Source organism: Callospermophilus lateralis, chromosome 11, assembly GCF_048772815.1.
Source record: "Callospermophilus lateralis isolate mCalLat2 chromosome 11, mCalLat2.hap1, whole genome shotgun sequence".
NCBI lineage: Eukaryota > Metazoa > Chordata > Mammalia > Rodentia > Sciuridae > Callospermophilus > Callospermophilus lateralis.
The window spans coordinates 52,431,790-53,008,505 of NC_135315.1; the positions used below are offsets into that span (position 1 = coordinate 52,431,790).

The 576,716-nt window shown below is 42.9% G+C and overlaps 4 protein-coding genes, 2 non-coding genes and 1 pseudogene across 7 annotated transcripts; 4 read left to right on the forward strand and 3 right to left on the reverse strand.

The window, feature by feature from the left end:
* Nucleotides 1–4,298: 4,298 nt before the first annotated feature.
* Ntn1 (netrin 1) lies at nt 4,299–178,929 on the forward strand. Its single transcript, XM_076870712.1, has 7 exons — nt 4,299–4,464; nt 4,906–5,982; nt 115,827–116,015; nt 130,661–130,810; nt 133,623–133,676; nt 166,529–166,603; nt 178,513–178,929. The coding sequence occupies exons 2-7, from the start codon at nt 4,965–4,967 to the stop codon at nt 178,839–178,841; spliced, it is 1,815 nt and encodes a 604-aa protein (XP_076726827.1). The 5' UTR covers nt 4,299–4,464; nt 4,906–4,964; the 3' UTR covers nt 178,842–178,929.
* Nucleotides 23,525–23,597, forward strand: Trnaa-agc (transfer RNA alanine (anticodon AGC)). The gene has a single exon. It is a non-coding gene; the product is annotated as a tRNA-Ala (tRNA).
* On the reverse strand, nt 161,162–161,234 carry Trnaa-ggc (transfer RNA alanine (anticodon GGC)). Its single transcript has one exon. It is a non-coding gene; the product is annotated as a tRNA-Ala (tRNA).
* An 8,946-nt stretch (nt 178,930–187,875) lies between the features above and the next one.
* On the reverse strand, nt 187,876–441,502 carry Stx8 (syntaxin 8). The gene is made up of 8 exons (XM_076870189.1): nt 441,430–441,502; nt 436,346–436,445; nt 433,826–433,920; nt 423,298–423,408; nt 398,244–398,368; nt 386,851–386,943; nt 292,504–292,605; nt 187,876–188,052 (listed from the first exon to the last, which is right to left on the reverse strand). Exons 1-8 carry the CDS (start codon nt 441,444–441,446, stop codon nt 187,985–187,987), a joined length of 711 nt encoding a protein of 236 aa, XP_076726304.1. The 5' UTR covers nt 441,447–441,502; the 3' UTR covers nt 187,876–187,984.
* On the reverse strand, nt 208,191–208,818 carry LOC143410174 (fatty acid-binding protein 5 pseudogene; annotated as a pseudogene).
* A 7,235-nt stretch (nt 441,503–448,737) lies between the features above and the next one.
* Cfap52 (cilia and flagella associated protein 52) lies at nt 448,738–494,153 on the forward strand. Its single transcript, XM_077110634.1, has 14 exons — nt 448,738–448,762; nt 453,336–453,535; nt 453,923–454,059; nt 457,786–457,914; nt 460,948–461,047; nt 463,637–463,753; nt 468,404–468,504; nt 473,029–473,199; nt 482,502–482,650; nt 486,047–486,192; nt 488,697–488,848; nt 491,471–491,573; nt 492,547–492,658; nt 493,978–494,153. The coding sequence occupies exons 1-14, from the start codon at nt 448,738–448,740 to the stop codon at nt 494,151–494,153; spliced, it is 1,818 nt and encodes a 605-aa protein (XP_076966749.1).
* A 2,078-nt stretch (nt 494,154–496,231) lies between these two features.
* Usp43 (ubiquitin specific peptidase 43) lies at nt 496,232–567,249 on the forward strand. 2 transcript variants are annotated; one of them, XM_076870788.1, is made up of 15 exons: nt 496,232–496,741; nt 503,847–503,978; nt 512,522–512,625; nt 522,260–522,352; nt 523,933–524,068; nt 527,214–527,349; nt 528,862–528,997; nt 531,686–531,797; nt 539,085–539,188; nt 542,626–542,703; nt 543,439–543,565; nt 543,658–544,006; nt 550,921–551,079; nt 552,739–552,906; nt 566,177–567,249. In XM_076870788.1, the coding sequence occupies exons 1-15, from the start codon at nt 496,232–496,234 to the stop codon at nt 567,247–567,249; spliced, it is 3,417 nt and encodes a 1,138-aa protein (XP_076726903.1). The 2 variants fall into 2 exon arrangements, with proteins under 2 accessions (XP_076726903.1, XP_076726904.1); XM_076870789.1 differs by having other exon boundaries at nt 543,658–543,991.
* The last annotated feature ends 9,467 nt before the right edge of the window (nt 567,250–576,716 follow it).

Genomic DNA, 576,716 nt, shown 5'->3' on the forward strand with positions numbered 1-576,716 from the left:
TCTCTCTTTCCTAGCTCTTGTAGTCACACTTCTTGGAAGTTGTCTACACTTGGTATCTCTGCTTTCTCACCTCCCTTTCATTCCACAACCCTAGGAGATCTGGCTTCTGTCCCCACCACCCCCTCTGCAACTGCCAGTCAAGGTCACCCATGACTTCCATGTAGTTTAATCCAAAGCACTCACTGCAGATCTTATCTTGACCTTTAAGGTCTAAGTGACACTTTAAGGTAGGTGACACTGCTCACCACCCCTCCTTCCTCAAAACTCTCCGGCTCATTGGTTTCTGGAACACCTGAGATTCCATGTTCTCTTCTTCCTCTGGCTGTGCCTAAGTTTTCTGGAAATTGTCACATCCTCTCCTTTCTGGGTACTCTCTCACTGTCAGGCTTCTCAGGTGAGGCTGTGTGCCTTAATAAATGGCGGCTCCTGCTTCTAACACATTCTTTGCAGAAGCACCTAGGGATTTGCTTTCTCACCCAAGAACCACATTGTTGTTCTGAACTCCAGTTTGTACCCTGGATCCCGCTGCTCAGAGACTGACATGCCTCCGAGGGTGTGTATTTATAACCCCCACTCTTGAGAGACTCTCGCAACACTCGCACATCTGTTTTTTTCATTTGTCCCCTCAAAAGGCACCATGCTTTAGGAAGGGACACTGACAAATTGGAGGGCATTGGGAGAGGCTGCTGAATGATCTGAAATCCACGTCCTGTGAGAAATCATTAAAAGAATTGAGAACATTTTGCGTAGAAGAGATAAAACAGTATGGATTTCTAAAGTTTGAAGAAGCAGAGGTTAGATCTGGGCTGCAAAGCAGAGTTGGAATCCGATGAACCGTGACAGAGAGGTGGGCTTTGAATGGTGGTAGAGAACGGTGTACTGTATTCCAGGAGGTACTGAGCCTCCTGGATTGCAAACTGAGTGAGATAATCCTGCCCACCAGGAAGTACTAAAGAAGATAAAGTTAGACCTTGGTGACCACAATAAAAGGAGATAGTGTCCTCCATTCCTTCCTGAAGATCACTGGCCCAAGCTCAGTTAGCAACATAGAAGAACCACACTCTATGGAGTGCAGTTTCAAACTTGTGTGCCACACAAGATCCAGCAGAAGCTCTGTGGATAGGAAACAGCACCACGAACACTTGGCAATGAATTCTTGTAGATTCTCCACAATACACCCAGGTTGGCTGGGCAGCGAACTGAGCACCCTCATCTGCCTTTTTCAGAACAGTTTTTTGGTGCCAGACTATCTTTTCCTGACTTGCATGATGCCATCAGCTTATACTAAGGGCCAACCATAGAGAACACCTCATGGAGCACACTGTTGTGACTATTATGGGATGCTGCCGGGCATGTTTGCTTATTACCTCACACAGTGTTCCCTTTATGAGGCCCCCCAGGAGAAATTCCTGTCTGATTTTTAGTACCCAGAATAGTTGTAATTCTCTTGAGCAATAGGTCTGTTTTTATCTCATGGACACTGGGAATTGTGTAATAGACTTGGTCTCCTTTTCATTTTGGCTGTGGGAAAGCATAGGGACAAATCAGTGGCCCACCCACCGGAGGTGAGTAGGCCATTTCAGGGTACATTTTGGCATTATTCCTATTTCTACTCTGTCTTGCCTCTTGCTCTTTCTTTTTTTAGCTTTCCTTCTTATTTTACTGCACAAAATTGAGAACATACAGTGATAAATAAAAATCACCTATGGCCTCCCTCTCCAAGATAACCACTATAAACAGTATTGTCTTGTTATGCATATGTTTTTTGAAATAAAAAATGACATGATATTCTGCGTGATCTTTTTTTATTTGCTTTTTTTCCTTTTATATATCATGAACATTTTCTGTGTAATTAAATGTTCTTAAAATAATTTAAAATTTCCCTATAGCTCATGTGCCTGGCTTTATGCATATTTACATAGACAAAGATGCAAAAGTATATATTTGAGTGCATTATGTAACTCCACTATGTATGCATACATAATATAAGCTGTAAGATTCATATGTGTCAACTTGATGCTCATGACCCTAGAAGATAGATATCCTTGTCCCCCTTTTACAGATGAGGACACCAAGGTGCAAGGAGATGTGAAGACTGACCAGGATCACAGAGATGAGGCAGCATTGGAAGCCAGGCACTTTGGCTCCAAAATGTGCCCTCCTAAGTGCTATGCCGCCTTTCAGTATACCACTGGGATTTTGAACACTCCACAGTGTTCAAACGTTTCTTTTATTTCTTTTCACTTCACTCCTAATTTATGTTATTTGGCCATATTTTAAGTACCCCTGTAAGTCACCTGAAATCCTTTCTGCCACAAGGCAAGGCATAAATAAACAGAGCAGAGAGTGGTAAATGGCACAAAAAGGCAAAGCTAAAGTGCTTCCCCAGGGAGAGGGTGAATCCAGGCTGTCCTGCAATGAAATGGATTTATTTCCTTGGGCTGTGGTGAGCCTCCCTTTTCGGAAGAGCTGGCTTGGGTGGCCGACTCTCAGGGAGGCTGGGGAAGGCTGGGAAAGGCCTTCTTCCAAAAGACTGAGCTGGGCCAGACAAGCCCTGAGGCTTAGATTCTCAGGGTTTATGAAAATGCCAATAAGACAAAACAAGGCACTTAATGGAGCTAATGTATGAGGGCAAGACAGCCCTTGGGCCAGAACCAGGACCTGGGGTTTCCATCCTTGTCTGTTACTAGATTACACGTTTTAAGTAATAAACCAACAAAAATTTGGTTCTAAACACAGTCCAGTAGGTTCTTTACCTAAAGCTTTTTGCTGCTGCAAGATGGTCAAAGGATACTGTCACCGTCCTGATCTTTTTCTTAAGGTGACAGAGAATGAGGCCAGGGGAAGCTGGGTGGCCCTGTGGATGCCCCATGAAACTATAATTAGGTGGGATTTTTCTTTGACAAATGTGATGGATAGGAAGGAACCTAGGTTTTCTTTCTTTTGAGACAAGGTCTTACTATGTTGCCCAGGCTGGCCTTGAATTCCTGGGCTCAAGCAATCCTCAAGTCTCAGCCTTCCAAGTACCTGGAACTACAAGAGCCCACCACTGCACACAGCTAGGAGCTCAAGTTTCTATTTCTGGATTTGATGTTTACTAGCTGGGAGATCTTGGGCAAGTCACTTCAACTTCCTGAGATCTCAGTAGGCTCATCTGTAAAACGGATTCAGTACCTACTTTGCACAGCTGTTGTGGGGATCCCATGAGATACTATAGTGATCTATAGCACTTTTAAAGCGAGCAAGGAATTACCAATACGCCTGCCTCAGGAGATCTTGGGAGAGCTGGGTTGGCCCTACATCTGAGGCTGCAGACCAGTCTGCAAGTGGTGATGGCGAGTATTCAGGTGTTGCGGGCGTATTAGCCCTTCAGTCTCCTGCCCACCACAGCTCCCTGGCAAGAAAGGAGCCACGTTCAGAACAGATAGGCCCAAAGCACGGTGACAACTCTGAGGGGTTTGGGCGAGCAACCCCTTCCGGCCCGACCCCAGGGACTTCGGGCAGGAACACGGGGCAGGCAGAGGTCACATTCTCTTCCCCTTTCCTAAGCCCCGGGGCTGCATGCCCACAGAGGCACGGCCCTGTGCGCTGTGCCACCAGGGCCATCAGGCTGGGTTAGAAGGAAGGCCCGACCTCGGCGCAGCAAAGAAAACAAACACAGATGTGTTTGACTGGGACCTTGGGCGGGGGAGGGGGCAGGGGGTGGTGGAGGAACCCGTCCCCTCCCCAGTCCAGAGCGTTCCCCAGGGTGTGTGGTGCTCGCCAGCGCCCAGCCAGCGCTAGGCTGACAGTCGGCGAGCAGCGCGCCCCCCCCATCCCCTGGGGTACGCGCAAGGGCCCTGCCCCCTCTCCGGGGTTTCCCCGAGCACTCCTCTCGCTTTCTCTTTGTCTCTGCTGCTCTTTCTCGGGCTCCCCGGTTCCCACCCGCTCCCGCTCGCCCTCTCTAGCGTCCGAGGCCGGCTCCCTTTAACTTTCTTCTTTCCCGGGGTTAAAACTTTGCTGGCGAGCGGGCTGCTGCTCGTCGACGTTATTGGCCGGCGCCCCGCCCGGCGGCCCCGCCCCCGCGCTCCCCTCCGCCCCCCACTCCCAGCGCGAGTGGAGGCGGCGGCGGCGGCGGCGGCGGCGGCGGAGCCTTCGGGGGCGTGCGTGCGTGTGTGAGTGCGCGCCAGCGAGCGTGAGTGTGTGTGTGTGTGCGCCCCGGGCGCAGGCAGGGCAGCACTCCGACCGCGGCAGGAGCGGCGCGAGCCGGGCGGCCGCGTCGTCACTCCGGCAAGAGAGGCGGCGGCGGCGGCAGCCGGGGCCGGGGCTGGGGCAGCGGCGGCCGCGCCGGGCATGGAGCTGGCAAGCCCGCGCTGAGGCAGGACGCGCCTGCTAGCAGCCAGCGAGAGGCTCTCCGCCGTCCGGCGCGCGGGCTCCCCGGCCAGAGCCAGGCAAACTTTTCTTTCTCTTTTACCCTCACTAGAGGTAAAGTCCCGAACGCACACTCCCTGGCGGGACGCAATCGGGGGCAGCTGAGAGGGACCCCAGGATGCGGGAGGAATGGGCGCGGGCCGTATGGGGTTGGGGGACACCGGAGCTGTCCTGCGTCCAAGACTTGGGGTGCGAGGTGGGTTGGTCGCGGACTGGCAGACGGGTGCGGGCATGCTCCTCCGGCAGCGTGGAGGCTGTAGTGGCTACGAAACCGAGCATTCGCCCGCTGCCCTGGCTCACCAGTTGGGAAGAAGGGTTGCGGGTGGTGCGGGCTCGGAGGTCCCCGGATCCGCCTGCCCCCGGGACTTCGGGGGAGCGAGACGGGCAATCGGACGCGGGGATGGTGCCGGCCTTCGCCCACGCCCGTCCTGCCACCTCGCGAGGGCTGGAGGTCGCGGGGCGGGCTGGCTGAGCGCAGCTCCCCTCTCTCCGCAGGCGCCTTCTGCGGCGGGCGGACTGACTCCGCGGCGGGGCCGGGGCAAGCTGGACGCAGCATGATGCGCGCAGTGTGGGAGGCGCTGGCTGCGCTGGCGGCGGTGGCGTGCCTGGTGGGCGCGGTGCGCGGCGGGCCCGGGCTCAGCATGTTCGCTGGCCAAGCGGCGCAGCCCGACCCCTGCTCGGACGAGAACGGCCACCCGCGCCGCTGCATCCCGGACTTTGTCAATGCGGCCTTCGGCAAGGATGTGCGCGTGTCCAGCACCTGCGGCCGGCCCCCGGCGCGCTACTGCGTAGTGAGCGAGCGCGGCGAGGAGCGGCTGCGCTCGTGCCACCTCTGCAACGCGTCCGACCCGAAGAAGGCGCATCCTCCCGCCTTCCTCACCGATCTCAACAACCCGCACAACCTGACGTGCTGGCAGTCGGAGAACTACCTGCAGTTCCCGCACAATGTCACGCTCACGCTGTCCCTCGGCAAAAAGTTCGAGGTGACTTACGTGAGTCTGCAATTCTGCTCGCCTCGGCCCGAGTCCATGGCCATCTACAAGTCCATGGACTACGGGCGTACGTGGGTGCCCTTCCAGTTCTACTCCACGCAGTGCCGCAAGATGTACAACCGGCCGCACCGCGCGCCCATCACCAAGCAGAATGAGCAGGAGGCTGTGTGCACCGACTCGCACACCGACATGCGCCCGCTTTCGGGCGGCCTCATCGCCTTCAGCACGCTGGACGGGCGGCCCTCCGCTCACGACTTCGACAACTCGCCGGTGTTGCAGGACTGGGTCACGGCCACCGATATCCGCGTGGCCTTCAGCCGCCTGCACACGTTTGGCGACGAGAACGAGGACGACTCGGAGCTGGCGCGCGACTCGTACTTCTATGCTGTGTCGGACCTGCAGGTGGGTGGCCGCTGCAAGTGCAACGGCCACGCGGCTCGTTGCGTGCGCGACCGCGACGACAGCCTGGTGTGCGACTGCAGGCACAACACGGCCGGCCCGGAATGCGACCGCTGCAAACCTTTCCACTATGATCGGCCCTGGCAACGCGCCACAGCCCGCGAAGCCAACGAGTGCGTGGGTGAGTGGGGCAATGCGCGGTGGATGGGGAGGCGGGCAACAGCTCCTGGCTTCGCAACGGCGGGTACGCGGGAACGCAGGCGCGACTGCATCCGAGGAGAGCTGGTTGTGGGGATGTCTCCGGGAACCCTGAGAGGCGTGTTCAGGGATGTCCGGGACCGGGGAGGGCTGAAAGAGGTCCTCTGAAAGAGGGCTGAAAGCGCTCGCGTGGGGCTCTCTGTGGGTGCCCGATTTGCGCCCCATGCACTCAGTAAGCCAAATGCTGCTGAGGGTCAGGTATGGGTGGGGGGAGTGGTTTGGAAAAAAAATTTGCCGACAGGTTTCCATAATCCCGGATCCAAACGGGAAACACATTCATTGCCTTCCTCTCCGTCTGGCTAGTCCCTGAGTTTCACCTCCACCCCACCCCCCTTTTCTAGTGTTGCAGCTGGGCGCGCCATTGGGAACCTGGGTCCTGTTCCCCGGAAGTTACCGCGCCACAATCACAAATCCCTTGGGAGATGGCAGTTTGGGGAGGTTTGGTACCCGATGAATATCACTCTTGCACCCTCCATTTGTCTTTTTATGGTTTGGGGGAAAAAAATTCTTTTCTCTTTTGAACATCGTGTTTGCGTTAGCAAAGAAGAGTGATGTGATTTTAATTAATTACTATCTACAGATTACAAAGGAGGGTTCAGTAACTATTTTAAACTAATTCAATCCTGGTCTAAAAAAGAAGTATACCAGATTTTTTTTTTTTTTTGGTTCGCTTCAGGGTTTGGTGAAATTAAACAGTTTTGAATTAACTAAGGGCCCAGCGTCTGGATTTTTAATAGAGTTTCAATTCCTGAAAGAGAAATCTGACAAAACTGGGCACCAGTGAATACGCCTGGGTCAGAAATGAGGCTATGTTCTACTTCTGAATTGTACAACTTTGTTGGTGGAGAAAATCTCAGGCATCAATTTCTCTCCAGAAAGAGAGAAGGTTGTAAGACAATAGCTTACTTTTTTCAGGATAACATGTACATTTCCAAATCCCGCAGTGATTGCAGTGAAAATCAGTTAGTTCATAAATGTGCCATTTGGTGTGCATCTTTTGTGAACGTAAAGATTTTTTCCTCCCCATCCCCCAACCCCAAACCAGCCTGTGTGAGTCTCTTGAATTGCTTCGCCCTCTGAGGCACATTGCAAAGTTTGCTGGTCCCCAGAAACACACGTTTTGCGGTCTGGTTCTGATTAATTGTGTCATGTTGTTGTCGAATAGTTTGTGCCTCATGACTGTGGATATAGAACTTTTGAGCAAGCCAATGGAAAACGTGTCTTGGAGGTTCCATTCCGCACAGAGGCCCAGGCAGGCGCCCTGGTCTGCAGACGGGGCAGTCGGGGCCTCCATTTTTTTACACTCAATGTGTCCCGCTTCTGCGGACCTAATTGTTCATCCCCCCCCCCCCCCCTCCTTCAAGGAACAGAATTGGCTTCCAGTTTGAAGAGACTTTTCAGGATTCTGCTGAGTAGTTATACCCCGACTTAGTGGTCTTGGAGAGTAAAGTTCCTTTGATCTGCTCAATTCCCTCAGAAATGTTGGTTTTTCCCATCTCTTCTCTCCCTTTCCTCTTTTCTTTTCTTCCTTTTGTGCGGAAAAGCCCTTTATTGACATTTAAAGGGTTTCCCAGGGTTTTGCTATCAGTTTTAGTTTGTATATGCATATGAAAGATGACTTTGTACGGTCACCAGCGGGGGCTAATTGGACAAATGCAAGTGAATACATTGAGGGGAATAAATGGGATATTTTGGTAAAATGTTATTGGCCTGAAGATTCCTGTTAGCATTGGTATTGTTCGATTTGCCACCCACCCCCATCGCTCCCTGTCACTTTGGATGTGAAGAAATAACCTGCATCTGTTATGATGATGGTCATGTTCTTGAAATACTGTCTACAGTTTAGGATTTTGTTTTTCCGACCAAAGCACAAATTGGATTGACTTTTTTTTTTTATAGCTCAATTGAGCAATCAACATATTAACTAATGTAATTAGCAAGCAGGTTTTTGTTCAAAAAGTTTAATTAGGCCTAATAAGTACATAATCTACATGATAAATGATCAGCTAACAATATTTTTTCTGGTTTTTTACTGAAGTTATTTTAATTCTCAGTAGTTAAAGTATCTTTAAATCTTGCCAATTATTCAGTCATTTTATAAAAGCAAAGCCAATTTAACTCTTAAAGTTATTTATAGTTTCCTTTTTGAATAGATGTTCTGATACCTTGTAGATATAACTGGGAACATCAGATTGAAGTTCTCCTAAAGTCTTAATTGAAGTCTTGGTGCTTTTTTCATCATTCTGTAAAAAAGAGAAAGCCAGCAAGGACAATTTAGAAGTGATTTACAATTAAAGGTCGAGCTTTTTATGAAAAGGCCCTGTAGTGGAGATATGTGAATGAATTAGTGTTTGACAGGTGTTCTGAGATACTTTTTCCTAGAACAGTGCTAGGAAAGGATAAATAAATCCTTCAGATACTAACTTTGTACGTTCAGTGTCTCAGATTTTTTTCTCCCCAACATAATCCTGTCCTTCGAATTTCACACTGTTGACACAGAAAGTCAAGCTATCTAGACTATTTACAACGAAGACAAAAGAATAGGTATTTTTTAAAATTCCAACCATCAGTCTTGATAAATTATCACTGTGCCATTGTGTTTTGCCCTTACAAAATAATAAGACATGATTTATAATAGATGAAAATGCCATTCTTAACATTCACTCCCCACCCTGAAAAAAGTCCCTAGAAATTGACAATATGTTGATGGTATTTGCTGGAGGTGCTTACAGATTACCAAAAATGTACCATATATGCTTTCTTCGATCCAGTTTACATTTAAGTGTTGATTCAAGGTCAGTTTCTCTATAGAATAAATGTGAATGGTTGTAAAGCCCAATTTTATTTAAAATGCAATCTTGGATTTTTTCTAGGGAAAAAAAAAGCCCTCAAAACAATATGAAAGACAAGACTATGTATAATGTTACAGCTTCGACAGCTCTCAGTGGAATAACTAAATGCTTTCTTCCGCCCATATGTATCAGAGTGTTCACTTGCTTTTATACACATGTGCCTTTACTATTCACTGTGTAAAGAAGCACCCATGCATGGTGGGGGTGTGTATATTCAAGGGAAAAGGCGGGAACAGTTTTAAACCACCTGGGTTGCTAGGCCCTCCCCCTACCTTCCCTTTTCTCAAAAGACCATCTGAAGACCATATTGTGTTTCATAAATTATTGACATCAGTTTTAATCAGTGTCCCCCTGACGTTGGAGCTGTGTTAGTATTTAGTGCCTGATGAAGCATGCTGTTTAATCTTACTGTGGGGATGTCAGCAGGAGCCCCTGCCTGGTTTGTGACAGGTTGAGCTTATGAAAACTTGTTTTGCGACTCACTGTATGGCTTTGCATTGCCCGTCTGTAACCCAAAACCCACACACAAAAGATGCCTCTGCAAGATGAGCACCATGCTAGGCTGGCCTCCTATGGTTATGGGTACCTGCAACATAATGCTCATAATTGTTTAAACATGGCTTTGGGTCAGGGTTCTCATGCTGTAAGTGGCTCTGGTGCTTGGGCCCACCCTCATCTCTGGCAAGCCTGGGAGATCATATTAGAGGTGTTGCCCTGAGAAAAACCAATGCCCCACTAAAGACCCTTGGAAAATCAGAAGGCTAAAAGTATTTGCTGCCTAGTCCAGAGCCTGGTGCATAACTGTGGACCAGTATATGTTTTTAATAGTAATTGTTATAATTACTGTCATTATGGTGATTAACCCTTGGGGGTTTATTCTTTGCCAAGCACTCCCATTAATTTAATCATTTAGTCATTGTAACTAGTGTAATACACTAATAAAAGCATTCCTCTGTATTTTAGAGATGAGGAAGCCATGGCTTAGACAGTACATGGCTTACCCAAAGCCACATAGCTAGTAGGTGGTGAGGCTGGGGCTCCAGACTGATATTTGTTCATTGTTTTATAACATCCACTGTGCTGTAGAGTAGATGGGTGGATAGATGGATGGATGATTGAGTGAATGAATGACGGAATGACTACCATTCATTCATGCACAGGAGAAAAGCGGGAACAACCTGTTACTTCTTGCTAAAACTGGAGGAGGCTCCCTAGTTGTGTTGTGTTTTATTATATCCCATGATTATAATTACATTCATACACACTGAAGTCTGAAGTTGTCTGTAAGTTTTTTCTCTACTTGTCTTAGCCCGTGGGCCTGGTGGGAGATGGGAGGTAGGACTGTGAGAGAAGTGGTGTAAATACTTTGCTGTGGGTTCTTGACATCCGCAGGTGTTGCTGATTTCACTTCTTGATTTCAGGGCCTGTGATCATTCTCAAAGGTGGTGGGACTCTGGTTGTGATGGTTCATACCTATAATGGCAACCACTCTGGAGGCCGAGACAGGAAGGGTACCAGTGTAAGGCTGAGACAGGAAGGGTACCAGTGTAAGGCCAGCATCAATCTTGTTGCTCAAGGCGGGGCCCTAAACAACTTAGTGATACCCTAAAATAAGAACAAAAATAAATAAATCAAAAAGACGGGGGAATGTAGCTCCGTGGTTAAGCCTCCTGGGGTTAAATCCCCACTACCCCCCTCCAAAAGCGGTGAGGTAGAACTGATCATCTGAAGATCCCCTTAAAATGATTTTTCTCTTCTCACCCTAGCGCTCACCCTCCCATTGCTTCGCCAGAATATCTGGAAGGAATCCAGGAAAGGGCTAAAAATGACGAGCCCCAGTCCAGCTGTTAGGTGCCACTGCAGAAATCAGCTCGGCCGGTCATTTCTCTCTGTTGGTGCATGGCAGCTGGAGTGAAGGTCTCTACTCAGGTGCTCATTAGCACCTGGTGGGCAAGGAGGCTGCTCCCAACTCTGTCCAGAGAAGGGAGGCAAATTTGTCAGGGCAGACCTTCTGGGGGTGGGGTGGGGGGGAGTAGGGCAGGTCTCTGCATTTCTGGGCTCTGCCAAGTTCTCCTTTAGCTCTGCCCAGACTCCTCTCTGACCCTCCTCTTCCTGTAGAAAAATGAGATCCTCGGAAAAGTATTTGAGACTTTATGTCCAGAGTAAATATTGGAAAGGCAGTGGGTTGCAATTCAGATGTTCCCTGGACGGAATCCCCTCATTTTTCTGCTCACAGCTGGTATCGATATTTCCTTCTTGAGATGAGTTGTGCTTTTCATTAAGCAAATTTTTTTTTTTTTTGTCTTGGGATTAAACCAACATTGTATTCTTAATAGACTTTTATGTTTACACTTCAAAAGTCCACTGGTTGTTATTCGTGTTATCTTGATGGCTTCTACAGTGTCTGCTATGCACACTGGCTTCACCAAAATAAATGGCTCTCCAGGGAACTGGATTATAAAACAGCCTTATCTGTGGATGCACAAGTATGGATATTTTGTGAACCAGTATTTTTTTTTTTTTCTTCCTCTCAGAAGTGATAATCATACCTTGGGTTTCTGCAGTGCCTTTCATTATAGGGAGACGGGAGGTCTCAGAGGGCTTTTGAAATGCTCAGGACTTAAGCCTAATACTTGGAGAGTGGCATACAACATTTTGCCTGTCGTCTGGGAGCCCTTGTGGTCACTGCAGCCTCAGAAGGCGTGGTGTTGGTTTGGGTGGCCGGGTGAACTGCCAGAGTTGAGAATGTCAGTCCCAGGTGGTTGTCAGGTTGTGTCCTGAAGACAGACCACAAACCCCTACCGAGGGTCAGGCATTGTAGGAGGTGCTTTCTGTGTGCTTTGTTCAATTAATCAGATTGCCACAAGGAATGGAAGCTTTTCAAAAAAACAGATGTCTTTGCCACCAAAGGGCAGTTTGTACACACACAGGACTAAGTGTGGACAAATCTGCAGGACGCATTGGAGAGAGCAGGGGGTATCAGCCGCGTTTGTTTCCAAGGCGGATCATATAAAAGCCGTGTCCTATTATAACCAACTCCAAGGGATGGTTGCTCTGAATAGCACTCGGAATCAAGTGAGCTGCCTGGGCCAGTCCCCTTGCTGGGGACGTTCGCCTCAAAGCTATCTGCTTCATGAGGTTTGACTGGTGTATTGTACTGAGTTCTGTATTGCATTCCTGGTTTTTCTTTCTTTCTTTCTTTTTGCACACATACTAGGCAAGTGCTCTATCACTGAACTATACACCTAGCCTGCATTCTTGTATTCTTGCTCCAAGAGTGAATCTCTGTTGTAAACTCCGAAGCCGGTTTTAACTTACTCTTGCAAAATTATGCACTTTATGTAAGTTTCCCTCCATGACAAAAGGCAGAGGCCAATTCCAATGGTCAGTTTTTATCTGTAGAAATATCCGTCAGTAATTTCTACATGGCCTTGGCTAGGTGTGGGTTCAGCCCTGCTTAAATTACTCTGTACCAGTTTTCTTCTCTGATGGAGAGAGGGACTTGTAGCCATGAAATTGATGAGATGTGGGATGTCTTTTTTTGGGGGAGGGGATACTGGGGATTGAACCCAGAGAAGTCTCATCCCCAGCTCTTTTTATTTTGAGACGGGGTCTCACTAAGTTGCTTAAGTCCTCTCTAAGTTGCTGAGGCTGGCTTTGCACTCACAGTCCTCCTACCTCAGTCTCCTGAGCTGCTGGGATTACAGGTGTGTGCTACCACTCCAGGCAGGAAGCCTTTTGCCCAGAACCTTTTTCTACAACACTTAAGCTCCTAGCCCATGCCTCCTTTGGGATGGGCATTTCTCCCAGAGACACCTGTTGGTGCTCAGAACACAAGAGAAGATGCCATCCAAGGGCACAGTTGTATCGATGGTTCAGAAGTACTGTCAAGGAACAGAAAAGTGGGCTCTGGCTTTGGCCTGTATCAGGGCCATCCCTGGGGATCCCTGGGCTGTCTGCCATTGGGATTAGTGTTCTAGCTTCAGTTAGACTGAATTGAATTCAGGTTGCAGTGCGCTTGTGCATGTAAAGAAGGCCCAGGAGAAAGATGGCTCTCTACATAGAGTCGACTTCCAGACTATGCAAAAGGGTGGCTTTTCAGAGGTCTAAGCAGAAAGTCACACCCCAGGTCACATCCCAACACAGCCAGTGCCTAAGCTGGAAGAAGGTGCTAGAAATGCTTCTCCCTGGAGGACTCAGGACTAGCTGATGGGCCATCTCAGCTCCCTGTGCATATGGTCACATTTTAGTTGGGGTCCCATCTGTTCTCCCTCCTGGTTTGTGCTGTCACTGGATTTTTTTTTTTTTTTTTTTTTTTTTGGATTTTCCCTGGGGTCCTTTCCTGCCTGCAGATAAGAGACGTTATTTGTTGTTGTGTCCAATTTTCATACATTCCAGAGGCTCCACACTTAAGTTAGACAATCTGTAGGACCACAGGGATCTTGAAAGGGGCTGGCTTTGAATAATTGGGTCCTATAGGGAAATGAGTTCTTAGTTTCCCGAGGGCCTGTATGTTATACTGCATTCCATATTTGAAGTCCCAAAGTGATGGATATTTCCTGCCTGTCCAATTACTATTTTCAGGGCTTCTGATTTCTTCTGTTCCTGCTTGGTGTGGCTGTGGTGACTACAGTAGTCCCCCACCACCCTGGCCCTGCTGATGCACAGGGAATGCGCTCCAGAGATCCCCATGGATGCTTGAAATCACAAGAGAGTACCAAACCCTATGTTTTTTCTTATATATGCACACCAGTGATAAAATTCCACTTTGCAAATTAAGCATAATAAGAGATTAGCAACAAGAACTAAACATAAAATAGAAAAAAATATACCAATGTTTTATAATAAAAGTTATAAGGATATGCACTCTCTCAAAATATTGAATTTTGGAGCTTAGCGACCTCAGCATATGATTTGTTTCTGTCTTTATGAAGTTGAAAACTTTCACTTATTCTCATAAAAGAATCCCTTTATGGCTTCTCTTTGGCTTATTTGAATTGCCGGCATTGGTTCTTCTGAAATTTGGAACCATTATTAAGTAAAATAAGGGTTACTTGAACGTAAGCCCTGTGGTATTGTGACACTCGACTGGATAATGGATATGACCATTAAGTGACTAACAGGTAGCATATCCAGAATGGAACAGGACAGGTTGCAATTTCATCCTGCTGTTTGAACTGCCACCTACTTGAAAACTAACAATAGTTTATTTTTTTGAATTTTCCATTTTATATCTTTGGACTATGGTTGACTACAGGTAAGTGACACAGAAAGCAGGACCTTGGATGGGGGAAGAGGACGCCTATACCTAGAGAGGTACATTGCTAATTGACTGCATCTCACTTTTCTTCTAGGTCCAGGAATGATCTTATGGTATTAGAATCTGTCTCAATATAATTCCTTAGGCAGCCATTATTCCACAGGCAGAATTAGCCTGTAAGATGAAAACTGTTTGCTCTTTTCAGTCCCAGAATACCTTTCCTTGGCCCTGACCTCTGTCCTGCAGACAAAGAAGCGCTTTGTAAGTAGACATTTCTGGAGCATTCTCTGTTCAGGTGGCTCTCTTGGGTCTAGGGATGCAAAGAAGTATAGTTGTTTCCCTCCCTGCAGGCAAAAATAGGTTTTCACTGAGGCATCTGTGCACATAAAAGGGGCTACATGTTCACTTGTACTACGCTATAGATATGAATGGGCCCTGTAGTGACACTATGTGTCCTGGGCAGGTGCTGGATGGGTCTGAAGGAGAGGTAGGTTTCCAGGTTTCCAATTGGGCTCTTGTTCTAGGAAAGGATTGGATTTTGGATTTTTTTTTTTTCTTTTTTGTACCAGGGATTGAACCCAGGGGTGCTTAACCACTGAGCCACATCCCCAGCCCTGTTGAAATATTTTATTCAGAGATAGGGTCTCGCTGTTGTTGCTTAGGGCCTTGCGAAATTGCTGAGGCTGGCTTTGAACTCATGATCCTCCTGCCTCAGCCTCCTAAACCTCTGGGATTACAGGTGCACATCACCATGCTCAGTTGGATTTTGAGTCATGTGACATTCTCCCCTGGATTTGTTCTATTGTAGTGTTTTGATTATCTTCATAGTCCTTTTTGATGTTTTCTTTTGAGACAGGGTCTTTCTAAGTTGCTAACTTATGGAGGCTGACCTATTTGCAATCCTCTTGCCTCAGCCTCTCCAGTAAGTGGGATTATAAGCATGCACCACCATGTCCAACTCTCTGCCAGGAATCTGAGAGACTGTGGTTCTCTGGAAAGAGTGGTTTTCCCAGGAACAGCGGCTCGGAAGTTCTCTGGCAGCTCTTCCCAAAGTGCCCTGGAGTTTGAGACAGAAGCTTATCTCTGTCGCATCCTGGGTCAGGGTGCCATGCCTGAGGCTTCCTGCGTCACCTGAATTGTTCCCTCAATTCAAAACCACATCGGTGTGGTATGGAGAGACATGGACTCTCAGAAGCTGCTGTCCTCAGCACTCTGCTTACATTTGGGCCGGTGTAGAAAGTGCCGAACAATAACAGTTCCAATCCCAGCATGAAAAAGGAAACACATTGTGTTTACAGATACCGAATTTGGCCTCCGACACATGAAAGTACCTTGAGGTTGGGCGGCCCTCAGCCCTGTGGCCAACTTATTTTCCTCTCCCCAAAGCCAGATCTCAGAGGTGGGCAGGTTGGTCTCAGCCAACTCTTGATTCCCAGACCCAGCCCTGTCTCCCTTTGTGGCTCAGACCTGGAGAGAATTCACAGTGGGAAAATACTTAGCCTCTCATGCCACCACGGGGAAGGAAATTGCCTCTTACTCCAAGCCACAGAAATCAATCCTTCTTAAACCGCATTCAGGGGCAGATTTGCCATCGTGGTACCCAGAAATTGTAGGGAAGAACGGGAACTCCGTCTTCCTCTGTATTTCTCATCCTGGTTTATTGTTTGAACCCAGAGGTCTTTGTTTTAAATCAAAGATGTCTACAGAAAAAAACATGATCCGTGTAGAAGTGAAAAGCAAGTTTTGTTTTTCCTGATCCTTAGAATACTTGGTTCCAAATCAAGGTCAGAGAATACAACTTTCCCTATTTGGTGGTATATGAAATACTAAGATATATGTGTGGTGGTTGGGATGAGAGAACCCATTTTTGACTTCCGGTGTCAGAGTGTGGGCTTGGGTAAGTTACTTCAGTCTCTGTGCCTTGAGGCTTGGTGGCCTGGGAGCCCAGCTCAAGACCACCTTGTATTTGCCTGGAGGGGGACTCAGAGAAAGGGTTCAGAAGGAGCTCCAGAGACGGATTCTGATCCTAGACTTAGGACTTTCAGCAGCACACATTGCCATAGTCCTTACCTTTGCCATGATCTGTTCTAAGCATTTTATAAATACTGCCTCATTTAGTCTTGGAACAGTCCTGCGAGGTGGGCTCCATTATTGCTAACCGAGTAGACCTTTTATGGCCATAGGACATAGGTACAGGAAAGCACGTGACTTCGAGGTGTTCAGCTCAGTGATTGCTCACCCTGTCATATACCTGCGTATCCAGCACCCACCTCAGGAACATCCCAGCACCCCGGAAGCTGCCCAGCGCCCTTCAGGTTCTCATACCCCCTGACAATGGTACCTTGATTTTTGAATACTTTTGACCTTTGTACAAATGGTATCATATTCTGGCTTCTTTCTTTGGATAGTCTGTTTGTAGTGTTTATCCCCAAATTAGCTCTTATTGCTTATTTAGAATTCTGATATAAATGTATCATAGTGTATTTCTCCATTCCATGTAGGGCAGACCTTTAACTTTTTTTTTTTTCCAGGTCTTGGCTATTAAAATTAGTGCAGCCCTGACCATACTTACCCATGTCTTTTGGGGCCCATATGAATGAACTTCTGCTGAATAAGTATCGAGAAGTGGGATTCTTCCTGGGCGTAGGGTATATAAGTATCTGTTCAGCTTTGATAGGTCGTGGTTATTTCACTTAGTAGAAAGTAGTTGTATAAATTGGCATTTGTACACCATTTCTCTGGTGAAGAAACCGAGGCACACGTTGGAGCTAGGTAACTTATCCAGGGTCACCTGCCTAGTAGGTGGCCAAGTGGAAATTAGAATCTAAGCAGTGTGGCTCTCGGGTCTTGTTCTCCTCCACTGTGTCTGGCTGGTTACCTCGCATCTTTAGTCTCCGTACACCCTTTCAGAGAGAACTGTTCACATTGGGAAGCAAAGGGGATTTAACACAAGTCCCTGTAGCTCTCTGGACATCAGTTTTCTCCTCTGTAAGATAAGGGCTTGGACTACAAAGCCCATCTTCAATTTTGCTACTCTGTATTCTGTGGCATGCATGTGTGCTAACCAGTTTTCTCTCCAAATCATGTGTGTTCACCTGCATGCATTTCACAATGTGAACTCACCCGGGTATCTAGCACTGTAGTCAAGAAATCAAATATTTCCAACTGGGTGTATTGGGTGTGCATGCTTGGTATTCCAGCTATCCGGGAGGCTGAGGCAGGAGGATTGCAAATTTCAAGACAGCTTGAGCAACTTATGGAGAGACCCTGTCTCAAGAAATAAAAAGGGTTGGGAATGTAGCTTATGGGTGGAGTATATGGCTAGCATGTGCAAGGTGCTGGGTTCAATTTCCAGAAGGCTTCTTTAAGCTCCTCCCAACTATCATTTCTCCAATGTAACTACCATTTGGACTTCTCACACCATAGATTTGAGTCTTGCCTGTTTTTGAACTTCATGGAAGTGAAATCATACAATATCTGGCTCCTTCTGCTCCACATTATTCCTTGTGAACGTCTTCAACATAACTTATCCCGTGATCCTTATTGGTTTGATGGATGATCTCAACTTCTTGGGGGTACTGATCCTCTTGCTTGTTTGTCTGCTGGCTTTTGCTCGTGGTGAATGATTTCCTTATGTGTTTTGTAACTTTCTGATGGTGAGCTTATCTTTATTTGGGATTTTGTGGAAATCCCACTGGTCTGAGTTATGGAAATGCCCTTATCCAGCTTTTGCATTGATTCTGCCAAATTCCTAGAGGTATTTTATTGGACTGGGACCAATTTTTGCATTAATTAATCATCTTGGAAATTCCTGTATGGAATGAGGAGCGTTCATTTCAACTTCCCAGTTCTGGGGTTTTTATTTTCTCATTTATTAAGACTCCCCCCCCCCCCCATCTTTACTCAGAATTTTGGGTACTGATAGACTTTTGCTGCCATCTTAGGCTGATGGACAGATTTTTTTTTTTTTTTTAAGTTCCTCTTTTACTCAGGAGAGTCCATTTGAAAGGTCCAGGTTGTTGTGACCTGCATTACCGCTTGCCCCCTTACCTCCTGCCCTGGTCTGTTCCCAGCGTAGCAGGGAGAGGTCGCTCCTGTGTATTAGCTCTTGCAATGGCTGTAAAAGCCCTCCCTAGTCTGATCCCTGCTTCTCTCTGTCGTGCCTCCTAGCACTCTCCCTCCCTCTGTTCACTGTTTCAGTCTCCAGATATCCTAACTCTAACATCCCTACAGGCATAACTCCGTACAGCCCTAGCCCTGGCCCTTCTGCCTGGGGATTAGATGGACTCAGATGTTAAATCTTTGGTCTAATATCACTTCACAATGAGGCTTGTCCTGACTGTCCTACTTAATCCTGCTGATAACTTCCCAATTCTTGTGTGGCTCTCTATGTCATTTATAATCTCTCTCTCTCTTCCCCACCCCACCCCCCACCTCCTGAGATCATCCTTCACCTGACTTTTTACCCTTTTTCCCCATAAAACATATCACCTTCTGAAAAACCATGTAATTCACTCATTAATCATATTTATCATCTGTCTTCCTATTGTTTTCATTCATTCCTTTCTAACAATTGTTTGAATGTAAGTTTTTCAGGAGGCCGGGGTTCCTTTTCTGTTTCATTCACCAGGGAGCTGGTTATAAGTCGATGCTCATTAAATAGTCAATAAAAGAAGGAATGCAGAGGTCTCATTTGCAAGGCCTCATCTCCTGGCTGCAGGTGGGTGATAAAACCCAAGCCTAAAGACATGAAGGGTCATTTCCAGGCTTTCTTGGCCCTCATCTCTCTCTCCTCCTTCTCTTTTCTTTTCTACTCATTCACACCTTTTGATCACTGGGATCTCAATGTTGGCTTTCAAATTCTTCTTTCCTCTAGCAACCTAGGAATTTCCTTTTATATTGCTGTGAGATCTGCAATGCATTGAATTTTTTTTTTTTTTAAATTACATTTTGTCTAGTATTTCTAGATGTTTGCAGTGGTAGAAGTTCTTTATTACCTCAGTTCATCTTGTTGCCAGAAATTGAAGTCATATATTTTAATCTTTCATCCATCTGGAATTACTTATGACATATGGTGTGAGGTAAGGATATCTTTTTTTTTTTTTCATGAAATAGTTAGCTAGTTATTCAGTGACAACTATTGAAAAAAATCTTTGTCACTGAGATGCTGTATTTATTAAATACTAGAGTATTATATCAACTAGGATCTGTTTTCTGGATTTTCCCTTTTGTTTCACAAAACTGCCTATTTTCCCTCCACTTTCCATCTGAATGGTGCATCTGGTGGGCTCAGTATTTATTCACTAGTTCTTTTTCAGATATTTTCATTGCCATTCTTGGTTGCTTATTTGTTGTTCATTTATCCACAATAGAGAGTTTGTCGAGATTCACTACAAGTATCATTGGTAATTTGATGGGTTAAAGTGAATTTGGTACCGGTTGATAACTTACAATTTTTAAATTGTGACTGTATCAACTGACTGTTGTGTGTAATGATCCAATTATTTAAATAGCTTCAAAAATCACACTCTGTATCTCTCTCTGATTCTTCCAGATGAATTTTAAAATAGATTTATTGAGAGATAATTAAACAAAGCAAACATATTTATAAAAAAACATAATTTGGCAAGTTTAATGTAAGTATTTACCTATGAAACCATCACCACAATCAAGATGAACATAACTTTCAACCCAAAATGTTTCTTAATTTTTCTTGGTAATCCCTCCTACCCTTTTCCAACATTGTGCTCTCTGTTATTATATATTAGTATGACTTTTCTAGAGTTGTGTATACAAAGAATCATATATACTGTTGTTTTTTATCTGGTTTCTTTCACCCTGCATGATTATTTTGGTTATTCACTCATCTACAATGTATGTGCACTGATAATACGTTGCATGGATATACCACAATTTATCCATTTACCTACTAATAGACATTTAAGTTGTTTCCAGTTTGACTATTACAGGTAAAGCAGCCATTAATATGCCTGTATAGGTCTTTGAATGGACATATGCTTTCGTTTCTCTTGGATAAATAGAATGTCTAGATGATGCAGTTGATACATTTAAGTTTTTAAGAAATTGTCATACTTTTCTGTACCACTGTATATTTATACTAGCAGTGTATGAGGGTTCTAGTTTCTCTAGTTGCAGTTCCTATGAGCATTTGATATGGCCAATCATTTTAATATTAATCATTCCAATTTAATATTAGTCATTCAAATCACTTTAATATTAATCATTCCATGTATCTGCAATTTGAAGTCTAGAAACCAACAAGCATAGAATGTCTGTACTTATTTGTATTTCTGCCCTCAGTAGAGTTTGTAAATTTCTTCATATAGGAATCGCAAAATTTTTCAAAAAGTTTCCTTCTTTGTATTTATAACTTTGATTTCTATTATGAAAGAGATATTTTCCCTTCCTGTTTTACTTCTCAAGTATTGCTGATGTGTAGGAAAACTCTGGGTTTTTATTTTATTTTTTATTTTTTTGCTGAACTCTAGGACAAGGGTCTTTTACATGCTAGGCAAGCCACTTGGTCACTGAGCTGCACACCCTCACCCCTGAGATTTTTATATATGTTGCAACCTGTAACTTCATTGAACTCTTTAAATTAGTTCTCATAGTGTCTCAGTTAATTCTGTTCATTTGGACTTCCACTGTAATCCACAGGTCATGAATATTTTAGTTCTTCTTTTTCAGTTCTTGTATCTTTTGTTTATTTTTCTTGTCTTACTGCATTGGCTAGACCTTCAAAGTAATGGTCCATAATAATGGTAAGTGTACCCTTTTCTTGATCCTGATTGGAGTGAGAATGTTTGTAGACTTTTGTCCTTTCATCAACAGAGTGGCTTCTACTTCCTATACACTGGGAAGTTTGCTCTTTTAAAATTCTTTTCCTGGGGTTGGTGAAGTGAAGTCTACTACCAGTAGTTTGGGAGGCTGAGGCAGGAGGATTGTAAGTTTGAGGCCAATTTGGGCACCTATAGTGAGACCTGATTTCAAAATAAAATATTAAAATTGGCTGAGAATGTAGTTCAGTGGTAGAATGCCCCTGAGTTCAGTCCCCAGTACCACACAAAATTATCATCATCATCACCACCAGATTTTTGTCTTTTCTTTATATCTTTTAGCAGTCACTTTCTATCTCCCAACCCAGCTATGGCAACCAATCTACTTTCATTCTCTATAGATTTGCCTCTTCTGGGTATTTAATATGAATAGTATCATATAATATATGGCTTTGGGGATTGATTTCTTTCAATTGGCATCATGTTTTCATGGTTCATTCTTATAGTAGCATTGTTAGTGCTTCATTTCTTTTTATGCCTGAATACTATTCCAATGTATGAACAAACCAAATTTATTTATACATTCATCCGCTGATGGATATTTGAGTTGTTTTCACTTTCCAAGTATTTAAATAGTTTACTATGAATAATGCCATTGTGAACTTTGATGTACATGTTTTTGTGTGGGCATGTTTTTATTTCTCTTGGGTAGATCACCTAGGAGTAGACTGGCTGGGTTATATGGTAACTCTGTGTTTAACTTTTTGAGAAACTCAAAATAGTTTCCCAAGAGCTGTACCATTTTATATTTCCACCACCAACATTCAGTTTCCCTATATTCTCATCAACATTTAATACGTATTTTTCTGATTGCAGCCATTCTGGTGGATGTGAAGTGAAGTGAAGTCTTATTGTGGTTTTGTGATTGCTCTTTTAAAATTCTTTTCATGGGGTTGGTGAAGTGAACTCTACTACCATTTCAGCTTTCCAAAATTCTTGGAATAAAGTCCATTTGGTGATATATCATTCTTTTCTAGTTTTTTTGTTTGTTTTGTTTTGTTAGCAGGGATTGAACTCAAGGTCACTCAACCACTGAGCCTCATCCGTAGCTCTGTTTTGTACTTTTTTTTTCAGAGACAGGGTCTCACTGAGTTGTTTAGTGCCTCTCTTTTGCTGAGGCTGGCTTTGAACTCCTAATCCTCCTGCCTGAGCCTCCCAAGCTCCTGGGATTGTAGGTATGCATCACCACACCTGTGATTTTTATATCGATGTTCAAAAATGAGATTTGCCTGAATTTTTCCTTCTTTATTTTTTTCACAATTTTTTATTGGTGCATTTTAATTATATACCAGTGGGATTCGCTGTTATATATTCATATATGCACACTCTTTCCTGTCCTTACATTGTCCTTTGTATAAATTCTAACTTTGTAAAATGAAGTGGGGAGTTTCCATTCTGGCCTGTGCTCTGGAATAGTTTAAGTAGCATGAGAAATAGCTGGTCCTTGTAGGTTTGCTAGAATTAGCCCATCTGGGCCCTTCCATTTTTTGAATTAGTTATTTGATAACCATTTCAATTTATTCCATGCTTATATGTTTGTTCAGGAATTTTCAACCATTTTTTTGAGTCAAATATGGTAATTTATTATCCAAGAAAGTAATCTTTTCCCAGATTTTCATTTTTTTAAGCATAGAGCTATATATGGTAATCACTACAAATATATTAAAAATTTCCATATGTGCCTATATCATCTTTCTAATTTCTAGTGGTGAACATTTATTCTCACTCTCTGCTTAGGCTTAGTTGCTTTCTTGAAATTTTTGGAACCAATGGCAATAACACTTGATTATATTTATTGAACACCCACTGTGTGCTAGACCCAGTGCTAAGAATTTTGGATATACTGTCTTATGTTAAAAAAGCTTTACAACTCTGAATGAGTACTGTTATTCCCATTGTACAGATGATTGAGTAGTTAAGACATTTAACTTGTCTGAAGTCACACAGCGATAAAGTCCAGAGATGTAATTCCAACAGGATCTGTCTGTTCTCAGTCAGTGTTCTGCAAGTTATTTATGAATTGGATTTTCATTTCCAGGGGTTAGGTCCTAAACCACATATTGTTTAGGAATTAATGTCTAATGTTAGTTTATCACAGTTGGTAGTACAGGTAGTACAGTTTTTTGGTTTGGTTTGTGTTTGTTTTGTTTTTTTAGAAAAATCTTATATATATATATATATGATCACCTCCATCAGTGTTCCATGGTAACTGAAAAAGAACTATTTTTAGTGCACAAACTTCAATATATTTATTAAATCAGTCTTATTGTGATATTTTTCTTCAGGCACCCTATATTTTTGGCTTTCTTTTTGCTGGACGGGGGCACAAACATATTAAATAGAAGACTTTAATGTATGACTGTCAGTCTTTGACAAATTAAGTGACCGAATCATTTATAACCCTTAAAACGAAGAGCTGTGTAAGCTGTGTAGAGGCATATAAGGCAAATGAATGCAAAGTGGAAGCTGAGGATACAAAAATTGTATCTGATGGGCTGGAGTTGTGGCTCAGTGGTAGAGCGCTTGCCTAGCATGCATGAGGCCCTGGGTTCAATCCCCAGCACCACATAAAAGTAAATAAAATAAAGGCATTGTGTCCAGCTACAACTAAAAAATAAATATTTTAAAAAATTGTATCTGAAAAGTGTAATTCCAAGCAGGATGCATTATTCATAAACCTGTTTTTTTGTTTTTTTTTTTTTGGTGCTGGGGATTGAACCCAGGGCCTCACGTTGGCTAAGCACATGCTCTAGATTTCTTGTCCAAAGCTGGTTATTTTCTACTGACACCATAAAACATGAACTGTGGCATCAACTGGAATGGAGTATGTGTGACCTGGGCTCCGGTCTCCTTGGTGCAGAGAAGCTGTTGGACAAAAGATCTCTCTGTCCCTTCCAGCCCTCACCTTCTACGATGGTGATAATGGAGTTCACCATTAAGTGGGTCCAGGGCTAGAATTAACTAACGGGCAATATGGATTAGAAGCAAAGGAAAGGGCAAGATGATTCCTAGCCTGAAGCTGTAGCAGTTTGGCCTGACAGCTGGGGCTGAGTTTATTGCTTTGGCTCATCCAGTCTTTATATGAGCATCTGCCTCCTTGCCTTTTGGCCTGGCAAAGGAGATTTGCTGAAATAGAATTCAGTCTGCAAGGACAAGATGGTGAGGCCACAAGGATTCACTGTCACTGGGTGCCCCCCTCCCATAATGAAATATGACCCCAAATGGCGTGGTTTGGCTTTGGAACATCCCCCCCCCCCCCCCCCCCCCCCCCCCCCCCCCCCCGCTCTCAGCCCTCTGGAAGTGTTTTCTTAGCCTTTTCCTACAGGAACAGGCAGGCTACCCACTCCACTGTTTCTCCTCATCCCTTTGCCAAGGGGCGATGAATTCATGGCCGAAAGACAAAGATACGAAAGAGGGGAGTGTGTTTTATAGAATACCAGAAGCATGACAAAAGCTGAAAATTAATGAGCTAAGTATCTAATTTAAGAATTTTTTTTTTTATATCAACAGAATAAGCCAGAAAAAAAAAAAAAAAAGGGATGAGGTCGGGGAGGGAGAAGAGATAAAAATAAGAGCAGAAGTCAATGAACTAGAAAACAAATATTCAACAGAGAGGATCCACCAAAGCCAAAAGTGGGTTGTTCGGAAACACTAATAAAAACAAATATCTGGAAAGATTGGTCAGGAAATAAAAGGAGGCGGCACAAACAACATGAGGAATTAGAGATCTGGTAAAGGCTGGAAAATAAACCATTAGGGATGTAACTCAGTGGGAGAGCACTTGCTTAGCACGCGCAAGGAACTGGGTTCAATCTCCAGCATCCCCCAACACACACACACACAAAGAAGTATTACTACTAACAACTTCATGGCAACCAATTTTAACAACATATCCTCCATGATATATTTATCAAGCCATTGGAAAAATTCTCTTGGAGTTGTTCATAGAGCATTGCTATCAAAATCCCAAGTGCAAACCAAGGAAAAAGAAAACACTGTAAAATGTTTTATAAATGTTTATAAAAAATTTTAAACTTGTGCTCCAAAGGTCAATATCAAGAAAATGAAAAGATGACCCACAGAATGGTAGAAAATATTTGCAAATCGTATCTGGTTAAGTATGTGGAATATCTGAAGAATATATAAACAAATCTTAGAACCGAACAACAACCCAATTTAAAAACTGGCAAAGGACTTGAATAGATATTTCTCTAAGGAAGACGAACAATGGCCCATGAGCACATGAAAAGATGTTTAGCATTATTAGCAATCAGGGAAATGCAAATCAAAATCACAGTGAGGCTGGGTTATTGGTGGGTGCCTGTAATCCCCAGCAGCTCAGGAGGCAGAGGCAGGAGAAGCGTGAGTTCAAAGCCAACCTCAGCAATTTAGCGAGGCCCTAAGCAACTCCAGTGAGACTCTGTCTCAAAATAAAAATATAAAAAAGGGCTGGAGGTGTTGCTCATTGATTAAGCTCCCCTGGGTTCAATCCCTGGTACCAAAACCAAAAAACCCCTACAACAAGATGACTCTTCACACCCTCTAGGATGGTTATCATTAAAAAGGACAGGTAAGAATGAGTATTGGTGAGGATGTGGAGAAATTGACACTTTCCTGCACTGCTGGTGGGAATATAAAACATTGCAGCCATGTTAGAAAGTAATTCCACAAAAGGTTAAACATACCTATGATATGACCCAACAATCCCAGAACTGGGTGTATACCTGTCTGCAGATGTTTATAGCAGCATTATTCGTAAGAGCCAAAAAGCAAATACCATCCAAATGTCCATCAGCTGATGAACAAATAAATAAAATATAGTATAACCATATAATAAAATATTATCTAGCTATAGAAAGGAACGGAGTACTCAGACATACTAAGACATGCATATTCCTTGAAAACATGATGCTAAGAAGCTTGTCACAATCATAATAATCACATACAATTTAATTCCTGTGAAGTGTCCAGAATAGGCACATCTATAGAGCCTGAAAGCAGTTTAATGGTAGACAGAGACGGAGAAGCAAAGAGTAAATAAATGGGGAGTGACTGCTAATGGATATGGTTCTCTTCTACGGGGTGATGAAAATGTTCTAGAATTAGATGGTGATGCACAACTTTATGAATTTGCTAACAGACACAGAATTGTACAATTTAAATGGGTGAGTTGAATGGTGTGTGAATTATATTTCAATAATATTAAAAAAAAAAAAACACGCTGGAGATGTAGCCCACTGTAGCTCTACCACTGGGTAAAACACTTGCCTAACAAGTGCTTAGCCTTCTCCTGACTTAATGAAGTCAGATCTCTGGGTGGAGGACCTAGAAATCTGCTATTTGGGGGAAAGCTTTTGGTGAAACAAACACACACCAGAATTTTAAGAATCACAGTCCACTGTTCCTTCCAGTAGAATTCCAAGAACAAATATAGAGAGAATCATGAAAATAGAAAATCTCCATTTGTCAAAAATAACCAATGGTTGCAGACAAGACTTGCCAGATCTTCTAAAGAGAGGGATAAAACATGATGAAAAATGGGATATTTACATAGAACTAGTCAGGGCATCTTCCCACAGGTACAAAAGGAAAAAGTAATCTCATAGTGAAGAAACCTGGCAGATGTCTCCTCAACCATGGGATCAGAGACAGCATTCAGCATTATCTGTCACAGGATGGACAGTCTGACTTCCTGGGCTGTCTGACAGGCTGCCCCAAGAAGGATTCTGTGGGATTCTTGCTAAAATGCATAACTTGAATTGAATAATGAAGAAAATCAGATGATCCCCAAAGAGGGACATTCTAGGAAAAAAAATGGCCAGTACTCTTGAAGAACATCAAGGTCATCGAAATCTGAGAGGCTGAGAGACTGTCCCAGACTAAAGAAGACCAAGGAGACCTACACGCCATGTAAGAGTCGGGACTGGATCCATTCCGACCAGCAAAGGTCTTTAGGCGAACAGTTGATGAAAGTAGAATAAGGTTTGTAGATAAGATAATAATGTTCGATTTCCTGGTTTTCATCATTATGGGATGAACGTAGCAGATAATTAATTTTTTGGGGAATGAGTGAAGGGCACACAACTTCTTTGTACCATCTTGTGGGATTTTGTTAAATCTAAAATTATTTCAAATTGAGAGTTTTTTTTTTTTTTTTTTTTTTTTTAAATCACCGTCCTCAAGGATCATGAGTCTCAGTTTGAAACTATGGGTATCGTGGAACAAAAAAAAAAAAAAAACAACTCAAGTTTTAGAATTAGGTAAGCCTCACCTACACTCCCAGCTCCATCCTGGACCAGCTAGATCTGGAACATCTCAGCCTCAGTTTCCTCATCTGTGAAGTGGGGATAATCTATAAGTCTATGTCCTAGGGATAATTGAAGCTATGAAAGAGAATTTTTATTAATCATAGTGCTTGTGCTACCAGGTGCTCAGGAAATAAATCCCAGGCCTCTCCAGTGGCTCATGCACTCAGAGGGGATTTTCTGTGTGGTTTAACTCGGTCCCCTTCTGACCTTGGAGTGAGGGAATATAAATCCTCATTTCTGGGTTGTTTCAGCCTGGCACGGAGCCACCTCAGCACCCTGGCCTGGTAGCTGAGAAAAGGTGGCTCACGGGAGGGGGGGGGGAATTTTGACCAAGGGGATGAGATGGGGAAGTGGCCCTGGCAAGGGCAGAGAGCACTGTGGGGGCCCCGGGAAAGCAGCCTGGACTAGGAACTTTCTCACCGGCTCTGCTTGGCAGGCTGCTTCGAGTTACACCAGCTTCAAACAAAAAGAGTTTTCAGACACAAAGGAAATTCTCAACCTGGCCAGTGCCAGGCCTGGCTTGGCATTTGAGTTCAGAAATCCAGCTCCTCAGAGCTCGCAGACGGGCTAGATCGTCCCGGGAAGCTCTCCTGCCCCCACTCCAGGAATGCCAAGAGACTTCTCTGTGACTGACCCTGGGTCCTATTCATTAGAGGTAAACCAGCCAGTGCACCCAGGGCATATATCCGGCGGACAGCTGAAGTATAATTGGCTAATAAAAATTATATGTATTTAAAATACGCAGTATATTTTGATATACCAATATATTGTGAAACGATTACCACAGTTAAGCTAATTAGCATATCCATTGCCTCACATAGTTATTTGTGCACGTGTGTGTGTGTGTGTGTGTGTGTGTGTGTGTGATGGGAACAGGTAACATCTTCTCTTCATATCATTAGTTACCTTGACTGTCCTGTACAATAGATCTCCATAATTTATTCATGCTATCTCAAGGACAGGTGACTTTGTACCCTTTGACCCATATCTCCTTAGTCCCTGATGCTCTTAGTTGTGTAATTGTAAAATAAAGCAGAAGAGGTGGTGTCAAGTTGTAACTTAATAAGTAAGAGTACTTGATTTTATATTTAGTGGTTGATATTTTAACACTTTAGCTTTGTAAATTAATCAGATGCCTGTAAAAACCAAGATCTTAGACAAATGTAGTAAACAGAACTAGCCATCTCTTTCTTGTTGAAGAAAAATCCTTCTACAGGATACCATGATGGTCCCATTGGTATACTTAATAACTGGTCTTTAAAAAGCCATGGGCTACATTTTTGTATTGTATCAACATATGTCCTAACTGTTCTTGGTCTTACTGGGGTGCCTCCTTCCTCTAACAATTTCTCTTCCTCGGAGGCGAACAACTTCAAACCTTGAGTCAACCATTTTCCCCAGTTTGCCTGAGAAAGTTCTAGGAACAGGCAACTTGAAATAAAAACAAAACAAATCAAAACAAGAACACATTGTTTTTTGAAATGGTCACCCATTCTCTTGCCTTCCCTCAGGGGCGATTAATTTCACTTACCTCTAAGTTTCAGACATTCCCCGTACGGGCCACCAAATGCCGCAGTCTGGCTGGGAACAAAATAACCGAGCTACCACACACCTTGTAGATTCAAACAGCAACTCTTTATTCTCCAACTGTCACTGGCACTCTACACGCACGTTCTGGGAAAATCCACACACTCCACCGGACTCTGCATACCAAATACTCTCTGAATCCCGGGAGAACTCAACAGGAACTCAAGGAGCGGGTGCCTGAGACAGCAGGATACGCCCTATTCCCAGCAGGATCCACCCTAAACCTGGAACCGCCCTATTCCCAGCAGGATCCACCCTAAACCCGGATCCACCCTAAACCTGGATCCGCCCTAATCCCTGAGCAAGGTCACCTTTCAAATCAAAACTCTCAAACATTCATGCAATGTCAATGCAAATGACCTGGGTCCAAGGCAAGCCCATTTCCACAATGGAGAGTCCTCCCTCTAAGCAACATTGGGTAGGCTGACAAGGAAATTGCCATGCGTCATTCCTACTTGGCTATGGCTCTCAGCATCAAGTAGTGTTACAGCCCGTGTTTTTACATAGCTCCCTCCATGTTCTGTCCCTTGGGTCGCCCATATGACCAAAGGTATGCATTTCTAAGAACGTGAACCAGATCAAAGGCATAATCATGGACTCTTAGCATGACCAAGTGTCTTTTAAATGACTGGACAGTCCCAATCCCACCTCTTACCACCCTCTTAAAAGAAACTCACATGTGCACAGAAAGGCTTCAGTCTATTGGTAATAGATATATCTCTCACCGGTATATCTGGGATAAATACACTTGTGTGTGTCTGTGGGTATGAGACTGAACAACAATGTCTATCAGTCTGGAAATGGCTCTATGAACCAGTGTGCTCTTACCCTACAGTACAATGCTTCAGGCAGAGACAGAGCTCTGTGTGGCTCATGGACGGGACTCCATGATTTGGAATCTGATACCCTGTATGTGTCGAGACAAAATCCTGCCTCAGCCATGACTGACGCATGAGCCCTGGACAGAGGGACTGCATTCCTTATCACAGCTGTGTACCCCTCGCAGCTCTGGCACAGAGAAGGCCCTCGGTGGGTACCTTTGGACGAGCATTGGTTTCAGGAAATATATGACTTAACTGAGTTTGCTATCGTTACCCAGCTAAGTAGATTATCAATTTAACTCCTTAAATTAGTGAAGAACCAGAAATTGATGATTCCTTAATGCTGGACTGAGTGAGGATGAAACCATAGGCCCTGGGGCCATATTCTGTCTATTGCCCATTTAAAAAAAATAAATTCGTTCTTATTGGACCACAGCCACACCCATTTGCTGATGTCTTGTCTTATGGTTGGGTTCTGGGCCAGAGCACAGTTGAGTAGTTGTAACAGAGACCGTGTGGCCTGCAGAGCCTAAAAGTACTTATTATCTGGCCTGTTACAGAAAAAGCTTGTTGACCGTTGTCTTAAGCTCTCCTCCCACACCAGTCCTATTTCTTCCAAAACACGGTAGATATTGGAATGAAATGGTCCTTCCTGCTGCTGTGGTGTGAGGGTATTTGGGAGTGCTGTTTGCAAAAGCCTGGATTAATGGTCACTTTATTACCCATTAACTGGTTATGAAAGTCACCTCGTCTTCTCGCTTCTCCAAGACACAAGTAAGTCTAGCAGCAAAAGTCCTGTGTAACCCAGGTTCTCTGTGGGCATTAGCTGTAGAACATCTGAAAAGCTTTCTCTCCTGAGTACCTGTCCCACCCTCAGCAAACTCGAATCCCCCCAGGAACAGAGCCTGGCTGTTGTGTTTGTGTCTTCAGGAAGGAGGAGGATATGCTGGTGCATTGCAGGTGTTTAATACACAGTGGATAAAAAATACATCACTGCAAAGTATTAAAAAAGAGAGAGAGAGAGAGAGCTTCAAGGTCTTGCCCCTAGGTAGCCTATCTAGAGAGCACTCGCCAGAAATGAAAGAGATCTGTTAACTCAGATGAAATGATCAGTTGTACAAAGAGCCAGCAAATGGTTCATGGCGCTGGTGGATTCATGGGTGAAAAGGGGGAGTGTCTTGTCTCTCTTAACAGAGGGTTCACAAAGGTGAGGCATCTTGCCACGAAGGCCTCACAGTCCCAGGCAGTGGGTGCTCCTCATTCAGGGCAAGCTCTACTGGAGCTCTGAGATGGCTCTCCCAGAGTCTGGGTGGTCTCGTGTTTGCTTGGCTGAATTCCCCATCGGGTGCCTGACTTTTCATCTTTCAGGCCCTAGGTGGAGAATGTGAGGCTGTCATAAAAATGGAGAATTCAGGCTAAAGAGCAGACAGTGAACATGATTCCCTCCGAGAGAAAGAAGCTAGCTAATGTCTGGGTTGCCATTTCTAGAATTTTTTTTTTTTTTTTTTTGGTCTGATTTGTAGTCTAATTTCAGCAGCAAGGCAGTTACCTAGAACGATGAATCGGTCGCGCAGGGTGAATCCCTGACTAGCTGAAGTGTTACCTGCTGGAGGAATCACTGGTGCCTGTACCTGTTCAAAGCATGGTGCCACAAGATCCCTCACTGTAGCCTTCCACCTGCCCAGGTGTGTCCAGCCTGCCTGGTTGGGGGAAATGGTTTTGGCTTTGAGGAACGAAGAGAGGGAAAGAAAGAGGGGCAGGAAGAAAGGCTTTAACCCCCTATCACAGGTTTAATCCATAATGGGGATGTTCATTTGCCTTTTTGGAGGAGGGTCTTTCATTGGAATGAAAAAGACACACCCCCCCACACACACCCCACCCCGCAATGCCGCATTTATCAGAAGGTGCCCCTGGGAGGCAGAAAGAGAAGAGAAATTTTGCAGAACAAGAGTCAGAGAAAGAGAATACACGCTAAATATCCGAAATGAGGGGGCAGCTCGGGGTTTGGCGAGCGAGGAGGGAGATGATGCCAAGTGGCAGGGGCACTGAGGGGCTGCGTTTCAGCTAGTGCATCTCTGCCCGAGCCGCCGTCCATCAGGAACACAAGCCTCCAGCCGAGCAAGCACAACAAGAGCTTTGGGATGCTAATGGCTCTTTAGGAATGCTAAATGGAGCATTTCTGTCTCAACAAAGCGGCGAAATGAGGGGAGAAAGGAATTTTAGTTTTGAAGTTTCCTTAGAGGAGGGCCAAACAATGGTGGTTTAAATGGACAGTGTAAAAGTTTTATCTGTGTTATGAAAAAGAGGAATTGAGTGCACATGCCGGCTTGGCAGCATCTTGCTTGGTTTAGTGGCTACCAGGGCGCCTCAGGAGAGGCTGGACTGGAATCTGCTGGGTCTCAGCTCCTCTGGGCCCGGGGCACCCAGTTGATCTGAGGACCACTGGGTGGGACCCACCTGATCGGTTTTGCTGCCTTGATTCATGCACCGATTCATTCGTTCACTCATTCATTCACCGACTCAAACGACTGTGACCGGACGCCACTGTTCACAGGCAGAGTTCTCAGGGTGGCAGACACCACAATGGACAGGCGGGGTCTCCATTCTCCTGACGCTGATGATCGGTGGAGGGGACAGACGTTACAGACGTAACCATGGGCACTAATATCAGGGAGTGAGTGGAGGGGGGGGGCCTTAGACAAAGCACCCACCCGAGGTGGCCTTTCTGACAAAAGCATTGCGGAGCTGAGACCTAAGAGAGAAAGAGCCCGTCCTGCAGAGATTTGGAGATAAGACCAGTCCAGGGCAGGAGGAAAAGTGTGGAAGTCTAAGGCAGGAAGGAGCTTGCCCTGTTTGAGGAACAAAGGCCAGTGGGGTGGGGGAGGAGGGAGAGGAGAGGAAGGCAGGAGGGCCGCCATCTTGTGGACACTGGGAGGAGTTGAGATGTGATTCTGAGACCTCTGGGAAGCCCTTGGAAGGTTCCAGGGAGGGCGGCGGACTGTCTGGTTGCTGGTGGATAATGGGGCAGAGGAGCAGCAGAGAAGTGCCCTGGGCTGGATGACCTGATTTCGAGATCCCCGGCAGGTCTGCTTCCATGCAAATGGCCCTGAGCCAAACACTGGTTTTGCCAGCCTGGGGTGGAGTGTGTGGGTGCTGATGATGGCCCAGGGCATTTGGGGCTGAGGAGGGGCACTCTGGGGTGTGGGGCATTGCTCAGAATGAGTGGGCCCAGGAGCCCAGCTCATCAGGAGCATACCTGTGGTCCCTGCGTGCAGTGTATGAGCACCTGACCCAGCTTGCTCTGTTCAGAGTCAAGAAGTAGGGATCCCACCCTGTGGGATGTGGCAAAGGCAAGAGGCCCAGAGCCTGCCTTAAGAGCAGTTATTAAGCACCCACGGAAAGAGCCCTTGCCGAAAGTGAAAGGGAGGGTCCTGAAAGGTCGGAGGTCACAAGCAACTCTCTTCCTTTCCTTAGGGAATGTTCACAACCCAGCAACTGTTTGTAGCAAACATCCCCCTGGTCTGCAAAACACCCCCTGCAGACTGGTAGGGAGTGGCTTAGGTGTACTTGGTGGCGCCTCGGAATGTGACTTGGATACACCATCTTCATTTGGGGTTTTACTAGTTTCAGTGAAGGGACCAGGGAGAAATGAAATGATCAGGTCACTGGTATATGGGGAGACATGGAAGCCCCCGTCCTTGCTGGAGTTCAGAGGATTTGCTGTGGTTTAGATATGGCTTCAGTGTGTCCCCCCCCAAAGTTCCTGTATAGGGAGGTTGGTCTTCAGTGTGGCAGTGTTGGGAAGTGGGCCTTTAAGAGGCGGGGCCTAACAGGAAATTCTTAGGTCATTTTTAGGGCATGTCCTTGGAAGGAACTGTGAGACCCCAACCTCTCTCTCTCTGACTTCCCGTTTTGAGATGTGATTTCTCCTGCATATGTCCCTGCCATGTGTAATGTCATCATACCAGGCTTTACCAGAGGCCAAAACAGTGAGGCCAACTGAGTCTGGACTTTGAACTTCTATAACGGTAAGCTAAATCAATCTCTTTTCTTTAAAAGACGTTAGCTTGTCTCAGGTGTTTTATTCTAGTAAACCAAAATAGACTGCTACAGGGTTATTAATGGGTGGGAGTGGAATCATAGTGCCCTGAGACTTTCTTCAAGACCCATGAGGACAACTTTGACCCTTTGGGCCACGGGTGGCAACAGACAGGTGTGCCCCGGGCAGGTGAGTAGTATAGAGGGTGGACAGAGCATTGACCCGCTATTGCTGGAGACCAGGGAGAGGGTTGCTTTGGTTTGGGTTGACAGCAGAGGGAGTGAGTGGCTTTGGCAGGAGGAAAATGATAGGTTCAGGGGCTGTTCTGGTACAAGGACCAAGAGACCTGGAGAGACCAGAGAATTAAGAGCTTGCCTTCTGTGCTTGCTGGGAGCCCCATTCTCTCATCAGTTAAGCAAAGACCCTCTCTGTGATGTTACACTGGCTGTCATCTTGCCCCACCTGTTTTTCCGATGCTATTCAGCCTCAGGATTCTTTCTGCCAACTCAGTGAGGAAATCAGGTAAAAGTTGAGTGTGAACTGCTCTGGCTAAAGACAGTGTTGTTGAAGGAGGACAATTGGAGTATATCATCTTTTTCCTCCTCCTCCAACCCTCCTTCCCCCTCCGGCCCTTCCTTCCCCCTATTCTCCCCCCTCCCCGCAACGTGGCTGAAGGACCCCTAAGCCTCCCTGGGGACAAGTTATACAACCTAATTCTTGACCTCGCTGAATTTACTGTATAAACAATAGGCGGTGAGAGTGCGTTAGCTGAAATAATTTCATCACTTGGTTCTCAGTTTTCCATGTGACTGATTGCACACAGATTCTATGACCCCTGAGACTGTTTCCTAATGATCACTTGGGGCTCTTGCTGTACATTTGCATTTTGTTCTCTCTGGGGATCTGCCTTCCTGGGGCCCTGTGTGGCCCTTGCACCTCCTCCTCTCTCTGGTGAATGCACCTTCGGCTCCCTGTTTTCATTGGTCTCTCGGGTATTTTCCATTCTGTAACCTGCTTTGACGGCTGTTTCTTCCTTGTTTTTATAATTCGTCTGCCAGGCATTGTTTATAAAACATCTCCACTAAACTGTGAGGCGGAGAGGTGGTACTGTTGACCCACAGTGAAGCCTCATCGCGATCAGCCTCATGATCAGTCTGAGAGGTTCCACATCAGGGCATTTTCCAGAAAAATGACACCTGGGTTCCTTGAAGTGGGATTTGTTTTGTGCAGTGCTGGGGATGGAACCCAGGGCTTCACAAGCTAGGCAAGTGCTCTTCTAATGAGCCACACCCCAACAGAGCAGCCCAGACATAACCCAGCTTTTTCTTAATGACTCAGGTCATCTGAATGAGCATCAGTTATTGTTTTATATTGCATGCAGAATACAGAAGTATGTGGGGATCTGTTAGGGCCCTAGTTGACCCCAAATAGCCAAGTCTTTTTTTTTTTTTTGTACTGCTGATTGAACCTTGGGGTATTTTACCATTGAGCTACACACCCAGCTTTTTATTTATTTATTTTTTGATTTTGAGACAGGGTCTCTCCGAGTTGCCCAGACTGGCCTTGAATTTGCAATCTTCCTGAGTAGCTGGGATTGCAGATGTTGTACCACATACCCTGCTAGCCAAGTCCTAAGGGTTAACATTGTGGATTATCCATAAAATGGGCCAAAAAAAAAAATCTGTCTAACTGGATATTTCTGAGGATCAGGGCCTGCATAAAATACTTAAGTGTATGGTGGGCACTCAGTTCCCGAGGAAGTAGAAGAAGCTAGGTGAAAGAGGTAGAAGAGGTCTTAGTCTCAGGTACCTCTCCAAAAAAAAAAAAAAAAAGGCGGGGGGATTTGAGTGATAGTAGAAGAAAGGGGTGAGACAGGTATCTGATTCTAGTCATGTGAATGGAATGAGCCATGGTGGCCCAAAGGGGAAGGATAAAACTGGCTTTTGAAGGGGCCATCTAGTCAGAGACAGTGGTGCCTAGAACGTGGGCTTCCAGTGAGCCATGGAGCAGAAGTGGTGTGGGCAATATGGCAAGCAGGCTGGGGCATCAGGGATATGTCTGTGCAAGTGGTTTTCACATTTTGGCCTGCATCAGAGAGGCACAGATTGCTGGTCCCTTCTCTGGAGATTCACAGACCCTGGTGGGGCCCCAGACTTTGCGTGTCTAACAAATTCCCAGGTGGTGATTAAGCTGCTGGGGACCACACTTGGAGAACCACTGATGGGCATTGGGGGTTCTACTTTTTAGTAGGGGACAAGTCTGATGTTATGGTGCCCAGGGTGGCATGGGATAGGGCTATGACCCATCAAATCTGGCAGTTTTATTCTTCAATCAATCTTGTATCTCAGTAGATTTTTTTTTCCCCACATGCTCAGACTGCTACCCTCAACGCTTGAAGGTCATTGTTGTATTTCAGTGACCCCACACTTTCTTGGAATGAAGTTGTCCCGACTCCAAAGTAGAGGCCTTGGCCTAACAAAGATTCTTATGCTCTTGCTTGGGCTGGATAAGCAATGTAGAAAAATGTTGTTTCTGTTGCCTGAGAGTTGGGATTTCCGGGATGCTTTAATGAATTATAGGGACAGGGAACAGAAGGTCTGAACTCAGACCCTTCCCGGAAATTTCAGGCGGTTTGATTATGGAACCGAAATGTTTCTCAACCTTCTTGATGTGTTTTTTTTTTTTTTTTTGAGACCCCTTTCCAATATTCAGATCCAGAAATACAGCTTTTTGCAGGTGTGCTTCTTCACAGCCAGCCCTGCGAACCTTCAGCTAAGGGAAAAAGCCCTCCTACCCTGGTTTCAAAAGGTTTTGAAATGCTAATTCGCAGCCTTGAAATATTCTGACAGCCCAGAATGTTATTCAGGGCAATCAGGCACCTTGATTATTACCAAGTGTGAAAGGTAAATTGCTGCTACCCAAGAAGTCACCCGGCTTTTCAAGGGAAAGCTCAGAAAAATAGCACATAAAATTATGTTCAGGGATTACATTTCACGTATCCTGTGATGGGGCGATCTGACATCCAGAGTATCTGTAGGTGTGACGACGTCAGTTCATCGTAGAGATCTAACAGCATTCATCCTTATGTTAAAAAAAAAAAAAAATGCCAGGTTATGGCAAACGTTTTTAGAATTTGTTATAGACTTATCTAAAATCTGAAAGCACATCTTGAACTATTTTTCCCATTTTCCACTGAGAAATTCTGCCTTAGAGAGGAGACTATCAAGAACCTCCCCCCTGCTTTTTATTTTTTTTTTTTTGAGAGAAAGACTCCTTTTTCATCCATCTTTTATTGTCTCCTGTGAGTATTATCTTTATTGTATTTTCAAGCTTTGTTATATTTTTGCCACAGTAAGCACAAATGGTAGTTCTCCATGGTCTAAGGGCAGAGGCAGATTTAATCTCACGTCCAGCTAGGAAAGGTTAGTTAGTGCTGATGATGTGTGGAAGAAAGACTGTCTTGTAGCCATGGGCTGATGCCCACCTCTGGGGAGGAGCCTTGGTCACAGCCAACTGCTTATGGGAATGAAGAAAATTCATCTTGATCGCTTTCCTCGAATGGATTTTTCAGTATGATTCGCCCCCCTGCCCCGTCATTAAGAAATACAGAGCATCCTAATCCTCAGTTTGAATCTGATTGTTAAGGTTAGTGGGCGGTTGTAACTGATTGGAAGACTGGGCTTTCCCAGGATTGTGATGTCTTGAGAGGGGGGCATATGGAAACTGAACAGTCAGTAGGGGCCAGCGTGAGTGTGTTGAGCAAAAGTGCTGTTTCCTTTGCTGGTTATAGTGGTTGGCTAGGGCTGTTTGCATATAAGCCCTTGTGTGCATATACGTGTGCATGTGCCAATCCACCCATCCACCCTGGTCCAGGTCTCTACGTGAACTTCAGTCCCTGCCCCTCCCCCTTTCTCTCCTCCACTTCCATGTCCAGTGGGTACCTCTAATGGGTGCTCAGCCCCAAAAAATTCCTAGGAGAGTCATCTTTAACCTCTTTAACCTCTTCTTTTCATTCCTCCCCCCCCCCCCCCCCCCAGTCAGCTCATCCCTGAGTGTGAGTCTGATCAGTACCATCTCCTGCTCAGTCTGTTTGATGTCATCTTTCAAACTGCCACTATTGCAAAACTGCCTCTTGGTTGACTGTGGAGGGCCCCCCCAAACCAGTCTCTTGCACTCCAATTTGGTCCATTTCCAAATGACAGCAGTGTGGTCTTCTGAAGCGGTGTGGTCTTCTAAAACCACTCAGGGTGTAAAGGTCTTCATCCTTTACACCCTGAGTGGTTTTATTGCACCGCCAATCTGACCCCAGCCTGCCTTTCTTCGCGTCCAGCCCATACCGTGGCCACTCTCCTCTCCTGTTGTGCACCGGCTGAGCGCCAAACTGCCTTTCTTCCGTTTCCTTTTGTCTGGTTCTTCTTTGTTCCTCAGGTTTTGGCTCAAGTGCCTTATTTGGACATTTGAGCCTTCCCTGCCCCCACATACCCTTGTTGCTGTTCTCTTTTGATTTCACAGTTGGAAATTACCTTGATTACCTGATCTGTTCCTTCACTCATTGTCTCATGCTACTGGACTGTAAGCACCTCCAGGGCAGACACCAGAGGCTACTTTTGTGATTGCTGCAGCTGGGAACCTGGTCCAGGAAGGGAGTGCAGTCACACTCTGCCCAGGTTGGGGGAACGCCTGGGCTGGGCTCTTTGACCTGTCAATTTGTGGATGTGCTCAAGTGTAAGGGGGAAAGGTGGGAAATTTAATTCCTTTTCTGTTTACTGGCCAGTTCCAAGATAAAACCAGAAAAGCCTTATTTGTACAAATTCTTATTATTTATAATTTCAATGTATAATTTTTAACCAAAATTACAAATGAACTGAGTTGACCATAAAATGCACAGTCACCTCATTTTGCCAATCCTAGCTTTTCTGCTAGAATATTCACCGGTAGCTGAGTTATAGGTACTCATGTGTGTGTGTGGAGAAAGGTGTAAAACATATGCATAATATATTCACTGTAGGGGAATGCTGCAGAAGAATGGGCACTCCAAAGTGGATTATTAAGAAGACATTAAAACAGGTAAAATGCAATAGTATATTATTATCTAATGAGGAAAATCACGACTAGGATGAAGACCTCATAGGCTTGCATTGGTTTCTGCTTTCTTTCCTTCCTTCCTTTCTTTTTTCCTTTTAAACCCAGGGCCTCCCACAGGCCAGACAAGTGCTCTACTGCTGAGCCACACCCTCCTTGAATGGGTTGCCTTCTTTGTGGGTCAGACAGGAATTCCAGTAGCAGATGTGCAGAATGGCAGAAGGGAACTTATAGATCATGTAAGCATTGCGGAAGTGGCGCTGTCCGTAGGGACGTGCACGTGATAATGACTCTGAATTTCGGTGACTTTGATTTGGTAGACTTGGAAGCTGAGTATGAAGAAAGCAGGTGTGTTCTGGAAGATACTGAATGGTTTTGGGATTTTGCTTCTTTGGTCCTCCTGTTACCAAAGCATAATGGTTTTCACGATGCTAAATACCTTTGCCAGTGAATAAGGTCCCCCGCATTTAAATACACTCTGGATGCGTTCATTCACACACTCCTCGTGCATCTGGTATAGCTGCCTGCCTTCATTACTCCGACTCTCCATCCCTGTCTCTTACAGAATCAAGTCCAGGCTCCTTATCCTGAAATTCTAGGCCCTTGATCTGCCCCCAACCACCCATTCTCCTGTCCACGTCAGCAGCCTCCAATGTCCCTTTATGTCTGTGCTGCATAAATACCTCTGACTTCGGTCTGGAGTTTTCCCAAGCACCTCCATCTTTTTTCCCCCCCTTTTCTTTGGTACTAGGGATTTGAATCCAGGGGTACTTGACCACTGAGTTACATGCCCATCCCTTTTTATTTTTTATTTTGGGACAGGACCTCACTAAGTTGCTGAGATGGGCCTCGAACTTGTGGTCTTCCTGCCTCAGCCTCCTGAGTCGCTGGGGTTACAGGCAGGTGCCACAGTGCCCAGTGTCTTTTCAGCCCCTCAGCAGGTGAGATGGGGTAAGGAGTCTAGGTTTGGGAACAGGTGCCACGTCATTGCATGTCACCTGGTGTTGAGTGCATACGTCTGCTCCTGCCTCCCAGAGTCAAGGTCCTGTCTCCCAGCACAGTGCCTCAGTGCCTCCCAGGATGTCTGACTCTTTAGAGACACTTCATAAATGTTTATTGACTGGATGAATGAATAAATGGCCGGGCTCCAAAGGGATTGACGAGGTTGGGGCAGTAGCTCTGTGTTGTGAGTCGAGATCAGGTTATGTTCTGTGTTTATAGGCCTTGTCTCATTTTAGACCCTGGGGAGAGAACAGCATGTCACCCTCAGATTTCCAGAGGGGCATCTAAGACATGGGAGGGGAGTGGCTGGTTTCCAAACCACATGGCAGTGGTGCAGACTGACCCCTCGCCCTCTCCCTGGCTGTGTCTTGGACTCTGGATGTGCAACCAGGCCTCCATGGCTACAGGAATAAGCTTGCCTCTGGCTTCTCAGCTTGGTTTCTTCCAGCAAGTGTGACTGCTCTGCCCTGGGAGCACTGTGTGGATGAGTTTCACAATCCCCTGGGGCCGGAGGGGGGGGCGGGGGCTGCGAAAACATTTTTCTCAACTGTTAAATTGGAACCTCTTAGACACCAAAATCTCACTTCCCCTCCCAGGAATTTTCCTACTAAAACATTTGAAAGGTCTCTTCAACTAGTTTATAGTTATGGGAATTTAAAAAAAAAAAAGTGAGTGGAAATTAAGTTTTGGGGACATTTCTTTTTGGTCTTCTTTAATGATCAATTTAATTTCCACTTTATTGGCTTTTTGTTATTCCAAAGCAGAAGAACGAGAACACTTTTTTTTTTCCCCTTTCCTATTTCATAATTAGAAAACCCTCAGTAGCCTCTGCGTATAAGCTATTTTGGTTTGACTATGGATTAATCACTTTCACTGTGTTAAAAACAAAATAATGGAGACAATGAGGTCATTTCCTTTTCAAGAGGAGTTAGAGTCTTCTGAGCAACACCCTCCCTTCAAACTTCTCATGTTCTTCACCTCTGCAACTCAGGGACCCAGCTTCTTACCCCTAACTAGGATTTGGGGTACCAAAGGACCAAAAGGCAGGAGCAGCCTGATGTAAGAATGTGAAGAATCCAAGAAATGTTGCCAGGGGGTTCCATTTGCTCCCGCAGAAGACTAGTGAGGTGGGCCCCACGTGAACAAAATGTTTGCAGTTTTCATCTCCTATGGGTGGCCCTGATTTGTCCTTTTGGGAGAAAAGGGTGAGCTGGTCTAGAAACTTCCCCTGGCACATGGCCAAGGGCTTCAATGGCTGGAGCACACCGGGTGTCCTGTGAGCCCTTCTTAGGTGGCTCTGAAGTCTACTGGGTTCAGTGGCTGGCTTTGTGCCACAGTATCTGGATTCAAACCCCAGACCTCTCACATCTTGACCCTGGGACTCTGGGCCCCAGGTCTCTGCCACTCCATGGCTCAGTTTCTCCGTCCGTCCGTCTGCGGAGGGTTATTATTATTATTATCATCATCATCATCCTATTGTGCCCCTTTGTAAGATGGCAGTTGAACGAGTTCAAACGCTTGGACCAGCATTTGGTTCACGGTAAATAGTAGCCATGAGCCTTCGGGGTGGATTTCACTTTAGCTGCCAGTAAGGACGACTTGGAAAATCTCCTCTGTGCTTGTCCCCTCTCCAGGACAGGAATTATTTTACTTTTTTTTGGTCTAAACTCACTTCAATATTTAGAGAGGTCACAGAGACACAGGGAAGTAGACACAGGGCAATCATGGCGTTTTTGAATCCAACCCCCTGAAACTTTGGAAAAGCAAAGGGCCATGGAAAGAGAGAATTAGAATCCCCCATCTCCCAATTTCTAACCTGTGCTGTTATCACTGATCTGAGGTGCTTGGTGCTTGTGCTTCACTGACCTTGGAAGCTTGTGGTGCTGGGGATTGAACCCAAGGCCTCCTGTCTGTCCAGCAAGTGCTTCACCACTGAGCCACATCCTCAGGCCCTGGTGCTTTACCCTGAAGAAACATCTGCTTTATGTTGTAAAGCCCTCATTCTGTTGGGGGCTGGACCCCCTATTTGATCTTCCCAAGACTCCTGGGGTAGGTACTCTGCTTCCAACTGTTCCTGTCCTGGGGAACCACCCATCTACATTTGCTTCCCAACGGAACCTTCCTGGGGCCCAGGTTGTCCCCACACCCACAGACCTCACTTCCTCCAGCCTCTTGGAATTTTCCGTATTGAGAGAATAGCCACAAACCACAAAAGCCCGAGCCCTGAAGAGCCCAATTCCCTTTTACCTCCGTCAGCTGCTGTGAGGGAGCCCCTTCTCTCTGGGGACCCAGATCTATTTTCGACGTGACACAGGTGGACTGAACACTGATCCCCTGGACCAGAGTGAATTTCTTTAGTATTTCGCCAAGCATCCAGAGGCAACCTCTGGAACTGCCATATTAAGCTCCTGACACGGTCCAAGGCTTCCTCTAAGCCTGTTTTGATCACTTTTCTAATATAATGATATTTCTTCACATTCTCAGTAATTAGACTCTGTAATCTCTCCGTTCAACACTGTTTGACCTTTATCTTAAATTAAATTTTTAAATATGAAGTTTAAAGGGGGGGGGGGAACCACCCAGAAAAACGTGTTTGCAAAGAAAAACATTATATTAAAACGAATTATAGTTTCTAAAGTCCCCGGCCGTCATGCCTCATAGAGGCCAAAGGATTTGGCCCAGACCCGACCCTGGTGCACACTATACGGTCACAGGGACCGAATGTACTTATCTGCCTGCTCAGCAGTGGGAGACCGACCCACCAGCCCTTCAGCCAGTACCCTTGGCTCAGGATGAGCGGGAAGCAATGTCATGCAGTGGCCTGTGACACTTGTGCAGTGCTTTCCCTACACCCTAGAGAGGGACTGAGTCTGTAAACATATGATTCCAAAGTCATATCCAGGGGGTTTTCTTCCAGAATTCCTAAGATAACTCTGGAGTCTCAGCTTGAAAACTGAATGGATCCCGGATCTGACCTGGGGTCTGGGGGTGGGGAGAGGGGTGGGATGGGGTATTATGTGGCACAGTGGCACCCAGCCTTGGTGTTACCTCCCAGCGCAAGTTGGGCATCAGCATTCCAGCAGAGGGGTGCAAGAGAGGCCACCTAGGCCCTCAGGAGGTCTGAGCCGACAGGCGGGCCTGAGAGATGGGAGGGGAAGGGAGCTAGAAAGAGAGCTCTGTCCTTGCCACCGCTGTCCCCTGTCAAGATGCTTCTCAGTTGGAGCCCCAAGGGGATCACCTTCCTGGTGCGACCCATCATTTCCTGGGGGTCCCCATGAAGTCCCTCACTGTGGCTTTCCAGCTTCATACCAGCCCCCTCCCTGGTGGCCCTGGAGCCTGGGTTATTTGCTGTTTTTTCAATCGCACACCACACCCTTGGACTGTCTGCCAAGAAGGACCATTGTTCGTGAGAATTCCTCTCTGGCTGCAGCTAACCCTTAGATGCACTATTCTGGGTTTTGTGGTCCTGAATTATTCTCTTTTCTTTCTTTCCTTTTTAAATATATTTTTTTTTAGTTGTCCATGGACCTTTATTTTATTTATTGATAGGCGGTGCTGAGACTCAAACCCAGGGCCTCACCCATGCTAGGCAAGCGCTCTGCCCCGGAGCCACAACCCCAGCCCTCTTTTCTTCTTCTTCTTCTTCTTTTTTTTTAAGCACCCCCCACTCCACTCCATGCCATCTACCCCTTAACTTATTCTTGCCTTCTTTCAACCTGGCCTCCATTCCCAGCCTCATTTTGTGGTCTGAAAGACTTTGAGAAGTGGGCCCCGGGATGTAGAGGCAAAGCTCTTCAGGAAAATCAAAAGAAGCCACTTGACCTGGTCTTTAAAGTAGCTCTGCTTCCTTGGAGAGGAGGCAGGGAGGCCGAGGGGCTCTGGCTGAGGACAGCAGGTAGCCTCAGGTCCAGGCTGTGCCTTGGGAAGTGAGTGGGAGGTGGGGGGTGGGGTGAGACTAGGAGAGAAGGTAGGTAAAGGATGAAAACCAATATCTGCCCCCCCCCCCAGAACTGAGCTGATTAACCTGTAGGAACGGAGGCCCTGCCAAGCCCAACTTCCTTGTTTCCAGCAACCTTGGCACAGACGCCCAGTCTCTGGCAGAGGCCGGTCTTCATCAAGGGAACCGGCGAAGCAGCTGTTGTGATTTTCTTTTTCCTCTCTTTTCTGGCAATCCCGAATGGGACTGTTTACTTTTTCCTTCCCCTTTCCTTCCCCACCCTCCTGTAGCAGGGAGTTGGTTCTGGTTAATGTTGAAGATCATAACATGATTACCCCAAAGTCTCATGAAATTAAATCACTTTTCTTCTTCAAAGAGAAAAGGGGCTGTGTGTGTGTGTGTGTGTGTGTGTGCGCGTGCGTGTGTGGTGCGTCTGGCTGGTCGGCCAGCCAGGGACGAGCGGATATTGAAAGCAGGCTGGCAGCTGCTCTGTACCATGGAGGACCCGCGAGGCAGAGGCAGCTAGGCATGGGGGCCGGGTTTTGCCAACAGTGGCTCTGAGGACTCTCATCTTCCACCTGGGTCCCAGACACCTGTCTCCTGAGTGCTGGGACCTGGGGGGAGTGGGAGGTGGGAATCAGACGAACCTGATAATGAACCACTGGAGAAGAAAGTCAACTCCAATCAAGTCCCTGGAGGGGAGGAGAGAGAGTTCTCCATCGCCTCCCACCCCAAGAGTTCATGGGATCAGGGCACACGTTTGAGGGCAGCTTTCTTACCAGAATAGGCTGGCGTGGAAATCTTGGCGCTCACAAGCGAGGGACTAACTTCAGCTGTAGGTCATGGGTGTGTGTCTTCCCTTGCATCAGATTTTCCCAGACTCACTAAATTTTAGGGGTTGAGAGGATCCTACAGATCACCCAGTGTGTGCCCTCTCCCACCCAGTGTAGGAATCCCTGCATCCTAAACCCCCAGCAAGGAAGCTCAGCCCTGCTTCCTTCTCTCTGGGGGTGAGCATCCCCTCTCGCAAAGCCATGTCGTGGAGAGAGCCTGAGAGTTGCACCTGTGGATCTGGGTTGTGCCTTCCGGGAACATGTCGAACAGTGGTCTGGTTTGGGCAGTATCGGGCTTGGAAAGTGTTGGCTCTAAAAGTGGCTTTGTTGTTGGCACGGAGAGCTGGAAGGATTCTGTTAATTCTCCTTGGGGGCAGCGAATTCGGTACCCCCTGTTTGGATTCTTTCCTGGGCTGTTTCCCACCATTTTCCGATGGGTTTGAAAGGGAATCAGGACAGAGGAAAGACGCTTGGAAACATAAGCTGTATGATTTTTAAAAATTTATTTATTTGTAGCTGGGATTGAACCCAGGAGCACTTTACCACTGAGCTACATCCCCACCCCTTTTTACTTTGTGTTGGGGTCTTGCAAAGTTGCTGAGGCTGGCCTCAAACTTGTGGTCCTCCTGCTTCAGACTCCCAAGTTGTTGGGATTTCAGGTGTGCACCCCCTGCCCTGGCATGGAAGACATGTGATTCTTGTTACTGGTGTCCCACACCACCTCGATGTCTTTGTAGACAGTGACCAGCAGTAGGCCCAGGAATGAGTGGATCTGGGAATGAAGACTTAGGGGTATTCACTTAGACAACAAAGGGAACATCCAAGAGAAGGGGCCTGTTGCTCACAACATGGAAATCAAACCAGGGAAGGAAGAAACTTGACATTGACGGGGGGCAGCTTCCCACAAAAAGTTCAGTGACTGCATTTTTCTGAAGGATTAGGGATGGGACACGGCCAACTCGCTGGCTCTGGTTGGAGCTCGGTGCCATGACTCATCCTCATCCAGGGTCACCAAGAGTCTCTCTGCACTTGGCCTTGGGCTGAACTCCTCACCTGGCCAGCCTTCTCGAAAATGTGTGTCATTCCTTACGAGGCAGAGCTGGTGGAGCGGGTGAGCGAGTGTGCAAATTAGTGGAAATTCATCTCCGCCGTTGGAAAAACAAGTCCAAGTTCATGACTCGTTGGCTTCAGAGGTGTGACTGTGAAGGATGGAGCCGACTTTTTTTGTTTTTCATCAAACGGACCCAAGTGGATGGATCCAGATGAGCGTCTTGTTCGTGCTAGTAGCTACCTAGGGAGGCGGAACGCTTCTTCCACTGGCCAGGAAAGCCATTTTACCAGTCCCTGGGGGAAAACCATTCTTGTTATTTTACAGCCCAGTTCATTTTTATCCAAAACCAACATCACCCAAGCTTGATCCCTGAGCCTCTTCATCAGATTTTTGACACCGGAGGGTTGAGGCTGGATGTAAAAGTCTTACTTAGATTCAGAGGTTGAGGAGCTGCCGCCATCTGGAATATTCAGAAGTCCCTGACGGCAGCTCCTCAAAACAAGTCTCAGAAATGCTTTGGGCAGTAGTGGCACTCTGAGAATCCATGAGCAGGCCTCACCCTGCCTTCCCCAACACCTAAAGGGCTCACTCAAAGGAATGTGTGGGTGTGGAATGTTCTGGCTCCTTAAAAACCTTACAGCTGGACACCTGTAATCCCAGCCACTGGGGACGCTGTGAGGCAAGAGGATCTTAAATTCAAGGTCAGGGCAACTTAGTGAGACCCTGTCTCAAAATGAAAAATAAAAAAGGGCTGGGGATGGACTGGGGTTGTGGCTCAGCGGTAGAGCACTTGCCTAGCACGTGCAAGGTCCCGGGTTCGATCCTCAGCACCATATAAAAATAAATAAGATAAAGGTATTGGGTCCAACTACAACTAAAAAATAAATATTAAAAAAAAAAAAAAAAGGTCTGGGGATGCAGCTTATTAGTAGAGCACCCCTGGGTTTAGTCCCCTGTACCAGCAAAACAAACAAACAAAACCAGTGAACCTCACCATGCTGTGGATTGTGTAGCACAGGCTGTCCTTGAGGCAGTATAGCACAACGGTTAAGAACATGGGCACTGGAGCCAGAGGACCTGAGTTCAAATCCCAGTCTCATCTGGGATAGTCTTGGTCAAGTTCCTTACTCCTTCTGTGCTTGAGTTTCTCTATTTATTAAGCAGGGCTCCTGGCAGACCTTCCTTCAGTAGACAAGGTCAAGCATGGAACCTAAGTGACCACAGCAGATTTACCTGGGCTGAAGTTCATCATTATATTGGGTCAATTCCACTAAAACACTTTGCAAACGGCTCAGCCTTTGTTGTAAGGCCCCACGGGCTGCTCCACCCATGGACCTCAAGGTAGATTCCTGGGGCCTTTGGAGTTGTTCTGCTTCCTCTTCCTCCTCCCTCCTCTTCTCCTTCTCTTCCTCTTCTTCTTCTTCTTCTTTTTTTTTTTTTAAAAAAAAAAAAAACACTCTGGTCAGAGAGAGAGAGAGGGAGGGAGAGAGATATGAAGCGATTCCTTGGGGTCCCTCAGCTGGCTGAGCTCAAGGGAGCTGATTTGAGAGCTTGATCCCATGTGGAAGGCTCACAACCCTACTGGGCCCTTTGACTCCCATGACAGCCACCATTGTCACCGACACCGGGGAGGCCCAGTATCTATCCCAGCACAGTGGAGTCAACCCAGGTGAGCGGAGGCGGCAGAATCCTCCATCCACTGCACCCTGTGCGCATGCACTGGCCACAGCTGGGAATTCCTTAGACAGGGAGACAGAGGAACACCCAGACAGGTGCCCTTTACATTCCCTGCTTTAGCTCAGGATCTCAGCCTTCAGCATGTCGAACAGAGTCCAAGACAAATACACAGAAACACACGTCAGGTGCGATTATTGTTGATGAAGTCATTTCTAGTCATTTTGTTCATCAGTTATCTTCACCTCCTAGGTGGCTTATCAGCTACCTGCCACTATCTGAAGTGGGGAGTCCCTAAATGAGGACTCAGTTCCTCATGCCATCGGGGTGCTGCCGTGCTGGGGGGCTCCCTCGCCCTTATTCTAAGGCCATCCATTCTAGAGTCGTCATCATTTCCCTGAATCACAGTGACTTGGGGGGAGTGTTTTGAGTTCGACTTTGGCCTCAGAGTGTGAGGCTGAGCATTTGGCTCACAGTTGCATAGCAGTCAGAGGGGTCAGAGGGGAGGGATTTGTTTTTGTACTAGGGATTAACCCAGGGGCACTCTACCACTGAGCTACATTCCCCCTTCCCCTTTTTATTTTAAGACAGTGTCTTATTCAGTTGCCCAGGCTGGCCTTGAATTTACAGTCCTCCTTCCTCAGCCTCCAAGTGGCTGGGATGACTGGTGTGTGCCACGGGCCTGGCTGGGATTGCATTTTTGGAGGCTGAAGCCTTGGCCACACTGCTGCCTTTCCCTCTTTCCTGGAAACGGGCTCTGCCTTGCTCAGCCACAGGTCACGGTCAGCCCATGGGGTGAAATCCGATGGGCCACGTTTTCATGTTCTTTCCTGCTTGGGGCATCTTGGAATTAACCGAGGAAGAGTGGAGAACGGATATCAGCTGGAGATAACAGTGTCTTTGCAGTGTGGACGGCCAGCTGGAACTCTCCAGCTGGAAATGGAAAGATTCGAAAGAGAAAAGGAGGAAAAGTAAAATAAAAGAAATGGAAGCAATGGTGTAGATTTTGGCCAGAAGGAGGGACAGGGTTTGGGGCTGCATGTTGTTTGAGGAGCCGACTCAGGAGAACAAGAGTGTAGATAAATGAGAGGTGAGAGGGAGGGCATCCAGAGACAACAGGATACTGGGGGTGAGGCCGTGGCTGAGAGTGGAAAGACTTGGTTTCCGATTCAGTCCATACCATCGGCCCATTTCAGCACTGGGAAGAGGTCATGTCATCTTTTCAGACTCAGTGTCCTCACATGTGACACGGAGCTGATCATCCCCAGCTCTGTTACCAGCTATTTGTGCAGACCAGATAAGCCTTCATTCATTGGATACAATTCCCTGCCCCTGACCATGGTTCTGTACCACTTCTCAGGAGACCCTGTGGTCTAGGTCTGGCAATGGCTTGGAGAGGGCAATTTTTTTTTTTTTTTTTTTTTTTTTTGGTTCCAGGGACTGAACCCAGGGGAGCCTTAACCACTGAGCCACTTCCCCAGCCATTTTTTTTGTGTGTGTTTTATTTAGAGTCAGGGTCTTGCTGAGTTGCCTAGGGCCTTGTTAAGTGGCTTTGGGTGGCTTTGAACTCACCCAGGCGGCGACTATTGAACAAGCCAGTACGTCCCACATCCACAGACACACCTCCTTTGGGGAGGACCCTGAGATGTTGGGCCAGGCAGGGGCGGGGGGACCACTCCTGGGTTCCTACAGTGACACCACTGCCCCTGCGGGTGGACTTAGCAAGGCCCTGTCTCAAAATTATAAATAAATAAATAAAAGAGGCTCATGATGTCCACTCAGTGGTAGAGCACCCCTGGGTTCAATCCCCAGGACCACAAAGAAGAGAAAAGAAAAAAAAAATCTTCAAAGTTCAGAAAGAAGTGTTTTGGACAAGTCACCATGGAATCACCTTTGGGCACCTGCCACCCTCAAGAATGATGGGGGGGGTCCACCTGCAGGGACGTTGTCAGGAATTAACATCATCAGAATAAAAGGTGGCCCCAGGGAGGAAACTCTGGGAAGGGAGAGCTGCCATCGTGGTCTTTAGAGAGGTGCTGGTTTTGGTCACATACAGGGAGCAGGAGCGGAGTTGGGATGCGGTTCTAGCATGGGGACCATTCTGTCACTGCTGTCATTGCCCTCGTCCCTGACACCTGGGGAATGGCTGCTCTCCACTCTGCCTGGAGCCCACGCTGGAACATGCATAGCATAGTCGGAGGAGTTGGGAGGAGATCATCCTTGGTCTAGAAGGGTTCTTAGGGACCATGAGCCAGACCTCCTGCCTTTGACAGATGAGGAAACCGTGGCTTAGAAAATCCCACAAATGTGCTGATCAACAAATACTTAGGGAGTGCCCGCGGTGCGTAGGGCCTGTTGCGGGTGTTTGGGGGACCCCGGTGCACCAGGCAGACAAGAAGCATGCCTGGGGCCAGTGTTCTGGAGCAGACACATGATTTGCCTAAGTGACAGGGCGAAGTCCACTTTCCAGGCTTGTCTTATTTGGACTTTTTCTTTGGGGATACAAGGAAGCTGATTTAGGAGGCCTGAGGCCTGTTTCTTTCTAGCTGGAAAGAGATTGAACATCTAGGGATTCTTGTGACGACTTTTATGGTCCTAATAACTTCCCAGCCCTTGCCCCCTTGCCACACACCCAGCTGTGGGTGCTGGGAGGGGTGTCCTGCTGGCAGAAACCTGGGCCTGAAATGGCAGAGAAACCGAATCTTGCTGGTATCCGGCTCCCAGACGCTGGGTGCAGCCTGGGGGCTGAGGTCACGGTGGAAGGGCATCTTCTGCAGATCCTGGTGACACCATCATTCTTGGGGGTGGCCTGTGCCCAAGAGTGAGCCCATGGTGACTTGTCCAAAACACTTCTTTCTGAACTTTGAGCTGGGATGACCGATGACCTTGACAGTGGCCCTGCTGGATCTCTCTGAAGCATTTGACCACCTGGACCTCTCCTTCCCCCTCTGTCCTCTCCCGGTCTCTTCTCAGGCCTTACCTGTCCTTGACCTCTTTCTCTACCTCATGAAACTCAAATGTGTTGAGCCCTGCCCAGTCCTCTGCACTTCTACTCTAAGAGACTCCCTTCACCCATAGCATTGAGAAGCAAATGGTTCCAATTATCCGTGTTTTATTCTTCCTCGAAACATCAAAGGTAGTTATCTCGAAGTTCGAACGTTAGAACCTTTGAAATCATCTCATTAACCAAAATATACCTCTTCTGTGTTTTCTCTTTGTGTGCCTGTGAGAGTCCCCCAGGAACCCCAACTTGACCTTCTTCAGCTTTTCCGTCAATCATCCAGGCTTCTAGTTACCCCCTTTTGATGTTCCTGTTCCTTCCCATTCAAATGGCCAGCACCCAAGCTCTGTTCACACTGAGACTTATTACTCTCCTGACTAGTCTTCTCACCCATTGCCTTCCACATCCCCAAACCCAGCTGCCCAATAGATCCACACTTACTGTCAGGAAGGATTATCTTTCACAATTACATGCCATCTTGGTTGCTGTAACAAAATATCTGAGGCCGAATAATTGAGAAAGAATAGAGGTTTATTTAGCTCACAGTTCTAGAAGCTGGGAAGTCCAAGAGCGTGGTGCCTGCACCTGCTCAGCATCTGGTGAGAGGCTTTCTTGCTGCATCAAAACATGGCAGGTGACATCTCATGGCAAGACAAAGCTCGGGGCCAACTGGGATCTATCTTCCTCCTCTTGTGAATCCACTAATGCCATCATGAGGACCCCACCTTTCTTACCTCATCTAATCCTAATCCCCTCCCACAGGCCCCAACTCCAGATAACCTAATCATGGATTTGGAGTTCAGTTTCCAACATCTGAACTTCGGGGGGGGAGGGGGGGGACACCTTCCAACTAGAACTCAGTCAGCAAGGAAGCACACCTGCTGGCAGGGAGCGAGCGCTCTGGTCTCAGGCCTCCCTTTCTCGATATTTTTACTCCTTTGAGGACATGATTGATAACAGGCCGGGGCAGTTATGAATGGCAGGAAGCTGGGGTGCGGAGCAGGGGCGGGGGGTGGGGGGAGCCATGGGGGAAACTCTTTAATGTCCCCCGGTTGAGGGCAGTAGTTGGCTGGGTAATCAAATAAGTCAGATAAATCTTTAAATATTTGATTTAACTTCAGACCTGGAAATGTCCACCCATTGGCCAGCCTTTTGATGCAGGGCCAAGAATTTTATTTTAGTTTTTTAATTGGGGCTGGCCGGCCAGGTTCCGTGTTCTGTGTCTTGCATAAACCTTGCCCGAAATGCATCATCTTGAGCCTCCAGGTTTTTAAAAAAAATTTTTTAAATTTTTATACATATATTTTTTGTAAGTGGAGTGATTCCTCTGAGAAACTCATGAAGTTATCTGAGTTTAGAATCTGATATGTGTTTTCTTTTCTTTTTAATTTTTTTTATACTCCCCCCACCCCCTTCTTTCCTGAGTGTTTCCTCCACACCTTATTTGACAGCATCCTCTGGTGACTGTAGATTGGCTTTGGTAGCGTTTTCCCAGTTGAGTTCTCTTGGCTTCGAGAGCATCTTTCACGTGGTTCTAAGTGGGCTGGGGACACACACAGCTGCCGGGAGAGAGGAGGTGTGCTCAGGCACAACTCGGAGCCCCTGGTAGCTGTGAGTGGCATGGGGCTTGTGGCGGCCACTGGTCATTGGGCCTCACAGCCAGAGTGGGAAGTGTCATTCATTTGCTGAGTGTGTTGAGGACCAAGTGGTCCTAAGAGGTTCTTTGTTTTTATTTTATTTATTTTTGGTACCCAAGAGTGCTTTGCCACTCAGCCACATCCTTAGAGCGCCCCCCCCCACACCTTTATATTTTATTTAGACACAGGGTCTCCCTGAGTTGCTCAGGGTATCACTAAGTTGCTGAGCCTGGCTTTGAACTCGTGATCCTCCTGCCTCAGCCTCGGGAGCTGCTGGGATTACAGGCGTGTGCCACAGAGCCTGGCTAGGTTCTTTGTTCTTAAGGTTAGATGACACATCAGTTTGCAAAATGATCTTGGCTGCCTAAGCCTAATTGGATTAAAAATTGAGGAGATAAATATGAAGTCCTTTCTGCCGCAGGTCTGAAAAATGAACTGTACCATGACAGTGAAATAGATACTTATATCGTCATGGAAACTTCAGGGAGAACGAATGGAGGGTTTACATGAGTCAGTCATGGGATGTGGCTGCCAAAGGAGACTAATGTAAACTCACTGTCCTTCTGGTCTAGTGTCTGGAGATGACACTGTAGGGGACACCAGTCATCTCTTCAACACTTCTTCCTCCCCTCCTCTGTGTTTTGCCATTGGCCTTAGGAGGGATTGTCTATGATTTGTGTAATTTTTTTGAGAAGGGTGGCAGGGTGGGTGATTTTGGAAGCCAGCTCTCTCTCTCTCACCTGGGATGCTGTGGTGTGTGGATATGAAGTCTGGTATTGTTGCATCCATTTTACCACCATGAGGGATACCAACCCTAAGATGTTATTGATAACTACAGAGGCCTAGAGGATGTATGGAAGAAACCAAATCCTTGATGGCATTTTTGATGAGATTAGCTCTGCCTTTGGACCATCCGGTTACTCAAACTCACCCAATTCTCTTAAGTCATTTCGAGTTCAGTTTTCTGAGACTTGGCACCGAGAGTCTCAGTTATCACAGAGGTGAGGGTCCTTACTTCCCTGGGGAGAGTCAAGATGTGCTTTGACTATTGCATTGGCTTCTGGGCCCTGGCCTTTGAGAGGCACATCAAGCAACTTCAGAGTGACTGATGAAGACCTCCTGGAATTCTGGTACACTCCTGTAATTCCAGCTACTTAGGGGGCCGGAGCCGGAGGATCACAAGTTCGAGGCCAGCCTCTGCAACTTTGCAAGACTGTGTCTCAAAGCAAAAAAATAAAAGGGGCTGGGGATAGAGCTCAGTGGTCGGGGCTCCCCCTCCCCCCAACCCTGATCAAGCCTCAGTACCGCTAAACAAAAACAAAAAAAAAGAAAATCAATCAAACAAACAAATAAAACCGCCTATTGGACTGGGGAAAGGATCTGGAATTCAGATTTAAAAAGCTTCTATGATGGGGTTAATGCTCCACTTTTATATATAGATTCGTAGTAGCCGTCTTTTAAAGAGAAAGCTCACCAAATACATTTCTAAAAGGATCAGGTTTGTAGAAATGAGAAATCGCAGCCTCCACAAACACCGAGACTAGTGAGAGACTGTTTTCATAAAGACGGTATGATTTTGGGGGGGTGGAGGGAGAAAAAGAAAAAGGAGGCTGTTTTGTCAAGAGTCATTTTGTGGGAGGGAAACCGAAACCCCAAACTGTCATCATTCCAGTGTAGAAACAGCCACCAGAGTGTTGTTTTCACAAGATGCTGTCACAGGGTGGCCTGAGGGGGGAGGATACATGTTGCAGGAGATTTCCCTCTGGGGAGCCATGTCCAGAGCGGTGGCTCCTTTGTCCGGCCACACTCCACGGAGACCTCTGGACGTGCTGGAGCTTGATCTTCGGCCTCCCTTTGGGCCTCTTTAGCTTCAGCCTTCTCTGTACTTCCTAACCCTTCCTTCTGATCTGGCACAATAGGGACTGAAACCCATGGCGTCACAACCCCGTACCACAGTGCTCCAGGAACAAACCCTAGAAATGGGTCGTGCCTTGGGTGAAGACTTCCTGGTTCACTACTTTGACCCAGAGACCCCAGAACACACTGTCTGAAGCAGGGGACATGCTCATTTCTCTCACTTGATGGCCAGCAGGTAGGAGGTGAGCTGGGGCAAGGAGGCAGCTCTGGTCTATGATCCTGGTCTCCATGGTGGAGGATGCTGGTCCTCTGGTGGCCGGCCTTCACTCCAGCCTTCCAGAAGAGGGCAAGAGAGGAAGTGGGAGGACGGCGATTTCCATTAAGGAAGCAGTGTGGAAGTGGCTTGTGTCCTGGCCACTCATAGTCCATCACCTCAAACTCCATCACATGGCCGCACCTAGCTGCAAGGTATCCGGGAAGCATGGTCTCTACCTGGCTGGGTGCCCCGATAACTAAAAGGAAAGGTGGGGAGGGGATGGACACTGGGGCCAGGTCACTTCTCTGTCACAGAGTCCTGGTTTCTACCTCTACAAAACAAGGTCCACAGGATCCCTAATGTTCCTACAGCTGCCCCCCACCCCTGCACCCCTCTAAGCCTCAGTGTTTCCATCTGTGCAATAGAAATAATAAAAGCACCAGCTCCAGTGACACTCAGGAAGGAGCTTTGCACACAGAGTTCACACAGAGATAGGCCCTCATGTGGTAGCTGCCCCAGTGACTTTTTGTCATTCAGCCAATTAACAAATAGATTTGAACAGCGAATGTGTGCCAGGCAGGGATGTCTGGGTGCTGGGGATCCAGCAATGAGCAGACCAACAGAAGCCCCAGTTCCAGGAGCTCATGTGCTAGTGGGGAGACAGCTGGGTATATGGGGAGAACATTCTCGCTTTCTAGCCACTCGTCTTCTTGGTTCTTGCTGCTGCCACATGTGGGATTTCCAAGTCAGGTCCTTTCAGAAGTCTTTCCGTTGGTCTCTGGCAGGAAGCAATGCTGCCTAAGTGAGAATCATTCCTGCCCTTTCTTAATAAAACCCAAGTAACTTGCCATTTGTTACTCATTTTTTAAAATTGCTTTTTTTTTTTTTTTTTTTTTTTTGTGGTACTAGAGATCTAACCCAGGGATGCTGTAGCACTGAGCTACACCCCCAGAGTTTCACTGAGCTGCTGAGGCTGGCCTCAAACTTGCCTACCTCTGGCCTTGGCCTCCCGAGTCACTAGGATTACAGGTGTATACCACCTGGCCCAGTAAATGGCTTTATTTCTTAAGCATCTTTCTCATGGAAATTCAGTGGAGACCACCCTAGGGGTCCTTCCTCAAGGAACTTGGGCTTCTAGAGGGGGAAAGTGCACCAACTGTTACAACATAGGGGGACGGGTCCGCCACAGGGGTTAGGACAGATGCTGTAGAAACTGGAGGGAGAGGCGCCCGAGCCAGCGGTGGGGCAGGACAAGGGAAGGCTTCCTGGAGGAGGTGAACGCGTCATGGAGTCGTCACCCTGACCACCTTCATTATCATAACCTCAGCTGTCAACTCTTGCCACCACCATCTTCACTACCTCTGTTAATATCACTTCAGTGGCCATCGCCACCATAGCCAGCACTGTGTGTGAGCACCATCTGTGTGTCTGGCACTGTACAGAGCTCCTTGCGTTGTGTCATTTCACTGTCACGGTGACCCCACGAAGGCCAGTAGATTCTTATTCTAGAAGTGAGGAGCATGAGGCTCATAGAGGTCAGACGGCTTGACAGTGAGTGTCTCAGTGTCACACTCAGGACCCAAGCTCAGGCTGTCTGCCGTGGTGCCATATTGTACCCACCACATAGAAGGATGAGTGGGGCTTCGCCAGGTGGACCAGGTCAGGCAGGGAATGGGGAGCATTTCGGGCAAAGAAGGATGCAGGCACAGGGGCCCTGATGAGGGGGAGCTGGTGGGGGGGGGGCATTGAGGACCCAAAGAGGTTCTTTGTGGCTGGAGTGAAGGGTAGGAGATGATTCTGGAGGGTGGGGCAGGGTCCAATCCTGCAAGCTCTGCTTGGCCTTGTCTAGTATTTGGGTTCGTCTCCATAGAAAGAGGAAGAAGATATGGAAGGGCTTTCAGTTGGAGGGGTCGTGACTGGTTTGCACAACAAAGGATCCCCCTGGCTGCTCCGTGGACAGTGGAGTTGAGGAGGTGGGGAGACAGCCTTGGGGTGAAGCATCTACTCCAATCCCCATAGGGGATAGCAGAGAAAGGATGCCCCTTACCCCTGCATACGGAACCATGAGTCCCTCCTAGGTGTTCATTTCCACAAACGCTGACAGGATGACATCAGGTTGGGGAGGCAGAGTTCACACTCCCTTTTCTCAACTGCCTCTTCCTTTGAGACTTCAGGCCTGTGCTGATTTGCCCAGTAGCTTTCTAGAATGGTGTGTTAGTCAGCTTTCCATTACTGTAACAAAATACCTGAGATGATCAACTCAAAAGGAAGAAAGGTTTATTTTGGCTCCCAGTTTCAGAGTTTGTCCCTGGGTGCTATGGCAGCATAGTGTCTCATGGTGGGAGCACATGGTGGAGGAGCCCCGTTTGCCTCATGGTGGCCTGGAAGGAGAGAGAGACAGGAAAATATCCTCTTTCAAAGCACACCCTCAACGACCTAACTGCCTTCCTCTAGCCCTTAAGCGTTCTAGTCTCTTAAATGTTCTGGTCTCTTAAAAGTTTGAGGCCAGCCTCAGCAGCTCAGTGAAACTCTGGGGGTGTAGTTCAGTGCTACAACATCCCTGGGTTAGATCTCTAGTACCCCCTCCCAGTAGTGCCACAGGCCAGAAACCAAGCCTTCAACACATGGGCTTCTGAGGGACATTCAAGAGCCAAACTTTAGCAAATAACTTTCACATGAAGCCAGACTTGTGCTTCCTAATGAGTCGACCCTGTTTTAAGACTCTGACCTCCTAGAATACGGTTTGGAAAGGTTTGGATCTGAGACCTCCCCAAGTACTTCTGGGTATGGCCACTTGACCCTCAAGCCTGGGTCTAAGGGATGGTGCAGCGCATCTGAGCCACCCCTCTGAGACCTAAGGACCTGACCCGGAGGCTCCAGGGCAAGAGGTGTCTCTCCTGGGCATTCTGCCCCAGGGAGTTTGTACCGTACTCTGCACCCCTGGAGAGTACCCTCCAGTAGGAGGCCAAATTAAGCTGGTCCCTGCTGCTGTCCCTCTTCCCCGGAGCCTGCAGCTGGACTTTCCTGGAGCACGAGGTGGCTGTGGGATTGCTGAGGGCCACACTGCTGTGCTGCAGTGAGTAGTCAGAATTCCAACTCCACCAGCTGACACTGATGGTGAGCAGGCCACCAGGTGGGGAAGGACGAGAGGTAGGAGCAAAGGGGGACGGACAGCTCCCAAAGTCTGTGCTGAGAAGGTTCTCTGGGTACTTGGATGCTCCTTCACCTGTAGGTTGGTTTCAGAGGTCTTTTGGCCACTTTTTTGTAGGTCTTGAAATTTCCTCTTAGTTTGCTCTTGATCATTTTGAGGAATTGCTAATGAGTTGGGCTCAGGAGTTCTGGACCCTTGGCCTGATTCCATCCACTGCTCACGGGATGACATCGGGCCCTGTCTCCTCCCTTCTCTGCACCTTACTCTCCTTTTTTTTACCATTAGCCTTAGATGTCCCCAGAAGTCCCTTCCAGCTGAGTTACACTGCAGTTCTCTGGAGCTCGTGTGACCCTAGCAACACAAACTAAATGGGTGCCCCAGACAGATGGGTGGATGGGCTCTGAGTCTGACCTCCGCACCACTCCTGGGTGGGTCGTACATTAGGGGACTGGGACCTCGAGGCAGACCCGGAAGCCTGGAACCCATTCAGATGTCGCAGATGGAAGTTTTTTCTGCTTCAATTATCTTCTTTGCAGGTTTTGAGTTTTCAGACAGGGTTGGCAGCTTGGCTGAGCCACAGTAACCATTTCCGAGCTGGCTGGAGGCATGAGTGGAGGACCTCAGGGTGGAAAAATCTGTTCTTCTCCCTCCAGTATCAAGAGTCTGAATGACTCCAAGTGCAGAGAGACAACCGCTCCCCGAGTCCCTTATGGCCAGCCGTCATGAAACCCTTGCACCTGTTCACCCTGCGAAGCATGATGTGTCTAAAGTATTTAAACGGTTGGGTTTACTGATTAATTTCTCCCCAGTTCCCATCTTGGACCTTGGGTGGCTGCCATTGGAGTGGGAGCAACTGATGTGGGGTCAGTCCCCCGACCCCAGCAGACAGACTGTCCCTGTGATGGAGACCAAGGGGCCGGGCACAGGAGCCTGCGTTGTGTTTTACCTTCGTTATTAAATTAACTGTGTGTCTTTTTGGTTACTCTCCAGTTTCCGCTTTTTATACCTTGATAAATCCATTAGAGCAGTGTCCCAGATGACCACGGTTTCTTGTTGATAGCACCCAACAGGTTTGGTCAGATGACTTTTCTTGTTCCCAGCCCCTACGTGAGTTTCTCACGGCTGGGTGGAACATTAAATATTAATGGCCTCTTGGGATATCTGCTCTATGCCTCCCCTTTCTGCCGAGACCACCTTGAAGGTGGTGGACATGCTGGTCTACTCTGCGACCTTTTTCCTCTGTTTACCCCAAACCCCAGAGCACTGGGGTTGGGGCTTTGCATTGATTGGCAGCTGCCTTGGCTTGCCTGTGCTCACCCTTGCCCAGGTGGGCCTCTCATCTCTCTTTTGCAACCTGGCTTCTGCCTCCAGCCTCCTGAAGTTTCTCAGGAGGATTTAATTGAGGCCAAGCGGACATATTTTTTAAACACTAACAGAGCGATCTGGACAGAGCAGCGTGGTTACCAAGCAAAACAAACACCGCTCCCTTCTGTGCCCCAGAAATCCTGAAGCCCATGTGTCATCCGTCCTCTCCAGGCCAAGTTGGGAGATGGACATTTGAGGACAACGGGGAGATGCTGAGGGGGTGGACGGGCCACGTGTGTGCCGGCAGAGAAGGTGTGAACCACCTGCCTTTCCCTATCTATCATCCTTTGGTCGGAACCAGACTACCAAACTTAGTTTTTCTCGCCTTGCAAAGCAGTGAAGGGCTCACTCTGGGACACTGAGGGAGAGCATCATTTAATGTCTCTGATCATTTGTGAGCCGAAAAGATGGGGGCATCCGTGCGAGTTGATACCTGATGTGCCCGGGCAGCTGCTCGGGAGACCTGGCTAAGACTAGGCTTCTTGCCTTCTCTGGCCCTCTGTCTGCTTGGGTACAGAAACCAGGCCAAATGCCTGGGGGAACATTTTGCTTTTTTGTTGTGAAAAGGGGAGAATTAGAAAGTCAAAATGCTGGTCTGGACTAGGAGCCAAGAGAAGGGGGCAGGGAGGCTGGGAGGCCTTGAGGAGGCTCAGCCGCACTTGGGGGGGCTCACCCACCCCAAGACTGCTACGGGTTGGAGAAGGGCGATCAGAAGCCTGCAGCCCCACGACTCCTTCCCAGTTCTCCAGGGCGACCCTTCTGCTTGGACCTTGCTGGGGGAGCTCGGGGCCCATGAAGCCAACCAGAGGGAGATGGATTGAAAAAGAGCCAGCCTGAGAAGGGCACTCTGCGTGCCAGGCGGAGGAGACGGCTGTGCCAAGTGAAAGGTCTCCGGAGTGTTGGTTATGTCTCACTTTCTATAATAACACCTCGTTTATTTGGCATTATCAGAGAATGAGCTGTTCCTGTCAAGTGACTTCCAAAGATCTGAAGCTCCTCCCCCAGATTGGTGCAAGGTGCTATTTGTGTGTCAGACTCTTGAAATTCTTCTTCTTCATGGTGCTAAGATGCACATCCAATTCTCATTCATTCTTAGAGGTACCCGTTCAGCAGTGTTAAGGACATTCCCATTGTTGTATGGCCATCGCCACTATCGATCTCCAGATCTTTTTCTTCCTCCAGAACTGTAACTTTGTTCCCATTCAACACTTCCTACCCCACCCCACCCTCCAGTCCCTGGCCACCCGCATTCTACTTTCTGCCTCTGTGAATTTGGCTACTGTAGCTACCTCATACAAGTGGAGTCCTACTACAGGATTTGTTCTTTTGGGATCGGTGTATTTCACTCAGCAGAGGGTGTTCCAGGAACCTCCTCCTGGTAGCCTGTGTCAGAATCTCCTTCCCTTTGAAGACCCGGTAATAGTCCACCACATGGATGCACCATGTTTGGTTTATCCATTTATCAGCCCATGGACATCGGCTGTTGGAAATAATGCTGCTAAGAACATAGACATCCGCAAGCTTTCTTAACTCTTTAGAAATATTTCTCAAGGTTCAGGAGTCTATTTATTTAAGAACATCCAGAAAATGTGGGCCAGTTGAAAGAAAATCACCCATTTCCCCATTATTTGGGGGTAACTTCTGCGTTCGGGTATACAGAGTGAGCATCCCTAATTCAAAAATCTGAAATCTGAAATCCTCCAAAAGTAGATATTATTTGAGCGCCACTTTGATGCCACAAGTTGGAAACCCCACACCTGACTTCATATGATAAGTTGTAGTTAAAAATGCAGGTGCATGAAAGATATTATATAAAATTACTTTCAGGGGGCTGAGGCTGTGACCCAGAGGCAGAGCACTTGCCTAGTATGTGTGAGGCACTGGGTTCGATCCTTAGCACCACATACAAAAATAAATAAAATAAAGGCATGCTGCCCATCTTCAACTACAAAAAAATAAAAAATAAAATAAAATAAAATAAATTACCTTCAGTGTTGGATAAGGAATACTTGAAGCATAAATCAATTTTGTGTTTAGATGTGGGTCCTGTCCTTGGAGATGTCTTGATATGTGTATGCAAATATTCCAAAATCTGAAAAAAATCTAGAAATTTAAAATACTTCCAGTTCTAAGCATTTCAGATATGGGATACTTTGCCTGCATGTACTTCTGTTTTACCTTTTAATGCATATATATTGGATTTCTAAAACCAGAATTTTATTGAATTTAAACATGGGCTATTTTGTCATCTGCTCTGTTTAACTTGCTGATAACTCAATTCCCTTGAGGCAACATCATTTTCACGACTGTTTAGCACTTTAATACATAACTGTACCCACATTCTAACAAGTTTCCCACTTTTGGGTCTGAAAGTTAATTTTGTTTTTTCTTTATCACCAACAGCACAGGGAAGTGTGTCTCTGGTGCTAAACCTCGGTGTGCATGTGTAGTTCATTTTGGGGGGATGGATTCTTACAACCACAGTTGATGGAGCAGAGAGTAAATACATTTAAAAATCTCTTGAGTCTTTAATACATACGGACAAATTGCTTGTCAAAAATTTACTTTTGCATTTTGATCAGTAGTACTTGAGGGTAGCAATTTTCCTCTAACTTCATGGACTGCATATTATTTAAAATATCTTCACCAACTTGAAGGATAAGAAATAGTGTCTTATCTTTAGAAATATGCATTTCTGTGAGCATTTAAAAAATCTCCATTACCTATTTGTCTTCCTTCCTTTGGGAATTGCTTTCTCATGACCTTAAAGTATTTTTTTCCATTGAGAGATTAATATTTTGTTGTTTATGTGTGAGAATTCTTTGCCTATTGAGGATAGAAATTAATCTCTTTGTTTTGCTTTGTATGCTTGTTGATGTAAGAAAAAAATCCTGTTATTTTAATATAGAGGCATTTCTACATGTTTCCTTTTAAATTCCGCCTTTGGTGTCATTCTTTGCAATGCTTACTTCTCTAAATGTTAGCAATATGCATCTACATTTTAACTTATTCCCGCACTTCTATACTTTCTTTTTTTTTCATATTTAAACTTTGAATCCATTCCTAAGATGATCTGAAGTCTAATAGACAACCTCATTTGACCTTCACCTACTGGTCTCAAGCACTCCCCTTCTGGTAGGTTAAATCTCAGATATTCTTGAGTCTGATTCTGAAGTTCTTTCTAGCCAATGATATGAATCTTTGTTCTTTTGCCCATACCACACTGTTTTAATATTTTAATTATTTCAGGGCACGAATCCCATGATTACAAAATTTCTTGGCTCTTCTCTTGCAATCTTGTTTCCAAATGAACTTTAGAATGATTTAGTCAACTTAAAAACAATTCCTCTGTGATTCTGATTAAAACTGCATCAAGTTTATAAATCAATGTTGAAGGAATTGGGAATATTTATAATTTTGAATCTTCTCATCAAGAACTTCAATGTCCACATGGCTATTGTGTAGGTCTCTGTATGTTTCTTAAGCTGATACATGGACATTTGCAGCCACAAATGATTTAAAATGTCCATGTATCAGCTTAAGAAACATACAAGAAATAATTTTCATTTTTTTTTTTTTTTGCCGTTGGTCTATAGGAAAGAAATTGCTTTTTATGTTTTATTTAGTAATTGTCCTGCTTGCTGAACTGAGGGGCTATCTTCTTGTATTTGATAGTAGATCTTCATAGCATCTTCAGTAATGATAATTCTGTGTCTTCCTTTCTAGCATTTCTGCTGTTCATTCTCTTTTCTTGTCTTGTTGCATTGGCTACACCATCTAAAACAATTTTAAATAGTAGGGATGATACTAGGCATCCTTATCTTAATTCTGACTCGAATGGTAGTGTCAGTGTTTCAGATTTTCCTGTGAACAGTATCAAATGTAATCTAATCTTATTTTGATGTTTCAGAGGCATTGTTAATGTGTAATTTAATTCTGCTGTAGCATCATATGGTCAGGAACCAATGGGTTTTGCAAATCTATGTAAAGTGTGGGTTTCAAACCTCTGTTTTTCTCTCACCCTATTCTCTCTCTTTTGCAGTCTTCATTTCCTGAAACTTCCTTGTATCTCTTTTCTTGCTTACAAGTTGTCTGTTATCAATTATTTCTGCTTTCAAAGTTATCCTTCTCCCCCTTTTCTTTTCTTAAACTATTGTGTTAATTGAAGCCACAATTCACAGACATGAAAAACATTTCAAATAGTACAAAACTTAAAATGCACAAGCCCAAAAGCAGAGTCTGCTATAAAGCATAAATCTCCATCCTTTACCAAACTTTCACTCTGGAAAATGTAGCATTTTGTAGCCTTCCAAATACAAGAGATGCATATGCCAGGACAGATACAAAATGTACCTTTGAATTTTTTTTTTGCACAAATAGAATCACACTATAAGTACAGTTAAGGGCTGTTTTGTTGTTTTCGCCTTTAGTGCTTCTTATTATGTCGCTGAATACACATAATTTATTTAAACACTGCCCTGTGTACCTAGGTTTTTTTCCCTGGCCTTTCACTATCACAAAAACAGTGGACATCTATATAAATATAAGCCTTTGTTCTCCTTTTCTGATTTTCTGCTCCTAATCTATTTGCTCTGACCTTTCCAAGAAAGGAACATAGATGGGCTTTTAAAAACTGAATATAAACTAAGAATAAATAGGTTCTTGAGTTTGGAGATAAATGATCCTTTCCACCGCCATTCCCAGACATGAGGTTGAGGTTGATCCTGTGTGACCTGCATCCTTCACAGCTGCTGCTTATTTAATCTCAGTTTCATTAGCATCATGTAGAGGCTTACTGAACCTTACTGGGCAGTATGGAGTCCCCAGCGATGCCAGTAGCATGGTGCTCTGGGAGGTGCCTTGTGCATTTGGGAGAGTGATCATCATAGTGAGCTGAAGTCCAGTCATGGGGGAACAGAGGGGACAGGCGAATGACTTTCAAGACCCTGTGCAATGGGTCTTGCAGGATAGCCTGAGGGAGTCGTTGCAGTGTATCCGCCTGGTACAGCAGGTAGAAATAGGCTGACAGAGCGACAGCCTTAGGCAGGAACCTTATCATCACCTTATCATTGAGGTTGAGGTGCCTGTGGTACCAGGCACAGCAGGAAGCTGTCCTCAGAGGACCTGGACTGAAGCAGGACATGGGAGAGTGCTGAACACTTCCGGCTACCCCTGCACATGCAGAAAATCAGCATCCCCAGTTACTGGAATGTGGAATAGGGAGGTCAGTGAGATGCTGTTGGAATGCAAGTCATAGAGAGATTGTTTAGTTTTAGAGAGATGAGCTGTTTTCCTCTACAGACAGCCTTTACTTTTTTTAAAAATATATATTTTAACTGTTGACGGACACACTATCTTTATTTTATTAATTTTTTTAATGTGGTGCTGAGAATGGAACCCAGTGCCTCACACATGCTGGGTGGGTGCTTTGCCACTGAGCCACAAGCCCAGCCCCCGAGACTTTACTTCTGATCTTCAATATTCATTTTCTTTCTGATTCAAAAGCCATGCATGTGTTAATTTTAGAAATTTTAAGAAAATACCAAAAAACATCAAGGAAAAAAAAATCTGAAATCTTTCCATCCAGAGAAAATATTGATAACAGTTTGGCATTCTCCCTTCTACTATTTTTTCCTATTCTTTTTACATGATTTTTTAAATGAAGTGGAATTATACACACTGTTTTGTGTGTGTCATCGTGAGCCAGGGAAGTGATCCAGGTTCAAAACTCAAAGTACAGTTTCGACTGACTGCATATTGCTTTCACACCATTGTAAAGTTGGAAGAGCATCATAAGTTGGGTACTGTGTATAGTTTTATCCAGTGTGGTGTTCACCTTTTAATTTTATTTGTGTGTGTGTGTGTGTGTGTGTGTTTTAAATCTAAAGTTCTTTTAAACTTTTTTTTTTTTTAAAGAGAGAGAGAGAGAATTTTAATATGTATTTTTTTAGTTTTTGGCAGACACAACATCTTTGGTTTTTTTTTGTATGTGGTGCTGAGGATAGAACCCCAGGCCGCATGCATGCCAGGCGAGCACGCTACCACTTGAGCCACATCCCCAGCCCCTAAAGTTCTTTTAATCCAGAAGTTAGTTATATGTTATCCATATCTTCATGGGTTTGGCATTTGGCATTCCCCTGCCAGGCTGAAACTTCCTCCAGCCAACCCCTTTTAGTTCACGCTGCTAGAGAAAGTTCCTCACTGTTGGGATCTCCTAGTTACAATCTCTCTCTAACTCCTTCCTCCCCAAACCACCTGGATTCTCTACAGTCAGAACATTTTATCCCCATGAAATTCATTTTGTTTTGCCTGGACTATGCTCAGACCTTACTTAGGACATTGATTGTTATGTTCACGGAGACTGATGGCTCTGTGAGGGCTGGGACTGTCTTCCCTGTCCTTGATCCTAACGTCATTCAACTCAGTGCTTGGCCCATAGTGGGGCCTCCATAAATATTTGCCGGATTGACTCACATGGAATTCGGGTGGACCAAACGATCAGGTCCAGTTCAGGGGGTTGGCTGGTAAGGCCCCTGTAAAGAAGACTGGACGTGGGCTACTGTTAATTCCTTAACCGATTACAGAATTCTCCATATTGTTGGTGGTGTGAGCCCCAGAGAGGAACTTGTTGTTTCAAAGAATTGCACTCTTGTGTTTATGGAATCTTTGCATCAGTCATTGCCAACTCCGTGACATCTGACACTCTTGGCAAGAGGCCTGGTCCTTGGGACACTGTTATGAGCAAACACAGTGATTGAGGAGCAGGCCAGCCGTGTCTAATCCAGCCCAGGGCCCACGACAGCAGCCCAGTGAGGTGAGTAGAGAATGAGCCTTATCTTACTTAACACAGCACAGGCCTGGGTTTCACCATGAGCCCCGGCTGGGTGGGAAGGCTGGGGAGACCCAGCTCTACAGGATCCTACAGGACCTTGAGGTCCTGCTTTGCATTCTTGCTGAGGTTTTGTGACCTGGACCTAACATATAAGAGGAAATAAACATGACCAGGTGCTCAGCTTCATTAGTCATTGGGGAAATGCAAAAAAGCCACAAGGTACTACCAGAGTCCCTGAAATGAAAAAAAAAAAAAAAGATGGAAGATATCTTTGGTGAAATACTTTGCTGGCAGGAATAAAAGTAGCACCACTTTTTTTTTTTTTTTTTTTTTTTTTTTGTACTAAGGATTGAACCCAGGTGCACTTTCCTACTGAGTCCTTTTCACTTTTTTTAGTTTGATACAAGGTCCTGCTAAATTGCTGGGGTTGGCCTTGACCTTACAATCCTCCTGCCTCAGCCTCCTAAGCTGCTGGGATTACAGGCATGTGCTACCATGCCCAGCTAGCACAACCGTTTTGGAAATATCTGTTAATGATGCAAGACCACTTCTAGGTGTATACTCACCAGCAATGTATGTAAGTGCTTCCTAAGAGACATGCATCTCTAATGAGCGTTCATAGCAGCTCTGCTTGTAAAAGCTCCAAACTGAACACTAGCCATAAATGCCCATCAACAACAGAATAGAAAAAATAAGTTGTGATATGTCATTGGGTGGAATGCCAGACAAGAGAAAGTATGAATAATCTAAATGTATGTGTAGCCACTGGCTAAACCTCACAAACTGTATTGTGCAGTAGAAGAAGCCAGGCTCACTTAACATAAATGTGCTTCCATTTATGTTAAGTGTAAAAACAGGCACAGCTCAGGTATGCTCTGTCGGGATGTTGGTTACCCTTGTTGGGTGGGAGGTAGTGGTTTGGGGAGGAGTGGCATGGGGGCCTTCTGGCAGCCATAGGTTCTTGTCTTATACATGCTAGTGAGTGCTCTACCACTGAGCTACATCCCCAACCCCCAAGGTTCTGCTTCTTGAACTGGATGTTGATTCACGGGGCTATATTCAGTGGATGAAATTCCATGAGCAGTTTTATGAGCCATTTTCTGACAAAAATTTTATGCCAATCAAAAATTAAAAGTACTGGATTGGATCTATACGCAAAAGAACAGAAAGGAAGGCCTTGAACAAGTATTTGTACACTCATCATTCATGGCAGCCCTGATCACAGTAAGCAAGAGGTAGTAGCAATCCAGTCCATGGGAAGTTGAATGGATAAACCAAGTGTGGTATAGACACACAGTGGAATATCACTCAGGCCTAAAAAAGAAGGAAATACGAACACTCACTATCATGTGGATGAAGCATGAAGCTCACTTCTGCGAAGTGAAGTGAGCCGGCCAAAAGAGAAGTGTGATTCCATTTATACTAACTGGCTAGAGTAGTCAAAGTTATAGGGACAGAGAGGGGTTGCCAGGGGCTGTGGATCAGGGATTGGGAATGGGAAGTTACACTTTAATGGAAGGTACCAGGTTTCATTTTGGGGAAGATAAAAATGTTCGGTGGGTGGATGGTGGTGACAGTTGCACAACAGTGTAGAATGTACATAATGTCACTGAGCTGTATGCTTAGCAGTGGTTAAGGTGGCTTAGTTGTGTGTATTTTACCATCATAAAAATATAGATGAGCTGGGCCTGTTGGCCATGCCTGAAATCTCAGCTATTTGGAAGACTGAGGCAGGAGGATCACAAGTCGGAGGCCAGCCTGAGCAACTTACATGAGATCCAGGTCTTAAAATAAAATTTAGTTTAATTTAAAAAGAGCCGGGGCCTGGTGTGATGATGGTGCATGCCTGTAATCCCAGACTCTCAGAAAGCTGAGGCAGGAGGATAGCCAGCCTGGGAACTCAGCAAAACCCTGTTTTGAAATGAAAAAATAAAAAGAACTGAGGGTCAGGTTCAATGGTAAAGCACCCCTGGGTTCAATCCCCAGAACTGGAGGGGAAAATAATAAAGAAAGGGTATTTGCAAATAATAACACACACACACACACACACACACACACACACACACACACACGAGTAGGGGACAGTACAGAATTGGCTGTGTCTCAGGAACAGAGAGAATCTTTGACAGAGCAGTGCTGGGGAGCCCAGGATGGGAGCTGTGAGGGCAGAGGGGCCTGGAAAAGGTGGAGAGGACCCACCCTGACCTTGGAGGTGGCCATGGGTGAGACCTGCCAGGCCAGTGGGCAGTCATGTAGCGCCTGGCGCCTTGGAGGGTGCCCGTGCCAGTTGCAATGAGAGTTCCCTCTCTGACTGGCACATGTGGGCCAAATGTTCAACACCATGACACCCTGCCCTGCCCGTTTTCTGAACTCACACAACAGTCCCTCCTGGCCCTGAGCAGGGAGGAGGTGATTTGGCCAGTGGAGGGGCAGGATTTCCCTCAAGGGCTTTTATGCTGCACAGTGAGAAGTTGGGACCACAGTCCTGAGCCGTCAGCCAGGGGCCTGCTGCTTGCAGGACATTTCAGAGTCAAATTCCTCAACACTTACAGGGCGTTCTGTGCCAGGTCAGGCCCTGGGTGACAGCCAGTGCCTCAAAGTGGGGAGGGGACGGGGTGACCTGTGGCTGGGCCTCACTCTGGGAACAGAGGCCCTGCTCGTTACATGGGGTCAGTGACAGACCAGTCCCCACAAGAACCAGGAGTTTGTTGGGAACCTCCCTGTTGGAATGGGAAGGCTGGTGGTCCACTGTCTTACCAGCAGGGACACTCCCAGAGGAGCTGCCCTCTGACACCTGGCCTTTAGGGAGAGCCAGGAGGAGGCCTGTGCACTGGACCTGGGCTCCCAGGGCTAGTCTCATTGGGTCAGCTCAGGCCGCCCTGGCTGAGAAAGCTGGCCTCCCTCCCCACCACCCCTGGCCACCCCAAGCTTGTTCCTCTCGCAGCCAGTCATCTCCCCATGCCTTTTCTGAAGGCATTTGGGGCCTAGCGTGTGTGAATGGTGGCCCTGGAAGGCTTAGGAACATTTGGGGCTGAGAATAAAACGCTTCCCAGCCGGCAGGTGGGTATCGTGGGAGGCATGAATCTAGAATGATCTTTCCTGTTGAGATGGTTTTGTTATAACTCTATTGAGGCGTGGGAGTTCTTCAGTGTTTGTGATATTATCCTTGGCTGCTGTGGGGAGAGCCAGGTGGGCGATGGCTCCCCACTGAGAAATGGGATTTGCTCCTAAAAAGAGTTTGGTTCCTTGGGATCTCTCTCTCTCTCTCTCATTCTCTTTCTCCCAGCCCTCCCCCAAACTGCAGGTGGAATAGAAAAGGAGGTAACCCCACAATGGGTATCCCCCCTGTGTCTCATTAGTGGGGTGGGATTGAGAGAACCAAGAGATCATCTCCACCGGACGTTCCCAGTTGGATCAGCATCACCTGGGAACTGGTTGCCCAGGTGAATTCTTGGGCCCTCTTCCCAGACCTACTGAATGAGAATCTGCATTTTTGACAAGATTCTCCAGGTGACTTATGTGCCTGTTGAAGTTTGAGAACCCCTGAATAGGCCCAGAGCTGGGAAGCAGTGACTTGCCGGTGGTGACCCAGGTGGGACTTTTCTTGCCCAGGTGGGACTTCTCGTTCACTGCCTTACCTGCCCTGTAGGTGAGATGGTGCAGTAATACCTGACTCTTGGTACTGAGGATCTGTGCCTGGGTGAATTCATTTGCATTTTACATCTTGCAGGGCAGATTTTTTTTTTTTTTTTTAATTTCTCTTTCTTTCCAGTACTAGAGATTGAACCCAGGGCCTCTTGCATGCAGGTGTTTTTCCACTGAGCTCACTGAGGTACATCCCCACCCTCTTAGGGGCAGAATTTTGCATGAGCTATTATCATGGAAGGGTGGTAGAATTGTGAAGTTGCTGAGCAGCTTCACAGTTAGCACTCAGAGCTGAATACCCTGAATGCTGTGGGTTTGGTTCTGACCACGGATTTGCCATCTGGTAACTGGCATTGCAAAACATATTCTTTTCTTTTTCCCCCCCTCCTTTCTCCTCCTCCTCCTCCTCCTCCTCCTCCCCCCCCCCCCGCCCCATGGGTGCTCTACCACTGAGCTACACTCCCAGCCCTTTTTATTTTCTCTTTTGAGACAGGGTCTTGCTAAGTTGCCCAGGCCAGCCTTGAACTTGAAATCCTTCTCCCAACTGCGAATACAGGAGTGCACCATCGCACCCTGCCTCAGAGAATTTTCTTGTATCATAGTTGTTACCTTCCTAGCACAGATTCTTTATGGTGTGCTTATTAGAGTCCGCGCCCCATGCTAAACATTCGGTTCTCTCATTTGTCACACTATCCACAAACCGATCACATTTAGAGCTGAGGAAAAGGAGGCTCAGAAAGATAAGTAACTGCTCACCATCTAGATGAAAGAAGAAATGGAGTTTGGATAGAGGCCAGAATTTAGGTAAAACTCTTACACAGTTTATATTTGTGACACCCTCCAAATTCCATGATTCTGGGGCAGAAGTGATCCTTTAAGTGCCAAATTTGTTTGGCTATTATTACCATATGTTCAAGTGTTTCGAGACATTTCATAATACAAACACTAATGTCTGAGTCGGTTTAAGTTTCCATATGCATTTTAATTGTATTTTAATTAAAGACTGAAGTGGAAATTCTGTGTGTCTCATTCACTTGAGAGAAAAGAATCTTAGACACACAGACTAAATGTGATTTATACTGCTGCAAAAAAAAAAAAAAAATGTGAAGGACATGTGTGCACACTCACTCCCCAGTTATGACTGTTTCCAGATTATACATTTTAAGAACCACAGGTTTCGACTCCCGGCTCATTCAGCTGGGAACAAGGCAGGGGGCTAGCCCAGGGTGTGGCTATTCTGACTTCTTCACAGGTTGGGATCATTTTGGTGATGGTTTTGTTATGTTTTTAGCCTATGGTGGCCAGCGGCCAGCAAACTTTGGTCCACAGGCAGAATCCTGCCAGCCCACCTAATTTTGTGAATCAAGTTTTATGGGCACATAGCCACACCATTTGTTTACATACTATCATGGCTGTTTTCACAGTGCTGTGTCAGTGTTGCATCACTCTTATCATTGTGACAAAACCAGTATCACCCTCAAAACCAAAACCATTGCTATCTGATTCTTTACAGCAAAAGGTTTGCCAGACCCTGACCTAGTATCACCTTTTGGAAAACATTTCCTAAACTGTCTTTCTGCACTATGTCCTAAGTATTTGAAGCTCATCAGTTCACTGGCTCACTCATTCCAAAAAGTTCTGAAGTGAACAAAGGTGGTTTGTTCAGAGGGGTAAGGAATCTTAGCTCAGAGCACAGTGGTGCACACCTGTAATCCCAGTGGCTACGGAGGCTGAAGCAGGAGGATGGCAAGTTCGAGGTCAGCCTCAGCAATTTAGTGATGCCCTCAGCAACTCAGCAAGACCCTGTCTCAAAATAAAAAAAATAAAAATAAAAAGGGCTAGGGATGTGGCTCAGTGGTTAAGTGGCCCTGTGTTCAATCCCTGGTACCAAAAAAAAAAAAAAAAAAGATTGTAGGCTTGGTGCAAAGAAACATGCAGTGAGCAGGTCAGGACTCTTGGCTACAAGTAACAGAATCTATTAATTCAAAGACGTGGCTGCACTGTAGAGTATAGATGATTCTCAGAGTTGCTGGGAGGACTAAAGAGAAGACGCTAAGTTGAGCTTTCAGGGACAAACTTTTCCAAACCACTTGAAAACAAGTCACCAAAGACTGCCAACTGTCAGGAGGTTACAGGCAGTGGGGGCCATTGCTCTAGCTTCCACCCCCTGAAAGGACACCTCACATTTGGCTCTGTCCCTGCTAAGCCACTTCAAAGACTGAGTGGCAGAGCCAAAATCACATTCAAAGCTAGCTGCAAGGGAGTCTGGGAGGGATTTTCATCCTCAATAGGTGTTGATCAGATAATCCATAGCCACTATCAAGGTCATTTTGTCTTGGAAGATAGATATAGAATGTTTAACTCATTTACTTTTTGCATTAAAATTTGAGCACTTAAAATATAATTCAGTAAACACAGCTCAGAGTTCCCAAGAAAGCAGTTCTGGGGGTTTGGGAGACATTCTCAGATTCATCTCCAAATCCTGCTGATTTACCCTTCAAGGCCCCAGGGCCACTCCTCCAGGAAACCTTCCCAAGGTGGGCTGGTGGTCATCTCCCTGTCCTTTGCATCCTCAGGACACTTTATTTGTGCACTGTCCAACAAGTTGGGATATTAAAGGTTTAGCTTCCATGTATTTCTTTTTTGACTTTTTTTTTTTTTTTTTTTTGCTTTTTAATACTAGGGATTGGACCTAGGGATGCTTAAACACCGAGCCACATCCACAGCCCTTATTATTTTTTATTTTGACACAGGGTCTCAATAAGTTGCTTAGGGCCTCGTCAAGTTGCTGAGGCTACCTTTGAACTTGCGATCCTCCTGCCTCAGCCTGGGATTACAGGCATGCACCATTCTGCCTGGCTTCTTTTTGGCTTTTTTTTTTTTTTTTTAATAAAGAATATTGCTGATACATTTGAAGTACCTTTCATTCTCCTGCTTAGTTCCATTCAATTCCTTTTCTCCCAAGAGACATAGTATTTTTCAATTTATCTTTCATATTTTCCCATTTTTGTTACAATATCCATGCACACAAAGTACTATTTTTAAAGTTAATGAGTTTATCCAAATATTGTCTCATCAGATATGTATTATTCTGCAATTAGCTGTTTTTGAGATGGCTCCATGTTGCTAGATAGAGCTTCACTTCATATTAAGGTATGTGATTGTTTAAATAAGATACAGTTTATCCATTTCTTGTGGAGCACTCTTCAACCTTTCCCCCAGTTCTTCTTATTTCAGACATTGTTGCAACCATCAGCCTTCTGTGTCCCCTGGGGCCAAGTGTGTGATTTCTCTGGAATTCTAATGGTGGGTCATCTCCAGCTTTGCTAGATACTGTTATCTAATTGCTCTTCAAGGTGATTGTACCATTTCCTTCCAGCTCTTCATGAAAATTTCATTTTCCCCCATTGTAGAGAACACTAGGTGTTGGTATTGTCAGACTTCTATATTTTTTGTCAGTCTGATGGGCATGTTGTTCAAATTTGCATTTGTGTTGCTGGTTTATTTGCATATGACTATTGGTGGGGTTAAGTGATCTTTTCATATGTTTATTGGCTATTTAGGTTTCCCTTTCTGTTGCATGCACACGCAGAGCTCACTCTGTGTGTGTGTGTGTGTGTGTGTGTGTGTGTGTGTGTGTATGTGTGTGTTCGATTGTGTTGTCTTTTTCTAATTTATTTGCTGGAGTTCTTTATATATTCTTAGTTACAAATCCTTTGTTATACATCCTGCTATTATTTCTTCCTGGTCTTTCTCTACCCATTTCCCCCTTCTGTTCTGTGTATCCTCTGACCTGTTTTTGCTTCAGGTAAATGTTTGAAGGAGGTTTACCCATCAGGTGCAACCTGATCCTCAAGGCCTTTATCTTTGAGAAAAAAAAAACGTGAAATCTCTGTAGGTGTTGCTCCAGGAGGTGGGGAGAATGAATTCAATTTCCCCTTACCTCATCTTTCTTCCATCTAGGGGTATTACTTTCCTAGGGCTGTGGTAACAAATTACCACACATCAGGTGACTTTAAACAATAGAAATTTCTTTTCTCATAGTTCAGGAAGCCAGAGGTCCAAATCAAGGTATCAGTGAATTGGTTTATTCTGGAAGGCTCTGAGGGAAGATTTGTTCCATGTCTCTCTCTCTCCCAGCTTCTGGTGCCGGCTGGGAGCCCTTGGCTTAAAGACCCATGATTCCAATCTCTGTCTGTGTCTCATGTGGCCTGTCTGTATCTCTGTCATCCATCAGCCTAAATCTAGGATGACTTTTGATCAATATCCTTAACTTGATTACATCTGCAAAGACTCTTTCTAGATGAAGACACATTTACAGGAACTGGGTGTTAGGTCATGGACCTATCATTTTGGGGATCACTATTCAACCTACTACAATAGTCAAGTATTACAGATCCCAGAGAACAACTGAACAACTAAACTAAAAGCTGTGTGTGTGTGTGTGTGTGTGTGTGTGTGTGTGTGTGTGTGTTGGGAGGGGAAGAAGGAGATGTCAAGGAGGAATGCTGCATTCTGGGAAAGGCAGTATATTCTGTGAGGTGCAGATCCCCCAGAGAGGAGAGGCCAGGCCTGTTGGGCATTGTAGTTTTCCACGTGTATTGTCTATTCCAAGTTCTGAGGAAAAAGGCAGCAGAAGTTAAAGGAAGAGGCCCCCTTAGGTGTGCAACTCAAGTCGGGCAGAATTTTGCTGTGCCACCAACCTGCCCCTTGCTGTACCGGTGACTATGCCCTGCAGAAGGGAGGCTCAATGGGCAATGGCAGGCTGCTCTGTTACCAGGTCGTCAGAGTGAACAGATCCTGCTTTGCTGAGGATAAATAGCGGGAAACCAAACAAGCCCGTAGAAAAACAGAAGAACCAAGAACAAGAGGAGTACCGTCCATTGACCTTCATTATTTATGGGCTCCATATTGGCAAGGTCACCTACCGTGTTAGTCCGTTTTTCATTGCTGTGATCTAAATACCTGACGAGGACAATTTAGAGGAGGAAAAGTTAATTTTGGCTCACAGTTTCAGAGCTTCAGTCCATGGTGGGCTGACTCCATTGCTCTGAGCCCAAGGTGAGGCAGAGCATCATGGTGGAAGGTTGTGGCAGAGAGAAACTGCTCTGCTCGTGGTCACTGGGAAACAGAGAGAAAAAGTGGAAGGGGCTGATGATCCAGGGTTCATCAGGAAGTGTCCCATTTCTTCCAGTCATACCCCACCTGCCTACAGTTACCACTCAGTCAGTCTCTTTAAACTAGGATGGACCCATTAGATTAGAGCTCTCATAATCCAAGCATTGTACTTCTGAATATTTCTGAATTAATATAGGAGTTTTAGAGTCCCACCTCATAATCTAAACTAGGACACCCAATTACTAAAATTTATTGATAACTCCCAGATAAATACTCACAGCCCTTCCATGGTCATTTACAATATGTGCAGAGAGGTTAAGAAATCGAGTCAACCTGTGTACACATTCCCAGCTGGGGTAGGACAGTGCGGTATTCTTGCTTCTGTGCCTGTAGTGTAAACAGGTGTCCTTTTCATGGCCTACTTGGTGCTAAGTTTTTCACAATTTTATTTCTTTATGGTTTTGCTATTTCAAATGTCCCCCCAAGCATGGTACGGATGTGCTCTCTAGTGACACTAAGTCCAAAAAGATTATGATGTGCCCTTGGAAGGAAATACCTGTGTTAGATAAGCTTTGTTTTAGTTATGAGCTATAGTGCTGTTGACCATGAGGTCAATGCTAATGAATTGACAACACATAGTAAAGGAGGTGTCTTTTTAAAAGAAACATGCATCAAACAAAGTTCTGTATTGATCTGATGCTAGGCATGTTGTGACCAGAGGCTGGCAGGAACCTAACCCTGCATTGTCCCTAGGAGCAGCGGCTCAGTATTCATTGACCGAGTGTTGGGAGCAATCTTATAGAATGTATGTAACTACCACAGAGAATGAAAATCAGCTGCGTCTAAAAGAGCCCACTTGTGAAATGATTATATAGCAAGATGTGGGAAAAGATGCCGGGGGATCGGCACCCTCATGTTGTAAGAAGATGCTTTCTTTGTGCAACCCAGGGCAATCATTGCTTAGCAAAGGACAGCCTGAGACGAAAGGAACAGCAGGGTGAGATGGAAATGGTTGTTGGAATATAGAGAAAGAGTAGAAGAAAACTAAAATGTGAAGTGCAGAAGCAAAACCCATATAGCACACAGCAAGGGGCAGATTTTGTTCAAGAATATTCAGTGAATCATTGTTTACAAAAGCAAAAAAAAAAAAAAAAAGCATCTAACACTGGGAAATTAAACTCTTGTATAACCATAAAATGAAATATTTGGGATTCAGCTGTACAAATGCTGTGGATTACTTGACTTGAAAGGAGTAAGGGGGAAAAGTGGGATTTAAAGTAGTATAACCAAGTTTGGATATATTTTTTTTTAAATTGTGTATATGTTTACCTAGAAAAGGTCTACACGACTATATTAAGGTCTTTATGGGTGAGATAAAAGTTCCCTTATGGGGTGGAGGTGTGGCTTAGTAGTAGAGCTAGTTCTTGCCTAGCATGAGCAAGGAAGGCCCTGGGGTGGATCCTCAGAACGGGGGGGGGGGGGGGGGGAGGGAAAAAGAGCTACTTTAAATATACATTAAATGCATTTATTTTGGTAGTGTTTTAATATTTTTGCAGAATATGTATTGATGTTTTTTTACTTGAGTTTTTTTTTAAAAAAGTATATATAGGATAGCTAGGCACAGTGGTATACACCTGTAATATTAGCTACTAGAGAGGTTAAAGCAGGAGGATCACAAGTTCAAGGCCACCCTGAACAACTGAGATCTGGTTCCAAAATAAAATCTAGCTCAGTGGTCAAGCACTTGGTAAAGCACCCAGTGGTAAAGCATGCACAAGGTCCTGGATTCAGTCCCCAGTACCACAAATCCAATTAATAGAAGTGGAGATAAAATATGATACACTGTAACCCTCTGGGAAAACCTCCCTCCTCTCAGTTCTCTCAGAGCCCGCTGGCTTCTCCTGACTGACAGCTTCTGTCAAACTGTGCTTCCCATTTGTCTCTGGGTCCCTCTTTGGGCTCTGTACCACCTGAGGGCAGTCTTTGTATTTCTGGAAACTGACGCCTTGGGAGTTTCACTGGAGAGGTGCCCTGTATCCCCCCATCCTCCAGTAGATGAGTGGCTGTGGGCATGGAACTTGGAGCCAGGAACCTGAGCACCAGGTCTGGGGTGTGGTGCTGTGGGAAGCCTTGCACTCTGTAGCTTCCTATGTACGGGCCCTGCCTTGCCGGTACCCAGCAGTCCTCCGTCTGGTGCTTCTGGAGGGTACGCATCCGGGTGCGCATGGGAGGGTACCCTGAAAGTGGGAAGAAGAAGAAATAATGAACTTGGGCTCGTTCTTTGGCTTGGGTCCAAAGAAAAAGACTTTTGAGAAAGACTTGGGTTTGGGGTGGGTGAGTTGGAAATGGAGATAGGTCTGATGTGTTCTCCAAAGACTTGTAATGCTTACACATCCCCAGGGTCCCCAGGGTGTGTAGCCGTCCCTTCATGGATCAGTGAACTGCTTTCCTTCTCAGGAAGAAAAAAAACATGTTCCTGGCTGAAGCTGAGTCCTTGACCCCATGAGGTTTCTGGAGCTGGACAGATCCCAGCTGAGACCTGGAGAGGGCTCTGATGGATCCTCTGAGGGCTCCCACCCACGTGTGCAGGGGTTCATTTGAAAGCCAGCTTCACAGGCACACTCCAGCGGCCTCAGAAGGAAAAGCAGAGGGCAGTGAGGAACCCAGGTCTGTGCCCTGACTCATCCTTCCACTCAGGCGTGGTGACACATGGCTTTGACATGGCCCGCAGCCACAGCCCCCAGAGGGAACAGGCTACGGCCAAGGTCTCTGGAGGCACGAGGCAGCCTTGCATGGAGCTTGCTGCTCTTGGCTCAGCCTTGGCACATGCAGGGCATCCTGTGGGGCCATCATGGCGGAGAACTCGCCATCTCCCAAGCCTCAGAGGAAGGGACCTTGTGTCCCCCTCTCTATGAACAGTCAGAGAATTTTTCTCTCATGAACAAAACAAACATGAGTTGAAGAGGGGAGGCTCCGGGGCAGGCTGGGTGGCCCTTTCCTTCAACCTGTCTGTGTTTGTTTCTCCAGCGGGCAGATTATGGAGACTTCTGGGAAGCCCGGGAAGTCGCCCGTGGGTCTCATCATGCTTGGTTAACTGGAGCACTGCCTCTTGGTGCTGGCCAGGGCTCTGCTCTTGAGGAGACATGGAGCCACACAGAGCAAAGGGGCGAGTGGCTCTGCAGAATATCCGGAGGGAACCAGAAGAGCAAGTGCTCCCTGGCGGGCAGGTGGGACCGTGGGTGCCCCACTGTGGAGTTCGCTGTGCAGCCTTGGCCAAGTCCTTCCCATTGCTGCGCTTTAGCTTCTCCATCTTTTGCTCCAGAAAGACAAACTAAGTAACTTCTAGGGGTTCTCCTAGGCGTCCAATTCTGCAAACCATTTATAGGACAGTTGTGATGGTGGGGGGCTTTCTCCCGAGACCTCTTCCTCTTCCAGTCCCCCTTTCTCTCCCACATCTCTCTGATCTCCCCCACCCTCTTATTTCACTTAGAAAGCTTAAACCCCAGGCCTTGCTGGAGACGGTAGAGCTGCCCCACGCAGTGCTTGCCTCGGCTTGAAGACGGGGCCAGAAAATGCTCCCATCCATCACATTCTTATTGTCACTTTGGAAAGCCCCAGAAGGTCAGCCTCCAGTGGCCTCTCGCAGTACAGAGTCTGGTTTGTATTGCTTGGGGACTGACACTGGCCTTTCACAGAGCTTGTGGAAAAATACCTCTTCTCCCCAGTAAAGGTATCAATCATTTTGAAGGTGGGCGAGAGTAGAGGGTGGGAGCCTATTCCCGTATGTTCAGGTACACCTGTGGGATTTAAATATGGTTACGCGTTGAGTTGAAGTATGGCTCAGCGTTCTGTTTGCCTTTGATTTCTGATAGCCTGTCTGCTTTCTGGAAGGATTTGTAGCTGAGATACAAGGGGTGGCTTTTGATATTGAAAATGGGCATTGTGGCTCCTTGAATAGGGGGTGGGAGAGGGGCTGGGATGGCTGGCTGGACAGAGGAGGCGCTAGGACACCCAGGGAAGTCACACTGCGTCAAAGGGTGCTTTGGGGAAAGGCTGGATCAGACGTGATGTTATAGGAAAAAATGCAGCATCGGAGGAAACAACACATGAATGGAGAGAAGGCCGGGAGACCGGGGCAGGGAGGCCAAGAGGACTTAAAGCAGATTGTCATCGGAACAAGGCAAAGGAACTGCCCTGCTGCAGGGGCCACCGGCTGGCTGGAGAGAAGATGACAGGGACATTTTGCCTCCTGAGGAAGGGTCTAGCATTGGGGTGAAGGGTGGCGGGAATGCTGGTGACACCCAGAGTGGCGCATGCATGCTTCAGAAGCATCAGGGCAGCAGATGTGCTTAGACAGAGTCACCGGCCTTTGGTCTGTGCCCAGCCAACTGAATTGTCAAGAAGCCTCAGCGGTGCAGGGCTTGTGTCCCCACCACCTCCACCTGCCAAATCTTTGCCGTCCACAGCAGGGGAAAGGACGTCTTCTTGCCCAAGACCCCCATTGGAAAGGGCTCAGATCTGCCCCCACTTTTTGTGTCCTCCACAGTGGAAGCCAGGAGGGACAAGGACCCAGTGCTGGGTCTGCAAACGGTTTCCAGAGGTGCTTGAGGCCCTGGACCCTGGGGCTCTGCCACCTGACCTCAAATCCTGACTCTGCACTCTCCAAGTATGTGACCTTGGGCAGGTTACTGGGTCCCCTTGTGCCTCCTCTGTGCCTTATGTGTTTTCTCATATAAAAGGGGGAAAACGTTGTGTGAACCTCAAAGGGACGTGAAGATTAAGTTTGTCCTTTTCAAAAAAAAAAAACAGCTTTATTGAGGTTTAAGTCATATACAATGTAATTCACCCATTGAAAGTGTACCGTTCAATGGTTTTTAGTATATTCAGAGCCGTGCAACCCACACCACAATCAATTATCATCACTCCAAAACAATCCCCATACCCGTTAACAGTATCTCCCATCTCCTCCCAGCCACCCCGTTTCCTAGCCCCAGGCCACCACTGACCTATTTTCTTTCTCTGTGGATTTGCCTATTCTGGACATTTCATATAAATGGAATTCTATAATGAAGTGATCTTTTGTAGCTGGCTTCTTTCCCTTAGTGTGTTTTCAAGGTTCATGCATGTTCAGCATGCATCTTACTTCATTTTTATTGCTGAACAATATTCCATTGTGGGGGTTATCCCACATTTTAAAAACTCCAATCAGCAGTTAAGGGACATCGGGTTGTTTCCATTGCGGGGGGGGGGGGGGGGGGTCTTTACAAATCGTGCTCCTGCGGATATTGGTGTCCATGGGTTTCTGTGGTGGTGTGCTTTCATTTCTCTTGCGTATGTACCAGGGGTAGAATAGCTGGGTCACATGTTCACTCTAAACTTTCTGAAAAACCACCAGACTCTTTTCCAAACTGGCCGCGCCATTTCACATTCCCACTGGCAACGTATGGGACTTTCAGTGTCTCCATATTCTTACCTGTACTTGTTTTTATTAATATTTTAAAAAATTATTGCCATTCTGTTAGGTGTGAAATGATATCTTATTGTGGTTTTAATTTGAATTTCCCTGATAGCTAATGATGCTGAGTATCTTTTCATAGGCTTAATGAACATTTGTATATCTTCTTTGGAGAAATAACTGGAAGATTCTTTGCCCGTTTTTAGTTGGTGAATTAGCTCTTAGATGCGAAAGAAAAAAAGAAAGAAAGAAAGAGAAAGAAACCAGAAGTAATTGAAAGGAGTCCCTTGCACATGAGAAGCACTGGGTAAGCTACTGTTAGGGAGATCACCAGGAATTGGCAGGCGAGGTTTCTCTCCTTCCTGTAAGAAGGATTTGGGGGCAGAACATGGCGGCTTCATGTTTTCTTCAAATAGTTCCCTACTTGGGGAGAGGCTGGAATATTTGCCAACCTGCCAAACTCCATCTTTTTGTTTGGGTTTTTCCCCAATCCCCCCTGGTAGGGCACACCGGTTGTCCATACCTGGCCACCTTTGGTGACAACTTCAGTGTTGCTTACAACAGCCAGGCGTCACTTAATGACCAGGACAAGCGCAACATTAGGCAATTCTGTCATTGTGCAAACATCAGAGAAGGTACGTACACAAATCTGGGTGGCAGAGGTCAGTCACTCAACGTGGCCTCTTGCTTCTGTCAAAAGACCTGGTCAACACAAGGTGTAGGAGGCGGCTGCTCCCTGTTTTACAGAACACTTATTTTTTCCCCATAAATAGTAGGAGTGCATGCTAAAATAATAACAAAAGTATAGTAAATACATAAACCAGTAACTTGGTCATTTATGATCACCATCCGGTGCCATGTGTATAAATCCTTGTGTGTACTCTACTTTTGATTCGAGCGTGAGCATAAACAGGAAATGTATTCCTCTGTGATGTTGCCTCTGTGACAGCTACAGTGTCACTGGGTTCTAGGAATTTGCAGCTCCACTGTGGTTGACTGAAACATCATTTTTGCACACATGGACTATATTTGGAGTCTGGTCGTGTGCCAACGCCCCCAAGAGGCTGCTGGGGGGATTGTTGGCTGGTGTGTGTAGTTTTGATGGGGGACCCTATCATGACTCCCTGAGTCCTGCCCAGTGCTTCCTCTTAGCCCCCCCACCCTGTAGCATCTCGGTGATGTCATTGGTGCTGTGGTTCACCATGCTTAGCTCCATCTCATGTGGGTTTGTCACAGCCACTAGCTGCTCAGGTGGCCTCTGGGCTGGGTTGAATCTTTCCTTTTCATTTGCTTTCTGCTTAAAAATACCCTCGTTTTTCCAAGAGGCCAATTCAGTCCTAGGTGAATTGCCAAGAGGCGATTCAGTGGAACTCAGGTCTGTCTTGACCTCAGCCTTTCAAGTACATCTTTAGCTCTCTCTGGAGACCCGGGTAAAACCTCTAAAGAGGAGACCATCTGGGACCTAGGGAGTTATGCCACAGGTCCCGGGTGGAGGGATTGGGAGGGAGGGTGGTCCCTCTTTCAATATAGGCCCCTGTGGCTGGGGGAAAAAAGAAGCAAACAAGTGGTCCAGATGGACATGTTGGGCGTGGTCCATAATTAAAATCCCTGAAAGGACCTAACTAACTAGTCATGGAGCAAACCTGCTCCCCACACCAGCTTGTCCATGAAACCCTCCCAGTGGTGACACAATTCCCATTACCTCCCAAAGGACAATTTTCTCCATATTCAAGTTCTAGTTCCCTGCGGTTTTTACTTCTTTTCCCCTGGAACAAGTGCCTTCTGGCCGCTCCCTCTCCTGGATGTGCGGAGATGCCTGGGGGGGAGTTAATTTTTCCTTCCGAAGTATAATATCTGGCAGTTGTGCTTCCTCTCCTATTTTTTGATTTCCTCCCCATCTTCTCTGTTAATCTGTGCCTGCTCCAGGCGTGCTTCCTTTCTGATTTTCCCCCACTCAGCTCCGGTGCTCATTTTCTCTCTGGGACCTCTCTGCAGTTCCACGCATACCTAGGATGATTATTATTCTGGCCGTGTGATAATTTGTGCTCACTCACGTGCACCCTGCCGAGACCCTGTTTCTTTTCTCGACTCTTTTTTTTTATTTTTTTTTTTTTGGTATTTGTGCATCATCCAGCCACCTCTCAGCCCACCCTGTAGGAATGGGGTCTGCAGAGTGCCCAGGCCACACCAAGGACCCAGCCTGGGGGTAGCTGCTCTGGTCAGTAACTTCTTTTTCCTTAGCGGCACCAGCCCCCCTGGGCACTACCGAGCAGCTGTTCTTCCACTTGCATTAAACAGCTCCTGGACATCTCTTCTTTCCCAGGCAGATCTCACTCCGCCTTCCTCACATCAATCCTCCTGTGACTGTTTGCAGACCTTTCATTGTCTCAGTCACCTCTCCTGACACCCTCCAATTTGTCAGTGCCCTCTTGATATGGGAAAGCTGGAATATGATCCAGTCATGGCAAAGGGGATATTAACTTTCTCTTGGATGTGTTGGGTGCCTCATGAGGTTCAGAATTACTTGTTGTTTTGTTTCTTTTTTTTTTTTTTTTAAGCAACGCTCCCTGCGATGTCCCCTCCGGTTCGGTTCATAACTAGCAAATGGTGATTTGGATCGAACACTTGGAGGCTGGGTAGTGACTTTTATTTCTCAGTAATACTTCTGAGCAGAGAAAAGGGGTGCTATGAAATTTGACCTGGGGGTGGGGGCAGTTCTAGGAGAGCAATAGATACCAAGGCATGGGTGGGTCCTCAGGAATAACCCCCCCCCCACCCACCCTTGTGCATTTGTTTCTGATTAAACTATGTTGATGAATTTCTCATGGTGCAAAGGCAAGGCATGTTCATGGTAGGAAAATTAAAACATTAAGACAAAAGAAGAAAATACAAGCAGCAGTTTATCTCACCAGCCAGATTGACTGTACCAACACGGTGACTTACCTATGGTCTTAAAGACCTTTTTTTTTCTTCTGTGTGTATGTTTCTGTTCGAGGCAACCACTAATTTTTACTTAATACATTGCTGCCTGCTTTTCTCATTCTTGAATACTCTTCAACTCTACAGTTTTGTGCTCCATACAGCAGGGCTGCATGACATTGCATTCTGTGGAAGTGCCCTGTCTCCATTAAGCAGACATTTCAATTTGGACATTTTGGGGCTGTTTTCAGATATTTTTCCACTCTGAACTTTGCTTATCCTAGAATTTATTTATGCAATTGCTCAGTCAAAGGAGAAGCATATGTTTAAGACTTTTGGTGCATGTTGTATTATTACTGCTCTCTCCGAAATCTTCACACCAATTTACGGAGTTTGGATTGTCATTTCCCTGTTTTCTCAGGTGTGGTGATTGTTAATTACTCTAAAAAATGTCGGCCCACTTGGAAGACAGAAAATGGTATTTGATTGTTTTAGCTTGTGTGTCTTTGTTAATTACCAAGAAAAGTTGGGCATTTTTCGAAGGTTTGTATTTTGTGAATTGCCTGTTGGGACATGAATGCATTTTCCTAATAAAAGTTCATTTTTTTTCTTAATGAACTTCTTCTGTACTAAAGATAGTAACTTCCTGTTCATCTTTTTGTCTCACAGATATTTTTTCGGGTTGTTCTATTGACTTTTTAAACTTTGTGGTGCTTTTTAACATCTTAAGTTTAAAATCATGTATCTAGGTACAGGTTGTGTATCCTTTATGTGAAATGCTTGGGAACCAGAATTGTTTTGGATTTTGATTTTTTAAAATAATTTAGGAATATTTGCATATATATCATGCAATACCTTAGAGATGGGACCTAAGTATAAATTTGAAATTCATTTATTTTTATATACATATACATAGGCTGTAAATAATTTTGTACAGTATTTTTAAATAATTTTATACATGAAACAAGGTTTCATGGTGTAATTTTCCATCTGTGGCATCATGTTGGTTTTTGAAAACTTTTGAATTTTGGAGCATTTTGGATTTCAGAGTTTCGGAGTAGGGTGTGCTCTGCCTGTTTTTTTTTTTTTTGTTTTTTTTTACATTGTTGGTTTTGGGTGTCATCCTTCCAAGCCCTTCTTATTTCCAAGATTGTGTAAATATCTACTTATACATTCTTCCAGTAATTTTTGCAGTTTCACTTTTTACATTTAAATACATTGGTGCAAAACATAATTAGAGGCTGATTATTATTCTCAGATGGCCGGCCATTTGCCTCAGTACCACTTTTTATCCAATCTGTCCTTTTTCTCTCCAGTTGTTTTCCCTTTTTCTGATACAAATTGGTCTCATTTTGGACTTTCTATTTGATTTAGTTTCTGCTCTACTTTTCTTTTTTCTTTTCTTTCTTTCTTTTTTTTTTTTTTTTTTTTGGTACTGGGGATTGAACCCAGGGGCAGTCTGCCCCTGATTGTACCTCCACTTTTTTTTTTTTTTTTTTAGAGAGAATGAGAGGGAGAGAGAGAATTTTTTAATATTTATTTTTTAGTTCTTGGCAGACACATCTTTGTATGTGGTGCTGAGGATCGAACCCGGGCCGCACGCATGCCAGGCGAGCGCGCTACCGCTTGAGCCACATCCCCAGCCCCTACCTCCACTTTTTTGGGGGGACAGGGTCTCTGTATTTGCTCAGCTGGCCTCGAACTTGCTGTCCTCATGCCTCAGCCTCCTGAGTTGCTAAGATCACAGGCATGCACCACAGCACCTGGCTGTGCTCTATTCTTATTACACTGGTTTTATTCTCGTGATTTCATGATACACATGATACATTTTAAGACTTCGGGAGGCCTTATAAATGGTACAATGTAAAGGATCATTCACGTTTATCATAACAAAGCTTTGAAATGCTTCCCATCACCCTGTTCCCTGGTGAGAGCAAACACCTGTACTTTTTAATATTTTTCTTCAGGAGTTCAGCTGCTCTATCTTTTGGAACAGGGAATGCTCAGGTCTATTTAGCAACATTTGTCTTTCTCTGCGCAATGTCTGTCACCCAGAAAAGGCCAGGTCTGCAGCAGCCAGGTCCCTCTGTTGTAGAAACCTCATCCATTTTTCTTAAAAATCGGTGCCCTGCTCTGCTGACTCATGTTTTCTGACTCCTTGGACACTGTCCTTCCACCCCCGGGGTGTGCCAGGCACCGGCTTCATTTTTTTCCTTCCCGAGGTGGGGACTGCAGGGTGGAAATGCGTGGAGGACACAGAGCTTCTGTGACAGAGGAGGGACGCCCCTTCCTCGCTGCATCCCTGAGCTGTTGCCATGGCAGCCGGGTGGACAGACACATCTTGTGCGCCCCCCCCTCCCTCCAGCTCCTCCCTGGATTCCACTTCCTGCCCTCTGAGTGAGCGTGTGGGTGGGAAGCCTGCTGGGTGGTCTGCCCAGATTTCCAAAAGCTCCGCGGCCACACCTTGTGCAGGGCCTTATGCGGGCCTGGGCCACACTAGACCACACTCAGCTGTGCTTTCTTTTCCGACGACTGCTGACGACGATGATGGTGACATGGTGGCGAGTCGGAGGAGCTCCGATGATGGTCAGACAGCAGCCGGGTGATGAACTGGAAACCCTGCACAGGCCTCCCATTCAGAAGTCAGTTTAGGTTACTGAGCACCTACCTCCTTCCTGCCCCAAAGGACGGTAGATGCTGTGGAGGGTAAAAGAAACCTTTTTTTTTTTTTTTTTTTTTTTTCTGTGCTTGCCTCATCCTGTTGGCCACAGCAGTAAAGCCAAGTGGCTGAGCTCCCAGACTCTGGGACCTCCACCTGATTCTGCCCCAACTGGGACACTTGCACAAACCACCGAACTTTTCTGTGTCTCAGTTTCCTCACCTGTGAAATAGGGATCATGCATCATGGGGCTGATGTAAGGGTCAAATGAGTGTGTGTGTACATTTCACAGTGCCTGGCATGTGCCACGTGTTTGCAGGTGTGTGTGTGTGTGTGTGTGTTTATCATCATACAACCTTCCACTGAAGGCATGCCTAGTATACACCTCCTAAGTGATATACCCATGCGAATCATTATCATCACTTATTGCCCTGAGGTCTTTACTACATTATCCGGTTCAGTCTGCACAAAGTAAGTGTTATATCAAGTTATATCAAGCTCACCTGTATGCAGGGAAAAAGCTAAGGCTTGGAGAAGCTGAGAATCTTGCTAAGGTGTTGCTACTGACAGGTGGCAGGGCTGGGAGTTGACCTCAGGAAGCCTTCCTGCACAGCAGCGTGGGGTGGATGGGTGGATGGCACATGGGCCGAAACAAGAAATGCTTCTGAAAGCATTAGAGAGCCATATAGCATGGCATGGAGTGAATAGGGTCCATGATGGGGGTGACATGAGCTACCTAGCTGTCATTTGGTTTGTTAGGGAAATAAAAAGAGAAGAAGGAGATATGGAAAGCTCTTGGCCCGAAGAAGGGACTGAAACACTCAGGGTGGCTCCCCTACCCCCCCGCAGGTGGCTGCTCTTGCCAGACCCCCCTCTACCCTGGCCTAGTGTGGTCTGGAGCTGCTGGGGTCTCTGGTGAGAGGACAGCTTGGAATTCAACTCTGATGACTGGTAGGAGGGTTGTGGGCAGAGAGGAACAGGTGGGAACCAGAGTCCAGCACAGGTGGGGGACATTCCAGGCATATAAGGGGGTCACAATGTGAAGGACCCCAGTGGCCAACCAGTGGGGCTTGTCATTGGCCAGCTGGGCTGTGGGGAGCCAGAAAGGGTGTTGGAGGGAAAGACACGTGGGCTCATTTTCACCTCTGGGGAGGGATTGTGGTCAGGCCACTTTGTGTCCCATGTCCTTCCTGGAGAAGGTCCCAGGGGCCAGCCAAGCATGGAGAGGATGGGTGGAGGGAATCCTGGGGGAGACAGGAAGCGTGCAGTGGCCGAGATAGATCATGGGAGGCCAGGTAGAGAGTTTGGATTTCATTCCATGTGTGTCGGGGGGTTGAGGCTGTGTGTGTTGAGCTAGGAGTGACATGGTTGTGCAATGCAAGAGGGGCAGAGAATAGCTAGGAGGCCTTAGGAGTTTCCAAGTGAGAGATGATGGAGGTGTGGGTGGATAATGGTGAGAAATGGGCACTTAGGGACCCGGGTGGGAGGTAGTGTCACCAGGGCGAGGTAGGTTGTCTGTGGGAACAAGAGGAAAGAGAACAGTGAGTGACCCTGAGTCTTTCTAAGCATGTGTGTAAGTCTGGAACTTGATATCATTTGTTGGAGGGCCCAGGGTGAGATCCAGGGCTACTTGGTCTCCTCTTTGTGGCATAGGGGGAGCGTGGTGCATGTGGTGGCGGATGTCGAGGAGAAAGGACCAGGCTCCGCTTCTGGGGTCCCTGAATCCCTCAACTTCTGCTGGGCACTGTTGGTCTTAGGAACCACTATGAGCCCTGGGGGCTGGAGGGGCCAGAGCCGGGTACCCCAGACTCCCTGCATCTTGGCCTGGTATCTGGAAATCCATCGGAGAAAATATGTGTCACCACCCGTGGTTTTTATTAACTACTGGACATTAGTGGCTTGGGTGGAGTGCATTCTTGTATCCAAGAAGAGAGAGCTCCAGTTCATCCAAGGGTACCCCAGGCTGTGCTGCTTCAGTGGCTCACCTGTGAAGTGGGGAGAATGTCAAGGGGTGGGTGATGCCGATGGTGCTTGGCAGTCAGCCCTGAACCCAGGGAGCCAGCCAGAGGACAGCTGCCTTTGGCTTCTGAACTTCTCCTTATTCCCAGTGCAATGCTGTGAGAACGCCCCTCATCTTCTTCCACAACTCTTGCACCCCACACTTGTCTTAGACTCTTGTTTTTGGACTAATTTTTTCCATGTAAACCAAAGACTACACCACGATGTTTTCCTTAGAGGATGATGATGAATCTTCTCCCCCTCCCCCTCCCCTCCTACTCTCCTCCCCTCCCCCTCCTACTCTCCTTCCCTTCCCCCTCCCCTACCTCTCCCCTACCCCTTCCCCTGCTACTCTCCTTCCCTTCCCCTCCCCTCCCCTCCCCTCCTACTCTCCTTCCCCCTCCCCTCCCCTCCCCCTCCATGCTAGGGTTGAACCTGGGGCCCTGTGCATGCTAGGCAAGCACTCTACCACCCAACCACACCCCAAGTCTTTGGATTCAAATCTCGGGAGGAAGAAAACCCCTGTGTCCCCACCCACAGACATTCTCTTCCACTGTTCTTCCCACTGCCTGGCTGGAGTTGACCTGATCCAAATGCAGAGAGTGACAACAATCAGAATCTTCTTAGGGTTTCTAGGCATCATGGAGACAGAAGGAAGTGGCCCCTGGAGTTAAGCCAAGAGCCTGTTTGCTGTGGGACAGGAAGAGAATGGCAGAATGAACCAGGGGTCCGGCAGCGCTGTCCTCAACACCGCCGTGTGTGACCTGCCGCTCTTGCAAGGGTGGCTCTGCAGTTGCCACGTCCCTCTCAGCAGTGACACTATCCCAGGGAGCACTGGCTTTCATTGCTTTGTCCAGCAAAAAGAGAGGGCCTAGACGAGCAGCTCCATGACATCTTTGGAGAACTCAGACCCCATGAGAGTGAAAGAGGTCTTAATTTTTAGGGGGCGGATTTACAGTGGGTCCATTCAGGGTGTCACTGCTCATGAGCTTCCAGAGTGGCCAGGATGTGTGGGCCTTCTGGGCCTTCCTGGGTCTCCTTAAAAGACATTTTACCTAAAAGGCCCCAGAGAGCCAGGTCCATCCGGAGGGGAGGACAGTCATAGGTGAACCTCGTCATGCCTCTGTCTCAGGGTTGGCTTCTGGTCCGAGAACTGCAGCTCTCGTTATTTTTATTCACTTGACAGCTTTTCCTCTCTGGGAAGAACCGTCCTATTCAGCCCCAGGATATTCTAAGTGATGTACCAAGCAAGTTTCATCCTATCTAAGGTTCTGTTAAGACTAAGGCTTACACGTGTGTCAAAAGGGAAATATAAATAAAAATCAAGAGTGCTCTCAACGGGCTCCACACTCGGTGCCTGTCACCTCGGAATTGTGTGTGACTCCGAGTCATCGATGCCTGTTTCCCACACTGTCACCTCTGTGAGCTTTGGAGCACGTTGTGTCTGGACTTTGTGTCCAGTGTTTCCCACGCTGCAGGTGTGAGCACTCATGGTGTGTCAGGACTGATGCAATGTGGAAGATTGTGATCGCACAAAAACGTTCACCAATTGTAATTCTGCAGGGCCAGATGGTATCTAGATGTCCTTGAGCAACCCAGCTGCCTAGCTGTCACATCTGCAAGAAGGTGTCTTATTCACAGGCAGGCTGTTGGTGTGTTGGTGCTCAGGGCCCTTGAGAAGTTATGTCTTGGTGCCTGCAAACCATTGAGGGCTTGCTCAGACACCCAATGACATCCTGGTGACGCCTGGGTCAGGGTGGTCGATGGCCTCTTCCTTTGTCCTCTACCTTTTGACAGGTGTCAATCTATAGATTTGGGTTTCTCACCCCTTGGTTTATTTAGGCTCATTCTTCTCTTCCTTCATTCGCTAACAAGCTTCAAACTTTCATGAACATTGTATGTTCCTTCCAAATTTTGCTTCTGCTGTTCCTCTCCCTGACCTTTGGGAAAACTCCCTTACTTGTTCTGAACCTTTCTTTCCCAGTGCACACCCTGTATATCTGTACCCTCAAACAGGGACCTCATCCTGTATCTTGCCTCCTTCTCTTTTATTACAGTATGAACTTTGCCAGCACAGCTGTTCACCTTTGTTCCTGCCCCTTGGGCCTGGCATATCACCACGTTTGGCATGAGGCTGTCCTTTGTTGTTAGTAAATCAGCAAGACAATGACAGACATATCCACACCAACAACACAAAGCTCTGATCAACTGAGGTTCTGAATGGGTGTGGCTTGGCCTGACTTCTGGAGTATTTTTCATGCCATTGGTTAAGGTTCTGGCCACATCCCTACACAGATTGTAAAACTCAGAGCTAAGATGAGGTCCTCCACCCACCATCACTGCTGACCACATCTTTGCCCAGCATGAGCCTGTGAGCACCATGCCGACTTCAGCCAAACCCGGGGCAACTGTTGAGTTCACCTCTTTCCCCACCCCCCGCAAGGGGTCCTGAGTCTGCACATACCCAGCAGAGAGGTCTGCTGCCCTTGGGGGAGTTTAAGGGGTACAGCTCCTGGTACGGGATGGTTAAGAATCCACTATAGGAAAGGCAGGTCCAGGTGTCTTTTCTGAGTCACCCTCTTGGAGTGGTGGTTGTGGCTGCGGTTCTCACTTGCTGGACCTGTTGAGCTGTGTGACCTGGAGGACAGGTGCCCATCTGAAAGCTTGTCTCAGAGGGTTCTGGGCAACCTGCAGAGCTATCTGTTTTTATTGTGTCCCACAATTTTTTGGGGGGTACTGAGAATTGAACTCAGGGCACCTGACGACGGAGCCACATCCCCAGCTTTATTTTGTATTTTATTTAGAGACAGGGTCTCACTGAGTTGCTTAGTGCCTTGCTTTTGCTGAGGCTGGCTTTGAACTCGTGCTCCTTCTGCACCACCATATCCAGCATTTTTTTTTTTTTTTTTTAAAGACAGAGTCTTGCTAAGTTGCTGAGTCTGGCCTTGAACTTGTGTTCCTTCTGCCTGAGCCTCCCACTAGCTGGGATCCCAGGCATGTGCCACCGTTTTAGAGGTTTCGAGTCTGTGATTGGTTAGCCCCATGGTTTTGAGACTGTGGCAGCACACCATGGCAGACAGCCTGTGGCAGAGCAAAACCGCTCACCTCATGGCCAGAGAGTATAAGAGAGGAAAAAGAAGAGACCGGGGTCCCAGTGTTCCCTTCAGTGGACCTCCACTAGGCCCTACCTCTTCAAGTTTCCACCGCCTCCCAATAGTGCCCAGCTCCTTTCGCGCGGCCCCGTACTCTCAGGGTGCCCTGCGGGATTCTTCCAGGTGCAGGTGAACACGCACACAGGGTCACTGCTGTGTGGAGCCCACAGAGGTGCAGCCGAGGCCTGGGTCTTTTTCATGGGGATCTGGGCTGGTCATCAGCAGATCTGAAGCGAGTCTAGCCTGGACCCCCTCGAGTCCTCTTCATCCCTCTGCTTGGACATGCTGGGTCCTGACCGAGGTGAGAGAACCTGATCTTGGACTTGACACTATAGTTTGGGAGGCTGCACCTGAGTGCCAGACCCAGAGGTCCCTGCCTTCTGAATGGACACCCCCCAACCACACCCCCCCAGCACTTCTGTGTCCCGAACCAAACCCTCTGAGTTCTCTACCCAGGTACTGGTATCCCCATCTTCCCTGGGATTTCCATGAGACGTGATGTCCCCCAACTTGTGACTGTCCCTGGTCCTCTCCTTTCTAGCTTCATCCTTGCAGTTTGGCCCAAGGCCTTTGCTCTCTCTCGGCCAGGTTTTCCCCTCTCCATCCACCCTCATGCCTTACCTGATCTGCTCTTGACTTACTATGGGGAGTAAGTCTGCTCACTGCTCTTGTGGGAAAGGGTTTGAGAGTGGTGGCCATCTGGGTCTGAATGTCATGCCTCCCCTCCCCAGGCCCAGAATACCTTTTCACACTCCCTACCTGTGTCTCCCACTAACGTTCCCATAATGGGGGCTTCTGGGCTCAGAGCCTTTGTGTGTCCTGCCCCCTGTTCTGGGGAAACTTGGCCTGTCTTCCTGTTTCTAGCAGGACTTCATTAGCCACTCTTGGTGGTCAGTTACCTTGTCCTTCCCAAGCATCAGGTTTTCCCGGCCCCTGAAGCAGAGGGTCAGCTCCTCGGAGACTCTCAACTTCCTCCCAGATCCAAGGCCTGGCACCGTTGGGCTCAGTCAGGACCTGAGAAGCTGCTCTGTTTGCAGAGACGGGACTTCTTCTGGAGCCATTTTCTCATCTAAGACTGAGGTCCACAGTTCCCTGCTATAGACTCAGGGTAGTTCTTCCCTAGCAGTCTCACTGGGCTCTCAAGAGTTGCAGGGCATTGGCCTGGCATGTAGGGGACCAGAGGTCCAACCCTGGGCCTCCCACCAACTCCCGGAAGTCCTCTTCACACCCATCGGCGGAGTCCTCCCCACACCCAGAGGGAAGTGTGAACAGCCCTGGCCCCAGCGCATGCGCATGCATACCCCCGGGCCGACACACGCGTGCGTGCACACGGCACTCACGCTGACACCTGTCCTCCTTGCCTCCTCCTGGGAAGCTCCAAGCCACCTCCCCACATCTTGCTAGTGTTCTGCATCACGCTGCTCCCTGGAATCTTCCCACCATCAGTCTCCACCAAGGGGAAACTGAGTCACCGTTTGTAGAAGGGACAGATTTTCCAGAGGCAAGCAGGACATTTCCCAGCAGCGTCTGGGGTGGGCAGGATGAGGGCTCCTCTGCCTATTTCAGTCTACAAAACCAAACCCAGTGGATTTTTTTTTTTTTTTTTTTTTTTTAGTTGTAGGTGGAGACAATTCCTTTATTTATTGATTTGTATGTGGTGCTGAGGTTCGAACCCAGTGCCTCACGCGTGCTAGGCCAGTGCCCTACCGCTGAGCCCCAGCCCCAGCCCCTGCAGTGGAAATCTTAACACAGTTGAGAGCTCACAGTGTCATGGAGGCTGCGTGCCCTTCTCCCACCCGGGCAATACCAAGCGGTGACACTGTGATTTCCTCTTTTGCTTTGTCCCTTTTTAAAACATCTTTCTTGTTCCATTTTCTCTGCCTGGAATTGCATGATTTTCTCCCCATCTCCACTATCCACCTCCTATCTACTCTTCAGGATCACACCCAAAGGGTATGTCCTCAATGAAGATTCCTCTGAGGATCCCTTAGAAACAATCTGCATTTTCTCCCACATTATCTGCATCTGGAATATTCTTTTTTTTTTTTTTTTTTGGTATGAGGAATGGAACCCAGAAGTACTTGACCTCTGAGCTATATCTCCAGTCCTCTGTATTTTAAGGCAGGATCTCACTATAAGTTGCTTAGGGCCTCACTGAATTGCTGAGGCTGGTCTCAAACTGGCAATCCTCCTGCCTCAGTCTCCTGCGTCACTGGGATTACCGGCTTGAGCCACTGGAATTTGCATTTTGTCCATGTGTTGTCCCCATCTCCCACCAGACGGAAACTCCAGGTGGCAGGGGTGGTGTCTCCAGTTCATTTTTGTAGCCCCACCCACCCCGCTAGGTCAGTTACCTTAGGAAGCCAGTAGGCAGTGGGTGTTTACTGAGTGAATATTTGTTTGTGGCTGTGTCTCCAGCACCTAGAGCAGAACCATCATGTGCTGGGCTCTCAGTGAAGAGTTGTCAAGGGACTCAGCGAATGAACAAATGAGCACATAGAGTTGGTGGGCGTTTCTGGTCTTCCTGGTCGCCATCTCAAGCTTTCCCTGTGTGGGGCCATGTCCCTGCAGTAAGTCCAGCGTAGTTCTCTTGAAGTCACACTGGTCAGTTCTGGAGCACAATGTGCAACTAGACTCACCCCGTGTCCCCAGCACTGCCCTCCAGCTCCCTGCCACGAGTCCACCAAGGCCTCCTGAAGCCACAGGTCCTGCTGGCTAGCATGAACCTAGTTTTACATTTTTTTTTTTTTTTTCTCCAGCAAGTGACTTTAAATCATCTTTTAAATGATTGCTCAACTTGAAAATCCCTGCAGGCGGGTGTCTGGGGTGGTTTGGATGGCTGCTCGGCTTTTCATTCCTTTCCCCAAATTGCTCCTTATTTCATTTGCATAAATTTTAGTGGTGAGATACTGCCCCGGGCTTCGGAAGCTCAAGGAGACCTCTTAATGGGGCAGCAGAGACCAGCAGCGGGGGCCCAGTCTCGCCCCAGAGCATGTGTCTGTGATTGTCCCCTGCTCTCTGCGAGAGCTCGGGCTAGACCAGGCTGTGACGGAGGACGGGTTCTGTGGCTGCATCCCAGACGCTGCCTCTCCCTGACCTCAGCCATTGGTACACCTCTCTCGGCATGTTGTCACCAAGGGCCCCCTGTGGGTAGGAGACAGAGGCCAGACAGACCCTCGCTCCCACCTGGGCTCTGGCATCTCTCTCCTGCCTGTCAGTCAATCCATCCGCACCACCTTATTGGACAAGGGCCTGACAGCCATGTGTGAGTCCTGCCCTGCCACTGGGCAGGGGTGGGGCAGGCAGCCAGAGACCCGAGGAGATAAGACAAGGCAGCTGTGTTAGGAACCAGGCAAGGAGACTGGGTCTCAGAGGTTGGAATCGGGGCCAAGGGACTTGGGACCTGTGAGTTGAAGAAGGGGTCTTGCAGAGGGTCTTTGGAGGCTGGCTAGGATCCCTGTAGGGCTAAGCTTCCCACAGGTATGCCCTCGGGACTACTGACCAGGGCCTGGCTGGAGAGGCCTCCACCTGACTGTCCAGGATGCAGGTTCCCTAGGGCGTACTTGAGTGGCTGTTCCAATAGTCCCTTTTCTGCCTGGGGCCTATTGGCACATGCCTGCAATCCCAGTGACTCGGGAAGCTGAGGCAGGGAGATCCCGAGTTCAAGACCAGCCTCAGCAATTTAGCGAGACCCTGTTTCAAAATAAAAAGGGCCAGGGATATAGCTCCGTGGTTAAGTGCCCTCTGAGGGCTCAATCCCCAGTACAAGAAAAAAACAAAGACACACATTCTCATTGCTTGGCATGGGTGTAGAGGAGGAGGTTGGGAAGGCTGTGTTGGGCATGGACACCATGGAGGGGAAGGGGTTATGCTAAAGGGGACTAAGTGACCAACTAGGAGAGGCTGGAGCACAGCCTTTGGTGGAGGGCCTGCTGAGGGTGACAGTAGCCCAGGAGATTAGGGAGGTTGGGGGCAACTCTAAGGCCGAGCTAAGGAATCGAGTCATACTTTCTAGTCCCTGAAGTCAGGGCAGGTTAATGATCAGACCAGGGACCTGATAAGTGTTGGCAGTAGGATAAGGTGCAGGAGGAAGGGGTGGGTGTGGGAGCCCTGGCCTGACTCTACAGGCAGAAAGTGGGCAGAGGGAACCCTACAGGCAGCTGGACCCCACAGACCCCTCCACCACCCCGACATTGCTCAGCCTCCTTCCCAGACTGTGCACAGAGGAACTGCCCTTCGCTAAGCCCTGGCTTCAGGTGAGGCTGTGGGAAGGACAGACTCTGCCTTCACCTGGCAGGGTCTGGCGGAGAGACCCTGGGCCCTGACCAGTTCTGTTGCAAGGAAAAGGGGCTTCAGTTCTCCAGGGACTCCTGCCTTGTATCCTGAAGCTCAGTCAAGCCAATGTCTTCTTGGTGTTTACCAGAACCTTTTAGGAGTCCAGTATGCTTCTAGTGAGAGAGTCAGAGAGAAAGGAATCACAGCCCTTGTCATTCACAGGCAGGAGCATTCATTTTAAATTTTTATTTTTAAGAGACAGGGTCTCACTATGTTGCCCAGACTGGCTGTGAACTCCTGGGCTCAAGGGGTCCTTCTGACCACCCCCCGACACCTCCCTTGGATCTGGGGAGCCCAGTACTGCTCCCAGCTTCCTGCAGTAGCATTTAAATTAAACATTTTTGGTTGGTGACTCATAGTAAAGATGTACTTCTATTATGAATCATTACCTTCTACGACTATCCACCCACCCACACAGTCATCCTTCCACACTGTCAGTCTGTCCAAATCTGTCATCCATCCATCCATCCATCCCAAATTACAGCTTAATGAACCCTTACTATGTGCAATTCACCCTGACACTATCTGTTTACTTCTGTTTTTGAGTATGGCCCATAGTCCACTCAAGTGATCTTGTGACCATCAGTGGGGTTATTACTTATAGTTGGTAAGGGCTGGTCCCATTAGAAAGTTGAAGCCAGTGTACATGCACCAGCTTAACAGGTGGCCCAAGAGAGCTGCGTGCTGCTGAAAGACTGTGTCCTGGACATAGGTGCCCTGGGTCACCAGGAAAGGGCAAGGTCATGGATTGGGATGGTAATGTGCAGCAGGAGCTCTGGACCAAGAGTGACATCATCACCTTCCTCTCGATCTCTGATACTCCCTCCCACTTCTGGCTATGTCGCAGAATGGATGTCACACCTCTGAAAACAACAGAAACAACATACAGAATGAAATATTTTACAAAGAAGCAAATACACAATTTTGAAATTAAAATTTCAAATTTCACCACCATGCGGGTTCCCAGAGTGGGATCCATTGTGGTCTCCAAAGTGGAAGCCAACTTCATTTATGGAGGTAAGCAAGTACCTGAGCCAGATTTGCATGTGATGGTGTAGGTCAAACCCTGTGGCCTTAAGTCTCTTGCTTAATGGCTCTGTGGGACTTGGAGGACCAGATAAAGGCTGGACTACCCCAGGTAGGAAGTCTTAATAAAGCCAACAAAGCTCTCAAAGAGACCACACTTGCTGTGTGAGGAGAAATAAACCTGGTGCAGACTTTCACATTGCAGAGGAGACAAAGGTGGTCTTCTGAGGGTTCAGAAATCCCTTATATAAAATGTTGTAGTATATTAATGTGCACCAAGTGTCCCTTTTGGAGTGATAAAAATGTTCTGGAATTAGATACTGGTGACAATTGCACACACTGTGAGTATACTTAAAACCACCGAATTACATACTTTAAAAAAATGAATTTTAGCCAGGCGCGGTGGCACACCCCTGCCAGCTTTGAGGAGGGTCAAAAGCCCAAATTTACGACCCTGTATCTGTCTAGAATGATGGTGGATTAGTGAAAGAAATAGAGGAATTTGGAGAGATTTGGGAATTAAAAATAAATAAGACTTGGTGATGGATCTGATGATGGGTTTGGGGAGTGGGGGATGGCAAAGGGATGCTTAGATTTCCAGCCTGCACATGTGGGTAGACGGAAGCATCATTTCCTGGAAGGCAACTGCGTTTGGGAGGGAATAGCACGACTTTGATCTTGGACCATGTAAAGTTGAAGTGCTTTGAGCCATTGGTGACGTGGGGTAGGCAGTTGGATAAACGAGTCGGAAGCTCAAAGACAATTTCTGTACCGGAGATATAAACTCGGGAGTTATCTCTCCCCAAGAAGATAATAATTGAGTTGGGTGAGATTACCAAGGAAGATAGTGGAATAAGAAGAGAGATGGCTTCAGTTCTCCTAGAAGATCAGCTTTAATTATTATGGGATGAAGAAGGTCAAACCTGAAAGGGAGTCAGCACTGTAGGATAAAAGCCAGGCGTGTGGGCTGCTAAGAAAATCAAAGGAAGAGAGTCAAGTTGTCCCTGGGCATCCAAAGGGGATTGGTTCCAGGACACCTCATGGGATACTGAGGACCTGAGGATGCAGAAGTCTCTTATATAAAATGCTGTAGTATATTAATGTGCACCAAGTTTCCTTTTTGGAGTGATAAAAATGTTCTGGAATTAGATAATGGTGATGCTTGCACACTTTGTGAGTATACTTAAAACCACTGAATTACGTACTTTAAAAAAAAATGAATTTTAGCCGGGTGCGGTGGCACACACCTGTAATCCCAGTGGCTCGGGAGGCTGAGAAAGAAGGATCAGAAGTTCAAAGCCAACCTTAGCAATAGCGAGGTGCTAAGCAACTCAGTGAGACCCTGTCTCTAAATAAAATACAAGATAGGTCTGGGGATGTGGCTCAGTGATCGAGCGTCCCTGAGTTCAATCTCTGGTACCAAAAAAAAAAAAAAAAAAGAATGAATTTTAAATGTGAATTTATCTCAATAAATCTGATTTATTTTTTAAAAAATAAAATGGTGCACTATTTGCATATTCCCTGCATGCATCCTTCTATACCATTTAAATCATCTCTAGGTCACTCGTAATACCTAGTTCCATATAAATGCCATGTAAATAGTTGTCACATTATATTGTTTAAGGAATAAGGACCAGAAGAATCCGTCCGTGTTCAGTACAGATGCAATTTTTTTCCCGAATATTTTCAATCCAAGATGGGTTGAGTCTGTGAGTCCCAAACTGTGAATGTCAAGGGCCAAGCATGTTGCAGAAGAGTGTGTAGACCACCATATAAACTGCCAAAGACCTCATGAGAGATGGAGATGGGAATTGGAGTTGCGATGTGGTGGACGCAGACGGTGGGAGTGTGAGTGTTCTGGTGGGTGGTGGGGTCAAGAGAGGTAGAGCGGAGGGGTGGAAAAGCAGGCGGGAGGAGAGGGGATGGAGGTGCCGCTCTGCCAGTGCTGAGAGGTGGTCCCTGGGAGATACACTGTGGAGGGGTGGCCCTTAGGAGGGGGCAGTCTGAGCATGCTGATGGGAGGAGAGTTAGGATCCAGGGCACAGAAGAAAGGAGTGAGCCATTCTCCCAGAAGATGCAAAAGAGGAGATGGGTTCAAAACACAGCTGGGGGGACTGGCCCTAAACAGGGAGAAGGAAGGTGGTGGCCTTAAGGAAGGTAGCTTTGGGGTCGGCTAGCAGCAAACTGTAGGAGAGCTGGTCTAAGGTTCCCATTTCCCTTGAGGACAGGGGGTGAGGCCAAGAGGGTGGAAAGGATTGACTCACAGGTGTGACTGTGTACCAGGCTCTGTTAGGCCCAGGGGGACATCTGGGAATAGAATAAAGCAAAAATCCCTGAGTTTGAGGATCTTCTATGTTAGATAGAGGAAGCTTAGCGAGTAAATCAGTGTGTAAAGGCTAGTCGGTCCCCCATATCAATGGGTTTCATGTGCATGCATTCAACCAACCACAGATTGAAAAACATTTTCTTAAAAAATTGCGGGCTGGGGATGCAGGTCAGTGGTAGAACAAAATGCTTGGCATGTGCAAAGCCTTGGGCTCCATCCCCAGCACAAAACAAAACAAAACAAGACAACCCCAAAACGAAGCTGGCCCTTGCCTGGAATCCCAGCAACCTGGGAGCCTGAAGCAAGAGAATTGCAAGTTCAAAGCCAGCCTCAGCAACTTGGTGGGGCCCTAAACAACTTAGCAAGACTCTTATCTCAATATAAAAAAATTAAAAGGGCTGGGGGTGTGGCTCAGTGGGTCAACAACCCTGGGTGCAATCCCTGGTACAAAAAAAAAAAAAAAAAAAAGAATTATGCCTGCAGCAGACAGGTACAAAGTTTTTCATTCTTGTCAGTAGTTCTTGCCCAAGACAGTGGGACAACTATTCACATCATATTCACATTGTATTAGGTACTATAGTAATCTAGAGGAGGTTTAAACTATATGAGAGGATGAGCACAGGTGATCTGCAAATTCCACACCTTTTTACATAAGGGACTTGAGCATTCTCAGAGTTTGGTATCTGCATGGGTCCTGGAACTAATCCTCTGCAGATATTAGGGGACCACTGTCTATGAGTGCCCCAAGGTAATATAACCAACAAAGTCAGGGTGTAAAGTATGCAGAAACTACAAGTTGATTTAAATAAAAATGACACCTAAAGTGCATGCCTACTGCTGGGTGACAGAATCAACATGTGAAGCGCATGTCAACTCTTAGGTGATATGGAGGAAATGCAAGCCAGGAAAGGACAACGGAGGGCCAGACTGCAAAGAAGGGACAGCTGAGCAAAGGCTTGGAAGGAGTAAGTGGGGGTGGTATCTGGGGAGACAGGTGGTCATGGGTTTATGTCCATATTCCCTGTGGCAGGTTTTTTTTGTTGTTGTTTTTTGTTTTTTTTTTTGGCAAAAGGACCCAAAGTTTGCATGGGAAAAGAGAGGAGAAGGTTAATAGCAATGTAGAGGCCACAAACCTGAGGCCTTGACTTGTCCAAGTTGATGCCCATGTAACCCAGCATGGTGGCAGGAGTGCAGAGAAACAGGTGTGACCCAGAGGCTGGGAGGACATGCAAAAAAAAGGTGGACAGCCTGAGCCTCCCACTCAGGAAGAGATCCCCCAGGAACTCACAGGAGTGCATTTTCCTCAAGCAGAACCTAAGGGGTGCCTTAGAGGTGCCTCACCTCTGAGGACTCCACCACTCTGAATACCAGTCATTCTCTTTTCCTTTGACAAGGGAATGCTGAGGTGTGCTGCCAGCCACCCCTTCTCCGGCACCTCACATCGCTGTGCTCATTAGATTTCTGGTCCTTCCTGTCCTGTCTCCCTCCTATCTGTCAAAGTCGGGCCTAGAAGGGTGTTCGAATTCCACATGAACGATCAGCAATGACCATGCAGGGAAGAGCCCTTCTTTTATTTTTATTTTTTTAATTTTATTTACTTATTTATTATTTTATTTATTTTTATTTTTTAGTCGTAGTTGGACCCAACACCTTTTATTTTATTTATTTATCTTTATGTGGTGCTGAGGATCGAACCCGGGGCCTCGCACGTGCGAGGCAAGCGCTCTACCGCTGAGCCACAACCCCAGCCCCAAGAGCCCTTCTTTTGACTGCTTGGAGAAATGGTTTCCTTTCCAGGTTTTTTTTTTTTTTTTTGGAACAAGGGACTGAGGCTGCAGAGAGGCCCAGGGGCTCCCATGGGTGACCACTGGTTGTGACATCCCCCTGGTGTGGTGTCCTGAGTCTATTGCCATCGGCTTTTATATCTGTCTTCTGGTGACGAGCTCATTCAGCGTGTGGGTCATTTCCGTAGGTCATTTCTGATGGGTCCCCTGCATCCAGTAGACCTGCAGGGAAATCTGGAGCTGTGTTGTCCGTCTTGGTGGAGGTAACATCGGCGACACTGACAGGCAGGCACCACGGCTGTTTTCATTCCCAGATAAAGGAGCTGACAGGTTAACAGACAGAGCCAAGGTCAAGTGCGTGGTGCTAGCCTGTGACAGACAGGATTTGGACTCACGGATCTGGCTCCAGACTCATCCTCTTCACCTTCACGTTGTAATGAGGCTGAGGCAGTCCGAGGGTTCCCCCCCACCTTATCTCATCTGATAATGGGGTGCTTGCGATTACTCTCTTTCACTGACCAGCCGGGAGGAGCAGGAGGAGCCAGGTGGGAGGTTAGAACAGGCCCCTGAGACCTTTCTTAGCACCTGCTCCCCTGCCTCAGTGGCATTTGCTGGTGACGGGAATGAGCAAGGGGAGGGAAGCCGTCCCGACTGCAGCCTAACGAACCCCACGGTTGCATCTTGTCTGCATTTGGTAAGTTAATTCATTTTCCAGACAACCACAGACTAGCATCCCTGCCTCCTCAAGTGTGCCCCTCCCTCGGGGGGTCCTGATGTCTGCCCTGTGGCCGTTTGGAGCACCAGGCCATGGCAGGGCCAGAGAAGGAGAAGGGACTGGACTGGCTAGGACCAGAGGCCAGTCGTGAGGACAGGGCTGCCTCCCTCCGCGCCCCCCCCCCGCCCCCCCTAGGCTGGCTGGCTCTGCGGCTGGGGCAGGCGCATGAAATCTGAACTCTGGAGGGAAATTTACTGCACAATAAAGGAAGAATGGCCCGCTTTGGGGACAATTAAAGCCACATTACTGTGGAATTACAGAGGACGCCTGGGGAATTAGCCACATTCAAAGCAGCCAGAAGCGCCAGGGCCAAGAAATGCGGGGCGTTCACACATGGGCTTTCCCCTGCCCCCGACTTGTACAAGGAACCTGTCTGGTTCCCAAACCGCCCCCCCCCCCAATTTCAGGGCCAGGAAAAACATTTCCAAAGACTACCTGAGAGGAGCTATTGTCATAAGATAACCGCACCAAGCCCAGCTTGTGCCTTAAATACTTCTATTCTGGTTACAAAACCAACAAGTCACGGGGCAGAGGTCTAGTGGGCAGGACTCAACCTCACCGTTGGCCCCTGGGAGAGACATGTGCCAGGAGTCAGCTGGTGCCGGGTGGGGTTCCAATCCCGGTTACTCCTGTGAGCTCAGCTGGGGCCTCCATGTCTTCATCTGTAAAATGGGGATAACAAAACCTTCCCCATCTGGTGTTTGTGAGCAACGTTGAGTGGATAAGTAGAATATGATATTAGGCCCCAGTGAATTCATATTTTTTTTTTGGCTTCCTTTAGTGGAATGAAAGCACAGTTGGAACTTCATATTCATGGCTTTTTTTAAAAAAAAATATTTTATTTATTTATTTTAATTTTCGGTGGACACAACATTTTTATTTTATTTTTATGTGGTGCTGAGGATCAAACCCAGCGCCCCGCGCATGCCAGGTGAGCATGCTACCGCTTGAGCCACATCCCCAGCCACATAGCCATGGCTTTTAAGCCAAAAGATTTGACCAACATCAGGTCAAACATAGCCAGCCAAATAGTGGCATTATACTGAACATGTACACCCTTCTTGTCGTCATCACCTAGAGAATATACTATAACAACTATTTACCCAGCTTTTACATTGTATTAGGTATTATGATTACTTATAATACCTCATATTACAATTACTTACAATACCTAATACAGTATAATACCTAATACTTTAAATCACCTCTATAATATAAAGTACATGGGAGGATTGTGTTGTTGGTTATGTGCAGATGCTATACCATCTTACCTAAGGGACTGGGGCACCCACAGACTTTGAAATCCGTCGGGGGGTTCTGGAACCAATCCCTGGATACTGAAGGATGAGTATAAGGTCATAGCGTGAGGTGTTTAGAACTGCAGAAGGGTTAGTACTCAGTTTCCATCCCGGCTCCCAGGGTCTGGAAGAAGATCAGATTTTGTTTCTAAATCACAAAGTGGATGGCTGGAGCCATCTCAGGTCTGGGAGGTCCCTCATCAGGGACTCTTTCATGTACATCCTTCATTTATCTCTTTGGCACAGGATGGGACGTGGTATTTAAGGTGCAGGGTGGGGACTAGAGAGTCCTAGCCTCACAGAGAAGCAGGGAAGAGTAAAGGCCCCCCCGGAGCCTGGTGCACAGAGCCACTCTGGGCAAATCACCTGTTCCTGTTTTAGTGAGCAAAGTGAGCAGTGATGGCAGGTGTTAGCGGCTCCATCTTTTGAGTACTGCCCTCCATTCCCACCTCCCACTTTCTTCCTCACATGGCCCACCTCATCCTTCCCTCTCCAACCTTCTGCTGATCAGCAGGGCTGGAGGGACTTGAGGGTCTTTAGAACATCCGGGGAGGACTCCTGGTCTCTGTAGCCTCTTGGTGTTGAAACAGAGCAAGGCAGCAGAATGTCTTGGGTGACCAGTGAGCTAGGCATTCGGCCATGTTGCTCACCCTCAAAACAACTGGGAGGAGGAGGGTTGTGGGCTGACTTGCCACAGGCTCCCCTTTCCCGTAAGGATCAGGGTAACTGATCCTTACCCTCAGCAAGAGGGTTCTTGCTGAGCCTCTGGGTTGACATACCATCCCTGAATCCAGGAAAGAGATGTTCCAAATACTCAAGAATGAGTACTTCCTGGCTGCAGCCCAACGCAGAGGTACCAGCTGCAGTGAGTTGTATTGGTGCCGGTCTGCAGATCAGTTGACCTTGAAGCCTTTGAAACCCTGAAACATTTTGGGCTGGTATTCTGGCTAAAATCACGGCTACCTCTCTGTCACTGCATTGCCCCAAAGGCCATTCAGAAGATGGCAGAAGCAGAGTCACTGACTGTCTCTCCAGGAAGAAGAGTTTATCTTTTCTGCCATCATGGATAACTTAGAACACTATTCTAGAAAGATTGTCTTAGTTTTATTTTTACAGGACTGGAGATTGAACCCAGGGCCTTGTGCACATTAAGCAAGTGCTCTACCACTGAGCTACACCCCCAGCCCTTTTTATTTTTATTTATTTATTTATTTATTTTTTTGAGACAGGGTCTTGCTCAGTTGCCGAAGCTGGCCACAACTTGCCATCCTCCTGTCTCAGCTTCCCAAGTTGCTGGGATAATAGGTGGGAGCCTGTATTCACTGTGCCTGGGTCAGAAGGGCTATTTGGATTTGTTTTCTACACATCCGTCCCCCACATTTGCCTCAGGGAAGTTCTCCCGTCTACTTTCCACGTGCACAGTCCCTATCCAGAGGACCCAGGGTTATTTGCACCCCCGACTTCCCGTCACTAACTTCTGTGTCAGAATGTTCCGAGGGCCAGTCCTAACCTCAAACTTGGAGGTATCTCCCAGCCCCAGGAGGGACAGGCTCTCTTTGAAAGCTCCCTGAGTTGCAAAGAATTATATCAGTCTGTTTCTACCTCCTCCCCAGAGCTGGAATCTCCTTGTTCTTTTCCTTGAATGCCTTCAGGGACGGCAAGGTCACTATCTCCCAGGGGTGGCCCTCGGTCACCAGCTCCCTCGGTCAGTTGGAATCTGCTGTCCCCTGTCATTCCCTCTGTGCTGTGGTGGGCCACTTGTGTTCTTCTGCAGTATGATTTTTAATTAAGGTCTTTCATAGTAATCTCAAAAATAGTTTACCGATCTCTAAATAAATTATACCTAATTGGTTTGATTAAAAGAACTGGATTGAGAGTTGGGGTTCAGATTTTGATCAGTTCCAACACAAAACATGCCCAGATGAAAACAGTCTTTGGGTAAAGATTTGGGGCCACTCAGATCATACCTGCCTTCCTTCTGCTTGTACCCCTACCATGTAGAGGTCTTTGCATGTGAAGTCAGGGGTCCTTGCATGGAAAGTTGTGGTGTGGTCGGGAATAACAGGGGTCTTAGAAGCAGGGGGATGGCAGAGAGGTGATCTGCTTCTCAGTCGTGAAAATGGTATCATACAGCAGGGGGTACATTTGGGGGGTCATTTGACAATTGGCATCCTTTGCCTTCTCTCATAGGACCCCATGGCCTCCAGCACAGGGCTTCTGTTCTCTTCAGTAGTGGACAAACAGAAGTGAATAGGGACAGACAGGTTGACACTAACCAAACAAGAATTGAAGACTCAGACAGCCCTTTGAATAAAAAAAAACAAAAACAAAAACAAAAAAAAAACCAAAAAAAACAACTCAAACAGGACTCTGCCCTCCTGGGCCTGTTGAATTAAGGAACCTTTTAACCTCTTCCGGGACCCACAGGTGCTGAGAAAATTAGAGTTGCCTTTGATAAAATCTGTCACGTTGAAGTGTTTGATAGGGATCTAGGTTCTGTTGGAGTTAAGATTGCAATACGACCCTGGGGGCATATTCTAAAAATTGTTCATTGCAATTCACATTTACACGGGAGTGCTGTATTTTCATCTGTGAAATCTGGCAATCCCAGTTGGGAGAGTGAATTAGGAAAAAAACGAGAAGAAACGTGGGTGTTGACCCAGAATGGCTCTTGGGACCCCAGTTTCAGCCAGTCCCCTCCGTGAGCAGGGACCTGCGTGGTTGGGGCTTGCAGGGCTCCACGTGCAGTCTGGAGTCCGAGGGTGGTATAGGCTTCTCTCCGGAGCTTCCAACTCAAGTCAAGGTTAACCAGAGAGTCATTAAATAAGCAGTCAAACAGAAGGATGCAGGCCCCCCCACCCCGCCCCCGTGGTGGCAGATGAACAGAGGGGAAGGTGTCCCCATATCACAGGATCACAGGCTTCCCAGGCTGATGTGGGGAGAACAGAGTGACTGCAAGTCATTAAGCCCCTCCCCACCAGCAACCCCTCCCCCACGGCTGCTGGATCCCGCCTTGGATCTCCGGCCTGGCATGTGCCAGCCTTGGTGATGGGACCCATTACAGATGGGAAATGACTCCAGGGAGCCGGGAGCCAGGCTTGGCCAGCTCTGCTGGCAAGTCAGCCCTCATATGTTGGTTGCAGAAAGCTCAGGGAGTATGCGCAGCACCTCTGGGGAGAGCCATTGGAAAGAAGCCCCTGGTGCTGCAAACAGGCATCTGGCGGAGCCCACGAGTCACAAGGCAAAGAGGATTTCGTGGCAACAAAGCTGTGGGGGGGAGCTCTGCCCAGACAACCCCTTCTCTGAAAATCGTGTCTTCAGGAAGGAATTCTGGCAGCCCCAGGGTGGTGGTGGTAGCGATGGGGATCATCAACTTCTCTCTGCCTTAGACCATCCCCCTGACCCCTTGCTGGCCAGAAGAGCCCTGAGTTACCAGGTGAGGAGTTAATCACACTATCACCAGGTCCTCGTGTTTCTCATGTCTTTTGCGACCACAGGACGATCTGGGAGACCTTAGCAGGCTACACCAGCCCCGAGCCCTTGTGTTTCTCCTTCAGGGAACAACATCCATCCTCCCTGTTCCATGTGGATGGGAGTGGGGTAGGGTGTTTACATGGGGCCCTGTTATGAGGAAGAAGCAAGACCCCTGGGAGTCTCTGCACCTCCATTTTGAGACCATTTGCACCCTTGAGGGCGAGGGAGTTTGCATCTTGAAGGAAGTGGGCAGCCACAGAAGGTTCCAGAACATGGCAGTCACAAGATGAGAGGAAGGTTGGAAGAGGGATTGGGGTGGAGGGCCACTTGGAGGTGGGGAAGACTTAGAGTTGGGAATGCCATGTAGCGGGGGATGGTAGGGGCTAAGGCTTGACTCCCTGAGGGAGGTGTCAAGCCAGGGTGAGGCCCACTCTCTCGGCCCACCCAGCTGTCTGGGGCCAGGGCTCTGGAGAGGGAGGATCTGAGGAACTCTGCAGACCACGAATCGGTGACTGGCTGGTGCTTACCAAAGCCTCCTTGGCATTTCCTCCACAGAGAGGGGCCTCCCCGCGGAGCCAGGAGGAGGATGTTTGTGCGGGAAGGCCTGCGCTGTCCTCAGCGAAGGGCCTGGGAGATGTTAGTTAGGAGGGGATGGCTTGGAAGCCGTAGGGGGAGGCGTAGCAGCCAAAAAAGGGCAGGGGAAAGAAAAGGCTAAGATGTTTACAGAGGGGGAAAAAAAAAAGAGTCAGTGGAAAAAATGATGATGATGAGGTCAAGAAGATTTGGGAGATGGCCCCGCAGTCAACTAGGGGAGGGGACGGTGGCCCCACACAGGGGGAGAAAGAGCCACAAGGCCTCGGCGGTGCTCTCTGGACCCTCTAACCCCCATACCTTAATCCTGTCTGTGGCCCTGGTCCCAGCCCAGAGAAACGCGCCGCCTTCCCACCCTGTAGCTGGGTCCCCATTGGTCAGTGGGTCTCTCTGACCAGTGGGAGCTCACTTTTCTGGTGGAAGAAGGAGCCGGGGCTTGCCAGACTTGGACTTATCTTTCCCCCACCCCAGTCCTTTCTCCAGATGCTCCCGGAGAGCCCAGCTGGGTAAGGGGCCCAGGCTCCCCTCCCCTCAGCCCCTTTTGTCTGCCCTCTGGAGTTGGGCCGTTCCCAAGCCCCACAGGTGTGAAGAACTTGTTACTGTCGTGTTTGTTCAGCCCTATTAGTGGCCTGAAGGACTGTTGACAGAGGGCCCCTTTGTGATCAGACTTGGCTAAAGCTCTCTAAGCCCTCGACAAACACCGGCCACTTATCTCCAGGGACTTTATCAGAAACCATCTAAAGCCTGCCTTTGGCTGACTGTCGGCCTCCTCCTCCTCCGTGGTCCTCTCACTCAGGGGACTGGAGTTCCAAAGCATTTCCCACATTTTTTTTTCCCCCCTACCACCTTGATCCACCCCTGGTCCATTGTGTCTCCTGATCAAGGAGATAAAGTCCAGGTGGGGTTGGAAGTGGCCTGGGATTTTTTTTTTTTTTTTTTCAAATTGGAGCTTCAGAATAAATGGCTGTGGCCAGGCAGGCCTCCGGGCTCCTCAGAGGACTGACTTAGAGAGGAAGGGGAAGCCTCTCTGTGAGAACTTGGCCTTCAGGCTGACCAGGAGGGTCCCTGTTGGTCTCTGCGCTTCATGAAATCCTCCTCCAAGACCCCCCAGCCCTGTGCATGCCCCAAAGCAGGATACCCAAAAGCCTCAGGGGATACCTGAAACCTCAGATAGAACCAAGCCCTATATTTACTGTGTTTTTCCTGTACACACACACACACACCCATGATCAAGTTCACTTAATAAATGAGGCACAGTGAGAGATCAACAATAAAATCAATAGTGAAATAGAACAGATATAAAAGTGCACTGTAAAAAAAGTTAAGTGTTCCTTCTCTCTCTCAGAATATCTGTGCTGCCTTCGCTGTCTTGTGATGGCTTGAGGTGACAGACTTGAGGTGACTCGGTTCCTACATGATGAGATGAAGTGTGGGAGGTGACCTGGGCATTGTGATATAGGGTCCCGTGACTCTTGATCTTCTGATGATACGTCAGGAGGAGGGTCATCTGCTTGGGGGATCCTGGGTCCCTGAGCCGTGACGCTCTTTTGTAATCCCAGTTGATCACAGATAATTGAAATGTTGGAAACTCAAAACCTTGGATAAGGGGGGATTACTGCGCTCTGTTCATCAAAAGGGTTTCCTCCGCCTGCTACCCTGGAAGGAATCCTTTCTCTCCCAAAGACCCAGGGATTAATTCTGTCCAGTCCCCTTCCAAGTTACCAGCCTGTCCCCCTCCTGAAGCTGGCACCCAGTAAAGACCTGTCACTTCTACTGTCAGTAAGATGGAAGCCCACAGGATTCCCTCTCAAGTCCGTGGTATCATGGAGTCTCCTCTGTGATCCACCTAAGCCCAGGAGTGGTCTTACTGTCCCTTCTGTGGTCCCATCCCCTCTGCTCCGTCCCACCCTGTGACTCTTCACAATCTCATCATCTTCATCGCGGAAACCTTGAGCACTCCCCTCCCGCACTCCTGGATACCCTCCCCAGCACATCTGTGAATGTTCAGATTTGTTGTGAATGTTCAGATCTGTCCCCAGCCCTCCCAGGAGTTTTGGTTATCATGGAGACACAGGTTTTGGGGGAGCCAGAAAGATATCTTAAAGATCATCAGATCCAAATGTCTTCATCTTTTCAGATGTGAAGATGGAGGCTTGGAGGAGCCAGGTGGACTTTCCAAGGTCACACTCCTGGGGCTAGAGCTCAGTCCTCCCGAATCGTGCCCACCTCTCTTTCCTAGTGATGCTCTATGGCTGTGTGTGATGTGACTTTAGTAACAGTTATGTTCACCCAGGCTCTGCTTCTGTGTCACAAGCCCCTGGCTCTCAGGGCTCCAGGCATCCTCTTTGTCCCTCTGCATTCTCTAGAGTGGTGGTTCTCAAACTGTGTCCCTCAGGCCACCTGGGACTTTGTGAGATGTGCACAGTCTCACACCCCTATACAACCTGGGAAGAAGCTCTGGGGTTGGGCTCTGCACTTGGAGTCTTAGCAGACAGTTCCGGAGAACCTGTGCACCAGCTTTGAGAAGCATCCTTTGGCTGGGCCTGGGGGTGCTGCTTGAATTGGAAACCACATCTGGAGAGAAGGCAGAAGGGGCCATAATCTATTTTAGCCAGAGCCAAGTACAGCCACACAGCAGCTGTGCTTCTGCCTCAGAGCCTGGCGCCTCAAAGGGGCTCCATTAATATTTGTTGAATGAAGAAATGAATGAGCCGTTAGGCAGAAGTAGGTTCTGGTAGGGGTGCCCTTCCTTGGTGGCCCCCTCTCCTGTCTGGAGATACCACTACTTTCCTCCTGAATTGGCTGAGACCCCTGAGAGTTCCATAGAACATTCTCCTGTCGTCTGGATTGTCCTGCCCAGTGTGGACAGTTGATTCTTCTTTCACACAATCAAGTTGCCCCATTCGTGGGGACCTTTGCTGATGGTTTATAAAATTGAACTTGAAACAAGGCTGCCCCAAATTATTGCAGACCCTAGAGCCTTAACTGGAACCCAAAGACTCCATGCATGTCCTCTTAGTAAACAACCTTTTGGACTCACTCGTGGCTGCTCACCATGGCTTGTATCTGGCCAATTGACATTTCTAGTGACAAGTTCTAGCCACCTTTGTGAGTGGTGGCTTTGGAGTGACAGTGGCAGCAGCGTTAGCCACACCTGGGAACCTGCAAAGACTCTGTCCTGCTCCCTGTTAGAGCTCCTTGTGTAGTTCCTGGAATATGGTGGGTGCTCAGTACATATGTGTTGACTACACAAATCCATCCACCTGCCATTGGATTTGCCAATGATAAAGTGAAACCTATAGTCTGGGCTTTGATTGTTTTATACATTTATCTATGTTCACGATCTCTTCTCTTAGGCCCAGCTCACCTGTAGATACAAAAGGCTGTGGTTTCCAGAAATGCCTGGGCCCATCGTGCCTCAGCCCCTCTCTCTTGAGAGTCCAGTGAGGGTGATATCCGGGTGCTGCCGGGAACCAGGTGTGTGGGCTCTGTGGTTGCTCAGCCCAGCCATTTCAGGAGATGCTGAAATCTGGCCTCAGAAGGACACTTACTGGACATGGAACACTTAAAATTTATAAACAAAAGGCAGACGATTTCTAAATAAATAGTGCACCAAATAGAGAGCAAAGTCATAAATAAAAGGAAATACAAGCGACCTCAAACTCTTAAAAATAGCTCTCAAATATTTTTATGACTCTGTACCAATTGTTTAAGGAGAAGTTTCTTATGAAACCAGACCTCTGTCCATTGTCCTCTTTGCAGACTGCCCACCATGAACTCCCTTCTCTGCCCACCCCCTGCAGGGCTCTCTCTCCACACAGTGGGTTCTGTTCTGTTTGGTTCCATTGGTCTACACTGGCCTGCAGACCAGGAGTATTGATGTCATGGGGGGAGGGGGGGGCTTGGGAGAATGCATCTAGACAGAGCCCCAGGCGACCCCTGCGCAAGTGACATTGGAGCAGTGCTGGCAGAATGTTCCATCTGGGCTCTGACTCTCTTCTCAGGTCCTGTCCTCGTCACCTTCTTCCAAAAGAGCCCAGCAGATGGACATCCCTGTTGGTCCCGATAGTTCTGCTCAAAGCTAGAAATCCTAGATCTTTCCTGGATCCTTCTCCCCTTTGAGATGGTAACATCCCAAGGACAGGACTCTGTCTGGCTTGGTGCTGTCACACCAGCACTCCAGATGTAATTAGCAAAGGAACCAGTAGGGGAAATAGCACCATGCATCCCTGCATGTGCTGGGCACGCCCAGCCTGCCCTTGTGCTCTGGAGATGTTGAAATGTGCCTCTAATCATGACAGATCCAGAGGGGAACTTACCTTCTTCCTGGCCAACGGGAAGCCCAGGGTTGGGGACTGGTCTTTGATACAAACTCCCCAGTCTGTGGATGGTGCTTTATATGGGTCGGTTATTTTGATCTGTTCAGCTATAGACACATAAGTCCAAAAATTCCCAATATACTGCATAAACAACATGAGGCAGCTTTCCTAAAAGAATTACCCTGGGAGGGAGAGAAGACAGAGATCCTGAGTGCTAAGAGGGCAGAGGGGGGATCCTGGGGTCAAGACCAGGGACAGAACCCCGAACCACACAAAGTTCAGGGAGGCAGGATCAGCGTCTCTGAGAGATACGGTCAGGAAATAGCTCAGTAGTGTCTGCTGAACACTTTCTGGGCCTGGGGTGATCTTGGGTGGGGCTTGGAGGTTAGTTTATCTGGGTCTTTTGGGGAGGACCAGCATCATCCAGCTAGGGTTTGCAGACTCAGTCTTTGTGCAAGATCTGTTTGGAGTCCTGGGTTGGAGTCGATGGCACTTAGATGTGTGTCCTTCCCCCTAAAGCTTCTCAGAACTACTTGAATGGATGGAAGTCAAACTGATGAGTTAAAACAGCAAGATGAGTTTAAAGCAGCAATTAAAAAAAAAAAATGTCGCTGGGTGCAGTGGCACATGTCTGTAATCCCAGCCGCTCTGGAGGCTGAGACAGGAGGATTGTGAGTTCAAAGCCATCCTCAGCAATGGTGAGGTGCTAAGCAACTCAGTGAGACCCTGTCTCCAAATAAAATACAAAATAGGACTGGGGATATGGTTCAGTGGTCGAGTGTCCCTGAGTTCAATTCCCAGTACCCTAAAACAAAAAAGTGTCACAAGATTATGCCTTATCAGGGTCTGGTCTAGGCAGTATGTTCTCTTTCTTAACCTGTCTGTCTACCTATTTACTTACCTTCCTACCTGCTAATCCATCCATCCACCAACCCATCTATCTATTGATCCACCAATTTATTCATCGATCCATCCATGTACCAATCCATCGATCCATCCATCCATTCATCACCCAGTCTTTCCATTCATTGATCCATCACTTCACCCATCCAGCTACCAATCCATCTGTCCATCTGTCCACCCCATCTACCCACCTGTCTATCTACCACCTCATCCCATTTATCTCTCCATCTTCTCTCTTGGACATTCTTTCTCTTCATTTGTACAACAAAAGTGTATCCAGGCTTGCTTTGTATTAGTGGCTGTCAGAGCAAACACCATGCCTGTCCTCAGCAAACCAACACAGCTGACAAGCACATTTGTCCCACTTTATCAAAGATGTGTAAATAGGAGGCTTCTCTGGCCCTCCCCCTATCAGGGAGAAGCCCCAGGACCGTTGAGAGTCATCCATCTCTGTTTGCCACACAGCTCACGGCAGAGGGGGGGCATGTAGCCTAGTGCCATGAAAAATGTGTTGGATGGAACTGACCTGAGGGGTGGTGAGGAGCTGAGCAATTGTAGTTTTGTAGAAGAGACTGAGAAAGGCTTAAGGAATCTTGGTCATAGATTTGTGTTATAGTAGGACTTAGAGGAACTTCTGCTGGGAGAGAAATATAGCACCCTATTCCTTGGTCCCCTCTCTGTGTCAGAGAGGGTTGGCACGCAGTTGGGAATCCCCCCTCGCCTACCACCCTATCCCTTCTTACGCCTTATGTCTGAAGTGTAGCCACACCTGGACCATCTTTGATGATCCTTGTGTGATAGCTGGAAGCGAGTCTCTCTGGGAAGCTGGGGGACCCCTGGGTAAGAGGCAGAGCCTCACTGGCCAGGCAGGACTCTGTCCTGGCCTGTGCTGGTCCTCAGGAGTTTCCCTGCGCCCCCCGCCCCGCCCCCTTCTCTCCCAGGTTGACCTCAGTTCTTACAAATTTGCCCTTTCCTTCCCGCCTTGAAATCTGATAATGAAACTAATACCCAATATTTTTGCCTCCGAGAGAAGCAGAAGATAAACAGGAAGGCACGAAGGATTAAGGTATCTCTCCAAGGCAGGAGCTGGGACAGGCCGGGGGGCGGATTGGGTGACACCTCTGGGTAGAGCAGAGGGATCCAGATGTGAGCCGCTTCGCCTGATGCATTTTTCCATTTGTGTAGAGAAAATAAAACAAAGAGAAAAGAAAACAAGCTGTAAAATACTTTGCAGAAGTCTGAGCGTGGGCAATTGTCACTTGAAGTCCCTGACAGCTCCGAGAAGCAGGAGGGAAGGAGGGGACGCCCTGCTTTTTGAAGTTGGGCCTCAGAGCTCTCTTTTGTGTGACCAGTTGTTTGGGATGAACCTTTTGTTGGTGTGAGGTGTATATAGAAGAGAGATTCCAGCTCTGGCTTCCCCTTAGAAGCTCAGGAAGGTATCAGAGTCCCCAGGAGGGGCTCAGAAGTCCATTGATCCCCTCAGTGGACAGCTGGAGCCTCCTTTATACGGGAGGACACAGGATGAAATCAGCCTCCAAAAAGGAACCAAAAGATGCCACTCCAAGGCCTTTCTCAGTATTAAAGGCCAAAGGAAGTGAGATCCGGTGATTCTTCCACATCCCTGGCCCTGGACAGGTGTATCAGGCCCTGAGATGTCTGTGCTTTGTAGGATAGATCTAGATACTGGGCTGTGGTCCAGGCCTGCTTGTGACCTCCAGTGATCTGACACTTTGCTTTGGGGGCTGTGGATCAGCAGCTAGAAAACTGGGGCTCTCCATTCACTGGCTCCATAGTTGGTCACTTCATGTCCTTGAACAGCACCTTGCCCCCCTTATCTAGCTGAGTTAGACCAAAGAAATGATGAATGTACTTTAAGTGTGACCATCCCCCACGGGGAGGGCAGGGTACAAGCGTTCTTTCATTGCACCTGGTTGAACTAAGTTCTTGGGGACCACAGCTGAGGGACACTTGGGAAAGCTCTTTGGGGTGTGGGGGGGTGTCCTCTGATGGAATCTGGCCTCCAGCAGCTTTCACACTTCAGGGTGTAAGCTGTCTTAGCACTTCCTCCAAAAGCCATCCTCCGTCTCCTCTTGTTAATTGAGTGACCAGTGAGGGAGGGACGGGGGGTGGGGGGGTTGGGGGTGACTCTAGGAAGAGCATTTAAAGGAATGCATTATAACACCAGAGAAAAATTAAAGTGGCAATTTAAAAGCAAATCAGGAATAGAAATAACATATGAATAAGAAATGGGCCAAAATATTTGTATCATAGAAATGTTTTTAAATACAACGGTGAAAGAGCTCTAGACAGTGCGAAGAAAACCCCACCTTATTTGAAAACTGGGCAAATGGCATGAACAGGCAATGTGGGCGCACACTCAGGAAATATCAATAGACACTCAGAGAAATGCCCAGCCTCCCTTGTAATCAAAAACATGCAGATGAAAATCATGTGTGAGTTTCTTTTTTTCCCCCAGACAAATTGGCAAAGATTAAAGAAAAGAAGCATACTTATAACAAATGTGCATTGTCATTTTTCTCAAGGGTGTGGCGACACAAGAGCTGTCACATCCTGCTGTTGGGAGAGTGAGCCAGCACAGCCTTTCTTGACAGCAATTGGGCGATTTGGATCCAAAGTTAAAAACATATAGAACCAAAATTTTGACTCACAGTTCTGCCTTGAGAAATGTGTTTCAAGGTGGTTCAAGGTGATTACCATTGTGTTCGAAGGTGGTTACCATGGTGCCATTTTTTTTTTTTCTTTTTAAATTTTTTTGCAGTTCTAGGGATTAAACCCAGAGCCTTCCACATGCTAAGCAAGCGCCCTACCGCTGAACGGCAACCCAGGCCCTTTTTATTATATTTTTAGACAGGGCTTGCTAAGTGGCTGAGGGTGGCCTTAAACTTGCAATCCTCCTGCCTCAGCCTCTGAGCAGAGCTGCAGCTGGACGGGAGGCAGGACTGGCTGATTCAGAGCCCTTGAAGGCCATGATAAGTGATTTCAACTTGATCCTGATGGACATCCTCAGATTGGTGCTTAGGAATTCCTGCTCTGGTGACAGTCGTCCCTGGGTAGCCATAGAGAATCCCTGATGTGGAAACCAACATCCACAGATGCTCAAGTACCTAAAATGAAGTATCTACCCAGAACCTATACATATCTTCCTATATACTTTAAATCATCCCTAGATTACTTATCATACCAAACACAATGTGAACGGTTTGTAAATAGTTGTCATATTGTTTAGGGAATAATAATAAAAATAATGAAATAATAATTTCATTATAAAAATAGACATATAAAGTCAGTACATGTTCAGTACAGATGCTGTTTCCCCCCTTAATATTTTGGATCTATAACTTGTTGAATCCGGGGTTATAGGTCCTGCAGATCTGGAGGGCTGATTGACTGACTGTACCGTGGTAAAGGTCACCCAGAACCCTCAGCTCAGACAACAGGGCGGTGGGAGAACAGTGTAGAGAGGAGTGAACGAGGGAGGCGCTATTACATCCAAGTGGAGACTCCAGGCTTCAAGCTGGGAATAACCGTTTTTAAGTCAGGAGCACAGATGTGGTTAGAAGGGCAGAAGATGGTCTCAGAGGGCATCAGGGCTGGCAGGGGAAGGGTGTCAAGTCCTGAGTCGTGTGTAAGGAGGAGGTGGAAGGAAGCAAACCTGGCTGGGAGGAAGCCAGAGAGAACCAAGCCAAGGGTCCTCTGCAGGGATCCCAAGCCTAGGGATGGACAGGCCTTTACAAGATGGAAAGCCCACAGGGTTAATGTTGGGAGGGAAGACAGGGCACTGGGTCCTGGGGTCCTCTAGGGAATGGGAGCCTGCCGGCGTAGAAGCAGTGTATGAGTGTGCTCAGACTGTGGGGTTTAAACACATTTTTTCCTCCCACTTCTGGAGTCCGGAAGTCCAAGGTCAAGGTTGGTTTCACCTAAGGCCTCTCCCCTTGGCTTGCAGGTGGCTGCCTGTTCACATGTCCTTGCCTTCCTGGTACTGGGGATTAAACCCAGGGATACTTTCCTTCTGAATTACATCCTTAGCCTTTTTATTTTGAGACAGGGTCTTGCTAATTTGCCCAGGCTGGCCTCGAACTCGTGATCCTCCTGCCTCAGCCTGCTGAGTTGCTGGGATTACTGTTTGTGCACCACCGTGCATCTCAGCTGGTCCTTCCTTTGTGCACATACACCTCTTGAGTCTCTCAAGAGAGAAATTCCCTCTTCTTATAGGAATGCCTTGGAGTAGGGCCCCACCTAAGGGCCTCATTTTAATTCATTCACCTCTTTAAAGTCCCTGTCTTCAAACATAGTGAAACTCGGAGGTACTTGGGGTTAGGACTTCGACTCAAGAATTGGGTGGGAGCCTCAGCCCTGGAACCCTGAGGTGTTCAATCATATTGACCGGTGCAAACAAAGAAAGCCCCCCCCCCCCCCCCCCCGCGAGCTCCTGGGGCGAGACACTGCCTCCCAAGATCAACAGTGGAGATGAAGGGGGGAGTTGGGAACAGAGTCTCTCTGGGTCCCCTTGATGTCTGTCTCCGCAGCACCCTTGTTGGCTCACAGTCTCTGCCTGTCTTTCTTGCAGCCTGTAACTGCAACCTGCATGCCCGGCGCTGCCGCTTCAACATGGAGCTCTACAAGCTGTCTGGACGCAAGAGTGGGGGCGTCTGCCTGAACTGCCGCCACAACACCGCTGGCCGCCATTGTCACTACTGCAAGGAGGGCTACTACCGTGACATGGGCAAGCCCATCACCCACCGGAAGGCCTGCAAAGGTAGGCTGCGCTTGGAGGGGGGTGGGTGGGACAGAACTTAACCTCTTTCCTTTCTTTCTCCTTTGTGATTTCTTTTTTTTTCTGGTTTCCATACAGAGGAGTGTAGACTGAGGTCATCACACACACACACACACACACACACACACACACACACACACACACAGAGCCTCCCTGGTATTTGAAGGTGTAAGCCAAAACAAAGGGGCGATGGAGACATGGCTCAAAGGAGAATAAAGGAGAAGGTGTGATCCCCTAAGAGGGTGCAGGGCTGGCCCTCTGACGCCTCCCCCTCCTGAGCTTCTCCTCTGCACAGGTGTGCTGCATACCACAGGGACTCGAGTCAAGTTCGCCAGGCTTACCTTCGGGACAAAGGACCCTCTTTTCCCAAACTCACGCAGACGCAATTCTTTGGATGTGTGCGCATGGGCCCCCACCCCCTGTCACACACACACACATAGACACGCACAGTTGCAGCGAGGTCACAGTTTCAGGATCAGGGTCTCAGAAGGAACATTTAATCCATTTGCAAATAGCTTTACTTCTCAGGACAAAAAAGAGAGAGAGAGAGAGAGAGAGAGACCGGAGACTCTATTTTCGCTCACTGAAGCAACCACTAACGTTTTAACTTTCTGCTGTTTGTTTTTCTCCCACCAACAAAAATGAGGCAATGGTCAGATGACTCAGAGAAGCTGATGAAATGCCAGGGAACTGAGTGATGTTGGAGGGTGAGAAGTACCCTCCCCCCATGCTAGCTTTTGGGAATTCCAGGAACCAGGGTTCTTTTGCTCCCAAAGATGGGGCCCAGGGGCAGGCTCGAGCATGGCTTCTTAGGAAGACATTTACCTCCAAGAGCTCCAGCCAATAGCTCAGCATACACGGGGTCCTGACATGGGCTTGTGTAGACCCTGACAGAAGGTCCCCAAGCCATGGCAGACGTGAGACCAGTACAGAAACCCTTCTGGGTTTCAGCCTTTGAATGAAGTATCATCTTCGTCACAGGAAATCCACCAGATGTTGGGCACTTGTGTGCAGAACTGACTGCATAATTTGCAGGGCCCAGAGCAAAGTGAAAATACGGGGCCCCTTACTCAAAAATAATTAAGGCTTTCGCAACAGCGGCAGAGAGCTTGACAAAGCATGCATCTTTCTGAGCATGATGCCAGCGCTGTTTGTGCAGAACCCTCTTCTCAAAAACAGAAACCTCACCAGGTTCCCAGTTTGTCTCCTCCAGGAGACAGCCCTTTGATTCCAAATGTACATAGATGAGTAAGGGTAGCTTCCAAGATGAAGCAAGCTGTCTCCAGATCTGTGGACTTAATGGCCTCTGGTGATTGCCAGAAGAAAATTGAGCAGAAAGATAGCTGGACTGTTTCCATATCAAAAAAGACAACGATTTCAGGTAAGCATCCTCCAGGAGACTTGGAAAAGGGAAGGTGGCCCAGGCAAAGGGACCCTAGAAAGGTCTGCAGTATCAGGAAGGTATGAGCAGGGCAAGACCAGGGAGAGATGGCTGTGGGTTTTCTGAGTGCAGAGTTGGAAGGCATCCAGCTCCTTTGCCTGTGCCCAGTGTTTGTTGTCTCATTTTTACAGAAGAAATTGAGGCCAGGGGTCTTGTAAACAGCTGGCTGACACATAGATTTCTTGGAGATTCAGCCAAGAAGTTTTAACCCATAGCAGCCACTTAGGTGGGCAGCCCTGTGCCCAGGGAAAGGGGGCGCTGCTCATATCCTGGCCTGCTGTTTTCTGCTGTTAGGACAAAAATGCCTGTTCCCTGGAGATGCAGGAAGAAACGAGGCTTGGTCATCTCCACCTTTCCCTCGGTTGCCAAGGGTAGGGAAAACGGCCATGACATTTCTTATCCTCTTACTGCTCAGAGTGAGATTTGCCAGGAAGCCACAAGGTTCAGGTTCATTCTCCAGGCTCTGCCTCTCTGGTGGAAGGGCTACCAACACTCAGCTTCCTTTGCTGGTTTCTAGGGGGGAACACAGGCAGGCAGATGAGGGGCTGTCCCTGTTCCATGATTTAAAAATCTAGGGCTAGCCTAGGTGGCTGTCTGCATTTTCAGTCCTGGACAGCAGCTGCCCGTGTCTCGATGGGAACTCTGGGAGAAGAATTCCTGGGAGAAGACAATTACATCCGGCTGAGAAAATGAGGCAGGGTGTCAGGACTCTCAGTGGCTTGATTGGAGAAGAAAGACAATGCTTCAAGGAACCTGCCGCCTGATTGGAGAGGAAAGACAATGCTTCAAGGAAACTGCCATCTGATTGGAGAAGAAAGACAATGCTTCAAGGAACCTGCCACATGATTGGAGGAGAAAGACAATGCTTCAAGGAACCTGCCACCTGATTGGAGAACAAAGACAATGCTTCAAGGAGCCTGCCACCTGATTGGTGAGGAAAGACAATGCTTCAAGGTTTCTGTCTCTGGATTGGTGAGGAAAAGGATAGCCCAAAGGATCCTCCTTCTTGATTGGTGAAGAAAAAAAAAATCTGCTGTCTGATTAAGGAGCAAAAATGTGACCAGAAATTTCCAACAACCTAATGAAGACAGCTCTTGAAAGTTCCACATCTGTCCCCTATTCTCTTCCTAATGTCATCCCTTTAGGGTATGTGGGAACTTTAAATCTTCAGTTTCTCCAAGGGAAATCTCCCACCACAAAGAGACTCAGAGATCTTGGCAGGAACCAGTTTTAGGAGAAGTTAAGATGCTTGGGGGGCTGTGTGTACCCCCGAGATTTTCACACAGGGTTTCTTTGTCAATACCTTCCCTTCTTCCATCACCACCACCACCGCCTCCATGGGGGGGGGGGGATCTTTCTGCCTTGCTTTCTGAGGGCCACATGATTGAAGAAATGCTTCCTTCCCTGGGAGGAAGCCTACTGGTCTCCAGAATTTTGACAGTTTGCTGTCACAGGCATCCAAACCTTGTAGGTGTGTGTGACACTGGCCTGGGCCCCCGTTCTCCTGAGATTGATCTCAGGGAACCCTCAAGTGAAGGCCACACTTCTTCACTTTGTTTCAAATAAATTTCACAGGGGAATTGGGACAACTGGCTCTGGACTCCCAAGTTGGCTTGGGAATGGCCTTGGGGGCCCTTTTTATCCCTGACTTCTCTGGGCCCAAGAGGGGCCCAGGCAGGGGGCCGAGGCCACCCATCTACAGGGCTGGTGATTGGCTGCCGCAGGACCTTGTTCACTGTAGAGCAGGGGTGGACCCCGACAAGAACAGCTTGGAGCAAGGGCATTTGATTCCACACGTTATTATGCAGTTCCCCCATTTGGGAAGTTTCATAGCAACAAATTTGTTGGGTTCTTTTCTCCCCTCCCCTCGTTGAGAAGCAGAGTGGGGCTGGCAGGGTTGGTGCATACAAAGGGCCGTAATAAACATGCCCAAGGGACAGGCCTGTGCACTCTCCGGCTATTCAGTGCAATTTCACAGCACGGGCACGGCCTTATTATGGTGCAGGCCGTTGTCCTATACAAAGTCAGATGAGATAAATTTCTCCCCTTTTCTCCACCGAACGGTTTGTGAATGATACTCGTCCTGGAATCTTTCAAAAGATAGGAGGTTTTGTTTACCATTTGTCTCTCTTTATGGACTTGGGAGCGCTTTCTTTATTTTTAGAGTCCGCAAAGAAGACGTTTGCTCTTGGACCATTTCAGCAGCGCCTCCATTGATAACGATATTAATTTATCATCTTCCCAAACCCTCTGTGATGGATAAAGACATTCCGAGAGTCTCCCGTGAACGGAATCGCGATGAGCATTAAGAAATTAACCACCGCAGCCAGCGTCTCCTTACAAAAGGCTCTCGTTCCATCTCACTGAGCAGCCTGTTGGGTCGCCCCTTGCCCTGCCCCCCCTCCTCCAGTCTACAGCCAGTGGGGCTGAATTGCAGGCTGCTGAGAAGGTGCCCGAGCCCTAAGAAGATGCATGCAGTCATTAGGGCAAAAGCATGGGACAGTCCCCACCATCTTTGCCAGGCATGCTTGGGGTGGAGAAGTGAGCCTCCGGCTCCCAGGGCAACCTCCTGTGTCTCCCTCATTCTGGATTCTTGACCTTCATTTCATGTGTGCCTCAGTTCTCACCCTTGGTTGTACAGGGGAATCAGCCGGGAGAGACATAAAAATACTGCAGCCTGGGTTCCGCCCCAGAGATTCTGCTTTAATTACTGGATCCAGATGAGGCTTGGGCATTGGGAATTGCCTCCTCGGGTGATTCTTATGTGTAGCCAAGGCTGAGACCCACAGAGGCGGAGAAATAGAGGAGAATAAGAAATGAGGATGGTGGTTTGCTCTTGGCAGTGTGGATTCAAGAAGGCTCACAGGTGGCTTAGACTCCCGAATATTTTTCTTTGAGAGAATTCAATATTTTTATGAGTCCCTTGATGAAAGCTGGGTGGGGGGGGCATTTAAATTTAAAATTAAACTTTTTTTTTTTTTTTAAAGACAGGGTCTTAGTCTTATTATGTTGCCCAAACTGGCCTTAAATTCCTGGGCCTAAGCAAACCTCCTGCCTCAGCTTCCTGTAGCTGGGATTGCAGGTATGCCTCACCATACTCAGTTTCCTGCCTTTAAGTTTTTAAAATCTTGCTTGACAAGACTGGTGAAGCCTAGCTGGGAATGGTGACACACAGCTGTAATCCTAGTGACTCTGGAGATTGAAGCAGGAGGATCACAAGTTCAAGGCCAGCATCTGCAGCTTAGGGTCTCACTAAGTTGCTTAGGATCTCACTATCTCAAAAAAAAAAAAAAAAAAAAAAAAAAAGAAAGAAAGGGCCGGGAATGTCGCTTAGTGGTTCAGCACCCCTAGATTCAATCCCTGGTATTAATAAAAAGACTGGCACAGCCTAATATCACGATATCTAGATCAAGACATGGGATTACAGGCCAAGAGCATATACATGTGTGATCATGTGTGTGCACATGTGTACACCAGCTTGCATATTTAGATCTGATCATTGGAAGGTTTAGTCTCAGCATAGCTAAGTACCTGGGAGCCCCCCCCCCCCGCCCCCGCCGACCTTCCCAAGGCATTGTTCCCCTTTACAAAGACCTCAGGAGCCAGCTTTCATTTTGTGGGTCCCTTGTCACAGTTCTGTTTCCTGTTGTGTTTTTGTGGGGTGCAGAGAAAAGGGTTGGTCATCCGAGGCAGGAAGGTAGTCGGTAGCTAGAGCAGCTCCAGCTTTGACAGCACAGAACCCAACCCAAGGAGTGGCATTCATGTGACAAGGTAAGGCCAGCATCTGCCATGAGAGACAAGCGATCTGCCTCGGATCCTACAGTTGGGAGAGAAAAATGCCCAGTGGAAGATCTCACCCCAGCTGTGACCGGTGTTGGCACACACTTTTTCTCTGTTCCCTGGGGGATGTGAGAGTCAAAGCCCTTTTTTCACAGATTTGGTTAATGTTCAAACTCTGTGGGGCATTGAGCTAGTCATGTGACCTTCTTAGACCTCAATTGTCTTTGTGGATTCGTATTCAGGTTTCTGGTCCCCGGGTCCCTTCCAGCTTTGACTTCTCCGGTTCCATGTTCTGCTCTTAAAAGATTCAAAATCAGATGGGTCCTTTCTACAACAGGGTTATCCCTTCTAGCAGTGAAACTTGTGATCTAGGGACTTGGAAGAGCGGATGGAACCAGTCAGGTGGAGGTTGCTTTGTTCCAAGGTCTTTCCAGATGAAGGGTGTCCCTGATTCTGTGACTCATTGCACTTGTGCTAAAACAGGGTCCTCCCAGCCCAGCCCTGCAGTTCATTGCCTGGGCATCGCTGTTGTGTTCACCTCCCTGGGTGTGAGTCCTCATTTCGCCCACTCTGAGTTTCTATGGGACATTCCTGGAGAATCCCCAGGGGTCCCCAGAGCTTGAGCAGAAAAGACCTTTGACCTTGGATCTCCCCTAGTTCCTGGATCTTCTGGGCTTGGCAGTCAAGAGTGTTGAGGACATTTTATTTGGGAAATAGTGTCTTTGGGGCTTTTGCCACCAGGAAGGCACCAGGTGGAGCCCATCAGATTGGGCTCAGAGTGAAAAGCTTTTAAATGCATGGAACTTGGAATTATCCAGATCAGGGTTCAAGTTCTACCTTGGTTTATTCATATGAAAATGGGGATAGTAACCATCCCTTCTCCCTCCTAGAGTTATGGTACAGATTTATTGGGGTGCTATAGTCTCGCACAAAGCATCTGCTCCACCCATGTTAACTGTTAGGATTAAATGTTCAAGTCAAAGAAAAGGGAGATGCGAGAACCCTCCACGAAGTCAGAGTACACACAAGGTGGAGAGGATGCGTTCAGCTCTCCAGCTTCCTTAGTTCTTTCCTTGGGCAGGGAGGCTTGGGGGAACAGACTCCCCTTCTGCAAGGGCTCAGTCCCTGTGCGGACTTTGTGGCCAATTCTCACAGGACCGGGCAGGGCCCCAAGGATTTGCCCTCATGCTGTTGCACACGCTTTGAGAACAAAATTGATAAAGGAATCAAGCCACAGAGATGTGGCCAGCAGCTGCTTGTGGAACCTAGAGCAGAGGTAAGGACAGGCTATGCACATCCAAATGGGGTTTTGAGAGTGCCAGTCAGAAAGACCACATGGCATGCAAGGGGCATCCTGACCACACCGGGGCTTGCAGTTGACGCAGGGTGGGACTGTCCTACCCTGTCCTGCCACACAGATCAGGTACTCTGGCTGTTTCCAGGCCCTGCCTCCTACCTCTAGCCTGTTTGTGCAGTCTCTCTCTCTCTCTCTCTCTGGGAACCATTTGCAGGAGCTGTGCTTTTTGCCTCAGCTGTAGAACAGGTGCAGGGAGACTATGGTTAACTAGATCAGGGAGGGTCAAATAACTCAGTTTGGGATTAGGGGGCTCCTCTCCCCCCTGCATTTCCTGCCTTCTGCACCTTGATCCGAAAGTGGCAGGGGAAAGGCTCTGGGCGCAACTTGAGACATTTATTCTTTTGTGCCTCGTTAGCCACTGCTGAGGGAGAGGGACTCCTCGCTGCGGAGGAGCTTGACACAGACAGCTGAAGTGAAGTTTGGGGATTATCTGTGGATTTCAGTGATCCTCGCTCCCCTCATTAGCATGGGGAATTTCAGAGTGGAGACTGGGGCCTGACCTAGGATGTGAGGGGGATTATCATTCCTCTGCCTCCTCATTCTTCCCTCCAGATGCTCAGGGTAAACCCAAGGGCCTTTCCCTGTGGAAAAGGCAGCCGCTTAGCTCTGAGTTAGATTCAGATGGTTAGGGAGACTGTTCATTGACTCCTCAAGTGTTTACTGAGTACCTACTGCGTGTCAGGCACCGAGAGTGGTGGCGGGGACCAGGACAGACTCAGTCCCTGGGAGCTCACTTTCTGGTGGGGTGGGGGGCTGGGGTTGGCAATCACAAAGGAGGAAAGAGGAGGTAATTTTAGAATGTGGTGAGTTATATATGGAGGAAACCGAGAGGAAAGAGAAAAGTAGTAGGGCAAAACTACTCTATACTCTACAAGATGGCCTGGCCCCGGGTCTCTGAGGACAAGGAGCCCTGGCGGCGGAGGAGAACACAGTCCAAAAAAGGAAACCAAGAGAAGAGCTTCCCAGGTAGTCCCAAAGTCTAGGAGCAGAAAGAGCTTGGTGGGGTCTCATATGAAGAGTGTTGGAAGCCATCGCGAACTGAAATCTATTTCTATGCATATATGTATGAGTTTTCGGGGATGAACCTAATTACTGTGTATAACCATAGCTCTTAAAAAAAAAAAGCATTGGAAGCCACTGGACACATTGCCCCAAACTGGGATGAATAGAAAAGCAAAATGGGATGTGTCGATACCCAGGGATGCTACTTGGAAATGTAAAGGAACTCTAGATTCCCACGACACGAGGGATGAATCTCAAGTGCATTTGACATTTTAAGGGGGACTTAAGGCATATATCGACTTTCCTTTTAAGAAGTACCTTCTGTAAGACAAGCCACAGATGGGGAGAAAAATACTTGCACATCTCATATCCCGTGAAGAATATGAATCCAGAATAGGTAAAGAACTCTAGAAACAACAGGAAAGAAAAAAACAATTAAAAATGGAAAAAATATTCGAACACACTTACCCAGATGAATGGATGGCAGATAAATAGATGGTTTCTGAAGTCCTTAAGGGAATGCAAATTAGAGACACAATGAGAGAATATTCTGTGAAAATTAAAAGTACTAGCAACTCCAAGCGTTTGGCAAGAACAAGAAACAATTGGAACTCTAATTGCTGGTGGGAATTCAAAACGGCAGTTTTATAAAGCTGAACATCGATCTGTAGTCGTGCCCGCCGATCCCATTCCTAGGAAATAATCCAAGAGAAATGAAAATGTAGATTCACATAAAAATGTACACGGATGTTTATAACAGCATTATTCATAATGAATTGCCCCAAACTGGAAGCAACCCCAGTGTGCTTTAATGGCCGAATAGAAAAGCGAAATGGGAAGTGTTCGTATCCAGGGATGCTACTTGGAAATGAAAAGGAACTATCGATTCACATGACACTATGGATGAATCTCAAATGCATTTGACAAAGGTGGGTCTCAACAGATTTCCTACACATAGACATTGTCAATATTATATAAAAACAGAATACCCAGCCTCAGGTATTTTGTTATAGCAAAAGAAAATGGACTAATACAGATTTTCTGCTACTTTCTTTGGGCCTCTTTAATTCCATTTCCCATTCATCGATAGCTCTGAATTCAGAGAGAGAGAGAGAGAGAGCAGTCCCTCCAGGTCAACATCTGCTCCCGCTTCCCTGGCCTCTTTGAGCCCCCCACCCCATTGCTCTGCCTTTCCCATGTCTTCCCCATACATTACTTTAGGCTCCTCCTTTCCAGATGCCCCAACAGCCTTGGCCAGCTCTTGGTTGCCCACATTTCACACCTTCTTTGGGGGAATGGAGAAGAAACATGTGCTGGAATACCCCTTTGTGTCTGATGTCTGTCCTCTGTTCAGTGCCACCTCTGCATGTGTGTGTGTGTGTGTGTGTGTGTGTGTGTGTGTGTGTGTGTGAGAGAGAGAGAGAGAGAGAGAGAGAGAGAACACCAGGCTTTCCCCAAGAGGCCCAACTTGTGCACAAGAGGTACAAGGACATAGGAAGCAGGAAGCTGGTGATGCTGACCCTCTCTTCATCATTGGTCCTTCTCTCTGCCCCAGCAAAAGTGACATCTTCTACACGGTACCTTCCGCAGGGTACCCCAGGCTGATGGGTCAATGGCAGAACAGGAGTTCAAGGATTGGCCTGGGGAGTCCTAGGGAAGAAGAGGCTTGTCTGAGGCTTAGCACAGCCTTCCAGAACCAAGTGCTGAGGACCTGGTGACTTAAACATCGATATTGGTTCTCTCGAAATTCTGGGGTCTGAACGTCCAAGGTCAAGATGCCAACTGGGCTGGTTCCTTCTGAGGGCTGTGAGGGAAGGATATCTGCTCCAGGCTTCTCTCTGTGTGGCTCGTAGATGGCCATCCTCTTCCTTCCTCTGGACCTGTGTCCCAACACCCTCTTTTTTTGAGGATACCAGTCATGTTTGATGAGGGTCCATTCTCGTGGTCTTGATTATCTTTCTAAAGACCCTGTGCTAGTCAGCTTTCCATCCCTGTGACCAAACTACACAACAAGAGCAATTTAAAGGAGGAAAGATTTACTTAGGCTCACAGTTTGAGGATTGGTCAGCTCCACTGCTTTGGGCCAGAGATAAGGCTGAGCGTCATGGCAGAAGTTGTGACCTGTACCATGTTCTCAGAAGAATTAGCAATGCAGAGGAAAGCTGCTCAGCTCTTGGTAACTGGGAAGCAGAGAGAGAGGTGTTGGGGGTGGGAGGGAGCACTGGAGAGAAGAGGTATTCTTCCAGGGCACGCCCTCCGTGGCCTGCTTCTTCCAACTGGGTCCTACCTGCTGGTGGGCCTTTCTGCTACCAATGGATTAATCCACTGAGATCAGAGCCGTCATGATCAATCTCTCCCCACCCGACACATACGATTTGTTGGGGGACATTCCAAATCGACACCCTAGCAGCCCTGTGTGCAAGTCTATCCCATTCACAGGTAAGAGGGGTTAGGACTTCAGCTTCTAGGGGATGGGGTGTGGATTCAGCCTCTAACATGATGCTGGCCAAAAGCTGTCTTATAGGACTGGCTGGAGGCCTGGAATGATGTCCGGGGAGTCGGTTTGTCTCTCCAGCTCCAGAGGGGCTGATGCTGAGCCTGCTCCTTTTTCCTCCAAAAGGATGCACTATATTGCTGCCATAGGAGGGTCCAGCCTGATCCCAAGAGCCCCTGGGGCCAGGATCCTCAGTAAAAATAGCCAGATCTCCTGATGGGAGTCCACAGTGGACTTTGGACTCTGAGGGCTGTGAAGGAGTCTCTACCTGATGGAGCTTTGAGGATCTAGGAGGAGGGCATCAGAGGGATCTGGCTGGGAAGCCAGGGATCAGAGCCATCTGTCTCCCCGGGGCTCCTGGGAGTCCCTGACTGCCCTCCTCTTCACTGATGAGCCAAGTCATGGCCAGAAGATTCCAGGGCAGGGCAGGGCCATCAGGAGGTGTGTTCTCTGTAACATGAACCCCCTTCCCTGCCCCAGGCCACAAACAGCAGCCATGAGGGTGGCGGTCCAAGGGTGCAGGCCATTGCCCTGGATCCTTTGGAACCAATATGGACACTAAGCCCTAAGTGACGTTAGTAGGAGTATAGACCTCTGTCCTTCCGCCTGAGGTCTGGAGAGAGGAAGGCACTAACTCAGGGTAACTGTCAGGGCAGGAGTAGGCCTGGGTCACCTGTTGCCCATCTGAAACCATTTAGGTCCCCAAATTGTGTGTCCCTGTCTGATGACCCCGAGCAAGGACAGCCTGGGTTCTCAGCTTCACTGGGAGGCTCTGCAGCCGGCCGAGTTTGTGGGAAACCCCATCCCACCAAGTTCTCAGGAACCTGGGCTTCCTTCTGGGCTCACCTTTCTCATTATGGAAAAAAAAAAAAAAAAAAAAACAACCCTCTGGTAGATCATTTCCCATGACCAGGTGCTGCCTGCCCCATGGAGACAGGGTGACCTGCTATGGAAGGGATTGACTTCCTCCTGGAAAAAAAGTGGCCAACTTCTAGGGAAATGAGAGTCCCCAGATGAGCTTCCTGCGGCAGGTGGTGTTGTGACCTGTACCTTGTTCTCAGAAGAATTAGCAGTGCTCTCTATTTACCCTCCTCACCAGAGCTCCCTACAGAGGAAAAGATCTCCATTTACCCCACTTCCTTTTTCCCCCCTGTTCACTCCACCCCTCTGCCCTCTGCCTTCTGCCCTCCTGAGGCTCTTTGTGAGTCTGTGTGTGTGTCTGTGGGTGAGCTTGTAGGAATCTGTGTGTGTGTGTCTGAGGGGTGTGTGTGTGTGTGTGTGTGTGTGTGTGTGTGTGTGTTTCCATTTCTAAGAGGAGAGACCACAACAAGAATGCTTCGACTCTCTTCCTAAGGCCAAGTCCTGGGGCTCCACTGGGCTCAGAATCTCTTCCTTTGACGTTGACGGTCAGATGTCTCTTTTCCCAGCTATAGAAGAACACACTATGGGGACACTGTCATCTGTCCACTCTCCCCACACTTTGAAAATCCCCCTTCTTTGCACAGAGGGTGCAGTTCGGGCCATCCCGGTTCCTGGGCCTTTGGGGAAGGTGTGTTTGGCTTTGGGGCGACAAATTGAACAAGAGAGCAGTACAGGTCTCTGTTAGGATTGCATTTGGTTGCAAGTAACAGAAAGCCCGCTCCCTATGGGATGAAATAGATCAGAGCTTATTTCTCCTTGAAGAACAAGAAGTGCAGAGGGCTACATCCAGAGAGGGTAAGGTGCCTGAGTGGTCCCCTTGGAGATCCAGGCCATTTCCATCTCTGCACAGCCTTGTGTCTCCTGTGACTTCCTCGCCAGCCTGTGATCTCCTCTGCTATACAGCCGTGGCAGTTTCCCAGGGGCTGTTGTAGGGACCTGAGGAGACAGGGTGTGTGAGAGCACGGATATTCAGTGGTGGGCTGCAGGAGCCCCAGTGGGGTGCTATTGCTGGAGGGAGGGATGTTCTGTCATGGACAGAATGAAGCCTGGTGATAGTCATGCTGACCTGGACCTGATCTGAGTGGCCTTAGGGACCCTGATGGCTTCTCCTCCTAGAACAATGACATGGGTGTGGAAGCATAACCGGCCTGCTGTCTCAGACCAGACAGAGTCTTTGCAGAATCTTGGGAGGGAGAAAGATCTGGAAAGCCAGCAGCCGGCATCGGCTCGTGTTTCATCAAACGACGGACCGTTCGGAAGTGCCGGCTGCCCAGAGCAGACACAGAGCCGCCTGCCTCTGCTGAGGATGGCCCCGGGCTGCAGCAGACCTCAGCTGGTGCCTGGTCCCTCCCAGGCAGCAGGGCAGGCCACCAGCTGTGTGAGGCCATGGATGAGAACAGGGCACGGTCCTCGGTGGCCTCCATCCAGCTTCCACCAAGACAGAGATGACCCGGGCCATGGTGGTGCCCGTGTGTGACTTGGCTCTTCAGCAATAGAGCAACCTTTTATGACCTTTCTTTGGCCAAGTTCGAGGATCCGAAATGTACTGGCACACAGCTGTATATTCCATCAGCACCGAGCGGAATAGTCTTGGCGTGAATTTGAGGATTACCAGCAGCCTCGTGGAGCAGGCCAAGGGAGGTCAGCTGGCATGAGCCCCTGTAGTCCCCATCTGCCAGGTGCCCATGCCCACATCAGGGGCTTGAGATTAGGGGACCCTGTGCTATGGCCCCCCAACATTCACATGGCCAACTTAGAGAGGTGCCCATGCAGTCACCCCGTCCTTCGTGGGGATGGACTTAAGAGGCTGTAGGGAAAGTCAAAGGCCCCCTCCTGCCAGCCCTTCCCCACCAGCATCATGGTCACCATGCCCCCATGGGCCGTTCGTTAATCTGGGTCTTTTTTTATATAACTTAATTAAAAACAAATAATAGAGTATGAATTTGAATTTAGGGTCGATGTCAGAAGACAATGTCCTGACAAAAGGCAGGACTCAGGTCTACAGGGGACGAGATGGGACTGGTCCCAGCACCTCCCGTGGATCCTGTGCTGTGAGGAGTCCTTCAGGCCTTTGCCCTCCTCTGTCTTGATAGGGGCACCCTGTCAGCTCCCTCATCCCGGGGCTTCTGGAAGCTTTTCCATATATGAACACAACTGCAACTGCGGTAACGAATGCCTTACCTTCTTCTCCTTTCTGCTTCCTCGGCTTCCTTCTTCCCTCCCCCACTGACTACAAATTCACCCCACTGACCACTCCTGGGCCGAGGCCCCTGGGAGAGGCTGAGTTTTCATCTGCTGACTCGCGCCCTCACACTGAGCTGGGATCCCTGGAGACGTCCCCTTTAGCTCTTGAAGGATCTCTATTCTCACTTATTTTCCTGGATATATTTATTCCCTTGGGGGACAGAAGCACACAGCAGCTTGTGGCACCCGTTGAAGTGGCTGGAGGATGCCTTGCCACAGGCCACCTACCACCCTCTTGTGGGCTTCCTCCGGGCAAGGGGACAGGCAGAACATTTGCCTCCTTCACCTTCTCTTCTCCTCCCTGCCTACCTTCAGTCCACTGCCTCGGTCAGGTAGATGTCCCCTACCTGCTGGACAAACCGTCTTTGCCCCGAGCATCATGGCATTGGTGGAGATGTCCCCTGGAAAGTCCTCTGGCTTCTTCATTACTGAAAATGGGTCTATAGAACACAGCAAGGGAGCCACAGAGGTGGCAGGAGAGGGTACAACCCTCCACCCCTTTGAAATCAGGAGGAGGGGCGTGGGGCCTGCTCTCCCATGCCGTAACCCCTGGCCCGAAAATCAGGGGCCTTACGTCTCCTCCCAGCTTGGCTATGACCTTCCTGTGAGGCCCCAGGAGGTTCCTGAACCTCCAGTCTTTGCACATTTAATCAGGGTTCTACATTGCATTATCATTGTGACCCTTTCTAGCGCTGCAGTTTGTGAGTTTTGTGATCTAGAAGCCCAAGCTGTGAATGCCTGGCTACCAAGGAGGCAGGAAGAGCAGCCTAGAAGCTTCCTCCCTGGGCCTCCCCTCTGATCTACCGACTCTAGTGCTTTATGAGCCCCAGACCCCACTTGTTTACCCAGAGGGTCTGCAAAGAAGCCTGAGAGCCAAGAGCGGTTGAGGGCAGAGAGTAAAAATGCATGAACTTATTCTGTCAATGGAAGGTGTACCTCAAAATTCTGATTCTCCCATTCATTCATGACTGGGGCTGTGGGGGCTCTTCCTTCCTGAAGACATATTATTTATTTATTTATTTATTTATTTATTTTTTGATGGGGATCAGACCAAAGGCCTTGTGCATACTAAGCACCCACTGTACTACTGAGCTAGCTACACCCCCCAGCCCTTGAAAACATATTTAATATAGTCTTTCTTCCCGCAGCTTCAGAAGGACTCCCCAGCTTCCCTCTGCTATTGCCAAAACAGCCCTTTTAGGGAGGTTCACTCTGATTTTCATTCCTTATTTCCTGGTTGGCAGCCAACCAGTCCCAGAGCTTCTGGACCAGGTGTGGGCTTGGCCGGGCTCGCCTCCCACCCCGGCTATTCCCCTGGAGTGGGATCCAGGGGGTGCTCCTGGGTAGGGAGGGTCCCCTCTGACTTTCTTCTTGTGTGTCCTTCACAGCTTGTGATTGCCACCCCGTGGGCGCCGCTGGCAAGACCTGCAACCAAACCACTGGCCAGTGTCCCTGCAAGGATGGTGTGACGGGCATCACCTGCAACCGCTGTGCCAAGGGCTACCAGCAGAGCCGCTCTCCCATCGCGCCCTGCATCAGTACGTGCCAGCTCCTCTTTCTTCCATCCTTGGCTTAGGCGGGGGGGACCCTGTGGGTTTGCTGATCGCTGCCATCCGTGATGAGTATCTCTGCATTCAATGCCGAGGGCTCACTGAGACCCTGTGGGAGACCCTGAGCTTGGTTCTGCAGAGCCAGCCTGACCATGGCCTTCTGTCCTGACACACACAAGTCTCTGGCTCCTGAGAAACAAGCCCCACTCTCTAGCATGGGTCCCGTTTCCACATCCCGCCTTGACCCCAGACCTGGTGGGGGGGGGCGCTCCTGACTACAGACACCCCAATATTCCCCTGCCTCGGTGCATTCAGTACAAAAAGGACTTAAATCCCAGGGCCATTGGGAGAGTTAGTCCCGGCCTCTGGGCATGGCACCCATAGTCCTTATGAAGGATCATAGCACTTTTGAGGGGTCCCAGGGATCCCATGGGGCCTCACGTTTTCAGCCTTTGAGTTGCTGGAGCATGAAGAGGGGTGTGAGCAGGATGGCAGGGGTCACTCAGAAGCCTTGGCTCAGAGGGTTTCAGTGTTTTACATCTGCTAGGGTCACGCTGGCACAGCGAGCAGGGAATTAGCCCTGGTTGGAGAGCCAAGCCTAATTGGGAGCTGGCTCGACCTCAGCCTCTTCCTCAGCCTGATGATTCCCTGGGGAGGGCTGACCAAGCCAAGAAAGGAGGGCAGGAAAGGCAGCGGATCCCAGCGAACGAGGCCGAGTCCCAGGAGCAGAGTTTGGTTCTCTGGAGAGCGAGGTTGGCAAGCTCTGAGCCCGGGGAGCTGGCTGCTGCTTGCTTTTGTATGGCCTGGCTCACTGGTTTGTACCTTTTTTTAATGGTCAAAGACAAATCAAAGGAAGAATAATGTTTCATGGCATATATATATATATATATATATATATATATATATATATATATATATAAAACATGTGAAATTCAAAGCTCAGGGCCCATAAATAAAGTTTTATTGGAATAAAGCCTCACCCCTTGTTTACATGCCGACTGCGGCTGCTGCTATTCACGGTGGAGTTGAATTGCTGTAGCAGAGACCCGGAGGCCCACGGTATTTACTACCTGGCCCATTTCAGGGGAAGACAGCCAGCCTGTATTTCAGATTCCATTGTGTCTTAGCTCTGGGTGGGCTCTGGTGACAATGATGGTCAGTCTTGAGGGACTTGGGACAACTTGGGAGTTGGGGTGTCACAAGCCTGGGGGCTGGGGACCCCCCTCACACCAGCAGCCACCAGGGTGTCCTTGAGCATTTCCCATAGACCTCACAGACAACCCCTCCTCCAGCAGGTGGGAACCTTAGACACTGTACACATCACCTGTCCCAATTCGATGGGGGCCCTTTGCTTCTGGGACAGGCCAGCTGTGTTGGTCCCATCAACAGTTCTGACTAGTTTCTAAATCAAATAAAATTTTTAGAAAGGCAGGAGGAAATCTGGGGTTATGAAAATGTGGAGATGGGGAGAAGAAATGAGGTCTCCCCTTTTTTTATTTCAGTGCTGGAGATGGAATCCCCACACGTACTAGGCAAGGCTTCTGCCACTGAGCTACATCCCCAACCTTGAACTCCCTTTTAAAGGGATTCAGGATGTTCAGGAAGGACTGGAACCAATATTTTAGATCCCCTAGTGGAAAGACCAAGCTCACAGGAGCTGGTGTTTCAGACTTGGACCAAGAGCATGCCCACCCACATCCGCAGCCGCAGGGTTCCATCCTGGGATGTCCATGAGCACCTGACTCAGAGGTTGAGTGGCGAGTGTGGCTCTGTGGCCATCGCCCCAGCCTAATTCAGGGACTAACGACGAGATTAGACTGGACTATGGAGATGGTGCCTCCGGAAGATTTCTGCTGGGACCATTTAGCTTTTTAGGGTTCAGAAATGGCCCGGTACAAGGTCCCAAGTTCCTAATGAGCTGCTGTAGTGGTTGCTAATGAGGTCACAGAGAGCAAGATCTGGCTCCATACTGAGGATTGTCCTCCACCCAATTTTCAAGGAGCAAACCCTGCCTCCTCCAGGTGACTCCTGCTCCCCAAGCCTGGGTATTCCATTCCTGTTCCCGAAGTCTCAGAGCCTAGTCAATCTAGAACTGGAGTCAGAGGGAGTTCGTAAAGCCTAGAGTCGGGTGGTGGCTACAGTCAGTGAGATCTGAGGTCAGTCACTCACTAGGGGAAGTAAGTCCCCTCCTCCTAGGGACCACTGATCCATGGTTTGGCCTTGTCCAGAAAGAGGAAGTAAGAACGGGGACCCGGGCTGCTGACACATCTCTGTCCCTGTGAGAACCCTCCCGACAGGAGACAGTCCCTCATCTGACATCCTTGCTCCAGATCCCTTGTCACCTGTGAGTTGCGGTCACAGGTGAGGGCCCAGGTAGCTACCAGGATAAGCAAGAAGCCTGAGGAAGCTCCTCTCCACTTCCCGTGGGGCTGATGGAAGTTGATGACATACAGCAGACCCAAATAGGATTCACAGGTCAGGCCCTGGGGGCAGGGCCAGCCTCCCATGCCACCAGTTCCCTTGTGCTTCTCCCCACTCCTGTCCCTCCTTGACAACCAGTAGCTGTGACATCCGTGTCAGGTGAAGGGAAAGGAGAACAGGACAATGTGCCCAGGACCCCCCGGGGGCCCCTCTGCAGGCTGGCTCCTCTTCCCTTTTCTGGAACTGTGGATTGGGCAAGGGATGAATAGTTCCAGGGAGCTTGGGAGGAGGCTGTGCTGAGCTCGTTCTCTTTCCAAGCTCAAAAAATAATACCTTCTTACCTTGTTTTCTCCTCCTCTCCATCCTGAACCTCAAAAAGAGATTCCGGTAGCGCCGCCAACCACAGCAGCCAGCAGCGTGGAGGAGCCTGAAGGTAAGTTTCTATTGGTCACTTTTGCTCTCTGGTGGGACAGGAAGTGGGGAGGGAGTATTAGAAGGCCCAGATGCCTCTGTAACCCCCCAGCCGGGTCAGAACCCTAAAAATTGAGCTTCTTCTGTTGGCCCACCAAGGTGAGGCTGGTCAACCCAACAGAATAGGAGCTACTCCTTCCAGGGCTGCCGAGGAGCAAGGGCTGAGGCAGGAGTCCTGGACACAGCGTCCACACACAGAATTCAGGTCACCGGTGAGCCCAGACGGAAAGAGAGTCATATCTTCACTTTCTTCCACCTCTCACTCAAGAGTTTGCCTTTCCTCCATGATGAAGGCGGGCCTCCGACCATTGACAGTGCCTGTCACATGGCCACCCACAGAAACCATAGCGATGATCACATGGCATTATTGTTGATTGCAGATACGTGAAATCTTGTCTGTGTGCGTGTGATTGCTTCAAAATTACAGAAGTGACTAGACCCACACCTAGATGTGCATAATGTACCTGTACCTTGGGTTGGGGGTTTTTAAGGTATCTGGGCAGCTGTACTCAGTGATGTTAATTTCCTATGCACGGACGTTTCCTGACGCAGGATGGGATTATGTCATGAAAACCCCATTGGAAGTTGAAAATATCGCAAATTAAAAATGCACCGAATCCTCTTAACCTGATGAACATCTAGCTTAGCCATAGAGCCTGCTGCAGAGCGTTTGTCTCCCCTGAAGACGGGAGGCTGAGAGGGTGCTCACGGCTGCTGCCCAGGGTCTGACGGTGTAGTCCTGGAAAAGATCCAAATTTAAAATCCAAAATGTGGTTTCTATGAATACACATTACTTTTGCACCATCATAAAGTTAAAAATTGTTAAGCTGAACAGTCACTAAGTCGCAACTCTCCGTATTTTATTTAGGCATGGAAAAAATACTACTCTGAGATAGGATCCACAGGGTTCTGTGGCACAAAAAAGGTGTTTCAGCCCTGGCTTTGGGCACACAAAAGGCCCTTCAGTACGTGGGACCAGAGTCCTGGTCCTGGGTCACCACGGCTTCTCTGCACTGGTATACTTGGAGGTGGAGGGGAAAAGTCCCCAGCAAGGATACCCCTGAGAACCTTTCATTAGATAGGACTATAGGGAGGTGTGGGGGAACTTGAAAATCCATGTTGTTATCTTAAATGGATTTTTTTTTTTTTTTTTTGCGGGGTTAGGGATTAAATCCCGGATCTCACAGGTACTGGGCAAGTGCTCTACCACCGAGCCACATCCCCAGCCCCAGTATCTTGTTTCTTGATACCACCATGACTTGGCAATCATTTGACCAGTCATAAGTGAGAGTGATTTACCTGAGTGGGACTCACATGGACAAGCTCTTGGGCTGTGCATATGGTGGGGGCCTTGAAGGTGCTATGTCCATAGCTCATCCCAGGGCAGGACAGATCTGAATGATCTCTCTGTCTCCTCCCATTTTCCCAGACCTTACAACTTGACTTCTTGGATTTTTTTTGCAGCAATTCTTAGCTTTTTTTTTCCAAGTCAGAAATGGGAAAATGAGATAGGTGAGGGGAAGGAGGAAAAATACCCTCTGAGATGTCTACATAGGCTGTTAGAAATGATGTAAAGGCTGGGTATAGAGGTAAAGGCTGATATCCAAGATTCTCAGCTCTGCAAGATTCCTGGCATGGTAGGGGAGGACTGGAGATTAAACCCAGAGCCTCATGCATGCTAGACAAGCACTCCACATCTGAGCCAAATCCTCAGGCCTTTTTATTTTGGGATAGGACCTCACTAAGTTGCCCAGATTGGCCTCCAATTTGTAATCCTCCTTCTAAGTCTCAACCTTCTAAGTCTCTGGGATTAACAGTGGGTGCCCCCATACCTGGCTGTGAACGGCACTTCTAAACATCAGTAGACTCCTCTTTAAAATGTCTTCCATAACAGTTCTCTGTTGGTTATTCAATTTTTCTGACTTTTATTTTTAGGTGGGTGGGTTGAACCCAGGGGTGTTTTATCACTGAGCTACATCCCCAGCCCATGTATTTTATTTTGAGGCAGGGCCTTGCTAAGTTTCCCAGCTGGCGTGGAACTTGCAATCCCCCTGCCTCAGCCTCCTGAGTTGCTGGGATTACAGGTGTGTGCCGCCACACCCAGCTTCTGACTTCTTTTGATTTTGTGACTGTTCATTGCGTTTGTCCTTTCTGAACCTTTATCAATATGATTTTAACTGAAGCAAGCAGTAAACAAACATGCTGTTCAAGTACTTTCCTCTAAAAGGAGCAGGGCAGAACAGGTTTGGAGCTTGGAGCTTTGGCTTGACCTTTGCTGACCTGCCCTGGTATCTTTGGGAAACATGAACCAACCCCAGGACCCAAATGCTGGCCTGTGGGTCCTCCTATGCAGAGAAGCTGGTCCAGCCTTGTCCCAGTGAGCCCAGATACTGCGGGCTGGAGGCCAAGAAGGCCCCCTGGGAAGCAGGGCCTGGGAGCTCAGTGCTTCCAAACCTGTCGGCTCTTGCTCTGTCTGAGCAGGGAAGGAAGGCCCCTGGGAGAGACTGCCTGAGAAAGGCTTATTTACTTTTGTCTGTGTAATAGAAGAGAGAATTAATAAGCCAAGAATTTGTTCTAAAAGCTGATGGACATAACCTCATCCTGAACCCCCCTCCCCCTGCCAAAGGGCCAGCTTGCTTGGGGAATGTTCTTTACCTGCCCCCTGAGCTAGCGGGTGAGCCGCCATGGGCAGGGCGGTGAGGGACACAGTGCTGTGGGAGGCCTGAGGCTGAGGGTGCCAGAAGGGAGGGACAGAGCCCCACTCATAAAGGGCGTCTTGTCCAAGGCTCCCCCTGGCACACACCTACTTATTGGTTGTAGAGACCCCAACACCATGGCTCCAAGAGGGACCTCTTGCCCTCCATCAACTCCAGGGAAGTTCTTGAGTTTCAAATTGTCCTTGTGGAGGCCACTTGGTTCAGTGGGAGGAGCGCTGGTCTGAAGCCAGCAAATCTGGGTCGATCCTCCCCTGGCTCTGAGGACTTGGACCGTCTGCCTCCCTTGAAGAATGCAGGGTGGGACCCAGGGCTCCCGGGGCCCTTGAGGCCTGGCTCTCCATGCTGGGAATGACCCTCTGTTCCTGCTAGATTTTTTCAGTTTGCAGAACTGAGTGCTGCTTCCCTTTCCATCTCTGACAATCAACTTGGCCCACGATCCCTTGCAGCGGGCCGGGGGGCCAGGTAAATGAGCCACACGTGGGCTGATTGGTAACAGGTGTGCCTTCCTCAGTAAAAAACGTTCTGCTAGTGGCCACTTTCAGGCTGCTTCAGGTGAAGTCATTGGAGGCCGAGCTGGGCGGAGAGGAGCAGGATGGGCACGCAGGGCCCACGTGAGCTGACGCCACCCCACCCTCGCCCGGGCTCTGGGCCTTCCCGGGAAATGCAATAAAGAAAACCCGAGGAAGGAAGGGCTGCCTTTGAGTGGGAGATAGAGCCAGGCGTGGGGAGCTAGCTGTCCAGCTCCTGCTCTTCCTCCACCTCTCAGCGGGGGCCTGGCCTCCTGCCCCCAGCTGACTTCTCGCTGTCCCTACCTCGTTTGGGGCTCTACTTGGGCCTTTGGCAACCTGCTCCAGTGGCCCCAAGCCTGGGCATCGGTGTGCCACCCATCAGGGGAACTTAGAGGAAGTACTCTAGAACTGAGTGCCAACAGAAGAACCTATGGGAGAAGCTCAGTGCTCAGTGCTGGCAGGTGAGTATTGGGGTGACCTCAGATGTCACATCTGGTGGCCTCGAGCATTTCCCTTTTTACATTGAAAAAAAAAAATGAGTTTATATAAAACTTGCAACCTGGGTCAGTGTGGGCTGTTCTGTTTTAGGCCTTTGTTCAGCTAGAGAATCTGGGGGGTGACTGTGGGAACATATGCATGAACCCTTAAATGACGCTGAGGTGTCGGTAGGCAGGACAGGAGGAGGAAGAGTTACTAAGTTTGGGGAGCCTGAGCCCGAGTTCCCCTCTGTGAAAGGGGCAGGATGTCGCTGCCTCAGAGGGCGTTGGGTGAGGCGAGATGCGGCAGATGAGCCCTTTGAATCAGTGGTGGCCTGTTGGGAGTGCTCAGAGAAGAATAAAGCCACATGAAAAGTGGCTTCGTAGTGAGGCCCTGTCCCAAACTAAAAAAAGGCCAGACTCAAAGTTGTGAAAATGTTAGTTCTCCCAAAAAAAAAGTGCCAACGCCAGCCAACGTCAGGGTGGGTTGGGCCAGGCTGGTACCCTTTCTGCTGGCTCCTCCAACCAGGAAGGTGGGGTTTGGGTGGGAGTTGTTGACCTGAGGTCAGGTATGGAGAGTCGGCTTGATGCAGATCTTGGGAAACGGGGAGGCTGAGCTGCCCGAGGCAGGCGGGAACCCAGGGAACTGTGTGGGGGGCCTCTGCTTAGCCCTCCAGCTGTGAGTTTCAGAACAAGCAGAGAGTTAAGGGCTAGAAATCAGGTCAGGCTTTGAACTTGATGAGAACCAAGAAGCAGAAATGGCCTGAATGTCGATCCATATGGGTGAATGGATAAACAAATTGTGGCAGAGCCAAAAAATCAAACATTAGCCATAAAAAGGAATTGAGTATTGATACATGCCACAACACGGTTGAACTTCAAAAACGTCATGCTAAATGAAAGAAGTCAGTCACAAGGCTTCGTGTTGTTTGATTCCATGTATATGAAATGACTGGATGAAGCAAACTCAGTGGTAGGAATGTTTAATATCATTTAATCATTTAATCATCCACCTGTATGAGGTGTGTTCCATCATTAGTCCCATTTTATGTAGGAAGAAACTGAGACACGGGAGTCTAATAAGCATCTCTGAGATTCTGGCCAAGGTCACCTGGCTTTGGGATCTGAGTAGAATTGACCACCCTGGCCATCCTGATTCTCAGAAGTTATGTTGTTTGGTCAACTTAGGGTCATTTTATTCTTCTTGCAAATGTGTGTCAGCTGGAGGTGGGAGGGATCCCAAGCTAAGAGGAGACAGGGTTGGTTCAAAGCAGCTGTTTTTGCAGGTTCCAGCCCAGGGCCTCTTATGAGCATGAGTGATCGGTAGGTGAGGCTGCCGCGGTGGGTTCTGGGAATTGGGAGAATATGCTTGGCAAAGCTCTCTCTCTGTGGTCACAAGGCAGCTGAAGTGACAGGGCAGATGAATCAGTTAATACCAGAAAATGAGCGGGCATGGGAAACACAGGCGCTGGTAGAGAGCCAGCTGAAAATAGTTAGAACCAACAAGAGAATTCTGCAGGGAGGCCATTCCAAAGTGAATGGGCAAAGGTTGGTGACTTCTTTATATCTTAGCAATGAGAAGGTGTCATGGAGTGAAATGCACATGGGAGAGGTCTGGCCCCAAAGTGAGTACTCGTTTCCATTTTCATGATAATGGAACAATTTCATTAGAATAGCAATAAAAATAGCAAACAGAAACCAAGCAAAGAAAGCACAGGATGTATATAAACAAAGCACAAGATTTTTCCAAAGGATGCCAAAGACAGAAGGAGAAAAAAAAAAAAAAAAAGGATCATCTTGCCATGTCCTGGGGAAGGCCAGACTCAAAGCTGTCAAAATGTTAGTTCTCCCCAAAAACAATCCATAAATTTAGCATAATTCTGGTCAAAATCCCAGTTGGATAGGAGATGGTCCTACAGGGCTGGCTAGAAAAATAAAGAGGTAAGAATAGCCAAGAATTATTTTTTTGGAAGGTGACTAATGAAGAGAGATTCGCTTTTCCAGATATTTTAAAATATGGTTAACAGGATATTTAAATTAGTGTGGTACTGGCATAGGAATAGAGATCACCAATACTGAGTCCAAAGTCTAGAAACAGACTCAAAGGTAAACAGAAGAACTTAGGATATGGTAAATCTGTGGTTGCTAATCAATGAGGGAAAGGATGAGCTAATCCATAAGTGCTTCTGGGAAACCTGGCTGTTTAAACATAACAAAATTGGATTTCTACTTCATGCTGCATACCACCGATGGATTTAAGATTTATCGATCTTTCATGAATTCTAAAAGTTCTAGGAAAAAAATACATGAATATCAGTGTCATCTCTGGGTAAAGAAAGCTCTCCAGACATGATGCAGAAGCTGGAAATTCTAAAGGGAAAGAGTTTGAGTAGATTTAAATGAAAAACTTCCATACTCCAAAAATCTCTCCCCAAGCAGAGTAAAAGGCAAACTAAAAGCTGGGGAAAAAACATTTGTGACAGTGGCATCCAAGATTCAAGTCCTTGGGCTGGGGCTGTAGCTCAGTGGCAGAGTTCTTGACTTGCATGCGTGAGGCACTTCTTACTTTTCAGTGTATTCTGAAATATTTAGGGGTGAGGGTTAGGGTTGTGGCTCATGGTAGAGTGCTCACCTAGCATGCATGAGGCACTGGGTTTGATCCTCAGTACCACATTAAAATAAAATAAAGGCATTCTGTTCATCTACAACTACAAAAAGTATTTAAAATAAAAAAAAGATTCAAGTCCTCAATAAATAAAAAGCTTTTACAATTCAACAAGAAATAAAGATCCTAGTAGAGAATTGGCTGAGGAAGTAAACTAGGAATTCAGAGAATTTATACAGATAGCAGTTAAGAATATGAAGTGTTACACTTACTAGTAATCATGAAAAGAGAGTCCATCCTCAAAACTTACTAGATTGACACTATTTATAAAAGAATAAAGTGTTTTCCATGTTGAAAAGGGTTGGGGAAATGCCAAGCCCTGGCAATAGAAGGGTAATTTGTATCACTTTTATGAAAGGTGATTTGGCACTGTGTATCCAAAGGTATTTTTGACCCCATCCGTTCACTTCTAGAAATTTAGCCTAAGGAAATAGTGATGTGTGCAAGATTTAGCTACAAAGATAATTATTACAGCATCGTTTATACTATCCAAAGAGGGAAGTGACTTCCACGTCTTTCAGTAGAGTTGGAGTTAATAACGGCATAGCTGGGTAATTATGTTGTAGGATATTTAAATGGAAAGATACAGTGTATTGCCAAGTGACAAAAACAGAAAGCAGAGGACACATGGAGAGTTGACTTTGATTGGTGGAAAGACTGGTTTACGGGGCACTTCAATTAAATTGTTTCATTATGTTCATACATTTCAGTGGTTCTCAACCCGGGACTGTTCTTTTCCCCCCGGGGGACATTTGGCACTGTCTGGAGATATTTTCAGTTGTCACAACTTGGGGGGAGGGTGCTGTTGGCATCTAGTGGGTAGAGGACAGTAATGCTGCCAAATGTCCTACGTTGTGCGGAATGGCCCCAACAACGAGGAACGACCCACCCCAGTGCTAATAGTGCCAACCCGTGTGTATTTATGGGATAAAATTCATGTGTTCTCTCCAAAGTATTGAGAGATGCTGCAGCACTTACAGATGGACCGGCTCATTTACCAATTACTTGTTACATGACATGGATGCAGCTGAGGATTTAGAAGGTTACATACGTGTCCTTAAGCCAGCAAGCGTTCCTAGGGGGTCAGGTTTAACTTTTGGTTGGCCTGCTTCTTTTTCCATGGTAACATTTAAACCTAAAATGAAAGTTATCCCCAATTTTGAGTTTTACTAGAAATTAGTGTGTTCTGGATTCATGTGGGATTTAACTCTATGGAGCTTTTTGTTATGAAAAAAATATCAGCAAAAGTGGAGAATGACCCCATGCTCCTCACCTTGACTTTGAGATTCACGTCTTGCCATATTTTCTTCAAAGGTATTGCCTTGCTGATGTTTTAATTTTTTTTTTTTTAAATTTAACTTTGTTTTGACATGGTGATGCTAGGGATTCACCCAGAATCTCATATGTGCTAGGCATCCCCTGAGCTACATTCCCTGCCCTCCTGAAATTCTTTTGAAGAAGAGTTCAAGCACACGCCTGTAATCCCAACAACTCGGGAGTGACTATGGCAGGAGGACTGCAAGTTGGAGGCCAGGCTCAGCAACTTAGGGAGACCCTGTCTCAAAATTTCAAAAAAGGGCAGGGGGTATACCTTGGGGTAGAACACCCCTGGTTTCAAACCCCAGTACTGCAAAAGATAAATTTAAAAAGAAGAGTTTAGATATGATGGCATTTCACTCCTAAATATTTTTTTTAAATATTTATTTTTTAGTTTTAGGTAGGCACAATATCTTTATTTTACATTTATGTGGTGTTGAGGATCGAACCCCGTGCCTCATGCATGCTAGGTGAGCACTCTACCACTGAGCCACAACCCCAGCCCTCACCCCTAAATATTTCAGAATGCACTGAAAAGTAAGAACATCTTCTCAATATGATTATCACACCTCACTAAATGAACAAGAAATTGTTTAATATCATCTGGTACCGATAGTCAAAAATTTCTTGATTGTTCCTCAAACGTCTTTTATAGCTGCGGTGCTCAGTGGCTTCATTATTAAAATATTCTGTAATGATGTGATATACAAAATCATTATATTTAGAAATGCAAAAGGGATCCCCATCCTGGGCTGCTTTTGCAGATACAATAAATGTGATATAGGATGTAAGAATGAAAACAGCTGCTAACGTGGTCCCTGCTGTTATCATTAACCTCAGATGCCCTTAAAGAAGAGGTAGTGCCATGTCCCAACTTGTGGTTTATAGGATATGAGCTCTGAGCTTTCATCAGGGCAGAATCCCTGAGAAAGAGGACCCTCCAACAAAGGGGACCAAGAAGTGCAGTCAGGAACCAGCTTTTTTATTTTGTGTGTTTGGGGGAGTTGCTGGGGATTGAACCCAGGGATGCTTTATCACCGACCTCCATCCCCAGTCCTTTTTATTTTTTGAGATAGTCTTGCTAGTGGCTTAGGGCTTCACTTAGTTTCTAAGACTGGCCTTGAACTTGCAATCCTCCTGTTTCAGCCTCCCAAGTCATTTGGATTTCAGGCACACGTCATCATGCCTGGCTTCACTCAGGGATCCTTTTAAGTCTCCTTGGTGGGGATGGAGGGCATGGAAGCTGGGCAATTATTTAAGATATTTAAACCAAGGTTTTCTTTTTTTGGGGTGCTGGGAACTGAGCCCAGGACCTCCCGCCTGGACTCGCTACATATTGGAGCATCACCTGCAATCTTCTACCCCAAGGTTAAACCTTGGTTTCTCCACCTCAGCGCTGTTGGTGTCAAGGCTGAAGGATCCTTTGGGGTAGGGCTGTCCTGCACACTGTTGCGTGTTGAGTAGCACCCTGCCCTCTGGGGAGCTCTGATAACCAAATGTCCCCTGGGGACAGACAGCCCCTGATTATAAAACCACTGGGTTAAACCTAGATGTCCTGACCTGAACTAGGCTTTCCAGAACCCTCCTCCAGGAAGGGAGACCAGAGATGGAACCACGGAGACACAGGGCTCTTCCAAACAGTGGCACCTGCTCACTTGAGACCCGACTGATTCCATAGGTATTCGGTTGAACTGAGTGGACTCTCTGGTACATGTGACCAGTGGGAACCTAAAAACATCAATCAATTTAAGATGGTTCAGTTGCTTCTAGGCAGCCTGAATGACTCCTTTCTAGCACCTTCTTTCTTCCTATCTTTCTAGATCCATCGTCTCTGATTCTGCTTTCTCTGCCCTTGTGGGCTCTCCCTGTCTCTTCTGCCACCTTTCTTTTCTCTGGCTTCCCCTGGCCTCTTCTTCCCCTCCCCCTTCCCCTCTCTCCCCTTTTTGGGGAGCGGCACAAAGGGTGGGGGCAGAGGTCAGGCCCGGGGCCAGGAGAGAGCCCCACCTCCCCACCCCACTGCCAGGGGCCTCGTTACCCTGGGGAGCACAAAGGAAGCCCTTGCATTGTGGGTTTCAGGACGCCATTGTACTGCTTGTCTCTGGGCCTTTGCAGAGTGGAGCAGGATAAAGGGATGGGCCAGGGGGCCAGTGGGGGCGGAATATTTAGCCATTTGTGGGGAACTCTTCCCACTAGGGACTCAACAGGGGTGGCTGATGGGACAAGTGACAGGTGTCAGGGAGAGAGATAGGAGAGCCCAGCACCCCTCCTCCATGTCACACAGTTGACATGCTGGCAGAGGTGGGTGGGGGCAGAGTGTGCAGGCCGCAGAGCTGGCTGAGGCAGGGGTGGATACCGAGTTGTCCCCTGGGTGGCCCCTGCCCAGAACACTGCTTCAAAACCCTGGGGTTTCTCTCGAGTCCTGGGTTTGCCCCATAGAACCTCAGCAGCCCCTGAACCAGGGTGGGCAGCACCTAGGGTGGGCAGCACCCATCGTGGGCCCTTTGATGAAATGGCCCACCAGATCCCCAACCACCCAGACTTGATAGTAATAAAACAGCTGGGACCATCAATCCATTCTTAGGCTCCTGGGGTCTGGGGGCTTCACCCTTCCCAGGGTGGGTGTCCTGCAAGCTGCCCACAGCTCTCAGTGAAGGGAAGGAGGTGGGCTGAATGACCCATCCATCCCCTCCCAGCTCAAAATCCGGGGGCCTTGTTAGAGGCTTAACTGTGGATCACCTGGATCCTGCTCTGTCCCCTCCCTCAATCTGTCGTCAGCAGCTGGGACGGCCTTGGTGGGCAGAGCGAGCCTTGAGCTCTTAGGTTCAGTGTCAGGGAGTGGCCTATGGGGCTCTTTCAGAGCTGTGTTGGTACTGTGGGACAGTCGGACCAGGGAGGGTGCCCAGATCAGGAGCCTGATTTGCCCAGTAGCTGCGGGCCTCACCTGGGTGCACCCAGACCTTCACGGTTAGGAGGCCAGGAGGTCACTAGCTGCCTCCTCCCTGGCTGGGTGATGTTCGGACCATCCCCCCCCCCACCCCCACTATCTGTTGAGTAAGATAGTCCTTTCTGCTACTCTGCCCCTTGGCTTCCAGAGCTCTCAGTGTGACCATATCAGCAAGTCCCCTGCCTCTGCCTTGAGCCTGACTCAGCTGGAACCCTGTGCTTGGCATCTCGGGAGGACACTGGGTACCACCCGCTCCGGTTCCGTCCTCTTGAGATGCCAGCATCTCCCTAGGGAAGATTGTGGCAAGTGTCATCGGTAGTGTTTTGTGATCTCTCCTTGAGAGTAAAGCGTACTTTGGGATCCAGGAAAATGAAAACCTTTCATTTGCAGAGATCAGAAATGATCAGGGGTCTAAAATGAACTTCTCTTGCCCAAGAGGTTACTGAGAATCAGGGATGTTGGGGGGCCAGTATGTGCCTGCTCACGTTGGCTCTCCAGGGCTGATGATGTACGTTCTCTCCAACTCTGAGTTTGGGTATCACAAAGATAGTTTAAACTTGGCCATGGTGGGATTATTTACACCTTGGAAACTGGCAAATAGTACAAGTCACGGCTGATTTTCCTCCCACAGAGAGCCGACTGTTAAGTATTCTGAAGTGTGGTATTGTCCAAAAGGCCTCTGGGGAGTTGGAATTCTGGATCTTGATACCAGGAGGAACATAGAGATAAGGAATCCAACCCGGACTCCACATGTAACAGATGGGGAGACTGAGGTCTAGAGATCAGTGACTTGCTCTAGGTCAGATGAAGAAGTGGGGTTCCCACTTTCACATGGTGCCTCAAGCAAACCATTTTTTTAAGCAGGAAAGAAATCAGACATGGGAACTTGAAAAGATTTGTCCCTCTGAAGGGAAATGAAAAATTTGAAGAATGTTTGAACAATGGGCTTTAGAGAATACTGCTTCAAGATTTTCTTCAGGCCTGCTAGATTATAATAGTGCATGCCTATAAGCCCAGCAACTCAGGAGGCCAAGGCAGGAGGATCACAGGTTTGAGGTCAGACTGAGCAATTTAGTGAGACTCTGTCTCAAAAAAGGGGTGGGGATGGAACTCAGAGGTAGAGGGGCCCTGGGTTCAATCCTTAATGTGTGTGTGTGTGTGTCTCTCTCTCTCTCTCTCTCACTCACACTCACACACACACACACACACACACACAGATTTTCTTAGGCCCAAGCTGAGCTAGGCTTTAACTTGGCACTTTCCTTCTCCCGTGGGGCTCAGCCCTGATTTCTCTGGCTAAGCATTCCTGCTGTCCCAGGAAACCACCTCTTTCAGCCCCAGGGTTGGGAAGTCCCACATCGGCATCTGAAATCTATCTTCAGTCTTTAACGCCTTCATAGGAGCCTCCGTCTTCTGGAATGGCAGGATCCTTTGGAGGCCTGATAGTTCAGGATCACCCTGACCCTAACTTCATTCCTGCCCTCCTTCCTGTTTTTGGTCAGTTTATTGCAGTGGATGAAGAAGTAGAAGGTCAGCCATTCATTAGGGCTGTCCGGAGACCCTGGTGTCTTGGGTTGGATTCCCAAGAACCTCAAGGAGCCTAGGACAGGGATTCCTGGGCAGGTGACTTATGGAGGAGATGTTCTCCAGAGCAACCAGGAAGGGGGAGAAGCAGGATCAGGCAGGGAAGAAGCTGGGAAAACACATAGACTCGGCCCCAACCCCACAGGGGCTCTGGAGAGGTAATCATGCCAAAGAAGTTGTTCTGCTTCCTAGGCGCCGTGGCACACGCCTGTAATCCCATCAGCTTGGGAGGCTGAGGCAGGAGGATCGTGAGTTCAAAGCCAGTCTCAGCAATGGCAAAGCGCTAAGCAACTATGGGACCCCCATCTCTAAGTAAAATACAAAATAGGACTGGGGATGTGGCTCAGTGATCGAGTGCCCCTGAGTTCAATTCCTGGTACCAAAAACAAAACAAAAAGTTGTTCTGCTTAAAGGCAAAAGGATCGGGCCATTCTACTCACCCACATCTGTTGACCATTAGCTATGGACTGTCTCCTGGGGAGGGACCTTTTTAACCCCCCAGATACCTGCAAGCAAAGCAGTGTCCATCAGGCAAAGGCAAGCCTTCAGAGAAGACTGCAAATGTGCCCTGGCCCTGCAGCAGCTGGGGATGGGGGCGCTGGGCCAGTAAAGGGTCTGGGCAGGACACCCAGCACACATCTGCAAGACAGTTGGCTCTCTGTCCCCGTGGGATCTGCTTGCATGGATTCAAGCAACCATAGATCAAATGTAATTTTTTTAAAAAAAAGTATCTGTACTTTACGTGCACAAACTTTTTGTTGTTGTTGTTATTATTCCCCAAACAATGCAGTAAAACAATTATGTGCATTCCATTTCCGTTGGGTTAGATATGGTAAGTAACCTAGAGATGATTTAAAGTACTTGGAGGATGTGCCTAAGTTATATGTGAATACTGTGCTGGTTTATATAAGGGACTTGAGCATCCAAGGATTTTGACGTTTGTGGGAGGTCCTGGAACCAGTTCCCCTCTCATACCCAAGAACAACTTTACATGGCAGATAATTTGATGGAAAGTTTTATTGGCACCAGTGGTTTTTTCCCATCCCCTCTCCCTTTCTCCAGTTCCACACTGAAGAAAGACCTGCTGGTTACTCTTTGGGTCCCCATGTCCCCCTTCCCACATTTAGCTGACCACTCTGTAGTGTCAGTCCTACTCATCTCTGTCTCTATTCTATCACAAAAAAACTACTGCTGTTCTAATTCACTTCATGTTGTGAATTTCACAACCCTGCGTGGATCAGGCAGGCTGTGTTGTAACAAACATTCCTGGTGGTCAGTTATTTCTTGCTGATACAACAGCCATCACAGGTTTCCTCATTGGATGGCCTCCTTCCCACAGGTGGATCCAGGGCCCCACGCTCCTTCTGTCACTTGGCTGTGCCATCTGAGGCCTTAGCGTCATTGCTGGGAGGGTTTGGGGAGATTTTTATGTGCTAGGCCTCAAAATGTGGGGTCTCACTTATACCCACATCTCATTGGCCAGAACTCGGCCATGTGACCACACTACTCCAAGGGATGACTGGGTAATGTAGTCCATATGCTCAGGAGGAAAATGAAAGCAGTCTTCCCCATAGATGTTTTTGGATCACTCTTCCAATCTGGGGCTCATCTCTGGCCACCTGTTGCCTGGGCTACAGTAATTGACATCAGAATGTGAGGGTGAATCTTAAGGGCCTTTTTTTTTTTTTTTTTTCCTCTGTAGGAAACAGTTTAGCCTCATCTTGGCCCAAGAGAGTGCTTTCTACCCGATAGCGACTGCGGTTTGGGGTGTAGGCAGACTAAGCCAGGGCAGCCCCTGGGTTCCAAGCATGTCCTTTCTGGGCACTGGCTTAACCAGCCGAGCTAACCAGCCAGCCAGCCAGCCAACCAGCCGGGTGGACGCGACAGGACTGCAAGTGTCCCTCTCTTTCAGGACCTTCCCAGGGAGCCCCAGCTTAGCTTAGCTCATCTGAATCCCCCTTTCGTGTTGACAGCAATTGCAGTTCGTGTCCACTGCTGGCTCTCTCTGGAGGAGCGTAGAGAGAGCCAACTGGATCCCTATTGGGACAGCTTTGTTTTCCCTGCTGAACACAAAATCCCCTGTTCACTGGGAGAGCTGACAAGGAGACCCCGTGGGGCGGACCCGGTGGGAGCAGATACCAGTGAATACGGTGCCAGAATGGCTTAGCTTATTAAAGGCGAATACACAGGATAACTCTGCCCGCCGAGGGGGAGATAGAATGGGGGGCACGGAGCTGTTACAGCGGATTAGCAGCCGCAGACGGATGAAGGCAGGTGCAGTCTTTTCTGCAATTTGGAAGGGCTTAGGCAATACGGATCCTGTGCTCTCTAAATCCTTCCCTTGGCCTTATCTGGGCTACAGGCTGAAAATGGGGGATTTTTTATTCAGCCAGGCTCGGTAGTGGCTTTTCGTAACTTTGCCTGCCAACTCCCAGAATGCCTTGGGACTTCGTATCAGAAGCTTTGTGTATCTGTCAGTTTGTCCTCCTCGCGTTTGTTCCGTGATCACACATCCACGTAGTGCTGGGGCTGGGGTTCCAGGATCGAATTGGGTAGGAGGCACGAGATTGGCCTTCCTGGACTCCTAGTGCGCTATGTGAGGGAGACACGTGAGTTCAGTCGATGATTCTCATTCAAGGTACTCACTGTTCATCAGATCGAGCCATGTCAGTGGAAGCTGGCCTCGTCTTCTGTGCCTGGCCAGTGTCAGACCTGCTGGGTCTTTTGTGGCCTAATGAATGAAGCCCCAAGTCTAAGGTGGCTCATTGCTCCTCCAGTTGGGCTGGTGTTTCCTAAGGGCACAGGTGGTAGATAAGAGAGGACAATACAGTGGTCCCCAAGTATCCATAAGGGATAGGTTCTAGGACCCTCACCCCAGAACACCGAAATCTGTAGGTACTCGGGTCCCTTATATAAAATGGCATAGTATCTGCATGTAACCTCCACACATCCTTCCATATATTTTAACTCATCTCTAGATTACTTACACCTAATATGATGTAAATGCTGTGGACATGATTATTTTACACCATATTGTTTAGGGAATGGTGATTTTTAAAAGTCTGCACGTGTTCGTTACACATGTGATTCTTTTCTAGAATACTTTTGATCTTGGGTTTGTCTAATAGATGCAGAACTCATGGGTTCAGAGCACTGACTGTACTTCAAGTCAGCGCCATGGCTGGACATTTGGGGTCCTCAAGCAAAAAATCTAGAAGGCTCATCTTATGAGGCCAGATTTGCATCTTGAAAAGGTGTTAGGAGGCTGCCGACAGGTGTTTTTCTCTCTCTGGTTCTGATGCAGATGTATTTTTCTAGAGGGGAGTACCACCCTTCCTCATCTCCCCCAACCTAAGACCCCCTTTCCAGCCGGTACCCCATCCTTAGGCAGAAAGATGCCCATCTGTTCTCTCCTTGGTTTGCATAGCTCATCTCTGGGTGATAGTTTTGAACTTGGATGAGAAAGAGTTTTGAACTTGTTTTGTGACCCAAGGTCTGGGTGAGCATGTCACCCCAAGGAAGGGCATGGAGAGGGTGGTGTGGACCTCAAGGCTATCAGAAAGCCTGACTCCCATGGGAGGAGGCGTGTGAGAGCAGAGGGCTCTGCGTGAGGACAATACAGTGGTCCCTAAGTATCCACAGGGACTGGTTCCAGGACCCAATGGGGCCTGGTTTGCTATACCGCAGTTTCCAACAGGAGCTGATGCTTGTGGGTACCAAGAATGGAGCTCAATTCTCCCCCACACAGGGCCTCCCTCGTAGGTGAGAGCCGGTTAGACCTCTGTCTACCAGGAGAGTTCCAGAGGCCTTCATGTGAGCTTTGCAGCAGGTCAGATGCAGGATGTGGGGACCTATGGGAGCCTTAACAGAGAGCTTGAACTCCCAGGGTCCGCTGTCCTTTCTATTCCACTTCCCTCTGCCTTTGGACAGCAGGGAGTCAGAGATACACTGACTCCAAGTTGGCCTCAAGAACCAACAAATAGGGAGCCGCAGTTGGGAATTCCGTGTCCAGCAGTTCTTGGAGAAAGAAGAGATGGTCAAGCCGCGGAGGACTGGGTTAAAGAAGGAACTTGGCATCCTTTTAGAGCTTAGGATGCCTCCAGGTGAGGAAGGCAGGGGTGAAGTCAAGGGTATCCACAGGGCTCTTGGTGCACCCTCCAACTCCTAGGCTCTGCACCCCATGTGACACTAGGAGGATAGCTGTATCCTGCCCGGTATGTGAAGAATGGCATCACCTTCCACAGGGACTCACTTGGGCCTGTGGTTCCCTGGAGTACATGGAGAGTCTTTCACTTCACTAAAGCAAACACCATAGAGGGTGAGCATCCCTACTCATGAGAATCCAAAAATCTAAAGGGCTCCCAAATCCAAAACTTTTTGATGTCCCCCCCCCCCCAAGTGGAAAACTCCACACCTGACCTCCCTCTCATGGGAAGGGCCACAGTCAAAAGGCAGGTGCTAAAAATACTGATTAGATTACCTTCCAACTACGTGTATGAGGTGTATATGAAGCATAAGTGAACTTCGTGTTTGCGTCTCTTCTCCAGGATATCTCGTTATGTATATGCAAATAGTCCAAAGTATGAAAAAAAAATTGAAATCCAAAACACTTCTCGTCCCAGGCATTTTGGATTCAGGATACTTAGATATGGGATCAAGAATATTGTACCCTTGTTCTCCGTATGAGAAGGTAGCGCTGAGTTTGGTTTGGTTGGGGAGGACTTCAGTTTCTGCCATGGTTGTGAGATTGTGGCATGAGTGATACTCCATACACATAGTTTCCAAATACCTGTGACATTATTCATTGAAATGCCACAGAAGTTTAAAAAAAAAACATTCTGTGGAATGGAAATCTTTTCCAAATGTATCACCAACTTTCTTGCCACATTTAGCATATGCACATTGATCACAAGTCACCTTTCAGGATGTTTTTATTCATCGGGAGAGGAAGTGTGCTGTGTCTTATCCACCCATCTTAGGAATGGTTGCCATTTATTTGAAATGGCCCTTAGTTATTCTCCATCTGGTTTTCTTTTTAATTTTAAAAATTTGTTCCGATTAGTTACACATGACAGTAGAATGCACTTTGACACATTGTACACAAATGGAGAATAACTTCTCATTTCTCTGGTTGTACATGGTGCTGAGTCACACCGGTAGTGTAATCATACATGTACAAAGGGTAATAATGTCTGTCTCATTCTACTGTCCTTCCCATCCCCACTCCTGTGCCCCCCTTTACTCCCCTCGTACAATCCAAAGTTCCTTCATTCTTCCCTACACCCACCCTGCACTATGGATCAGCATACACTTCTCAGAGAAAACATTTGGCCTTTAGTTTTTTGGGATTGACTTATTTCACTTAGCACAATAGTCTCCAGTTCCTTCCATTCACCTGCAAATGCCATAATTTCATTCTTCTTTAAGGCTGAGTAGTACTCCATTGTGTATATATGTATCACATTCTCTTTATCCACTCATCTATTGAAGGACACCTAGGTTGGTTCCATAGTTTAGCTATTGTGATTGAACTGCTACATCGGTGTGGCTGTATCACTGTTGTATGCTGATTTTAAGCCCTTTGCATATAAATCAAGGAGTGGAAAAGCTGAGTCAAATGGTGGTTCCATTCCAAGTTTTCTGGGGAATCTCCATACTGCTTTCCAGAGTGGTTGCACCAATTTGCAGTCCCACCAGCAATGTATGAGTGTGCCTTTCCCCCCATATCCTCGCCAACACTTATTTTTGCTTGGATTCTTGATAAATGCCATTCTGACTGGAGTGGGATGAAATCTTAAAGTAGTTTCGATTTGCATTTCTCTCATTGCTAGAGATGATGAACATTTTTTTCATATGTTTGTTGATCTGTTGTATTTGTTGGTGAAGTGTCTGTTTAGTTCCTTGGCCCATTTATTGATTGGATTATTTGTTGTTGTTTTTTTCTTTTTGGTGTTAAGTTTTTTGAGTTCTTTACATAGCCACCTGGTTTTCATAGTTGCTTGCTTCTGTTTGCTGCTGCTGCCTGGCCCTCAGTTTTCTAGCAGTTCCTTCTTCCTCCCGGTCTCTAGATGCATAGCACTGGCCTCCGTATCCATAGGATCCACCTCCATGGATTCAACCAACCTCGAATGAAAACCATTTGGAAAAAAAAAAAATTCCGTCTGTACTGTATACATGCAGATCTTTTTTCTTGTCACTATTCTCCCCCCCCTCCCCCCCCCCCCCCCCCCGCCCAAATGAAGTATGACAACTATTTCATTCCATTTACAATGCAAGTAATCCTGTATCTCCTTGGGGAGGTACAGAATTCAAGTGAGGCTCAGCTGATGGCAGTCCTGTCCCACCTTAGGGACCATGTTGAGAGAGACTCAGGCTGGCAACAGGGGTCAAGTGTGGCCTGCCTCCTTTCAGTTCCTGAAAGGGGAGTCCTGTGGCCCATGTCCAGTCTAGCAGTCAGTGACAAGTGACAGAATGAATCATGGAGGCAGGAATGTGTCCGCTTATCCACTGGGCAACCGGGAGGGAGCCCCTTATGGATGTCTTAGGGTGCTGTGGTTGATTAGTGATGATTAGTGGGGAGCCAGGGCGGGGATCGTGGGCCACGTGCTGCTTCTAGCAACCGCTTTTATCCTTTTTTGCTAAGTTGCTCATCACTGAGCCTTTTGCACTAGGAATCCCACATTTCACACTTTTTCTCTTTCTCCTCCTCCCTGCCTGGGCTCTCCTTCACCCCGCAGGGCCAGAACTCATCTGCCGTGTTGACGGGGAATTTCTTCCCTGGGTCCAGCAACCCCTTGAACCTGGCCTGCTTTCTCTGTGAGGCTGCAGACATGGCTTTGCTTCCTAATGGCTCCTGCCACCAGCCAGACCTTTATGATCATAAGAGGCCTCACTTGGGGAAGGGGTCAGGTGTGGGATGGTGGGTAGGGAGGTGTCTGTGTGGAGGTTCTTCCTGAGGACAGGGAAGCTGAGAGAACGGTCCCCTGAGACCCTGCAGCCCCTGCATGGGGATGGGGGCCGGTTAAGGGTTGCGACTCTGTGGTCACTGGGCGCTCATGTCTTTGGAGACGGAGGCTCCTCTGGGTGGCCCTGGACTGGAGTGAGGGTGGCTAGTATCAGGGAATGCGCCCCCACTGGCTGGTGGCCTTGGACACAGAGCATTCCGGTCTTGCATTTTCTCCTGTGTACTGGCCAGGTCATTCCTCTGCTGTATCCTCCTGAGTCGTATAGATCAAATGAGGAGGGTGGGTGGAGAGTGTCGGCGGGGAATGTGTCCAGGTGGAACTCATCACATTCCAATTGTTCCTACCTGTGGATTGGACACAGCTGCCCTCTGAGGCTGAGGCAGCCAGCACCTGCAGGCAGGGAACGGGGGTGACCCCAAGGTCTGGGCTGGTGGCCAGACAGGGGCGATCTTCATGGTAATCCCTGTGGCAGAGTTGAAACTGGCTAGGGAGACCCAGGGGTAGGCTGCTGAGGGTTGAGAGCAAATTCTGGATGTCCAGGAGCTGGTTCTGCCAGCCGGGTCTCCTGCCTCTGCCCAGAGGGCTTTCTGTAGCCCCCCGAAGGCGCTGGGCAAGAGCCTTTAATCTAATTACATGCTTTATTTGAGCTAATTTGTTTTCCAATCCATCTTGTTCAGCAAGAAGAAAGAGCATGCTGGGGACTCATTTTCACCCTCTTGTTCAAAGGGGAGAAGAGGGGTTGCTCCCCTGCATCACGTGGTCTTTGGAGCCCTGGCCACTCCACCCCACCCTGGAGCCCAGCCCTGCAGAGAGGGGGTAGGGCCCCTTAGCTCTGTCATCAGCCAAGGGAAATAAAAAAAGCCCAGCTCCCTCCTCACCCCTCTTGGAAGCTCAGCCCTCTCAGTATGTCCCTTTGGGGGGGTCCCAACATGCAGAGCTGAAACTGACCGGTTTCTGGGCCAGACAACCCGGCCCCGCGGCCTCAGGGGCTTCCTGGGCTCTGAACCTTCCTGGCTCCACCTGTAAGAGCTGGCCTCAGATCCGGCCCAGGGTTTTAAATCTGCAAATGTATTTTCATAATAAGGCAGTGGATTTAGGATCTGGGTTATTAACGTCCAACCCAACACCAGAGCCCTTCCAGCCTCCCCGGAGAGGGAAGATTTATCAGCTCCCAGTCTCCTCCCTGGCCAAGGAGCTGTGCTCTCCAAACACTGCTCTTTGCATTTCCAGCATGTTCCAAAATCGCGCCTCCCTCCCCACATCCCTTCAGAATCCCGCCGCCAGCCTCCCTCTGCTGCTGTTGCCCCTAGACTGGCTCCTTCATGCGGGTTTCCTCCCAGAGCTGGTGACTTCTGCCCTCCGATGAGAGAGGGAAGGAATCAGTTAGAACCGAGGGTCACTTTGCTGGCCACACGATGCTGGCAGCCGGCGGGCATACTTTGATTGGATTCATTTGACAAACATTTACTGAGGGCCCCTTCTACGTCTTGGACCCTGGGGATACAGCGGTGACTTCCTCCCCTGATTTCGGGGAGGAAGAGGGACCATAAACAAATAAATTGCAAACTAACTGCAAAGTGTGTCAAGTGTGGCCCTGGAGGAACCACAGCCTCTAAAAGACGGAATGGAAGGACGGTCAGTCATTATTCAGTGACCCAAGGACACACTTGAGTGAGAAATATCTTTGTGTTTAAAAAAAAAAAAAAAAAAAAAAAAATTTTTTTTTTTTTTGGATATGCTGGTAATACAATGAAATTGGATTTCTCTCCTGATTCCTAAATTAGAGTTTAAAAATGATAATAGCTGACATTTATTTTTAGTGGTTATTATATGCCAGGCTTCATCTTACAGGGATTTTAAAAGATTGTAGACTCTCAGCTCTATTTCGTGAATGAGAAACTCGAGCTTCAGAGAAGTTCAGCAACAGGCCCAAGGACACACAGTTGTGAGAATCTTAAAGCCAGCATTCGGGGTGTCTTGAGGGTAGCCTTCCTGCTTCCCGAGTCCTGCCAGATCCTTCCTGCCTTAGCATTTGAGATATATCAATTCCACTGGGATAACAGATTGCATCCTGGGGGTCCAGGAAGAGGGGATCTGTCCCACTACTGCACCATGCCCCAAAGACGGCAAGCTGAGACCTACAGAAAAGCTTAACGCTGCTGATCCCAGATGTCACCCTGCATCCCAACAGAGGGGCCACGGCCTCTTCCCTTCTTGGGTACCTGGTACCTCTTCCTCCCCCCAGACCGATTCTTCGTTGTCAGAGAGGTTGGCCCTGACCCCCCAGGATTTCCCACACGCAGCACCAGGTTTCTCTGGGGACCCTGTATTTGTGGCCGGCTGTCTTGGTGTCTCACGGACACAGACACACCCCACTGACTTTGCTTTGCCTTGTCGGTGGCCTCTTGCAGGGGGCAGTGTCTGTGTGCCTTTGGGTTCATCGAGTGGGCAGTGGTGACCCACCCTGCGGGAGGTACTGTGACACCAGGGTCTGCTTTGCCAGGGGAGAAGGCAGATAGAAAATTCTAGGCCGTGAGACGGATGCCAGGAGCTTCAAGGATGCCCACCAGAGCATGTGGGCGAAGGATGGCCCCTCAGGGAAGTGATCAGGAATGGGTTCCAAGAATACCCCAACGGAAACGGCATTGGAGGGCCAGGTGTGTGGCTCAGCCTGTGAGGGGCCCATGGGGTGGTCTGGCCTCTCCTCATGCCCAGGGAGTCCTGTTCTTTCCACGTACTCTGAAAATGGCAGGATTCAAACACGGGATGGCGCTGGAGGAGGACATGCAGGACAGCGAATGTCCCAATGCTGTGGCCCTCAGGCAAAGATGAGGTCCTCCCCACGGGCCTGCCACAGCCTTTGTCCCCAGCCCTGCCTGACTGTGGGCCCCCAGCACCACCAGGAAAGGGGCCTTAGTCTTGTTGGGGGCGTGGGGAGCTCCAGCGTCCAGATCAATGAGGCTCTTGGTTTGTCCATTGTCCTGGTCTGTGGAGGCCCATTGCTGGGCCACAACTGAGCCCTCCTCCTTGTCTTCTGGGGTCCCTTCTGTCCCCATGTTCCTTGCTGCTCCACCATTATTCCCCCTGCCCCCCCAGGTGGTGCCTCTAAGGCCACCTCGAGCTGAAACATCCTGTCCAGAGATGGCCCTGACCTCCCATGTCCTCCCTGTGCCTGCGGTCATTGTCCTTAAATTCTGCCAATGGGAAGCCTGGTTTTGATTGTCACCACAGTTGCTGCATTTCTCAGACGGGGACACGGTGGCGCAGAATGTTTCAAGGCCCTGATCAGAGGGGAGCCTATAGGTTCCCTATTTTTACCACGTAAAATGTGGCTTTCCCCGGAGCCCCCTCTCGGGATGTCCTCTTACATCCTCGGGCTGCAAGGGGCACCGTGGCGTGGTGACCCCAGGGAGGCTTCGGAGAAGAACATCTTGGGGGGGACCCCACTGGGCCTGGCTATTTAAGGAAAAAGGAAAATGAATCTTTCAGGTTCTGGCCTGAGTCCTGGGGCGACTTTGCAGGGAGAGGACTGAGAAAGGGGACCCAGCTCTGGTCACACCTGGGGAAGGCGCGGGAAGGGAGAGCAGAGCTTCCCTCGGGGAGCTGAGCCCTAGCTCTGCCAGCTGCGCCCCAGGCCCGAGGAGCAGAGCTGTGCTCAGGAGGAGCTTGGGTCCCGCTGCTCCGCCAGATGCTCAGCTGCCGCCCTCGAGAAGGAAAGGGTCCCGTTCTCGCTAGAGCAATGGTGTCACTTCGCCGCCATACACATACACAGGTCCCACAGGCACCGGATGTCAAGATCTGTCACCTTTTCTTTGTCCCTTGTATCACCATTTGTGGGGCTGGGAGAGGACGTACCTGTGCGCACCTGCCATCTTTTGGTATATAGCGTTCCCCAGAGCAGAAGTCCCATGATTCGGAATACAGATGTCCCCTTGTTGAATACGGGTGGGATTTTTCTAGGATCCTTAGCCCCATGAGTAAATGGTCCCATCCTCACTAGAAAGAAAAGACTCCGTTTGGAATATTTTTTTTTTTTTTAAAGAAAGAGTGAGAGAGGAGAGAGAGAGAATTTTTAATATTTATTTTTTTAGTTATCGGCGGACACAACATCTTTGTTTGTATGTGGTGCTGAGGATCGAACCCGGGCCACAAGCATGCCAGGCGAGCGCGCTACCGCTTGAGCCACATCCCCAGCCCTGGAATATTTTTTATTGATTTTTTTTTAATTGGTGCATATGATCATACATAACGGTGGGCTTCATTATGCCACATTCATACGAGCAGGTGACATAGTGTGATCCATCTGGTCCCCCAGTACCTAATCCGCTTGCTCTACGGAGCTATTCTGTTATTTAGTTACTGAGTGCGCTATGATTGTACACAGAAGCAGAATTTGTTGCAATACATTTTTACACAGGTAAAAATGATTTGGCCGATTTCATTTTGCCTCAGAAGAGTTTTAGTACCTTTTTTCTTTTGAACATGAGAATTGTGCTGGGCACAGTGGTGCATGCCTATAAGTCGACTGGTGGTGGGGTGGAGGCCGAGACAGAGGATCACAAGTTGGCAACTTAGTGAAGCCCTGTCTCAAAATAAAATATATAAAAAAAAAAATTAAAAAGGACTTGGGTGTTATCACTCCCCTGGGATCAATCCCCAGCTCCCCTCGACCCAAAAAAATCCCATGAGAATCATATCTTCGTTGTAAAATTTTAAATGTGGCTAAGGACAGCAAAGAAAGATATAAAACCCAGCACTTTAAAGCGCATTATAGTCTTCTAAAATGAAGTTCAAATGACTGCCAGACATTCAGCTTTATGCTATTCCAGACTCCCTTTGAGTTCCTCATATCTGCCCAGCACTTTCCTACCCTGGGGCCTTTGCACCTTCCAGGTTACATAGATGCCCCTCCCTTGACTTCACGGGACTGACTGCTGGCCAGCCTAAACATCAGCTCCAAAGAATGGCCTTTGTATCTTAATGGCTTTCCACTGTCCTTCTATTTGCTACCAATGTGCTCTGCTCATAGTCCTCATTTTCTTAGCATCATTCTTTTGTGGGTATGATGATACTTGTGTGACTGGCCTGTCCCCTTCTGCTCTAGTGCCACCTGACTTCCATTCGTCTCGGGGTGTGCCTAGTGCCTCCCACAGCCAGCTAGTTAAGTGAATGAGTGGATAATAAAGAAGTAGGGTTGCTTCATGGGGTGAGGGTTTTCAGGGTTGTGACACTCAATACCAACTGCTCTCAGGAGAGTCCCTATTAATTTGGCCCCAACCACTTTACATGCACATTACACGTTTGCCTTTGCCAGTTTGCCATGTAGAAATGCCCTGATCCCCTTAGCCAGAGGTCTGTTTCGTTGATATTTAAGATGATCATGTTTCTGTTTCCCTGTCCCTTTTTAATTTCCTCTTCTGTGAATGACCTATTCATTGCCATCTAAGTTTAGATAGCTTATCTTTTTCTTATTGACTCAGAAGAGTTCTTTGCATATTAAGGACACCAACCCTTTACTCTTGAGGTTGTAAACATTTGGAGCTTTCTTCTAATCATTTGTCCCAGAGTTTGCAAAGCCCCTCTTGCCCAGCTCCTCTGCCAATTCATTGCCAGAGGCTGCCTCATTTTGGAAGAACTTGCCTTTTCTGCCCCTGAGCCTGAAGTTAAATGGGCATCTGCCGTTGACTCACTTGGGACTTGTGGGCTATAGATTGAGTGGGTGGGACTGGCCCTGGTTTGGAGAGAGGGGCCAGGGGCTCAAGAGCTGCCTGGGCTCTGGCTCACCTAGACGCGTGGCTGTCCCCTTAGATAAAGTGTTGGGTGAAAGTGATAAGAAGGTGGTCTTACCTGGGAGGCAGGGCCTTGCCTGTAGCTGCAGGAGCTGGCATCATGGGAAGTGCCTCCCCGTTGTCCCATGACTCCCCTGTGACAACTGACGTGGACTCACAGACACCTGCTGCAGTCTGAACTAGACACACTCAAAGCTGGACTCTCTCTTGCGTGAAGAGATGGTTCTGGGCAGCTTGGTGGCTCCAGGTTAGACAGAGGTAGAGCATGCTGTAGGGGCAGACTGACGCCACCTGCCTTGTCACCTGCTGGTGGGAAGAAGGACCCTCTGAGCCCCAGCCCTTCTCCCCCTGAACTCTTACCCCCAGGCCATTGAGAGCCCAGGAGCCCATCCTTTACCCACCGCCTCTGGGCTCCCCTGTCCCAGGAGGCCGACCACTATGGCCGGGGGGTCCCTCATCACCCCCCCACCCTGCTCCCAAATCCAACAGCCCAGACGCAGAGAGGCAGAGGAGCTCGGAGGAGCAGGGCCAGGGCTGCCCGAGCGAGACCTTTGCCAGCTCCCCGCCCTCCTCCAGGGGGAGGTGCCAGATGCGGTGCCCCTGGCTCTCACCACGGGCCGCCGGGCTCTGCCTGCCATATGCTCAGAGATGAGCCTTGTGCTGGCCAGCAAGCACGCCCAGCAGGATTTTGGCACCTGAGCGCAGGAGGCAGATCAGAGGGGCCAACTCCCCAAGGTGGAGGAAGAGGTGGGAGGGGCTGGGCCACGGGGATTGGGCCGCAGGGCCACCTCTTGGCTCCAGTCTGTGGGTCGGTCAGGGGAGCAGGTGGGAAGGATGAAAGGGAGGGGGGGCCACTCCCAGGAGGAGCCCGGATGTCAGCCAGCCAGGATGGGCCTGCTGCGAGCTGGGCAGATGGCCGCCTCCAGGTCTCAGTGGCCCTCCCTGGGACAGAGCTTGTGCCAGTGGGGAGCCAGCCAGCACCTGTGTCCAGCCCGGGCGGCCCCTGTCTCTTACAGGGGAGAAGGGTGCAGAAGGTGGGTGGCCCTGGTAGCGCAGGGGCCACTGCAGATCTGCCAGCGTTTACCTGGGCTCTCAACCCAGTGCCCTGGAGAGACTGGCAGGGGTGGGGGTTGTTGCAGTCATTGAGTGGGGTCCTGGCACTGGGTGAGAGGGGAGGTTGGGAACCTGGTAAGTATAAAAGGTTGGGACTCTAATGAGTAAATGAGGCTAATCAATCGGACTGCAGGGTCTGGTGTGTCTAAGTTATGCCTCCTTTTATATTAAGGTTGGACCACGTGGAACTGCTTTCTTAAAGTTGCAAAATGGTCAGTTCTGGGCAGTTTCATGAGGTTCATCTTAGTGACCTCCCACCTTTTTCTGTGTTTCTAAACAGGTAGCACAAGGTGGGTGTGTCCTTTAAATGTTCACATGGCCTCTGAAACTGGTTCAGTCCAGACATTTCCTAAGATTATGTGTTCAATTTGGTCATTTATGTTCTTCTAAAACATTGGTATTTAGGGCCGGGGATGTGGCTCAAGCGGTAGCGCGCTCGCCTGGCATGCGCGGGGCGCTGGGTTCGATCCTCAGCACCACATAAAAAATAAAATAAAGATGTTGTGTCCACCGAGAACTAAAAAATAAATATTAAAAAATTCTCTCTTAAAAAAAATTTATTTCATTCAGATCTCCAAGATGGTAGCCTGCCATTGCATACAATAGCCTTACAATGCATAAAATGTTTTCTAGATCATGGTTATTCCCTTGTTATTTCCTAGTATTCTGTTTTCTTTCTTTTATTCATAATTAGACATGACAATGTTTTGTCTGGTCTTCTTTAAAAAGTTTGTTGGGGACTTTTCAAAGATTCAGATCTTGCATGTATTTCTAATTTTGAGGGTTTTTTTTTTTTTCCATGTCTAGTACATTCATTTCTACTTCTGCTGTGATTAATAATTTCCTCCCACTTTCTTTGGGCTTTGTTTTGCTCATTCTGAAACTTCTAGAAGTGAATATATGTTGCATATTTTCATTCTTTCTTCTTTAATAACAAATAATATTTATTACATGGTGGTCAGGACATGTGGCCTGTTCAATTTCAGCTTCTTGGAATTAATTTAGCATTCTTTGACTACTTGTGTGTGTCTGCTTCTTTTTTGTATTTTCCTCAGTTTTTATTTAATGTATCTCAAGGGGTGTTATTCCACACCCATAAGACAAAATTTATTTTCTAGGTGATCTTCTTTGTCCATTTTAAAAATGTTTGCCTTGAATTCTACCTTTTCTAATATTACTTTATCCCTTTTGGTTTGTTTTTTGTTATTGTTTTCCTTTGCTTTTTTCCTATGACTTTTCCACAACATAAATTGTAGACGTTTTTTAAAAAATCACTTTAGTTATATTCCTCTTAAAGAGTAATTTTGTGAGAGAGAGAGAGAGAGAGAGAGAGAGAGAGAGTGTGTGGTGTGTGTGTGTGTGTGTGTGTGTGAGATGCTGGGGTTCAAACCCAGGGTCTCATGCATGCCAGGCAAGTGCTCTACCACTAAGCTACATCCCCAGCCTGTGATTTAATATTTTTAAATTAGTTTTTCAGTAGAGGAGTTGGGTACATGATATTTTCAATGATTTGTCTTGAGATAATTTTTCTGTGATCTTATCATAGGTGGTCTTTGTATTTTCCTTTTTTTCTGGTTTATCTCTTAGCCTATTAACTATAATTTATTTCTTAAGTTCTCCAGTGTTTTTTCCCCCCAAAGGCAGTATTTAATCTATGTAGTCAAGCATGGAATAGAATCTTCTACATTTTATTCAAGACCCAGAATTTTATTCCTCACCTCATTCTACTTTCTAGTTTTTGTTAATATGATCTAAAGTTTCAAAGTGAATTTTTATAGTTTTATAGACAGTCTGATCCCTTTCAAATATTGAAAAATTATTTTGATATTTGGATTTGGTTTTAGAACCAAGTCTGAAATATCTGTATTTATTGGTTTTGGTGTTCATCTCCAGTATGTTTAGATCATGACTTCTTTTTTAGTTCTTGTTATTTATTCATTTCATGGTTGGAAAATATCCTCAATAATTATTTTAATTAAAAGACACAGGATTGGAATATTTTCTGAGCCCTTGCTGACTTGAGAATGTGTTTTGTTCACTGTGGCCTGAGTACGTCTATGCTAGTGTAGCTAGGTATAAAATTTTGAGTCATAAGTTTTCCCTTTTATAGACATTGCTTTGTGATCATTGGCCCAGATCTTTGTTTTTGAATCTCTCCGTTTTTTTTCCACATCTTGGTGTTTTGCAAAAATATGTCTAGGTGTTGGACCCTATTCCTTGAGCTTTGATTCTCCCTGCCACTCACTGGGAATTAAGCTCAGAGATGCTTTACTTCTGAGCCACATCCCCAGCCCTTTTTATTGTTTTAAACAGGACCTCTCTAAGTTGCTGAGTGTGGCCTAGAACTTGATGCTCTTCCTGCCTCAGCCTCCTCAGTAGCTGGGATTATCGAGGGATGCCACCAGGCCTGGCCTGCTTAAGTCCCGCTTCCATTCCATTTGACCTCTGCTGCAGTTCCCACCTGTCACCTACCTGCTCTCTACTTTCCTACGTTTTTATCCTCTTCCATGTTTCTATGTCTTTATCCTTTCCCCCTGTATTTTGAAAATTTCTCCATCTTCTCAAATCCCTGAATTAGTTTGCCACAGTATCATTTCTCTCTGCTGCTTACAAAGTGGATGTTAATTGTGCCCCTGGGATTTGAGATAATTTGCTCTAGTTTTTATTTTTCCAGCTCTTCTGTCTCTTATGCATTTAATATATATGGTCTTTAACACTTTATCTTTCCTCCTATTTCATGTGACTTTTTCTTTCTAGAATTGTTTAGTCTATCCTGCGTATCGGCTCACCTGTTGTTGGTGGCTGTTTTGGAGCTGAGGCCACCCAGTTGAATAGTTGTGACGCAGAGCACGTGGCCCTCAAAGACTCAGATATATACTGTTTGGCCCTTTGTAGAAAAAGCTTTGTCAATCCCTGTCCTAGCCTGAGGGCTGGGTTCCCATCTCGGATCCAAGGTGGACGGCAGGGGACGGTCCATGGCTCCATCTCCAGTTCCCAGTTCTACCAACCTTTTACTTGGATTTGCTTCTCCTGGGTAGACTCGGTGCCCTTCTTATTCCTCACTTTCTGATTCTCTGCCATCAGTGATTTTGATTGAAAATATAAGTTCAGGAAGCCACCGCAACTGCTAATCCTTCTGGTCGCTACCCTTCCTCAGACTTCCTCCCCTGGTGGAGGGCTCACCCCCTGTGCCCCCGCCCTCTTCCTGCCCCATTGGTTTTCTGGTCAGTGTCCTTCTGTCTGCCATCTTCCTCCCTCGCCCCAGGATCTTTCTGTTCATCAGACAAAGAGCTGAGTCCCGAGGTAAAACCTGGATAGTTTTTGCTTCTTCCTCCACCATCTGCCTTTAATTAATAGAGATTGCTCCCAGATCCCGGCACTGGGTCATCTATCAGTTTGCGTTCTTGGCGTTAGTGTGTGAATTTTCATCTTTTCATTGTCTTTATAGCTATTTTGGCACAAAAGCCAGGAGAGGCTCCGCGAGGGGGCTGCCAAGTAGATGCCATGTTGGGGAGGGAGACAGAGTTGGCTTTTAGAGCCCGTGGTTTATCCATCTCAGAGGCAATCTCTGTGGCTCTGCGTGCCTTTGATAAAGGAAGCAAAGACAGGGACGTTTTCCTTATCCAGGGACCACTTTGTCCAGTGACCTCAGCTATCTGGAATACAGTCCAAAGGAAGAGTCACAAGCAGCCAAAAAGCTCCCCCCCCACCCCCGGCCCGGCCCCGCATCTGTGTTCCGGAAGGTTCTTCACTTTCCCCAAAGGAGAAAGAACAGTTGAGCGTCTCTCTCCTTCCAAACCTCTTTACCTGGGCTTTACACACAGAGTTCTAGAAAGCTTGGTCTTTGTTTTCCTAGCTCACCATTAAATCAGCGTCAGCAGCTCTGGAGGGAGTAGGGTGCAGCTTGCAACAAGCATCCTGACGTCACCAGAACTGGCAACAGACAGAAAGGAAGGACACCCCACCCCCCAGCCCCCAACAAAGGCCAGCACAGCTCAAATGCTCAGCGACTGACATCTTGTGAGTTTGAGTTCACAACCACCTCTCTGGGTCCTCTGCCGAGGCGGGTGCTGTGGACACATCGTGGGTACAGAGACTGTCCCCTTCCCGTGGTTCAGAGAGTGGTTCTAATGCTGGCTGCCCGTCACAATCGCCCGAAGAGCATTGGAAATCCAGACACTCAGGCCATTCCCTGAGCCAAAGAAGTCAAAACCTCTAGGGACCAGGACCCGGGCACCAGGGTGGTTTAAAGATTCCAGGTGATTCCATGCATAGCCAAGATGGGAGACCAAAGGTTAGAATCCCAGGCTCTGGAGGCAGATGGCCTCCTGAGGCACTCGACCCTGGGGGAGTAGGTGCCCAACATCTCTGGACCTGGACGCTCCTCTGTGAAATAGGACCCGCCTGGAAGGGGCCAGAAGAGCTTGTAAAGCATCGGGAACAGCGCCAAGGCCCTGTTCCTGCCCTGTGTTGCTGCCGGTATCCAGTGCAGCCCTGGAGGTGCGTGGCGGTGACTGGGATTTGGCACACAGGCTCTGGGAGCCCGAGCAAATTAGGCAATGATGGATGTTGCACATCCTAGGACGATTTCTGTCCCAGGTGGATGCTTGGCTCTGAAGAGAAGAGCTATCGATGGCTGTTACTAGGCTGGGGGCAGTGATGCTGAAGGTCCAGGGGGAGGCTGTCCCAGGGCCCCGTCTGCCTCCCTTCTGCCTCGTGGGGCGGGGCTTCCCTTGGGCAGGCTGCCCTGGAACCTCTCTGAGCTGTGCCTTCTCCATTTTAAGCTGAGCACTGCAACGCCCCCCACAAAGCCCCCTCACCCCAGACCTGGTAGAGGGGACATGCTCAGAGGCGCCCTTTCCACCCAGGCTGGTCACAGGGGTGGGTCTCCCTGGGCCCAGGCCGAGGAGGCAGGGGGTCAGCGATTTCCTTCCAACCGGAAATGAGAGTACTGATGGGGGCCAACAACTTTCACACAAAATATATAACACAAAAGGCACCGAATGGATTCGAGGCTGTCCCTGCAGTGACATTACTAGACATCACTTGCATTCCAATTGGCTTCCATAAGTGGAGGGAGCAGGGAGCGAGTTGGCTCACTGGAACCACCAGAATGTGCACGGGCCTGCGTTCAGCCACACCGTGCCTCTGCCGGGAGCATCATCTGTCCCCGAGTGGCAGAGACGTGGCCCAGCACAGCGGTCCCCACCTGGAAGTGCAGTGGACGGTGGTGGAGATGGTGCTGTTGACTTGTGTGTTGGGGCTGCCGTCCTCCCCCATCCTGGGGATTGGTCACAGTTGAGTGAAGGCCACTCTTTCTGGACATCCCAGTCCCTGCATCCCAAGAGTTCCTGGAACCCACCAGCCATCTGGTTAATGGGAAAAACTGACACAGTGGTCTCCTGTGTTCTGCGGAGGGTTCAAGGGATCCGACTGCAAAGGAGCAGCAAGGTGGGCTGTTCTTCTTCCAGTTCCTGAGACTGGTTCCTAGTTTGGGGCCTCAAGAGACTGGTCTGGGAGACAGAAGGGGCTGCCAGGACCCTGGTTCCCAAGGCAGTGGGTGGAGCTGAGCTAATTGAGGCACCAGTTACTGCATCCTGGGACCTCAGAGGAGACAACTGCCTCCTTTGGAGCCAGAGACTGACTCTAAGGAGATTTCTGAATATTCTCTGCAGATCTTAGCCACGGGCTGGGAGCAGATGCCCTGAGGCCTGACTTCCTGCCCTGGCTTTGCTCTGTACTTCCAAACAAATCATCCCTTTCTGCCATGTTGACCTCAGTTTTCTTGTCTGCAGAATGGGAATAACATCATCTCTCATGCATCAAAGAACGGTTCTAGGAATCAAGTGAGATCCCGCACTCTTGCGTGGCAAGGGCAGACCAGGTGGGGGCGGGGGGGGGCGGTTCCTGGGCCTCTGCAATGACCTGGGCCACCATGCTCAGGAGGTCACAGACCTAGTGAAAGAACTGCATCTTCTTGTCCAAAGAGCAGAAATGTCTGGCTGGGAGAGGACAAATTGGGATGGGGTCCAGCCACAGAGTCTGCATTTGGGGAGTTGAAGGTCTTCTGCCAGAAGAAGCGAGTCTAATGGCTGGCAGGCCCCGGTTCTCGTTTCAGGGCCTGGAAGCCCCCAAAGTGATACCCTGCGGACGCGGGCCCGGCAGCCCTGCCTCTCAGCAGTAGGGCCCATTAGAACTGAACTCTTCTTCGTGGGACATTTTATTTGTACACTCCAGTGGAGGGGACACCAAAGGGGTTTTCTAATACTTCATGGGCTGCTAATTTCCTCTGTGACCTCTTTTGTTGGGGCCTGACCCCAGCCAGAGGCTCCGCGCCATGAAAGCCAGTGGCTGACACAGACCCAGAGCGCGGGGTGACAATGAGGCCTCTATCGGCTTTCATCAGGGCTCCAGTGGCGTCTTAAGAACAGGGGGAATTTGTGTGGTGCTCAGAAGCCCTGGGTGGCATGATTCGGGAGCCCCCAGAGACTCTCACGGAGGCCAAGGCGGCTCAAGGATTCGTCAGGCCAGAGGAGGAGGGGGTCAGGCGGGGGCCTTTTGTCCCAAGGGCCTCTTTAGAAGGCGAGGCCTGCCCTGAATGGCCGCCCCGCTCGGCCTGGCCCATGGGTATCGCAGACCTCTGGGTATTTGGGGAGGTGGCCTCCCGCCCGGCCCACCAGCCTATTCTTTGCCAGCCTAATTAGTTTTTGTCTGTGCTCTCTGCCCCTCCTGCAGACTGCGATTCCTACTGTAAGGCCTCCAAAGGGAAGCTGAAGATTAACATGAAAAAGTACTGCAAGAAAGACTATGGTGAGTACAGCCCCGTCCTGGGAAGTGGGGTGAGGCCGTGTGACCCGTGGAGAGCTGGGGTTGGGATGCAGGTTGGTCATGGAATCCTTGTGACCAGTGGATCTCACACCCAGGAGTCGCTCATCTTTTCCACCTTGGCCCTCAGGGACAGAGGGCATGAAGGGGCCACAGGGGCCTGGCTTCTCCTTCTCTCCCTGTGGAGGGCCGTTAAGGTCAGTGGGAACCTCTGAGACTGGGATTCCCAGGCTGGGCCCTGGCCTTTGCCCTGCCTCTGCTGGGCTGTGTGGCTGCAGACTGGGCCTTGCTGATCTTCCATGTCCTCATTCGTCCTGTGGACAGTCTCCTTAAGTCTGTGTGGCTTACAGCAGGGCCCTCCCTCAAGCATCAGGACAGTGGTAGGAGCTCCTGGTGTGTGTAGAATGTTCCTCTCAGCTGCAGGGAGCCTGGGGAATCTGCATTGCCAAGTGTCCAGCCCTTTTCTGAACCTGAGGGGTCCTTGCTGGGTCAGTGGCAAGACTCAGACTTTTTTATAATATTTATTTTTTAGTTGTATTTGGACTCGGTACCTTTATTCTACTTATTTATTTTTACGTGGTGCCAAGGATCGAACCCAGGGCCTCGCATGTGCTAGGCGAGCGCTCTACTGCAGAGCCTGAGCCCCAGCCCCAGACTTCTTTTTTTTTTTTTTTTTATTAGTGCGTTATAGTTACACAGAATAGTGGGTGGATTATGGACATTTTCATAGATGCACGTAAACTTTGTTTCTTAACTAAGAGTCAGGACCTTATTAGCATAAAATGATGAATGATTAGGAATTTGGAGAACTTCTAAAACGTTCTCATTTTATTACGTGTGTGTGAGAGAGTATGTGTATGTACATACAGATCAGCACACCCACGCCTGCACGCACACACCCCATGCTGACGCCAGGGTGAGACCCTAGTAATCCAGCCACACTCCCGTATGCACTGCCTGGCCTCCCTCAGGATGAAGCAAGAGCAACTGGCAGGTTTTACATGTCATTTCAGTGGTTTCCAGGTGGTGGGTATTGATACTCCAGGCCCCTCCGAGGTTCCCAGTAAATTCCCAAAAGCCCCTTTAAAATACAGCCATCACCAGGTAGTATAGAAACTTCCAGCTCCCCCGGAGAAGTCAACCTGGATTTTGACAACACACTGGCCTTCATCTGAAGATAAAGGAAGCATAGTGTCTCTAAGCCAGGGTGACAGCCACAAGGAGGGGCTTCAGGTGGTTTTTGGAAGAAGACCATGCGGCCCCCCAGCTGCAGGATACATGTGTCCAAGCCCCAGGCCTCCAGCCTTGGCTGGGGACTACGAGGTGGCCCCTCCCAACCCTCAAGTGAGCAGGAGACTTGGGGGACCCCTTCCAGACCTTCTCCTAGCCAAGCAGCAGACCTGGGCAGTGTGAGTCCCAGGGAGGCCATGTCCCCTCCTCCCATGTCCCCTCCTCCCATGTCCCTTCCTCCCATGTCCCTCCTCTCATGTCCCTCCTCTCCTTGGTCTGCACAGGCCCAGGGGGAACTGGGCAGGGAAGTGGGAGGGGGAGGGACCAGGTGGGCTGCTGGAGGCAAGAGTCATATTTGTTTGTTTGGGGTTTGGTCTTTGGGGAAGGATCCTGTGGGCAGCTGCCCTGGGAGGAAGAGATTAGGGAAGGGGAAGTTGGGTTTCTGGAAGGTGCAACCTGCAGCTTCTATTCTGTTCTTCAAGGGGAAAAGAAGGAAAAATTAGACTTTAACCAAAATGGGTCCCTTTTTCCACCTGACTATCACTCAGTCTGGATTTGTTGTCCTCGAAGCTCTGTTCTGGGTTTGGCTCCAGGACTCTGCCTCCTTCGCCTCTGATATTCCAGGAGGCTCCTGGCCCCTTCAGTAAGCAGACCCTCTCTACCTTCCAAACATGACACCCTTCCTTTATAGTCAGGAGCCCAGGGCTGTGCTGGCCCCACCCCCCGGCCGGGTTCCAGGAGACCCTCTGTTCCCTGACTGAGCCCTCTCCTTGCCCATATGGGACTTCCACACTTATCAGAATGAAGCTGGTGTTGGAGATGGTGGGCTTCAGTGCCTCTGCTTACAGATGGGGACACTGGCCCTGCTGGTCAGGGGTCTTGCTCAGTCACACAGCCAAGGGGTGGCCCGGCCTCCTTGGGCTCTTCCCTCTCCATCAGTATTAGCCCCCAGGACCCCATTTGTCACAAGGCCCAGAACGGTCAAGGACAGCCTGGTGTGGTTACCTTCCCAGACATCATCTCTGCCACTCAGGTGTGTCACCCAGATGTCCACATGTCTGTTGCCATCGAAGACCTGAGGAATAGCAGGTTCTAGGGAGATGAAGGGACCCCACTCTGGGACCTGACAAGGTCTAGGCCTGTTGTATCACCAACGAACCATTATGTCCCAGCATCCCACGTAGAGGACACCTGTAAAAAATTAAAATGAGAAATGAATATACCTTTGTTGCTCATTTTAAGTTTTTATAGGTCCCATCTATTTAAATCCTATATGTGGGACAGTAGTACACAGTAGGTCTCAATGTCTTAATCTGCTGCCTCATACTGCCTTGTCCCATTCTCCAGTGTCCCTTGTGGGGAAGGGTGGATTCTGTATTCGTCTATTTTGTTTCTATAACAAAATACCCAAGACTGGGGGTAATTTATAAAGCAAAGAGGCTTATTTTGACTCAGTCCTGAAAGTCCTAGAGCATGGCGCCAGTACCTGCTCAGCTTCTGGTGAGGGCCTCCTGTTGCATCAGCTCATAGGGGACAGTGGAAGAGAAGTGGGATCCAGTAAAAGACCACAGAACATAGGGGAACAGATGGTTTATAACAATGTGCTCTTGAGATAATTAGCCCACTCTTTTGAGAACGACTTAAGTCCTTTCTTGAAGGTAGATCTCTCATGACCCAAATGACCTCTTAAATCCCCACCACCTCTCAATGCCATTACAATGGGGACCAGGCCTCAAAATAAGTTTTGGTGGGGACAAACCACATCCAAACCATAGTGTGTGTGTGTGGTTCTGGTTTCATAGCTCTCTGTAGATTGGGGGCATTTGAGAGCTGGGGAGTCTCTCCAACCCAACTCAATGTCTAAAGGGTCTGGAACTGGGGGTCACACGGGTTTCTAGGGATGGTTCAGAGGAGACCAGGAGGGGGTGTGACTCAGGGATGAGTAAGTGGCATCTGCAGGGGGCTGGGGATGTGGTCTCCAGGTTGGGATCTCCTGGGCCTCATGGAGGACCCTAGACCCCTGGATGCAGTGTGTATGGGGGCTCCCTCCCACCCAAGGGAGATGTGGGCCAGCCCAGGGAGAAGATGGGTGGGAGGCAGCCAGCTTCAGGATCGGAGGCGAAGCCATGGTCCGAGGAAGAGGCTGCGTGGTCCCTGCTCCTCTCTGACTGACAGCCCTGCAGGGGGCCAATTAGGGAACACATTTCCTTTCCATCCAGGTTACTTGGATGTTCCAGAAGTGGCTAATTAGGACTTTGGGTTTGTCACCCCTGCTGAGCAAAGGCCTCAGACCCCTTCCTCCTCCAGGCTTGATAGGGTGCCACTGGAGACCACGGGTTTGGGAATCCGCTGACCCTGGGCAGTGACAAATGGAGAGAAGGCTTCAGGTCAAGGAAGCCTGTGGGAAAAGACCTAGGCGCTGGCCCCCGGGTGCTGCCCCTGCGCTTGCTCAGATGTGTCTGCTAGTGCCCTGGGCCTAGCTTGGAAGGGTTCAAGGTAGATACCAAGCAAGACAGGAAGGAGTGGAGAGGGTCTCAGTGCCATGCTGCAGAGAGGCCCCTGCCCAGAAAGACCCCACACAGGAGAGGCAGCCTGTTCCATTCCTGCTGGAGGGAAAGGAGTTCTGGCCCCGGAGTATGGAGATTTACAGATTCCTAATTTGCTGTGTGACTGTAGACAGGGAGCTTTACCAGTCTTGGCCTCAGTTTATTTATCTGTTCTATGAAATGCAATTAAGGGGACATGACAGTCTTCTAAACGAGACACTCTGCCCGGTACCATTTCTAAGGGGCAGGAGCCCACAGAGACACTGTCATCTGTCACCTGTCTCCACCTCTGCTGGGCCACCTCAGCCCTCTGTTGCCCTCTAGGGGAATCTGGCTCACCTTGCAAATACTTGAAAAAGAGCCAAGGAGAAGGTCGACGGGGTGTATCCTTTACAAGCGTTTTTAGCAACTCTCGGCAACTTCTCGGGAAAACCACACCTTGGAGGGGCACTTTGTGTGACTTCTCAGAGCAAGTGTGCCCGGGTGTGTAAGAGCGCGTGTGCTCACTCCCAATCCTGCATTCCACTGAACCATCACAGACCACATCCCATTGGAGTTACCTGCCGGGAGATGCCTTCACCTGGAGGCCAGGATTCCTACCCAGGCCTGCAGAGAAGGGCTTCCTGGCTTTCCTCTGGCCCTTCTCCCTTCCTTCCCTTAGGCAAAGCTTCCCCTGCCTGGTCCTCACTCACCACCTCCATCTCCTGTGGCTGCTCACAGGCACCACAACACACACACCATCATGGGAGTGTGGGTCCCTCACACCCATTGCACCCCCAGAATGTTCCCTCTGCACACATTCATTGAGTGCCTGCTGTGTGCCCTGTCTTATCCTGGGTGCTGAGCTCTCAGACCTGCTGAACGCATGGTCCTCTGGGAGTTCCCAGTCTAGGAGGCGAGACAGACACACAGATGAGAGCCACAGAAGGGTGGACATATGGCCTGGTCACAGCCTAAATGGGCCTAAGCAAAGCACAGTGCATCCTCTGGAGGGGATCAGGAGGAAATGCTGCTGGAGGAGGGAGCCCGAGTGGCCGGTGTTCACTGGGCAAAGCAAAGATCTAGACAAAGAGAAGTTTCTAAGCCCAGAAGCTCAACCAGCCTGGTGAGATTGGAGAACCCTGCATGTGGGATGCTGGTGCAAGGAGGGCACTCAGGGAGTCTGGGGAGAGAGGCCAGTATCGGCCTCCTCAGCCACAGAATGCACCCTGACCCCATGGGGGCGATTCCTGGGCCCTTGGTGTCTGCCTCAGGTGGCCTGGGTGCTGCCCCTCACCTCTTCCTTCCCCTGGATCGGCAGGCAGGCAGCTCACATTCTGAAAGGTGAGATCATCTCACTTTTGCCAGTTCTTGGAAAAATGATCTGTTCCCAGAAATGTTTATTAGTCACCCCTTTTGTTGAAAGACATTCTGGCACCACCCGATGGAAAATCAAAATGCTGTTCACAAGATGCTCCGTCTTGAGCATTCCTCCTGAGGAGGATTTCGCAGGATGCTTCCTTGAGGGGGAAGCGCTGTTGGCATCTGTGGAGTGAAGCGGGGTCCGCTGGGCCCTGTGTCTGCATATGTGCTGGTGTGGCCTGGGCACTGGGGCAGAGTTCTGATAGATATGGGGGTGCCCCCGTCGAAAGGTGCATGGGAGACCCAGCAGGCAATCCAGGTGAACGTAGCAAAGAGGCTGGTGGGGGGGAGGACTGTGGTATGTGGATTAAAGAATGTGACATTGGGGGTGACGCTGTGACAGTGGAGGTGCTGGACAGAGACCAGCTCTTGCCTAGGGGCTTCTATTGGCAAAGTAATGAACAGGGGGGACAGGAGGGTCTCACAACTCAGACTCCTTCCCTCCAGCTAACCCCAGGGACATGGGGGTCTCCATGGATGCTGGCCTCTCCCCCTCATGAGCACCTTGTCCTTTCTTTCATGACCTTGGGGTCAAGACTCGTGCCCCCGACCAGGCTCTGTCCTTTCAAGTACCGAGAGTTGGACAGGTTGTCAGTCCTATCACAGAGATGAAGTTACCAATCTGCTGCATGGAGTGATTTTGGGGGTGTGGGCACGGATATCAGAGGAGCACCCTGGGGACTCCCTCCAACAAAAGCCAGGGAGGCAGAAGGCCAACTCCCATGGGCATAGTCCCCAGGTTCAGAAAACAGGTCACAGTCCAGCCAGCAGCATGTGGCATGGTGCCTCAGAGGTTCACTGACCCCTCCCCAGGGTCACTGGCCCCCTGGGGATCCTCTGATTTCCCCCAGCCAGATGTGACCTCCCCCCATGAGTGCCAGCCCCAGATGGAGGCCAGATGTGGAGCTGGGTGCCTGTGAGTCAGCCTGAGGTCATGGAATGTGGGTGACCACCATGTTGGGCAGGGAGGGCCAGACAGCCCCAGTGACAACTGGACAGAAAAGTCCTTGAGCCCACAACCCCCTCCCCACTCCTTGGGAGTCTGGGGGGGGGGGCTGAATGCTGTGCTGAGGGGGAGAGGCAGCGCCCAGGTCCTAGACCACTCTGTTCCTAGAGTGTTCTCTGAGTACCCTGCTTTCAGGAAGGAGTCGTCGCTTGAAGAGGTTATGGGAGGTCATCCGGTATTTCTTCCCATCTTAGAGATAGGGATGCTAAGGCTTTGAATGGGGTCTGGGGGGGGGAATCTGCCCAGAATGCTGGTATAGTGTTGGGTGGAGGGACACAGCCAGGTACTGCCTGTCTTCTCCCCCTGGCTCTGTCTCCCTGATCACAAAATGCTGCTCCCTTCAATCCTGAGCCACCGAGGTGGGATGGATCACATGGTGTACCTGTGGTGCAGAGGACCCCAGAGTGCCAGTTGCTATTCCTGGAGCTTCCTCCCCAAGACCATGTGATTCCATCTACCCGTCTGCTCCACTGCCTGTGTAGACAGACGCTAGGAGCAGGCCTTAGTGCCCCCTCTCCAACAGCCTGTAGCAGCCTTTGGGAGGAGCACCGGGTTAGGAGCCTGCCACGCTGTTTCCACGTCTCCTCCCAGGAGCAAAGGAGGCGGCCTTCAACTCCCTTCCTAGGCTGCAGGCTCTTTCCTCACCAGGCTGAATGTGCCTTCCACTGAGGAGTGTGTCCCCAGTGGGGCCAGGCAGGGACCAGACCCCCCCCCCCTCCTTGCAAAGCAAGCTCCCCTGCTCTCTTCTTGTGAGCCTGGGGTACACAGTGGCACTGGCCAGGACAGAGTCCATCTCGCAGGGAACCAGACTGGTGTCTTTCCATGAGTCTGACTCCACTTCTCAACCCTCTTGAGTTGGATAAGCAGGTCATCTCTGACCCCCAGCCCTCTCTCCTCCCAAGAAGAAAGCCCAAGTACCAGAGCCTGGCAGGGGACACCTGGGCAGCATCCGCAGGGCTTTTGCTGCTGAGACCTCTTTGGTTGAGCGGGGAAGACCGTCAGTCATTCCTAAGTTGGGTGTCCCTTTCTTGTGCAAGGTCCGAGGCAACGTTGCAGGAGGTGGCAGCCTGGGAGACCTGTGACTGGGTTCAGCTGCGGTGATCCTTTGCTTCTTTGGGCAGATAGATGAGCCCTGGGAACCAGGCTTGGCTGGACTGGGGAGAGTGTGGTCAGAGCTGCATTTTATGGAAACAGCTGTGGCTCATGACTTGCTTTCTGAACAGAGAGATTGACAGGGCTGCACCGTTTTAATGGTTTCTGTGGGGTTCGTGTCCTCCCCCGCTCATCCTGGCCACTGTTTTGGGGCAGATGGGTGACAAGCCTTCCCAAGCTGGACCCACCCACCTGGACAGCCCATAAATCTAGGAGACCTCCAAGCCGCAGGAAGCCTCCCTGCAGAGGCCTTGTCAGGGGAAACTTGTCCCCGGGGTCCCTCCAGCAGGTGGCTTAGCCCGTGCTAGGCCTTTTCCTCTAAGGATTGGTTCCAGCAGGCAGTGGCTGAGCAGCATCTTTCTTGTATGGACAGCGTTCCTAGGACCCGGCCCAGGCCGGGAGCTTTGATCTTAGCCAGAGTTCCCCCAAGCCTCAGAAGCATGGGTCAGCTCCACGGTGGTGGCAGTGCCAGGTTTGGAAGGCCTAGAGCTGGGAGAGGAGGAAGTCGGGTTTTTGAGCCAGCTAGGGCAGAGGACGAGGCTGCCATGGGCGCAGCAGCCAGACCCCTCCAATGGAGGAGTTCAAATACAGGATGGGACCTGGAGCTTCCCCCACTTAGGAAGTTGCCTTTGATGTCCTGGAATTGCTCCAGGGCGGTTGAGGTACCCTTTGCTCCTGTAGGAGGACATGTCAGTGCCTCACACTGCAGCCAGGGGTGGGGCAGGCAGCAGGTTGAATTCTAACCTCTTTATTCAAGAGGGAAGTGGCTCAAGGCACCGCGTCTGCCCTCATCCTCACCCACTCCCTCCTCCTTGGGCCCTGGAGTCACAGCAAGGTCTCTGCTAAGGGACAAAGTAAAGCTCACTAGTAGCAGCTGCTAGGGCTGAGCCCTTATTTTATGTGGTGAGCCAGGACTTACTTGGAGAAGGAGAGGGTAGATCTGCAGCCCTGAGATGGAGCCATTTCTTGTTTATAGTGGGGGGGGTCCCCTGCCACCATCTGCCTCGGGGACTCTTCTGTCTCCACTTCAGAGAACGACAACTGCCTTACGGCTCCCCCCGCTTCCTCTCAGCCAGTGGGCACTGAGGAGCGCATCTCCTCGGGCTCATTTCATGGTCTGCCTTCCTGAGGTTCATCTCATCTCCACCCTTTCTGATCAGAGGGTGGGGGATCCTCGCCAGAAGTGCTAGTCTTGTTGAGGACATCAGTGAAAGGAGGGTAGGTGGCCTGGGGTGTTTCACTGTGGGTGTCTTAGTCCATCCGGGCTACTGTAACAAAATTAATGAGATTGGGTCATTATAAACCATAGAAGCTTCCTGCTCACAGTTCTGAGGCTGGGAGGTCCCAGAGCAAGGTGCCAGCAGTCTCCTTATCTGGTGAGGCTTGCTCTCTGCCTCAAACACGTCACCTCATTGCCCTGGCCTCACGTGATGGGGGGGGCAGGGAGATCACTTGATCCTCTTTTATAAGGGTATTAATCCTGTTCATGAGGGTGGACCCTTAGAATTTAGTCACTTCCCAGTGACCCCACCTTTTAATACTCTCAAGTTGGGTATTAGTTTCCAACATAGGAATTTGGGAGGGACACGGACATGAAGACCAGAGGAGGGTGTAAGAAGCCTGGCCTTGTGGGGCTACGGGCCTGGGATGGGCAGAGCTGCCTAAAGCTCACCGTGCCCAGTCCCCTGGATGGGTGATATCATAGGCATATCTGGGTTGATGGGGACCCCAGGCTCATGTAGCTCAGTGACCCCGGTCATTCCCTGCTCTGAGCCAGCAGCTCGCTGGCAGCCCTGGTGGTATGCTGTGTGGCTGCAGGAGCACACGTGGAGCAGGTCTGTTTGAGGTCACCCTTGCAATGTGTATTTTGAATATTTTCAGCTGTGGCGCACGGTGGGGACTTGGCCCGTGCACTGCGTGTGCAGCTCATACTTGGTGGGCTGTGTAATGTGCAGAGGTGTTGCCAAGGGCAGCAGAAATGTGGATTTTTTTCCAGCAAAAATCACATGAATCCTACCCTCACCCGCCCCCGGGCCTGTGCTGTCTCACCCTACAGTTGGGGCAGATCCCACCCAGGGAGTAGCAGGAGGCCAGAGGCTTTGTCCCACCTGACCAGCATCCATTGCTTTGTCTGGGTTCTTGAGGATAGTGAGGTGCCCCTCCATGTTAAACATGTCCCTCAGGCTAAGGCTAGGGAGAGGAGAGGTTGTCAGCCCTTCTCCTATGAAGGGCCACAGAGTTGCAGGCCTTCCAGGGAGTAAGAAGGCCAACCTGGGGTACCAGTCCAAGGCTAGACCTTGTCCAGGCTAGACCCTAGCAGCCTGCCTGGGCCAAGACCCAGAGTCCTCAATTCATTGTATTGGTTTCCCAGATTGTCAGAGCATGGTGTCACAACTGACCGAGTGGCTTAAACAACAAAGTTATTTTCTCAAGATTCTGGAGGCCATGGGTCTGAAATCAAGGCATCAGCAGAGCTGTTTTCTCCTGAGGTCTTGCTCCTTGGTTTGTAGATGGCCGCCTTCGCCTCGTATCCTCACGGGGTCATCCTTGTGTCTGTGCCCTGATCCCTACAAGAATACCCTCCGGACCTCATCTTAATTAGCTTTGTAAGGACCTTGTCTCTAAGGAGTCAGGGCTTCAATATATAGGAACTGGTGGCGTGTATAATCCCTCCCCTATCACCGGTGGATGACTGGGGCCTGGGATCAGAGCTGCATAGTTTCAGGGCCCCAGCCAGAGCTGCCTCTATAGCATCCTGGTTGGGCCGGCCCAGCCGATGCCTGGTGGGAGGACACTGTGGCTGGGCCAGAGGTCTGAGGTACCATGCAGGGAAACAGCCCTATCCCTAGGGAGACTCATTCTGTATTCAGCTCAGTCCTGGAGAGAGGAAACCGAGGCTCTTAGGGACGTCGGGGGTGGCTCCCCCATTGCTTAGCTGAGGGGCACTCAGTTGCCACGGTGACCTTCGTCTGCACAGTCAAATCCACACAGCCCAGCCACTTCTCTGGGCTGGAGGGCTCCCCCCGCCCCTACCCTCAGAGTTCACACTGAGTGTTGAGAACCTTGGTGACAAAAACATGGAAACGGTTGCCATGGCAGCTATTCTTTGGAGCCCTCAGACTGGAGTGCAAAGTTCAGGATGCCCAGGAACAACTGAAATGAAAATATGGGAAAACCTGCCACTTCCCTTTTTCCAGGAGGATCAAGCTGGACAGCATTTGGGGCCCCTCCCCATTACACTGGGCCCAGTGTGGGCACAGGAGAGGAGTTGGGAGGTCCCCTGGGGGTGACGGTGGCTGAGTGGTCTCCTGAGAGAGGTGTCGGGCAGACCTCTGGGTGGGTGCCCTGCTTGCAGCTGTTACATTGGAAGGTGATGACCACTGGGCCTCCTGTGGGGATGCGCCTTGATGGTAGCTGAAGCCAGAGGCTGCCTGGCTGTTACTTTCTTCAAATTGTTGCCCTGGCCCAGGAGACAAACTTCCCTGCTCAGTGGGATGAAGAAGAGTACAGAGCGCAGCGGGTGGGCTCAGCAAGGGAAAGCGGGGATGAGGAAGGTGGCCAAGCAAGTTGCCCCTGGAGGGAGGTGAGTACCGCTGAGAGCTGCTCCCCATACCAGGAAGCATGACCCCCAGGGCTCCTCAGTCAGGGTGGTTAGGAAACCATCCCACCCATGTTTGGTAGAAAGGAAACCCAGGACTTACTTTAACCTGTGCTTCACAAAGCCTCTTACTCCCCACTTTTTTTAAAAGCACTTCCTCGTATTTTTAAATTAGCCCTTACTATCCCACAGGAGTAACAGCTGTAAGCCCACACTAGGGCACTGATCCTTTATGTCTAGGGGGATCAGTGTCCCCTGGGCCCCACGTACCTCTGATCAATCAGAATCGGGGGTGGCATTAACACTGTGTTTTTGGAAGTCATTGAGGGAATTCTGATGCACACCCCCACTAACTCCTGCATCAGGTAACTGGAAGGAAGAGGAATGGCAGAACAGTACCAGGACTCAAGAAAAAGCATAATCCAAAACCAGGTTATCCTCTTTGATACCTAGGTATTGGTGCCCCATGATGTTCAGCTTAGTCTGGGTAGAAATCAAAGCTATGTGTCCCAGGGTGTCATGAAGCTTGATGTTAACTGATTGTGGCCTTTGGAGGTACAGAGCTGAGGAATGGCCTGCACTGTCACTGAGGGCACCTGCTCTGGGCAGATGGACCTTGTACAGAGTGCTAGGGGCATGGTCAGTTCCTGTAGGCTTCACCTGGCCTTTATAGATATACTAGACCAAAGCAATGGCCAAGAGGGGACCTGTCCCCATAGGCACTTGGAGGGTACCTTCAAAACAGGAGGTAAAGCTTGGAGCCTTGGCCAGGATCCTTTTGGCTTTTACCTGCCCATTGTCTCTTGGAGTATCCTCTACAATCATGCTCCGGGTCTCCCTTTCCTTTTCTGCAGGCTCTTGGAGAGGGAGGAGCAGGTAGGATGCACCTGGCCCCAGAAGCTAGGAACCCTGGCTGCACTTGCTGCCCCTAGCCCACTGGCCTGCCTGTGCTTTCTTGCAGCTGTCCAGATCCACATTCTGAAGGCAGACAAGGCTGGGGACTGGTGGAAGTTCACGGTGAACATCATCTCCGTGTACAAGCAAGGCACCAGCCGAATCCGCCGTGGTGACCAGAGCCTGTGGATCCGCTCGCGTGACATCGCCTGCAAGTGCCCCAAAATCAAGCCCCTCAAGAAGTACCTACTGCTGGGCAACGCCGAGGACTCACCCGACCAGAGTGGCATCGTTGCTGACAAGAGTAGCCTGGTGATCCAGTGGCGGGACACGTGGGCGCGGCGGCTGCGCAAGTTCCAGCAGCGTGAAAAGAAGGGCAAGTGCAAGAAGGCCTAACCCACACGCAGCAGCACTCTGGGCTCGGGACCGCGGGCCCGGCTGAGAGTGAGCTGAGCCTGTGCAGCTGATGGCTGCCATGGTGGACTTGGCCCAAGAGGGCTTTCCCGGGAGGGGGGAGGGTGGGGGCGGGGCTACAGCGGGGGCGGGGCCCTCGACTGCCCCTCCCCCAGCCCCACTCTGTGCACCCCTAGCGGGAGCCAAGTGCATGCACACTCAGGGCAGGGTGCGCAGCAGGCCAGGCCCTGGAGAAATGAGGACCAGACGTAGCTACCTCACGGGGCTCCTTCCAGAGCAGAAATGCGCTTCCCTAGGGCTAGGTGGGGTCACCGTGGAGGGGCTGGGAGCTAACCCTGCCCTGGGGCCTGAGGGATGGCACTGAATGGCACCGGTGGGGCCCGCAGAGCTTGGCGTTGTTGGTAATGCAGAAGGGGGCGTGAGGAGAACTGTGAAATTGCAGGCCAGCAGCCTGGGCAGGGGCTCTGAGCAAGCCCAACCAAATCACCAAAAGATAAAACCTCCTCTCCTAGCTCTGACATCCTGGGCCCCATCTGAAACGCAGGGGTGGTACTGGGGGGTGAGAGCAGCCTGTCTAGCCAGCATTCTTCATGGGGCCTCTGGTCTGCACGGCCACCTGCTGGGTTGGTCCTGGGTGGGGTGGGGGAAGAGAAGGCCCCTGTGGGTGCCTGCCTGGAGTTGGAGTGGCCCAGGGTTCTGGCCCATCCTGAGGGCAGTGGGCCTAAGGACACCCTTGAGAAGCCCAAGCCGGGTGGTCACTGCCTCATGCTGGAGCTGCCTGGGGGAGGAGGCAGTATGAAGGCAAAACCTCCCAGAGAGTTTCCTTTTTGGAAACTTGGAACCAGCCCCTTTTATGACATTTTCCAGGGGAGGGGGAAGGAGCACTGGCTGAGTTTACAGCAATGACACTATTTGTGTAATGACATCAGCTCCCACAAGGCCCCTCAGCAGTGTCAACAGCTGGAGAGGGCCTGGATGGGCATGCTGGCTGCAAGGCAGTTGGGCTGGGCTTCCTTGAGTCAGGCTCAGCCAAAGTGCCCAGGTCCTAGGCACCAGGGCCAGGATTGGCCATGTTCCTGGGCGCCCATGACCACTTCCTGCTCTTCCCTCGATGTTGGCTCCTAAGGGAGGAGAGTGGCTGCCCTCACAGCTGTCTTCCTCTAACCTGGGCAGCACTTCACCCACTTTTTTCTAGCCGTCCTCATTTTGAAGACCCCCTGTGCCTTCCACTGGGCCCAGCCCTCCTTCCCAAAGCCTCCTAGAGACTGTCCTCAAGCAGGCAGCCCCAGACTTTTTGGTCTGGCTGCCTCGCAGGACCTGTTCCTGTGCTCTGGTGCCTCTGGGCTCCTGCCTTCCTGAGCTCTCTGCACTGCCCTGGGGCTTCTGGCCCCATCTTCACACTGGGCAGCTGACTGAGAGGGGAGCCAGGCCACTCAGTCAGGAAATTGGTTTTATTTTCCCTGCCAGAGGTTGGCTGCTTACAGGGCCATACCAAGGATGAAGCTCGCTTCCCTTTCCTTCCTCTGCTTCTGCCCGCGTCACCACTGCCATTTACTGAGCACCTGCTGCGTGCCAGGCACTTTACCTTCATGTCCCTAGCCTGTCCTTATGACAACCCTCTGGAACAGGGTCTCTTGCCCCCATTTTCACCAACAGGGAAACTGGCATGTGTGTGGCCAAAGTTACACAGCAAATATGTGGCAGCACTGAGACTCAGATCCCAGAACCAGGCTTTCTGACCGTGGGCTGTGCTACCCCTGGAACTTACCCAGCAGTCCACGAAGCAGGCTGTGAGGGGTGACCAAGGCTGAGTTGCCACCGAGACCCTAGAAGCTGCCTCTTGAGGACCTTGAATCTAGCCTGCAGAGTAAGCACTGGGGCTGGGACAGTACAATAAGGTCTTCAGAGGAGTGGGGGGTGCAGCAGGAAACAAGGACAGCCTATAGAAGTCTTTAGCGCTCCTGAGGTTCTAGAAAGGTGGTTTTCCTGCTTCAAGTACAGGAAGTGGGCTGAGGGATTCCAGGAGCAATTGGCAGAGGCATCTCAAGGTCAGTGAGAAGATAGATCTGCCCTGGGAAAGGGCGTTTGGCTTCCCTGAATCTTAACTCGGTGGTTGAGGGTCAAGGACTAGATCTCCCCAGGCACTGAGGTCCAGTCTGGGCAGCTGATGAGGGCAGTTGTTTATCTCACCAGCATAGCTCCACCGCATCCCACCCTGGGTCTGAATCTTGCCCTGTGTCCAGTGAGGGGCTTGCACTGGTGGTCCTAGGCCTCCTCAGCAATGGAACCAGGGGCCTGTCAAATAACAAGGCAGCTTGCTGAAAATCTAACCACTGTCACCCTCCAGCTCAGTCACCCATCCACCCAGTGGCCTAGCCCTTGGAGACGATGTCAGGGGAGCCAGATCAGGAACAAGGACACTGTTGGGATTGCATCATTTTTCACAGGCTGCCCGTCCCCCACCCCCCATTTCCTTATGGACTCAGCCAGAACTCACTCCATTCCTACTCTACTCTGACCTCCACAGAGGAGACCCAGCTTCAGGCCAGCATCCCTTTTCCACCTCTGTCCCCATCCCAGGGAAGAGAGGGAAATAGGAATCGAGGTGTTCCAGTTTGTATAGTTAGGAAGGGATGTAAAACGGACCTAGATTTGAAGAGTGTATTAACCAGAATTGTGATATGTAGGTGTTGGAAGAAAAACACCAGATTAGTCCTTATTTTGTTCTTAAAACAGCTTCCCCAGTTGTCCTTTTTCTTACCAGGTGGGTGGTCTGGTACGCAAGAGCTGCCTATTTTACTCACACTGTGGAAGGCAATGGCGCTGTCCCTCCCTGTGGCCTCTGTCCACAGCTTCTGTCCTTGAAAAGCAGACCAAGAGGCACCAACCTTAGGTTTCTTTGAGGAGGAGGGACAGACAGCTGGAGTGAAAGCCCAGGGCCTGTGCCTCAGTGGTAGCAGGCAGGCCATGGGTACAGACTTTCTTGGAATTGCCCAGGTTCAATGAGACTGAAGTCAAGAAGAGACCTTTAGGGACTAGGAAATGATTCTTTTAGGGTCCCTACACTTAAAGGACCCCCTTCTCCCCACAAACTCCCAGAGCCAAGAGCATGGACGGGCCACTAGATCACGGTTTGTGGACAGACACTCCCGTGGGCCATAGCCATGCCGTACCCTAGGGGTATCAAAATTGACCTTGCCCCAAATAAGCCAGCCCTACTCCTTGTGTCATTGGAAATCCTTCCCTGCTCCCAAATGCACTTCCCATTCTCCCTCAACTCCCTCCTGTGTTGGAGATTTCTGTTCACTCAGAATTGTAAATGTTTAGTTGTGACCATGACATATTGTTTGGGTCAGTGTTCCTTTCCAATGCATACTAATATATTATGGTTATTATATATGAATATATTTAATGACATGGAAAGAGTTGTGGATTTTTTTAAAGCTTTTTTTTTTTTTTTGGTTGTTAGAGCTGTAATGGACCCAGATGGAACTTGTAACGTGGGCCCCACATGATAGAACTAAATTCAGATATCATTAAATAAACTCTTGTATACTGTTTTGTCTCCCAGTCTTTCTTGGTGGCCTGAGTTATGGGTGGTGGGCATGTAGAGAGGTAGGAGGGGATGGAATCTTCTGACAACTTAAGGAATATGGCCCTTTTGCCCCAGAACTCCCCAGCAAGACAGCCCAGGAGCTTGCTTTAAAAAAAAAAAAAAAAAAAAAAACTCTACTAAAGAAAGACAGTTTGCTTAGAAAGTTCTGGGGGCTTGCTGGCTCTGAATGCAGAGCTAAAAAGCCTCATATACGCAATTGTCTGCTTATGTCCCCAAGTTACCACCCCTGGGACAGATCCTTGCTGCTTCCTGGATGTGGAGGAACCTAAGGGATAGAGGAAAGGGGGTTCCCTCTAATGTACCCATATGGCAGCAGTGGGGTGAGGTGCCACCTTTGACCTTACCTGTTTGATTCAGAGCCTGCAAATCTTCTGCCTTTTACATATCCAGTTTCTTCTATTCAAAGCCAGTAGAGACTCTAAGGGAACTAGGACAGGACTGGTGAAACTCAAGAAATCTTGCAACAGACTCCAGCCATTGCTGAAGGCTTCATGCAGAGCAGAGACTGGGAAGATGCCAGAACCATGCAGCCACCAGGAGCTGAGCTCACTGGGTTTTTGGAGAGGCTATATTTAAACTTCCACATGGTTGTGTTCTCGTTATTAAATAAACAATCTAGCCATTAGGAGCATGTTGTGTTGCCACGCGAAGTGGAGCCGATCGGCACCAGGAAGCTGTAATTTCTGCACCCGGCTGTTTGGATGACAAGGCTCAGCCACCGACCTGATCTGGCCCCTCAGCAACAGAGATTCTAGTGGTCCCTCCTTCAAAGGCACAGGAAGCTGTCCTTTGCCGTGAGGTCAGCTGGCTCCTGGAGGTGCCATCATCCGCTGCTTCTCAAGACAGATACAGGCAGGCTCCAAGGACCCGGAGCTGTGCTCTAAGCCAGGGCCGGTAGGCACATGCACTCAATGTGTCCCGCTCAATCTTAGGAGCGAGTCCCTGTTGAGGACAATGCTTGACAGTGGGGTGGGGGTGGGGGGCAAGAGGCAGATTTCAAGTGGCTGGACAGGTCAAGGAAAAAGTAAGGCTTTTTTGTCATCTCCTATGCCTCTGTGGGCCAGCTTAACCATTTGCAAGATTTAAGACTCCCCTGAGGCTAAGAGGTCTGTGATGCCCTTGGCACTTTGAGACTCAGGTTTGGTCATTTTAGGTCAAGTGTCCAGTTCTTAAGAACTTTCATATGTGGCTTTTTTCTGTTCATAAAGTGTGCTGTGTCTCTTTGGGGACTCCATCACAGCCAGGAGTTGGGCTGCCAGCTGCGGCCCAAGCCTGCAGGAAGCACACTGTTGATCAGAGACACATTAGAATGGGCACCGTGGTCAGCCCTGCTGCCTCTCAGGGCCTTCAGCTCTGGCTGGGGAGATGAGGTAACATCTGTACAACTCACCGGATACAGGAAATGTGCTGGGTTGCTGTGAAGCACTGGCCCAAGACAATAGGAAAGGCCCATTTTAGAGACTGGAATGTTGAAGTAAAAGGACACTGAGAGGTCCTCACCAGCGACCAGGGCCAGGCCAGGCCAAAGCCCAGAGGGCTGCCAGGAACAGATCTGCCTGGCTGCCCAAGCAGCAGTTGGGGAGGTTCACAGTTCATGAGGCCTCTTTCCCCTCATCCCTGCGTCTCCCAGGGACAGTGTCTGGCATGGGGATGCCCACTCGTGTCAGACACACCCCTCAGTCTCAGATTTCGTTAACAGACATCTCTTTCCATTCTCTTTTTAAGACTAAATAAAGACACATAAGAAATGCGCCAAGAAAAACGGGGAGTGAAAAGGGAGAAAAAGCCAGTTAGAAAGAAACACAGTATATAGACGGATTAACTTGTTGCTTTATCAAACTGGAGACTCGGTGGGACAGCGAGGCATTTCTGGAAAGAGGTCAAGGCCTTTTGTTACTGGCACGGAGCTGGGAGGAAGTCTGTGAAATCGTACAATTAGAGGAAAGAGGAGTTTGGGCTCCCTTTTAAAAAATAACGGGGAGAAAGCCCCTTTAACCCTAGCAGGGCTAGGTTTGAAACTCCACCTAGGTAAGAGATCTTGAGTCTGTGCACAAAGCTGCCAGTGTAACTCTGAACCTGAAGGAGAAGGAAAGAGGCTCACCTCTCCACCAGGAGGGAGGTGGCAGCTCTGCAGCTGGCTGCTGGCAGTTCTCTTTGATGGGTCAGGGGAGAGCCAGGTGGACAGCTCTGGAAGCTTAGGTGCAGTCAGGAATTCTGCAGCAGCCCCCATGGAAGGAAAGTTCTCGGGATCTGGGCTCAGGAGAGAGCACAGACCCAGGCAGGTTGGCTGGCTGCAGGCAGCAGAGAAAAGAAGGACAAGGGTTTTTAACATCAAGTCTCCAGAGGCTAGGTGCAGGCTGTGACTCCGACCTTGCAGAAGCATATGACTCCTTGAAAGAAGCATATGGTCCTCGACTGATGACAGCTGAGGTTTAGTGCAGTTATCAATAATCACAAAGTTTAAATGGAATGAAAGTACCAGCTGTACCCGGGGATCTGGATTTCTTTATATGGTATCTAGACTTAAAATGCTTATAATTAATAATCAGCTAAGTTAAACAATTCTTACGCTGTTATCTTAAATAAAGTTTATTTTCACTAAAAAGTTTCCGAGGTGCTGGGTGCTGTGGCCCTAGCTAGCCAATCTTCTTTATCTCCTTTATGAGGGCTTACAGCTCGACCCATCAATCTCACAGTCTTTGCTTCAGGTCAGCTGGGACTGTGGTCCTGACACTTTGGCAGGAGGTGGGGGCGACTATGATTTGTGAACCATGTTGGCAAATGCTACTTTTACATGAGCCACCTACTTGTACATGAGCCACATGTCCACATGTGGACACTATAAGGTTGGTCTTAAGAAAACAGGTTCCCAAAAGTGTTGCATCCCAGTCACCTGGGTATTCCTTGCCACTTCTAGTCTGGTAAGGACAGGTGTCTCACTTGGGAAACTCACGCCTTGAAGAAGACTGAAGGAGCTGGTCTCCCTGTGTGGCATGCCCCTAGCCTCTGTATTCCCCAACATCTGAATGGTAGGTCCTAGCTCTTTAACTTCCCAGGCATCTTTTCTTCCACTCTTCTGACTGTGGATCCAGAGAAGTGAAGTAACTATTCTAGGGTCACACAGCTAGTAACACTGGGGCTGGGCCTAGAGCCCATTCAGCCAAAAGAACAGAAGCTGCTGTGTGCAGACATCAGCTCAGTGTTTTGCTTGAAAAGGCCTTTCAGTGTGCCTGAGCCAGGACTCTGTGGCTCTGGTTCAAAGTCGTCCCACGAGTTGCCGGGGCTCCGTGCTGAGCAAGTCAAGAGGAGGTGAGAAAGTCAAACAGACTGTCAATGCCTCCTCTCCTGAGCCCCAGAGTGGGGGCCAGGGGCTCCAGGAGATGCAGTTTGTGCAGATTTGGGGTTTCACACAGACTAGATGTGGCTCTGAGGATTCTTTGGTCTTCCATTGAGTGATCCATTAGCAACCATCCCACCCTGACAAGTAAATGCATCCTGGGGCATGTTGCCATCCACAAGCCCTTGCCCAGGGTCCAGCAGGGCCTCTCCAGGAACACACCCGTGTGAAACAAACCTGCTCCTCTCTCCCCCCCTTCACTGTCTGTGTCCCTGAAGATGGCTCGTGCTCATGGAGGTTATATTCCTCACCCTCTCAGCCCTGTGCCAGCTCCCATGTGGACACCTCCCAGCCACCCTGATAAGTCTTCTGGAAGGGCCTGGGTCTCCTCAAGAGGTCACTGGGCACCAGGGTCCAAACTGACAGGAGAGCTTGTTTTCCTGGCTGGCTCACTCTCACATCCTCACGCTTCTATCCTGCTGCACTACGTTGAAAGAGGTGGCAGGCTCCTGAGCTCTGGATTTGGTGATCATCTGGCCCACAAGATTCAGGTGAATTAGAGGAAGAATCCCTTCCTCAGCTGAGTCAAGTGACATGCTCTGTGCTTCCACCTGTGACTTGGTGCTCAATCAGGTGGTAGAGGGAGCTTGTCTCCTTTTTCTAGATGAAAACACGGAGGCATAGAACAGAACCTGTTGTGGTCACAGATCTGGTGAGGGGTGTGGTCATCCTGGAGCTGTTCACTGCATATTCACACTTCCTTCCCAAACCTTCCTAGTCCCCCATGGTGACGTAGGACTAAATACTAGTTCTGGCCAGTGAGTTGAGAGCAGAGGTGATGGGTTCACTTCTGAACTGAACACTTCATTGCTAGAGTCCTCTTTTCCACTGCCGGAGGGGCCTCAGTGGCTGTCCTATTGGCCTGAGTTCTGGAGCAAGGAGAGGTGGTGAGATCTAAGCAGGTGTCTGAACCCAGCTTTTCCTTACACACCTAGAGTCTTTGGTCTCAAGATCCCAGGAAATAACATCATGCCAGGCTGTACCATGTCACTCTTCCTCGTGTCTGTCTCTGTCCAGAGGGGAATTCATGTCACATCATCCTGAGAAAGTTCAGAGGAGATCCTCCAACAGTCCCCTCCTCAGTGATATCATGTGCTTTGGCAACTTCTGGGTCATTGACCCTAATTCTTTTTCCTTCTACCACAGAGGCACAGTAAGGCCTGCTTCCCATCCTACTTTCCACACGGGGCGGAGAGAAGGCACGATACTTGGCCTTCTGTTCCCTTCTAACTTACCCATCCTGAGGGCCTGACATCCTTCGGGGGCTGGCCCCATCGTCCTGTCTTTCTGAGCAATGCACACAAGTCCAGGCTCTGGGATACCCACATATACACTGCCAGAGCCAGTGTGGGAGGCAGACAGAGGCAGCATTGTCCTTACTTCATGAGCGCTCCGTTTTTGAACCCTACACAGGACTTTACCACCCGATTGTGCCCTATTCTTACCCTTCAAGCAAGAGATTGGATTCTGGCTGCTTAGGAAGATGGTTCAACATTGAAAAGTGAGTTCATTATTACTAAGCAAACGAAAAAGAATGTATTTTCAGGGAAGAAGGCAGTTACCAGAATCCAGAAATATCTCTAAGCGGGAGCAGCCAGTGCCAGTAAGAGCGTGAACCCCGAAGGGTGACCTAGATGGGGAAGGTTGGTGGGGTGTTTGCTTGGAAACCCCTTCTGCATGACCCTAACCTCACTCCAGCCTCACTGCCCGGACACACAAGCCACACAACTGTCCACTTGTTTCCTACATGGGGATGTAACATCTCCAAGCAGACCAGGCATCAAGGTTACAAACTGCCTACTAATTTGGCATCTCCCAAGATGCCCAGCATACTGTGGGGTGGCTGGAATCCATTGGCAGCCACGGGGCAGTCAGGAAGGAACTACTTGAGGGACCCACTTGCTAGCATCAAAATGACCCAGTTTAAAATCAGAGAGCTATACTGGGCCAACATTCTAGGTAGCTCTCAAGCTGCTGAGCTATGAAGCATCACACATCAAGCGTTCAGAGCTGTGGGGGAATTTATTGAGAGCAGATTTTGCGTACCAAAAGGGTGCAGGGCATTTATTCGGTTGTTGGCTGGTGTCACAGCGGGTGGTCCCTTTATTGCTATCAGTTGGTTGGCCAGACTGCAACAACCACAATAGCCACGAGCAGCAATAAAATCACCATTATCATCCCTGAAAAACAGAAGAAGAACATGCATCTTTTAATGATTCAGGAAAGCGTTGCACATTCTATGAAGTATCTGCAAAAAGGGTAGTGGACATAGTTATGGCTTGGCAGGCTGGTGGATGTTGGCTTCTGGGAACCTTGGTCACCTGGAGAGCTGTGCCAGTGCTCCTGACTGCAAGACTGAGAGGGCTGGGGGCAGGTCAGGTCTCTCCATTCAGCACTCCAGCAAGGGGTAGTGCACAAAGCCTCCAGCTCCAGCTTCTGTGCGCCCCTTGGGCCACGAGGCCAGTGGAGACAGCTGAAGGTGTTCACCCTGTTACCCAATTGAATTTTGTATTGATGAAGCACCAACAAAGCAAAGAACTTAAGAATTTTACAAAGAAATAGTCTAGAATTCATTTTTTCCACAATCCATGGAGCTTCACTTTGTCTTCTTGAGTCTAAAACATCACTCACTTGTAAAAAGAGTACCCAGCAGACCAAAATTTTCTGTGAATATTTCTTGGATTAATATTTTTTCATTTTATTTCCTAATGCTTTTGGCTGGAGACCATGAAGGGCCCTCCCAGTCAGTCTGCCCACCAGGGCCAGGCATCTGGGCTTACTATTGCCCATTCCCTCACTACACATGGCTGTCATGGACCCGAGAGAAATAGCCCTTCATTCAACAAGCTCACTGATTTTTCCCCATTCACTTGCCCAGTATTTAATTCCAAGTGCTTAGTGTGTACCACATGCCACAGGTGACCTCGTATAGCCTAAAAGAACAAGGGCACGGCTACTACAGAGTAAGCACCAAGAAAAGCCTGCTAATCCAAGACTCCCAGGCTTCTAAGAGTCCAAGGGGGAAGTAAGGAGCAGATAAGGAAAAGCACATGGGATGTTTTTTATGCAGTAACAAGGTGGGCAAAACACAAAGTGTCATTTGGCTACCAGGATAGCTCAGGAAGACTAAGATGCTGGTTCAAAGATGGGTCAGGCTGAGTACTATGGCGCACACCTGTAATCCCAGCGATCAGGAGGCTGAGGCAAGAGGATCACAAGTTCGAGGCCAGTCTCAGCCACCAAGTGAGACCCTGTCTCAAAAAGAGCTGGGATGTAGCTCAGTGGTACAGTGCCCCTGGGCTCAATTCCCAGTACCAAACAAACAAAAAAGACATAGCTCAGTGGTTTAGCACTTGCCAAGCATGCACAAGGCCCTGGGTTCAACCCCAGCACTACAAAGCAAACAAACCACCCCGCCCCCATCCCACAAACCAAAACAAACAAAACCCCAGAAAGGCCAGGATCCAAACAGTCTAATTCCTTCTCCTACAGGAGACCACAGGTTGCATGTAAGCCACCACCACATTACTGATCTTAATAGCTAGAGATATACCCTAGGTAACCAATGACTATATCTGGCTATTTATACTGAAATTAATTAAGATTAAATAAAGTTAAAAATTCATTTTTTTTTTTTAGTTGCTCTAACTATATTTCAAGGGCTCAGCAGTTACATGTGGCCAGTGACTGCTGTGTTGGACAGACAAGATAAAGAACATTTCCACCATTGCAGAAAGTCTTACTGGATAGCACTGATATAGAAGATGGATTTTGTTTTATTTTTTTAGAGAGACAGAGAGAGAGAGAGAGAGAGAGAGAGAGAGGTTTTATTTTATCCTGCTGTTTCTCCAGCACCTACAACACCACCTGTACATATCCCACAATACATATTTGTTGAATGAATGAATGAATGCATGGCTACTCATAGTCATTCACTCATTCATTATGCTGGGGATTGAATCCAGGGGCACTTGATCACAGAGCTCCATCCCCAGTGCTTTTTATTTTTCATTTTGACACAAGGTCTCACTAAGTTGCTGAGGCTGACCTTGAACCTGCTATCCTCCTGCAACAGCCTCCTCAGTTGCTGGGAGTATAGGCGTGCGCCACTGTGCGGCAAGCCTTTGCAGTCTTTTAAACGTTCGTTCTTCATTTGGTTACTTTCTTACATGCTTTTACTTTGTCTTGGGTCAGTTTTGTTAAATTACATGTTTCTGGGAAATTGTTCATTTTTTTCGCCCGAGTTTTCAAAATTACCACCATGAAAGAAAGTATTCACTATATTCTCTTCTGAACTCAATGCTATACCATATCTGTGTCCTTTTCCTTTCCAATACTGCTTATTTGTGAATTCTTTTTTCCTGACCACCCTTGACACAAGTGTTTCTCTTTTCATTAATCTCTTCTAAGAACAAGTTTTGACTCTGATCTTGTTTCCTCATCTGTTTTGTTAATTTCTGGTTTTATTTTTTAACATATATATGCATATACATATGTGTGTGTGTGTGTGTGTGTGTGTGTATGTTGCAGTTGGACACAATTTTATTTATTGATTTTTATGTGGTGCTGAGGATCAAACCCAGCACCTCTCACATGCTAGGTGAGCACTCTACTGCTGAACAGCAACCCCAGCCCTGTTTTTATTTTTGCTACAGTATCTTTGGATTTACTCTGTTAGTCTTTCTCTAAATTCTTGAATTGAAAATTAACTCACTCATTTTCCATCTTTCTTTTTTTTTAAACCTTATGCCTACACTTGATACAGAATAATTTTCTAGTTTCTAAATATTTTTAAATATTCAAAAGTGATTTCTTCTTTGGTCCAATAATTACTTACAAGCATGTCTATAATTTTTCAATTATACTGAAACAAGCTTATCAAAACATGCATGTACTATATTTTGATATAAAAACACTTGCTTTCCACTGGTCACAATGTAGTCACAAGTACTATTAATACTATTACTGTGGTTTGCTGCCTGCATTTGAACTTAATGAAAATGTTAATTCCAATAAGACATTAATGAAAATAAGAACACAATTTGTGCCAGATTTGTTGGTATATGCCTGTAATTCCAGTGACTTGCAAGGCTGAGACGGAAGGACTGTAAGTTCAAGGCCACCTGGACAACTTAGTAAGACCCTGTCTCAAAAAAAAAAAAGCAAGGGTGGGGGGTGGGAATGTAACTCTGCTTGTTTACCATGTGCAAGGCCCTGGGTTCAATCCCAAGCACTGCCCACTGCCCCCTGCTTCCCAAAAGAATGCACTTTGCTTTCCATCCAAGTTCACAGACTTCCTGAATTTAATCCACAGGCCCTCAGGGTTCAATGTAGATCAGGTACTGTAAATTTTAAATCTATGATTTTGAATATTGAATAAGGACTTAGGTGAGTGAGGTCCCTTGTCATCTCCCCGTGATACTGGGTGAATCTTTATTAATACAGCCTCTTTCTCTAAGGATTCCATCTTTAGAGAGTCCCTGTCTCAGGAACCTAAGGGTTTGTTCTCAGTCTTCAATCACTGGACACAAACCTGAGATGTACATCAGGGGCCTGCACACTGCAGTTCACGGACCAAGTCTGGTTGTGGTCTGTTTTTGTACAATCCGTGAGCTAAGAATAGTTTCTGCATTTTTAAAGGGTTGTCAAAAAAGTAAAAGAAGGAAGAGATGCGACATGCTGTCTGTGTCTGCAAAGCTTGAACCATTTATTATCTGGTTCCTTACAGAAGTGTGCCGACCCCCGCCGTGTACCGCTAAGACCCTGGGGTGTATCACTATGACTGATAACGACCCAGCTGCAGCAATGGTTCATTCCCTTAGGTTCTGGTTTTTAATCCTTCCCTCATTTCTTTCATCTAAGGATTTCCTTTTTTTCCTTGTAAATCCAGCTATGCACTAACATTTCAGGGTGGGGTTATAATATTCTAGCTAGCATTTCAAGATGTCTGCAGTGAGAAGAGTCTGGGGGTGTGTGTGTTAACATATCTAAGTCCATCTTCTCACCAGATCCAGAACAAAACTCTCCATTCATTTCTGTCTCCAAAGACATCTGAAGGTTGACCACAAGTTCCAAGTGGGCAGGAGTTCTACGATTCTGGGGTCATTCTGCTACATGTTGTGTTCCTAACAAGGGTGTAAACTTTATGCTGTGCAGTGTGGGGAGAAAACAGTGGGCAGGATGGACAGACTGAGAGGCACATGGAGCCAGTGCTTGGTATTCCAGGGTTTAGGCACCCCTGGGATGAGCGGGAGGAGCTGCCTGGGGAAAAGAGGGAGACAAGCAGAATGTTTTAGGAAGAGCCACTGTCACCGACTCAGGCAGGTTTGCAGTGGAGGGTGTGAGTGTGGGGTGGTGCGGGCACTTGAGGCTGAGAAGGCACTGAGAAGCTCCTTATGCAGCAAGGGTCCTCAACCCAGCAAGGGTCCTCTGCCATGGCCCAGAGTAGAGGCCCATACAAATGAGCTTGAACTTATAAACCCAGGGTGATGATGATAGGAAAACAAGTGGTGAGAACAAAGGAATCAAGAATGACAACGAATCTGATCAGGAAGACAAAAACATCCATCTGGTTTTCGTTTATACACACAAAGGCTGAAATGCAAGGGAAGAGGCCTCTGGGCCTGGGCGCCTCCCCACCTCCCCCTCTTGCCAGCTCAGGCTTGATGGCTGCAGCGCACTAACCTGCTTCCAGCTCTCTCCACCGTTCTCCTCCAGGCTGAGGCTGGAACAGTCTCTCTCCAGCATCATCTGACCAGGTTACCTCTGCCCCAAGTCCCCCAGTGGCTGGGACTGAGATCCAGGCTCTGCAGGGGCCCGGAGGGCCCAAAGCTCAGGTCATCAGGTCTTCTTCACTTCTCAATATGCTACACTCCTGCCCACCCCACCCCCCCAAGGCTTTCACACCCGCTGTCCTTCCCACCCAGAGATCTCCCCATCCCTGGACCCACTTAATCCCCAAACCGCAGCATCAGTGTTGCTTCTCAAAGGTATCTTTCTGGACCCCCAATTATAAGACTCTTTGTCCCTCTATGAACTTATCAAAATCATTGTCTGTCGCCTCTGCTGGCACTCGAGCATCTACAGTGGAGACTGTGCTTTCTCATTTATCATCATAATCTCAGTATTTAATACAAAGCTGGCACATAAAAAGAGGCACCATGCAAATACAGTAAGCACATTGATACAGTGAATATTTGGAAGGTACAAGCAAAGACAATAAGAAAGGCCCAGAAGAAACAGTCTGCAGGGAGGGAGAAGCTGAGAAAATGTGTCAGGAGGACAACAAGGCTGATAGCAACCAACAAACACCAAAGAAACTCTAAGACAAGGAAAAAAAGTTCCTGGATCCTGGAGACCTTGACAGGGCAGTTTCAGTCAAAGAGCAGGTGGGATTATCGGAACTATTAAGATACAGTGAGGCCTTTTAAAGTTGCCAATTTGTCTGTCACTGAAACTGTGAATTAGACAAATTATGCTAGAAAAAAGGCATGTTAGGGGGTACACACTACCTCAGAGGAATGAAAATGCATTTCACTCTTGACACCTTAGACGGAAAGTTGATAACATGTGATAAACTGGGTGCTTGTCCAAAGATGAAAAGGGGATGTTGAGAGCAATGACAAATAAGACATTTACATTTTAAACCCTTTCAGAGCAAACATGATTCTTTTGGGTAGAGATTTTTAACAGGCTTAAATAAATTGGTGTGCACCGAGGGTCAACAAAGGAAGTCATTTTAAGGTGGCAAGTGACAGGGGCCAGTAAAAGCCAATTGCAGCCTTTAGGATTCTTGAGGCCAAAGAGAAGATGTTTACATACCTTATCATAGTGGATCCCTCCTTACAAAGAAGCTTTCTTAGAATGTGATAACAGCACCACCTTTCTGAATGGAAGATGATTAGGGAAGAGCAAACAAGGAAGTTTTCAAAACCAGGGAAGCTAGGGCCTGCCACACACAGAATATTCAGAGATCCAGGCTTTGTGCTCTGTGCTACGGGAGTATTGCAAACAACCACTCTTGTCTCTGTTTTATACACATGAGGAAGCTGAGGTTCTGGAAGGTTAACTCTCCTAACTAAGGCCCTGGAGCTAGTAAGAAGAGCTAGCACATGAATCCAGGTGGGTCTGAGTCATGGCCTTCTTCATCCCCCAGGGCCACCAGATCACGTGTCTGTGTGGAGCAGGGTCTGACACCCACAGAGCACATGCTCTATCAGGAAAAGAGGCCCAGACTCCTTGGGCTGAAGTACTTGGATATGGCTTCTCCTGGCTTCATCCAATTATTTTCTCCTTCCTTCCACTTTTTATGGTGGAAAACTTGAAATAGTCACAGAAAGAGTCCACTAAACCATGAGGAGCCATCACCCAGCTTTAAAGGATCAATTCATGGCTGGTCTGGCTTTATCTGCGCCCTCACCTGCTCCCCGTTTTCAGTTAGTATCTGGAATGAAATATGTCTGGGATTTGATTCAAGTATTCAGTAAGTGTCACTAAAAGATAAGGCACCCTGCTAAAGAAGCACAGCCACACAGAACCACAGAGGGTTTGACATTTCCCAAGATGGAGGCAGGGCAGAGCCTCCAGCCTTCCTGACAAAGAGGAGTGGAGCCAGCTTGGAGGACATGGGAGACAGTGCTGCGCATGGTCCTGGGAAGAACTCGAGCTATACTGAGTCACGTATGAAAGACAGACCTTAGTTCTTTTGCCTCCAAATACTGTTCAAGCCTCAGGGGGTCTCGTCATCCATCCCCAGCTAAGGAAATGTTTGACATTTTGGAACGAAAAAGACAGTTGAACCTCTGGGAACCTGCCAACTCTGAAACAATGAATGCTCTCTGCCCTCGACCCTAGGACAGAACACCTGGCGAGGCTCCTGACTTCAGAATCGTTTCCTCTGCACTTCACTCAGCTCCTGCCCTGGTACTGCCGGCACCTGGCAGGGCAGATGTTCCCTCCCAGTACTCAAGAGTCCCTTTCAGGGGCAGGCATGGGGTGCCAGGGTTACAAGAGTGGAAAAAATGTCCATTTCCTCTGGTCAGTTTACCAGATGAGTATTACTCAACCACTTACAATATTTACAAGTCCAGCTCATGGCAATTAAAAAAAGATGTAAGAAAACAAACTCCTTTTCTAACTGGGAAAGGACATTAAACATAGTCTCTCAGGAACAGGAGAGTGTTTTCTGAAGATTGTTCATCTGGATTGATGGTCTACACTTTTTTCCAGTGAAACACTGGAAACCAGTAAGTGATGGGGCCTAGCCTGCCAACACCTCCACCACGGTCGGGCGTAGGTAACAGCCTTTGTACTAACTGGCATGGAGGAAGAGGGGACAGAGGCAGAGTATATGGAGTCTGGCCTTTTCCTGGGATGGTGAGGAGAGATCTCTGTATTGGTCCCTTCTATCCTGCCATTGCAGGGCAGTGTGGGGGGTGATGGGAGGAGCGGGGTGGAAGGATGCAGGGGTGGGAGGTAGGGGAAGATAAGGGGTATTCTCATCTGGATGGTCTTGTCACAAGGAAAGCCATCCTGGCAGCCCACCATTGTTGGTTGTTTTGAATCAAAATACACATTCTTGTTGGCTACCTTATATTTCTGCACTGGAAGAGGCCGGGCCAATGAGCAAACCCCCACACAGCTAATGACCTCTAAAGAGCAGTGCAACCTTCTGAATGACTCCCGTGGTGGGTTGTTTTTTCTCCAGTTGTGCTGTCAATAGGTGGCATTTGCTCATGTATTAACCAGCTGGTTTTTACTGATCAAATGAATTCTTTGCAGAAGACTGAGCTGAGGTGGAGAATGCCCAGGAAAAGAGAAAAAAAAAAACAAAAAACTGTAATATTTGTTTTCAAAAGTTCATGTAAATGTTCCCTTTAATCCCATTACTGGGCAAATAAGCTAAGAAAAGAGTAGGTCATGTGGAGAAGGTGAATGTATTTACATTCTGATGCTCAGGATTGAGCAGGGAGAACTGCGGTTGCCCTTGAATTCTCCCCCTAGACCTGCTCGCTCTGGAGCTGGGTTTGCTCTGCTTGGTGGCTGCATGGTGTGGACCCCACAGTTTTCCTCCAATTGGCCTGGCAGCCAGCTGGGCCACAGAACCAGAAACTGGTGGTGGGGAAAGGGGGATCCAACCTCTGATCTTGCCCCTCTTGAATCTACTTTACCCCCGTGGGTGTACATGTTAATTTCTCCTTAATAATGCTTTTGTGAAAGTACTGTGCAAAATCTTTCTTGATATTCTGCATTTACTTTTATTCTTATCCTGCATTCCAAATAATCTCTATAAGGTTTCCTTTCTATTTCATGAACTGACCTTCCTCTGCAGCTCCAGGGGGGTTACCTTCCCTTCCTCAATGGACTCCAGCTGTCTTCCCCCTCTGCCTACAGGCTTGACCCATCCTCAGCCAACCCCAGGCCCACAACCATCTACATCCTCGTGATGGCTGCTCAGGCCTACACATCCTGGAGACCCAGAGTAATTTACAGCAAGGCTGTGACTCAGGAACAACTGTCCTTCATCTTCAAATTCCTATGCAATATTTCTTTCCTTAGGACATAAGATCTCCAGACACATGGATCATGCAGTCCAACATGGTAGAGGGGTACCGGTTGTACAGTCAGGGACACTGGACTTCAATTCTGCCACTTACTAGCTATGACAAATTGGTAAAGTTTCTTAATTCTGAGTGTGGTTCCACCATCTGTAAAATGAGAGTAAAATAATACTCACCTCATAGGCTTGGTGTGAGGATTTCATAAAGCAAAGTCCATTAAACTTCTAGAACATAACTGGCTCTCGATAAACTGGATCTATGCCATCAATAATGACTGTTCCTATCTAGCTGCCTGAGGACGGTGCCTTGTGTATGGCAGATGCTCTGCAAATGTCCTGTGAGAGCGCCAGTCTCCCAGTGTAACAACAGAAATAACATGTCATTCATTCCAAAAGACAGGGAAGAGGAGCAAAAACAGAGGAACACCTGGGTGGCATTTGGTGTAGAGACAGAGATCAATTCTAGCTGGGGCCGTCAGTGATGACGGGCGTCCAGGAAAGGTTGGAAGTTCAGAGTGGAATATCTGGCAGCATCCGTTTCAGTTATTAGCTACAGGAAGGGCAGCTGTGCTGGGCAAATTCTGGCTGAAGTCAAAAGGCAAGGGGGCCACAGCCAAGTGGACACCAGGTGAGAAGAGCTGTGAAAAACCCACACGTAAAAGCCTTTGAGGAAGCAGAGGTCAAAACAGGGGCACACGCTGAGGACGGGGTCACAGGCACCGAGAAAGAAGGTTAAAGCAAACTAAAAGGGGAACCCAAGGTACAATCCATTCAGTTACATGGTAGGAGGGGCAGAGAGGAACCCAGAGGCCAGGGAGCCCAGGCAATCTGGTTATTTGGGCAAAAATCACAGTGATGATAACAATAAGGATACTGAATCCAAAATTAGCAGCCTAACGAGCGGAAGTCACGATAAGAGCACCGTTATGCCGTTAAATACAAGTGCTCATAAAGTTTTACTGTGCCCAAATCCCATGCTATTCTCACCATAAGGCAATGAAATGGAGCTGGCAGGGAAACAATCTCCCCCAATTTATAGATAAGAAAATGGAGACTCAGAAGCCAAGTGGGTGAAGACGACTCCCAGCGTCTGAACCACACTCCCTTAAGGGAGCCCTATGAAGACAGCCAGCCCATGGCAGGCCTAATTTTAGGCAAATGGCCACAGTCTCTGGGAGGGAACATCAGGGAGATCAGTGGATTCAGAGCCAGGAGGTCAGGATGGGAGGAGGCAACGGGGTGGGGGAACGAGATCCTGCAGGACGAAGGTGGCAAACCATGGACTGTGGTATGGAAGTGACAATGTGACTCCTCAAACACATTATGAGACAAAAAATCAGCTTCTGAATAGGATCTGCTTATGCTCTGGTTCTGACTGGAAAGAAAGGGGGAATTAAGCAGATCTTCACTTTATTTCTGTTTTGTGTCACGCCGACGAAGTAATCGACAGTCTCTGCCTTTAGACGGGGTGTAGGAACAGTGTAGTGCAAAGAGGGGGGTTTGCAGGGACCTGCCTGGCTCCTTTGCTCTCTGGAGAGGCACCTACACCTCTGCAGGCTGCCCCCCTCAGGGGTCACGCTAGCAACATGCATGTCCCAAGCCTGCAGGTTGGGGGTTGGGGTGATGTTTTGCAAGGACCCAGGGCCTGGCACATGGCCAGTGCTAACTGTTGGTCGTGTTCTTCTGAATATCACCAGCCTTCCCAAGGGAAGGACTGTGGTCTTTTTCATGGTGACTCTGGAGGGACCAGGCCAGAGTGTGGTCCCAGGTGTGGGATGGATTCGCTGAGTGACATTGGGAAGACAGAGGCCCCTCTCTAACCCTGACACCTCGCCCCTCACCTCTGAAGGCACAGTTTGGACATGGAGAGGAGCTGCCCTATCAGTCCCTGTGCCCCTCACAACGCTGACAAGAGAGAGGGAAGTTTTGTGGCAACTTGAATGAAGAGAAGGCAGTGACCCTGGGGGAGAGAGGTGTGGAGAGAGACATCTGGGGGCCAGAGGGAGCAAGAGCACTCTCAGCAGGAAGCAGGGGAGGTGACCTAAAAGGCGTGGGGGTTGGGACGAAAGGGAAAAATGGGCTGGCCTAGAAACAGGAAATTAAAAGGAATTAAGACTCCCAGAGACGGGGCACAGGAGCTGGACGGCGGCCTAGTAAGAGGCAGGCTCTGGAGTCTGGACTGGGGATCCAGGGCACTAGCACCTGGGCAGGCGTCAGGTAGATGTGGAGCAGCAGCTGCAGTCCCCAGGCCACAGTTATGCCAACACTTGGTCAATGGAGTCCCCATTCCTGGGCCAGGGCACATCAGGTAGCAACAAGGTGTCAGACTTGGTCAAACTATCCTGATGCTGAACAAGAGCAATGTCCTGGATAGGACTTCCCCAAGAGAGTCTGATGCACACATACCAGAACCTGACTCAACACTTCTTTGTTGAGTGCCTACTGTGCGTCAGGTTCAATGGATGCAAAAATGCGTATTTGGCTCTTTATGAGCCTGTTGGTCTCAGGAGAGAGGCAGAAAATCAACTCCATTCCTAACCACCACCAAAGCAAAAACAGAACCCTGCAGATGATAACCGTCCCTTAGAGGGAGTAGATAAAAACTCAGCCATTATTGTTGCTTCCTGAACAGAAAGTGCTGAGTAGTTTCTAGGCCCCATCTGTGTTCTTAAAGTGTTATTCATTTCCCTTCCCCAAAATAAGTTCAGCTCAGCAATCACCACAATTCAACAGCAGAATCCAATTGTAAATAGATAATCCTTCATATCAGCAATCAAAAGCAGTGTATTATGAGTTGTCAAGTCAATAATTTAATGCCGATTCTCTGGCGCATCAATATTTGCTGAGAAATATCCCCTCCTTGTGCTGCATGTTACCCCTGGGAATGTGAATCTGTCTAGAATCTGGCAGAAATTCAAGTGTCTTGGAAAAAACGGTCAGGAACTTTGTTATGGATATCTTGTTTTGACAATTCCCTCTCGACTGAGTGTCAAAAGATTTCTGGATGGCTCTAGTCAGGCTACAGATTGTCTACCACAAACCCCTTCATTTGTCCTGCCTGGACTGGACTATCACCTGGCACTAATTATGGACACCTGGCAAGGTGACGCCAGGGCAATTCTGCTAAAGTTCTAACCCATGTAGAGAAAGGCAGGGCACAGAGGCATAGCTTTGTCAACCCATCAAATGTTTATCCTTCTAATTAGTTAAAAGCAAATCATCCCACCAAGATGCCAATGGCTACTGGGTGGCAGATCTGATCAGTCACTGAGTTCCAAATCTCAGAACAACATATTACAGGGGTGGCCCAGTAGCCATGTCTGTTCAGCTTGACGCTGCTCTCTGTACACAGCTGATGTGAGGGAGCCCAGTGGAAGCCAAACAGGCTTTCTCCAGGAATTTTGGATTTTGAACTGAGCACAATTGGAGCTCGGTCACAGTAATGGTAACACTGAAGCCACAATGGTCACAAACAGCCCAGAGTGTCCTACACCCACCTTCCTTCTGATCCCTCCTTAGATGTTATTGATTCAATCATCACACATATTCTTACAAGTAAGCCAACACTGCTCAAATAAGGTTTATGTGTTGTTTTTTAAAATCTAAATGAACCAAAGTCATCATCTCTTACTTGAACCCAAGATCTTTCAGTAGAGAGATCATCAGCAAAAATAACTGTCTTTGTTATTTGGAAAAGTATTTGGAGAATGATTTTACTTTAGTCTCGAAAGGATAGTTTCAAGGCACTGTTGTAGCATGTGGTCTTGAGTTGCATTTCCTCACTCTGAATGTGTCAGGGTCCCAACAGAAATAGATGTCACCATTACAACAAAGCGTTCCTAGATATCTACCAAACTCTTCTTTCATAGTCATAATCCTATTATTTTATAACTGTTCTTTAATTAATGTTATAGATGTTGTTCTGAAGAGTCAAGGTATAAAAAAGATGGTTCAAGTTCTGGGGCAAGAAGTACTTGGAGCCAATTGTCAGGACAGGAAAGCTTACCCTTTGTAAACAAAGCTAACAAGAACACATTGGATGGGCCAAACTCGTTGCTTAGAGCCTTCCCTGTGGGGATCCCTTCTTCCCAGGGCACCAGTGTATAGGGTTTCTGGTTCAGGTAGGTCCCAGGCAAATGCACATAGCTCTCACTACCATGGTGCTGCTAACCATGTCCATGACCATGGTGCTAGGCACTTGATACTCATTATACACATTATACATTGAATACTCAATAAATGTTTAAGCAACAAATAAAATAGAAGCTCCTCATTTCTGATATGGTTATAAAGGCAAAAAAAATAATACTAATATCCTCTGTATTCTGTATTTCTAGGGTAGTTTTCATCAAATATTGATTGAGCACATACTGCAATGAACACGACAAACAAAAATCTCTCTGCTCTCATTGAAATGATGCTGGGAGTGGGTGGTAGAGGGCAAAGACAGACAAAAATAATAGGGCAATACACTAGGTAGAATATGCTAACCATGCCATAAGGAAAAATATGCTTATCTTTTGTTGGTGCATATCTTAGGTGGTGGCTCAAAGGTTCGAAGGGTATACTGAGGAGGGAGTGCTAATACTTTCCAGAAACTGGCCATCCTACAGTGGGATTTGGAAATATACTGTGGGTAAGATCAGGGTGCTTCCTACACAGCATCAGGAAGCTGCCACCCTTTAATGTTAATAATATATAAGCTTAGAAATAACACTACTTAGAAATAACATTACCAAAGTTTGCTGGAATGAAGGGTGATGTAATGACAACTGGAAACAGAAAGGGGACTTATTATGAAAAAGCAGTGCTAGAGAGGAAGAACTTATCAAGTGTTCCAGCACTTTCCAGGACAGAGGTACCCTGCCAGCAAACTGGTGTGTACTTGGTCTCTGGGGGACATGGGTTCCCAAATGAAATAAGATGCAGTGCTGCTTCTTGGATAGCAGCTATTCCTCAACTGGCCTCTTCTGCCCCTTCTAGGCCCCAGTGAAGAGTGTTCTTCTTAAACTGATGGCTGCTGCCTTTACGAGGGGCCATTTCACCTCCCCACAGTGTTGGCTGAGAACTGCGAAGTGCTGGCCACCAGTTGGCTGCTGAAATCCAGAAAAAGTCAAGTTGTGGTGGGAGAAGTAAGATAAAAGAGTGGGCCTAAGATGTTACCCAAATTTGGAAGAACTTGGGTAAATGCGTTTCCAATAAAGCTGGGGTTGCTAGCACCACTTCCAGTGCTTCGGGTAGGTGGAGAGCCACTTTCATCCTGGAGGCCACATGTGCCCCACCTAATCCAAGTACTCCTTTGGATTACAAGGTGACACAGACCACATATTTAACTGAGGGCCACAGTTGGGAGAACAGAAGAAAGACGACTGTTAGGGGCTAGGGGAGAAAAGAAAAATAAGAGGGGAAAAAAGTGCTGGTGAGAGAGCAGTCAGACATGGGCTCTCACTTTTAAGAGCCAAGTCTTTTCCCAAATAACCAGAACATAAGTCATAATTATTCAGTGTGGCTGTGAAGAATGTCCCCATCACCGAGACAGAAAAAATGGCTCCACTGCATTCAAAAGGTCAAAGGTCACCTCAGCTTTCGTATGGTTACTAGTAATAATCTTAAACTCTCTGGCCGCTAACTTCCAGCACTGTGTGTCACTTCCCATGTGTTCAAAAAAAACGACAGAGGACATCAATGTGTGGACATGGTGTGAACACAAGTTTTTGCTCTTTGGGAGGCTACACAGTCTAATAAGTTGAGTTGTGGGTTCAGAAGTCAGACTGTTTGCATTCAAATCCCAGGTCTGTCATTTGGGTAAGGGACCCAATTTTCTAAGCCTAAAATTGGGAGACTAATAATCCTTAGCTCAGAGTTGTCATGGAGACAAAATGAGATGAAATGCTCAGAGCTGAGTGCACTAGCTGGCATGTAGTGTCTCTTCAATTATTCCTGCTACAAAAGTGGCTTCCATGATTATCGACCCTTGGATAGAAGACACTTTGGTCCTCCCTCAAGTCTTCAATGCTGTCCATATCCTACTCATTGAACAATACTGCTGCAAGACACGGACCTCTAAGGTGAACTGGGTCCGTCCCCTGCCCTTGGGTCTGGCCACTCTCAGCACAACCCAACATGGCTGCCAGGCTTTTATTGAATGATCTCTCTCTCTCTTCCCAGACTCTAGTATGAAAACAGATTCTGAAATGTATGCTCACACAAAATCCCCCAATAAGTATAATATGCATTCTCCTGTATTTATGCATATTCTCCTTTAGGTATAAAAATATCTAAATTAGGAGTATATTGATACAATGCAATTCATATTTGTTCTATTGGAAGAAAGATGTGTCTTCTGCCCAGAGTGCCCAGGATTTTCTTCTCCCTAGGCCTTGACACAACCATTTAAGGCCATCACTGCGACAAGATGGGGTGAAAACTGCAACCCCCACCACGGGTCACCTGCTAACCACACGGGTCAACTGCTAACTTTTCATTAGTAACCGAATGAAAGCCATCAGAGTTGTGAGCCCTGTGGGCCCAACAAAGATTGGTAGAATGAGAACAAAAAGAGATTTCGAAGCTGTTCCCCAGTGGATCACGAAAAAAGGACCTTTTACCCAAATCAGCATTGGTCAATTTAGAAAAGCACAGGAGCAACAGGAACTGTCAGTCTGCAGAAATTTTATGCCCAGCACATAGTATAAACACACATCTAGTCATACTGAGGAGAGAAGGAGCCTGTCCCTTTGTCATAGGGGATCTCCAATGATGTCACCTCCATTCACTGCTAGCCTCAAATCCTTAACCATTCCCAAAGACAACCTTCTATGAACAGCATATCAGCTGGGATCTGTAAAACTTAACCTTTGTATAGGGAAGCTTCTGCTTTCAGAGTCTGCTGGCAGTGTAGTAACAGGCAGTATTCCCAAGGGAAAAATCAGAGCAAGAACTGGGGCCTTCCAGCCCCTTCAGGACCCTGAGACATGCTGCAGGCATTGTGAGCAGATCAGACAATGCCACACATATTAAGAGGAAGAGCGAGGAAAAGGACATCTACCTTATCCTCATAAGTGATTTGAGGCCAGGGACAAGATACCAGGCCCTAAGTTCTAGAATATGGTTAACCTAAAAATTTGAGCAAAGATTCTATTATTAAGAAGGGTGAACAGGAGTACTGAGGACTGAGGATTCACTGTAGCAGAGCTAGAAGACTGAACAACAGCTTCATCCACAGGAACCAACCTGAAATGTGGTTCAAATCACTCGTTATTTATTTATTTTTTTTGGTACTAGAAATTGAACCCAGGGCCTAAGCTACATCTATGGTCCTTTTTATTCACTTTTTTTGTTTTAATTTTTGGTATTGGGGATTGAACCCAGGGGCACTTAACAACTGAGTCATATTCCCAGCCCTTTTTATTGTTTATTTTGAGACAGGGCCTTGCTAAGTTGGCTAGGGCCTTACTAAATTGCTGAGGCTGGCTTTGAACTTGCGATACTCCTGCCTGAGTCTCCCAAGTCACTAGGATTATAGGCATGTGCCATTATGCTTGGCTTCAAATCACTTATGAGGATAAGGTAGATGTCCTTTTCCTCTCTCTTCCTCTTAACATGTTCAATGTGTGGGCCTAGGGATGCAGCTCAGAAGTTAGAGTGAGTGTTTAGGACACATAAATCCCTGAATTCAGTCACCAACACCAAAAATAAATAAAGACATTCAATGTGGGTAAGGGGCTTAAATAGACCATAAAGATAGAATCATAGCAGAAGGCATGCTGATGACCACAACAGAGTTTCAGAGGTTACATATTAGCCTATTCAAGCCAATATTAGGGATTTGCCTGTCACTCACTATGCACAGAACACAAAATATCTGCCTTTCAAATATGTGTCTTTAGTGCCAATAATAAAAGGTGTTTGGGGATAATAGTAAAAAGATGTCATCAACTCCTGCTTATGCATTCTTCTGGAAAAAAATAGAATAGATGGTCCAGAATGTCAGATTTGGCTTTGAAATATTTGCTGGCTTACATTAAACATGGTCTGTCAGATATTTCAGAAGTCATTTCAAAGCAAAACAAAAAAAAGTGAGTTATGACACATTCCCAAAGAAACGATCCAGTTTTCCCACCTTGGCCTCCCACTCTCAACATGCCACGCTCACTCTCACTGCTATGCCTTGGCAGGGATCATTCATGCTGCTTCAGAGTCTGCCAGCTTCCATGCACCCAGCATATGACACTGGCTTTAGGCCTCAGCTCAAAACACTCCCAACCAGGGAAACATCTCCCTATGCCTACAGCCTCTTAGGACTGCTTTTCCTATGCTGCTTCTGCATACAGAAAATAAACACCACAGAAATGAATGTATGGCTTGGTTAACTTAACAATTCCCTAGGTTTGTGAATTACCATTCCAGATAGTCTATAAATTCTTTAGAGACAACTGGCCATGTCTGTGCACCTGCCTAGCACAGAGGTCACATGGTACAGACATGTATCACTTAATGACAAGAATACATTCTGGATAACTGCATTGTTGGGCAATTTCATTGTCGTGCAAACGCTGTAGAGTATACTTATACACATTAAGATGGCCATGATATCAGTAGGTGATACGATCTTTTGCGGCCACTATTTGGAACAACTATTGTATATTGTATGTTATATGTACGGGTTTTGGTCGATTGGATAGCAGCTCATAGTTTAGACTATTAGGAGTCAGTAGTATGGAATTTCCAATGACTTTCTTACTCAGTGGTAGTTAACATGAGACTATTTTAGCAGCTAAGTTGGTATTTGGCACTCAATAAGTGCTCAATAAGTACACAATGAATAAATGAATCAGTGAAGAAAAAAGAATATAAACTATCAATAAAACAGATAATTAAGGAGTATTGGTTTTAAAGAATTATAAAAGGGTTCAAGTAAGATAAGCACAATATTGCCAAATTCAAAATTGCTACTTTCCCATTGGTGGTGACTTGAGTGTGGCACTATAAGAGAACACACTCTGTTCTTAGCGTTCAAATCAATAAACACAGTTACATTATGGTGAAATGTGGGAGTTTCACCAGGTACTTACAGTTTTCTTTCTGAGATGATTTGGAACCTTTTCTCTTTTAATCATAGCCTCAGTTTACATTTAATTCATTCTCTAACTTTTTAATCATCCTCTGAAGATATTCTTGAGAAGTTACTAAAAATCACCTGATGACAAAAAGGTTTATGCTGAAACTACAGCCACTCATGGTGTAACAGAGAACAGTGTGCTGGTTCACCTGAGGGTCTGTTAGAAATGCACCTCAAGGGTCCACCCCAGAATCTGTTTCAACAAGAGTCTTCTGAGTCTGCAGTTTGAGAACCACTGCTTTAGGTTAGAATCAAAACTCATAAAATAAAAAGTTAACACCATAGGAAGAATGCGGCTTTCTCCAGGAACTGCAAAGATAATGGGACAGGGGTCCCCAAGCATTAGGAAGGCCATTGTCTTGGGGGTAAGGCAGGTACCCAATGACTATCTTTGCTGGTGACGTACAGTCTTGTGAGAAGTGGGGCAGCCTGGGACACGCCTGACACACAAACCTGTGACAATTCTCCCCCACCCCACACCAATAATCCCTTGGCTCATTCCCTCTGAACAAAGATAGTTCTGTGCTGAGGAGGTTTACAGGGTTTAGAGCTGCAACTGGAGGGGCCAAAGGACTGTTCCTGCTTAGAATAAAAAGCTCAAAGAAAAATCTCTGCCAGGTTGCCAGACTTCTCCACCTCACATCAGGTGGACACAGATGGCCTTGGCTGCTAAGAACTCTCACTATTCCTTCTCACAGAGCCTAAGGAAAGGCCATAAGGGAGAAACAAGAACTGGAGACAAGGAGAGTTGAGACTGCAGGCAGAAAGAAGCTGGGGCAGTTGCAACCTCAAATGTGACCACTGGATGCTGATGGGCCAGTGTGCATTTATTTCTCCATATTGGGTCCTCATCTTGGATTACATTTGTATTTCTAGAGCCTCCAAAGAATAAAGATTCCAGATTCCAAAGGTGCAAGCTAAGTCCCAGGAGGAGGGCCCTTCTCACGGATGAAGAGCTAGGCACAGCTGTCTGCTGCTCCAGACGGTACCCCAAAACAGTGTGCTGGAGAGCTAGTTTCAGAGTACAGGCAACTCCCTACAAACAGCTTTCCTCAAGTACTGTGGGTGAGGAAATGGGAGAGGGAATGGCTAATGATTAGTTCCTTATGGTTCCTACATTCTTGCAGTCTATTCTTTACACCCGTTGGAACACTTCTGCATTCTTGATAGCAGGATTGCAATATGAGTTCTTTTCCTTCTGAGCACTGTCTTTTATTGACACACTAAAATATCCTAGGAGCAGGCTTTGCCTTCTCTCCCTCCTGGCGCCCCTCCTTCTCCACTGCCATACTCTCCACACCATTCCTTGTTCTCTTTCTAAGAATGCAATAAACATTTCAGCACAATCTTTTCAATCCACATTATTTATAATATTCTGAACATCCATCGAGCCTGGCTAGAATGCTAAGTAATAAATCAAACTTAACAACAACAAAAAAGGAAAGGGGGGGAAGTCACCCTCTGGCTAGGCTAAAGCCTGAGACGTTTCATTCCCCCAAGGGTTTAGTTATGTTAGGAAAAGTGAGATGGGGATGAGACTCATGGTTTAGAATGACACAGAATCAGGAACTCCAATCTATAGGCATAATCATAACTTTGTATAAATCTCAAACAAACTTACCTCTCAAGGGTGTCATGGGGATAAATGAGATACGTGGGAAGCACTCTGAGTGCCTCAAATAAAAGCAACTGGGTTCCAAAGGTCATCTCCTTGGAATGGAGAAGGCTAAAAGCTACCCCCCTCCCCACTGAAGCCACAGTCTTTGCTAATTAACATCCCCTCAGCAGGTTTCAATAAGGTGGGGGGTGTGCCAGGGAACGAAGCGTGATTAGGACAGCTTGGTCCCTATGTCCCAGCTCCAGTGACTACCCTCAGTGAGGACTCTTCCCCCCATTGCTATGAGGACCACACCAGGACACACACAGTGGGAGGTCTCTCTTCAGAGGATTCTGCTCCTGCGGGGCTGTGGGGGTGGGGGTGGGATGGTGGGGGGAGTGGAACCTGTCCCATAGCCTGACTGCCTGGCACTGAGCAGGTTTATATAGTCTGTCTTTCTCCTCACGATGGAGAAAGGATCTGGCTCAAGAGCTTGCTGATGATTTCAGAATTTATCTAAATGAGTATGGAGGCCAGCATAGGCTATTGGCTAATTGCATAATTGGCTGGAGGCCCTTCTGCTTTGGCGATTTCCCACCCAGTCCGAAGTCTCGCATTGGTAATCCAAGCTGTTCAGCCTTGCCACGAAGCGGGCGTGTGTTTATGTGGCTAGACCTCAATTCGGCGGCTCTGTTGGTGTATAGTCTAACACGTCCCGCAATCTGCTCTAAGTGGTCTCTCTTGACAGTTTCCTGGATATGAGGTGCTGCTTCTTTTCCCTTCTTGTCACATGGTACTGAATATAAGATTAGAGTAACTGAATCGCAACCCATATTTTTATCATTTCAGTCTCATGTTGGTTCTGGGGAAATGACTATCAACTGTCCTCAAACATGAGACTTTTTCTACCGCAGTCCGATAAGGTGATTTTTCTTATTCAAATTGTCAAATGTGCCAACTAATCTAGCTTTACCTCATTGTGCTAATAAAAAAATAAATAAAAATAAGCCCAAACACATTTATTTACTAACCAAAGGGATGATCTTAGTTAAACCAACACTTTGAAATAGTTGCATGTAAAATGTTTGTGATAGAGATAATTGAACACAGTAATGAAAAAAAAAAAAAGGCAGTCTGGAGATTGGCTCATTGAACTGAGCTTCTTCATTCTTTCAGCTAATTCCTGTCCAAAGTGATGATGGAATTTTTATTCTACTTTCTCATAGACTCGAGTACAGGTAACATTATTCATGACACACTCCACCACTAACTTCCCATCTTTCAATTTTCTTGTTATTGTGCTTTCCTTCCCAACCCATTCCTGATGCTGAACCAATGCATCATCAACAAAGCTGCAGACTGTCTGAGTTTTTCTGCCATCAGCTGTAGTTTCTTCAAACTTCTCTCCCAGGGTACAAGAAAACTGTGTTGTTTTCAAAGTGCTTTCAGTTTTTTTTATGTTGAGCTTCTGGCCGTCAAGGGTGATGATACAATCTGGTTTGGCCATTGCGCCCATTTTCCTCATAGTCAGTCCCACTCCTAGTTCTTTCATGTAGTCATCAAAGCCTTTGCTGTCCACCAGGCGCCATCTTCCTTCCAGCTGCTGAACAGTGGCCATGGTGGGCGAGGGCGGGCTGGTGTACGCGGCGAGGAGAGCTGCTGGGAGGCTGATAGCGTGCTCTCTCATTGGGCTTATTATAGGAAAGATAATGTCTTCATGTTCAGATCCCTCACCTGCCTGCCGATTTGGGTTGATCCTGGCCAACATTTTAGGTGACATTTGATACCAGCTTTGCTTTGGTCCTAACTTCTGGCAATAAATATATAAAAAGAAATTATGAGTGATGTCTTCATTTGTTTAAACAAAGTCTCCAAAAAATATAATTTCTTTACCACATTCTGAAGTCACAGAAACTAACACAATCTTCATTACTTAACTATTAAGGTTAATGGTCTGTTTACAACTTCCTTTTCTTTGCTACTGATAACCCAACCATCCTCTTAGCTCCAGCCTGTCAGGCTGGGTGGTTTACCCAGATCTCTTGGATCCTTTCCTCAGTGTATATCACTCTTATTCCAAGTATCCACGAGAACCTCTTTCCCTTAAGCCATTGCTTCCGAGGTAGAACGGGTCTGTCTTCATAGCTTCCCCACCTCCTCTGCATGGAGTGCTGGCCCAAATGATGCAAGCAGACCATCCCCTACTCTCTGATGCTGCTGTCAGTGCCCACTCCCTAGTCAATCGAGTTCTACCCTTAGCCATTTACATGTGTATCTTCTGTTTACTCGTAAGGAATGGGATTCAGAGCAACTGCTTGGGTTCAAATCCTGGCTATCCCACCTCCATCTGTGGGATTATGAGCATTCTATTTAACACATCTGGACCTCATCTATACATGGGACGTACTGGGCATAGTGTCCACAACACTCTACAGGTGCTGAATGAACAATTACTTTTCTTACTATGAAGGCTTTGCCAGTCATGCATCATGGCATGCCTACAGACCCTTCAAATGGGATCTAGCAAAACTTTGGCCAAGGCAGCTATTGTTAACATATACCTCATGGCCTCATCCACAGAGCCACAGTGACTGGGCATACAAAACAAGGTCAGTCAATTCACAGCCCAGCACATGAGGCTAAGCTGGATAAACATTCTTTCCTCTGGAATTTAATTAGAAAATAAGGAGCAGGACAGGTTGACATGGTCCGCCTGGGTTCCTAAAAATGGGAACATGTATCCTTATAATAAATCTACCTTTATTTTTGCAGAAATGTGATTCTCTGTCCCCCTTACCATGAAAAGATCTCCTAAAGAACAAATGTTTAACATATATATCTCAGTCTACAGATAAATGTGCTTTAACCAAAGGATGGATTTTGACTAAAGAATAAATTTCAGGTTGCAAGATTCAGGGTCATCAGCAGGATGTTGCTTCTGAAATTAGACCTTTTATGCCAGTGATAAGAGTTCCAACACATAAACAAAATTAGTTTTAATTGGAGTCAACTTTTAGCTTCCATTTCTATTTCAAATCTAGGTTCCACAATGTCTGTAAGTTGAATCAGAATGAACATCCTTCAAGACTTAGGTTGAATACAGAGCACACTATTTTTGGTTAACTTCCCTGTCACACTGGAGACTATCTTTACCTCATTTTCTCAGACAGGAAGACCTGAACCTCTGTGGAGCACAGGGTGTGGGAAGAGGTAAAAGGAAAGAAATACTGAAATGATAGATGATAAGGATTAGTAAAAGTGGAACTTAAATGGTTCATGATGGGATTCAAGCTGTGCAGAGGGAAGACAGTCAGACTCTATCCACTGACAACCAACTCTGAGCCAAGTACCAGGGTAGATGCTGGGAATACAACAGTGTTTTGATACCTGTTCCAAAGGAATTTACAGGATAATGTGGAGATAGATATTCGAATAATGACACAATGGAACAATTACAAATCATGGATAATTGCTAAGCAGGACATAAGATGCTATGATAAGAGCTACTTTAATGTGGTAGTCAGAGGTGGCCTTCTGGAGGAGGTGATCAGTTGAAATCTAAAAGTGAAGCACAACAGAAACCATTCCAGCCCAAGGGAGCAGAAGCACTGAGCACTTCAGGATTCACAGAATGGAAAGAAACAAAGCCACTATGGCTAGAACTGACCAGTGAGGAGGACAGAAATGAAGGTAGGTTTGGTGAGAGAGTCAAATCTAAGTCCTGCAGAACCTGGAAGGCTCTGGTAAGGAACTGGATTTGAGAAACCACTGATGGGCTTAAGCAGAAAATGGCAATATCCCATTCATAGTCCCTTGTACCATTGTGTGGAGACTGGACAGGAGGGTACAGTGTCTGGGTACAAGCCAAGTCAACAAGATCTGTTGTTAAAGGGAACTACCTCAAAGAACTACTTGAGGCCAGGTGCGGAGATGCACGCCTGTAATCCCAGCAGATCAGGAGGCTGAAGCAGGAAGATTGCAAGTTCAAAGCCAGCCTCAGCAAAAGTGAGGTGCTAAGCAACTCAGTGAGACCCTGTCTCTAAATAAAATAGAAAATAGGGCTGGGGATATGGCTCAGAGTTCAATCCTGAGTACCCCTCCCCTAACAAAAAGAAGAACTTGACAGAATGATTATCACAGCATTCAGGGAAGAGTGAGTGTGACATGGAATGGGGTGGTGGCAGTGGCAATTAAGAGATCTGAAATGTATTTTAGAATAGAATTACCAGGGTTCCTTTTGGATAAGAAAGGTGGGTCATGGTGAGAGAAGGTGACTGGACACAGAATCTGTAGTGCTAAATTTTTTCTGTAATGCTCAAAAAGATAGTAATGCTGAACTCAAGGGTTTAGATGTAGATTCTCTGGACATTGAACATATCCATGTGAGCAGAGCACCCAAGATGTGCTGCCATGCTTCACCCATACATAACCTCCCCCCATCCCCGCCCCCACCACTGACATGATCCTACTACAAAGAAAAAAGTTGTTCTAAACCAGAAGAGAAGGTTGTGCAAAAGGAAAAGAGATCCAAATGAAACTGAAGCAACAAAAACTAATGGCATCAGAATAAATTAAAAATAAAACATACGCAAATAAAACAACATCATCAACATCAGCAAAATATTTAGGCTAATTATAATGAAAAGAATAAAAATGGCAACAGGATTTTTCAAGAGCTTGCAACTAGGGCTATACCCATTTTTCAGATAAGGAAACTAAGGTTTGAAGAGGTTAAGAAAGCAGAATATATGCTAAAGAGATTAATGTGGTGGCATAGTAAGGCACAACATGATAATAATTTCTTAGATGCTGCACACAGAGTTGTATATGCATAGAGGAGCCTGAGATAAGGAGCAGAGTAGATCTCAGAGGGCATGAATTTGGGCAATGGAATGTCTCTGAAAGGTTTTAGTAGGGAGAGTAATGGCGGAGGAAAGGGGTTGACAAAAGCAAATCTGCATTTTCCAAAGCTGAGCTTCAATGTAGAGAACAATCTGGAAGGAACATCACTGGATCCACAGTGAGGAGTCAGGAAACAACAGGAATAGTGCAGAAGATGCCAGGGAGCTGAAGGAAGGCCGAGATGGGGAGGAGGAAGTATATGGGTTCCGCAGATACCAAGAAGTAGAATCAACAAGAATTGGCACCGGATGGGATTTGGGGGCTAAGCAGAATCGGGGATGATGTCCGGGGATTTGGTTTCAGACACTGAGTGTTTGGTGGTCTTGCTCATCAAAATAGAAAATGAGAGAAAGAAAAGCAGAGCTGGAGAAGATCACAAGCCTAGTTCTAGACATCCTGGTATTATTATAAGCAAGTTTTGACAGCACAACATTTGCTTTTCTTCCCCTGGGATCACAGAGAACTTGTTTGGGGGTAGCAAGCCACTGCAGAATATTTTCCTATTGCAGTGGGGAATTGAGTATAGACCAACATTGACTTTGAATATAGTAAGTGTAAAGCAGATGTAGTCCATTGGAGTGGTTACAACAGTGTTGTTAAAAGGGCTCAGGTGTGAGTCTAGCACCAACAACTGATAGAGTTCCCCGAAGAAAGGTCCTCCTTGGGGTTGTCTTCCCACTCTCCTAGTGGTGGCCAAGTCAGATTCCATTCCTCTAATTTCCTCCCTCTACCTCAAGACTCTAGCATACATATTTTGGGTTTTGTACATTTGATGTTTTTTGGTTGGTAATGATGAATTTTTTTATATTATAATCTCTCCTCCTTTAGTATTCTAGAATTAATTCCTTCGTTCACTATTTCTTTCAATCATACTGTTTTGAAATATGGTAAGAAAGTTTTCAACAGAAACCCATGCAGTTGGAAGTGATCCCCTTTATTAATAAAACATTACTGTTACAGGTTGGATCTTAAGTGTTCCCCAGAGGTGTTTAAGGCTTGGTCTCCAGCAGATGGTGATGTTGGGAGCTGGTAGAATGGCTAGGAGATGAGATCAAATGGAAGAAAGTTAGGTAACAGGGGCAAGCCCTTGAAGGGGATAATGGTATTCTGGCCTCTTCTCTTCTCTGCTTGCTGGATGCCATAAGGTGATAGCTTTGCTCTACCATGTGCTTCCTGCCATGATATTCCGCCTTGTCAGAGACACAGAAGCAATGGAACCAACCAACCATGGACTGAAATTGTGAGTCAAATAAGTTCTTCCTCCTTTAAGTTGATTTTATCAGATATTTTGTCACAGAGGCAGAAAGATAACACAATTAGCATCTCCAAATATATGTGTTTTTCACCTATTACCATCCACATCACCTTATAATTGCGACTTAAATATTTATCATAGTATATAGAAAAAGGTGAGCCAAAGGAAAGCTAGCCTTTTTTCTCTATTACAAACTCCTCTCACCAAGCTATATTGCCAAGAAAGTTGAAATTCCTCTTACCTGGTGGCAGCATACCCAACTTAAAAATTCTGAGAACCACCTAGGCAAGGAATAAATTCACAGACTTGAATATATGGAGACAAATCTTTTTTTCCCCTCTTACAAAATTTTAAGAATTATAATTCTTACCAAAATTTAAGAATTACACATATTCCTTCCCCTAGTAAATGGATATCTAAGATCCCAGCATAGGTTGGGGTGAAAGTCAAGAGCAAGGGAGTTTATGTACTTGTCATAGAACCTAAATAGGGGATGACAGAGTCTGAGAAATCTAATAGGAATCCTCAAGAGAAAAAAATGGAGCACTCAAAGACCCCAAGTGATCAGTGTCGAGGAGAATCTATCACATGAAGTTCACAGCTCTGTTCATGCTAACATGGAAACCTCTTACTATCAATTAGCATCTGTGGGATAACTGGCAATTACTTTTCTTGGACAGGGGTGTAGCTTAGTAGTAGAGCACTTGCCTAGCATGCACAAGGTGCTGGGTTCAATCCCCTACACTGCAATTTTAAAAAAAGAAAGAAATTATGTTTCATAAATGAAAGAGGTTATTTTTTCCCTTTCTATAAATATTTGAACTTTTTCTGTGTTTGAAATAGAATTCTCATGTCAATAGGTTAAAGTACAAACTCAAGAGAAGTACTCACTGGGAAAACTTGGAATGTAGAGTTTGTATGATGGTTGGAGAGATATTCTTTTTATTTCATGAGCTTCAATTGTATGCATCTTTTCAAATTAAAAACAAATTTTTGACTAAATGTTTCCAACAATTTGGGTCTCTATGGATTAAATTACAGTTCTTTTTCTATTTTTTTTGGAATTATTAATCAAATACAAATTTATTACAGTGTCTTTAGAAAAGTCTAATGGAAACTGTAACCTGAATAATATTTGAGGATTTTCTTTTGAAGCTGAAAGCCAGCAATTACAGTACTGGAAAAGGCTATTTTACTGTGGTGCATTTCCTCAGGAGAGGAAATGATTTTTGAGAATACTGAAGCCTTTTTTATTCTAAAGCAGGCTAGCAACACCTGTATACAATCTTTCTAGACAACAATAAGACTTTTCTGAGGTTTCATGTCATGACCATTTAATTTAATAGCTCTGAGAGTTTAAACAGGACACTAATACCTCAGTTAACTGGCACGATTGGTGAACTGGGGATTCCAGTTAACTTAATTTTTCCATCAACTAATAGTAGCCCATTTATGCAATGAAATTTCCTCAGCAGGATACAGGGGATCTGGACAGCTCTTTTCAGGTATGTACAATTGTATGGTTTGTCTCCTTCTTAAATCAGCATTTTGCCTTTCATAAATCTTCAAATTAATAAACCGATACTCAACCATATAGAAGAAGGCTCACTAAAACAAACAAACAAACAAAAAGGTTAAGTTTAACTCTAAAAGCCTTAGCAAAACAAACCCAGAGACAAAATATTTTCCTCACAATTCATACAGCATCCACTTAACGTGCCAGGCACTGATCTGCACCCTGGGGATACAGAGATAAACAATACATATTTTTTTGGACTTCAGAAGCTCACAGTTTACATATTGATGAAGTAGGAAACTTCAGAAGATATGAGAAATGACAGTTGTTTAAAGATTTTTTTTTTTTCTTTAAAAGCATTTAAAGCTACTTTGGCTTTTGAAAAGCCAAGGCAAATGAAAAATATTTTTTGAAACAGTTGAGAAGAAAATAAATGTAAAGTTGCCTCTAGATCTTTTAATCAGCAAAACAATGGTTGATTTTACATCCCAACTTCCCCTTAACAGAACTGGAAAGCTTCAGAAGTTCTTAGAAATATGATAGGTAAACAGGTAAAATTAACCTTAAAAAGTTTGATTCAACTTGGTTGGGGCCCAAAGACCCTAAATATCCTTCATAGTCTATTCCCTAGTTTTATGTTTTAATTAACAGATGCAAAATCTTGCCAAGTTGATGGTTTCTAGCAGGCAACCTTGGCTGTAAGATCTTTCTGGAATCCTAGGTTCCATTCTTCCCAGGCCCCAACCCTGGAGATTCTGATTCACTGGTTCCAGGAATCTATATTTTTAGCAGGAACATCATATGATTCTTATCATCAGGGAAATTTAGAAAATATGGACCTGGTTAATATGCCTACTAACCACAAGTTGGTAAGGTGCTTAGAGGGAAAAGCAGATCCTCAGGCCCCAATGTCCAGAGAATTAGGTTCAGTAAGCCTAGTCTGGGCTCATGAATCTGCATTTTAAAACACCTCAGTTAGCATCTAGTTGACAGAAGGACTGTCTTTAGTGCTGATGCACCACCAACTATTCTGTGTATGATGAATACAAATCCAGAATCCATAAAAAGCAATGAAATACGAAGCAGTGATTTAAAAAAGGAGGTGTATCTAGGGCATTTCCATGTACCTGGGGCCCAGGACTGCTTGTGTCTTCGATGCAGCAATTTCTGATTTGAGCTGGACTAGTCCATTTCTATGAGGGCTGCCTCTAGAGTAATGGTCAAGTCCAAAACATTATGGCATGATGCCCATGTGTATGAATATGTGGCAAGTCTAGGGTATCTATGGATGTAAAGTGGATAATCCAAAACAGTCCTCACTTTAGATAAATACAAAATGGCAAGATTTTTTTTTGGGGGGGGGGCGGGTACTGGAGATTGAACTCACGGGTGCTTTACCATTGGGCCATATTCCCAGGCTTTTTCGTTTTTTCATTTTGAGACAGGGTCTCACTAAGTTGCTTAGGGTCTTGCTAAATTGCTGAGGCTGGCCTCAAATTTGTGACCCTCCTGTTTCAGTTTTCCTATACTGCTGGGATTCAGGCTTGCGCCACTACACGGGGTGCAAAATGTGTTTTAGAACGATTATCGTCTGCTTATATCATGCCTGATAATCACAAAAGATATTATTACATGTACCATCCGTTGCCTGGTTGTAAATGAACACATTGTTTACTACAAATTCTGCTGAAATAAACCTGTCTTCACATACAGTTGCTAAGGTGCTTGTGCTTAGGAAAACAAATATTTTCAAGACAAATGATGCCTTCACATTTTCCCTTTGAAAGTGACTAATTTAAATACTTCTGAAAAGTTGCAATAGACTTCTTCTGAAACCCCTATGTTAGGGTACTTCACACTTGCCAAAGACTCTATGGACCTCTTTAGAAATGCCAAGGGAAATATCAGACTAGTAAGGCCGAGAAAATAGGGCAAGGTCATAATTAGAATGAAAAATTGCACTTGAATGCTCCCCATGAAATCAACCTAGGTTTCACCCAAATGGTTGAACCCCCAAAACACCTGAGCAGTTTAGCTGTTGATCTCAACCCCTGCCCACAGGGCTCAAATTTGCAACTTGCATATTCAGTAGGAAAACAAAGTTATTTAACAGCACAGGATTCTTTTCTGAAAAGAAGAAAGGCACATGTTTCGGCCCACACACATACACTGATCTTTAACTTCTAAATATCGGTGCACAACACACAATTATTTTGGCTTTGGAAGACTATACTGTCTGCTATTTCCGGGTGGGCAGTTACAAAAAAATATTGTTTCGAACATGCCAGAACTGACGATTTTATGCATGTGTAGTACAAGCGGTTCTTTTTCATTTTGGAAAGAAAAAGCACTTAAAAAAGGTTTGGTGGGGAGGCTTGGCAGCGGTATTTCACCTCAATACATCTTTCAAGTTTGATAGCTTGTAAGCTCACGGCTTTGGTTCTCGTCTTCAACCTTTAGACAACTCTAAGCTGTCCACAGCAGCTGCAGAGGGCGAGTCTTTAAATGAAATAAAGAAATAATTGCTTCAGGGAACAAAGGCAAGAAAAAAAGCCCCGTTAGCTGAACCACGTGGCCCCAAGGGATTGTGTGTGGTATGTATTCCTGATTAATAATGTTCCGTGTGGCAAGAAGGAATCCCTCTGCAATCCCAGAGAATCAGAAAAAGTGTGATGTGCTGGAAAGAGTGTGGGCTTCAGAGGCTGGCCTGGGTTCATACTGCACTCTGTCACACCTCAGCTACATGACCCGGAGACAGGGCCTTTGCCTTTCAGGGTCTTCGTTCCTTATCTGTAATAACACTACCTGCTGCATGGGGCTGCAATGAAGACTAGAGGATGCTGTACTCCATGTGCTGACATGGCAAACTGCACACCTACAAATATCTCTGCTCCCTCCCTAAACTCTCCCTAAAAGGCAGGAGGAGGATAGAATATAAATCTATAAACCAAAAGATATAGCAATCAAATGTGACAAGATGGGAAGTAAATGGTAAGTGTTAAGTGACTTAGAAGACAACGAGACCTGAACAAAATAATTGAAAGCGAGGCAAGGAATCCAAAGCAGAAAAGTGGTTGATACACTAGGATCATGGAAAGACTCAGGCCTGGGAGGCATGGAGTACCTCTGAAGGTGATGCTAAAACACTGGGGGACCAGTTAAAGAATACTTGAGGACCAGAGTTCTGCCCCAAATTCCCTCTGCCACCCTGCTTAACAAACTACTTCTGCCCTCTATTCTCAGCACTACAGGGGCTCAAAATGCAGGGACAACACTCACAGAAGGAAGGATAAGACAAAAGGATAAAAGGGAGATTAAGGGGGCTGGGGTTGTGGCTCAGCCTAGCACGTGCGAGGCGCTGAATTCAATTCTCAGCACCACGTAAAAATAAACAAATAAAATAAAGATTTTATATATATATATATATATATATATATATATATATATATATATATATATGAGAGAGAGAGAGAGAGAGAGAGAGAGAGAGAGAGAGAGAGAGAGAGAGAGATATTAAGTAATAGTTTTCATACAGAATGGTAAGCTTGCTGACCCATCGCCTATTAGGCTCCCAGACACTAACAGTTAAGTTTTCGTTCATCAGGCAAACTATAGGGCACCTCTCTAGAAATGAACGAACCAAAAAAAAAAAAAAAAAAGACACACAGATACTAACATTTGGGATCCCCAATAAAATGAATACATCCTTCCCTGTCTGGTAATCCTTCCGTGAATCCCAAACTCAACAGATCCAGTCCATGCCTCTGGAACTTTCACGTGCCTTTTCAGTGATAGATTTATTTTATTTTAGGCCCTGTAAATTGAACCCAGGGTACTCTACCACTGAGCTACCTCCCCCCTCCCGACAGTACTTCAGAATTTTTTTTTGAGACAGTGTCTTGTAAATGGCCCAAACTTTCCTTGAACCTGTGATCTACCTGCCTCAGTGCTTCACTCTTAGATATTAATGGGTAACCAAACATCACTAGATATTTGACAAAACAGGACAATAAAAAACAAAACAAATACAAAACCAGGAAAAGAAATCCAATGGAGAGACACATTGCAAAAAAAAAAAAAAAAAACACATCTAAGGAACAATAATTCTCAAAGAGATAAGGAAAAATTCTGTATTTATGAAACTAGATCAGAACATTTAAAAATCAGTAAAGAAAACATGGGAGTTAAAAAATAAGACAGCAGAAATTATAAAGAAATCCAATTGAAGAATTTTGAGATGTAGTTGAAGAAATGTGACAGAAGTGAACAAAAAGACCAAATGAAAAAGAGGAGAGAAAATAGTAAGGAAATTAGAGGATTAAATTAGAAAGCCCAATATTCAACTAATGGGTGCATCAGAAGGAAAGAAATGAAAAAACAGAGGAGAGAATTCTCAAAACTATAAGAAGAACTTTTCAGAACTAAAAGACAAATTCCTAATGTGAAGGGTACACAATATATGCTAATGCAGTAACAGGGTGTAAAGGAAGGAATTACTTGAAAGCCCTCTGTGTGAATTTTTTTTAATGCTGGGGTTTAAAAGAGGATCTGGAAAGCAAAACAGAGCATATGACAAGGTTCAGGAAGCAGAATGGCTGGAATTCTCAATATCAACACTGGCAGCTAGAAGACAATAAATAATACCCTCAGAATTCTGAACACAAATTGCTTTCCACCTAACATTCTATAGGTAATCAATTAAGTGGGTAGAATGAAGATATTTTCTGACATGCACTGCCTCAACACATTTACTTCTCAGGTACTCTTTCTCAGAAGGCTAGGGGAGGGTGTATCCCATCACAGTAAGCAGGTAAATCCAGAAAGAAGAAAGTGAGTGTAGGAAAGAAGGGCTCCACTAGAAGAGAGGTACGAAAAGTCTTGGTACTGGAGCCGGCACAATGGTGCACACCTGTAATTCCAGTGACTCGGGAGGCTGAGGCAGAAGCATTGCAAGTCAAAACCTCAGGAACTCAACAAGATCTCGTCTCAAAAAATAAAAATAAAAAGGGCTGGGGATATAGCTCAGTGGCAAAGCACCCTTGGGTTCAATCCCCAGTACCAAAAAAAAAAAAAAAAAAAAAAAAAAAAAAGGTGATGCTCATACTGGAGAGATGTCCTAGAATAGAGAAGGAGAGCAGAAGAGAAGAGAAACACATCTGTTACAGTCCCCCTGGTCTGCCCAGTAAGTGTATATAAGCACAGGCACGCACACAATCTCAGTAACTAACAGCACATTTATCATAACACAACTCTTCCAAGTGCAACCCAAACTGCATTTGCTTCCTTTCCAAAGGGAGAAAAGTCTCGAATCCTATCTTCCTACCATATACAGAAGGAAAATCATGAGGCTGGTTACAAGAAAAATGGACCTGTTCAATTTAACAAAGTTTACTTGAGCAAGAGAAAGGTTCTAGAACTGGACAGCTCTCCAGACCAGAGATGGTTTCAAATGCCCTCCTTGCAATGTGGTGGACTACTTTTATAACCAGAAAGATAGAAAATAAGGTACAGATATGGCTTGATGGGTACAGCTTGGCTGTTACCTTACATGGGTATAATCTGGGTGCCTATAACTTGGGATGGACTGAAGGGTCCATTACTATGCGCAAGAGTACACTTAGGTTACAACCAGCTTGCATGTCAAGTTAGGCTGTAGTTCACTACACATGAAGCGTCTTTGAAGGCCAAACCCACTGTTCAAATGCTGGAGGTTGGTTTAGGCCAATTTTATTCTGGTTCAACAGGACTCTGTTCTACAAATCCCACATCTCTGGTTAATGGGCATTCTTTCTAATACATACTATGACTGAATAATTTAGTTACCTCTAATCTATCTAACATATATCCATAGATGAAAACCCTGATGAAGCTATCATTTGTAAAGGGGAAAATGGAGACCAGAAAACACAGCTGACTGGTTCAGAACACACACCCTTCTTATCAAGCTGGAATAACTGTGTTCTCTGGGAGGCTCATTACAGTCCAGTATCCTCTGCTGAGCAGGATTTCTTCATCTAACCAAGGTCAGCTTCAAAAAAAAAAAAAAAAAAAAAAAAAAGCACAGCTATGTTCAGCAATGTTGAACATAGAAACAAAATCTAGGAAGACATGAGGATGTCATTAGATAAAGAGGTAGGATCAACCCAAACAAACGGAGAGAAGCCTTGTGTATTCTATAAAGTCACTGTAAATTACATGCTTTAATTCTGTGATAGATATTCAGCAGCAGAAAAAAGCTTGCCTCTCTTGAAAAAGTATGTTTCTTTTATTTTCTATTAGATATTATCACTGTGCAACACATTACATGTTCTTTTGTGTTGGTTTTCCAGAATTCTTTTCTCAGTGCTAAATTTAATGCTCAAACATGGTATGAGTTTAGGGATTTGATATGTTCTATTTATGTTCTCTTCTACATTTAAAGATTTTCTGTTTCTTCTTTACCAGCTTTGAGATTATATATATACACGCATATATATTTATGTAAACTCCTCCATGCCCTCTTTGGAATAATAGGTTACAAATTATAAAGCAAATCTGTTTTGAGATAAAAGTTCGGCTATCTTTGTTAAACTTTGTTCTACAAGACTCTTAGAGACTAAGGCGGGGGAGGAAATAAGACTTTGGCTAAGTTGCAAGCCTTGCTAGCCAGTCTTCATTGCTTGCTATTTTATCCCTTTGTCTTGGTCTGCAGCCTAAACTCCATGAACTTATCCATTTATTTATGCTTTTGTGTATATTTTGCTGTTGTTTCCAAGGAAAAGTCCTTTTTGAATTCCTCCAGCCTTGCCTTAGTTGAACTAAGGGGAAGTGGGATTGTTTTTCTCATGTGTCTATGTGTTCCAGAGTCTTGGAGTGGGTGCTGCCAGCTAACCAGACCAGAACTAGAATTCAGCAATGAGCCATTAAGAGTTGGGGGCAGAGGCAGAATGAAACCAGCAGGTACAGAACTGGCCCAGAGGTGGATGGATGCTGTTTCTGCCCCCTGGGAAAATCCTTTACATGGTCAGGGAAGAGCAATAGACAAATAAATGGACACTAAGCATATGAATCCTATAAGGACTGGGTAAGGGCATCTTAAAAGTCAGTGAGTGACACAATCCCAATTGTGGTGCCAGCAGGTGGGGCTTGGGTGCTCACTTCTTGAAAGACCCGCCCTAGCAGTTTAGGTGTGTCACCACCATGTGGGAGAAGAGGGAATAACAGGCACAACTGGGTCTTGGTTCAGAGATTTAGAATGCTTTTCTGAGCCACATTTTAGAAATAGAACCTATTAGACTTGTCTATTTCATAATGCAAAAGAGACTTCAGAGAGATGGACTTAAAGCAGTGAAAATAATAAAAAGCACCCATACATTTCTCTAGCTACTTGCTATTCTCTAGCATGCTTAACCCTTAAGTCTACAGAAAGCAGTGTTCTCTTCTCTTCACTAACTAAAAAGAATCCCACTTAACTTGGGAATCGCCCCCTTCAGCAACACAGCTCCCAGTTGTGGGCTGTAGAATCATATCTCTAAACTACCACAAGCTGGTCTGGAAATGACAATTTCCTTTTGAGTCAACAAGTCTCACTGTTCTTGGGCTGTTTTCCAGAATTTGCTCCCCACTTCCTGTGCCCCAAATGTGGAGACCACCAGATATCCAAATGTAATGCCCTCTCCCCTCTCCCCAAACCCATAGCCTCACACCTGGACAGACAGCAGGTTCTTTGGCTGCTATCTGCAAGACAGATTCAAATAACCTAACAGAAAATGGAACACAATGTAAATGTTTATAGCTTTCATTATGGATACTGGTTGGTTAAGCAAATTTAAATTCAATTCACTAACATAAGTGAATTGGGTTAAAACACTAAATAACCCTTGGGAAATGGTAGCCATATACCTCTAGGTCTACCCTGCAGATGAAGGAAAACGATAACAAATACTGAGTGCTTACTATGTGACAAGCATTGTTCTAATGGCTGTATGTGTTATAAACCTTCCAATCCTCATAAATCTCCTAACATTAGATAGAGCTCATCAATACACTTGGTTTTCAGGTAAAGAAACAGAACAATGGGACACTCATGGTCACACAGCTAGTAACCTGAAAAAGCTGAACTCCAACCCAGACTGCAGATGCCTCAGTCTAACCACTGCCTCTCTAATTAGCTTAGGAAGGCTGCAAAGAAGGTTGGGAATTCTAGAGACTTTTTTTTTAATCAGAGCATAAGTTGGGCATGGTAGAAGGATGGTTTGTGTTCATGAAGCCACTATGGAGAATTCTCAGAGATCTGATGAAGGTTCTTTGGATATGCACTACAGCAAGACAGGAAGTATGATAAGATCTGATTATCTACTCAGAAAACATTGGTATGAAAATATTATAACATTTTGAAATGAATGCTGTACTTTGTACATAGCAAAGAACCTTTAAGCTTTAATCACAGGGTGCTTAACTATTTTAATTGGCTACACTTTATAGTCTTAAGTCTTATTCTCTCCATCTTACAGATAAAGCAAACAATGAAGATTCTGTGTCCTGGCCCATAAGTGGGCTCATGTTTGGGTCTTCTGATACCTACTGCAGCAGTGTTTACCACCACATCCTGCTAATTTGACTCAGGGGTCAGCAAAGAGCTATTGGGGGACAAAAACTCCAGGCTGGAAGTTTGGGTGATATTAAAAGGAAAAGAAGAGCAGCTGTCATTTTTAGAGCTCTCACTGTGTGCAAAACCCTATGCTTCCTCCTAATTGCTCATGAGATCTGGAAATGGAACAGAGTCACTGAAGGAGAAGATTTCTGCATGGAAGGCAACTGCTGCTTCTTCACCGCAGTCATTTTGGATGATGGGGGACATCTAAAGCCAGGTATTTCATAAACAAGAGTATGAGTAGTCTTGGATTCTTAGACATCAAGGGCAGACCTCAAACATAGAATCTCTATTTAAAGAATTCCCAGGACAGGGAGAACGCTTGGAAAGGGTTCTTTAAAAAGCAAACGAGGGAACACAGGATACCTCAGGCATCAGAAGAAACTGTGGGCCAGGGCCCCTGGGTGTTGGTGTTATAAATGTCAGTCAGGATACAATCAGATGCACACATTGTACTCCTGCCAATGCGTGTGTTGAAGCCCTACCCTTCGATGCAACTGTATTTGGAGACAGGACTTTTAGGAGGTAAACAAGGTTAAACGAGGACACAAGAGTGGGTGCACTAATCCCACAGGACTGGTGTCCTTATAACAAGAGACAAGGGAGGCTCCTCCCCCTATACAGGCACAGAGGAAATGCCATGGCAGGACATAGCAAGAAAGCAGCCACCTGCAACCCAAGGAAAGAGCCTTACCAGAAACCAACCCTACTAGAACTTGATCTTGAACTTGTCAGCCTCCAGAACTGAAACTATAAATTTCTGGGGATATATATATATATTTTTTTTGGCAAGGGATTGAACCCAGGGCTCAACATATGCTAAACACAAACACATGCTTTAACACTAAGCAATACTCCCAGCCCCCAAATTTTGCTGTTTTTAAAGTCTCCCATCTGTTATTTTGTTATGGCAACTCAAGCAGACTAATACACGCGAACCTTGGCCTTGCCACCCTCTTGTCTCTCAGCTAATAATTATCTTTGAAAAATCAGAGTCACCTCTTCTATAAGGTCTTTCTCATTCAACATAGTCACTTCCTCTGTGATGTTTCCACTTTGTATATATGGAAGTCTCATCATGGAATCATAACACTTTATTGAGTTAGTTTAAAAAAAAAAAAGTCTGTCTGCCCTTCATAGACTTTGGGCCCCTTGAAAGAAGTCATCGTATTCACTTGATAGTCCTAGTCCCTGGCATGTAGCAGGCATTTAGTTATTATTTATGGACTAAGTGAAGAAATTAACAAATTTAGGGCATTGTCTTAAAATTGTGCATTATGACATGATTTGTTCACTTATATCTTCAGCAAGCAATAAGTAAATGGTTGGAAGAAAATCAAAGAAACAGTTGAAAGAGGAGACTGAAAAAAATAAGGATTCTAGATGTTGAAGAAATTATTAAATGAAGGATGAGCTATGCAGAAGAATATGAATGCCAGATATTTGTATGAACTGCTGCCCATGTGGCATATTTTAAGTTATAAACAAATGTAAAGGATGGCTGTAGAGTATAGGGGCTACTTGAGTTCTAAGGTCAGACAACTAGGTGGCTGAATTCTAATTCTGCTAGTATCAGCTGGGTGATTTTAGATGAGCTACTGAGCTTCTCTGGGCTCCATTACCCTCTTCTTATAACATATATGCAGAAAAGTACACAAGTTGTTAAGAGCAGAGCTCACTGAATTTGCTAATTCATAGATGGGGATGATGATAAGTCTGTCACACTGAGTGGGTGTGAGTGTTCAATGGCACGATGCTGTAAAGCTTTTGGTATGGTGCCTAAAGCATACTGCATAAGTTACCTCTCATTCATTCATTTACATTTACCTCATTTAATTGCAATCCTAAACCGTATATCATCTTGTATATAGCCTGGTAGTACATGCCCAGACTTTATGGGAAAAAAGTGAATAATGCTTCTAGCGCAGTTAAGTGAATATACAAATTCACCTTTAGAACTGAGCATAAGAATCTCATTACTGCTACCTTTTCTACCTCTCCAGTTTAACAGAGAGTTTAAAATGTCAAGTAAGCTTAGTGTTATAAGCAGGGGTAAAGGAGGCAACAAAATAAATATGGAAAAATTTTATTGGTTGATATATAAGAAGAGGTGGGGGAAGCTTTTGATTTCAGCATTTGTGACTTCTCATACAAACTGAGTGGGGGTCATAACTACAGAGCCAGGTAACAGCAGGTACTCAATAAATGTCAGTCAGGATGCAATCAGATGCACTTTTTGAAGGGATGATTTGTGACCCTACTATACCCCTTTCTATAAACAAAGAAATTTTATTATCCAACGAGAGCTTATGGTCACCTAAGTGGGAATAATCTGATGAGTAAAAAAGAAGTCCTTTTGGCTACCAAGTGTCTTCCCAGTATAGATTCAGGGAGCCTGAAATTCCATCAGGATGATTTCTGGTTTTGTCAAGATCATTCTCTTCCTTGGTTCCCATATAAATGAATGAAATGTCACCGGCTGGGAAAACATTTTCTGTCTCTAGTATGTGAGCATGAATGGACTCAACGGAGCCCTTTGCTCTCCAGTAGGAGATGCTAGGAAGCTAAGGACCCCAAGGACTGAAAGAAGAGTAGATTAAGTGTAGGACAGAGTTAAAGGAGGTGGAACTTTCCAATTTCTGCACTCTTGCCCAGGGGCAAGGCCCTTGCACAGGAGAGTTCCTAGCAATGGCAAAGCTGACGGGAAAGGAGAGCAGGGTTTCCCAAGTCCCTTCCAGCCTCTCTCCCGCCACTGCCCACTTGTCTTGTGTTTCCCTCTTCCAAGTAACTCTCTGTAAGCAAATATATTTCTGTTGTTCCACTTTAAAAACAAAAAACCCTGAGTGGCATCCAGCCCTGCAAACATTCCTCTGCAACTCCTCAGAAGATGCAGGTTCTTCTAAGTAGCAAGGGCAGATGTGGCTTAAAAGAAAGATGCTTGAGGGGAATTTACAGTCTGTGACCGATTAGCCAGATGCGCTAATCTTACCACCTGGTTTTTCTCTTATTGGTGTTTTGAGAGCCCCCTTTCACTTTCATTCGCTCTTCATTCCATGAAGAGGGTCACTTCCCTTTGGCCTGCAGGGGTCATGGACTGAGGGCCATCTTAGGTTCACATATGCTCATGGTCTTCAGATGGCTATGGTGACCAGAACCAGCCCTCTCCAACAAGCATTTAGAACACGCACCGTGACCTTTTCTCTTAGATTCTTATCTCACCACAGTTTTCCACATATATTCCAATTTGAGCTGGTGCAAATGTGTCACGTGATTAATTCTGACCATATGCTACAGAGACTGCTGAATCTTATCATATCTGCATGTCATTTCCAATGCAAACTAAGGAACTGAATTTCAACTAGACAACTCCCATGATTTGGGAGGGTAAGGCCGGGGTGCCTGCTCCCATCTGCATTCATCTAAGGCCGATCCTGCTAGTTCTTGCCTCCAGTCCATGAAGCAGAGTTACCTCCATCTCAACATCATCCCTTCGAGTTGTTATTCTGAATGTAATGTAAACTCATCTACTTTCTGTCTGGGTTTGCCTCAATCAACCAGCTTTTCTGACACTGGGAGATGAAGAGAACTTTCAATGGTTATCTAACTAAGATCTGTGAACCTGGGCATGGCCTGAACATAAATCACACAAGATAAAAAAAAAAAAAAATAGGTGAGATAATTTAACAAATTTCTGGAGTTGAAAATTCCCCAATTGTTTCAAGATCCAAAGAAATAAAACATGACACATAATCACAAAGGCATTATCAGGCATTACACATTCTTCTTTTTCAGATAGGCATTTACTTTCCCAAGAAAGTGCCATTTGCAAACACAAAACAAAATCACAAATGCCAGTTCTTCTGAGCAAGTTTAACCCCATGAAAACTTTTTTTTTAATCTAATGTTTTTTCTGTCTTTATTACTCCTTTGGAGTATGTACATGCTCTTGTGCTTAAGTCATCTGACATCTCTGAAAATGTACAACTTCAGGTTCTTACTACTATTCCACAGATATCCTTACATTTAAAAACCCAAGTCATCCACCACGGCTCTCGTCACCAACCCTCTGTCCTCCTCCAATCAACCTTCCCCCCCCTCAATTCTTCTATATACTTGTAACTTCAAATCAGATCTTTTGCATGTACTTTCTGCTCTTTTCATCTTAGAAAACTTATTTCCCAAAGAATATGGAAGAATGACAAATTTAAAATGTCTAATACCCATATTTGGTTGGAAAAGTCAAATATAGTAAGTAATGAGTGGGAAGGAAGTATGTCTTCTATGTCTATTGAAATCTCATACAATCTAGTTATTTAGCAAGCATTCAAATAATTTGACTGATGGAAGAGTTCAGATATTAGGTGTCTGAACAACTAATTCAGGAAGTTCCTTGGGTTATATAAAAAATATTCAGAGAGAAAAGCTTTAAAAATTAGTGATTTATACTGGAGGTAACAAAGGATCCATATTTCAAACTACAATAATTAATAAAATCATACTGAGATGAAAATATGTACATTTCACCGGGCAGAATTTTCTGTCATTCCCACTATAGGTGGTTCCTCCAGATGAACTTTAGGATCATGATGTCAAGTAGTTCCCAAATTCCCTTTGGAATTCTAAATCAGATTGTGTTGAATTCATATATTTTAAATTTATTTTGAATTCAGCATTTGTTGTTTGTATCCCCTTTCTCATTTTTAATATGGTGCTTTTGTGTTTTTTTTCCATTATACTTAATTTATTTAAGCAATTATTTAAATAGACAGCTTTTATATTTATTAATAAACCCACTTTTTTAGGTTTGTATGTTTTCAAATGCACTGATGGGAAATACCCATCTCTCTCTGTTTGAGCCAATTTATCCGGGAACATGGCATATCCTTGCACTTATTCAAATCTTTGTCTGTAGCTATCATTTCTCGTAGCAACTGTCACCCTAACCAGAAAACATCCCCTTCTTTTTTGTTGTTTTTTTGGGGGGAGGGTACTAGAGATTGAACCCAGGGATGCTTAATCACTAAGCCATATTTCCAGGCCGTTTTATATTTTTTTATTTTATTTCATTATATTTTTGATTGAACTCAGGGACACTTGACCACTGAGCCACCTTCCCAGCCCTATTTTGTATTCCACTCAGAGACAGGGTCTCATCGAGTTGCTTAGTGCCTCACGGTTGCAGAAGCTGGTACCATTTGGTTTGTGATAATTATTATTTAGTATGATAATGAATACTCTTTAATTCCTAGTTTCTAAAGAGTTCCTTTTAGGGGGAAAAAAGAGATGTAAGAATAGACACTGAGTTCTATTAAATGTCTTTTGAGTATCTACTAAGGTGATCATAGAACTTTTCTCCATTTATTAATGAGATGAATTATGTTAATATATTTCTGAATACTAGCCTCTCTGTGCATTCTTGAGCTTAATTTGGCTTGGGCATAGTGCTTTATTCTTTCAATAGAAAATTAATTTGCTCATGTTCGATTTAAGCCTTTTCTTTTTGGGGATAATGATATTCATAAATGAAACTGGACTACAGATTTATGTGTCTATGCTATCTATGGGTTTTGATATCAGAGTTATTCCAACTTCATAAAGTGAAATAGAAAGCTTTCTTTTTTATTTCTGTACTCCGAAACAGTTCATGTAGTATAGAAATTATGATTCCTGGAAAGTTTGAAAAAAAAATGCCTATAAACTGCATTTCTGAGAGAGAATTCTTTATATAATTCTCCCATTTCTTTTTCAGTTACTATTCCATTTAGGTTTTCTAGTTACTCTTTAAAATATTTCTGGGGGAAAAAAACGATATATGGAAACTTATAGTGTTTTAGAAGATATTCTTTAGTAAACTATTAATTGGTGTCAGTCTATAAATAGGATTTTTTTTTTTTTTTTTTTTTTTTGCAGTTCTGAGGATGGAACGTAAGAAGTCACAAATACCGGGCAAGTGTTTTACCCCTGAGCCATTCTCTTATTTTGAATTCAGCATTTGTTGTTTGTATCCCCTTTCTCATTTTTAATATGGTGCTTTTGTGTTTTTTTTTGCCATTATACTAATTTATTTAAGCAACTATTTAAATAGACAGCTTTTATATTTATTAATAAACACACTTTTTTAGGTTTGTATGTTTTCAAATGCACTGATTGCTCACTCTCTTCTCCCTCTCAGTTCTGCATTCCTTAAGTCGGTTTTATCTAAATTCCTAACTGGAATCCTGAATTATCTACTCTCATTTTTTCCGTCTTATATTTTTATATTCCTTGCATGATTTGAATTCATAACTGGCTGGAGGAGTCACCCCCCTCTAAAAGCTATACATTATCCTTTTTTTGATTGTATATGATAACATCTGCTTTCTCCCCGATTTAAAAACAAAAACAAAAAAAACAAACAAACAACAGCTTATGCACACTAATAGCAATCCCCAAACAGAAAGACTTGGTGAGAACTGGATACTTTCTATCCTCAATAGACTCTGTAGCACAGTTATGCTCTCCATTAACACCTTATATCTACCCTTCTGAATAGCAAGTAAGCTGACAAGGCTACTTTTTGTGTTTTAATGGCATCTCTTTACCTGTGTCAATTTCTAGAAATTTACTTATAGCCACCAGACTTGCTCCTGAAAATTACGTAGGAGATTGGTTAACAGCTTTCTATTAAAGTAACTATAACACTGGTTGGGAGTGTAGTTCAGTGGTAGAGCTCTCGCACAGTGTGGGTGAGGCCCTGGTTTCCATCCTCAGCACTGCAAACAAAGCAAAACAAAAAAGCAAACAAAAACTATAACAATTATACTTAGAGATAATGCACAGATAGTAGTCTTTTTTTTCAGGTAAAATTTTTGTTGTTGTCATTCTAATTAGGTACACATGACAGTAGATACATTTTGACATACCATACATATAGAGTACAACTTCTTATTCTGATTGCATACAATGTAGAATCACACCGTCATGTGTAATCATATAATATCTGATTCATAATACTATCCTTCCTCCCCTTCATTCCCCTCTGCCTCTAAAGTACCTCTATTCTTCCCTAGACCACCCCCGCCTTACTGTGAATTAGCATCTGAATATCAAAGAAAACATTCAACTTTTAGTTTTTTGGGATTGACTTATTTTACTTAGCATGATATTTTTCACCTCCATCCATTGGATGGATAATTTCTTTCTTCTTTAAGGCTGAGTAATATTCCATTGTGTATGCATACCACATTTTCTTTATCCATTCATCTGTTGAAGGGTATCTAGGTTGGTTAATAAAAGCTTTTATGTAATTGGTTAACTTTCGACAAGACATCATGAGAGATGAGTGCATAACAAGTATTGCAATATGGGAAGGAACAGAAAGAGTCTAGCAAATTGGGGCTTCCCAGGGTTGGGAAAATCAACTATTGCTGTGCCTCAGAGATCCCTCCTAAAGGCCTTCCTGAAGCCAGAGAAAAGTTCAGCCCCATGGTAGAGACCAAGTTTGCTGTAGTCCCTCCTAATTTCACTGTTTCAGGTAGTTCCAGTTGCTTTTAAGAAGGCATTATGAGTCTAGGTGGAAGTCAGAAATAAGGTCACTCGTGTGAATTTCCAGGGACACCAAATAAAACACAGACACACCCTTTACCTTTAAACAAGCTTCAGGACGGGCTGCTCCGCTCTTGGCCTTAGGCTCCTCAAATGGGAGAGCAAGAGAGCGAGCAAGAGGCTGGCGAGAGTGAGTGAGCACATTCCGAATTGGGCTTTTATTGGGGGGACCCTTGTTCTTATAAAGTTCCATCCAAAAAAGTCCACAGTGGCAGGGTTACAAGGGACAGGTAAGAGTAATTCAACCCAAGGGGTGCCACCAACATCTGAAGACACGCCCTCAACTTCCTGAACCGGGACAACACCCCAGTCACTACAAAATGCATGATGGGTCTGAGCCTCTGGCTTCAGGAGGGAAGGCACGGGCCAGTCAGAGTGGCTCCCCACACAGAACCATCTACAGAATTGGAACTTGGCTCTGGCTCTTGGCACAAACAGAAGTCCTATAAATTTTTAAGGAAAACATAATTCTGGGGAGGGAATGGGAGGTGGAGATACAAATAGCTTGTGTTTTGGTTTGGAAGTCAGAGGACCACAGGGAGCCATCCTGGAACCTCTTGGAGAAGATGTTCCACCACCCAGAAATCCTGTCCTCTGAGTGGATGCAGTAATTGAATGGGGCTTGGGATTGTCTCCTTTGGGGGAAATGGCGTGTTCTCTGTGTACAGGAAAGATGGCATGAATATGTAGGTGGTTAGGCTGTAGGGACGCCCCCTGGGTCAGTTCATCAGGACCCCATTCCCTTTCTTCAACAGTAGTAGAGTACACTTCCCAGCCAGCAGGGCATGTAGCAAGTCTCACTAATGGACATGATGTGGCTACTTCCAGGCCTAAAGACATCAAGGATTGCAAGCTAAATATCCTCTTCCCCTTCCTGAAGTGCAACCATGATGTATCTATGATAGAGCTTTGACCAAGAGGATGAGGATCCATAAAGCACAGTGGAGAGGCAGGATAGAAAGAAGGGTGGGGGGCAATGACCTCACAGAGAAGCAAGACCACAGGGCTAGAAATCAGGTCAGTGGTTTTCAGGGGCAGGGAGCAAAGGATGGATTAGTGGAGGGCAAGGAGACAATGATCACAAAGAAGTATGAATAACAACCAGGGGTGGCAGAAACCTTCAGTGTTTGGATTGTAGTGATGGTTGTACAATTACATAGGTGTGTCAGAACTCAGAGTTGGTCACCTAAAAATGATGAATTTTACTGCATGTAATTAAGCCTAAAATACTTTTAAAAAAGAAAGAAAGAAAGAAAAAGAGAATAATCTCATGAAGAAGAGACCTCTCCCAACTAACCTAGACTGATCACATCACAGATGTTGCATGAAAATGAAACACAGTTCTGTGTTCAGTAAGGCCCTGTTCTGTTGCAACATGGTTGGGTATCTTAGTTTAGCTTTTACTGGTGTGTGTGTGTGTGTGTGCGCGTGTGCACGCGTGCGCGTGTGCACGCGTGCGTGTGTGTCATATATACACAAAAATGTAAACTTTGGTAAACGGAAGCATTAGGGTTATTTCATTTCCTAAATTCTGTTCATTTATATTTTCCTCAGGAGATCTGTATTAATTTCACCACATGTGAAAAAATATTACAAAGAACATTGCAAATTTTAGATATATTTCTAGTCCAAAAATAAAAATAAATTACTAGGACCTAATCTTCAAAATTAGTATGTGATCAAGATTGCATTCAAAATCAGTAGGAATATGGCTGGACTCAAGTGATGATGGAACAAGTCAGTAGTCATTTGAAAAGAGTTTATCACACAAGGATAAACTTCAGATGTCTCCAAGATTTAAATGCAACAACAACAACAAACCATTAAAGTGTTTGGGGGGCGCATCCATGAAAGAATTTCTTCATGTTCTTGGAGATAATCATTCTTACCATGACTAAAAACATGGATGTCATAAAAGAGCAGATTGATAATTACAACTACACAAAAATTAGAAACTTTTGGGCTGGGGTGTAGCTCCGTGGTAGAGTGCTTGCCTAGCATGCAGGAAGCCCCAGGTTCAATTTCTAGCACTGGTGGGGGTGGAGGGTGGGGGGTAGGGAGAGTGAGGGAGAGAAAGGGAGAAAGTTTAATGGCAAAAAAAATCATCAGCAAAGGCTAATGACAATGAATTGGGATAAAAGTATTTGAAACTCATTATCACAAAGCATTAGTCTAATTAAAAGGGCTCCTTACAATTGACTTTAAAAAAAAAAAAAGACTAGCAATCTCTACAAAATCGCACTAAGAATACAACATATGGTTTAGGAGAAAATCCCACAAATGGTCTTCACAATATATCAAAAGGTATTCTATTTCACTTATAAGAAAAATGCAAAGCTATTAAATTGAACCATATGAAATTACCTAGTTTCTACCATTTCTGACTATATAAATTGAAATTTCATGTGGTTTCACCTAAAACAATAAAATAATATTTTTTATCTATCAGACTGGCAAAATTCCAAAAGCTAAGCACCATACTCTTTTGGCAAGGCTTTGGGGAAATAGTCTCAGACATCAACGTTGGGAGTATTAGACTATACAATTCCTTTGGAGAGCAATCTGGAAAAATCAAACAAAATTTTCACTTCTGGGAACGTCTCCTCCAGGTACACCTACATACACACAGAATAATGTACGTGCTAGTTGTAGACGAGTGTTCACAGTATGCTATCTTCCATATAGTTATGTGCCACACAGTGACATTTTGGTGACAGACCACATATGTCAGAGGGCCTATAAGATTATATCACCTAGTGATGTAGGAAACATCTGGCTAAGTGGCTCTCCTGCCTTCCTGGTGCCTTCCTATTGGGTTCTGCCAATGGAGACACTGGCTGGTAGCCAGCAATCAGGGGAGCGAAGCTGGGGCACTTTTTCTCCAGTTCTCTTCTTGCTTCAGCAGGGTGGATTCAGTAAAGGACACATGCCCCTTCTAACCACATTTCCATTCTGCCGTCCTCATCTATGGTATGGTTCTACTTTCTTTCTTTCTTTTGGCAGTGCTGGGGATCAATCCCAGAACTTTGTGCACGTTAGGCAAATCCTCTGCCACGGAGCTACATCCCCAGCCCTGGTTCTACTTCTTAATGAGCTCTGGTGATACAGTTTTTTCTTTCCCAAGAACTGGGAAGGAGGGAGAGATAAGAGTTCCCCAGTATTGCTGGTCCCTAGATGCCTGTTAGGACTCAAAACATGATATTTCAAAATATGACACTTTGCTATGTTGAGTACTTTGAACTGCAAGAGCCTGGAAGGTCTCAGAAGCGAGGCCTTCCTGGCCCCCCACACTGTCTCTTGCCTTTCTTCCTCTCCTGCAGCAAGTCACAGAAGCCAGACTTCTTCTTCCCCAAGTCAGGCCATAGAAACTAGCACCTCTCCCACCCCGAAACCAGCCATAAAACCTAGAAAGGTCACTCTATTTCCCTTGAAGATCCTCACTCCAAAGGGCTCTGTCATACCAGGGGAGGAATGCTACACAGGGACACCAAGAAGAATCCCACAGATAGGCCTAGCTGGACTCCCCTCAGTATATCACCGTTGGATCCTACCTTGGTGTTCTCAATCTTATTTCTATACAACCATACATTCTTCATAGAACCTAAGCATAAAAACAGTTTTCCCTGGGTTTTGAGCTTTCATTTCTAAAAATTCCTGTGTCATATAAAAGTTTGATTAAATAAATTTGTTATGCTTGTCTTTTATGAACCTGTCTTCTGTTAGTAGAGCGTCAGCCATACTCCTATAGTGTGTGAGGAGAGGGATCAAACCTTTCTGCCCCTACATTCCCCAGTCTCTCTTGTTGGTTACTTTTTCCTATCTACCTCTGTAAATATTCAATTCAGGATACCTTCTATTCTCTGCTAGAAACCTGGCTGATATATTCACTCATCTGTTTCTTGGGGGGAAAACCCCACAAATTTTAGTGTTTTATAATTCTTATATCCCAAGATGTATTTTCATTCACAGACAACTTCATTCACACGTCTGCTCCTGACGTTTCTTCACATTCTTCAGGATCATGATTCTTTTCTTCCTTTCTCTCCATTCCTTGTGATAAGCCTCTCACATTCTTTCCATGTAGCCATCAGTTCACCTAATAATTCACTTCAACATCCTTCGCCAGATAGCTTTTTAACAATTCTACTCTTACCTATCCATCCATTTATTTATTCAGCAAACATTTTTGAGAACCCGTCAGTTACTGGGTTGGCAGTGGTGTGTCAAAGCACACAAGGTCCTTACATACTGGGAGGCTCACTTGTGGGGAGAGACAATAATTTGATCATTAGGAATTTAAAATTACACTAGTAAAAATGCTAAGAAAGAAGGATGTCAGAGCACACTGATTTCCTAGGCTGGGAAGGGAAGGCTTCCTGGAGGAAGTGATGGGTGAGCCGAGATCTGAGGCTGGGTTAGCACTGGCCAAGCAGAGACACCAGGGAGCAGGAGCTTCTGGTCTTCCTTTTCCATGGCCTCTGTCCCACAGGTAATTGCTCTGCTCCCTTTGAATGTTCTCTGTTTTGCCTGGTAGTTATGGAATGTGGGACTGCACCTCACTTCTGACCCTACACTGCTTCCACAGTTGCTTTGCTCTCAATACCATTTCTACACTTCATGTCTATTGTAAGATCATGTGCAACCCTCTCTGTCCCCTAATAACACAGTGTAGAACAGTCCAGTACCCTTCTTCCAGAGAAAACTGCCTTTTTCCCTTAAAATGAAAATCTATGGCTGGGGGTGTAGCTCATGGATAGAGAGCTAGCATGTACAAAGCCCCAGTGTTGCAAAAGAAAAATCATTTGTACTCGCTGATTGATGTCTTATTGTATTAAAAACTCTAAGGATAAATGTAGAAAGAATTAAAAAAAAAATCAGAAAATTTCAGGAAGCAGTGGTACACACCAGTAGTCTCAGGTACTTGGGAGGCTGAGGCAGGAGGATCCCTTGAGCCCAGGAGCTCAAGGTCAGCCTGGGTAACCAGGAACAAGACTCTATTCAAAAAGAAAATTTTGGTTTTTTATTTTCCAGGAAGCTGACTTAAATTTTTCCTGGAAGTGATTTGTCTGTATGTTGTCTAGTTGTCTGTATGCAACAGGCAGGACATTCTTTAAATTCTGACTTAAAAAAAAAAAAAAAAAGGTGGGGAGAACAACAAATTAGCATTATCCATTGGAAACAAAAACAAAACCAAAAACCTCCCCAAACTCTTCCAAATAGCCAACAATTCCAGCTCTTCGCAAAACTGCGAGGCCTATCTCAAGAAGGACATTTTTCTCACTCATTTATATTGCAAGGGAAAATATCTTCCACGAAGCAAACATTTATAAGATTTCAGCTTTTCAATCACACGGGCACTTGTGATAAAGGGTGTTTTCAAGCCCCCTTCTTCACTTAACCTGCCAACTCACATGGGAAACCATTAGCTCAGGCTGCTACAATTAACTCAGGGCCGCTTCTCCAAGGCTCACACAATTCCCAGCTACTTATCATGCAAACAACCTGGGAGACTCATTTTCCTTGCAATGCAGTAGGAGGGGTAAATTACTGAGATAAGTAGATTATTGGGGAAAAAGTCACACTCAGAGGCCTTATGAAATGATTAAACCCTGGGAAATTCATCCCCTTAAATCCCTGGCCCCTGATAGTATACACATTCATTACTGGATCCTGGATAATCTACAATGAAGAACCTTCTTTAGAAGCAATAAATACTCCTATTCCACTGAATTTTCATTTAACTTTTCAAACAGTAAGTTCTTTAGTTTTGATGAGGGAGAGTCATCACATGTGAGGCAAATTAAAGGAAAGGGGAGGTCATCAGACTTTTAAGATTTTTTTTAAAGTTCTAAAATAGCAAAGTGTGAACCTTAAAGCCAATAACTTCATAATTTACTTCATAAATTCCATATCAACAGAAAAACTTCATACTTGATTAGTACCACCTTCAAATCTACTGAGACAAAATGTATCTTCCCTGTAGAAAGTGCTTCCTTAGGGCAAATATGGGTTAATAGTCAAATTGATGTGCAGCCTGAAATGATCAAAGAAAATATCCAGGAAAAGTGACTTAAATAAAAGTTGCCAAGAGCTGGAAACAGAAAATGAGCCCTCATTTTCTGGCAAGAGAAAAACAAACAACACACCAGAACTCTCTGATAACCAAAATCTCAACAAGAGAACCATGGTGAAGGCTGTTAGTGTCAGTGTTGACTGTGTACTTCCGGCTGCTGGCTATGAACAGCAGGTATTAACAAGCATGACATTGCCACTGTGAGGAGCCCAAAAGCAACCCCAGGCATTGCAAAATACAACAGTACTTTCCTTCAGACACTCTAGACACTCAGGGAATCACCAAGTCTCTAAAGCTGAGCCTACTTAGTGAAATACTTTGCTGCTTGGCTTATACACAGAATATTTAGTGCCTCAGGCTAGGTGTGGTAGAGCATGCCTAGCATCCCAGCAACTCTGGAGGCTGAGGCAGGAGGATCACAAGTTCAAGCCTCCACAACTTAGAGACCCTGCCTCAAAATAGTAAATAAAAAGAGCTGGGGATGTAACTCAGTGGTAGAATGTCCCTGCACTCAATCCCCAGTATACCCCAAAAGAAAAGAAAACAGAACAGCTTACCCCAGCACAGACATTGTAACAGGTATCATAAGAAACAGTCCTTTAGTGACTCAGGAATTTAGGTTTCCTCCCATCCATTCGACACAGTAGAGGAACTGGAGGAGTTTAGTCTGAGCCCGTGTGGCCAGGAGGGCAAGCACCACAAATTCTGAAGGCGCCTTTTGAGGCAATAGTAGTAGGTGAAAAAGTAGTGACTCAATTTTTTCCAGGAAGATGTGCTTTGGGGTACAATGTAACCTGTTCTTCTGTCTCTACATGAAATCTTCAATAAGCGCTATAACTTACCAGAATTCTGAGCTGTTTTGTGTGTTAGCAAGGGGCATTCTGCTTTGAGAGAAGAGTGTGACAGATCTGTGTTAGATCACCTGGTGGTCATGGTGATCTGTTCATATGAAGTTGACAATGAGGCTGTCCCCATTTTGTAGATGAAATAGCTGAAGCTTAGAGAGGTTAAGGTTAGCCCAGGGTCTCAATCCTGGGACTCAAATCTATACCATCTGAGTTTGGAACTCAAAGTCTAAATGCCATGCTACATTTACAGAAGGGAAAAACACTAGTCAATATTCCAAAATAGTAGACCATATTCATTATGAGACTATGCCTTGCTGGATGGAAGAGAATTGATATTTTGAAAGGGGAGGAATCAATGGGGTAATTTAGAAAACTCATCAAACCTATCTTTTACATAGCTGCCTGGAACATTCATCTGTAATAATACCTCACTATTTCACAATGGAATACGGGAGGGAGAAAAAAACAAGTTTCATTAAAAAATATATTTTATGTATGTTAATAGAAACTTTAAGAAACTGCAGTATGTATTGTTAGCAGTGAGATATTAACCACATTTATAATTAAATAGGGATAATGTTACTAACAGCTATGTAATGATATACAGATATCTTGGCATTCCTGTTTGGATTAAAATAAAATGAGGGAATGCAAATAGAGTTAGTTATTAAGAACACAGTTTAAATCCCAGCTCAACCACTTATAAGCTGTGTGGCTTTGAGCAAATCACTTAATCTTTCTGTGCTTTAATTTCTTCATCTTTAAAAAAGATGGACATTACATGTCTCAACTGTTTGAGGATTTGATGACTTCATATTTTTTAATTCTTTTTTTCTTCAATTTTTTAAACACTTTATTTTATATATTTTTATGTGGTGCTGAGGATTGAACCCAATGTCTCACACATGCGAGGCGAGCACTGTACCACTGAGCTACAACCCCGGTCCTGATGACTTAATCAATTAAAGTGCTGGGAATAGTGTTTGGTACATGGCAAGTACCTTATAAGGGTTAGCTAATGTTATATTCTTATTGTTAAATATAGGAAAAGGTTACCCCAGCACAGACATTGTAACAGGTATCATAAGAAACAGTCAGTGCACAGACAAGTCTTGGGGAGGAAACTAAGTGCTAGAGGGAGGAGAGTTGAAGTGAACACCTTCTTGGTTGGGCTTATATGTAAGCAGCAAGCTGGACAGACATGGTAGGAGGACAGAGAAAGCTTATGAGGTGAAGGCCACTGTGAAGCTAGAGAGCAGATGTAAGGGGAGTGCGGAAGGGGGTGACTGCAGGTCAGGCCAGACAGAGGGACACTTAGAGTGTTGGAACTGTCCCACCTCCAACTCCAGGCTGCGCCCATGGAGATGGAGAAATGACAACCTGCTAGAGTGTTGGAGAGGTTGAGGTGAATCTTGTGTCCCCAGCTTGGTGGCAGGGAAATAGGCAAAAGTGTCACTGTTAACTGAGTGTCAAACTCCTCAAGGATCATGGCTGAGTGACTAAAAAGTCAAATCCATCAGTGAGGATTAGTTGAAGATGATGATATCAATTTACTCTAAATATTTTATCTAAAGATAAAATTAAAAGGGTATTGGGAGCTTGTAAAATCTTTAGGACAATTAGAAATCCAGGCTTAGAAGACACACAATCAAGAAAGAGCTCACAACAGGACAGTTTCAATAAAAACACCATTGCTGAAGCTGCCTGCTACAGGTTACAGGGGACACTAGTCTTTGCCAAGCACCCCAAAGGGGCAAACACAGCCCCCCTCAAGATCTGACCCCCCTGTGCACAGCTGGCACTTCACACTGGTAACTTCTAGTTCCACATCTTACAGGACTGAAGCCAGGGTGCCTGTTTGATCCTTGTGACATGGAGTCTGAAACACAAACCTTTCTTTTAACTTTCTGAAGTCTGAAACCCAGGAGGGAGAGCCAGGAAGGTGGAGTGAGTGGTGGGGAGCCTACAGCACCACCTGCCCAGAGGTCCAGGAGGATGGCAGTGGGCCGTCGGCATTCCATGGCGTGGACTTCCCTGAACAGGACAGCAGGCAACAAAGGGGTTCTGGGTGAGGGATGACAGAGGGGGTATTTTTCAGTTGAGATGCTACAGTCATGGAAGAAAAAAGTGCCTCACCCGAGCATGGTGCTACTGGAGGAAACCAGAGGAACCACCTGAGCACCTCCCCTCTTCTGTCTCCATTTATCCTCTCTTTCAATAGGCTATTTTTCAATGAACCTGTTTTAAATTGCCTTACTTCACACCCACTTGTAAGAAGTACTCCCTCCCTTTACTTTAGATTCCTGTAACATTTTACCTACATTCCTCTTATGCCACTGATGTGATTTTGACGTGTACTTAGGAGTTACTTATGCCCGTGAGTTATCTCCCCCACTTAACTCTGCTTCTTGAGGCAGGTATCTGAATGACTTATGTGTTCTTCCCAGCAGCTAGTACAGTGCTGTGACCCTAAAAAACTTTGATGAATGAGAATGAATTATTATATATTATCCATTGTATCATTTGGAGATTTCCTAGGTTTGATGGGGAAAGACTGCCAGGTAGTCAGCCAATTTGTTTGTCATTTACTTAACCCAAATACTAAACCTCTAAAAATGCCCAATAATTTAAACCTTGCTTTACTTCTAGTATGGGTGCTCCATCAGATTGTGAGATTATGAATATATCTTCTGCATCTGTATATAAACTATAATGTCTACTGAAGGACATATTCAAAGAATGCTTGTTGCCAAAGTCCAGATGTTATTTGGGACATGAGGATGGGCCCTGAACTTTTTGACACTAAGTGTGATATTGTGATTCATAATAAATATATATTTGACCTTTCATCCAGGTTCCTAGCAGTGAATTCTAAAATCCTTGGCATCTCCAAAGTGATGTCTTTCTGTAAGCTTGTCAGTCATGCCTAGGTATCCTTGGAGAGCCTCAGGTTGGAGGCTGGTTGCCAGGGGCATCAACCACCTTGATTAGAATGTTAGAACTTTCAGCCCCACCCCATCGACTTGGAGGGGAGAGGGGGTGAAGGTTGAGTTGATCATCAGTGGTCAGTGATCTAAGATATAATTTAAGATCTAATCAACCATGCCCACATAATAAAGCCTCCCCCCAAACCCAAAGATTGAGTTTTAGAGAGCTTCTGGGTTGTGACTGCTGAACTCATGGAGGTGCTGGGAAGGTGGTATAGAGGGCATGATAGAGTCTCATGATACCTTGCCCTGTGTTTTCCTTCCATCTGGATGTGTTGTTTTATAATGATTGGGAAAATATAAGTAAAATGTTCCTCGAGTACAAATAATCAAACCTGAGTGGGGGATGATGGGAACACCTCCCACTCAACCCAATTTATTTAAGTTCCAGAAACCAAGACTTGTGATTAGCATCTTTATCTGTTCAGGCTGCTGTAACAATATACCTTGGACTGGGTAATCTCTCATAGTTTTGGAGCTTGGGAAGTCCAAGATCATGGCACCAGCAAATATGATATCTGGTAAGGGCTGATTTCTGGGCTTCATAAAAGGAGTCAGGAACCTTCATGACCATTATAATCACCTCCTATACCCCTTCTCTCAAAACCACCATAATGGGAATTGGGTTTCAACATAAATTCTGGAGGAACATAAACATTTAGGCCATTACAACTTCTGAAGTGTAGGTGGTCTCGTGTGATTGAACCCTTATCCTGAGCGTTCTCTTAACTCCAGGTAGATAGTATCAGAATTGAATTAAATGGAGCACACTCAATTGGAATCCACAAAGGAATGATGTGTGGTCAGAAGTGAAGTACAGAGTGATGAAAATACAACAGGAAAAAACAGCTGTCGTCCCCCCACCCCAATCTCAGGCACTAAGGAGGTGGACTAAGATAACTGTAGAGATATTTGAGTAGATCAATAGGAATAACAGACATTAGATCAGATTTACTGTGGAAAAGATATAATTTAAGAGCAGATAAGGAATAAGAGGAGCAAAAGGGCTATCACTCTAACAATGAAAAGAACTGAGGAAGGGGCTGGGGCTCAGTGGTAGAGCACTTGCCTAGCATGTGTGAGGTGCTAAGTTTGATTCTCAGCACCACATAAAAATAAGTAAAACTCATTGACAACTAAGAAAATATTAAAAGAAAGAAAAAAAGAACTGAGAGGAATCATCAGTGAAAAAGCTCCACCAATTTCTGGAAGACAGGAGGCAAATGAGTTAAGGCAGCTTCCTAAAACTGTTGAGGAAGCTGTGGCTTAGAAAACACATGAGGAGGGGCCAGAACCAAAGGGGGCACACCAACCTGCCAAGCACAGTTCCTAAGAGGCTCCAGATGCAAGAAGCAAGCAAGAGTGAAAAATGAGGTTAAACCTAGAAATCACTGAAGACTGTCATACAGACCCTCCATCTTACCCAGGGATAAAACCCCTAGGCCCCAAGTATTTTCTCCCTTCACAAACAGCTGGATTGTCTTCTCCAAATTGAGCACACTGTCACCATAGCTGTGATGGTAGGCAGGTGCTGCTGTCCTAGAGCAGAGTTCTAAGTGGGGGATTAGGGGTGAGGTGGGTTCTCCCAGCACTGGGGATGTGAGGCCCATCCGTTATCAGATCTGTCCATTTGTACACAGCTTCCTATCAGCCTTTCTATTTTCAGAGTTCTACATAGGAACTCACTCCAAGGTTCATACAGCACTTCAGCAAAGTCTATCTAGCATGACGTTGAAAGCACAAATGCAAAAACAGACTCTAGAGGATACAGAAATAATTCTAATGACAAAGAGAAGGACTTGAGAATAAAATACAACATGACAAAAATATCTAGTTAGTATCCTTGAAGAAATGTGGAAAAAATATTGCACCCATAAAAACAAAGACAGATTCAATGGAAAAGGGATAAAAAGAATAAGACAAAATTTTGGTAGCTGAGAATATAGGTTCTCGGTAGTGCCCATGCTCCTGGGTTCAATCCCCAGCACCAAAAAATAAAAAAGAAAGAAAGAGGGTGCTTTTAGAAATTAAGAGAGACACTGTCTGACATTTAGAAACATCAACAATAAAACAAAGACTCTAAAAGCTTCTAGAGTGAAAAGCAAATAATATGACAACAAGATAAAGACAAGTTATAAATCAGACTAGCATCAGACTTCTCATAAGCAACACTATGTATTAGACATCAAATTCTGAAGGAAAATGATTTACAATTTAGAGTTCTATACTCTATTCATAAGGCATACCAACTCTTGCCCTGTTTTTCAGAAAGTTGAGAATATAGTTCAAAATAAAAGGGTTAAAATAAAAATTGAGAAAAGATATGAGATCAGAGAAAGAGAATAAGCACACAGAACAACAATGAATAGAAATACCAGGAGGACAAACAGCTCTAAAAGCCTAGGGTACAGGAGATTTCAGATTGGAGAAGGTTCTAGAAGGGAGCTTTCTAGAATATTAATTAAAAAAAGTCAACAAACTAGCAATCCAAGAATTGAATGAATGAATGAATAAACCCCTTCAGTTATTATCTGAAAAATTTAAGTGCACAGAAACTATAGGTAAAAATGGAATTATCAATACTTGGAAAATCAAAATTATACAAGTTAGAAAATGTAATAGCAGTATATCACTTGATTCAGCAGAAAACGGTATTTAGCATCAAAATCCTATCAAGATTGGAATAAGAAGCCTGAGGGCTTGCAGATTTGGTCTCCATTAAAAAAAAGGGGAGTTCAGTTCAGAAAACTTCAAAACAAAGATAATTGGAAACTCTAAGAAATATAAAAGTCAGTGTGCAAATTTTTGACATAAGTAGGCATCAACATGAAATAAGCAAATTAGAATAGGAAGTCAGTGAGCTTCTAGAAGATTGGCTTTTAAGTAACAGAGAAATGGGAAGATGCAAGAGGTACAGTTTAAAAGGCCCATATTTTTTTCTACCAACAAGAAAAAAATAAAAAGAAATTTCAGAAGAATTACAAAAACAAAAAAATATCTTTAAAAGACCTTTAGCAAATAAGAATGGGGCCAATGACATAAGAAAATAAATTTATTTGCCTGTGATTAACACAGGGATTATGACTTTTGGCTTTCGAGTCCTAGAATCAACTTTAAATTTACAGTATAGAAATCTTAATTGTAGTTAAAATGGAATGCAAGCATTACTAAAAGCCAGTAGAAGACAGAGAAGAAAGGTGAGACAAGCATGCTGTCTATGATCAGTGGAACAGGAAATAAGTTTATCACTTAAAGTTACAATAGTAACACACAGAAGAATAGGAGAAGAGGTATGCATTAAGTATCATATCAGGAAACTAATATATAAAGTCTAAAGTTGAGAAATAAAAAATAACTTGCATGACAACTGTCAGACCTTCATATCCAAGGGTTCTGCATCTGCAGTTTAAACTAAGAGCTGAAAGCATTGGGGTGGGGGAGGACTCCATCTATACTGAACACATAAGACTTTTTTCTTATCTTTATTCCCTAAACAATACACTATAACAATGTATAACTATAATTTAAATTATACAAGCAACTTAGAGATAATTTAAAGTATATAGGAGGATGTACACAGGTTGTATACAAATACTGTCATTTTATAGAAGAAAATTGAGCATCTGCAGATTTTGGTATCTTCAGAGGGTGTCAATACAACTGTACATCATTTAATGATACGTAAGTTATCACCAGAAGAAAGAAAATTTAAAAATGAATCAAAGTGATTGTGTCTGGGGACCAGAATGGGATAAGGAAGGTCAGGGCAGCAGATTGGTTTTGTCTTTTTAAACTGTGTACATGTGTTACTTAATTCTTTTAAAAGATCTTTAAAAAAGTAATTTCTACATTAGAACCTGAACTTTTTTGGCGTACGACCGCTAAGAAACTAACCTTTGACATGTACTATTAGACACACTTTTTTCTACTAGTGTAGTTTCTGTTTGGGGGTTTCCTAACATGGGCCAGCAGTGCACACAGGTCCTAAGCAGAACTGCAACCAGATGGCATCCCACTGAGCATGATGGAAAGGATGTGTGAAGCAGAAGCTGTGTCTACTGGTCATCTCCAGGAATTTACCCCAAGTCATTACAAAGAGGAAGATCTCTCCCAGGCTTCCTGCCGGAATAACCCTGGGTCTTACCAGACTTCCATGGTCCTGCTGGACAGAATAAGTAAAATGTCTTATATTTCCCTTTTGAAAGCACTAGGAACAGCTCAAGGATTTGCACAGCAGAATGAAAGAGGAGCTGTCACTGAGTTCCTTAGGACTCACAGCTTGAAAGGAAAGAGGAGGCCCACAGGGGGCCTCAGGACCAAGCCCAGCAGGGGAGACTGAGCACTTCCACAGCCCAGGGGGTGGGACCAGAGCTCTTAAAGCCACAGATCTCCTCTGTGGGCACAGAGACCCTCACAGCAGGGATCCATTCACACCAGTCACCCTTGGAGACTGCTATTTATGCTAAAGAAATTTATCCCACTCCATTGTATGCTTCTTGTCCAGAGTTCTCTTGGATCCCTTGTTTACGGCCTTAGTCCTATATTGTGAGCAATGCAATGGACAGGCCATTTGAGAGGGCAGGGATGGCTAATGATGGGTCTGTTAGCTCTGCAGTCAGTCTTTCCTTTGTGAACCAAAACCAATTTGGGTGCATTTGCTTTAAGAAAAAAGAAAAACGAAAAACCTCATTTGAGTTTGAAGAAATGTTAGTTCTGTTCCATTCCTTTTATAAGGAGGGGAGGGGGTTAGAAACAAACAAAACCTTATAATATTTATGATTCATTCTCCCAGTGTTTGAAATATGTAGCCAATTATTACAGGTATAGGTGTAAATACTGCAGCTGTAGCTCCTAGAAGACCTTAAAACTTAGGGGCCTTTCATCACTAGAAGGATGCTAATTTTTATCTTGCAAAAAGTGAGGGGAAGGCCCTTCTGAAATGTTTTCTTTTGAAGCAGAACTTAAACATATGCCACTGCTTTCATGAATTCTGTGAGCCAAATCCTTATAAATCCTTTGAGTTGACAGATCAATTATTCCTTCTAACAGCTAATGAACTAATAACCCTTGGAAATTTCTCCTTTCCTGGATCTAAAATGGGAGGGTGGGGGGAGGACCTTAGAAGGGGAAAAAATCAATTAAAGACTACGTAGCAATAAAAAACAATTAAATCCATTATAGCTTTTGAAGAAGAGCTACACTTTGTTCAAAAGCTATGATTTTTAAATTAAAAACACATCAAATAACCCTGTATTTTACAAACATCACAAATACTCTTAAAATGTATCTTAAGCTCATAATGTGTCCAATCAAGGGCAGGGGAGGGAAGTGAGAAAGGATGGGGGGAAGGAGACAGTGAAAGACACTGGAGAAGGCAGTCAATAAGAATGGTGGGACTACCTGGGTAAAGCACTATCATGGGCTCTCGGGGAACCTGAGAAGAAAAGGACAAGTATTACAGCACTGAAGAAGAAGGAAGAAAGGAGGCAGGGATTGCATTCCTCTGGGATGCACTGGACTTGGATTATGAAGGAATTCGTGATTGCAGATGGACTGGGTGGGAGGTAGGAGTCAGCAGATACTCTAGGCATGGTGCTTGACATCAGGGGGACACTGAGACCAAAGCAGGTAGCAGAAAGGGAACTGGCAGAATGGGAATGCAAGTAGGCCCTGGAGGTGAGCTCTGATCCCAGGAATGAGGTGATGCCTGTGGGGGTATAGGGCATGTAGAACAGAGAGGCATGGGTCTCCCATTGTGATCTTACATTGTGGTCAAAGATTTTAATCAATGAGAAAACTGAAATACTGGGCAACTGAGTCAACAACTTGCTTAAGGTCACAGAAGAGCATTACACACAGTTGTGTGTAAAAGGAAGTCTGTTATTTGTTTGTTTTTAATGTAAGAACTAGAGTATGTCAGTGGTCCATCTACCCCCTGATGACCACTGCTTGCCTTCCTTCTGACAGTACAGTTCTTACAAGTGAAAAGTAGTCCGTTGAGGGAGTGGTCTACATATCATTAACAGCTCTGAAGGAGGAGACCCAGAGAACATCATGCACATTCCAGGGGACACCATATCTCTCCATTCTGTAAGCTACCGATATACAGTGTGATGTGTGCAAAGAAAAGGGAAATTAAAGTCAGGAGAGTTGGGTTGGAATCACAGGTCGACTGTCACTTAACCTCGATTGCTCTAACTGTGGCACACACGTATAACTGTAATCACACCTCAAGTCATGAAGAGGATACAAGATGAAACAATATTGACATACTAGCCCATTTTTATGGACATTAAGAGAGATCTAAAGTTAAGGCCAGCTTCATGGGTGTTGACCTCTAAAGTCACATAGGGTCCCATATTTAGTTTAATGCTTACTGTTGCTCTTGATAATGGGATTTTGTTTGGTACTGGGGATTGAATCCAGAGGCGCTTAACCACGGAGTGACTCCTCTTTTTTTTTTAATATTTGATTTTGACACAGAGTCTCCCTGAGTTGCTTAGAGCCTCATTAACTTGCAGAGGCTGGCTTCGAACTTGCAATTCTCCTGCCTCAGCCTCCCAAGTTGCTGGGATTAAGACATGTGCTACCATTTCCAGCTCTTGATAGTCTTACTAATTTCTGAGAAAGGGTCCCTATATTTTCACTTTGCGCTGGGCCCTTAACATTATGCAGCTGGTTTTGGGTGGTTCAGTAAAACAATAAGATGTCCATCTTTGGAAACAACTCCCAGTGGAGATGGAAGTCTGAAGATGATTCACATTAGTTTTTCAGCTGTCCAGCATCTGAACCCATTTCTTACATTTGAGGATTATCTTTCTATAGGAGTCTAGATGGGACATAGGGCCAAAAGGGCCAAGTGTTGGCATCTACTGCTTCCCTACAGGCAAGTCAGGGGCTATGATTTCTGGAGCATGTGATGCTTAAAAGAGAGAATTGAATTCAGTTCATTTCAGTGAACTCTGGCAGCAGAATTTATTCTCCAGGGACAACCAGTTGTGGCTCCCCACCTCTGGCCTCTGGTATCCAGAACTAACTAGCGGTATGTGCACACCCAGCAGCTGTGACAATGAGGTCCTCCACTAGGCAATTCTGTGACAGGATTGCAGTTAGGGTTCTGCTCATCTTGGGTTCCTTCCCATTTTCTAGCCTGGTCATCCACCTTCTCAGTGATTGTCTTTCAACTATTCAACATCCTTTCAGTAGATTTCTTTCACATTAAGTGGTCAGAGATGGTTGAGCTGCTTACAGCTCAGAGTTTTTTTCTGACTTTGAGCTGAATAGCAAATGGGTCCCATGTCCTGAGGCAGAGCTTATTGGGCCATGTTCCCTTGGGATGGCACAAGAATGCTGTGTACTTCAACACAGACAGGTTGTCCAGTCTACGCTCTCTCCGCAAATAGGAATCTTCAAGAATCATTCAGTATTCAAGAATCTGAACAGTATTCAAATAAAGATGCTCTTAATAACCACTGGGTCTGCTAAGCAGAGAGCCTTAATCATGGGTGACAAATCTTGAGGTTGGCCAGCTCCCAGTTATATTGTTCAGGGTCAGTGGTCAGCTTAGGACTTGTAAGGATATCCCTAACTGTCATCAAATTGTCAGGGCTGGCGCAAAGGGAAATTCCACATCACTCATGGCCAGAATATGAAATGTCACTCCTCCAGGGTATGTAATTAAGATGGTGGCTCAGTTCCTAGTAGACTTCCAGAGTATGATGGGCTTAAGGCACCATGGGATTCAAAACCCCGGGACCGCACAGGACAGACCCTACAGACACATGATGGCCACATGGAAACAAAAGCAAAAGCACCTAGAGGTGCTCACCTCGGTGATGCTCCAGGACTTATTTTCCCTTCTTTTTTACAAGGCATGTTCTAACGATGACAACGATATTCTACATTTTGCCAAGGATTGAGGGAAGACATGAGAAGAGTTCACACAAGCTCAGTTTCCATACTTGAACTAAAAACCTGGCTGAAACAAAATCACTGGATCTTTGGCATTACATCGCTATTTTTACAATGCCATATGGCTAAGTGGGTGATTTTTCCAGTCTCTGGGTGAGGGACACTTGCCATTACACCGTAAGCACAAAAAGACCTGCCTATGAGGAGCATACCAGAAAACCCGTGATGCAGCCTACGTAACAGTGTCTGAACAGCAGGCGTGTATGAGCAGGGCAGAAAAGCCGTGGGGTGGAGGGGGCTCTCAATGGACCACTAAGGCAGGCGCAAAGTTGGGCTCTTAACTGTGACCCATAGGGCACGGTACTTAATGCTAAAGTAAGGCACAGGGTCCCTCACAGTCAAGCAAATGGCAATAGGGCATGGCTGGCCAAGGGCCGCCAGATGTCACAGACCAGGAGAGGCAGAGATGAGACAAGGAGGCAGTTGTCATTTATTTGGGAGGGAAGAGGTTGGATCCTATAATAGCATTAAGGTGGAAGAGCGCACGAGGGCTCAGAGAGTCCTGGCAAAAAAGAGCCAGCACTGGGGTTACCCGGAGCAACAGACCCCAAAAGGAAGGTCTGCAAGACCCTGCTTGGAGGGGGTGGAGGAAGGGCAGAGGTGTGGATACCCTGGGAGGTCCCAAGAGCTTCAAAGGGAAAAGCAGAGATGGGCAGCCAGAGAAACAGAAGGGAGCGCCTCACCGGATCAGCTTTCCAGAGTGAGTAAAGTACTCATACCCAGGGCTTTATTTGAATTTATCACCTCTTATTAGTGTCTTTTGAAATGCGAATTAGCTGATTAACCACTGCTCACAGCCTTCCAACTGTTCTTTATTCTCCAGCATTCAGCAACTTGGTTCTAAATAGGGTAGGCCACAGTGGCCCACCAGGGGGAAATTATTCTCAGGGTTACAAGTACAGTGACCACGGCAAAATTGCGCCCTGGGCTGGATGGGATCAAGTTGGGGGTGAGGCTGTGCTGGGAGCCAGGCTGTAGCCACCGCTGGTTTGCATACAAAGCGCTAATGTGGGATGTTGTTTACCTCCGTTAGCCCTGTGGCCCGTCATTAGGATTTAAGAACAGGACTCCGGAGAACAAGACAAACTCTCTTCTAGCCCCACCCCCTCTTTTGTTTGCTATCTTCATTTTATAAAAGGTTCATTAGTTCTAGGTCCCTCAGGAATGTCCCCACACTTGCTGCAGCGCTCTGTTTGGGACGCGGGTTCACATGTATGAACAACAAGGGCTGGCCTCTGGCAGAGCCCCGCTCGCACTTGCTCCTGCCTCCAGTTTGGCAACACGACACAAAGGCGGTCTGCCTTGTATACACTTTCCAGGCTGAGCCCCTATTCAGAGGGGGCTGCAGCTTGCGCGTAATGGGCCCCCTACAGACAAAGCCAGCAAGTTTCTTAATTAAGTCTAAGTGAAAGACAGATCCCGCTTACATCTTCAGAGAACCTTCCTTCAGAACTTCAAAAACACCCTGGACTGCCTATCAAATCCAGGCACGAATAACTAGTGAACAATTTTTCCTCTTTTTAAATATAGAAAGCCAGGCCCCCGGCGCCAACTCCTCAGCCCCCTCTCACTTTCCCTGCAATTTTAGACATGCCTCTGGTTTATAAAACAGGAAACAAAGGGACTTCTTGTGTGTCGAAGAAGCCCTCAGAGGGTCTGCATTTCATTCCGGCCTTCCCCAAAGCGCTGCGCTGTCTAAAGAGCTCTTTAACTGGTTTAGTCTCATTAACATTTCCAGGGGGTATCAAAGGACATGCTAAGAAACCAGCGCCCGTACATATATCACGTAAGGACACATCCTAAGTACGGAATGATATTAAAAATTAATTATTAGCTAATTGCCTTTTCGGAAATGTGATTTTTCACATCCCTTCCCTGCCCTCCCCCTGCAGCTGTCTTCTACCCCTAGCCCCAGAAACCCTCTCTCTGACAGGCCTTTCTGTTTTCTGGGCTTTGCTGTGATAATGTTCTTTGCAAACAGAAACCAATTATTCTGCAGCAGAAAGTCACCAGGAGTATGAATTGCTTTAATTTTTCCCCCTTTTAGCAGCTGCCCAGGGTGGGTTGCGAGGTGGCTGCAATAATGAAGCTGGAATGAATACGAAAGCAGCACCGGCCGGGTGTCCTGCGGGGAAAATGATGTTCAGAAATAAAAGTGCATTTTTGTTGCAGAGCAGCTAATCAATGAGTTAAGACATCCCCCCAAAATGCGCTTTCCGCTCTGAATTTGCATCGCCAATGTTGCTGCCTTCCCCAATGAGTCCTGTGCACCTGACTAGCTTGTAAAAATGTCACCTTACTGTTAAAGTGCTAAACACGCCCTGTTTTTCCTTGCCTGTTCTCTCTCTCCCTCCCCCTTCTTTGCCTTTTTCCTTCTACAATTCTTTGCTTTCTCATTAGAAATGCCCAGCAACGTCTGGCAGACAAAGACACTGCAAACAAAGTGTATGGAAAGGAAAAAAAAAATTAAAAAGGAAAAAAGTGCAGAGGAATTCTTCATTCACTGATCTCTAGAATACATTAATATCTGAAACTGTTGGCACAGCCTAAAATACTTGGGCAGCTAACAATGCGAGCAATGATTCGAAGTCTGGGATCTTCAAATAAACCCCAGCGCTGTCATGGCCACCAGGAAGGAGGATAATGGCGATATTAGCTGACCTTCATTTTCTTGTTTCTTCGGACCTGACTGCTGGACCTCTGTTTGCTTGTTACTAGGATTTCTTGGCTAAAAAATTTTAGCATTTCCCAGGCAATACAAGAGCCAGTTTATTAGGTAAATAAACCAGGCCTTAAGCAGCCTTTTTTGCTCCATAATGGGAACTGGGCAAAGTGGAATCAGGGTTGAGTTGGAGTCAGAGGGGGATGACTAAGAAGCAGAGAGCTCATCCATTTTCCCTCACCCCAAACACATGAACAATGAAGACAGAGTTTACGAATCATGAACCAATGTGCTGCCTTGGGTTAACTTAGCCAACATCACCCACCAAGTAAGGAAGACAGGGCTCACAAAAGGAAGCAGTAAAAATAGCAGCTTTCTTCTCCTAGAGATTTGGATCTTCCCTGACATTTCACTTATCCAAGGTTTTTGAGTGACTGGAGACTATTTTATAATGCATTCAAATGGAGCCAAAGGTATTGTATTTCATTCATCTGTCATAATTCCTTAATTCTCTTATGTTACCAGGATCACTCTCTAGTGGCGATCTTAATAATGTTAATAAAATCAGTAATGCAGAACTGGGTCGTTCTTTAGAGCCTTCAGATCCAGAGGGCCTTCTGGCTGTCTAGACTGTATCACAACTGGTAAGGGTTATATTTTTGGGCATCCGTTTAACATTTCTCCTCCCTCTCTCACTGCAACATAAGCTCCATGATGGCAACGACCTCTGTTGTATCCTCCCTTATAAGCACAGCATCTAACACCCAAGATGTACTTACCAAGGAAAGTGATGATATTTTTTGGCAACCTTTGGGAAAATGCATCATGCCTTTAAAATCTTTCAGCTGCCACACCCAAGGGAGAAGATAAGAATGAGATGCAGCACAGTCATCCCTTAGTATCCATGGGGGACTCATCCCAGGCAGGCACCCCTCCCCAAATCCTAAAATCCGTGGATGATCAAGTCCTTTATACAAAATGGCAGAGTACAGACCTGTGCACATTCTCCCATCTACTTTTTTTTTTTTTTTTTTTTTTTTTTTGGTGCTGAGGATCAAATCCAGGGCTTGAGTTATATCCCCAGCCTCCCATACATTTTAGAGTACTACATCTGTAGATTATTTATACCAAACGTGAAGGAAATGCTATGTAAATAGTTACTATATTGTTGACAAGGGGGAAAAGTCTGTACATGTTCAGTACAGATGAAATTTGCTTTTTCAAATATTTTCAATTCATGGTTGGTTGAATTTGTAGATGTGAAAACCCACAGGTACAGAAGGTTGACTTCGTAAAGGGGGGTATTTCTCCACCTAAATGAACATGATCATGGAACACTGAATAGTATGATTCCCAACTTTCAAATTAAAATGTATCTTGTAATAAATGCTAGAAAAGTTTACTCTTGCTTTAAGTAGGAGGTCATGTAAACGGAAAAAATACAGAAACAATTTCAAGAAGCTATACACTTTGTTGGAAAATATGTAAAGATAGAGAAATTTTTCAGACTCCAGGAAATGAGAAAAGAATGAATGTTAACACAGGATCCTAAAACGGCAAAACAGAAAAAGACAATTCATATAGTTATATGTGTGTGTGGAAAAAGACCGAAAAGATATAGCTAAAATGTTAATATCCCTTATTTGTAGAAGGTAAATTTTTGTTCTCTATTTTTTTAACCAATTTTCTGTAGTAAATAAATTGTTTTTATAATTGGAAAAAACCCTCAATAAGCTTTCTGTAAAAACATAACACAGTAGTCAATGAGCTAGATCTCTGCCTCAATAATTTTGAAAAGTATATATTAATTACATTAATAGATGTTTGAGATGGTTAGTCTCCTACATATACACATGCACATAAAACAAACACATACAGGTGTCTAGGCCTAAAGCTACAACTACAGCTATATAGAACACTCTGGGGCGGGTGGCTATTTATTTATTTTAGATAAAATTGCTATGGGGATCTCAAAGAAGTTTTCTTTCTTAGCTAGAAGCAACCAGGTTTCACATTTCTAGTTTTAAAAAGAGATTATATTCAAGGATGTGCAATTACTTTGAATAGGTGTGACATTCCAGGCTGATGGGTATTCATACCTGTCAACAGCTGTGAATTAGCATTTCAAACCCCTTCTACAATGACTTATGAACTTGTTCTGTATGAGGCTTCAGCACCTTGCAGAAAAGCAAATGCTGATTGCAAACCAGGGTGAAAACCCTTTCTGCTCAAGGGAAATAGCCAAAAGGAATGTTAGAGACACAGCTGCCAAATACAGCTTCACATGGGTAGAGATGCAAAATTGTCATGCCAGGAATTAGGAATATAAACACCACTTTAGATTTTAATTGGGTACTTACAGTGGTGGTAAAGATACCTGGGCAGGGTAGCTTTAGGATAAAATGGGATTTTGATAGTTAACTCATCAAAGTTTTCCACTTCAGGGACTGGGATTGTGGCTTAGTGATAGAGCGCCTGCCTAACATGTGTGACACACTGGAGTGAGTTCGATTCTCAGCACCGAATATAAATAAATAAAATAAAGGTCCACTGACAACTAAAAAAATATTGGGAAAAAAAAAAGTTTTCCACTTCAGTATCATTTGTATTTGTTTCCACTCAATCTTATAGGGCCAGAGCCAGAAAGGAGTTGAGGTGAAAAGAATTCTAGTACTTTTAAATAAATGCCTATTTCAACTCAAAATGTTTCCTTGAAAAAGTAACTAACACAAAATGGAATTAAGTAGTCCTAACTGCTAACAATAAAAGAGAGTTGAGAATTTTACATATTAGAAAAACTCTTAGGCAATGCCTGAGAGGGTTAGAAATAGATTTCTGAAACACATTATCCCTACAGACACACAGGAGAAAACAACTTGAGGATTCTATGGGAAAATATACATCCATTTAAAAAAGAAACTTTTAAGTATAAAAATTAAAGGGTAAAGGCTGTTTCACAGAATGTAAAACCCTGCTTAAGTGGTGGAAGAAAAAAGACCTCATCAGTATTTCAAGGGAAGGTGATAACTTATTCTAATTTCCCCAGCCACTGGGACAGCAGATGGGGCCCAAGCAAGCTCCTCAGAATCCTGGGGACCACTCACTCTCCCATCTCAGTTCTGGTTCCTTTCTGTGTGACTGTCTTGATTTTCTTACTGGAAATCGTATATTATCTACAGGACTCCTCCCTCCTTTTATTATTTATTTACTGATATGTTTTCAAGCTCCTGACTCAATTTTTCAAGCATAGTATCATGATTCAGTATGGTAACCTCTCCCTGAATATGCAGGTTAAGTTCCTAAATATCCTGACTGCTGAAGAAAATCCAATTAAATAACTTAAAATATTATGGGATTAGGAGGTGGGTTTAAAGTAGTAAGTGAACTGAGCAAGCCCTTATAAAAGGGAATGTAAAAAATAGAATTCTGCATAAGGAGAATAGCAAGGGCATCTTATATTCTGGAGACCAGTGATACCTGGCACTGTCCAGTTACTTTTCATTTCCCAGTGCTGTTCAGGGATCCTTCAGAATTCCCCTCGCCTGAAGTTTCCATTCAATTCACTCTCCTTAGTTGAAGTTACATATGTAAAGAAGCATTTCCCCCTCCTGTGGCTGGCCTTTCTTCCAAAGCTCAATCATCTGATTTGATAATCTAAGGTGGGTTGGTACCTATTTCCTAGCTTCAAGCCAGATCCAGGGATGCAAGTTACCTCAAGTGTTTAAAGTGCTTTGGTGACAACTGTTTCTTCCTATTCGCTTTCTTCCCATTTTTTCTTCTTGCCTCTTCCTTCACTTATTCAATAAACAGAGCCTAGCATGCCAGGCACTGAGCTGATGGTTGTTCTTCTATACTGAAAGTTCTGAGTCTAGTGTCCAGGTCTTGCCCATATTTTAAGCACCTTGCATAGTGCATAGCACACAACAGATGCCTTATAAACCTTTCTTGAGTGGGGGAAAAAAAAAAGAATAAAACAATGAGACATAGTCTCTACTCTTGGGTGGATAAGAGTCTGGCAAGGGATATAAACAGGCACCCATAAGTCAGTGCCAGATAGGATGGATCCTGTAGGTGTCTATCATAACCTAGAAGTGGGGAGTCAGGGAATAATTTCTAGTGCAGTCGTTCAACTTGAATATGAGAATCCCTGGAAAATTCAAAAATTCCAATTGGCTACTCTGCAGAACAATTAAATCAGAATTTACAGGGAGGGGAAGCCCACATATTGGTATATGTTGAGCTTTCCAGGTGGTTCTGATGTGTAGCCCAACTAGGGCACTGCTGTTCTAGATCCTTTCCACTCAACGGGTCAGGCTGGAACCAGCCGCACTCCACATCTCATGAGAGCCACTTAGAAATGCAGAATCTCAGGCCCTCTCCAGACCTACCAAAGCAGAACCTGCATTTACACACAAGATCCGCAGAGGCTACGTATGAGCTCCTCTGGAGGCTGTGAATCTAAAATGAATCCTGAGGACTAAAACGTCAGCAAAGCAAAACAAAGGCTAAAAATGTGTGTGTACTCTGGGGAGAGATAGGGGCATGTGCAAAGCCCCCAGGATAAAGGAAGAGGGGTGGCAACTGATTCCAGATGGCTAGATCATAGTCCCTGGGGCAAAAGAGAAGGAAAATCTGTGTGTTGGGGTCAAAGGTGCAGTGTGGCCAAGGGAGGGGGAGCAGAGGGGAGGAAAGTAAAGATTTGGTCTGGGACTAGATATTGTTTAGCTGTGGAAACTGCTAAGGAGCTTGGACTTTATCCTCAGGGCCCTGGGGGATGTAAGGGCTGTATTTCTAAGCTCAGAGTGACCTGATCCAATCCCTTGAAGACATGTTGCTTTCCCCTGCCTCAGTGCTTCTGTTCATTCCACCTCCTTAGCCTGAAATTCTTTACTATCTCAAACTACCACACTGCCACCCATTTTCTTTCCTGCAGTAATTCAACTACTTTTCAGTCATGGTGGCTAGAAATGAACTCTTGACCTTGAATTCCTGAAGCACTTGGATGGATCATTCAAATGGCCCTGAGTGCAGCCACTCGATTTCTGTAGTTACATTTGTCTGCTGTCTTTTCTCTTCTTCTAGAAGAGCAAAGCTTTTCAGATAAGAGTTTCTAAGGACCACCTATATCAAGATCATCTGAAGGTGTTAAAAATCAGACTCAAGACCCACTGAATGGATTTCTCTGCGTGTGGGACCCAGATGTCTGCATCTTAAAAGGCATTCCAGGTGAGGCTTGTGAGTACCAAAGCCAGAAAATCACAGGCAAGACTCGAGACTGGCGCTATCTCATAAATCTCAGAAGTTGATCCTGTACTTCTGAACACAAGTCTGGCACCCATTGCACAGGTGAATAAATGAAGTGTTTTGAATTCCTCTCTCTGCACATCCATTATTAATATTAATCAAGGTGCTTCCAAAAACAAAGTAAGAAAACTTATAGGAAGTTAATTAAACGCAGTAGAAAAGGGTACCCTTGTTCCTATTTCCTACATAGTCTAATGGCCTATGCTCAGAAAAGACTTCTCTCAGAGCTAGGAATGTGCCTGGTTTTTCCGCACCACAAATAGACCAGACAAATCAAACTTTCCCACAGAGCTGATAAGGACCAAAAGAGGCATTATGGATCCTTTGCAAGCTCCGTGGAAACTGCTTACTCTTATTACTATAATTCGTGTCTTAAATTGGTCATTTAAGAACTAAGAAACACTAATCCATTGCACATCACGGTGGTTGTGATGCTTCTTCCTCTCTGCCACTGGACTTTATGAAACTTAAAGGTGGGCCTCTCAGGTTGATGGACCTTGGGATTCTCCCTTGTAGCACAGCATTGCTGAAGGCATCAGTAAAAGTGTAATGAGGAGATGAAAGATGACTATGTCACAGAAGCCCAAATGGAATAAATAATCATTCATTTGGAATCTGCACCTGTGTGGGAATTCTCTGAACACCTGCCCGGGCCAGCTACTCTTGCTTTCTCAGCCTATCAAAGGGGATAGCCGCTTCATTCCCTCCCGTGACCTTCGTCTCATTCACTCAACTAGGAAAGGCCTGTGATTTTCCCCAATATATAGACTCTCTCAACATTTAATCACCATATCAAGTAGACTTGCTCTTTAATGTCAGTCTGGTAAAATTCCATTTCAAATTTCATTCCACTGAACATTTTTGTAAAATGAAAACAAGAAGCTATTAAAGGCATCTGGCTATAGTAATTAGCAGGAATCTTAATGTTGCTCAATTCATCTGTGAAAGGAAGACAGTGATAAAAACTATCATCTTTTTCTCCCATTGCCTAAATCCCAAATTCATAGGCTGAATGTTCAAGTTCTGATTTCCAAGAAATCTATTCTCACACATCCCAAACTCATCCTGAAAAGTAGAACTTTTACTCTATTTTAGACTTGTGCACTGAGTATATTATATATTACTACTTCATATCCATGTTGCACATGAAATGGCCTTGCAATTATGATTTTAAGGGAGATGTTCCTTTGGTGGTCATTGCTTTTGAAGTATATGAAGATTTAAAAATTAAGCAATTTCACATGGAACTTGAGGTTTCTGTCTTTCCTTGAAAAAAGCAGAAGAGCCTGCACTATTGGACCCACCTGGCAACAGTCCCCTGGGGCCGACCCTGGTGGGAGGGAGGCGTTCTGGTTGGAAGCTCCCACCAATCTCACTTGCTTCTGTGTCTGCCTCAATGAATGCAGAGATGGAGACATGGCTCTTCCTCCCTCCCCGCCAAAAGATTCTATATTCATGTATCTTTAATAAATTGAAGAGTAAAAACACATGATTAGCATAGGGAAAATGCAGCATTCGCTACAGAATGCAACACTTAAATAGAGTTAAAGGAAGATGTGACATTGAACACGTCTGTAGCAGGGGAGGCCACTGTTGTGAGCAAATGTTGGAAATAGAAGTAGTCAAGCTAAGTTTGGAAGAGTGAAAATAACTGGTTTGGGCTAAAGTGGTAGGTTCTAGAGAGGGTACAGCAACAAGGAAGCAGATAGGACAAAAGACAGAGACTACTGAGGGCCTTAGGTCTGGAGCTGAGGACTGTGGGTGCATTTGTGTTCTAGGGACAGGCTATTTTTCAAAGAGATCGCATGGATGGCTGTATCTAAGATGCATAGGGGAAAATGAGACTGGGGCCATTCAGGAAGGTATAGTCATAGCAATTCAGCCCCCGTGAGAATGATGACAGAATGTAAAGGGGAACCCAAGTGTATAAGAAATGCTATGACATGAGGAGCAGAGGGCACTGGAGGAAGAGTTCAACTGTGAAAGAAACTGAGCTGCTAGAGAATGGTGGTGCCCGGCGCAAACACTAGAGCAGGACTGGCTTTTTGTTTGGGTTTCCAGCGTGTGTGGTACAGGTCTTTATGGTAGTTGGGTGAAGGGCTGAAAATAATGGATTCAATTTTATACACATTGAGTGTCAGGAAATGACACAGTGATCACGAGACAGATGTGCAAATAAAAGGTACAAATGTGGGGATGCAAGTGAGTGGCAAGGACAGCTGTGGGCAAGGGGTGGAGTGCAGATACCTGAAGACAATGAACATCATAAAAACCAGGAACAATTCTGCTCCAGTTCAAGAGATGGTGGAGGGTCTAGCCTGTGACTTAGGAGTACAGCACTTGCCTAACACGTGCCAGGGCCTAGCAACCCCCCAAAGCAAAGCAAAACAATCAAAAAAGAAACACTGGAGATGCCATTCTTCTATGTGAGGCTTTAGAAATCTGAGCACAGTATTGACCAGGGTTCCCCAACAGCTCCAAATTTTACTGAGCCTTTGAAATGATGCATAAGGCTCAGTTTACCTAGTGATAGTAAAATCAGATAAAAGGAATTAATCATAGTTATTCTTTCTACAGTGAGTTACAAAACAGCCATGATGTAGCCACGATAAAACTGACTATTTAAACAGCCAAATTAATCACTGTAACTGTGTTTACTTACCTTCTTAAACAATCGGCTCCCCCCAAAATAAAAACAAAACAAAAAACAACCCCCCACTGAACCCAAACCAAAAAACCACAAACAAAAACTCCACATATTTATGCTTCTTAAAGCCTCTCATGTAAAGAGTCCAAAAGTGAAAGATGCCTTGATTTATCATTTCACAACTGGATCCCATTTCCGCCCCAACCCCCTACCATTATGTGTCCTTTCCACTTTTTCAGAACTTTGCTATAAATTCTGCCGTCAGATCAGGGGAGGCAGGCATGGTGGTGACAGGCCTTAGATCAGCAGTGGGGAAGGTGAAGTGCTGATCCCAACTGGGAACAGACAAGCTCACACCCTGGCAGCAGACTTCCCACAGACTGCTGCTCCTATTATAGGACAGGAACAACTCCGGATCCCAGACCCTCCCCATCTGTTGATCAACCTCCCTTCTGCTACCATGCTTCCACTCCCGTAGCACCTTGATTTGGGTTCTTTGGTAAAAATGTCAAGTTAACCTTGATATTAAAAAATTAAGCCAGGCGGGGTGGCACATGCCTGTAATCCCAGCAACTCAGGAAACGGAGACAAAGAGGATCATAAGTTCAAAGTCAGCTTTGGCAATTTATCAAGGCCCTAAGAAACTTATTGAGACCCTGTCTAAAAAAATTTGAAAAAAGAGCTGGGGATGCAGGTCAGTATTAAAGGGCCCTGAGTTTAATATCCAGTCCCAGGGGAAAAAATTCTTTTAAAGTCCTAGGGTGGACAGAGAAAGGGGAAATATAGGTCAATGGGTACAAAATTATAGTTACAGAAGAGGAGTAAATTCTGGTGTTCTACTGCACAGTACATTGACTATAATATGTAGTAATGTATATTTTCAAATACCTAAAAGTATTCTAATGTTCTCACTACAAAGAAATGATAAAAGATACATTAACTCGCCTGATTTGACCATGGTACAATGTATACATTAAAAACATCACATGAGGGCTGGGACTCAGTGATAGCGCACTTGCCTGGCATGTGTGAGGCACTGGGTTTGATTCTCAGCACCACATGTAAATAAATAAATAAAGGTCTATCAACTTAAAAATATATATATTTAAAAACAAAAAAAATCACATGGTACCCAATAAATATGCAATTATTATTTGTCAGTTAAAAATAATGTAAATTGCTGGGCATGGTGGTATGTGTCTACCTATAATCCCAATCGCTCAGGAGGCTGAGGCAGAAGGATCTTGAGTTCAAAGCCAGACTCAGCAAAAGTGAGGTGCTAAGCAACTCAGCAAGACCCTATCTCTAATAAAAATACACAACAGGGTTAGGGATGTGGCTCAGTGGTTGAGTGCCTGAGTTCCATCCCTGGTAACTCCCCCCTGCTCCCTAACCCCCAAAAAGTAAACTAGTTGGGTGTCTCATGCCTGTAATACAAGTTACTGGGGAAGCTGAGGCAGGAGAATCACAGATTTGAGGCCAGCCTCAGCAACTTAGCAAGGCCCTATCTCAAAAATTAAAAAACAACAACAACAAACAAACAAAAAAAAAAACTGGGGGTGTAGTCAGTGGTAAAGAGCCTCTGGGTTTAAAAAAAAAAAAAAAAAAGTACAAACTAGGCAATGATAGCACATGCCTGTAATCCCAGTTACCCAGGCAGGACTGCTGCAAATTCAAGGCCATCCTGCTCAACTTAGTGAGACCATTTCAAAATAAAAAATGAAAAGGGCTGCTAGAGCAACTCTGGGTTCAATTTCCAGTCCTGCAATCAATCAATCAATCGCCTAATTAAATATAATTAATTTTCACCAAGGTTCACCCATTTTTCAAAATAATTTTTTTTTAAGGATTTAAAAATACCGCAGAACTGATCTATATGCACCTCCTCCTGCCAAGATTATACAATGAAACCCAGGTATAAGAAATAATTGTTGGTACAACAAAATAAGTCACAAAATATAGAAACAATCAAAGCAAAATTAATCTATGCTTCTAATTTGATTCTGGGCAAGTAAGAGTCATAACTAAGGAAGGAGGCTCCAGACAAAATGCTAAAGATGGGCAGTCTTCTTTCTTTAAAGACAGTTTCCCCATATTACCAGACTGGCCTCAAACTTGCAACCTCCTGCCCAGCCTCCTGAGTAGCTGGAATTACACGCATGTGTGAGATTCAGCTAGTCTGTCTTTGATAGTTAGCTTCTTTCTTTCCTTGTTCCCTTCCTCCATCTCCTTCATCTGTGTAGTGCCTGGACACTCTGAGATCTCATACACTGTCTCTGACCTGTCAAGATGCACAGTGCTGCTATCTTACCTGTGTCTGCCCACTGGTCCCATCCACACTCCAACTCAGGTTACAAAATTATTTTCCTATTTTCCAAATATGAATGATTTCCTAGTGGTATTACATGTTTAAAAAATTACCTTTTAGAGAGTAACAAACTTGATTAACAAATTATTTGACCTTCACCTACTCCTCCCTCCACACCAAACCCAGCCTTTGCATCCATATTAATAATTTGCTGACTTAAATTCTAGTCATAAACTTGGCAGTCAGGGAACCAGGTCCAGTTTACAGATATGTTTTGACCAGGACAGTGTTCTAAACATCGGCAAATTTTGCAAGAATATCAGGTTTCTCAGAAGGAAGGAAGAAGAGGAAAGAAGAGAAAGGAGGAGAGAGGAAGGAAAAGGGAGGATGAAGGAGGAAGAAGGGGAACCACAGCAGCTGATCTGGTGTCCCAGTGCCCACGGTTCTGTGAGTCAGCAAACAAATAGAGATAACAAGCAAGACCTTGTCCAGGTGGCAGGACACTTCAAGTTATAGGGGGTCCTCCAGAAAAACGGTGTGTCCCAGTTTTTCTACATGCTTGGAATTGGAATTTGTGATTCCTTGCTTAAATAACTCTCCAAATGAAAGCATCATTTTTTTTTTTAAAAAAAGAATTTTTTGAAGGACAAAAATATATGAATTTTAAGATATTTAATTTACCAATAGTTCCATATATTTGTGGAATATAATTATAATCCTTTGACACACAATTGTAAAATGATCATAGCAAGCTAATTAACGTAAGCATTGCCGAATACCTACCTTTTTGTAGTGACTTAAAGTATACTGTTTCAGCAACTTTGAAATATACTTATTAACTATGGCACTCTGTTGAAGATTAGATCTTGTCAACATTCCTCCTAAGTGAAACTTGTTTTTTTTGGGGGTACACTCTGACCAACATCGCCCCATTCTTACCCACCCAGTCTCTAGCAACCACCATTCGACTCACCACTTCTGTAAGTTAAACTTTTTAAGGTTCCACATCCTAATGAGACCATGCAGTATTTGTCTTTATGCCCGACTTATTTCACTTATAACAACAACTTCTAGGTTCATGCCCGTTGTCATGAATAACAGCATTTCCTTCATTTTTGGTGTGGGGGAGTAAGAGCGATTGAACTCGGGGGCACTCGACCACTGAGCCACATCCCCATGACTATTTTGTATTTTATTTAGAGACAGGGTCCGAATTGTTTGGTGCCTCACTTTTGCTGAGGTTGGCTTTGAACTAATGATCTTCCTGCCTTAGCCTCCTGAGCTGTTAGGATCACAGGCATGTGTGCCACTGCCACAGGTTCCTTCATTTTTATGGCTTAGTAGTATTTTGTCGTGTATCTATACCACACTTTCTTGATCCACTCATCCACTGATGGAAACTTAGGTTGATTTCATATCTTGGTTGATGTGAATAATGCTGCGATGAACTCAGGAGTGCCCGTGTATCTTCAACACAGTGATTTCAATTCCTTTGGATATATACCCAGCAGTAAAATTGTTGGATCTTGATAATATGGTATCTCTTTCTCTTTCTATGTACTCAATGCTGGGGACTGAACCCAGGGCTTTGCTAGGCCAGCATTCTGCCACTGAGCTACATTCTAAGTCCTTATTTTAGTTTTTTGAGGAACTTGCATAAGGTTTTCCATCTTGACTATACTAATCCACATTCCCAACAGTGTGCCAGGGATTCCTATTCTCCATATATATCCTCACCAACACTTTAAGAGAATGATCCTGAAGTTTGGATCTTTCCTCGCTTTCCATTTCAGATGTAGTCATCAGCAATGCCCAATCCAAAGACATATTTTTCATATTTAAAACTGATTCAGAAAATCTTCTAGAAATAGGCCACTGTTGGTCCCTTTAGTATTAAAACAAGCAATCACATGAAGGAAACCAGAGTCCCTCTAGGAACTGGGGGTATTCTTGGAGTATTTCGTTTCTGTCCCTTTAGTACCACTCTCCTCCCCTTTCCTTCTCTTTTTTGCAGCATCAGGGACTGAACCCTAGGTATCATGAATGCTAGATAAATATTCTACCACTGAGCCACACCCCCAACTTCCTCTCATCTTCTGAATGTCCTTTCGTCCACTTCTCCGTCTACCTGGCCTTTTCTGGGTCTGTCCTTGACTTGACCATGTTTACCACAGGAGCATACAGCTTGAAGTGGTCTGCCTGTCCACCCCACTTAACCTCAATCTTCAATACTCTGGTGTGTCATGGAAAATTAGGAACTTTTCAGAAGTACCATGGAAAGAAAAAGTTTAGCAAGCACAGGCCACAAACCACTCACTCTGGCCACATCTGGTCACTGTTTTTGACAAAACTGAAAAACTTTATTGAACCCTCCATGGGAGGCCTCTGAGATTATGAAGGTTGGAGGGTTGATTTCGCATGTATCCAAATAAAGTATTTTTTAGGAAAAACAAAACAAATTCAGAAACCAGGAGGCCAGGAAGTGAACAGACCTCCTAGAATTTCCAACTTGCTGACTGGCTACAGTACCACCCGAGGAAGGGCTACATCAGCTCAGAGCCAATGCTTCCCACTGCCTATTTTTTAATTAGTAAATTTGGGTATGAAGGACTGAGCCCAGGGGTGCTCTGCCACTGAGCCACCTCTCCAGCCATATATATATTTTAATTTTGAAGCACAGTCTTGCTAACTTCCTGAGGCTGGCCTTGAACTTGTGATCCTCCTGCCTCAGCCTCACCTTTGAGTCATTGGGATTAAAGGTGTGCACCACAGTGCCTAGTTACCACTGCCCGATTTATGACAGTGATATGGAGGGACATACTCAAATAGAAGCAGTAGTTTCAAAAGTCAGATGTGCCCCCAACATATCCTAACTTATTTGCAACAAACAAACTTCTTTTTTCTCTGGTATTGGGAACTCAACCAAGGGCCTCATGCATGCTGAGCACATACTCTTTCTACCACTGAACTATACCCCAGCTCCCTTGGTTCTCTTTAATAACCCATTGTCATTTCATATAAAAATGTTTTGATTCTTTTATGCCAGAAACACTCAGGCATCCAAAATTGCCTGTGCTGCTTGATATCATAGGAGCCTAGAGAAATTATACTTTTTGAAAATTAGTCTTTGTTTTTAATAGAGCAGTTGTCTATAGGAGCTTTTTTTAAAAAAAATTGTGATTAAAATGTATATAATGGAAGTTACCATTTTAACCATGTTAAAGGATAAATTTGTTGGCATTAAGTACATTCATAATGTTGTACAACTACCACTAATATTTATTCTGGAACATTTTTAACACCCTAAAAGAAAACCTCACATCCATTGAGCAGTCTTTCCCCATTCCTGGTAACCACTAATCTGCTTTCCTTCTCTAGATATTTGCCCATTCTGGACACATCATCTAAATGGAATCATATAATATGTCGTGGTTTCTTTCTTCTTTTTTTTTGGTATGTGGTTTCTTTCACTTGGCATAATGTTCCAAATGATGTCATCTATATCATAGTGTGCATTGTTACTTCATTCCTTTTTCACAGTTGAACGATATTCCAATGTATGGTAGTCCTCGCAAAATGCATAATGGTGGAAATTCTCCTATGTGTCAACGGTATTTCTTTTAATGGTCCTTTGCAGTTGGGTATCAAAAGAATCAAATTCAAGTATAACCTATCCATACCATTAATAATAAGTTTTCTATCCTTATTCAAATTTATCTTTTCAGAATGACAAGTCTTTTATAAAAAGTGTGAAGACTCAGGAAATCTATTCATATTATTTCAGTTACCTTTCACATAAATCCAAATTCACAACCAACCATTTTGATTGTTGCTGGGAATCAGAACTACTAGATATAGTATCTGTACACAAGAAGCTTGGTCTAGTAAGAAGATAAACATCCAACTTCCTTACAATGTAACAACTTTAAGGATGGAAATCTAAGCTGTTAGGATACAAGTTTACTACAACTTCAGCTAAAGAAGCTTAGGTAAGTGAAGTTTACTCTGTGTAGGCAATGATTTGGTTTGGCACCTTGGGAGCCAAGAGAAAATCTTATAATGAAAATAGTGTTGTTTTCCCCAGTGGCTAGGGAATGACAACTTTATATATGTTAACACCATATTTGTCTAATTTTATTTTAAAGAGAGAATTTTTTAATATGTATTTTTTAGTTTTCGGTGGACCCAACATTTTTGTTTGTATGTGATGCTGAGGATCGAACCCGGGCTGCACGCATGCCAGGCGAGCGCGCTACCGCTTGAGCTACATCCCCAGCCCCATATTTGTCTAATTTTTATCACACTAGAACATTTATCTTTAAAGATCTTATGGATCAAAACTAAATATAAAGGAGATGACTTTATATTGTGTCATGAATAAATTCCTTTTTATATTTTTTATTTTTTATGGTGCTGGGGATTGAATCCAGTAGTACTTGCCACTGAGCTACATCTCCAGCCCTTTTTATTTATTTATTATTTTTGTTTTTTTGGTACTGGGGATTGAACCCAGGGGTGCTTAACTGCTGAGCCAAATCTCCAACCCTTATATTACCTGTATATGCTTGTAAGTCAGAATTCAATCAAAATCACAAACGTGTTTAGTTGTCAGGTCTTTTTACTTTTCATTCATCTACAACAGTCCTTCCCTCTCCTTCATTACACTGATGTTTTCCTTGTCTCAGAGATTTTCTCTCAATCTGAACTACTCTTATTGTTATCTCTTGATTCAAGTTAACATTTTTGTCATAAATACTATGGAGGTGGTACTGTGTTTATTCCCAGTGCATTGAATTTGGAGCTTCACAAAGCCAGTTCTCACACTACTGGTGGTGCTAAGCTTGATTGCTTTGTTCAAGTATTTTCCTCCTTTGTACTTAATAAAAAATCCATGAGGCTATACCTTGAGATTTTGAATATTTTGCTTCCCACAATCTTTCACCCAGAAATGTTCTTTCTCACTGATTTCTTTTTGAGCCAGGGTCTTGCTGTATCACCCAGAATAGCCTCAATCTTTTTTCTTTTTCTTTTTGGGATTGAACTCTGGGACACTGAACTCCCGAGTTACATCTCCAGCCCTTTTTTTGTATTTTATTTAGAGACAGGGTCTCACTGAGTTGCTTAGCACCTTGCTAAGTTGCTGAGGCTGACTTTGAACTCATGATCCTCCTATCTCAGCCTTCTGAGCTCCTGGGATTACAGGTATGCATCACCATGCCTGGCTAGCCTCAAATTCTTAATTCAATTGGTCCTCCTGCCTCAGTCTCTGGAGTAGCTAGGACTACAAGCATGTGACACTATATCTGGCAAAGGGTGATTTTCTAATATCACCATTGTTCTACATTTCTTAGCTGGCAGGAAGATCTCCATATCCTCACCTCACCTTGTATTCTTTATAGTTTCATGGTGGATACTCAACTCATGCATGCATTTTTTAAGAATCAATGTTTAAGCCAGGTGTGGTGGTGCATACCTGAAATACTAGTGACTTGGGAGACTAAGGGAGGTGGACTGCAAGTTTGAGGTCATGCTCAGCAACTTAGCAAGGCTGTAAGCAATTTAGTGAGACCCTGTCCCAAAATTTACGGAAAAAAAAAAAAAAAAGGCTGGGGATGTGTCCCAGTGGTTAAGTGGTCCCTAATTCCATATCTGGGACCACAAATAAAAGAAATAATAAATAAACAAATATCAGTGTTTATAATCCATTACCATCATTCTTTTTATTGCTCCAATTGCCTTAAATCTGACTGGTCAAAGTCTCTTGAAGACAGCTCTCATGATCTTCAGCTCTGTATGCCCTCATCATTGCCTGTGTACTTCCTTGGTTTCTGATCCAAGATGTTCTAGGGATGCCTTATATTTTCCTGTCCCAGACCAGGAATCAGCTGCTTCTAATAAGGAGTCATAGTTCCTTTTTGTGGTGAACAGTTATCTAGAAAAGATAACTATTCTATAAGTAGTAACTATGCTCACTTTGACTGTAAATCACTGCATCTAGGCTCTCTCAGTGGTTCAAGGGAGGACATTTATTTTTTCTTATCAGGAGTCCCTAATGATTCCTCCAATTCAAAGCCAACACCATGAAGACTGTTCTTACTTTTCCCCTTCACTACCTGTATCTCTCTAGTTCCCAATAATATCAATATATTTATTCTCTCTCTCCTAATAGTCAATTCAGAATTACTTCAATACCAGTGTAAAGAACAACCCTTATTAGTAGAATTTAAGATTGCTGCAGTTCATTGTCCTTAACTATATCCAGTAAGGGTACAAAGTACTCTATTTACTTTAATTCTATAAATTCTAAGGGTGTAAAGCATTTTATTTACTTGAATTCTATAAATTCTGCTTTTATGTAATAGGTCTTTGTTTGCTATTTATGTATAGTCCCCAAGACACAACAGAATCTACAAACCTAAAGAACTTCAAGGTTAAAGAAAATTATTTTATCAAAATGACCAATGTACAAATAAAGTCAGATAATTTCAAAAAGTTTTATAATAAAATCCAGAGATGTCTACCTCCCCCTTGTGACTCGCCCAAAGGCATTAACTTTTCACTTATTTACACGGTTTCTTCTGTTGTTTATTTACCTCTCCACTTTTAAACAATGTGCCCATATTGCCATCTCTAATTCCATTAGTTTTAGATATTACACAGCCACTTCCTCTTTCATTATAAAATAACTTGGTTCTTCAATATCCACCTCTTCACTCTCCCATCTATTTTAGAGTTAAATCTTTCATTTTAGTGAAATCAGACATCTACATTATTATGGATATATTTGAATTTACTCTTTTGTACTGTACTATAAACACACATCTCCTTTTTTGGACTCCTTTTGTTTCCTGGAATTAATAACTGCCTCACTTTTTCAATTGCTTGTACTCCCTCCCACTAAACCTCACACCTTATAGTGGCTGCTTAGGGCAACTTTTCATGCAGGAAAATATATTCCAGTTTTCCCTTTATCTGTAGCTCTATTCTCCTAGGGTCTGTTGCACAGTCCTCTACTGCTTGCATCTGGGAAGTTGTTTTTAATTTCCTTCCCTTGTTTCTGGCATCCCAGAGTTTTCTAGGGTTACTTTCTCATTTAGAAAGGATAAATCTGCCAGGACCTTCCTGAAATACTCTACCACCATGCACTATTTTTGTTGATACTCTGAATGTGGTTCTGAAATGAGATCCTTTGATAGGGATGTCTCCCCACAAACCCCCAAATACACCCCTGCGAAGCCTATAGGGATTTCTCTCTATCTGGGTGTTCTGAAATGTCATTAGGCTGTGCCTTGCAAAAAAATCTTTTTTTTTTCTTTTTTCAAAAAACAATTAGTTTTTTTTGTTGTTGTTGTTGTTTTTGTGGTTTTGGGAATTGAACCCAGAGCACTTTACCACTAAGCTACATTCTCAGACCTTCTCATTTTTTAAAATTTTGAGGCAGGGTCTCTCTAAGTTGCCCAGACTGGCCTCAGACTTGCAATCCTTCTGCCTAGACTCCTGAGTTGCTGGGATTGCAGGCATGCATCACCACACTTTATCTCTTAAGCTGGGTATCTAGTGGATTTTTTCAACATGGTCATTCCTGTCCTTTAATTCTAGGGAAATTCTTGCATTATTTCTTCTGACAACTTATTCACTTCTGTTTTCTTACCATGACATTCCTAGTATTTGGATCTTAGACCAATTCTGTAATTCTTATTTCCTCTCTTGTCTTCTGGTCTACTTCCTGAATCACTTCTTCATTTTAAAAAATATTTTGGTAGTGCTGGGGATTAGATCTCAAGCCCATCCATGTTCAGAAAGTTCTCTACTATTGAGCTACATTCCTGGTCTGCTGGATTATTTCTTCAGCTTTACCTTCCAATCTTTGAAACTGCAGGGGATGGGAAGTGGCCCTTTCTGTTTGTTGCCTTTTTCATTGACCACTTCTCAACGTTCTTCATTTCACAAAGAAAAAGATAGGAAATATAACTGAGGTATGCAAATCAATCTAAGTATAAGACATCAGTTAAATATAAACACCTTTTAATGAGGTAACCAAACTCAGTTGGGAGAAAGATGCTTGGTTTTCAATTTTCCAAAATAGCAGCCATGCTTCTTTACTCAGGTGTTTATTCACTGTCTTTAATACATTTCAAAATCTGTAATGGAAATGGCAAGAAAACAAATACAAAAGGTGTTTTTCAAAAGTAAAGTTGTGGGCTGGGGTTGTGCTCAGTGGTAGAGTGCTCATCTCAAATGTGTGAGGTTCTGGGTTTGATCCTCAGCACCACATAAAAATAAGCTATTTGGTCCATCTACAACTAAAAAAAAAAAAAAATTTTTTTTTTTTAAATAAAGTTGCAGAGTATAGTGCAAAGATGTTACACAATAACATTTTAAAATTGCACTTCCTGGGACTAGTCCCATGTTCTGTTATGTTCTGTAACACTTTTGATGGCTTTATGCTCTGACACATCAAGGAGAGAAAGCAGTGGCTGGGGCAGACAGAAGAAACCAGTGGAGGGAATGCTTTACAGACACTGGCTGGGATGGTGGGATGAGTTTTCTAGGATTAGTTTCTCATTTGGGGAGAATAAATCTGCCAGGAGCTTTCAAAGGTATAACATCTTGATGGAGATAATAAATAGAGAAGAGCAGTGAAGAGAGGAAGACAGGAACTGAGGAGAAAGGGAAAAAAGGAGACTAGAAAGAGAAAAGAGAAGAAGAATACAAAGAATTCAGGGGAGAACCCCACCCTAGAGCAAGCAGTGTGACTTAAAGATGGGTGGGTATAGTTCTATTGGATTGGCTCATGTGTAACAGTCCAGAGTCCACCAAACTGACCCCTTGGGGGCTGCTAGTGCTATAATGCTGCTTGCTTGGAGAGACCTGGCTGGGATTATTCCCAGCATCCTCTCACTGGAACTGTGACTACTGACTTTGGATATTCACAGGTAGGAAAAGAGATCAGTGCTCGTGGAAGTCACTACCCCCAAAATAAACACAATGGTTGAGTAAAAAGTCTCAAATCCTCAAAGAGAGGTTCTTTAAAGGGCTCTTTATTTCCGTTTGTCACCTTCAAAGTGCAGTTTTCCAGGTAGTTAGCAATGCCAAAGACAATTGATTGGGCTTATTTGAAATGTGCATTGCAGATAAACACAATTTGTACGCCATATTAGAAAAACCAGATACTGAAACTACTGGGCTCATTTCAATATACTACTGGTATAATCAGTAATTTTTATTTTCCCTTGGTTTAAAGGACCCAAATGTGTCTTTAAATCACTAACTCTATTAACTTGCTAAAGGCAAGTGATGTTCAGCTTGACAAAGGTTAGAGGAAGTAGTCACAGGAGAAAGAGGCTCCTTCCAGTTAGCTCCCCCCTTTAGATATTATATCGTAATCATAATCCCCACTTTGCAAAGTGGCTGGAAATATATTTATTTAGTACTTATAGTTTGTAAGGTTTTTTTTCCCCCTGAAAAAATTGCCCAAGGTCCATCAATTAAATTAGCCTAATTCACATCCCTGGCATAAAGGCAGTTTCATAAGGGGAGAAAAGTCTATTTAAATTGAAGCCCATTACGACCATTAAACTTACCGAAGTCATCACATGCCACCAAAAATACAAGGCACAATTTAAAAAAATAATGTAAGAGAAAAACCATAGGCAACAGGTCCAAATCACATTTTTTTAAATTCAGAAAAGCAAGAAATGGAAATTAGGAAATACAAGTGGGGGAAAAGGACAATTATGTAAATCTGGATTACAAAGAAAATTGTTTTGGAAGAACTAGAAAGTTAACCTAAGAAACAAGAGATTAAAACAATAGATTCAATGTCATAGTGAGACAAACCAGTTGCCCAACTGAAATGAAAAGCATATCCCCTAACTCTTTGAGACTTAGTTATATATAAACAAGATGGAAGTCAGTCTTGAGATATAAACACACACATATATATACATACATATATATACACACACACATATATATATATAATATGCCAAAATGAATTGATGTTACTTAAATTATGAAAGCATAATGTCAGAGGACTGATAATAGGAAAAGTCACTGCATACCTTCAAGTCATAAAACTTTCCTTCAAAGCTTCAAAAATAAATTGCTGATTCAAGATGGCAGATTAGAGAAAGCCTACATTTTCAGTTACACTGTGGCTGGGGATTTAATCAGAGGGAGTACTGCTTCTCAGTGAGGTGGGTGAAAGAGGAAAATCACTGAAAAAATCAATATTGGACAATCAGAATCTTATAGACTCAGAAATTTATAAACATTGAACAAAGCACAACAGAGCCAAACCGGTCATAGCACTGGTTCACTGCAGAGGGGAGGAGGGAAAATACAGACAGAGAAACACAATAGACAAGTTTGACAAGAAAAACCTGTAGATCAGAAGAGCAGCCTGAACTTAGCTGCACAGCCCACTGGTATATGAAAAGTGCCCTGTTTCTCAACTGGCAAGAGGACAGCTGAGGTGGGAGACAACTTGAGAAGGCCACACTGCAGCTTGCTGCTGTGGGAGATTGTAGCAAACACTGCCATATTGTCCTGACAAGTGCCTACTATGTGGCATAGGGTGTAGCTAACAGCACGAGTGAAAAGGGCCCCCAAAAGATCGTACACAGGGGGATTCAAGTCAGAAATATGGAGGGAAATGCAGCCAGCTTTCCCTTTGAGCCTAGTAGCTCACATAACCAGCTGAAGAGGGTCAGGAAAGTGAACAAGTGGGTGTAAATACACTCGGGGACTAAGCCTGGGAAGGCTGTATTTGTGGGCAGAGCAATGTGCAAGACTTGTGGAGTTTGACACCACTGCCTTGCAAGCCTTCTTGGTAGGCTCCTCAGATCCACACTCCCAGCCAAGACTGGCATCTGCCTGCTCATAGGAGTGTATTGCTATAATATCTCCAGAGAAGATACCACCACCAAAGTCCCTATGGACTGATTAGAGTCAAGCCCCAGCTGCTGGGACTCCCCTATTAGAACTCTGAAGCAGCCCCATCCTGGGAGTGCATCAGCTGGTCTGTGCAGCCCACACTCCAATTCACGGTACTTCCCATCCCATCTTCCTTTACACTGGTGAGAAGGGCTGCTAAGAGCTATTTTAATCAGCTTCAGTTTGAGCTCACTCCAGTTGGCAGCTTTGTGTGCAACACATAAAGAGGAAGGGGTTAACACCCCCCAGTCCTTGCTTGCTCTCCTGTGTGTTAAATGCCTAAAATATAGAACAAGGATAGAATTTTAAAGGCTGCGAGAGAAAAATATCAGACTATGTATTAGTGGGAAACCAATTCCAAACTCAGCTGATTTCTCAATCCAGACCCTCAAAGGTAGGAGGTACTGGAAAAACATATGCCAACCTCTGAAAGAAAATGGATGTTAACCAAAAAAACCTATATCCAACAAAATTAAGCTTCAGATTTGAAGATAAAATTAAAACCTTCATGAATAAACAAAAGTTAAAAGAATTTGCAACTAAAAACCACTACAAAATATTCTAGACAAAATATTCCATGAAAATGAAAGAAATAACAAACAACAAAAAAGTGAAAACCAGCAAAGGGAAGAACTACACTAAAGGAATAGTCAATCAAAGGAGAAACTAAGTCAAATTAAAAACTAGAGGTAAACCCAAATGACCGAGAATACAAATTGTATCTCAATAAAAACCTTGAACATTAATGGCCTAAACTCATAAAAAGACCCAACTGGCATACCGAGTTAAAAAAGAAGACCCAACAATATGCTGTCTCCAAGAGACTCACCTCATAGGCAAAGACATCCACAGACTGAAGGTGAAAGGATCAGGGGGGAAAAATATGTCACTCACATGGATCAAGTAAACAAGCAGGGGTTTCTATCTTCATATCAGATAAAGTGGACTTTAAAAGTTAATCAGAAGGGATAAAGAAGGCCACTTCATACTGCTTAAGGGAATTGTACCTTAACAAGACATAACAATCATAAAAATTTATGCCCCAAACAATGGAGCATCTGTGTACATCAAACAAATCTGTCTCAATTTCAAGAATCAAATAGACCACAACACAATAATACTGGGTAACTTTAACATGCCTGTGTCACCACTGGAGAGAGCCTCCAAACAAAAACTAAGATGCTATAGAAGTAAAAAATATAATTTAGACTTAACAGACATATATAGAATATTTCATCCATCAATGACTGAATGCACTTTCTTCTCAGCAGCACATGGGTTCTTTTTTAATATAGACCATGTTATGTAAGCTATCACATATTTTGGCATATAATTGTAATATTACCTCAATATATTTTTAGCATCTGTAGGGTTATTTTGATAGCTCCGTTTTCATTGATATTAATTTTGTATTCTTGCTTTTTTATTGATTAGACTTGCTTGATTTTTTATCAAATTTTAGCTGTTTTATTTCTTTTCTATTTCATATATTTCTGCTCCTACTGTTATTTTTCCTTCCTACTACAAATTTGAAAATAATTTCATTGTTATTCTAGCTTCTGATACAAGTATTTAAGTTATAAATGTTCATCTGAGTACTGTTTCACCCTAGACATCCTGATGTTAAGCTTTTATTATCATTTAGTTGGAAGCACTTTTTATTTACTTTTCTTTTACTTTCTTCCTTGACCTTTGAGATATTTAAAAGTATGCCATTTTGAAATAGTTGACATGTGGGAGTGGGGTTCTGTATGTTTTAAGTGATTGATTTCTAATGTAACAAATTATGCAAGAAACAGTCTGCATGATTTCAAATTTAAAAAGTAATGGAAATGTTTTTTATATTGATTGTATTGGTTATATACATGTCAAAACTGATCAAACTGCATACTTCAAATATGCGCATTTTATTATATCTCAATATGGGGGGGAAAAGAATCCCCTCCCACTTTTGGGGGGGGTGTTATTGCTGTGCTGGCTGGTTCATAGACACACACACATTTTCTTTTTTCTCATTTTTACAGTAATTATTTTTCTGTGTTTTTTGAGAATTAGAGATTTTTATTTGTTTTTGTTTGTCTTCCCCTCCTTTCTTCTCCCACTAACAGTCAAATTCTGTTTGTTCTTTCTCCCATTTCTTTTTTTATTTTTCCTTACTTATGGTCAATCACTTGCTACATCTCTCCTACGTTCTCAGTTCATATTTTGAACATTCTAAATGCTCTTCTATCTTCCTATCACATTTTCTTTTCTCTTACTGAGCTATACTTATACCATATTTAAAACTATTTGATTTATATAACTCTTGCCCCACCATTCATGTGTTGCAGTTGTTAGTACTGTGGACAGCATAGTTGACACATACTGTTTACTTTAATGGCAGATCTAGCCCATGGATACTTTTCATTTTGCTGTTGGCATTTGATGACCCTACCATTTCTGTTTTTGTGGTAATTAGTGTTGTAAATGTCATAGTAGGTACAAGGTATTTACTTTACTGCTGTATATTGTTTGTATCTGTTGTTGCTAATGTTTGTTTCCCCCTTTTCTGTGAGTACTGGCAATCTACAAGGACACTATAAGTTCACCGAGTAGACACTCTGCTGCTGAACTAAACCCAGTCAATAGAGAGCACACCTTGCTCTAAACACAAATTAACCACAAACTTCAGTGATACTTTAATACAGAGACAAAGCCCCCAAACTAATGAACAGCCCAAGTAGCCCTCAGCCACTCAAACATACACTCCTACAGCAAAACAGCAAATTAACACAAAGCCTGTCAATATCACACCTATGAGTGGTCTCAATCTAGGTCACTCTGACACATTGTGGTAAAGATGAGGCTGTGCCCTAAAAAGACCCATATATAAGAGTAGAAGAGAAATCCATCCCAACAGATAGACAAAACTCATCTCAGGAATAGAAGAAATATGAGAAAACAAGGAAACATGCTTCTTAAAGTTCATAATTCACAAGCAGCTGACTTCAAATATGTTGGAGTGGATGAAATATCAGTAAAAAAAATAAAGAATGATTATAAAGTGATCAATAAATTTTGAAAGAATACAGAAAAACAACTGAATGAATTAAGGAAGTCAGTGCAGGATAAGAATGAGAAATTCAACAAGGAGATAGAGATATTGAAAAAGAACCAAACAGAAATGTTGGAAATGAAAATAAATAAACCAAGTAAAATATTCAGCTGAAAGTTTCTGTAATAGAATAGACAATGTAGAAAACAGAATCTCATTGCTGGAAAATGAAGTGGGCAGCTCCAATATTCAGACAGTGTTAAAGAAAAGTCATGTTGACTAGAATATACAAGAACTCTGAAGTGCTGGTGTTGTGGCTCACTGGTAGAGCGCTCACCTAGCACATGCAAGGCCTTGGGTTCGATCCTCAGCACCACATAAAAATAAATAAGTAAAATAAAAGTATTATATCCAACTACAACTAAAAAAAAATATTAAAAAAAGAACTCTGAGACATTAGGAGACAAAATTTAAGAATTACTGGAATTGAAGAAGGTTATGAGATGCTGGCTAATGGCATAAAGAACTTTTTCAGGGAAATAATAACTGAAAAATAATCTTAAGAATGAGATAGACATCCAGATACAGGATGCTTTCAGAACCCCAAAGAGACAAGATCAAAAGAGAACCTCTTCATGACACATTATAATTAAAATGCCTAACATACAAAGATAGAATTTTAAATGCCTCAGAAGAAAACTGTCATATCACACATAGAAGTAGTCAATTAGAATTATTTCCAATTTCTTATTACAAACCCTAAAATCCAGGAGGAATGTGGAATGATGTGTTCCCTGAGAAAAAGTATATCCAACAAAACTATATTTCAGAATTGAAGTAGAAATATGAGTGGTCTCAATCTAGACCAATATAAGCAGAAAGTAAAAGAATTCCTGACAACCAAGTTGGCAATACAGAAAATACTTAAATACTTCACATGGAAGAAATAAAAAACAAACCCCAGAGTTTGCATATGGACAAATCTCACTTCTTTGTAGCATAACAAAATAAGAAACAGGACAAAATTAAACATAATAAGTCAAGATGGCAAAAATTAATAAACAACTATGATATCATTGGATGTAAACACTTTAACTTCTTCAATTAAAAGATGTACAATGACAAAATGAATAAAAAGCAAAACCCAACTATATGTTGTTTGCAAGAGACTCACCTTGCAGGCAAAGACAGCCACAGGCTGAAAGTGAAAGGATGGAAATGGATGTGTCATGCTAATGCAGCACCCAAAACAAGCAGGCGTAGCTATTCTCATATTCAACAAGGCATATTTCTAGCCAAAATCAGATGATATAAAGAAGGTCACTTTATACTGGTAAAGAGAACAATCCAAAAAGAAGATATGACAGTAAATGTTTATGCCCCCAAAGTTGGTGCATCTAATTACATAAAACAGACACTACTCAAATTACAGACTCAGATCCAAATACAATAGTATTGGGTGATTTCAACACATCTCTCTCACCAATAGATGGGTCATCCAGACATAAACTCAGTAAAGTCTCTTAGGATCCAAACAATATTATATATCCAATGAACTGAATAAATATCTACAGAAAATCTCATCCAATAATAGCCAAATACATTTTCTTCTCAATGGCTCATGGAACCTTCAAAGCCCCAAACAGACTTTATTTTAGGCCACGATACAATTCTTAGCAAGTGCAAAAATATTTATGCAATTCCTTGCATTTTATTCTAATGGAATAAAATTAGAAATCAACACCAAAATATCATAAACAGACTACATAAACACATGGAGATCGAGTTATATACTTCTGAATGATGAATGAGTGGTAGAAGAAATCGGGGGAGAATTTTTTTTTTTTTTTTTTTTTAGAGAGAGTGAGCGAGAGAGAGAGCAAGAGAGAATTTTAATATTTATTTTTTAGTTTTCGGCAGACACAACATTTTTGTTTGTATGTGGCGCTGAGGATCGAACCTGGGCCGCATGCATGCCAGGAGAGCATGCTACCACTTGAGCCACATCCCCAGCCCAAGGGAGAAATTTTTTAAAATTCTTTCATAATGGTGATAAAATGTATCTGAAACTCTGGGACACTATGAAGGCAGTTAAAAAGGGGTGATTACATAAGAAATCAGAAAGATCCCAAATAAACAACCTAATGATGCATCTCAAGACTCTTGAAAAAAAGAATAAACCAATTTCAAAATGAGTAGAAAGAAGGAAATACTTAAGATCTGGGCCAAAATCAATGAAATTGAGAATTTCAAACAATACAAAGAGCCAATAAAATGATTCTTTGAAAAGATAAAGATTGATGAGCCCTTAGCCAAACTAACCAAAAAAAAAAAAAAAAAAAAAAAAGACCCAAATTAATATAATTAGAAACAAAAAAAGGATAAATACCACAGATATCACAGAAATTCAGAGGATCATTAGGGACTATTTTTAAAACTTACTCTGCAATAAATATCTCTGGACATATACAACCTGCCAAAGTTGAATCAAGGGGACAGAGACAACCTATAAAGGTCAATATCTAGCAATGAGATAGGGACAATAATAAAAAGCCTTCCAACAAAGAAAAACCTAGGACCGAATGGATTCGCAGCTGAATTCTACCAGAACTTTACAGAAGAACTACTGCCAATACTCCTCAAATTATTCCATGAAAGAAAAAGATGAAACATGTCCAAATCCATTCTGAGACACCAGTACTACCATCGTACCAAAATCAGATAAAGACACACCAGGAAAGAAAACTACAGACCAATACCCTGATGGACTCAGATGCAAAACTCCTTAATAAAATATTAGCAAATAGTATTCAACAACATATTAAGAAGATTATACATCTTGACCAAGCTGGTTTTATCCCAGGAATGTAAAGATGGTTTACGTACACAAATAAATAAATGTAATTCACCACATAAATAGAATTAAGGACAAAAATCACAGCAGAGAAATTATTCAACAACATTCAGTATCCATTCATGATAAAAACCCTAAAGAAACTAGGAGCAGATGGAACCTACCTCAACATCATAAAGGTTATATATGACAAACCCAAAACCAACATTATAGTGAGTGAGGAAAAATTTAGAGAATTTTCTTTAAAATCTGGAATAAGACAAGGATGTCCACTTTCATCAATCCTATTCAACATAGAGAAGGAAATAAAAGTAAAGTGATAAAAATTGGAAAGAAAGATGTCAACAAATTATCACTGTTTGATAGATTTTTTAAGTATAGGATAATATTATCTGCAAACTCCAAGCTAGGTGCAGTGGCACATACCTGTAATCCCAGGGGCTCAGGAGGCAGAGGCAGGATGATTTCAAATTCAAAGCCAGCCTCAGCAATTTAACAAGGCCCTAAGCAACTTCGCGAGACCCTGTGTCTACATAAAATATAAAAAGGGTTGGGAATGGGGATGTGGCTCACCGACTGAGTGTACCTGGGTTCAATCCCCAGTACCAAAAAAAATAAAAATTAAAATTAAACTCCAGCTGAAAACTGCTGTAGCTAATAAATTCAGCAAAGTAGGAGGTTACAAAATGAACGTGGAAAAATTCCAATAGCTTTCCTATACACCTATGATGAATCTGCTGAGATAAAGAAAATCAGGAAAACAATCCAATTCACAAAAGCCTCAAACAAACTAACAGATCTAGGAATAAATCTAACCAAGGAAATAAAAGACCTCTAAAGTGAAAAAGTATAAAATACTGAAGAACAAAATTGAATAAGACCTCAGAGGATAGAAACACATCCCATGTTCATTGATAGGAAGAACTGATGTTGTTAAAATGCCCATAATACCAAAAGCAATATAACGATTCAACACAATCCCCATTAAAGTACCAATGGCATTCTTCACAGAACTAGGAAAAAACAGTCCTAAAGTTCACTTGGAAAAATAAAAGATCCCAAATAGTCACAGCAATTCTAAGCCAAAAAAGCAATCTTGGAAGCATCATAATATTAACCTGACTTCAAATTATAGTAGAGAACTATAGTAATAAATAATGCATGGTACTGGCATAAAAACAAATATATAGACCAATGATATAGACCAGAAGACACAGAGACAAACCTATGCATATGCAGTCATCTGATCCTTGACAAAACATACACTGGAAAAAAGACAGCCTTTTAAATAAATAGTGCTAAGAAAATGTGCTATCCATATGTAGAAGAGCGAGACTAGATCCTTATCTCTCACCCTGCACTAAAGTCAACTCAGAATGAATCAAAGATCTAGGAATTAGGCCAGAAACTATTCAATTCCTAAAAGAAAATGTAGGGTCAACACTCTATCATATAGGTGCACGTAATGACTTTCTCAGTAGAACATCTAAAACTCAAGAAGTAAGGCCAAGAGTTAACAAACAGGAGAGCATTGGTAATGATATTGGTCAAATGATGTTATATTGTGTGCATGTAGGAATATGTAACAAGGAATCTCTCCATTATGTACAACTATAAGGCATCAGTGAAAAAAATACAATGGAAAAAGGTCAACACTAGAACCCAAACAGGCAAAAAAATATATAAAAATAAATGGCCAATATTTTGTACATATGTATCATTGATCAGCTAGCTGTGCTTTATTAATACTAATGGAAATAGCAAGAATAAGAGGGAACAATAATGTTTAATTCACTTACATTTATTTTTGAGATATCCTCTCGTTTTTGAAACCATTTGTATTCCTATCTTTTTTGTTACTTAGCCAAACCTCTATAAATATAATTGAGATTCTATTATATCACATAAAAAGTGGTTGTATGGAGAACTATGGTACATTATTTTGAAGATGCTAGGGAATTTTAGAAATGCTGTTATTCCAAATTTGCCATAATTTCATGGAATAGGGATATATCATATTTATTCATTTCTTAAAACTGTATTGTAAAATATACATAAAATTTACCACCTCCATCATTTTCAAGTGTACACAGCTCAATGGCACTAAGTATCTTCACACTGTTGTATGACTGCGCTGTTTCTAAGAGTTAACAAACAGGATAGCATCCAATTAAAAAGCGTCCCCAAAGGCTTGGCAGAAGAATGCCCCTGAGTAGCAGCAGGAAGAGGGATTACTTGTGGACAGAACAAATGGGACCAATAGAGATGCTCCACAGAGCCAAGTAATGTACCTACATATTCACTGTTATAATTTTTAAAAATACTTTTTTTTAGTTGTTGATAGACCTTCATTTTATTTATTTATATGCGGTGCTGAGAATCTAACCCAGTGCCTCACACATGCCAGGCAAGCACGCTACCACTAAGCTCCAGCCCTCACTGTTATAATTTAAAAATGACTATATTCAGTTTTTCTTCCAGGTAACAAGCTATAGCAGAAAAAATGTCAACAAAGTGATGAAAATCTTAGATGCCATATCTGTAAGAAATAAGACTATTATTTTATAAATATGACTTTTCATAAATCCAGAATTCATTTTGAGAGGAATTACCACTTTAAGGGCTAAAAGAGGTACATGGGATATTTAGAGCACAAATCAAAGTACTGAAGGGCATTTTGTTGTTTGGCTGTTTGGCAGGCACCTGTTCTTTCGTGGATAACTAAGCTACTGCCTAACCAAATAATGTCAGCACCAACGACACAGCAGTCAGCTCCAGAGCAGCGGAAAGTGCCATAAGATGAGAGGCCCAAGCAAGGTACTTGCCATGAAGGAGGCCTGTGTCACAGTCACAGCTGATACCCGAGTCTCATACAAAGATCAATTTGTTGCCAATCCAAATAAATTGACCTTAGTGTTCAGACTCAGGGGCAGAGAAAATCAATGGTGATTTTAAAATGAACTCCAAATCAGTTATTCTAAGGAATTTAGCATGGTTCAGTGACTGAAAATTGTCATTATTGCCTGGCTCTGAGATAGAAATGTGAGCCAAAAAACAAATACCAAGTCATTGGTGAGGTTCTGTTGGAGCCAATTAATGGATCTCTGAAGCCGATGAAATTATTCATTAATTCACCAACATCTGCAGTCAAGTTATTTAAAAGCTCATAACCAGGCTTTATGACAACACCGCATTTCCAAGGGTTTGGGTACAGGAGCATTGTCTATTTTCTAACTAGCACAAATTCCCTACACTACTCAACCCCTAGAATTTCATTTAAATATGTACAATCTAAAGTGGGCATCTACTTCATCAGGGCCAAAAAAAAAAAAAAAAATCAGTCCTAGAGTTTAGTTTCTGACTACAGGCTTCTCTTTGCAACTGAGCTGCTTCCTCACAGACCCTGCAGGAAGCATGCCCCTGCACAGCAGGGAGAGGAGGGATTTATTCATGGGCAGAACAAATGTGACCAACAAAGATGCTCTGTAGAGAGTCACCAATTAATGGAGTCATGTATTATTATAATTCCTAAGAATACAGGAATTGAAAAATTTTTGTTTACTTCTATTCATTCTTTAATTTCATTTGCTTCTGTTTAACTTTATTTAACAATGTTTACTGTTTCTCCTAAGCAATGGTGAGGATCATAATTAATATTAAAGTAAACCTGTATCTCCTTCTCTGAGCACACACCAGTAACTGACTGGGGCTCAGAATGCCTCTTAAAAAGAGGGGCATACACTAGAAAGTCAGGTAGGAAATCTGTATTTGAATTTTCTTTTAGATAATACACCAAGAAGATAACACTTTATGAGTAACCGACTTTAACAATCCTATAAACCATCTGTGCCTCCATTAAACCCATTTATGATTATGATTTTTAAAGGAGGAGAGGCATGAAAATCTGTATCAAAACTTCCATTTTAAGGATTTTTTTTTCAAAAAAAACAAACAAACATGTATACTAGATTACTTTTAAATATGCAAGCCCTATAGCTATCATGTCAACTTGACAGACAAAAATAAGGAATCTCTATCAACTGCTTTTGAACACAGAAGCCAGGAGTAGCATTCCTTTATTTTCTATCCTAACACATACTAAGCCCACCAAGTTTTCTCCCTGTCTTCCACTAAAACATTTCCCCCATCCTTTTTCTTTTGTTCTGATAAGAAAAATTACATATGAACGTACAATTTTTTTTGACCTATACAATAATGCATAACACTGAAGGTAAAAAGTCCCTTATGATTTCACAGGGATCTAACCTGGCAACCGGTCACCCTGGATTAAAAAAGACTCACAAAGGTCTTGCCTAGACCCCCCAGCCCCTAGCTGATGGGCTGGAATGTATGTGGGTATGTGGGTGGAGGGGTGTTTAATTCTCTTCAAAGAGGTATGAAAAGAGGATGACAAAGTTGGATGGAACTGCAAAGACCATCTAGTCTCAGCCATCGATTTTACATGTGAAAAGACAGAGTGATTTCCTTCCCCAGGCTTACCTAGCTTGGGTAATTTCAGCCACAAATAGAATCCAATTCTTCATTTCATTTCAATTTACAAATATAAAAGAAAATCAATATGTGAATAAGGAGTGCTAGAGTGTAATAATGAACGCCTGATGGGTTTGGCTGTGTTAGCAAAATACATTAAGCAGGTGTTAGGGTGCTCCTTCTCCTGTGGAGTAGGGAGACAAATGATATCAATAAGACATACTTTAAGTATGCAAAACACACTGTTCAAAGACTCTTGACAGTTCTCAACCCAGCCAGTATGTGCTGATCCTATAGTGCAGGTAAAAGCAGATGAATTAACTGAACAATCATTACCAGAAAACATGCACAAACATGAATATCAGTAACATCATCAATCAAGGCCCTTATGGTGTAATTATTACTCAGTAAGAAAGAATGTGCTCTTAAAAATCACACTTGATTGTTTCAAACCACACCAAGCAAAAATAATCAAAAAATGATTGTACTTTGTGATCATTTCTGACCCCTTGATGATAGCAAAAAACAGTACCTCCTTGCAGATCATAAGAAGCGTGGAGGTCTCTGAGGTGATCACGGTGACAGCTCTGAGGCTGTCAGCCTCTATCAATCACCTTCTATTAAGTAAGGGTTTTCCAATTTTGCATCCCTCTCAAAGGCTTCATTTTGCCTGGATTAAGCTGAGGCATCAACATTTGAACTTGCTGCTCCTATTCCCACTCCCCAAATAAATGCTGTTAGCAAAAGACAGGATTTTCCACAGTTGGAACTCAAAATCAGCGTAGACAACAGTGATGTGGTCACATATAAACGATATTCTGACCACAAGCACTTAACACACACATTACCCAAACTTCACAAGCAACCACAGGGCACAGGATGAAGTAAATGTTTAAGAGGAAGGTCTGTGACCCTTTAGCACCTGAAATGAATATTGAGAAATACTAATGTGTACATCAGATGTCACAGTGTTTTCTTGTTCTCTAGGTAGGTCTCCTAATTGTTTCACATTATAGAGTTTCGATACTTATTATCTATTATTGCCATGATGGAGAAAAGTCATTTTTCTAAAATACTCCAGATATGCCTGGGGAGAGAAATAGTTTTCAATCAATTGAAAACACTGTCAAAAATATTAGATCTCCTTAAGGAGAGGGACCCATTTTACTTCTTTTTGTAATACTGATGGTTGGGTAGATATTTACTATGTTAATATGCCAAAATCCCAAGGTGGGGACCAGAGTGTATATAAATAGATCAAAGTTACAATCATACACATTTTTTCTGTATCAATAGATTTCATTTTTTCTGTGTCAGAATTTTGCTATTTTTAAATTTTTTTAAAATTTTTGCATTACAATTCTTAATACACATTATCACTGTTGTTTTTAATGGCTACATAAATGCAACAAAGAACCGGAAATAGGAGGGGGACAGGAAGTAACGAGGATGAAAGAGAAAGAGTTCAGCGTTAGAACAAACAGGGCTAGGGGCTGACTAGGAAGATGTGACAAGAGACCCCTGGTAGTACATTGCAACATGTTTTCCTTGACCAATGTGGTGGGTTTTTAAAATTATTATTACTGGTATTATTATTTTTATTATTATTGAATTGAACCCAGGGGCTCTGAACCAATGAGCCACCTCCCCAGCCTTTTTTTAAAAATATCTTTATTTTATTTATTTATTTTTGTATGTGGTGCTGAGGATTGAACTCAGTGCCTCATGCATGTGAGGCAAGCACTCAACAACTGAGCTTCAACCCGAGCCCCTCCCCAGCCATTTTTGTATTTTATTAGAGACAGAGTCTCACTGAGTTGCTTAGGGCCTCCCTAAATTGCTGAGGCTGGCTTTGAACTGGTGATCTCCTGCCTCAGCCTCCCAAGCTGCTGGGATTGCAGGTGTGGCCTGGCTCCATATGGTATTTTATTTTTAATGTAAATTTACTATCAATGTTAAAATATTGAAAGATTTGACTTCAAGATTCATATTTCAAGATCCTATTTTTAAAAGATACACACTGGGCACAGTGACACATTTTCATCACAGCTACTTGGGAGGCTAAGGTGGAAGGACCACAAGTTTAAGGCCAGCTTGGGCAACTTAGACAAAACTCCCATTTTGTCTCAAAACAGAAAATAAAAGGGGCTGGACATGTAACACTCTGATAGAGCACTCCTGGGTTCAACCCCCCAGTGCCACATTAAAAGAAAAAAGATATGGCAATTCTTGGCTTGCCTTTCCCCTTGGTAAAAACAAAAAACCCTGCTCTCTAGTTTGCTACTGGATATAATAATCACAGTTACCTGCTTCACTCAGGACAAGGTTTCCTGTCTGGCCTCTGAAAACAACTGCAGAGATCAAGGACTTTTTGGGGTCGGGGTGCCAGAGATTGAACACGGACACTTAAAACACTCAGCCACCTTCCCATGGGCGTAACAGTCAGCCACAATCCCAGCCCTCTTGATTGTCTTTTAGACAGGGTCAGAGTCTCACAAAATTGCTTAGGACCTCACTAAATTGATAAGACTGATTTTGAACGTGCAATCTTCTTGCCTCACTTTCCCACGTAGCTGGGTTTACAGGCATGTACCACTGTGCCTGGCTACAGAAGAGGTTTTGAGCCTGAAAAAACAGGAAGAAATGGAAAGAAAGCTCATTTTTGGAGACAGATGATGAGTCCACAAGGAACATGCACAGAGTTAGAGGGTGCTGTGGGCAGTCAAGAGAAGCTGTTTGGCAGCAAATGAAGACACAGTCATGGGATTCAGCTGAAGTCGGTCTGAGATGTCAAATTGCTAGCTGTCTGTGAAACCACCCACAACAGCAGATGAAACTAAACCTAAATGAGCATTTGAGTTCTCCATGGTCTGGTCCCAGCCTGTCTAGCTGCATTTACTATGGGGCTCTCAGACAAATGTCCTCCATTCCAGACCATCCTATTTCTTGTTTGAGAAACCCGTGTTGTTGTCCTCTTTAAGTCTGTATCTGCCATTGCCTGGAATGCTACTTCCTCCTACCTGCCTATTACATTCTATTCACCTTTCTAAAATGAGTGTAAGATATTGGCTGTGGCATGCAGCAGTATCCCATATACCTCCAGGAGACCCTTTCTCATACTGCCCCAAGTCTGCACCTTCCCATCAGATGGAACCAGAAATCAAGAAGACTTTGTGCCTGACATACAACAGCATTCAATGAATGGTAGTGGGACAAAAGAAGGGAAGGAGAAAGCAACCTGAGCGTTTCTTGGGAGGTTAGTCTTGGGATGATGCTGGGTCATGGAAATTAAGGAGGAAAGCTGTTTTCATTAGAGAACCATCTCAGACACCAGAATTTATCCAAGAACAATGAAGACAGAAGAGAGACACTAGATTTTTAGCAAAAATCTGTTACTAATGATCTTAGAGCTAGAGACAGTTTCTGATACATTATGGTAAAATAATTCAGCAATATATATCAAATGCTCACATCCTGGATCTAAATAAATCTACTTGGAAAATCTCTTTGTAATGGATGACACGTTTTCTGTTTTGAAAGACCTCCTATCATGTGATGTCCTGCCAGGAGGTGGGGTATCACCTCCCACTTAGGATGACAAAACCACCAGTCTTCCCCTGCCTACCCTGGGCAGCCAGGCTCAGTCAGTAGGCACTCCCTTCTCTGACCAAGATAGGCAGAGATGATTAGAGGCAGGGGAGCCACTCAGCAACTCTGACCTCAGCATCCAATCCAGACTCTTCTCATTCAGGAAGAGTGAGTGCCCTGTCCCCTGGCCATTCAGATGTCACATCTCTGGGTCTCAAATGACCTTCTAACTAAGAATTCCATGATTATAAGGTAGCCAAAGCCAATCTCTGAGGCTGGCATCTGGAAGTATCCTAACCAGTATTGTTTTGGTCAGTTTTTTGTTGCTGTGACTAAAAGCCTGACAAGAACAACATAGAGGAAAAGTTTACTTTAGCTCATGATTTCAGAGTTCAGTCCATGGTTGGCTGACTCCATAGCTCTGGGACAGAGGTGAGCCAGAACGTTACCAGGGAAAGACATGGCAGTATAAAGCAGCTTAGGACACAGCAAGAGGAAGCAGAGAGAGCTAGCTCTCTTTGCCACAAACAAGATATAAATCCCAAAGTCACAATCCAGTGGTCCACCTTTTCCAGCCACATTCCACTGTAGGCAAGTGGTTAATACAGATCAGTGGGTTAATTCATGGATTAGGTAAAATCTCTGATAATCTGATCATTTCACCTCTGAAAATTCTTGCATTATCTCATGTATGAGCTTCTGGGAGACACCTCATATCAAAACTATAACATATTTTAACTGAGAGAAAGAAAAAATTTTAAAAACCCTAAATATAGGGGGGAAATCCACTATACATCTAATATAGCAGAATGTGGAACAAGGCGCCCATAACAGGAGTACAGAGTTAAATGACGACATAGCTACTTGGTAGAGAGGTACTGATCACTAACAGAATGTTTATAACATTGAAATATAGAAGGGTTTAAAAATACAGCATTACCATAATCCTATTAAATACTACTTGCAAAGAAAAAGTATAATACCAAAATATTAATTATAGAAGCATTTTACTTAATTTTTTAAATTACAAAAGTGGCATAAGCTTACTATAAGATACTCTGAAGTTATATAAAGAAAACCTTGGTAACTCCCATCAGTTGCCCCAGGCCTTACCCACTCTCACCACTCTGAATATTGACTACAGATCTTCCATACCTCTATACAAGCCTCAACAAACACTGCATATGCTCCTCTTTCCTTCCCTTTAATGGGATCATGGTATATACACTCTGCTTATATTAGTTTGATATTTTCACTTTAGCAGACTCAGAAGCAGACTCATTCTCTAGGCCTTGGTTCTGGGGTTATGATCTCTTGAAACCTCGGAGCTGCAGGCTGACTTAGGTCATTCATGAGTGATTTACAACAGATGTCCCTTTCCTATTAAGACCTATCTTTTAGCTCCAGTTCCTAGCCCAGTGACTAGAACAAAGGAGATGCTGTAACCATGTTGGCACAGAAGAAGAGAATGAGTGAAGGAGAGAGCCAGAGGACAAGATGACTTTGAAGGCAGAATTTAATGGCAGACAGAGCACTTCTCCCTTGAGAATGAATAAGGATGGCATGGGGGTATGGAGACACACCCATATACACAAATAATTCCTTGGGGCTAGGGAATTTCACTAGCTTATCTCAATGAACAATGACAAGGAAAAGAAGAAAAATAAAACAATACCTAATAAAAATATTCCCAACAAATAATAATTTTTCAAAACAATTTTCTGAAAAACAAAAGTAGCTCTAAGGTCTTTGAAATAAACCACACGACTTTGAACTACATTATTGTCAGGTTCAAAAGAACAAATATGCCGGGTGCAGTGGCACATGCCTATAATCCTAGAGTTCAGGAGTCTGAGACAGGAGAATCTCGAGTTCAAAGCCAGCCTCAGCAATGGTGAAGCGCTAAGCAACTCAGTGACACCCTATCTCTAATAAAATACAAAATAGGACTGGGATGTGGCTCAGTGGTCACGTGCCCAGAGTTCAATCCCCGGTACCCCCCCCCCCAAAAAAAAGAGCAAATGTAAGAAAAACACACTGGCAGGGTCATACAAGGTAAGGCAACATCATCACCAGTAGCATGTGCACTAGAGGTAGCTTCTGCTAACTTCATGACTAATAATGGCTTCAACAACAAAATTTCAAATTTGTTTTTTTTTTTTAAATCAACTCTTTCTCGAATCAAATGAGGATGCTAACTTCATAGCTCCAAAATATTCCTATATGACTAACTCAAGTAATTGCTTCTCCTTAATGTTCTATGCTGGTTTCAAATAGAAGCAGGAGTCCTTGAGTCTTACCTATGGAAGAGGCTCTCTGCAATCAACTTAAACCCATACCTTAACATAGCTGGTGACGAGTAAGGACTCCTTTGTACCAATCACTATTCTACCTAATAGTTCCCATAAGTCTACAGAATAACTACGTGTATAAGTTGGGCATCCCTTATCTGAAATGCTTGGGACCAGAAGTGTTTCAGATTTCAGATATTTTTGGATTTTGGAATGTTTGCATATACCTAATAAGATATCTTAAGGAAGGGATCCAAGTCTAAACAAGATATTCACTTGTTTCATACATACCTTATATACATAACCTGAAGGTAATTTTGTACAACATTTTGAGTGCGCCTGCATTTTGACTGAGACCCATTACGAGGTCAAGTGTAAAATTTTCCACTTGTGATATCATGACAACACACAAAAGAAGTGTCAGATTTTGGTGTATTTAATATTTTGAATTTTCAGAGTAGGGATGCTAAATCTGTGATTGCTATCTTCATGGTGCAGAGAAGGAAACTGAGGCTTAGCGAGCTCTCCAATTCAGCCAGGCTGAAAGTGGCAGAGCCCAAATAGACATCCAGGTCTGCTTGATGCCTGCCCAGTAGTGCTGTACTGCACTGTTTTAACGCCTGTCCTGCAGCATGTCCAGCAGTGCTGAAGGCAGACCCAATGGTTCTAGGTTAAGACTGTTTGTGCAAGGTCAGGGGGGCTGATTTCTAATCACATCACCAGAACGCTGCTGCAATCACAATAGATGTGCTTAGACAACATTACGTAATAGTCACTATGCTGAGAAGCAAGACTGTCCCTCAACCCTAGTCATTCAGAATTCTTCGTCTGGGCTTTCACAATTGGCTCCCTCCCTCAGACTCAGACAAGGCTCTATTTTGAATTCTAATGAGGATCAGGCACACTGAATATTTAAACTGCAATTACAAAGATCCTACTTTTATGTAAATGTTCTTAAAACAAGAAACAGATCTGAAAATACATAAAGGTACCAGAGGGAACCTCTAAGTCTAATTTGCTTTTAGAGTCTAGGAAAAAAAAAAATCCCAATGTTGTTTTCTGCTTGATGCTATCATAGGGCTGCAGTTGGGAGAAGAAAAGGGAGGGGGGGAAAAATCACACAAAAAAGATCTCAGCAAAAATTTTAAAGCCTGGCTCTGGAGTGAAAGGTTCACAAAGAGGTGCTTGAATTCTTTGTTAACAACTGAACAAACAAATTCATCATCAGGCCCTTCTCCTGTGTGGCCCCCTTGCAATTCGTTCTGTATTTATAACTAGAAATTCCCTCACTACTCAAGCGTCTATGACTGGTATGTCAGACCATCAAGGAAGATATGTGCAGGATAGGGAAACAAAAGGCCATTTCATGGCTCACAACATAGTTTTGCACTCCTTTGAGGAGAATGATGATGTGCCGGCTGCCATCCATCCACTCAAGTCCTCTTAGTGACACAGTAAGAGAGCACCACGTGAACAGTAATCGGGTTACACTTGAATGGTTTGCTTAAATCCCACCCCTACTAGTTAAAACACACCTTGCCTGCAGTTTCATGTATGTATGAGTTTACACATAAAATTATCAATATGCAAATGATCAATGCCTTGCATTTGAGTGGAATAGGTAAGTAATATTTTTGCTGTGTCTTGAGGCTCTTGGACCAATCCCTTACCCCTCAAATGCCTTTCCTATTAAGATCATAATTTGACTTCTGCGGCATTTGGATGTCCTCTTCTAAATGCTAGCATTTATGGAAAGGGAGTGTGAATTTTTTTTTTAATTGTCTTCTGGGTGATTTTCTCTATTGCTGGTAACGAAAAATATCTATTCCATTTTGTGTTACAGTTATTTTTAATTTCTAGAAGTTCTATTTGGTCTCTTCAAATTTTCTATGCTACTTTTTTTTAGAGTTTGCTGTTCTATCAAGATGATTTCAAGCTTAACTTTTTTTAATTTAAAAAGCAGAATTAATGTTATAATTTAAGTCTGATAAATTTTAAATTACAAGTCTATGCCGATTGGTTTCCATTTTCCACAGTCTATTGCTGATCCTTGCTCATGCTGTGCTATTCCATGTATGCTAGCTTATTCTCTGCTCACTTATCTTCAATTGCATGCTGGTCATTGCCTTTAGAAATATATATATGGTTGATTCCTAGAGATGTAGGATAAATATTCTTTGCTCTAATAGGCATTTCATTTGTTTTTGACATGTAACTGGAGCCTCAAACCAAATTCATGGTATGGGTTTCCCAGGCTACCTGAGTGTATTATGTCCACGGTACAAATTCACATGAGGGCCTTTCTCACCCAGCTTATCAGAACTGTATTCCCCCACCCCCACCTTTCTTTTTCCTCCCATATTCTGTTCAGTGCCAATACTGCCTTCTCCACAGTCCTCAAGTGCAAGTTTAATTTACTTAAGGGTGTAAATTACTCAGAGGGTATAGCTCTTTAGAGTCCCAGTGCCAAAAGTCTCCTAGTACACTTCTGAGTTGAAGTGGGCCTAAGAACTTATTTTCTATCCCACTTTTTTGCCCCTCTCACGACTATAGAAAACCCCAATTTCTACCTGCAAATAGGCATTATCAAAATAAAAATTTAAAAAAGAGAAAATATTGGAAAGCACCTAAGAGTTTAGAGTTTGGAAGAATAGTGATTCTTCACATGTTAGCTTTATAAACTCATGCACCTTTATGAGATCAAATAAGAATCACAGTGACTGCTACCATTGTACACATTTACTGTCACTTACTTTTACGCAAGGCACTGTACATAGGCAATATATAATTTAAACTTTGCAAAATGCTGCATAGGGATTACTGCAGAATAACAAGCATCTGCATCAGAACTGCTAGGCATTCTTAACAAATAATGTGCACTCTTGAATTCCATCTTAGATCTACTCAATCAGAATATCTAGCCAAGTATGTTAAGTACTCCAAGTGATTTTTATCTTGAAATATGAATCCCCATTTTGTATACAAGGCATCAAAACATAAAGTGACTTGAAAAAAACAACATCACCAAATGTAGATTCTTAACTTGGTCAGACTTCAAAATCTGAGCAACTCTCAACTATTCTGGGGCAAGTTCAATAATAAGCTAATAGTTTTGAAAAGTCAGAAAAGCAAACAAGAGCATTTTTAAAACCTACAAGAACTACCAATACCAACCTGCATTATGTTATACAATTTCCCAAACTATTAATCTCTGTAAACAAAGGTTTCACAGATTAGATTAAAAAAAGAGAAAGATAATGAATGATATTCTGTCTGGACCCCAGATAATTCATTTCATCATAATAAGATCAACACATCTTTTGGCAATTTCAATGCTTCATCAAATAAATGATACCACTTGTATTAGAGGAGCAACCAAATCCCCGCAGTAATGAGACATGGAAAACTCAAAGCAGAGTGAATCCACAAGTGATCAAAGAAGCAAAGCCATAATGATTATCATCTCTTACCACATGAGGCTGACTTTCTGTCCACCAGGTTCACACGCCTGGTTTCAGTGCGAAGTCTTTCATCTGTGTTCTCCACAAGGTTGGCAAGGTCATCAATTATCTCTATAAAGGAAAGCAAGATGGGAGATTAATATTCCCACAATACCCCAGCTCAGATTGTGGTTCCATAGCTGTGATAATCCTTCCTAGTAATAATCTGTCAAGCACAGTGAGTAAAAAGGTATATGATATTCTTTGAAAACTGCAATTCTGATTAAAATAGGCCAAAACAAAAATATTAAAGAAAGAAAACTGGTTTAATGGGATTCTAGGAAAGCAAATTTAGGGAAAAGAAAGCATGACATGATGAATTTATGCCCAGTCAAATTTTCATTCAAGTATAAAGGTGACAGAAAGGAAAACTTCAGGGTTGACCTTGGCCTTCTTGAGAAAATCACTTGATGAGAAAACTAGCCAAGCAAGAGATGAATAAAAATAAAAAACTTAATGAAGAAATCAGAGACCATGGCATAAGAGATAATGGATAGAATGAAATTCATCTCAAAACTGAACTGAGACTAAGCAAATATATGGATAACAGAAAGGTACATAAATGTTGCAAGCAACATGTGATCTAGAATTCCAACTGAAAAATTAGGGAACCATTGGGAATAGGGAAGTAAAGTAAAAAGAAGTTGAAATAATTATTTTTTTCCATTTCTCACAGCAAGTCACATCAAGCCATTAACAAGTTAAACATAGAAATATATAGCTTTTTAAAACTGCTAAAACTTCAATGTACTTTATGTCATTTTTTTGTGAACCTTTAGCAATTATCATCTTTTAGTAATTACTATCTCTTGCAAGGATCCTTTCTGTGAAGTTCATTTTTTTATGCTAATCTTTAAAAAGTAAAATTAAACACATTTAACTTCATTTTAAGTGATATTTAAAACAGCATTTTATGATCTTAATTATGTGAAATTACTTATATCCATCTTCCTATATTTGCATACCTATAGGGATATATGTGGATGAGGCATTCTAATGTTAATAATGATTATTTCTACCTGCTGTGGTGGCACATGCCTATAATCCCAGAGACTCAGGAGGCTGTGAATTTCAAGTTCAAGGCCAGCCTCAGCAACACAGCAAAAGCCTGTCTCTAAATAAATAAATAGGCCAGGGATAAAGCTCAGTGGTAGAGCACCCCTGGGTTCAATTCCCAGTACTACAAAAAAAAAAAAAAAAAAAGATAATTTATTTCTAGGTTGTGGGATCCTCTAAAACTATGAGCCCAAATAAATCTATCTTCTTTATAACTTATATAACTCATATATTTTGTCAAAGTGACAGAAATCTGACATACTGCTCAAAAAGCAAGAGAAAAAATGGGCAAAAGGATTTGAAAGGAAGATATAAACTATATTTGCAGATGACATGATTGTGTACATAGAAAACTATGAAATCTATTTAAAACTATTAGAATAAGTGACCTTAAAAAATTGGTAGATACAAAGTCAACTGTGAAAGGCAATTTATTTCCAAATACTTAAACAATAGAAAGAAAAGAAAACCTATTAAAGTGTAAGAGCATAAAAAACTTTACCAGGTACTCAGAAATAAACGTAACAGATGTGTAAATCCTTTACACTTAAAATTACAAAATGCTATTCGGGAAAAAAATTAAAGAAAACCTAAAAAAAAAAAAAAAGAAAGCATTATAGCACATTCATAGATTAGAAGACTCGATGTTTAAAAGATACCTATTCACGTTTCTCAATTGATGTACAGATCCAATGTAATCTCAATCAAAATCCTAGCATGCTTTTTAAATGAAACTAGCAATTCTAAAACTCACATGGAAATGTAAATAGGTTTTAAGTAGTTTGAATAATCTTAACAAAGGAAAAAAAGTTGGAGATATTAAAATACCAAAATTCATTTTTTATCATAAATTCACAATAATTAAGACAGCATGTATTAGAATAAAGACAAAATAGCAATGGTACAAAATAGAAAGCCTAGAGACAGACCTCTGTGAGTGCCCACATGCATGTACACTCAATTTTCAATAAAGTCATCAACAAGTCATTGAAATGGAAAAAGAATAGACTTTTCAACAAATGATGCTGGAACAACTGTATATATGTATGCAGAAACAAAATGACTTTTTTCCCCACCATGCAGACCTAACTAAGTTCCAGGACCATAAAGTTTCTAGAAGAAAAAAAAAAAAAGAAAAAAAAGGAGAAAATCTTTATGACTTTGAATGGGCAAATATTTCTTGCACAGGAAAAAAGGGAATATTCAAAAAAGAAAAAATTTGGTCAGATATTATAAAAATAAAAATTTGTGCTCATCCAAAGATACCATTACAAAAACTGATAAACAAGTCTTAGTCTGGTAAAAACAGTATTTTCAGGATATATACTTGACAAAATATTTGTATATAGACCATATAAAGAATCCCTAGAAAAGACAAACCCAGCCTTAAAAAAGATCTGAACAGATGTTTTGCAAAAGAAGATACACAAATGGTTCATAGACTCAGAAAAGGAAATCAGCATTATTAGTCGTAGAGAAATACCAATTTAAACCATGATAAGATACTACTTCACTTGCATTTGAACACTAAAATTAAAGATTGACAGTGCTAATTGTTGAGAAAGGTGTGGGCACTACAGAAGTGTACATTAGTTCTCATCAAGCCAATCATAATCTGTTCTTTCACTCAGAACTTTCACTCCTAGGTACTTGCTAATTAGAAATAAAAATATATTTCTCAAAAAGACTTATACAAAAATATGTACAGAGCCTTATTTATGATAACCCCAAACTAGAAACAACTGAAATATCAACCATTAGGAGAATGGGTGAGCAAATCGGGTTATAGCTGTAAAATAAAAAACTAGCTACTAATGAATGCAAAAACTGTATAAATAGTAAATTTTTTTTTGGCTAAAACAATAAAAACCGACCTGTGTTTTATATTCCATTTATATGAAATGTAAAGATAAACGTAACTCATAGGATAGAAATATCTCTAGGGTAATGCGGGGATTGACTAGAAAGGCACAAAAAAGAATTTTTCAGAATGATGGAAATATTATATATATAAATACAAATTTAATAACACATATAATTTATATATTTATAATATTATAAATACAAATGTATACAGTTATCAAAACTCAGAACTGAACACTAAAGACCTGTGCATTTGAGTTTATATAAGTTATACAATTTAAAATGTAAACCAGAAAAAAAATAATTTAAAGTTTACAATATTAGAGTACTCCTAAGCTTGTCCAGTATATAAGAAGGAATAAAGGAGAAAGGCAGGGAGGAAGAACTGCTTTAAGACTAACAAAACTTTAGAACTCTAAGAAGTCATTCCACCACCTTGTGGTTCCTTCCTCTTTTACATTTTTCCTGGCAGTGGAACAGTTAATCTTTCACTGAATACTCCAGCAATGGGTAACAAGGACACTTGTAAAAAAAAAAAATCAGCTCCGTGGCTGTGCTAGCCAATGACTATAATTATTATAAAGTTCTATATAATGAACTGAAAATCTGTCTGCTTTCCACTGTAACCCCAGTTACTTCCAGACACAATCTCAGTGCCCTTTCTTTCATAATTCTTCTGTATCTCTTTGTCTTAGGCTAGAGACAACTTCGAATCTTAACAAGTCCTCAAAGGAAGAGATTTCCTGATTTTGTGACAGTATTCTTCCTAAAACATGATGACAGGACTTGGAGAAGTTGTTGTGTGTGTGTGTGGGGGGGGGGGGGTCAGCACAGAACACAGTTGTGTTTATATTCAGGAGCATTTAAAATTAAGGATTTTTTTGGATGGAATGTTGACTGTGGGGCACACAGGACAAGGACGTACACAAATATCCTCATTCTGTGAGGCTTCCATTAGTTTTTCACTTTTCAATGTTATTCTTTACTTTTGCTGCTGAGCCTAGTTGTACAAACTTGTGCTTTTGTTTGCCGATATAAATTCAGTGTTATTTTCCTATGTAAGACACAACTAATAACTAAATGTAGACGTAGAGGGAACTCTTGTTTTTTTTTTAAATATGGAATATTTTAAACAGATAAATTTATACCACTATTATGTGTCTGCTTTATAGAAAGGAATAGTTAATTGTTCAATTGAATGAGAGACCATCTATTGGATGATTTCTTTTAAACTTTATGACCTCTAGCAACAGCTTTTAATTTTTTAAAACATTAATTTGGGGGTTTCCCCTATTCTCAGTTGTCCATATATACATTGGCATTATGTTCTTAAAAATCTGTTCAAAAAATTAAGTATTTTTATGATCCAGGTCTCATGCCTTATCAGGATATTCCATAGTAACTGTATATGACTTGTACAGCTGAGGGGTACATTGTTCTCATGTAACTGATTATATTCAGGTTCTCACAATATGTCTCAATACCATAATATGTAATATAAACTTCAGGTTTAATATCCTCTGTTATTATAGGAAAGTAAGTGCAAAATACTCCTTGTCTAACAATAAATATGTCAGCTGTTCTATGCTTACTAGGCTATTAGATTTCTCTTTAAATTTGTAAATACTTGCAATTATGACTCAGAGGTAAATCAATCAATTTGTAGATTAGTTCAGCAAAACTCAATAGTCAACAGTGAAGGGATTAATGTTTTAATCTAAACCAAATACAAAGTTTTTCATTTTGGCTGGTAACCCTCTTCTAATTTTTAAGACGTAAAAACAATTTAATTGTAGTTTATAAATACCCTCAAGTATGGAAGCACCTTTGGGTAAAGGCTAGAAGAATTTGCAGAAAGCTAGAAAAAGCCTAGACTGCTGTAAATGGAACATTAAGCAAAGGCTCAGAAAAAGCTATCGGAAGTCTGAATCTTCTTAGAGATTACTCATGTGGCTGTCATCAGAGTGCTGGCAGAAATATGGACAGCACAGATCATTCTGATGAGGTCTCAGACGAATGCCAGGAACAATGTATTGGAAAATGGAGAACAGGCCATCTTTGTTACACAGTTGCAAACAATATGGGGGCACTGTGTCCATATCCTAGGATTTTGTGGAATGGAGGATTGAAGATTGATGAACTAGGATATCTGGCAGAAGAACTATCTAAGCATGAGAGCATTCAGACTGCTGCATGGCCACTTTTAACCACACACAGTGAGATGTCACAGCAAATAGATAATTTCAGATGGAATTTACAACTAAAAGTAAAGGAGAAAGAGTCAGAAGATTTTCAGGATAGCCATGTAAGGAATGAAAAAGAATGTTTGGGAGAAAGTACTAAAGGTATGTTCAAGTGGCTATTTACTAAAGAGATTCACAGGGTTAGAGGGAGTCAGGGGCTATTCATTAACACAGTGTCAGAGAGATGTTTCAGATATCTTGGAGGTTGTCCTCCCATCATAGGCCCAGAGCTACTGCAGGTCTCAGCTCACCACATTCCATCATGGTGTTCCTTGACCACTCCAGCTGTGACTTAGCTGGACCCATTGGTCTAGAAGTTGTGTACAAGCAATAAGCACTGGCAACATCCACACGGTGTCAAGTCTACAGGACTGCAGAATGCAAGAGCTTGGAAACATGACCACCTCTGCCTAGATTTCAAAAGATGCTGCAGGCTACCTGAGGGCCCATGCAGAAGCCTATCACATGGGCAGAGTTACTGCAGAAAGCATTTACCAGAGCAATGTCTACTGGAGCCATAGGAGCAGAATCATTCTTACAGTCCCAGAAATGTAGAGCTACCAGCATATAATGCTAGCCAGGGAAAACTGTAGAAATAAGACTCCAAACTGTGACAGCTGTTGCCTGGACTGAGCCCAAAAAAGCATAGGGGTGAGGTCCCCAGGGCCAAAAACGCCCAGCCCCAACACAGTGTACCCATGATATGGGGACATGGATTCAAAGGAAATTGTTCTCCAGATTTAAAACTCAATATTACTTTCCCTGTTTGAAGTTACTTAAGACCAATAATCCCTCTTTCTTGCCTCCCTCTCTCTCTCTCTCTCTTTTGCAGTGGGAATATCTATCCAATGTCTATATCCCTACTGCATTTTGGGAGTAGATAACTTGTGTAATTTCATGACTTCACAGCTGGAAAGAACTTGTCTCAGGATGAATCATGCCTTGAGTCTCATCCACATCTGATTCAGATGAGACCTTGGACTTTCGAGTTGGTGCTGGACCAAGACTTTGGAGCTACTGGAATAGAATGAATTTATTTTGCATGTAAGAAGCACATGAATTTGGGAGGCAGAATGCTATGGTTTGAATATGTTCATGTGGTAGAAAATTTACTTCCAAATAAATAAATTGATGGTATTTGGAGGTGAGGTCTTTGGAAGGTAATTAGGATTAGATGAGGTGATGAGACTGGGGTCCCCATGATGACTTTATAAGAAAAGTAAGAGATCCAAGCTTGCACACTTGCTGTATCTTGCCATATAATGTCCTTTGCCATGTTTTTACACAGTAAGAAAGTCATCACCAGTCAGGACCCCTTGATCTTGGACAACAAGTTCAAGAAAGTTCTTTTCTTTATAAGTTATCCAGACTCTGCTATTATATTATAGCAGTAGCAAATGGATGAAGACAGTTCCTGTCTAAAAACTGAAATATATGTTTTCTCATAATTGCATTCAAAGAGCCTCCCCAACACAATAGTATTTGTATTTTTTCATGCAGCTATATAGCCTTCAGTTACAATTTCTACTGGTTACAATATATTCATTCCATTAAATCACCATTCATTAAGTAACAGCCCATTGTCAAATACTTGGAATGCTTTCCTATTTCTAAATAATGAATCAACGAATTTGTTCTTTCATTATTATTTTCATTCTTTTGATTCACTTCCTTAAGTTAACAAAGTACGACTGTAAATGCTTTTCGGACTTTGAAACAGAATGTCAAATTATTTTTTAAAAGGTTCATTCTGCCACTGTTGGTTGGTTGGTTTGGTAAAATTTACTTGTCAGTTACTCTGAGAAAGAGATTTTCTAGGCCAGGGAACCTAAGGGAATTCCTCCCCTGCAGACCACAGCAACTAAGGTGGGAATTCCCCTAACCACAGTCTATTAAGAGCAAATTAAATACAGGTTTCAGAGTACAGGCTGTGGAACAACCAGCTGATTATTTCAGATTTCTGACAGTTGAACCTCCAAAGAGGAACTGTTATCTTGCTTCCTGGTGTTTGCATTTGGTTCTGAGAAGAAGCCTACATTTCATTTGAGATATCAAGTGCCATTATAGCACAGAATGGGGAAAGAAGGACAATGTAAAAGATAGCACAAAACTTAGTGAAAAGCACTAAGAAATATCGTATTATTTCAAAATATCAGACTCCAATTATACCACATAATTTTTTCTACTCTCAATTACAGCCTCAATAAATTCTATATAAAGGCAGAACATGTGTCAGATCAATCTGATGCTTTTTATATGAATAATGGATTCTCAAGGATGCAATCATTATGCTATTATGCCATCCTTAACATTGCTAATGACACTTGAAGATAAATGCTTACTAAAAAAAATAAGTGTTGGGTATGGTGGCACATGCTTACAATCCTAGCTACTGAGGAAGTAGAGGCAGGGGGATTGCAAGTTCAAGGCCAGCCTGAACAATTTAGTGAGGCCCTTTCTCAAAGTTAAAAGAGCTGAGGATGTAGCTCAGGGGTAGAGTACTTGCCTAGCATGTGAGTCCCTGACTTTTAACCCCAGTTCCTCAAGCAAAACAAAAACCACAGAAAACGAAAAACAAACAAACAATACAATGAGGAAAGAGCCCATCTTGAAGGTATTATTTTAATTCCCTCTGTTCCCTACCATTTAATTGATACTTGAAATGATCAATTGAAACTAAAAACAGTTCTCTACAAGTTTAATGCGATGCCAATTAAAATCCCAACGGCATTTCTTGTATAAATAGATAAAGCAATCATGAAATTCATATGGAAAAACAAAAGACCCAGAAGAGCAAAAGCAATTCTAAGCAGGAAGTGTGAATCGGGAGGTATAGTGATACCAGACTTCAAACTGTACTACAGAGCAATAGTAACAAAAACAGCATGGTACTGGTACCAAAACAGGCAGGTGGACCAATGGTACAGAATAGAGGACACAGACCAATCCACAAAATTACAACTATCTTATATTTGATAAAGGGGCTAAAAACATGCAATGGAGGAAGGATAGCATCTTCAACAAATGGTGCTGGGAAAATTGGAAATCCATATGCAACAAAATGAAACTGAATCCCTTTCTCTCGCCATGCACAAAAGTTAACTCAAAATGGATCAAGGAGCTAGATATCAAATCAGAGACACTGCATATGATAGAAGAAAAAGTTGGCTATGATCTACATACTGTGGGGTCGGGCTCCAAATTCCTTAATAGGATGCCCATAGCCCAAGAGTTAATAACAAGAATAAATAAACGGGACTTACTTAAATTAAAAAGTTTTTTCCTCATCAAGAGAAACAATAAGAGAGGTAAATATAGAGCCTACATCCTAGGAACAAATTTTTACCCCTCACACTTCAGATAGAGCCCTAATATCTAGAATATACAAAGAACTCAAAAAATTAAACAATAAGATAACAAATAACCCAATCAACAAATGGGCCAAGGACCTGAACAGGCAATTCACAGAGGAGGACATACAATCAATCAACAAGTACATGAAAAAATGCTCACCATCTCTAGCAGTCAGAGAAATGCAAATTAAAACCACCCTAAGATACTATCTCACTCTAGTAAGAGTGGCAGCCATTATGAAGTCAAACAACATTAAGTGTTGGCAAGGATGTGGGGAAAAGGGTACACTTGTACACTGCTGGTGGGACTGTAAATTGGTAAGGCCAATATGGAAAGCAGTATGGAGACTCCTGGGAAAGCTGGGAATGGATCCACCATTTGACCCAGCTATCGCCCTCCTCGGACTATTCCCTGAGGATCTTAAAAGAGCGTACTATAGGGATACTGCCACATCAATGATCATAGTGGCACAATTCACAATAGCTAGACTGTGGAACCAGCCTAGATGCCCTTCAATAGATGAATGGATTAAAAAAAAAATGTGGCATCCATACACAATGGAGTACTACGCAGCACTAAAAATGATAAAATCATAGAATTTGCAGGGAAATGGATGGCATTAGAGCAGATTATGCTAAGCGAAGCTAGCCAATTCTTACAAAACAAATGCCAAATGTCTTCTTTGATGTAAAGAGAGCAACTAAGAACAGAACAGGGAGGAAGAGCATGAGGAAAAGATTAACATTAAACAAAGACAATTGGTGGGGGGAGAGAGGGAGAGAGAAGGGAAGACATATGGAAATGGTAGGAGACCCTCAATGTTACACAAAATACATAGAAGAGGTTGTGAGGGGAAAGGGGGGGAAACAAGGGAGAAAATTGAACAACAGCACAAGAGGTAGAGAGGGAAGATGGGAGGGGAAGGGAGGGGGGATAGTAGGGGATAGGAAAGGTAGCAGAATACAACAGTCACTAATATGCCATTATGTAAAAAGGTGAGTGTGTAACCGATGTGATTCTGCAATATGTATTTGGGGTAAAAATGGGAGTTCATAACCCAATTGAGTCAAATGTATGAAAGATGATTTATCATGAGCTTTGTAATGTTTTGAACAACCAATAATAAAAAAAAAAGAAACTAAAAACAGGAATGGTGGCCTCTAATAACACTAGGAAGAGATGTCAAATGTATTACAGAAAACAGGGACAGAAGAAAAGATTGACCTATAACTAAGCAAAGGGACAATAACAACTCACCTAAAGCATCCTATGGCAGGGAGGTTGGTAGGAACCTCTGTGGACCCATGCAGGCATGAAGGCCATGGAAAGAAATAGGGAGAAATTTGCCCTGGCCACATCTTACATTGGGCCAGGTGAGGCAGAAAGCACAGGCTCTTTCCTACTTCCTCCTGCCATAAACCAAGGCCTTTCAACTGGGCCTGAAATGTCTAACAGAGCTGTATACTAAGAAGAAACCCTTCCCAACTTCTAAAATTGACACACATCTAGAGAGCAAAGAACAGTAAAGAGCTCAAAATAAAGAAACATCTGAGAAGTATTCAAAAGACTGTTCTCTTTCCCTTTCCCTAGCACCCTAGGAAACAAAATTCTTTCAAGAAAAAGAAACCTTCAAAATTGTCCGGTTTCTTTCTAAAAAAAGATTTAAGGGGATACCAAATCAATGCAACAAGAACAGAGAGCCACAATAAGAGAACAAGTAAGATTATTAATAACACTGTATGAAGTAGAAGCATAATTGTCAAAGGAAAAACTACAATGAAGGCAGTTAAAATAGGTAAAAGATTTAGAAAGTGAGCCTGAATAATCTCCCAGAACACAAAGGAAAAACATTTAGGGAGAACAAGTAAGAGGCAGGAATAAAGATCCAGGAAAACAGGAGCAGAAACAAAAATCAAATAAAGAAGAAATTTTCCTTAAGCTTATAAAACACATGAGTCTTCCTAAACAACAACAAAAAAAAACTACATTTTGTGCAACATTAATGAAAAGTTCTAGCAACATTTCATAAAATTTCTAAACGTGAGAATAAAGAAAAAAAAATTGTACAAGCATTCTAATAAGTGAGAAGCAGGAAAGAAAGCTTACCAACAAAGGGAAAAAATTAAACTGGTTTCAGACAGTGACACACTAAATATCAGAAAACAATGGAGTAGAAAGATGTGTAAGGACAAAGACTATGATCTATGGATTCAAAACCTATCCATTCCAAGCTGGTGCACTTGTGTACCTGTAGTCCCAGTTTCTCAAGAGGCAGAGACGGGGAAGAACACTGGGTCAAAGAGTTCAAGGCCAACCTGAGCAACAGTGAAACTTTGTCATTTGTTCATTCATTCATTTATATACACATAATAGGTAAATAAATATATCTAGCCATGCTGTGGTGGGTGCTCATTGATAAGAGAAAGACATAATGGCACATGCAACCAGAGAGCACACACCCATCTTGTTAATATAGGGAACAAGGTCATGAAAAGAAGAGCACTAAATGAGACCAAACTACACAGGTTTGTTACAGTAAAGGGCTTACAGCATCACAGGATGGCAATCACTCACTATATCTGCCTGAGGGCTCTGAAGCCATGGCAGGCAGGCCTTTGGCCAGATTTCCCCTACTCAATCACTGCTTGGTTTGCTCTTTCCATGTTGCACTGAGGTTTGTAATGTCCTTCACAGCAAAGGACTGGCCAAATCCCTGTCTGTTCATCTTTAACTTCCATGTATTAAAAATCACTTGGAGCTGCCATAAAACATGCATTTTACAAATCCAGCAAAATCACCTTTATGACGGGTACAGCAATATCACTTAAATACTTTTGTCAGCTATTAGAGCTCCAAACTGTCAGAACAGAAATTAAGTGGCAGAAAGACCAAATATAGTAAATAACACATGCAAAACACATTCATTTTAGGAGGGCTAAATGGTTGAGAGCATTTGCCCCATGCTGCACTAATATTCACTGCCTGGGGATATAATCTGCTGGCCTAGCTCCCATTTGCAGAAAGCATGCATAAGTATTCAGAGCTAGAAAAAATATAAATGAACAATGTGTCAAAGTGAACTGTGATAGGTGCATGTACATATGTGTATATACAATCACTTTTATTTATTTCTGTATCTATATACACATACTTTATATATTTTTCTGAAATATACCCACACAATCTTTAGAAAAATATTTCAGAGATAAATAACGTTGTAACGTCCTCCCAAAGTATGTGGGTATACCACTAAAGCATCATTCCAGAAAAATAAAATTACTTAAAGTAGTATTCTTAAATGATGAATACATAAATGGAAAAAAAAAAAAAAAGAAAATCAAAATTGGGTTGCCGGGTACAGTGGTGTACACCTGTAATCCCAGTGGCTTAGGAGGTTGAGGGAAGAGGACCACTAGTTCAAAGCCAGCCTCGGCAATTTAGTGAGGCCCTCAGCAACTTAGCAAGACTCTGCCTCAAAAAAAAAAAAAAAAAAAAATATTAAAAAGGTCTGGGGATGTGGATCAGTTTGATAAAGCACCCCTGGGTTCAATCTCTGGTAAATAAATAAGAATTTTTATTTTGTTGTGAAACATACCTCACATATAGAAAAATATGAAAAACCATATGTATACCTCAGTTAATTATCACAAAGCATGTGTACCTTTTTTTTTTCTTTATGCAGTACTGGAGCTCAAACCCATGACCTTATGCATTCCAGACCAGTGCAGAACCACTGAGCTACAATCCCAGTCCTAATTATCACAGATGAACACCCATTTAATTATTACCAATGTTAAAAAAAAAAGAGGCGGTTGAAAAGCCTCAACAATACCTTTGTGTCCTATGTTGCCTTCTAATTACTACTACTTCTCTTTTCCCCCACAATAACAAGCATTCTTTTAATAACATTTACATGCTTTTCTGTTCAGTTTTATCACTCCCAAAAGGCAAATATCATTTTGAAAACACCTATAAAAAATTAATTTAGGAAATTGATGTTACAACCACTGGATGAAGAGTCATTGGGAACCAGTATATTCACAGTTTAAAGGACTGTCCCTACTGCCTGTAGGATTTAAACCAGAGTCAGACTCTCATAACAATCAAAAAGTCCAGAGACAATTCAAAAGTTCTCAGCACATGGTGAACCAGAAAATCTCAAATAGCAAGGGAAAAAAAATCAACAGATAGAATGCTGAGATGCCATAGTTTGGGGCATTATCTGACAAACACTTTAAAACAGCTACAATAAAAATGCTCCAACAAGTAATAGTGAACACTCTTGAAACAAACAAAAAGACAGAAAGTCTCAGCAAAGATATAGAGCAGAACCAAATGCAAATTTTGGGACTGAAAAATATAAAATTCACTGATCTCAGTAGCCAAATGATCTCAGTAGCAGAGACAATAAGGAAAGAAGCAGAGAACTAGAAAATAGTACAATAAAACTATCCATACAAAAAAAAAAAAAAAACAAAGATAAAAGAGACAAGGAAAATAAAAATTAATAGCCTTAAGGGGAGGAAAGATCAAACATTTATGCCACTGGAGTCTTAGAAGAGAGGCCAAAGAGTGAAGGACAGCAAAAATGTTTTAAGAAATAATGGCTAAGTTTTCCTAAATTTGGCATATTTGAGAAACTCAACAAACCCCAAATAATATAAGCACAAATCCATGTCATAACCAAGCTGTAACACTAAAGATAGAGGGGGAAAAAACCTTAAAAACAACTAAAGAAAAACATGTTACTTTTTAAGGAACAAAGATTTCACAGAATGTGGATTTCTTGGCAGAAATCAGAGTCCAGAAAGAAGTGTAACTTCTGTAGAAGTGCCCATCTGTAATTCTAGCTATTTGGGAGACTGAGGTAGAAGGATTGAAAGTTCGAGTCTAGCATGGATACCTTAGTGAGATTCTATCTCAAAATATAATAAAAAAGGTTGAGGATGTAGCTCTGTGGTAGAACACTTGCCTAGTTTGTGTTAGACCCTGGTTTTAATCCCCAATTCCCCATTCCCACCCCCCACGGCACATGTGTGCACACGCATGCGAGCGCGTACACACACACACACACACACACTCACACTCCCCCCACCCCCGAAGAAACAAACTCTCAGCACAGAATTCTATCTTTAGCAAAAATTCCTTTCAGGAATGAAGGTAAAATAGAGACATTCTCAGGACTGTGAGAGGTCATAGGTTTGATCCCTGGTGCCTCAAAAAAATAAAGATACTCTGACGAAGAAGAGTACTAAGAAAATCTCTTGTTAGCCACTCTACTGTAAAAGGCACTCAAGGAAGTTACTCAGACAGAAAAGAAAGAGTACCAGTAGAAAATCTGGAGCATCAGAAATGAAGGGCAAGCAAAAGAAATGACAAACGTCTGGACAAATATATTCACCAATGGACCTCTTTAATACATGCTCTACAGTTAAAGTCAAACTTACAAGGTCTGGTTTTCAAGGTACGTAAGTGTAACATATGAGACAAAGTGGGGAGAATAAAGGGATCTATGCTGGTATTTTCTACATTTCACTTGAAAAGGTTAAATACTGATTTTTCAGTAGACTATAAATTTTGAAATATATATACATATTCATTCCTTCCCATAAATAAAATTTTTAAAAATTAAAAACAAAATATATATTGTCATTCCTAGTAACTACTAAAACAATCTATGCAAAGAAACTCAGTAAAATACACAGTAGAAAATTAAAATGGAATACTAAAATATTTCACATGTATGATATGATTTATAAGATAGTCACCAAAAGACACAACTTTAGTGACAGAAGACAATGGGTACGAGAGGTTGGGAATGAGGGAGGGTATGACCACAAAGGAATAGCACAAGACAGTTTTTGAGAGAAAAGGAATTGTTCTATGTCTTGTTTATGGTAATGGTTACACAAATCTATACATGTATAAAGATGCTCAGAACTACATACAAACACATAAAGTCAGTTTTGTTGCATATTAATTTGAAAATTAAAAACTATATAACAAACAGAGTCCTGGGTAAAACAGAGTCTCAGAGAACATCAACACTTACAGAACAAGAAAAGAGAAACAAAAGGAGGCAAAGGAGAAGACAAAACAAGACAACCCAAAGAAGGCTGGGGAGGGGTGGTAACTGATAAAAGCAGCTGTAGAACAGGCCAGGCCTCTTGCACTGGCAAAGGAGTAGGTGATGCTGACCGTGTTCAAAGCTGCTTTGGTGTGGGAGGAAAGGGCAAGGAGGGAGCAATTTGCCTGACTTGCAGCAGTGAATGCATGCCAAAATGTGGGGAAGTGAAGACAGCCAGACTAGACCAGTGCATTACTAAAAGCTCATAGTATTTAAAACCATAACAACAACTAGTAATATTTACTGAAAACTTGCCACGTGTTAAGCCATGGTTTCCCCATCTTGAGGTGTATACAGTTGGCTATCAGTTAAAAAAAAAATGCTTTTGCATCCCTCAGAATTGATGTTTTGTATTCAATTATTTAATTAAATACAAATAAATGCTCATGTATATCATTTATATTTATGGCTCTTTATAGTATGAAAAATATTTACATTAAAAATAAAAACTATGGGTTCAGGGTATAACTCAGTGGTAGAGTGCTTGTCTAGCATGAACAAAGCCCTGAGTTCAATCCCCAGCACCATCAATCAATCAATCAATCAACTACACAACTAAAATTCTAGCCAGACATGGTGGTCCATGCCTGTGATCCCAGCAGCTGGAGAGGCTGAGGCAGGAGGATCACAAGTTCAAAATCAACTTCAGCAACTTACCAAGGCCCTAAATAACTTAGTGAGACCCTGTCTCAAAATTAAAAATATGTGGTTATGCAACCTGGATTCAATCCCTGGTCCCCCCACTACCACCACCACAAAAAAGAGAAGAAAAAAAAGAAAAAACAACCTAAAATTCTATTTAACAGTTACAACTTAATGTTTACAAAGTTTATTTTATGAATAAAATTGAATAAATTTTATAAATTTATAAAATGAATAAATTGCTGCTTAAAACATGTCTAAGATATAGGTCTTTTAGGTTGGCCTGCTATTCTTTATTTTTACTCCAACTGTGGAGACACCCTTTATACAATGCCTAGTGACAGCCTTTGGTTTTCTCTTAGAATAAAATACATTATTACATATTAATTCTCTCATCAGCCAAGAACTATTGGTATCCAAGACAATTACACATATGTATACAAACATGGACTGGAATAGCTTAGCAAAACACAATATAGCAATCATCCACATGATCCAGAATATTCTCCTAATATTTAACTCTTATAATCAGTATGAAAACACAAAAATTTTAACAGTCATAACAAAATCAGAGCTCACAGAAGATACCATTAGTACTAGTTTGAAGACTGTTAAAAGCATTACATACCTCATGTTACTAAGGCATTAAAAAGCCTTATACTAGGCACATTAAATAAAAATTTCATCAGTTTTCCTAGCCCTTTAATAAAAAGTTTACTTAAAAAAATGTAAGTTACATCAGAATCATTGCTAAGTAAGGTAACAAAAAATGAGAAAAAAAAGTTACTAACTCAACCATTTTCCATTATTTGAGAAGACTGGAATCCTGATGATAATGTGCTCAGCTCCGATTGAAATGACTTATAGATAACCAACATGTGTTTCTTAGCAACCTGCATACATAAAAAGGCTACAATATACTGTATGATTTCAATTATATGACATCCTGGAACAGACAAAATTATATAGAGAGTAAAACAATCCAAATGGGAGGAGGCAAAGGATGAATAGGTGATACACAAGAATTTTTAGGGCAGTAAAATATTCGGTGTAAAACAGTAATGGCAGATGGATGATATTAAGCATTTGTCAAAAACTATAGAATGTTACAGTATAAAATGCAATCTTAATGTATGTTATTTAAATTAAAAAAATCATTTAGGAGGTTGGTGGTTCCAGGACAAAATGTGGACTGTGATAAAAGGATTTAACTATGAACATGTGAATGTCTAAAACATCTAACTGAATTTATGAATGTATGAATAACATCACTGAAAGAGGCAAAACAAAAGGTGCTAGTCTATGTAAGTCTGGAAGAGAGTTGCATCTCTAAGACAAAAGGCAAAGATAATTGCACATAAGCACCAAATTCTAGTTGATAAGGTTGTTTCCTGGGGGGCTGCGAGTTAAAAGTTCTCATCCTGGTATTCATGGTACAGAACAGAACAATTAAGGGAATGGATAGCAGATGATGAATGTCAATTCTTACTAGTGAATGGAAGTTTATACATAGCAAGGGGATGAGGCTAGAGCAGTATATGTGGTAATGGCTTAGAGCTAGAGACAGGATAAACTCATGTTTAGCTTAATATAGATATGAATGGTTATATATAAATATGTATATATACACAGGTTAGCAAATATATCTTTCTGTCTTTGTTAACTAAGAAGGTCTTAAAAAACCAATATCCCCAGAAGCAACAAGCATGCTCAGTGCCCAGTCTTGGTTTCTAATATAATTCTCCAATAAAAGGAACCAGGACCCTTTGGAGAAATGATTGATTCAGGTGAGAAAAGAGCATGCCCAAGAGCATACATAAGAGCAATCTGGAGTATTTGTAGTACCAGACGGTAAGAGAGTGCTTTAAAAAGAAAAATAAAAAACAAATCCCCCACTGCGACATGTGTTAAAGGAGCATGGAAGCCAACTGCAAGGGTTCCCCAGTGGCTAACAGTGGAAGATTCTAAACAACAAAATAAATAGTTTGGGGTCAAAAATCCTAAGTATGAAATAAACATCTATGAGTCTATATTAACAAAACATACGATTAAAAAATTAATAGCTGGGGGAAAATAGATGAATTTCTCATATAGAATTCCAAACCATTTGTATAGATACTCCACTGTTAAGGAGGCAGGAAGTAACAGCATTTAGGTGTGGGCTGCATCATATAACTTCCTATAAAAGGATGTAGTACAGGAATAGGGGTGAAAGGAAAAGAGTATCAGGAGTATTGGTTATTTTACAGTGAAGAAGTCTGAAAAACTACCTAAGCCAGGTCAATTTAGTCACAAATCACACTTACAGTATGTACCCTCAATGTGATGAAAATGTCAATAACCCATAAACCCAATATTATGAGAAAAACATCAGAGAAATTTTAGTTGTATGGTATCCTACAAAATACCTAACCAGCAGCCCTCAAAATGTCAATACCATAAAAAAACAAGGAGAGTCTTGAAACTGTCATAGCTAAGGAATCTAAGGAGACAAGACAATTAAACACAATGTGGCATCCTGGACAAGATAATTAAACAGAAAAAGAAAGTTAGGTAAAAGCTGAATGAACTATGGATTTAATTAATAATAAAATATCCATATTGATTCATTAATTGTAACCAATATACCTGCTAACATAAGATGTTACCAACAGGGGATTCAGTGTCGGATATCAGGGAACCCTCTGTAGTACTTCTCAGTTTCTCTGTAGATCTAAAACTGTTCTAAAGAATGAAGCCTATTATAAACAAAACCAAATCTATAGCTAACCTCATATTTAAAGATGACACATTAAGCACTTTCCCCCTAAGATCAGGAACAAGGCAAAGGTGTCTACTCTTCCCACTTTGAATTCATTTTTTGAAAAAGAAAAACAGAGTTGGAAAAGATATACTATCTGGTTTCAAGACTTCCTCTAAAACTATGGTATCAAGACAACATAGTACTGACATAAGGATAGAAAAGCAGATGAATGGAACAGAAGAGTCTGGCAACAGATTCACATCTCCCGCCAGCTAATTTCCTACTAAGAATATCCGTAAGAAATATCAGCAGGCCTATTTCCTCAATTTTCTTTGACTCTCTAATTATATGCAAAAGTGAGAATTTTATTAAAGAAAAGTCAGCAATTCCTGAGTGACTCCTATGAGCTGTTTCCATTAATCCTTAGGATAGCCTGTGAGGCCAGTGTTACAAAACGTGACCCTTACAGAGGTCCCATGATCTGTCCCAAGTCTCAGAGTTAGTAAGTGGCAAAGTGGGGTCTGAATAACAGTCTGCTTGGCTCCAGAGGCTTTCCCACAACATCCAGAAAGGAAAAGGAGGACATCAGCTCACACATCCCAAGACTGCCTTGTTTGTACTGTTTTATTTTTGCTGTTTGAAAGATGAGATCATTCAAGTTGTCCCTAAAAATGTCTTCCAAAGTATTAAGTAAATATTTAATTATTGTTTTCTAAAATGAACATATTAGCATATTAGGCAAAATTTATGATCCAGTTGAATGTTTCTGCATGCTGTGTACAAATTTTGTAGTAATTTGCATACTTGTCCATACTCAGTAGAGTTACTCAAATGCTATAAAACTAAAAAAATAATTATTAATCGTTGTAACAGAGTATAGTTGTTACTTTGTTATGGCATATCTTTTTGGCCACAATCATCATTATCAAACATCAAGTCTTAGATAAGCCAATGTTGTTTGCTAACATTTCCTGTCTCACAATTATAAAAAACCCTACACAGTGTTTATACCTCTATTTTCACTGAAGCTTCTAGAAAGGCTCTCATGAAATATCCAGACCTAAGCTATTAGAACTCTGATCCCTTTGAAAAATAGTCTCACCTCAATCCAACAGGATTTGTCTGCCTGAGAAATTTCCTTTTCTCTAGGACTCGGAAATGCCAACAGGATCACCAACTTACATTCTCATATCCATCCCCACTACAGAATATTTACAGCATGTTCAAATTCCTACATCAAAGAACAAAACACTGAAGTTCCAAAAGAGAATTAGTGATTGAAAAAGTCTTGAATGCTATCTCGAGGTTCTTCCTTTTAGATCAACAAAACTTTTAGACTAGCTTTTCATGAAAATTTCATGAATTATTATTTCTAAGTTAGGATTATGCTCCCTGTTTCCATCTGATTTCATGTAAGTGAGGAGTTTTAAAAATATGCAAGATGTCGCTAACAGTTTTAAAGCACCGGAACTATGTATTATCTCATCGGCCTCCTATGGATGGAGAATTGTAGAGAGGGAAACTGTTAGCACATTTCACAGATGTCAAGACAGACCCACAGAGGTTATATAGCTTGCCCAAGTTACCCCACTAATAAGTGGTAGGGCTTGAGAAAATGAGGTCTCTGGATTTCAATGCAAATGCTTTACTTAGAAGCTCATGCCACTCATGTCTCAAATTTCAGGTCTATGTCTAACTCCAGACTAAACATAGTCTGCATTTTTCCCATTCCATGGGAACATCACCTTGGTTTCCCCATATTTTTCTTTTGTATAGATCGCTGAGGTAGTTGAGTAACACTTAGGTGCTGAGAGATTCAGCATCATGACATCTGTCAATCAGAAAACTGAAATTAACCATGTACTCTTTTTTTTTTCTTAAGTAATTTGGGATGGGGGTGTAGCTCAGTGGTAGTGTGTGTGCTTAGCATGTGAAGGCCTTGGGTTCAACCTCCAGCACCACAAAAAGCAAACAAAACCCCCAAACCAAACAGCAACAAAAACCAAGCAACTTGAAGAAATGTTTCTCCACTTAATATTTCTCATTTGCAGAAAAATTACCTATCTTTTTCCACCAAGTCATGGCACTTCAGACAGGTTTTTTAGGTGTGGTTCTCCACTCTAAAAAGGGTGTAAAGGGAAGAAGTCCACACAAGCATTTTCCTGAGGCAGGTATTTATAGAAAGGTACACATGTACATAATGCCTCATTTCACAATAGCTCATTTTGTTCCAACACTGCTTCTTGAATTTCTCTCCAAGCAATATAAAATACTACATGAATTATATTGAACAACAAAAAATGGTAAGAATACTCCATTAATGAAGTAAAAACTGACTTGAAAATGTCCCAATTTTATGAAATGTTTCAACAGACTAATACTTTGCATTGCATTGTTTTCCTGAATGCCAGTTATCAATTTATTGACTCTCAGCTCCAAATTCCCCCTTCAGTATCTGCTTTGCATTAAAAGGGTTAAGCTCTTCAAGAATTTCTGCTTTGTGGTGAGCTTGTTGTTAAGCTTTCTCAGTAGAGGGCACTAGAAAGGGGTGCAAAAGAAAAGGCTTTTCCAAGAACTGGGGTATATCAGTGACTATGGACATGGAAAACACCCAGGGGTGCCTCTTCCCAGCAGAGGAAGCCCAAAGCAGACAATCACTCAATGAGCTCACAGCTGTGGTTAGGTTACTATCTAGCCACAGCCCTCCTTACATGGACATCACACCCCTCAGGGTTCACACCATTCCTCTGAGGAGGTGACCCCCAGTGTCTCCAACTCCCCTGTGTGCACACCCACCTGCCTCGGCTTGCCTCAGCCCCAAAGGATGTTTCCTGTTCACCAATCTTGGTTGTGGATCCCAATCTGCCAGCTCAGTTGCCTTCCCCAAAAGCAATTATTTTATGCTTCCTGTGACTACAAACCGGCTCTGGCCTCAGCAATACAGGAAACCTCTCTGGTATTCAATGGGCTTTGAAGAATGCCACGCCTCCTCCAGTGATGTCTGAATCCCAACCAAGGGCTTGTGTCCAGGACTCTGGGCACAGTTGAGGGAGTGTGAATGGTACAGTGAAAACAGAAGTAATAAACTAAAGGTTGTACACTAAGATGTGTGTGTATCATCTCACCATCCCTCCAACTCCAATCTCTTGACAGTCAGCACCCAGAACCTTAGCAGCAGACACAGGGAACCCCAATTAGAAATAACAACGTCCAATTCCTGGTCCTGATATTGTACTTGGTTTATTCTGCAAAAACAGACTAAGAGAAAGGGTGAGTATTCTGATATTTGAAACTCCTACAATGCAATGGCTGGGTGCTTCCTACACAACCTACCAGTTAACAATTACAGCCTACACAAAGTTCTTCCCATCAACTTTCGGGTGCCTCACTTTTAAACAAGAAAGAACATTTGTCCCAAGAATCAACAAATATCTGAGAAAAGTTTCCAAAACAAACTCAGGAGAGAAAACCCTGAGGAATTCAGAGGAAATAGCCTACAGAGGGGCAAACACACACACACACACACACACACACACACACATACACACACACACACGGGCTAGGGGGGCAATGTATCCACAAAAAAAAAGGTATTTTCAAAGAACAAGAAAAAGTTCTTAGAAATTAGGGCACCAATAATAGTTTAGTATCATGACTGTGGTAATGATTACATGGACTCTACACATAATAAAATTGTATACATGCAGTGTACCAATGCCTAATTCCTGGTCCTGATATTGTACTATAATAGATAAAGTGTAACCATGGGAGGAACTGGGTGCCCTGTACATAGGATCTCTGTCAATCTTAGGGTGAATTCCTGTGAATCTGTAATTATTTTAAAAAATAAAAAATTTAAAAAGAGGGTATCATGCACATGTGAAAGAGAAAGAAAACTGGAAGACAGAATTAGATTTAATTCAGAGAAAAAGCAATAAGATAATGCAATGAAAAGTATCATTTGATTGAGCTCCCCAGTTCAACGCATACAGATTCACTGAACTGAACCCCCCCCCCATGTCTCATGCATGCCAGGGAAGCCTCGGCCACTGAGTTATACCCCTGCCTCAGGGGGAAAGTGTTTTAAATGGAGGGTTGATTTTTGAGGCCCAACACTGACAGAGGAGTTATAGAGAAACAAAAAAAAAAAAAAAAAAAAGGAGATCACATGAATAAAACGAACAATGAAATTATCCAAAAAAAACTTCTCAGAACTTAAGGACATGAATTCCCAGATTAAAAAGGAGTATCAAGTGCTCAGGGTAATAAATGGGGGGAAAAAAGTCACACCCACACCAATGTGAAATTTCAGAACACTAGAGATGAAGAGAAGATTCTCAAAGCTTTTAGAGAGATGGGAGAAAAAATAGCTCACATACAATGGAGACCAGAACGGCAGGGCTTGAAAGCAACACTGAAAGCCAGAAGCTGACTGAGCAATGCCTTCCTAATTCTGAGGGAAAAACACCCAGGAGAGATTGTGGTCAGTCTTTTGAACAAGAGGGAAGGGAAGAAAACAATGATTTTCAAACACGCAAGGTCTTAAAATGTTTACCTCCCATGTATCCTTTCTTTAGAAGCTCCTAGAGAAAGTGTTCCACCAAAAATGAGAACAGGAAGAAAGACGACTATGTGGGATCCAGAAAACAGGGAATATACATTAAAAAGAGACAAAGGGGGCTGGGGTTGTGGCTCAGCAGTAGAGTGCTGGTCTATGCCAGTCTAGCACGTGTGAGGCCCTGGGGTCAATCCTCAGCACCGCATAAAAATAAATAAAGGTGTTGGGTCCAACTGCAACCAAAGAGAGAGAGAGAGAGAGAGAGAGAGATAAAGGGCACTGTATTCCCTACGTGGTGGAGCAGAAATGTCCCAGAACAGTTCCACATTAGCCAGAGAACAATCTGTCCAGATTGGACAGAGGAATGAAGGACTAAGGAGCAGGGTGGAGGGGGTAGCAGTGAAAAGATGAAATTAATAGGAAAAGTATGAATAGTCTACCAACATAAAAGAGGAATTTCATAATACTAGCAGAAGTATGGGGGCTGGTGATGAATATATCAAAAAGATAACTAATCTGGGCATGGTGGTACACACCTCTAATCCCAAGGGCTCCAAAGGCTGAGACAGGAGGATCACCAGTTCAAAGCCAGCCTCAGCAATTTAGCAAAACCCTAAGAAACTTAGCAAGACACTGTCTGAAAATAAAACATAAGGGCTGGGGATGTGACTCTGTGGTTAAGCACCCCTGGGTTCAATGCCTGGTACCAAAAAAAAAAAAAAAAAAAAAAGACAACTAAGCAAATGAAAACATAAGAAGTAATTACTGGCTTTAGAGAGTAAGGGTATACTAATGAAATAAAAATATATTCTTAGTACACCCCCTGGTTCACCCTAAATATTTACATAGTTATCATAACAAGAATACAGATTTAACAGAAATGTGTGTGTGATGGGAGAGGGAAGTGTGTAACGTGTAGGTGTAATGCAAGTTATATTAACATTATCCTTAGGAAGAAATCAACATGTTTAAGGCCAAAAACATCAAGAAATAGCAACATACTGTTTTGAACAATAGACACTGAATATATAATTTATTTATAAATTAAATTAATACATATTGCACTTTAGACATTGAAATATAAACCACTAAAATATTGAGAAGCACTGTTTTTGGAAGTAGGACTTTAGGGTAAGGAGAGCCAATAGAACCAACTTTTGTTTCTCTTAAACTGCCTAATTCTGATTTTCAAACTTGGTAGAAGGATTATTTTGATAATAATGAAATAAGTGTTAGAAAATTAAATCTGAAGAAAAACAATACTACATTTAAATTTAATATTTATGATGTTAATACTTTTAATTTAAGAACATTAAATAAATACTAAACAAATGAAGGTTTTAGAAGCACTTCTTAGACAATGAAGAACCACTAAAGGGTTTTAGGAAGTAAGTGAAATGATTGTAACTACATTTTAGAAACTATTATTGGGATAGGATTTAAAGAAAAAAGAAAAGAAAAGGTGAACTGAAAGAGAGAATCTGAAGGTTAAACACATACACACCAGAAAATTTCTGGCAAATTTTCTGAACTGAGGAAAGAACACTTTGGACTCCTGTGGTTCTTGCTTTTGTTTTGTGATGTTGGGGATCAAACCCACATGCTAGGTAAGTGCTCTACCACTGAGTTACATCCCCAACCCTGGACTCTGTTTGGGATAAGAACATCAGAAGGGTGGGGAAAAGGTAGACACGGAGGCCATGACAAAGAAGTGATCTTCACCCATCTGTTAATTCTTTTAACTATCAATTAGTTTTCAATACAAGGAAGAGGATAGCAAGTTAGCAGATATAAACATTGTAGTCTTTTTTGTAGAACATTCTGTCCTTTATGGATAAAGAGCCACCTGGGTTATGAATCAGACTCATAAGAGATTTCACCTAGTGCAGATTTTAACCACGTCCCACTCAGACCACCTTCAAATAAACTAACCATCAAAGTCCTGGACCTAAGAGCTTCAAGGCCAAACCTCAGGAGTACTGATGCCTGGATAAAAACCACAAAGCCACACTTACTCATACATCCTTCCACTAACCAGGGCTCTGGCCTACGTGTTTAGTAACACAGACTAACCAATGTCAGGGTAACTTTTTTCTTCTTATAACATGGCTATGAAAGATGGACCAGAGATAATGAAGCAGACATGTGTATAGATTCCAAGAAGATATGTAATATAAGAATGAAGCTATTATCTGCTCTGATCAATCAGAAATTTAACCTCTTCCAAAGAACATTCTATTGGGGGCTCCATGAAGATCCTGAAGAATCAGGGATTCTGAGAATAAGTAAGGACATATACTGGGAAGAAAATAAGAGTCATACCTACCCAAATGCATTAAGGGCCAAACCACAGATTGAAAATCAAAGTCCAAGTGCCACCCCCAACAGCCCTCCCTCCACACTGCTGCCTAGAGCCTGGCTACTCTTGGTCCTTGGCCAGCACCAATAGCAACCCCTGGGAGCTTGTTAGACATGCAGAATCTCAGGCCCCTCCTCTGATCTAATGAATTAAAATTCCCATTTTAACAAGATCCCTAGGTGATACCTCTGTCCATTAAAGTTTGAAAAGCACCGACTTCGAAAATAGAGAAAAGAGTCCTCTGGCTTTTGCATTCCCCACCCAGCCCTGGAATCTCAGAGCCTAGGCAACCCTAGGCAATTGCCTAGACAGTAACAGTCATGTAAGCAGTAAGAAAAGTGCTAAGGAGAATCTGGCAGCTATGTGTCTTCTAGAAAATGCACGGATTCCAGAACACCCAATTACTTCTTAGGGGCTTGGTTTTAGAGTAAAATAAGAACATGAGCATGAATCACAGATTTCCCTTTATAGCTGCCTATTTTATTTAAACAAAAAATGCTAAACATTAATTTTAGTTGTACTTAATTGAATAATTTCTCCGGGGAATAGTTCAGGGAGAGTTTAAAACTGCCTGTTTCCAAAAGCCATTACAAATTGGCATATACTATAATGTCACTGTGCCAACCAAAACAGCGCGCTTTAATGTCCCTGGGGCTGCCTTCACTCCAGATGTGTTCAGAACTCCTCGTAATATAATGCAGGCAAAAGCCATATTTACACGAAGTAGTATTTTGAATATCCTTTTCCAATTATCTGGAATGAGATAATAGATCCCTAATTGGAAGCATGGTGGGGGGTGAGGGCAGGTCAGTGGTTCCTCCCTTGTGAATGCTTTTATTAGGAAAAACTAAAACAGTCTGTGCAAAAGAAATTTCCTTTTGCCACAGTTAATCATCTGAAGATCTATAAACTTGCAAAGTGCCCCCTGGTCACCTCTAATTAACAAGCTGATTTTTAAAAGACTGATCTTGTCTTTTCCTGTGAACTGTAAGGACGAAAAGATTGAGATTGGGAGAGACAGAAAAGGAATGCAAAAACCATTCTGGCAAGAGAACAAACAAAAGCCATGGGTGTACAGGTGAGGCCGCTTCCCCTTCCACTAACATCCCACCCAGGTATCTTCAGTTCTGTTTTGTGCTTGCATGAATGGCACAGATTCCCTTTCCTTTCTACCAATAGTCATCACACCATTGACAGGGATGTCATCTGCTTATTATTGATTTGTAACCTGCATTACATATTAAATTCATTGATAAGCAATAATGTCTTTATTCTTGAATTTAAGCATATGTAAATAAAGTTAGATAATGTATTGTATACTTTTTGCTAACCATGGAAGTTTCTGTCCTTTACCATTTATTCTCTAAAAGAAAACAAAATTTAAGTCAAATAAATATTTTTATACAAATCAGCAAACTGTTCTGTTACAGTGGAGACTCTGGCCCCCGTACATCATAAAATGCTATAATATGCCATGCAATCCGGGCACACTCAGTTACTGAAGCTGTCTATTTTCACAGATGTCACAAAGAAACCATCTGAAAAAAACTATGCACAACGCAGCTGTTCTTGGCTGTTAGCAAGATACACTTGGAAATCTTGTTTCCCAAAATGTTCAAAATTGAACCAGGTTTTCCAAATATAAATTAATTACCAAATTCCATGTGTTGACAAGCAAATACACTAATGTTTATGTTTCAACTTGACAAAGGAAATTTCAATGTATTTCTCATAAACATCTAAAGGAAACAAGCACCAAGTATATAATTTACTTCAATACATTTGCCCTAAATGTTTAAAGATATTTTTATCCTTAGAAGTCACACACAGTGAAAGAAGCAAAAGACTTAAATATACAGTTTAACAGTTACAAAGCAAAAACAGTATAACAATATGTGCTTGTCCAACTTGGTAGTATGATACTAGACCAATAAACCTTGTAAAAATCTAAACTCATTCACTCAATAGGCAATCAACAAACATCAACTATATGCTAGGTGGTGCAGTAGGTGCTAATCTGCTCCCCCTTCTAGCAGGTTTTTTACTTGCTAGCATATAATAATCATACCACAAAGTCCTTAATTGTTACCTGAGATTCAAAGCAAGTAAATAAGTAACTTTATCAGAAGGACAAGGAGTATTTTGCTCTAATAAATCTACCCTGGAGGGTTGTGCTCTAGGTATGCTTTACAATAGATCACTTCTGAAAGGACCACAAGAAAGAGCTTGGTGGTCAGTAACACCCAGATGTGAACTTTTCTCTCTGACCTATACTAGCAGTGACTGATGTTCCCCATGTCCCTCTGATTAACCCTTGGGGTTAGGCCTCTTCCTCCAGAACAAAGGCCTCCCCCTGGGGAGCTACTTAGAACTTTCCCAAGCACCTTGCAAAGAGTCTTATTTTTCATATTGGGACAAGATCTGAAAAAAGCTTTTGTTCCAGTGTAAAGACAGTGAAAACTCCGGTTATAAGACAAATGTTCTTTTAATCCTAAGAAAAACCTAATCCATAGCTTTGCCTTAAGATAAATAGTTTTAACTTATTAACCACTAAATTTCAAGCAAAACTCAGTTTGTAAGATTCTCAGAAGCAGTTCAGCTGTTTCCACATTGCACATCAGAAAATTCCTACATTACGTAGTCCAGGATAATGTTAAAACAATATACACAACAGCATCATTTCCTCACTAGGTTCCATTTCAGCTGGGAAAGGAGGGAAACATTTAAACCGAGATAATTTACACCAATAATCTACAAACTGGGATGTATGAGATGATTCACTGGAATGTGGAAAAAATATTCATGTGTCTATTAATACATTTACTTCTTAATCTCAACATTTTAAAATTTCTACTTTTAGAAGTCATATAATACATAGAACAGTAGTATATATAATTTTAATTATATACTTATAATTTTTAATTTAAAATTCTGGACATTTGCTCATAATTTGTTTGTTTTTTGTTTTGGTGCTGTGAATTAAACCCAGGACACCTTGTGCATGAAAAGGACAAGCTCTACCACTGAGCTACACCTCAAGTCACAGCTCATAGCTACTGGGATGCATGATCTAAAAATATTAGGAAGGGTGATGGGAGGTGTAGTCAGTGGTAGAACATACCTAGCATGTGTGAAGTCCTGGGTTTTGTCCCCAGTACTTGGGGAAAAAAATGCTGGAAGCTATTTCATTAAGAGTGGTACATACTATCTGTGAAAGAATACAAGGATATGTAACCTGAGAGTCTAAAAGTTGAATACCTTTGTCATTATTCAAGAAAACATTAATTCCTAAAAGTAGTAAGTATCCGGTCAACTTGAATTGGGGGAGGATTAAAAAGCATACAAATATACAGTCAAGGAATACAGTGGTACATATCAGGGAGGGGAGTAATGGATACAAGATTTTTGTATTTCTATGACTTTTCTATATAAACCTAAAACTAATTTTAAAAAACACTTAAAAGTTAGATGGATATGATGGCACATTCCTATAATCCTAGCTATTTAGGAGTTTGAGGCAGAAAGATCGCAAGTTTGAGGAAAACCTTAGCAACTTAGCAGGTCCATGTCTCCAAATAAAATTTTAAAAGGGCTGGTTATGTAGTTCAGTGGTAAAGTGCTTGCCTAGTATGAGCAAGGCCCTGGGTTTATTCCCTAGTACCACAAACAAACAATGCTTAAAAGTAACTTATAACTAATTATGGCAGCAAGTTTTAAAAAGTATTTCAAATAAAGCAGAGTGAAAGTTAACCCTAAAATGGCACACTCACCACATCACCCCACACCCAGTCTCCCTGTTCCATGCCACAGGTCACCAGTTCGGTTGCCCTGGAGCTCCCTTTCTCTCTGGTCTTTTGAAAACTGTCAAAATATATCGTATTAAATGCTCTTTGCATTTAAAAGTGCTTTGTCTTTGGAGCGCTGATAGAAGATGACAAAAATAGGTTGAGAACTGCTCAATCAGAGACGAAGGAGTGTAGAAGAATTCAAGAGAAGGCATAATCAAAGGGAAAGATAATAAAAGTTTTAGGACATGATTAGATGTTTGCTTTAGGAAGAAAAACGGTGATAGGACAGAGAGGGCCTACTTAATAAATAGTTAATGGACACCGACTATGTATCAGACACTGGGTTAAATACTAGGTACACAGTGTGATTGATGCAGACAAGATGCCTATCCTCAAAAAGCTTACAGTCTATACTAAAGAAAAACATCAGTGAGGAGGTTGTGTGATAGCCCTGAGGAGTAACAAGGAGCTGAATAAGGCAAGTGGCAGAAGCCTGAAAAGGAGGGGGCAGAGAGCAGATCTCAACCCAACTAGTCACAGAGTGGAAAACTCTTTGCTCACAGGCAGATGACTAGCATTAACTGGATAGTTCTACTTCAGCCGGAATGGCAGGGCAAACCCCTATACTGTTACTATACATCAACTAACAAGCATTGTCCAAAGACAAGGTGTAGACTAGGAGCCTGCAGGCCTAGGCTGTAGACATGGAGCCTATTTTGGAGACTTCTGAGCACTTTCAGGAATTTAAAAAACAAAGACAAAAAATCCAGCAATGAATGTTGTAAAGAAGATCTGCTTCTTGAGATGGAACACCCAGAAAGAGGCTTCCTGAGCATCAAACTGTAATTCTACAGGCAGGAGCAGAGTTTTGAAGGTAGCCTTTATCTTTCTATTATAGTTGTTTTCTGTTCTTACATACCTTGGGCAAGGCAGTTCCCAGACCTCGGTCCCTGAGGAGTCATGGCCAGGCGTCCAGTGTTTCACACTACCCCAATACCACATGTGCCTGTAGGATATTTACTTAAAAAATAGATGACTACAAAGAAGACCAAGAGCAAATAAATGAAAGAGGGCTGAGGATGGCTGTAGAACGAGGGCTGCCAATAGGGACAGAGAGCTGTGCTCATGTAACACTAGCCAATAGGGACAGAGGGCTGTGCTCATGTAACACTAGCTAGAAAAAAAAACTTTCAAGGACAGTCATGAATACATGTATCCATCCACCCATCCCACCAATCATGGAAGCAAATGACAGTATCCAAGAAGTGGTAAAAACCTGGCATGGATCCTGAATAGAGATAAGAGGTAGCTACAGAATGCAGGAGAATGCTCTACTTAACTATTGCAGTTTATCATCATAAGGATACAAACAAACAGCCAGATGAAGAGGTACCTAAGGCAAAGTCCTGAAGGATCCTAAGCTTGGAAGCTTCTGTCCCGATGGAGGTAGGTATGCCACCCATCTGGTTGAATTTGCCTACTTGGAAACTTTCTGAGTCCCATCATTTGGAGGTTTTTATGGAGGGTCCATTATGTAGGCATTTTTTATTAAATCATTAGCTGCTGGTGACTGGACTTTAGCTCCTTATGGGAGTGGGGCTGAAAGTTACAATCCTCTAATCATGTAGTTAGTTCCTTCTGGTGACCAGTCCCCATCCTGAAGCTATTTAAGGCCTCCCCAAGAATCACCTTGTTGGCATAAACTCAGGTATAATTTAAGAGGCTTGTTAGTGATATAAGTGTCTTCCATTATTCCTAAGGAAATTCCAAAGATTTTAGGAACTGTGCCACAATTTGGAGGCAAAGACAAAAAAATAATTTTATTACACCACAACCAACCAAATCAGAATTTCTGGGAGCAGAAACCAAGCATCTGTATATTTTTAAAGTGTGTTCTATCAGGATTTATTTATTTATTCATTCATTTGTTCTGGAGATTGAATCCAAGGGTGCTTTACCACTAAGCTATATCCCTAGTCTTTTTTTATTTTTCATTTGAGACAGTGCCTCCTTAAGTTACGGAGGATGGCCTCAAACTTGTGATTCCCCCTACCTCAGCCTCCCAAGTCACTAGGATATCAAGGGTGTGTCATTGTGCCAGACTAGCATCTGTATTTTAAAGCACCCCCAGATGATTCCAGTGTGTAGCCAATTTGAGAAAAAAATAAGCTCAAAATTAAAAGGGGCCCACCCCCCCACCACCAAAACAAAACAAAACCAGAAACCAAAGTCCTAGCCCCATGTCTAGTTCAACTAAATCAGAATCTCTGAGTATGAAGCCCAGTTACAGTGTGACTTAATAGAGCCCTGGTTGTTCTAATGTAATACCAGGGTAGAGAAGAACGTTCAAGGTAAGGCAGAGACCTTTATATGGACATGGTTGCTAAGATACGAGGAGACAGACAACTAAAGCTCAAGGAAAATAAATTCCTGGAGTTGTCCACTTTGGGGTCATTATAAAGTTGTAAATCAATCTAGGAGAACTCATTAATATAGTCCAGGAGAAAGTCATAGGGGAGAGTTTCAAAGGTAGGGTAGTCACCTGTTTCAAAAGCCACAAAGAGGATCAAGAAGAAAACAATGCCCAGGACTGCTCAGAGTGGATAATGAAAACTTTCTGTCAGGACCCACCCCTTACACCTCAGTCTGTAAACATGTTCAGATCTTTCCCTTCCTATGAAAACCCAGCCCTCTTGCTCATGTGTTTTAAGCCTCCATCTTTCTTTCAACACCAACCCACTTGAGAGATTAGTCTACAATTCTACCCCTATGACTTGAAACCTCTTTCCCTCTCAACCCACTATACTGTATTTGTGATGACATTATTCCTGCTGAGGTCATCTAATTGAGAATTCCAATGGCTTATTTTCCATCAAGCTTCATTCTATTGACTCTTCTACAGTGCTTAAAACTCAGGACCCTGGAAAACCTACTTCCTTACTGCCTTTTTCCTGGGAATTTAAGCTCTCATTCTACTGAAATATAGTCTCTTGACTTGGAATTATGGACAGTCATTTCCATAGAAAAAATTAAGCACATGCACATAAACTTGGGAGAGGGGATGAAGAAGAGTTCCACGGTTTCATCAGCTTCTTAGAGGAGTTTATCATCTTCTACCAAAGTGAAAAAAGACAGACAACTGTCATCCTCTTGACTAGTTTTCCTGCCTCAAGTCCTTACATCTCGTTTCCTACATCAATCTAATTCAACCTTCATATTACTATCAAAATCATTTTTCAGATTACACCAGAAATTTGTAAACTACTGCATAGGGGCCGAATCCGGCCTGCCTTCTTTTGCTGTAAACAAAGTTCATGTACAGCGTATTGAAATGCAGCTGTGCTCATTCATTTGCTTATTGACTGGCTGCTTTTCTCCATCCCCCAGGATATGGACAATTTTGTTTATTTGTTTTATAACTGAAGTGAAATTCACATAACTGAACAATTCAGTGACATTTAGTATATTTACAAAGTTGAATGACCAAACATTGTCTTTTTGCCAAAAATAAACTCATACCCATTAAGCAAATGTTCCCCACTGTCTTAGTCCCTAGTAATCACCATCTGAGTTTTATGTCTATGCTTTTACCTATTCTAGATCATTCAAGTAACTGGACTCAGATAATTTATGACCTTTCGTGTCTGGCTTCTTTCATCTAGCATGTTTTCATGCTCACTGATGTTACAAGAATGTATCAGTATTCACTCCTTTCCATGGCTGAATGATACCCATTGTGTGGACAGATCACATTGTATTTATATAGCAATGGCTGCTTTGGCACTACAACTACATCAGTGAATGGCCTGCCAGGCTTACTGACCAGCCCTTTGCTGAAGAAGTCTGCCAATCCTTGGATTGGACTATGCCCCTATCTATAGAAGTAGTGGCTTTGAGAATCAGCTTGTATTAATGGTCACTGTTTGGAACAGAACAGTGCTGAAAATAAAATGTCTATTTTTAGAGAACTGGTTCAACTACTGTAAATATATAACTATGTAACAAAAATACACGACTCAGATGACTATACATACTGATATAGACATAACACCAGGGTTGATGAAGTTAAGCCAAAGACAAATGTTTTTCTTAAAAAATAATCCACAATTAAGCGTCCATACTTATCTGCATAAAACTTCTCAGAATCGCAAGAAATTTTCACTTTTCATCTGACACCTTTCTAGACTGTTTGAAATTTCCATTCTTAATAGAATATTAAGAAAATATTAATTATTCAAACATAATTTTTTAAAAAAATTTTTTTAAATTTTAATTTTTTGGAAAAAATAGTATCACATAAATATGTACAAACATTAGGTGTCAATGTGATGGTTTGATTCATTAAATAGTGATCAATTCAGGGTAATTAGCATATCTGCCTCCTTAAACTTTTATCGTTTCTTTATGGGGAGTACATTCAAATTCCTTGCTTCTACTTTTTTTTTTTTCTTTTTTCTGTTGAATTTGTTTTTAATAGTCAACATGTTTTAGTCAACTTCTGCGAGACCAGAACAACTTTAGGGGAGGAAAAGTTTATTTGAGGGCTCACAGTTTCAGAGGTCCATAGGCAGCAGGCTCCATTCCTCGGGGCTTGAGGTGAGGCAGGACATCTTGGTGGAAGAGTGTGGCACAGGGAAGTGGCTCACATGATGATCAGAAAGCAGAGAGAGAGTCTCCAGACACAAAATGTACACCCCATATCCATACCCCACCTGTCCCCAGCTACCACTCAGTTAATCCCATCAGAGATCAATTTACTGATTAGCTTAAGGCTAAGACCCAATCATCTCTCCTCCAAACCTTCTTTCATTGTCTCACACACAAGATCTGGGGGAACACCCCTCATCCAAACCATAACACAAGGTTAGAGACTTATTAGTCATACTGCACATAAGCTATCTGGTTAAATTGCCCCTATCTTTGCATATACAGATGCCCTTGATTTACTATGGCACTAACCCTAGTAAATTGTTTGTAGATTGAACATATCATTAAATTGAAAACGCATTTAGTGCAACATACTGAATATCACAGTAGAGCAACCCAGCACACTACAGTGTATCACTTATTTACTGTTGTCACATAGATGACTGGGAGCTCCTGCTCACAGTCCTGCCCAGCATTTCAAAATAGAATTGTTCTGTGTATTGCTAGCCAGGAAAGAGATCAAAACTCAAAGTACAGCCATTACCTTGAATTAATTAAATGTGTATCACTGTTGCACCATCATAAAGTTAAAAAAAATTACAATCTCAATCTTTGTAAGTTGAGAACTCTCTGAATAACACTCCTTTACAGTTTTTTTTAATTAATTTTTATTGTTGGTTGTTCAAAACATTACATAGTTCTTGATATATCATATTTCACACTTTGATTCAAGTGGGATATGAACTCCCATTTTTACCCCGTATACAGATTGCAGAATCACATCAGTTGCACATCCATTGATTTACATATTGCCATATTAGTGTCTGTTGTATTCTGCTGCCTTTCCTATCCTCTACTATCCCCCTCCCCCCCTCTTCTCTCTCTACCCCGTCTACTGTAATTCATTTCTCCCCCTTATATTTTCCCCCTTTCCCCTCACTTCCTCTTGTATGTAATTTTGTATACCCCTGAGGGTCTCCTTCCATTTCCATGCAATTTCCCTTCTCTCTCCCTTTCCCTCCCACCTCTCATCCCTGTTTAATGTTAATCATCTTCTCATGCTCTTCGTCCCTACTCTGTTCTTAGTTACTCTCCTTATATCAAAGAAGACATTTGGCATTTGTTTTTAAGGGATTGGCTAGCTTCACTTAGCATAAACTGCTCTAATGCCATCCATTTCCCTGCAAATTCTATGATTTTGTCATTTCTTAATGCAGAGTAATACTCCATTATGTATAAATGCCACATTTTTTTAATCCATTCGTCTATTGAAGGGCATCTAGGTTGGTTCCACAGTCTTGCTATTGTGAATTGTGCTGCTATGAACATGGATGTAGCAGTGTCCCTATAGTGTGCTCTTTTTAGGTCTTTAGGGAATAGACCGAGTAGGGGAATAGCTGGGTCAAATGGTGGTTCCATTCCCAGCTTTCCAAGAAATCTCCATACTGCTTTCCAAATTGGCCGCACCAATTTGCAGTCCCACCAGCAATGTACAAGTGAACCCTTTTCCCCACCTCCTCGCCAGCACTTGTTGTTGACTTCCTAATGGCTGCCAATCTTACTGGAGTGAGATGGTATCTTAGGGTGGTTTTGATTTGCATTTCTCTGACTGCTAGAGATGGTGAGCATTTTTTCATGTACTTGTTGATTGATTGTATGTCCTCTGAGAAATGTCTGTTCAGGTCCTTGGCCCATTTGTTGATTGGGTTATTATCTTATTGTCTAATTTTTTTAGTTCTTTGTATATTCTGGATATTAGGGCTCTGTCTGAAGTGTGAGGAGTAAAGATTTGTTCCCAGGACGTAGGCTCCCTATTTACCTCTCTTATTGTTTCTTTTGCTGAGAAAAACTTTTTAGTTTGAGTAAGTCCCATTTGTTGATTCTAGTTATTAACTCTTGTGCTATGGGTATCCTATTGAGGAATTTGGAGCCCGACCCCACAGTATGTAGATCATAGCCAACTTTTTCTTCTATCAGACGCCATGTCTCTGATTTGATATCAAGTTCCTTGATCCACTCTGAGTTAACTTTTGTGCATGGCCAGAGAAAGGGATTCAGTTTCATTTTGTTGCATATGGATTTCCAGTTTTCCCAGCACCATTTGTTGAAGATGCTATCCTTCCTCCATTGCATGCTTTTAGCCCCTTTATCAAATATAAGATAGTTGTAATTTTGTGGATTGGTTTCTGTGTCCTCTATTCTGTACCATTGGTCCACCCGCCTGTTTTGGTACCAGTACCATGCTGTTTTTGTTACTATTGCTCTGTAGTATAGTTTGAAGTCTGGTATAGCTATACCACCTGATTCACACTTCCTGCTTAGCATTGTTTTTGCTATTCTGGGTCTTTTATTTTTCCATATGAATTTCATGATTGCTTTCTCTATTTCTACAAGAAATGCCGTTGGGATTTTGATTGGCATTGCATTAAACCTATAGAGAACTTTTGGTAATATCGCCATTTTGATGATGTTAGTTCTACCTATCCATGAACAGGGTATATTTTTCCATCTTCTAAGAAAGTATTTCAACTGGAGAAGAACCTTGCTTCTACTTTGAAGTAGATAGTGCATTACTGCTGGCTATATTCACCCTGCTATGCCATAGAACACCAAGTATTCGTCCTCTCAAATAACATTCTCTCCCTGACCCTTCATGCATTTTTTATTAGCACTATCAATAGATGTTAATTATATGAGGAAATCACATTTTTTAAAGTTCTGGTTGGACACAATACCTTTAATTAATTTATTTTTTATATGGTGCTGAGGATTGAACCCAGGGCCTCACACATGCTAGGTGAGCGCTCTACCACTAAGCCACAACCCCAGCCTCTAGTTTTGTTTTAAGAAATAACAGTTATTATTCATAATAGTAAAAAATGAATCCAGTATTTTTTAAAAGAATGAGAAAAAAATTAAATGCTATGTTAATATCTGGCATGAATTATGTATATTTATGAGCTATCACTTTTTTATTTTTATTTTTATCCTTGTAGATCAATGACCCTCTAAAACACAGAAAAGCCCCCACCAGGACTAAATTTTTGTCTTCTGGAAAGCTACATGCTGAACCAGATGATGAACCAGATGATCTTTAAGATGCTGTTCATGTCAGTCCTGGGCTAGGTTTCAGTCCTGCTTTTCTGCTGATTATTACTGAAAAGCATATCACACCTTTCAGTCACTGGACACTGCAAATCTTCTACTGCCACAGAGCTTGGTAAGGTGGTGACTTAGGCTTCAGAATACAAGTCAGCCATGACAGGTTGGTCTGTAGGGTTTATCTTCACATCCTGAGGCCCCTAAACATTTGCCACTTCTCACAGGCTATGAACAAATTGCTCTAAGCCTAGATCTTCCCCACCCCTCAACTCCAGCAGCACCCTAGATTCCCTGGCTGAACAGTTTGAAGTGAGGTTAGGAGCCAGATCTGAGCCTGGACAAGAGAATAACAGGGCAGGGCAGCTCAGGGGGCAGGGCACTTTTATGTTCACTCAGACCTAACCCTTTGCGCCCCAGTGCCAGGAACTAGCCCATTCCTTGTATCCTTCTGAGTCCCTGCAAGATGGCAGCCCTGCCTACATTCTCAACCAGCCTGTCCCTCAACCCTGCTCCCTGGAATAGTATAACATGATGCCACAACTCCCTGTCAATGATCAAATTATCTGTCAACCCATTAGAGATGCCCAGACAGACCAATACTGCAGTGTCCCTGCCTCCCAGGGTCTCTCTCTGCCTGGGACCCACGTTGTGGAGCACCTAGCTTTACTCCCTTCACCTACAGCAAGGATCTCCATTCCCCCTCACCATCCTTCGTTCTCCCACTGTGAACCTCTGATTTCCACATCCTTTGTCACTCCCTCTGGGTCAAAGCCGGCCCATTACTGATCAAGCCCTAGTTAGAGTACCAGCTTTCTCATAGAAGCATACTAGACAGATTCACGGGGGGCCCAATGGATTCCTGTGGTATATTTTCTTCAAAGTTACAAATTTAACTGAGGAAGCAATCCAAGACTGAAAATAATATCTTTCTTGGTGTTGCCTATGTACAAAATATTTTGTATATAATCTAAGCAAGCAAAGATATGCCAGTTCCGTTCCCTTAAGGAGTCTAAAATTTAGTCAAGAAAAGATGAATACAGAAAAAAAACTATGTATCATCCAAGGCAAAAGACATCACGTGACACAAGAGGGGTTCAGAGTGCCCCAGAGGGTAAAGGATGAAGAGATCATCTCCAACTGGGAACACACAGGAAAGGGCTCGTGAATGAGGCAGCAGCTGCAGTTGATATAGATGAATGATCAGGATCTCTGTGGGGCGGGACACAGGCCATAGTTTGAATAGGAGAAAGTATATTTTTCAAATCCTGTGTATTAAATAATGAGTAAATCTGGCCTTCTGTCAATATGTTCTTTCTAATGAGCTGGCTTTTTGTCTAAAACACTCTACTATATCATTCAACAATGTACAGGGAAAAATATATTTTACAGAGTCATCATTCAATCCTCCAGGAAATTTCAAGAACTTGTAGTTTATCTGTGCAGGTTCATTCTTTCCAATAGTCTAACAAACTCCATTACTCATTGATTCATTGTACTTAAAAAAATATGTACACTATTAACATCTATATGATAAATGCCATAGTTCCTGTGTCATTAAAAGAAAGAAGTAGGCCTGAGTGAAGTGGGGGCATTTTGCTTAATAATTGCACTTAATGATTATAGCTACCAGCTATGGAGCTACCAAACTAGCAACACATGGACTTTAAACATTACCATCCCAAAGTTTTTCACAGAGAAAAGCACATCATAACCCATTACAGTTTTCATTAAGATGTTATTATCAGCAATACCTGCAAAATAATTATAGTGCAGGATCTAATTCTTCCTCTGGTTAGGTGATGGGTAAACTGAGCAGCTCTACAAGTTTTATAAGCATAAAAGTCTCTCCTCGAGATAGACTACTGAAGTCCTACTTAGATCCCTGGAGGTCAGCCCAGGCAATGGACACCAAAAAAAAAAAAAAAAACTCATGCACATTTAAAAGACTTGACTTGCAAATACAAAAAAATAGAGATACTACCCTGCATTCTCTCTGATCATAAAGGAATGAAATGAGAAATCAATGATAAAATTAAAAAGAGAAGCTCGTCTAACACCTGGACACTAAACAATATGCTACTGAATGATGCATGGATAACAGAAGACATCAGGCAGGAGATGAAAAAATTCTTAGAGGTAAATGAGAACTCCAAAACACCTTATCAAAACCTCTGGGACATTATGAAGGCAGTGCTAAGAGGAAAGTTCATTGCATTAAGTTCATTCATTAAAAGAAAAAGTCAACAAATCAATGACCTAACATTACATCTAAAAGCCCTAGAAAAAGAACCAACATCAAAAGTACTAGAAGACAGGAAACAATTAAAAATCAGGGGAGAAATCAATGCAATTGAAACAAAGGAAACAATTCAAAACATTGACAAATCAAAAAGCTGGTTCTTTGGAAAAATAAGATAAAATTGATAAACCCTTAGCCACCCTAACGAAAAGAAGGAAAAAACTCAACTTACTAAAATTTGTGATGAAAAAGGAAATATCAAGACAGACACTGTTGAAATACAGAAGACAATTAGACACTATCTTGAAAATTTATACTTCAGTAAAATAGAAAACCTCGAAGACATTGACAAATTTCTAGAGGCATATGATCAACCCAAACTGAATCAAGAGGGCATACACAATTTAGTTATTTTTTTTTTGTTTAAAATATTTATTTTTTAGTTGTAGTTGGGCACAATACCTTTATTTATTTTAATGTGGTGCTGAGGATCGAACCCAGGGCCTCGCACATGATAGGCAAGTGCTACACAATTTAAGCAGATTAATTTCAAGAAATAAATAGAAGATGCCATCAAACACCTACCAACTAAGAAAAGCCCGGGACCAGACGGATTCACAGCTGAGTTCCACAAGACCTACAAAGAAGAATTAATACCAATACTCCTCAAATTATTCTATGAAACAGAAAAGGAAGGAACACTTCCAAACTCACTGTACAAAGCTAATATCATTCTGATACCAAAACTAGGCAGAGACACATCAAGAAAAGAAAATTTCAGATACAAAAATCTGTGATGAACATTGACTAAAAGATTCTCAATAAAATTCTGGCAAATCGCATACAAAGACATATTTAAAAAATAGTATACCATGATCAAGTGGGGTTCATTTCAAGGATGCAAGGATGGTTCAACATATGAAAATCAATAAATATAATTCATCACATCAATAGACTGACTTAAAGACAAAAATCATACAATTATATCAATTGATGCAGAGAAAGCATTTGACAAAATGCAGCACCCTTTCATGTTCAAAACACTAAAAAAAAACTAGGGATTATAGGAACATACCTCAACATTGTAAAAGCCATCTATGCTAAACCCAAGGGCAACATCATTCTAAATGGAGAAAAATTAGAAGCATTCATTCTAAAAACTGTAACAAGACAGGGATGCCTTCTTTCACCACTTCTTTTTAACATAGTCTATGAAACTCTAGCCAGAGCAATTAGACAGATGAAAGAAATTAAAGGGATACAAATAGGAAAAGAAGAACTCAAACCATCATTTGCTGTGATGTGATTTTATACTTAGAGGATCCAAAAACTCCACCAGAAAACTTCTAGAACTAAAAAAATTCAGCAAAGTAGCAGAATATAAAATCAATACCCATAAATCAAATGCATTTCTATACATCAGTGATGAATCCTCAAAAGAAATTAGGAAAACTACCCCATTAACAATAGCCTCAAAAAAAAAATACTTGGGAGTCAACAAAAGAGGTGAAAGACCTCTATAATAAACACTACAGAACACTAAAGAAACAAACTGAAGAAGACCTTAGAAGATCTCCCATGTTCTTGGATAGGCAAAATTAATAGTCAAAATGGTCATACTACCAAGGCATTATACAGATTCAATGTAATTCCAATTAAAATCCCATCGTCACTCCTTATAAAACTAGAAAAAGCAATCATGAAATTCACTTGGAAATAATAATAGACCCAGAATAGCCAAAGCAATCCTTAACAAGAAGAGTGAAGCAGGAAGCAACACAATACCAGACCTTAAACTATATTACAAAGCTAAAATAACAAAAATAGCACCGAATAGACATGTAGATCAATGGTACAGAGTAGGAGACACAGAGACAAAGCCACATAAATTCAGTTACCTCATATTAGACAAAGGTGCCAAAAACATACATTGAAGAAAAGATAGGCTCTTCAACAAATGGTGCTGGGAAAACCAGAAATCCATATACAGCAAGATGAATCTAAACCTCTATCTATCACCATGCACAAAACTCAAAGTGGATCAAGAACCTAGGAATAAGACCGGAAACCCTGTACCCAACAGAGGAAAAAGTAGGCTCAAATCTTCATCATGTTGGATTAAGCCTGACTTCCTTAACAAGTCTCCTAAAGTACAAGAAATAAAATCAAGAATTAATAAATGGGATGGACTCAAACTAAAAAACTTCTTCTCAGCAAAAGATTAATTCTAGATAGGGAAGAGGGGTGAGAGGAGAAGGGATGGGGCAGGAGATTAGCAAGGATGGTGGAATATGATAGACATCATTATCCAAAGTACATGTATGAAGATTCGAATGGGGTGTCAACATACTTTATATATGAAAAGTTGTGATATATATGTATAAAAAGAATTGTAATGCCAAAAAAAGTACATGTATAAAGGCATGAATTGGTGTGAACATACTCTATATACAAAGATATGAAAAATTATACTCCATACGTGTAATAAGAATTGTAACCACTGCTATGTATTTAAAAAAATAAGATCAATAAAACTGAAAAAGAAAAAGAAAAAAAGAAACGATCAATGAGGCGAAGAGAAAGCCTACATTTTTGGGAGCAAATTTTGCCACATTTATGTGAGATAGAACACTAATCTCCAGGACATATAAAGAACTCAAAAACGTAACACCAAAAAAACCAAATAACCCAATCAATAAATGGGCTAAGGGGCTGGGGTTGTGGCTCAGCAGTAGAGGACTCGCCTAGCACATGCAAGGTGCTAGGTTTGATCCTCAGCACTACAAAAAATAAATAAATGTATTAGGTCCAACTATGTCTAAAAAAAAAATAAAAATAAAAAATAAATGGGCTAAGGAGCTGAACAGATTCTTCTCAGAAGTTACACATTTGGTCAACAAATATATGAAAAATGTTCAATATCTCTAGTAATTAGAGAAATACAAATCAAAACTACTCTAAGATTTCATCTCATGCCAGTCAGAATGGCAGTTTTCAAGAATACAGACAACAATAAGTGTTGGCAAGGATGTGGGGGGAAAGGCACACTCAAACATTGCTGGTGGCACTGCAAATTGGTGCAACCAACCTGAAAAGCAGTATGGAGATTTCTTAGAAAACTTGGAATGGGATACCATTTGATCTGGCCAGCCCACTCCTTGGTCTATATCCCAAAGACTTAAAATCAGTATACTATAGTAACACAGACACATCACTGTTTATAGCAGCTCAATTCACAATAGATAAACTGTGGAACCAACCTAGATGCCCTTCAATTGATGATGGATAACAAACTGTGGTATATATACACAATGAAATATGACTCAGCATTGAAAGAGAATAAAATTATGGCATTTGCAGGTAAATAGATGGAGTTGGAGAAGATCATACTAAGCAAAGTAAGCCAATTTGGGGGGCAAAAATCAAAGGCTGAATGTTCGGATAAGTGGATGCTGATCAATAATGGAGGGAGATGGGAAAAATGGAGGAACTTTGGGCAAAGGGGAGGGAGTATGGGGGCAGGAAAGTTGGTGGAATGAGATGGATATCATTACCCTAGATACATCTATGACTGCACATATGTTGTGATGCTACATTGTGTACAACCAGAGAAATGAAAAGTTGTGCTGCAGTTGTGTACAATGAATCAAAATGCATTCTGTTATATACTTATTAAAATAAATGAATTAATTAACTTAAAAAAAACAATAAAAGACTAGACTTCTGTAGATGGTCCATCTTGGATCCTCCCCACCCCATCACACACACACACACACACACACACACACACACACACACACACACAGCTGATACATGGCTTCAAGGTGATATCCTTTACCTGTAATAACTGTTCTTTCATCCCTCAAATAAGATTGGTCAACCACTAAAAGGCTCCCTGTTAATTACAACCCACACAGTATGCCTTTTTATTTGATATATTGACTATCTGGAATTTGGATACACTCCAAATCCTGAATTTCAATGTTCTAAAGGAATCAATTCCTTCTGTGTCAATAAAGAACCAAGGTGACAAAATCTACTCTCTGAAGATTTGCAAAAGTTTTGAAAAAACAAAATAATTCCACCATGTAAATCACATCTAGATGTACTTATCAGTTAAGAGGTATAAAAGTTGCTTCAAATTCATATTTTACCATCAATTACTTTTGACTTTCTATGATTTTTTATAACTACTTTTGGCTTTTCAAGTTCAAATTTCCTGTTTCTACCTTGCTAACGGTGGTGAAAGTAAGAGAATTATCTAGAGGTTTATAGGCATCTGTCAACTTACAAAAAGGATGAATTCCAAAAGTGCAGTAGTGAGTTGGTTGTTTGGAATTCAAGGATAGCGAATACATTTTGCCCTAGAAATGATGTTGTGTGCAGTTGTCTCTTGGTACCTGTGGAACACTGGTTCTAGGACCCCTCAAGGATACCAAAGTCTAATGATGCTTAAACTCCTTATATAAAATGATGAGTATTGCCATTTAACCTACACACATCCTCCCCTATACTTTATCTCTAGATTATTTATAATCCATAACACAGTGTAAATGCTATGTAAATAGTTGTTACACTGTATCGTTTAGGAAATAACAGCAAAGGGAAAGATGCAGTCATTTGTCAGATTTGTGATCCAAGGCTAGTTGAATCCACTGATACGCAACCCATGGGTGTGGAGGCCTGGTGGTATATGGTACACCAGTTCCCAAGCAGCCCCAAAAGGCCTATCATGTGACATTTTAAGAGTAAAAGAATTAATATAGCCTACATGATCATTATGTACACATCTGAATCTGAGTCTATTGTGCCCTACCGGAAATACACCTTCCCCCTGTGGCAGGCAGTCACCTTGGCAGCTTGAGATTTGTCTATGAATATGCAAGACAAAAGTTCACATGGTATTTTTGCTACAATGTGATGTATGCATTCTTGAAAAATCTCACATCCTGCAAAATTACACTCTAAAAATAACAGGGTTTCTGGTGGAAAACACTGTTGGGGCGGACCACTCAAACTCCATGTAACTATGTAACCAGAGCACTAACCAAAAGTATAATTAATGCCTGGGGAGAAGACTTGGACAGCCTAGGCAAGCAGCTTGGCTGTGGTTGCCACAAGGGATATTAAACATGTAAACGACAACAGAATGGCAACATTGGCTCCCAGGCACAGTGAAGTTCTGAGTCAGAGGGCTGCTGTTAAGGTGTACCCAGAGGAGGGACCCCCACAAGAAACCCACAATCTTAAAAGGCCAGGAGTGCTCATACTTGGGAGAGACCTCTGGGTGCAGGCACTCAATTTTTAATTTTCTTCCTCTGGAGTTGAAAGGGCGTCTGCTGCCTGTGAGGCTCTTTCCTTTGTTGCTATTCCTGCTATTCCTGCTCACTTGCCAAAGAAAAACTGCCTCTGAACCAGGAGATACTGACATCACCCCCTGCTTTTCAGTTGAGCTAACTTGTGTTATGGAACCAAGTGCAGTGGCAAGTCAAACTGTTCTCCTGAGACCAGTGGCTGGTGGGTTCCTCAGAAATCTCTACTTTATTAGAGAAGCCCTCTTCCTAAGTCTGCCGTTTCTGAGAACTCTGAATTAGAAAAGGCATCCTTCAGGAGGTAAATTCTCTCAATATCCCTGTCACCTCAGGGAATTCTTAAATTCTTAGTATTCTACTTCTTCATCAGAAATGATTCTTAAACCTCTCTCAAAATATGTTAATCCTGGTAGATCAGTCTGATTCCTAGATGAGCCCTATGCAATAGAAGAAATATAAGTCCACATGTAATTTTTAAATTTTTAGAAGTCATATTTAAAAAGTGAAGAGAAACAAATATGTTTAGTAGTGTATATATATTTCTGGGGTAAGGCAGTATTGGGGATGGAACCCAAGAGCACTCCACCACAGAGCTACATCCACAGCCACCACCACCACCACCATCACCATTTTGAGGGTCTCAATAAATTGCCTGGACTGGCCTCCAACTTGTGATCCTCCTGCCTCAGCCTACTAAGTCACTGGAATTACAGACATGTTCCACTGCACCCAGCTACTAGTATATTTTACCTGACCCAATATATATGTAAAATATTGTCATATCAATATATAATCAATATAACTTTTGTGTGTGCGCGCGCTAAGGATTGAACATAGATCTTGTGCATGCTAAGCACATTCTACCACTGAGCAATACCCCCATCCCATTAATACAGAAATTATCAATAAGATCTTCTGCTTTCTTTTAATACCAAGTCTTCCAAATCCAGTGTTATTTTGAATTTACAGTACATCTCCATTCAGACTAGCCACATTTCAAACATTCAATAGCCACAAGTAACCTGTGACTTCTGTGGTGCATAGCAGTGATAATCAGAGACTCGTGGAGACCAAGGAATCATAACAAAAACAAAAACAAAGAAAAGAAAAAGAAGCACCATAATTATTCAAAGAATATGCAACTTAATGAAGCACACACACAAAAAGAGTTTTTCGTGTTCTTGATCTTATATTCCACACAAAAGTAACTTTGACTTGGTTAGTTTCAAAGTGAACATATTAATCCTTAATTACCAAAAACATTCCCCCTCCTAACTATATTCGGTATTTTGTTTTTTAAATAAAGGTTTATTGAATATAATTCAAACATGATAAATTAGTCCATTTAAAGCATACAATTGTTTTGTGTATGCTACATTATTAATTCCTCTAATTGTGGTAAGAAATATAAAACAAAATTTGCCATTTTCACTATTTTTAAATGTATAATTCGGTGGCATTAAATTCACAATGTTGCACAACCATCAATCACTATTTCTAAAACTTTTTTCCCTTCAGACAGAAACTAACCATTACAGTATAATTCTCCATTTCCCATTGCTCCTAACAACTTCCAATCCATCTTGCCTTTCTCTGTAACTTTGCCTATTCTGGATATTCCATAGGAGTGGAAATATACAATATCTGACCTCTTGTGTCTGGCTTATTTCACTTAGTACGATGTCTTCAGGGTTGGTCCATGTTAGACACATATCACAACTACATTCCTTTTGATAGCTGGGTAATATTTCATTGTATGTACATACCACATTTGGTTTATACATCCATCTGTTGATGGATACTTGGGTTTGTTGCATTTTGTTTATCTTAATGAGTTGTTCACTGGGTGGTAGGTTTGAAGGAAGGGGGGAAAAGATTCATGATGCTGATACTGTGGTGGAGTTCTAGAAGGGAGGCCTTCTCCCAACTTTGCTAATTTTCACTATTTTTAAATGTGAAAAGAAAGGTGATAAGGCACTTGGGGTTATCAAGTCAACAATAATACAATGATACCAAATGCCCTGGCATTAATATCATGGTATTGGATGTGAGTGCTATACTGTCTCTAAATCCAGGGCTGTGTTTATAAAAGTTTCTGAGAAGCCTCCCTTCCTTCTTCTTTCTGAAATTGGAGTGTTTTAAGGATAACATTTTGGTTCACAAAATGTTTTATAATGCTATAAGTACCTCAGCACACAGTACACCTCCCTATTCAATCTCCTTTTCTAACAATAAAGTCAAACAGTTTTAAATTGGCATTGCTACAACAGATGAAAGATATACAACTTCACCATAATTTTAAGTTAAAAAGAAATACCTGAAGGAATAAATTCTAATTCTAATGCTTGTTATTTTTTAATGTTTGCTTTAAGCAAGAAAACACTGCTTTACAGATTTTTTTTGAACCTAGCTTCCCCCCCCCCTATTCATTTTATAAGCTTTATCATGGTAAAACAAGATGTGAAGCAAACATTTCAGAGTACCAAACAGAGTTAATTAATTCCAGTATAACTTCCTCACATAAGGCCAGTGCTTGCAAGCAGATGTGCTGTCTAAATATTTCAGGTCAATCTTAGCACATTATTGAAAGTAACCTCCCATTCCTCAGAAAAAGTCTGGCATGCAGCTTGCAATCCACGGCAAACAGCTCAGACACATGGAAAAGTGGAATTTAACATCTCCTGATCTGCACTCTCCATTTATTTCCAAAACTTGCATCTAAATAGGAAAAAGAAAATGCTCTCATAGTCACATATATGCCATTACAAGTATTAGCCACTAAAATAAAAGATGAGGAAGCAATTTTGAATGCAGTCACCACAAATGGGTTTAGGGAACTTTCACCTTGTTTCTCATAAACTAGAAAGTGTACTTCATGTTCCTTTTGATTTCTAATGACCAATGCATTTAAACTATTAACATTTCATTTCCAACACGTGTCTGTTTCAGAGCTAGCAGCTGGACTATTTATTTTGCTAGCTGGTGATAGAATTAAATACAGAGTCTTTGAAAACATTTACAAGCTTTCCCTCTAACCTTCTGTGTACTTTCCAAATTAGGCTACTTTGATTTTTATTAGCTAAAGGTTTACATACTGCAATACTAACACTGTTACCTTCAGAATAAATTGTTTATAGCTCAGGTGCGGTTTAAAACATTTTCCTCCATGGAATACCCTTGAGATTGAGGAGACGAAAGCTGAACTAGTTCACTCTGGATCAACAATTTTCCTTTGTGAATCAAACAATATTAAGGCCACACAGATATGGATGTGGTCAGGGAAACCAGTTGTGCAAATAGTTCCAGTCTTCTACAAAACCACAGGCTTCCTCTGTGAGTTCCCAAATGCTTTATAATCACCAAAGACTATCCTTACAATTCACTCTTGAGATATATTCAAAATTCTAGCATTTTGACTTGGTAGATTTCAGTTGGCGCTGGGTTCAAATCTTATTCCTCCCCTTACCAAACAATTTAACTTATCATCCTTCTGTCTCAGCCTTCTCGGTCGCTGAGATTATATGTGTATGCCGCTGCACCTTGCTGTGTGTCTTAAATTCTTGTCTTAACCAAACAATTTAACCAGTACTACAAAATGGAAATGATAACATCCACCTCAAAGCTCTATTGTACTTGCACTGAATAGATGCTTGATTAGTGGTTTTAGATGAACTCAAAGATCCTTTCTCACTAAGCCTGTCTCAGCATCTTTAGCCCATAATATTATCACTCATGAAACATTCATTCACTCAAAAACTACCTATTGGCTCTACTGAAGATAAAAAGTTAAATCAATTCAGTTCCTTTTTTAATAGATTACGGTGATGGTTTCACAGGTCTATAATTATTTCCCAACTCATCAAGTTGTATACATTAAATATGCACAGCATTTAATTTGTGGAAAAAGAAAAAAAAATGAATGAAAAAAGTAACTCCCTTCTCTTGAGGGATACACAAATTACTTGGCAGGGGGAGATAGAAAAGAGTGAATCTTTAGAGTTTAATGGGTTCTATTATGGGGTTCCTAAGAAAGGGGGAAGATGATGACGTGAACTCGGACCAAGTCTTTCAAGAAGAATGTCGTAAAGCTGTGGAACAATTTCTATCAAGGTAAAGAGCTGTGAAAAGGATTGTTGTTGTCAGTGTGACTACAGAGCAAATGCTGCTGCCCAGGGCCTGAGACAGTCTATAAGATGCCAGCCTCTGAAAGTTGCCATTTTATCCTGATGTGAGCAGAAGCTACTACAGGTTTTCAGCCTGAAAATAACACAATCAGAGTTGTGTCTTAAAAAGCTCATTCCGTCAGCAAGGGAGAAACAGACTGTAGCACTGAAAGAACAAGGAAAAGCAGGGAGGCTCAGCCAAGGCTCCAAAGGGAAAAAGGAGGCGGGGGATCTCAGATGAAAGCACCCACAGGAATAGGTGGGGGGGAGAAAAGGTGAGAGACCACTGCAGAGGGGACAATGACTAAATCAAGTGACTATCTACAGATGTCTAACCTCGAAGTTAAGTTGAACGGTGACACCAAGATAAAGAATTTAAGTCATGCAGCAAGGCGTAGTGGCATACGCATATAATCTCAGCAACTGAGAAGGCAGAGACAGAAGGATGGCAAGTTCAAGGCTAGCCTGGGCAACTTGAGCAAGACCCAGTCTCAAAATGAAAAAATCAAAAGGACTGGGGATGTAGGTCCGTGGTAAAGTGCCCTTGAATTCAATCCCCAGTACCAAAGTGATGACGATGAGAACCACAACGGGTTGGTGGGAAGACACAAGGTTGTGTTTTAGGCGTATTGCACTTGAGGCCCCAGCAGGTGAGGATGTTAAACTGCAAATAAGGATTTGGGATTGTGGAAAAACACAGATTGAAATAATATCACGCCAGTACAAGGCTGAAGCCACAGGAATGGATAAGGACATGCATTAGCCATTAGGAATAGGAAAGGATCCCAATAAAAGCATGCAAAGTAAGTAAGAGAAAAACAAAGCCCTGAAGAGACCAGTTTATAGTTAACCAGATTAGACTTATGACATGCATGCTGCATTTTATCATTATTTATCTGCACTGTGAAAACATACCGTCTCCCCAAAGAGATTAAAACTAAGACTTTATCCCATTGCTTAAAGAACACCTAAAACAGTAAGTAACTCCTAAGTAAAAGACATTTGTGAAATTGAAATAGAAGCAGCTTATATGGAAAAGAAGAACATTAGGATTGGATTAAAAAGATTTTAAATGATAGCCTAAGGGATTTCAACTTCATCCTTTAGATAATAGGAAAACAAGCAAAGTTTTTGAGACTAGAAGTATTGCAACAAAAGCAGTATTTTTTAAAGTTTTTTGATTAATGCATGTTAATTAGCTTGATCAGTCATTTTACAACATACACATATTTCAAAACATATTGTATATAACACATATATAGACTTTGTCAGTTAGAACAATTTTAAAATAAATAAAAATGAGAGAGAATAGAATGTAGAGTAGAAGAAAAATCTATTGTATAGCAAGGAATCTGTTAGGAGTGAAATGTGAGAATCAAGTCACTGGTCCTGTGGTGAGGTAGTTACAGTGAGCTAGTCCAGCAAGTGAACCGAAAAACAGCACATGGGTCCTAAAGTGTTTTTAATAGCAAAACACTACTTATTTTAGTTTTGTATTGATATGCAATATTTGTACATATTTATGAGATACATGTGATGTTTTGATTCTGGTATACATTGAGTAATGATCAACTCAGGGAAATTAACATATCCATCATCTCAAACTTTCACCATTTCTTTTGGTGAGGACCTTCAAAATCCTCTCTTAACTACATTGAGATATGATGCATTATTATTATTATTATTATTATTATTACACTAGAGATCAAACCCAGAGTTTCATGTATGCTAGGCAAGTACTACCACTTGGCTACACCTCCACCCTTTATTTTTAATCCAAAACGGTTTCTGTTCGTCTCTCCTCTCTTGTTGTTGGGTATTAGGGATTAAACTCAGGGGTAGTTGGCCTCTGAGCTATATCCCTGAACCTTCATATTCTTATAATTTGAGACAGGGTCTTGCTACGTTACTGATGCTGGCCTCAAACTTATGATCCTCCTGACCCAAGCCTCCGGAGTTGCAGGAATCACAGGTGTGCACTAATGTGTCCTGCCTAAAATCTTTTTCTTAAAATGTTCCCCCATCTCTGATTTACCAAAAAGATAATCATAATAAACCTAAGTATGAAAGGTGAATCAGAAGTGGACAGATGGACTGGAAAGAGTAGAAAAGGATTCCTGGCCAACTAAAATGATGATTTCAAAAAAATGCCAATACAAATACATAGAACAATTGAGAGTAAAATCACTAACATGCTTAGGACAGAACTTAGACTCTTTTTTTTGAACTGCTCAGATTTTCATAGTCAGAATAACAGAATGGCAAACAACTGAATATAGTATATATGAAGAACTGTCTCAAAAGCCTGAAAGATGTTTGGCTTCTATCACCATGACCCAGTTCTGGGATGGAGTGATCCAGGTGGATTTATAAAAGAAAAAGCAGCATTGTTTGTATGCCGTCTCCCCACCATCTGTTCCCCCACCCCCAAGTTGGTGGAATGAAACAAACTCTCTCTCTGGGCAAGATATTGATTCACATTTTTCAAGTTGCTGACTCCTGGTTTGGATACAGAGCTGAGGTCAGAATTCTCATGTCCTTTCCCAGCCAAACTGACTTTAGGACAGGCAAGCAATCATAGAATGCTCTTCCGCACAATAAATATAAAAATACTTAAGGTCCCAGGAGGATTAGGAAGCATAAATCATGTCTTTAAAGGCCTGTGACAAGCTGAAATGAAAAGCATTCAAAGTAGAAAAATACAATGAGACCACTACATGGGCACTCACCCCAATTTGGGGCAGATAGCTGTACTATTAATGAGTTTTATGGTTTTGAAATTCATCAATGGCTAAGTATTAGGTTTCTCAAATACTCCATGACTTACTCATATGCCTAAATGTGCTAGTCTCCAACATTTATCAACTTGTTCAAAATGACTAGTTTCTTTCCTCCTCCTCCCCCCACCTCCCAAAGTACTAAAAGGAGCCATTAAAAAGAGGATTCACTCGTCAGGGCCAAAAATGACTTGCAGCTGGTAGATCTGACTACAAATGTATATCCATTCATAAGGCTGATAAAACAGATTTCAGGGAAGGGATGTGGAAGAAATAAGCCCAAGAGGAAAATAAGATGGGCAGAGATTATCTTTTAATTGGATCATAAGTGAACAAGCAAAATTTCTTAAGTCTGACAATTACAGCCTTTTGAGTATACACAACTAATATTAAGTATAAATTATAAAATTCACAGCTGAACATCTATTTATTTATTTATTTTTCCCTTTTGTTATTCTATGGATCAAACCCAGGGCCTCAGACAACCTAGGCAAGCTCTCTACTACTGAGCTACATCACCAGTCCTGAACATTTACTTTTTATTAATTTATTTAATGGTAGGTTTCAACACTTTGCTATTCTTGTTATAAAGGTAAACAAACGTCTTAAGAAAGATTAATTTGATCACTATCATATCTGTTAGACTAAGCATGTTAATGCACAATTCAGCATCTGTCTTCCCATCTCACCCTCTCTCTTTATCTTCTCATTGTCAAATAAACTTGAGCTGGAAGAGACTGCATCCACCAATCCAGCTACTTTCCCAGCTGCTGGGAGCCACAGCCAATTAATATGATGCATGGCATTTTTGATTGAAAGGTGATGCCAGCTAGCCATTGAGATGATATGATTATGTTAAAAATTACATTCATATGGATACCGGACTCCTGCTGCGGGACTCCTGGAGAGTTCCCATTGGTTGGGAAAGTGCAGTAGGAGGGAATTCCGGGGGAGGCGCTTGCGCTGGAGTTCCGGGAAGGAACCGGCGGAACGCCGCGTGGGTGGATCGGGAAGCTTCCCGGCCAAGGACGTGGTGTTGGCGGTTTTTTCAAATAAAGTTTGTTCCTGTTTGAGTGGCTCGTGATCTTGTGCCCAGCCAGACAGCGGCACCCAGCATGGGCATCTCCACTCTAATTCTCCCTATCCATACCTCTGCTTGCAGTCAATGTAATGATTCTATAATTATCTTAAATCATTACAAGCTTGCCTACAATCATTACAAATCATTACAATCCTAAGGTAAAAATAAAAACTGGCACACACCCATTAGCCCTTATTCCAACCTTCGGAATAAAGTAAAATAAGCCATTTCTGCTCCAGAAAACTTGACCATCTCTCCTGTACAACATGCTGTTTTTGTGGTGCTAGGGATCAAATCCAGAACCTTGTACATACTAAGAATCTACCACTGAGCTATACCCCCAGAACACATACCCCCCATCTTAAATAACCCTTGCAAATCCAAGTGTGATCCAAGTTCCAGTAGTTCTGACATCGGCACTTGTCAGAAATGCAGACTACCAGGTCCCTCCTTAGACCTCCTGAATCAGAATCTATTTTAGCGGGATCCCCAGGTAATTCATAGGCACATGAAAGTTTGGGGAGACATGGCTTTGGTAAACATTCCGAGTGGGCCAGATGGTAAATATTTTAGGCTTTGCAGACCATATGTTTCTGTTGCAACTGCTCAACTCTGCTGTTGCAGTGCAAAAGCCTCTGTAGATAACACGTAGTCAAACAAGTGTGGTTGTACAAGAAAAATATACAACTTTATGGACAGCAAGGTTTGAATTTTATAGAATTTTACATGTCACAAGATGGTATTCTTCTTTTGATTTTTTTCTCCAAACATTTAAAAACAAATACTTTGAGCTTTCAGGCTGTATAAAAACAGGCAACAAGCTATAGTTTGCTGACGCCAACTCTGTACTCTGGTACTTCGCATGACATTATCTGCCAGATCCTCCTGGGCTTGGTCCCCAACTCTTGGTAACATATTCTGGTTCATTAATGTGGCATGTGTAACAATCAAATATGACAAATGTGGCTAGAGGTGGGGCTCCGTGGTAGAGTGGGAGAGGCCCTGGGTGAGCAGTCACCACAAAAAAACAAAAAAGCAAAAACCAAACATAAAAACAACAGATGTTTCAACTTTACTGAGGAGAGTTAAGACCATTGTTTCTCAGGATTTCCTTCAAAGTAAACCAATGCCTAACACGACATTTATGTTAATGCAGCAGCATGCAATTCAGCTGAATGGTATATTAATGAGCAATTAAAAGGTTGATACCATTTTGCAAAATGAACTTAGATCTTGGTAGTAATATCTTCTCTACACTATAGTAGTTGATGGTTATTGGCACTACTATATTTTCCCCCATACAAATTCAGCAATTTTTATCAGGAAAGCATCGGCAATAATCCTATTGGGATGAAGGAAAAGATCGGAGCTAGAACACTCTCTCATACACTGACTTTCTTTTAAATTCTAACCCCAATCGCCCTCAGTGTACATGAAAAGTGAAAAGAACTGTGGCAAAGGACATTTTCTGTAACTGAACACCTCTTCCTACGGAATTTTTCAAACCTTACCCAGGAAGGGTAGGAGAAAGCTGGTGCCCACAGGGTTGCTATAAGTTAATTCATTTCAAGAACCCTGGAAAATCTCTCCGGGAAAAGTGCAGAAAGAAGGGAACTCAGAAGAGTTGAGAATTACTCTTATAACCTAATGGTTTCCAACCTGGGTTACCCCTTCAGAGTCTATTTGGGAAACACTGACTTTAAAGACATTTTCTAACTCTAAAATTTGGACACTTGTCATTGGGACCACTGCTTATCTAGTCACATGGGCTCCAAGGCTATGAGTCATCTCTTATTCATCCCTTCCTCTCAGAACTCCCTTTGGATTTATCATCAAAGTTTGCAGATTCCTCCACTAGAATCAGTCATCTCCAACTGGTCAGGACACCAATGAAGTCTCATTGCTGGATTCAAACCATTATGAACGACTGTCCTTTCACAGTAACTGTCATTCTAAATAATCTTCAGCATTTTCCTAATAATCAAAAAATTAGCCCCATATCAGTCCTCCCAAAGCTATCACACAGTCCTCCTTGACTTGGCTGACTGGACTTCTCCTGGTCTCTAGCACCCAGGGTTTGATTGCACTCCTGTCAAGCCTTCTCACTTGATTTCCCTACCTTCAAGCTGGGCTCAACATTTTCACCTCTAGATAAATGGGAGGCATAAAGATATAACTGACTAATTAACTACTCCTAAGTATGACTAAGATGGGTAGAATAAAACAGTACATAAAAATATTTAGACATTTAGTCAAAATACCATTTGAACTTGTTAATCACACTTTCCCAACTTTCCTCATACCTCTCTGGTTGCTATGTGGCAATATCCTCCCCATGAATAATGGTGCTCATCAGAGCTCCGCTATAGCTTAAGGTCCTCTCCCTCTATCTTCAGTACACAGCTGCAATCACTGGACATGCACTGACTCCCAGATCTAAATCTCCACTGAGCTCCAGCAGCACTATATCCGACACAGCTACCCTGAGAACACTTTGGGCATTCTTGGATGAATTTCTTCTCACTTTACCTCCATGTGTTTTTCCTGGGTGCCTCAGGGGCAGGGGAACTGCCATTGATGTAGCACAAGAATCCAAACAACCACTAAATCCTACTAATTTTACCTTCTTTTAGATTTGTCCACTTCTTTTCATTTTTTGTCCTCACTCCAACCATGCCAGTCTAGGCTAATATCATCTCTACTTAACTATTTCAAATCATCTCCTGACTGGTTTCCTTACATTTCATCCTAACCTTCTTACCCATCATCCACATTACCTTAAAGCCATTTTTTTAAATGTAAAATAATTAGTCATCTTCAAGTAAAAGAGGTAAATGGTGTTGGTGACAAGTCATGGGCAGGGGCAAACACTGTCTCCAAGTGGTAGCAGAGTAGCACTGGTGGATTAGTAGAAGCTCAGATTCCTAAGGACAGTAAACAATTTAAGAGGGAGTCAGGGAGATATGGAATACTAATATTAAGCTTTACTGGGCATTAATATCAATGAGAATTTATCATGAAATCTAGAGACATTCTGGCTAGAGACTAACTACTTAGTTTTACAGACAAAAGAGAGAAGGGGGGCTATGGAGCAGTCACTCAGATATTTAAGATATTAGTAGTCCTGAAAGTTAATATTGAAGAAGGCAATTGTGTCCTTCTGTAATATGTCCTCCTTATGCCTTCAGAGGCAAGCCTGGGGACTAGGAGGGTTATATGTCCAAACCAAGAGGGCAACAGCAAGATTCTCACAAGTTGGAACTATCTATGTTTGAAGTTAAATGGGTTACTGAAAACAGTCTCAGAATCTTCATTTCTCTTTGCCAGCACAGAACCAAAGACCAACTCACTCATCCATTAAGCACCTACTGTGCCTACAATGTGTAAGTGGGGAGCACAAAGATGGCAGTTCCCACTCTGCAGGAACCGTAAATTCAACAATGTGGCACCGTCTGCGAGCTTCATGTGGTACAATTTTGGAAGGTACTATTAAGCTCATCTAATATAACTGCTTACTAACCCAGAAATCCCTTCTATTGCTCAAGGGGAATGGCCCAGCTGAGCAGCAATTTAAGGCCCAAGTAATTTCCAACTTTTTGCTTTCCTCTTTCTGCTTCATCTATATTATTTCCTATTGGCTCTTCCATGGGTCTGGAGACCCTACTCTCTAGGGATAAGTGAGAAACTATTTACCCTCAAATGCAAAACCTTTATTATTCCTTTATACTTCTTTACTACCTGACAACTAAATGGAATATGTTTATCCACTGGACTAACATGATCATAGGTAAGAAATACCAACAGTTATTTTTTCTAAGTCCCCACCAAATATATACTTTTCCTTTTTGATCCTTTTTCAAAACTCTCCACTTTTACCATCCTCTATTGTGAATAATTTCCTCATATCATTCATTCATACCTACCCTGAATGTACCATAGCACCATATCACAGCTGGTGTGACACAAAAAGCCCTCTTAGACTTCTGCTTTCCATCCTTTCCCTTCTTCAGTCACATAACCCTCCGTGCATTCTTTTCTTAATTACTTATTTAGCTCTACCAATTCAAAGTCTGTCTGCTAGGTCATGGTTTCTGAATTACACTGTTCCCTCTCTACTATAATGAACCTTCAGAAATGTCTTCCTCAGAAGTTCACACTGGGAAGACATATGTATGTTCCTTCCGATTAGCAGTGATTCAATGGAATTACTTCCAGCCTAGACCTGGTCATTCCACAATTGTAATAACAATAATAAACCTCGATTAAAGTTTTACGGCATTCTTTACCATATTCTCACAATGTTGCCTTCACCTTGAGCTTGAAGAAGTCATCAAAAATCCTAAATCCCAGAATTTTTCTTAAAAATATTTTTTTTATATTTAAGTGAGAAGTCTTTAGAGACAATGCAACTAGGTCCCTGAGCATATCATCCCAAGAAAAAACAAAAGGTATTTCCCATGATTGTATGTGTGCATAAATACATACTTATATACATTTCTTCTGTTTTTAGTGCAACTTCCTGACTTCTCAAAAACAATTTCCTTAGGATACTGGCTGTGAATCTTTGCAAAGGATTGTTCAATAGCTGGTTGTATAAAGGGAGACAGACCTTTTGTCTTTACCCCCGAAAAGAATTGAAACAGACTCTTTCTTTCAAAAGTTGGCAGAGAGATGTGGCAGAGGGGCCCAGCTCATTTGTAGAGGCAAACATGTTGCTGTCTCATACAGATTGATCACCAGCTGGGAAGCAAGTCATTCCACTGCAGGTTCACAATAACATTGGCTCTTTGCTGCACTGCTGACCATCAGTGACAGATTGATGTGCAGTTCTTTGAGTGGAGAAGCTGGCTAAAGCAGAGAACTTGGGGAAGCTAAACAGGTTGCAAGTGTATTATTCATGTACTCCCTGCCTAGAAAAATAAAGCTTCCCACCTTTCTGACCTGCGTTTGGAGAACCATTAGGGACTGAGTTGGCTTTGTGACTTGGAAGGTTGCTTACAGCTTTCCAGAACAACATAAGAAATAAATACCTATTGGCACTTTCCAATGAATGCCAAAATCCACAAAGAGAATGACCAAGGAGCATTTTCCCCCCCTTTTCCCACTGCGAGTGGGAAAGGAGAGACATGATATTTCATGTCACTGTTAAAGAGTTTGTTTTGTAAAAACAAATGAAGAAGTATGGCTTGTTACACCACTCATAGCTAGATGGTCCAGGATCTCCAAAAAAAAAGGCAGCATGTTGCTGGGTTTCTTTTAGAATGCAGAGTGGGATAGGGCTCACAAAATGAAGAGCTTTGAAATACCATGCAAGCAGACAAGGCATATAAGCAGACAAGGCATATTTACTTGTTTAAGAATTAAACTGGCACCTAAGTTACAAATTGGAAAGACAGATTAACCTCCTGATGAGCTTTATTTAGTGCAAATTTGAGTTATTAAAGGTTTCCAAAAGTATGCACCTTTTAAAAACATATTTTTTAAAAAGCCAAAAAAATTTTCCAAACCTATTACCTACTTTTAAAAACCATGACACTTTAAGAACACTATTATTTCTCTGGTCAGTTTTTGCACTTCTTTTCTAACACGTTCCAAAAAAGGACATTCAAACCAAAGACTGTAGCACACACATAAAGAGAGAATAGTTACACAGGGCCAGGACTATCCAATTCACCACAGTGTCACCAAGCGTAGAAGAAGGTTTGGCACCTAATAGATCCTCACTAAATATTTGCTGACTATCTATTCATTGGAAGCCAACTTAGCAACACCGTGACTTAGTGTAGGCTAATGGAAGGTTTTATGATAAAAGGTCATGAGCAATTTTCCCATAACTTTAAAAAATCATTTGAATGAAGGAACACAATCATAATTTGACCATTTCGTTTTTTTACCACCTGGTCAACAGTTGAAACTATTAACATAAATGAAAGCTGAAGAGAAAGAAGAAATTTAGCCTGTGGGATTAATTCCTTCAAGGCTAGTGAGGGGGAGGAAGCAAACTACTGTTTTCCTTTTCATGGGAGTTTTGAACAAGTTCTGTCCACCAAGATGGAAAGGAATAAATATGTAGTGGTTAATGACGGGGAGAAGCAACAGGTTTTTGGCAGGAGTACAAAGCCAGGAAATTTAGCAGTTTCCAGAGAGTTGCGTGTGCTTTTCAGTGAAAAGGTTTGTGATAGCACTTCCTAATGAAATGCCAAAATCCACACCGAGAATGACTGACGAGCAGTTTTTTCCGTTTTCCCACTGAGAGCGAGATAGAAGATACATGATGTTTCATGTAGCAGCCAAAATCGTTTGTTTTGTAACAATATACGAAGAGAGACTGCTTATTATACCACTTGCACCATACTATTTGTTAGCATTTTAATAGGTAATTAATCTTGATCTGATAGGATTTAAGATTTTTATTTTTTGGCACATATGCTCAAGCTATTATGTTATAAATCTCAGACATTTCAGCAAATGTCATCCTGATTGTTCCCCACTGCACAGAACACTACCAGTGAAATATTCAAGGTCAAGAACTTGGATTCTTTACCCACTGTATTCAGGAAAACCAATTTATTGTTCTGTCTCAGTAAAGAGGGGTGATTTCTTTGGGACCTATATCATATTGGCAGTCAATATAGAAAACTTATAATTACTTTTTAGACAATCTGGGTTTGGTAAGTACATTAATCTGTCTCTGGATTTAAACACATACCCTGAAGCTATTACTGTGACAAAATTGAGCATTTTGCATTACTTTACAAGAATGAAGTGGGTGCTTAATAGGTCTGAATGGTACACAGATCTTCTAACATAAAAATCAGATATTTGCACTGGCCTGGGGACAAAATCTTAGGAAGAACTTGAGGTCTTTTTAAAGCAACCTTTGTTCCAAATTGCCCTGGTTTGTTCAGTTAATTCTTATCAATCTATTGCAACAAAATATTTAATTACTTTTGATCTTAAGCCAAACTACTACAACTCATTTAAACTTAGAACAAAATTTAAGCAGTTTCTAAATTATTAAAATACAGCTGATCCTCATTCATGGATTCTATGTTTATGAATCTGCTTACTTGCTAAAATCTATTTTTAACTTCCTAAACAATACTAAGAGGCACTTACTTTTATAGTCACTTATGGACCTGTGCAGAGCGATGAAAATTTGAATCACCTAATCCACATGTTCCCAAATGATCTTAATACAAAATTTTTATTCTTCAGAAAATTATAGCTTAGGAAAGGTAAGAGTAAGTTCTTACATTATAAAAATATTAATGGAACCAATTTTTAAAGAGATATTAAGAATGAATAAATTTTTAAAAAATGACAATACCAAGTGTTAGCAAGAATGAGATGCAACTGAAAACTCTCATAATATTGCTGACGAGAATGCAAGTGGCCTGGCCACTTTGGATAAGTGTCAGTTTCTTAGAAAATGTTCAAATTCTTACCATATAAACCAGCAATCCTACTCCTGTTTACCCAAAAGAAATAAAAACATTTGTTCACACAAAAACCCAAACATAAATGGGTGTAGTAGCTTTGGTCAAAACTATCTCAAATTGGGGCTGGGGTTGTAGCTCTGTGGTAGAGTGTTTGCCTCGCCTGCGTGAGGCATTGGGTTTGATCCTCATAAAAATAAATAAATAAAGACATTTTGTCCAACTGAAAAAAAAAAAAAAAGATTAAAAAAAAAACTGTCCCAAATAGGAAACTCAATATCCTTCAACTGGCAAATGAATAACAGGTTGAGGTATGACTGTACAATGAAATATTCCTCAGCAATAAAATGGAGTAAACCATTGGTAGATGCAACAACGTGGATAAAATTTGAATGCATTTTTGCTTAGTAAAAACTGCCAGATACAAAAAGCTACAAACTTTGATTCTATTTATATTTCATTTTAGAAAAGGTAAAATTGTCAGGATAGAAAGTAAATCAGTGATATCCAGGGCATGGGACTGGGGATGGGAGGAGAAGTCGACTACAAAGGGGCCTGAAAGAACTTTCTAGAGAAATCGACCTGTTCTTCGTCCTGATAACATTCATCAAAGTTCATAAAACTGCTCACAAAAGTTCAGAATATATAAATACATATTAGCATATATTTATAAATTTTATAAACGTATCTATAAGCTTATATATAAATAATAACTCAAACCTAGCAGCAAAAAGGTAATAAAGGATGATCATGATTTAATAATAGATATTCCTTCAGATTCTCCTCTGATTTTTACCAGTGTTCACAGACATATTTCTATTGAGCTAGCTCATAAAGTGATGATTTACTTTTTTTGGGGGGGGGGTGGTCAATGGATTATTTATTTGTTTATTTATTTATTTATTTGCAGTGCTGAGGATTGAACTCAGGGTCATACACATACCAGTCAAGAACTCTGCCACTGAGGCATAACTTCAGCCCCCTGATGATTTAGTTTTGTTTTTTAAAAAATCCGATTAATTTTGCCATTCTAGCAAAGACCACCACAATGATTTGGCAGGGTAGAAACTATTAATCAATTTCAAATCAGCATCTTTTTCCTACTCATATGGTAGCTCTTTTCACAAAACAATTTCTTGATAGTATTCGTAGAGATATCTACTCTAAACCACCAATGGAGGAAGTCCAACCAGCATTTTGAAATAGGCCTCTTTTGTGGCCTTCCTCCATGAGAAGTGCCCTCTTCTACAACACAACAAACATTTGCCTAACATGGACCATATACCCAGCTCTGTCCTCAGAGCCACCCCCCCACACACACACACAAATGAACAAGAGACTTACTGTCTTGAAGCTAATGCTCAAAGCTTCTGGAATAGGTAATATTTTAAAATTCTCTTTGTTTATACTGTGTCGTGTGTCCGTCCCCCCCACCCCACCCTGCCCAGCAATTACCTTCTAAATTAACTTCAAGCCTAACTCAGAGCAGTAGGAGCTCAATTCTCACTTATCTCTCATTGTAGAGAAAAAATTGGGTTACAAGAGCCATTGTCTTTTCATCTCATGTTGTTACTAAGTGTGTGCTCTATGACACAGACATCCTGTTGAGAATTTACACAAGGCATCATGTCATTGTTTAATGTAATGTTCCAAAGTTAGCACTAATTACTTTTGAGTACAATGGTTTCATAATTTTTCTAAATGATACCTCTGATAAAGATATGGTCCCTGCCAGAGTATATGGTGTCCAATGACTTATAAAACTGAAAATATTATGAACTTTGTATCAGGCAAAAGACCCCAGAATTCCTATGCCATAATTTCGATCTAAAAAATGTTCCCCAAAGACCCACGTATTAAAGGTTTGGTCAGTGGCACTACTTTGAAAACTTTAAGAGGTGGGGTCTGGTTGGAGGAAATGAGATCACTGGGAGTGTGCCCTTGGAGGAAATATTGGGACCTTGGCCCCTTCCGGCCTCTTTTTTCCTCCCAGCTACCATGAGGTGAATAGTTTCCTACCATGATGTACTATTGCCTCACCACAGTTCCCAAAGCAAATGAAGCCAACCAACCATGCATTGATTGAAACTTCTGAAACCATGAACCAAAATAAACCTTCCCTCATTTTAGGCTGCTTGTCTCAGGTATTTTGTTACATCAATGGAGAGCTGACTAATATACTCCATTCTAAGACTCAGCAATATATATGTCCAAGTTATTTTTATAAATTTATAAATAAGCATTTCTAAACTTTCCTTCCAATAAAAGATGAGTATTTAAATGATCAATGATTCTTGAACACTTCAAAGAAACAAATTTGTAACTTAAATACACATATGTATATATGTATATGCATGTATGTACAGAGAAAGACCAACCAACTGATTCTGAATTCTTACGCAATGAAGCTTGTTCAGTTTTCAACAAATTTGAGTTTGATAACTCTTAAACTTTAATTCAAGCTGATTTATGCTTTAATCTTAATCCAATTAAGTTACTTTGATGATTTATAGTTAACATATAGATGACTTATTGCAATATCTTAATATAAAGTGCATGGATTATTCTACTGGGATCAAATAATAATATGTAACCAACCATAAAATATGTTCCCATGGAAATTTCTTCATATCACAAACAGGCTGGTATGTGATTTAAATGCAATTATTCAGTAACTATAATATAATCTAGTACATTTCTTTCCTTTTTTTTAAAGTTGTAGATGGACACAATACCTATATTTTGTTTTATTTACTTTTAGGCAGTGTCAAGCATGGAACCCAGGGCCTCACACATGCAGGCAAGTGCTCTACCACTGAGCTACAACCCCAGCTCTCTGGTATGTTCTTTCACATCTTTTTCTCATCAGGTAGTTTTCACACCAGATACTCCCAATACCTGAGAGATTCTTGGTAAAGCCTTCATCTTATGTGAAAATACCTGAAATGATTAGCTCTATTTTTCCTACTTCCAAACACAAGAGTTTTGTAGGGAAGAAAAATGATGCTGGAGGAAGGGATAAGAGCAAAAATAATTCTCTTCTATTGTCAATGAAATTTAATTACCAAACAGTATAACAAATCTTTGCTCAACTAGAAGTTAAATATAAAGGTGTTCCTATAGCTAAACACCAATTCTTAGTTACTCAATTATAATACATCCTCTTAGAAGGAATTAGTCCATTAAAACACACTGCAGCTTTGAATGGTTCAAGTGGGTGGTAGAAGTACCCAATTTTGAGGGTTGATGCTGAGCCTGATGCAGTGAAAGCAAAGAAGTGAATTCATGGGGACTTTCCAAACTGATGGTGGCTTTCTGTGAAAGCAGCAGGACTGGAGGTTCTTGAACACTGGTGATCATCTGAGAGATGCACAGGGCTCAGTTACATGAGAAGGGCATTCCATCAATGAACCCTTTCAGCTGTTTATGACTTTAAGGTTAAAATCCATTTGGGAACCCTCAGCCACATGTTTACAGCAGAATGTTCTGGATCTCAGCTTTCTTTCAGCCCCTTCTCATTTCTAAGGCCCAACATGACTATAGTTCAGTGTGGGCATCCAAAAGGTTAGTGTCCTAGGACATTAGCAAAACTCACGGATTCTGGTTCATAGTACAAGTTGGTCTAGGCCACTGTCAAAATCCAGGAAAAGCAAGACAGATCATCATAAAATCACTTAGTTGCCACTGTTACAGCAATTTTATCGTCATCGTCGTCATCATCATCATGTAGATCCCATGGAGAAAATACTATTTTTATTAACACTAACTGTGCTCTAATTGTTGGACAGACCATGAAAGATAAAGAGGCACAGATCTGGGTTAGACAGGCAGACAGAAACTGCACAAGCCTTCAAAGAATGCTTTGTCCCTCCTGCTATTTGTCTTTTTTTATAAAAAAAATTGCAAATCTCTATTCATAATGCAATCTATGCCATCAAAGTGTACATTCCTTTGGGAGTAGGGGAAGGCCTAGAGAACAGATTCCAATTTACCTTTGTATTCAGCACTTTAGTACAGTGTAACAAGCAGATATTGGATATATATTTGTTGCATAAATAAATAAAATGTGCCATGAAACTCTTGCTCTCCCAAGAGGATTTACAGTTAAGGGTTTATGTAAAAGCCTCTGGACCTACTGAATAGGTGATAGAAGATGCATGGATTGAAACTGGGAAAAGGGAGGCATGGGCTCTGGAGGGCTGCTCTAAGGTGGTCTTCAGTGACAAAAAATAGTGAGGCATGGCTGGGAGTGTTGCTCAGTGGTAGAACACTTGCCTAGCACCCATGAGGCACTGGGTAAAATCCTCAGCATCACATAAAAACAAGTAAGATAAAGGTATTATGTCCACCTACAACTAAAAAAAAAAAAAAATTTAAATACTGATGCGAAGAAGGTGGCGTTGTTTTCATATTTTTTATTGGTGCATTAGAGTTGTACATAATTGTGGGATTTGTTATTACATATTTACACAATAGAACAACATAATTTGGCCAATATCGTTCCCCAGTGTTTCCTTTTTCCCTCCCCTCTTCCTCTCCCTGCCTAAAGTCTTTTCCTCTACTGATCTCCCTTTGATTTGCATGAGATTCTCTCCCTACCCTTTCCTTTCTTTCTTCCTCTCTAGCTTCCACATGAGAGAAAACATACAACCTTTGATTTTCTGAGATTGGCTTATTTTGCTTAACATCATGTTCTCAAGTTCCATCCATTTTCTTGCAAATGACATAATTTCATCTTTCTTTGTGGCTGAATAAAACTCCATTGTAGTAGCTTAAATATGAGGTGTCCCCCAAAAGTTTATGTGTGAGACAAGGATGTTAAGCATTTAAATGTGCAATGATCAGAGAAGAGAGAGAAGATCCTCACTACAAAGGCAGCAACTGGCCACTACTCTCCCAAGGATGTGAACTTCACTTTGGAACAGTTTACTGGAGAATGAGAGGAGGGGGAGGGGCAAGGCTGAACAACTGTGCTGGGCGGACGGCAGATGGAGCAAGTGCAGAAGGTGGTTGTGGGTCTCTTAATGGCCTTTGGAACAGAAATTACAAAAAAATTAATTTGAAACCCAGAACTGGCAGGGAAAAGCCTTAGAAACCAACTGAAATAGCATTTGATCTTTGGCCTCTCTGATCTTAAACTAGGCTGAGCCTCCAGCTGAGTTCACAGAGGCCACTGAACAGCTGTCCGATGATAACCACGTTCATAGTTGTCAGCAACATTTGTTTAAAGCCAGCACTAGGCTGTTCCTACTCTGTGGAGATGGAAAAACAGACTATGTTTCCTTTCATTTCTACCTCTCTGCCTGAGCTATCCTAAATTAGGAAATCATCTGGATTTGTAAAAATAATCACTTCTTGGCATGTTCACAGGGTCTGCTGAAATGTTATTTCGGAAAAGAGAATTTGGATGCCTGGAGGTCATAATAGGAAATGAATCTGGCAATTTAAAAGTGCACCTGCTGAAGTTCCAGGCCATCTCAGTATTCAAATAATTTATCCATCCTTCCAAACATCTTTTGTGTCTTTTATTTAAAAAAAAATTCTAAGTTATTACACTTGATATGATTCAGAAAACAACCCTACTTCTTTAGATGAAGATTCTGGTTTTTCTCTCCAACATTTTTTCACTATTTAACAAACACTCACTGCTGAGCATATGTATCATACTTAGAACTGTAGGTAGCAAAACATCTCACTCAAACTAGATTAAACAGAATAGAAACTTATCTCACATTATAAGAAATGCAGGGCTAGCTCCAGGATGGCTGATTCAGAGGTATAGAAAAGACACAAAGTTCCCAGGTCCTCTTCATCTCTCTTATAGTTTCCTTTTGCTATTGCAACAATTTATCACAGATTCAGTATCTTAAAACAACACACATTTATTATCTCATGGTTCTGGAGGTTAGAAGTTTATTGGGGTCTCATCAGTTTAAAATCAGTGTCCGCCATGTTCCTTTCCAGGGGGATCCATTTTCTTGCCATTGGCAGCTTCTAGAGGCTGTTGGCATGCCCTGGCTCGTGTACTCTTTCACCTTCAAAGCTAGCAATGATTGGACAAGTCTTTCTCAAGTCGCATCACTCTGACACTGAATCTCCTGCTTCCCTCTTTCACTGTAAAAACCCTTGTGATTACAATGTGTCATGTGTGTCATGTAAAGTAATACTCATTGTTCCAGGAGCTAGGGCATGATATCTGTGGGGACATAATTCTGCCTACCATAATCTCTATGCTCCTCCAGCCTAGGTGGGGGACTTTACCCCTCCGGCTGGTTCCTTTCAAGGACAGAAGACAGTACTTAGAGTAATTTTAAGGTCATACCCAGACATTTCAGAGGAATACAAGGGCAAGCCAATTCTTTTTTTGCACCTCTTTCCTAGAAGGGAGGAAACTTTTGCCATAGGCCCTACAGCAGATTTTCTTCATGTTTAATTGGCTGAGATGGGTCATTGACTATTATTAATCCATGACAAGGACAATAGGTACACTGTGCTTGTCACAGGATTATAATTTGGTATAGATTAGAGAGTCAATACTTCACCATTTCACGAGAGCATGAGCATCTATGGACTATGGTGTCTGTGCGAGTCCTGGAACAAATCCCTTGTGAATACAGAAGGATGACTATACTATTATACATGTAAATGCAGACCCATTGGCTACTGAGGACAAGAGAGTTGAAATGGAATCCATTGTTTTCCACCAAAAGATTCTGAGATCTATGACAGTACTATCTGAAGTAATCACAACTTGGAAAGCTCACCCCATGGCTTGCTAGAAAACATATTAGAGGTTCTAAGGTTGAGATTGCTGCTATGCTCTTGTCCTCAAAGGACATCAGAAATCCAGCATTCCCAATGCAGCACAAGCATGCTTTCAAGGTCGCTTAGAGGACACTTCTCTCAGATGAAGATAGTGACACATGATAAAATAAAGCAGAAGCTAAGCATCAGATATGGATTTATTAGGTGCATCAGTCAGAGACCAATCAGGAGGTAGAAATCACACCAGTTATTTTAAGAAAGAAAAGTTAACAAGATACGAAGTCGTTAACTAAGTAACGAAGAGGGTGAAAAGGGAACTCTCAGGCACCATGGGAGCAGTACAGGTAGCAAAAGGAAGGGGTTAGGATTTTTCAAATTGGGAGTCTTGGGGAGGGTTCTTTGGAAGATTCTAAGGAAGAGGTGCTGGCCAGCTAGAGCAAATGTCTCAAGGGTGCCTGCAGGGCCAATTCTACAAGTTGTTGGGGAAAAAGTGAACTGAATTCAACTGCTCCAAGAAGGAACTAGTGCATCAGGGTGAAGACCACATTGCCTTGTGATGCACAGGAAGCAAACAGGAAGGGCTTCTTTGTCCTCCAGCTTTGTGGCCTCCTCCCAACACTCCCTACCAGCAGAGCTTAATAAAGCAGCCAATGCAGAAATGTGGCTTGCAGAGATCTGCTCCAATGTCACAAAGGACAGCGGAGAAGGATGTGTTTAGAATTGAGAGACAATGGCTTAATAAAGGGCACAACGGACAACTAGCCTGTGGGAGCCAGTGACAAAGACAGGGTTGGGAACTATAAAGGAGCTTCAGAATGTAAGTAATGGTTTAAGAGGAGGAGGAGGGCAAAGAAAAAAAAAACCTAGCATGTGTATTTTGGAACTGCTTATTAAGCTTCAGGGACTAGAGTTTATTCCCTCCCTCTACAATCATAATATTCATAATATTTGTGAGTATTACTGTCACTCTGATTCTTTCTTGGGGAGGGAGAACGGATGGAACAAGAACACAGTCATATTTGTTCTTCAGATATCTTTAAAAGAACTACTAAATCTATAATGGCTTGGTTTTGGCAGTAAGGAGGCAGTAAACATGTACAGTGATGAAAAGAACACAGGTGGTCAAATAGATCCGGTTCAAATATAAATTTTGATACTTAGTAGCCAAGTTACTTATTCTGCCTCAGTCTTACTTTTCTCGGCTATTATATGGGGATAATAACAGTACAAACTTCTTAAGCGTGATATGATGTTACAGTCTGTAAACAAGTCAGGATGGCGCCTGGCATTTTGCCAGGGGGAGAGGTTTGTGAGTTGGCATCAGCGAGCCATTAAGTGTGGAGATTCCTTATTGGTTGACTGCTGTATCTAGTTTATGTTAATTAGATAAGCTGTGTGGAATGTATAAATACCCCTCCAGTCCTACAATAAACGGCTCCTACTCCTGCTGTATCAATCTACACAAGTTGCTCGTCACCGTCCCCACCCCCCCCCACCCCGGTTATTTTGCTGCAGCTGGACTGCAGCAATGTGAAGATTCCCTCTTTCTCTTAGTCATTGCTCCCTGGTTCATGATAGGAGCAATTTTGTTACACCAAGTAATCCCATGATGTGGTGCCTTGCCACGGGCTCAAAGCAACAGGATCAATCGATCATGAACTGGAACTTATAACAGTGAGCCCAAATCAATCTTTTCTCTTCATAAGTCAATTATCTCAGGTATTTTGTTATAGTGATAGGAACCTGACCAACACATCAATAAGAAAAAAACCTTATTTCAAAATCACAAGGTCTTTTATATTTTGAAAATTTCCATCAGGAGAAAAGTATGCAAGGTAATAAAACATCTCATAAAATTCTAATAATAATTGTTACTCTATATAATAGTTCCTTTTAGTAAAGTGAAACTATATAGGGACATTCTGGATTCCTCTACACTGGGGCAGGATTAGCTAAGAAAGAGTCGGAGAACCAGTCAGAAAAAGGGATCAGCCAAGGATCTGGCCATACTTCCTATGCACAAGATGGGAATGCAGTCCTACAAAGTCCAGAATTAAATATTCATTTGACCTGGGCCCAAAAGGTACTGAAGCAAAGTCTCTCTTCTAATGAGAGGGCAAGAGTCTCACTGAGGAATAATATAAAAGAATCCTTATTTCAGAACAATCAGCTATGTGGAATCACTTTATTATGAGTAAGACCTTAAGCAGGTGTTCAATTTCCTGATTCTTAGTTTTTCTCATCCAGAAAATGGGAATAAGACTGCCACTCACAGGGTTGCTGTGAGGATTAAATACAGTGCTTTCTCCAAAACAAGTAAAAACTATTCCTGGGACAGGGAAGGCACCCAATACATAATTTACATGTTTGTTTCCCTGCGAAATAATTGATAATTAAAGGTATCACTGCAATCTATTTCATTGAGAGTTTTTTTTTTAAGAAGGTATCAAGTTCTTTCTTCCAAAACATTTTCTCTTGCCAATTCAAAGACTGTGTTTACCATAGGATTGAAATATTCTGCTTTAAGCCAGTTACCCATATATTCTTAAATTTGATTCTTGAAACTCAGTAACTGCAAGAGGCAATTATGAAAAAGAACAGGTACTTTAGAAAAAGATTTTTCTCTGGAATTCCTATAAATAGAAAGGTGTGCTGAGATTTGAATTATTATCTGCAATTATGATCTTTTAATTAAGACATGCAATTTTGTTAGCAATATAGCCATGACCTAAGACAAATGTTTACATCCATATATAAGTTTACTGCTAGGATACAGTCCTTAAAATCTCAAAATTAGACCCATGCTTTACAAAGATTATGCTGGATACATGATTGTTGAACAATTTGTCTTATAAGAAGGAAAGGCAAGTAATTAAAGATGAAATCGAGCCATGACCTCTGGTCTCTAGTACTTACTAAATACAATATTGAGACTCCTGGAGAGCTGTATGTGCTAAAGAAATCTCAAGCGTGTGTCTTAAGTGAAGAGTGTAAGCATATAATAAATGTTCAAAACAAATGTAAAGGGGCTGGGGTTGTGGCTCAGTGGTAGAGCACTTGCCTCACAGAGGTGAAGCACTGGGTTTGATCCTCAACACCACATAAAAAATAAACAAAATGAAGTTATTGTGTTCACCTACAACTAAAAAACATTTAAAAAAAAAAAAACCAAAAAACCAAGCATAGAAGCCCAACACAGGGACCAGCTACAGAACATAAAGTGCCCTCTGATGCCAACCTCATCCTCCCCATCACAAACTTCACATCATGCCTTTGAGTTTTTTAGGTTTTTTAGTTTTTAGGTTTTAATGAAGCTATTTGGAATTATCCTTCTCCCCTAAATCATTCAATTTTTCTTCCTTTCTCACCAAAACACTTCCTCGGTAACAAGCAGAGGATTATGACTTAAGGGTTTTTTTTGTTTTATTTTAAAATTGGAGAAATGTCAGGCATGCTATTTTCAGACTGATTTAAAAGCTCTGGTGTTATAACTAAACAGAGAGAACAAAGATGCTAAAATATTAATCATCCTGCCCAGCTGCCCACTGGGAGTAGCTGAAAATGGCAACACACTGCTGTCTTCTGGCCTTGTGTCTACATTACTGCCTGTACAGCTCACAAACACTCCCTTTCCTGAACATATGGAGCAATCTCAGGAAAGAATTTGCCTCAGTGAACCCTGACTAGCCAATCAAAACCAGAAGGTTCCAAGTTCAGTGACTAATATCAGGAATGAATTGTGCGTGGTGAAAAGGAAATTTGGTGTGCTGGGGAAATTTATACCCTGAGATCAGTCATATCACAGGTGTGCAGGATCACCTGGAGAGACTGAACTTTAAAAAAGGCGAGTTCAAACATTTCTTCAAGCAGCACGCCTGTCATCACAAGAGTATGAAAAACCCAACAGTGCTCTGCAGTATCTGATCACTCTAACAACAGCAGCAGCAATGGCTGCTATTTAGGAAGCACGCCCAGGACTGAGCTTGGGGCAGTTGCTGCACTGAGCCCTGCATCCACATGGTTGTATTTAGTTTCATCCCTCACAATCTAGAAGGTAGGAGTTATCATCCCTGTTCCACAGACAGGGAACAAAGCTTGGAAAGACTGAGTAAACCATTCTTGGTCACATAGCAAAAAAATTGATCTTGATCACTGTTTATATGGTATTCTTTCCCCCTTTCTCCTACCCTGATATTCATTCATGGAAAAGGTTAAAAAAAAAAAAAAAAAAAAGGTGGTGGTGGGGAATTAGATGGACAGAAACATTCAAACATAAATAGGTACTTTCTGTGTAAAATGGCTTTGGATTACACAAATGAACTTATTTCCAAAGGGTAAACTAAATTCACTAATCACCTTGGGAGATAAATTAAGTACTATAGGTTGAACATTCTATGTCGAAAAATTCAAAATCTAAAATGCTTCAAAATCCAAAATTTTTTGAGTGATGGCTTGATGTCACAAGTGGAAAATTTTACACCTGATCTCACATCACAGGTCACAGTCAAAACACAGGTGCACTAAAAATATGTGTAAATGAGTTTCATGTTTTGACTTGGATTGTATCCCCAACCAATTTCATTATGTATATGCAGATATCCCAATGTCTAAAAAATAAAAATTAGGTATCTAAAATACTTCTGGTCCCAAGCATTTCAGAGATGGGATATTCAACCTGTACTTCCAAGATGAAACACATTTTTGGCTTTTGGGAATTCCTTAAATTTGGGAAGTCAATGTCTTACATTGAAACAAGCATTTGACAGACATTTGCTAGGTCTTTGAAATCTAAATAAAACAGAAAAAAACTCAAGAAGGGGATTACATATTCCTATCCAATTTCATCCTCAAAGGTATGGTGATATTAAGTCCCTACACAGTAACATAGACATACGGAAGTAACACAGACCTTCCTCCAGTACACCCTTGACCTGACAAGGCTAACTGGAACAGTGGTGTGGCCCAGTGGCTCTATGAGAACCAGCAGGATCTCAACAAACCTTCTCCAATCACCTGTAAAACACACATCATGATACCAGCAACAATGAACACTTACTGAGCACTAGCTATATATTAGGCACTATGCTAAGCCCTTTATGTGCTTCATCTCATTAAATCTTCATGACAAGCCTATGAGGTGGGTGCTAATATTATCCCACTTTATAAATAAGATAACTGAAGCATACAGAAGTTAAGTGATTTATTTTCTTGAATCCCAGAAGCTTCTAGAGTCCTGTCTCTTAACCATCAAGGCTTTGTTACAGGGGGTGAAATCAAGGCCTGGCTCCAGAACTCTGCAATAGTGTAACCAAGATTCTACTGTCCCCAGTGTTAAAGATATTCATCCACTCCTTCCTTACTGACAACACCGTGACCAGAGGAAATCAGCTAAGACCTTTCCTTTCCCTTGAGAAGTGGAAAGGGTGTTGAGTTAATGAGGGGAAGAACAGAGCTTCTTGGAGAATGGCTCACTGTGAAGGGGGAAGAAAAGCAATGTGATCCAAACCACCATTCCCATACACTCTGTTTCCCCGAAATGCAGGCGATTCCCTGCCCTGGAGGAGGGGTGCCCGTTGTGCACACTCCACTCTCCAGGGCAGCTCTGGGCACGGGATGATAAATGATCATAAACTCTGGGATGCAGACTCCGGGGGTCACCTGCTCTGAACCTCTGAGTTGTTCTGGTCACGTTAAGGGCCTGTTATCCAACACAGCCATTATTCCCCCTCAGTATTTTAACAAAGGTTAATTCAGCATAGAAAACACTACTTGGGGAAGAGGTGTTTGTCAATTTTTGCAGGTAAAGACAGCCGACAAGTTAGTTCCTAAGGGAAACCATCTTATTTCCAACTGAACTGAGAGAGTTGGGCTCTTTAATTGCTTTCTTGTGGGAAACTGTTCCAGTCTCTAATTCAAAATCTACCCACTTCAACTTTCTCTGTTTAAATAATCCAGTTAATAAGAATTACTAATGAAGAGTTAAATATTTGAAGTAAAGGAGACAACAAAGCCTGAGAGCTGAGCACGTAGCTCAGTGGTAAAGCACACGCCTAGCATGCATGAGGCTCTGGGTGTAATCCCCTACACTGTAAAAAAAATAAAAAATAATAAACAGCAACAAAAACTATAAAGTCCGATTTTTTTTAAAAGGTACACAGCTGAGATGCTGAAGTTGGGTTAGTAGTTAGACTGTAAAATATACTAAATAATCATTTCTACTGGGTTTGGGTTTTTTAATTCTTATTTCACAAGTTCTCGAAGTAAAGGCTTTCTATCAGCTAACAGATTGATTCAGGTTATTTTTGAAAGAGCTGTAACTGAATTGCAGTTTTTAAACATAAAAGGCTTTAAAACATACATTCTATAATACTATACATTTAACCCTAAAAGATGAAGGGGATAAACACAAAGTTTCATATTTTTAGCATAGTTAACAAAGCTACGGTTGCAAAAAACATTATATTGGCTTCATTTCAAGTATTTTAAATATCTCACAAAAAATGTTAAGTGTGGGCACCATCTTCAAAGACTTGCATTCTAGGGAACTCTTACAACATCTGACCTGGTCGATTTCTTACTCTTTACCTAGTTTTCAAATGCTTAATACTGGCAGATGAATATCCCATGTGTGGTGAGCATGGAAATGCCTCACCCATTCCACCCTTCAAGGAAGGCCACAGTCACTGGGGTACTGTTGGCAAATTGCCTTCAACTATCAGCCTCTGTATGATGATCCCATAGGCACTCCTCAGAAAACATCCTGCATACCAAACTCCCTCTAGATTCTGCTCCCCAGAGAATCTAATCCTCAACTCAACACATGGGTAAGAAAAAGAAATGCACTTTCAAGGTAAGTGGCTCCAGTTGGCAAGATGGCTGAACAAAAAACTTTCATATAATTATCTTGTTACCACATAGAGAAGGTTCTATGTGACCTGCATGCCAATGGTCTTTAAAATCCAACCAAAAAGAAGGTTGGGCAGCTCAGCCTACGTTGGTCAAATACAGGAATATAATTCTGAGACAGTTGGGGTACTTGGTCAGCCATCAATCTCCTTGAGCAAAGTGAGTACTCCTGATCCACTTTAATGTATCATGAATTCCTAGATGATCAGACATAACCCCATCCAAATCTAAGTCTAAGCCTATGTCTCTCTCTCACACACATTCCCATTCCCACTCCTGAAGATGTCTCATGTCACTCCCTCATCCTTCATGTGGAAAACCAAGGCCCAGCCACAGTTGAGTGATATAAGTCAGGTTCAGGTTACATGTACATAAGTAATGAAAGATGAAAAGACAAAGGATTACCTCCTGAATTTATGTCTCACAGCACTCCTTCAACACCAAACTCAAAACATATCTTCCATAAACAAAAGGACTTACTTCTTCCACACTCTTTGCCCATTTTCGGAAAAAGAATGTATTATTTTTTAAAAGAAAGTGAACAAAGATGACCACTCCGGGACTCTTTGATTGGATGACAAATAAAAATGGTAAAATGAATGTTCTTCTTTACTCCCTAGAAATGAGCTTAGAATGAGCACAAACTCTCCTTGAGTTAGGAGTGAGTCTAGAAGCAGAGGTGAGGTCACTCCTTGCTCTTGAAATTTTCCTATGCAAAGGACCCAAGGGGCACACACACCAAAAAAATTGGGAGCTTCCTTGAGTTCATTTATTCACAGATACACATTTATCATTAAAGCATATCAAAGCCTTCTTATACACATACTCTAAATGACTAGTTGTTGACTTTCTGGAACATAATAAACACTTTAGTATTTCAAACTAACCAAATTGGTCGACAGAAACCTCTCACCTTTGATACTAATCTGGTTCCCAAACTACTGTTTGAAATGGTTAAAAAACAACAACAAAATAAAGACCCCTTATCACTGCATTCAAAATGTTTTCTCTGAGTTGCCTCTTCTGGCAGGACTGTCCAGATGGAAAGAAAGAGAACGTAGTGTCTTTCCCCAAAGTAAACTGTCAAGACCGCATTACCTTCTGGCTCAAGCTCCTTTAAGGATTCTAAATCAATTCAAACTACTACTCAGCAACTTCATTTCCTTTCTCATGCTGTCTTTCCCTGCTTAAGCACTTGGTTCTAATCAGACCACTTCCTTCCTGCTGCTTTGGTTTTTATTACCAAAGTTCTTCAGTCTTTTTCAGCACCCCATATGCTAAACAACTTCTAATTTTGAAAGCACATTCTCAGAGAACCTAAAGAGAAGTCAAGTTCAACCAAAGATCTTCATTTCAATGATGATAATGACTTTCAAATATTCTAGATGGTATTATTAAAGAGCTAAGATATGTCTTCAATAGCTGTCACAACTTATATTGGGTGGAATTAAGTGCATTCTGTGAAACTTCACACTGGAAGAAAACCCTTGGAAGTTTACACCTGGTTTTTCCTGGACTTCACCCGTGAGTCTTTTACATTCACTGATTTTGTTTTGTGTCTTTCTGCTGTGATAAATCGTAACCATGAGTACAGCCAGTTGATTCTTGTCATTTGTAGTAGTTAAACTTGTAAAAGTCACCACAAACACTGAATTAGCAAGTACTGAACCACTGCTCTTAAGATAAATATGTATATCTCTATGTAAATATCACACATAGATTATAATCTTGAATCCTAAAAGCAACTCATTCTGGAAGGTTCTTTTTTCTTCTGGGAAATCATCAAACCTGGGTGTGGCCTGGGGTGACACTGAACATAGCCTCCAAGAAGCGCTCCAGGTTTCCCCTTCCTGCAACTGGTGCTAAGGAGAAGGAAAAATATTATTCTTGTGCCAGAGTGGCAAGAGGTGGAGCTTTCAATGTGACCTGCTCTCTGCATCTGTGATCGCTCGGATTGTTCCTCTGAGATTCTCTTCGGCCTTTCTTTTTGGCTTGCTATTTTGAAGAGCATTCTCCAATTCAGCTGCTCCAGCTGGACGTGTCCATGGTAGCCTCCCTCCTGAAGGTCAAATAGAAACTGTGGCAAAGCCCAGGGGAAAAGAAGCCTGATGAATCACCTACACTGGCTGTACCAAGACCTGAGGATAAATGTCCTTTTCCTTGACAAGTATTTCCCACAGCTTTTCCTCTGGAAAACCCTTGCCTCTAATTAGATGGCCTCCCAGACTGGTACAAGCCAGATCAAGGATCAAGACCAACACATGGACCTAGAAGAAAGCAGCAAAGGAGATACTAGGCCAGAAAAGGCAAAAGGAGTCCTTGTGACTAAAAAAATGGGCCAAACCCAAATCCTCATCAGGGATAAAGCTAGCACCAAAGCCACATGACAAACACAGTGCATATGTTATCAGCAGATTCTGGGTTCTTTGCTATGGTGTAATAAAATATATATAGTCTTTACCCCTGGTTGCCGGCAAGAGCTTCAAAAACCCTTTATAGCAGTACCTTTTGTTATTCATAATGAATGATTTTGGAATTACACTAAGGAGGTAACCCATGGTAGGCTCTTAGATGATTTTGTGAGAAGGACTGGTCATATGAATGATTAGAAGGTTGAAACTCTCAGGGCACCACCCTTCAGGAAGGGGAAGAAGCCTGGAGATTGATTGAATCATTGGTCACTTGATTGATCTCCATCAAGCCTGTGTAACAAAGCCTCCATAAAAGCTCCTGAACAAGGTTCTGGTTGCTGCTGGGTCAGTGACATTGCAGTATGCTGCAGGGATGGCGCGCCAACAGAGCACAGGGAGGCTCTGCCCCACTGCCCCTCATCCTGCCCTGTGTGCTGCTTCCATTCGGCTGTTCTCAAGTTGAATCCATTGTGACTAAACTGTGATTCTAAGCACTGTACTTTCCTGAGTTCTGTGAACTGTTCTAAGTGAATTATCACATTCTGGAGGGGGGGTTGTGGGAATCCCTAAATTCATAGCCAGTCGGACAGAATACTTATAGCTGGTATCTGAAGTGATGACAGTCATGTGGAAATGAGCCCTTAAGCCTCTGGAGTCTGATGCTAACTTTGGGTAGTGCCAGAAATTGCTAGATTCCCCAGTTGGTGTCAGACAATTGCTGAAATGACCTACTCTCCTCTTTGCTTTTTTGTAACCCCTGTTACTATAAATTAGCCCCTTCCTAAATAAATACTGAATGTTCTGATAAAGACTTGGTTGCACTCTCAACAAATATTTAATGCCAGAAGTACAAAGATGATAATTGCCTTCTTCCATCTCTAGCTGTGTTATCTTTAGGAACACTTGTCTCTGAACACATCAGATGAGAACTTGGTGGTGCCACTAAATCATAGGGGCCCTCGGAACACCTTTAAAAAACCATATTAAACATTTATTTTACTAAAGCCTCCAGAACACCAACTGTTTCAGTGGAAAAATTTCTGAAGCTACTGGGTCCTTGTAAAAATGTAAGAGACTCTGAGGTCAAGACCATGGAGTAAGCATTCATGGTTGCCTCCTTTCTTCCCAAGAGTACAAATAGCATTGAGGATTAAAAAAATAGAAGAAGAAGAATGAATCCACAGTGGCCCTGACAGCAAAAGGAGTCCTATCAATGAATAAGTCATTCGAGACTCAGTCACTTAAAGAGATGGGACTGTACTGAAAAAAATCACCAAAACCCAGGGTGGCGGGGACAGTGAGGGGTACAAATTAAAACACATGAAGCTCCAGCAAGGAGCCCTTTCTCCCTCTGGAGCACTGGAAAGGGCCAAGCTTGTAGTTGGTGGCTACTAGCAGCCACTGAATGGCCTACAAAGAAGTAGCTGTAAGGCAGATGTCAGGGCCTCTGAGCAGAGAGTCGTCTACTAAACAGCTGAGCCCAGCTGCTCCGAGCCTTGTCCTGTGGGGCTCCCAGTTGGAGCTCTTGAACAGCTCTCTTTGGAGAGAGTGTCTATGGTTTTGGTGTCCAGGATAGGAAATAAGTCAAAGAAGAGACTCAGGAGATAAATATATAAAAGACATCATTTCACCCCAAAGTTAAAGTCCTCCTTATTTGACTAATTTTTTGGTGAGAGTCATAGCAAAGGCTCATGAGTCGGCTGCCACCCTCTCCCACCTAACCATATACCTGAAGGGAAACCTGCCTATAGGTGCACACTGTCCACTACAGAGCACACAGCCCATCCTCACAGTCAAGAAAGCAGTCAGTTGGGTAAATAAACCTGCCTCAATATGAAGAGAGCCTATTCCAGTTACCTTCCTACTCAAAAAAAAAAAACAAAGGCCCTTCTCTCAAAAACATGAAGGGTCAATAAAGACTTAGCAGATATGTAAGGAAAAGCCCATGGTATGTGTATTAGTTTGCAAAAGGACTGTCATAACAAAGCACTACAGACCAGGTGGCTTCAACAACCTTTATTCTCTCCTAATTCTAGAGCTTAGAAGTCCAGGATGTCAGCAGGGACGATTTCCCCTGAAGCCCCTCTCTCTGGCTTGTCTTCTCCCTTTGTTTTCACACAATAAACCCTCTGTGTATCTGACTCAATTTCTTCTTCTTCTAATATTTTTAGTTGTAGATGGATACAATGCCTTTGTTTTACTTATTTATTTTTATGTGGTGCCGAGGATCCAACTCAGTGCCTCACACGTGAGAGGTAAGCGCTCTACCACTAAGCCACAGCCCTAATTTCTTCTTCTTTTAGAAGATTCTAGTCATATGGTGCACACCCTAATGGCCTCACTTTAACTTCCTTAGAGACCCTCTCTCCAAATGCAGTCACATTCTGAAGAATGTCAACATATGAATTTGGAAAGGGAACATAATTCACCCCATAACAAAATGAAAGAGAAAAACCGTAATTAAAAAACCAAAACTCACCTCAAGAAAACAAAAATAACGTACATAGATTGATTCTAACTAGTATCAATCAAAGACAAGTTTGCCACCTTAAAAACACATTTCGGTAGAAAAAAGCAATCATGAGTATTAAAGCTTCTTGGTATTTAAAACTATAGTTTCTTCAAATTAAAAAAAGAAAGAAATCCAGCCATGTGTGGTGGCACACACCTATAATTCCAGAAACTCAGGAAGCTAAGGCAGCAAGTTCAAAGCCAGTCTGGGCAAATTAGTGAAATCCTGCCTTGAAATAAAAAGAGCTAGGGATGTAGCTCAGTGGTATGGCACCCTTGGGTTCAATTCCTAGTACTACCAAAAAAAAAAAAAAATCCATTAGAAGAGATGAGGAACAGAAGGGATACAGCAATTATAATAGGAGTCAGTAAAATGTCAGTAAATCTACATAAAATACCACTAAAGAAAAAAAGGAGGCTTTGGTTTAAAAAAACATGAAAGATGAGGAGTCTAAAGGAAGGTTTAAAAATTCTAAACTTGATTTATTCAGAGACATTTGCTTTAGACTTTGTTAGAAAAATATAAACTTAGGTATGCATGTTAAAAATGTGGTGGCCCAAGGTGGGTGGCTGGAGTATCCCATTCTTGGGTGGGGAAGGGGGAAATTAGTTTTCCCATAAAACTGCCATTTCCCAGCTTCTAGCTTTCTCTGGAAAGCTCACTTCCAGCTGCTTGTGAGGTGTAGGAACCCAATCCTCAATCTCATCCCTGCGTGGATGTGGAAACACCAGGCCCTAAGGTCCATATCAGGCTCTGTTACCTCTGAGGCCACATGGCTCCCACCTAGCCACCAGCATGGAGTAGCAGCTTCATTTATGGTAGTTGGAGAACTTCTTTTGTTGCTTTCAAGATCAGCTATGAATTTGAAAACAGTTTTTAAGAATGTTTTATCTAGCATTTTTGTGTGTTAAATAAAATTTGTAGGAGGCCATTGATTTGGGCTAGGCTCCTGTACTGAGCCCAACAGACCAAACCAACATGGAACAATTCTTACTAAATGAAACTGACTTAGTCAGGAGTTTCTCATGTAACAAATGGGGGCTAGTTATAGCAGCTGAACTTTAGTCACTCATAGGCAGGCAATCGATTCAAATACAGCAAACCAACTACGTTCACTCCCATTCTTCTATCCATAAGTGCTGCCTGATACACTGCAGCCCCAGAGTTCTATCAATTTATTCTGGATAGGAGGGCTGCCCGATTCTAGAATCGTTAATTAAAGTCAATTAAGACATTTATATTGGTTATAAATTTTCTCTTTTGATCCGTGTTTGGAAAAGGGAGTAGGAGGGCTCAATGACTAGCTCAGTCTACCATTTTAACCATAAATCTACACCACAGAGTTAGTAATAAAAAAAACACCTTCAGAGGGCTTACCATGTGGGCATCACACATATTAACCTCCTTCATATTCACATCAGTATAAAATAGGTTCTAGGTAGCCCCACTTTACAGATGAGAAAGTTAGGATTCTAGAAACCCTGACGAGGTACTGGTTAGTAAATATCAGAGGCAGTTTAGATCTCAACCCAAAAACATTACCATCATGATTTTTGATCATACCATTCAACAAGTATTTTCAGTCCCTCTTCCCCCATCCAAACATTAGGTAGGATTATACCTCCTAGTGGTTGGATGGAGCTCCTGCTTAGTTGTGAGTGCTGAGGTGGGAATTAAATTGACTTGTTACCTTGAGGCCTGAGCGTTTAATGGCAGGGACAAGACCCCAGAGTACAAGTGCCCACAATGCTTGAAATGGTACTTGTTCTATCAGAGATCTTAAGTAATTATGTCCAACACTGAACCTCAATGAAAATATATTTAGAGACTTCTTTAAAAGTCTATTGATTTAAGCCACTTATAACAAATAGCCAGCTGGCTCTTATATATAACAGCAAACCTAACATTCAAAAAAAAATTTCTCAACTACTTTTCTAGATGAAAAAGTGTGGGGGACAGGCAGGAATACTCACTAAAACAAGAGAATATATGATTTGCAAACCTGTACAGCTAGCTATTCAGGTAGGAAAAAAAAAAAAAAGCTGTCATGGCCAGTGCTCTAAGAAGCTAAGCAACCAAATTCTCAAAGCCAATATTAAACTTTATCTATTAAACTTATCTGCAACCAATGGTCCCAATAAGATGGTAGCAGTAGTAGCCATAAGACAATAACATATAAATGATTCCATGATCCAAGAACCACTGTGGGACCTTCTAAAGAAAATAATTAATACAGGAAATACAATACACAAAAGACAGAATGATAAACTCACACACAGAAAAATTACAAACACACAAGATTCGCCATAAGAGAAGTGAAGTAAAAGCAGTGAAGGGAAAGTTAAGCTCAAAGAACTTTATAAGACAATCACAAAGAGTTTGAAACGTTTAAAATTCTCAATAAGATCCAAAAAAGGAACAGAAACTGTAAGGCAAGACAGGGGCACTATGAAAGAAGAACAAGTGATCTGGATAACGCACTTCTGGCTAGAGATGTGAGGCTGAATAAATTCCTTCACTGGTTTCTGCCCTTCCCAGAAACCCCATGAAAATGATGACGTGGTGATTTTTATTTTTGAGACACAACAGACAAAAAAGATGGAAGAGAAGACATCAGCAACAACATTTGGAAAGTTAAAAAGTTTAGTTATTTGGCAGACATTTCCTTGAAAATGAGTGAAGTAAGCATGTCACTTTGAAGGAAAATGACCAACAGTGTTGGTTGGTGCTAATAAAAATTAAATTTTCAAGTGGAAATTAGAATCTTGGAAAACTTCTACCTGCCACCACAGGGTTGAAAGCTTCTCAATACTTAAAACTTTCCTGATGAGATCAGTGGTCATATTAAATGTGATTTTAAAAATAGCATATAATGAAATGTGTCCAGATTTGAAAGATCTGTTTAAATCAGTGAACCAATATTTTCCAATGATCGATGCATGATGTTACAAAACCATGCATGGGTAAAACACACATTTGAAGTGAGACAGACGAATAGAATGTAATGGAACACAGTACAAAAAATGAATTGGTATGGTTTCATATTCCACACTGCAACTAACCTTTTAAGAAACTAATACTTGTTAAATTTTGGTATAGCATCAAAGAAGAAAAATTACAATATCTGGAAAGGTTATTAAAATATTCCTTTTTTTCAACTACCTATATGTATGATATGTATTTTGTCTACATCATCCAAAATGACATATAACAATAGATTGAATACAGAAACGGATACAAGAATCCAGCTGTCTTTTATTAAACTAGACATAAGAGAGGTCTGAAAAAAAATGTAGAACAATGCGACTCCTCTAATTTTTTGTTTTGGAAAATATAGCTATTTTTCATGAAATTATTTATATTAACATAATGGCCTACTATTTAAAAACTAATTAATAAATACTTTTACATTTCTTTCAACTTTAAATGCAGTAAGTATCAAACAGATATAATCCAAACAAACAAAAGGTCTTGGGAATGCACAATAATTTTTAAGAACATAAAGGTCCTAGACAGCAACTTGGAGAATTGGTTCTAAGTACAAGTAACCAAAAGAAAGTCTATATAGTGATATCAGATGAACGAACCTAAAGACATTTATATAACGAACAAAAAGATTTAACAAATATGACTATACACATACACAATAACCTTTACATATCCCTAATACATATACTTAAAAATCTATACATATGCCTAATAACTTTTCCTTCAAATTTATAAAAAAAAAAAAAAAAACAATCCAATTACATGGAAAAGCTGCTACATTCACAAACACTGAAGGAGACTTTACCACATCCCTTTCAGTGACTGACAGAAACAGAGGCCGTAAAGACATGTGAAATGTGCACATGAGTAAGAAGCCTGCTCCAACAGGTGTCATAAAACCCTGTCTACCAGACTAAAGATAGACATCCTCTTCAGCCACACGTGGAGCAGTTATAACTCAGAGTTGTTACTAAGCCTCAGAGGACATCTTAACAAATTCAAAAGAAATGGTATCATACAGAACACAATTCCCTGATCCTCTGCGACTCCATGAAACAATAAAAAGATGATGTTATGGTTGGGATCTTGACTGTCCCCCAGGGTGGCAGTATATCGAGGTGGTATAGCCTTTAAGAAGTAGACCCTAGCAGAGGCACTTAGGTTGTTTAGGGTATGTCCCCAAAGGGGATTATGGGACCCCAGTCGCTTCCTTTTTCTCTTTTTGCTCTCTAGATTGTGAGGTAAGAGTTTTTGTTCCACCATATACTCCCACCATGATGTGCTGCCTAGCTACAGGCCCAAAGGACTGGACTGGAACTTCCAAAACTGTAAATCAAAATAAACCCTTTCTTTTTATAAGTTGATCATCTCGGGCATCTTGTTATAGTCACAGAAAGCTGACTATAGCTGGTTTTAAAATGTATATATTTAGAAATTAGAAACAATAAGACAAAAAATCAGTTGCAATTATAAAATATAATAAACTTAAGTAAAATAAAATCACTAAATATAAATATTTATAGGGGATAGACATGCTTTTTGAAGGAGGATTTACAGTCCTTAGTATAAAGAAATAGTATAAATAGTAAAAGAAATAGTATGAATTATTATGGAACCCTAGTTCTGTTTAAAGTTACTATTTCCTGATTAAGCTATTAATTGTAGCTAAAACACCCAGAATTCCTCCCTAGGAAAATATAAACCCCTGTAAAACCTCATCTTGTTAGATTTTATTCATTACACACTATTTTCCAGACACAAAAAAAACTTTGATGTCTGAAACTTACAAGTTCTCTCCAGCCTCCAAGATTTCATATGAGATGTCCCATCTCCCTAGAATGCTTCACTATGATATCTCTTTACTATCTAACTTTTGGCCCATTCCCAAAGCCAAAACCTCCTCCCCACCATTCAAAAATCAGACTTTCTCGGTCATTCCTCCCCATAACCACCTGTTCTTTTCCTGGATAATACATCTCACAATTTGATAAACTACCTTTTTTTGAGATGTATTTGCTTAATATCTATTTCCACCAGATAGATTGTAAGAATAGTAAAAGATATGAGCTTGTTTTAAATTTTGTTGCTGTTTTTCACTATATCAAGGATCAGTCACACATAAAGCTGGTACCTGGTAAATATTTGTTAAATGGAACATACCTATTGCCAATGTGGTTGGTTATCCTTGCTCCTAAAAATTGGCTAAACGGCTTAACATTACTTACTATGAAACAATGAAAAAAATGCTACTTATATATAGCATTTTAAATGTTAAAATATTAAATTTATTTAATGTTTAAACATTTAGATAGAAGTGTGAAGATGAAGTTATGTAAGTATATTATATGCTAATATGCACAATATATAATTATATATTAAAATGCATAATACATAAGGAATATGTATTAGAGAATTATGTCTCCCTCATTTTAAGTATAAAATAATACAGCTATAATCACAGAATTGATAAGTAGCAAATTGAGTAATTTTCCATAACTGAAACCTCTGGCCTTATTATGATGGTCACACCTACCCCCTGAGCCCTGACTCCCCTCTGGGCAGACTCACCTTTCCCATCTCCTCCCCCTGCTCTCTGCATTCTGGTACACTGACAGGCATTCTCTCAACTTTCTTGACAATGTACGCTCCTTTGCAAAGAAGAAACTTTGCATATGCTGTTCCCTCTGTTTGAAATGGACTGTCCTTTGCTTTTCATACAGATAACTCCTACTTATCATTTATTTATTCATTTATGTTGGAGTGTTGGGAATCAAACCTGTGCCTTGTGTGTGCTAATAAGCACAAGCTCTACCACTGAACTCTACCTCCAGCCACCTTGTTTATACTTCTAAATCTCCACTTAAATATTACTTCCCCAAGGAAGGCTTTCCTCACCATCAAATCATGCCATATTCTCCTGTCATATGCTCTAGTTGCACCCTGCTACTTACCACAGTCCAACCACCAATGGCATATCTATGTAGAATCTATCTCAACTGCCTCCCTCATGAGACCAAAGACTCCATGAGGGTGGGAGCCATGTTTTTTGCCAAAGCTGTCAATGTGGGGTCTAATCTAGGGCTTAGCACTTAACAGGTATTCAGTATCTGCTTAATGAATATACAATTTGGAGAATGTGCTAAGAAGGAAAAAAAAACATTACTTTGGATTTAGGAAAAAGAGCTTACTAGAATAAGGCCTTTTCTTATCAGCAAGGGAACAAGTTTATTAAATCTAGACAAAGGACAGCTATGGAGTTAGTCGGCAAAATGTTTGAACATGTGGACAAATGTGGACAGAAGAAAGGTGAGCTATCATTGCTGCTACCGATTTCACACATCAAGAGAATTTACCATGCCTTCTGGGAAGATCTTAGAAGAAAGAACAGATGAGAGTCAGGGATGACTAGGTAGAAGTTCTTGCAGAAAAGATGGCAGGGGGTAGGGCAAGGGAATGACCTCATGAACTCCTTTCCAGCCCAAGATTCTCTGAGACTAAGCAACCTGCAAATTTATTTATGAATGAAAAGCAGACTCCATTAATCCCTGGAGCACTGAATGAATCTCATTAAAGGAAACCTGAAATTAGACCAGCATAGCCACTTAGAGAAAACCATTTCCCCACCTGACAATGATATTTTTCCATATCCCAAATTTGAGAAGGGGAAGGTTGGGTTCTTGAACCAGGACAATGCATAAAGGCCAGCTTGACTCATAATGTGTCTAGGGCAATGAGAAGTTGTCACCAGGCTAAAGCTCTGAGCAGTGGATCAGGGTGGGAGGTTTCCCTCCTCACATCCCATCTGCCAAGTAGAAACAGGAGTCCCTCCACTTCAAATTCATTCATGTTTAAAGAAGCAGTTCCTAATGGTCTTGCTTTCTTCAAAAAGTTAACATACTTAAGTTCTGGATAAGCAGCATAACACTGTTCCTGCCACAGCCACCTCTTCACACTCGTGTATTTTTTTTTTTCTAATTCAATTCAGCAGGTCCGTGGTAAGCAACCTGGGCACCATTTCTTCAGCTCCTCTAACCCTCCACTCATCTAACATGTGATCACAGCAGCAGGAGGGCCAAGTGGAAAGCTGCTTGAATTAAGCCACAAGTCACTATAGCAGGACGGGGACAAAAAGCAAGTAAGGGCTCTAAAGCAACCTAGATAGTAACAAAAAATAATCTTCCTATAGCCATGTTTCCCAAACTTCAGCACTTGAAATACCACCTTCAAATTTTTTGCCATGTTGATATTTCATCTGCACCATATATGCCTAATGCTTTTCTTTATATTAATTCACTGTTCTTTTTATGACTTATACAAGGTAACTGAATAAGAAAATTTTATAATGCTGTGAAATCATAGGTTTTAAATGCTACTTATTTTATTTCTCACCCACAATAAAATATACAACTATTAAAATGTTAGAGGTTTCTCTCCATATGACCTACAATACTCTTGTCTAGCATGCTTTGAGAGATTCTGATATTGGGTAATACACAAAGAGGATTCTTCACCAAACTGCCCACATAAAATTTTCCTGTGCAAGACTAATTCTGTCAAAGAGCTAAGCAAACAGCTTGAGAGACTTGGGATACAGACTGAATTGGTTACTAGCAATGTAAGCCTACTCTTGTGAAGCCAGCTTAAAAGAAATCACCTCAAGAGCTAAGAGAGCTAGAGACACATGGTAACTCCAAATACATTTTTTTTTTTTAGCATAAGGGTGGTTAATCTGAATTCACTGAAAACTGACAAAAAGACATTGAGATTACTACCAATAGTTTCCTGTTCCTGCTATAACAAAATATCCCAAATTTAGCCATTTAAAGCAACACACACTTATTCCCTTATAGTTCAAGAAAAAAAAATGTGAAACCAATTTCACTGGACTGAAATCAAGGTGTCCCTCCAGGGGCTTAGGGGAAAACCCATTTTCTGGCTTCTAGAGCTTTATTCCTTTTATCTTAGTCTGTGGCTCCTTCCTCTATCTTCAAATCCAGGAGGGTTTGCTTCTGTTATTATATTGTTTTATTATTCTATGTCAAATCTTCAATGCTGTTTTTTTTTGTTTGTTTGTTTTTTTGCAGGTGCTAGGGATCAAATACAGGGCTTTGCATATGCTAGGCAAGCACCCTACAACAGAGCAACACCTTTTATAAGGACATCTGTGATTGCACGTGGGGCTGACCTGAATAATCAGGGATAATCTCCCCATCTTGGTAGCCTTGACTTTACACAACTGCAAAGTTCCTTTTGCCATATAAGGTAACATTCACAGATTCCAGAGATCAAAATGTGGGTAACTTTGGGGAGGCTCATTATATAGCCTACCACATTATTTTTCTCCATTTTCAACATGAAAATTCAACTAATCGATGAATGGCAATTCAGTGATGTATATGTAAAATCGGATCATTTTGTGTTAAGGAGAAGAATTTTTCAAAGGACACACTGGTCTCCTCAATCCCAGTATTGGTGATTTTTTTTTTTTTTTTGGTTTTGGTTTTTTTGCTTTTGTTTTTTGTTTGTTTGTGTGTGTGTGTGTGTGTGTGTGTGTGTGTGTACACACTCTTATAGGAGATCCAGGGAGGAGCAAGAATGTTATCTTTGGGGTCTGGAATGTCCCCTAAGTCACATGTGTTGAAGGATTTGTCCACAAGGCAGCAATGTCCAGAGGTGGGGCTTTCAGGACACAATTGGATCATGAGGGCTACAACCTCATCAGCATATCAATCCACTTGATGGATTAATAATTTGAATGAACTGCTGGGAGGTGGTAGAAACTGCAAGCAGGTGGGGGCATGGTTGGAGGAAGTAGGTCACTGGGGCATGTTCTTGGGGGCTACATCTTAGCTCTGGCCCCTTCCTCTCTTCCTTTTTGAATTGTGGCTGTCATGAGCTGTGCAGCTTTCCTCTACTATGCTCTTCCACCATGATGTTTCTGCCTTGGAGCCAGCCAACCATAGACTAAAATCTCTGAAACCTAAGCCAAAAAACTGATTAACACGAGAAAAGAGAGGCTCACCCGGGACTATTATGCCTCATAAATGTCTCTTACCTTTAAGAAAATAGTAAAATTTCAATAATCCAGGGTGTGGGCACAGGCAGAATAGGGATGTTAAGTTCTTTTAGGCAAAAATAAGAGACTGACCTCCTCTACTAAAGACATCTCTAGCCAGGATGGAATGGCCCATGCCTGTAATCCCAACAACTTGGGAGGCTGTAACAGGAGGATTACAAGTTTATGGCCAGCCTCAGCAATTTAGTGAGACCCTGTCTCAAAGTAAAAAATAAAAAGGAGCTAGGTGCAGTGACACACACCCATAATCCCAGCAGCTTAGGAGGCTAAAACAGGAGTATGGTGAGTTCAAAGCCAGCCTCAGCAAAAGCAAGTTGCTGAGCAACTCAGACCCTCTTTCTAAATAAAATTCAAAACAGGGCTACGGATGTGGCTTAGTGGGCAAGTGCCCCTGAATTTAATTTCCAGTACCAATAAAAAAAAAAAAATCTCAATTCATCTCCCTGCTTCTACAGTGGAGCTGAATTGCTGTCTCATAAGCGGTAGTTCCTTTTTAAAAAAATAAATGCCTAACAAATTGGTCTAATTCAACTTGGCAAATACATAGTAAATACTTTCATGTTCACTGTAGCTATACCCTGATGTCTACAAAAACCTGTAAGATTCAGTCTGTGAAGTCTTATTCGTGTTCATTAATTTAACAAGTATAATCAAACACTATCCGCCATGTGAGCTGGCCCTGCAGATGCAACTGAGAATAAAAGGGAAAGCCTGGCCTTACAGCACAGCCAAGGACAAGTCACTCGGTGAGTGACAAAAGCTCTAACCATGGAAAAACAAAGTGCTAGGGGAGCTTGTGGGAAGAGCTCCCAAAGAAAACAATGCCCTAACCTAAACCGAACTGTCAAGAATGAGTCAGCTCCAGCCAAGGCAAGATATTATTGACTGGTGTGGGGAAAGAAAGGAGAGCAGCAGGGCGGGAAACAGGAATGGGCAGAAGGGTCCCTATCGATGGAAGAAATCTCCACACAGCATCAGAGGCCAAGCCTAACACACCGATACCACTGAAAGACTTGAGGTTGGCCAGTGTGGTGGGGTGTACAATCCCTGTGGTGGGGAATGCAGTGACTAATCCACGGGGAACAAGTGTGGACTTTTCCAGAGTAACAGCAGGGTGCCACCCAAACCTGATAATGTGAGCTGGGTGCAGTGGTGCACACCTGTAATCCCAGCAGCTCCGGAGGCTGAGGCAGGAGGATCACAGATCAAAGTCAGCCTTAGCAACTTAGCAAGGCCCTAAGCAACTCGGTGAGACCCTGTCTCCCAATAAAATACCAAGAAGATCTGGAGATGTGGCTCAGTGGTTATGTGCCCCTAGGTTCAATCCCTGGTACCAAAAAAAAAAAAAAAAGAAGAAGAAAAATTGATAACATGAGTCTATGTTCCAAAACGAATTCTCTGAGATAAGGTACAGGAAAGTTAGAAAATAAAGACAAGAGGCAAGGAGTCCGGCTGTTGCAGTAATTCAAGTAAAAGGTGACAGAGGCCCAGAACAGGCTGGTGGTGAAGGACAGCAGTGGAGAAATTCTAATGATAGGATTTGGTGACTCACCAAGGTTGAACAAGGAAGCAGTAACTGAGCAGATAGTGGAGGCATTCAGGGGTAGGGGGACACAAGGCCTGGCCTGCACCGTATGTGTATGTGCACACATTCCATTTAATAAATAAAAACTAAAGGTGGAGGTGCAGCTCAGTGATAAAGCACTTGCTAGCATACATGAAGCCCCAAGTTCAATTCCCAGCACCAGGGGGGCAAAACAACTGTCTGTATATTGTTTTCTGCTGTTAAAATCAGAAAGTAAATCAAGAAGTGAAATGGACAACAAGCAAGAGAAAAAATAAGAGTCTTAGAGAATTAATCTAGGAGGTCTAAATCTGACCAATAAGAGAAAATAGAGAAAAAGAGGAGAAAGGAAACCAGAGAATTTTCCAGAATGAAACTTCTAGATTATAAGGGGACCTCAAGCACCCAACACAATAAATAAAAATGTACCTATATCAAGGCATGTTGACAAAATTTCAATACATTGATGGTAAATAAAAGATCCTAAAATATTTCAGAGAGAAGGGAAAATAGGTCACATGCAAGCTACTCAGGAGGCTGAGGCAGGAGGACTGCTTGGATGTTTGAAGTTAGCCTAGGCAACACAATGAGAACCAGTGTCTAAGTGTGTGTGTGTCTGTCTCTCCCTCTCTCTCTCACACACACACACACACACGAGCTGGGTATGGTGGCACATGCCTGTAATCCCAGGGACTTTGAAAGTAGAGGCAGGAGGACTGCAAGTCCGAGTCCAGCCTGAAGAACTTAGCAAGACCCAGTCTCAAAATTTTTTTAAAAAGGCGGGTGGGGACATAGCTTAGTGGTAAAGCACTTTAGGTTCAATTTCCAGTACTTAAAAAAAAATCATAATGATATAATGACAAAGAGCTTGAAAAGCAAGGACACCCCTGTAGCAATGGGCCAGTCTGCACAGAAATTCTGGTTCTACACACCATTTCCTAGTAAAGGGAGTCAGGGACTCTTGAAGACATCTTATTCTTGCAGAAAGCAAGGACATGGCCACAGACTAGCAGAGAAACATCAAAAGGACTGGCCAACTGGGGATATCCAAGCAGCTGAGAGAATAATGAAGACCCTCATATGCTGGGAGAGATTTGCTCTCTGTGTCATCTCACCCTCAGAACCGTGCCTCTACAGTTCTGTGTGGTGCTGCTGTTGAGGTTGGGCCAATGCCAAAACTAGGTCTCAGAGCATCGACTTTGGTCAAGTCAACCCCATTCATTTTCCTGCTTTCATGTTTTTAAAAAGTCTGTCTTTTTGAGCATGAACCGTGAAGAATTTCTCAATAAACCAGCACCATAGCTCTTGGTTTGGGAACAGCCTCTGGGTGGTCTGTCACAAACCCTTGTGCCCACCAATTCTCACAGTTCACCTTGAGCTGAAGTGCACAAACTCGATGGTTCCATGAGGGGGATCTCACTGGCTCAATGCCCTTCCCTCCTGCCATTCCTCCTTGGCCAGTGTACATTGGTTTGGGTGTCCCAGCCCCGGGATTTTCACTTCACTGCTAATCCTCTCCTCATTAGGCCCGGTCACTGGCATATGAACAGGGTAATGACTAGTGTGGGTCAGGCCGTCTTTAACTCTCTCTGAGAAGACTGAAAACAGAATTTCTAAATTGAAGCTAATTCAACCCTTTGGTTTTGTGGTTATGTTCTAAGTACAATGATTTTGTTAGTAAGGTTTTGATACTCGATTCCAAAATGGCCTGGCTGGCCATTATCCTGGCCTATTGTTTCTCTCATTTAATGAAAACCAAAAGAATAATTCAGTAGTTCGGTAAATCATATGGAGATATTTACAACAAAAGCGGTATCTTTTTCCAGTACCCCTGACTTATGACACACTCAGATCACAATAAAGATCCAGATGGGGCTGCAATTCTATACTTACCACCTATGGATATAACGGCCTTTGTTCACTTTAACAAAACGAATGGAGGCTGACTGTTGTCCTGGCAGGAATATAGTTTTTTATCCTCAGAGAGTCTCTCTCTCAGTTCCTGTGAGAGAAAATGGCTGACTCTGCCCTATCTCTGAGAAGAAAAATGTGCACATTAGAAAACCACTAGCTTAACTGTCGTCTCCCTGGGAGGCCACCACAGAGAAAACCCAGCTTATGTTGGCAACTAGGGGAAAAATACCTCATGTTTGTCTATGTACACACATACCCACTCGGGTCTCAAATGAAGATGCGGATCAGGGAGACGCAGAGGAAGACAGGGCTAGAACTATTCTCGGCATATTCAGTAAGGACTGGTTCTCCAGCTTGGCAGCATATTGAAATCAATCTGAGGAGCTTTAAAAAGTACTGCTGCTTGGGCCCCAGTCCTGAAGATTCTAATTTACTTGGTATAAAGTACTATGGGAGACAGAATAATGGCTCCCCAAAGATGCACATGTCTTTGTCCTTGAAACCTGTGATTGTGTGAGATCACATGGCAACGTGGCATCCAGACTGCAGGTAGAATTAAGGCGGCTAATCAACTGACCTGTGAGTGGAGAAATTACACTGGAGTATCTGGGTGGGCCCCACAATCAGAAGGGTTCTTAAAAGTACAACAGGGAGGCAGCAGGAGCCGAAGTGACGCAATATGAGAAGAACTCAAGCTACTGCTGTTGGTTTTGAGGATGGAAGAGGAGGTCATGAGCCAAGGAATGTGGGTAGCCTCTAGAAGCTGGAAAAGGCAAGACATGGATTCTCTCCTAGAGCCTCCAGAAAGGAACATGGCCTTGCCAACATCGTGGTTTTAACCGAGTTAGGCCATGACAGAGCCTGTGACCGATGGAGCTGTTATTTTAAGCCACTAACTCTTTGTTATAGCAGCAATAGAAAACTAACAAAAGCTATAGCTCGGGTGTTTCAAGTCTTAAAAAGCTCCCCAGGGGATTCTAATTTGCAGCAAAGTATGATAACCAATAAACTAAAAACAAGATAAAGATGTGCTGATGTGATTGCTTATGCTGGAAAAATATGTGATTTCACCATATCTTTAGTAAGTTCCCCATCAAAGAATACACCTCCTTTTCTTCACTTCCTGTCCACACATCACATGCTGGGCATGCTTCACTAGTTTGGGGCCAGAGTCTTTTGTAGTCAGACCCATTGAACAGGCTAAATTTCTTTGGGATAAAGAACAATTTTACACCAAATAGGCAGATCTTCCTGTTTTTTTTTTTGTTTGTTTGTTTGTTTGTTTGTTTGTTTGTTTTTTTTAATATTTCTGGGGATCCAACCCAAGGCCTCACAACTGCAAGGCAAGAGCTTTTACCGCTGAGCTATATCTTCATGTTGGCAGATTTTTCTATGAAGTTTATTTTCTTGCCAATACTTTTTCAACCAAGGAACTCGCCAACAAATGAATTATATGCAAATACATATATATGCACTGTCAGGAAAAGGACAAAATTGTTTTCCTCTCTATACTGAAACTATGAAAAACCACTATCAGGATTATACAGTATTTCTCCATTTGCTTTAATAATCTGTATGTGATAGATAATAAATAGATGTGATAGACAAGTGGAATAATACTCTGGGAACAAATGAACTCATTCTTCCTAGGAACAAGAAAAAAAAAGTGCCCATTACATAATTTTGACAAGTACAACCCTCCCTTTACAGCGAGACTTCATCTATACCAGGAATTCAATGCTGGCTCATACATGATGGTAACTTTCCTTGGAAGCTATTCCATCATGGTACCATTACCAAAAACTAAGACCTCAGAACCTTTTTCTTTGTATTTTTCCTTCTACTTCATCTTCCTTGAAAGGAGGCTGGTGTAACAGAAAAGTAAGTCATAATAGAATTGGAAAACCTGAGTTAGTATTTCAATCCTGTCACTTATAAATGTGACATTATGAGGATGTGTCATTATGATGCTCTCAGCTGCTCTGAGTTGTCTCTAACAATGATACTGCCTTCGTGATGTAGTGTAGACTAAATGAAACGACACAGATGACAGTGCTTATCACGCAGCAGGGGGCTTCTGTAAATGCAGGCTTCACCAGAGCCTCGTCCACTGTTATACTCTCATGTACCACCCCTATGCTAAGGTTCTCCCATCTTTTCCTTTTCCTGTCCTCTCCCTGAGCTCTGGTACCATATCTCCAACTGTCAACTCGACACTTCCATTTGGCCCTTTCACTGGCATCTCTGATTGGACATGTTCAAACTGGTGTTATGCTCTTTACTCACAGTGACTCTTCTCAATTTCCCTCTGTCAGTCCCAGTAAAAGCACTGCTGGCCCCTCGCATCTATCCTTTCTTCTCCATTCCTACTGCTAAGACTCTTGTTCGGGCTCTCATCCATTTTAGTCAGCTTTGTGACACTGTGATCAAATATCTGACAAGAATAACTTAAAGGAGGAAAAGTTTATTTTTGGCTCAGAGTTTTAGAGGTTGAGTCCATGGCAGGCCAAGTCCATTGCTCTGAACCCAAGGTGAGGCAGGACATCATGATAGAAGGGTGTGGTGGAAAAGCACTGCTTACCTCATGGTGGCCAGGAAGTGGGGGATGGAGGACAACCATAGAAAGCAGCCGGGGGCTTCTGTAAATGCAGAAGTGACCTTCATGCCTTCAGTGACCCACCTCCCTCCGCCACATCACACCACCCAGTCCATTCAAACTAGGATGGACTGAGTCAGTTACAGCTCTCAAAATCCTATCATTTCACCTCTAATCATTCCTGCATTAACCCAGGAGCTTTTGAGAGAGACCTTACATCCAAACCATAATATCCCTTCCCACTACACAGTCCAAGCAAGAGTCTTTCAGGTACCATCCATGTTTCCAAGCTCTCTCTCCCAGTCCAGTCTGCTGTGGTTTTCAAGTTAATCTTTCTCAAATCTCATGTATCAAATCAAGTCTTGAACAAAATCTCATGCATCAAATCAAGTCTTGAACAAAGATCCTTAAACAGTTTTTTTTGTTTGTTTGTTTTGGTTTTTTTTTGCCCTGCAACCTGGTATTTATGTCAAAGAAGCCCAAACTTCACTGGGTGTGTAGATAGATAATAGGAGGCCCATTCAAGCCTAATTATGTCTTGAATCAGAGTATGTCAAGCACCGAGTAATTTCATATCATTGCTACATGAAAGAAAATCTCTTGGGACAAATGGATCATAAAACAAATATTTTTAAAAGCAGCTACTGAGCCAGGCACATGGTGCAGGCCTGTAATCCCAGTAGCTTGGGAGACTGAGATGGGAAGATCACAAGTTAAAGGCCAGCCTCAGCAACTTGGTGAGGTCCTAAGCAACTTAGTGAAATGCCGTCTCAAAATAAGAAAGAGCTGGGGATATAGCTCAGTGGCAAATTGACCGTCTGTTAAATTTCCAGTAACCCTCCCCACAAAAAAATAATAATAATTTGTAAAATAATTACTGAGAAATGGGAATTTTTAAAAATCAAATTCCATACCCAGAACTTCATAATTACAGTCTAAATCAGCCACAAACCACGCTCAATTGAATTAAGCCTTAACAATCTATTGACATTAAGCCACTTTACCTGTTATATATTTTTGAAACCTTCAACAAATGAAGCCTATAGTATTTATAACAAATGCAAATATGATCAATCTCAAACTAGTCCTTACCATTTTGTTCATCCAATTCATTCCCAATTTCCTGTCCCATTTGTTTTTGGCGACTTATGATAGAGGAAAGAGCATCAAGGCCCGCATCCTGTTCTGAAACAAAGAGAAAAACAATTAACTCTCTAAATTGCTTTCCTTTGATTTTTAAAGTCCATAAGTACACTCAGGCATATAACACAACTCAATATATGAGACAAGGGATATAATAATTAACATAGAAACAAAAAATTAAATATATCACAGCTTATACTAAAATGATTTTCAAAATGAGCAAAGGATATAGATAGGAAATACACAAGAATTTTAGAAGGGAAAAATAACACACACAAAAAAAGCTTTCACACTACTGCTAATTTTTTTTAAAGTACAAAAAAATTAGTTTTTTTTTTTTAAATTTATTTATCAGATTTGTAAGGATTAAAAAGAACCATGTTACCTAAGGCTAACTGAAGTGTGAAGAACTAGAAGCTCTGAAGTACTATGTAATTGGAGGATAAGTTCAATTTACGGATCAAAAATCTATCTTGAGAGTAGACTGTGTCCCTTTATCAATCATAAGTCTATGGAATGTATATAAAAAAATATATATATAAGAAAACATTCAGATAATAGGCAATGATGTATTTACAATGATCTTCCCTGAAGTATTTCCTTAAAGATATCTAAACATGAAACTGTATGTCAATTCATTGTCTCTCAGCTCCAAAATCACCTTTTCCGAGTTCTCTGAATACTTATGTGGATCCCTTAAATACATTTTTCCTTTGCCAGGGTTTTTGCTTCCTGGCCCGGTGTGTGAGGGTGGGCCTCCCTCCCCATCCCCCCTTCTCTACCACTACCACTGCCTGCTATCTCTCTGAGGTGGTGATTGCTGAGGCTAAAACCCCAAAGCTAAGCCTGTGCTCTTGCTGGGCCATACCCCAGCCCCCAAGCTTTCTCTCTTGATAGGATCCATCAGTGTTTACAGCTTCTATGTTCAGCTTCTTCAGTGCCCAGTAGCTAGTGGACAGCAGTACACACGCCCTCCTTGGGTGTTTCTAATACCTCCTAGTATTCCTAATACCTCCCAGTATCTCCACTGAGATACTTCACAGGGAACAGTCTTCCTTGACACCCCAGCTAGGGGGCAGCACCTCTTCAAGTCCTCTGAAATCGAGTGACCCTCAGCTGAGCTTCTGCTCAGCAGGGAAGGCTTGGTGCTCTTCCCTACACTCGGCCTCAGCCCGAGATTGGCAATTTCACCTCAAAACTGAGATTTCTGCATTCTTTAATACTGAAGTTCATGTTATTAAGTATAAAAGCAGAATATAAAACAAAGTATAGTAGAATTGCACTTCTGTTTTAAAAAAATAACAATGTATTACTTTTCTGGGTTTTTGAATATTTAAACAGAAAAGTAAGTTAAACTCAAGTTATTCAAGATAATTTCTTTAAATTTTGATTTTTTTTTTTTAAATAAACGAGGCAGTCACCACAGTCTTTTTTCCAGGTACATTGGAAAGGACCCTCTAAAGCTGACTCTTTTCACCCTAACAATATGCCAAATGAAGTCAGATTATGCCAGTGTGGCTTCATTTGTTTAGAGCTTTTTAAATGACTTTCACATTTTGTACATCTACAAAAGCAGAAATCACAAAGGTCTTCCTATTCAAGATCACATTAACATCTACTTATATTTTTTCAAAGGCTTTTTATGGAATTGAACCATTACACTTAGCTCTTTGATTCATCTGGAACTTATTTTAACTAAAGGTGTGAGGTAAGGACCCCTTAGTGACATTTTTTGACACTGTGTATTTTTTTTTTTTTTAACTATAAATGACCTGCTATCTCTAGGGACCATTCCAAGGGACCACTTTATAGCAAAATCACTTTATAATGAGATTCCTTTGGTCTTTAGTAACAACCTCTTGGATGGCCTCCAAGAGAAATCTATCATCAACCAAATACTTTATAGGATGTCGGATGCTACAGGAAAGTTCCAAATGCATCCGCAGGATAATCTATACACAGGACTGAAGGTAAAGTGTCAATGTGAATTAAAAGGTAAAACAATTTAATAAGAGGAGATTCCTCTAGTGCTTTCAATTAGGTTGAAAGTCCCAAGTTGTTTTATCTAGTAGAGACATTATGAATGAAAAATAGCTACATTATTCTTTTCTCTCAAACTTATTGTCTAACTACCTAAAGGTCATCTCTCTAAAGCACAAGAAAAAGAAGACTAAAATTGCTGCTGCTCCAATCAAATAATATCTCCAGGACTTTAGCATCTCCTCAACATGTTTAAATGTTGTAATAAAATTTCATTCCCTAATCCAAAGACACTGAACATCTTGATCATGGAGACTCTCAGTGGGTCATTGTGAAGCTCAATGACCTGAGCTTCTCCAGGTTATAAAGAAGCATTTCTAAAGGTAAGCGGTATGGCCACATAGGGATAATCACCAAAATGCTGCCACCCACAAAAGTAAAAATCACCACAAACCATGCAAACAGTCCACTGAAACCAGCAAAACTATGATGATGTCATAATTATAGTTCTTCCATAACTTGCCCTACTCTATCTCATAACCCAAGATATCATGATATCACAATAGATCTTTGACAGACCACAAAACCTTCAGGTTTACAATGGTGTGAATTTTAAAAGATGGATGATCATTGTGGTAGGAAGAATAATGGCCCCTGATCAAAGATGTCCATGTCCTAATCCCTGGAACATGTGAATATATATTACTTTCCCCAGCAAAAGAAACTTTGCAGATGTGATTAAGGTCAATAGGGAAGAAAAGGGCAACTAGTGTCCATTACATAGGTGGATCCAGTATAATCATGACTCCTGAAAAGCAGAGAACTTTCCCAGCTGCTGTCACAGGGAGATAAGAAGAAGGGTCAGAGAGATGCAGTCGCTGGCTTTAAAGAAGGAAGAAGGGTACCTTGAGCCAAAGGATGTGGGTGGCCTCTAAAAGCAGGAATAGACCAGGGAATGGATTCTCCCCTGGAGCCTCCAGAAAGGAATGTAGATCTTTTAAACTTCTGACCTACAGAACTGCACAATATTAAATGTGTTCTAAGCGGGTGCTAATTTATTACAGCAGCAACAGAAAACTAATACAATCATTTTCTGAAAATCCCTTTGGAGCAATTGTGTGTGTGGATACTTCCTATCTTTAGACATTCAGGAAAACCATTCTCTAAATGAATGTCATGTGACTGGGGGAGGAAAATCTGGTGACTGTAGATTAAAAACAAAAGGACAATCATCAGTATGTATTCTTGCCAAAAATAACAAACCTGATTCTGATCAACTCACTAAATCTAACCACCAAATATCTGGGACAGAAGAATATGCTAAACAATATAAGATTCAAATGGTGAAATCTAGATAGTGGTAACTATGGGCAAATGATCCCGTTTAGAACTTTGGAGGAAAAAAGGGAAAGTTGGAAAAGAAACCTTTTCATTAAAGAAACTTAAGGGACACATCAACTGATTTCAATGTATGGACCACACTGAACAGTCTAAAAGTAGTCTGATAGAAACCATCACAGGACAATCAAGGAAATTTGAACACTGACTGGATATTTGATTATGTTAAGAGATTGTTAATTTGGTATGAATGATGATTACATAGGAACCATACTTTAAAAGATGGGTAGGTGGGCAGACATAGAAATGAAGCCAGATTGTTTACAGGGTGTAATTGCTGAATCAGCATTGGCGGGGGTGGGGGGGGAAGGAGTCATTATCTTACTCCACTTTCATGTTTAAAATTTTCCACAGCAAAAAATTATCAATATTTTAACAAGTAAATTTTTTTTTCTATGTTTTTATCCATATTTTCCCATGTTATTCATTGATTCATTGTCATTTTTACATAATAGTGGAATTCGTTGTTATATATCGGTACATACACTTGATACGACAATAGATTTTGGTCAATATCATTCTCCAGGACTTCCCCTCTCCCTCCACACTACTGGTCTCCCTTCTATTTTCATAAAGTCTTCGTTCCCACCTTTCTTTTCCTTTTCCCTGTCTTCCATATATGAAAGAAAAACATATGACCTTTGACTTTCTAAGTTTCATTTTGTTTTAACATAATGTCCTCGAATTTCCCATTTTCCTGCAAATAACAGTTTCATTCTTCTTTATGGCTGCAAAACTCCCTTGTGTACACATAAGCACATTTCCTTGGTCCATTCATTACACTGAAAAAACACCTGAGCTGGTTCCGTAGTTTGGCTGTTATGAATGGTGCTGATATAAACATGGGTATGCACGGATCACTATAGTATGATGACTTTAATTCTTTAAGATAAATACCAAGGAATGGTGTAGCTGGGTCCTCTGGTGGTTTCATGTTGACTTTTTTGATGAACCTCCATACTGACTTCCACAGTGATTGTACTAATTTACAATCCCACCAACAGTGTTGAAGTGTTCCTTTTTCTCCACATCCTCTCCAGCATTTATTACCATTCATATGCTTGATGACTGCTAATTTAACTGGAGTGAGATGAAATCTCATTGTAGTTTGGATTTGCATTTCCCTAAGTGCTAACTGAACTTTTTTCCATTTGTTGGTCATTTGTATTTCTTCTTTTGAGAAATATCTGTTTAATTCATTTACCCATTAATTGGGTTTTTTTTTCCCCAGTATTAAGTTTTTGTTGTTTTTTTTTTTTTTTCGTTTTTCTAGATAGCTACTTTCTAAAAGATGATTAATAACAGATTCTCTCGTTCTGTAGGTTCTCTCGTCACATTTTGTTTCCTTTGCTGTGCAGCAGCTTTTAATTTGATGCAACCCATTAATTATTGATATTATTTCCTGAGCTTTAAGTGTCCTATTGAGGAAGTCCTTCCCTGTGCCTATATACTGGAGTGTTGACCCTACATTTTCTTCAAGGAATTGGAAAGTCACAAAGGGACGTTACTAAGAGCTACAACCACAGACCCCAATCTGAGCACATGACAAGGACCTCAAGGACTGAGAATGTGTCTTTTCCTGTCCTTGCCACCAAATGCAAGCCCAGCTGGTGGCATTACTAGGTTTACCCAAGGACTTATATAGGCAGCACACTAGCTGTTTCAATCAACCAATGACCACAGAGGATTCTGTTTATAGACAAAAAAAAAAAAAAAAGTCTCTGCTAGATGGAAAGGCTCTAGTCTATGCTAGATAGCCCTGAGAGTAGTTTAGCAGAAAAATCAATTGACATTGTATTATCCAGTGCCTGGAGAGTCACAATGGAACTTCTCACACCCAACATATGTGAGCAGCTCTCCCTAGATGAAAAGCAGGAACAAAGGAAGGAAAGATTAAATCAAGTTAGATAAAGGAGTCAATTACAATTTTAGGAAGACCCTTAGAGCAAGTCCTAAGAAAAGTGATTTTATTATTGTTTTAGTTTTAAGATTTCAGGAAAGGGATCATTCTAATCTATGTGACAGCCATAAGAAAGGACATCGTCCAAGAAAATTGTGAAGTTGTGACTGCAAGGGTTCAAAGATTAGCAACTAAGATTCCTCAGTGTAAAATGGAATCTGGCTATCCACCTTCCCCATCCCTATTTCACATGAAAACCTTTAGAGACCTAAGATCACAGAAATCTAGAATAAATATACAACTTTCTGCTCAAATCTAGAAAGAATATCTAAAGAATAAGACGACTTGATTGTGCTAATTAAGAGACCCTATCAACGTTGACCTCCTGAGCAAAGGTGGGGCACCTCACACCTCTTCCAAAGCCTGGCCATCCAACTCGGGGACAAGAGTCTAGCTATAACCAGTTTACTTCCTTTGTGCCATCTCAGGGATGTTTGAGGTGACCAAGTCATTGTCACCGCCACAGCCACTTTCCCTAACACCCATTTATGCCTCAAGTTTCAGCTAAAACAAAACAAAACAAAAAAAAAAAAAAAAAAAAAAAACACCACAGAAGCCAGGATAAGCCAACTAGTTATGAGGAGGCCTACTTTCCAGATTAGGCAAGGAAGGCATTCATTGCCCTGAAGGCTAAATTCTACAAATAAATTGTCATTTTGGATGATTTTCAAAGTGTTTCTAAGGATCAAGGGAAGCACAGAAAGACTAACTGGCTGCGTATGGTGGTGGTGCTTGCCTGTAGGATTTTAAGTTCCAGGCCAACCTCAGCAACTTAGTCAGACCCTGTCTCTAAATAAAAATAAAAAGGGCTGAGGATATAGCTGAGTAGTAGAAGCACTTGCCTAAGCATGTACAAAACCCTGGATTTGATCCCCAGTGCAACAACAACAACAACAACAAAAAAAGATAAAGGAGGGTTAATGGATTCCATGGACAAAAAGGAAATCAGAAGTGACCTTTCTTGGCTTTTATTTTTTATTTATTTATTTTTTGGTTGTAGTTGGGCACAATATCTTTATTTTATTTATTTTTATGTGGTGCTGAGGATAGAACCAGGGCCTCACACATGCTAGGCAAGTGCTGTACCGCTGAGCCACAACCCCAGCCCTCTTGGCTTTCATTTTTTATCTAATACAGGACATGGTAATGAGGCAGAACCACAGCAACCTCAGCACATCATCGAGATTCCTGAGGCAGAGAAAAGGCTAGTAAGGGTTTTGCTTAAAGATTACTTCCATGTTTGCATTTATCATGGAAAAACAGCTTGCTAGCAAAGCAACAAGGGACACAGCATTTCAAAACATGAAGGAAAAAAAAATCTGATTTAAAACATGCCCCTCCCCTCCCCTTCATCCTCCTATTCCCAAACCCCAGAAGCCAGAAAGCCTTCAGAGTGAGGAACTCGGTATGGATGTGCTCTGCTGTGGAGACTCCATGGCTAACACTCAAGAGGGGCATTCTCTCACATCCAGCACAGCAACCCCTGAATGCAGTCCCTTCTCAGTGACAGATACTTTCCCTAACAGAAAACAGCCTTTCTTGGCAAAAGCAACAATGCCAAAGACATTCAACAGAGTGCACACACCTGTAATCTCAGGACTCGGGAGGCAGAGGCAGGAGGATCTCAAGTTAGAGGTCAACCCCAGCAACTTATCACTGTCTCCAAATAAAAAAATAAAAAGACCTGGGGATGTAGCTCCGTGATAAAGTGCCCCTGGGTTCAATCCCTAGTACCAAATAAAAAGAAAAAGATTGATCTATAGAAATTAGCAAGAGGGCAGTCCTTTCAGGAACTGTATGAAAACCCTGAAGAAAACTATTGTACAAGAATCACTGTGCTCGATGTAAAGCTGTGTTACTTTTTATTTTTTCACTTTCCTTCAAATACGGTAATTGGTGAAGCCCCAAGAGAGCTGCTGTGTTTCATTTACCAGACAATTTCACCACAAAGGGGAGTTCAAAATAGAATTAGACTTCTGCTTCTGGCTAAGATGGACTGCAGGGACCAGATTTCCTTTTGGCCTAAAATAACTGGGAAAGGGTTGGGGGGAGAACCAGGCAAAATATACAAGTTTCAAAATACGTTTGTCAGGAAACAAAGAGCAGTGATCCCCGAGCAATGGGAAACAAATAAGACTGCCCCCCATTACTCCCCTGTGAGAGCTCCCAGCCATGGTGGGCGAGTTGGGGGAGTCCAGGTGGAAACTGGCAGACTTGAATGAGTCCAAGGAGATCACGATGGTTCAAGTATTCGGGGTACTACCACAGAGGACATATCTGCCTGGGAGAGCTCTAGACAGCGAGTCTTTAACTGAGTACTGCATGAGCAATGAGGGAACGCCCCAAAGCTGGGGAAAAGAATCACTCCAAACAGTAAAGGGAAGGAACCTCTGGGCTCAACCAGCTCAGACATAGTATTTATTCCCACCAACCAAGGTATTTCATTATTCATGAAGCATTACATAGAATATGCAGAATGATTTTGGCTCATTAGTGGGATAAACTACTCTAGACTGGAGTTGGTAGATATTAAGTATTTTAGGCTTTGTGGTTCATATGATCCTTAGAGCAATTACTCAACTCTGCCACCGTAAGCAGGAAAGCATAAACAGATAATGTATAAAGGAATGAGAATGGTTGTGTTCCCATAAAACTGTATTTATAGGGCTGGGGTTGTGTCTCAGTAATAGAAAGCTTGACTGGCACATGTGAGGCACAGGGTTCAACCCTCAGCATAAAAGTAAATAAAGGCATAGTATCCATCTACAACATTAAAAAAAAAAAAAAACCAGACCTGTGTTTATGAGCACTAAACTGAATTTTATATAATTTTTACAAGTTACAAAATACTCTTCTTTTGATTATTTTTCACCATTTCAAAAATTTAAAAGCCATTTGCAACTTGCAGAACATACAACAAAAGACGACAGTAGGCCAGATTTGGTTCATAGGTCCTGCTCTATAACACCTCATTGGTCTGTTTTATAAAGCAAGACCCAAGTAACTCAGTAGCATCCCACATAAACACAAGAATATTTCTAAAAATTAAGAAATACCCAATACTGAACAAAGAAAAATATCACCATAGCAGGTATCCAAGAGAATGAAACAATAAGATCAGAAACAAGGCAAGGAAGTCTGCTCTCACCATTTCTATTTAGCATTGTAATAGAGGTTGTAGCAAGTGCAATAATAAATAAGGCAACCAGTTTGAAATGAACAAAACTGTCTTTATTGACATACATGATCATTTGCATAGAATCCTACACTCTCAACAAGTAAACTGTGAGAAGAAACTAGTGATTTTTGTAAGGTTGCATGATCCAAACACATTTTTTAAATAATCAACTGTATTTTTATGTAGGAGCAACAGACACTGAAAAATTTTTAAATGCTATTTATAATTGAATAAAAATATGAAATACTTATGGATAAATCTGACAAAAGATGGACAAGAAATGTATATTGAATACTAGAAAGCGCTTTTGAAGAAAATTAAACTAAATAAACCCATTTATTTAGAATTAAATCTGTATTTATGGATTGTGAGATTCATGGTTAAGATGTCAATTCCCATGCTTACTGTAGCATTATTCAATAGTCAAGATTTTTTTTTTTTTAAATCAATTTAAGTGCCCAACAGTGGATGAATGGATTTTTTTTAAAAAGTGTGGTATGTATAAGCAATAGAATACTATTCAGCCATAAAAAGAAGGAAATCCTGTTACTTGTGACAACATGGAAGAACCTAGAGGACATTATTTTAAATGAAACAAGACAGGCACAGAAAGGCAAACACTGAACGATCTCACTAATATGCAGAATCAAAAAAAGTCAAGCATATTCTTCACTTTGCTCTTTTGAGTTTAACAGGAGCTAGGTGATGGAGGGAGGATGAGGGAATTAGAGAGATGTTGGTCAAAAGACACAAAATTTCAGATAGTTTCAAATAAATTTAAAAGATCTATTGTGCTAGGTTTAGAGGCTTAGGCAGGAAGACTGCAAATTCAAGGCCAGCATGAAGTTCAAGGTCAGTTCAGCAAGACTCTGTCTTAAAATAAAATAAAAAGGAGCTGGGTAGGTAGCTTAGTGTGCAAGGCCATGGGTTCAATCTTCAGTCCCTTTTGGAAAAAAAAAAAAAGGATCTATTGTACACATGGTGACTAATATACTTTAAAATTGCTTAAAGAGTAGACTGGAAGTGTCCTCTCTATATATATGTAAGAATGTTTATGTTAGCTTGATTTAGTCATTCCACAATGTATTAATATTTTCAAAATATCATATGTAATTTTTTCTATTAAAATTTTTTTTTAAAAGTCAAAGTGCTAGAGTATTACTCAGGGGTAAAGTACTTGTCTAGCAGGTGCGAGGCCACGAGTTCAATCCTTAGTACCAAATGTACAAATAAAAGGTAAACCTACCTCTACTACATGGTTCAGTCATTCCATTTATAGGTATTTACCTAAAAAAATTGAAATTTTGCCAGGTGAGATAGCACAGGCCTATAATCCTAGCAACTTGAGGAACTGAGGTTGGGAGCAAGTTTGAGGCTAACTCAGCACCTTACAGAGAACTTGTCTCAAATAAAAAATAAAAAGAGTCATGGTAGAGTGCCCCTGGGTTCAATTCCCAGTAACACACACACACACACACACACACACACACACACACACACACAAGAATCTACAAATAAAGTACATGTTCACAGCAGCTGTACTTGTAACAGCCCCAAACTGAAAACCACGCAAATATCTATTAGGTGAACAGTTACACAGATTGTGGTAAATGTGAATAATGGGATACCATATTATAATATAAAAAAATGAAATACTAATATACACAACATAGATAAAGTAACTATGTTTAGTAAAAGCCAGATCCCCTGCCCTCCCAAAAGAACACATACCGTATCATTCTATTTATGTAAAATTATAGAAAACAGAAAATAATTTATAGTGACAGAAAGCAGATCAGCAGCTGTCTAGGGATGGAGGAGGGGTAATAGGAAGAATTTTAAAGAGACATGAAGAAAACCTCAGGAAGTAATGATTATGTTCATTATTTTGATTGTAGTAATAGCTTCATATGAGTATACATATGTCAAAGCTTATCAAATCATATGCTTCAAATATGTGCTAGTTATGATAATGTTAAATATTCCTCAATAAAGTTGATCTTTAAAAAGTAGATTTAGAACAATATATCTGTACATGCCGACATTGGAAAAAATGTTCATAACACACATTAGTAAGAAAAATAAACCTATGGAATAATACCTAAAAGACAGCCATGTACCTCATGACACCATTTATATATGTGTGTTTAGACTGAATATATGTAGGTATATACAAAGTCTGAGGAAATACACATTGATCCATTTATGGTTAGAAATTGAAGAAATGGAAAGCTTTTCATCTTATCTGTCTCTATAGTGCTTAAGTTTTGTAAAGCAAGTATACATTACTTCTGAATTTTAAAAAATAGAAGTTACAAAATAATTAGCAGTTTTAATAGCTAACAATCAAGATGAACTTGAGGTGAAAGTCAACTGATTTATTTTGCAGATGAAAAAGGTAGAGTCCTGGGCTGGGGTTGTGGCTCAGTGGTAGAGCGCTTGCCTAACAAGTGTGAGGCACTGGGTTTGACCCTCAGCACCACATAAAATAAAGGTCCATCGACAGCTTAAAAAAAATATGAAAAAAAAAAAAAAAAGGTTGAGTCCTGTGTTAGAAGAACAGTCAAGAGCATATGCACTAAGGTCCCCTAGACTTATCAGATTCAGACCTGTTCTCACCCAGTGGAAAAATCACTACTTCCATCAGCTATTAAAACAGGTGACAGCAGGTTTCCACTCTTCAGGTATCCTGAGGCACAAAAATGCCAAGAGCTTTAGAGGACCAGCAGTTTTCATTCCAATTTTCAATGAGGAAAAGGAACATTCAAGGCCACAGTCAAAAATCAGAAAAGGTTTCTGAGCCCACAATCCTTTGGTATTTAGTACCTTGGATGATTTTCTGCTGCTGTTGCCGGATTTCATCAAAACCCAAGCCTCTGGTCTCCTCTGGCTCCTCAAAGAGCCAAGGGTTGGGTGCTCCTCGCTTAGCCTCTTCACTCATCAGGCTGGACCTAAGAACCACATTAAATGCATTACACATCTCACAAAATACAGCTCAGATGCAAATTCCCCTCACAAGCGCAGAGGTGGCCAGCCTCCTATGCTTTGAAAATTCAATTTGCGCAATTTATTGCGTCCTTAGTCTGTTCCAGGAACTGTGTTTAGTGTTAGAAGAGTTATGAGGATGAATAAAGCTCAAACCTGGTCCCCAGGGAATTACAGCCTGTTAAAGAGATGATGGGAGAACATAATACTCATATAATCCTCCAAGATACATTTGACTCAATAATCATAGAAGAGGCTGATAAATGAGGTTCTTAAATTTCAACCATATAAAGCCAATTGGAAGTATTCTTCATACTAGGACATACTAGGACAAAGTTTCTCACAGGCCATGTGATACCAAATGTACAAATATTATTTTTCAAGCAGATTCAATGCTACAATTACTGATTATAGCATGAAAAAGATAATATAATTTTCCTTAGTTGCTTACAGACAGTAATGCATGCAGTTTCAAATCCAATTTTATGATTGCAATGTAGCATTCATAACATAATCAACACAGTCTGATTGTCCATCTTAGTCTTCACTCCCTCTAGTAACCCACATGCCCCGTTGGCACCAAACACATTGGGGATTTCCTGTTCCTGCTGAGACCAATCTCTGCCTCTGTCCCAGTATACTGGATTCTTCTCATCTCAAGTCGTTCTCTCCTGCCCTGACTTTTCCACAATCTGAGCTGTGAGGATCACCTTGTTCAGGAAACCATGTCTGACCATTTCCAAACAAACAAAGGTTCACTTTAGAGCTCTGATTGGATTCAAAACAAAAATGACGATAGCAATGTTGCAGTAGTGGGAGTGTCAGCAACAACTGAAACAGTTAAGCACTTGCTATGTGCAGGCACTGCTCGAGCAAGTTATGTGTATTCACTCACTTCTCCATCGTTGCTCATTCCTCTAGCCCCAATGGCATGGTATCGTCTAGAGAGAACCGATATCCCAATGCTTAACCATTTATATAGATAAGACTTGATATGGGCTGGGGCTCAGCAGTAGAGCGCTCGCCTAGCACATGCAAGGCCCTGGGTTCGATTCTCAGCACCACATAAAAATAAATAAATAAAATAAAGGTATTGGGCCCAACTACAACTAAAAGTTTTTAAAAAATAAAATAAGACTTGGTAGAACAGAAAAATCACCTTTATTCTTCTATACCCCGTTTCCCATTATGGAGTGAACAGCTAACAGTACATCACTTAACCAGAAGTATAGGGATAGTTATATCCACCTCCACGGGTTCTGGGAGGATTAAATAATTAGTTTATTTTAAAAAAATCTGTGGTGGGTGCAGTGGCACAGGCCTGTAATCCCAGCAGTTCAGGAGGTTGAGACAGGACGACAGCCTCAGCAATTTAGTGAGGCCCAAGCAATTTAGTGAGATGCTGTCTCTAAATAAAATATTTTTTTTAAAGGGCTGAGCATGTGGCTCAGTGGTTAAGTGCCCCTGGGTTCAATTTTTTTTTTTTTTTTTTTTTTTTTTTTTTTTTTTTTTGCTCAGTACTTCTGTGAGAGGTACTATTCTAATTAACAAGGATAAAGAAAAAAAAACAACTATAGGCAAACCAAAGTCTCTGCCTTACAAAGTGCAGATTCTCATTATAGGTGCCATTTTCATTCCACCCTATGTGTGTGGCTTGGGGCGGGGGGAGGACAATATGTAAAATATGGGAAAAATGCTTAATGTAGTGCTTAGAAAACAAAAATCATTCAAGAAACTAACTTATCATTATACCAATTATTGCATTATATACACAGGAGACACTTAAAATTTTCAAACTCAAGAAGTCATGTTAATTTTTAGCTTAGTCCTTTAAAACCAACCAAAGAACATAATATGTATTAAGAAACAAACCCAAGCCAAATGGGGAATTTTTTTTTAAATCATTAGACTAAGATTTTAAGCATATAGCTGGTCTCCCTTATTCAAGTGTACTACAATTAGCATGCCAAACACTTTCACTTTATCCAAAAGACAGATGTGTTCTTTAAAGCCTTACTTCACACGATTGGCCCCCAAGAATCCAAGATGTCAAGATTTCAGATTTATTCCATATAATAATTATTTAATTCCACCTAGCTTTGAAGAAAAAGCAAGGAAAGAAGTGAATTTGCAATCAAAGCATACCCCTAAACCCTTAAACCATCTTGCAAGTGCCAGCCTTTGTCAAAACAGGAATCACGTGGGATTCTGTATACAGCTCACTCCAGTGCATGGATCACAGGCATATAAAGTAACCTCAGAAGTACATCAGTGACCAGCTATTAGTATCCATTCAAATGAATAAATTGAAATTAGGTGATACTGCTTCTCTAAGTTACTGCTGAAATGTCCCACTGTTGATCCTTGTGGTAACACATGCTTTTAAAAATTAATACAAACAGGCTGGAGGTATAGCCCACTGGTAGAGCACACACTTAACATAAGTGCAGCTGTGAGTTCAATCCCCAGAGCATACATGCTTGCATGCACACACGCAAACAAATTAATGTTAAAAGGGAAAAAATGTACAATTTCTTTTAGCAACCTCAAAAAAAATGACAAATTGGAACTTCACCAATGTGTGTATTTTTTTCATAATATCTTTATTTTTATGTGATGCTTAGGATCGAACCCAGTGCCTTGCACATGCTAAGCGAGTGCTCTACCACTGAGCCACAACCCCAGACCCCTCTGGCGCGCGCGTGCTCACATGCGTGCATGCGTGTTTGTGTGTGTGTGTGTGTGTGTGTGTGTTTGTTTTAAACACCTTTTAGAGAGCAAAAGTGACAACATAGGCACAATTTAATATTACTATTAAATACACATCACCAACAAACATGTAGGAAAGACTTCCTGGAGTTATCTAATTCCCAAAGCTGATTTGCCATCTCCTCCTCTCTTCCCTCCTCTCTATTTTGGCGTTTTCGGTTTTGCTGATGTCCTAAACCTGCCAGGAAATCCAGCAATGCATGCGCCTTTCTTTAATAAGGGTGGGTACAATATTAAAATTCAGGTATTCTTATATGTAGAATGCTTTATTTTCTTTATAGATTCATCATTTGGGATGATGCCCATCATTCAGTACAGTTCTATACACAATGGCCCTGAGTGTGCTGCATCAGAATCTGGGAGTAAGGGGAAAAAAGGGCACATGAATAGTTAAAAAGAAGCCCCACATATAAAAATTCAGGCAAGGCATGTCCTCCATCCCTTACCCCGATTGAAAAATCACTGTGTTAAAGACTTACCAATTTATCTCTACCCGTGATATTTTCCTATGTGTTCTCTATCTTAAATGAAAAGGCACAAATACAGAATCTCCAACTGGCATTCCTCCAAACTTAACATATACAAAGTCAAATGCATTACTTGCATCCTGTAAGCCTTACTTCTCCTGCGCCCTCTGTTTTGGTCAGCAAGTCATACAAGCCATGATTTTTGCCCTTTCCCCCACATCTCATCAAAGGCCAAGGCCTCCCTCAGAGGTGGTTCTCAAGTCCATGTCCTCATTTCCATCCCCAGTGATACAGCCTCCTGGGCTCAGACTCTCATCTCTCACGTGGACAGTGGAGATGGTGTTCTTCTGATTGGTCTCTATGCTCCCAGTCACACTCACCCAAATCATCTTATACTTATGCTGCTAGAATTATCTTTCTAAAAACAAATCTCTCTCCATATCATTTCTATATTTCAAGACTTCTGTACTCCCCAGAAGCTACAGGTCAAGTGTGAGCTTAACATGAGGCCCTGGTGATCTCCGCATCATCATCTTTCAACATCCCCCCTTCCACACCCTGCCTCTCCTTCAGCCCTACACACTGCTCAACCACTCAGACAAAGGCACAAACTTTCACACTCTCATGTTTTTGTATGAGTCTGAAGTGTCCCCACCCCCATCTCTTTGTCCATCTGGCAAAATTCTATTCATCCCCTAAGGCTCAACTCAAATGTCACTTCTGCTGCTTAGTCCTTCCTGATCCCCACCCCCTCCCCCTTCCCGAGAATCAATCACTCGCTGGTGCTCCCATGGCACTTTGCTCATGACCTCTAACGTGGCATTTATCAAGCAGGATTGTAGTTAGTTATTTACTCATCTGTCTCCCTTCCTAAATTATGAGCTCTGTGAAGAAAGAGGCCACATGACAGTCATGTTTATATCCCCTGTACCAAAAAAAAAAAAAAAAAAAAAACCCACCAGCCTCGGAATACGCCAGAGAAGCAGCATTCAGTAAATGTTTACGAAACAGAACTGGGAAAACCACTGAGGGCACTAAGGGCTTTAAGCCAAAGGAAGACAAAATGAGAAAAGTATTTAACATTTTCATTTTGAGATTAAAAAAAAAATCCTACTTATCAACTGCTACCTGCCTTCAAGATTTTAGCAGCAAAGAGTAACACTGTTCAAGCAGATGAAGACAATTTCTTGAGAGGAAAATTCTGTCAGTTAAACACCTTGTATCTCAACCTCACTTTTGGAATGACAAGCAAGGAGTATTTCTCCTTTGCAAAGGAAGTTAGAGAGAGGAAATGCTAATTCTTATGTTGCCGAGTTTAGGACGGACTTCATTTTTTTTTTCCTTGCTGGAGATGTAAGCCAGGGCCTCACACATGCTAGGCAAGTGCTTTACCATTAAACCACTCCTCCAGTACTTGGCCTTAAACTTCTGGGCTCAAGTGATCCCTCTGTCTCAGTTTCCCCAAGTAGCTGGGATTATAGGTCTGTACCACAGTGCTTGGCTCCCACCTTTTAAAAATATATCAAAAATGTTTATCTAAATTCTTTCAAGATGGAACTTATCTAATAAAAAGAATTTATCAGATAAATGCCATATTAATAAATATGTTAGTATCTGTCTCACATAGATCTTACCACAAGGTTTCAGTCACTTTCTAAAGACAAAAATGATTTCATTTTCATCCCCCAAAGAAAACAGCATATGTTATTAAATTATAATATGGGGGCACAGATAATCCATCTTTCTGTTGACAAATGAAGCTGAAGCTTGCTAAAGTTCATAGGGAGGGTGTTCTTATCAACTGAATACAGAATTGAAAAGGCAGTGAATTCCAAGAAATAGCTTTTCAAAAAGATGTCACAGTGACTATACAAAATGTTTGTTTTGTCTGGAAAAAATATCCATGTTTGACAATTCACAGACCACAAGGGAGGTTTGCAGTTTGGACTAGTAAAGCTATTTCTAAGGTGTCAGTGAATTGAATCGAGTCTGCAAAGTTTCATAACTAGACTTGCCTATAGATGTGAAAATGCTACTATGGTATTTAAAGGCGATTCCTTTTTCAAAACTTTTTGTGTAGTTTCGTTCTGTGAACATAAAGATGCACCGAGGCTCAAATTTCAATCAGAAATAGATTCTTTGACATAAATTCTTTAGAGACAAAGTCTGGCAACAGGACGCAGATGGATTACTCTGAAGAGAGGCTGCAGTGGGGAGGAGGCTGAAGGCTATGCAGTGATGTAGGTGGGCAGCAATGGGGTCTAGACAAAGGAAAGGACACCAAGGAACACAGAGAAAGGGACAATTAACATACTGATTCAAAGGGAAATTCCACAAGTACTGGTGAGTAGACTGGATATAGAAATAGAGATTTCCAGATCTGGCCAGTTGGAGGGAATGGACACAACATAGGAAGGGAAATTTCTCATTACTTTCAAGCATCAGCACAGTTCCTAATAAACAGCCCCAAAATAACACTCCTCCTTGAAGCTCATGCTCTATGGGTATGTGAGTATCTGTAGCCATATTTATAGACTGTTAACTTCTTTCAGTCCAATACTCCATCCTATTATATTTTTATAACCCGTCCATCTATCCCTCCAACCATCCAACAAATACAGAGTACACTTAATGTATCAGGCGCTCATCTCAGGGACTTGGAAGTGAACAAGAGTGATAGATGCCTGACCTCATGAAGCTGACACTCTAAGGACAAAAAAAAAATGCCCAACATTGTGCATAATGCAAAGAAAATTCTCAAAATAATTTTGTTAATTTAAGAAAATAATCTTCGCTTCAATTAATCCAGAGTATCAATCCAGGGCAAATAAGAACTTAAACAAGGAAAATATTTTCCTTATCCAAGGAAATTACACCATAGAACTTAGAAAAACATTTTCATTAGGTTTTCAAATTTTAAACAAAAATTGTTTTTAAAGGAGGAGAGTTATGCATTGCTAGCCAAATTTACCCGGGTAACTTGGGGGAGTTAACACAATTTGGAAAAAGGGAAGTTTTTCATCATCTTTCAAATTTCACTATAGTACCTAATAACAACTCCAAAGTAAGAATGTTCCTTCAAGAGCATGACCTGTGGATGCATGGTTGCTTGTAGCCGTATCTACTAGACTGTTAACATCTTTCAATCCAATATTCCACCCTATTTCTTCCTGTCTTTTTTTTTTTACTGTTAATAAAAACCTTAATAAAAGAGTTCATAGAATAGAAATGTAGGGTAGAAAAGGTCATCAGAAGTCATTATTTTGGTCCCCAACCCAAACTTCAGAAATCTGAAACCACTATTCCTCAGGGTAATCTAAGAAATTTAAAACCAAGTAAAACCAAAAAGACACTTTTCTTACTTTAAGTGTTTGATTGCCATGGGTACCTAAAAGGTAGAAGAGGGATAAGGAGGCCTGATGTACAAAACACCTAAGAATTCCAAGAGCTGAAGTGACTGCTCTGCTAAACCTTATGGTGACAGAGAGCCATCTGCTGGTTGATGGTTCAGGTTCAGCTACAACCATCCAATGGTCAACTTTTATTGCAAGCAGCTTTGTACTTTATTATTACCCAAGGCACCCTTGAAAACATGCTTAGAAACAGACTGTGCAAAAGTCAACAAGCTCATATAGGATAAGGGAACTTCTGTTCTTAGAGCTAGCCTTCTGGACCCTGTCCTCAATAACAACTCTGCTCTGCCTTCATTGGCTCTTCACAAACACTGTGAAACGACAAATCCAGTAAGTGTCCAATTGAGGAACACAACTTATAATTTGCATGTAGGCATTTGACATGTCTAATGAGTTCCAATTTCGTCTTGACACTAATGTCTTCCCCTTAGCATGTGCTTCCAATCTAAGTTATTTTATAAAGATAAAATACAATAAAAATTTCAAGTATGCAAAGTAACACTGTTCTATGGACCAAGATGTGAGGGTAGCAAAGTCACTCACTGGCTGGCAGACAGTGCCACCAATAGTGGAATTTTGGGTTCTTCAACTGATGAAGAAAAAAATCCAAATCTGGTATTAAAAGACTATTTAAGGGTACCAATGAACAATGTATATGTATATTCAAGATGCAGAAAAGCCAAGGACTGCCTAGATAGACATTATTTCCACCTCAATAACCTTGCTTTTCATTGTATCAATTCATCTAAATCATATTGAAAAACGCAAATGATTGAGATGGACACCCACATGATTAACCATAGCATCTTTTCCTCTGGGGACAGAATCCAGGAAATTTGTAAGATCTCAGATGACTTTTATGCAACCAGCAGGATGCCAAACTGCAAATTTAGTAAGGAAGCTATTGCTCTAGAAAGTGTAGGATTCAAGAAAAGTACATAAGAGGAAAAAATACATTTGTTCAAATTCTACACATTTTACCAGGGCTATCTCAAGTCTTGTTTCTTCCACATCTTCTCAACCCCCTTTCCCTTAAATTGATTTCTTTTTTTTTCTAATCTAGACCATGTATAGCCCTTACCCCAATTTTGCACTTCAAATTCACTATTCTTAGAGACCTCTACATGTTCTGTGCGAGAGAGAAAGACTTCCACAGATGGCATGCCACCTATATATTTCCTGCTAAAATCAGTGACAACAAGTATTCATTCATGCTTATAAAGCACTTTCGAGTTGATAAAGAATCTTCACATACATTCTTCTCACTTGAACTGTATAATATTTGGAAAAGTTGTCATTATCTTTGTCTTATATAAAATGAAAGAGTCAAACTCCAACCTAGGCTTTCTCATACTCCATCTTTTGTTCCTTCCACTGACTCTCACGATGCAAAGCAAGCAATACACTGCTTAAAAATCTAGTACGGGATAATGCTTCTTGTAGGTCAAGTGAACAGGAAAAAGGACAAAGTACTCAAAATCAGTAAGAAACGGACAAGTGAGGACCTCTAAAAAGGAACTGTGGTAGGAAACCAAAAGCAAAAGAGAAAAGGCCTAAGAGACAACACCTAAGGCAAAGGACAACAAGACTTTAAGCTCTAGATCTCTGCCATTGATTCAGCCTAAACACAATGATTTAACTGTTATGAATTGGCCTCCTCATCTATCAAACTGCTTATTTCTGAAGATTACTATGAGGGTCAAATGATATAAGACATATGAAAGTGCTCGTTAAATAGAGAAGAGGGGAAGGGAGAAGTAGAAAACTCTTGTGAATAAAGAATATGAATTTACATATCTTCATTTTTAGGTTTTTTTTTTAATAATTTTTTTAATACTTTTTTTCAGTTTTCAGTGGACACAACATCTTTATTTTATTTTTATGTGGTGTTGAGGATCAAATCCAGCACCCAGCACCCTGTGCATGCCAGGCGAGCGTGCTACCACTTGAGCCACATCCCCAGCCCCATTTTTCATTTTTAAAAGCACAGATAGGATCCAGGCAAGTGGCGCATGCCTGTAATTCCAGCAACTTCAGAGGCTGAGGCAAGAGGATCACAGAATAGATGTCAGCCTCAACAACTTAGTTAGACCCCGTCTCAAAATTTTTTTTAAAAAGGGGGGGAGCTGGGCCTATAGCTCAGTAGTAAAGTGCCCCTGGGTTCAATCCCTAATACAAAATAAAAGGGGGGACTGGGGATGTGGCTCAAGTGGTAGCGCGCCCTCCTGGCATGCGTGAGGCACTGTGTTCGATCTTCAACACCACCTAAAAAAATAAAGATATTTTGTTCACCTAAAAACTAAAAAAAAATAAATATTTAGAAAAAAACACAAGTTAGAGAGTATTAAACAAGTTTTTTTTAAAGTCAAATACAGTAAAAGTAACCCCTTTTTCTTCCTGCTTATAAGTGGACATAATTTTCTCCCTTTTTTAAACTCACAAATGATTTGTATAACTTAAAGTCAATTCATGCAGGGACAGGGAAACTTTTTATTTTCCATACCGAAGTCACAATTATACCAGTACTAAAATACTGAAATTCAAAATGGGCATCATTTTCACCCAAGAGGATTAAAAATGGCAAAACCCACCAAGCTCATCAACACCAAGGCCAAGGTGTCAGGAAATGGGCTCTCTCGCTGGGCTGTGTGCGGTGAGGGACATTTCTGTAATCCCAGTGACTCATGAGGCCGCGGCAGGAGGATCACAAGTTCAAGGCTAGCCTCAGCAACTCAGCCAGGCCCTAAGCAACTCCAAATAAAAATAAAAAGGGCCCAGGATGTGGCTCAGTGGTTAAGTGCCTCTAGGTTCAATCCCCAGTACCAAAACGTTGGCTCCCCCTTATATTACTGGAGGAACCCAAAATACTGCAAATTTTAAGATGCACACATGACTGTTCCTGTCAAATTCTGAACATCCATTCCTTATGTCCAATAATCCTACTTTAAGGACTCTGTCCAATGGGAAGAGAGGCCATAGTCCCTGGGGTATTTACCTCAGCATTGTGTAATGGCAAAAACCAAATGACCCAACATCCATAAAATGGAGAGTAACTGGAAAAATGACTGCATATTTATATTGCAGAATAACAGCTATGGAAAATAATTTGTCAGATCTATGGATTTGGTCAGCTCTATTGAGAGGAGAGAAGAGGAGAGAGAAGAGGAAGGGAATATAACAGAATAGAAAAATCACAGCAATAAGCAATATATACATGTATTGAACGTTACATGGTTCTCCATTAATATGTACAATTTTTATCTATCACTTTAAAAAATAAATTAAAAAAATACAACTTATGTGAAAACATTAAAAACATTAAAAACATCCCTTTTTAAAAGGAAAAATTAATTTTATGCAGTTTGATCCAAGTAGAGAGAAAGCATTCTAGACGCTTCTCCCCCAGGCCCACAGAAGCAGTTACAATTTACAGAAACAAAAAACAGGTGATGTACATGTGTGGATTCAGCTAGACTGTGCTGGCCGGGGAATGCATAGGGGCAGCCCAGTGTGGGGTGGGGGTAGTTTTATTCTCCATGTGAGAAAGTTCAGAAGCTCTCAGTTTCAATCTCCCCTCCCCTATTTATTTCAATCCTGAGGGAAGTGGGGGCTCCATGACATCCATTTTTAAATCAAGAAGGGGGGGGAAAAAACCCACAAACTACAAATCACGAAATGCCAAAAATCAAGCAAATTTTTCAGGGAGAAAGAGCAATGAAAAAGTGTATATATATGAAAGTAAAAGGTAAGAGAAAAATAAGAAAGAAGAAAAAAAGAATGTAGAGAGATTAGGGATGAGGCACAGTCTAGATAGTGATAAAAGATGATGTGGGCTGGGGATGTGGCTCAAGCGGTAGCGCGCTCGCCTGGAATGCGTGCGGCCCAGGTTCGATCCTCAGCACCACATACAAACAAAGATGTTGTGCCTGCTGATAACTAAAAAATAAATATTAAAATTCTCTCTCTCTACCTCTCTCTCTCTTTAAAAAAAAAAAAAAAGAAAAGAAAAGAAAAGATGATGTATTAAAATGGCAAACAGGGTTGCAGTTACAAGGACAAGGGGTGGGGGGAAAGTTCAAAGACAACCGAGAGGTAAAAGACAAGTCCTTTCCTAAAGTTAGGAAGAATGAGCAATCTTAGCATTATCTCCTTGCTTTCAAGGAAAAAATTTAACTTTTCCAAAACTTAGCAACTGGGAAGTTGTTTCCTTTCTATTGACTTATAGCTCCATCTTGTGGTCTGTACAGGACATAGCTCTCAGAGTGTGCATACATTAACAGGCATGTGCGCCTATGAGTGCACTTACACGTACAATATGTAATTACATACACATACAAATATATATGTGCAGAACAAATGTATATGTATCATATAAATGTACATACATTTTTACTTAAAAGCATATTTTTAAATTCAAGTAGAACATATAAAAAGAAAAATGTCACAAGCTTAAAGCTCAACGATAACTTACCAAGTGAATACCTCCAGTAAACCACTACCCAGGGCAAGAAATCGAGCATTACCAGAACCTGAGAAGCCCCCTGCATCCCCTTCTATTCACTACTTCCCCCAAAGGGAACCACTTTTATGATTTATAGCATCATGAATAAACTTTGTTTTTACAGCAATGGCATTCATACAGTTAGCACTCATGTCTGGTTTATTTCACTCAACATGATGTTTGTGAGATCCATCCACAGTGTGGTGTAGAGTTGAAAACTGTTCATTCTCACTTGCTGTGCAGCATCAGGGTATGCACACGCCCTAACGTATTTGCCCCTTATGCTGTGGAGGTCACTGGGTGGTTTCCAGGTGGGACTATTAAGATCAGCACTCCTATAAATATTCTTGTCTTTTGTACAGTTCTGTTCTAATATAAAGTTTCCCAAAGAGTATACCAGTAGGATAGGAGAACTCCAGACCACATTCTAGAATATTTGTTATGCCCGTCATCTTATTTTAGCCCTTCTTACAGGTATAATGGTATGATATTGTGGTTTTAGCTTTCAATTTCCTGATGACTAGTAAAGATGAAAACCTTTTCTCTGTTCATTAGCTATTGGATATCCTCTTTTATGAAGTTTAAGTCCTCTGTCAATTTTCTCTAGTGGGGTGTCTGCCTTTTACTTGATTTATAGGGGTTCTTCACATCCTGGATATATTTCCTGTGTCAGACATATGCCCTGCTAATACAGATTTCCATTCTGTGGCTTGTCTTTGCTCTTCATAGTATGTTTAGTAAACAGCATTTCTCATTTGAATCAAGTCCAGTTCATTATTTCCACTTTCTGGTGAGCTGTTAAGGAAATCTTTGCCTATCCCAAGGTCATAAAGACATTCTTCTACATTTTCTTCTAAAAGCTCTCTTCTTTGACCTTTCTCTTTTAGAACGACAATACTTTTGTAATTTGTTTTTTTAGGTAGAGTGACAGCAGGAAGCAAGACAATTTTTCATATGGACATCCAGTTGACCTAATACCATTTATTGGTAAGACTACCTTCTCCATTGCATTCACTGTCACTTTTGTCATAAATCAGTTGTCAATACGTGTGGGGGACAGATTCTGAAGTCTCTATTTTGTTCTACTGGATTATCCGTCCTTGTACCAACATGGCACTCAGCTTTATGACATCTTAACAGATAAGGGGGATCTTCCAACCTTTTTTGTTCAAAACGGCCTCAGCTCTTCTCGTCTGTTTGCACTGCCTTGTAAGCTGTAGATATAATCAACTTCTCGAATGACAAACTAAAACCCAACTGGGGACTGTAAATGGGATTGCACTGTATCAACAAACCAATTCAGAGAGAACTGACACCTTTACAATATTGAATCTTCTCATCTCTGATTTATAGGGGTATAATCTTCTATTAGGTTTATTTTAGCTTCTCTAAATAATGCTTCATGGTTTTCAGTCTAAAGATCTCCTTTAACTTATTCCTAAATATTCCATGTCACTTTAAATACAATTAATAGAATCTTTTTAAAAATTTTTTTAAATGATTTGTTTGTTGCCTGGCTCTTAATACCTTCTCAGGAGAGAAGCTTCCAGGTTGCTTCTGCTCACCACCTGCAGACAGGCTATGTGTTCTTCTATTTCCTGAGGTAATAGCTGGGTATCTCCGTTGACTTGATGGGTGACATACAGTTACGATGACTAATATTTGTTCAGATTTGAAGGCCTTTGGTTTCCTTTGCTTGATCAACCATCCAAATGATCTCCTTATAGCTGGTCTCCAACTAAAAGACAACCTGCTAATAAAGCTCCCTTCTATCCTCTGGAGGGGGGGCAGGAACAATCCAGACTAAATGCCTACTGAGACCCCTTCAAGCAATAACCAGTCTCATAAGTACATATATACCCCCAAAACTTCAACTACTACTTTGCCAAGTTCTCAGTGAAAGATAGTTAACCAGGTAAAGCATTCTATTGCATTATCTCCAAGATATATTTTGAGCATAAAAAAGGTACAAAATAATGTATTATAATTCATATTAAAATTTAAAAAGATGAGACTGAAGACAACTGTATCTTAGTATACACAGAATCTCTTTGGCAGGATACACAAATAACTATTAAAAGTGGCTTCCTTTATAAATTTTTAAAATTTGTTTTAATTAGTTATACATGACAGTAGAATGCATTTATGCACTTTGATGTATCATACATAAGTAGGGTATAATTTTTCATTTTTGATTATACATGTTGTAGAATCACATCAGTCACACGGTCATATATGTACATAAGATAATGCCTGTTTCATGCTGCTCTTCTTCCTACCTCTATGTTCCCTCCCGTCCTTTTACTCTCCTCTACCTAAAGAGACCCTATTCTTCCTTAGTGCCTCCCCCTCATTGTGAATTAGCATTCAAACCCCTATTTCTCGACCATTTCCAGGTCACAGCCCCAGAAAAAAATGCTATGATCTGAGGACACACAGGATAAATCAAGCAAAGTGCTGTAGCCAGTCCCCAGGGCTGAGGGATCACTGGCTGGCCTTGCCCATGACCCCTCCATGACGCACTGGTGGCAGATCCATTCTCAACTAGGGAAAGGCAGGGGCCAGGCCTATTCCCTGCTCTGAACAGATCTCTTGGTGTGGAGATGATGCACAATAAATTTTTTGTGCATGAATGGGAAAAAAATGGCTGCCTCTGGAAAGGCAATGGGAAGCTGCATGTCAGAACAGGGAGCGGAATCTCCACTTTCATCGATTCTCATTTGTAAGTTGACTTTTTAAAACAGAATATGCTACTTTAAAAATAAATTTATATTTTCAAGATATTCTTCAAAAACATAATCTATTCCATTAGTTCCCATAAACCAATGGGAAACCATATTCATTCCAGTGTCAACATTTTGGCCTAATAATCTCTTCTACCAAGAAGAAACATAGAACTGGGGTAGAGCAGTTTCCTACCATGCACAAGGCCCTGGGATTGATCCCCAGCTCTGAGAGGGAGAAAGGAAGGGGGAAGGACAGAGGGAGAGAAAAGAGAAAGGAAGAAAGAGCCAGGTGTGGTGAAGCATGCCTATAACCCCAGCAAGTTCAAAGGCCGAGACAGGAGGACTACAAGTTCGAGGCCAGCCTCAACAACTTAGCAAGGCCTTAAGAAATTTAGTGAGACCCTGTTTTAAAAGGGGAGAGGGGTGGCTCAATAATTAAGCACTCCTGGGTTTAATCCTCTGAACCAAAACACAAAAAAATTATAAGTTTGTCATATGATAGAACCATATGGTATGGCTAATGCCAGTTAATATATGGCAGCTTTTTCATGTCAGTCCCTATTTCAAATACTACTCCTGTTGTCATACTATCACTTCATATACCAAACTAACCTGTGACATTTCTCCCCAATGTGAAGATCAGAAGCTATTACTTCTTAAAATGGAATCAAATGGGAATTAACAACAATACACAAGATTATCTGCAGAAGAAACCAGATCGATCAAACTGTAAATCTGGTACTGTTACAACTGGTCAAACTTCAATACTCCTCCTTTACCTCTTTTGGAGGATGGTGATAGGTATACACCCCAGCATCTTAAAAAAAGTGAACTGGAGAGGAAAAGCCACAATCTAGTTTCTACTTGAGCTTACATAAATTATTGAAAAGGTCATTGAGCTGCTACTACTTTGGGATTTCAGGAATAGGCAAAGTAGCAGGACAAGAAGCTTCTTACTAAGGTCAAAGAATTGAACTTTTGAGTTACTGTTTCTTCAAAAAATTTCAAGATAAAGAGAGCTATTGGTAAGAGAGCTGTGGAGCAGGTCTGATGTAGCCACTGCAGCTCACCCACCCAGCAGACTTAGGTTTCTTCTCTCCCTCTATCAAAGCCTCCACCCACAGAAGCCTCCTCCACCGAGAAAGCATGGCCCCATCCTGGTTTTCAGTTCAGGAAAACATCTATCCAGTATAAATCAAGCTACTCACAGCAACCCCACACCCTCATGGTTTCTGGTATAACACGGTCATATGATACAACTTAGTCTACTTCTATTTTGAGCCAAAGTCAACTGGGAAGCTTCTGGGAAGTGCTTCATTCCTCTTAAAAAATGATTTGAAAATACAAGAGAACCAACAGAAAAGGACATTCAGAGAATTTTAAAAATGGCTTTAATATTAATAACAGACATCAGCAAAAAAGCTTTCATACAAATAATCAAAAAGCATTATGGAAGAAATAATCAGGAATAAATTTAATGTGTTAAACTTATTTGAAGAACACACTACTAATAGACAGCATGAACAAATAACATGTGGGGGTTAGATCCCATGTTCTTAGATAGGAAAATAACATAAGGGATTTTAAGATTTAATATAATCTCATTTTTTTTTAAACACAGGATTGAACTTAGGGGCACTCAACCACTGAGCCACATCCCCAGCCCTATGTTGTATTTTATTTAGAGACAGGGTCTCACTGAGTTGCTTAGCACCTTGCCTTTGCTAAAGCTGGCTTTGAACTTGCCATCCTCCTGTCTCAGCCTCCTAAGCTGCTGGGATTACAGGCATGCACCACCACACCCAGCACAATCCCAATTTAAAAAATTGTTTCTCCTATTTTGGAATTGAGTCAGCTGACTATAGAGTTCATTAAAAAATACTGAAATGCTTAAAAAGATGTTTAATGATAGAAGACTAGCTCTATCATGTACTGAAACTGAAAGACTTGATATTTTTATAAAACAAGGTACTAACATATAAGAACCAACACATCGAAGTCCAGAAAGTACACAGGAATGTATTATATGATAAAGCCAGAATCTCAAATTTGAAAATGAGATGACCTATTTGATAAAAAAAAATAATAAGACAAAAATAAGGTAGCAAGGAAAGGAAAAAAGTGGAATTTATATTCCTTGTCAGATTCTAAATGGATAAAATATTATAATTATAAAATGAAAGTACTAGGAAAAACAGAAGAATTACTTTGTAACCTTAATTCACCATAAGTGTATGTAGTAATATTACCATAACGAAACTATCATTATATATTAGTTTGGAGTAAGGATATGGAAGTTTAATAGCTCTCCTTGGGGAAAACCACAAGGAAACAAGCACTCACAGAAATTGTTGGCACAAATCTAAATCGTTTCTAGCCCTCTGAAAGGCAACTTGCCAAATGCTATCTAAATAACAAATGCACACACATCTTACCCAGTCATCCTACTTCTGAGGATCTAGAGATGTGCAAAATCTTACACTATGATTCTATAATAGAAAGACCGAGAACAAACCTATCTATTAATAAACTAGTTAATTATGGTATGTGTATACAATGAAATATTCTAACCCTATAAAATCACAAAACTATGTCCTGAATGGGAAAATCTCCCAAGATATTGACCAGGTGACAGAAGGCTGTAGAATGGCACAGAGCATGCTAGCACTTGTGTGAAAGATGGAGTAAGATAAAAAATATATTTGTATTTGTTGGTAAATGCTTAAGAGAACCCTGGAAGGAGGATGTACTAAAAATGAACAGTAACAACTGTGTTGAGGAATAAGGGACAATGATAGGGTCTTCAGTGAATCCTGTTAAGTGCTTTTTAGATTTCTTAGCCACACGAGTATCTCACTTATATAAAATATCCCCTTCCTCTGCTTGTACGGTGCCTTCAGGCTGTTACAGCTATTCTGAGACCAGAAGAGGAGTCAGTCTGAAGAGAAAGCCAACATTCTGAGGAAAGCAGAATGAAGAGTGCCAAGAACCAGGATCCTGGGCTGGTGCAGTGGCACACACTTGTGATCCCATCCACTCCAGAGACAGACCGGAGGGTTGCAGGTTCCAGGACAGTCTTGGCAACTGAGCAAGACCCTGCTTCAAAATGAAAAAATAAGAGGGGTTGGGGATATAGCTCCGTGGTAAAGTGTCCCCGGGTTTAGTACCAAAGAAACAAGGAGAAAAGAACCCGGATCCTGGGTGGCATCAGTGGGCTGGTAAATTCATCAACTCTTTCCCTGCTTTAACTAGGAATTTATTACACAGGATGTAATCACAGCATTGCGTGTCCCTTGTGGTGGAGGGCAGTGTATATTACTATAGTGACCTAAACCCAGGCACCCACTTAATTGTTGGGGTGAGCAGTACGATAAGTACCATCTTCTCTACTCAGACCCTGTACTTAGTACTCCTCCAACTGCCACAGAAACAATACATTTACACACCTGTTCACACTCATTTCATCGTGGTGTGATGTTTGTTTTGTTTCCCTTCCCTAACTGACCTCTTCGAGATGACATCAGGCATTATAAACGAACAAATCCCACCTCGTGTGTTTCTATTAACTTCCAATTCTAATCTTCTTGACTGAGAAGGCAGCAAGACTATACCAGAGTGACTTATCTCTCCCTTAAATTACTCAAAAAGTGAGGCAGAGACAAAGGTGCATGTCCCATTTCAGTTGCTTCTTGAGCACAGAAAGGGATTATAGTCTCCAGCCTCTCTCACTAGTCGGAGCCACATGACTCGTCAATGGGTTGAATGTAAGAAACCTCCAGGCCAAAGCATGCAAGAGGGTGAGTTCTCCACATTCCTTCTCTGCTCCAATCAGGGGAAACATGGAGTTCATGTGTCATGACTGCACAGCCTTAAGATGGAAACAACGGGAATCTGAGTCACACCTTCCAAGAGAACTGCCAGACCTAACACAAGGCAGGAAAGAAAGCTTTCATGTATTAAAAGCCCGACATTCCCAGGTCTGTTTAGGTATCACAGCACAACCTACTACATCCCGACCCAGTCAACCTTTCAATCAGCAAAACTTTGCCTTCTACATACCTAACTCTCTGTTGGGCATGATGGGAGACACAGAAGAAAGTAGAACAATGTCCGTTCATTAAAAACTCATTTGGCAGTGTGTAGACTTTGATCTTTGCCCCAGTTATGGAAAATTTTGATCAAGATACAAAATACAGGGCTGGAGTTGTGGCTCAGCAGTAGAGCACTTGCCTAGCTCATGCAAGGCCCTGGGTTCAATCCTCAGCACCACATAAAAATAAAGGTACTGTGTCCAGCTACAACTAAAAAATTATATATAAAAAGATACAACATACAAGTAGAGTGTGGTGGCACACTCCTGTAATCCAAGTGACTTGGGAGGCCGAGTCAGGAGGATCAAGAATTCAAAGCCAACTTCAGCAACAGCGAGGCCCTAAGCAACTCAGCAAGACCCCGTTTCTAAATAAAATACAAAAATAGGGCTGGGATGTGACTCAGTGGTCGAGTGCCTTTGAGTTCAATCCCAAGTACCAAAAAAAAAAAAAAAGAGATACAAAATATACACTTGTCAAAAAAGAAAAATGATTCAGTATTAAACCATGGGGCCTCCCTAGCAAAACAGGTTTCCCACTGATACTCTCTCAAAGCACAACATGCTTTTCTCCTGAATTTACTTACTGATTTAATATTTTTTATTTCATTCCACTGTATATTCCACATCACTGTATGTATGGATAACCAAGATGGGCAACTCAGCTTAGTTGCTAAATGTAGGTGTTTTGCTATTTGGCTTTTTGACACCACATTTCCAGCACAGTAGGCACCCAACAGACAACTATTTAAGAAGGTTTTACCACTACATTCTTGCTTTATTAAATTAACAGGCATTAATTAACTTCATTAATATTCCTCTAGTGTCCTTAATATCTCTTTGGCCCAAGCATCCTTGAACTTTTTCAAACAGAGGGAAACAAAACGTTACAAATCTCAGCACATTCATGTCAGAAAAACTAGGAGTTACCATATTTCTGGGCATAAATAAAAGCAACAAATATTTATGACTTATCGTCTCAATGAGCTGGCTCATGATGCCAGTGTAATTCCTCAGCAACTTCCTGCTTCTAGGAGAGTATGTTAGTCGTGGGTTAATAACATTAGAGAACAAAGTATAAATCAATGATTCTTTAGGAAATTCAGTTATTCTCAGACAAATCCTCCTTATAAGCCAAGTGTTGAACTAAAAAACTCAATGGTTTAAGAGGAGGAAGGGGTATTTTTCACGTAAGATTTCATGTAAATTTTTCTTTTGCCCATCAGGCCCACCCATATGGTGATAGGAAACAGACATTAGATATACCATGGTTTTTTTTCAGAAGCTTAAGAAAGAAATATATATTGGAAATGAAGGATGTACTCTAAGAAAATGTGGACGTTTCACTGATTTTTGCAACTGGTCCTCTTAACATTCTTCCTGACATATAACTACTATCTAAAACCCTAAATAATTTCCTCTTCCCTATAATCCTCTAGGTGGTTGGTGGTGTGAAGATTAAAGCTTAGCCAATTAGCCACCCACTGCAGCTGAGTTAATCACATAATCTTTGAGATGGTCGCAGAGCAGTGGAGTATGCAATGATTTTTCTTTCTCTTTACAAAGATTTAACTAATTGTAAGACTTAGCAATGCTCTCAAATATAAAGGGCAGTGGGCTTTTAAATCAGAAGCTGTGTCACTGCTTTATGAGTCAGGGCTTATCTTCTTCTAAGAGACATTGTTGCACAGAGACTTGTTTAACGAGTTGCCAAATGCCCTAAATTAGTCAACCATTGCTTATTCGGACCAAGGATTACTGCTCTAGAATAATGACCAGTAATCCTAAGGTAAAATGAAGATTCTATCACATGACAGCTACACATTCAGTCATGTGATTGGCACATTAATGTCTAAAGAAAATGCTAATCCAAACCGAAGTTTGACAATACTCTTCTCCCCTTAATAAGGCCACATCTGAGGAGGAAGAGCAAAAAAGAGAGAAGAGCCAGGTGGGAGGACTCTCGAGCATGAGGATGAGGAGGGAAAGAGTTGCAAATAGGAAAGGGGGAAACTGAGGTAGGGAGCTCTAGGAAGGCAGAGGGGCTCATGGGGTTCCAAGTGAGCTCTGGTAGAGCAACTGATTTTGAGGTATTGCTGGTAAATATTATAGGGCTCTGAAACATTGGTTAGCAGATTAACCCCAGTTCTTTGTCAATGCAGCACTAGCAACAAAATGTATCACAGGATGAGTAAGTAACATTTTCAAGTTCTGACAAGGCCTTCTGGCCACTGTGTTTCTGCAGTCATGGCCTAGGAGAAACATATGTGCTCCTGGCCCATCCCAAAGTGACAAAGTAACCAAACTGACCTCCTAATATCAAGAATTTCAGAAGTAAACAAAAATGTTGGAGGAGCCCTAGGAATCAACTGTAAGAAGAACTCAGAAAAATCTTTGAGAGCCACTGGAAACACCCGAGAAATCAACTGGCAAAAAAAGGGGATGGAGTTTCTCCAGGGATTGAAAAGTCCTAACGGTTGGTATTAGAAATGAGTGGGCAACCCTACAATCAGGAGGCCAGAACATATGGTCAAATTATGAGCGGAAACTGGTCATGTCTATGACTGAATCCACACGCTCAGAGCTGAAGCTCAGTCTAAGCAAAATGATGATTAGGTATGAGAAGTCAAGGATGAGGAAAAAAAAGCAAAAATAACACTTTGACATAAGCAGGTGAAAGAAATCAAAGACCAGCAAACACTGAATCTAAGCGGAACTATCTTGGCCTCATTCATGCATATCATGGTTACACTTATTGCTGGTCTGAAGTCAGTGATGGTGCTGTCCTCCCTGATCAGCTGGATCAATGCAACTGCAGTGCACATTTTTGTAATCCTTCTACAAGGTTCCCTGGAACTTTTTCCTGCAGTTATTTCAGAGTGGTTCTACCTAGTATTCATTTCCTTATTGTTTTGACTCCTTTGGAATGTCTATTGCACTTTTTGGACAAGTATCTGCAGACATATTCCTGTTGGGATGGATGCAGTAGTCTAAAGCAATCTTAGCCCAATAAGAATTCACCAGTGGAGGTGAAGAGGAATTCACCTTCCGGGCCATCTGCCATTCTCTTTTTTTAAAAAAAAAAAAAAACAAAAAAAACCTGCAATGATTTTGTTTCTTCTTGGTGGCTGATATCTATTTGTCACAATATTGTCTTCCTGTTGGCCACAGTGAATGCCATGTGGAATGGATCATCACCATCTGTCATGTCCATTAGCACCTCCTCCCCATCATTCCTCAGTAATCATTTCTCCTCCGAAATGCTTACATACTTTTTAAACAAAATTCTTCTGAAAGCTTATTCTGAATTATTCTAGAGTTATTCCTAAATGAAAAAGACAAGTATATATACATACATCCCTCAGTTTCATGTTGAGAGCATGTACATAAGTCTGGCCAGTTACCTTAGTTATTCCAATGCTCAGGACTTCACTTATCTTTGCTTCACATTTTCTCAGTCTGATCTCTCTGCCCCCAAGTCACCCCGACCATTCACCAGCAAACCAATTAGTAACAGCTTTGGCCTCCGTTTGTATCAGCTACATGCACTGAAGAGCAGGGGCATCCTAGTGGTAGGATTTAAGAGAACTTCAGAAGGCCTCCGTCCAAAAAACCAACCAACAAAAAAATCCATCTCTGCTACTGATGTGCCAATTTCCCCCAAATTCTCCCACCAATTAATTTATTTCAGTTTAAATTCTAGGATTCAAGTAGGCTTTGGTTAAAATACCTCCATAAGACAAGTCACTGCCAGACACTAATTCCACAGCCAAATTAATGTGAGATTGGCTAAAAGGACAATAGGCAGCAAGCTGAGCACTGATTAAAGAGGACACAGAACAAACAAGATTTGGAAGGGGAGATGGGCGGGCAGAGCATCAGGTGCAGCACATGGACCAAGACTGATGGAGGAGGTCAGGAACCTGCAGAGCATTTGGGGTAACAGGACAGAAGGTCTCCACTGTAAGGAAGCAACGTGAGCACCCTCCTCACCTGGGGGAGACACAATGCTGCAGTAATGTCACCTTGTATATATAAGGGTTTTAAAGCCTGCAGCCCTTAACATAGCAATCACCGCTTAACATGGCAAACAATGATGAAAAATGGGCAGAACACATACCCCAATTTAAGGTCAATGATTCTGAGGCCCAAATGATTGGGGAACAACTAAGCTACAAAGATGAGTCCTTCTGAAGCCTAGTTCAGCTCCTTGTATGGTGCAATGAAATTTAGAATTAAACCTTCTGAGCCTTACTTTCTTTTCCGTAAAGTAGTATATTGTGAAGATCTCCTGAGCAAACGCACATGAAAGACTAAGCGTAATGCCTGGCATGCAGAAAACCAACAGCAGGTGTAGACTACTGAGATCTTTATACTGGGCCACGAAAGGAGACAGCGGCTCTCACCTGCTACCTATTAGACTCACCTGGGGAGCATCCTCCAGGCTTACTGCTAGCCAGGCCCTACCCCAAGATGACTGGTCAGACTTGCCAAGTATACGGTCCAGACACTAGTATTTCTCTGTCTCCTTCTGTTTTTGGTAAGCCCTTTAGTAATTCTGATGCAGAGTGCTACAAACAATACAAAGAGTATTTCTCAAATTATAGCATTGTCTTCAGTCGTCTGATGATCTTGTTAAAATACAGATTTTGATTCAGCAGGCCTGGGCTGGGGTGTTGGTTTCTGAATGTCTAACAAGCCTCTAAGTGACGCTGATGCTGCTCCTCTGCAGGCCCCACTTGGAATAGCAAGGACACAGAGATCACAAGAGAAATGAGGGGAGAGAGAACAGACAGGAAAGAGGGGACCAAAACAACAACTGAACAAAAACCATAAGGGCTGGACCGGTGGCACACAACTGAAATCCCAGCTACTCCGGAGGCTGAGGCAGGAGGATCACAAGTTTAAGGGCAGCCATAACAATTTATTGAGGCCCTGTCTCAAAATTTAAAACAGCAGACATAGCTCAGTGAAGAGTACTTGTCTAGCATGTGCGAGGTCCTGGATTCTACCCCCAGCTCTGCAAACAAACAACCCCCAGGAACCCTCTCCCCCTGGTAGTGCAAGGCTAGGGTCAGCTAATTCTCAAGCTGGCCCCTTCAACATCATTAAATTACAGTTAATGAAGAGCAATAAATGGAGTCTGGTGCCTAACGGACTCTTTCTGCCCCCATCACCACCCCCGCACCCCAACCCCTAACAAACTCTCACCAAATGCTAACAATTTATCATGCTCACCTCTGCCATGACCAAGTATGGTTATTTAAATGCTTTCTCTCCCTTCTGACCATCTTTTCTCTCTTCTTGACCCCTTCTCCCCTGTGAAACATGTCCCCCCCCCAGCATGCCTCTATTAATTTTTTACTTTAGTTTTATTGTTGAAAATATATTTACCTAATCTGATTTCTTTTTTTTAACTGATTTTTTCTAATTTGTTAGACACAATGACAGAATGCATCTATTCATTTCTTAACTAAACAGACCTCTTCCTTCAGTGTAATGCCCCTCTTGGCTCCTCTGCTCACCTGTTCTATTCGTCAGCCAGGATCACCGTCGTCATCCACTCACTTCACCCTGCATCCATGAGCCTGAACACTGCAGAGACTATCACGAGCCACAGTCAGTCAGCCCACCACAGACTGTGGTCTCCTAGGACACTACCAAGAGAGGAGCACAACTCCTTCTTTTCTGAAAACCTTGAACTGCCTCCTCCTAGGACGCCTGGGACCGGTGGGAAAGAACGTGTTGGATCTTCTTCTCTTAGTCCTAGGGCAGGTTTTATAATCCTGGATGCTTATGAGAATCACCTGAGACACCCCACCCACCCCACCTACTGGGCCTGAGCTGGGGTGGAGCCTGGTACTGTGAGGCTAGGGTCAAAAAACATTGCCCTGAGCCAGGCACAGAGGTGCATATCTATAATTTCGGAGACTCAGGAGGCTGAGGCAGGAGGATCACAAGTTCAAGGCCAGACTCACTAACTTACAGAGACCCTGTCTCAAAAAGGATTGGGGGAGCTGGGGTTGTGGCTTAGCGGTAGGTGAGGCCTGTGGGGTTCAATCCTCAGCATCACATAAAAATAAATTAATTAATTAACAATACTGTATCAAACTAAAAAATAAAAATTAAAAAAAAAAAAGGATTGGGGATGTAGCTCAGTGATAAAGTGCTTCTGGGTTCAATCCCCAGTACCAAATAAATAAATAAAACACAACACCACTGCCCTCAGGAAACTTATTATTCCTACTAGGAACTAAGCAGAAACTAGCTGCCTCTCCACAGTGGACACATACCCTTCTGGGATGGTTTCCACAATGAAGTTAAGAGAGTTCTAGAAGCAGAGGGGAGGCCAACTGCTAAGAGGTAACAATTTATGGCTCATTAACCGTAGCCTTGAAAATTAGACCCTTCTCGGGGTCTTCCAATAGGGCTCAGTTCTGAGCAGCTGTGAGCTCTTAAGAGTGTGAATCACTCCGTGGCAAAGAGCCAGGGAAAGAATCCAACCTACTCACTCCCCTACCTCCGTGAGTCCTAGACTACAGTCTTATTAGACACATTTTTTTTCAATGCCAATTTAAAAACAAAACTCATTTCCCCACACTGATAAGTAATGACTTCAGGAGTTTATAGGCAGCTAACAATGCAGAAAACTCAAGCAAAGAATGCAAATCAAATTTTCTGACACTGTATTCTACCTGAGTGTGATGAAAAATCTCAGGTGATTCTCATCCACCCAATATGGGATGCTGCTGAACATACCAAGTTTACTAAATCTAGAAAATAAAAACTAAACTGAATAGAAATTTAGTCAAATACTACAAATGAACCAAAAAAATTTTATAAAGATCTGAAACCATTCAAGAAACAGTTGTAATAACAGCAAGTAAATCTGCACCAGCCAAGTAATTCCTGTAAAGAAAATATCATACCTGATTAGGTCTGGCTCTGCACCCTCATTCTTAAAGGATGCCAGAAGTAGTCTCTCGCGCGTTACAAGATCATCCAGTAGGTTCTGTCTTCGATCCCCTTCCAGTTGTGTTCTGCAGATACCTTGTTAAGGTCCAGTGGTGTATGGGTTACCTGATTTTACCTATTATGTTATAAAATGACCTATTCAAATCACCAGCAGCTCTTACACTCCAAACACTACTATCTAGAAGAGAACCTGTTGTTCAGCTTCTCCTGCTCTGACCTTCAACTCCACAGATCCTCCAGGTAAATGACCTTGCCAGCACTATTGCAAAGGAATGTATAAATGCTGACATAGATCATTATATCACTACATAAATTCTTGCACTGAGAAATATACAAGGTAAATATTTTCGTCCTGGTGATCTGTCAACAGGACAGTCTGGTTCAGTGATTCTTTAGGTTTTGAGTTTTAGATGTTAGTGTTCAGGGGTGTAAGATAGGGGTGGGGATAGGGTTCAGTGGTAGAGTACTTGCCTAGCATGTGGGATGCCTGGGTTTGACCCCCAACTAGGATCAAACTGGATGAGGGGGTGCTCCAAGATACCACGTTTTGAACTGCCTACTTTTTGACACTTAGTAGTAGACCTGGAAAATAGATTTTAAAGTACCACTGTGTGGAATAATTTGCTGCAAAAATTGTCACCATCAATTCCTTGTTCATTTATATTACATGATCTTCAAGGAAAATTACAAAGAAATTCTAGTAAGCATACTCAAGTAGGAGTTTAAAAGACTATAGTTTTAGTCCTGTTTTGTCCACTGTCTATGATCTTGAACAGTTATTTTGGTCTTGGGGGGGGGTCTCTTTCTATCTGTAACACCAGATCATCTGTTACATTTTTCAGCACTATTCTTATTTATTTATTGGTACTGGGGATTGAACCCAGGAGTATTCTATACTGAGCTACATCCTCAGCCCTTTTTATTTATTATTTTGAGGCAGGGTCCTGCAAAGTTGCCTAGGCTGCCCTGGAACTTGTGATCCTCCTACCTCAGCCTCCAGAGTACCTGGGATTACAGGTGTGGGTCACCATGCCCAGCTTTCCAGAACAATTTCATAAGTGATGGTTAAAAAATAATAACAACAATAAGGGCTGGGGCTCAGTGGCAGAGTGCTTGCCTAACATATGTGAACCCCTAGGTTCGATCCTTAGCACTGCATACAAAAATAAGCAAATAAAATAAGCTGTCCATCTATAAATACAAAAAATTAAAAAAAAATAACGATAACAAATCAGAACCTAATCCAAAAATTTTGGGTTTTGGTGCTGGGGATTCAATCCAGGACCTCCTGAATGGTGCTAAGCATGCACTCTACAACTGAGCTATACCCTCAGCCCCTAAATCCACATACTAGTTTTCTTGAAACAAATCACACAAGTTCTGCTAGGCTTAAGGGTGTGTGGGTAAGTGTGTGGGGGGATGTATTATGAAAAACAAAGTAAAGGAAATATTGAAGAAGAAAGCTTTCTCTACTCTCTTTCTTGATGGCAGAGGTTAACACTTCTGCACAAGGAGATAGCTGGCACTGGACACAAAAAACAAACACACCTCAATCCAGATTTTAATTGGATTTTACATTTTTTATCAAGTGGACTTTGGATTGGGGTTTTGGGCTTTTTTGTTTTGTTCTTGTTTTTGGTATGTGGGGAGTACTGGGGATTGAACCCAGGGGTGCTCTACCACTGAGCTATATCCCCAGCACTTTTTATCTTTTATTTTGAGACAGGATCTCACTAATAGCCCAGGCTGGCCTCAAACCTGCAATCCTCCTTCCTCAGCCTCCAGAGTTGTTGGGATTAGAGGTAAGCACCACTATGCCTGATTGTGATCTTTCTTTTATTAGACTTGGAAGGCTGGTGATTCAAAACAGCACTGGTCACAAGTCCCTAGTCCTAGTAATAATAGTCAGACATTAATGAAACTGATGCTTTGGATTTATAAACACTTTTCTTCTTTAAAAAGGCTAAAAAACATTGCATTCTGGCCTAAAAGTTTCCAAGGAATTGACAGAATCAAGTAATAGCATCATCATTGCCTGGATGGGAAAACTATAGCCCAAGGAATCTATAAATCCTGTTGCTCATTTTGTACATCAACTGGCTGGTAAACAAACCCAGGCAGAAATTTCCCCAACAACGGTTGCCTGAAAAATCACAAATTCCCCAAACAGTAGCTGAGCACTGTTAATGGCTTTAGATATTTTAAAAAGAATAATAAATGAATTATCTTAACATTCCAGAATGCCACACTATCCTGGGTCAGATCAATACCATTACTTTGCCATTTCCTACTTGATGACAGTCACTAAGTATTCCATCTTGGAAACCATGAACTAGCAATTATAAAGAAACAGTGATCTTATAACCAGGCAGAGTGGCACACGCCAGTAATCCCAGCAACTCAGGAGGCTGAGGCAGGAGGATCACAAGTTCCAGGCCAGCCTGGGCAGCTCAGCAAGAGCTTGCCTCAAAATAAAAAATAAGGGCTAGGGATGTGGCTCAAGTGGTAGCGCACTCGCCTGGCATGCGTGCGGCCCGGGTTCGATCCTCAGCACCACATACAAACAAAGATGTTGTGTCCGCCAAGAACTAAAAAATAAATATTAAAATTCTCTCTCTCTTTCTCTCTCTTAAAAAAAAAAGAAAATGAAGAGATTTGAAATCTATTTCAAGTGTGTAATTATAATTTCATAAAATTTTAAAAAATAAAAAGGGAGAGAGATGTGGCTCAGTAGCAGAGCACCCCTGAATTCAATCCCCAGTACCTCAAAAACAATGACCTTAAATATTTTTCTGTATTAATAAAAAGGCCAAATATCATCTTTTTGGTTAATGCAATGTCAAGAATATCCATGTCTTTCAAATTAATGGCAAACTGGCAGTAAAGCAGAAGGCTTTTCTATCTAAAACAAGCTCCACATAAATTAAAGAAGTAACAGAAGCCGTGACAAGAATTAGATAAGGCAAAATGAGAATTTTAAATTGTGTTAACTACTAACTATATTCTAATATTATTCAGCCTTGTCTTATACGCTATATTCAAGAAAATTTTGGAAAGGGCCAAGGACCCAGGAATTCTCTTAAATTCACTGTGGGGATGTACACAGGTTCAACCAACTGCCAAACTGCCTTCTATATAGCTAACAAAATTTAAAATTTAAAGGGTACTTCTTCTTTTTTTTTTTTTTTTTTTTTTTTTGCAGTTTTGGAGATTGAACCTAGGGGCGCTCTACCACTGAACTATATCCCCAGCCCTTATGAATTTTTATGTTGAGACAGGGTCTTGCTAAGTTGCTAAGGTTGGTTTTGAACTTGTGATCCTCCTGCTCAGTCTTCTGAGTTGCTGAGATTACAGGCGTGTGCCACTGCACCCAGCTAAAAAAAAAAAAAGAGGTAAATCCTTTAACAGGAATTTTTCTTGCAGATACATTCAAACTCCATACCAGGACTTTGGAGAAAAGATGTTCACTTCACTATCATTTATAATGGCTCAAAATTAGAAGTATCCTAAAAGTTCACCAATAAGGAACTAGGGCATCTATGCAAAAGGTTTTACAGACTAAAAAAAAAAAGGAATAGGAAAACTGCTTATGTACTGATAGTAATGGCAATTAACACTTTTGAGCACTTACAAGCATTCATACACACTATGTGACATGGAATAAGCTCCAAAATTCAGTATTAAACCAAGAAGGGGAGGCAAATAGCAGTAACAGCAACAAGGAGCTAAATGGAGAATTGTATGCTCCCACTTTGTTAATAAAAAAAGATCAGATAAATATATATGTTTGTACATAGACCAAAAATTTCTAAAAATACATACAAATAACTCTAAGGAAGGGAAACTGACAATTCAGAGATAAGGGAGACTGAACACTGTTTTGTACTATGTGACTCTGCTATGGGCTTATTAATAAAAACAAAAGTTTCAGAACCAACTGTACAATATGATCCTTTCCTCATCAAAAGAATTTTATATTTATATGTACATATTTCATGCCTAGAAAAGTCTGGATAAGAAGTACTAATCATCAACATTGTTAACTATGAAGAATGAGATGTGGCAGGATATGGAAGTGGAAGAGAAAGGAGTCACTCATAAAATGTATAGCTACAGGTAGAAAGTACTTTCTGTAATAAAAGCAATTCAAGGTAATCCTTAATATTTTAAAAATAATAGTTACAGAATTAAATTAATGTTAAGCCAGATGCTGTGGTGCACATCTATAATCCCAGCTACCCAGGATGCTGAAGCAGGAGGATCTCAAGTTCAAGGCCAGCCTGGGCAACTTAGAAAGTCCCTGTCTCAAAATAAAAATGAAAAGGGCTGGGGATGTAGTTCCGTGCTAGAGCACCCCTGGGATCAATCCCCAGGACTGCATGTATAAACAAAATAAAGTTTAGAATGAATCAACAACTAAAGAAGATCACTTTCAAAGGTATTAAATTTGTTAATTACTTTTGTAGGTTAGAGAGTGAAGAAGAGAATCACAGATATTTGATGAAGGAAGAGGCTTTTGAGATCCCCTAATTTAATTCATTTTTCTGACAGGAAATTAAGGCCCAGCATGGCTAAGCTGCTCTGATGGTTAATGGCAAAGCTGGGTTAGAGTCCAGCTCTTTCTGCCCTTGGTCAGGGCCTTCTGCATCACATCATGCTGAGCACCAAAATTCCAGAGGTTACAGCATCCTGGGGCTGCCAGCACTGCCACTTCTCTTTACCACCTCTTAGAAGCCTGAAAAAAAACAGTACTGGTACAAGTTGAGCACCCCTAATCCAAAAATTCAAAATCTGAGATGCTCCAAAATCTATAACTTTTTGAATACCTATATGAATGCCACAGGTGGAAAATTCGATCCTGGGAAATTTTGTTTCATGTACAAAATTATTAAAAATATTGCTTGTATAAAATTACAATCCGCCTATATACATAAGGTGTATATGAAACAAATAAATTTTGTGCTTAGACTTAGGTCACATGCCAGATATTTTATTATGCATATGTAAATATTCCACAATCTGAAAAAATTCTAAATGCATGGGATGGATAAGGGACACTCAACCTGTAATACTAACTAGAATATTCCCAGAGACTCTCTGTAAATCTGGGAAAACTATCCCATTAGGAACACTCTGCTTCTTTTATGTTTTGTTTTAATATATTGAGAGAACAGGCCATAGGAGTTGGGGTGAGGGGACATGGAAGACTAAATTAACAGACCATCTACACTAGACACTAAATAGAATGTTAATAAGAGATCACAGAATCAGGTAATAATGTACACTGCATATATGTGGACATACCTATGACAGTTGGGTAGAGTAGGGGAGTGGGGACAAGGGTGTGCCTATGGAAATAAGGATAAGTAGAAAATAAGACATATAGTCAGTGGCTGGTGCTGAAGACCTCTCCCATCAACTTGGTGAATAAACAAGGAAGAAATTCAAAGAATAGTCAAAGAAAAATAACTATATGGTACTTTGTCACTGGCTCACAGTTGATTTTCAATATAATTCTAGGCAATTCATGGAAATGTAAGCTGTAAAGGAAATTAGATCCTGATTTCACATTACCAATAGCCAATCCCAGTGTGCTTAAGCCCAGCTTCTGGGCTACAGCCTGGTCTGACCCATAGATGCAGTGGAGTGGACAGGTCTCTGGATCCCCGCCACACATCAACCCATTTCAACTCAGCTCCTGAGTTTTCTTAAAACTTAGTGGAAGGGGCCAGGGTTGTGGCTCAGCAGTAGAGTGCTCACCTAGCACGTGCAAGGCCCTGGGTTCGATCCTCAGCACCACCACATAAAAAATAAATAAAATAAAAAGGTATAAAAAATTTAAAAAAAAAAAAGACTGCAACTTAAAAAAAAAAAAAAAAAAAAAGCCTTAGAGAAAGACGTAAGAATTTAGGTAAGTCTTGGAGCTGGGGTTGTAGCTCAGTGGTAGAGTGCTCACCTAGCACGTGTGAGGCACTAGGTTCAATCCTCAGTGCCACATACAAATAAATAAAAATAAAGGTATTGTGTCCACCTACAAGAAAGAGAGAGAGAGAGAGAGAGAGAGAGAGAGAGAGAAAGAGAGAGAGAATGAATGAATTTAGGTACGTCTTACTTTGTAGATAAATTGCCCTAGAGAAGGAAGAAGGGTGCACATAATTACTTCTCCATACCATAACAGAAGAGGTTGCAAGGAGACAGTTTAAGGTTTGTGAGACCAGAGGACTTTAATGGCTCACTTTCTTTTTTAAAGTCAACCAACTTCACTAAATACCTATTATGTACCAAGTCAAGTCCTTACCTTCCTCAAAGAACTGATCACATTTTGCAAGAACGAATTTAATACCATCATCATTTGTGTGCTTTAATAAAACCAACTTACCTGATTATAAATTCAAAAAGGAAGGACTAGATGCAAATTCTCAATGGCAGCAATAATCTTTACAATAATGATATAATAATAAATAGAGGTAATCCTCAAGAAGGACTTACTATATGTAAAGCACCTCTTGGGCATATACTCAAACCCTCACAACAATCCTACAAATGACGTAAATTTTTACCCTCCCTATCTCATACATGGGAAAAATAAGGCACAAGGCAGTTAAGGTTACAGTTGCTAAGTGTTGATGACTAACTTTTATTCAACATGCACCACACAGAGGGCTAATCCATAGAAGTTCTTTAAAAATACTTTCTCCAACTTTCATAGCAACTTTGCAAAGTAAGATTACTCCTACTTTATTGATAATGCAACTAAGACTCAGAAAGACTGAACTGCTGTGTGGTCTCAGGTAAGTGGTCGTTAGTCTGAGTTCTAATTCCAAAGCCAGTGTTGTTCCCACTACACCTATTTCAGATTCATGGGCCAGTAATATTTCCAGACAAATCAGAGATAGGGGAAGTACTAATTTAGAATTACCAATTATACATCTTGCCATATATGTATAGGATTTTTGCACCCCCCCCAAAAAAAAATCAAATAAAAACTAGAAAAAAACAAGTAACTAACTATAGGCCAGAAAATTTCTACATATATACATACTATCTCCTCCTTATTTGTCTCAAGCTCCCAGGTAGCTGTGAAAACTTGTCCCAGACAATATTTAAGAACCTTGCCTCCCCTATAGCCACCGGGGATACTTCTAGAATTGAGGCAGCTAGCCTCTCCATGCCTACAATCATTCACATTATTACACAGTGATGGCCACTTTCTATCTACCTATCCTTTTCCCTAAAATATAGAGAAAAGTTATTTATAGGTTTTTAAAAAAATTATTTCCCCAGGCCTTCTCCTAAGGCACCAAAATACCTTCTGATATTGAACACTTTGTAAAGAGATTATTTTTATTCTTTTTAAAGAGGCAAAAAGGTGCTGTCTTTGAAAAACTAACAAAAGGACAAGCTTCATGTCAAGCAAGTTCTAAGGATATTTTGGGTATACCTAAAATTCCACATGTAGCCTCCCGCAGCATGCACCTTCTCTCAACGGTGAGGCCATTATAATCCCCATCTCAAAGCAGCACTGTGACTAGAAGCCAATATTTTCCAGCGATTTTAAACTCTCTGGCTGCAGGATTTTGGCTTATTAGTGGTAAACTAACAGATTCAAAAGCATAGAACTTTTATTTTAATTTCACATTCATTCTTCCTGGGAGAAAAATACTTCTTTGGGAAAGAGCACAACATCTCATGCCTAAACTCCATGAACTGTTTTGAAAGCATTTTCATAGGACTTATCTTTCCAGCAATTCCTAGTATTCTCTATAAAACTCCATAATGCAGAAAGTCATTAATTTATTAAGCAAAGTACCATAAACTCTTAACTACCCAGCACAAAAAAGATATGTGATATTTAAATATTCACATTTACAAAGTCACCCAACCTTAATTGGGCCCCCCAAAAGGGATTAAAAAGTCACTCTATTGGTGATTTATAGCCAAAAATTTTTCCAGGAATTACAACACCATAAAGTATATACCTAATAAACCACAGTGAACACTGCATAATCTTTCTGATGATTAACAAGGTTCTTGAGAGTTTGCATTATAAAAATGATTTGTCTTGGCACTACAGCAACATGCCAATTAATAGAGAATTCTAGTTGAATACATGCCAGGTGACAGTTAACTGTATTATTTCTACTAAAGTAGAATTCAGCTTTAAATGACTTATTTTGGGGCCAGACAGCCTTGTGTTTAAATCTGGCTCTTCTATTTCCCAGCTGTGGAGGGAATTATTAAAAGTTCTCAAAGATACTTCCCCACAGTGTAAAAACTCCTCTGTAAGAATGCTACTTTTCCTTTCCAACTGTATCAGTGATTGAAGGGGCAAAGTTTGACCCAACTCATTACCCTTTTTGTAAAGAAGAGAAGGACTCACCAAAACAAACCAATAATATAAGGCTATTAGGAATGACAAATTGCTATCTGATATATCTTAAATTTGGAGGATAACTGCCATAATATTTAAAATATTTAAGAAGAAGCAGGTAAGCAAATGGAAAGACTGAGGAGCAGAAGGAGAATTAAAAAGTCGCTATCATAATACAGAAGCTACCTCCTTTCCCTTATACCAAAAGAGAAATGGGCTCCCTGAAAAGACAGAGGTTTAGGAGCGCCCCCATGCGGTGGGTTATCTGCATGCCACCCCTGCAAGGCTGGCTAGTTACAATAGAGAATTATTTGAAAAAAAAATAGAATTCTTAAGAAAGGTATTATATTTCAGATGAGCTTTTTATTTCTCCCAGGAAACTCTGGATTATTCGTGTTAAAGTCCCTAAATATGTTTGTAATGTTTTAAACAGCTCTGTTCATGCTGCTTTTAAAGCTCAGTTCTTAATTCAATAATTAGGAGGTAATTCTGAGATTATCACAAAAGTAAAAATCTAAGAGATTTAAGCAGATGGTCAGACTATAAGTATTTAGGAGAACAAAGTCAACTATTACTGTGGCATACTTACTATTCTCTAATTAATAGCTAGCAGACATTATTAATAGGAAAAAGTAAGAGTTCTTAATTCATATACTTCTCTTGCCCTGTAGGCTTAGCATATAAATAAGATGAACACTAATTACTTATCTTAATGGAGGCTAACAAATATGTAAGTACTAATATTATACCATGAAACAATATTTAGTTACCTTTCTCATGTATGTGTTTTTGATAACACTAAAATGAGTTTGCAGAACTTGACCCCATGTGCAGACTTCCCAGTATTTAGTAGAGGAAATCTCTCTGCCTGTCTGAAACTAATTGAGGTCTACATATTTAGACTTGTTGATTTGGGTAAAGTAAAAGCTCCTGGTACAATAGACTAATTGGGCAGTAACAAATGATACCAGATGGAGGGTAAATTACAAACTCAGTGTATCAGAATATTTCAATTATGTGAAAAACAAAGTCCCAACTGTTGACTGAAATCAAACTTTTATTTGAAAACTTAGTGGATTAATAATTGCATACCTAACCGATGTGATTCTGAAATCTTTGTAATGTTTTGAATAAAAAAAAAATAATAATTGCATACCTGGAAAACCATGCAACTAATCTAAATCAACCTTCCTGGTAATATAAAATGAGTTACACTTGGGAGAATATTTTTTAAAACACCTTCAATTGCTTTACCTAAAAAGTTATATTTCTACATTTCCCCATATTGAATTCGACACATTCAAAGTCAATACTAAATGTTGGGATTGCTGGTATAAATTACTCACAATTTAGAAAAATGAAAGAAGACCATTTGATGTTAGTTTCCATACCAATATAAACTTGGGTTTAAAGGGTTCATTTAGGTAACAGGTCACTATATTTTTCTACACAGATCAGATTCTGAATTACTAAAAAAGGTTTTCACACTTGACAGTTGGGAGATTAAGATGATGGCCCAACTTGCTTTAAAGCAAGTTCCCATTACTCTCTGCCCCCAAAACTCCCAAACTGGGGGCAGTATCTGTGCCCCTGGAAAAATAATATTGCAAACAAGTCACATCTCAATAATCCATATGAACAGTTAAAAATAAAAAAGATGTATGTTCTCTACTGGTACTGGCCTCTCCAGAAAGAAATGGATCATTACAAAATCTGGAAATCCTAGAAACAGAATCAAAGCTTAGGACTGTCATGGACATTTTGCTGTTGGAACAGGGGCTGGCCATCCTCAAAGCAGTGGACAGAGAGCAATGCAGGGCTCTATAAATATAACACTGATGGAAAGTATTAGCTTCCTGCCCTATAAAGGTCACACCCAAACAAGTTAATTCTTTTACTTTGGCAGATCTTGCCTTGCTGGCATATTTACTGTAAAACATGTAACAGATACTTAAAGCAAAAATCAAGATTTTAGGCAACAGTGTGAAAATCAGGTCCTCCTCAAGCTGTGGAAAAATCTGGGTAGCCCAGACTCAGATTCCTTCCATTCTTAAAATAAGACTGCTTTTCCTCCCACTCTAGAAAAGAGGTGGAAATGTTTACATGGATACATCTGATGTGTTGACACAGCTCTGAGCAATAAGTCCTTCAAAAGGGCGATCTTTTCCTTCAGATTCTGCAACAAAGTTCTGATTGTCACCGTAAGCTGAAAAGAAAAGAACACATCCTAAGTATTCTAGTCCAGAGGTGTAGAATCTACTAACTTAAATCATGTAAACTTGGCTTTTTTTACAGATTACATTTCAATCAAGGAAGGGCTAGAAGAGATCTTTAGCCTCCTAGTGACAAACTCAGGATTCTGAGGAGTCTCAAAGTTCACCTTGTCTAGCCACCTCACCTGAGGTTCTTATCAGCCCTACAGCCTGCCCCAGTGACTACGGGGTCATACCTAAACGTGGACATTGACTAGAAACCATCAGTTTGCCCTCACGCTCAGTTGAATTCTGTCCTCTGAGCTTCTACCCATTAATCCTATTGATCTACCCTGGAGTCATGCAGGAAACTGTGTTCCCAAATGTTTTCATTCAACAGCAAACATCCAACAGTTCCCTCAACCATGCTTCAAATGACATGGCATCAAGTCCACTACCATACTGACCAGACTGTGAACACACTGGTATATTTTCAAACCATATGAATAGTTTATAGCAATGTGTTCTTTTCATACTAGAGGAATGCTAACCACACAGGACTCTTTTTCCAGGACTATGTGAATTTTCTCCAATCATTCTAAAAACTCAGAGGAAATTTTTGTTTTGACTCTAAAGCACTACATTAAAAGATGAAGCAGGGGTGGGAAGAGAGCTCTCTGGAGTTTGGAAAGGTGAAAAACAAAGCTGCTCATTTAAATGAAAACAAATTCAACCATGCATGAAATCAGAGATGATTTTAAAAGGCAGAATACCACAGGTTTCATTCACTACCTTGTCAAAGTAGGAATTACACAAATTAGGGGAAAGCCAGTGCCCCTTTATTAGAATAGCAAGGACATAGTAGGAGGCTGGCTAAGGGATACACATCAAGCAATCCTCCAAGGTATCAGCAGCCAAGGAAAAGTGTAACCTTATTCTAAAACCTCTGGAAACCAAGGAAGAACCACCCACAATACTTATCGGGGAAAGCCAAGGAATGAAGGGTTCTCATTTATTTATTTTTTTTTTTAAAGAGAGAGAGAGAGGAGAGAGAGAGAATTTTTTTTTAATATTTATTTTTTAGTTATCGGCGGACACAACATCTTTGTTTGTATGTGGTGCTGAGGATTGAACCCGGGCCGCACTCATGCCAAGCGAGCGCGCTACCGCTTGAGCCACATCCCCAGCCCAAGGGTTCTCATTTAAAGAGTAAAGAGGGCCGGGGTTGTGGCTCAGCGGTAGAGCGCTCATCTTGCACGTGTGAGACCCTGGGTTCGATCCTCGGTTAGATCCTCAGCACCACATAAAAATAAATAAGTGAAATAAAGGTATTGTGTCCAACTACAACTAAAAATTAAATATTAAAAATAAAGAGTAAAGAGCAACACAAAAAAAAAGCACAACAAACTGAGCACAATGGCTTGCACCTGAGGGAGGCTGAGGCCAAAGGATCACTTGACCCAGGAGTTTGAGACAAGCCTGCACAACACACCAAGACCCTGTCTCAAAACATTCGCACACACCCACACAACAAACACAACCACATCTCTGAAGACTCTAAAGAATTAAAGATTAAAATCATTCAAGAGATGAAAGAGTATATAGCCATATGTCTCTAAACTGGGTACAGTGGCACATGCCTATAATCCCAGCATCTTGGGAGTCTGAGCAGGAGGATCATGAGTTCAAAGCCAGCCTCAACAACTTAGCGAGGCACTAAGCAACTCAGGGAGACCTCGTCTCTAAATAAAATACAAAAAAGGGCTGGAGATATGACTCAGTGGTTGAGTGTCCCTAAGTTCAATCTCCAGTACCAAAAAATGAAAATTAAAAAAAAAATTCCATTAACATATACCAACAAAATCTAAACAATATACAACTCAGTGCCTGTCATATAAATAAAGGAAACATTATTGTAAAAATGTAAATCTTCCTCAGTTTAATCTATAAACATGTTACATATCTATTCAAAATCCCATGGAATTATTTTATTGGAAAGGCACTGGTAATTGAGAAAAAGCACAAAAAATTTTTTAAATGATGTGTCACAAAATTACTTTGAGAGAAGGAGAAATGAAGGAGAATAAGAAAAGTCATGACTATGTATAATAAAGGATATGAAGTCATTATTAAAAAAAAACCCTGAGTATGATGCTGGCAGTTACCAACTGCATCAATAATACAAACAACAGAAGGCCCAGGAACACTGCAGGTGTATAAAAGTTCAGTGAGAGAAATAAGAAATATTTCATATTTTGGAGAAGATTCATAATTTAGCAGGTGGAGAAAAAAGTCTGCAACATATTAAAACAAATTTCAAAGATTTACACACACACACACACACACACACACACACACACACACCTTTAGATATAGGAAGGTTTTCAGGCATCAAAGCTCAAACAAATCACTTTAATACTAATTCCCTCCTGGTGTTACCTTAGATGTCTTTTCACCTCTTCTTTCATACTGATTTCGTTGTTGAATTTTCTCAGCAATTTCTTGGGCAATTTGGCAGGTAGAATCGTATGTGGAGAACCTGTATTGAGGTCATACAAAAAGGAAAATGCTTAAGGTTCTTTAAAAGAAACTTCTACAATGTCAAAGTTGAGTTTTTAATTCTAGTCACAAGTTCAAACAGGAAGGGAAGACAATAAACAGAACCTGTAAGAGTAACATGTATTCAATGGTACTTACAATGCACCAGGCATCATTCTGAATGCTTCATTTGTAAAAACTCATTGATTCACACAATCACATTGGGTACCCGCATTGCATACAATTACCACATCCATTTACACACAAGAAAAAGGCACAAAGAGGTAGAAGGACTTGCTCATGTGGGAATGAGAGCTGCAAACCAAGATTCTCTGGTTCCAGAGGCTCAGCTCTTAAACCAGCTCATTCTTCAGATGATTGAGCATTTGAAGACATTCATTTGTAAAACACAACAAACATTTCTAGTATATCCTGTGCTGTACTAAGCACAGTTCCACGCACTATGAATGAACAGTAGAGCTGAGAACAAAATTCCTGCTTTCAAGTCATGTACAGTCCAGAGAGGGAGAATGGTAAAAATACATACATACATATGCACATGTGCTAAGAAGAAAAAGAAAGCAGAATGAAGGGACATACAGATGGTCAGGTGCCACTTTAGACCAGGTGACCCTAGGCAAGGTAAGAAGCTAGTCATGGAGATCTGCTTAAGGAAGAGCTTCACTGTCCAGGAACAGCAGGTACTATATATCCTGCAACAACACTTTGATAACATGGGACACATGTCCACTTGACATCTCAGCCTGCCAGAATTCTCTCAAAATATTTACAGACCTACCTGCTATTTGACAGTGTTGGGATTCACAGTGAACTCCCAATAGCCCCTGGTTTTCTCCCTCTATTATAGCACTTCTACTTTCTGTTTTGCAAAAAATAAGCATGCATATACATTTCATTTTCCCTACTTCACTTTCTGTTTCTAAAAGCGGATTGTGGTGTACTTATATGACAAATGTTATTTTCCAGTACTGGCCATTACAAAATATTGAAGACTGCTATTGGCCCTAACGTCACAATTTTTGCTTAAGAATCAGTCTATTTCTTAAAAATCTCCCAACTCCCACATATCACCTATACATGGCAGGAACCTTATAAGTAATTTTTTTGAATGAAAAAAAAGATGCTCCAATTGCTTCCCTTAAGAGTCTTACCATGGTAATTATAGCAATAGCTAACAGCTAAGTACCTAATCAGAGCCAGGTCCTATGCTGAGAACTTTATGTTATCAATTTCATAAGGATCCTAGGAGGCAGGATCTTCAGTCACTAACCCTAAAGTATCATCATTCATATATATATTCATTCACATATGAAACTTATATTTATTAAGATGTATATGTGTATGAAAAAAGAGCAAGTAATGTAAGATAACATATAATTAATAGGGAAAATTGGGTCCTGGTCTGAGCTTTGCCACATTTTACCTGGTTTCTTCCATATTACCATCTATGACAAGAGGAGCTTAGATCTGGTTCTGTGGTCTCAGACCAAACATGTCAAACTCCATAACAAAATTCTGCCAAATGTAAGGTTTAAATGAAGCATTTCAGGAGCTGGAAGATGGGAGAAATTACTGTTGACTGAAGCACTCAGACAGGCTGGGCCACAGAAGGACACAATGGGCTGACGTCAAGGTTTATGCAGGCCTCTTGTTCAGACAGGAGTGAGGAACACATTCTAGACATGGTAAAAAGTACACGAAGCAAGCAAACATCAAAGGAAGAAAACACGCATATTTGGTCAAGTAGTGGCCCTAAGAGAGTACAATATAAAACAGTAAAGACAAGAAATTAAGTTTCTGCAGACCTGGAACACTAATCTAATAAGTTTTGACTTACAAGGGGATTTTAGATCCATAGGGGACACTTTTACACATAAATAGAGGCCTTAAAGATATGTGAAATGTTGAAGGTCACACAGGTAGGACAAACTCCCAGGTGTCTTGCCCTTGATCCTCATGTTCTCAAGTTAGCCCCCAAAAAGCAGTGGCTCCTGAAACTTTGCTACACATTGGAATCATTGGGGAATCTTCAAAAAACAAGCAAACAAATCAACAAAAATAATGCCTAGCTCCCACCCCATCCACAAGCACTGATTAAATTAGTATGGGGTTTGACCTGGACGTGGGGAGTGCTGAAAAGCTCCCCAGGTGATTTCAATATATAGCAAAGTTTGGGAGCCACTGGACTCTAGACAGATAATGGGCAAGCTCATCATGGTGTCAAGCACACTAGTGCCTCAAGTACTGGTTTAGGAAAATTAATCTGAATTCCATTTATATAAATAGTAATGTAAGAACATGAGAGTTGGGCTGGGGATGTGGCTCAAGCGGTATCGCGCTCGCCTGGCATGCGTGAGGCCCGGGTTCAATCCTCAGCACCACGTATAAACAAAGATGTTGTGTCAGCTGAAAACTAAAAATATTCAAAAAAAATTCTCTCTCCTCTCTCTCTTTAAAAAAAAAAAAAGAACATAAGAGTAGTGACAGGTGACCAGTAGATTTCTTGGGTTATTCAATTCTATATCCCATTACCAATATATACAATCTGCAGGGTATTGAGCTACATAGGGCTGGACTACAGCAGAAATAGTCCGGGACAGGGTGGGGAGGCAGATACATTAAAAAAGAAAAGAAAAACAATGGAGACTGTTATGAGGAGTGAAGAAAAAGTAAATGATTAGTTTTCAGGCCTAAGTGAATAAGAGGAAGGTGATACCACAACATAGGCTAAGAAAATGGAAGCATAAAAGAAGTTTCCAGACTACGAACCAGTCCTCATTTTTATCAAACACTGAATATACAGTTAAATTAATATAGTTATAAGAGTTACTTTAAAATATATCTAGAAAATAAAAAGTGATATGGAGGCTAGGGATCAAACAAGGATAGAATATTGATAATTATAGAAATCTGATGATAAGTATGAAGGGGCCCATTACAATATTCTATTTCATTTATCTTTTACCTTCCATGACAATTTAAAAACAAAAAACAAAAACAAAACAAAATCCACAGCATACTATCAATATTAAAAAAAAGTCCAAGCAGAATATAAAACTATTAAGGTTTAAATAATTTTTCCATAAATAGTGTGTCATCAACAAATAAGCTGCTCTAACAATAAAACTAAAAGCTTCAGCAAGAACCTGTTCAGAGTCAGTAATCATCTGCTACTTATATTACAGAGCTTATCACTTGCTTTGATAGGCATTAAAATAGTACCTGCTATATTCCATTTTCTAAATATTAGAACACAACTCGGGAGAAAGGAAGTCATCAATGGTCAATGACATTCAGTAGAACAAAGGCAAAGTTGTAGTAGGATCTGGTTTTCTGGGGTGGGGGCAAGGGTTTCCTTATCTCTGAGTTCTAAAAGTTGGCTCCACTAGATGGAAAGCAACCTAGCAAGATAGATCAAGAACCTTAAAAATATTTGTATCTTGAACCCAATGCTTCTACTTATGTAAAGGGAACCCAAAGAAAAGAGATGGAAAAAAAGGCGGGGGGACAGGTTTGCACTAGCAAGCTACAACAAACAAGACCAAAAATCTAAAATAAATAATGATCATTCATATCACTGATATGCATCATAAAAATAATAATTTCAGGCCCTGCACTGATGGTGCATGCCTATAATCCCAGACAGGAAGCAGGCTGTGGCAGGGATCACAAGGTCAAGGCCAGCTTAGACAATTTAAAAAAAAGCTTGGTGATGGTGCTGGGGCTGTAGCTCAATGGCAGAGTACTGCCTAGCATGTGTGAGGCACTGGGTAAAATAAACAAATAAAGGCATGCTATCTACTACTACAAAAAAAAATATTTTTAATATTTGGTGACATGGAGAAATTTCCTTGTTTTGTAAAGCATATGTTTGTGTGTGTGTGTGTGTGTGTGTGTGTGTACAAAGGTTAGAGTAATAAATTCAATGTAAAATATCAATGACAGCTATTTTCACATAATAGAGCTTAAAACGCCATTAATTTTCTTCTCTGCAAATATTTAATAATCTCCAAATTTTCTACCAGAGGTATACACAATTGTTAAAATTAGGTGGAAAAGGTAGAGTTCAATTCAGCAATTGATCTAGATAATCTACATTCCAGGTAACTCCGACTTTGACTTTGGAATCCATTCTCCTGCTACGCACACGGCGTGAATCTTAATAATAATACATACGAGAATCAACAACATAAGATACACTCCAACAAGAACTTTAAAGTGCTACAATGTTATAAATTACCAAAGAGAAAGATCAAGTCTGTTAAGTTTATCAATTTGTCTCTTGGGATCACAACTTGTATCTTTCATCCTTCAGTCCTCAGGACTGAGTGGCTGAAAAAATAAAAATTATCCTTATTAGCTGTTGTTTTTCTGCAGAAGTAGCTGCTGACGGAAGTCTTCATGACACGAGGGACAGGGTAAAATGCCTTATCACAAGTGCATCATTTCCCTCGAAAATTCCTACAAGTTTTTGAAGGGCCCACAAGATCTACCTCTGGCTAGTTACTAGCTAGCTGGTGACCATGTATTACAAACTTTGGTTTCTCCACTAGGGAATTCAGCGGATGGGCTGACATTCCACAAAAAAAAAAAAAAAAAGATTATTTCTATCTCACTTTTGGAGGAGTCCAGAGAAGTCTGCGCCAGTCAGCCCCACGACCAGGATGGGCGGGAAATCCCTGCGGCGAGATGCTGCCCAGAAGGGCTGGAGAAATACACTAAGATTCGGCTCAAGTCCTCAGCATCCCAGAAGTCTACCCCGTATCCTTCCAGGGCCACCCATGTAAGGACCAAGGGTGGCGGGATGCAGCTAAGTCCCCCTCAGAAGGGGAAGGGTCCTCCTCGCTGCTACTCTTCACCCGGACAGGCCTCCCAGCCTCAATGTTGAACAACTGCCTCGCTCGCTGGAAGCCGGGCCTCCTCCCAGGTCCCTCAGAGCACTGCCGCCCTCACCCGGGGCTCACCAGGGGTCCGGTGCCATCGTGACGCCTCCGCTCGCAGCTCGGACACTTCCTGCTCGCAGCAGCTGACTACGGCGGCTCGTAGGGCTCACTCTCCGCGGTTCCGCCGGCCCGCGACCGCCTGGAGCTTGCAAAGTGAATTCGTCCACTGGCACCTCAGACTATAAAGGGGGCGGAGTGGGGGAAAGGGAAGAAAAGCATTCCCTGTGAGGACAGTAGGTTGGAGCAATCTTTTTTCCACTAAAAGACACGAACTACTTGACGCAATTAAAGTTGTTGTTGAACCGAATCTAAGCATTTCCCCCTCCAGAAGGTGAAAGCGCTTCAAGCCTCCTGTTCCTGAAGTTTTAAATCCTGCTTTCAAAACAAAACAAAACTGGACCGTAGCGATAGAGGTACACTGTATACATTTACTAAAACCCACGTTAGGTGAATTTTATGATATGTAAGTTTTACCTTCAAATAAACTTTCACGAAATCTTAAAGAATTGTTTTAACTTGCTTCAAACTAGGAGCCCAATGCAGTATCAGTTGCGTACTATTTTATAGCATAAGTCTACTCATCAGATGCAAAAATACTCTATATTTAAGTATTTTTTAAATGCCATTAGGTGCTTAATTATATAGTTACCCAAAAGGTCACAGACTTTTTTACAAGGAAATGGGGGGAATTCGTTCCGTGCAGTTAGTGCTCGCCCCAGCTCCCAGCTCCCAAATTTCCAGAGAATAGAAAGAAAAAGGAAGCCCTCCGTATATTTGCAAGAGAGCAAATAAAACTCAGAATTTTGAGTTTCTGCGCCAGCGTGGACCTGGCGCGCATGCGCGCATCCGTTACCATAACGACCAGGAGACGCTGTACCAGCAGGGGCTGAAAAAAGACTGAGCGCGGATTTCTCAGTGATGAACGAGGAAATTTCGCCCGAGGCCGAGGTGGGAGAGTTGGAGCTTGATGCTGTCATCGGCTTTAATGGTGAGACTTGGAGTATCCACGGGGTAGGCAGGTTAGGAATCCCGAGGTCGTGCAGTGCCAACCGGGATGGCGACACCCTGGGCGGCACCTGAAAGGCAGTCGGGACAGTAGCAAGCTCGCGGGAACCAGCAGCTTCGCTCGCCCAAGGGTTCTGGAGAGTCAATTCCTCGTCCCGAGCCTCAAGAGAGTGGGATGGTTTTTGAACTGCTCAAATAAGCACCAGCACCTAAAAGGGACCAAATGTCTCCTCACTGGACCCCGATGGATGAGTAAGTGTCGGTGAGGGGATTCTCAGGGGTGAAGATTTCAAGCCAAAATAGAAGGTGAATGGGACGCCAGGGGGAGTGAGAGGAAAGATGTTTTTGATCAGGGGAGAAGCCTGGCCACTGGTCTTAAATCTTATTTGTGACTGCTTCTTCTTGTGCGCTTAATTAAAGCGGTGTAATCCCAGCGGCACGAGAAGGCCGAGACAAGAGGATGGCAAGTTCAAGGCCACCCTATACAACTTAGTGAGACCTTGTCTCAAAATAAAAAAACTGAAAGAGCTGGAGAATCCCCAGTACACTCTCCCCTCCCTGCCCCACCAAGAGGAAAGATGCTGTGTGTTTTTTGTTTTTGTTTTTGTTTTTTGTTGTTGTTGTGCTTTGCTTGGGGGATGGGAGAAAACAATTGAATTTTAGAAAAAGCAAACTTTTTAAAAAGTGTTGTGATGCCTGAAAATTTTAAAATTATAATCATGTAGATGCAGAATAATCGCTAACAAGTGTTAAGCACATTCTAGGACACAGCTCTTGAGTGTTTTACTTTAACAGTCTCTGACAGAAAGCAACACTTCATACATCTGAGATGTTGACCATCTTTAGAACTTAGAACTGGTTATGAGATCACCGGTATAGGAGTTGAGTGGCCTCCCATGTTTTGCAAAGGCTCCCTGGTGAGCCGCATACAGCCACACAGAGCTAAGCAACTGAATTCATGCTATTTGGTAGAACTCTAGGAGCAGATACATGGTAAGTTTCATCCCCAGTCTTTCATGGTAACTACTAATTCTCTTAGTATTTCAGAATGGTCAAGTGAATGGGATTGTTTTCATCTTGTTGGTTTTTGTGATTGTCATTTATATTTTTTCATTTAGTCGAACACACTTTTATTTAGAATCATAATATGCCACATAGTACACTATGGGCTGAGAATAGAGATTAAATCCATAGTCATGATTAAGAAGAAGAGTTTAGAAAACTGGAAAAATATATGAAATATGAAACTCAAAGAAAAAATCAGTCATCATACATTTCCCAAAGAAGAAAAAGTGTAGAGTATGGGGCCTGTTTGAGAATTGGCAATAGCTTCAGTGTCAGGGACTGGCAGGATCACCCAGGAAAGAGAACATGGGGTTAGATGCTGTAAAGGTCGGGTGACTTCGGAGGAAAAGACCACCAAGAGACTGTCTCATGCAACAGCAAAGGGTTTATTGGGGGTCCAGCATGCTGGGGCTTCAAGCCTACCTCAAAGAGGTAAAGAGCAAAGAACAAAGAGCCCCGAGAACAATTTAAGCAGAGTTTATATACATTTCTTTGGAGAGGGCAGGGACTTTACATACATCATAGCAAATCATCACACACCACGGGAAAATCAAATAATAACTCTAAAACATGATTAGCACATTCACTGGCGGGAACAAGTTGGGTAAGGGTGATTGGTCAGTACAAAAGGGGTATTCGTTTGAACTGATTGGTTTAAGCCAAGAGGGGTGTACATGCTGAACTACATGGTTTCCCAACACCATAAACTACTGGGAGGGTCATCTGGCATCCCAGGTATTTCCCTGTCTCATGCTGATTGGTGGCTGCTAGGGGGCTGCTATGGATCCCCACCTAGCCTGACTTGAGTCAGGGACACCTGGCGCAGCAGATCTCTCCTGTAGATAAACAATTTAGCAGGGTGGGAATATGCCTAGGAGTGCTTTGTGGGTTTTTCCAAGGACAAAGGTCATGTCCCTTCCTTGGACAGGCTTTGCTCTGAGGTAGAGGCTGGTTTTTCAATGCCAGAGGGCTTAAATGCCAGATAATTAAGTTTAGATGTCACATGGATGCAAATCTGTAGCAAACTAAGACCACTTTTATCGTGAACTAGAACTCATGGTAGTGGTACCTTGTTAAACTTGAAATTGAACTTGAGTACTGGGGTTGTGGCTCAGCAGTAGAGTGCACGCCTAGCACATGTGAGGCCCTGGGCTCGATCCTTAGCACCACATAAAAATAAACAAATAAAATAAATATATTGTGTCCAACTACAACTAAAAAAATAAATATTAAAAAAAAAGAAATTGAACTTAAAAAAAAAAGAAAAAATTGAACTTGAAGGTGAAAATATGTAATTATGCTTGACTCTTCTAGGTATAATATTTTGACAAGAATTTTTTTACATAAGCTGTTTTGGTTTGGGTATAAGATGTCCCCTCAAAGCTCTTATGTTAATGCAGGAATGTTCAGAGGTGACATGCCGCAGTCTGGCTGGGCACAAATAACCAAGCCACCACGAAGCACTTGTAGGTTCAATACAGCAACTCTTTATTGCCGAACTCCACTAGCACTCCCCACACACTCCCCGGGAACACTCCCCAACACCACCCACCAACCGGAACTCCCTCCCCTGGGCTGCTCGTGCATTCACTTGGAACCACCCCCCCCCCCCAGAACTCAAGGGGAACTCCAAAGTAGCAGGTAGCCGAGGCAGCAAGAGCCGCTCTATTACTGGTGTAAAGGTCTAATATACAATTGAATCAATCCAGCATCATCTTAATGGCTTGCCTCTCAACCCTTACTTCTGGCAAAATGCCAGGGGGCATTCCGACTCGCTGTGGCTCTCAACAGTGACATGATTGGATAAAGAGAGCTATAACCTAATCAGTTCATCCTATACTGGGTGGTAACTCTAGGCAGGTGGGACATGGCTGGAGGAGATAGATCGCTGAGGGGGTGCCTTGGAAGGGTGCATCTTCCTGTGGCCCCATCCCTCTCTCTGCATCCTGGCCAGCCATGATGGCTGCACTCTTCCTACACCACACCCTTCAGCCATGATGTCCTGCCTCACTTGGGCCCAGAACAATGGACTTGACCCAGAGCATGGACTGAACCTCGGACACATGAGTCAAAATAAATTCTCCTCCTCTAAGTTATTCTTGTTGAGTATTTTGGTCACAGAAACAGAAAGCTGACTAACACATATGCAAACCAAATAAAGCTGGGTTGGATATGAAAACATTTTATAAAGTTATTAAGAATTTGGCCACTTTTACCAATTAACTGGGATAAATAATTTTTCTGCTCTGCAAAGAGCTCTTATAAACTTCAAATAGTAACAACAACAAAAATAGATCAGGAGTCTGCAAACTAAAGCATGTGGGCCACTGTCGGTTGTGTACATAAAGTTTTATTGGAATGAGCATTTGTTCATGTATTGTCTGTGGCTGCTTTTATATTACACAGGCACTGGCTGCCACAGCGACCATAGGGCCCAAAGGGCCTAAAATACCTACTATCTAAAATATTACTATAGTAGCGACTACACCTGTAAAATTGAGAATGGGCAAAGAAACCTAAGAAATATAAATTACTATTTACCCAGAAAATTTAAAACGCTATTAAAACAATGACATTGTTACTTCGCAAATTGCCAAAGACTGAAAATATGAATAATAGATGAAAATCAGAAAAACAATGAGATATTATCTATGTGGAATAACAAGGAAAGATATCAAAGATATATTGTGTGCAAATCCTATTTACCAAATAGTATATGAGCCAATTATAATTTAAAGTGTGTGTGTGTGTGTGTGTGTGTTAGAGAGGGTGGGCGAGAAGCAGTATGTGTGTGACCCTGGGAAAAGAAAGCACAGTACATTCATTGAGGTGGACACGTGTAGTTTTGCCTACTCCCATCTCTGAGTATCATCTCTATTCAAGGGGAACCCCAAGGCAGGTAGGAACTAGTTCTTTTGCGTTGTTTGTTTGTTTGTTTTAAATTGGGGATTGAACCAGGGCTTTGCCTATGCTATGGAAGCACTCTACCACTGAGCTACATTCCCAGTCCTTTTGATGTTTTTTAAATTGTGAAAGAGTCTCACTAAGTTGCCCAGGCTGGTCTCAAACTTGTGATCCTCCTGTCTCCATCTCCTGAGCTGCTTGGGATTACAGGTGTGCACAAACCACTGTACCCAGCAGTTTTTTTGTTCTTGATGAGAGCCTAAGAGGCAGATATTCTTGTTGAGAATAACCAGTTTAAGAAGATGGTCCATAACAAGCTAAGCCAATCAGGTTTTCTCACTCAGAACTTCTCCTCTCAATGTAGTAATGGAGAGGAGCAGAGTACTGCAGGAGTTAAGTGTTACATTGAATTTTGTGCAATGTGGAATGTGAATTCCTTAGTTGATGTTGTTTGGTCCTGCTTTCTCATAGTCCTGCCCATTTTCAAGTTTGATTTTCTATACTTCCTATCAATTCTGTGAGCTTTTTGTATTTCTCCATGAAATTTTTTTCTTTTTCTTTTTCTTTTTTTGCTGCAGTAAGCCAGAGTTGACTCTTCTTAATTATAACCAAGAATCCTAACTGTTAAGTGCAAAAAATATATATAATTATGAAGACATATACACCTACATGTTAAGGTCATTTCTGGGCAGGTTATATACCTAAGTGCAGAATAGCTGGTCCTGGGCATGTACATATTCAACCATGATCAATATAAACACAGTTTTCCAGAGCAACTCTACCAATTTACTCTCCCATCAAGCAGTTGTATAAGTGTTGCCTTTGTTTCACACCATCACCAATAACTGTTACTGTCAGACTCTTTAATTGTAGCCATTATGGTGGATATGACATGGTATTTTGGATAAAATTTGTATTTCTCTGCTTACTTGCAAAGTTGAATATATATTCATATGTTTACATGGTGTTTAATTTCCTTCACCATAAAATGCCCATTTATATTCTTTGTTCATTTTTCTGTTGAGAAGTTTGTATTTTTCTTATTAATTTGTAGGGGTTCTTTACATATGATGACAATAATTCTTTGTCTATTGTACACATTACAAATATCTTCTCCTGGTCTGAGTTTTTCTTTTCATCTTGTCTTCTGTAATTACAAAATTTTAATATAACTGGATAAATATATCAACCTTTTCTGTTATATTTGCTTTTTTTTTTGTACATGGTTAAAAAGTCATGTCCTACATCTGTGTAAACATTAAGTCTTGTTTTCATATTTATGTCTTTGATCCACCCGGAAGGTACTATTTGTACATGGTGTGAGATAGGGATCTAATTTTACTTTTTACGAAAGGATGGCTGTATAATTGTTTATAAGGAACCTGCATTTAGAAAAATAATAATATATTTTGGGTAGGAATAGATTGCCCAGAAAGACACAAACCTTGGTTTTGTTTGTTGTTGTTATTATTGTTTTGGTACTGGGAATTGAACCTAGGGCACTTAACCATTGAGCCACATTCTCAGTCCTTTTTATTTTTTATTTAGAGACAGAGTCTCCCTAAGTTGGTTAGGGCCTCGCTAAGTTGCTGAGGCTGACTTTGAACTCATGATCCTCTTGTCTCAGCCTCACGAATTGTTGGGATTACAGGTGGCGCCACCACGCCTAGCCAAACCTTAGTTTTATAAGTACTTATTTCACTAAAAAAAAAAAAAAAAAGGAAAAAAGAAAAGAATACTCACAATTAAAATGAAAGGAATCATTTATTCAAGAACTACATTTGAGCTGGGCACAGTGCCCACCCCCACCCCCTGTAATCCCAGCAGCACAGGAAGCTGAGGCAGGAGGATCCCAAGTTCAAATACAGCCTCAGCAATTTAGTGAGACTGTAGGTAACTTAGAGAGACCCTGTCTCAAAATAAAAAGGGCTGAGGATGTGGCTCAGTTGTTAAGTACCCCTGGGTTCAATCCCCCATACCATAAACCAAACAAAAAACTACATTTGGCCATTTGAACAACAACAACAACAAATCCATTTAGCTATGAGAATCATGTAATGCACCAAAATGAATCCAGGAAGAGTTAATAGGAAAGAAGACTCATTTGAGAATGAGTCATTTGAGAATCAGAATGCTAGAGGACAGTGTTAAATGAAGTCAGTTGGCCACAGGAAAACAAAAACACCCATTCTCACTTACATGCAGCTAAAAAGTTCCTTCCAAAATAGAAAATAGAATAGCAGTTACCAGAATCCAGAAAGGTGTGGGACAAAAGGGAGGGAGAAAGGATGGCTAACAGGTGCAGGGGTGCATCTTCATAGGAGGAGCAATTCCTCAATTTCTCTGTATAGCACAATGTGGTCGCTAGGGTCGGCAACAGGTAATTGAATATTTCAAAATAGCTAGTAGAGAAGCTGGGGTTGTGGCCTTGCATGCATGAGGCATTGGGTTGGATCCCTAGCACCACATAAACAAAAATAAACAAAGTAAGGGTATTGTGTCCATTGACAACTAAAAATATTTTTATAAAGAATAATAATAATAAAGCTAGTAGAGAGGATTTTGAACATTCCCAGTACAAAGAAATAATATACATCTAACATGATAGATAACCAGTTTCCCTGATCTGACCATTATACATTGTGTACACGTATTGAAATATCATGCTGTGTCCCCATAAATATGTACAATTGCTCTGTGTCAATTGAAGATTTTTTAAAAGCCCAGAAGACTATATTAATAAATATTTGTGGCTCTTTTGATGGGGAAGGAAATAGCAGCAACAACAAAGATTTAAAAATAACGAGTAATAAATGTAACAAGAAATGTTGTGAGATCCAGATGAAGAGAAATTGAAATGCTACTGGGATACATGAAAGGAGACTTCAAAGAGAAACATAACTTTTTTTTTAAACAAAGTGTATATGTGTGGGTACATGTATAATTATTATTGTTATGAAATCATTTTTCTTAAATAACTCTATACATTTAGAGTATCATGTTATTAAAACTGCAATCATTATTTTAGCTACTTAAGCTAATTTTAAAGTTTTTATTCTACAATAGCCAAAAAAAAAAATTTTTTTTTTTTGGTCTAAAATGAGTGACAAGCTATTTCCTGTTAAAATGTATTTCAAAGGTTTGTCATTGTTGAGATGGTTCTTGGTAAATATTTGGAGGGTGGGAAATGCCTGAAGAAAGAAATCTCAGGCTGGGGTTGTGGCTCAGTGGTAGAGCACTTGCCTAGCATGTGTGAGGCACTGGATTCAATCAGCACTGCATAAAAATAAACAAAGTAAAGGCACTATGTCCATTTACAACTAAAAATGTAATACTAATAATAAAAAAGAGGTTTCACTGTGAAAGTACCCAAATGTCCTCAGAACACCCTATGATCACTCACAATTGAAACAGAATTTAATTTTTTTGTTTTTGAAGTGTAATAGGTGAATAAAAGTATATAAATTTAAGAAGTACAACATGATGTTTTAACACATGTGTGCATCATGAAGTGATTCCCGTAATCAAGCTAGTTAACATATCCATGTCATGTAGTTGCTGTTTTTTATTTGGGGATTAAGAACTCTGATGGCCAACTCTCTCAGCAAATAAGCAATGCAGTGTCATTAACTGTAGTCCCCAGGCTGTACATTAGGTCTCCAGAACTTATTCATCTCATGTAACTGAACCTCTGTACCCTTTGGCAGATATCTTCCCTTTTCCCCCATTTTCCAATCTCTGCTTCTATGAGTTCAGCTTTTTTAGGTTCCAAAAATAAGGGAGATTTTTTAGTGTGTGTCTCTCTGGTCTGGCTTATTTCACTTAGCATCATGTTCTCTGGGGTCATTCAAAATACTGGACTATGGACCTGACTAGCCAGTTATCAATAGACATACAAATGGCCCACAGGCAGAGAGGTGCTCAACACCACTAATCACCAGAGAAATGCAAATTAAAACCACCATGGGAAGCGGGTGCTGGGGTTGGGGCTCTGCCCCAGTCTGGCTGGGCACAAATCATGAGCCACTCACAGCTTTGTAGATTCAAACAGCAATTCTTTATTCCCGATCTCACACTGGCCTTCTACAAACACGTTCTGGGGAAATCCACGTTCTCTGCCCAAATCCACACCTCCACTGGGCTTCTGTCTCCCAAAAATACTGTCTGAATCCCATGAGAACTCAAGGGGAACTCAGGCAGCAGGATACGGCCTATTCCCAGCAGGAATAATCTTCCTAAACCGGAATGCCCTAAACTCGGATTATCCTAAACCGGGAACACCCTAAACACTGATCCGCCCTGGTCCTTGAGCAAGGTCACCTTCCAGGAGTCCTTCCACTAAGAAACATGGGGGTACGCTGGCAAGGAAATTGTCATACCTACTTGGCTAATGGCTCCCAGCAGGACTCAGTGGTAGATCACTTGCTTAGGAAGTGTGAGGCACGGGATTTGATTCTCAGCACCACATATAAATAAATGAATAAAATAACGGTCCATCAACATCTAAAAAATTTTTAAAAACACAGGGAGATGTCACCTCACATCTGTTAGAATAGCTATTATCAAGAAGGCAAAAGACACCAAGTGTTGAGGACGTGGAGAAAAAGAGAACCTTTGTACGCTGTTGGGAATGTAAATAGCCACAGCCATTATGGAAAAGAAAGTAGAGGCAGTGTGGAGATTCCTTGGAAAGCTGGGAATGGAACCACCTGTAAGATCAGGCAAGGCGGGCAGCGACCAAAGGAGGCAGACTTAAAAAGGCCACGGAACAAGGCTTTATTTGAGATATCACTCTCTGGTGGAACTGGATCAGACCAACAGGGTGGACCGGAGAAGGGTCTAAGGAGAAACCGCGTGGGAGCTCACCTGGACTGAGATTTTATGGGGCTTAGGCAGGAAGGAAAGGGCTTGGGACAGGAAAAGGTGTTTTTAGAGTCCCTTGTCCCACTGGAGTTGGTCCCTGGAGCTGGCTGAACTCCAGGATTGGCCAGGGGGTCCTGATGATTGACAGGCGTTAGTCCAGAGATCCCGCTGATTCATAGGCATTTCTGTTGGTGCCTGATTGAGGTTTCTTTCCCGTGGGGGCTGCTTTGTCCTAAGTCACCGCCACCAACCTGACACCACCATTTGACCCAGCTGTCCCTCTCCTCGGTCTATACCCAAAAGGGACACAGCCACATCAATGTTTATAACAGCACAATTCACAATAACTAAACTGTGGAGCCAACCTAGATGTCCTTCAGTGGATGAATGGATTAAAAAAATGTGGTATATATACACAATGGAATATTACTCAGCAATAAAAGAGAATAAAATCATGGCATTTGCAGGTAAATGGATGGAGTTAGAGAAGATAATGCTGAGTGAAGTTAGCCAATCCCCCCCCCAAAAAAAACCAAATGCAGAATGTTTTATCTGATATAAGGAGGCTGACTCTGAGTGGGGTAGGGAGGGAGAGCATGGGAGGAATAGCCAAACTCTACAGAGGGCAGAGGGGAGGGAGGGAAAGGGAGGGGGCAGGGAGTTAGCAAGGATGGTGGAATGTGATAGACATTATCCAAAGTACATGTATGAAGACACCACTTGGTGTCAACATACTTTATATACAACCAGAGATATGAAAAATTGTGCTGTATATGTGTAATAAGAATTGTAATACATTCTTTTGTTATTTATTTTTTAAAAAAAATCAATAAAAAAAGAAAAGAGCATAGAGGGTTGTCAAAAAATTAAAAATAGAATTACCATATGATCCAGCAATCCTACTTCTGTGTACACTCAAAGGAAATAAAATAACTTTTGTTTTTTTTTTTTTTTTGGTACAGGGGATTAAACCCATTGAACCCAAGGGCACTTAACCACTGAGCCACATCACTAGCCCTTTTTTATATTTTTATTTACAGACAGGGTCTCCCTGAGTTGCTTAGGGCCTTGCTGAATTGCTGAGGCTGACTTTAAATTCGCAGTCCTCCTGCCTCAGCCTCACAAGCTGCTGGAATTACAGGTGTGCGCCATTGTGCCCAACTGAAATCAATATCTTGATAAAATATCTGCACCCCCATGTTCACTGTAGCATTATTTGCAATGACCAAGATATGGAACCAGCCTAAGTGTCTATCAACAGATGAACAAATAAAGAAAATGAAAATACATACACACACACACACACACACACACACACACACACACACATTTAATTATTGTTCAGTCTTTAAAAGGAAGAAATCATGCCATCTGCAAAAACATAGATGAACCTGGAAGGCATTATGCTAAGTGAAATCAACCAAATTTTTGTCTTTGCCAAAAGTTTATTTAAGGTATGAGATTCACATTCTTCCTATGTCTGTACTCCAACCCAAACAAACTACCCTGTCCCATGCACTTCTGCTTCTCAGTATTACAAAAATTGACCCTAAGGCCTTCCTGTTCAACATGAAGTTTCTTGACCAGCACCAGCATCCCTTGGGAGAGTATATGAAGTGCAGCTTCTCAGCTGGGCACAGTGTCTCATGCTATAATCCTAGTGATTCGGGAGGCTAAGGCAGGAAGATCACAAATTTGAGGCCAGCCTCAGCAATTTAACAAGAACGCGTCTCAACATAAAAAAATGCAAAGGGCTGGGGATGTAGCTCAGTGGTAGAGCACCTGTGGGTTCAATTTATTTTATTTTACTTACTTCAAAATTTAAAAAAAAAAATGCAGAACTCAATCCTACCTTAGACCTGGAGAATCTGCATTTTAGTAAGATCCTTTGGGGATTTTATGCGTATCAAGTATGAGAAGGGATGTACTACATCAACCTTCTTGTTTGTGGAATAAAATTATCTGTTGCCCCTTACTTACTTACACTGAACTGAGGTTTATTCCAAAAGCATCACCTTTTGTACTTGTTAAAAAATAAAATTAAGTTCTTCTGCACCTGATAATAATAATTCCTAATCTCTCTCTCTTAGGACACGTTCCTACTGGTCTCAAATGCCATCCTGACCAGGAGCATCTGGTGTATCCCCTGGGCTGCACAGTCCTCATTCAAGCACTAAATACTCAGGAGCAAAAATTTCTGCATGGCCATGGAAATAATGTCTCCTGTTTGACCATCTCCAAGAGTGGAAATTACATTGCCTCTGGACAGGTCACGTTCATGGGGTTCAAGGTGAACAGACTGAAAACAATCCCTGTGGATGTACTTAGAGGCGCCTCCCTAGAAATACCATTCCAAGTCCCAAGCTCTAGGCTTCCCTGGACCTTTTCTCTCCCTCTTCCCTTTGACCTCTCTTTTAACCCATTTGCCTTCCATCAGGCTGAGAGGGAAGGAATGATGTCTTTGTGCTAGATGTCTCAGCTCATGGCTGATAATGGTTAGGAACAAAAGACCCTGCTTAAAACTGGTCCCATTCTGTTGCTCTCTGGCTTGCTTGTAAAGCATGGTCTGATTTTTTAGAGAAGTGACATTCCTGATTATCTCTCACCAAGAGGGGTTGCAATCTCCTCGGTGGATTCTTTTGAAGCCTATTCTCTGACCGAGCCTTCTTGCCCACAGGCAGATATCATTTTGTGGGATTATAAGAAAAGGGAGCTCTTGGCTCGGTTATCACTTCACAAGGGCAAAGTTGAAGCTCTGGCCTTTTCACCAAATGACCTGTACTTGGTGTCACTGGGAGGCCCGGATGACGGAAGGTAAGGAACAGAACCTATCCACACTTGTTTTCTACCAGTTGTATTGCCAGAGGTTTCAAGCACCCTGTCTCCAGGGATATCATCTGTTAGCCTGGCTACTGATACTTCCATTCACTTTTATGTATACAGCATTTCCTTGTTTGAGCTTCATGGCTTTGTTATAAAGGAAGTTCGCATTTATGTGCAGTTATCTACTCACAGATCTCTTAATATATAGAAAAATCAACAAAATGTTCACGATTCTCCCTCCTTGAATCGTCCTGAGTAAGTGGTCAGGACCTTTGGTTTTGGACAACCAAAGGTCACACCATCCATGGACCATCCCCATATGACTGTCTTTATGGGAAACATATCCAAAAATCATCTCTAACTTTCGTACCTCAGAACTGGGCACACACCTGTAATCCCGGCAACTTGGGAGGCTGGAGGATTGCAAGTTTGAGGCCCGCCTCAGGAACTTAATGAGATCCTGTCCCAAAATAAATTTCTCTTAAAAGGGCTGGGGTGTAGCTCAGAGGCAGAATGCCCCTGGGTTCTCCCAGTACCAACCGTCCTCCCCACCCACCCCCCACACAATTCTTACCTCCACTTAAAGCAGTTGTTCTCAACTTTGGGTGCTCACTGGAATCACCAGGGGGAGATTGTAAAAATTCCGAGGCCTGTGTCCCACCCATGGACATTCTTGGAGCTTGGCTGTTAGGCCATCCCACCTCTTCCTCCTGCCAGAGAGAGTAGGTCTTTGGGGAGAAAAATGGCCCCTTCACCAAGGTCAACGTGGTGAAACTGTTATTCTCCTGGTAATTTTAAGCTTGATCTTAGGCTATCTAAAATTTGCTTGGAGAAGATTGGAGAATATTGAGAAGCCAGTGAAAGAGTGCCCTGCTAGTAAAATACGATATGCCTACCCCTGGTTAGTCCCTGTGGTGAGGAAAATGGGGTTCTGCTGCTGATTGATTGGTTTTGGACAACCAAGGGTCACCTTGAACCTGTGGGAGGAGTCCATTCTACCCAAGTCACCTGGATTCTACACAAAGGGGGAAAAAATGGAAGGAATGCTGCAAACTATAGTAGACACTTTAGAGTTTGCATTTACTTTTTATGTCTTGTAGCCTATTTATGAAACATTTGTATCAATGCTATTATACTGTCTGTGTTATCATGCAGCTTACACCAAGGACATCTGGATGTATGTACACACAGACATATATATGGCTCTTTGCACTGAGTGCATGCAAGTCCATTGTACAGATGTGCCAAAATTTATTTGGCCAACTCACTATGTTGGTGCCACTGATTTATATTTAAATTTAAATTTTGTTTCTGAAAAATTGAAGCTATACCTGGCCAAGGTGTGTAAAGAAACCGTGTTTGTTGTCATTCTACCTAAAAGGACCCAAGATTCTAAAGTACGATTCCAATGTCCCTCCACGTATACTTGTACCACGAGACTCTTGCTTTTTAATAGCTTTTTTGAGATATATGTCATACTATAAAATTTATCCATGGAAGGTATTTAATAGAGTGGTTTTTAGTGTATGTAAAAACACTAAAACTTTATAACCATCAGTAAAATTAATTTTAGAATATTTTCAACACCCCAAAAACCAAACCATAGCCCATTGGTGGTCATTCCCCATCTCTCCTCTCTTCTCTCAAGGCAAACACTGTTCTACTTTCTGCCTCTATAGTTTTGCCTACCTATTCTGGGCATGCCACACAAACGGAATTATAAAATATATGGCCCTTTGTGGCTGACTTCTTTCACTAAGTGTAAAGTTTTCAAGGTCCATCTCTTTGTAAGATATATCAGTACCTCATTTCTTGTTGTCAAATAATATTCAAATAATACTGTGTGGATACCTCCATTTTCTTTATCCCTGCAACTGTTAGTACAGTTGATGAATTTCTGGGTCTTTTGTTTTTGTTTTGTTTGTTTTGGTGCTAAGGTTGAACACAGGGCCTATAGTGCATGCTAAGAACATGCTCTGTGACTGAGCTACACTCTCAGCCCCCATTTCCACATTTTATTTTATTTTATTTTTGTACTGGGCATTGAACCCAAGGGTGCTTTATCACTGAACTCTACCCCCAGTCTTTTTTGTTTATTTGTTTATTTTTATTTATTTGTTTATTTTTATTTATTTCTTTATTTTTATTTTGAGACAGGGTCTCACTAAGTTGCTCAGGGTTTCACTAAGTTTCTGAGGCTGGCCTCAAACTGTAATATCAAATCACTGAGACCCATTTCCACTTTTAATCTGTTATTATTAATGGTGCCTATGAAGATTCATGTACATTTTTTTTGTTTTATTTTGGGCTTTATTTTATTGTTTTGTTTTGTTTTTGAGACAATGTCTCACTAATTGCCCAGGCTGGTCTTGAACTTGCAATCCTTCTGCCTCAGCCTCCCAAGTATCTGGGATTATAGGTATGCACCAATATACCCAGCACACATACAAGATTTTGTGAGGACATATGTTTTCATTTCTCTTGGGTATGAAGTCTTCATTTTTGTTTTTGTTGTTCATCATCTAGTTATCATTTTAACCATTTAAGTGGTTTACCTCTCAACTTTCTACTTCAGATGTTATTTCTCAATTTTCCACTATGAAAAAAGAGGGATTTATAGATTTTGCCCCACTTCCTCTTCCTCGCTCCTAAGGATGTTGGTGATACCTTGCTTTTAAACTACCTGTAATAATACATTCTAGGGCTGGGGATGTGGCTCAAGCCATAGCATGCTTGCCTGGCATGCGTGCAGCCCGGGTTCGATCCTCAGCACCACATACAAAGAAAGATGTTGTGTCCGCTGAAAACTGAAAATAAATAAATAAATAAATATTAAAATAATAATAATAATACATTCTATGTGTAGATAATGAGGAAAGTATAGATAGGCCTTTTTTTACATTAACAAGTTTGTAAATTTGCATTCTTTTGCTTTAAATGTTTTGATTCAAGCATTTGACATAATACTCCTTCCCCAATAGTCTTGGTATTCTTATCCAAACACAATTTAGTTTAGGACTAAATTGTATGATTGCACAAGAAAGAAGGAAATGTTACCCTAAAGCAATGCTTCTCAAAGTGTGGTCCCCAGATCTGCAGCATCTGTATCAACTGGGGCTTGTGAGAAAAGCAAACTTTCAGATTCTAACTCAGACCTCCTAATTCCCACTCTGGGGAGAGGGGCCTGGTAGCCGCCTGCAATAATTATTTTTAAAATTATTATTTAACTTTATAAATTTATGGGGTATGGTATGATAATTTGATAGATGTTTATGGTGTAGAATGATCAAATTGGGAATTTATCTCTCTTTCCGATTCTGATGCATGTTCAAGTTTGAGGACACTCTCTTAGGTCATCCACATTCCTTCTTTTCCCCCTACTAGAACACTTCCTCAAGGAAAATTTTCACTCAAGATAAATGGAGGGTAAACCTTTATGCCTTGTGTGTTCGGAAATGTCTTTCCTTGAGCATCCGAATTTGATAAGCTCACTGGCTGCTGGCCACATGATCATTTGCCTTCAAAGGTTTTGAAGTGTTACTGTTTGTCTTCCAATACCCAGTGTGAGGGAGGAGATGTCTGGGGCTCTAGGCATTTATTTGTTCCTTTTGTTAGTAACCTATTTTGCTTTTTTCTCTCTAGAGCCACTGAAATAGTTGTTTTCTTATTTTGAAAGCTGGATGTTCTCTGACATTCTTTTCCTGCTTGTTTTGGCAGCGTGGTGGTATGGAGCATAGCCAAGAGAGATGCCATTTGTGGCAGCCCTGCGGCCGGCCTCAATGTTGGGAATGCCACCACCGTGGTGTTCTCTAGGTGCCGGGATGAGATGTTCGTTACTGCTGGAAAGTACGTCTCTACAGTCGGAGTTTCAGAAGCCATACATTACGACATTTGCTTGCAGAAAAAAAATGGGGTTATTCCAGTTTAGGGGAACATATCTTTAGTTCTGGACAAACACCTTACATTATAATTTTCATAGCTTTCATAGTCATTGAAAGTCCTTTTAACTAAAACTTAAAAGACTTTTAGCTGAATACCATTTAAAATATGAAAATTCTGTGATTTCTACTAAAAGAGCGTGCTGAGCTGCTAAACTCATCTCAAGTTCATTTATTTATTTATTTTGGTACTGGGGTTTGAACCCAGGGATGCTTTACCATTAAGCTACATCTCCAGCCCTGTTGATTTATTGATTTTATTTTTTCCTTTTTTTTTTTTTTTTTGGTGCATGATAGTTATACATAATGGTGGGGTTTGTTATTATATGTTCATACATGCACACAATATAACAATATAGTTTGACCAATATTATTCCCTGCCTTTTATTTTTTTATTTGGAAACAAGGATCTTTTTAAGTTGCTGAAACTGGCCCCAGTTGGCGATCCTCCTGCCTCAGTCTCCCAAGTCTCTGGAACTACAAGCATGCACCACCACACCTGGCTCAGGTTCTTTTTTGTGGTTGAAAACAAATTATTTCCAATCTGTGCTCACAAAGTAATTTGCACAATTGCACAGATTCACTTACCGGTTGGTATTTCTCACCACCTGCTCTTGATTTAGGTCTCATGGAATGATATTTTGCAAACAAACTGTGCCAGGAGTTTCAAAAGTTTGGACTATTAGCCATATGACATAATTTCCAGTGGGCCAGTTTTACGCAGCTCACGGTGACCAAGTTGGACATCTGAACAGAGGTCTGCATCTAACAGAATGAATTATTTGCAGATGGATAATCAGAGCCCTGTTTGGAGTTTGAGGGAAGGTTAAACATGTACAACAGATTCCTTTTTATGTCATGTACCAGTTCAAAGGTGAGAAATCTGAAGATGTAGGGTTGAAGTACATACTGTTATCTCCATCTCCCTTCTGTGAAAGGTATACACAGTGGTTACTTTTCCAGCTAGAGTAAAGAATTGGTGCTGCTAAGCATCTGTCCTGTTTCCTGTCCCCACTTTGTGACATACTGCATACCTTTATCCCATGGCTAGTTATGAGGAAAGATTTATTGAGAGTTGTGAAACTACCTGGCCTACGTGAAAGTCAGCCCCTGCCAAAAAAATCCTATGAGGACAGTGCTCCAAGGCAAGATCAACTGACCATGCCCTCCTCTGCCTTCTGAAGCCACAGATGACTCAGCTCCCTTAGGGGTTGCAGAGTGGCTTGGCTAAGCCGCTGTTTTATGGAGTTTTTTTTGTTGTTGTTGTTCCTCAGCAGCTGCTTATGCAGAAGGAGTTGGTCCATTTTAAGGCCCATGGGTGATGTTCACCAGGAGTCAAAACTAAAAATTTTATACCAATAAGAATTTTTTTTAGGGTAATCTACATTCCAAGTCTGCTTCAATTTCATGTGAGGCTGAAAATGTTAAGAGAAGGTTAACATTTTCAAAGGTTTCTGTCACAGTACATGGGTACACATATACCTGAGTCCTCTATCACAGTTTTGATTTCATGTATTCCATTATATCGTCCTCATGAGATAACCTAAACATTCCAGGATTTCAGTATCCAAATGCTACCTACCATTAAGGCCAGGGAAAAGCCCTGTTTTAACTTGTAAAATACAGTCAAAATAGTTACTGAGCACTTAACATTGAACACTTCATGTCATTTTGGAGGCCAAAAAATAAAAACTGAACTTCATCTATTTTTAATTAATCTTTTCTGCCTTGAGGTATTTAGCTGAAGTCTTTGTAATGTTGACCTTGACATTTTAAAATAATTATTCATATTAACTCAAACATACAATGGTTACATACCAACCATATATCAAGTACTGTGTCAGCTGCTACCTTAAACTTTCAGTTTCTTATTCTCAATTCTCCTTCCTTGGAGGGGACTGTCTCTACTAAAGTATTTCCCTTTAAAAAGTTTCCATAGAACTCAATACCTTGATTTATCCCTCTTGTCTAATTTGGTGTCCCAAATAAATGTCTCCCCTCACCCTAGCCTCTGGTAACCACCATTTCAGTCTCTGTTCCTATGAGTTTAACTTCTAGATTCCACATGAGTGAGATCAAGCCGTACTTATCTTTCTGTGATTATCTTACTTCACTTAGCATAATGTCTTTCCAGGTTCATCCACATTTTCACAAATGATAGGGTTTCTTAAGGCTGACTGAATATTTCCTTGTGTATATATACTACATTTTTTTTATCCACTCATCTACTGATGAACCCTCAGATTGTGTGCCTCATGGTGACTACAGTTAATACATATACACATATAATGTGTATTTACAATATACATATGCAATATATTTATGCAGTATATAGGAAACACTGTATCGAACTTTGCAAACAGAGTAGATCTTAGGTATTCTCACCACAAAGAAATGTGTATGAAGTAATGCGTATGTTTAATACCTTGATTTAGCCACTTCACAATGTGTGTGTATATGTATATAGTGTATATGTATATGTGTATATATACATATATATCTCAAAGCATCAAGATGTATATAATTTTTACTTGTCAATTAAAAGACAGGAAAGGAGAACACAAAAAATAAATTTAAACAAAAAAAAAAGAGGGAAAGAAACTTAAACTGGTTTTCTGTGCATTTCTTTCCTTGCTTAGGTATATTTATGGTCAGAATAGAAAGTAGAACATGCTCTTCAAGGTGAATGACCACTGGGTGTGAGTTCCCACTCTGCTGTGTACAAGTTCTGTATTCTGTCATTGAGAGATCAGAAAACCTACCTCTTAGGGTTATTATGAGGATTGAGTGAAAGATCTTAAGTAGAGTACTAGATCATAAAAAAAAAAAAAAAAAAACTCTTAGAAATGTTCTCTTCAGCTTCTCCTTCAAGAGAATACAGAGAATGTAGAAGAGATGACAAGCAATTAAATGGATATCCATTTGTGATTTTTCTTTATAGTGGGACAATTCGAGTATGGGAACTCGATCTCCCGAACAGAAAAATTTGGCCAACGGAGTGCCAAACAGGACAGATGAAAAGAATAGCCATGTGTACTGCAGTAAGTATTGCTTCAAGTATTATTTTAAGCAACTATTGCTACAAATTCCTGTTAAAGAGTATCAACCAAGGGGTGGGTGCTGTATGCTGGCCTGGGAGCAGGAAGACAAGCTGTAACATACAGAATGTTGATGGGGAGGCACAGGTAAGAGCGAATGTCACTTCAGTTTTACTTATTTATTTGCAGTACTTAGAATTAAACCCAGGGATTCTTTATCACTGAGCTACACCCCCAGCCCTTCTTATTTTTATCTTGAGACAGGTTCTTGCTAAGTCTCTTAAAGCCTTGCAAGGTTGCTGTGGCTGGCCCTGAACTTGTGATCCTTGTGACTCAGTGTAGCGATGGCAAAAGGTGCGACTTAGGCAGTTGAGGGGGAGAAATAAAGAATGTCCACACTTTTCTGCCCTAGTCAATGCTTTATTCACTCAGATCACTCAATCCAATTTCACTCTATACGTTCTTAATCAAGAAAACGACAATCCTTAATGCTAGCTACTGCAATACACATAATCAGTTCACAACGAACAATTCTAGATTAATTAATTCACAGCAAACAATCCTAGATTAATTCTAAGCACTGCAAATACACTTAATCACGACAGGCTCATGTCAGACATTCCCTCTGCAAGCTGCATTCAAGCATTGGCTCAAAAGTCTCAAGCCTTAGGCTCCAAGTCCAGCAGATGCACACTCACTCAGGTGATCAGGTCTGGAACCAAGGCAGGCTTCTCCTGGGGTGGAGCTGATGGCCGATTGAGGAGAGGGTTGTGGGGAGAACTTGCAGCTCTCCCCAGGGGCAAGATGTGGCTGTAGAGTTTGAGAGCCGTGAGATGAGGAAAATGTAGAGGAACCGCAAATGATGAGAAGTGTGGGGATGTCAGTCCAGGTCCTCATCAGGCTCTCAGCGTGGGGGCATTAGTATGGGTTGGCTAATGTCTGTACACTTGCTCTATTATTTATACTAAATTTTGGGGCTGTTGACCCCCCTTTCAGTCCTTATCAGCTACCACCAGATTTCTCAATGACATCATTTACCCTGGGGTTAAAACATCAGGTCTGATGTTCCCCACCCTGATCCTTTCCCTTCCCCTCTTCTCAGGTGAGGACAGCCTGCCAGAGGCTTCACTCTGAGCTTATCTGAGTGGGGAAAAGTGACTTGTTTTGTGCCTGAGGGCCATATTGGAGGGCTCCCTTAGGCGTGCCTGGTGAGACTGCAGGTTTCAAACTGGAGTTTTTAAAATGGAGTTGCTTAGGCTCAGACCTAAGGCCACCCTCACACTCAGCCTCCCAAGTCACTGGGATTACAGGCCCACATCAGTTTTACCCGGCTGTCGTCAGATGCCCAATACCTGTTTCACCAGGAGGGAACATGGTTCTAGTAGAAGCAGTGTAGCCAGAGTGTGCTCAGAGCCCACAGTGTATCCCTATGTCACCAATATTGTTTTCTCACTGGAAATTTGGTTTTTTATGGTAAAATATTATAAAATATTGTAAAATATAAAATATTTTATTAAAAATTATATTAAAATATTTCATAATATTATAATATAAATAATTATAATATTTTATAATTAATTTATAACTCATTAATCATAAAAAGAAATTATTAATGTTTTTTGTTTGTTTCCCAGTACTTGATATTGAGCCAGGGGTGATTTACCACTGAACTACGTCCCCAGCCATTTTTATTTTTATTTTTTAATTTTAATTAAAAAATTTTTTTTGGTACTGTGGATTTAACCCAGGGGTACTCTACCACTGAGCCATATCTCCTGTCTCCATTTTTTAATTTTTAATTTTTGAGACAGGGTCTCATTAAGTTGCTGAGGCTCTAGCTAAGTTGTTGAGGCTGAGCTTGAACTTGTGATCATCCCACCTCAACTCCCAAGTAGCTGGGGTTACAGGTATGCACCACTGTGCCTGGCAATATATATATATATATATATTTTTTTTTTTTTTTTTTTTAAGAGAGAGAAAATTTTTTAATGTTTATTTTTTAGTTTTCAGTGGACACAACATCTTTATTTTATTTTTATGTGGTGCTGAGGATTGAACCCAGAGCCCCGAGCATGCCAGGTGATCGAATTACCACTTGAGCCACATCCCCAGCCCCTGGCAATATATTTTTAATCTGGATTCATAATCCATACATCTAACCTGATTCATTATTGACTTATTCCTCTTATTTCGTGCATAGTCATTTTATGAATGTATTCTTCAGAAAATACGGGATAAAGCAAATGCATACCCTCTTTGTTGAAGTCCACCTTCATCCTAAGAGCCCTTTGAAGGTGTCTGAGGAGTCGGGACTGGCAGGGCATGCATGTTAACATCAGACCCAAGTAGCCATCCAGTGAAAGGCGCGAGCTGATTGGAATCTAATATTTCCTGCAGGTCTGTGTTTGGCCCTGATTCTGCTCCTCTTGGAGCTGTTCTTACCCATCTTTGAGGCTGGAGCAGTAGAAGTAGCCATGAGCATTTTCAGAAGTCATCTTCATGGAGTCTCAGGGAAGCTCTCCCTCGCCCCTATCAGGGGCTCAAGGATCACTGAGAAAACAAGTCTTCAGGTTATGTTTTCTCTCTTCTCAGATGGCTGTGGATGACAGCTTTTTCTACCTTGGCACCACAACTGGAGATATTCTAAAGCTGAACCCCAGGACCAAACTTCTGGCAGACACTGGACCTGTGAAGGACAAGTACAGTTTAGTGAGTAGAGACTAATAAGTTCTGCTCTGTTCTGCCATTCTCCCCCCTCAACTAGCAACACAGACTTTCACTTAATAAAGAGTCTGTAGAAAAAAACCCAAAAAGTCAGTTACATACCCAAGCCCACACCTAAATTCTCAAAGTTCACTGGCTAATTCTCTAAGTCCTTATCTCTGGTTATTTTTGTTCCTTTCTTTTCCTTCTTCTCTTCCCCCATCTTCTTTCCCTTTCTTTATTATTATTATTTTTTTTTTTGCACTGGAGATTGAACCCAGGGGCACTTTCCACTGAATTGCAATTACACCCCAATCCTTTTTTGTATTTTTAAGTTTGAGACAGGGTCTCTCTAAGTTGCTGAGGCTGGTCTCAAACTTGAGCTCCTCCTGCCTCAGTCTCCTAAATTACTAGGATTATAAGAATGCACCACAATTTTTTGGCATCTGATTATTTTTCAGTGCAAAGACATTATGAGGTGCCCTTGATTAGGAAATCAGCACCATTCCTTTTCTCTCCTCCTTAATGTACAGGATCTGTCACTTTGTGATTTGGAACCATATTGGTTTCAGCCCAGTTGCCATATTTAAAAAAACATGCTCTTTGATCTATAAGAAACACACACACACACACACACACACACACACACACACATACATATACATATAGGCACCTACATAGGTGTATATGTGAATGTTCCCTTTTCGACTCTAATAACTTTATCTTGGATTTTATTTAAGACTTAGCTAACATTACAAGTCACGAGTGAGACCTAGAAACAACCCCATTGTTCATATTTTCAGAATTCCTAACAAAAGTCCACTGAACAATGTTAGTATTTAAACAAAATATAAACTCTACCATCAAATCATCAAATGATTTTACATAATAAATGCTGCTATTCCCAGCACCCTCAGAAAGTTCCAAAGACTGTTTCTGCTAAACTGAATTTAAAAGTTTCTCCTAAGTTCTACACCTGCCTATCTCATTTCTGATAACAGAACAGATGGTTCTAACTAAGCTTATTTAGATCCTTCTCCACTGAGCAGATATTCTCAAGAAACTTTGAAATATTGCACTGTGCTCCTGGGAAAATGTCAAGAGTTTTTTAAATCATATAATCATTTAAAATTCAAGTCTTTAAAGTGAGCCATGAAAATGGAGAAAAGCTCTGGTATAGGTAGAGAAGATTTAGAAACAATTCCAGAGGAGATCAAAGTATAGCCTACATTGATATTTTTCTAATTATTTTAAGAGGAAAGTAGATCAAGTTAAAGAAAGGCAAGTCCTAGAACCCTGCCAGTTCCAACAGCTGAGATACTTCCAAAGACACTACTTGAAAAACTGCTGGTCTGGATACTTCTCTGCCTGCCAGCATTTGGAAACTAAGTGCCTCTCCAGAAAGGGTGCTGACTGTCTTTGTGTCCTTCAAACATGGAGCACACAGATCTCCTAGGGATGCTTTAATTCCTGACCATTCAGGTCTGATAATAAATTCTGCAAAGCAATGATTTCAAGACATCTTTTACAGAGATGATAAGAAAATAATGCTTTTGAAGGGAAGGTGTAAGAAGTGCCACTTATGATGTTGGGATCCTGGACAGTTATCCCTTATAAAACACTACTTCAAAGTTTGCTTTCTGGGTAGAGAGGCAAAACATTGGAATGAAACCAGGCACAGAGGTACATGCCTGTCATCCCAGTGACTTGGGCAGCTGAGGCAAGAAGATCACAAGTTTTAGTTTAGCCTCAGCAGCTTAGTGAGACCTTATCTCAAAATAAAACATAAAGATGACTGAGGATGGCTGGGTACGGTGGTGCATACCTGAGTACCTGTAATCCCAACAGCTTGGAAATCTGAGGCAGAAGGATTGCCAGTTCAAAACCAACCTCAGCAACTTAGCAAGACCCTAACCAAGTTAATGAGACCCTGTCTCAAAATAAAATATTTTTAAAAAGAGCTGGGGATGTAGCTCAGTGATTAAGCATCCCTGGATTCAATCCTCAGTACAAAAAAAAAAAAAAATGACAGGATGTAGCTCAATGATAAAGTAACCCTGGGTTCAATTCCCAGTAGTGAAATTAGTTAATCAATTACTTGGATTGGTTTAAATTTAACCTGTTAGGTATAAAGCACTAAAATGAATAAAGATGACAACAATGAAGACAATAATGTGCATGTTTTACAGGATCTGTATGAGGAATCGCACAAAACACTGATGAAAAAAAATCAGAGAACTACATTTTAGAGAAATATTTCATGTTCATGGATAGGTTGCCTCAATATTGTCAAGATGTCAGTTCTTCCAATTTGATCTATAGATTCAATGTAATTGCAATCAAAATTCCAACACGTTATCTCATGAATATTGACAAGCAGATTCTAAGAAGGTTACATACAGAGGCAAAAGACCCCAAAGAGCAGCATAATACTGAAGAAGAATAAAGCTGGAAGACTGATATTACCCAACTTCAAGATTTATCGAAAAACTGCACTAATCAAAACAGTATTATTTGGGTCAAAGAACAGACAAATCAATGGAACAAAACAAAGAGCCCAGAAATATACCTTCATAAATATACTCAAGTAATCTTTGAGAGAGGACCTAAGGTAATAAATGTCAAAACAAGTGGATATCCACATGCAAAACAAACTAAAAACTACACATAGACCTTACATCCTTGATAAAAATTAACTGAAATTGGACAACAGACCTAAATATAAAATATAAGACTCTTAGAAGATAAGATGACTGGACATGATGGCATATGCTCCTGTAATTCCAGCTGTTCAGGAGGCTGAGGCAGGAGGATGGCAAGTTCAAGGCCAGCCTCAGCAGCTTATCCAGAAACTGTCACAAAATAAAATAAAAAGGGCTGAGGGTGTGGCGCTGTGGCAGAGCACTCACCTAGCATGTACAAGGTCCTGGGTTCAGTCTCCATTATTACAAAAACCAACCAACCAAACCAACAAAAATCCTAGAAGATAGCACTAGAGAATATCCAGATGATCTAAGGCTAGATATAACACCTAAGGTGCAATCCATGAAAGAAAGAATTCTTAAAATAGTCTTCATTAAAATAAAAATGCGACTCTGAAAAAAACACTAAAATGAAAAGTCATATCGTGGAGCTGGAGGAAAATGTTTGCAAAGGACATATCTCATAAAGCATGTAATTCTAGTTCCTGCCTTCATATTCTTGAGTCTTAGTTTCTCTCCTCAGACATAGTGAAAAGGCTTGTGAGCCAGAGCAGGCAAAATTCAGTTTATAGTAACTTGAAAGTAACTCATTTTATCATATTCAAACTTCATTGAGAAGCAAGCTTATTAATTCTCTGGTTATATTATTGTTGGATATTTTAAGGTCTAATATTGGCAATTGTCATTTTGCATGACTCTAACAGAATCTGATACTAGGTAATTTATAGACAGTAGAAGTCTATTTGGCTCATGGTTCTGGATGCCAGAAAGTCCAAGAGCTTAGCACTGCATCTGGCAGGGGACCCTGTTCTTTATCATCCCATGGGGGAAGGTAGAAGAGGAAGGGAATATGAGAGCAAAAGAGCAAAAGAGATCCAAAGTTACTTTTTATTATTATAATGATTTATTATTTATGAGAGATAGGACCTATCCAGACTGACCTTGGACTCCTGGGCTCAGGTCATCCTCCCGCCCCAGCCTTCCATGTAGCTGGGACTACAAACTCATTTTTTTTTTTTTTTTAAGCAAGCCTACTTTTTTAATGCCACTTTTTTTTTCTTTTCTTTCCTTTTTTTTTTTTTCTATACTAGGGATCAACCTAGGGCCCAGTACTTGCTAGACAAGCTCTCTACCACTGGGCTACACCACTAGTCCCAACAAGCCCACTCTCAATAATGACATCAGTCCACCATTCAGGACAGACCCTTCAAGACTCAATCTCCTCTTATTAGGCTCCACCTCCCAACACTGCTGCACTAGGGATTAAGTTTCCAGCACTTGAACTTTGGGAGACGCATTCAAACCCTAACAGTACTACACATTTAAAAATTAAAACTTGGAAAATTGCTTTGAATTTTAAATAGGTTTCTAACAAGGCCATGTACTCGGTGCCTTAAAATTCAGAAAATACTGTCACCAAACAGTAAGGAGCATTTTGTGCTGTCTCTGGCTGTCAGATACGGTCCCTTTGCATTCGTAAGAATAAAGTTCTGGTGAGCATGATGGCAACTGAAGGGCTAACATTGCTGCGGCTGTGTTTCCGCCTTCTGCTCTAACTGAATTTAAGTGGATGTGAAAACATTAATGTTTAATATATGCAAAAGGCACAGATGATTGCAGGGAGGAAGTGTGGGGAAGCAGGTCTTCTTCTTACAGGACTGGGAGGCGACTTCCTAGCACATGAGCTTGTTGTTGGCATCAAATTCCCTTGGCCACCCTGGGGGTACATCCGCACAGTCCCTTCATGAACTTCACCACGCAATATGTGCAGCATCAGGGCCCGGGCCATGTTCACCACGTCAGGCATTGCATTCATTTATTTTTATCTTTGCAGTACTGGGGATAGAACCCAAGGCCTTATGCATGCTAGGCAGGTGCTCTACCACTGAGCTATACTGTCAGCCCTTTGTGTTAATTTTTAACGATGAGACCACCTGACCTTTTCTCCCCCTAGGGAGTGTCGGCGATCAGATGCCTGAAGATGGGGGGTTTGTTGTTAGGCTCTGGAGCCGGATTGCTGGTCTTCTGTAAAAGCCCCAGCTACAAACCCATCAGGTAAGTTCTGGGCCCCCAGAATTGGGGTAGATCAAGACCCTCCAGAGGGAGGTTCATCTTAAGTCAGCAATTCATAGGACATTGGCAAAGTAATACTTGGTTAAAGAATTTCATCTTGCTGTTAAAACCAGCTGTTAGAATCACAATATAGAGTGGTTTCTTTGCTAATGAAAAGGCATCTGTTGAATAAACCAAAATTTTCCACTATGACCCAGAGGGACACTGGCCTTTTATTAGATATGTAATTTTTAATTTAACTAACCTATTGGTCCATAGCAAAGGAAATATGATGTAATTAACTTATTCCCTCAACCCTCAAATTTTAAACTTTCAAAATTGGTTCAGTCAATGAAATTTATTATGCAATGGATACCTCTTATGAATAAGACACGGTGCTAGTAGTCACGTATTTGAATACAAATAGGCAATGTTCAACAGCTATTTTTGTAGATACTGTACTATGTAATTTTCATGAATAATCTAGTTAAAATTATTTTATTTTATTTTATTTATTTTTTAAGGTAAATTTAAAAATACATAAAATACATGTAAATAAAACCTACATTGTCATTAACGAGTACTTATCCATCACCTCCTCCACCCAAACCAATGGGCTGGCTACTATATTAAAAATAAAGAAAAATAAGATATGGTTTTTGTCCTCCCAGAACTTAACAGTTTGGTTTGGGGATAAGGTATATTACACAGGGAAGAAAAGGTCACTACAGTACAAGATAGCATATTAGCCCAAACATCATGGTCCAGCTAAGGTACAATACATCATGGTAGAGAAAATCAGAGAAAAGAGTAGATGAAGAGATAGGGAATTCACTCCACAGTGTAGCCAAGGCCAACCTTGAACTTGGCTTCAGCAAAAGCCATATACCCTAACCAAGCTCCCTCGGTATGGCCTCTGCTCACCCGCAGGGAGCCAGGGGTATTTGCATATGCGTGGTGGAAAGGAACACCAGCTGTCTTTGTTTAAACAAATCTGTGCTGAGTACTATTCTAGGTGTTTGGGCGTCTCAGTGAATCAAAAGAGAAAGAAAAGTTTTCCTTGCCCTCATGGAGCTTACATTCTAGCAGGAGGGGAAAGAATAAATAATAAACAAAATAAACAAGAAAGTACATACAGTAATCACCCCATCCATGGGAGATAAATTCCAAGACCTCCCAGTGGATGTCTGAAACCATGGATGGGACTGGACCCTGAACCATATATGTTATTTTTTTCCTATTCATATCTACTAATGATAAAGTTTAATTTATAAATTAGATACAATAAAAAACTAACAACAAGGGCTGGGGGTGTGGCTTAGGGGCAGAGCACACTCGCCTAGCATGTGCAAGGTCCTGGGTTCGATCCTCAGCACCACATAAAAATAATAAAATACAGGTATTGTGTCCAGCTACAACTAAAAATAAATATTTTTTTAAAAAAGAAATTAACAAGTTGACAGAAAAACTAACACACACTTGCTTTTCTTTCTTCACAATTTTGTAGATAAAAGACTTGTTCTTAGCAATCTCAGCATCCGATTTATTTTCAAGTTGAGAACATTCACTTTTTCACTTACTGCCTTTATGACTTCTCTTTGGCATATCTGAGTTGCCAGCATCACCCCTCTTATGTTTTGGGGTGTTATTAAGTACAATAAGGATTACTTGATCTCAAGCACTGTGCTATCAAGACAGTTGATCTAACAACCAAGATGGCTAGCAAGTGACTTGGGGACGTGTAGCATACACGGCATGGCCATGTTGGACAAAGGATGCTTCACGTCTCGGGTGGGAAGATCAGGAAGGCACAAGTGTTCAGCACACAACTCAGAATAGCATGCAATTTAAGACTTATGAATTGTTTCTTTCCAGAATTTTCCCTTTAATATTTTCAGACGGTAAATGGCATAGGTAACGAAAACCATGGAAAGCAAAACCGCAGACCGCAGGAGGGGGAGCAGGCTGTTGTAATATTAAAAGGTGATGAGTACACTGGAAAAACACAAAGTAGTGGAGAGAATGAGATACAATTTTAAATTCAGTGGTCAAAAGAGGTCTCATTAAGAATGTATTTGTACTGGTTTTGTTCATATGAAAGGCTGCAAGGGACAGAGGCAACTTAAGAATAATGCTGCTGGGCTGGGGATATAGCTCAGTTGGTTGAGTGCTTGCCTCACATGCACAAGGCCCTGAGTTCAATCCCCAGCACCACAGGAAAAAAAAAAAAAGGTGGCCCACACCTGTAATCCCAGGACTCAGGAGCCTGAGGCAGGGGATCATAAGCTGGAGGCCAGCCTCAGAAACTTAGCGAGACCCTGTCTCAGAATAAAAAACTTAAAAGGGTTGGGGATATAGCTCAGTGGTAGTGTGCCCCTGGGTTCAATCCCTAATAATGCAAAAAAAAAAAAAAAAATGCTGCATTGACTCTGGATACATGAAGTAAATATAGTAAATTAGTTCCCTAATTTTTTAATATGCAAACGTTCCCATTGTGATGAAGATAATTAGACTCAGAGCAATTATTACAAGGCTTATGGTGTGTTTCCAAAATAGTCCTATGTGACAGTGAAGGGTTCCGTTGGAACCTATGATTTCTGCCTCCTCGGGTTTTAGTAGAGAGGTAAAGCAGCCCACGTGAGCAGTCATAGAGACTAGAAAGGAAAATTGAGGCTGGGTTGTGGCTCAGTGGTAGAACACTTGTCTACCACGTGTGAGGCACTGGATTCGATTCTCAGCACTGCATACAAAAAAAATTTAAAAATGAAGATCCATTGACAACTAAATATTTAAAAAAAAAAAAAAAAAAAGGGAAAATTGCCTGACCCAAGCAGACTACTGGAGTTCCCAGACCTCTGGCTCCCCTTTAACCACTAAACTTCACCTTCTCTTCAGGGATTCCAGATACCAGCAGCCAGTATTTCTTGGCTGCCCTCTCTGGGCTCCTAGAGCACTTGGCTCTGTTATCACTAATTTTTTTTTTTTTTTTTTTTTTTTTTTTTTAGGGAGAGAGAGAGAGAGAGAGAGAGAGAGAGAGAGAGAGAGAGGGAGAAATTTAATATTTATTTTTTAGTTATTGGCGGACACAACATCTTTTTTTGTACGTGGTGCTGAGAATCGAACCCGGGCCGCACGCATGCCAGGCGAGCACACTACCACTTGAGCCACATCCCCAGCCCCCGTTATCACTAATCTTGACCATAGCCCTGTCAAGGAGGAATTGCCCTGTGGGTTGTGTAAACTGAGGCCAAAAGTTTCTGACACATGGTCCCAGAGCCACAGACCTATAGTTAGCAAAGGAGCTGAGCTCCACCCCCAGCCCAACTGTGCTTATTATATATATAAATATAAAAACTTGTGTTTTTCCTTCCTTCATCAACTGTTTGGTGTCTCCTCAACAAACAGATATGCCTAAAACATCCCATTTTCCAGGCTGGCTCCTTGCACCAGAACCCTCCTTGAATTCTTATTGTCCAAACAAAATTAGTTGCAAAGCAATGGGTTGAATTCCTAGTACCTCATTGATTTATATATTCTTATTTTAAGGTTCTGGCAGAGATAATCACTAAGAGCATTTTATATTTCTTCTTGTCTTTTTTTTATTGATACATAAAATTACATGTGTGTGCTTTTTTTAATTTTTTTTTTTTTTTTTGTGGTGCCAGGGATCAAAACCAAGGCTTCATACATGCTAGGCAAGCACTCTCCCATTGAGCTCCACCCCCAGCCCAACTGTGCTTATTATATATACAAAATTTTGTATGCTAATTTTTTAAAATTTTATATAGGCATCATAAACATTTCCAATTTTACTACAGGATACTTTTATGATGATGATGATGATGATGATATATATAAAAACTGCATATAACCTTTTAAATCACATCATTTGAATGGCTAGGCAAATATTCTATAAATTCAATGTCCCATAGTTCATTATTTAACCATTCTATTATAATTGTATATTTTAGGTTGTTTTCAACATTTTACTTTTAGATAAGGTTATAATAGCATCTGTTGACATACAGGATCTCCCATGTCCTAATTTTAGGATTATTTTCAAGAAATGGAATTAATAAATAAATCACTGAGTCATGGTCATGGTACCCATAAGTCTGCCCATCTTGCACAACCCATTTCAAACTACCTCTCACTGAAGAATCTCCTCTGACTATTGTAACATTTGAGGACCTCTTACTTTTCTGGCCTTAGGGACACAACAGTGTAAATAACCCATGCCTTTCCAACTGTGTTACTTCCTTTGAGGGCATGTCCCAAATCACCTGCCTGACCTGTGTCCTCTGTAATGCTTCAGATGGGCAATATACTTGATGGTTGAGTGAGTCTACTTGTTTTTTTCCTTTCAGAAAAAAAATGAAGTTAAGCTGTTTCATTTCAACTTACATTTTCCTTCATCCTATTCTTTAAGTATTTTTGAATAGATGATACATATACAAAATTCAAAAGGTACAAAAAATATCCATTAATTTGAGTGAATCTACTTTACCTTTTTGCTTTTCCTTAAAGGAAAATTCAGTTACAAGGTGGCATCTCTTCTATTGCCCTGCGAGGAGAAGGACACCAGTTTTTTGTAGGAACAGAAGAATCACACATATATCGTGTCAACTTCACAGATTTCAAAGAGACTCTCATTCTAACATGCCACTTTGAAGCTGTCCAGGACATTGTCTTTCCATTGTAAGTAGAACAAGAAAATGGGAATGTAGAAGTCTGATGCAGTGTGCAAGGGAATTTTTAATTTATGAATGTATTTTCAACATCTTCTAGCACAATTATGATTTTTTTCTGCCTTAAATTTTTCTAGTGTAGTGAATTATTTTAATAAACTTCCTAGTGTCTTCCATGCAATTACATTCATTTCCCAATTCAAATTTGGACTTCTTTAGAATGTTGACTTTTTGCAGTGGCGCACACCTATAATCCTAGTGGCTCTGGAGGCTGAGGCAGAAGGTTTGCAAGTTCAAAGCCAGCTTCAGCAATTTAGCGAGGCCCTAAGCAACTTAGCGAGGCCCTGTCACTAAATAAAATATTATAAAGGGCTGGGGATGTGGTTTGGTGGGTAAGCACCCTGGGTTCAATTCCTAGTACCACACACACACAAAAAAAGAATGTTGACTTTTTAAATAAACCCATCATGGAAAGTGGTATGTGCCTGTCAAAACTTTTCTGTTTTCCAAATGACATCTGAAAAAAAAAAAAAAACTTAGCAATATCTTTCTCCAAATTTCTATCCAGTAATTTTTCAGGACCTCTGGGTGTCTTCTAGATTTGACAGACTTCATGGTAGTGGACATGAGCTCTTCTGGATCTAATGACTATAATTCTTGGTCAATTTCACTCCAAACAAGTAAAACAAATATCCATCAGCAATTTTGATGTCCAAAAGGGCTTCCATCATTGTGTGCCATTACTTGATTTTGAAACACATTTTGTCTTTGGTGAGATCCATCCCATGCAGCTCGTCAGACAGGTTTTTGCTCTGAACTTCCTCAGTGTTCAACCTGAACTTATAAAACTCAAAATCACTGTTCTATTGGTCAGCAAGTCTTATTTTCAAAAACTTAGACCCTGGGGGCGGGGGGGATGCAGATCAGTGGCAGAAGCTTTCCTTAGCAGACTAAAGGCCCTGGATTTGATCCCTAGCACTGTAACAGAAAAGCGACTAACCAAACAGAAAAGTTTTGACAGACACATATCCATGATGGGTTTATTTAAAAAGTCAACATTCTAAGAAAGTCCAAATTTGAGTTGGGAAAACTAGTGTAACTTCATATGGAAGAAGATAGGAAGTCTATTAAAATAATTCACAACACCAGAAATGAAACAAAACAACAAAAGAAAGCCCTTGAGACAATGAGCTTGGGTTCCCTAAGTCCTTGGGATTCAGTTCTTCTAAATATTACTAATGGGGAAATGGCACATGCTTTCCAATTAAGTGGGTCTTTATTTGAATTGGGATCATTTCTGTCTCAATTTTTCCTCTTTCTCTAAGCTTGGTAGATTCAATCTTTGAAATTGTTTGGTCCCTGTGCTTTTTATCAATCATTTTTCAATGATCTTTTCGATTTTTGTATAGTTGTTGTTCAAGTTTTTGTACTTCTCTTTTTTTTTTTTTTTTTTGGCTTTATACAAAAAGCTTCATTGAAATGTAATTTAAGTACCACAAAGTTCAACTGTTTAGAGTATACAGTTCAGTGGTTTTGATCATAGTCACAAAGATCTGCCACCATGACCACAACCGATCTAATTTTTAAAATATTTCATTATCCTTCAAAACACAAAACAAAACAAAAACCTGCAAGCAATTCACCGCTCATCCTTCTTTGCTCTCTTCCCATCCCCAGTCCTGGTCAAACACTGTCAATGGGATTTTCCTATTTTGGACATTTACAATACGTATGATCATTTGTGACTGGCTTCTTTCCCTTAACATAAAGTTTTTAAGAACAATCTATATAGGATGTATCAGTACTTCACTCCTTTTTAATTGCTCAATACGTTCCATTATATGGCTCTGCTTTATTATCTGTTTATTCATTGATGGCTATTTGTGTTGGTTCCATATTTTTTTTTTACTTTTATGAATAGTTATGCCTTTCTGCATCATCCATTTTAGCAATTTGTATATTCCTAAAATGCATCCATTCTATCTCGTTGGCATAAATTTATATATATATATATGTATATATATATATATATATATATATATATATATATGTATATATATGATCAACTTATAAAGCTGAGGGCTAGAAGGGTTTTCGTCAAGCAAGGGAGATGGTAAGACTGTGGCCACGTTCCTAGAGTGAAACAGGGACCTTATAAATATATAGAAGAATGTCTTTTGAATCATAATTTCTTTTTTTTTCTTTTCTTTCTTTTTTTTTTTTTAGAGAGAGAGAGAGAGAGAATTTTTTAACATTTATTTTTTAGTTTTCGGCAGGCATAACATCTTTGTTTGTTTGTGGTGCTGAGGATCGAACCCGGGCCGCACGCATGCCAGGCGATCACGCTACCTCTTGAGCCACATCCCCAGCCCCTGAATCATAATTTCTCTTTTGGAAATCATGGGAAAATCTCTCTGGATAGTATCAGATGTAAGAAAAAGTCAGACTAGGCATAGCAGCATACTCCTGTAATTCTGCAGCTCAGGAGTCTGAGGCAAGAGGATCATAAGTTCTATGCCAGCCTGGGCAACTTAGTGATACCCTGTCTCAAAATAAAATAAATAAACAAAATAAAAATGGCCAGGATATACTCAGGGGTAGAAGGCTTGCAGGTCCTGGGTTCAATCCCTAGTGTAGGGAAAAAAAAAAAAAAAGAAGAAGAAGAAGAAAGAAAAGAAAAATAGTTAGGCAGGGGAGGCAGGCCTGTACCTACCAAAACTCCTTCTGAGTTTTTCTTACTTTGCTTAACACAATGGTCTCTAGTTCCATTTTCCAGCAAACGACCCAATTTCATTATAGATGCAGATTACATTATTATTGCTTATTTTTTTCTTTTCCTGACTTTTGTTTTAGTGATTGTTTTATTTGGCCCAACCTTCTTCCCTGCTACACAAAACTTGGAAACTATTTATTTTAGTCATTTAATTGTAATCATTTTTTTCAGGTCCTGGGGATGGAATCCAGGGGTGCTTTACCACTGAGCTACATTCCCTAGTCCTTTTAACTTTTATTTTGAGACAATGTCTTGCTAAATTGCTGAGGGTCTTGCAAAGTTGATGAGGCTGGCCTCAGGCTTGTGATTTTCCTGCCATGGCTTCCTGAGTTGCTGGAATTACAGATATGTACCACCATGCCTGGCTAGCTTTTAATATACATATTCAAATAAATGTTTTTGTCAAACACTGGAATTAACAAACATTGATATCCTGTCTTCCATAAAGGGAAGAGTATTTATGTGTGTGTGTTAATGGGGATTAAACCCAGGGGATCATGCATGTTAGGCAAGCAGCCTACCACTAAGTAACATCCCCAACCCTTTTTATTTTGAGTCAGGGTCTTGCTAAGTTGCCCAGACTGGCCTCCAACTTGTGATCCTCCAGCCTTGACCTCCAGCAGTTGGGATTAGGGGTGTGTTCCACCACACCCAGCTAAGAATCAGTATATTTTTATTTCTCTCTTCATCATTCCTCCACTATCTCCCATGCTAAAATTGATGGGGAATTATAGATGCAGATTACATTATTATTGCTCAATTTTTTCCAAGTAAATACTTAGATATAACTAAATTATGTTCTTTGCTTTTGTTATGCTTGTTTCACATGCCAGTGGAATCCTCTTAGATTCTTCTGTTTTGAAAATTCAGAGACAATCTTTTTTTCCCTCTTTCCATATTTTTATTGGTGAATTATAGTTGTACATAATGATGGGATTTGTTGTTACATATTCATACATGGACACAGTGTGACAGTGGGACTTGACCAATATCACTGCCCAGTAGTTGACCCTTCCTCCCCAGCAGCCTTTGATTTTCATGAGATCCCTGCCCCGCCACACCTGTCTTTCCTTCTTTCTCTCTCGCTTCCACATATGAGAGAAAATATAAACCCTTGACCTTCTGAGTTTTTCTTATTTTGCTTAACACAATGGTCTCTAGTTCCATCCATTTTCCAGCAAATGATCCAATTTCATTTTTCTTTATGGCCAAATAAGACTCCATAGTGTGTATAGTCCACATTTTCAGAGATAGTCTTTGTATGGAAAAGTTGCTTCTTATTTATCCGAAAGTCTTTGTTTTACCCTCAGATTTGAATGATAGTTTGGCAAGGTGTAAAAAGAATTTGAATGAAGTACAATGTGCATGCAGAAAGTACATAAATCATAAGGATGTAGCTGCATGAATCATTAACCCTATATGACTATCACCCTGGTACAGCAATAAAATATTTTCGTCTCCCAAACACTCTTTCCAATCACTATCCTCACCTTTCTACTTGAAGATAATTACTTCCTGGATTTCTATCCCCTTAGATGAGTTTTCCCTACTTTTGAACTTCATATAAGTGAAAATATTCCATATATACTTTGGAGATGATATTTTTTTCTCCGTGGAAACTTTTAATGTTGGTAGTGTCATATATATATATATCTTCTTATCCTTATTGACTTCTAGTCTACTTGTTTCATTAGTGACTGAGAGAAATGTTAAAAGTCTCAAGCCATGAATGAAGATTTCTTCCTTTATTTCCACCAGTTTTTGCTTTGTACATTTTGAAATTCTGTTAATTAGGAGTCGTAAATTATTTGTCATCTTCCTGCTGTCTTGACATTTTTATAATTATGTGTTCTTCTTCATCTTTAGTAATTCTGTTTGATTTAAAGTGTGTTTTGTATGATAATATTATTTTTTAATTTTTTTTACTTTTTGGTATTGGTGATTGAGCCCAGGGACACTTTACCACTGAGCCATATCCCCAGTCCTTTTTATTTTTTAATTTGAGATGGGGCTCCCTAAATTCCTGAGGCTAGCCTCTAACTTGCGAGTCTCCTGCCTCATCCTCCTGAGTCATTGTGATTATAGGGGTGTGCCACAATGCCTGGCTCTTTTGTATGATATTAATATGCATACTCAACCTTTCTCTTTTCATGATATATACTTTTATCCTATTATTGACCATATATATTTATATTTAATATGCATCTCTTGAAATAGTATATAATTGATTCTTGATTTTCTATTCAGTCCAAAAAATCTCTGCTTTTAGCTGGGTGCCATGGCAAATGCCTGTAATCCCAGTGGGTCAAAAGGCTGAGGCAAGAGGATCACAAGTTCAAAGCCAGCCTCAGCAAAAGTGAGGTACTAAGCAACTCAGTGAGACCCTGTCTCTAAATAAAAAACAAAAAAGGGGTGGGGATGTGACTCAGTGGTCAAGTGCCCCTGAGTTCAATCCTTGGTATCAAAAAAGAAAAAGAAAAAGAAAAATCCCTGTTTTATATTTGGAATATCTAGTGCACTTACATTTAGTGTAATTTGTTTTCTTCTTCACCCATTATTTGTTCTGTTGCATCTTAGCTGCTTCCTCTTGTGTCAATTAACTTTTTTCGACATTTTACTACTTAATTACTCTATTGGCTTTCTAGCTATATATCTGTGCATTGGTTTTTTTTAGTGGTTGCTCTAAGGATGGCAGTATATACTTTTAATATAGTCTACTTAGAGTAAACATTAAATTACTTCAAGTAAAATAAAATATAAGAATCTGATGACAGTACCTTTCTTTTAGATCTCACATATTTCCTTCTTACCTACTTGGGAAATGTATCCATTGATACAATATTATAATTTTGGCTTTAAATAATCACAAATATTTTAAGGAAATTAAGAAATGAAATTTTTTAAAAAATGCATGTGCATGTGTTTATCTACAAGAATTTCTGATACTCTTCATTCATTTTTATAGAGCTACTTGCCATCTGTTATCTTTCCCTCTCAGCCTAAGAACTTTAGCATTTGAATACATCATTCCAGTGCCTTCTGGATCTATGGTTTCTAATGAAGAGTCATTCTGTATTCTCACTACTATTCCCCTCTTTGTAATGTGTCACTTTTTATCTATTTTCAAGATTATCTCTTTGTTTTTGCCTTTTGTCAGTTTGATTCTGAAGTGTCTTTCTCTTTGTGTTTATCCTGCTAGGAGTTTATTAAGCTTTTTGAATTTGTAAACTGATGTTTTCCACCAAATTGAGAAGGTTTCAGCCATTATTCTTAAAAAAAAAAAAATTCACCCTTTCTAAATCCTATCTTCCTGAGATTCAAATTATACATGTTGAAAAAATTGATATTTTCCCATGAGTTTCTTTCTTCCTTCCTTCTTTCCTTCCTTTCTCTCTCTCTCTCTCTCTCTCTCTCTCTCTCTTCTTTCTTTCTTGTGTGTGGTGCTAGGGATTGAACTCAGGACCTTGTACATGCAAGGCAAGCACACTACTGCTGCCCCTCACAGGAGGCTGGTGAGAGAGAGCCAGCACGTTTGAAGTGGGCTTTCATTGGGGGGACCCTTGTTCTTAGAAAGTTCTATCCAAAAAAGTGTTACAAGGGACAGGTAAGTGTAAATCAACCCAAGGGGTGTCACCTACATCTAAAGACACACCCTCAACTTCCTGAACTGAATCAATGCCCAAGTCATTATGAAATGTAGTGATGGGTCAGAGCCTAGAGCCTCTTGTGTCAGAATGGAAGGCGTGGGTCATTCAGAGTGCTCCCCACACTCTATCCACTGAGCTAGGTCCCCAGCCCTTCCCATTGGTTTCTCAGGTTGCTCATTTCTCTTTCTTCTTTTTCCATTTTATAATTTCTATTATATCTGCTTCAAGTCCGTAGATTCTTTCACCATCTCCAAATAAGCCCATATAGTAAATTTATTTCAGTTTTTGTACTTTTTGCCTATAGAAGAAATATAATTGTCACAAAATACATAATCATAATACATTCATAATTTCTAGTTCTCTGATGAGATTACCTGTGTGCTTATTGATATTATAGTTTCCCTTAATATTTTGAATATATTTAAAAGTTGTAAGTAGTCACTTTGAAGATCTGTCAATCTAATCCTTGGGTCTGCTTGGAGTCAGTTTCTTTTCTTTTTTTCTTTTTTTTTCTTTTCATGCTGGGAATTGAATATTGAATCTGGGACCTCACACATGCTAAACATGTGTGCTCTACCACTGCACTGCACCCCCAACCCAGGATCAGTTTTTTTTTGACCGCCTTTTCCTGAATCACATTGTCCTGGTTCTTTGCGTATCGGGGAGTTTTTCACTGAAAACTTGCCATTACATACAATATGTTGTAGCAACTGTGTTCTCCAGGGATCACTGGCCTGGATTCAAACTGCAAATTTTGTCTTCCCCATGGTGTGCACAAGCTGATATTCCTGTTGCTCCCCCACGGCAGTGTTTCAGCCTGACCCTGTGTTCCCCTGTGAGCTTGCCCTGTTATGCAGCAACCAAAGGGTTCATGCAGAGATGAAGCTATCCTTTCCATGATTTATGAGTCACTGAAAATATATTTATATCTACCTCTAACTCTCTATCTTCATTTTGTGGGATTTTAAATGGGAAGGAGGGAGCCCGTGGACCTAGTGCATCTTCATGCTCCAGTTGGGTTGGTTCTTTCTGGACCTTAATCGCTCTGATTCTAAATTCAGTACAGTTTCCTACTTGCTTGGCTCATTTTCAGATTAGGCCCAAGTGATTGCCTGAGATTGCTGAAGAAGGGGATTGCCCATCAAGGGTGGGGAACTGGGAAAGTTCTCTAGGGGCATTCTTTTTCATGATAAAGGATTTTCATGAGCCTCTGGTATGTCTCATTAAAAGCCCCTTCTGGACTGGGGCTTTTAATGAGCCCCAGTGTGGCTCAGTGGTAGAGCTGCTTGTCTAGCATGTGTGAGGCACTGGGTTCGATTCTCGGCACCGCATGTAAATAAATAAATAAATGTCCATCGACAACAACAACAGAAAAAGAGCTCCCTTCCCCAAAGGAGGAGCTCATTCATTGAAGGCACTATCTGATATAAAACAGGTCTTATTTTTTAAAATCCATTAATTCTAACATAGGGTTGAGTGGGTCTCTGTCTATCAGGACTGTCTGGCAGAAGCTCCACTGCAGTTCCTGCCTGCCTCTGACCCGTATCCTTTCTAAGTTACTGGTCCTGCTCATAATTTTAATTCTGAGCTAAATGTGTAGAAGGGATCCCCTTAATTTTTCTATTAATTGCAAACCAAGTGGATCTTAAAATAAGAGAGAGGTGCTCCCCCCTCCTTTTTTTTTTAAGAGAGAGAGAGAGAATTTTTTTTAATATTTATTTTTTAGTTTTCGGTGGACACAACATCCTTATTTTATTTTTTTATGTGGTGCTGAGGATCGAACCCAGCACCCCACACATGCCAGGTGCGCATGCTACCGCTTGAGCGACATCCCCAGCCCATCTCTTTCCCTTTTTAAAATATGTTTGTGAAGAAATGTAGAAAATGCTTGAGAAGTGCTTACATCTAAAGGGTAGCTTTGGTCTCTGCCGAGACTAGCTTGAAACTTCTAAACTAGGTAGTTTACTCTCTTCCAACACACCCCTTTTTCTTATCAAAGATTATGGATAACTCATGTATATTGATAATTTATAGTCTATGTACAAATTACTTTTTATTTTTCTTTTGAGCCTGACAGACAATTCCTCTGGGGTACTCTTCTTTGTCTATAATCTCATACTTTCTGATAACTAACCAAAGAAGGGTCTTGGGTTATCTGCATATGTGAATTCTATCACCATTGTCATTTTCTTCCTTGAAATTTTAATTAGCTGGGTACAATGGTGCATGCCTGTAATTCCAGTGACTCAGGAGGCTGAAGCAGGAAGATTGCAAGTTCAGAGCCAGCCTCAGCAATTTAGCAAGGCCCTAAGCAATTTAGTGAGACCCTTGTCGCAAAACTAAAAATAAAAAGGGCTAGGGTTGTAGTTCTGGGGTAAAAGTATCCCTGGGTTCAATCCCCAGTAACAAAAACAAAACAAAACAAAAAAGACATTTAAATAAATTTTTCTACTTTATAGGAAAGGGTGTCCTTGTTTATTATAGATATGCAATGGGATATATTTATCTCAAGAAATGCTACTCACCAAGTGTATACAACTCATCAAGTTTCAATATGCACGGCCTTTTGTGTCAACTGTACCGCAATAAACTTATTTTTTAAAAATGAAATGTTGCTATTCTACAGTCCACAAAGATTTAGATTTCAAATTGACTTTCTTCTTTAGCAACTTGGTCCCAATCCTTTCTGAAGGAAAAGAACTACAAAAGATGTTCACAGATAGTTTGAGGGCATCCAATGCCAGTTCACACAAGGGATCTCTAAGATCACCAAGCCTTGGGGGAATCAGCATCTAAAATACCCCCTGCCCTCCATCGCACCACATCCGCCTCTGAGAAACACTGTGAGTCTTTTTCGGCTGCCTCTCTCATCTCTCGATGGCTTCTTTGCAGTGGCACTGCTGAGCTATTTGCCACCTGTGCCAAGAAAGACATCAGGGTGTGGCACACGATGTCCAACAGGGAGCTGCTGCGGATCACTGTGCCCAACATGACCTGCCATGGCCTTGACTTCATGAGAGATGGCAAGAGCATCATTTCAGGTGACCTCTCCCTGCTAAGGTTCTGCCCTGCCTGTCTCTCCCGGAGGTGGCCGGCCTTCTCCCCTGGGGCTGTTCTCCCTTGGACTTGTGTCTACCTTTCTAAATATACCTCTGTCTCTGTCTTGGGGAAGAAAAAAGATTCAGCCCAGCCCCTGCTGTGGGTTCCATCTGTGTCCCTCTGTCCCCACTAGTCGTTATGTGAAGATACCCTGGGACAGCCTCCCACTGTCCTCCCCTCTTTGCTTCTCCTCAGCCTATCCTCAAAGTCCCCTTCCAGCTGGGAGATTGTCTGAGCTAGGAAGAACCAAATAAGCAATTTTTCTTCTCTCCAATCGTTGCGTACAACCGATCTTTCTCTCAGTAGGGAAATTGAGTAATCCAATTTTGAAATGGATTTGAGGCTTTCGTGATTACAGGTCTCTTGGGTGAGAATCCTTTTTGTTGTACAATCCTTTTTGTTGTAAAAAACCAGACTCAAAACTAAGTTATGATTTGCCGCAGTCCGGCTGCAGCAAAATATCCGGGGGGGGGGGGTGACGAACAACTTGTGTACGTTGATGCAGCAGGAGTGGAAGCCGTTTATTGTAGAATAAGAGCGGTATTTATACATTTTACACAGCTTATCTAATTAGCATAAAATAGATACAGCAGTCAACCAATAAGGAATCTCCACACTTAATGGCTTGCTTTTGTTACTTTACAAACCACTCCCTCTGGCATTTGGCCAGGCGCCATCCAGACTTGTTTACTGACTCTAACATTTCTCTGGCAAAATAACAGGTGCCAATCTGACTTGTTTACAGACCTTAGCAATGATTCAAAGGGAACTTTTTCAACCCAATTTATGCCGGAGTACTTTTAACACATATTATAGATGCCATGATATTCCACCTCTAAATACTTGAGTATAATCTAAAAAATCTAAAAATATTATCCTATGAAAGGATAATTTATTAAGATTATTTTATGTTTAATCCACATGCAAATTTCTCCAGTGGTCAATAAGTAAATTTTACTGGGTCACATGGATGAAGGTCATGTTCATCTTCAGGCGCAGCTACGAAATTGACAGCAGGAACCCATCTTAGTCCTTTTTTTTTTTTTGGTTCTGTTCCCCACCCACCTGCATTTCTTCTCCACAGAGTCACCAGGAGCTCTTGGTTTACTTATGTTCCACCAAGAGCTGACAAATCCACAGGTCCGACAGCTTGGAGTGTGGGCTGGGGTGTAGCACAGTGGTAGAGCACTTATGGATAACTTATATATATTGATAATTTATATTCTATGTACAAGCAAGAACCTGGCTTTCCCCAGCACCAAAACAAGCAAACAAAAATCTTGGAGCTGTTACTGCCTCTGCTTTTCCTCTTGGGTCCACATCCCTGCCCTGGTGGCTCTCATTTGAAGGTATATCAAAGTTCCATCACTTCTCACCTCTACCCTCATCTCAGCCACCATCATCTCTCCCCGAAGTGACTCCAGCAGCTTCCTACCAGAGCTCTGTGCTTCAACTCCTGCCCTGTCTATTCTCAACACAGAAGCCAGAAATCTGTCTTAAAATGCTAAGTCAGGGCTTAGGGCATGGCTCAGGGGTAGAGTGATTGCCAATCCCCAGCCCTGCAAAATGAAACAAAATGCAATGTTAATTCAGATCATTGACATTTATAGGGCTCAAAAGTCTCTTACCCTCTGAAAGACAAAGTCCCAGTTGGGGTGGGGGGCTCAGGGAAAGTGATATAGAGAAAACTGAAGCAGTAGGTTGGGCAGATGTAGTTACTGCAAAGGCCCTACACAACTTTCTCTCCTCTCCCACATCTACCTTCTTGCCTTTGGTTTCTTTTTCTTTTCTTTTCCTTTCCTCCCTCTCTCCCTCCCTTCCTTCCTTCCTTCCTTCCTTTTTTTTTTTTTTTTTTTTTTGTGCCAGGGATTGAACTGAGCCTTGCTTTACCACTGAGCTACACCCCCAGCCCTTCTTATTTTTTAAAATTTTGATCCAGGGTCTTGCTAAGTTGCTGAGGCTGGCCTTGAACTTGCAATCCTCCTGCCTCAGCCCCCCCAAGATGTTGAGATTATAATCTCTGGCCTGAAATCACAGGCACCAGGAGCTCTGATGTTTTTCTTACTGCCTCCCCTCTCCAGCCATACTTGCTTCTTTGGTCTTCCTTAAACAACCAAGCATAGGGCTTTTCTCTGGCCATTCGATCTTCATGAAATGTCGCTCCCCCCAAACACCCCCAAGGTTTCCTCCCCCATGCTTTCACTTCCTCAAATCTTCACTGTAATGGGATCTATCTACCTTGAGCATCCTGTTTCAAATTGCTAAGGTCAAGAGGTGACACTAAAGCTGATGAGAAGTTTCCAGCCATGAAAAGACATGGGGGTGGGGGGAGGCATTCCAGGCAGAAGGAACAGCAAGTGCAAAGGCCACTGGGTAGGAAGTCACTTGGTATATTTGAGGCATAACAAGGAAGTCAGCGTGTCTGGAGCTTAGTGATTACAGTTGGGGTGGAGCCTCAGGGAGATGGAAGAGGTGGGTGGGTTGTTACTAGTTACTGTGCAGGATAAAGAATTTGGATTTTCATTCTAGGTACAGTTAGAAGCACTTTGAGATGTTCTTGATCAGGAAGGTGACCTGGTTTCACAAAGGTCATGGGGCGGGGAGACAGTTAATTCCAATTCCTGTATAGATGACTGCTTAGAAGCAACAGTGGAGGGCCAGGGAGAAAACTGGTAAAATAATCCCGGAGAGAGGTGACTGTGGCTTGGATAGGGAGCTGCCAGCGGAGGGGTTGAAAGACGGTCAAGTTGCGGGTGTTTCTAACAGTAGAGGGGATGGGACTTGCGGATAGTCTGGCTGTCAGATTAGGTTGGGTGGCTGGATAGAGAGGAATCAAGAATAACCCCGAGGTTCTGGGCTTCAGCAGCTGGCTGGATGATGGTGGAGACTTATTACTAAGATGGGAAAGATGGCGAGAAAGGGGGGAGGAACATCAGATTTAAAGGTGGGGTGTGGGTGGCAAGCCGCTAGCTTTGGGGATTATTAATAACATCCCGCGTATCACATGGACTAGTTGTGTGTGCTTGGCTGCGGCTCATGGAGAGGTGGGAGCCGTCCTTCCTCCTCCCTCCTCTCCCCACTTGCCCTCACCTGGCCTGGGACGCACCTGTGGGCAGGTTCAACCTGGAGGGACCCCTCCTTTCCCTCAGCCAGGTGTGAGTGGTTTGTTGCATCAGGGCTTCTGGTTCCTGGGAAGTGGGTGGTGGCTGGCTGTCCGTTCCCTCCAGACCACTCCTCTGCACTCGGACTCCGGTTCAGGGCGCAGGGGAGCCTCGGTCTGCAGAAGGGAGGCCTGCGCCGACCCCTGAGGCCTTCTTTCTGTCTTCCTCCCATGCCAGCTTGGGACGACGGGAAAATCCGCGCCTTCGCCCCCGAGACGGGCCGGCTGATGTATGTCATTAACAGCGCGCACAGGATCGGAGTGACTGCCATCGCGACCACCAGTGACTGTAAAAGGGTCATCAGTGGCGGTGGGGAAGGGGAGGTATTGTTCTTGAAAGCAGATTATTATTACTATTATTAATTATTATTATTTTAAAAACCCATCAGTTTGAGTAACTAACTCATAGGACACCATCTATTTGATTTTTTAACATGTACCTAAACTAGGAGTCAGGCAGGGCCAAATTAGAATTTTGATGAGACTCTAAAATATATCACCAATTAAAGTTATAATAGCATAAATAGACATCAATGTACTTGTTTACATACAGGATATTTAAGGTACAAATATGAAAGCACTCTATATGGAATCAAGTTATGGATCCAAACTGATTTATTGGTTTATTCACATACTTGTTCTTTCCTCTGAGAACCATAGTTGTATACTTTATCTTTTCTTTCTCCTTCTTTCCTTCCTTCCTTCCTTCCTTCCTTCCTTCCTTCCTTCCTTCCTCCTCCTCCTCCTCCTCCTCCTCCTTCTTCTTCTCCTTCACTCTCTCTCTCTCTCTCTTTCTCCCCCTCTCCCTCTTTCTCCCCACCCCTACTTTCTTTTTCCTTTTTGGTACCAGGGATTGAACCCAGGGATGCTCTACCCATGAACCACACCCCTAGTTCTTTTTACTTTTATTTTGAAACAGGGTCTCACTCAGTTGCTGATATTGGCCTCAAACTTTTGATCCCCCTGCCTCGGCCTCCAGTGTCGCTGGGATTACAGACGTGCACCATGATGCCCAGTTACTTTTAAAAAAATCTTTTAACACAGATGATATTTTTAGAATCAATTCTTTAATACCCCAGACATTCCGGCCATGGTTTTAAAAGGATTACACTCCATCTTTTCCTTTCATCGTTCCCAGGTGTCTGAAACACCTTTCACTTTCTTGATTCTGTTAGGGTCTCTTCCCCTCCATTCCCCAGCCATTTAAAAAAACTCCTAAATCCTTCCCTGTGTCTATACTGGGCATTCTCTTCTCCTTTCTCAGTTCTCATTGGAAGAATTTATCAGAGAGAAGAAAGATCTTGAGGGAGCCATTCACAGAATTTAGGCAATTCAGATGAATGCTGGGGCTCAAGTTTCACTTCTTCACTTCCACTGTGTGACCCAGGCACGTGCTTTAACCTCACTGCCTCAGTTTCCTGAAGTATAAAGATAATGATACTCCTAACCCCCCCCCAACCCTGCAGTAATGGGTATCACACATGCTAGGCAAGTGCTCTACCACCAAGCTCCATCCCCAGCCCTTTGTATTTTGAGACTGGTTCTTGCTAAATTGATGAGGCTGGCTTCTAGCTGTGAGCCTCCTGCCTCAGTCTCCTGTGCAGCAGAAATTACAGGTGTGAGCACCACACCTGGCCTCATTTTCTTTACTTTGACAATGTAGGAAGCTCTTAAAAAGGCTTTCATTACTTCAATTAAGACTATTTCCCCTTATCATGTCCAATCAAGTTCAGTCTGTTATTATTTATCCTAACATTAGTTTTTAACCTAGTGTTCACCTGGACCACTGTTCTTTCCCTGTCTTGTACGATGTGTATGCAATGGTTGTGCTCTCCTCCTTCTCCCTGGTTCTGACAAAGGTACCCAAAGCTCACACAGGATAGCACTCGACCACTGAGCTACATCATTCCTAGCTCTCTGTTCTTTTTCATAAATCTATCATATTCATTCTAAGGTGTGAGCATCTGATTGTCTTACTGTTATCTGATGTCATTGTAACAGCCTCTATCTATTAAAAGACTTACTGTAATAACTAAAGAACTTTCATATATGGTTTTTTAAATTCCAATTAGGGTGTCATGTTTATTGTTTAGAAATATGTGTAGGTTGTCGTATTACCTGTGGATTTCATTTCAGAACAGACAGGACAAAATATTTGTAAAAGAAAATGGGTGCTGGGTTTTGTAGGGTTTTAAATTATTAAAATTGAACAGCTGATGTGAATGTTTAAAAGTGGCTGCGGGTACCCAAGAAATTTCCTGATGGCACCAGAAATTTGAGAGCAATATTCAGCAGAAATGAGTAGACATAATATCTCGCTGGGTTTAGCAGAGGCCCTTGCATTATTGATTTTCCTAGTGAGTGTCTGATAAGAAACAGGCATAGGATCCTTGGTGGCATATTCCAAGCTCTGTGGGAGATGATCACATCTTACGTGGGAATATTTCTGCCCTTCAGTCAGAGCATTCTAACCCACCTCACCCAACTGAGAGGAGAATAGGAAATTCAAAAGCCAACTCACATACACACAGCACAGGTGAAAAGTCTCCTGGGATCTTTTTTATCCCTTTCAAAGTCCCAAGTTTGTAGCCCGTTGTGGTGGCACACACCTGTAATCCTAGCAACTCAGGAGGCTGAGGCAGGAGGATCGTAAGTCTGAGGCCAGCCTCAGCAACTTAGTGAGACCACGCCTCAAGATAAAAAATGAGAAGGGCTGGGAGTGTGGCTTAGTGGTAAAGCATCCCATGAATTTCATCTCTAGTACCAAAAATAAACAATGAAACAAAGTTCCCAACTGGTATTGAGAGCATGCTCTTGGGACCTTTCAGGTGAGAGTGTGGCAGATAGGTTGCCAGACCCAGAAACTGGAGGAGGCCTTAAAGGAGCACAAGTCCTCTGTGTCCTGCATCCGGGTGAAGAAGAACAATGAGGAGTGTGTCACTGCCAGCACCGATGGGACTTGCATCATTTGGGACCTCGTGTAGGTACCTGGGTTGGGGAGGATGGCAAGACCCATGCAAAACCCAATCGTGTCTGTATTTTACTGAGCATGAGCAGAGACTCCAAAGGAGGGTGGATTTAACAGTAAAGGGAGGTTCCGCAGAAGCCCTTGGCCTCCATGACTGTCCGTGGTTTAGAGATGCTGGTGGGAAGACGTGAATATCAGGAGTTTCTGTAGAGACACAGAAGTAGCCAAGCATGATTTAACTTGCCCTTACTCCAACTTTAAATGTTCCAAAGAAGGGGCTGGGGTTGTGGCTCAGTGTTAGAGCACTTGCCTTGCATGTGTGAGGCACTGGGTTCAATTCTCAGTACCACATGTAAATAAATGAATAAAATAAAGATCTGTCAACAACTAAGAAAAACAAATTTTAAAAAAATGTTCCAAAGAAAAGGAACAAGGGAAATAAGTAATGCAAGCAGTTCCTCCCAACATTCTGCTCAGTCATGTGAAGTCCTGGATGAGCTTGCCATGGGAGGGAGGTACAGGAGAGGCATGAATTTGTCCTTCCCCTTGGTTGGCCACATTCCCAGAGAACTCTCATACTATGAGCATATCACATCTCCATGGAATGTGATAACTCCAAACTAACCAGGCCAAGGCATGTGAACAGGAGTTAAGTCAAGAATTTTCAAAGGTGATTTTTAACTTTCTTTCTTTTCTTTTTTTTTTTTTTTTTTTGGTACTGGGTATTGAACCAGGGTGCTTTACCACTGAGATGCATCTCTCTCTCTCTCTCTCTCTCTCTCTCTCTCTCTCCTCCTTCCTTCCTGCCTCCCTCCCTCCCTCCTTCTCTCCCTCCCTCCCTCCTCCCTCCCTCCCTCCCTCTTTCCTTCTTTCTTTCTTTCTTTCTTTCTTTCTTTCTTTCTTTCTTTCTTTCTTTCTTCTCTCTTTTTCTTCCCACTGGAGGTTGAACCCCAGGGCTACTCTACCCCTGAGCCATCTCCCCAGCTCTTTTGACTTTTATATGGAGGGAGGGTCTCATAAGTTGCTTAGGTTCACCTGGAACTTGCTATCCTCCTTCCTCAACTTCCCGAGTTGCTGGGATTGCAGGTGTGCACCCCTGCACCCCACTTGCAGTATACGTTTTTATTTTGGAACCACACCCCACCTCCCAAGCTCTCCCCTCATCTACCCACCCATCACCCCGCTACCACTCTTGGGACTCTCTGCAGCTGTAAAACTACACAAGAGAGACTAAAAATAAGTCAAAAATGGTGGGGGGAGATTTGGTGAAAGAATATGAAATGTTTTGAATGGAGAGAAGGGATTGAGGACTGAAGGCAAAGACAGGGTTAATACATTAAAGAACAAAAAGGAAAGCAAGCCTCTGTCTTCTAGCCCAGCATGTCTCCTTGATCCCTGATCCCCTGGAGATGTTCCCCAAATGTAGATTTTGATGTAATAGGTTTAGAGTGGCACCTGAGATTCTGCAATTCTAATAAGCTTCCAAGTGATAATTCTGGTCCAAGAACCATACTTATAGAAAGGATCAGTCTACCCTTGACCTTCAACATTGGGAAAATTTGCAGCCAGAAGGGAGTGTCTAAACTATGCATGGTCTGTGTCCACTTCACATCCTTAAAGACTTCCAACTGGGTAGCAGGAATATTTTGCTCATTTGTGCCCAAACCTTTTAAAACACTCAGCTCAGATACCACATCTGAAAACTTCCATAAAGAGGAGAAACTGGCGGAAGGTACATTTTTTTTTTTTTTAAACCAGGAGAGCCTGGCCTGTAAACTGGACCCGTAGAAGAAGAAACAATCTTAACATCTTGGTACAGGTTGAATACCCCAACAAACATAAAAACCCCAAATCCAAAGTGCTCTGAATCTGAATCTTTCTTAGCTTTGTGTCAGCATTCAAAAAGTTTGAAATTTTAAGAGCATTCCAGATTTCAGAGTTTCAGATTAGGGATGACTTGTAAAGTCTATGCAATATTCCCAAATCCTTCAAAATTCCAAAATGCAAACTATTTCTGGTCTTAAGTGTTCTGGATAAGTGATACTCAACCTGTATAGCATCCAAGACAGAGATTTCTAAACAGTTAAAACAGAACAGTCAGTTGACAAGCTGGTTTCAGATACACATCTGGGACCCCATCCCACCTACTGAGTCCAACTGCCTAGGGGTGGGCCCAATAATACCCATTAAAAAGATTCTTCCCCACACTGAGCTACTCCTATAAAGGGAACTCCACTTAGCTCCAAATGTTGGCCTGGAGAATCAACTACACTGTGCAGGACATAGTGGGCTGGCTCTAAATTCAGCCTCTTCTTTTTTTTTTTTTTTTACTGGAACTTGAGGATTCTCATAAGGTTTTATGCTGTCTATAGAAAAGGGCCCCTGCTATCTGTCCAACATCATCTGACAGTCGCTGATGGATGTGTTGAGAGGTATCCATACAGAAGTAGAAAGGCAGTGTAACCAGAAGTCTATTTTGAAGAAATGCAAATGCTACCCTGATGAGCAGGGTGAGAACTTTGAGACAGATTAACCACCCCAAGTCTAAGCTTATACCAAATGCAGTTTGAATACTAAATACATTTTCTAGGGAAGAGAAAGTTGAGATTCACAGCTTTTGAATCTACTTTTCAGGCGTCTTAGGAGAAATCAGATGATCCTGGCCAATACCCTATTCCAGTGTGTTTGTTATCATCCTGAAGAATTCCAGATCATCACCAGTGGGACAGATAGAAAGGTAAGCACAGTTGGCCTTCTGTTTCTGAGGGTTTTAGGCCCACAGATCCATGGTGTATCAAAAATACTTTGAAAAAAAAAATTTATCGGTATTGAACATGTACACATTTTTTTCCCTTGCCATTATTCTCAAAACTGTACAGGAGAATTTGCATAGGTTCTATGCAAATACTATTCCATTTTATATAAGGGGCTTGAGCATCCTCATATCTTGGTATCCACGGGGGGATCCTGGAACCAACCTTCCTGGCTGATAGCTACTATAAAAGTCTCCCTGCTTTCAATACCTTACTCTCTCTACCCCTATTATGTTCCCCTTTCTAGGAGGGAACCAACATTATATTTGTCCATAAATCACACCCTATGGAATATTTTGCTGCTTTGGAGCAGAAGGGGAGGTTGGGAATGGATGTGTAGGTCCAGGAAGAGGGAGGATCCAACCACAGCAGGGAGGTGGCTTTGAAAGGCCCAGGCTCCAGAACTCGGGGGTGGGGGTGTGGGGGTGTGGTGGGGGGGTGTGGGGGGGTGTGTGTGCTCATTCCCTACTCTTCTCCCCAGCTGGAAGGGAGGCACTTCCTCTCCCACCTGCTCTGCAGCTTTTCAGTCCTCCTCTCGGTCCTCCTCTTGGTGCAGAAGCAGAACCATGAGTGGTTCTTTATTTTACATTTTGCTACAGACTCAATCTGCTTGGTCTTATCAAAAGCTCTTTCTGTCACAATCTCAGTTTATCAGCATATCAACATTCCCTTTAAATAGCATGCAAATTTAAAAAGGAATACTAAAAATATTAAAATGGTTTCTCCACCCCCTGCTGTAGCCTATTTATAATTTCAGCCCATACCATCCCATGGTGTATTTTCGCTTCCTTCTATATAAAGTAGAGCCATCTTTTGTTAGCATGTGTGTGTGTGTGTGTGTGTGTGGATGATTCCACTGAGCTGAATCCTGCCTAATGCTTTTTTCCTGAATTCCAGATTGCTTACTGGGAAGTATTTGATGGGTCAGTCATCAGAGAGTTGGAAGGTTCTTTGTCTGGGTCAATAAATGGTATGGATATCACCCAGGAAGGAGTGCACTTTGTCACAGGTTGGTCCTGGATTAGAAAAGAAAGCCAAGCTTGGCTTATTTAGATGGGAATGGTGGGGGTGGACTCTCTTGTGGGAGGCAATTTGGAAGAGCTGGCAAAAGGGTCTCAAGGGCAGTTTGGTTAGACTCAGATCTGAAGACAGCAGCCAATTTGTTCTGGAAGGGAAAGATCCAGAAGACACATTCAATGAGAGGAAACATTTGCAGAGGAGACTTAAGGACACAAATAACAGCTAAGTCTTATATTGCTGGGTTTGCTTTGTGTGGTGGGTATGGATGACTGGAATGGACATTTAAAGTGTCCTGGGTTGTCCAGTTGCTTCCTTCACTGTGTTCTACTGAAGTCCTAAATACCAGTCTTTTCATTCCCTTTTATTCTTGAATGCTATAATGTGTCCCTACCTCCAATAAATGAATTAACCATTATTCAAGGGAGCATTAACTACACAATATGATGACTGGAACAATATCAACATAACTTCCTGCCAGTCTGATTGATTCTTCAGGACATTAACAAACACTCTAAATGAATTAAAATTCTGCAAACACATTGACTTAAAGCAAGATTTCAAACTAGACACAGTGTGGGCTGAGGTTGTGGCTTGGTGGTAGAGTGCTTGCCTAGCACATGTGAGGCACTGTGTTCAATCCTCAGCACCACATAAAAATACATAAATAAAAAAATAAAGATATTGTGTCCATCTACAACTAAAAAATATTAAAAAAAACTAGACACAGTGTGATCCAATCATATATACAGGTATATGTATATACCTGTCTATACATATACATATACATATACATATATAGAAAAGACTGAAAGGAATTGAACCAAGATGTTATTAGTGGTTATTTATGGGTGATAGAATGAAGGGTGAATTCATCTCTTTGCATTTTCCCTCTGAATTTACTATAACACACATAGATTTTTTTTTTTTTTCAACTATGGGCAACTATGCCAGATTGGTCTGGGTTTCCTGGGATCCAGGGATTCTCCCTTCTTTGTCTCCAGGGACTACAAGTATGTGGTTACCATTCCCAGGCATGCTAGATTTTTATAATCATAGCATTTTATAAAGATAGGTTTTTCTTTAAGTTGGCACATGGTGAATGTGTTGACAATAATCTGGTTGCCAGGCTCAGTGGCCCACACCTGTAATCCCAGTGACTAGGGAAGTTGAGGCATGAAGATTGCAAGGTTGAGGACAGACAAGCAGCAAAAAACAAAACAAAACAAAAAAAAACCCAAACTTTTTTTTGAGACCAGGGCCATTTCTCTCTAGTCTATTGCAGTGATGCCACATAACTGTGTTTTTCAGGTGGAAGTGACCATCTGGTTAAAGTTTGGGATTATAATGAGGGTGAAGTGACTCACGTCGGTGTGGGACACAGTGGCAACATCATGGGCCTCCGCATAAGTCCTGGAAATCAATACATCATTAGCGTAAGTGAAGATGGAGCCATTTTGCGATGGAAGTACCCGTTTGCCTCCTGAGGCACCGGACCTCCCCGGCTACGGTGCTTCGAAGTCCTGCTGAAGATTGAATTTGGGCAGCTCCACACTAGTCTTGATTTCTTTCATTGGCGTTTTTGTTCTTTAGTCTAAATATTTTATCTCTAAGTTTCTCCTTTCCTATATAGAATGCATTTTACATTCTTAAATTGTACATAAAATTGAATATGTTCAAGAAAATTTGTCCAGACTGAACTTTTTTGAAATTTTTTTTTAAAAATTATAAATACATTCCCAGTTGTTGGCTTCCTGTCATAATCTCTTTTCTGTGACTCTGCCAAACCCACAGACTTTCCTTATGATCTGTCCACAGAGAGCATTGCCATTATTCTCTAAAAATAAGACCTTTCATTGGTCAAGCTGCATGGGGCAAGACTTTTAGGTTTAAACCCAGACCTTGGGCAGGCTTTTAAAATACCCTCCACCTGACTTTTCTCTTTTGTCAAGTGAGAATAAATTCTTGCTCAAAAGGCCATTGTGAGAATTGAGTGGAATCATGTCAAAGCATCAGCAGAATTTCTCATAGAGAGGCTCAAATGGGTTCTTAAAGAAACTGACTGTTGGGATCTTGGGGCAATCCTCAAAAATGAAATTTCAGAGATGCTTTATGGAACTCGGCCATGATATCCTTCTCCAGTGCTCATCATCAGAATAGTAATGACATGAAACTTGTGTATTAATCATCCACCCGGGTATCTTTTCCCAGGGAAGGTAAATGATGGCCTTTTCCCACAGCAGTCTTACGTTTTAAGCATATTCTGTATCCTTTAATGCTGCTTTTGTCATACCAGGGTAATTGTTATTACCCTATTTTTTCAAATAAATAAATATCAAGGATATTTAATAAATGATGATCACTTATTTATTAAATAACATTTCAGGGCACTGTTGTAATACTGTATCCTGCTGATCTCTTTCTCAGCTAGAAACTGATGAGAAATTCATTTTGCAAGACTGGCCTGACTAATTATAAACCTGAAAGTTATGGGATAAAGTGAGTAGAAGCCCCTAGTGTTACCCAGGGAATCAAGGGCGGGCAGAGCCAAACTTACTCTGATTGGGCCACGACGCAGCTAGGATTTTGCGTTGAGTGAACAGGCAAAGGCGTAGGGGGCGCGCCAGAGAGCCGGAAAACTTCCTGCTGAGCAAATACTGAGGTTGGAAAGGGCCTGAGCTTGCCAATCCTTAGAGCCGGGTCGAGTTCCGGTTCTCCTTACAGGTCGGGTGGCCTCCCCTACGTTGCGTGAACCTCTCAAAGCCCACTTCTCCACCAATTAAAACGAGGATGATCAAGTCTCGCAAGTTTTTGGAATACGATTATAGTCTGTAGCCTAAAAAAGAAACCCACAAGCAGTTTGGGTGTTTCTTCCCGGGGCAACAACGCGGCTCCCAGTTCAGGTCCTGGGAAGGCTCTGCCTGTTCCCAGGGGGCGGACGAGCTGCTAGGAGATGGCAACACCTGTCCGCACACACCTGAGCCTGCGGGGGAACCAGCGGTGCACAAAAGCGCTCCCCCACCCCTTCACAGCTCCCAAAGCGCGTCTCTCACCACACCTGAGGCTGCCCTTGGGAGACTTTCTCCCTTTTCTTCGTTTTCATCTGGACTTAAAACCAAGAGAATTAGTAATAAATAGCCAGGGCTTTGCCATTTCCTAGGCATTTTCGAAATTTCCATTCCTGTTTTATTTCCAAAGCTTGAAGGATGGGCGGGGAACGGGCGCAGAGGTGAAACCCAATTGTCTTGGTTTTTAAGAGGTAAGGAAGGGTGGGGAAGCAGACGACGACAGTCTCCCAGCGCTTTTATTCCTGTCTGTACCGTGAGGGAGGGACCAGGCGGCGGGGGGTGCGGGTGGCCCAGCACTGCCCTAAGGCCGGCCTTGCAGCCGGATTCCCGCGCGGGGCGGGGCGGCCCCGCCCTTGGCTCCGCCTCCGCCCCGTCCGCGCACACCTGGCCCGCAGGTAGCCGGTGCTCGGCGCCTTTCCCGGGTTGTAAGGTCCTGAGAGCTGCTGGTCGGCCTCGGGCCCGGGGGCTGCGCTCCGGGAGCCACACCGGAGGGAGCCATGGACCCGGGCCCGGGGGACGCGGCTGGAGAGGGGCCGCCCGCGCCCCGGCCGCGCCGCCGCCGCTCCCTGCGCCGCCTCTTCAGCCGCTTCCTGCTGGCGCTGGGCAGTCGCTCCCGCTCCGGGGACTCGCCGCTCCGGTCCCGATCTCAGCCCCAGCAGGGACATTGCGATGGCGACGGTGAAGGGGGCTTTGTCTGCCCTCCGGGCCCGGCTCCTGCGGCCCCCGGGAGCCCCGGGGCAGAGTATCCCCTCGGATCCCAGCCCCCGATCCTCGCGGGCGACGGGGCGCGGCCGCCGGGCGCTCAGGGCTTGAAGAACCACGGCAACACCTGTTTCATGAACGCCGTGGTGCAGTGTCTCAGCAACACCGACCTGCTGGCTGAGTTCCTGGCGCTGGGGCGCTACCGGGCGGCGCCCGGCCGCGCGGAGGTCACCGAGCAGCTGGCGGCGCTGGTGCGCGCGCTCTGGACTCGCGAATATACGCCCCAACTTTCCGCCGAGTTCAAGGTAGGCAGCGCTCAGCCGCCACCAGCCCTCGCCGCTCGGCGGCAACCTCTTTCTGGCCCTAGGGGTTTCGCTTCTTGCAAAGTGTGTGCACCTACCAGGGGATGCTTTTCTTGGGGGTCTTCTGTGGTTCATTTATCAGTTTAGTCTCCGTGATCGCCTTTGTTTTGCGCTGTAGAGTTACGGTGTTGCTTTTCTATGTTTTCTTTATGAATTAATTTCTCCCAAGTATTTTGAGCGGGGGTGGAGAGAGTTGGCAGGTTTAAGAGTATTTAGCTTTTTTTTTTTTTTTTTTTTTTTGCATTCAACAAACATTTGTTGAAGTATCCGAAGGCTTGTGGGCCGGGGTTCCGACGCCTGGGCTTCCTATCTGGAAGGGTGCGCGGTGGGGAATGGAGACTTTTAAAGGTCGAAGCCTCAGGGGAAGGTGGTGATGCTTCTGTTGAGATCTAATTGTTGAGAAGGATGCTGCGGGCTCAAGATCTAGGAGTAACCCAGGCAAAGGAATCAAGTACCCCAAGGCCCTTCCCAGGATCCGAGTAGGGAGGCTTGGAAAGAAAACGTGTCGCTGGAGCTCAGGAAGCGGACAGGTTCGCCAGATCTTGTACGACCTTGCAAGCAGTTTTTGAATAAAACCCAAAGTGGACCCTGAGAACCAACTCCTAGGCCGGGTAATGTGCTGAGGGGGAGGGGTCGGGGGAGGCAGTGGGTATGCTAGTTTGGAGATGGCATTCTTTTGTTTCAGGCGCATTAACCCCTCTATAATGTGTTAGCTTGGGGTTGCGTTTATTGTCTGCAGGATCACGGTCTACTTGCTCTGGATGCTGCAGGGTCAGGAGACATTGTAAATCAAATCGTATCGCTTTGCCTGGGGTTAAAGTGGGGTGTGTGTTTGGGGTCCCAGTTAGATGAAAGAGTTCCTAATAATTGATGCACATGGCTTGCTTCCTGCTGAAAACCCACAGCTCTGGGCAGAGAGCTGAAGCTCCCCACAGACCAGTGATTGTTGTTCCTGGGGGGAGGGGGGAACCTGTCAGTGTTCATTCCACAAGCATCACAGCTCTTGAGTTTCAGCCTGAGAAAGCAGTCTTCCCCATGTGATCTGCAAGGATGCCAACCCCCACCTTCCTCTTTCCTGCCTCCATTAATGAAGAAGCTCTGTTCTGCAGTAGTCATGTGGGTGTCATTAATGTCTCTTTTTGGCAACATTAGCTTTTTAAATATGAGAGGCAATACTAATAGTGGTTAAGAGGGATGTCTTTGAGGCTTCGGGACCTTAAGCAAGTTTCTGAATCTTACCATGCCTTAACTTTTCTCATCTGTAAAGTGGGACCATAAGGTTGTTGTATTGAGTTATACCTAGAGTACTGACAACAGTGCCTGGCACCTAAGAAGTGTTCATTTTTATAGAATTACACCTCCTCACCTGGAAAGACCTCAAGGAAGGAAGGGGGTAATCTTTGAATAACTGTTCCCTTGCCAGATGCATTCCCCACCCAGTTACTACAGCATGGAGAGAGATGGAGTAGTTTGGGAAAAAAAAAACCTCCCCAATTAGTAATCACTCTCAGTGACTCACCAGCATTTCCTCTCTCTCTCCAGGGCCTGGGAACTCCCCAGTGAACCTTGGGGAATTGAAGGATAATTGAGTTGTTGTTAATCTGTTCATGAGGGAAATATAATCTGGGGTTTCCTAGGTCTTTCAGGTAACCAGCCTTGGAGAGTAAAGTGGAGGATTCCAGAATCGGGGCTGTCAAACATTAGGGATCGAAATCGGGGAGGGCTCCTTTTCTTACCGGTGGTGAAACTTTCATTCATTCAGCGTGTACTTATTGAATGTCTAGAAAGTGTATCGGGAACATGGAATGTGTGATGAGCCCAAAGCCAGCTTCTCCAGGAGCATATGGTCTAGGGGAGAAAGGGATGTTATCGAACTGATCCCACAGGCACATGATTAGATGGTGACATGCTAGGAAAGTAAAATATAGTGTGCTGTGACGATAATGGCAGGTGGCTTTGATTTGATTGGGGAAGGTATCCTGGGGTGACTGGAGAAGACTTACCTGGAGAGGTAACCAATTTTCTTTTCTTTTCTTTTTTTTTAATAGTTGTAGATGAACACAATACCTTTATTTATTTTTTAAATGTGGTGCTGAGGATTGAACCCAGTGCCTCACATGTGCTAGGCAAGCGCTCTACCTCTGATCCACAACCCCAGCCCAAGGTAACCAAATATTGAGTTGGGTTTTGAAGGATGAGGTATTCACAAGGACATGGATGATGGGAAAGTGCATTCCAAACCCTGGGAACTGAAAATGCCAACCGTGGAAGCAGGTGGGGCTGAGATTCCCCTCTGCCAAATGGATTAATGAAAGCTTATGTGGCTGGAGAATTGTAGAGGCCAAGTTACATAAGGTTTTGTTAAGGACACCTGTCTTTATGATGGATTTTTAGCTTTAGACCCAGAAAGGGGCCAGCATACGAGAGGATGTGTATACTCAGCTCTGAATATGGGATGGGTTTGTGGTCCCCCCCCCCACCTATCCCAGAATCACTCTAACCTCTCACAGATAGGAGGACCACTCTTTGTTTTAACAGCAAATGAATAAAAATATTTTTAAAAATCCTGTCTCATCTATAATCCTTTGTTTTTCTGATGATGCAGTTAAAGGTGTACTGCAAAAAAATTGGAAAATGTAAAGATCTAATCATCTTAAAAATACTGATGTGTTTCAAAATCTATCTGAGCAAATAAACAAACTGGAAATTCCATTTCTGTAGCCTGCTTTTGTCACGTGAGTCTTAAGACATGTCATAAGACTTTCTCCTGGTCATTAAAATATTCTATAAAACTTGATTTCTCATAATTGTATATATCATTATATCTTCTGTGGAGATATTGATATACTGTACAGTCTTCTAGTTGTCACACTGAATTGAGATTTCTTGTGTTTAAATCATTGTCCTTAGTTCTGTTTATTTCCGTAAACTTAATTCCTATAGGGGCATGACATAGTCAAAGCAAAGGTGTAACTATTTTATTATCTTTCTGTTGTTTTAAAAATGAACTTCATTGAGGTATAAATTAATAAATTACCTACAGTGAAGAGCAACTTGGTAGTTACCTGGAGAGGTAACCAAATTTTTTTTTTTTTTTTTTTTTTTTTTAGTGTAGAATTTAATGAGTTTTAACAAATGTATGTATCTGTGTGATCATCACCCCAATTTCAAATATATAATTTTGTTTTTACTTTTTAATCTACTTTATTGGGTTTGATTATTTTTTATCATTCACATTGATAATTTTCCTTCCAAATAATTATGACAAGTTTCAGATAATACCAGTGATGGCATATTTTCCTGGACATTGAATATCTTTTTCTCATTAATTTTTCCTCAGCTTTATGACAGTCACAAATGACAAAAACCAAACATATTTACAATGTATAACGTGATGTCTTGATATATGTGTATATGGTCAAATGATTCATTCAAGCTAATTAACATGTCCACCAATCTTCCAAACTTACCTTTTTTTTTTTTTTTTTGGTAATAAAAACATTTAAGTTGTATTCTCTTTGCATTTTTCAGGTGCATAATATATTAATGCTAATTATAGTCACTGTGCTCCATCACCTATAAGTTTATTGAACAAAAAGAAAATCACATCTTGTTTTTGTGTCTCTGGTTAGAAAAAGGTGGAAGATTTTTCTGTGTTTCTTGACTAGTTGTAAGTCTTCTCTTGCAATCTCTCTTCCTGTTGCTTGTTTCCGTTCTGCTTTGGTCTTAATGTTCTTTTCTTTTTTTAAAAAAATATTTTTTTTAGTTGTAGTTGGACACAATACCTTTATTTTACTTATTTATTTTTATGTGGTGCTGAGGATCGAACCCAGGGTCTTGCACGTGCGAGGCGAGTGCTCTACCGCTGATCCACAACCCCAGCCCTTAATGTTTCTTTCATTTGTTGCTGTAAGTTCCTCAACCTTGTCATATTTGCTGCATATATTTTCTCTAAAGTGTCCCCCTTTCCCCCTACCCCAGTACTGGAAGCTTTTGGTTTATTTATGTCATGCCTTTTGATGTTCTATTTTATGTACTTCTAGTTTTTCTAAGACTATATTAAGGTTTTTGGCCATCTGGAGTTTATCTTAGCTTATGTGCTTAAAATCAATTTTAGATCCTCAGTGATGTACTAGAGGCATTGCTTTTTTGAAACAAAAAAACAAGGATTCCTTCTTCATCAGTCCTATGTTTTGGCCACCTAATATCAGTGTGCCACAGGTTTTCCACCAGGTAACTTTGATATACAGAGAAATATCTTCGCTTGTATCTCTCATTCACTTAGACTAAGCACCCCCCTCCCCCCAAAATGGAATTACTGTGTTTATGTAGAGGGACATTTTTAAGGTCCTATCATGTCTACCTTCTTGAAGTTGTCATATTCTTTTTGGAGAGGTCTTATGGCAATATAGCCAGGCTAAGATGAAGAGAATCCATTTTAAAGGATTAATTTGATTTATTGGAAAGGAATGGATTCCCCTTGGAAGGAAGAGCAAAAGTAAAGTTATAAACTATAGAAGATGTTTGGTGTACCTGAGCAGTTTGTTTATCGGGGTCCTTAGAATAGGCAGGAGACGGGTAGAAGACGTGCATTGGGGCCAGACCACAAAAGAAGTTTAAACTATTAGGTAGGGAGTAGAAGAGAACAGAAGGATTTTGAGTATCTACTGGACTGCAGGAAGATGGGCCTGGTCTACCATGAGTGCAGTGTTTTTTTTTTTTTTTTTTTTAGTTGTTGATAGACCTTTATTTTATTTATTTATATGCAGTGCTGAGAATCAAACCCAGTGCCTCACACTTGCCAGGCAAGTGCACTACCGCTGAGCCCCAGCCCCAGCGCTGAGTGCAGTGGTTTGATGGTGGTGGTGGTGGCGGGGGTGGGGTGGGGGGGGTGGAGTGGGGATTCTCAGAGCCTGGCTCCTCCTTAGGGAGATGTTCTCATCTGGGTGAGTTCTAATAGAACTCAATGCTGGCCATGAGAGTCTGCTGTATCCAGGAAGGGTGGAGACATTTTGGGAGCCACACTGCTTGACAGATGACTTGAGGGCTGCGGATATGAGGGAGAATCTGTGAGAAGACACCTACCTTAAGAGGAAGGGCTGGTTTTAGAGATTCTGAGTTGGATGGGGGCTGACTGCTCGCCCAGAAGAGAATGTTGGTACTAGGATGTAGGCTTGATGATTCCTTGCGGGTGGGCTTGCTAGATAGAATACAGAATGCCCAGCTGATTTTAATTGCAGATAAACAATGAGTACATTTTTTTAGTATAAATATATTCCCAGTATTGCATGGGACATATGAACATAACTTTTACTGAAATAATTATTCATTGTTTATTTAACTGAGCACCTTTTTTTTTTTTTTTTTTTTTGGTGTGTGTGTGGGGTGCTGGGACCTGGTGAGGGCTAGGCAAGAGCTGCGTTACTGAGCTACATCTTCTAGTCCCCGTGTCTTCTGTTTTGATTTGCGAAATCAGGCAGCCCTACTTTGGGACTAGGCCCTTGAGAATCTAAGTGCAGAAAGGCTTAGAGAAGAATCCAACCTAATGTGATCAGAATAAAGACTCAGAACCAGCATTTCGGTTAATTAGATCTTGAATTTGGCTTCATCTCATCTAAAGTTTCCCTTAAGTCTCAAGGGACGATTAAAAGAAAAAGAAAAGAAAAATGCTCAGGCCATGTGGCAGTGGTGAGGATCGTCCCGGTCTCTCGCTTTGCTCAGACTGTCCCCTTTGGCAGGCATGAGCAGATGACAGACCTCCCTAAGCAACTTAGGAAGACCCTGTCTCAAAATAAAAATATGGGCTGGGGATGTGGCTCAGTGGTTAAGTGCCTCTGGGTTCAGTCAATGGTGCCTATATCTATGTATGTATGTATGTATATATTTTAATAATCTGCTGTCATTTAAAAAGATGTTTCATGACCTTTGGTAACTAATCAAGAACATATCACTTGATATCTCTGAATGCTAGAGGCTCTGGATTCTAGGAGTGGGACAAACAGCTGTAATGTACTGTGCGTGTGCGACTTGCTCACACTGAATGGCTTGGGTGCTTGTACATGCACAACAGAAATCCCTAGAAAGATGCTTCAGAAGCTGCTGGGAGTGGCTCCCTGCTGGCGAGGGTCATCAGGGGATCGAGAACAGTAGTGTTCCAAAAGAAGGAACACTTTTCTTTGCTGTTCTTTATATTTTGAATTCTTTTTTTCTTAGTATATACATCCATCACCTTTTGAAATACACTTTCCAAAAGCTGGAATGTGCATTTACACAGAAAATGACAAAAATTGCTACGCAGTTCAAGAGAAGGACAGTGCAAAAGGGACAGGGAACATGAGGACCACCAGGGCGGGAGGTCTTGTCTGGCTTGTTCACTGTGGCCCAGTCCTTGGAATAGTCCCAGGCATGTGGGCGGCATTCAAGACCAATTTATTAAAGGAATAAAGGGCTGGATCAATCTTTTATGGATCAAACCACAGAAAGAGAATTTTGTGTTCTTCAATTTTCATCCCTATTTGAAAGAGGCAATAAAGGAGCTACATATAGTATGTCTTCGAGCATCAGCTCTGCCGCTGGCGTGGTCATTCCCAAGCAAGAGCTAGCAGGAGCGATGGGAAGGAATGATGTTGGTGTGACATCAGCGAAGGAGAAAGCAGGGCTGGAAGGATGTTTGCTTGTGACAGCATGGGAATAGATCCAGGGAGGGAAGGCCAGCAGAGCCTGGGACCCCGGTGATCAAAGGGCCAGAGCTTCAGGGAGCACAGATGCTCATCAGATCCAAATCCTCAGAGACAAGACTCTGGATGTTCAAGGCATAGGACACAGTGATGGTCCTTCTGAGGAAGGGACCTTCTGTACCGGGACCCTCATACCATTTTGGAGCAAGGTCAGCAGCAAAGAACCTCTCTACCCCCGGGTTGTTTGCTTGTGGTCCTCTCGGGTCAAGGCTGAAGGATGATCACCTGATAGCTTGGTGCTTATAGGACCTTCATTGGGTTGTATCAGGGGTTGAAATGACCGCTGGACCTCTGTTCTGATTCCCTTTCAGAATGCTGTTTCCAAGTATGGCTCTCAGTTCCAAGGTAATTCCCAACATGATGCTCTGGAATTCTTGCTCTGGTTGCTGGATCGTGTCCACGAGGACTTGGAGGGCTCCTCCCGAGGGCTGGTGTCCGAGAAGGTTGGTGACTTGCTTAACAAATCATTGTATAGGACTCTCCTTCGCCTTCTCCTTCTCCTCCCTTCTTCCTTCTTCTCCTCCCCTCCCCCCTCCCCTCCCCTCCCCCCTCCTCTCCCCCTCTTCCTTACCCTCTCCCTCCTCTCCTCCTCCCCTCCCCTCCCCCTCCCCCTCCCCTCCCCTCCCCTCCCCCTCCCCCTCCCCTCCCCCTCCCCCTCCCCCTTCCCTCCCCCTCCCCTACCCCTCCCCCTCCTCTCCCCCTCTCCCTTTCCCTCCCCCTCCCCTCCTCTCCCTCCCCTCCCCCTCCCCCTCTTTTCTCCTTCTCCTTTCTTCTTTCTCCTCTGAATGTTTATTCAACGTGGATTCCTGTGTGTTCTGGCTACTGTACACACCGTGCTGTTCTCTGCTTCCTTCTTTGAGCTCTTGTTTCTTCCCGTTGCTCAACCCTGTGAGGTAGTGTGTAAGGTTTCACTTTGAATCATAATTTGAAAATGAAAAGAATGTGTTTTTGGTCTATATTCTTTGCATTCATCTGGCCCTCTGAGGCTGAGCGCCATGATTTGCCATTTCAGCTCCACCATTGCTTTCTCTGTTACATATCTCACAGGGCAGCAATTCCTAACCTTTTTTTCTCAAGATGCAGGATGGATGATTTTTACACATGTGCATTTAGCATTTGCAATTTTGAGGAAACCTCAGACCTTTGGGAGGAGGAGGAAAGCATTCCACTAATTTATAATAGTCACAGTTAATTGATACATCAGCTATGTTCTTTATGGAGTTTGCTAAATCAAGATCAATAATGGCTTATGCTTTAGAGCTATCTCTTTATTTTCCACTTAAGAGAGTAAAAGTGAGTGAAATTATATCATGAGTGAGCAAAGTTATTGTAACAATATTATTGAATGCACACGCCTATAATCGCAGTGGCTTGGGAGGCTGAGGCAGGAGGATCTCAAGTTCAAAGACAGCCTCAGCAATTTATTGAGGCCCTAAGTAATTTAGGGAGACCCTGTCTCAAATAAAAAAATTAAAAAAATGGTTTGGGGATGTGGCTCAGAGTTTAAGTGCTTCTGGATTTGATCCCTGGCGCCAAAATTAAAAAAAAAAAAGAATTTTTTTTGAATAATCTGCTGTCATCTAAAAAGATGTTTCATGACCTTTGCTAATTAATTAAGTACATAAATACTCTCAATATCTCTCAGGACTGATCCAGATGTAGCTAGGAGAACTCCTTTATTAATTTTGCTTTGTTTTGTCTGAACATTTGGTTTCTAACTCACAAGTCAAAAGAAAAAAAAAAAGTCATGAAAAAGATTTTGATTGGTTCATCCCAGTTTCCCATCTCTTCATAATTTGCTTGGAGCCCATCATTTTGGAGTAATAAAAAATGAAGGGCCCAAGAAGCTCAGGCTTTTATTCTTCTTAAAATTCATCCACATAGATAGCTAGTCTTTGAATTTTTCTCTTTTAAATGTGAAGGTCATCTGGCTCAGTGGCTCATGCCCGTAATCCCAGCAATTTGGGAGGCTGAGGCAGGAGGATAGAAAGTTCAAGCCAGCCTCAGCCTTTTTATTTTTAGTGAGACCCCACCTAAAAATAAAAAGGCCTGGAGATGTTGCTTAATGGTAGAGTGCCCCTGGATTCAGTCTTCCATACTATGATAAATAAGCACTAAATAAAATCTGCAACATGATCACTTATGTATGTCTCATATATTAGGTTGGGTAACTTTCTCAAAGTCACCCAAAGAAGGAACAGAATCAAGATTCTAGCTCAGGAGAATCTGGCTTAAAATTCTGTTGTTTTAAAAATCATCACCCATGGGACTGGGGCTGTAGCTCAGTGGCAGAGCATTTGCTTAGCATGTGTGAGGCCCTGGGTTTGATCCTTAAAAATAAACAAATAAAATAAAGGCATTCTGTCCATCTACAACTACAAAAAATTTAAAAAAAAAATCATCCTCATGACTCCCCATCCCCAAAACATAGCCAGTGATTACCTGGGAGGACCTCCAAGGTTACTCCAAGGTCATTGTGGTTCCTATGGGCTGTGGGGGTATGGGCGATTTTTCTTTTATTTACAATGATTTTGTTTATCTTATTTAAACTCTTTTGATTGTGAGTGATAGAAATGTAAATTTATCCAACTTAAGGAAAAGCATTGGTTGCCTTCTATAACCTGCAAGTCCAAGGGTTGAAAAGTGGCTTCCTGCAGGATTGGCCCCTAGGACTCAGACAATGTCACCAAGGTCTTTGACTCACCCTGTCTCTCCTCTCTGGCTTCAGTGTCACACTGGCTCTGCCCACATGGTCACAAGAACCTCTTCTGTGATGCTTCAGAGCCTGGGATTCCAGACAACACCCAGGGAAGAGTGGATTGCCCCAGCTGGTTCAAAGGGCCATTCCTGGCATGTGGCCAGAAGAATGGGATATTCTGAATGGGCACACTTGAGTTATATGCCTCTGGGGGTGAATGTGGCCCAAGGAGAGCTTTTATAGGATCAGAACTTTTTTCTCCCCAAAGAATAGAATGCTCAGCAGATAAACATGTGTCCCCTGCACTGTCTCTTCCGTAAGTTTATGGCTGTTTTAGTCAGCTTTTTCACTGCTGTGGCTAAAAGATCTGATAAGAACAATTTTAGAAGAGGAAAAATTTATTTGGGGGCGCACGGTTTCAGAGGTTTCAGTCCATAGAAAGCTGACTGCACTTCTTAGGGCTCCAGGTGAGGCTGAACACCGTGGCATAAGAGTATGGTGGAAGTATGTGGCTCATATGATGATAAGAAAGCAGAGATTCCACTTGATAGATACAATATACTCCAAGGGCATCCTCCCAATGACCCACCTGCTTCAGCCACACCCTACCCATCTTAATTCACTGATTGGGTTAAGGCTCTCAAAACCTAAGGCTGGGGACCAAGCCTTTAATACACAGGCCCTTGAAGGACATTCTAGTTACAAATTATAGGAACAGACTTCCAAGTTGCCTTTCATTTTTTTTTTTTCCCTTCTGTTCTTTGGTAGTAGGAAAAGTCACTGGGCTTAAGGAGATCCCAGAGAGGTTAAGTAACTTGCCCAAGTCACACAACTAGTAAATGGGAGAGGCGGGAAGGGCCCAAATGCAGGAAATACAGTGCCATTCCAGGGTTTCTTAACCTCAGCCCTTTTGGCATTTTGGGTCAGATAAGTCTTTGTCGGAGTGTGTGACTGACTGTTCATTGTAGCATTTGTATTGTCTGTTCCCACTAGATGCCAGTGTAAATCCCCAGTGAATTGTGCACATCAGCACACAAAATATAAATATAAATATAAAAATAACCAAAAAAATGTCTCTGGACATTGCCGGATGTGCCCCTGCAAGGAGGCAAAATCACCTCCGTCACCAGTTGAGAAGCCCTGCCCCTAGAACTTCTGTTCCTAACAATGGTGCACCGTCCCATGATGTCTTTGACATCATGTTGAGTTTATTTAAGCCAACAGGACCTGTCAATAATTCCTTTCCATATGTTTAAGACTTCAAGAGAAAGCAGACATATTTGGTCTTCCAACTTCCTTCTTATTTTGGGATGAAGGAGATGCTGGGGATTGAATACCAATACTTGCCGGGCAAGTGCTCTAACCACTGAGTACCGTCTCTGTCCCCACCCCCAACTCCAAAATGTCCCTCTACCATATTCTCTATCATGCAGCCAGATCTCCTCAGGAAGGAAATTAGATCATGTCACTCCCCTGCTTTGTATGGCACTTAGAATCTAGCTAGACTCCACCCCCGTCCCCCAGTGGGCCCAGTGTATTAGGGGCATGGCATTCCCCAGGCAGGACCAGGGCGTGGCTGTTGGTCAGAAAGAGGAGCTTATCCAGCCCTTACTTTGACCCAGTGAAACCAGAAGACTTTTTTTTTTTTTTTTTTTTTCTCTCTCTCTGTCTTGTGGTCATGTCAAAGCCTGTTCTGAAATTTGCTCTCCGGAAATAGGGCTGCCCAAGGAAGCCAGCCTCTTGTTTGCTTGAAGGTCGAGAGCAGCAGAGCTGTTGGGATTATTTGGCATGAAACTTCAGTTTTCCCTTTTGGAGAAGGAAAGCTGCTGTTCTCTGTGTAACTCTGAATGATCTTTTTTCTTTTTGAAGTTATTTTTGTTTTGAGGACACAGGAAAGCCATATAGCTAGAGGTATTCGTAACTGGAATAGAAAACATAAGGACCCCTTTCTTTTCCATTACTTTTAACAATTCTCAAGTGTTTTCACCCTCTCCAAAAGGCATATTTTTTTTTTTACTACCCTATCAACAGCGATACATAAGAAATCTTTGTGGCCATCTGTTTTCCAGAAAATGCCATTCTTGTAGAATAAAGGAGGTGATGTGGCTGGGGAGAGAGCCGGCAAGCTAACATGTATTAAGCATCTACTGTGTACTAGGCAAAGGGCACACATGCCATCTCTTGATTTTCACAGTAGCTGCATGATGTCGAGGGAATGTTATTTCTTCTCGGTGTAGATTGAAGCTTTGAGAGATACCCAAGACTAGAGCCGGGTGCCTGACCTCGTGGTCCACGCTCCACGGAGGACTATTCTGCTTCTCACCTTGGCCTTGTTCAGGATTTTCTTTCCAGACCCCCATCCTAGCTGATCCCATCCACAGCCACTCCCAAAGTCTTCCATTGTCACCTGTGAGGAAGCATCCTGTGCTCTTCTGAGTTCTTTGGTTGCAAAGAACTCAGCCCATTTGAGCTGACTTGAGGAGGGAACTGAAGAGTTGGCCCAGGAGGAACAAACAGCAGGCTGAAAAAACAGGTTTGAACAGTCAAGGATCAGACTGCTCTGGGACCCTGAGGGTGTCTCAATAGCCTGGACCCAACTGCTAGAAGGAACGTGGTCTGCCCATTGGTCACTTTACCCATGATTCATGCCCAGGGCAGGAACATCTCATCCGTGTAATAGCTTAGGCTGTGGACACGTTCCTTTGTAGGGGTGAGCAGGACCCCTGATGGAAGAGCCCTCCTCACCCAGGGACTGGATTCAGGGTCCCAAGAGGGGGTGCTACAAATGAAGATGGAGGAGAGAGTCCCAGGCAGCCAGAGCGTTACAGTGTTCATGCTAGTCCAGCGTCACTTCTCCAGGGCCCTACATCTGTTTGCAGCCAGAAGTCTCTGCCTGGGGGTTGAGTTACCCTCACACCCCACATGTCCTTCCCAAGCCTGCTTCTCCTCTTGGCTTTCCTACATCCGTTTATGGAGTGGGTATTCTCCAGGGGGTGCTGGATTGGAACCCGGGAGCTGGTTATGTTTATCGGCTTCCTCTTCCTCCCTCTGCTCCGGTGCTGGGTTATGAGCTGGGCACACAGGGAATCTTGAACCCTCCCCTTTCTTTCCTCTTCATGGCTCCTAATCTGGGTCACCTAGTTGTAACCTGCGCCCTTGAGCCTTTTAACCCGTGTCCTCAAACTTAGCCTGCCTTGCCTGGGAATGGCTGTCAAGTTAAAGCATCTCTCCAAGCACCTGTTAAAACCCATCAGAGACTCCACATTGTGACAGCCACCTCCTACACAGTGTGTGCGCCTGTGAGTGTGTGTGTGTGTGTGTGTGTTGTATGATGTACATGTAAATAATATATGTAAGTAATAACATGCAAATAAAATATATATTCTTTAAAGCCACAAAACAGGGCTATCAGATTGGTATTACAACCCTCTTATTACAGTTGGAAAGGTGGCGTAGTTTGTGTTCCCCAAAAGTTCACGTGTTGGAAACTTAATCCACAAATTCATGTTAGTGGATTTGGAAGTTGGGCCTTTGGAAGGTAATAAAGATTAGATGAGGTCACAAAGTGGGGGTCCCCATGACGGTATCTGTGGCTTGGAAGAATGACCCAAGTGAGTGAAAGACCTTGGGATGCCCTTCACTTTTTTTAAAAAAATTATTTAGTTGTAGATGGATGCAGTATCTTTATTTATTTATTTTTTATTTTTTGTGGTGCTGAGGATCGAACCCAGTGCCTCACATGTGCTAGGCAAGTGCTCTAAACCACTGAGCCACAACCCCAGCCTCTTTTGCTGTGTTGTGATATGGCAAGAAGGTCCTCACCAAAGGGCAATGCTGTGCTTGCAGACTTAGCAGCCTCTAGAACTGTGAGCTAAAGAAACCTCAATTCTTTATAAACCACCCAGCCTCAGGTACTTTGTTATAGCAGCAGAAAATGGATGAAATGGAGCAAATAAATAGTAACTTTGAATGGATCAGAGATGTTGAGTAACTCAGATAGCTAAGTACTAGTGCAGGGATTTTGAATCCACCATGCTGACTCCTGAGTTTGTATTTTTTTTTTTTTTTAACCACTGAGCTACATCCCCAGCCCTTTTTATTTTTTGAGACAGAGTCTCATGCGTTGTGTAGAGCCTTGCTAAGCTGGATCTCCAACTTCGTGGTCCTCCTGCCTCAGCCTCCTGAGTAGCTGAGACTATAAGGCATGCAGCATGGTACCCAGATCCGGAGTCAATATTCTTGAATGGGATCTTTGGTATTTCCTGAAGTAGGTGCTCAGTTCCTTGGGACATTAAAGGCAACAAACGTGGCACCCGATTCTTTCCTCAGCCATTTTCTACTTCCCTATGTACTTCCTGTATTTTAGGTCAAACTGACCATAATAAAATATTGGGACAAATAAGAGTGACCATCCTGAGTGCTTGTCACTTATTTGTTCTAATAGTTTATTATGAAAAATTTCATACCATGGAAATGTTGGATTAATTATACAGTGAACGCTCACACCTACTACATAGAACCTGCAGTTTATGTTTATTAAATCTACTTTATGACACATTTACCCATCTGCCCGTCTTTCTTTTCTAGCTTATTTTCTGATGCACTTTGAAGTGAACTGTGCACATCAGCACACTTTACCCCAGATAGTTCACATGTATTCCTTCTATCCTCAGCTTTCAAAAATCCTTCAACAGTCATCTCAGATTCCACCCAAGTCTTCCTCTGCCACTCACCGCCTGTTCTTCTAATCAATGTTTTTTTTTTCCTTTTTTCTATATGGGGGGATATCCCACAAGTACTGAAGAAGCACCAAAAATTATGCTCAGATACTCAAACAGTAAATAGGCACCTGCAAAGTTTCCCTGTGACTTTCTGGTTTCCGGGGGTGGGGGGCGATTAGGAAAAAAATTTAACAAGACTCCTTGAGGGGATCAATGATGAACAGTTGAGAAACACTCATCTAGGGCATGTTTTATGGTGGCCTTCTGGATGCTCTTGTAGTTTAATTTTATATCTTACTAATTAGCTTTGTAGTATGAGTGGCTTTGATTCTGGGATTGCCCTCAGGGACAGACCTTTCAAGGATGGTGATTTTTGCATAGCAGGGCTTTCATGAGTAATTGTGTCTTGTAATTGTGTGTTGTAGGGACTAATAATGCAAGGGGTTAAAAATAAATTTAGAGAAACTGGGAACTTGGAGTAATTCCTATTGGGAGTGGTAGGAGTCCAGCAGAAGTTGGTGGCATTGGGGCAGGCAGAAGCCCCCAAGATTGGATAGCGAGAAAATGACCCCCAAGGATATCAGATCCAAATATCTCCATCCTCTAAATCTTATTTTATATGGTAAAGACTCTGCAGAGGTATTTAAGTTAAGGATCTTGAGATGGAGTGATTACCCTGGATTATTCAAGTGGACCTTTAAAGCAATATCAATTAGAAAAGAGGCAGCGATTAGAGACACACAGAGGGGAAGACAAAGCTGAGAGAGAGTCAAAAAAAGACCAGAGTGACATGTCCATAAGCCCAGGAATTCTAGCAGCTGGCCATTATTGGAAATAAGCAAGGAGTGGATTCTCCTTGGAGTGTGTGGAGGGAGTCTGGCTCTGCCAACACCTTGATTTTGGCCCATTCATACTGATTTTGATGGTCTAGTCTTAAGAACTGTGAGAAAATAAATTTGTTGTTTGAAGCTACCAGTTTTGCGATACTTTGTTACAGCAGCTACAGGAAACTAATACACAAGGGTGTCCAAAGACACTCACAGGAGGATGGATGATATATGTGGAGGGAAGGAAGCTGTGTATCAAATCTCAAAATGCAAAGCCTGCTTCCTTTGCAAAAGATGGAACCGGGCTCACCAGAAAATGTGGACAGGCACATTTAATAGGTGGGTTAGGGAGAGATTTGGTGTGTATGTGTTTGAGTGATGGATGCTTACCCTGGTGAAATGTACAAGGGGCATCTAGTCAGTGAGGACCCAGCAGGTAAAGAACGGGGTTGTCCATCCTGAGGGAGGAGTTGAGGCGGGCAGGTAGGAGTGAGCATTTGCCAAGGATCATGCTCCTGTCTTGCTCCTCTGGTACCCGCAGCGTGCTTCTCTCTAGCATTTGGAGAACTCGAGGGGTTGGGAGAGCATTGAGTGATGCTAAAGGCAGCATTGAAGCCCAAGAGGCTCAGAAAGGGATGGTGTGGGCCCAGGATTGAGCGATGGTCTGAGCTCTGGGAGTGGTCACGAGACGGGTGGTCCTGGATATGGCCTCTCATCTGAAGTCCTTTCTTTCTTTTCAGCTGCCACCCGAAGCCAGTCAACCCTCGGAGAACTTCTTATCCTCATCTGCCCAGCTTTCTCTAGGCCAAAGCTTTGTGCAAAGCCACTTTCAAGCACAATACAGGTAAGATCAGTCATGTATCATCCAAGGGCTCAGCATACTTGCTGGTAACTGCTGTCCCCTGGCCATTGGCCCTGAGATTACAAAGTAACAAAATCCATAAAAAAAAAAAAAAAACCTTTCTCTTTCCTATGATAACCCCCAATTAACCACTCACTCCTGTTGTCTCTGACCTGTAGTATTTCTTCTTTTCCTCCTTCCCAGTTTCCAGGCCTTCTACCTCCCCTTGAAGGAGGGGTGATAGAGGGTGAATCTGCAGAGGATGAATATGGAGGCTGGGCTATCACTAGTGAGCAATCACCCCAAAGCTTCCTCTTTGCTCTTTATGGCCAGAGAGCCCGGCTCAACAAGTCGTTCTGAGTTCAACAGTTCCCAGTATTATGGAGAATATAAAAACAGATAAATTGCCGAGCCTTTGACTTCAAAAATCTATGTGTTGCTCCTGGGCATTTTTATAGGAAAGTACAGAGACTTGACACAGGCAGAATCTCCGAGTATCACAGCATTTAGTGAAAGCACTTATCGCTGTGATAGGTCAGAGAGGAGGCCCCCACCCCGCCCCCCGGGTTCTCAGGGGAGTATGCCTGTTGAGGGGTCTGAAGGGTACATAGGATCCCGTGGGTGGGAGGGAGCAGATTCAACAAGAATGAGTCAGGCTGAAAGGTGAGGATCAGGATTTAGGGGAAACCATTAGTTACAGAAAACCTTTGGGTGAGACGCTTGCTTGTCTGTGAGTATGCATACGTGCGCATTTATTTATTTTTACATATCAATGCTTAAACTTTACTCTTAACTGATACGTAAAAGTGTGCCTATTAATGGGTGTACCATGTCATGTTTTCATGTGTGAACACTGTGCAGTCTTTAAGTCACCTTAAACATATTTCCTCAAACATTTATCATTTCTTTATGGTGGAAACTTTTAAAATCCTTTCTTTTGGCTTTTTGAAATGTACAGGTTTTTGTTATCTATAGTCACCCTACTGTGCAATAGCACCCCAGAGATGTGGGTCCCTCTGATTGGCCATTGAGCAACCTGATTAACCTTTCCCATCTCTGCATCTTTCCTTCTCTCCCAGCTTCTGGTGACCTCCTTTCCACTCTCAACTGCTACAAGATCAACTTTTTTTGAGAGAGAGAGAGAGAGAGAGAGAGAGAGAGAGAGGGAAAGAGTGTGTGTGTGTGTGTGTGTGTGTGTGTGTGTGTATACATACACACATACCATGGCCTTATGCATGATATATAATTTAAATATTAATATAATATAATTTATATATATATATAGACACATTTTTTTTGGATACTGGGGATTGAACCCAGAAACACTCTATACCACTGAGTTATATCCCCAGCCATTTTTATTTAATTTTATTTTTTTTAATTATGTAGAAGTGGATGTCTAGACTTCTGTTTTCTTTTCTTTTTTTTTTTTTAGTTGTCAATGGACCTTTAGTTTTATTTATATGCGGTGCTGAGAATCAAACCCAATGCCTCACACATGCTAGGCGAGTGCTTTACCACTGAGCCACAACCCTAGTTCTATTTCTTTCTTTCTTTCTTTCTTTCTTTCTTTCTTTCTTTCTTTCTTTCTTTCTTTCTTTTTTAAAGAGAGAGGAGAGAGAGAGAGAATTTTAATATTTATTTATTTTTTTTAGTTTTCGGCGGACACAACATGTTTGTTTGTACATGGTGCTGAGGATCGAACCCGGGCCACACACATGCCAGGCGAGCGCGCTACCGCTTGAGCCACATCCCCAGCCCTCTATTTCTTATTTTAAAACAGACTTGGTAACTTGCCCAGGCTGACCTGGAACTTGCGATCTTCCTGCCTCAGCCTTCCGAGTTGCTGGCATTCCAGGCGTGTGCCACAGCATTTGGCTTTTAACATATATTTATATGTAATAGTGTTGGGCTGGGGTTGTGGCTTAGCGGTAGAGCACTTGCCTTGCATGTGCAAGGCCCTGGGTTCGATCTTCAGCACCACATAAAAATAAATAAATAAAATAAAGGTATTATGTACAACTACAACTAAAAAATAATTGAAAAAAATAGTATTTGTCAGTTATTTATATAAAGTCTTAGAAATATATGTCATATAATACAGCGTATATTAGATTACATAATATAAATGCATATTTATAAATATAAGGAATATATAAAATAACGTGTATTATGTGCTGTTACATTTATGTGATATGTTATTATTTTGCAGTGCTGGAATTGAACCAGGGCCTTATGCATGCTAGGCAAGTGCTCTACCATTAGCTCTTTTTGTGTAGTGTAAATATGCTCATATGTGTAAAATAGGCTTTTTCTGTAATCCTATAAGACTCCAGGAGGTGAGTGCTGAGATCTGGGAGGTAGGGCTTTTTGCACAGAGTTGCAGTAAGCGGCAGAGCCAGCATCTGTCCTGTGACTCCCTGAAGTGTGAGCCCTGCCTTCGCTCCCTTTGTGATTCTTCCTCTTCCGTTGCTTTTCCATCTCATCTCGATTGTTCATTGTGATCTCCACTGCACCTAAGCGGGGCTGCCTTGTCTTCTATTGTGGATACCGAAACCTTCCAACATTTTTTCCCTTCTGGAGGTTGCAATAAATCATTTCAAAGTGGAGCTTTGCTCAGGATTCTTCTGGATTGGCAGTCCCTGTCCTGTTGGTTTTCATCTTTTAATTACTTTTCTTTGAACAAGGTGACACCCGCTCCGTCTTGTAGAATCTCCCAACCTGCAGTCGTTGCCTTCCGTACTTTCGGGGGGATTGCATTCTTTGTGTGTGATCAGGAGGAGGTCACTTAAGACTGCCCAGGAACTGTCCTGCTTTAGGATTTAAATTATATTCCATAAGCAGTGATCAATAAGATATGATCACCCTCTTTGAGCGTGCTTGTGTATTTAGAAAGGTCAAAGAGTCAAGAGAGCACTTTGCAAGCACCCCAGACTCATAGCATGTGAGAAGTTGAGGTTCTCTGCTGACCCAGAGAAGGAGGAGCCTGAAGAAACTGCCACAGAGTGCCAGGGGGCGGGGAGAGGGGGTGGCATTCCATTCCTGTCCTGGGATGCTGAAATACTGGGTAACAAATCCCCTCTAAATGAGCCTGACTTTCTTTGCTGGGCTTGAAGGAAGGTCAGCTCCTTCCCGAGAGGTGAGTGATCCTCCGGGAGGTATGCAGAGAGCAAACCTGGATTTTGTGCCTGCCGACCTTGAAAGCTCCTAGCCATGACAGGGCATCCGTCTTATCCTCAGGTATCCAAAGCAGAGGTTGCCAGGAACAAAAAATAAAGAGACAGAAGGAAAAAACAGAATAGAGGAAGAGGAAGAAGACATCCAGGAGGGAAAGGGGGAGACTAAGGAGAGTCCGTATTAGAGAGTGGGGCGGTGTCCTGTTCCTTGCTGTCCTTGTGCCATAAATTAACCTGGTTATTTTTTCACTCTGTTTTCTCTATGCATCTCCCCTCATGTTTATGTATGCACTTTTTTTTCCCCTTTCTTTTAAATGTTCAAGTGCTTGCTACTGTGCTTGGCCTAGTGGTTACCATGAGGAACGTAACTCCTTGCCCATGAGAGAGAAATAGTAACCCAATACACACACACACACACACACACACACACACACATATATGTATGTATATACATATATATGTATATATACACATAACACACATGTGTATGCATGCACACATATGTGTACATTGTATGTATACACATATATACATACGTATATATATATGTACATATGTATATATATTTGTGTGTGTGTTTGACTTTCTGTATCCACAGCTTCTGTATTTGCATAGTCTACCAACTGAGGGTAAAGATACTAGAAAACAATCACTTCTAGCCAAGTGGTGGTGCATGTCTGTAATCTCAGCTATTTGGGAGGCTGAGGCTAGAGGATCACAAATTTGAGGTCAGTCTGGGCAACTTAGCAAGACCCTGTCTCAAAGTAAAATAAATAAATAAATAAATAAATAAATAAATAAATAAATAAATAAATGGGCCTGGAAACTTTTGTTAATCCTTCCCCCGCTTCCCCGCCAAAAAAATGGCAGGGGGTGTTGGGGATGCAGCCCAGTGGTAAAGTGCCCCTGGGTTCAATCACCAGTACCGAGAAAAAATTACATCTGTATGGAACATATACAGACTTTTCTTGTCACTATTTCCTAATCAATATGGTAGGACAATCCTTTATGTAGCATTTACATTGTATTAGGTGTGATAAACCATCTAGAGGTGGTTTAGAGTCTGTGGGAGGATGTGTAGGTTCTGTGCAAATACTATTCCCTCATATGTGAGGGACAGGGACATGCACAGAATTTGGTATCTGCAGTGGGGTCCTGGGACCAATCCTGAGGATATGTGGAACAGCTCTTCCCATTCTCTAGACATTGCATTTGTGCCCTACTATGTGCCTGGTTCTGTGCGAGGTGCTGTGAACAATACCCAGCCCCTATTCCCATGGAGCTCACGTTCTGCTGGGGGCACATGAGACAATACACAAGTCAACCAACAACCTGAGCTGGGGCTCACAGAATGATAGGGAGCAACCTGGGAGGTGGGGAGGCAGCCAGCATAGATAGGTGATCATCAAAGCTTGTTTTCAGAGGAACATTTGAGCCAAGCCTTGGGTAAAAGGAGTTCACCGTTCAAGTAACTGGGGATGGTATTCCAGATGGAGGCGAAGGCCAAGGGGCTGATCTTGGCAAGTTCAAGAGATGGGAAGGCTAATATGACTGCCAGGAGGTGAGAGAGCAGGAGACGGGGCCAGGGAGGTAGGCAAGGGCCTGGTAAGGCAGGTTGTTTAGTTCATGTGTGGGTTTTAGTCAGAAGGACACAGGAAGCCAGGTGTGGTGGTGCGTATATGTAATCCCAGCTCCTTAGGAGGCTGAGGCAGGAGGATCCCACGTTTTAGGATAGCCTCAGCAACTTAGTGAGATGTTCAGCAGCTTAGAGAGAGACCTGCTGTAAAAACAAAAAATAAAAGGGGTTAGGGATGTAACTCAGTGATAGAACACCTATCCTCAGTACCCCGCAGGCCATGGTGGAGGTCAGGTGGGGGGACACAGGAAGCTGCTGCAGAGGTTAAAGCAGGGTGTGCTGTAGTTCATCATTTTATGAGATGACTTGGTTGTCATAGCAGGGGAGGGAGGTGACAGTGGAAGTGGAATTTGATGTTGCTACATAGTCGTCACAGTGGGGGATGACAGTGCCTGGAACCATGAAGGTAGCATGGAGATGGAGGGAAATGGCTGGATTTGGGGTATGTTTTGGACATTGTCACCAAGGCTTGCTAGTGGGCTCAGGGCTGGAGCTGAAGGGACTGAGGGAAAGATGAGATCGTAGGGTGACTCCAGGGCTTTTTTGGACTCTTACCTGGTGAGCGCTGAGGAGGGTGTCTTCCAGTACATGTCCCCAGTGCCCGCCTTGGTGTGGGTGAATCGGGAGATCCCTGAGCAAGGGACATTTGAGCTGATCAGGTATTAAGGACTAGCGCTATCTTCAGTAGAGTCCTCCCCTGTAGGATGATGAGTAAGACATCAGGCGTTGATGCTAAAAATGGACTGGTGATGGCTAAAAATACTTGCTTTGTGCCTGAGCATCTATAGTAAAGTGTCATTAGAAACCCCATCCAGGTGAGGACTTTCAGGGTGTGGGAAAATGACTTTCTGCAGCAGTGGAGTGGGGACAGATGGTGGCCTGGGAGGGTTGGCACTTGCTGTCCCTTGTCTGTTTCCATGCAGAAGGGCATGCATGGATGGTATAAACCTTCCTTATGGAATTGAGTGAAATTGGGAATGGATATGAAACTATGGAGTAATTCACAGGCCTCTGCACACTGAGGTTCTCCCTCTTCCATTTCCCATTAAACTTTTTTTAAGCCCTTTTTTAAAAAACCTTTTTTAAAAAACTATTTTATTTTTTAGTTGTATTTGGACACAACACCCTTATTTCACTTATTTATTTTTATGTGATGCTGAGGATCGAACCCAGGGTCTTGCACGTGCCAGGCGAGTGCTCTACCATTGAGCCACAACCCCAGCTCCCTCTGAAGCCCTTTCTAAGGGTCTTTTTTTTTTTTTTTGAGCTGGAGGAGAGAAGAGGGAATAGTATTAGGTGCTGGAGGTTATGGGTTTTAGGAAAAATGTTGTTGTGATGTTGGAGTTTTGGCTTGAGCTAAGATTGTGTGTGTGTGTCTTCCAAATTCTTCCTATCATTCCTAGACTTGATTTCCAGAAAGTCTAATCTGTTGTTCCCATTTCAGACAACATTTCCTTTTAGGCAGAGTATATTTTTAATTTAATTAATTGATTTTTGGCACTGGGGATTGAACCCAGGGTTGCTCGCCCACTGAGCTACATTCCCAGCCCTTTGTACTCACTAAGTGGCTGGGGCTGGCCTGAGACTTGCCATCCTCCTGCCTGAGTCTCTCGTAACTGGGATTACAGATATGTATCACCCTGCCCAATAAGGCAGAGTATATTTTTGAAACAATTTGACAAGGACAATGAATATCATAGGGAATTGGGTCCCTGAACATGGAAAGGCAGTGTGGTGGTTTTCTGTCCCTTTCTTTTAAGAGAGCCCAGGGTTTAACAGGACAGGATAGCAAGTACTCTGGAGGAGGTGGGGAGAGTGAAAGGATCTCTCAGGCCACATTTGGGGTATTACAACAGCCTGTTCCCATAGCCAGAGCTTTCTGTAAGAGTGAAGTGGCCTTATGTTGGATCTATTGGTCACATTTCCTATCCTCATTTCTCAACTTTGGTGGAACGGGTATATTTCCTATTCTTTCTATAGTTTATTTTGAAAACAATATCACATTTTCAATAATCCACTTTAACACTGAAGCGACATCCCCAGGTTAGTATTTAAAGGGGATGTCGTTCATTGTCACAGGGCATTGGGTTAACATGTGCGGGGTCCTGGGTCCTGTCTCCAGCACTACAGGATGAATGAATGCATGAATAAAATAATATTAGCCCATTCTGAGTTTTCTGCAAACTTCACATCTCCTACTCCCGATACACATTTGGGGCTCAATGTAAAGGTCATATCCCTGGCCCGGTTTAATATGATGTAACTCTAAGGAGAAAAAAAAAAAAAAAATGCAGCCCAGCTTAGTTGAAATAGGCTGAAAAAAATGAAGAAGTCAACAAAAAAAAAGTACTCTCTTTGTTTGCATAAATGTGAAATGGAGATTTGGAAATTCCCCAAAGACAAAAGTATATCCTTCAGGACAATTTTATACCTCCAAAGGTAATGAGAGAGGGTGAGGGGAACTGGGAGGGAAAGGGCAGCTGCAGAGGAGACCCCCAGGATTGCCAAGTCCTGGCTGTGGTTTTTATGTTGCTTTTACCAAAACACTACCATGGTTCTCTAAGGGGAAATTTGCCAGCGGCAGTGAGTAGGGATATTAGATCAAACACAAAACAGTGGGGGCCAGGGAGGTAGCTCAGTGGTCAAGTGCTTGCCTAGCACATACGTATAAGGTCCTGAGTTCAAGCCCCCAGAACTAGAAAACAAAACAAAACAAAACAAAAACAAAACACTCACCAAAAAATTCTCATGATACAACCAAAATATTTCCCAAACCGCTGGGAGTCCGTTTCCTAAAATCACTTGTTGACCTTCTGATAACTTGTGTTCATTCTGTTAACTGACATCAGAAAGATGCACCTTGTCATGAGCAGAGGCCTCAGGTTCTCCTTGGGTGGCAACCCCAGGTTTGCATTCTTGCTTGCCTCTGGGTTTTCCTGTTTTTGTCTGCTCAGTGGAAAACCAATTGAGCAGGACAAGCACTTTCCAAAGGGACTCTGGAAGCCTGGTCCTGATACCTGCTCCAGCTTACCTGCTGACTTAACCCAGGCGAGACTGTCCAGAGCAAAGAGCGCAGAGTCAGGCTACCGGGGAGGAAGGGCATCGTTCTGTATCCCCAACGAAGTTCATGCAGATTTTAGGATAAGGAACAGAGTGTGCGGAAACCCCTCATACCTTGGAATAATATGGTGAATTATACAGTCAGGGAAATCAAATTCGTGCACCTAAGTGGAATATAAAAATTGTGCTTCACTTTTCAGTGGTTCATGTTGAAGTAAGGAAGTGTTAAAGGTAGAGTTGAAAGAATATAAATATATAAATATCTACTCTGAAGTAAGCAATTCCTTACTTATTTATACTCAAGAATTCAGGAATGATGAGGAGCCCAGAAACTGAGCCTCACTTTGGTACTTCAGAGTGATGTGTCCTTTGACAAGCTACTTAACCTCTCTGTGCTTCAATTTTCTCTTCTGTAAAATGGGTGAAATGCTGACTGTTTATGGGAAATACGTGGGGTAGTCTGTGCTTGATGTTTAGAGGGATGCCCAGTTCCTAGTAAATGTCATTTCAGTGTCAACTGTTAACAATTTGCCGCTATTTCCTGAGCTTTATTGCTTCTTGCTCTGGACAATAATGAGGGCAGAATACATCAATGGCCATTCCAGGTGAGCATTAGAGTCATTTAGGGAACTTTTAAAATTCTGATGTCTGGGCCCCTCCCCATCTGCTTTGAAATAGAACCTCTGTGGGGTAGGGCCTGGGCATCCAAATATTTAAAAAGTTGCCCATATAATCCTGGGACCCAGGAAGATGAGACCCAGGGAGAAAGGTGGTCCTGAGAGCCCTTCAGTTTGAAAACTGGCATTCTGTTACTATCCAGAGGGGTTATAGGGCCTGTCCCCATGTTTAATGCACTAACATGTGGTTAAACTTTCTTCCTTTCTTTTTTATTGGGGTGAAAGTACTTTGCCATAAAAATAAACCATTTTACTTTTCTTTTAAAGTGATGTTAAACATGTACCATTCAGTGGCCTTACATTACATTCACCGTGCAACTACTACTTCTGTGTAGTTCCTAAACATTTTTATCACCCAGAAAAAAAGCTCTGGTACCCAGTTAGCAGCCATACTCCATTCTCCCTTCTGCAGCCCCTGATGACCAGCAATTTGCTTTCTGTCTCTGTGGCTTAACCTGATCTGGATATTTCATATAAATGGAATCATACATAATGTGGCCTTTTGCATCTGAGATTTTTTTTTTTTGTGTGTGTGTATGTTACCAGGGATTGAACTCAGGGGCACTGCACCACTGAACCACATCCCCAGCCCTATTTTGTATTTTATTTAGACACAGGGTCTCACTGTGTTGCCCTCCACCTGGCTTTTGTTGAGACCGGTTTTGAACTCGCGATTCTGCTGTCTCAGCCTCCTGAGCCACTGGGGTTACAGGCATGTGCCACTGCACCTGGCTGCATCTGGGATCTTTCTGAGCACTTAGCATCATATTCTCAAGGCTCACCCACGTCGTATCAGGACTGACTCCTTTTTATGGCTGAGTGATATTTCAGGGTGAGCTTATACTACATTCTGCTTGACCACTTATCTGTGGATGGACAGTTGTGTTATTTCTACCTCTTGGCTCTTGGGGGCAGCAGGGCCATTAGGAACATTTGTGTACAAGGATCCATTAAACACCTGTTTTCAGTTCTTCGGGAGTGGAATTGCTGGGAGTAGAGGGGCAATGGGAATTTTATGTTGAACTTTTCAAGGGGCCACCAAACTGTTTGCGTGTTCACACTTGGCTCTCTGTTCTTTGTCCTCACAGATCTTCCTTGACCTGCCCCCACTGCCTGAAACAGAGCAACACCTTTGATCCTTTCCTGTGTGTGTCCCTTCCCATCCCCTTGCGCCAGACGAGGTATGTGAGATGTGAGTCCCATCCCCTTGCGCCAGACAAGGTTACAGTTGGCTCTGTGCCCTTGACTTCCATCCTGGCTCATTGAACCTTTGGGCCTTGTGTCCGCCATGTTTTTTTTTTTTCTTTCTTTTGCTTCCAAAAAAAAAAAAAACCTCAGAGTTTCTCTAGAAGCCAGTCTTGTAGCCACGTGGCCATCAGTTATTGAATGTGACAAAGTTACATCCCTTCCTTAGCAGAGGAGGGAATAATGAACACCATAACGCTGTGTGTGTGGGCACCAGGCCTGTGTCTCCCGCCCATTGAGAAGCTGGCGAGGGCCCCTGTTCAGACAGGAGCAGATCAGAGCCAATCAGTCACTATGGATTCCCTCTGTTTTTATTTTCAAAGTGTTTTTTCTTCTTTGTGAAGTTGTAGGGAAATGATTTGTTAAAGGAGCAAAGAAAGAGGAAGAGGGGAGATGAGGTAAAGGGAAGCAGGGGCTGGGATGGAGAAAGGCTTCAGGGCTCTGCAGCCTGCTATACAGAAGGCCGTCCCAGCAGTGGCCAGGAAGTCACCTGGCTCATGTCAGTGTCATGGAATATTCGTGAGCTTGTAGGTAGGGAGCCACTGAGATGGACACATTTCTTCATTGTGTTCCCCACCTCCTTAAGTACCATTTCTCCTACCCTTTACCTGTTGACATTTCTGCATCTGTAGGATGTAGCTGCAGACACACCTTCATAAATCTTTCCCAGGTTAACCCCTTTTCTGCTCCGATATCCTGTGATGTCTGTCACAAATGTAACTACTGACTTATGCTGTATCATGACTTATGCTACCATTAGACAGTGCCCTAAGACTCCTGGCCTGATGCAGCATAGCCCAGGGCTGAGATTGTGGCCTCTGAGGCTGCGCAGGTTCAAGACTAAGCCCTACTAACTAGCTATGGGACTTGGGCAATTATTATAGAATAGGGTAGGATAGGAGAAACATCAGTCAGGAAAGTGGCCCTTGGTAATTCAGCAGGGGGCGTGGGAAGTAGAAGCAGATATTTCCCAGGGTAAATTTCATTAATAAAGGAAAGAATCAACCAGGTTTTGTGGTGTACACCGGTAATCCTAGTGACTCTGGAGGTTGAGGCAGGAGGATCACAAGTTTGAGACCAGCCCCAGCACCTTAGGGAGATGCTCAGTGACTTAGCAAAAATCCTGTGTCAAGATAAAAAGCGAGGACTGGGGATGTACCGCAGTAAGCGCTGTGGGTTTGATCCTTAGTACCAGGAAAAAAAAAAATGAAAAGGAGAGAATCATTAATAGGGTTGATTTGTACTAGAAGCAGCTTGGCTTGCTCTATTTTTCAAACTTTACAATTTATTTTTGCTTCATTTTATTTATTAACAATTAGAGTCTTGAGGCCAGAGGTCTGTGAAGTGTTTGGTCATCCCAAACTGTTTCATTTTTAACTCTTTGAAAAAGCAGTTTAAGGAGATTTGGCTCTCTGCTGCCACCTGGTGGCAGTATACCTAAAGTGCAGGGACCCAACAAGGAACCAAACTGTGCTCTGTCAGTTCTTTAACCATGTGGCTCATTCCTGTTTTCCAGGTTCTTGAGCGTCACCTTGGTCTTCCTCTGTAAGAGCCAGCGGTTCCTGCGGGTTGGCCTGGCTGTGCCGATCCTCAGCACAGTGGCCTCCCTGAGGAAGATGGTTGCGGAGGAAGGAGGCGTCCCTGCAGATGAGGTGTGATGGAATTGCATGGGGGCCTGGTCACTGGATGACAGAATGCTGACCTGGCCAGCTGCCTAGGCTAATTTGTGGTTCCCAGGTGACTCCAGCATGACTCATGGGTTTCTTGTCTGATGAGTAGTTCCTGGTGTCTGAGGTTACCTAGCCTTGACGCAGGATGACCTCAGAAGGATGCTTTGCCTTCCGGGAAAGCAATGGTGACTGAGATGGGGACAGTTCTGATGGTGGCTAATCTCAGACACGTTTACCAAGTGCCGGGCACCATTCTGTGAATTTTATGTTCATTTCTATTCATAGCCGATTTGATCACAACCCCTCTTATAAAGTGGCTATTACAAAAGAATCCTCATTGTGATAGCAAGGGAAGAAGTCGTGAGAGGTTGAGTGACTTGCCCTAGGTCACACAGCCAGGAAGTGGCTGAGCCAGGATTTGAACACAGGTATTTTGTTTCTAGAGCCTGAGCTTCTCTTCTGTATTTTTACTCCTGAGAATATAAACCAGGATGCTGAAGGGACAGTAAATGAAATATGAGGAACAACTGGGAGAGACAAAGATATGTGACATGAGAGAGGAGATCAGGGGAAGGTGGGAGGGCTCTCTTTTGTTGTTTAAGGGTCCTGGTATAGGACCAAGTTCACTCTGACTGGAGCGTCCCTGTAACACAGTGGGGTTAGAGGTGACAAGCAGTGTGGCCAAATGGGAAGGGCTCAGTGGGGTTCAGCCATACTTAGGCCCCTTGACTTTGGACCATGTAAGTGATTGGTCATCCCTCTCCTTCTTTAGCTGTAAATTGAACATTTTTTTACTTCTCTGTCTACCTCATAGAATTTTTGCTAAATTAAAAAATATTTTTAACTTTTTTGTTAAGGTATGCATATTTGTGATACAGTGCACAGACCTTAAAGTTGTGGTTTGTTGAGCTTTACTTACGTGCACACCCATATAACCACTGAGCCTTTCCATCACCCCTGCATCTCCTTCCTGCCCCCATCTCAACAGTCTCTCTGATCTTAATCATTCTCTGTATTTTTTGGGGGAGTTGCTGGGGATTGAACTCAGGGCCACTCGACCACTGAGCCACATCTCAGCCCTATTTTGTATTTTATTTAGAGACAGGGTCTCACGGAGTTGCCTAGTGCCTAGTTTTTGCTGAGGCTGGCTTTGAACTCTCCATCCTCCTGCCTCAGCCTCCTGAGCTACTGAGATTACAGGCATGCGCCACGGTGCCCAGCTATAGTTTTTTTTTTTTTTTTAAATGAGGATTTTAAATAGGGGGAAAATATGTATCTTGCTTTGTAAACTCTAAAATACTCTAGGAGACCTATTGTGCACATGTGTGTCGGGGGAAGGGGGCTGGGGGTGGTGGTGAGGGAAATTTCGGGGAAAAATGGAAGTCCTAAAAGATCAAAATTCTGGAGAGGTAGAGTTTGAATAATAGAAGAAGGATGGTCAGAAATGTGAGAGGTGTGATATATTGGTTAAAGGAGATAGAAAAAACTGGGGATGCTAGTATAGGAATTTCTTTTATTTTTTCACCCTGCTGTGGCATGGAGCTAAAACCCCAGCCTCTCACTTCTTTCTAAAATTTTGAGACAGGGTCTTGCTAAATTGCTGAGGCTGGCCTCAAATTTTGGATTCTCCTGCTGCAGTGTCCCTAGCCACTGGGATTATAGGCATGCACTGTCATGCATGGCATGTAGGAACTTTTTTGAGTGGAACTTGAAATCTATTTTGATTTTTTGTTAGCAGTTTTTTCCACTTTTTAAAAAAATCTATGATTGCAGATATATTTAAAAGTATTTCTGCCATCTTATTTTATGATTTTTATTCACCCTGCTTTTCCTGTTTTTTTTTTTTTTTTTTTGACTCTTACAGTTTTATTGCTTCTTTTGAATTCACAACTTTTTGTCTTGTGATTTGGGACATATATATTTTATTTATTGCTTTTAATGTTTATTATTAAAATGTCAGTATGCATCATTAACAAAGGCTAATGTTAAGATCTTGGTGTATTTTAATTACCTTTATACTTTTTTTTTTTTTAAAGTAGTTTTTGTTTGTTTGTTTTTGTTTTGGAACTGGGGATTGAACCCAGGAAACTTTACCACTGAGCTACATCCTTGTCCCTTTTTTACTTTTATATTTATTTGTTTATTGGTATTGGGGTGTAATTCCAGGATGCTTAACCACTAAACCACATTTCCACATTTCCTTTTTTATATTTTATTTAGAGACAGGGTCTTGCTGAGTTACTTAGGGCCTTTCTAAGTTGCTGAGGCTGGCTTTGAACTTGTGATTCTCCTACCTCAGCCTCCTGAGCCTCTGGGATTACAGGCATGCACTACTGTGTCTGGCTTACCCTTATACCTTTTTGATTTAGACAACTATAGATAGGTATTATTTTTTGTATCATAATACCTCTTCCCTTCTCTCCTACTTGTAGCAAAAGTAGTATTCGTTATGTTTTCCATTTTCTTTGATTTATCCTTTCTTCTTACAACTCATTTTCCTTCTGATTCAGTTTTTTTCCCCCTAAATATTGAAATACATCTTTTACAAGAGAATTTCCCAGCAAATGTGTCTTGAACGGATTATATAAGTTATAAATGCTAAGTTATTGATTATTTTAGTCTTGGGGCAGCAGAGTTAGGTCTGGGGCAGCTAGGACCCTCAAGATAGTCACCTTTCTCCTCCAATACCAAATCATCTCCTGTGTTTATCTGTGTTCCATAAACATATTTTTCACATATAGCATAATGTAAAAAAAGGTTAGTAAGACTACTTGGAAGTTCTATCATTGAACTTCTGTAAGTGGTAAATACTCACTTTTTATCCAAAGGGTCTTTATTTAATACTAATTCTTCAACGATAGTTTAGCCGGGTATAAAACTTTGGATTTTCAAGGGTCTTTTTAGGTGGCATGGATTGTGGTTGAGATGTTTGTGGTCAATCTGATTGTTATAACTACTGATTTTTATTACTTAAAATGTGTAGGCACTTGCAAGGAAAGGGTAAAAGGAGTTTTAAGACTCTCTGTCACTTCAATTTCTTTTCTTTTCTTTTTTTTTTTTTTTCAATTTCTTATCTGTAAGGTTCTCTTAGAGAAATCAAAAGGAAAAATGATCCTTCTCATTTCAGGTGATCTTGGTTGAACTGTATCCCAATGGATTCCAGCGGTCTTTCTTTGATGAAGAGGACTTGAATATCATTGCAGAGGGAGATAATGTGTATGCCTTCCAAGTCCCTCCGTCACCTGGCCAAGGGACTCTCTCAGGTGTAATAGCGCTTTCAGTAATGTTATTGGGATATAATGAGTTTTGGGTTTGAGAGGTTCTCTTTGAGTGCCGAATCACAGAACATTGAGTTTTAGTGTTTAAAGTGTCAGGTTTATTTTTCCTGCAATTCAGTATGCAGAGGGTTGATATTAGAAATTATTCAGCTAATAGTGGGGTTCTCAGAACCTTAGTGAATGTTAGAATCACCCAGAGGGCTTCTTAAAACAGATTTCTGGGCTCTGTCTTCAGAGGTTCTGATTCTGTAGGCCTTGAGTGGGGGTGGGGCTGAGAATTCACATATCTAACAAGTTCCCAGGAGATTTGGATGCTGCTGATTCAGGGACAGCAGTTTGAGAAGCACTATTTCTTGTAGGTAGTGGTATGATCTTCATTTCTGGGACTCTTATGATTCAAGGTCTGGGCTTGAAGTAAAATTTCTACAAATTTGTGCAGTAGATGGCCCTAGAAGTTAGTAAATGACTTTTTTTGTTAATACTTCCACTTTTCTAAATCTTAAACTGACACAGTCATTTCTAATAGTCTCTGTTTTGGCCCAATTAGCCAGTCTAGAAGGCTCTTATTTCTTCTTTAAAGGACCTTGTGCCAGTATTATAGTATAATAACTGTCCTCACTTTATCCATGGCTTTCTTTTCTGCAATTTCAGTTACCCGTGTTCAACTGTGATCTGAAGATATTAAATGGAAAATTCCAGACATAACGATTCAGACATTTAAAAATGATTACATATTTTATTGGTATATTATGTTTATACATAATAGTGGGATACATTGTGATATATCATAACTTTTTTGGTGGTGCTGGGGATCAGACCCAGGGCCTCATACATGCTAGACAGTGCTCTTTCACTGAGATATAGCCCAAACCCATAATTTTTCTGTTTTATTTTTGTTGTGCCTAATTTATAAATTAAGCTTTATCATAGGCATAATTGTATAAGAAAAAACCACAATAGCTTTTAAGGGTTTGTTAGTATCTGAGGTTTCAGGCATCTGTGGAACACCTTGGGATGCATCTCCTTTTGATAAGGGGTGACTGCCCTACCCCCTATGAATCCTGTGCTCTGGCTCCAAATCCTCAGCCAGCTGTGGCTGCATGCAGGCTGGGAGAACTGGATGCTTGATGTTCTCTGAATCAACAGGGACACTCTGAGCTTTGGAATGTGGAACATGGAGAATAGTTGAATCCCTCTTCTTTCTCCATAAATAAGCCTTTCACCATCTTTGTCTGGGGGCTCTCTGATCAAGGCATAAAAGCAACTTTTGGAGTCCATTAAACCTCTGCCTTGATTTTAAAATTATTGGCCAAATACAACTCCAAATTCATGCATGTGATCTTTGTGTAGCAGATGCCTGGTAGCACAGGTACCATGAACCTTATTGTCTCCTGCTTGATAACTCTGATGTCCTTCTGCTGGTGGAGAATAGATGCTCAGAAAGGAAGAGGGCTAGAGAAGCCAAGGATCTTCTTTAACACCCTTCGTCTCCTCCAGCTCATCCATCGGGTCTGTTGGGGTCTCCACGCTTGGCAGCCCGAGAGGGTCAGCGATTCTCCCTGCCTCTCCACAGTGAGAACAAGGTGCTAATCCTTTTCTGTAACCTGGTGGGGTCAGGGCAACAGGCTAGCAGGTATGTTTCACTTCAACCTTTTTTTTTTCTACTTCATGTCTGGGATTTGTGGACCTGTACTTGGGATTCTGTCTAGAATAAATTTAACTTGATAAAATTAAATATCCACTCCCAAGGTTAATAAACCAGGAGAAGGGAGTAAGGGATTTTTCCAAACAAGAGAATTAGAAATAATTGCTTTAAGCAGATGGCTAACATCATCCTCAATTAAACATCAGAGTTTTCTTGCTAATTGCAAGAACAATTATTCCTGCCCTCACCAACTATTATTTTATATTGTGTTGTGAGGGTTGGCAGTGCGGTCAGCTGAGCTCAAAAGAAATTGGCTCTAAGAAAAGAGGAAAGAGTGTTCACTCAGAGGCAGGACATTTGTCTGGCATGTGCATGGCCCTGGGGATTCAATTCCCAGTACTGCAAAAAGCAGGGTGTCGTGGTACACACCTGTAGTCCCAGCTACTTGGGAGGCTGAGGTGGGAGGATCATGAGTTCAAGGCCACCCTGGACAGTTAGCAAGATTCCATCTCAAAGAGTAAAACAAACAGATAAATAAATAAATGAAAGAGGAAATGAAATTGCCACTATTTGTATATTATAGGGTAGTCTGTCCAGAAAATCAAGAAACGGAAAGTGATTAGAATGGATGGAAACATTCAGGAAAGCAATCGTTTGGTTACCTTACAAATAAATAAAACCAGATAGCTTTCTTATAAGGTCTAAATAGTGTTCACAAAGAAATGATAAATGTTTTGAGGTAATGGATATTCTGATTACCCTGATTTGATCATTCCATGTTGTATACATGTATTAAAACAACCCTATAAATATGTGTAATTATTTGTCTACTCAAAATAGAATAAAATTTAAAAATTACAAACAAAGTATTAAAAGATAGAATCCCAGGCTTGGGATGTAACTCAGTGGTAGAGCACATGCTTAGTAATATACAAAGCCTGGGATTCAATTCTTAGCACTGCCAAAAAAGAAAAAGAGAGAGAGATGGAATTCTGAGAAGATATGTTTAGATTGATAAAAAGTTTCTAAAATTTTTCTGGAATAATAAGTTGTTAAGAAAAAACAACAGAAAATATTAAAAGAGGGAAGGATAAAGAGGAATTATGATTAAAACAGGATAAAATTTGATTTATTAAAATACTATAATATAGACAAAAATATATACAATTAAATCAATGTGTTATAGTCTAAAGTATCTATTATATGATAAAATGGTAACTATTTCACATTTTTGGGGAGTGAATGAATTATTCAGTAAGTATACTTAGCTAATTGACTTTTTTTCCTTTGTTTTATTTTAAATAATCAATTCTTTATCCTTGCCATGACTTTATGTAAGTAAATCACAGATTGATCAGAGAGGTAATTATAGAGAAGGAAACCATAAAATATCTAAGACAGTTTAGGGCAATATTTATGTCTTTGGGTGGCGGGGCTAGTTAACATGTAAGGCAGGAGGAGGCCATAAAGGAAAAGGTTAATCTTTAAAATATATGTAACATTTTAAACAAAAAACAAATTTAAAAGGTAAAGGACAAATGAGAAAAAATATTCATGTTCTGTGATAGGGGAAGGATTCATGTCCATTATGTAAAACCTAGCTCTCCTTCTCTGAAACTAATGAGATAAATCCACTCTCAGTAAAATGAGACCACAGAGATGAACACGAGTTCACAGAAGAAATACAGGCATAGGTGAAAATATTCAGTGCATTAATAGGAGAAATTCTGATTCCAATGGCAAGATACTATTGTTAACCTTTCAAATTGTTGAGGAATCTTTAGAAATTGAAAATACTCATTCCAGGCAAGAGTCCAGAGAATTGGGAACTTGCCTCACTAGCAAATGGGTGTTGCTTTTCTGGAGGGCAGTTTGGGGATAAATAGCTTTGGTATTCCTGACTTTGCACTTCCAGAACTTTATTTCAAAGGAACAATTGGTCATCTATAGCCAAAGCGTATGTACGAGAATACATGCAGTTCCTGCCATAAGCAAGTAGTATTTAAATAAATAATTGGAAGCAACTTGAATGTTTAATAATACAGGATTAGTTAAATGAACTGCTCTTCCATTCAGTGGATGTGCACACACATCACCTCATTTTTGTGCTGTGTTTTAGCAAAGTTTACTGCACATTCTTGCTCCATTGGATCTTCCCATGATCAGGGAATAGTGAATGGTTGGTGATGCCCAGGCAGAGTTAGGACCTGCAACCATAGGCACATCCAGTGTTCTTTTGCCCGACAAGTTCATTTCTGTGAGTTCTGTCGGTTGGGATGTGGAAAATATCTCCAGTGATGAGAGTTTTCCCCCAAAGACAAAGCTGTCAATAGTGTCATCTGGATTTATCACCACCCTGCTTCCCTCTGGTTCTGATGTTCTGGTCTCTTTCTTCTACTGTGGATTTTACCAGTCAGTTGATCATTTGGAGTAGTCTGTTTGCATTGCAGTACCTCCCAAACTTTGCATCTCTGGGCCTCTTACATACACAGACACTCAAGGCAGTGTCTCTTAAGTGATGACGCTTTCTGATTGGTGGTTTTGAATTGTACTTGACTTTTAACGCTTTACTTATCCAGTTGAGAGGAACCCATGAGTGGAACCAACACTCATGACTGTTGGGTATTGTTGGGGACTTCTCTCTGCTAAAATCACCTGATTACCTTGGATTTTCAGATTTGGACCACCTTTCCTGATAAGGGAAGACAGAACTATTTCCTGGGCCCAACTCCAGCAGTGTATTCTCAGTAAGGTCCGCTATCTCATGAGGAGTGAGGCCCCCGCACAGGTCAGTGTGAATTCTCACAGGTCAGTGTGCGTGCGTGTGTGTGTGGAAGAGGGTGGAATCCAGGGATGACTCATGAGAGAGAAGAATTTGCTGTGAATGACAGTGCTCATTGCTTTATCAGACAACTTGGGTTTGTGTGCAAGAAAGTAACCATTTTATGGCCTATGATGTTTTAATCTTTGCATTATTACCAAACACATTTCACGCACGGAGCTTTTTCTTTACTTTTCCCAAACACCATTGAAATAAAGGGGAACATTTACATTATTATTCTTCTCAATTTTGTAAATCTATGGTTTTTCCCTAGAGGATAGCACATTGTGATAAATTGTAAAATTGATAAGTGCCATAAATTTATATTGTAAGATCAAAAAATTGCGAGGGACTGGGGGTATCTTTTCTGTGGAAAGTTACAATTGAGGATGATGTCCACATGTGAAAAATCTAGATATTAAAATAAATTCCAGCTTTTGAGAAACTGAGAGTAAGGACTCAAGGGGGAAACACCTTTATGCCTTGTTCAGTTATTCTCAGATTGGCAGTTCCCAAACTTAAAAAAAAAGTCATGGATATTTGGCATTTATGAAGTCTTTAGTTTTCAGTTTCTATGATATCAGATACCCTTTCAATGGCTACCTGGCGCAGAAGATATCGAAATTTTTAGAGACAGGTCAGTAGCATCAGAATCTTGTTTCTTCCCAACTATCCTCTTTGAGTCTTTCATTGGGGGATATACCACTCTGGTTTCAGAGATAACTCTCATAATTAGTGTGCCTTCTTCCTTTTTTTAAGAAAACAAAGACCATACATTTGATTTTAGGGTTTATACCAAATGCCACTTTGTTAAGGACCCTTCAGTACATTTGTTCCAACCTTTATCTCTAAAGGATTTTGTTAATGGTACTACAGAGCAGATCTGCCATGGTGCCCAAATTAGAAACTAACTTCTCTACAAGTAGGTCAGAGAATCTAGTAATAGCTTTAGCCATCTCCTAAATTGGTGGCTGCTGCTGGTTGAAAGTGGGTGAAACCACTTTTATGTGAACATTGATCTCAGCTGCCCTGGTTCTTTACCTAGTCCACATGTATACTTTTATTTCTGTATCTTTAGAGTCATTTTGATTTTCAGAACTAATCAAGCCATCCATGGGGGGACAGCAGAATTCAAATACAGGAAACCTTCAACTTGACCACAGATGCTTTCCCATAGAGGCATTTGTAAATATGTGGTCAGGTGTAATTTTCTGTAGGAAAAATGTGCCCCAGATGGTTGTGAGGTTCCTGGACTTTTTTTTTTTTTTTTGGTACTGGGGATTGAACTTAGAGGCACTCAACCATTGAGCCACATCCCCAGCCCTATTTTGATTTTATTTAGAGACAGGAGGGTTTCACTGAGTTGCTTAGTGCCTGGCTTTTGCTGAGGCTGGCTTTGAACTCATGATCCTCCTGTCTCAGCCTTCTGAGCCACTGGGATTACAGGCATGCGCCACTGCACTGGTTCGTTCTTTTAATACTATATTAAATATTGGCTCAATATGGTAATAATTTGAAGAGAATATATTAAAAATTCTCAACAGTGAACTGAAGACATTAAACATTGTGAACATCTGTTGAAGGTTCTAAAAATGAACCTCCCTAGCCAAGAATAGAAGACAATAAAATATTTCTTATGAAAGTGACCAGTTTGCTGGACAGAATTTATTTGCATGAATTATGAAAAAAAAGTTATTATTGCGGAAACATTTTTATGGTCACTTTGTAAAATTGTGCACGTGTGGCCAGCAGTACTCCTTTGTGTGAGGGCAGGATCGGCTGCCTTCATGCAGATGTTGGTGCCTCCTTGATAGATGGTCTTGCCATGCACACAGCGAGGCTCAGTTGGGGTGGCAGAGAAAAATGTTTTCTTCCCAGATTGAAATTAATGGTCTTCTTAGGAAGTATATCCTCCCGTGACCAACTCTGAATCTATCCCCCCCCCCCCCCCCCCCCCCGCCCGAAGTCAGCTGGCTTCTTGCCATTGATTTTTCTTTGTTGAAACCACAGCTCAACTAGAATGTGGTTATAGATTAGGCAAATGTACACACTCCCTGAACTTCACACTCAAGACCTTTGTACTAGTTAGCATTTTCATGACTGCAATGAATCTGACTTGAAGAGAGAAAAGGTTTATTTAGCACATAGTTTTTGGAGGTTCAAGGACACGGGTACTGACTGCCTCAGTTCTGGCGAGGACAGCAGATGGCACACAACATGGTGGAAGTGTATGTAGGAGCAAAATCATCATATGTCCAAGTGGAGCAAAGAGAGAATGGGCAAAGGTCCCACAGTCCCTACCAAGATATGCCCCAGTGACCCAATGACCTCTCACAAGGCTTCACCTTTCAAAGGTTCTATTAGCTCCTAATAGTGCCACCCTATGGACCATACCTTCAATGACAATGGTCCTTTGGTGAACAATTAAATTAAACAGATGACATTCAAATCATAGCAACCCTCTACAGCAAGGTTCTGGTTCACCTCCTGACCTCATGTCATTGCTCCCTGTACATATAAGCTGCCACAGCCAAAGGAATCCACTCAACTCTCTGAATCTGTTTTGGATCATTCTGTTTTCCCAAGTGCTTACTTGTCATCTTTTCTGGAACTTTTTTTTTTTTTTTTTTGGTACTAAAGATTGAACCTAAGGATGCTTTACTACTGAGCTACATCTCCAGCCCTTCTAATTTTTTTTAAAAATTTTTAAGATTTTGAATCAGGGTCTTCCCAAGTTGCTGAATCCTCCTGAGTAGCTGAGATTACAGGCATGTGCCACCACTCCTAGATTTTCCTGGAATTTTAATGCTTTTCTCTTCTTCCCTTGTCAAAATTCAACCTACATTTCATCAGTATGTTTATAGATGTCTCCCATTGCGTTTGAAGAAAAAAAATTTTTTTCCAATTATAGCTGCATCAGTGATAATGTGAAGAACTACATTTCATTTATTTGAGTGAAGATTTCGTTCATTGTGGTAAAATATCTATGGCATTTATTTATCTTAACTACTCATAAATGTACATTAATTACATTTAGCAACGTTGTGTAACCGTCGCTACTATCTATAATGCCGATTTTTCATGATTCTTAACAGAAACTTTAAACCCATGAAACCAGTTCCCCCTACCTCCCCCCATCTACCATTCTATTTTTTTTTTAACTATGAATTTGCCTATTCTGGATACACCATATAATTAAGAATTATGATATTTCTCCTTTTGTATCTGGCATATTTCTCTGACCATGATGTATTCAAGGCTCATCCATGTTGTAGCATATGCCAGAATCCCCCCTCCCCCCCACCCCACCTCCTTCTCCTCTTCCTTTTGCAGTGCTGGGGAGACATGCAGGGCCTGAGGCATGCTAGGAAAATGCTCTACCACTGAATTACACCCTCAGCCCTAGAAGTAGTTCAGGCTGAAGGTGTTAATTAAGGAGTCAGTTGCTAACATGCAGGTAGTAGATTGATTGACCAATTTCTTTCTTTGCTTATTTGTATTTTTGTGGTGCTGGGAATTAACTCCAGAGCCAGCTTAGCATACACTTACCACTGAACTACATCCCAGCCCGTTCCTTTATTCTTAAGGCTGAGATCCATTGTGTGCATGTACCACATTTTGTATATTTTGTATACTTGGGTTGTTTCCATCTTTTGTCTGTCTTGAATAATGTTGCTGGAAACATTGGGGTGCAAATATCTGTTGGAGTCCCTGCTTACAGTTTTCTTGGATGTGGACCTAGGGGTAGAAGTGATTGGTGATATGGAAGTTCCATGTTATCAGAAACTGCCATACCATTTTCCACAGCAACCGCACCATTTTACATTTCCACCAGCAATGCACAAGGGTTCAGAGTTCTTTTTTTTTCTTTTTTAACATGATGTAATTCACTATTGTAGTGAATTTTCTTTCTGTTTTTTTATTTTTTTAAAAAATAAATGACAGCAGAATGCATTATAATTCTATTACACATATAGAGCACAGTTTTTCATATCTTTGGTGGAATATAAAGTATATTCACACAAATTCGTGTCTTCATACATGTACTCTGGATAATGATGTCCATCACATTCCACCGTCCTTGCTAACCCCCTGCCCCCTCTCTACCTTATACGTCTCCCTTTAATTTCTTTAAAATTTTTTTTTTAAGTTGGAGATGGACACAATACCTTTATTTTATTTATTTATTTATTTTTATGTGGTATGGGTGGGTTGAACCCATACCACATAAAAATAAATGTCTCGCATATGCTAGGCAAGTGCTCTACCACTGAGCTACAGCCCCAGTCCTAATTTCTTTTTTTTTTTAATATTTATTTTTTAGTTTTAGGTGAACCCAATATATTTATTTTACATTTATGTGGTGCTGAGGATCAAACCCAGTGCTCTATCACTGAGCCACAACCCCAGCCCCTCCACTGAATTTTTTAAAAAATATTTACTTTTTAGTTGTAATTGGACACAATACCTTTGTTTTAATTATTTATTTTTATGTGGTGCTGAGGTTCGAACCCAGGGCCTCGCACATGTTAGGGGAGCACTCTATGCTGAGCCACAACCCCAGCCCCTCCACTGAATTACTAAGAGGCACTTATCATCAAAACAGATCACTGACCGTAGGATTCACTTCAATTTCAATTTTACTATGGTAAAATGTGTATTTTAGATAAAAACTAAGATGAAAGTCTCTTTGTAGCCTTACTTTGAAATATATATGTATATATATATATATATACTTTGAAATATATAAACATTTCTTTTGCATGTGGTATGTAAAATGTGCATTAACTTGTTTCTAAATAATTGTTTCATTGGTGGTGATAGCAATTATTTAATAAAATAGGTTAACTTATTTACTGACCTATATAAGTATCTTCTCCAGTTAAACACTGGTTATTTAAATACACTGTATTCATATCTGGAGGAAGGTTTCATATGTTAAACCGGTTACTGTGTTAAAAAAATGTAAACCTAGGGCTGGGGATGTGGCTCAAGCGGTAGTGCGCTCGCCTGGTATGCGTGCGGCCAGGGTTCGATCCTCAGCACCACATACAAACAAAGATGTTGTGTCTGCCGAAAACTAAAAAATAAATATTAAAAGATTCTCTCTCTCACTCTCTCTTTTAAAAAACAAGAATATAAATCTTTTAAAATATGATTGCTTAATATATGAAAACTTTGTATCTCTGGATTTTTTTTTCCTTGTACCAGGGATTGAACTCAGGGATGCTTAACCACTGAGCCACATCCCCAGCCCTTTTTTTTTTTTTTTTTTGTATTTTATTAGAGACAGGGTCTCACTTAGGGCTTCGTGAAGTTGCTGAGGCTGGCTTTAAATCTACAATCCTCCTACTTCAACCTTCTGGCTGGAATTACAGGCATACACTACCACACCCAACTAGCTCTTGAGTTTTAAGTACCAAGTTTTTATTTGTTTGACTTTCTTGTACTAGGGATTGAACCCAGGGGTACTTTACTGCTGAGCTATATACCCAGCCCTTTGGGAGCAACATGAAGGCCCCCCGACCCCACCCCTTCAAAACCTGTTTCTTGCCATCAGGTCAGAAAGGTTTCAGGCATTTTGCTCAGATTAACAGGCATGAGAAGGGGTAGGAAAAGGGGACACTCTCAAGGGAGGGCGTGGGTCCTCTCAGAGAGAAAATGGACAGCACACCTCTCCTGCCCCCCAGTTTAGTTGGAAATTGGTCCCAGGGAAGTTTCCAGACCGTTCCTTCCAGTTCCATCTCTTGACTTTTGACTGAGTAGGATGATGATCAACTTTCAAGTCCCCAGAGCCAGGTCTATTCTAGGTCACTTTGGCCCATGTCGACCAGTTCTAATTGGAACATCTTATAGATTTTATGGCTAGGGGGAATTATCCTTATCTACCTGAGTAGATAAGGATCTGGTCTGTGTAAGGTTCACAAGAGTCCCACCTTCATGGTAACTTAACTTGGGTTCCTCTGATCAGTGTTATTTGGGGCCTGCATTTCTCCTGCAGATAACAGGCAGCTTGCTGAGGAATGTAACATGTCCAGTCGACTGAAGCCAGGCAGGGCTGCAGGTAAATTGCTTTTTAGAAGTGAAAACATGTGGGGGGGCGGTCAGTGCAGTGGGCTCAGTTTATAGAATTATTCCCTTAGCTTCATATTCCCACCACTCACATCTGTCTCCTCCCTGCCAGCCAGAGGATCACAAGTTTAAGGCCAGCCTGGGCAATTTAAATACTGGTTATTAAAGGAATGTTCAAAACACATTGAAGAATGCCTGGTGTGGGGGCTCATGCCTGTAATTTCAGTGACTCCGAGGCTGAGAGAAGATGCTGAGAAAGCCAGTCTGGGCAACGTAGCAAGACCCTGTCTCAAAATAAAAAGGAGTAGAGATGTAGCTCAGGGGTAGAACATCCCAGGTTCAATTCCTAGTGTTGCAAAAAACAAACAAACAAAACAAAAAAACTATTGAAAAAGTGATGGACATGTTTTGAGTCATTTCTGTGCCACTTGAGTCTAATTTAAATCCATATATTGCCAAATGCCATAATTTAATTCTTCTTTAAGGATAGGTAATATTCCATTGTGTGTATATACCATATTTTCTTTCTTTTTTTTAAGAGAGGGAGAGAGAGAGAGAGAGAGAGAGAGAGAGAGAGAGAGAGAGAGAGAGAGAGAGAGAATTTTTTAATATTTATTTTTTAGTTTTCGGTGGACACCACATCTTTATTTTATTTTTATATGGTGCTGAGGATTGAACCCAGCGCCCCGTGCATGCCAGGCGAGCGCGCTGCTGCTGAGCCACATCCCCAGCCCCACATTTTCTTTATCTATTCATCTATTGAAGGGCATCTGGGTAGGTTCCATAGTTTAGCTATTGGGAGTTGGGCTACTATAAACATTAAATTGACTGTGTCACTGTAGTATGCTAATTTTAAATCATTTGGATATAAATTGAGGATTGGGATAACTGGGTCAAATGATGGTTCCATTCCAAGTTTTCTGAGGAATCTCCGTACTGCTTTCCATAATGGTTGTTCCAATTTGCAGTCCCACCAGCAATGTATGAGTGTACCTTTTTCTCCACATCCTTGCCAACATTTATTGTTGCTTGTATTCTTGATGATTGCCATTCTGACTGGAGTGAGATCTTACAGTGGTTTTGATTTGCATTTCTCTAATTGCTAGAGATGTTGAACATTTTTTTTTTTCATGCAACACAAGGACCATTGATGACCCCTCTTCTCTCCTTTTGTCTCAACAGAACCTGGGGTCTCTGTTCTCCATCCGGGTTGTGGGACTTTCTCTGGCCTCCAGTTACTTATCCCCACAGGACAGTCGGCCGCTCTGTCACTGGGCAGTTGACAGGTAAGGAAGCTGAAGGTTTGGTAAGAAAACAAATGTTTTAATAAAAGAATTGGTAAGAAAACAAATGCATTCATAAAATTGCTCACAATACTAGCTGTTCTTGATCTCTTCCCTCTTCAACCTCAGCCTCGTTGGGTCCTTAAGAGAATTTTTGCTCTTTGACCCCTTATGACCAGAGAAATACTACTATGGCCACTTCAAAGGTGACGGGGTGCTGAACTTTTCAGAGATTAGTTAACTTGCTTACATTCATGCATCTAGTTAACAGGCAATCCCAAGTTGGAATCCAGATTGGTCTAAATAAAATGCCCACATTTATTCAAAGAGGTCACGCTACTGAATCCAGCTGTTGTGTCCCCCCAGAGTGGGTGAAAAGGCTGTCACCAAAACATTGGCCCGAAACTCTGAAAAGCTGTGAACTGGGGCAGAGGACAAAACCAGCGTGGCTGTGTCTGCCATGCCTCTGACTTCCTGATTCTCCCCATGTCCCCCTCTACAGCCCGTCACCATGCGTAGCCTCGGCAGGGCCGTCCACAAGGGCCGGTGTATTACCTAAGGGGTGATTTTGCTCTGTGTGTGGGTCACCCCCATTTTTACTCATTTTCTCATAGACCCTAAGGATTTCCTGACATGGACAGGTACGCAGGTGTGTTCTTTCCTAGGGCGTCTCAAACTCCCTATGGTGAAAGACCCGTTGGTTGGATGGTTTCCAAACCATTTCAGAATACTATTTTGACCAAAAATAACAAAAAATGTAATTTGGGTACAAGTTCTGTTATTTATAAAATTATCTCTCTTTACTAGAACTAGGATGGGCCAATCTGGAAGGTTTGGGGACCTAGACCCCATCCACATCCCTGGGCTGGTGGGTGCTCTAGAGAGATAGGGAAGCTGGGTACATGTCCGTCAGGGCCCGTTTGGGCAGCACTAGGCAGAAGGCTCTCTTCCTGGTGCTCAGTGTTGGAGATGAGAATTATGTTCCTTAAAATCCGTTCTGTAGACCAGCGCCAGCCTACAGGCTGATTGTCCCAGGTCCGTGATAAGAGCTTGAGAGGAGACATTGAGAAATGTCCAAGCAGTAAGGATAGCGTGATGTAAGATAACGTTGCATGTAGTAATTTTTTTTTAAAAAAAAGAATGGACCTTGTACCCAAGTTACATTTTTATTATTTTTGATCAAAGTAGTGTTCTGTGTGGTTTGGAAACAAGCCAGCCAACTGGTCTTTTGCAACAGGTAGTTTGAGAGGCCCTAGGATAGAGCCCGGGTACACACCTGTCCTGGCCCACACCTGCCACTCACCCAATCTCACTGCCATCTGGTTCCACCCCTCTGACCCCAACCTGCCAGCACAGCTCTCCCAAGCACTTGCTGTCTCCATCTCTTGCCCCTTTTCCAGGACCTCCATTCAGCCCATCTTAGCCTGCCTAACCCTGCCTATTCCTTCTGGTTCTAGAAATTTCTTCCTTTTAAAAAAAAATTGTCATGAAATATATATGACATAAAATGCATCATTTGAACCATTTTTTAAGTGTACAGCTCGTGGCATTAAATACATGTTCCATTGTTGTACAGCCATTGACACCATCTATTTCCAGAATTTTTTCATCCTTCCAAACTGAAACTCTGTAGCCATAAGCTAACTACCCCCAGATTTCCCTTCTCTTTATCTTCTGGCAACTACCATTCTAGTTTTTTCCCCATGGATTTTATTACTCTAGACACCTCTTATATTTACAATCATGCAGTGTTTATTCCTTTTATTTCTGGCTTAGGCTACTTAGTATGATATCTTCAAGGTTCATTCACATTGTGGCATGTGTCAGAATTTCCTTCCTTTTCAAGGCTGAATAATATACCATTGAATGATTACACCACATAGACACTTATCTCCTAGACTTTTTTTTTTTTTTTTTAATCTCCTTGAGGTATTCCTCTCCCTCTCTGGGACCTTAAGCATTGTGCCTCCATGTTTTACCTTTGGCTCTCTGCTTTCTCCCTCTGTGTTCGATTCCTGGCTCACCTGGCTTCTGGTTCTATCACCTCTCTGTAGGCTGAAGGCATCAGCCTAGATTTTTCTCTTAGATGCCACACCTGCTTGTTCTACTTAAATGTCTCATAGACACTAAATGTTTGCCAATCTGAACTCTTCTTCTCAACTTCTCACCTGGCTAATGCCTCTTGCCTGCCCTCCAGAGAAGCCAAGTGCTTCTTCTGAGACCCCACATACATGGTGGGTGTATTGCATTGATCTCTGTGCGGGCTTCCCCCGGTGGACTCTGAGCTCCTTCTGAGTAGAGATGTTTATGTACCCACTAGGCTTGGCATGGTGGCTCTGCGTGTGTATCAAATAATGTCTTTTCCCTGTCCGAATCAGGTCTGTAATCAGAGGGGATGAAGCTGTCCAAACAATGATTCTTTCCATGCTAAGAGTAAACATTGGGCCAGCCCGCCATCCCTCTGCCCCTTCTATGGCCCAATGGATGTGAGTTAGTCAGGAATCCAACTTGGACTTTTGAAATTACTCCCCCATCATCAAGGCAGAGCTTCCCAATTACAGCCTTCCCTCACGGTAGAAACGGGGAGTTTGGGATTCTAAGAAAGGGGCTTAGATGGAGAGCTCCCCAGTATTGTATCTTCTGAACCAATGAGGACTCACTGCGCCAGGAGAGCTGCTCCCAGCCACACCTTGATCCTGGCTCCACCTGTTCTCAGTCATGCAGGAAGGCGCCTTGAGTCTACCCTAGGACTGTTCTGCCCTCGGAAACTTCTATTGAGTCATCTTGGTGACAGTTTAGGACTCATCTGAGTTTCTCTCTTTTGTCTGGCTACAAATTCTCAATAGTCTTTCGGGTGTGGACTTCTCCACTCCTATACTGTCCTGGTGGATCTTGGAGCAAAACCTCGCTGCCCCCCCCCTTTGCTTCTTTCTGATCCCTTCTCTTCTATGTTAAAATAAACCAGCCTTTTCTGGAATAGGCTAAGTTCCAGCAGTTGGGAGGAGCTGTAGGTTGACTCACACTCAGACTTTCTGTACATGAGAGCGAGACTTTTTGAGGTTGGGTGGGTGGGCTCGAGGGTGCCCCTTCTGCATTGCTGTGTAGGAAAGTCAGAAGGTCTCTGGGGGCTTCATCATATTGCATATTTGTTTGGGATGTTCCTGTGGAACTGCCCTGTGAAGACACTGAGAAGGTGGCTGGGACTGTGGTGGGACAGTTGATCTGTGCCCTCGTAGTATTCAAAAACCCCTGCGACCCAGATACTCGGGAGAGAACGTTCAGAGGTAGGGTTAGGACTAGGCCAGCAGACTCAGCAACACCGCCACTGGCTTGCCTGGGTTTGATCAGCTGGGGTTTCTGCGTTTGGAAGCAGGCTGCAAAGCCCAGCGGAGCTGTGGGAAGACCTCTGTTTTCTGACAGGTTCCTTGTTCCTCCCATAGGGCCTTGCACCTCAGGAAGCCAGGAGGGCCCCCCCACGTCAAGTTGGCCGTGGAGTGGGACAGCTCTGCAAAGGAGTGGTGAGTCAACAGAACTGACCTCCCCAGAGCTGAGCTGGCCCACCTGCACCCTCACATCTTCCATGGACCCCAGTGTCCCCCCGGTGCCACCAGAGGGCCGTGTGCACACATCCTTGTATAAATGGTCGTGATAGAAATGGTCATCATGATGGTGGTGCTAGGAGTAGCACATGCTCAGGTAGTTCCTCTGTGCCAATCACTGCTGTCAACACTTTATTTAATCTTCATGACCTCCTGTGTGGGGTACTATGAGTCAGTAACTGCTCTATTCTGCATTTCTTGGGTAGAAACTGAGGCACAGAGAGGTTAAGCCATTGCGTAAGGTCATACAGCTCGTATGAGACAGAGCTGGGATTGGAACCCAGGCCATCTGCCTCCAGTTTAGGCTCTTTATTATCAAACATCAGTCTTACTTTGAAAAAGGAAAAATTTTTTTTTTCAGTCCAAGTATCTATTGATCCTTTACCAGGCATGAGTCATTGAGTTAGGACAAGGAAAACAAAGGGGCATGAGCCCGAGGCTTGGTTTCTTGAGGAGCTGATGGGGGGGGACAGATGATTCCTGTAAGAGAGGGTGAGCACAAGGTCGGAAGTGTGCAGAGATCCTGGGAGCCTGTGACCTTACCCGGTGATGCTGTCCACTGGGTTTGCCGCCAAGAGAGACAGACCAGACCAGTCCAGGAGGAGGGGGGGGGCTGCAGCGCTGAGCACCCCCGTGTCCCCTCCTTCCGTGCAGCCTGTTTGGGAGCCTCCAGGAGGAGCGGGTGCAGGATGCGGAGAGCGTCTGGAGGCAGCAGCAGACCCACCAGCAGCCCAGCTGTACCCTGGATGAATGTTTTCAGTTCTACACCAAGGAGGAGCAGGTCCCGCCCCGGGGGGGCACCCCCTGGCCGGGAAGGGGGCTGGCCGCCTTGCGGTGGCAAAGGCCTCATGCTCCCGGTGGCTTCCTTTCCAGCTGGCCCAGGACGACGCGTGGAAGTGCCCCCATTGCAAAGTCCTCCAGCGGGGCATGGTGAAGCTGAGTCTGTGGACCCTGCCTGATATCCTCATCATCCACCTCAAGAGGTTCTGCCAGGTGGGGGAGAGAAGAAACAAGCTCTCCACGTTGGTGAGGTTCCCGCTCTCTGGACTCAACATGGCTCCCCATGTGGCCCAAAGGAGCACCAGTTCCAAGCTAGTGCCAGGCCCCTGGCCCTCCTGGAAGCAGCCGGCCTGCCTGCCTACCAGCTACCCCCTGGACTTCCTGTACGACTTGTACGCGGTCTGCAACCACCACGGCAGTCTGCAAGGTGGGCATTACACAGGTGAGCCTTGCTATGCCTCTTGTACAGGGTGACCATGGCTGTGTGTCTTGGCTGTGGCCTGAGCCTCAAAAGAATTGGCACTCCTTGGATACTGACAACTGCACTCGGCCTGGCTGACTCCTTCCCACCTGCATACCAGAATGTGTGTAAGAGTCCTAGGAGGGTGCTGGTTCCACCCGTCGAGCTGATGTGGAGTTAGGTTCATGGTTGAGATACAAAGTGAGTTACGGCCCAAATTTTCAGGCATGTCAAATGTAGGAGCGTCATTATTGGAACCCAGAGAGTGACATTTAACCTCGTGTGCGATTTAACACAAGAAATCTTATCAGATCTCATCTCTTTTGATTCGGTGGGAGTAAGTTTCCTTTCTGTTCATCTGGAGAAATTGGGAGCAGCAGGTGAATTGAGAAACAGAAACAAATTACCAGGAGACTCTCTCAATCGTTCACGGTCTTCCCTGTGAAAGTTTTTAGAGAGCATCATGGCTCATTACTGTTCTTGCTTATGTCATTCCTTGCTTTTGTCCCTTGAAAATATCTCAGTGACCACAGGAAGCCTGCAGGGAGCTATTGGTACCAGCAGCAATTGAGGGTCCATTGTGTGGGTCTTAGTGGAGGCTGATCTGTATGATCTGAGAGGTTAGGATGTGCTCTCTGCCATGGAGAGAGAAATGAGAATGGAGTAACAGGTCAGGGGGCACAGGAGTGGACAAAGAGGAGGGTTGGAGGTTGGAGCTGGGCTAGTCATACTGAAGGTTAAGGTGGATACCACACTGCTCCTGTATTGCTGTCCAGTACCTTCCCATTCTCCCATAGCTGTTCTGCCCTAGATGAGAGATTTGCCATCCTCATAGCCTGAAGCACCATTCTGTCCAGCCACTTCTCTGGTCTCCCTTCTCAAGGCTAAAAATAGCTCAACAGAAATTCTTGGCCATCCGTCTTTATCTGGGGAGACATCTTTCTTGCTGTATTAACCTCAGATTTTTTTTTTTTTTTTTTAACAGTGAGCCTCATAGATGAATTAGTCCCCGTGCACACATTAGTGATGAAAACAAGGACAACTGGAACTTGGGGCTTTGTCGTTTACGAGGCTGCCTGGGCTGGCTTCTTTTGTATAAACTCGTGGGGTGTCTCCAGCATAAATTAAGAACATTGGTGTAAAATCAGGGGGGAATGTAGGAATGGGAAGGGTTGGTATGTGTGTGCCCAGAAAACTGTCTCGTCAAATGCAAAATCCAGATCCTTTCCTGGGGTGAGCGTTAAAGGGGAAGAAAATCTGCAATTTTGAGCTGGTGACAAGGGACCCGGTTTCTGCAGAGTGTCTCAGGGTCTTTTTGCTTACACCATATGCTACCATTTTCCTGGGGAAAAAAAATTTGCTTATACTAAATCCAGGGGGAGAAGATTCCAGAGGAAGAGGGGGCTGGCAAGGGTGGAAGCAGAGGAGTGTTTGCAGCCAGTGCAAACCCAGGTGGGGTGTGGGCCATCTTGAGGATCTTCTTCCTGATGATCCCACGCTGCTGCCTAAATGGCAGAGCCCTGAGCCACTCAGCTTCCGACTCCATGGTTTCTGGCCTGCAGAGACGAGTGACGTCTAACATGAATGACCCCCAAACTGCAGAGGATGCTGTATTGAGCACCATTGTCTTCATTTTAGGGGAAGCACACCTTCTAGCAACTTCCTAAGAGGATGATGGGAGCATACATTTTGAGTCCCTGCATGTCAGAAAGTGCCTTTATTCCCATCCTTGATTGACAGCCTGGTTGGACATAGAATTCTAACATGAATGGTCCTTGTCCATCTTTGGTCAGGGGTGCATCATGAGAATGGAATGGAGGTCTCAGTGTCAAAATGGGTCAGGCCAGTTTCATTTCTGTTCCTTTATCTGGGATCTATTTGTTTTCTTCCTGGAAGCTCTCAGGTTCTTTATCACCAGTGCTCTGGATTTTTGTAGGCTGACTGTCATGTGGGTGATTTCATTTTTTTCTTCTGGGCACTGATCTTCAGATCTAGAAATTTCCTTGTGTTCATTTTTAAAAGTTAAAATAAAAAAAATTAACACATAAAATTTACATATTTTTAGGGTATACCATGGGATGTTTTGAAATATATATATGTGTTATATAGTGTGTTCAAATCAGGGAAAGCATATCTGTCTCCTCAAATGTTCAACGTTTCTTTGGATGAAAACAGTCAAAATATTTTTTGTAGTTTTTTTTTGGAAATTACAGTACCTTGTCATCACCTGTAGTCACCCTAACTGCCCAATAGAGTGCCAAAACTTCTTACCCCTAACTATGACTTGAAACCCACTGATCACCCTTTCCCCAGCCCTCCTTCTCCAGTCTCTGGTAACCACCATTCTATTCTAGGAGGTCAACTTTTTTAGATTCCACATGAGTGAGATCATGTGGTACTTGTCTTTTGGTGCCTGGCTTATTTCACTTATCATAACTGCTGATTTCTAAAATTCAAAATTACTAAAATAGAGAATATATTCCAATGGCTCAAAAAATCTAATGATGTTAAAAAAACCAAACAAACCCACATGCAACAAACAGTGTTTCTGTTAACCTTGACTCTTGTCCATTGGACTTCAAACCACTTTTATTGGTTTTCTGTGTCCTTCCAGAGTTTCTGGAAACAAGCAGATACACAGTCCTGAGCTCATTTCCCACTACTCTCTTTTAAACACAGGGTAGAATGTGGTATATGTAATGCTGTTCCTGGCTTTTTTTTCATTTAGTAATATATCTTCAAGATATTTCCATATTGGTATATAGAGACTTAGGCCATTCTTGGTTTAAAACGATTGCTTAGTATTTCATGGTATGCACGTACCATAGTTTATTTCACCAATCTTCTATTCATGGACATTTTGGTTGTTCCAAACTTTCACTATCATACAGTTGAGTATCCCTTATCTGAAATGCTTCAGACTAGAATTGCTTTGGAATTTTTTTTAGATTTTGGAATATTTGCATTTTTGAAATGAGATATCTTGAGGGGAGAACCCATGTGTAAACATAAAATTCATTTATGTTTCGTATATATCTTACATGCATATTCTGAAGGTAATTTTATACAATATTTTTAGTTTGCCTGCCTTTGGCTGATGACCCATGACATGAATTCAGGTGTGGAATTTTCCACTTGTCAACACTTACAAATTTTTGGATTTTTGGAGCATTTGTGGATTTCAGATTTTTAGAGTAGTGATGCTCAACCTCTACACAACGAATAACTCTGTGCATTGTATTACTTCATGTATGTGTGGACATACCCCATCTGTGGTAGGCAGAATAATGATGTCCCAAATATGTCCATGTCCTAAGGCTTAGAACCTGTGAATATGCTATTTTACCTGGCAAGCGGGGGGTCAAGGTGGTTGATCAGCTGACCTCAAGGTAAAGAGATGCACCTAGATACCTATTGAACCAAATGTAATCACAGCATTCTTTAAATGTGAAAGGGGAAGGTAGAATGGTCGGTGATGCAGATGGGACTCCACCTCAACTGGCCATCAGTGGCTTTGAAGGTGGAAGGAGCCAGAAGCCAGGGAATGCGGGCAGCCTTAAGAAGCTGAAAAAATGAGAAAGCTCATTCTCCCTGAGAGCCACTGGGAGGATGGCAGCCCTGCTGACATCTCGATTTTAGACCAGCGAGACCTGTTTTGGACTTTTGTCTTCCTGGACTCCACAGTAATAAATCTGTGTTGTCATAAGGAACTGAGCATAGGCTGATTTGTTACAGCAGCACTAGGAACACTCTCATGTTCACTATTCAATCTCCTTGTCTCTTTTTGATGGACCCTGGGAGATTTCTTCAGCTTGGTCTTCTAACCACATTCTTGCATTTTTTTAAAAAAATATGTTTTAGTTGTAGATGGACACAATATCTTGATTGACGTATTTTGAGGAGGTGCTGAGGATTGAACCTCACAGTGCAAGGTGGCAAGTGCTTTACCACTGAATCCCAGCCCTAGTCCTCGGTCCTGCATTTTTTTTTTTGATTGTGGCTGTCATGATTTAACTTCTTGTTCCGTTTCTTTGTTGGAGCATCCTGGTTTTTGTTTTTGGCCTCCACCTCACCCAGCCTTTGGTAGCACCCAAGACCCGTAGCTCTGAGCCTCTGGGGCGGCTGCCTACTGGTGCAGCCTCCCTTCCTGCCTCTCCCCTGCAGCAGCCCTCATATGGGTTGAACTCCCTCAACCCGGCTGGTGGAGTCTGCCACTCTATCTGTGTGCTGGGCTCTCAAAATCTGAGCTGTCACTCTTTCTCCTAGTGTCTTTTGACATTGTGGCTTTGTTCCTTTCTGCTTTCCGGAAGCCTGGTCATTTCACTACATGTCAGAAATGGACATTTTCAGAAATCCACAATAACTTCGTTTTCATTTTCAATGTGTGGGACAGTGGTGGGTCACTGTTCCTATGCTTCAGAATTCACATAGCCTAAAAGGGTGGACGGTGAAAAGTCTGGATCCCATCTTTGTCCCTTCTCTGCCCCCTCCTCTGTCAAGGGTAACTACTTTTAATAATTTCTTCTCGATTCTTCATGCTTTCTTTATATAAATGCAGGCAATTGTGGGTCTATGGTCATTGATACTTAACTGTATTCCTTTTCTATATTTCCTCTCCATCCCCTAAGTTAAGTAAAAGTAGTATTTTTCTGTTTTATACCTGGCTTTTTAAAAAATTTTAAACCCCCTCTTAAAACCTGTCTTGGAAAATCTTTATATATTTACAGAAAGTTTCCCCATCTTCTTCTATAAATGTGCCAAATAGGTGTGTGAATTATGTTAAGTGTCCTGTTGATGGACTTTGGACTGGTTCGTTCTTTTGCTATTACCAGTATTGCTGTCCTAACCCTTCAGGTAGATCATTTCCTACAGGTACTAGTTTGTAGGCAGGACCAATTCTCAGAATTGGGTAGCTTGGTCAGTGCGGTTTTGTTTGCTTTTGTTTTTTGGGATGTTGAGTGTCCACCGCAGGGCCTGGTGTATGCTAGGCATGCACTGGATCTGCATTTTTGACAAATACTATCAAATTTCCCTACACAGGGGCTTGTAGAACATTTTCACTCCTCTCAGAAGTAAGAGAATGCTTGTCTCCTTATAACCTTCCAGTAAAATGTACTATAAAACCTTTGGATTTTTGCCAGTCTAGAGGGGGAAGTGAACAATACCAATTTCACACTCACACTGTGTGAGAGTGAGCTTGAGCCTCTTTTCATCTGTCTAAGGGTCCTCGTAGTTTCTTTTCTGTGAACTTTCTGTGCGTATCCTTTGATTATTTTTCAGACTGATTGGTGCAACAGTCCCCAACTTCTGCCAGTTGACTCTTCCAGTGGTCGTATTGCCATGCAGAAGGTTTTTATGGTACTTTTTCTAGGTAGCCTACTTATCAATTGTTTCTTTTGTGACATTTGGATTTTGAGTCATTCACGAAAAGCCCTTTTTTTACTCTAAGATTAAAAAGTATTTATCTTGTGTTTTCTACTAGCAATTTTAGGGTTTTAGATTTTTTACATTTAAATCTCCTGTTTGGAGTTCCAGGATGCTCTGGAGAAAGAGAGAGAGATCCACTTCTTTTCCCAACCCCCAGAAGATACCAATTTGTACCAAGACTATCACTAATTGAAAAGTCCACTTAATTCCTTGCAATGCTATCAGATATTACATTTTTATGTTTGGGTCTATTTCTGAACTTTGATTTTTTTTTTTTTTTTTTTTTGTCTCATTGGCTTAAAGTCCCAACCTACAAATCCTGCCTTGATCTTTCTGGTGACTGGTCCCATCCTAAAGCTACGCAGGAGCTGTCATTTAGCATAGAAAAAGACAGGATAACTTTTATGATTCCAAGGAGCATACATCCTTACAATGTCACAGAAGCCATTTAAAGGTTTTAAGTCAAGAAGTAAGAGCATAGCCTAGTGTACAAATGGAAATAGTTGCTCTGCTCTATGGAGAATGAGTAGGTAGCAGACCCCAACGAGACTAAAAGTTGAAATTACATTTAGGAGGATGTTTTGGGGGCTCAGGTGCGCAACAGTATTGACTGGATATTGACAGAGTGTTCCAGACATGTTTTGGAAGTAGAATTAGTAAGAATGACTTTTGGACTGGGTCTTGTGGGAAGAGAAAAGAAGAACAAAGATGAATTCCAAGCTGCCTGGTCCAGATGGGTGCAGAGGTTAGTAAATTTTAGGCCGTGGTTCATATTCTGTGCAGGGCCAGTGTTTGTCTAACCTACAAGTTTTATAACTCTATGGGTGGAAAAAAAAAAAAAAGAAGAGCAAGAATATGTGGCAGAAAGTATATGTGGCTCTATGTGACCTGCAAAACTGGAACTATTTGCTTATCTAGTCCTTTACAGAAAAAGCTTGCTAACGTCCTGATCAGTGGGTTTTGTTATTGTTCACTGAAATATAAAGTGCAAGAAGAGGGATATTTTTGGTCACTTGAGAGGTGGGGAGAATCATTTATCTTTCCTGAAATGTTTGATTCTAGTTCTTGTAGAAAAAGACACTGACCAAAGTCCCAACTGTGATTCTCATTTCCACTTATTGCATATTTAGTTACAGATGTGCATTTTGAAAATTTTCAGAAGAAATGGCGTGAACATGAACTATATGGTGTGGCTACATAATATGGGGCTCCCTTTTATGGGAGATTTTGCCTGAGGGAGGGCTGCAGCATAAGGATTCAGCTTAGGCTGAGAAGTGCTCTCTATGATTAAGAATCGGGAAGTAGGACCTCCTGATCTTTTCTGATTCCGCAGAATTCATTTCTTGCCCCACGTGACTCTTTTTCTCATTCTGTTATAAGCATGTCCGTTTTTCAGCTATGACAGTGGAAAATGTCCTCCTGCCCTTTGGGGCCCTGATAATTGAGACTTGGGGTTTGGACCTTTGCAGCCTATTGCCGGAACTCTCTGGATGGCCAGTGGTACAGTTATGATGACAGCATGGTGGAACCCCTTCGAGAAGATGAGGTCAATACCCGAGGGGCTTACATCCTATTTTATCAGAAGCGAAACAGCATCCCTCCCTGGTCCGCCAGCAGCTCCATGAGAGGTGGGTACAGCTGCTCGTTAGAAGAAGGCATTTGGGAAGTCACTGGAAGAATTATGAAGGTGTTTGGTTGAGTATCCAGGACCAGGAAGATAGGCAAGGATTGAAAAGAGGAAACTGTGGCAGCTGCTATAAAAATTTGAGCCCCAGAGCCAGGTGTCATGACGCATGCGTGTAATCCCAGAGACTTAGGAGGCTGAGGCTGGAGGATCACATGTTTGAGGCCAGCTTCCCACAATTTAATGATTCAAAATAAAACTAAAAAGAGTTGAGGATATAGCTCAGTGGTATAATGCCCCTGGGTTCAATCCTTAGTTAAAAAAAAAAAAAAAAAGAGTCTGAACCCCATAGGTCAATAGCCCACTTCTCAAGATGTGGAATAGATATATTGTAAATCAAGAAAGGGGGAAAGAGTAAGTATTTATTTGAAGGACTTTTTTTTTTTTTTTGTAATGGGGATTGAACTCAGGGGCACTCGACCACTGAGCCACCTCCCCAGCCCTATTTTGTATTTTATTTAGAGATACAGTCTCACTGAGTTGCTTAGTTCTTCGCTTTTGCAGAGGCTGGCTTTGAACTCGTGTTCAAAGGCCTCCTGAGCCTCTGGGATTATAGGCGTGCACCACCACGCCCAGCTTGTATGCAGGACTTGTGATTCTTAGGGGTGTGTGATTCCATTTTTCCTAATCTTGGTCTTATGAAGCCAGATTAAATTAAACTGATGCCATGTAAATCTGATTAACCCTGTTAGAAAGGGAAGAGCTGTTATAAGGGGTGCAGGGCCTTTCTAGAAAATTTAGATGCTCAATGGCACCCCAACAATTCATTTGTTAGCCTTAAACTTGCTTGAGAGTCTAGGGGGAAAAGTGCCAAAGCTGACCCTTTTATGTGACCTGTTCCACTTTGCAAAGTGGCCATCCTTATTTTTGGTTCAAGAGAACACTTAAGTTAAAAAAAAAAAAAAAAAGTTAATCTGATTTTCAAAATATTGTTGGAAAATGACCGTATAAAACCAAGGGCCCTCAGCATGTCTGTGTAAACTCTAATGCAAGTTTTCCTTCCATTTGTAGAAGGTAGACACTCAAAGAAGAATAAACACTTACCGTAAAAGAGATGGACAGATTTTATACTTTTCAGCATCATAATATCGCCTCTAGATCAAACGGTAGATAGGCATTCTTCATGCTCATTATAAAAGATTTGGTTTCCCTGAGGTTGGGGTATGCTCCTATAGTGTAGCTATTGTATGTTGACCTATAGAAACTGGGTCCATGGGTCTTGGGGATAAAATGCAAGTATTTTAATACTCTTCAGTGCATTTTTCTTTCTTTCTTTCCTTCTTTCCTTCCTTCCTTCCTTCCTTCCTTCCTTTTCTTTGCTAGTGACACACCCAGGGCTTTGGGCATGCCAGGCAAGAGCTCTACCAACTGAATGACCTCCTCATCTGTACTTTGCTTTCTGCGACCAAATTCCTCTCTCTAAACTTGGTCACATGGGTACCCCACCACCGGTTTCCCCTCTGGTCATTCACTTTTCTATCTGTAGTTCTGCTCTGGGACGGTGGTTCCAGGGCTGAGTGGTAGGAATGGGAATCTGGGCACAGCAAGCTCCCCCCCGAAGGGAAGCTTTGGGTTCAGCCTCTTGTGTGTGCTTCCTCCACAGGCTCCACCAGCTCCTCCTTGTCTGACCACTGGCTCCTGAGGCTCGGGAGCAACAATGGCCACAGCACGAGGGGAAGCCTTTTGTCCTGGAGTTCTGCCCCCTGCCCATCCCTGGCTCAGGTGCCTGACTCTCCTGTCCTCCCAAACAGCCTCTGCTACCAGGAAAAAGGTATGTGGGCTAAATTTTGCTGATTTTCATTTCATTTTATGTCACAACCATTGTCCCTTCTCTTTATGACAGTGTCGACATGGCCTCGAGTAGACAATGTTATAAGAGTTTTATTCATCTCTTTTTTTTTTTTACGTGGAGAAAAAAATTTTATTGCAACTGCTCTGATGAATATTTTCGTCAGCACTTCCACCTCTTTGTTCATTTGTCAAATAGGGTCTTCCACAACCTACCTTTGCCTGCCTCTCACCTCCCATCCATGATCCTCCCCATCCATAATACGGTGACCCTCCATTTCTCCAGGATGCATATTGGTTGATTCAACCAACCATGGATTGAAAAATCTTTGGGGAAAAAATTATGCTTGTACCAAACATGTACAGCCTTTTTTCTTGTCTTTGTTCCCAAGAAAATATACTGCCACATTTCTATAGCATTTACACTGTATTAGGCATGATAATCTAGAGATGATTTAAAGTACTTGGGAGGATGTATATAGGTCACATGCAAATTCTTCACCATTTTACAAGGGTTTGAACATTCAAGGATTTCATTATCTGCCGGGAGTCCCGAAACTAGTTCCCTGTGAAATGTAGAGACGGCTCTACATTCTTGCTCTGCTCCCATGGAACTTACTGTCCCACCTGGGGACAGTAGCTAAGGTGGCAATATGATGTAAAGCAGAGATAAGAACAAACAATAAATAATCAAGATATGGAGGCAAAAGTGAAAGAGATGCAGAATCCTGTTCCCTAGGGTGAGTGGGGAAGACCTTTCTCAGAAAGTGGCATCGAATCAGAGAGGGTGACTCCCGTGGAATTCTGGGGAGTGTGCTTTGGGAGTGAGCGTGGGGTGTTATGTGGGGCAGAAGAAAGCAGAGCTGTGGTCGGAGCAGAGTGAATGAAGAATTGGGAGGGATTGAAGGTGGACCGGAGCCGATCACGACAAACCTGTTGGACTTGATTCCAAAGGCAGTGAATTGGAGAGTTTTCCGCAGGGAAGAAATCGGTCTGGTTTATAGTTTTAAAAGTCTACTCTGCTGCTGTGTGAAGAATCCCTGGAAGAAGGGCGAGATTGGAAGGAAGGAAGAGGCCGGTGAGGAGGCTTTTGTGAGAGAACGGTGGCTTGGACTGCCATTAGGGAAGGGAGGGCCAAGCTGTGGCTCTGTCTTGAAGACAGAGCTGGCAGGACTCACGGAGGCTGGATGCAGGATCTAAGAGAATGACCCAGGGTGGCTCTTCAAGATATAATGAGGCTCTTGAAGATACATAATGAGGTGAATAGTCACGTAGCCCATGAGATGGGAACGAGTTGGGTAGGAATAGAGTCAATTCTGGAGGGAAGTCCAGATCATGGCAGGGTAGATTTTTAGAGGCTTGCTGTGCTGTCCTTGAGAAATAGCAGAGGTAGAAAGGAGTGAAGACTGCCCACTCTCGGGGTCAAGCAAAGGTGGAGAGGTCAGCAGAGAAACCAAGATGGAGCAGCCAGCCACATGGCTCCCAGGTGTGGAAGAGCAACTCTTGCCAAAGGAAGTGGCTGTGCCTAATACTTTTGGGAGGCTGGGTAGTGTGAGGATGGGCAAGTGGCTGGCAGGATGGAGGTCCCCCCTGTTGAGGCGCTGAGAACATCTGCTGTGGGTTGGAGGGAATGGAAGCCTGGCCACAATGGGTGGAGAAGAGCCGGGGGTCCTGGAAGTGACAGCCAGCATGGGCCATCCCTCAGTGGGATCAAGGGGCCAGTTGCAGCGGAGCAGGGGGCTGACTGTGGTTTTTTTGTTTGTTTTTCTTTGCCAGGTGGGAAGTAACAGAGCATGTTAGCCTTCAGGGGATGCAGTCTAGACTCCTAGTGCAGAAGAGCAAGGGGATTGTTACAGAAACAAAGTCATTCGGAACTTTGTATCCGTGTGTGTGTGTGTGTGTGTGTCCCTGTGTGTCTGTGTGGGTGTGTCCATGTGTCTGTGTGTGTGCACGTGCGTGTGTTTCTTCAACCTCTGTGCTCCTTCAGCCCTAAAGTGGTCACATTACATTTTTGTTTTCTTACTATCGTCTCCTAATTTAGGTTTTTAATATAAGATTTCAATAGAAACATAATATATAGAGATCACACATGGAAATATTAAATATAAACTTGTGATGAGTATACATTACTATATAAACAGCATATGCTTGTATATTTTTACCTGTTATATTTATAATATAATCATAACATGTATACCATATATCTATCTATCTACCTATCTATCTATATATATATATACACACACACACACACACATAGTGATATACACTAATCACAAGTACACCTCTGATGAGTTATTATAAAATAAACATAGGTATGTACCAGGTTAAGAAATAGAAAATTCTAGGGACTGGGGATGTGGCTCAAGTGGTAGTGCGCTCGCCTGGCATGCGTGCGGCCCGGGTTCGAAGATGTTGTGTCCGCCGAAAATTAAAAAATAAATATTTAAAAATAAAAAAAGAAAAAGAAAATTCTAGAACTCCTCTCCCCTGGCTCTCTCTGTCATTGCCGTTTCCTGCTTCCATGGAGGTAAGCCTTTATTCTGGCATCTGACACCATAGATCAGTTTTTACCTGCATTTAAAACTTTGCAGAAATGGCTCCTTTTGTGTAAAATTTTTATTTGTGAGGTTTGTATGTTATGTATAGCAATAATTTTTCCTTTATTCTTTCTGTAACTAAAAACAACTCGGAGATACATAGTTTTCTGCACAGAAGTTTCTCTGTATATATGAGGGGAAGAGACTGTTGACTGTTGTCAATAAAAGAGCAAAGACAGGGATGTGGAAAAAGAGTGCGGAGGGCGAGGTAGAAGAACCACCTCCTGTAGGTTCACCGAGAGGTTGGAAAGCCTCCACAAGAAGCTAGCCTGCTGGTGCGTCCTGGAGAAATATGGCGTGATTGTTAAGAGAAGAACCTTGAGTTATTACAGATGTGTGGATTTTTGAGATATTTGTGGCTTCTCCAAAATCCCATGCATGTTTTACTGTGGCACCTCCTTAATGGACTATCTGGGCACAAAGTGTCTGCTTCTTGGTAGATAGCATCATTGCATCCAAATTTCCCACATTGTAACAATAGGCCACATTTATTTATTCTATCGCCATTCAATTTTGGGGTTGTTTTCAGATTGGAGCAAGCACGAACACGACAGCCTGCCTACACTGGAAATTTGAAATCTGAAGTGTTCCAAAATCTGAAACTTCTTGAGTGCCGACTGATGCCCCAAGTTTCATGCACAAAATTATTTAAAATGTTGCATAAAATTACCTTTGGGTTGTGTGCATGAGGTATATATGATATACAAAAGAATTTCATGTGTACACTTGGATCCCATCCCCACGATATCTCATTATATATCCACATATATTTCAAAATCTGAAATTCAACATCTGAAAATCTTCTGGTCCCAGGCATTTTGGGTAAGGGATACTTAGCCTGTACTGCTATGACTATATTTTTTCATGCCTGTTTTTTTTTTTTTTTTAAACCTTTTGGTGCTGAGGATTGAACCCAGGTTGCTTTGCCATTGAGCTACACCCCCAACTCTTTTTATTTATTTATTTATTTAATTTTGAGAGAGGGTCTTGATAAGTGGCTAAGTTGTTGAGGCTGGCCTCAGACTTGCAATCCTCCTGCCTCAGCCTCCTGGGTCACTGATTGTTCATGTCTTTTGGTGCATATATGTCTGCATTTCTGGTGGACGTATACCTAGGAGTGGGATCACTGGGACATAGTGTTTGCTTGTTACTTGTTTTTTCTACTTTATGTTACCACTGTGTCAAGTACTCAACACAGTTCCTGGCGTTTACCAGGTTCGTGTTGCATTATTTATGAGTGAATAGGTATGATAGAATCTTCAAGCAACAAGATTATCATCGAAGCCAACCCTCTGGTTTGTCATGGTTCATGTGTCGTAGTTAGTTAATGTATTCCTCAGTATTTGGCATTCTGGCTGCCCACTTCTCATTACCCCTGCTAGGAGCATGCACACACACTCTGGATTTGTCTGAGTTCCTCAGAGTCCCCTTCTGTGGCTTGCCTTGTCTGGGCATTTCTATTCCCTTTGTGTTTTCATGATTGCACACTGTGGGTAGTAGTGTCTCGAACACTCGAGAGGTGCTCTTCGCTGTCAGCACCTACTTGTGACAGGCTCTTAAGTCATCTCAGCTCTGTGGAAGCGTGGTGCCTGGGGTCCTTTCTCATTGCCTCCAAGGATAAATGCATGTGACCGCCTCCCCATAAGGAAGCAATGACAAAGGGTGGCCCACCCCTGCAACGTGGGGCACAGCCCTAGCGACACAGACAGGGCTAGTGGAGGGACGGTAACTGTCCTGCAGCCTCCTGTAGGCATTTTAGTTCCATTACCCAAGTTAGCCTCCAAGTCCTTGGGAGAGATGAAATGACAGACAGCTGAGACCCTGAAGAGAAAGTAACAAGCTCACCCCTAGAAAAATGACCCTGTTCCCCCTGGATGCCAGTCTTGGCTCTGAGGCTCTCAGACATCAGTTTTGAATTAGGGTTTTCGACACTGCAAAAGGTTTGCTTCCAATGGAAGTTTCCCTTTGGGGCTTTTATAGTGACAGATTTGAAACCTGTTTTGAGTCCTCAAAATGATTTTTTTTAAAAAATATAGTCTTTTTTCTCTTGTTATTAATACCCAACCTGAGCAAGACCAAAATATCTAGCGCAGAGGTTTCCAACAGGGATTGGCACTACCTCCACTCTCCATCCACGTGGATTTGGAGATGCACGGGAGAGACTTTTTTTATTTTTGAAATAGGGTCTCACTGTGTTCCCAAGCTGGATTTGAACTCCTGGACTCAAGTGATCCTCCTACCTCAGTCTCCTGAGTCAGCGGAGTCTCCAGGCATGCACGGCTGTGCCAAATTGGAAGAGATTTTTTTAAACTGTCAAAATTAGTAGGGACAATGCCTGGCTTTGAGTCCTGGGGGTGGGGGAGGATACTGAGTGTCCTACAATGCTCAGAGATGGTCCTGTTCAGGAAACAATTGCCCCTGCCACATGCCAGCAGTCCTCTATAGAGAAATCATCTGGGATTGTCATCTTTCCAGGAGCTCTTGCTATGGAATATTATAAAAAAGAAGGCATTTGAACGGAACTGAATGCAGCTGAGTTTTATGACTGTCGCTTTATCAGGGCAGAGATGGGAGATGCTCTACAGGCACTAGAATACAACAGCATCTTACTTTTGCAATTATTAGGAAAACATGACCATGTGACACAGAGGTCCATCCCTTGAAGCTCCTTGTCAAGGGACCCTGGGGTTTAGGCCTCCCTGGTTCTCAGAACACGACGTGCTTCTATTGACTGATTTCCTCTGTGGCTTTCGCTGAGTCTCAAACGTTTAGTTTTTCTCTCTTCCAGCACTTTTCAGGTAGCATTCCACTTCCTCTTTGATCTAAACCTGATCTGAGAGTTTCAAGTGTTTAGGATTGTTTGGTCACTTTTTTATTCTTTATTTTGTAATTTGGTGTACTTTTTTATTTTGTAATTTGGTGTAATTCTTTATTTGGTAATTTTGTAATTATGATCCAAGAACGTGGTTTTCAAAAGTTGATCCCTCTTGGCCATCCAGTCCATGATTAGTATTTTGTCAACGCTCGACGTACATATAAAGCAACATGCGTCGTCTACTTGAGGAATGTGAGCTTTGTATCCTAACTATGAAATTAGGCGAGTCGATCATTTATCTAGTTCCTCTGTGTCTTTAGATTCAGCCTTCTCTAGGACAGCCTGCCAGGAAGGAGATACATTGAAACCTTCCTGTATTTTTAATATGTACTGCTTGAATTTTTAATAATTTTTTTTGCCTTAGATCATTAGCTGCTTCATTATTAGGTGTCTACAAGTTTGTGACTGTTGGGTCTTTTTTCTTATATACAAATTATGCTTTTGATCGTTATATTGTTGCTCCTTTTTCTGATTAATGTTTTTGACATTAAATTCTACTTTGTTCAGGATGGATCATCCTACCCCTTGGGTGGTAATCCTTTGCTCTTGCTTTGTGAACCTTCCTTTCTAAATTATTTTAAAGTGCTTCCTGGTCAATGATATGTTGTTGGACTTTTTGATTTGTTTGATGTCAACAATTCAGAGCCTGTCTTGTTTCCTTGCTTGCTTGTTTCCTTGTGCTGGGGATGGAACCCAGGGCCTCACGCGTGCTAGGTAAATCCTCTGCCACTGAGCTGCACCCCAGCCCCAGCATCTGTCTTATAATTGGAAATTCAGTCCATACCTACTCAGTGTAACAACTGCAAATTTTGATTTCATTCATTTAATTTAAAAATTTTTCGATTTTTTTTTTTCATTTTTTCTTTCTCTTATTTTGGTTGATTGGATCATGTTGCTGCTTGATCCCTCTTCCCCTTGCTGATTTGGAAGTTCTGTCTGACTTTCCCCACCTTGTAATGTGCTGCTTTCTCAATATTTACAATTAGCCACATTTTCCTGCAATTCCATGGCATTCAATCTCATCTCTGCCTTCTCTCCCCGCCCCAATAAGGTGAGCAGATATAATACTTCTGTTATCCTTCTTTTCCCTTTGAAATGTTTTCTTGTGTTCCCTCTGGTCTGTTTGGGGGAACAAGTCCCCTCGGACTCTCCAGTTCTTAGGTTTTCATGAAATAGTGCCCTCTGTTCCACACTGTTAACCAGCATTCCTGCCAGAACCACCCTGACTCAGCTTGAGGTGCTAATCCCAGACCATGGGCCTTCCCCATGTAGGGTGGATGGGTGGATGGTGCATGGATCCACAGTACATGGTGGGTTTTCCCTTCATCACCCTCTGTCTTGAGGTCTTGGTTCTGCTTCCTTAGCGCTTGGGCAGAGCCCTCTTTCAGGCTGTGTTCTAAAGCCTTGCATAGCCCCAGGGAAGCCTTGCATAGCCCCAGGTATTTCCTGACCGGCTGCAGGAGGGCTGGGCTGGGGTACTTCTCTTGCAGGCCTCTGGAACTGTTTTCCCACGGTCTCCCTGGCCCCAGGGTGGCAGGTGAGAAATACAAGCTGTTCTCTTTCATGTGTCACTTGTTCTTTCTGGCTGGAAAGAGTTTCTCTTTGACCCTGGAGTTCAGAAATTCTAGTAGCATACGCCTGGGTTGTGTTTTTGTGTACCAGCCCTATCTAGACCTGAGGATGCCTTTCCTTCTCCAGACTCAACCTTTATTTAGGGACATTTTTCTTTTTTGAAGTTATCATATCTCCTGCTTTTCAGATGCCTCGATTTGCCTGTTGGGTCTTCTGGATCCATCTTCTCATTCTCCTGCTCTTTCTCTACTACTTCTCTGTCATCTGGCTCTTGTGCTGTGAGATCTTTCTTTTTCCCTTGTCTTTCTGGTTATTCATTGGAGGCCCGAGTGTGATCCTGCGCCCCTTCATTCATTGAATTTTTAAATCTCCAAGGTCACCTTTTTCCGACCCTGGTGTTCCCTACTTGAATCGGATTGAAGTCAATCGGTTGTTTTCAGTTGTGTCTGTTTCCTCCGCTGGCTTATTTCATGAGCAGCCTGTTCTAATTGGGTTCTGTTTTTTTCTCTGTCTCTGATTGCTGGACTCTGTGCATATGTGGTGTTGTTTTCTGTTTCTGCCCCACAGGGCTCTGCCCCACCCTCTTTTGGGATGGCAGAGATTCTTGGAGTGTTAGAAGGGGCAGGAACTTGGCTCCCAAAGGCTGGTGGCCTGCCTGCTGGTCTTTCTCCTTCCAGCCTCATACTGGGGTGCTCAACCACTGAGCCTTACCTTCTTTTGTATTATATTTAGAAGACACGGTCTTGCTGACTTGCTTAGGGCCTTGCTAAGTGGCCGAGGCTGGCTTTGAACTCACCATCTTCCTGCCTCAGCCTCCTGAGCCACTAGGATTATAAGTGTGCACCACCTGGCCCATCCTGGTGGCTCGATTTTTGTGACAGAGATATCTCAGCTTATCTGTGTACTTCCACCCTACCTTTTACAGGAGTGGAAGGAAGTTTGGGGTTAGATTTGCCCTGGGTTGCACTCCAACTTCCATGCACAAATGAAAAGGAACTTGAGAGGAAATTGTAAAGATCACAAATAACATAAAAACCAACAAACCTAGTGACAGAGAGTTCCTGCAAAAAAAAAAAATTTTTTTTTTTTTTTTTTTTTAACTCGGGGGCGCTCAACCACTGAGCCACATCCCCAGCCCTATTTTGTATTTTATTTAGAGACAGGGTCTCACTGAGTTGCTTAGCACCCTGATTTTTCTGAGGCTGGCTTTGAACTTGTGATCCTCCTGCCTCAGCCTCCTGAGCTGCTGGGATTACAGGCATGCGCCACCACACCCAGCCTATAATTGTTTTTGACACCAAAGCCAGAGACAGTGATATCTCCAAATATAGACTGGAGCTAAAAGAATTTGAGGCCAGCCTCAGCAACTTAGCAAGACCCTGTCTCAAAATTAAAAAATAAAAAGGACTAGAGATGTACATTGGTGGTAGAGTGCCTGGGCTTAACCCCCAGTTCAGGGTGGGCATAGGGGAGAAAAAGTTAGGGATCCCTAATGGGTGCCCTTTTGGTTCTGCTTCCAGCCACGCTTGTCTCTGTGCTGTTTCCCTGACCCACTGAGTTTGCCTCTGCCTCAGGGCCTTTGCACTCACTACTCCCTCTGCCTGGATCCTGTTTTCCCAGATCTCCATGTGTCTCCTCCTCCCCTCTTTTAGGTCTCCCCTCCAGTCTCACTCCTCACCCACTCGCCACCCTTGTTACCCTGCCTCATTCTCCATTGCAGCACTTCCCACGACACTACTTTCAGTCATACATTTTTGCTTCCTGACCCACCCTCTAAGGACAGGAACCTCATCTTTCTTTCCCCTCAGCAGTATCCCCAGAACTGAAAACCATCCCCGGCACACAGTAAGCGCTCATGAGATAGATGTTTTTTTTTTGAATGCATCACTGGACGGATGGAGGAGGCACAGTGGAAGCCCTTAGAGAGACTGAAAGCATTTGACCTGTGATCGTGGGCTAAGGATGGAGAGAGGAGGTTCCCCTAGGGCCCCCTCATAACAGATAATGTCAGCTCAGACTGCTGCCTCACTTGGCAGGCCAAGGGTGGGAAGTCCCAGAGGAATCCTGGTGACCACACACCGACAGGGGCAGAGGTGGCCTCTCTTGGAGCCGCCTTTGACAGCTCCAGAGCTGCTGTGGGGGGTTCAGGCAGTGCCGTCCTCTGCTCCCGCACCCTCTGTGTGCATGGGGCTCTGAGGGGCCCCAGGGAGCTCAGTCTGTAGACAATGGAGCTTCTCTAACCTTTATCCTTAAAGCAGCTTAAGACTTAAGACTTGCCTGATTCTCAGGCCAGACAGGCTGGAAATAACCAAATCCACAGGCTTGGGGAGGGGATGGGGTGGGGTGGGTGAGAGTCAGAGCTCAGATTTCCCTGAGCACCATCCCTCCTCTAGCTGCCAGCCTCCAGAAGGCCCATCTCCGCAGGGGACTTCAGGACACGCGCGTCCACCCCAGCTAAGAAGTGGGAGCCCGCCCCAGCGTGGGTCCTCTCTCGTTCCCATGCCTCCCTGTGCTGCCCAGATCCTGTTATAATAGTACAATAAATAGAATGGAACTGAAACCAAGGTGGGTTGCTCCTTCACCGCCTGGAAGAGCAGAAGAGATTCTGTAGGCAGATTCCTGGGGCTCCCGTGGTCCCCTGAGCCATGTAGGGCAGGCGTTGATGTCAGCCCTGGCCTGCGGCCCTTTCATACCAGGAAGAAGGGAAGGACAGCTATTTAGGGCAGCTGCCAAGTCCCCTAGCCACCTGCCAGGGCTCCAGGCGATGTTCTCACATTGTGAAAGGCGGAAAGTCGCAGCTGTGTCCTCTCACAAAACTCCCCTTTCTGCTCTTCCCACGGCTGTGGAAGAGGGGGGAAAAGAAAAAGAAAAGTTTACCATCCTACATCTCGGGCTCCACAACAGGATTTTTTTTTTTTTTTTTTTTTTTTTTAATCTTTCTGGAGGTCTGGGAATTTAATGATGGAGCACCAAGGTCAATCCAAACTGAAATGACAAAGTATTTGGGGGTGAAATCATGTCTATTCTTGGCTAATGTTAAAGAAATGCTTTTGCTTTTTTTTTTTTTTTCCCCAAAATCTATCAAAAATGGTCTAAGAAAAACCCAACAGGTAAGGCTCCTAGGGGAAACCTCTGAGGTGCGTTCCAGCTCCTCCTGGGGTTAGTAATGAGCTTCTCCTTCTTCCGTCTCCCCAGCCATTTCTTTTTTTCTGTTTTCTTTTTTGGTAATCAGGGATTGAACTCAGGGGCGCTTGACTGCTGAGCGACATCCCCAGTCTTTTTCATTTTTTTTAAAAAATTTTGAGACAGGGTCTCACCGACTCGCTTAGGGCCCAAGTTGCTGGGGCTGGCTTTGAACTTGCAATCCTCCCGCCTCAGTCTCCCTCGTAGCCAGGATTGCAGGCATGACGGCTCTCTGATCATTTCGTCTTGGGCTGTGTGGTCGGTGGGCAGTTGGCTTCTTCCACCCTTATTCACCGTGACCTTGTGGTTCCCTCTGAGCTATTACCTGTGCCCCTGTAAGTCTCAGGTGCGTGCATGTGAAGACATCCAAACATGAATGCAGAGACAGATTCCAGAAACAAGGTGTGGCAGGACTGTAGGACTGACTGCTCGGTGACAGGACCCTCCCCATGAAGCACACTGAGTTGACACGCTGGTTGGGCTACCGATGGGCGGGGGGGGGGGGCTTTTTGTGGCCACGGTGCGTGTTTGCTTTTGGAGATGTTCTCTGTTGAGTCCATTTGGGCTGCTCTATCAGTACACCATAGGCTGGGGCTTAACAGCAACAGAAATTTATTCCTTGTGAATCTGGAGGCTGGAAGTCTGAGATCAGGTACCAACCTGGTCAGTTCTGGTGAGGGCCTCTTCCAATTTTTTTTTTTAATATTTATTTTTTAGTTATCGGCAGATACAACATCTTTTGTTTGTATGTGGTGCTAAGGATCGAACCCGGGCCGCACGCATGCCAGGCGAGGGCGCTACCGCTTGAGCCACATCCCCAGCCTGGCCTCTTCCAATTTGCGGTTGACTTCTTGTCATATCTAGATCTGGCAGAAAGAGATCTAATTAGCTCTTTCCTTTTTACACTTTGTGGTACTGGGGGTTGAACCCAAGGGTGCTGTACTACTAAACTATCCCCGGTTCTTTTTTTTTTTTTTTTTTTTAATTTTAAGACAGGGTCTCACTAAATTGCCTAGGATGGCCTCCTACTTGCAATTCTCTAATTTCCATCTCCCAAGTTGCTAAGATTGCAGGCTAGCTCTTTCTTATCTTTTCCTTTTAAAAAAATTTTTTTTTCTTTTTTGGTACAGAGGTGAACCCAGGGGCACTTTTACCACTGAGCTATACCCCCAGCCCTTTTTATTTTGAGACAAGGGTTTTGTTCAGTTGCTGAGGCTGGCCTCAAACTTGTGATCCTCCTGCTTCAGCCTCCTGAGTTGCTGGAATTTCAGGTGTGCACCATCAAGCCCAGATTAGCTCTTTCTTATCTTTTCTTTAAGGGTGCTATTCCAAGGGCCCTTCTTTCGTCATCTAATCACCTCCTGAAGGTCCCACCTTCTTATATCATCATCACCTTGTGGCATAGGGTTTCCATATGTGAATTTTTTTTGGAGGGACTCAAATCTTTAGTCTGTAACACCATCATCCGTGATGAAGCGGCACATTGGTAGTGGCTGGCTGTGGGTGAAAGGCTTGACTGACAACCTTTTCTCAATGCACTTGACTCTCCTTGTGCCATGTGGATTTTGTGTTTCACTTGATTTCTTTCTCAGCGATTGCAGGCATCATGTAAATCAAGACGTTTTGATGGTATGGTAACGAATGACTGGGAATTTCTTAAGAAAAAATATGCAGTGTTGGTTCTATATATGTTCCCTGTAGAAATGCTGGTATTTAGGAAAGAATAAAGAAGACAATCAGTTATCCACAGCACCCTGAAGCTCTGCCTTACCTTGTTATTTGCAGTATCTGTTTCTTTATCCTTGCTTGGTATGTTTTTTACATGCACGTGTAATACATAAGCACCTATGTATATTTTTGCAAGTTGGATTATGCTAGCTTTTACTTAACATTGCTTCAAAAATGTCTTCACAGCTATATACAGATATTGCAAAATACAACACAGTGCTGATAAAATTAAACACAGATTTTTTTTTTAAATCCTTTTTAGCCCAGAGTGGGATATCTGAGATTCTTGCATTTGAAAGGTACAAGTACCTAATTTGAACTGAAAAGGCAGAAACCTGTGCTGAGCATATCTGTTTCATGGGCGCATTTGAGGATAGATGGAAAGGATGTTAAATTGAACTCAGTTGGTTGCCTCTAAGACTGTACTTTATCAGGACCCTCTTCTGCCAGGGACATGGTGCAGCTGGCCCTCCAGATTATTGAGTTTCATTCAGTCAGTAGATTCAGTCAGCTGTGGATTGAAAATAACTTTTTAAAAAATTTGTCTCTAGTTGGGTGTGGTGACACATGCCTGTAATCCCTGTGGCTCAGGAGACTGTGGCAGGAGGATCACAAGTTCAAAGTGAGCCTTAACAACTTAGTGAGACCCTAAGCAACTCAGTGAGACCCTGTCTGTAAATAAAATACAAAAAAAAAAAAAAAAAAAAAGGGCTAGGAGTGTGCTCGATGGTTAAGCACCCCTGGGTTCAATCCCCGGTATCAAAAAAAAAAAAAAAAAAAAAAAAGTTTTTTTGTCCCTATTGAACAGGTCATGTACAGACGATTTTTTTCCTATTATGACTCCCTAAATGATAGAGTATTTATATCACATTTACATTGTATGAGATATTATAAGTAATCTAGAGATGATTTAAAGTATATGGGAGGATGTTCCTGGGTCATATGCAAATACCAAAATACTGTGCTGTTTCGTAGAAGGGATTGAGCATCTGTAGGTTTTCCTGGAGGTCCTGGAACTAATACCCTGCAAATTGACAGCTGTACCTTCTTTGGTTCTGGCTTTCTCTGTGGCTTCAAAGGCGTGGTGGATTCCATGGAACTGGGTATGAAACCCATTGGCCTTCCCTGAGGGGAGGAACCCTGTGTGTCTTGCTCACTGCTGTCTCCCTAGTGCCTTGTCCAGCACCTGGGGCTTCAGAGGTGTTCCATGTCTGCCAGGTGAATGGCATTGCAGTCCGCACCCTTTTGCAGCTGGAGGGTTATTTGGGCACTCATGGTCTTGGTGTCTCTTTCAGGTGGACTGGAGTCCAGCCCTTTGGTTCGAGGTATTCCTGGCAGAAGCATCAGCATGAAGGTCCCTACCCCATCTCGAGCCAAGCAGGGGCCCTTCAAGACCATGCCTCTCCGCTGGTCCTTGGGCCCCAGGGAGAAACGCCCTGGTCCGTCTGTCGAGCTGGTGGAGTACTTGGAGTCCAGACGAAGACCCCGATCCACCAGCCAGTCCATCGTGCCGCTGCTGACGGGCGCTGCTGGCGGGGAAGAAAAGTCAGCGTCACCAAGGTCAAACGTCACCCTTTCTGCTAAAGGTGAAGACAGTGGCCGAGCCAGTGGGAGAGGACCAGCTGAGGCGCCTTGTCCCTCGGGCCACCCCAACCACCATCCTGCCCCTGGATTCTCCGATGGTCTCAACACAGCCAGGACACTAAAGGAAAATGCAAGCCAGGATATCAGGCTTCCCAAAAAGTTTGATCTGCCCCTCACTGTGATGCCCTCAATAAACAATGAGAAAGTGTCCCGCGCAGAGGGCCAGAAGACCATGAACTGGAAGGGAAGTGGCCAGGTGAGAAGCCAGAGCAGCCCACCCTCTCCCTCTGTAGGATTGTTTAGGAACAGTAAGGACAGTGGCCAAGGCACCTTGCCCAAGATGAGGGCCACTGGGGAGGAAAGGTCCTCTGAGAAAGACAGACTCCCGCAGGGCACGTTCACCCTCCTGAGGTCTATGTTTTGGAAGAAGGGAAATAGGAAGACTGACAGGACTGGGGGCTCCCCACCGCTACCCCCAGTCTCCCACGGGAGTGGCAGGCTGAGCCCTGCTGTGGACAAGCAGGCGCAGAGCCCTTCTCCTGCCCTGAGGATGCAGGACAGCCTGGCCAGGGGCCTGGGCAGCTACCTCGAGAGGGACGTCCGATCGGCGCCCAGCTCTCTCCACCTCCCTCGCAAAGCCACCAGGCCCCCGAGAACCAATGCCACTGGCACCGCACAGAGAAGCATTCTTGGGGATCAGACTTCTTTTGGCACCTTGCAAAAGGTGAAATACCACACTCTCTCTTTAGGTCGGAAAAAAACTTTACCAGAATCTAGCTTCTGATGGAATATTTCAGTATTGCATGAAACTGGTTTTCTTGGGACTTTGCACTGAGCATATATCTGTAGGCAGCCTGTGTTCAGAGTGGGCTTTTAGGAATCCAGTTGTCTTGTGATCTCTGAAAAAGGAATTCTTTTTTTTTTTTTTTTTTTTAAGTTGCCATAACAACTTCTAGCACCTCATATCCAAATGCCCTACTGTATGGCTGGTTGCTTTGATGTCGTCGGGCCACTAGAGGATGCTGTTGGGCTAACATTACGTGTCCATGCAAGAACTGGTATTTCCTTTAAAATAAAATTCCAGGGCCCGAGGAACTGTGTTACAAAGAATCCTCTGTGTCAGGTCAAATCTTGTCAGTGGTTTTCCCTTCTCCTTTCTTTCTATTTTGAAATAGTGAACTTCCAAGGAAAATTGTTTCCTTTGAGTGCTTCTCTGGGATAAGTGTTAAAGATGTTAAAAAAGAGAGAAAAAAAAGTGATCATGATGATAAAGCAAGATTCTAGGAGGGATGGAAGAGAGATGATTGATATTTTAGAAGAGTATTTAATATATAATGAAATAATTGTATTAAAGTTTTTCAAGGTATTTTAAAAATGTAACTATTTTGATACCAGGAAAAAAAAGGAAGTTTTTTTTTTTTTTTTTTTTTTAAAGTATGAGATCTGTGTACAATTTTAATAAAATCGTGTCGGTGAAACATGCAAATGGATTTCTGAATTATTCAAATTTGATAAAGGACTTCTTTCCTGCTGCATAAACTTGTCTCATTGCTGTGTCTATTAGAAAGTTGTTACTTGAGTTCTTTCTGAAAATTTAAAAGTGCTAGTAACTAAAAGGATATGCTCTTTTCTAAAGAATTAGAGGTCTCGGGATGCTTGCTGTCTTTGGGGGGACTTGTACTTGCCTGTATCTGAGAGTCTGAGCCTGCCTCAATGGACCATGTGTTCTCTAAAGCTTGGCACATTTTTGGTAGCTATTTTTCAAATATCTTATCATTTCTAAGAAGCTGCTAACCCTGGGGGGCCTTTTATTAGCTCCATAAAAAGGACAACTCATCTTGCTTTTTTTTTTTAATATTTATTTTTTAGTTGTAGTTGGACACAATACATATATTTTCCTTATTTTTATGTGGTGTTGAGGATAGAACCCAGGGCCTTGCACGTTCTAGGCGAGCGCTCCACCGCTGAGCCACAACCCCAGCCCCAAAGACAACTCATCTTTCATCGGAGCAACAGGACAGAAAGATCCGGAGAGAATAGAAGAAGCAGAAGTTCCAGCCTCCCGACACCAGAGGGCGCTGGGTATTCCTGTAGGCCTGCGTGTTTGCATTCTGCAGGAAGTCCATGTTTCTTCAAGCCTTCGGTTGTAGTCTTGGTCAACGTGATGGAGGTCATGATTGTCCAAGTTCCCTTGAGTGGGATAGGAGTTTAGCAATCTTCTTGCTTTATCGGGTTCTTTCTTTTCTATTGCTCTTCCAAGCAGTTGCTTCCATACTTTGAGTTCTGCCATACCTTCTTTGTCCTCTACGAGACTGAGTTGCAATTTGCTCACGTACCTCAGGCTTCTGTCCCTTAAGACTCAGCCGTTAGGATACCTTGGACTACGTTGGGACCCTCTCATGATAGGGTCAGAGTTGTTAGCAGTGTTCTCTGTGATACACTATGGATTAGGGTATTTACCCCAGGTTTTCAACTTTGGATGTTTAGAAATAATTACTCTTGGACACTGGTGGATATATGTGCCATCCCAGATCTTCAGCAAAGATGCCTAAGGTCTCTGTATTCTCTTCCCTGAGGCTGCTTCTCCCCCTAGAAGGATAGGAGAGTTTGTAAGAACAGACGATGGAGGATAACTGAGCCAGATTTCCGCCCAGATTGGGGGGAACAGGACCAGCGTTAGCTGTGCATCTGGATACAGGCTATATATAGGCAGCCTGGGATGCTTGAGGAGGAGGCATAGGAGGACCACTTGGGTGCTTTTTTCTAATCACAAAGATCTCCCTGGAAATTCATAGATTGGGGTTGGAGAAAGGTTAAATCCATTGAATCCAATAGCATAGCCAGAGATGGACCCAGCTCAGAATATAGAAATACCTTCTGTTCCTCCTCTGGAAGCCTGGGAACTCTACCTAATCTATCCCTGCTGTCTGAGGCACAGTCCCTAGTCTGATAGTGTTAGCCTGCCCTTCACTCCTAAAGTGGTCCCCAGGTTTGGGGCCCTCCTCTTTTCCCTCTACTTATCTGTGGCAGGGAAGGCTTGCAAGTCTTGGGCTTGGAGGTCACACTGTTGGTGCCAGAAGGTTCAAGGGCCCAGGTAGTCAGAGGAGAAAGCCAGGAAGCCTCGAGGAAAAGAGACCATAGTCAGTAGGAGTTACATGGTTATAGTTCTGGGAACAAGTGAAGGTTGGTATGCTAGCTACATTCCATAGCTGGGATATCAGCTGTGGTGGACTAGCATGGCATCCTAGGAATGGTGAGTTAATCAAGTGCCACGCTTGACTTGATTACACTCTAGAGCTGCAAAGATAGCAGTTAATAATTGGAGCTGACTAGTATTCGTAACTTAACTGTGTGTACAACACTCTTCCAAGCACTTTACATTATTAACTCATTCGTAATAATGCTTTGAGGTAGGTACTGTTTTCTGTTTTACAGATGAGGAAACGGAAGCACAGAGAGTTAAGCATATTATTTGCCTAAGGTCACACAGCTAGTAAGAAACAGAGCAGGATTTGAAACCCAGGTAACCCTGGGTCTGCAGTTCTTTCCCAGAATCACTGAAAATAGCAACGCTGCCCCTCTGAAGGTAGACTACTAATCCTGTCAATTGAAATCACATTGCTTTCCTGTTCATCAAAATGGAGAAAAATGCACTGTTGGATCGATAGCTTATTTCAAAGTGATAGAAGCTGGAGGGAGACCATATCTGGAAAAGCCCTTCTCATTGGACTCACTCTTTAATTAAGTCTTAAGATAGCTATTCTCCAAATCCCATTAACGTTTTACACCAAACTGGGGAGCTGAGTGGAGACGTGATGGGAATTAGGACATAGCAGGTGGGTTTCAAGTCTCTGTGGCCTTAATATCTGATTCTTGCAGGGTGCAATTTTGTTCTTGAGTCACTTTATTTATTGGGAGGATTGCTCTGTGACATTTTCCTGACCCTATCATAATTTACTCTAAAGATTTGAGGGTCCACTAGATATTTTAAGCACGATTTCAGACTCTGGAAATGTAATAGGAAATAAGATAGACAAGGTGCTTGCCTTTCAGCAACATACCTAGTCTAGTTTGAAAAGACCCAGAACTAGTCAATATAATCAAGGTAATTTCAGGTAAATAAATTTCAGGTAGTGTCAACTATATGGATCACATGAAACTTGGCCAAGAGAAACCAATTAGCATTCTGCTACTTGCTAAGACCAATTAAACACTCAGAAGAATGAAGTATCCTTGAAAAGGGTCCAGTTTCCATTGAGCCTGGCAAGATTTGCATCTTGGGATAGAGCTTCATTTATTACGAAGTCACTGTAAGTCTGACCAAGACTGTCATTTATTACTAAGTCACTGTAAGACTGACCAAGCCCCATGGCATTTTGAATTCCTGAGGATTAGCGTCAGGCAAATGGCCACAGTTTCTTTTGGGAATGGCTGGGAGAGAAGTCTGTATTGCAGATATGCCCTTTAAGGGAGTCTAGATTTACAAACTAAAGCAGGTCAATAAAAATTTCAGACTTCTTCATACAAGTCGGATTCCTAGTTTTAACACATCTGAGAATTTTTAGTTATTTGTAATAACACTGAGTAGCTTGCCTAGTGATTTAATTTCTGGAGGACCAAGCTATAGCCAGCAATCTCTGTATGGTGTGCCCTCCCTAGACTGATGACAAGACTGTGTCCACTTGACCTTTGATGATAAATTGCTGTTAACAGGGCTTGGCCCCTTGGTAGTTCTGCTACCCCCAAGATCAAGGTCTTCATTAGAAGAGGAGGTCTATCCAGCAGCATTCCTCTTTAACTTGAGTAAAGTCATTAAGTGCTTTTTGAAAACCTTGTTACCTACCTACTTCACTCATCTGCCACTCATGACAAGGTTAAAGGTTGGGGGCTATGTGAACAGGCTACATCTCCTGAAGTCTTTGGATTCCTTCTCTTTTCATTAATGTCTTTTGGTTCCATTTCTTTTTGGCCGCAGTTACTTCTAGGTTATGTTAGCCAGAATAGCAAGCTCTTAGAACCACAGCAGGCTGGTTTTCGAACGAGGTTTATTGGTGAATGTGCCCATATCATTGTTGAGCCATATCCAAAATGGCATTTTACCCATCTTGGCGGACTACTCAAGAAATTTATCCACTGAAAAAAAAGTTTCCCTATTTTAAGGAATTTTTAGGGTTTCTCTTAAATCTCTAACCAAGGCTTCCCTCCCACCACTCATTTTATACTAAAGGCTGTGTCGAATTCTAACTTTGGTTGCTAAGGAGCAACAATGAAGGATGAAACATGACGGGAAATGATGAGTGCATTCCCAGAAGGGAGCCACAGTTTAATTTCAGAAGCATCTGGGGGTTTAGCAGACTCCAACAACGCCTTGAATTCTCCCAGATATCTCAGTTCCAATGGTCGCATCTCATTCTTTACTGAGTAATTCCTTAAGTTTTAATATAAAAGATATGGAAAGATTGATAATTCAAATGTCAGGGTAGAGTCCAACAGCCTGTGGAATCTGTGAATTTATTTCTTACCAAATCTGAGCTTTAAGAGTTCTTTTTGTGTCCTGGATACAAATTCTTCGTCATATGTAGCTTAGGAATATATTCTTCCAGTCTGTGACTTGTCTTTTAGTTCTCTTCGTATTAACTTTTGAAGAGCAAAGTTTTTTTTTTTTTTTTTTAAATTTTGGAAAAAAAGTCCAGTCTATTCAATATTTTTCTTTTACAGGTGGTGCTTTTGGTGCCATATCTAAGAAATGACTATAGCTTATGGTTACAGAGATTTTTTTTTTTGGCCTATGTTTTTTTCTTCAAGTTGTGTAATTTTAGATCTGTGATTCACTTGAGTTAATTTTTTTCATGTAGTACTAAAAAGAACATCTTCCCTCACTAAATTACCTTGGTATATTTGTTGAAAGTCAGTTGACCACATATGTTCAGACTTTATATGTTCCACTTACCTATTTTTCCACTTTTACGTCTATATCACACTGTCTTGTTTATTTAATTTTACAAAAAATCCTAAAGTCAGGTAGTATAGCTGTGTGATTTTATTGTTCTTTTTCAAAGTTGTTTTGGCTATTGTAGGTTCTTGGCCTTGTTATACTATGTTTAGAATGAACTTGTCAGTTCCAACAAAAAAGTTTCCAATATTTTATTTGGGACTACATTGAATCTATAGAACTGAAGAGGACGAAATAGGTAGTTCTTATATTAAGGCATTGTAACAATCCATGAACTTCCAATCCATGGACATGGTATATCTCTCCATACGTTTAGGTCTCTTTACTTAGTTCTAAGTAATGTTGGGTAATTTTCAGTACATATGTCTTGCACATATTTTGTCAAATGTAGTCCTAAATTTTCATTCTTTTGATGGTATTGTAAAAAGACAATAAAGTTTTCAATTTCTGAAATTTTATTGCTGGCATGTGGAAATATAATTGACCTTGTATCCTGTGACCTTGCTTAATTTAAGTTCACTAATTTTTTCCAGTTGTCTTTGTGTATATTTAAGAGTGTTTTCTACATAGATAACTGTGTTATATGAAAATAAACATAGTTTTCCGTCTTCCTTCCAATCTATATACCTTTATTTCTTTTACTTGCCATATTGCACTGGTAATTTGTCCTGGCCATATTGTATCAGAAGCTCTAGTATAATTTGATATGAGTGGGAGTAAAATATCCTCACATTTTTTTATCATAAGGGGAAAAATGCAGAGTTTCTCCATTAAATATAATATTAATTGTAGGTTTTTTTTTTCTTGTATATGTTCCAATCAGGTTAAGGGACTTTAATTCCTTATTTGCTGAGAGAGTTTTTTTTTTTTTTTAAATTAGGAATGGGTTTGGATTTTGACAAATAATTTTTCTGCACCATTTGAGATGATCATAATATTTTATTTTTTAGCCTGTTCACAGAGTGAATTATATGCATTTATTTTTGAATATTGAACCAGTTTTGCACTCACTCTTGTAATACACTTAATTTGACCATGGCATACTATTCTTTTTTTATGTTGTTGGATTTTATTTTCTGCAGTTTTATTTAGAATTTTTGCATCTGCTCATGAAACTTATTGATCTGTTTTTCTCCTTCCAATATCTGTCTCATTTTGGTATCAGGGTAATAATGCTACATTCATAGATTGAGTTGGAAAATATTTTTCCTCTTCAATGTTCTGGAAGATTTTGTTTACAATAGGTATTACTTATGCCATAAATGTTTTATAGAATTTGTCAGTGATACCATCTGGGTGTGGACTTTTCTTGGTGGAAAGTTTTTTTAACTACTTCTTCAATTTTTTTTCCAAAGAAAGTGAATTTTTCAGATTATCAACTTGTTGAGTGAGCTTTGGTAGTTAGAATCTTTCAAGGGATTTTCACATTTCATCTAAGTTGTTAAATTTACTAAGATAAAATTACAGTATTATTCTTTGGAAATATGTTTAATCTGTAGTGATATTATTTTTCTCTTTTCTGATATTGATAATTTCTCTCTCTCTCTCTCTCTCTCTGATTACTCTGGCTAGAGTTTACTGATTTTAGCATATTGGTCTTTTCAAGAACTAGTTTTTGGTTTTCTTGAGTTTTTTTTCCCTCAATTATATCTTATTAATTTCTGTTTTTATCTTTATGTTATCTTTTCTCAAGATTAATTTGGATTTAAGTTGCTCTTTTTATAGTTTCTGAAAGTGGACACAGATACCAGTGATTGGTTATTTTTTCTTTTCTAGTGTAGACATCTAATGTCACAATTGTCCCCCTAATAATAGTTTCAGTGGCTTTCCACAAATTCTGATATATTGTGCTTTCCCTTTCGTTCAGGTCAAAATACCTTCTGACTTCTCTTTTGATTTCTTCTTCAACTCATTAGTTATTCAGAAGAGTATTTTTAGATAGAAATGGGGACTCCATGATCCTGTCTGGTGGCAGAAATGGGAGAATCTCATGTGAAATGGATGAACACTCTGTGGAAAAGCTGGTCTAAAGTGGTGGTCAATGAAGTGACTATGCAGGGAGAAGAAAAGATGGGAGGCTTGGCTGTACCCACGCTTGTTCTGCAGAGCCAGCTTTACCAACTTGATGGGGGAAGCATCTCCAACAACTCTATGTTCATCCCTTCTTGCTGCATCCAGGGCTGCAAGCCAGATGTAATTTAAAACTTGATCTTCCCAGAGTGAATCTTAATGTTTTTGCTTTTAGGAAGATTGCTTTCTGTTCTTCAAACTTTATTTTCTTATTTTTTCTGACAGTAGGGAAAGTTTCAGTGAGAAATTGAGCAATAGCACCCTCTTTTAGAAGCTGTGATTGATGTAAATTGTACAAATCTTGAAGCACATATTCCTTGGTGGAATCCTTCATATTCTATCAATTCTTTGAATACTTCTCTGCAGAGTTTCTATAATACTAGGGTCTCCAGTGAGAGCCCTTCTCTGAAAAAAATTAAGACATGGGGTTTTAATTACTGCATTAGTGGTTACTTATACTTTCTACTGAATCTTGGTCCACAAGTTGTGCAGAAGAGGTTCTCCAGATTGACACTAGCCCATGGAAAGTTACTGCCCCAGTGAAACATACCAGAATGGTCCAAGAAATGCACAAATGCTTGTATGCCAGCTTTAAATCTGGGCAAGAGAAAAATCACAAACAGTCTATGAGGGTAATCCATTTTTATTATTCTATATTTACATTCTATAATGTCTTTCTTACAAATGGATGTATTTTAGTTTTTAGCTTAAATTTTCATCTAAAAATTTAATTTTTTTAGATTCCATTTTTATCTACATGGTCCCCATATTCCTTCAAAGGCATCCTCAGTGAACAAAACTTGGGTGTGACATCATGATAACATTGGGGTTTGGGGCTGTTGCTGCAGATTTCTGTACCCACACATATCCTGGCAAGGATACATCAGGAGTAGATACTAACATACATGTTGTGATCAAAGACCAAGACAGAGGCTCTGTGTCATGATAAGATTAAAGATGGAAACCAAGGGCAATTATATTTTGTAGTAGGGCACTTCGGTTGGAGTTTTGTTTGGAGAGTCCCAGAATTTGGCAGGCCCAAGGGCCTGGACCTAAGAAATAATTCTGTGCATGTATTGGTCATGCCCTGAACTGCCATACTCATGAAAGCCAGGTTGAAGCTCATGGAACAGAATCTGGAGGGGCAGGTTGGGTTGGATTCACATTAGGATTGTGCACACAGCCCTGCATCAATGTCTGCTAAACATTTGGGTCTGTGGGGAAGAATTTCTGAAATCTCAGTTGGCTTGGACTTTGGGACCTTTCATACCTGACCTGATAGCACCTCTTTCTATTCCTTTTGAAACAGGGAAGCACCTTAGACCGGAGGACAAGAACTGTCGAAGAGGCTTTGTCATCAAAGTAGCTGAACAAATTTAGTGAAGTCACTTCACTGTTTGGTCTTCCTTTTCCTTGGTTGATATTGGACCAGGTTGTCTCTCGGGGGGGGGGGGGGCCTCCCCAGCCCTGATGGTTTTCAATTAATGGATAGCATAGACAACCAGACTCCAGACTCTGGAGCCAGTGCCTGGGTTCGAAGCCTACTAGACCATTGTTTAGTTGTTTGCCTTTGGGCAAGTTTACTTCAGTTCTCTGTGCTCCCTTCTCTCATCTGTGAAGTGGAAATAATGGGGTTATTAAATTAGAAGAGTTAAGAAGCAAACACTAGTTATCGTTATTACCATTATATGTCCTGGAACATTATGTGTCAGGACTCTCTGACCTACCATATAGAATTCAAGTCAGACATATTCTGGACACCAAAAAAAAAATTCTGGTTTTTGAAATAACTCCTTGTGGGCTTGAGGAGACAGCCCGATTTGACATATCCTTAGAATATTAGTGAGATGGTTGCTGGGAAGCTGGATGAAATATAATGATTTCTGGAGATTTAAAAATCTTTTGTTCTACTACCTTAGGGGAAATGGACCAATGAATCTATTTTTAGAGATCCTGTCACTTCAGAAGTCAGCTATTGGACCTTCCTAGAGGCTGTGTTTATTCTTGTGCATTGCTGATAGCAGGGCGAAATTTTGACAAGTAAATTAGCAAATGAGTAAAAAAAAAAATATTAAAGTGTTGTGCTCATGAAATCATTTGGATGCTGTCCGAAGCCTAGTTTCTTTCATGTCAGTTTTATGTTGTGTGGTGGTTGTCAGGACCACCAGACCACAGGTCTCATCCATGGGGCAATATTCACATCTTGGTAGATATGAACTATTTGACTA

What these genes read in the sequence shown, in the direction of transcription:
- Usp43 (XM_076870788.1), top strand. Translation starts at nt 496,232, where the DNA reads ATGGACCCGGGCCCGGGGGACGCGGCTGGAGAGGGGCCGCCCGCGCCC. An exon ending in TGTCACTGGGCAGTTGACAG is followed by an intron (nt 539,189 to 542,625) that starts GTAAGGAAGCTG and finishes TTCCTCCCATAG; the next exon opens with GGCCTTGCACCTCAGGAAGC. An exon ending in CGCCAGCAGCTCCATGAGAG is followed by an intron (nt 551,080 to 552,738) that starts GTGGGTACAGCT and finishes CTTCCTCCACAG; the next exon opens with GCTCCACCAGCTCCTCCTTG.
- Stx8 (XM_076870189.1), bottom strand. An exon ending in GAGGTGAAAAGACATCTAAG is followed by an intron (nt 433,921 to 436,345) that starts GTAACACCAGGA and finishes TTTTCTTTTCAG; the next exon opens with CTTACGGTGACAATCAGAAC. An exon ending in GCAGCAGAAAATCATCCAAG is followed by an intron (nt 386,944 to 398,243) that starts GTACTAAATACC and finishes TCTTTGTTTCAG; the next exon opens with AACAGGATGCGGGCCTTGAT.
- Cfap52 (XM_077110634.1), top strand. Translation starts at nt 448,738, where the DNA reads ATGTGGTCGCTAGGGTCGGCAACAG. An exon ending in TCACGTTCATGGGGTTCAAG is followed by an intron (nt 453,536 to 453,922) that starts GTGAACAGACTG and finishes TCTTGCCCACAG; the next exon opens with GCAGATATCATTTTGTGGGA. An exon ending in TGGCAAGAGCATCATTTCAG is followed by an intron (nt 482,651 to 486,046) that starts GTGACCTCTCCC and finishes CTCCCATGCCAG; the next exon opens with CTTGGGACGACGGGAAAATC.
- Ntn1 (XM_076870712.1), top strand. Translation starts at nt 4,965, where the DNA reads ATGATGCGCGCAGTGTGGGAGGCGCTGGCTGCGCTGGCGGCGGTGGCG. An exon ending in TCCCATCGCGCCCTGCATCA is followed by an intron (nt 130,811 to 133,622) that starts GTACGTGCCAGC and finishes AACCTCAAAAAG; the next exon opens with AGATTCCGGTAGCGCCGCCA. An exon ending in CAGCGTGGAGGAGCCTGAAG is followed by an intron (nt 133,677 to 166,528) that starts GTAAGTTTCTAT and finishes CCCCTCCTGCAG; the next exon opens with ACTGCGATTCCTACTGTAAG.